This window comes from Molothrus ater, chromosome 12, assembly GCF_012460135.2.
Source record: "Molothrus ater isolate BHLD 08-10-18 breed brown headed cowbird chromosome 12, BPBGC_Mater_1.1, whole genome shotgun sequence".
In the NCBI taxonomy this organism is placed as follows: domain Eukaryota; kingdom Metazoa; phylum Chordata; class Aves; order Passeriformes; family Icteridae; genus Molothrus; species Molothrus ater.
In genome coordinates, this window is record NC_050489.2 from 10,215,444 (window position 1) to 10,792,009 (window position 576,566).

Sequence of the window (576,566 nt, forward strand, 5' to 3'; positions counted from 1 at the left end):
GGTAGTTCCAGGTGCTGGTTCCCAAAATTCAGACTTCAGTTAATTCCTGTGACCAGTTTTATACTTATAAAAACATGACCAGTAGTAGACACAAACATTTTACATGCTGATTTAGCTGTCCAAGTGTCAGCTGCAAGAGTTTTGCCAGTATCAGTTAAAAATCCATGGACACATCAGCTAATTTGTCAAAGCCAGGAAAACTCTCATTGAGTTGCAGCAGGTCAGTGCCCAGCTGCAATATTCACTACAGCTTGATTCTGCAGCACAAACACTGCTTGTACAGCATTTAATACAAAGCTCCAAAGGAGAATATGCACATTGAATTGCTAGTTAGAAACTGGAGAAAAATATTCACTACCACAGAAGTCTCTTCTCTGATTAATTTTCATAACACTGCACATTTTTTGGGTTTTTTTTTTTTTCCCTTTAACACCTCACATGGATTTTGGCAAATCTAACATCACACAACACAGCTTATGGGCTCTGGTATGATGTGTCACAACACAAACTGTCAACCACTACATCTAAAAAGGTACTTTCATAGAAGTACTCAAGAGAAGAGCAAGAACAGAAAGGGACAGCATGGAACATGACAGACGGGGATTTCAGAATACCTGAAGGGCTCCTAAAGTTCCACATTGACAGCTTTAGCCCATATATGATTACAGCTCAGAGATCATTAGATCAAAGGATTTTCTGGCCATCCTAATGAACAATGGTAGCAGGCAGCTGCCTTAGCTTATTCCATGACAGGCTGAACAGGAGGCACAGGCAAACACAGAACTAGATGGATGTGGCACTGAGTTACCCAATGATCCAGTGGCCTGGTGGTTTGGCTGCCTGGATTACATTTCCAGGGTGCACATACAGGAAAGCTTGCTCAGCACCTGAAAATGAGTAATACTGAAAATAATTCTGTCTCCCTAACCACCAAAAATTAATTCATCGACAAACCATAGAAGGAAAAGTGATTTCTGCAGTATAATGTTTATTTTCAAAGTCTGTGTTCTAGGCTGCCCCATCCCCAGCTGAAAGATACAAGAAATTCTCAAAAAGGGAAAAGTTGGCTTTGGATAATTTACTTGTTTGGGACATTTAACTGACTAGGGACAAGGGCAGATGTGCTATTATGTCCCCAAGTCCCTGCTGTCAAGAGAACCTATTCACTATTTATTTAATTCTCCAGGTAATAGTTGGGAAATTACTGGAACATCACTATGAATTACAAATAGATGCTCAGTAATATAATGACAAGGATATTTCCTTTGCACTGAAGTGAAAATATAAACAACCTCCAGAACTCTGGAATCAAATAAATACAAACAAGCTCTCACACTGCTGCCTCATTAAAGAGAGCTTTTAATTAGTACACAAATAATAATGATTTTGTCTTAGTCTTTTGTTTTTATGTCAGATTCCACAAAATGACACTGATAAACTCTTAAGGTAGAGGAATTTAGAACTGATATTTTGAAGAAAAGATAACAGAGCAGAAAAGAGAAATAAATCTAAACATTCAAATCTAAATATGATCATGTACTAATATTGAATAGTATTATTTCAAAAATCACTTTAAATACTGATGTAAAAGAACAGTAGTCTTGTTCAGAGCACCCTACTCAGCTCATTTTCACAATTGTAGAGTAAACTTGGAATATTTAACTGTGATTTTCATGTATTCAGCTATTTCAAGACAGGCACAGTCACCTGATCTAGCCACAATTTTAAGACACAAGGCAGGAAAGGGAAATTTGAAACAGGCATAAGCATTCTATGCACAACTCAATCACTGACAGAATACTTGGTTTTCCTTCTCCTCAACAGATTCAGGTATCAGAAGCCAGATCAAATGCAGTACAAAGATAATGAAGCCTTAGGCTGGAAGGAAAAAAAAGAGTATGACAAATCTTTTGCAAAAGATTTAGCTCCCTCTGATGAACATTCAATAGAGCTACAGAGTGTGAGGAATTTCAGATCAATAACTGGATTTGCCATAGCAATTTAAAAAGAAAGAAGCTGGGGAAAGCATCAGCAGTAATAGTCTTCCCAAGCAGATGCCTACAGAGGTCATCTCTAGGAAGGACTGTAATGAGTTTACTCTTACTCCACCTAGCCTATCCATAGGGGTAGGCCACTAATGATTGTTTGATCCTTTTGCAGCACTTAGTGTCTTATGCCTCACTAGATTAGATAAATGAGATAATTAAGCATCATGGGGAAAAGCTTGCTAGTGATTAAAGCAGACATTGAACCAGTTTTCTATTTATTCCTCTTCTATACATTTCAGTTCTACCTAATTTACATCTGCAGTTGTATAGTTGAGAATGATCAAATATCAATGGGCAAGTTGCCTTCACCTCAAATCCTACATTTCTCACACAAGAAATGCAACTAACTCCAGTGTATATGGCTTGGCAGATATCAGGTATCTGCTCAAATAATGGACAGTAAAACTGATACTTGATTAGCAGGATACATATCTCTGAAGGATAAAAGCACTCTAGAGAAAAACAGGTAGCAATACACCTATAAGCTGCAATGTCTCAAGAGCATCACACACCAAAATGTATTCCCCTCAAGGCAGTAACTTGTTACAGGGTCACAGAACTCTTTCCTTGTAAATTCTTTTTGTCAGCTGCAACAGTTGGTAATTCTCTCCTATACATGAAATGCAGGACTGTGGTTTAGAGCATATGGCCAGGAGGTTTTGTCCTCCAAGAACAATGAATGAAGTTGGGTGACAAGGTCACCACAGTGTCTGTGGAGGCTTTCCAGTTCATCACCCAAAGCACTGAACTAGTGTTAAGGAAACTGCCATGCCCAACCACCCAGAACCCACTCTGGCAGTCACACTTGCTGGGATGGAAGCCCCTGGCAGCTGCACCACCTCCATTCACATGGCCAGACCAGGTTCCCTCACCAGCCTGACCCCAGGATTCCCACAGCTGAGTCTCAGATGTTCTATCCCTTTTAATAGTTTCATATTGGTGCTACAACCAAATAAAGAGCTGGAGCTGGTGTCTCTGAGGAAGGACTCTGAGCAAAGGAACCTTTGAGCCCACATTCCCTCAAAGTTCGAGTATTTTGTATGGAAATCTCTTCTGATTTCCAGAAAAGTCTGTCTACATTCCAAATATTAGAAAAACTAAATGTAGAGGCTTACCAGTAGTAGCAAAACCCATAAAGTAAATTTAAATACAATCAAAATGAAAGTTTGCTTCAAAAAAGTACCCATTTAAAGCTCTGGAAACACTGAAAAGATGTTTAAATCCCTAACTGAATTACTAATTTTTATTTTTTCCCCCCACATGACCTCATTTAGCACAGCAGAAGACTACTTTTCCTCATCTACTAAGACTTCAGTGAAATAATTCATTTACAGTTAACAGCCACAGTATTCACATTTAAACCTGAATATTAATTGACTGATAATGAGATGATAAAACTGCTTTTCTCTGCAGGTGCTCCAATCAATTTCAATTAAACTGAAGGAGAATTTTTCCTTACTGCATCTGCAGTTAAAAAGTTATTTTATTTTCTAATAAAGTGCTTTACATTGATCTTCTAGAAAAGTATAGCTTCATTTTCACCTTTTTTGAATTATAATAGTTTCTGTTTGCATAGAAATTATTTCCCAGTACTACTTTTCTCCAACTGGTGATTAGCTTTCATATTATTAGCTTTGCAGAATCCAAAAATCACTCCAAAAAGCTCTCTAACTTCTGTAAACTTTCATTCTATTGTCTGGAAATCTTAAACTTTATGAAAGACACAAAAGCATCAAAATAATTTTTAAGCAAGTATTTCTCCTGGACTTCTCCATTTCTACCAAATGTTTACTGTTGGCCAATGTGGCTCCAAAACTACTATATTAAAGGCTTTTGACAGTCATCAATAACAGAATCCACCTTGCAGCAATTCAAAGTGCTCATTATCTATCAAAATTTTCTAACACATGTTTGAACAGAGCAATCACATTTCACTACAATAATATGATTTTCATTCAAGTGCTAATAACTAAGGAGCATGAAAAGAACAATCTATTCTGAACATGTTTTTAGATACCAGGCTCACTGAAGGGACCGTGAAAATTTGGTACAGTTTGTCTCAAAAGCAGGAGATCACAAGAAGAATGAAAATATGTGATACATGTAAAACATGTACAAGAATAGGCATAAGCATTACTACAAACTTGGAGAAGCTAAGGACAGAAGTTTGACCTCAACTCCTTTGAACTTCAGAGGTCTGACACCTTACTGGGCACAGGTGGATAACCAAGCTGCCACTCATGGTACGTGCAAACAACACTGGTACTTGATTAAGGAAATAAAAGTTTGATGTCTCAGTATGTGTAGATATAGGGTCATTGATTATTAAGAATCGACAGAAAGAAAAGCCATTTTTTCTTCAGTGAATGAGAAGCCAAAGCCGAAGACCTCTCCAGCATTCTCAGTGACTCAAGTGACTAATCACATGTGAGTAACTGCTTCTGAAATTGGAAGCAATGTTAAATTCCTCTGTGATAGGACAAAACTCTTTAGAGCAGTAAAGACTAAACACCAGAGTCTTGGATCTAAACTCTGGATCTTCAAGTGACTGCCATCCCAAATCTCTCACCAAAAAAAATACTTTATAACACAAAACTAGCTTTAGTTAAAACACTGAAACTAAACAAGCCAATAACGCCCAGTTCTAGCACTGATTCTACCAGAAGATTGAAGCCTGTCCAGAGGGGATCTGATGTGAGTACTGCAGACAGCAGCCATCCCCAAACAAATGAAAGTGAAAAACTTGCAAACCAAGAAACGACATCCTTCTGAAAAACATTGGGTAAGGAGTCTGATAGATAATGAGGGAGAGACAACAAAAGCTCTGGAAAGTTTAAATAAAAGTAAGTAACATTTACTATGACAGCCTTTAAGTAGACTTTTACATATACTTTGCAGGAAAAAAACAAATACTCTTTAATTTGAGATCACTTCCACTAACTGCAGAAGTCCATGATAAATACAGGAAACTGCTTTCAGTTGAAAAATCGCCTTTATGGAATTTATTATGTTTCAAGTATTCTCAAGCTACATGCATAAACTCATGAATAAACCATAGTTAATTCTCCACTGATCTAAGTATTTCATTTGAAGAATTTAGTTTCTTTATGGCATCATCTAGCTATACTACAGCTCTGTTCATTGAAAAGTAATTCTTTTTCTTACTGTGCTGTAAGAGATTGAAACATGCTTAAATTAGAATAGATTTTAATTCTAGTATTTTCCATGACACACCCAAACTTATCTGTTTCCATTTTATTAAGAATCATCATGTAAAGACAGCAAGACTAAACTCATTACAACTGAACTGTACATAAAGACGATTTTCTTCTCCCATTTAAGTACACAGCAGTTTGAAACATTTACTATAATAAAAATCTTACATCTCAAGCATTATTCTCAACTCTCCCCAGAGTGCCAGCATGATATTTCAGTAAATCAAAAGTAGGTTTTTTCATCCACTGAAGAACAAAGGAAATGGTAAGCTCCAAAGTAACTGCAGTTTAGAGGTAGCATGTGTTTCCTCAAAGGTCTCCCAACAGGATTCTCTACTGAGCCACTGACCTTATCTTTCACTACTGCTTAGCTCCCAATTTAGAAGTAATTTGTACCCTTTCAGAGTCATAATTGACACAACATCAAAAACAATTTAAAAGAGCTCAACATATTGGAGTCACAGAACAAGAAATCTGCCTCAGCATAGTCCCCACGGCAGTGCTACAGATGCCCAAAGGTGACCAACAGGCCCTGCTTCCACAACAGCAGCAATGGCCACAGAAAAAGCTTGAGAACATTAGCACTGGGTGAAAGACTAAAAAACTTCCATTCAGAACAAGGGCAAGAAATTACATCAAAGCCGTGACAGTAAAATCTACCAATCTGAGCGGCTGCATATTCTCAGGGAGCTAGGCAAGGTTAGTGCTCTGCATTCTTCCTTCCCTGCCGGCCCTCAGCAAGGATTCCCAAAGGTGGGACAGCTGGCAGTGCTGCAATTCCTTTTACAGCACTGCCCTCCAGTGGGCTTCGCCTGCAGAGATTGTCTCACCCTGCAGCCAAATTCCTTTTCTTCAGACTTACAGAACCACAGAACAGCGAGGGGACCCAGTAGCATCATCAGGTCCATGAAGGGCCCCCATGGGGATGGAACCCACAACCTTGGCACCATTAGCACCACACTCAAACCAGCTGAGCTCATCTCAGGGTCACTAGCACTGCTGGAAAAATGTACTAGGGCTCACCAGCTATGTTTGGAGTCACCAAGTGTCCTACAGCTAGGAGAGGAGAAGGATATAAACATAAGATTTCACTTTATCTAACGCACCTTTCTTGGGATTTCAGTTAATTATAAAAAGTATTTTTAAGTGAAGATGATAAGACAATTCGAAAAAGCCTACCACACCAATCTTGCTACCAATTTCAGAGTTCAACTGCTATTTATACTTAGAGGCCATTGCAAAGAAACTGTTTGAGAAACTGGGAATTAAACATATAAATAAATGTATATTTAGGGTTTTGCTGTAAAACCAGTAATGTCCAAGATTTAGGGCCTCATTGATTTCTATGAGATGACTTCAGCTTCAGCACAAGTTCCCAGGAGAATACGTTGATGGCAAGGATTCTCATGCAACTTACATAGGCTTCCTTCATATTCTTGCAGTGAATTCATCAGCTGAGATCGCAGACCTCACGCCAGTGTCTGTCAATACAGATTTCCTTAAGATCCAATTCAAAACCTGCCTTCAGCTCCAGTGTCAGTAACATGAAGATCAATCCTTTCAAGCACAAAATGCCAATAAACAAGTTGCTTACTTCATAGTTACAGTGCGTATTTGGAGCACATCAATATCCAATTTCAGCCTGTTCAGTCACATGCCCCATCCTTTACAGCATCAGCAGTTGTTTTTGTGCCAGGGTCTTAATTTTTTTTTGTCTTCCTCAGGCTGGCCTCCAGGCTTCTGGAAAGATTCCACAACTCCTGTGCTCCTACTGGTATTGCAGCTCATTTGGCCTCAAGCAGTAAATGAAAAGATTTGTCTTCTTCTGCAGATGCCTACAGAAGGCTCCTGCATTGCAGGAATTAAGGACAAGGAAAGGAACTCCAAGCTACACAGCCTTCACTATTGAATTAAGATCAAGTATCTCTAGTTTCTGTAACAACTCCCTGATCCTGCCACTCAAACACCAGCTATTAAAGAGCCATGCTTTACTGAAGGTTGCAAAAGAAAAGCTTTGAGAGCAGGAAATTGTTCTTCATTAATATTTTTTCCCAACAGAGTAACTCACAATTTCCTTGCCCAAGAAAGCCTATTTTAACTTTTAAATATTCTAAAGCTCCATAATAGGAAACAGCATCTGGAAAAGGGGAAAATGCATGTTGCCAAATTAGCAAGCCTGTACAATCTTGTAAACATCTTCAGCATGATAATTTATACTGCTATATAATTACAAGTTATTTTAAATGCACAGTAACACCTTCATAGTTTTGTTCCTGCTGTTTTAATGGCTTTGAGTCCAAGTCTTTCAACTTCCAATGCAAGTTTTAATAGTACTCCTTGACCCATTCAGGAGGGATAAATAATTTGCTCAATTTACTTATAAAACCAAATTTACTCATTTAGGTCAGAAAAATCAGTGTTTCATGATAACTTCTTTAGAAAAACCTGGGTTATTGGCATGTCTTTCCTGTTGACAAATTAGGCTTCCATTTTGACACAGCTGTGAAATAACAGTAGTGTTGTGATTACTAAGCCCATCATTAGGTAGATGATTTTCTTGGTTTAGCACCATGCAACAGCTTGTGATTTTCTCAAGATAACTCAATTTTTTTGTTGTTACCAGCTGCAAGAAAAAAGCCTCAAGAATAGGGAGACACCTTGCTTGAAATATTTGTCTCTCAGAAGTGAAGAAGTCCACATTCCTAAACCCTCATTAAATATAAGCTTGAATCTTAGACTTAAGAAATGCAAAACAAAACAAACAAATGACCCAAACACCCCCCCCTTTAAAAAAAGAAGCTTCTCAATTCTGAAGTATCTTGAAGTTTTCAGTTGAAAACAAGCCTGAATACTTCATACTCAGGCCTGTCAAATAGCACATCTCTACAGATTCTAAACCAACAAGCTGAAACATCATAACCCACAAGAAATTTTCTAGTGAGTGATAGACTAAGAATTCAAAGGGGCTGGCCCATGCTGTCATCCATCCACACAAACTAGCCACAAGCCAGTAGTACCCTCAGGTACCAATGGACCTCTAGTTTTGATTTGCCATGGTTTAAACTGTCTTCTCCATTTTTTGAACTGTTAGCTACAAAGGTGTATTCCTCAGAGCTCTGTCCTAGAGAAGTGCTCAACAACACCAGACCTTATAGCCATCCACATCTCCTGTGTGCTTCCACACACAAATTTGACTGTGGGAAGATCCTCCCTCCTGCACAGCCCTCCATCAGCAATGCATTGTAGCTGAGCTGCAACTCTCCATAACATACCCAGCAATCTAGAGAGGACAACCTCTGACAAACCTTGATCACTGTAGGAGACCCCCCCTCTATCAAGCTAGAAAAAGATTTAGGAGGAAAGTTCCAGAACCACTCCCATCCTAAGGCTACAGCTAGTTTAACCTCTAACAATCAAAGGGCAAGCAGAATTCAGTTGCTCCAAGAGACAAAAAAAAAACCCCATCTAAATGCAATGAGGATTAGGCAGAGAAGAACTACAGCTGTGCTGGAACATTTTGCCATTACTCTTTCACTGTTTTTAAACACAGTATGGGACCACATTTTCTCATTCTAGTACACAAAGTGTATTTCAGCCAAATCCTCTAAACCAGGATGAGTTTCATCTCAGTTGAGTCATCTTGGCTATACTGGTAATACTGGAACATCCAGCCTAAGGGGCTTTTGGAGTGGCTTAAAATCACACCTAGTCATAAACGAGGTCCACACAATCACAAGTGGAACCTCCAGGATTTTGATCTGCTCAACTGACTTAAACCAGCATGCCCATTTTGAAAAGACTGGACAATGGAGGCATTCAAACTCTAAAGTAGCACACGTGTAGTTTTTCTTTTTACAAGAAAACCCCAGGAACACAACTGTACATGTCTGTGTTTCACCACTTGTATGCTTCATCCACTTCAGTATCCTACCTCCTTTTAATTCAGGTTGGCTTTATTAGTCAATATGGTCTTCCTTGTAAGGAATACAGTGCGACAAAAGCCGCAGCATTTCCCCAAATTGCAATAGCTGGACAAGTACTAATTATTCTGGAGTTTTTACTAGTCTGCATTTTCAGAACAATTTCTCAAATACTCCACTAGATGGTAGCTGAATACTATGTTGATAGTGCAATATTATACAGTCTGTGATAGCCACAAGAACCACACCTGGTGACTCTGATTTTTCAGGATTAACCACAGTATCTTAGGTTAAATATAAGACATGCTCAGAGATAACACTGTCTTAAAGGTAAGAGATGTCTTTAATTACACCATTCTGCTTTCAGTTCAGTCTTATGTTTGCCCACTATCGCAACCATGTTTGCCAGCCTTCAGGGTCAGGCATTTCTTTCAAATATCTATTTAACACATTGACTTCCCTCATCTGTTGAAAGACAATTTTTTTTTTGCTGTAAGGCTCTGCATCAGATCCCTGAAAATGCTGAAAAATTTCAAAGCAGATTGCCTCACATTAGGAAATCATTCAACTGAAGTACTAATGGCCTGTTTGTATTATTGGCCACTGACAATAAATGCAGAAGCTCTTTACATATATGAGTATTTGAAAATGGCTTAAGCTGTTATTAATTATACTTATAGCCCATTCTCTACATTTCTGACCTCTCTCCACTACAGCCTGGCTACACACTGGTTTAGGCACCTGGGCCATAGTCCGGGTACTGATGTGCTACAAACTCCAACAGCAACAACTCATTTCAATTGCACAAAGTTACTGTTCCCATAGCAACAATAGTTTTTTTCCATCCTCTGTTTCCTTTTCAAAACTGGAAGTACATAACAGCCAGAGAAATGAGAAAGTATTCCAAACTTCACCATGCAGTAGGCCACTTCACAAATTTTTAATAGATTAACTAAGACAGTTGTTCCAAATGAACTAAAAGACAACTTCTTTCCTTTGTCTCTTTATTAGACAGATTTTTACTTGCCAAGTACTTGTACAGAAGCATGCTGAAAGCAGAAGAAAAAAGTCTGCACCTGAAACACATTATTCATTATATTGTCCTGTTCTAATTAAGTGGTTTTGTACCCTTTATTTCTCCTGAGAGCAAGAGAGATCATCTAATTCATCTCATAACTAGTCCATCATCTGCAATATTTCAAGGCTGCCTAGTAGACCCGATTTACAAAGCAGTCTGAGTTTGACTGTGATTCTCCCAGTTTGAATGGACAAGCTTTCATCTATCTCCCCTAAAACCAGAAGAAAACCTTCTCCCAAACCTTTTGTAGCAAGTACCATGCAAAGTCTAAAGATGAAAGTCAAATGCACTTCCTAAACCATGCAGGCCACAAGCATGGCAGATGAGGCCAGCAGAGGAGTTCCAGGGTTTGAGGAAGCCAAGTCACATTGACTAAGCCAGTCAGCCATGAAGAGTCAGCTGCATAAATTACAGATATTCAAGCCAGTAATTGAAGAAACAGTCCAAACTCTTAAAAGGAATTTTCCAGCACAATTTGTGAAAAGTATCCAACACTTGAATAAATTATAATTTAAATCATAAAGTGATAACTGTACAAACAACATCCTGGATCTAAATAAACAATTTTACTGTCAAGACAAGAGAGAACAAAGGGGTTTGGGTCCAAATTTACTTAGGATAGACTGAGAAAAGTTACAAGAAGCAGGAGACCAGCTGAACAAGTCATAAGCACATGAATCTGAGCATTCCCAATTCCCCTAGCACAGCTCTTCTGGAACAACTTTTCACAGCTTTAGCCAGACTCCATTTCAAATGACCATAAAATGATTTCTATTACCCTGTTTATGCTTTCTCTAGATTATTTCTATCTTCATCCCAACTTCTCACAGGAATTTGTTCTAATCAATTGTATATTTTTTACAGTGAAAAATTTACACCAACTTGGAGATTTCAAAAGACTTCTTCCTATTTCTTCATTAAAGAAGTACACAATTATTCAAGTAGCTTAGAAACATTTTCTCAGTCTTTTTTTATAAAGAGGTGAATTCACTCACATACAAGGTCCTCAGTCTAGCATTTATCATACCTACCTAAAACATGGAATTGCTTTGGCACTAACAGTAACTGAAAAGATAAAAAAATACTTGTTCAAACCAAAATGTCTAATAAATCAATGGGCATAGTAAGCCTCTACACCAACTAATCAAACAGCTAAACTGAAAGAGTTTTTCCTCATTACCACAGGTAACAAAGTAGAAGATTTTGCAGATATGACCCCTAAAAATACAGGTCTGCTGGAAAGCCAAATACAGTGTTTAAGCATTTCAGGCTACTTCAATGAATCATACAGGAGCACATTATTGATTTCATGCTACGACTACAGTACACAGTAAGATATTACAACTGCTTTTGAGCAGGAAAACTCCACTTCTTATAGAAAATCCAGCAATCATCAGTTTGCACCCCTGCGCGGAAAGATTCTGTATCAACAGTCACACCTTCCCACAGCAAGAGATATGCTCACTGCTTGCTTACCACAACCTCTAAAAACGGTTCCCATGACATGAAATAAGAGCTGTCCTCTGCTCCAGTGACAATGTTTACTCAGCACTGCACACTGATGACAAGGCCCATTGACACATTCTGGAGATTCACTTTCTGCAATGCCTTTATGTGTGTTACCTCCTAGTGACCAGACTGATAGCCAGCAGCCAGATCCACTGGTCAAGCATTTCCAGGCAAGAAGAAGAAACTAATTATTTTGCAGGTACACAAGATACTTAAATTTTGGGTGTACTTAATATATTACTTCCTTCCCCACTACTGTGCTCTGCATTTTCAGTGAAAACATAAAGGAAATGCTAAATCTTCCAATGGCACATAAAGTATATACTGCCATCCCTGTAGTTGTCAGATTTTATTTGAATGGCTAAACAAGACTTCTAATAGTCTCCATTTATATTATGCTTCTCTAAGGAGTTGTCTGTCTCAGCAAAGTACTCTTAAAAGATTTTTTCATGAAATTCACATCAAGTACATATTTTTTAAGTTCCAAATAGAAATAGGAAAAGGTACCATTTCCTAATTATTTTTCATTAGTAAATGAAAGGATTAATTTAGCAGTATGCTCTTAAAGGAATGTCTATTTGCTATTTATTAACTCATAAGAATAAAAAAGCATATACTGATGAGTGTTCTCTCAAGCTATCTTGGTGCCTCCACCCTAACGTGCTGTTCTGCTGCTGTCAAATACGCCTGTGTTTCTGTACACTAAGGAGAAGGAACCACGACAATCTGTTCTCTCTTTAAAAACACAATCTGTGTTTGGCTGGCTGAAAGAAAAAACAAGAAGTGAATATGTTACAGTGCTTGAAAATTCCACTGAAGTAAGTTTAAGAACTAAGCTTTTAGAATACTTAAGAGTTGTTGCCCTAAGATTTGTGCGCATGCTTTTTCAGTATCAGTAAAAGGTCTACTGCACTGAATTGTTAAATGCCAAATTTCTGCCATTTACCAGGTGAGGGAGAAAGAAATAGCAAACCTACAGTATTATAAAGACCCTGAGATTCTAAGCTTTTGTCTATTTGCCAAACAAAGATGTTACCTAATTGGTGACATTGTTTGCTGTACATACACACACTTGATCAGCTCACACTTAATCATTCTCTTGAAGACTATACCAAAACCCTCTGCTTAATACATGCTATAAATCTCACAAGAATCCCATTCTGACAAGAGAAAATAAAAGTTCGACACATTCCAGCAAGATAGGACAGACAGTAACAACAGCCTGACTCAGTACCTCAGGAATCAGAAACTGCAGGGCAAAACAAGGAGAAAGACAGATGAAAAGGCAGTGCAGGTTTACTGCAGTCTAAAGCTTTATTTTTATAAGAGTATTTAATCACTTACTTTCAAATCAGAGCTTATCACTTTCTTTCAAAGAAAGACTGACCTGGGGTTTTTGTTGTTTATCTAGACATTCCCATTTAAGAATTATTGCTCTCCCTCTGTTTCAAAACTGCACCATGTCTGCTCAAAATTCCAAATTGTACCTACCTCTCACAATCTGAAGTTCTTATTGTTTAAATCAAAAATTATCTTCATTTTTGACATTACTTTCAGAGCACTATATAAAAACCAACTTTAAATTTTTTAGCTAAATCTTGTCCTGCAGATCCTAATTTCATTCTGTTATCAGAAGCTTTCCTTACTCTACTGAAACACCTTACACCATTTCTTACTCATTCCTTGTAGTCATCTTTTTTTCTCATTTTACATTTGGGTGTTTCCTGTAGCTTTCATCAGCTCCATGCACCCCCTTCATAATCCTATAGTATATGTGATTTTCAAAGGCAGATAATAAATTACATAAAAGTACAGACTTTTTTCCATGGCTTTTTATGGACCCTTCAGCTATTTGCAATGTGGCTCCAAACCCGCCTTGTCTATTCAGTGACAGACACTTTTACATAACCATGTTTGTGAGTGTCTATGCCATTTAATGAGAAGTAATATCAGAATAGAAAGAGCTATTATGGAAAATGGTAAAGCCAGCTTGTTATAAGAATTTCTTCAGCAGGTAGACCCTAAAAGCTGAGCAATTTTTGAGTTGCTAGTCTTCCATATTTTTTCTGAGAAAAAACATCCTAAAACAAAAATTATTCAACAATTATTCTTAAATACAATAAATGCATAGATTAAATACCAAAAAAAAAAAGAAAGAAGAAAGAAACAAAACCCCAAAGTGCTTTAAAGTCCATGCAATATTAGAGTTATGTATTCACAACTTTGGCATCCAATCCAATACTTAATTTTGTTTTACTCAAAGCACAGATTTAAATACACACCAAAAAACAGTTTGCAGAATTAGAAACAATTCACCCACATCAACTAATTATTCTTCCAGGAGTCAGACCTTGAGGCAAGAGAATGCTACCAAGTGTAAAGACAAACATGTTCCTCCAGCTGTTTGACATACTTATTGGACATAACAAACTTGATATGCTGGAGGCTATAATTAATCTTTACTAAGTGAACACTCCTCTCATGATGACTTGTCTACTGAGCTGTCTAATGACACTTAAGGCTTTGAAAAGTAAATAAATTAGTTCATTATGGTCAGACAGTCTTCCCTCTTTTTTTGTGAGATCACAGCTTTCTTTATCTTACTTGTCTCACTCAGTCATCACCAGCTACAACACTCTGACCCTGAAGCTGACAAAGGGACATTGCATTAAAAGCTCTCAACTCTAATTTCTGTATTACTTCCAGTGCCTTGATTTCTGCTTAAAAAGCCCCAAAAATAAGCAAAAAAAAAAAACCCAAAAAAACCCAACCAAACAAAAAAACCACAAACCACCAAAACCAAACTGGCAATCTATACTGGTAGAGCTTCCTTTTAAAACTATACTGGAAAATAATATTATTTGCTTTTCTCATGGGTCACAATAAAATGCACAAAAGTAGAGCTGCAGTGCCCTCTTGTGAGCAGTCAAATCTCATTTTTGCAGAAGTAGATGTAAAGATATTGTGAGGTTTGGAAGAATTTGCACTGCAAACTCTCTCTTCTGAAGGTGTGGCACTGTAGACATACACTTTATATATACATACACACACCTCCTCCGTCTAACTGCTCTGAAACTGATAAAAGAGGTGCATAGAAAAAAGCACAAGACAAGTATTTTCATTTTTATTAAGTTCAGTAGAATTTATGTTATTTCTTTGTTCCAAACTTCCAAATAAGGGAAGCCAAAAACCAGTTTCTTCAGAGCCATAATCAAGGGCACATTCTTATTAAGTGCAACTGGAAAAAAAAAAAACCAAACAAAACTCAACAAAATAAAAAAACCACTAAACAAACAACAACAAAAAAAACACTAAAGAAAACCCACACCAAAAAAAAAAACAAACTAGAGAACCACCAAAAAACAACAAAACACAGAACCCCTATGCACATGCATGCATGCACGATTCAAGTAGCCTTCCAATTTAGGCATTAAATAACTCAACTGACAAGGACTGGAGGGAAAAGTAACTATTAGAGGAACTTAAGAAAAAAAAACTAAAACAGTAAGTAGTAGGGAGAGCAAAAAGCAATAAAGCAGCTAAGCAATCAAAACCAGTATAGCCAAAATGCAATCCTAACTCCTATATGTCTGTGGGGAGCCATTAGATGACAGTGATAAAAGTCTGTACAGCTTTTTCATACTTAGGTAGAAAAAATATTTAAGATCTCATTTTTTGTGAATAACAAAAGTTCACTAAGTCAGCAGTTAAGTCTATTACTAAGGTCAATTTTAGTATCCCAAAGCATTACAAATTATAAGATCAGTTACAAATACCTGAACAGTTACTCAAGTTTAAAGCAGCAACAGAAAACTAAACAAGTAGCAGTACCTCACATTGATTCTGTTGCTCAGCAATCACATTAGAATTAATTTCCTAAAAAGTGATGGTGTGTTATCCCCCAGGCAATGTTTTCCTAAGACTCAAATTTCTCATTTCCTTTGGACAGATCTAGTTTACTGTATGCAGTAATCCTCCATCATTGAGCAGACAACCACTAGTTACACACTTAGGCTGCACACTACTGCTTCAGTGATGTTTCCACAGGTAGCAATTATAAAGGCCTTAAAGTTTCATTTCACATATTCTTCCAGTTTGTGACTTGTAATGAACTTTTTACAGAAGGGAAGCTGAACAAGAAATGCAAGTCAGAACATTTGCACCTCTTTAAAAGCTCATCTTACAGTGTTAACTAATCACTTGTAAGCAGATGTTAAATATTTGACTTCAGCCCAGAGAGTCAAGGTCCAAAGGAACTTCATTTGTTTAGGCCCAGATTCAAAGAACTATTTCAACTGAATTTAAGCAGATATGTTCAAATTACCACAAGACACCAACAAACAAAACCTCTTTCCTGTGGCTTCCTAAAATCCCTGGCAGACAGACACATCTCTGTTGTGCCTTCACTCCCTCTTGGACAGTGTCAGTCCTGCAGATGGGCAGAACAGCCACACCTGTTTGTGTGGCTCTTACAGTACTCAGGATTGCCCAAAGCACTTTAGATTCACCACAAAAGACAGCTGAATCCCACAGAGCCCACCTCAAATCAGTTCTCCGGAGAAGATACTTTGGGGCACATGCACACAGAACTTCCTACATTCAGAAGTTTCACAATCAGTATCCTACTGCAAACCCTGCACAGCAGTCCCACAGAGCCACTCTGGAGATGCACTGCACTGACCAGTGAGATTCCTGGTTTATGGCAGAGGATGCAAGTTTAAACATATGTGCTGCAGTAATGAAGAGCTCAGCTACACCATTTACAGAACTCAGTAACATTAGCAGTTACTCTCTCATGCCTCAGAAACTCACAAGACAACCTTTTACACAAGCTGCATGGTACTGATCAAGTTTACAGCAACAATTTTCTTTTATACAAGTGCTAAACTACAATCTTTCATCTGCATGTATTCAGTTAAAAGCAAAAAGAAGAAAGCTCACTTTAGAAATGATTGGTATTACTGACGCCAAAAAAAAGAAATATTTTTTTCAAATTTGTCAGGTGAGTTTTGGTCTCAGTTAACAGTAGAGAATTATAAAAGAATTGAACTCATGAACTCGTTTTCAGTTTCATGATTACTTGGCTATTACCTCAGTGGAAATTTGAGGTTTACTTATTGAAGCCAACACTGACAAGAGACTCAATCATGGGTTTATAGCTTCACCACAAATTTTGTAAAGCAACAAATTATAACCTATGTTTTTCATCAAACAAAGACTCAGCTAGTTGGCTTGACATATTACATAATTTAGACTTCTAAAACAAATTTCTCAATATGTTGAAGATACCACAGGAGATAGCAGATTCCTGAAATGGTTCAGATATTAGAAAACAAGCTTCAGTAAAGCACATTCCTGCCAGTCTCGTCTAAATCTGAGTGGCAGCTTCGTCATCCAGCAAGTCACCTGCAACCCTCTCCAAGCAGCTAATAAAGCTGTTAAACAGAACTAGTCTCAGTATGGACTCCTGAGGGATTTTTTCTGTTACCAGCATTTGTACACAGTATTAAACACTCTCCCATGCCTGTTCATCCATTTTTCCACTTATCTGATTACTTTACCCATTCAGAGCATGAAATGCTAACTTGGACAGATGAATACTGGACATGTGATGAAAAGCTTTACAAAAGCTGGGATAAGTGACATCCACTGCTGTCCTGTCATCCACAAAGGTAATTTTACCACAGAAGAACACTCCACATCCTGTAACTAGCTCTTCATACAGAATAAAGGCATCTTTCATTTTACAGGCAGCTAAAAATTCAGCTTTAAAAGAAAATTAATGTTCCAGCAGCTTCAGAACAAACCCGTGCCACTGGGAAGGACCACAGGAGGGCAGCAGGACCTTTCTACACGGAGGAACAAGGAGTGGGTTGGGTGCACCGGGCACAGTCATTGCTCGGCCTCACCATCACACACAAGTACTGAATTAAAACGTGACGTTTTAGGGATTTATTTTATATGATGCTCACAACTGATGTATGGATACCCACTTTACGTAAGACAGTATTTCCAGCTCAATTTTCGCAGGTGCTTAAATGAACTCTGTTAACTAAGGGGAGGTTCTATGTTTTCCCTCAAGTTTAAGGGTTTCAATGTTGCCTAGTTTTACAGCTAGCTATGGACTGACTGAAAGCAGTCCCCAAGCTACAACCTCAAAAAGTTTAGTAGAGCTACAGGGACAAGCCTTCAAAGTCTATTGTTTATGGTTTACAATTACTCTCAACTATCTAAATAGTTTTTCCTTAAGGAGGATTCCCTCCCTACTACAGTAAGTACTACAATAAGGAACTGCCACATTATTAACTTACCTCTATTTTGTACATTCAGACTCCCTGAAGAGTTTCTAAACCTCTTTTTTATCACATCATACACCCCAGGTGAGATAGCCACAACACACAGAGTACTAACAAACAATTTCAGAAAGCTTTGACCCATGCAGAGTAACATCACACCACCTCAGAAGGCTGCAGGTATCTGCCCTGTTTGTTCTTTAGCCCAACATTTTATACCCCTCATGTTAATGCCCTGCCCCTGTGTGCCCCTCACTGTTAATGCCCTGCCCCTGTGTGCCCCTCATTGTTCATGCCCTGCCCCTGTGTGCCCCTCACTGTTCATGCCCTGCCCCTGTGTGCCCCTCACTGTTAATGCACTGCCCCTGTGTGCCCCTCACTGTTAATGCCCTGCCCCTGTGTGCCCCTCATTATTAATGCACTGCACCTGTGTGCCCCTCACTGTTCATGCCCTGCCCCTGAGTGCCCTCTGCTCCCTTTGGTGTTGGTCAGTGCCCCTGGGCACTCCATGGCTCATTGCTGTCACTGCTGCTCACCTGCTGCTCACAGCTATGGCCCAATGGGGATGAGGCTGGGCCAGCCCCACTCCCAATTGCCACAAACTGTGCACCCTGCAGTATTCAACTATTCTGAAGTGTTGTGCCATCTAGTATTCAGGATTGTGTAATACATTGATTTTCCCCACTCTTTACCAAACTTTTATTGGGGCTTTTGTATGGAAAAAATCACACTACGACAAGCCAGTGTCCACAAAGGAGACAGAGGAGTCCTGCATCTTTATTCAAATAAAGGGAGAGAGTCCACTGGGGCACATGCCTGCACGGTTTTCTCTCTCGAGGTTTCATAGGGCGCACCCTCCTTTATCCTAAACTCCTGGCCCCATGGTGCTCTCTTCCTTTTCCCATTGGCTGTGGCACTTGGAAGCTGTACAGCCTTCCCAAACCACCTACCCCATATTTCCCCCTCGAGCCTGTCATTTTACCCTGAAGTTTAGAAGTTGAGGCTTGTGCAGACCCAGCTTGTCCATTTCAGGAGCCAGGCTGGCTGGGCTCTGCAATGAAGTTGCTGCTTGAAGTTAGCAGAGACTAAGTGAACAGTCATGAACACCCATACCTGCACCCATTGAACTGCTTGCAAAGACATCAGTATGTATCTTCCCTCTCACAGACCGTAGAAACAGCAAAAAAGCACATTTCTACAGCTGTAATTGCTATCTTTCTCTCCTGAAAACTTCCCCCTACTAAAACCACTCTACAGAAAACTGCAATGAGGCCTCAGTGCTGCCTTATGGAGACCAGAGAGAATCAGGTGACGTGAGCTCCACGTGGTCATCAAAACCTTCAGCTGGGCATCATTGGCTAGTTTCTTCCTAACACAAGAGTTTAGAGGAGGTCCTGTATCACCCTTCTGCTTTGAATGTGATCTTTACAGACTACACTTTAAACCCCAACTCACAAATCTCAGGGCGCCTAGATACACAAACTGACCTCAGCCTATCAAGATACAAACTTCTGTTCTTTCTAAAGACAATGCAGAAAACCTTTGCTAAAAGTTTTAGCACTCCTGGCAGTGCTAAAATTGGGCACTGCCAGGAATTACCCTAAAAATGTGCTTTATAAGTTTCTTAATGAAAAAAATGGTGCAGTAGAAAAATAACATTCCAGTAAGCTCAGCTTTAAAATGTTCTCCTTTATGCCTCCAATTTTGTGACAGATTTCAGTACTATCATTAGGGTGTCATCAATCAACAATGTACTTGTGGCTGTCATTGTGGTAAGCAGACACAGATGTAGGTGTTTGAGGAAATAGCAATGAAAATAGTTTCAGAAACCAGCATTTTGATGCCTTAACTGCAGGTTAACTCAATTTACATCACTAGTATCCAGCTGCCAGGTAAACTTTTAGGACATAGTAAAAGTAGAACATCCTAGCTGCTTTCCATTTTATAAAGTAGATTATTTGCATATTTAATTAGCAACCAGATCTTTATTTGTAATTGTTTATCACATTATTAAAGGTTTATATGCAGAATTCCAGCTTCTCTTTCTGATCCACATATCCTTGGATGCACTTGTTCTCAAACACTGTGAAAAAATCAAATTTTGTCCTAATCTAAAAAGATTTATAATGATACCCTGGTTTACATCTGCCTCTGCTAGGACATGAGAGAAACCATCTGCTTCTGGGTACTTCCTTTGCATCTGCAGTGTTTCAGATGTGCAGGTGCACAGCATAGCTGCTCCCTGCAGGAGTTCCAGTGCTCATTCCAGCTCACACAAACCCACAAACTGCCACATGACAGCACAACGAAACAAGCAGAGCTCTCCATTTGAACCTTATGGGAACATGTGACTTTGAATGTATTCACAGGCAAAAATGATGTGAGCAGAGCCCCTCACCCTGCAGCGTTGTTAACAGCTCCAGAAGCTACCTGGATAAAGTGTTCTGTTCCCTGTTCATGCTGCAGGTTGCAGAGGCACACACTGAGCAGCTGAACATCTCAGCAAGGGCTTGTTTTGTGTGGCACTGCAGGTCTTCAGCTGCATCCCAGACCCCAATCAGGCTTTTGGAGCACATCAGCAAAGACAGGGAGAGCTGCTCCAACACAGCAATCTGTGCACTCACTGCTCTCTACTTTCCCAAGTCACACAGGGTGGCTGCTGGAGAAGGATCAAAGCAGTCACTGTGGCAACAGCAGAGTCTCAGCAGCACAGTCAGTTAAATGAGAACTGGATTGCTCTCTCCAGCTACCTGAAGGTTGTAGTCAGGTGGGGGGAGGTTTCTTCTCCTCAGTAGCAAGTGATAGGACAAGAGGAAATGGCCTCAAGTTGTGCCAGAGAAGGTTTAGATCAGAGATTAGGAAAAGTTTGTTAACCAAGAGTGTTGTAAAGGATTGGAACAGACTGCCCAGGGACGTGGTGGAGTCACCGTTCCTGGAGAGATTTAAGGCATGCAGATGTGGCACTGAGGAACGTGGGCTGCTGCTGGGCTTGGCAGTGCTGGGGCAATGGCTGGACTCAATGATCATAGAGGTCATTTCCTACCTAAATGATTCCATGGGTCACTTGAGCCCTGACCTCAGCACCTCTGCAGCAACTTCCATGGATAACCAAAGTACAAGAAAGTACAGCAACTGGTTTCCTCTGTTAGAGTTTTTCTTGCAAAATTTTATTCCATGCTTACAGAAGGATAAAGGATCAGTGTCCTTGTTTTGAGTACAGAGGACCTCTCCCTCTATAGGCTACGATGGCTACAAGACACATGTGGTAAATCCTAAGGCAGAATAAATCACTATAGTTCTGTGGGAACCAAGAAAATTAAAAAATCCATGTGCTCTAAATCTGTGGTACATGAGACATCTGAAGAAATGTATTTTAAAAAAAGAGTGGAGGGGCGAAGTATTCTTTCACTCTTACCAAACCCAACATTTCAAATGAGTGACCAACACACTGTGATCAAGACAATATAATTACCTTGTGAAGCAGTGCTGCTGAGAAAATAAAGATACCATAAAACATATAAAACCTGCTAAAATTATGATTGCTTGAAACAACAATAGGATTTCGGGGTGGTGATGTAAAATTTCAGAAGTTTTGATGGAAATAAAAATTAACACTGTAAAAGCCATCTCCAAAACTGATGAGACACAAACATGTTTAAGAAAATGAGGCCTAAAACAAAAATAAGCATTTAACTCTGTATATTTATGTAACATCTTTGTTTTCTAAATTCTAAAAGGACTCATCCAAACATGAAGTGCTCATGAGTTTCAATGTCCTTTTGAGCAGCAGAATAACCAGTCACATGATCCTATTTTTGGTCATTCATGTGATTTATGATTCTAAGCTTGTGCTCTCAGCGTATGACACAGCCATTCACACTAACCAGAGCTGAGAGCCCTTCACACTGTTACACTGGTGTTGATAGCTTTATTAAGGAAGTACTACTGCTGGCTGGCTAATTCTAATAAAAGGGTGAAGGCCAAATTTTTCCATTGAAGTATGTGCTTACTTCTTTATGGGGGCTAGAGGAGCAGAGAAATGAAAGTTTTGATTTAGAAGCCATTAGGATTAAAAAACCCAACTAAACAAAAGCACAACAGCTATATTTATTTTTTAATTTTTTTTAATTGCTAATGAGAGGAGAAATTAGAAAGAAAAAGTCTATGGGGCTGGCTAAAAGAAGAGAGTAAACACAGAAAGTTTAGTGTAAATATTAACAATAGTCTTCTGAATAGTCTGAGAGGAAGATTGAAGTTTTTGTGATGAAGGAATTGAGAGATAGGGAGAAAGACAGAAGTACTGTAAAGCTAAAACATTGAAGTAGCTTGCTTAAAGGCTTGTCTTCTAAATTAATGCTAAGACCCTACCTAATGCTTGTAGCTACAGAATCTCAGTAGAGAAACTATCTAGAAATTCTGTAATTAATGAATTATAATATAAAACTAAGCATATAAAATACACAACAAATCTGATACTTAAAATAATGACAAAATTTGCCTTAAATAATATCCTAACCATAGAAGCGACAGGTTGGAGAGAACAAGAAGTATATCCCTTGTTCCCTGCTAGCGAGGAATGGAAGACTTAGGAAGATAGGAAGACTTGATTGCCCCTGTGCCTGTAGTCCTCAAAGGCACAATATCCAAGTGTATATAATTCTGACTGGGAATTTTCTTGTACTCCTGGAATTCTTAACTTAGCCTTTAGGTCAACTCAGACGAGTTATGTAACTGTTCAACTCAAGTGGGGTTTTTTTCCGTTTTTTTTTTCTCTACGTATTTGTCAAAGTAGATAAAGCTGTAGGCAAGACCCAAAAAGGTTTCTCACTTCAGCTGTGCTAGAAACTCTCTCCTCAAGCTTTTTGCTCTGCTGTCCTGCTACACGGAAATGAGTCCTGTAACAGCTCTGTAGCTTGACACTTCAAAAAGAAAAGTTATTTCAGATAACACTGAAGTGTCTTTGGCAATAGTTACTTCAAAATTTGATTTTTAAATCAATACCTGTGTTTTAACGTACTTCATAAGTTTGAAAAAAAATATTATATAAAAGAAAAGGCTTATAGTTAACTTTGTTGGAATGTATGTGCCCTGTTAGCGTGTTCAATGTATTACAAAGTGGCTTGATCCGTGTACCTGAGGCTACACTCGTCCTGCCTGGCATCCACCTTTGCCTTTAGCAGGCGGGAATTCCCCTTGCTCTCCCTGAAAGCCCTTGGCTTTCAATGGAAGACCTGGTGATGCCACCGCTGGGTCAGACGAACTGAGCTGCCAGCCCACGAGCTCTGCCTGGAGAGAGAGAGCGAGAGAGAGAGAGAGAGGGAGGGAGGGAGAGCCTTGGCTGGCGAGCAGCATCGCCAGCGCCGGTGTCAAACGCGCCCCCGTGGTTTCCTGGAGCCAAGGCGGCATTCCCGCTGCCGGCCGCGCTCCCATGGAGGCACGGCCGCGGCGCCCAGAGCGGCTGCGTGAGCGCCTCGCCAAAACGCGCCGGAGCGCCAAGTTTCCCTTTCCCAGGGAAAATCCCCGCTCCCCCCGCCCCCCACCGCCGCCCGGGGCCTGCCCCGCATCCCGGCCCGGCCTCCGCCGGAGCCTCCGGAGTAACCGCGCCCGGGATTGGCTTCTCCCGGCGCAGGGGCCATATTGGATGTGCCCAGCCCGCCGCACGCACCGCTCCGGCGGCTCCGCGCCGCCCGCCCCCGCCCCGCCAGGGCTGCCCCTCCCGCGGGGGCTGCGACGGGAGGGCGAAGGTGTCTCGGGAAGGAAACTCGCACGCTCCCGGGTCCCCTCTCCGCCCGCCGCGCATCCCCGCCCCGCGCACGCCCCTTCCCGCGCCCCGTCCCCGCTCCGCCCGCCTCTTCCTCCCCTCACGCCGCTCCCTCCCTCCCTCCCGAGCCGAGCCGCCGTGTCAGCGCGCGGCGGCGGCCCCCGCGCGGGCGGCCAATCAGCGCGGGGGTGACAAATATGCAAATGCGCCCCCCAGCCCGTCCCCGCGGGTTCGCTGGGGCCGCTGGGGTCGCGGCGCGGAGCGAGTGAAACTTCGCCCCCCGCCCTGCGCCCCCCCCCCCCGCCCGCCCCGCGCGGGGCCCCTCCCGCGCAGCGCCCGCGGGGAGGAGCGGGGAGAGGCGCGGGGACAGCGCCGAGCGCCGCCCGCACCGCCCGCCGGCCTGCGACACCGCACGGTGAGTGAGTGCCGCCCTCGCCCGCCGGCTCCCGGGGGGGGGACACGGGGGGAATCCCCGCGGGGGGGAGGGGAAACCGTCGCGCCCGCCCGCGGCCGCCCCGGCGCGGAGCTGTCACAGGCGTGGGGCATCGCCGCCTCCTGCCGGGCAGCGGTGGCGGCTCCGTAATGGCGAACCGGGCGGTGAGTACGTGCGGAGGGACGGGCAGGCCACGCTCCAGGTGCCGGAGACACCGGGCGGCCCCGCCGGCCCTGCCCGCCCCTGCTGCCGCCGGGGTCGGCGCGACGCGGCCTGCTCGGCACCCGGGCTCTCCCCGCCGCCGCCCCCGCCCGCTTCCGCCCCTCGCCGCCACCGCCGGGCGCGGGGCTCCGCCGGCCCCTCGCACCTCGCCGGCGGAGGTGGGTGGGAGGAGGAAGGGGGGCGGCGGCCGGGCGAGGCTTTTCCCGGGGGCGGCGCGGGTGGAGCGGGCAGGATGGAGACGGCGGGGGCGCCCAGGGATGCGGGCCCCGCCACCCGCGGCCCCGCCGCGGCGCCCAGGGGTGGCCGGGGGTGGGGGTGAAGTTTGAGGGGAGGAATTGGGGCCTTCCCGGGGTCTCAGGGTGGGGGGGAGCCTGAACGTCCTGCTCTCTTACAGGTAAGAAGATGGCAGGGCGAAGGGAAGAGGGCTGGTCCCCTTAGGGAAGTCAGAGGAGAAAGCTGTATGTCCCTCTTCCTCCATCGAGGAGGTGGCAGTGGGAGAAAAGGGCTGGGTGGATGAAGGTAGGGAAGGTAAAAATATCCCCGGCCACCTTGTGTCGTTTGGGAAGGGATGCAGAGCCTCCCAGGCAGAGCAGTGGGCATGGCAGACCTGGCTTCTCACCACACAAGAGAATAGAGGTGGGTAGAGGGAGGAATTAAATAATTTCTCAGGGTAAGAGAAGCACTAAGAAAAAGAGGACCTGAGTTTGGCAGCACCCTGGCTTGGATTGACCACAGTATGATCCATCTGTGGGAGCAGGGGAAAGGAAGGTGAGAGGGGAGGGTTGGCAGTAGGTGAGGTGTGTCTGGGAGAGATGGAGATGGGCATGCAGTCTGCTGTCCTTCTGGGCTGAGGAGAGCGGGTGGTGCATGGCCACAGGTTCCCACTGCATGGGTGGAGACTTGAAAAGGGATCTGGCTGTCAAAGTGCAGGGTTAGAATTTATAGATGGGTGATTTCCCAGAAGGGGCTGCAAGCTGACCCCCTCCGGGGATGACAAGGAGAGGATTTCAAGGCCAGCTCGGTGCTGTTGGTAGGTGGCACTGGGTGGACAGGTGGCATGCATCTTTATTCCAGTGAAGTGGAGAAACTGTCACATTTCCCACTGAGGCTTAACCCACTGGAAGGTTAAAACCTCTTCATTTCTTCTTTACGCACAGATTTTTGTGAACAGGGATAAAAACCAGCTGGAAAGGATTCTGAATTCTCTCATTTTGGCTGGATAGCTTTGACAACAAGCTTGATGCACACACTTTCAGTTTGTAGGAAATGGTTTGCTTTCCTTACTGTTGTATCATAAATGCCTTGAATCTTTAGCAGCTGAGAACTTCCTTCAGTTGTGAAAGCCATTTAACTTCATTAGTGTGAGAAAATACAGCTCAGTCTCCCTCCATTATGTAGAAGAGAGCTGGACCCTTCAGTGTTACAATCCCTGTTCGTGGGGGACAAAGTAACAATTTCTGCGACAGGATAGGGTTTCTAGTTCTCTTATGTATTTTTTGAGACTTTTAAGAAGTAGACCTAAAAAGTAACTCTCCTCTCTCAGGAGAACTAGGCTCCTCCTGAAAGCTCATTGCAACTGTTTTTAAACCTGGATCATTCGACACCATCAAGTTCCCAGTTGGCAGGTGTGAGGTAAAAATAATTATTTCACCTTGTTTTGCATGTAATCATTTGTGTGCAGTTATACATGTGTTTATAATTCAAGGCAGAATATGAATATATTTTATAAAATAATAAAATATATTAATATATTTTGCTCATTTTGGAGCAAAATTTAGATTTTTATCCTATCTCTGAATTTTAGTTTGTTGTTGCACAGATCAACTTTTTGTTAGTTTCACAAAGTAAATATTTTAAAATCAATAATTATTCCTATCTTAGACTTTGTGAACTGTTAAAGAAAGAGTAGAAATTAATAGCTTTTTGGTTTACTGGTTTCTAGACAGCCTCAACATCTTACACCTGTAACTAATAATGACTTTTTCATTCTTCCCACATCCGTCAGATGAGGCTTCCAATGTGCCATGGACTTCAATGCCCAGATTGTGTAAACCAAAGAGCCAAATTTAATAGACATGTTTTTGAATGTTAACCAATTCAGGGAACATTGTGCCAGGCCCTTTGCCCATAACTCACAGGCTCATGGAGAAATTGGTGGGAAGCAAGGTAGGATGTGAACTTCAGTTATCAACAGCTCTGTGGTTAAGGGCCATTGTGGACTCTCTTACCTTAAAGTAAATGTGAAGGAGCTTTTTTCTTTCCCTGTTAGTGAGTAAGCTGCCTCAATTTACTTTGCATTTATAAGATCACAAGGACAGGCACCTAAGGAGTTACAGTGCATCTGTGCTGGTTTACTTTGTGCTAACTTGCTTATTTGTATTTAACCAAATTGTTCTATTTATACAACTTTATGCTGCTTTTCATGGTGAAGCCATACTAATTCATGCCACTCAGAGTAAGGTTATCATTTTTACTGTAAAAAGTAGTGGAATTTGAAGTTGAAGAGTTCTTCAGGAATTTTGAGGAGTCTCAGCACATTCTCATTTCTCATGAGCTGCTTGTGCTAAATGCTCCTGAAGATTAGTCCAAGAATTCAGTTATGCTAAAATGATGATGAAAACAGAGTGTGGTTTTTCAAAAGTATTCTTAGTGGTGTTATCTAAAAGATGTATGACATGAACCACTACTCAGAGACTATAAGGACCCTAAACCAGACAATTTTAATTTGTTTGCTTTTATGAGTGAGATGAGTTAATGATGCAGGCAGATTAAACCCAAAAGATTGACCTGCTGCTTTAAAATTGCCTTGTTTTGAAACCCATGAAGTAAGTAAGTGCACATTTGTTCTCGCTTGGTTTACAGGTTAGTTTTAAGGGGTTCTTTTTAATGTATCTTACAATAAAAATATTCCCTATGTTTATGGTATATGTATCCCTCAGACACTTTAAAAGTACAGGTAAGCTGGACAATTACATATTTTATAGGTTCAGATTCCTTACAGTGCATTTTTTTTCTTCTGTATCAGTCTTGTAGAAAGAAGTGCCCAAAGTGCATTTCTTTGATAATTTTCATGCAATTTAGGATGGACTCAAATGGCATATCCTATGATATCCACTGAATAGGATGAATAGGAATTCATTCTCTTTGTTTCCACCATTATAGATGAACTGAATTCTCAGTAATGCTTGGTACTTGAGCTTATAAATCATCCAGCTGAAACATTTCTGTGTTTAACTGAAGTCTGGTAGCCCATCACACCCAGATTCTTTCCTAACCCTAATTTTGTCAATACTTGATATTCTTCCATCCACCTATCTAGAGTTGTCCTTTTAATGGCCTTGGCTCTCTCAATCCATGGAGCTGTGAGCTTAATGAAGACTTTGAAATCTCACGCTTACTTGGGCTCCCATTCTGTTTCCCAGTGCTCTTCCTGTAGTGAGAAATGCAGCCTCAGGAACATGGGGTATCCAAGTACATGGGAAGGGGTGATGGAGAAACCAGCTGTGTATTTAGTCAAACCTTCAAGAATTGATAGTTAACATGATTATATTATTGAAGTATTCTCTTTCTCCTTCAGCAAAAGAAATTGTCATGATAAGAAGTGATTATTTTGCTGATGAAACAGCAACTGAAAAGTATTTGCAGCTTTTGCTTTGGCTGAAGGAGCAGCAAGATTCCCATATTTAATCTGACCAGATCATAAATGTGAGTCAGCTGAACACACAACTTGCTTATTTACAATAGTGCAGGGAGGAAAGATAGTTTTTAAGTAGTATTTTTTCCAACAAGTGTTACAGGAGAAAAGCAGAATGTGGTTTACAATGACTATGTTTTTAAGTAACTGCAGTGTTGAAAACTTGCAGAAGACCAATTCTAAATATTTTTTAACAGTGTGGGCAATGAAGATTTATCTTGACTTCAGAAACACAAGGACCTTGGCAGTACTTTTAAAATGTGTATGTAACAGAATTCAGATGTATGCTCTGCTACCTCTTAGAGTGAGCTCTAGTGGTGAAGTAAAAGGCTACTTTTGGAAGCACCTTGGATCCAAGTTCCACTTGCAGGGCTGACTCTACATTACATTCACTTTCTAAGCTGCAAAAAAAATGTTACAAGGTAGGAAGCATTTTTTTAAAAGTCAGAATTCAGCAGAAATTCATTGGTAAGATATGGCATCTGTCAGTGAGCAGATGTGTTGAAATGTTCAACTTCATTCATGCAGATTGCCCAGGTGCTGCCAAATATTAATGTCTTTAGGCTGGCAGTGTACATGCATCTTTCTCTTTGTAAGAGATATATTTTTGTTTTAATCTTAAATCAACAGTTAGGATTTGCAAGAAGATGGAAAAATGTTCCCATCCTTTTTCTGGAGACAAATAGTAATTTTGACTTTGTTCTTTATCTGAGTCATATTAGAAAATGTAACTCTGGTTACCAAATTGTTTCCGTCTGCAGTGTTTTCTTGGGCACTTTCCTTGTGCTGCATAAGCAGTATTGAAAGGTTTGTTCACTCTTTTATACTGGTCACTAAAATTCAGGAATTCCTCCAAAATCTGTTCTGTAAATGGCTTTTGAAGAGAAATGGTTTGATTACATTTGATACTTAACATCCTAGTGAAGAAACTTTTAAGCTTCAGAAAGACTTCATTTGTGTAATGCCATGAATATCTGATATTCCATGCCCATCTAATATTCCATATCCTATCAGAAATCTGACACTTTAATACAATAAATTTGTGTTTTCAATTACCCTGTAGTAAAGCTACTGTAGTTATGGCTTCCACCTACATGAAAGACTTGAAATTGTGCTTTTTTTTAACCAGTGCAGATTTCTGTCCATGTCAAGCCTTCACAGCTGCCTGTACTCATCAGTCAGGATCCATAGGCATCTGTAAAAAAAGGCACAATCCTTTGCATTGTTCTAGTTGGTACTTCCAGGTTATAAACTTGCAGTAGTTCCCAAAGATGCTTATCAGGGTAGAACATGAGAATTATTGGAAGATAGTGTATTATCAGATTGTGAATTGAAAGAGGGCTGTGCTCTGAAGTCTTCTGTCTCTTATGTTTTGTAATGAAATCTTGGTTTAGGCCACATGTGAAAATAAAAAGGTGTTTTCTGATTTTTAATGCAAATGTTTCTCTAAATCTTAAAATGGCCTAAATGTTCCTGAGGAAAAATACTAGAGTTCAGAAACATATTTTGTAGGTCTAATTTGAGGTGTAACACTGAAATTGATAACAAAACAATAGGAAGCCTGTAATGTTTACATCTGAAATCTCAGCAGCACCAGAGGATTTTCTTTTTAAACTTACAAGGAAGTTTGTGTAACTCTTGCTGGTGATCAGAAGCAAACTGTAAATACATTACACTGAGTATGTTGCTCTCTTTTGACAACTAAACTTCCAACAGAGACTGTCCAAAGACATTTGTATTTTGTACAGATACACTAAAAGGAAAAAAAGTTTGGTGTAGTGGAATTCAAACCTGAAGAACAAAACATTGTAATTTTTTGTTATCGGTATTAGAAAGAAAGTGATTAGAAGGAAATCACTGAAGTCCTGAAATTTATGAAAATCTCCACAGGTACACTTTAGAGAAACAAAATTGCAATATTGAATGAGCAGTACTGGTTACTAATATGGATTCCTTCAGTAGTCTGGTGGCCAAACACATTAACTTCTTAACAGCTATTTTCACTAAAATAAACTGACTTGGGGATCAAACTTGTGCTTTGCAATAAGGTATTCCAAACTCCTGATATCTTTCTACATTTCTATCAATAGCAGCAGATTAACATGTTGTCATTTTCTGTATTATTTTTGTCTCTTTATTGCCATTAATGTCCACAGGATATAAATGACAAAATAGAAGGTATATATACAATTCTGACATTTTCATGCAAAGCCTAATGGGTTTGTTAAACAAAGAAGAGGAAGGGTTAAAACTAAATTGGGAGGCTATATGCTGAAGCAGCAGATGCACACCTACAGGTTTTGTTCTGCAGGTGTGCTTTGAGGGCAATAACCTTTGGCAGAAAGGTGAAGAAGGCAGCTGAAAATAATAATAATGTCTTCAGCTGGTGCTGTTAAATTTTTTTAAGGTATTTGCCAAGACTGAAGAGATAAAAGCACACAAGGATGTTGTGTAAAACTAAACTGTTTTATTAAAATTTACATGATGTTTTAAAAAATAGAAATTTGTGTAGCTATTCTCAACTAATTGAAATTAGTTGTTTGTTTCCTCTTAGAAAATGGGTATAAAAATCTGTGGTTTAGTGTCCAAAATAAGAATCACAGACTCACAGGATGGGGCAGGTTGGGAGGGACCACAGTGGGTCACCGGGTCCAACCTCCCTGCTCAAGCACAATTCCCAGAGCACAGGCACAGGGCTGTGTCCAGACAGTTCTGGAATGTTCCCTGGGAGGGAGACTCCTCAGGCTCTGGCCAGGCTGTTCAGTGCTCGGGCCCTGCACTGCAGAGAACTCCTTGCTCATGTCCAGGTGGAACTCCCTGGGCATCATTGCTGCTCCTTCCTCTGTCCCATTGCTGGGCACCAGGAGCAGAGCCTGGTCCATCCTCTGACACCTCCTGCAGATATTTAAACAAAGAGCCAAAATATTGTTGTTTGCTTTTTTTTTTTTTTTTTTTTTTTTTAGTAACAGTAATGCTTAACATTTAGTAAGAGTAATTTTTTTAACATATCACATGTAACAGATACATATATATGTACATTTCAAACTTCACATGCAATGTAGCTTATGTGAGAATCTGTGGAGATAGATCCCATTTTGGAGCTTATAAAAGCTCTACATTCCTTTTGTGGGGATTTCTCTTTGGCACTTCATATAATCATTAGTAAATCTTCTGTTGTCAGAAGTATTTTTTTTGTATTTCACATTTAGAATAATGTATTGCAGACCTGGTGAAAGTACATCTAGTTACGTGTGGTTTTTTTCTTCCTTGTAGGATTTTTCAAACTTTTAAGTATCCCAAAATTGTCTCCATATTGGAAGCTGTTCAAGCAAGTGGACACTGTTCTAAAGAGTAAGAAACATCTTTTTTCTCTTTATTTTGAGGATTCAAGAACAATCCAGTTGAGGAAGGATACACAGCTGTTTTAGCCAAGAACTTAAGATAGCATTTGTCTTATATGGTAGCTACAGGTGAATTAGGTTTCTTTTTTACTGTTGAACTCTTACAGCTAGAATAAATTACTTGATTGTAAGTTTTCAATTTTTCTTTTTTCAAATATTAAATTTTTGAATGCCTCTATTCAGTTACTGTATATATTGTAAAATCTTTATGCTTTAACTTTATTTAGCCAACAAAGAACTTCTAAGTAAGCAGAGATTGAGAACAAAAGAAAAAAAATAGATTAAAATGTTGCACAGGACCTGACAGTTAAATAGTTTCAAACTCCTTTCTAACTTCTCAATGTGAAGAGGACTTGTGCAGGACAGGACCTCTGTTTGTATGATGGGATTTCCAGTATAGAAAAAGGGAACATCTAGAGCAAGTTTTCTGTCTGTTTTGATACAAAATTATTATCAGTTCACATAAATGGTAAATAAAGATAAAGGTATTTTAGCAACTTTCCCCTGGGTATATATTGGGTACGTGCTTGTCTCATATGAATTTTAGAAAAATACCTCTCTACATGAAGTGTCCCTATTATTGCAGAGCAAAGTCATTTTATTTAGCAACCTTGGAAAAAGTCTTGGGAAGTTACTCAATGATAGAAGGAGGATAAATGTAGCAATTGATGTACCAAATTAGTACCAGATAATTTTTTTTTTTCTGGAACATTGCAGGATTTGGTAGCTGCTATAACCAATTTATATCTTCCACATATGTTACAGCATTGTTTCAAAGATGTAGGGAGAGGAAATAGTTGTGTTAAAATCTGCTTCTCAATGCAGTATTATATGCCATGTTATCCTTTAACAAAGTTTAAAGATTGATCTGCAGTAATAGTTCTGCAAAAGTGTAAAAGACTTTGGCATCACAAAACTGTATTTAGGAAGACAGGAATCTTTGTATTGGAATTGGAGAATGTTTGTTGCCTTGGACACAATAACTATATTTTTGAAATGGAAAACCACACTGGTGTAGAATATCAGCTCATACACAAACTTTCTGTCTGTCTTTCAATGTTAAAGGGTGGTTTTGGGTGTTTGAGGCTTTCACACAGTGGCCCTAGAACCCCCCTGCACACATTTTCCCTTAAACTTTGTAATGTTTTGAAGCCTCTTTCAGATTAAAACAGAACCTCTTGAAATTGAGCTCCTCTACCTTCTGCCAAGGCAAGGAACAGGATAAAACTGTCATGCAGCTATTCTCTCCCCAAAAGGCACTGTCAGTTCCCATTGAAGTCTGCTGTCAGAGTGGAACTGCTCACTGCTGTTAAAAGACATGTACAGGGCTTCTCAGACTGACAGCTTTAAAACATAACCTCAAAACTTTTCTTTTTGCTGTTTCTGGTTTGGAGTTCTTACATCCTGTCTTAAAGTTAGCCTAAACTTTGTGGTACTGTGGCACAAACTGCCCTTCATCCTAAGGGGTTTGTAGACTTGGGTTATTTTATTAGTCCTACAAAATGAACATGTACCTATTCACCAGACACTTAGAAAATCATAGCTACTAGTGACTGTGTATTAATTCTGGTGTTCTTGGTTTTATGGTATCTAGTGAGTTTTGGAGTTTCTGGTATTGCATTTGAATGTACATTCCTGAAGTTGGTTGTTGTGTGACTTGTTTGACATGCTTCATTTTCAGGTCTCTGATGATGAGGTATCCATCTGGATTTAAAACACAGCTCTGAGCTTTTCAATTCTTCATTCAAGAGATGTGTTCTATATTCATGGGTAAGAATGTTTTTTATTTTGACTTGGTCCATTTTCTTAATTATCTTGTAATATATTTTTAATTTAGAAGATTTCAGCAACTTAGTTTTGTCTTAAAGGTTATTAAGGAACTTTACAGTATATTACAGGGTTCATTAGGTGCCTGTGCTAGCTCTTAATTTTGACCCAAGCTAATAACTAAACTTTTGAATTCATATGTCTAAAGATGAATGCTCTAATTAAATCACTAATTCCTAGTATTACAGACAGAGAAACAGTGGTATATAGGTAAAGAATTTATGAATTGGTCTGTGATTTGAGAGTAATTTTCTGATATATATACAGTTCTAAGGGCTTTAACTGTGCATCTTGACATACATCCTTGGAATTTGGAGTTGTGGAAAGAAAGTGATTCTAACTTGGAATGCAACCAAAGCAAAGGGTCTGAATTTTGTGCAATCAAAATTAACAACACTTCTTCTCAATAACATAAATCTTACTTAGTCTGAAGAAACTTTGTGGTATTACACACACCTGCACTTCAAAACAATAGAGGAAAAAAAACCCACAAAAGACCCTGTAGAAAATATGATTTTTTTCAAAAAGCAACTGGTATTTTTAATTTGTGTAGGTTTCTGAAGAAAACAGTGAAGTTTAAGCTATGTTTACTTCATACATTACAGAATTTGTTATTATGTCTTCTCTCCATTTATTAAGTACAGCTTGCTGAAATATCATTTGGAGGCTTCATACATTTACCTTGAGTTAAAAATTAATGTTAACATGGATCTCTTAATGAAGTATAGTAAGTAGCCTAAGCATTGCTGTGGGGCTTTTTGATAGCATGTTGTTTTATACAGAGTTCTGTGATCTACTTTCTCTTTGGGCTGGTTTTGCTCTATTCAGCTTAAGTAAAGCTGTTCTCATTAAGGAAGATGTGCCATTCACAGTGAAGGCAGACATGGCTGAGAATGGTAGAAATTTGCTTTCAGTTGCATTGGAAGATGGATTTTCTTCCCAAGTAAAATGTCATTTGTATTGTTTGCTGCTTGAAAATTCCATGAACAACCTTAACAAATAAATAGCTGCTGATGTCCTTTTTTTCTTATTTACATTTGTTATATCTCTTTCCCAGAGTCTGAAAGGAGGAGAGGTGGAGGAAGGGAGTCTGTGCATGTCTGGGGAGTAGAGGAAGGGACAGTGTTCCATGGGGTGTTTGGTGCAAGCAGGATCAGTGTAGGTATGGCAACAGACTGCTGTGATTAGTCTGACAAGCACACACAAGCCACTGTGCTCCAGTTCTTTGCTCCTACTTGGAGCTGGAACTGTAGCCATGGGCTGGAACTCTGTTCTGAGAATTTAGTTTAAGCCCATGTGTTTCAAATCTTCATAATCTTCAAATTAAAATTCAAGGTGCTTGAGTGAACTTCTGAATATTTAGCATGATGTCTGTGAACTCTGTAGCAGAAAGAGAATTCTAAACAAAACCAGTATGTTGAGGGTATGATTTTACTAAAGGGATGGCTCATTATCAAAAATAGTTAGAAATGCATAATGAGAAATTCATAGAAACAAAAAGCAATTTTAATCTAAAATAATACATATCTACTATTGGATGTGTGGGTTTTCATTTGGGCTACCCAACCAAATTTTATCCAAATTTTAGTGATAATAAGAAAATGCATCTTTTAAATCCATATTTAGCTACAGATACCATGGCACTCCAGTACAGACAGTCCTTTCTGCTAAGGAATAAAAGAGTTTATATCTACTAAATGTTCTTTTTTAGTCTTCTGTATGACTGGGATATACCCCTCTGTGCCTTTTAAATTTAACATGTACATTGATCTTTAAATCTATGATAGAATATCAATTATATTGGCACATCAGCAGGAAGTAACTTCAGTGTTATTTAATTAACTCAGCTTTTTGAACTTGGCCAAAGCTTTAGTTAAAATCTGATAAGTAATGACAGTGTAATTGTCTTTTAATATTGGGAAGGAAATGTCTTGTTTCTAAATATTGTGCAGAAGTGATCACTTTTTTTGAGTGTCTGGGTTTCACCATGCACCTTTTTTGATGCAGTATTCCATCTGCTAATAGATGGGCAAATCACAGCAACCCACAAAGCTGTCATGCTGTTGCATGCTACATAGAATTTACCAAATACACTGATTTTTCAGTCTCAAACTTCTTGTTTGTTATGCCTGGTTGCATTGCTTCCCTAAAAAATCCCCAAAACTTAAGCCTTTGCAAGCATACAATGTAAAACTCTTCCTTAACTATGACTGTGTCCTATTCCCATAGTCTGGATTTCTGTCATGTCATGCTTTTATGATTTGTTTTAATTCCTTGTGTTTGCAACTTGTCCCTAACTTCTTTCTGAAATGGCTTCTGTTATTTTTCTGAATAGCCATGGTTTCAACTTCTTTTGAGAAAAAATGGCCACCAAAGTCACTGATTTCTCTTATCTTTGGTGCTGTCACAGATCAGTCATGTGAAGCAGTGCTACCTCATGTATCAAAGTTACAAAGTGTGGCTATCATGGTCAAGTGCTTAAGCTCCACCTGATTTACTTGGCTATAACTAGAGTAGCTTGTGTTCTGTTGTCACATCAGCAAAAGTAGTCAAAAATGCCATGAAATAAAACACACTAGAATTTTTTATTATATTCCTTTTTACTGCTACCCCCACTTCATGTTTTCAGAGTGAAATTTGCTATCTGTTCCCTGATGTTTTTGTATGAGTTCAGGTTTTTTGATGTATTCTCTGAAATTGATCTTGTTTTCCTTTTCTTCTGGTATAAGACAGACATGAAGTTGCTTTGCAGACTATGGGTAAAAGTCAAAACCCTGGTCAAAACCCAAACTCTCTTTGCAGCAGACTTGTGTTCAGGCTATTGATAGTGGTATTCTTTCCAAAATAAGTTTGGGTGGTTGGTTGATGGGGTTATTTTGGGGGTTTTTGGTCACTTCACAATCTTCACTTTACATAGAAGCTGTCTTCATAATAAATTGATGTTGGTCTAATTAGCTGGGAGAGGTTTCTCATGTATCTAGCCTTCAGATTTCTCAGTTTGGAAATTCTTTTGTGCTATCCAACTTGCTAGGATCCTTGAAGCAAAGCTGACATCTTCAGGTTATATTTCCTATTTATACCTGCCAGGATTTATTTGTGTTATAAAACCTTAGCATTTTAAAAGGACAGTTCATGTTATTTGTTCATTATTTCCTCTTTTGTTTTCCTTAAGTAGGAAAAACAAAGATGGAAAGTGTTTCTTGGTTTTTGAGCCAAGAAGTAAATTTCTGTGAGGGCAGCTCTGAGTGTGCTGCAGTAATTCCAGCTGTTCTGCAGGCTTTTCTCCATTTCCTTACTGTAAAGGGACACAGTCAGTAAAACAGGAACAGATTGTCTGGTGTGTATGACTTTAAATACAAGGTGCTTTTAGTCTTGTTGAGTAGTTCTAGACTTCTATAGCCAAGAGCATGTGTACTAGTTAATGATTGTACATCCTTGGTATCTATATTGCTAAAGATGGAAGAAATATTTCTTTTTCCCTCTGTTTTTTCCAGTTAGCAAAAATTGATCAGACTCAGTATGTAAATGTACTGATGCAGGCTTCAAATTTGAGATTTTTATGAGTAGTCCTTGATAGCCTGGAACATGACATTTTAGCCATGGCTACCACAATTTCCATCTTTTGTCCCTCAGGTGGGGTTTCTTGAATTACATTTGTTCTGTGTCTACAATATTTTTTTCCTTGTACTTAATCTGCATTGGTTTTCTTCTGAGTTAAAATAGCTCTCTCCTGACATATCTTTTGCATTGAGATAAACTAGATGAGATATCATTATACTAGCAGTGTTGTAACCATACCAGACCTTCTACCTGGATCCTGCTGCTTGTTTGTCATCTATTGGAAGGTGTTCCATTCTGGGAAAGTCCTCATTATGTTGCTTTTAATTGTAAGTTGACAACTTAATCAATGTTAGAAGAGAATGAGGTCTAATTTATATTAATGCTTTCTTTATCTTGGGACTTTAGGACATCCCAACTTTAAACAATAACTTGCACATGTATAATCTGGGGTCCAAAGCAACTTTGCTGTGCTAAGGTGTCATCTCCCTAAGCTTCTGTCACTTTTTTTTATCATGCCTGTTCTCCTCACTGGCACCATACCTGATCAGTGTCTCTCAGGATGATACAGGATCCCTCTGTCCTTCTCTGTACACACCAGAAGTCTCATATACTCAAACCCTAAAGAGGTTTGTGAATTGAAGTCTGGCTTTATTCTGACTATGGTCACACCTCCCTCAGTGGCCTAGGAGAATAGGCAGAATGGGTTCTCATCAGCTTGCCAAGAAGTACTTTGGGCTTAGTAGGTTCAGCACGAACCTTTTCCATCAGAATATTTCAGATTTACAGGGTGTTCATTTCTGGAAGGATCCTATACTCAGTTTATTCTTAGGAAAATTCATTAATGATGAATTGCAATTGAAGGTGAGCTTTAATGGGAGGGTCAGGAATTAAAAGTTGTGTCTGGTTTTTTTTCCTTTTTTTATTTTTTTGTTCTTTAATTAGACATATGTACTGACAGGATAACTGAATGATTATTCTACGAAGGTGCTCATTTAAAGTGATTACTTCTCTATTTTACAGAGTTACCAGTTATCTGGGGAGGTACATTATCACAGACACACATTTTCATTCATTTCCCATTCTGTTTGATTACACTAAAACTGTGGGAGTTTTTAGGCTAAAGTTAAATTTACCATGCTGTTCAATTCTCCTTAAATCCCTCACTACAAATCAATTAATTGGTGATCACTCAGTGCTACTATGAACATATAGTTTCAAGTGTTTCAAAACTAGGTGTGCAAACTCCTTTGAACCAAAGCTTGTGCTTTTTGTGTTTTCTTTGTATCACTGTATTCATTCTCTTGTCTTTCCCTCTAAGAAAAGTCTCTTATGTCCTAACTGTGATAAAATACAGTTTCTCAGGACCTTGCAAAGTGCAACTTAAATAGAAGAAACAAAGTATCCCAGTTTCTCCTAATGAAATTAAGCCTGACTTAAATGTAGTTTATAACTTTCAAGTTTTTTTGTTTAAGTATACAGAATTATTGCATACATCTCACATATGTATGATTTCTTTGCTATAAAAAAATTCTAATACTGGAGCACTAAAGCCCAATTCTGGTGCAATTTGGTAGTTTTAATGACTATGACCGAGGAGAATCTAAAACTCTGCTTTGAGTGAATAAAACAAATGAAACCATTACATTTAAAACATATTTTTATAAGGGGCAAAAATTATAAAACCTGCACAGGGCATCAAGTATAAGCAAAAATAACTTACTCAATTTTTGATTTAGCTAAAGTTATGGGCAAAGTATCCAATACCCTTAAAAGTGTTGGGAAGGGTCAGGAAGGATGAGGAGAGTCATTAAATTTTTCCCTTTTTTTTCTCCCCTTCACTCGTCTCCCTCAGGATGCTTTAACACCTGAAGACGGATGTTTCATCAGAAGCACTAATGGCTGTTGGCATGCCTTGGATAAGGTGGTGACCGCTGGATGTCATTTGTTTCTGTTCACTGTGGAGAGACAAAATTGACTCCATTTGGAGTTGAGAGCAAAAGCAGAACAGACCTCTCAAGATGACTGATCCTATGATGGATTTTTTTGATGATGCCAATCTTTTTAGTGAGACCTTAGAAGGTTTGTCAGATGATGCCTTTGTTCAACCTGGACCTGTTTCACTTGTTGATGAATTGAATTTGGGTGCAGAATTTGAACCTTTGCACATAGACTCACTGAACCATGTGCAAGATGCTCAAAATCAACAAAAGATGAGTGAGTTTGATCAGCTGAATCAGTATGATTCACTGAAGCTTCACTCAGTAAATCAGTCTTTTAATAGCTCAGCTGACAATGTCTTATCACCACACTCTCAGTTCAATTGTTCACCAGTTCACCCGCAAAACCAGTCCAATGGGATGTTTCCAGATGTGGCCGATGGAAGTCCTATGTGGGGTCATCAAACCGCCACGACTGTTTCGAATCAAAATGGGTCCCCTTTTCACCAAGGACATTCTCAGTCTATGCAGCAAAACAAAAGCTTTGTAGCACACCATGACTTTGCCTTATTTCAGGCTAATGAACCACAGCATCAGTGTGCCTCGCTACGGCCGCAGCAGAGCAGGAACAGCACGGGGCAGGATGCTCTGAGTCAGCCAAAAGACTTCATGGAAGTTAACGTGTCTACTTCCCTCAGAGTCAGTGTTAACCACCCACCTTCAGTTTCTAATCCATCGACTTCACAGCAGCCTCTGTCCGTTCAACAGTTTTCTCAAACTGCAAGTGCTTCAATACATTTTTGTGGGAATCAAGAAGGAAATTTTGATGGACAGTCCCCAACTATTACTCCATGTTCTGTCAGTAATAGTCAACAATTTTCATCTCCGTATTCCTACTCTAATAATCATATTTCTCCTACTAGCCTTCTTCAGCCTACAACAGCTCTTTCTACTAGCCAGCAGACACACTCTATCTCTGACTTCACTGGAAGTGATGCCTTTACATCTCAAACAGGGACCAAGCAAGAAACAACCGAGCACATGTTGAATCCTAACTCAACTTTGAATTCAAGTACTTTTCAAATGTTGCATTCTGCGCATCCTCAGGGCAACTTTAGTAGTTCGAAACTCTCTCCTGTGAATATTAATTTTCCAGCTTCTACTGGTTCTGCTTCTCAGATAAGCCATTTCACTGACCCTATTGAAAGCAACGGTTTTACGTCCTTAGATGACAACTTACTTCATCAAGTGGAGACTCACAGTGAACCATTCACAGGACTTGACCCGGATGACCTCCTGCAGGAAGACCTTCTGCCACAGTTTGATGACTCTGCCTTTGTCCAGGATAGCACAAGCCATGTTTTAGAGCATGACCTGGAACACCACATAACCCCACAGCAAGTGACACCGTCATCCGAACTCGTTCGGGCACCGTCTCAAACTCAGATCCATCCTTGGCATTCTTCGGTTTCTAATCAGCACCTGCAGGGCAGAAGTCGTGCAACCTTACAAGGACAGGTATGTAGGGATTTGGGGAGTGGGGGTTTGAACCATCTGATTTGGTTGATGGGGTGAAATGAATTATACTGACTGGTGCTTGAGTCAAAGCATGATAACTGAAGTCTCTGAGCTGTTATTTGACCCTAAAGGAGTCTTGTTAAGGAAGGAAAAAACCTAACCAGTTGATGCAGACATTGCTTTCTCCTGTTGTTTTCCTATCACTGCAAAAAGCAAGACTACATGATCTTATTCAGATAAAATGGTGTTACTCCTTCTGCTGCTTGTACTTCTGAAGTACAACAGAGAAAATTTACTGGTTTATGATTTCGATGCAAATATAATGACTTATTGTCTTGAAAATTACTTAGAGAAACATGTTTTTAAGACCTTTGGTAAGGTTTGTATGGCTGATTTCCTGCAAGAATTGTGGTTATGTTGTTGCTCTGTCCTTTGCTTTGTGTCTTTGTGCTCATGCTCATTGCCTAAAAATACACACTTATTATTCTTGATTTACATGTGTTCAATAATAATAGAAAACGTATAAAAAGCTGTGTGTATGTTGGATTTTGTTACTTTTGGCTAAACCAAAAAATTCAGCAGTTGTTTTAGTATAACGTGCCCGTCTACTGCAAGTCCTCCACGAGGAGGACAAGATGACATAAAAATTGTTTGCTATTTGTCAATCTGCATTTCAAAACAGATGCAACTCTGACAATCAAACACAATTTACAGAAGACCGCTTTAAAAAGGTTTAAGTAACTGTTACTTCTGTATTCTTGCTACCAATATTCTCTCTACCTGAGAATATAGAATGTTGTCTTTCTGGAAAAAAATTATGGGGAAGGCAAGAACCGTAACTACTGACTTTTGCTTCTCTTAGTTTGTAGGACACAGGCCTGTGAAGGAGACAATGTAGCATTTTTCTTTTCCCCCCTGTTAATTTTAGATCATTAGTGTAGAGATAAGGGCTTAACACACTTAATCTTTGGTCTTGGCTCAGTAGATTGCTTCTCCGTTACAACTTCTGCTTATGTTTATGGAGCGTGTAATTGTCAATTCCTAGCAGCGAAACTTTTTCTGTAAACTGTGGGGTGATGTTAATGGAACATGGATATCCAGCAGTGTGGTTCAGATGAGCTTGATTAACTGAATGATGCAGTAGATGCAATCTGTTGGTTTTGATAAACATTTCCTTTCTCCTTCCCTGCCTAGAAAACCAAAAGAGGGTGCACCCAAGTAGCCTCTCTTGTCAGAGGTCTCTGTAAGCTGAAGACACAGCTCAGGGGACTGGGAACAGGGGTGTGCAGCCTTTTGGGCTCCCTGAGCATACTTGGGATGAAAGGTGAAGAGGAAATGGATTCCAGGAAAAGTGGGGTTGATGAGAAGCCCAGGGATTAGTATCAGTTTTGAGGAGTGTGTGGGATATAAGCCAGGCAATGAAAAGCAGGTCTAATAAAACTTTCTGGTGCTGTGACTTTTGTGTTGTATTTGTCAGAACCTTTTTAGACTTGCTTCGATCTCTCTGACATCAGTTTTAGCATTTTGCTTCGTATCAAGAAATAGAGGGAAAGTTCTGAGATCTGTGGAGAGCCTTTAAAGTTTAGGGGTTTGGTTTTGTTTTTATCATGGTGTGAAAACAAAACAACTTTGCAGTACTTGAAATTTTAGTGTTTTTCCTCTTTGAAATGAAACAGCCGGAAGCCAGATAGTTATAAAACTGCTTGGTTTGGTTTTTATTATTTTGGGGTATGCAATGAATTGTATAAATTGGATTCTGACCTTGAGTTTATCTGGTCGGACAGATGTTTAATGTTTCCTTCAGAAACTGGTTGTGAACTGGTAGCTGTCAAACTTGAGGAATGCACAGAAGTAAACCATGTAGAAGCCTCTTTAAATCAGTGGAGTATGTAGTATGAATAGTAATGGAAAAGTATGGCAATTACTGAAGCGTTTCACATCTGTCCTTTGACTGACTACAATTCTAAGAAGGGCTTTAGTTGTAATTCTCACTTCTATTCTTTGATCTCTTTTTAGAATTTCAAGTTCAAGATGAGTTGGTTCTGTTAGAGCTTTTTACAAATGTGTGCAGTTTAACCAGGGAGGGAAAAAAAAAGTGGTAAAGGGGGATGGAATTTTATCTTCCTAAAACTGGTTGGCTTTAGGTAGGAGTCAGTTGGGAAGGGATTTTGGCAAGTTTCATATGTAGTAGTTAAGGTGAACTTTAAATTTTTTAACAAGCCAGTGTTTCACACTGGCTTTAATACATATTGAGGAAACAATAGTGAATTTAGTTGGGTTTTTTTGACAGTTTCAGTTTGATAATGGTTGATGTTTTCTCAGAAAGAATAACTATTTTATGAAATAGTTAATGAACTGTAGGTATTGGAACAGACCCAATATTAGACAACCGAAGATCTTTAACTGTATTTAGACTAAGGTTATTTAAATTAAGGAAGAACATTAAATACTTGTTTCAGTATTTGAGAGCAAGCATACTCATAACATTTTTACTTGTATGGTTATTTTGATGGAAATTAATTTAAAAATTAATACAGTCTGTTAGGTGTAATAATGCTGCAGAATTAAAAAGACTGTCTTACAGTGCTAATATGCTTTCTGCTGTAATTAGATCAGAATTGTAAATAAATTGCACCCTTAATTTTACATCATGCATTTTTCATCAGAGTTAGTTTGAGAACAGAAAGTGAAATGCTGAAGACTCCTGTAGTCTTAACTTTGACTAATACAAGACTTCTGTTCTTTTAACTCCACTTAAAACTGGTTTGAGTTTGCTAAGGCTAAATAATCTATTTGCTTCTCAGAAGGATAAAAAAAGGCTTCAACATTGTTTTACATCTTTGGAAGAAAAAGGAAGTTGAAAAGATAAGTATAAACTGTTGGAAAAATAATGTGAAGTATAAACTCTTGGAAAGATAAGTATAAACTGTCCTTAGAGAAGATTACAGCTGTCTCACTGTGTATGTTATGTCTTTTGGCTGCACACATGAAAGCAGAGGAATTGAGATTAAAAATATGAAAATGAAAAATATACAGATGAAAAATAACATTTCATTAATAATATGAAGTGCTATAGGATTTGGTGGTAGTCTTCGTTCTTAAATCACATAATTTTTTTTTTCCTTTTTGTGACTAAAAGTTTGGCACGTAACTTGACAGTTCAGTGTATTCATGAATTTGTGTAAAAACTGACTTGAAACAGGCAAATGCTTTTATGCCTGCAAGCCTGAGCTGTCCTATCACTTCTTTTATAGAAATAGATGACACTAATTTTTTTGAAAGAATTTGTCTTGCCCTTGTTGAAAGTTTGGCAAAGTCTGAACCTCATAGATGATTGCTTGGGTGGTGTTGTACCCCAGGATATCTGTATATATCAGAATGGCATAACCTCATATATGAGCTTATCATCAGAGAGGGAATTAACTCTCACCAGATCCACATCCAGATTTATGTGCTGCTGAGATGTCCTGAATTGTCCCAGGCTGTTCATGTCTGACTGTGCTATTGGATGGCACTTTTATAACAACTCTGAATTCATTGTAGACATGTATCCCTTGGATCACTCCACTTGTAAAACTCTCATCCTGCTATTGGTTGCTGTTCTACTTGTATATACAATCCTGGACTGTGAAGTTTTTATGAGAGATACACATAGTGAGCAGTGATGTGCTCTCTTGGCTAACTGTGAGATCTAAGTCCAGACAGCTGCTTGATATATAAGCAGTTATGGAAATGCATCAAAACAAAGGATATAGGATTTGTGTGTATATATATCCACTATATTGTATAGATAGAATATAGTATTAGAGTGTATTTCTTATATTCTGTATGGTTCAATTTTAAGTAAGCCTGTAACAAGGAATATATTAAATTAAGGAATTGATCATACTACACTGAACTTCTTTGTAGAAAAGACTGGCTATTTTGCACAGTAAGTTTATAGGTAATGGTTCCTAAGTGTTGGTACAATACAAAATTTTAAAATTATGGTGCTTCTATGTGCATGTGGCTTGGGAAGCAGTGCAATATTCAGTGAGACTGAGCATAACAAAACGCACATCTGAAAATCTGTTCTAGTTTGCATCATTTCACATCTTTGCATCTAGTCAAAAGTTGGACTTGATGATTTTGGGAGTCTTTTCCAACCTTACTGATTCTATGATTGGAAATCTAGATGTCTGTTCCAGTAAGCATTTGGGTTCATTATAAATCAAATCTTGTAATTTTTAAAAAACCTCCATACCCCTAACATGGATTATTCTTCCTAAAGGGCTGCATAGTGCTGGTATAACTCCCACTAAGCATATCCAATATTCTTATATTTTTCCTTTAATTAGGGTCAATTTTATGGGTGACATCATATTAACAAATGTTAATCTTTGCCTGAAGTTTCTTTCTAAGCATTTCCACAAGTTGTGTGCACTGGATTTAATTTTCTGTGCCTCAAGAACATTTTTTACCTTCCTCATAGGAATGTAAATCCTGTACCACAGTGAGGCAGCAGAATTCCCAACACCTAATAAGTCGACCATCTATGCTGAAGTAATGAAAACAATCCCTTCACCGATCACCTTTATGCAATATTTTGCAGGTTTTTTTGCTTAATTTCTGTCATTTATGAAAATCCTGCACAAACAGGTGGGACTGACCATGGCAAAGCTGTGCCAAATGCCCAGAGTGAATGAGAAGAGTAGGGAAGCACCTCTGAGCCTAAGCAGTGCAATTCTTGGAATGAAGTTCTAAATTATAGCTGTATATAATATAATGTTTTCATTATTAATCTATGGCTTTTTGCCAATAACATATTAATCATGTAAAGAGAAATGTTTTGATAGCTTTATTTATAGTTGAATGTGTATGAAGCACTTGCTTTTGTATATATTATATATGTTTTATATAAACCTTTTATGCATTTTATTTTTTTAAATTGCAAATTGCATAGGTTGGGGAAAGAAAGTACATGTTTGTGAGATAAATTTGTAACACATTTATTGTTAATTTTTATTGTCTCCATTTTCATTTCCCTTGTTTTGGCTTTCAAAATAAAACTGTGTAGTAAGGGAAAGACAAAAATTGCTGGGCTCTTCAGGACACTGAAAATGTGCCAGAGTATCTCTTTTACAGTTTTATGTGCTTTATGAGTTTCTTACTAATTTCTGTTGAGTGGAGTGATTTTTTTTCACAATTTTTTGGATCTTTTTGCTATCATGAATTCTTTTTTAAACCTTTCTTGAGAAGGTCTCTCTCAACCTTCATCACTTGTCAAATAATTAGGCTGTCCAATTCTTCGTGTATGTTTCCTCTTTAAAATTGAACGCTTACCGTTTTAATGATTTTCATAATATAATAATATATTTTTCCTGAGATAATTGCACACTCATTAAATAACTACTATAATTGTCTTTGAAATGTGCCAAAAGAGAAGCATTTTTGTAAAAATTAGTTAACAGATGGCAGGCTTAGGAGAAAGCTTCTGGCTGGGTCAAATTGCAGGAGTAAAATAGCAAGGTGAGACTAGTTGATAAAAATAAGTTAAATTGATATTATTTTTTTAATGATAATGTAGAGTAAGTGTGGTTGAATAATCCAAATAACTATTTGGAAGTAGGTGTCTTGTTAACATTGAAAAACTACAAAGCAATTCATTAATGTGAAAGTACTGATATAATTATGCAATCTTAGTGTCTGGAAGAAGTGGTACCTAATTACATAGAAAAGAGAAAACAAAATCCATGTTAAATTGTCTTTTAAAGACAGCAACCCATTCTATAGGCTGTTAAAGCTATAGTTCAATATATGCCTAAACTATAATAAATTATCAGGAAAAAGACAGTTTAAAAAAAAGCTCCTATTCTTTCATTTTGTCTTGTGTTAATGCAGCATTTGGGCTATAAGCTGCACTGGGAAACTCCATCAGGTACAGAGAAACTTTGCCCTTTTTTTGTCAAGAGTGTTTTTCCAGCATCCAGGTTCCTGGTTCAGTTCTCTCGGCCGCACAGGATCAGGTTCCCTAGCACAGTGCAGGGCACTTGCTCAGTGCACACAAACACCTGAAGGTGCCACCAGCATGGGGCCAGGCTCATTCCTGTGGTGCCCAGTGACAGGACAAGGGGCACAAACTGGAACTCAGCAGCTTCCATCTAAACATGAGGAACCAGCTGCTCTACTGTGAGGGGCACAGAGCTCTGGAACAGGCTGCCCAGAGAGCTTCTGGAGTCTCCTTCTGCTCAGGAACTGTCTGGACACCATCCTTTGCAGCCTCTTGGAGGGGGTTGAACTACATGATCCCCAGAGGTCCCTCCAACCTCAGCCATCCTGTGATTCTGTGACAGAGGAAGGAGTGGGAGGCATGATTTTCTGCAGTACAGGCAAAATAATTGTGTCTGGGCCTGCAGCATTAAATGCAAAGAGAGTGCAAGTGGACTCACTGTGGCACTGTCCATTGGCTCCAGTAGCCACTAACCTGCTTTAACCAACACTGTTATCTAGATTCTGCATTTTTGAGTGGCTAGGAACATACCATTGCCTGCAAAACTTCCAGAGCAGCATTTTATCTTGAGACATTTTAGAGAAAATCAACACTTGATGAAGTGTTAGTGAAGTGTTATTACTGAAAGAGCAGCAGAACTTGTAAAGATGTTAACCAGTAGTGTGGTTTTGAAGCCAGAGAATCTGATACATTTGGAATTCATGTGGCTTTTCTTCAGATGTCTGTGTGTTTTGTGCACTCAGGTTTTGCAATTTCTTTTGGCTGTTATGTTACTTCTAAATATATAGACAGATCAAAATAATTTTCAACACTTTGTTTCCCAAACAGCCTCCCACATCTGGAGACATATTGTTTTCTTTGTTTATTATCAGGTTTAAAAAAAATTGCTCAATTTCCTGGTTACACAGATTTCTAAGAGAGTGTTTATCATCAGGTGCTGAGTGGATTGAATTTGGGAACTCTTAAGGCTAATAAATATAAATTAGTGGGATTCTTAGGATGATGAGACTGAGAATTCTAATGCTGATTTCAGTAAGCATGATAAATGAAGCCAGGAATGTAGCTTTAGGCTAGAAAAGATGACAAGTCTTAGACTTTTGAAAGCTGTGTAATTTGTAGCAGAGATTGATTTTTCTTTCATAAATGTGGCAGGTTTTCTTTTGTGTGGACTATTTGGCTTGTATTTGTACTTGAGTTTTTTGTTCCTTTGATATCTTACTGTGAAGGCAAGCATTTTAATTTATATCTCCTGAAATTGTTCCCATCTTTTACATACTGCCTGCTCAGGAGTTAGCCTGTATTTGAAAATAATTTCAATGTTAGTAGCATATCATGTATGTGTACACAATGCTGTTAAGCAGCATATTGAACTGCAAACCAGAATTAGTTTCATAGATTGATAGGAAGACCTCTTTTAAGAGATACTCATGACCTCACAATTTAGTTTTAGTTGATATCTTGGAAAGGAAAGAGAAGTTAGCCTTAGTGTTAAAGAAGCCATTGCAAATATTGTGGTTCTGAGATTTTGTTTGTATTTTCTTAGAGTTTGAAACATTGTTTCAAAACAATAGCCCTACTGATATGTTTTTAAAATAATCTTAAGTAATCTTAAAAGGAATTGTTTCACTGTACCTTACTTTTTTAATGAGCACCAGAATGGAGAGATTTCTTTAATAGTATTTTAAGCAAATTCACAAGAAAGAACCTTGCAACATGGTATGGCTTCCAGCACCTGTATTCCACAGAAGGGTAAGGAGATGCAGTACATGTGCATTGTTTTTCATCTTTAAGTCATGCAGCAGTTGTCCATAAGGCCTAGGTATGGCTCAGCCTGATGTGTAAACTTTGTTGTAGCAGGAACTTTGGTCCTTGAAACTCTTAAAAGCAGAAACCAGCTGTTAGAGAACCCAAGCCATCAGAGGGAAGGCAGGTAAATTATTTAAGGAACATCTGAGTGACAAAACCAGACACATGTACATGTGTCTTACTGTCTTTGAGTTCAGTAAGAACAGTTTTAAACTAGATTAGGCAAATTTATTTTGATGTGTCTGTATTGTAGCTCCTATTTATATCATCCTTTGGAGGATTCTTTGACGTGCAATCATGTAGTGTTTGAAATCTGATCAACTCCAACCACCACAGAGGAGATGTGTTTGCTGGTGCCAGCCCAGTGTGCTTGCTGACTTCACGTGCTTTAATTGCAATGATGTTCAGGCTTTGAGTGATTTGAGATTTCAGAAATGGTGACCCAGCCTTGCTTGTTGGGGACAAAGGTACAGAGGGGCTCATGCTGGTGCTTGGGGATGTCCTTGGCAGCACATTGTGGTCTCTAACCAGGCTGTCACTCTGCTCTGTGCTGCTGGCAGTTTCTGCTGACTTCAGCTCTGTTGAAGATAAGAATTTCTCTTTTCTTGGCCTTTACAGTGGGCCTGCTACAAGTCCTGCCACTTCTGCTAGTAGCCAGACTCAGTTGAGGCTAGAAACATAATCATAGCAGTAATTTTTCAAACCTGTCTTGCAACTTTTTTTTTCTTTTTGCACATTATTTTCTTTTTGATCCTTACCAAAAGTTATTTTGTGGTTATTACTCTGAACATCCAAGAACAGCTCTTGGATGCTGTTCTTTCTCTAGAAATCTTATAGAAATTTATTTTGGGGAAAAATAGTTTGGTTTGTTTGCTTTTTGGGTTTCATTTGCCTGAAATCAAACTGTTGTTCTCCAGTAGTATCCTCTGATTTTGGACTTTTTATTTTTGAACCATCACCCTTTTTGATAAAATCCTTTTCTTTAGGCATCTTGTTTTACTCCTTAACTAGGGGGAAGGATTTTGTTAATGAATATTTAATTGAGAAAACTAGGTTCAAGGGAAGTAGTTTCATTTGGTTAGCATATATGCTAAAGGACTCTTTTGAACTGAAGAGTCTGGCATAAAAAGCTGTTAAAGTAGTTCATTGAAGCTGAAACAAAAAATATCTAAGTTGTTTTGAATTCAAGTGGAAGAACTATGCCCCCTCTTTGATTTAAATGGAAATATGCTGTGCAGTCAGTACTGATATTACTGACTCCCCAGCTGTTGATGTTAAAAATAATTTTCCCAATTTCTGTCATGTATGTTTTAGTGTTAAGTGCTGGTTTTTTTTCATCTCACTGAAATTTTGAATGCTGAAAACATTTTGGATACTCTGTAAAGTAATGAGTAATACTACAAAAAAAAAAGCCACGTTCAAAGATTAAGTAAACTTTTAAACTTAACTGCTTCTAGGGAATAAAATTATTGCACAGAGAGATGCTACATGCTAGCCTTTCTGAATATGCAATCTGTTCTGATTTAAAGATCTTTCATGATTGGTGTTTCCCTCTTAATAAAATGATTCCTATTTTTCACATCTCTCATCTTGGCAACAATACTTCATTGTTCTGCTACAAACAAGCACTTAAAATGCATGCTTTAAAAACAGGAAACAGTTAAAAAGAAGGCTGCCAATATTATCATAGGATCATTTCCTGGGGACTGACCAATACAGTGATCCATTGCAGCTTGTTTTTCCAGTAGCCTCTATACTTTGAATAAACTGGTTTGCTTACCTTCTAATTGAATTGGTTTTTACCATTGCACTCAAAGTATTATAAAACGTGAGCAGAATTTGGTGAATTGGGCTGTTGAAGCATGCTGTGGAAGAAAAGCTGCCTCTGTTTTGTCCAATATGTGGCTGTTGGTCTGACCTAGCCTGACTTCCCTTTCTGTAGGGATTTGCAGAAGTGAGGTACTGAGACAAAAGGTGGGCAGCTTCCTCCTGCTTCTGGAGAGTTCTTGCCCTTCCTTTGATCCCTTCAGCAGGTTCAGTGACTCCTCCAAGCAGCACAAGAGTACCAAGAATAGACCATGGAGGGTTGTGCAGTTTACAGCCCTTCACACCTGGAATGTCTTCTCAATCTGGGCCGATAACAAACTGAGAGAGTGGAAGAACTGAGGGATAGTGGAAGGAAATACTGACAACAGTAAACTTCCTAAGGATGAAAGTGGGTTTTCTTTCAATCAGAAAAATGTGTTCTTCCATGAGAGATGTAGAGGGAACACTGGAACTGAAATTTTGACAAGAACCAAGGACCATTAAGGTCCTGTTGCTTTTTCTTGCTCAGAGATGGATGCTGTGCTGGTTTTTAGTGTGACTGGGACATGCATGCTGAAGCTATCTTGGATGTTGGGACTAAAGGGAAAGCTCTTCATGTGATGTTCTTTCTGAAGGTAGTTTGGGTGAGTTTTTGTCTTCTTGTCTTCTTCTCTGTTTGGTAAGAAAAAAACCCATGAGAAAATAACTATCTCAGTGGCACACAAAAGTGGTGGTCATATAGAACATGGGTGGGTAAGTGACAACTTTTAAGAACTCAGTTTAATTTTGAGTTTGTTGCAATTTTGTTTTCTGTTCTGAAGACTTCTGCAGTCAATTCTTCATTATTTTACCTTTAAATCATCATTTAAAGGGATTTTGTCCCCTTAAATTAGAGCAGTTTCAGCTCATGTTATGTTTTTCAGGAGTTTAAAAGGCCATTAAAAAAAAGCTGGGGATAGAAGCTACCTGGCTTTATGTGTTAAATAAACTTTTCCAATTGTAAATTCAGGCATGTGTATGTACATATGTTCCAGAAGAAGCAAATTCTTATCTGTACTGTCCAAGAAGGTGTTGGATGATGTTAGATTTCAGTGGATCAAAGATATTTTAGAGCTTTAGCTAGGGATTTTCTACCCTAATGACTACTTTTTTTTTAAACAGAAATATCTCTTTGATTTTTCTTGTCTGTAACTATTTGTTTAAGTATTTTACAGATTTATTTCCAGATGCCCACATAAGACTTGTTTCAAACAGTGAACTGAAACCTGAATTGCCTTTTTATAGAGTAAAGAGTTTAGTCATTCTTGTTGTTTAAGGAGTCAAGTAATTGCAAAATTTCTACGGTTAAGATTAGGCAAGAATGCAAGAAAGAAACAGAAGGTTTTTGCTAGACCATTTTGGCCCTTAGTTTAAAGAAGAAAATCTTAAAAGTAGAGGTAGAGGTATGGCATGACTGTGAATTTGGTCTGAGCTTAGTAACTCACTGGTGGTGCATCCACCAGGTATCTTGGATTTGATAATAACATTTTTTTCATAGACAGGAGCCCATGGTTTTCTCATGGTAAGCATAGTGATACTGCCATAGTGCACCACAAGGTGTGCCCTTAGGCATCAGCCTTACATGCAGGCCTGTTCTGGCTCTGCCTGTGAAAGAGAACACTGAGAGGTTTTGCTGAGGCAGTGACTTGTGTTGGCATTGTCTGCCATTTTCTAGATGGCTCTTACATTACAGACTGGAACCCAAGAAAAGTGGGTACCTGATGGGCACAGAACACCACTGAAAACTGAAACTCATTAAATGCAGCAGCTTGGCAGAGCAAGCAGGATGAAGTTCTCAATTTCTTTAATTTCCTGGCAATTTAGCAGGCTCCAGTACATAGTGCCTCCTTTAGGAGTTCCCATGCAAATTACACACAGTTTTCATACCACTACTAAATATTCAGAAAAAGATTCTAACTATAATTGGCACTGAGCCCCAAAATACTTTCTTCAAACAATCTCTTCCAAATGGAAGCAAAATGTGTGCTGCAGACTCATCCTGTAACTTCTGATGCTGCCTCTGCAGCAGCCCCAGCTTAGCAGCTGCTCCCATGGACATGGCTTGATCTTCCCCCCATGAATGATAAGGCAGGTCACTGGTTAAGAAGCTGCTACTAATGACAGCTATGGTATCTTCACTTTATTGGTGGCAAAACATGATTAGTGATAACTATTACTGGGTTCTGTAGCACTGAGATGTGAAACAACACATTATGTAGAGAGAGTGTGACGTGCCAACAGGTGCATGTTTAATCTTAGAAACATGACTAGTTTAAGGTTGCTGACCCTTTCATTACTGTTTTCATTTCCACAGAAATTTAAAATATGGTTGTAAGCATGATGCAAAGTGCCTTGTGATGCACAAACCACATTCACATCCCAGATATATGTTCTGAAGTGACTGTTACACAGATAAAAACTTGTCTGGCCACAGTGCTATAATTGTTAGCCATTCATTTACCAACATTATAGATAACAAGTATGGAAGATGAAAAACACTCTCACCTGGTATCTTTTTTTTGTTTTTTTTTTTTTTTTAAATCTATCTCTACATGTCTATTTTATATTGGGGTAGGTTTCATAAATGTGTGTATTGAAATTCTGTATCCATTAAACACAAGCAGATGGTGTGGGGCAACTGTTGAACAAGAAAAAAAAGTTCAGAAGGAACTCTGGAGGGAGCTGTCTCTGGAGAAAAGAAACCCTGTTTCATATTTAGGTGATCTTCCCATTAATTGTACAGAAGTAGCCTGATTAACTGAAAATCTGATTTCAGTTTACTGTCTAAAGAAAACTACATCTTTTGCTGGGATTGCCATTCAGCAAAGGCAATGTCTTTCTGCATACATGTGGGGTGATAAATATGGATATTGTAGGTAATCTTCTACAGATGGACTCTGTTAAGGCTGTGAGTTTTTGGGGTTTTTTTAATAAATAACCTTTTAAATTATAAATCCACCATTAAAAGTCACGAGAGGACTTATTTCTGCAGACTATTCTAGAGGAAAGAAGTTCAGAGTGCTAGTATGGAATACAGAAGTCACTGAGTTGAGTTCATGCTTTGGGGGTTTTTTAAAGTTGCATTCCTAAATACAATTTTATAATTAAATGATGAATGGATATACCTTTAAGATTTTTCACTGCAATGAGTTAAAAGCAACTGCAGTTTTCATGTGATTATAATGTGAAAAAATGAGAAGCTAATTTGGACAGTCTCCAAACTTTTGATTATTGTAAGTCATGAAATTTATTTATCTGTACTATGGTTCTGATATTCATGCTGTTTTGGTGACTCGACATGCACAAAGAGCTGGCTTGTTTAGTAATAAACATGAACAAAGGTGATGTAGTAATGCATGAAGATCAAGTTCCCAGGTGGCTAATTTTAGCTGCTTTTAGTGCAGTTGATGTCAAGGTCATCTTGATTTCCTGAGGACCTGATAGACTGTCAGGAACTTGTTAGGCTTTCAAGGCAGACAGTACTTGGTGTGAGCATCCTCCTGCAGGTGTGTGCTGCTACCAGCAGGAGTGAAACTCAAGGCATGTAAACCTTAGCTTTCTGTTATTAGACTCCTTAGGATCATAATTTAGCTCTTAATGCTCTTAGCTCATGATTTAGCTGTTAGGTAGCTAATCTAAGTGGTCAGTAGATCCACAAGTGAAAAACATTATTTCAATGAAGTGACTTGTATAATTCAATCACAAATGTGTGACTTGTTAAAATTTCAGAGAAAAGCATTGTCAGTTCCTAGAATATATCAAGAATGGGCGTGACTTCAGGGAGATAGTTAGTCTGAAAGGTTTTGTGCACACACAGAATTGAAAGTAATGCTACTCTATTGTGAATGGCCATACTTACTGCAGGAAAGGTGTTCTTACAGTGGAAGCCATGTTTTACTATTGGAACAGATAAGGCAGGATTTGGGAGGATTTTTTAGGAGGTAGTAGTTTTAGTGTTAAACTCGCCTTCTCCTTGGGGCTTCCTCTGTAGTGATATGCAGAGGATGTGAAGGAAGGACTTGTTGTGGAAAATGGGTTTAGGCTTTAGAGGAGAAAAACTTGATGTCTGTAGGCTGTGAGGATGGTGGTTTGTCCTTGCTGGGTGAAGGAAGGACTGTTGTGCCAGTGAAGGTCTTCAAATGCATGTCCTAAGCAACCACAACAAAGTGTTGGAGGAAATGCCTTTCTTGAAAAAGCCTACTCAGCACAGTACTGTTGGCTATTGGAAAGATGCTGTCATGATTCTGCTTCTTGATATTCCCTGGTAACTTGACTGCTTTTACATTGTTTAACTAAGAAATCATTCAGATATGTGTAGGTTATAACTTCTACTCCTGTGAGACAGCATGTCAAATTCCCTTGGATAGTGCCAAAAAGATGCTCCCCTGGCTGGGGATCAGGGCATGTGTGGGGAATTGTACAGCTGTTGTCTGATCTGTTCCCTGAGTGTTTTTCGGGCCAGCTCTGCGGTGTGAGCACCACCAGGGCCCGGACCTGCTGCTGCTGCTAATGGCTTTTGCAGGCAGCAGCAGTGGTGTGAATTTGAGGTGATTCCTGCCAATTTCCCTGCTGCCCAGAGGATTGTGTGGAGCTGCAGGGAACTGACAGGACGCTTGTTTCCTGCACTCGGCTGCTGCTTGGCAAAGCCATTAGCAGCAGCAGCAGATACCCTGGAGCTCCCTCTGTGCAGGCTCAAAAGACAACATTGCATCGCTTTGCATTCGCTCATGTTTGGATGATTATCTTCGCAATCGTGAAAGTACAAACCTATTTTCCTGAATAAAATCTTCAGGTTTTAAATACGTCGTGGCCTCAGGGTTTTTCTTTCCACCTTCACCTATATGTATGTCATTTAAAAAATTCTCTTATTCTAGATGGAATAGGTTTGTGAGGCATTGGTGAGAGGATATATTCCTTTAGGATGTTTTATCTGTGTTCCGTCTCACTCAGGGGGAGGGGTATTTGCAGCTTGCAAAAGGCTTTGCCCTTTTTCTGGTAGATGCTCGAGAACCTTTGAAATGGTTTTCATGTGCATGATGATTTACAACTGTTCAATCATTTTATAGCTGTGCATGTTTTCAAATCATGAAATTATTAGCAGCATAAAAGAGCTGCTGGATTAAATGGCTTTTGTTGCTAAGTACACACAGATCCTGTCCTCTGTAGTGCAAGCATGTTTCATGTTCTAATCTCAAAACACTTGTGTTGCTTTCCAGTTTTGGTTTTTGTGACAATGGTGACTTTCTTGATGAAGGTTTCATTACAGATTTATTTGGCTTAGAATGGCTGGCTGGTGCCTTCCTGCATCTTCATGAATGTCATTTCCATGTGGTTAGAAATGTCATAGCAAAATCTAAAAAACCCCATGGTCTGGGATTTCTAACAAATAGCTTAATGTTTGTGCAGTGCCGGAGACAGAACTCGGAAGGGATAGTACAGAGCAAGACGCAGAGGAATTATAACATAGAGGAGCCTCGGCCAGCATACTCACAGTTCTACAGTAAGAGTGTAGTAAATGTTGTTGAGGAATAAATTGGGAAGCAGCTTTGAGCTCTGAGAAAATGCAGCAACAAAACTTTGTTTTAAGAGAATAAAATATCTAGAAAGAGGCTGTAAAAGGATTAACAAAAAAGCCACCATTTCTGGATTACCTACTTAATTATTAAGCATTTTTTGTTTGTTTGTTTCTGGCTCAGGAATGTTCAATGACCTATGTAACACTACTGGCTTTGGTAGCATTTGGCTTTTAGAGCTAAAATGATACCCAGGGTACATTAGGAATTTTTTTTTTTTTTTTGTTTAGCTGATCTCAAAATGTGAAATAGTTGATTAGTTACCATCTTTACCAAGGTATGAAATAATCACCCTTTTTACAGATAAATCCCTGTAATTTACTGTAGTTACTGTAAGCAAAATATAGAAACATCGTGGCTAGAGTTCTCAAAAGTAAAATTAAAATGTGGTAATTGTCCTTGTGATGCTGCTGCATATTTACAGAAATATCCTTGAATTTAAGTGGTATTGTTAAAAAAATAATCAATTTAAAGTATTTGTGCTACTAGTGTTTCTACTGGACAAGGAACTTAATTTTGAAATTAATCTTAAATAGAAGTGAAATTACCTTTTAGAGTAATGACTAATCTTAACAATCTCAAAATCTTTGCCATATTTTAAATTTTCTATGGAAAAACATATATCTTGCAAAATGAAGGTATATGTATATATTGAGAAAAAGAGAAATCAAGTCCCGATCTTTCTTCATTCTTCTTGAGTGGGCTTTTGAGAATCAAGGGTATTGCTAGGATGGAGCTATGCTGTCAAAAGCTTCTTGTTTTTTTTAATAACCTTGTAAAAAGCCCAATCTTCTTTTTGGTTTTATTTGATATGTTGACAATACATATTTTAAAACTTGTCTGATTTTTTTTAAATAGCACTTTAACCCAACCTGGGAATGAAGAGGCGCTTACCAGAGAGCCGTGTCCCCAGGAGGTGTCCACCGCAGGGTCCCGCAGGTCTGGGCAGAGGCAGAGGGATAAAACCCAGCAGTTCTTCCATTTTCTGTAGGAAGCAGGGAAGCCTGTCAGCAAATGATTTATAGTCACTGTTACCATCGTATAGTAATGAAGTAAATGCAAGAAAAATAATTAAAAAAAAAATCAAGAAGTATATTGGAGAGCAAAATCTGTTTGTGAGGCCAGAGGCTGGGATTCGGCCGCTGTCCCCCCGTGCCCTCCGCGGGGCTGGAGCCGCAGGCTTGCGGTGCAGCGGGCCCGGCGCACACAGCGCCCGGTTCCCACGGCTTTCCAGGGAGCGAGCAGCCGCTGTGGGCGGCGCTGCGGGCGGGGAGCGGCAAGGGTTAAAGCCGATCCCCGCGGGGGTTAAACGTGGAGCCTAATGGAATAATGACGGGTAGCACCATCTGCTGGCCTAGTTCCGCGGGGAGCGGGTCTAACCAGCGCTAATATTGGCGCTGATGCCTTTTGATGCTTTGTGCGTTTCTTTCCGCGCTTTGTTGGGATCCGGCGCTCCGCGCACGGCGGGGCCGGGCCGGGCCGGGGGCGGCGGGTGCGCGCCGGGCAGGGCGCGGGGATGCTGCTGAAGCGAGCGAGCGCTCGGGGAGGGCTGAGCGCGGCCCGGCTGCCGCTCGCTAAATAGGCCATTTAGCAATCTTCTCCCCATGCTTTTCTCCTGAGCACTGCCGGGGGTGCTGGAAAAGCGGAGGGCAAGTCTTTGTCTGACGCCAAAAATGTCTTCAGTGAAGAGGCCGAGAGGAAGGGTAAGTGAGAGCCTGAATGAGTGGGAGGAGGAGGGGTTCTTTGGGCTAAAAGGCTAATGGGATTGAATAACCTTCCTTATTACTGGCTGCTGCTGCGGGAGCCGCATCGCCATCTTGAGCTGTTCCCGAGCTGGGTCCGGCTGTTTGTTCCAGCCCCGGGGCTTTAAGGTGGCATCGGGAGCGGCCCCATCCCTGCCTCCCGCCCCCGCCGCCCATGAGGCTCCTCTAGAACATGAATCCCGGGAAGTGCGCGGGGTTTGCCCAGAAAATGTGTTTGGAAATTCCTGGTGGCTTTTCTTCCTGCTCTAGGCAGAGGCGCATTTACGGGTGAGAACGTAACATAACTGTTATCTGCTGGGGTTTTGTGTTTGAATAGGAAATTCTTTCCATTCCTCAAAGGGGGAGGGGAGGAAAGCAAAAACATGTCTTCTGGCTGGCTGCAGGAGAAGCTCATCAGCCCCGTAAACAATTCTGCGTCCAGGAAACGGGCATTTCAATCCCGAAGATAAAAACAAGTTACGTCTTTTATCCGAGGCATGGAGTGTATGTTGATCTAAATAAAGGAAACGCTGCTTTCTGATCCGTTTATGGATATAGACCATATCCATAATGTGTAATTTTAGTTTTGGTTTTATCTTTTGTCTGGTTTGTAATCTTGGTGTTGTTCGAGCATCTGTTGTGTTCATCGCCGAGTTAGTCCTGTAGATCATTCATCTGCTTTAGGGGAACCGTGGTCCTGGTGTCCTACCAAAGGCAAAACACTGATGCTGTTTGGGAGCTCTTTGCTTTTTCATATTTTACTGGAGGTGTTGGATGTGTGTGTCAAATGTATGGGAATGCTGCAAAAGTTAAAGATTGGTTTCTTTCATTACAGAGGTGGAGAGACGGCTGAGAGAATTTCAGAAGGATAATTTTTATTGACTTTGAGTACTTGGATTGGTTGTTTAAAACCAACAATTGATGTAGTTATTTTGAAACCCACGCAAATCTGTGGTATAAATGGAATTCCTCATTTTTTGTGTCCACATAAGTCTCTGGCAGTTACATTTTTTTTAAAATGCGTATCCTTACCAAAAATGTTTGCACTTTTTCATTCGATCTTTAAAATAAGGGGATTTAATTTACTTGTTGTTTCTTGTTACAGCCTCCTTCCAAGAAGACTGATGGTTCAGGATCATATACTAAGTTGCAGAATACCCAGGTGAGGGGAATGTCTGAAAAGAAGCAGAAGAAAAAAACAGACTCGGAAAGTAAACAAGAGAAGGCGAATCGCATAATATCCGAAGCAATTGCAAAGGCAAAAGAGAGAGGAGAGAGAAACATTCCACGAGTAATGAGCCCTGAAAACTTCCCCAGTGTTTCAGCTGAAGGAAAAGAGGAAAAGAAGGGTAGAAAAGTTAAATCTAAACCAAAGGATAAGGAGACTAAAAAGCCGAAAACTGGTTCCTCTTCCAAAATTAAAGAGAAAACAAAAATTGGGTAAGTAGATTAAAACATTGTCTTTTCTTCAGACTGTATATCCTTGATTAAAATGGAAACTGCTTACTGATAATGAAATGTTCTCCTCTGCTGCCTACACAAAATTCTTCCTGATTAAGTCCATGTGTGGACTCTCTCATTCAGGAACAAGAATGCTCTGTTTTCTCTTTAGATAAAATCACTGTAGGAGTGTCCTTTTGAAAGGAATTATTTTAAATACAGATTCTAAAATATTCTATACTCACTTTGAAGCATAGACTGAAATACCTTCTGTCTTGCTTTGTAATCCATTCTGACTCCAAACTGAGTTATTCTGATTATAAATGCTGTTTTTATCAATTTTGGCATGTAGCTTCAATACAGTGTGCTTGATAAACTACACAGGGAGAAATTGGAAGTTTAATGAACTTGTAGACAAGAGAATATTCTTACAGATATCACTCATATCAAAAGTAAAGCACATACTGGAAGATTAAATTATAAGAATTTTGTAGTCTTCACTCATATCAATTTAATCTGCCCTCTTAAATATTTTGCAGACTCAGCTGGGTCAAGCAGGGTGGATACCTTAGGGTGAGGAGCTTTTGGAGTGCCCCTGGGGTTTCAGGAACTGGCTCATCTTGGGACTCCAGAGCTAACCTATGTTGCCTGTTTACTTTTAAGGAGAGTGTGTGATTTCCAGTATTAAGTACGTCAGTCAGAACTTGAAATAGAAATCTTAGTTACAGTCTGATTTTTAGTTTCATAAATCTGTGCTCTTTTTGCAGTAGCAGAAATATTAACTGGCATATCTCTGAAATTTAAATGTCTCATATCCATATGTGTATTTTAATGTTTGGAGCAGAAATGAATGTTCTTTTAATGAGTCTATATCTCTGCGTTTTCTTTTTTCTTGTAGAGATCAGTGCTTTTCTTACATGTTTGAAGTAAACAATTTTGAGTAGTTACCCTGTAGTTTGAAGGTTACTGCTCTATACCCAACTTCATTCGTAACGTGACATTTCCTGGTGTTAATTTCTTTCTGTTCTGTTTATGTGTTGGGATATGATGCTGCTTGTAAGCATCAAGTAGTGCTTCCTTTTCTTTTTTTCTCCATCTAATTTAAGGTGGGATTTCAGATGTGTTCTTTTGTCAAGTTGATTTGACTTTCATGTTTCTGAATTTACTTATGTTCTGTAACAAACGTTTTGTGGGTCTGTCTAATCAGAAAACTTACACTGTTGTTCAGGTAGTGTCAGTTTCATGAAACCTTGTGGTTTGTCCTTAGTGTGCTTTTTATTCATTCTTGTGGGTAATTGACAAAACCTGCCAAAATAACATCATTTTTACTTTTTTAAATGAAAAAAAGTAAACTGTTACCTACAATTTATGGTTGTGCACTCAGTTTTGTCTTGGTGAAGTGCTTTGCTGTGCACATCACCTAGGATCACTTTTCAAGATTTCATCAGATGGCAGCAGTTGAGAAAGAGACATTTCTCAAACTGTGTTTTTAACAATGGTGTTTGTGTTTGATGCAGAGTACATGCAAGCTGCTAGAGGAGCTCCCATTTGATTATTGTCAATGTTTCATCATTTTGCATTAAGCTGTGAAGGGTTGTGTCCCCATTAGTTACCAGTTTGATCAGCTAATGCCCCAGTAGCTCTCTGCTAACTTAGTCATGCTGCCAGGTCTTGCTTTCATTATGAAGGATACATGGCTAAAGATGGAGCAGTCAGGTCCTAGTAAGGAGCTCTGAAGAGTCTTCTAGAACCACCACATATTACAGATTTCCATTCATATTCACAGAATTCCATTTTATTTAGATGGACAGCAGCAAATCAAATGCTTTGAGTCATCAAGATACTTCATTTTTGTATCTAAACAGATTAATGTGTTGTGTTGAATTAACACTATTGTATATTATTGATATAAATACATAAAATAATAACTGCTAAGCAAGGAATACCCCAGGGATTTTGCAGAGCAGCAATTGCAATAAGGCCTTGATTTTTTAAAAGAATAATCTTAGCAGCCCTGCTTTCTATGCAAATGTAACTGCTGATATTGCAGCAGAATAATTACTACATCACTATACTTGTCTTTTCAAGCGTGGTTCAAAAAATTTTGTGATTAATAATTTTTTTTTTATTCAGAGAAAACTAAAATTAAAGAATAAGGAGTTTAGAAGACTAAACAGCTCTGGTAAAGGTTTTGTCCTATCTTCTGTTCTTAAAAAATATTTCTTAATGAACCTAAGCACATCCTTGGAATCATTAAGTCAAAATAGGACTGGGTTTTTAAGCGTGTGGGTTGCTCCATTGATTTTTCTCATTACCTTAAAATAAACTTTGACTGAATCTTGGGAGAAAATTTTACTATGCTAAAATAATACCTGTAAAAAACAAGAGCTTTATTGGAAGGGAAGGGAAGATCTCAGTTCAATGAAAATGGTTTTTTCTCTTTGGATGGAAAGATTTTTGAGATCTGTTTAAAATGGGATAAAAAATAATTTTTTTTTTCTTTCAATCAGTAATAAGAAAAACTTTATAATGTAAATATGTATACATATTTGTATATATGGCATTTCTTACATTTAATCAGAAAGCAAAACCTGAAGTCCCCTCATAATTTAAAAAGATAAGCAAACAATTCCCAACTGTTAGAAGCCATTATGAACTATTTTTTTGCAAGCAATACAGTTGTGAGTGAAACCTTGAAACCAGTAAAGTTTTACAATTAAAAAAAAAAAGATAAATATACCTTTTTAACAGTAGTAGAGAATTTGTTTGGGTGCATCTGCTGTTCCATTTTAGGAGGTCTGCTGCAATATGTCCATCCCAGATGAATAAATTTCTTTTCAGTCAGGGTTTTCTATAGCAAACTCATTTAACTTCCAGGAACTCTTAAATCTGTTGCTTCAGTTTGGATTTGGAGTGGCAGAGCAATGCAGGAGGTGATGCAGAGTTGGGTGTGTTTGAGAAGATCTGAAGTCACATGTATGTTTTGGGTGACTCCTGTTCATATTTGCAGGCCAACACACAGCTGAGTGCTCTGAAACTGTAACAAATATATTGATTTTTTTTTTTCCTTTTTAGAAACGTTTGAGAAACAGTTTTAATCTGGTCTTTCATATCTCTGCTCCCAACAAACACAGCCTGTTCAGTAAGAGCACAGCTGTACCCTCTGTAGCCCAGAACTCAAACAGCAAACTCTTATTTAGATTGTGATCATAGACTTTGACCTCTTCCAGGGCTTTATTCTGTGTAGCAAGGTCTGGGTTGCTCTGAACGAGGATTTTCAGAGCTACAGTTGAACTGTAGAGCTGGAGCAGTAATTGCTGAACAGACCTTGATAAAATTGTCTGATAGCCATCAGTTAAAAAAGAAAAGTGCTTTAAATGGTAATACAGCCCAGCTTTTACTGAAATTGAGTAGCCCTCATCTGGGATTGAGATGAGTTTTAGCTACGGTGTCTAGATTTAGGGGCAGCATGGTCTTTAAAGAGTTCCTGGTTTTTGCTGCTCAGACAATCAGCTTGTGTTTGGTGGCTTCATGTTAACTGTTTATATTTTCCTTCGTGATGCTCTGAGATCTGTATATACACAGATTTATAGCACAATTCATTCTAATTTATCAGTGCCAGTTAAAAATTGCTGGCGGCTACTTCTAGGCAGGCTGTAGTTTATTTCTAAAGGTGAGGGGTAAGATTTTATTTTTTGGAGCTGTGAAGACAGAGAAATAATGCTTATTAATTTCAGTCAGGTCCATTAGAACTGGGTTCTGTGGTTAGCAAAGTTTCTGTGCCATAAGAATTGGTGAAGATAAATGACTAAATTATATTAATAATAATTTCTGTCATACCCTTATAATGTTATTGCTAGAAGAATGTATGTATAATATATTTAGTATTACCAAAGTAAGTAGACTAATTTGCTTTATGCACTGATTTCTGAATAAGTTAATTCTTGAAAATTTGCTTTACAATTATTCTACAGACAGCAGAACCACTTTTTGTGTCCTGGCTATTTACCAAGGTGTGTTGACATTTAGGAATCTATTTAAACCCTTTCATATTTTTGCATAGACCTTGTTTCTATTTATAAGCTCTTTCTAATTGATTCTACTTCTTCCATCTAAGGTGATGCATATTTAATCTAAAAAGTCTACTTCTTACCACTTGATGTGAAGAATTATGAATTTGTGAACATTCTCTTGTTCAAAAAAGTAGATTGGCATTTAGGTTTTATAGCTCTCAACGTATTCCCACCTACTCAAACATAAAATTAAATATCACAGCCCTGATGAAAAGCAACAGCTCTGCACTGGTGATGTAAAGGACAATATCAGTTGAATACATTTAGGTAATTTCTTTTTTCTTAATCACTGCATAGTTTAAATAAATAAGTCCCCCAAATTCTAAGAACTCAATTTACAAATGCTTGAGTCAGAGTGGTAGTCCTTCAGTTCAAAGCTGCTGCCAGAAATGGCTGTATTATTGCATGTGTTAAAAGAGCCCTGGTGGATTTTGTTCATTAATCCTTGAATTATGTAGCAATGAATCCAGCAAGTGGGATGTGATGCTGTGCACTGCTGAAATGAGTGACTGTCCTTGTTGCCTTGTACCTCCAAGCAGGTCTCACAAATACTCTTAACAAGCAGTCTTAAAACCCAGCACCCTGACAGATAATCTTTGCTTGTTGATCTGATAGTGTTAAGATGGTTTGAAACCCTTATAAACACAGGGGCTGCCTCAGGAGCCATGGGGAGAGGGCTGGGGAGGAGCTGGATCTCTGCACTGGTGCTGGGGAGGTGCCTCCAGCTGGCATCTCCCAGGGCAGGGGCTGGCATTGTCCCCTGTTCACCAACATTGTCCCCATTAATTGGCACTGTCCCCTGTTCACCAGCATTGTCCCCATTAACTGGCACTGTCCCCTGTTCACCAACATTGTCCCCATTAACTGGCACTGTCCCCTGTTCACCAACATAGTCCCCATTAGCTGGCACTGTCCCCTGTTCACCAACATTGTCCCCATTAGCTGGCACTGTCCCCTGTTCACCAGCATTGTCCCCATTAACTGGCACTGTCCCCTGTTCACCAACACTGTCCCCATTAGCTGGCACTGTCCCCTGTTCCCCAACATAGTCCCCATTAACTGGCACTGTCCCCTGTTCACCAACATTGTCCCCATTAACTGGCACTGTCCCCTGTTCCCCAACATAGTCCCCATTAACTGGCACTGTCCCCTGTTCACCAACATTGTCCCCATTAACTGGCACTGTCCCCTGTTCACCAACATAGTCCCCATTAACTGGCACTGTGCCCTGTTCACCAACATAGTCCCCATTAGCTGGCATTGTCCCCTGTTCACCAACATTGTCCCCATTAACTGGCATTGTCCCCTGTTCACCAACATTGTCCCCATTAACTGGCACTGTCCCCTGTTCACCAGCATTGTCCCCATTAGCTGGCACTGTGCCCTGGTCCCTGCCAGCCAGGCAGGTGCTGGGTGGGGAACAGCTCTGTGCTCACAAAGGAGGGGTGCTCGCTGAATCTTGAGTTCTCTTGGATCTGTTAAGGTCATTAACTGAGTCTAATTAAAATGGCAATAAATTCAAGGTTTGGTCATCCTTCTGGGATGTCATTTTGTTTGCTATTTGGCATAAGTGTTTCAATGTAGTGTGAGTTGGAACTGACTGATGGTTCCAACAAGACTATTAGGAGTGTTTTAAAATCTGTGCACAGTCCAGAAGTTATTAATTTGAAATACAACTGAGGCTAATATTACTGTGTTAGTATTATTTATTAAACATAGAAAAGGATAAGAGAAAATAGTTTTATACCAGCAAATGAACTCTCATTCAAGAGGCTACAGTATCTTGTCAAGGAAACTTCTACTTTATATTTTTAGCAAAGTTTCTAGTGATAAAGAATTGCTAATACTGTTGATAATGTAGGAGTTTTATTGTTAGTAATTTAACAAAGTGCTTTGGCTACAAATGATAATATCTGAGTGGTGACTCTGGACACTAATTAGTTACTTGGTGTTTTCTGTTTTGGGAAAATTGAAGTAGAATGATGTTTTAAAGGCCAGCTGTACTTCCTATTCCTGACGTGCCTAATACGCATTTGCTGCCTTTTTCTTCCTATCCTCTTTAATATTTCCTTTTTCATTCTTTGGAGGTTTTGGAAAGTGTTTATCACTTTAAAGCTGTTCAGAGTACTGACAGTGTTTCCATCATGTTCCCTGCTATGAAACAGAAGGGGAATGGAGCGCATTCTTACTGGTTTTCGGTTGTAAGAAAGAAGTTGCAATGCTCTTTAAATAGTGGTTATTGATAGCTCTAAAGCATGGTAGGAGTCCTGTGCTAAGGATCAGAAGTAATACTGGCTCATGAGAAATCTTCTTTTTAAACGTTATTTGTGGTGTAAGTTTCTCAACATCTTAGTTAAGTTCTCAACATCTTTAGTTTATAATTATAGAAGAAGAAAATATGTAATGAAGAAATCTACACCATCTAATTGTTGAAATATTTATAGTTGTTATGTAATAAGATAAATGTGAATTGAAAAAGGCAAGAGAAAGTGAAATTGGAGTGGAGTCTGGTGATATTATTTATTCCATGTCTACAGTGTGCTGTTAACTTTTCATAGAAACAGAATAGATAGTTTCTGTTCAGAACAGTTTGTTTCAGGGTGGAAAAAGGGATTTTAGCCAAGGATCTTTATGCTTTCATGCAGAAATTTATAAACTGGCAAGAGAACTTGTTCGCTCAATGAAAATTTCTCACAGAATTGATCCAGTTTACAAGCTTCTGAAAATCATTGTTTTCACATAGCAGATTTTTTTTAGAAGTTTTTGGCCAAAATATGAGCAGATTGCATTTTTACTGATAGAAATGTATGACTTTAGCACCATACTGTTGTTCAGCAACTTCTGATAGCGAGGAGCATTGTGATTCTGGGCACTGGATCAGAAAGAAGTAAAACTGCATTTGTTCCTGTCATTGGCACCATATCCATATAGAGGAAGAAACATTCTGATCTGCAGCATGCAGAGATGTGCAGAAAATTTCAGGGAGAAGCTTGTGAAGTACTGGGGGTAGGGAGTGCACGCTCAAAGATACAAAGGCTGACAAATGGAATATTGTGTGTAAGGTGCAGGGGCAGAGCAAGAGGTGAACCCAAGGAGGGACTAAAACTAAGAAAAGGAGGGGAACAAATATGCAAGGAAAGATGTAGCTAGAGCAGTCTAATCACAAAATAATAGCCCATGTTCTAAAACAGAAGGTCCTTAAAATCCTCAGCTATTCAGTGGATGCACTAGAGCCCATAGAAACCCTATATCCCTTAATACCGTGGTTCTTGAATACTAAAGGACCCTTGAGCCTAAAATAGTAAACAGTAGTGCATGAAGTGAGAATGAGCTGTGGGTGCACAGATACAAATATTTAACACAGCAGCATGCATTTAGGAATTGTTTTAATCTACCATTTCACAAAAGAGGATCAAAATTTGCAACAGATTGCCCAGGTACCTACCAGCTGTCAGCCTTGGAGATAAGTGGAACTTAACTGGGCTGAGCAACATAAAAGAACTCTGAAGGGCCTTAAGTAGGGACCACAGGTCTTCCTGAGACCTCTTCCAGCTTGACTTACATCTTAACACTTGCTTGATTAAAGAACTTTCAGTTATCCTTTTTCTTTGAAAGAATTTAAGAGCAGGGAAAACATATATTGATATTTCCTACCATTTTTCCAGACCCGAAAGGTGCAAATCACGGGCTTGGTGGGGTGGATATTGTTTCATGAATGATCTTACAGGAAATTCTCACTCATAAGTTTACCAGCTTTCCCTTTAAATGCATGTTAAATTTTAGCATCCAGAATTCCTTTTAACAACAATTTCAGAAGGTCAATCACAATGTGCCTTGTCTGCATCATTTTGGAATATATTAGCTGATTTGACATATTAGTGACAAGTGCTAATGTAACACTTAAATTTTATGAAACAAAGTGAGATAAAAATGGAAAAAGCGATTATCCAAGTCCATCACTAGAAAGTGTCATATTGGACAAATACCCAAGAATACAAGTCTTAAAATAAAAACCAAGACAAAAAAGAAAGATGATTCCTAATCAGAGCTTGAAAAGTGAGGGGAAAAAATACTCAAACTAACCTTGAAGTCAGTAGGGAAACCAGTGTGTTCATTGCTGAAATTATTTCCTGTGATTATGAAACATGTTTTCTCAGTAATAATTAAACTGAGAACACCTAATGAAAAGCCAAGCACCAGAATTTACTTGTGAAAAAGCAGCTCTGTGATTATGCTGACTGCAACTTCATTTCAACCTGCATCCATCAGTGCTGTTCACTTTGTGCTAAAAGTGAAAAAAAATTGGAGTGGAAAAAACCCCATTTTAGCCTTTCCACTGAACATACATAGTGATTAAATATTGAAGAGCCATGCAAATATTCCTTGCCCCTGAAGTTATACCTGCAGTCTTTTGTAAGCAATGCTGCTTAAACTTTCCATAATGTTTTGGTAATTTAACATGCTTGTGTTCCATGTGAGCTGTTAGTCTGGACATAGTAAATATTTATGTGTTCTCTTGTTTGAACACTTGCAAAGAGAAGTAAATGAGTTGTGTTTCAACCATTATATTCTCACCAATATTGTTTTCATCAGGTGGCCAGTTTATTTGATGTTATATTGCTGGAAAATAACTTGTATTGTCTGTATAAAGACTAAAATCTTGTGCTTAATTTGTTTGTAACATGGCAGAAGCACTTGTATACTGGAACACTCTCCTCATTTTCTGTTACAGATCTGATCATAAAAGACCATATGAAATATATATTTTAGGACATCTCTCTGTCTGTGATTTTCTTGAATAGTTTATCATTCTACAATTATGCCACTGTAAACACATTTAAAGTAGTGTATTTGGCACATTTCAAATATGGAAAAATATTTTTACACTCTTTAGTTAGAAACAAATCTGATGATTTACAGTGTAATTTTTAAATCCAAAGAGAGGAATAATTGGTGCTTTTTCATTAGAATTTAACTAATTTATTCAGCACAATGGTGGTTCTTAACATACTCTGATAGGTTCTAAGATTACTTACAGATAAAACTATCAGATTTTGGATAGCTTTTTTTTTTCCTAAGGACAAAAAAAGACTTGTTCAATTCCCTTATTTTTATCATTGAGTAACTTATTTAAGCATAAAAGTTTTGCATGTCAGATAGCTTTGGGTGATTTTCAGATTGTTCTTCACAGTTAATTTTACTTTTTCTAAGTAAAAGTAAGGGAAGCTACATTTTGCAGTGGTAAATTTTTTATGATTAATCATTTAGTGTTGTCATCTGCAGATTATATTTCTGCTAACTATGTATAGTTTACCACTGTCAGTTGGTTTAAATGTTGGATTTTTTATTTCTGTTTCTTGTGTAAAGATTTAAAATGTATATGATAATTAGAGGTTTGTTATAGCAAGGTAACTGTAGAGAAGCTCACTAACACTAGTGAACAGTACTGTCTGCTGTAAGGTATTTGAGACCTATTGCTCATTTTTCAGACAGTGGTGCTGGCTGAGTTTTATGTTGAGAATATGGGAGTTGCTAGTGATTTGCTCCTGAAGTTACACACACTGGTGTACTGCATTCACTCAGGGGCTGGGGTTTTGTTTCTGACAGAAAGCTGATCATCACACTGGGCAAGAAGCAGAAAAGAAAAAACGAATCTTCAGATGAATTGTCTGATGCTAAGCAGACTCCACAGCGGCCACTGAAGGATGAAGAGTCGCAGGTAAGTAATTGGTGTTCTCCCTTGATAAATGCCTGTGTGTTTGTCCACAGATCTTTTTCCCCTGTCTGCAGAAAGTTGCCCTCCTTGGCTGCAGTGACAGTTACTCTCACACTTCTGTGTGTCTCATAGGCAGAACTTTTCATCATCAGCCACTTCTCTCAGTTTCAAACCAGAAAATCCTGCAGGGTAGAATCCCTTTTCCATGGTGGGACATCAGTGCCCTGCTTGTTTCTGTTTCATTTCAGTACAGAAGCCCATAGATTTGAGACTGTAAGTTCTTACACTGAGCTGGAAGTTAGACCTGATCCTTACTTTGGCTGAGTGTGAAAATGCAGAGATTTCCTAACAGACAGGACATTTATCAGTGAAGTTGGCTCTTTGAGAACTTTTAGAAGGGTTGTTTGCAGATTTCTTGCAGTGTGGGATCTGAAGGCAGCAGTGATCAATATGCTGATAGGCTGTAGTTGCTTGTGGAATATTTTTGAAGGAAGTGCCTGATGAAGAATTGAAGTGGTCAAGTCATTCCCTTGAGGAATAGCTCTCTTGTAGCTTACTTTCTACTGTTTTTTCATAGATTGCCCTGAAATAATAGTAATATAGCTAATTATTTCTAAAACTTGTGCACAAAGAAACGTGAACTGTTGAGAAGAGATAACATTCTGTTTATGTTTGCATTAGTAACAGAATTATAACTTCTTGCTTTAGGGCAATCTCCAGTAACGTAAGGTTGTGTGCTGGAACTGCACAGGTTTTTATCCTGTGGCAATGTCATCCACAGATGCAAAATCAGTATTCAAAATAAGGTGCTGCTGAGTAAAAATTAATTGCATTAGTTGATGATAGTTGTCAAAAAACAATTATGAGATACTGAATTGCCCTCTGGTGTTTCACAGATAATAATGCTGGAGGGGAAAAGGGATCAGAAGCCATTTCCCAGAATGACTTCTCATTAACTGAAGTGATAGCTTGTCCTAGGTAAAGGTTACCTGAAAGGATCTGTAACTTTGCACTCTTGTTGTTATCAGATAAACATAAATTTATAGCCCAACAAATGTAATACAAAAGACTGAAGATCAGTTCTTTCCTGGGCATGTCATGAAATCACCTGCTCCTGGTGTGAAGGGAAAAGAGGGATGGCATGAGAGGGAAATAACTTTTATTGCAGAATGTCACAGCATTGCCCTGCTCTCTTTAAAGGAGCTGGGAGAAGCAGGAAAGACATAAATTGCTTTACTTCATTAATTCATTTTCTCTTTAGTTTTCGAATATGTTCATGATTTTATTTTTAAAGAGCTGTTTCTAATTTCTGTTGCAAATAGCTGCTTCAAAGCTCTGGGGGGCAATTTTAGGCCTTTTTTCCCCCTAATTCATTTTGCATGCTTAGTTTCACATCAAGTGTCTTCCTTAAATAGATAGATTTTTTAAATTTTTTTTTTTTTAATATGTAGTGGTACTTCATTTTTTGTCTTAGAGCCATTTGTTTATGGCCTTAGTTCTCAGCTCAGGGAAATACAAAAGTTTTTTTCCAAACAGCTCAGATTATATATTAATCTGTTGGAGAACATATGTTGATGTTTTGCTAATCACTTCATACTTTAAGAAAAGACATAGTGAGAAGAATTCAAAATGCCAGTTACATAATCTTGCATTGCTCATGTTACCTGGCTTTCTTTTTTTTTTTTTAAACCTACTTCTGTCAGCAAACTATAATTGATTTAAGTATAATGTGACATTAGTGTGTCCTTACATTAGAAATTCCTTTTGGTGATAACACCTAACACCACACACATTTATGGAAGAACAGCTAATCCACATCACTGTGGAAAGCTCAAAGGAGCTTCATTTTTGCAGCTTCTCTAGAGGAATGGTCATAGCCCTTCTTGGATTTGTACTGTACCCTTAGGTTACTGCTCAGTTTTTGCAATGTAGTTCAAGTAAGCTACGTCATTTACCAGGTCCCAGCCAGAGCAGGGGCTGAATTAACAGTCAGGAAGAAAAGTTCCTGTGCTGCAATATCACTGTTACTTAATATCTGCTCTGCAGAAGCCATTGTGACCACAGGATTTAGGGTTTTGTCCTCCTCACAACTTGTTCTCCCAGCTGAGTACTGCAGTGTAATATAACATTGCAACCTGCAGTGGATTTTCTTGCACAAAAAAAACCTTTTCTGTGTAGCTCAATATAATAAATTTGTTTTGTAGAGACAGTTTTGTTTTGCTGGTTTCATTTTTGTGATAATCAGTTCTCTAAAGCAGATGATAGTGTTTTCAAATGTTAGCTGACTAGTTTGATACTGCTATTTTTATCCACTGAATCCAATTTACAAATTAATCTTATGGTTAAATAGACAATGTCTCATGTTGGTTACTGAGGGCTAGGAAATGTTATGCAATATCCTAATAATCTTAAGTATTTGAAACTGTGAGTGAGAAGGAATTATTTTCTTTGACTGAACGTTATTTCTTCAGCTGGAATTTGTTGTCCTCAGATTCTTGCAGAAACCATAATGGAAGGGTTAGAGAGAGAAACTGCCAAGTAAGCTGTATAATGCTGTTAAACCTTGATGAAAGTGGAGGAGAAAATACAGACATTAACAAAGCAACAGATTTTATTTCATCAGCAATCTGACCAATATGATATAGTGAAAACCTTCATAATTTTTTGTACAGCACCATTTAGTAGAGACACATCAGCTTATTTTCTATCATTCCCTCTGATACTGGAGTTGGATGGTAACTGTTACACTGCATTAGGAACTCACTGTTGAAATAATGATGCTTGTGGAAGATCTGTTATGTATCAGCTTTGCTCCCATACCCTGAAAAGAGTGTTTCATGTTTGCTTTTGAGCCCTAAACATAAAAATATCATATGCTTACATGAAAGAGAAAATAACAATTTAATTAATTGAACATAAGTGGATTACAGGGTTTTTTTATTTCATGTTTTTATCAGATGTTGGCCTTTGGCTGTAGGTACAGCTGAAGTATTGCTTAGAGTGACCCAGAAGATGCAGCTCAGGTTAGGGGAAATTTTGGGTAAAACCTCAATTTCTTTCCTTTCTCCTGCATGGCAGAAGAGAAGATCAAATCGTCAAGTTAAAAGGAAAAAGTACTCTGAAGAAGGAGAAGGGAAACAATCAGAAGAAGAAGCAGCTAAAGTTTCTGTTAAAATCAAGAAGAATTCTGCCCCTTTACCTGCTGAGCAGCCTTTACAATTATTTGTGGTAAGTAAAAATTGGCTTGGTCTGTGGGAGCTTTGTATTTGTCTCAGGTAGTTCAGTGAATAAAGCTCCTACCTTGGAATACATTATTATTTCTAAGCCACAGTTTAGTGTGACATTTGGCTAAAATCTTGAAAACTGTAAGAAATTACCTCTATTTTTTTGTGTTCCAAACATCTGTTGACTTAATTGAAGTTAAGAATAAGACTAAGGATGGGTATAGTTCAAGTAATGTTTTATGTGGCATAGGCATATGAAAAAGCTCTGTTCTGATGTTACCATGACTTACAGAAGCATCAAATTATTTGGAGGATTTCTGCTTACTGAGGTATTTAAAAAGGACACTCTTCCTCTCCCCACAACCCTTTCAGCTTTACACTTGGAGACTCAAACTTACTGTCGAGCCATTCAAGGTGAACAGAGTGGCAGGGAAGAAACAGGAAAAAAGAGTTTGAGATGCTTGAAAGAGTGCCAGGAGTTGTAAGGGAAGCAGAATGATAATGTAATTGGGAACAAATCGGACAAGAGGGAAGGTGACTATTGCAAGCAGCTCACACAGATCACCTCTGTCTCTGGGACCACAGTCCCAGTTGTGGCAGAGCCCTGCAATCCCTCGTGTGCCTCATCGCAGCCACAGCCTCCTCTCTCTGATTCCACAGCATGTTTGGTGCCTGTGTGCAGAGTGGATGGATCAGACTGAGTTTTTCACATGCTGGGTTTCTTTTCTCTTTTTCCACCTGTCAGAGTTTTTCTCCAGTTGTGTGTAGTTGAATTCTGGTTATGTCCAGTGCATCAGTTTAACTCAGCAGGGCATTCACAGTGTCTGGCAAGCAGCAGAATCCCTGGTGCTTGCACTGAGTGTGTTTGGCAGGTGAGCACTGCAGCTGATGCTGTTTGGAAGTGCCAGACTTGCTGTAATTCTGCACATAACCCTCTCTGGATTTTAAATTTTACTCCCAGCCTGTTAGGGAATGCTGCTGGTGGAGGTCAAATTTACCTCTTTTGCTCATCTTCTGACAAGCCACTTGTGGTTGAAGGTTTTAAGCCTGAGAGAGAGGGCACGTACTGCAGTTTTATAATATCATTGTTTTCGTGTCTTTATAGGAAAATCCGAGTGAAGAAGATGCAGCAATTGTAGACAAAATATTATCCTCCAGGGTAATAAAGAAAGAAGTAAGTGATTGTCATGGGATAAAATAGTTTATTTGAAAAAGGGGGCATCAGTCATTTTACATTTCCTGTGAATTTCCCTTTCCAGATATCTGCAGGGATGACAGTAGATACAGAAGAGTTTTTTGTAAAATACAAGAACTAGTAAGTATTAAAAAGTTGTTTCATTGGATGTGTTGACTGAACTGTTTAGTATCATAGTTATTTACTCAAGTTTTGTATTGCTTGAAGGTTATTTTGTCATCGATTGAGATTTTTCTTTACCAATTTAATCTTTAAATTTCTAAGAATCTGTGATGTGGTAGTAATAATTTTAAAACTATGAGGATTATGGAACCAGCACTGTCCAATAGGCTAGCAGCCTTTATTTGCCAAATAACAGAGTTTTTTAGAGAAGATATTTATGAAATTAGAAGATAAATTTATTAATTTCAGCAGGGACTACATGCCTGAGGCAAATTTTAATTTCATGAATTTAAATCAGAGGTGTTTTGTGAACCTAGATTAGATTTACAGTATCATGAATTTAGGAGATGTTGATGTAGTAGTTGAACTTATTGTTTCAAAAAGAAAGAAAAAACCTGTGATAGAAATGAATTTACAGCAAAAGGAGGAAATAAAAAAATTGCAGGAAAAAAGAACTTTTTCCATATTTTATTTTAAATTTCATATCTATTTTTCTGTCACTACTCAATTCTTGATGCTGAAAATCCAGGCTTATTTTAAATTTTACATATGTGAATAATTGAATCTGATTTTTGCTATAATAAATGTAACTGTTTTTAGACTCTACTTCCACATGTTGTTGGAGACCATTTACCTTGTGTTTTTCTGAAAGAGCAAAATCTGTCTTTTCATCCGAGAATGAGTAATCCCCAGCTGTGCCTTATTTCTAGCATATCTTTAGAAAGCTTTAAAAATGCTGGAAATATACTAAAAAAGGGGTGTGAGGGAGAGATACGTGTACTTCTGTGATGTAATTTCAGAAGGGCTCTCCTGGGGACAGGTCAATGCTGCAGCTGCAGGTTCTGTCTCAGAGCTGCTGGCCCAGCCCAGTCCAGGGCAGGCTCCTCTGCCTGGGGCTCTGCTGCTCCTCCTGAGCCTCCCTGGGCTGAGCTCTGTGCTCCAGCACTGCCTGGAGAGCTGCTCACAGGACATACCTGGAAAACACAGATCCAATATGTGCAGTCATTTATATTTCTGCATACTTTCTGATAGAGGTGTCAGATTTTAAACTTGACTTGTTTAAGCTCACTTGAAATAAGCTTGTTTCTCTTCTTAGGACACATGAAAGGAATTTGTGAACCTATAGACTTTCACATATTTCATCTAAAAAACACTGCCTTAACTAGGTGCTGCAAGATGATTATTTGGAAGAATAAATCTTTGATCTTTATGGTGGATTCTGTTATTTTAACTGTATATTAAAAATAGATAGTAAGCTTTTGCTTTCACCAATGTGTTAATGTCAATCTCTGTGATTTTAGCTCATATCTCCACTGTGAGTGGGCCACAGAACAACAGCTTTTAAAGGATAAAAGAATCCAGCAGAAAATAAAGCGGTTCAAAGTAAGAAAAGCACAAAGAGCTCACTTTTTTGCAGATGTGAGTATGAAATAAAAATTAAATAAGCTTTTTTTTTCCCTTTTAAAATTGTGATTAGTAGTTTGCTTTTATATAGAAGAGCTGATTGTTAGGAACCAAAAATGAGCCATTGGTGTTGGTTGCAACAGAGGGTGGGTTATTTAATGTAATGTCAAGGGCAAGTCTTCTGGAGTCACTGAACTAACCTGACTAACATGGCTAAAAATGCAATTAGTTGAGTAACTCCTTAGAAGTGGTAAGGAGGGAAGGATTGTGTCAGTATGGCTAGTTTCCATAGGACTTCCACAAGACAGCACCATATCCCAGAGATCTGGTGTCAAATCCCTCTTCAGTGAGGATTGCCCAAGAGAGCCAAGGGGGTGTGTGCAGGAGGCTGGTGTGGAATTTAAGATCTGTGCAAAAACCCCAATAATTTCCAACTACCAAATTTGTTTTGTGTACGATGAGACCAAGTCTTGGCAAATACCAACTGGTTTTTGCCTCTCTGCTGATTTTATTAATCTTTCACTGCAGATGGAAGAGGAACCTTTTAATCCTGACTATGTTGAAGTAGACCGGGTATTAGAAGTGTCTCTTTGTGAAGATAAGGACACTGGTGAGGTAAGTGTGTCTTAAAGCAAGTCAGGAAGCTCCAGGTTTGAAAACTGTAACTTTATCAGATCTCAGAGTAACACTTTAATGATTTTAAAGCTTCAGTAATATTTTTGATGAGACATGACAGTCTTGTCCTTTCCTGTGCTACCTGTGGATTTGAAAGACAAGTCAGCATTTAATAGCTTATATTTTTATTAGTATTAATAGGTCATAGTAGGCAAAGCTTAGGTATTGACTGACATAAATGTCAGGTTCAGTAATTGTCTTGTGAGTTCCATCAAAAGGCTGATCCCATATACTGTCTTGTCTCTCTGGTAGTGCCATGGGGTCACTGGTAATAAAGGCTTTAGGCAGCCAGTGATTTGAAGTGCATTGATAGCCACCAGTGAACCATTTCCTCTGTATTTATCAAAACTCCTTTTTTTAATATAAAAGCATCTCTTCTGGAAAGCTATTACACAACAAAAACATTCTGAGATTAAAAAAAGAAAACAGAAAAGCAAGTCAAGCAATTAAATTACCAAAATTCAGAAAGTCTGAGAAAAGTGGAGATCAAAGACTGAGAAGAAAGTTGTTGATTAAGGCTGTTGGAATATGTGTAATGCTTATTCTGCTTGTGTGGATAGCAAAATGAGCAGACTTTACCCAGTGATTTCTGCATTAATCTTCCTAAGAGTTGAGAGTTAGAACAATTTTCATTGTATGCAGCAGATTTGTCATTATTAAACTTTTAGAAAAAATGTGTTGTCATAAGACTTTCCCCTCAGCTTCTGGAAGGATGAATCTTTATTTGGTTTTTAAATATTTACATCTTGAATCTAAGTAAGATGATGTACTTTGGTTCCATTTTTTTCTATATGTTGTTCATCAAGCCTGTAAAGCTTGATCAGAGTTTTTTTGGTCAGACCTCTGGCTTAGGAGCTCTAAAGCTCTGGTTTGGGCCTGGGTAGCCTGATTTGGAGAGTGGAGGAAATGTCCTGGGTGTAGCACTTCTGTAGCTAGCTCTGCCACCCTTGCCCCATTTCCACAAATATCACAAATACTGTAATTTATCTTTCCTGAGACTAAAGCAAGATTTTCTTGTGGGTAAGAGGGATTGAAAAGCACTTCAGAGATCTACAGAAAGTGGCAGAGTGTTGGGAGCCAAGGATAAGTAGGTAGATAACAGGAATCTGCATGGAACATTTAAAAAATTGTCAGAAATGTGATTTTGATTGCAACTCTTGTGTAAGCAAGCTAAACTAATAGTAAGGCATATTAACAGTCTGTATACTAAATTAAAAACTGATAACATTCAGAATTTTCTTCTGCAGCCTGTTATTTACTATTTAGTAAAATGGTGTTCGTTGCCATATGAAGACAGTACGTGGGAGCTGAAAGAAGATGTAGATCAAGCAAAAATAGAAGAATTTGAACAATTGCAAGCTTCCAGGCCTGACTCAAGGAGATTGGTAAAATTATATCTAATTTACTTGTCTGTCTTGGTAAATCTGACTTAGTTTTCCCAACTTTAAACTCCTGTGTTAAAACATAAGGCTTATTGACATTCTGTGTAAAGTGTCTGTGTGCCTTGTTAGCTAGGAATAATAAAACATTCAGGTAGGCATAGATAAATAGTCTTATCTTAGTTGTTACTCTAAAAAAAATAAAGATTTTTGCTTAGGAAAAAACCTGAAGTGCTGTGACTTTCTGAGTTTCTAACTGAGCAGTGAGCCACAGGTTGAAACTGGCTATCACAGAACAGAGCACCTTGAAAATGAGCAGAAAGCAGGATGACGTGTTAACACCCTTTTATAGAGAAGAGAGTTAAATTTTGTGCTTCAGCACTGAAGGGAATTGGCAAATGAGATCTGTCAAACAGGTTCTGTAATTTTTTCCTGCTTTTATTTTTCTTCTTGTTGTTAAAGAGCTAGCTGAAAGGAAGAAAAATACATGTAATTAGGAAACGTGTTTTATCTTGAAATTATCAATCTTCTGTCTCTTAGAGCAGGAGAAAGCAAAATAGTTCTATTTCAAGTCCTGTATGTCATTGTCAGAGTAGGACATGTGTCCTGCGTGGTGTAGTACAACACTTGCTCTAACTTACTTCTTTTACATAACTAAATATGCACAGTGTTTTAATTTGGAGGCTTTGGAATTTATTTTAATGGTTTTTCCATCTACAGATAATGACAGTAGTCACGATTAACATCTTCATATTATATTGAGTTCATTTATGTAGTATTTATTTAAAATCCTGACATTTTGGCATGTGGGAAGAAGAGCTGTTATACCTCTGTTCCCATATTTGGCTGTGAGAGAAAAAGATGATTAAAGCGCAACTGTACAACTGACAGTCATCCCAGCATCAGCAACAAGTATTTTTGCTTCAGGCTCCAGCAGCCACAAGAAATTATTTGCTGACTGCAGCCCTGCAAGCAGGAGCATGGCTGCTCCAGGAGTGGGGGAGTGGACAGATGGCAGCTGGTGGGAGAGGGGAGGAAGGCACAGCTGCTGGGGAGGGACAGCTCCTGCTGCACCCAGACCTGGGCTCAGGTGATGCTGACGCTGGCAGTGCAGAGAGAGAGAATTCACATGGAAAATTCAGAGCTGCCACATAAGGCCACATGAGTCTCAAGTGAATGCAAGCTTTTATAAATGCTGGGAAATGGGGAGGGAGAGGGGGGGAAGTACAGCTGGTGAGAAAAGCTCCTACTAAAATTACTTCACTTGAATGTGTGAGTTTGTTCACGTCGGGATGCAGGAGCTGTCAGAAGAGTTTTCTGCTGGAATCCTACCTAGTATCAGTAAAAAACTGCATGATTCCACCTGCTAAGCTAGAGGCCAGGCTGTTCTGGCTCCAGGCTTGGGAACAAACTTGTGTTTGTTTGTGTTTATACATAAATATTTTATACACAGTCTCTCAGCTTTCCTTAGCTTGTGAGGGCCCTGCAGGTGATACACCTTGATTCTCTCAGTCTGTTTTGTCATGGTCTTTGTCTCGTCACCCTGCCTGTGCTGATGCTGTTTGAATCAGATCCCTTCGGGAAATCTATTCAGGACACTAAAGCTCTCACAAGTTCACTTTTTTGTACTGCTGGTCCTGGCTTCATGCATTGGCAGTGGGCCCGAGTGATCAGCAGGGCAGGGCAAGTGCAGAAGGGAGAGGGCAAGGTCCCAGTAACTGTGTAGATGCCCAGCCTGCTTCAGCATCAGCTTCCAGCTGCCTTAGACTTCAGGGATGTTGTTAATCCCAATACTCAGGTGGCTCTCTTGTAGGTCAGCTGCCTGTTCTTAGAGCTGCCAAAGTGAAACTTCATGTAGCCTGGAAATTACATATATAAATGAATTTGTGTGCCCTATTATTCCAGCCAAACTATTTGTATTCTATTTTTTAGAAATCAGTTGCTTAACTTAATTTAATTATCTTATAGACTTCAATTAATTTAAAAAACAGCAATTCATAGAGAAAAATAAATACAAATTTCAGATTTTTGCAGACTATTAATTAGTAAGTGATGTAACAATGACAGTTCACTTTTAAGGTGTAACAGCAACATTCTAAATCTAAAGTGATACACTCATGAAGTAGTGGGGTTAGATATTTTGGAAAAATGAAGCACATATCAATCTGTACCTATATTTATCTTTCCCTTAAAGGACCGACCACCTCCAAACTCCTGGAAGAAGATAGAACAGTCCAGGGAATATAAAAATGGCAATCAGCTCAGGGAATATCAACTGGAAGGACTTAACTGGCTCCTATTCAACTGGTACAATAGGTATATGCATGGAATATTTTTTAATGTAGATTTTAAACCATATGGAGTAAATCACTTTTATTTGAGATGAATACTGTTTAACTAAATTTATTGCAGCTTCTCTGCTTGTAGCTAAAAGGATGTAACTGGAACAAATTTCTCAACCTTTAGGTGTGCAAGGATGTTTTATTCATGAAAATTAACAAAAATATTAAAATAATGCAGCTAATATAACTGAAGATAATTTTCAATGGCTATGAGGAAATCAAAGCAAAAACAACCAAAGTGCAAGCTTTCACAGTTTTTGAAATTTTTTGCATCTTTCAAAATGATTGCTAGGAATAGTATAATAGTTACCTCTCTTCAAAAGTAAGGCTAGTAAATAATTGCACTATCTGTAATTTAAGGTGATGTTAACTTCTGTGCATTAATGCTGTGTGTTATGAACAGAAGTATGATCACTTGCAAGATCTTTCCCAGAATGAAGTATTTTTTCTCTAAGTTAATTTTCTGTTAATGTATCTTCTGCTTGCTGTATTTCCAAAGTACCAGTTGTATATTTCTTACAGGGATGATGGCAGTGAGTGTAGCATTTTACCATGTATGTTATTGGTCTGCAAAAGGAAATCTGATTTTAATTCTCATTCAAGCAGTGCAGGGCTGTGTGACATCTGCAAGCAGTGGGAAGGGCTGCAATGTATGGCTGGGGGCAAGCATGGAGTGGTGCTTCATGCAGTAATTTAGTTATAGGCATCCGTCTAGTTCTGGAATCAAAAAGGGAAATTTGCTAATGATGCTCTGATGCACTCCTTTCATGTGAGTGTAGCTGGGATACTTCCTATGTGTGATTTCTAGGGATTCTTCATTAATTTCTAGCAGTTTTGTCAAGGTGAATGTGCATGTAGGAAACCTGCCTAATTTAAATTCCTTTAATTAGGGCAAAGGTAGTCCCAAATGAATACTTCTTGAATATATTTGTAGAACTTCACAGAACATTCTGTTCTCAGGTTTTGACAGTGCTAAACCTGATGCAGAGCTTTACACAAAGGTTTTGTGCACATTCTTTCACCTTAACCAGGGAATGCTTTCAAGGATCATTTTGCAGTGCCTCAGTTTTGACTGTTGTTGTAGACTGGTATATTTGAGCTTTGTTTCTGTAAATTGTTCATTTTGCTAACAGCGTTAGGGTCTGTACTTCACTTGATGATAGTAACAAATAAATTTTTTTTTGCTTTCAGGCGAAATTGCATTTTAGCAGATGAAATGGGCCTTGGCAAAACCATTCAGTCCATTACATTCCTGTATGAAATCCTCCTGACGGGTATAAGAGGCCCTTTCCTGATCATAGCTCCGCTCTCCACCATAACAAACTGGGAGCGGGAGTTCCGCACGTGGACTGACCTGAACGTCGTGGTGTACCACGGCAGCATGATCAGCAGGCAGATGATTCAGCAGTATGAGATGTACTTCAGGGACTCCCAGGTATGGGAACCTCACTTGTGTGCAATAACTCACCCTGAACATGGCTCAGCTGGCAGCAGTGACAAGGATACTTGACGTTATCTGTCTTTTTATCTTGGTGGAAGTCACTTCACGTTCCAGGATGTTACATTTGAGCATCTTCAGCAAATGCTTACTGGGTAAATTTAGTGGCAGTGTTAGCAGCAAGAAGTGTGTGTTGTTTCACTGTGCTGAGTAATTTTGCAATTGAATGGCAGTGACGCTGGTGCTCTTGTGGAGATTAAAGTGTACACAGATGGTTGCAGTTGGGTCCTGAATTTGAAGAGCAGGGAGAAAAAAATAATACTGATTAAGCTCTGCTACCTTTATGAGGCTGTTGATTTCCTTTTGCTGGTGTTAACTGTGTACAGTCTGAACTTGCTTTTTTGAAATACACACCATTAAATGACATGAGAAATACTTGAAACCTGACTATTTTAAAAGGGTTTTTTTTTTTCCTTTTTTTATATATTGTGCATGAATAATTCGTTTTAATTGTAATGCTATTTCTTCAAAATTGATAACGCTGAGAACTTTTATTAATTAGTGCTAAATATCAAAATGACATCTGTTTGCCTAATGAGTTATTTTATGCTGCCTTGCTGAAGGCCTTACATGTTCTCCTTGTCAGACCAATGCAGTAAAAAGTTTTCATTTAGTTCCCCTGTAGTACTGTGATTACTTACTGTATGACTGCTAACTGTATTAACATTATATTGTGATTGATCGATTATAGAATTTTTCCTGTCACTCTTTCAGATTTTCTCAGCATTAAAAATGGGGTTTTATCCACATACACCTTCTGAAACAGTTATGTTAGATGGTTATATCTCTAATTTAAAAGGGGTTGCATTTTTTCTGTTGCTTAGATAATACTGGATTTAGGTCCGTGAATAATTCCTCATCAGTTTTAGTTAGGGAGTTACAAAGATTATTAAGTGTGATGATAAAGCAATTTATAATGTAAAATCCAGTGTCTGGCTCCTGGCAGAATTTCAACAAGGAAATGTGTACATTGAGCAGATGGGAGGGAATGTAACAAATTGTGTGTGTTGATGAATTTCTAGGGCCGTATTGTTCGAGGTACCTACAGGTTCCAGGCCATTATCACAACGTTTGAGATGATCCTTGGTGGCTGTCCAGAATTAAATGCAATTGAGTGGCGTTGTGTTATTATTGATGAAGCTCACAGACTGAAGAACAAAAACTGCAAACTTTTGGAAGGACTAAAATTAATGAACCTTGTGAGTAACTCTACTTCACTTTTTGGGGTTGATTTTAGTTTGGTATAGTATGATAATAAATTAAAAATTTGCTTTCCATGTCAAAAAAGACCTCTCAAGCAGTGTTTCTTGAGGAATAACTATTCCTGATACTCTTCAAACATATGTGGTTTTGATAACTTATGCTGGTGTATTTGTGATTAAACAAACTGTGGCAAGTTCTCACTGTTAGCACAGTCTATTTCCGATGATACTGTTGTACAGTTTTTGTTTTGATTAGGATGAAAATATCATTTAAAATTTGCCTTAGTTTTTGTGCAATGTGTTAAAATTTAGGAAATATTTTAAGCAAGTTATTTAACAACAGAAGCATGCAAGTGGTAGAATTTTAAATAGACAGATTGTCTAGGCCAGAAGTTAAAATTTTATTTTGTACAGCTAAAGATTTTTAAAGTAGAGACTACCATGTATCAGATGCACCATGATTAGTTTTGCATTTTTTTACTGCTTCATTATTACTTTCCAGTGTGTTCTCAGAAGTCTTCTGAGTTTCTTTCTGATACATGCTCAGTGTATATTTTTCACACGGCAGAGAGGGAGGATTATGAATCTGTGAATATTACAGGCAAAGTTGAAATGTTCACTCATTCCTTCATTAGAGATGTAGAAAGAGAAAATTTCAAGGAACGCTACTAGAAAATACTTATTGGTGTTTTTTAAATACATTTGCTTATTTGTATTACCTGTGTGCTTAACAACACATAGAACTGGTGTTTTCAGGTTTGATGCTCAGACTTAACATAAACATTTTTGCAAATGTGTGCAGATAAGGTTATGCAAGGTCTTTTTGTCCTTTTCTAGGAGCATAAAGTGCTGTTAACAGGTACCCCACTGCAGAACACAGTAGAAGAATTATTTAGCCTCCTTCATTTTCTGGAACCGTTGCGTTTTCCTGCTGAGTCTACATTCATGCAGGAGTTTGGAGACCTTAAAACAGAGGAGCAGGTATGAGTTCATCTGAGCTTTAGGGTTCAGGAGGGCCTGACTGCCTTTTCACTGAGCTACAGTATTACCTTTTTTCATGTTCCAACAAATGCTTGTGCTTCCTTCAGGTTCAGAAACTACAAGCTATCCTGAAACCCATGATGCTCAGGAGATTAAAAGAAGATGTAGAAAAAAAGCTGGCTCCTAAGGAGGAAACCATAATAGAAGTAGAACTAACTAATATTCAGAAGAAATATTACCGAGCAATTTTGGAGAAAAATTTTGCCTTCTTATCCAAAGGAGCAGGGCAGGCGAATGTACCCAATCTGGTTAACACTATGATGGAACTCAGAAAATGTTGTAATCACCCTTATCTCATCAAAGGTAAATACAGGATAAGGACTGGGGATTTTTTTAACTTATTTTTTACTTTTATTTAAAATATGTAAGAATTTTGTAATAATTCTTCAATGTTTTCTTCAGATTTTCCAAAAATTGGATTAGGTGGAAATATTTTTTTGATAGAGACAAGACAAAGTTGTGAGGCATTTGCATATTTGATGCCTGAAGCTTGAACTTACTCTGTAGGTTTTCACAGAACATTTAGAAGCAATTATCTCATGGAAATAGTATAGCTCTTTAAAAGCAGTATGAACAAGAACTTTTAGGTCTAAGTTTTAAAATGAATGGTTCTTTCAAGTGATAGGATCTCTGTCAGTCTTCATTGCTTTTCTCACTATTAACTGGTGTTTTTCCTGACTTGTAAGAAAATACAATTCACACTCCAAAAGTTTTGGCTGTGGTTTCACAAGTAGTATTCAAAATACTGTTTTTTGGCAAAGACTCATGACCCCTTTAAAATATCACAAAGACAAAAGAACTTTTTTTAGTGTTTTTTTACAGTACTCGAGAATTAAGTATTTCAGTTTTTAAAATTTGGAGGATGGGGGTTCACCTCATTCAAGGTGTTTTTTCTGTGGTGTTCTGCGTAAAAACTTAAGACTTGTTGTCAAAGCTGATATAAACAGATGTTCTTGCTTAGACGTCAGATCCATCCAGAACTCTGTTCTATCTCCATCAGTACCTAAAGGGGGATATTTAGGGTACAGCACTGACTTTGGTAACTTAGATTTGAATGAATATGGAGATATTTGTGTAGATACATCCATAGATGTGGAAATATATTCTTTGATAGGTGCTGAAGAGAAGATCCTTGGAGAGTTTAAAGAAACATATAGTCCAAGTGCTCCTGACTTCCACCTACAAGCAATGATCCAGTCTGCTGGTAAATTGGTTCTTATTGATAAGCTTCTTCCAAAAATGAAAGCAGGAGGCCACAAGGTCCTTATCTTCTCTCAAATGGTGCGCTGCCTTGATATTTTGGAGGATTACCTTATCCATAAAAGGTAAGATTCATCTTCTGGATCCTGTGGTATATTGCTCTGTGTGAATGGTAGTGCAGGATTCATGACAGCAGCCCACCAAAGCTGGGAGTTCTGTTTTCTTTGTTTGCTAAGCAGTGTGTACTTTGTGTTCTGGGATCATTTGTTCACAACTAATTGAAAGCTTCAGAGAAAAACTAAAGAGAGGTTGTCCAGTTTGAGTAAACCATGTGCCTTCAGTCTGTTGCCTTTTCCATTAAGCATTCAGTTATGTATATACTGTTTTTACATCTTGTGTCAGAAACCAGGCAAGTTCAAGCTTGTCATTGCTTGTCCAAACCCCAGGAAGGCCTGAATGTGTTCTTTATTTACATGGTGTTGAACAGGGACCACATGGGTCCAAGATACAGATCCTTACTTCCAAAGGAATATGAACACCAAGTGATAAGCAACTGGGGATGTGGTTTTAATTAATGTAAAAGGGAAAATGTTCTTCCTATCTTTGCTAAATTGACTGCTTTGAATTTTGCAGCAACACTGAACTGCCAGCCATAAACCTGCTCCTTAGGCTGGCTTTTGCCATCACGTGTAATTGCACCCTCTGATTATTACAGACTATTGACTCCATGGAAACTAAATGCTTTTTTGAGCATGTGACTAAATAAGTGCATGAAGCCTTAAACTTGGTTGCAATTAGTAGTTGCTGTATCAACCTGAAAATCTTTAACAAGGCATAGTTCTTGTTGTTTTACCAGTGTTGCAATGTACATACTGCTTTGAAGTATGTAATTGTCAGTGAACTACTTCATAGTAATGCAGAGTTAACATGATGAAAACCAAAAATTATTAATGTTAAGCCTTCCTGCACTGGATACTGGAATACTAGATATTAGGTTATTTTAATATCTATTTTAGTGATAGTTTTATATTAAAGCTGTCTGTTTGAACTGGGAGTGCTACAGTTTCTTTTTTATTTTAAAAGATTAATTTTAACTTCATAGTGATAGTTATAATTCTTCTCGGAAAATGTTCCTTTTTCTGCAGCGATGTTACATTTAGACCAGTGAATCATATCTATAGGTGGAATCTTTTGAAATCCATAGAAGCTGAAATTTGCTGTGTGCTGCCATTTGATTAGAAATGTTGAAGTGCACACATGACCAGACTTAGCACTTAACAGAATTCAGGCCTGTAGGAGATAGATGGCTGCCTGCCAGAATGCCTGTGGTCCTGTGGATTATCCGCTGTGCCATTTTATAGCTGATGAGAAGAAAAATGATTGTGAGGCTTTGACTACTAGGTGCACATTCAGCTTCTTACTCAGTGTACAAGTACAGAAGTATTTGCTCCCTTTTTAAGCATTTTGCTTGATTTCAGAAGTTTCAAAGCAGTCTTTGTAATTGTCAAAGGTAACAAATCACAGGTTACTTCAGGCTTGAAAATTTGCTCGGTTTATCTAGGAGGCCTTGATAAAGACTGTTAGAAGTGCTGTCATGTCATTTTTGTTCCATTTCTCTTAATCTTTACGGAATCAATATGCAGTTTGTCCAATGACAGCTCACCAAGTTCTGGTTTCTGCTGATTGCTTGGTCACCCTTAATGTGTTCAGGCAATCTGGTATATAATACAAGAGTCCACTGTCCTGCTTATGTGACCCTAGGCAGGGATCCAAGGATAATACGTGAAAAACTTGAAGTGTCCACATAGGACTTCAGGTTAGGGTGTGTTTTAATAAGTAAGGCATAATCAGTGGACAAAATGCAGAGCAACTTGTCTTAAAATGCTCGGTGTTCAGACTTGCTGATGTGCCTTGGTACTACTCTGCAAGTTCTGACATGATTCTTGGTTATGTTACCCACTGCTAATCAGAGTCAGTCTTTATCACTTTGATTCACTGCACAGACTAAATCTGTGAGCAGTAGACCTGTCCCAAGGCTCTCTGAATTCAGAGCCATTTGTAGAGCTGTGTGTGCTTTGGCAGGTACCTGTACGAGCGCATCGACGGGCGCGTGCGAGGCAACCTCCGGCAGGCGGCCATCGACCGCTTCAGCAAACCCGACTCGGATCGCTTCGTCTTCCTGCTCTGCACCAGGGCTGGGGGCCTGGGCATCAACCTGACTGCAGCAGATACCTGCATCATTTTTGATTCTGACTGGAATCCCCAAAATGACCTGCAGGTAAATTTCTTTGAGCGTGACAGAAAGCCCTAATTAAACTCAATGGATAAGAATTTAATCGCTTTGAATATTGTCTCTGTTTGAACACACATAATTTTGACATGTTCATGTTTTTAAAGCATGTGTTTAAAAACTGCCTTCAGAAGAGATTTCATTTGGTTGGGAACTTTTCTTTCAGTTACTTTTGAAAAACATAGCACAGGTGAAGTCAGTGATTTGATAAAACCCTTAAGAATTGATGACACTGTGAACCCAGGGGCTATATTTTGCATGTACTGACTAACACAGCTTATGGAAATAGAAGTGTTCAGTTGAAAAATAATATTCAGAAAAGGATTAATATGCATTAAGAAAAAGTGAATTAATAGAATCTAGGAATTGGATGCTGAAATTTAAATAACTCTCAAGTTGCAACTCCTTTACTGTTTGTATCAGGAGATCAGCTAACTTCGGAGCTAGCAGGTCTTTTTATCTGGTGTTGCTGCAAGGGAGGTACCAGTCAGGAGCATTTAGCACAGGCCATTCATCTGCATTTTTCTTCCTACACTGTGTTTAGAAAACTGCTCACTTTGTGGAAAATATCTGATAGCTTCTGTTTGCTTAAATGTGTGTTGACTTCTTTTGAGTTCATGCTCCTGTTTTTGGATTGGGCTACAGCAGAAACAGGTTTTTAAAAGATCAGTATGTTATTCCTAGGTAAGTCTAGATTCTAACTGCTCTCTTCCCTTTCTTGCAAAGGCTCAAGCCCGATGCCACAGGATTGGTCAGAACAAAGCAGTGAAGGTCTACAGGCTGATCACACGTAATTCCTATGAGAGAGAGATGTTTGACAGAGCAAGTCTGAAACTGGGACTGGATAAGGCTGTCTTGCAGAGTATGAGTGGAAGAGAAAACAGTGTTGGTGGTGTATGTAGATTTATTTCCTGAAATAACCTTCCTTTTGCTTTTGTAATCATGTGGGAATTACTTTAAATTACAGAAGCTGCCACTTTTCCCTTTTTCTGTCATTTGCATCTCCATTCTGTTTCCTGATGTGAACTAGCAACATAGCTGATATAATTTTAAATCTAGTCAGTTACTCTGATAAATCTTTCTTGCCTCATAAAGTTCAAGGTAGATAATGTCAAAGTGTTAAAACAAGGAGAAAAGTTTGTTTCTTTCCTTGTATTTTCTCATACTGAGATAATGTATTCCTTTAATGTAAGTATGAACAGGTAATTTTTTTTAAACTTGCACATCATGGTGTGTTGAGAATAGCCAAAAAAAAAAAAAAAGAGAGGCATACTTTTAAAAATATGTCATGTAAGCACCTAATTTATTATTTCAGCTGTCAGCTAGACTTTTCTCATAGCTTTTAACACTCCAGATTTAGGCTTACAGATCATAAGGCACAGTTAGGTTGTGGAAAGATGGGAAAGAAGAAGAGAAAAGAGTTCAGGGATTTTTCTTCTTGACTGTCTAAACCTGATTTTATTTACTCAGATCCAACAACTCTCCAAAAAAGAAATAGAAGACTTGCTTCGAAGAGGTGCCTATGGTGCCATAATGGATGAGGAGGATGAAGGCTCCAAGTTCTGTGAGGAGGACATTGACCAGATCCTGCAGCGTCGGACCAAAACCATCACCATCGAGTCCGAGGGAAGAGGCTCCACGTTTGCCAAGGTGCAGAGCAGCAGGGTGTTCTGTGACAGCAGAGAGCTCTAAGTGGCACTGCATGTTGGAGAGTTTAGGCCTCACTTGTATGTTCTGTGTTTCATGGGGCTGTGTGTGAGGTACATATTTTGGGTTCTTGCATCTGTAAATTTCTGTTAAGGTGCACATAAAAAGTCAGATTGCCACAGATTCTGTAAACGCCAGGTGCAAGGAGTGTGCTTGAGCAAAGATGAGTAATGGATCTGTGCTGCTTTGGGAAAGGCTGGGGGTTGTGTGAGATATGATGAGCTGCATTAGCCAAGAATATTAAAACAAATTTGCTTATTAATCTGGTTGTATTTAGATACATTAAGGGTAGGGGAAAATATATATGGCAATAATTAATAGGGCTAAAAATTAATATAGTTAAAAATGCATTCTAAAAATGCATAAACAAAAGATACATATTTTGAACCTTGAGCTTTTTTGGTAAAACTTGGAGAAGTGAAATAAGAAGTTTCCTAAAATAGCAGTGAGTGGAGATACATATATGTACATGGGAAGGGGGCTGAGAGTGTAAAATACCAAGCAGCAAAGCTTGGGATGTGGGCACTTCATGAATGCAATTGTGAGCATTCAAAAGAATTAAAAAAGCAAAGAAAAAAGAAGACTTAAAATATTGTAAATGTATATTTATATTCTTAAATGGCAATATTTAAAAATATTATTTATTTATATGTTTATTTAGGTTTTCCTATATCTTGCTGATTATGCCTTAAATAAGAAGTAGATTTCTAAAGATCATCATCACTGTCTTTTTATCAGAAGAGTTAGAAATTTTTATATGTATTTACTCTTTTCCCAAATGCAGTGTATCAGGGTTTTTTAAATGCCTTCTGAAATTAAGCCTATTCCATGCACTCAGGCTTTGATTGTTGGCAGCTTAAACACCCCTTTGAAATTTCCCTCAAGCGAGTACTTCTGCATGAGATGAAATCCCCAAATGCTGATAAGCCTCTTCAAAAGATTCTTTTTTCTTCCATTCAAGTAATTTAGATTCAGACTTAGAAGCAGAAGAATCTTGCTGCTTAATGTTCTTCTCTCCTGATGGTGCATAAAAGTTCATTAGATTTTTCTGATTTATTATGGATATGATTTTTAAAAATTAAGGGGGAGGAGAGCTTTTGAGTTGCTTTGCAGTGTAAGTAACTTCTAAAGTCTTAACAGCTGCTTGGGAGATTTTTGATGAGATAAGGTCAGGCAATCTTTACAGCAGTGAGGCAAACTACAAACTTTTGATGTATGATGTTGGTAAGCTTTAGTTTTATTTATTACAGGCTAGTTTTGTTGCATCTGGAAACAGGACTGATATTTCACTAGATGATCCCAACTTCTGGCAGAAATGGGCCAAAAAAGCAGAAATTGATATTGATGCTATCAGTGGTAGAGTAAGTACTTTCTAATGTGTATTTTTTTTTTCAAGCATGTACTTGCTGTTGAATTCTGAAATTGCAGGTATGGGATTTCTGGTGCTTTTTGATTAATATTTCAACAAATCAAACTTTTTGTGCTGGCTTATTTGTGCATGACAGTCAGCCTGCTGACAGCTGTAGTATTTCTAATTTCTGTCCTGTCCAGTAAAAAGTTGGGGCATTTCTGATTTTTGTTAAAGACCTGTGCATGATTGAAAGTGTGGAATTACTCTGATTGCCCCATTTCTCTGTCTGTAAATCTTGGACTGGAATCTGCAAAATAAATTACTAAAACCTGTCTAAATTTTATCATACTGAAATCTGTGTCCTATACTTGAAGACATTCCCCATGCATTTGATTGAAAAAGGTTTCAGTGCCCCCTTTCTCTCACGAAGACTGCAGAGTAGTCTGTGTGAGAGAAAGTCTCATCAGCTCAGATGAGATACTCTGCATTGTTTGTAACAAATGTACTGGCATTAGCACATGATGCTCATTTTTGTTGCCTTAAATACCACCGAATGTTTTACTTGCTCCATGGGTGTTCGGTGTCCTCATGAAACAGCTGTGAATAACAAGAGAGAGGAATTGTTTCTGAACTGGAGCTGTGCACTTGAGAAAAACTGTTTCTCTCACAAGGTTTGTTTGCACTTCTGCAGAACAGCCTTGTCATTGATACCCCAAGAATCAGGAAGCAAACCCGGCCCTTCAGTGCTACCAAGGATGAGCTGGCAGAGCTGTCGGAGGTGGAGAGCGAGGGTGACGAGAAGCCCAAGCTGCGCCGGCCGTGCGACCGCTCCAGTGGCTATGGGAGGACAGAGTGCTTCCGTGTGGAGAAGAACTTGCTGGTCTATGGGTATTGTGTGCATCCTTCTTCATTCTCTCAAGGCTTTGAAAAATACTTTTTTTTTTTTTTTTCCATGTGGTTAAATTGGTTTTGTGGAATATCTTAAGTCTATATTGGCAATGACCTGGAGTGTGTGCAGAGAATGTTTTTAGAACAGGAATTTATCTTGCCCCCTGTAATAAATCTTCCTGACAATTTGCAATTAAAGAAACATTAAAAAAGAAGGGTGAAAATCTTTCTTCAAATGAAATTACAGCATTTAACATGGGTACTACAGGAGTCTCTCTAAAAATCATTACAGTAAGTGCTGCAGGCAGGCTCAAGGCTCCATAAAAATGTCTGAAATAATGCCTTGGTAGGTAACTTGATTTTCATAATTGTAGAACATCTTGCACTTCTGTGAGGCACAAAAAGGAACTGAGAATCTAACCAGTTATTTTAAGCATACTGAAATCAGATAACTTGATTTGGAAATCAAATCTTAGGTGTTCCCTCACCCATCTTAAAAGAAAAATAACAGCATTCTTGTCAGAGTGAGTTCCCGTCAGTTTTGTGTCTCTGAAGTTTAAAACAATCATCCATATTTTTTGTAAAGAGGCACTTCTTGTTTAAAACTCTGTTTTAATCCGGTGGAGTTATGTTGCAAATATTACTTTTATTATTTCTATTCAGTAACTTAAGCTGAAAGAAAAAGGTTAAAAGCTAAGTATTTTAGAGAAACATTCTCTTTTGTACGATTAGTCTGTAGCTACCCCAGTGTTTCACTTCCAGGTGCTGATTTGTGTTTCACTTTGGGCTAGGTGGGGCCGATGGAGAGAAATTCTGTCCCACGGCCGCTTCAAGAGGCAGCTGAACGAGCAGGATGTGGAGATCATTTGCAGAGCCCTGTTAGCCTACTGCCTTGTTCACTACAGAGGGGATGAGAAAATAAAGAGTTTTATATGGGATCTCATCACCCCGACAGAGGATGGGCAAACACGAGAGTTACAGAACCACCTCGGTAAGGACTTCATGTGTTCGTGCACTTAAACAGCTTCATATGTGTGTGCCTGTGGTACTGGGATAAAAACAGCAAAAAACCCTCTTTGAACACATCCTACTTGAAATAAATGGGATTTATTTCAAGCACACAATTCAGCTGATGGGCAAAGAAGTGTCATTGCTGCTTTGCCTTGGATTTGATGGCTTGCCCAAATGGTGTTTGGTGTGAGCTTTCATTCCAGTTCAGAAGAACCTGTTCTATTTCGTGGTAGGTGACAGACAGCACACTCCTCTTCTCCCCTTCCCTCTCCTGTTGGTCCTTACTGGTGATGTGTACTCCAGAGATGCTCTGAGACACAGAACACATACTGATGTTAGTGTTGATCCTGCACTGCAGATTCAGTACCTGATTCAGTATAGGATATGGGAACTATCAATATTGTGGGCATCTATATCTATACCTGTAATATTTTACATTATATAGGCTTATCAGCCCCTGTGCCTAGAGGAAGAAAAGGAAAAAAAGTGAAGACCCAGGCTAGCACTTTTGATATACACAAAGCAGAATGGCTTCGAAAATACAATCCAGAGCATCTGTTGCAAGATGAAGGCTACAAAAAGCACATAAAACACCATTGCAACAAGTAAGCTGTAGCTGAAGTGTGAATGTCTTTTAATGTTTGGGTTTTTTCTAGTTTATCCTTGTCTTAGACTTTAAAATAGTTGTGACAGTAGGAAGAAAGACGTTTTATGGTGTTAGTTTGTTTAGAATAAATAGGTCATGGTGTCTTTGGAGGTGAACAGATGATTTCACATGTAAAATAATTCTGGTACAATTTTTGAAGAAACTGTTTTTGTCTAGGGAGGGATCTCTTGCTAACATGTTTGGGATGCCTTGCAGCAGCCAAGGGACTAAAGAGTGGGAGTGCTTATCAAAGGGACTGAAAGCACTGAAGTTGTTGCCCCTCAATCTTACATGCTGTTTCCCTGGCATGTTTTCTAGGCTTCAGAGAACCTGAGCTACCAGTTTGTGAAAGCTTAGTCATTCATGGCAGTGAATGAGCTTGGTGTAGATCAAGGATTTTTCTGTAGCAAAACTATTTATATTCTGCTTGGACAATTCATACACTGTAGTCAAGAATTGAGATAAAGCATGGAGGAGTCATTGGGGTCACTAAATTGTGAGTGAGAAGGAAAGGAAAGGTTAAGGGGAGGATGTTCATTGTCAGCCCACTCAGTCCCTCTCTAAGGACATGTTCTAAGCAGGAAAAGGGAAATAGCACTTTGTTCTTATCAGTATTTTATGAAGCAAGTGAAGAGTGTTCTCCTGACCCTGGTCTTCAGGATTTGAAAGAAAATTTTGCAATGAAACAATTTGTAAATATGATGACAATAAAAAGTCCTGGATCACCTGAGCTGGATGTTACCCCCTACCATAAAAGTGAAGGAAGTATGTTTTAGGAAAATGACTTGAAATGTCTGTGATATAACAAAAGACAAAACAAAACCATCCACAATTATTGAAAGCTTTTTGAGTTCTAATATTTGTATTTCTCTTTTTTCTTTATTTAGAGTCTTACTTCGAGTAAGAATGCTTTATTACTTAAAGCAAGAAGTCATTGGTAATGAATTCCAAAAGGTCTTTGATGGAACTGATGCCAGGTGAACTATAGAGAGAGTATTTTTATTGTTTATTTCAAATGTCAGATGAATATTCAAGAATCTCCCTAGACCTAAATAAGACATGTTAAAACTAAATGTGTTTATCCTTAGGCTGTGAGGAACATGTTTTTGTTTTCTCTTTGTTTACTAAACACTTCATCAACTTGACATGAGGAAGTCCTGATTCCTCTTCATGAATCTAGCTATATAAAGTAAAATAATATGAGTCAAATAGACTGAAAAAGTGAGTGAAAGATAGAATTATGTACTTGACATGATAATTGGCAGGTTTTCATCTGCTTTTGATTATGTGCTGTGTATTCCATTAAGCCTTCGTGGGCTTTTTTTACTTTTTTTTTTTGTAAAGGCAACTATTGCTGTTTGGAAATTCTTGAACTCACTGCTCCAGGAGCTTGTGGCAGATAGAAAGTTGTAATTTGGTTCAGAAATATTAGTGAAGAACAGTCCCTCTCATGCTATTAAACACTAGCACAGATAATCCTTGGTTTGCAATGCTGTGCAAGCACAGGCTGCTGGGAGTTGGTGAAGTTCATTTAGAGAGGAAGAGTGTTGTATACTGGTTTTGCTTTTGTGTTCTTTCTCTACTACTGGTCTCAAATACTAAATACCAAGCTGTCTGGGTGTTTTGTATTGCTGGTTTTACTGTATTTATGTGCTTGAAGAGAGAAGTTTAAAGTCCCACATGAAGTAGAAATGTCCTAAGAAAATACAAAAATTTATTTCTTCCTCTGAATTCTATTGATGTTGGTATGCTCTTGGTGATTGTCTTTAGTGAAATTGATGTTTGGGTTCCTGAGCCAGACCACTCTGAAGTTCCTGCTGAGTGGTGGGATGCAGATGCAGATAAATCTCTTCTAATTGGAGTTTTTAAACATGGTGAGTAATGAGGGTGACTGTGTATCCACTTCCCCACACCCCAAAATAAAAACACCTTACACTCGATTTTTTTATTTTTGTGTGTACTCTGGATGTTGAATTTTTGCCACTTTTTTTCTATTGTAGGTTATGAAAAATACAACACTATCAGAGCAGACCCAGCTCTTTGCTTCTTGGAAAGGGTTGGAAAACCAGATGAGAAAGCAGTTGCTGCTGAACAGAGAGCAAATGATTATATGGATGGGTATGGAAGGGAATGTTTTGGGGCCTTAAAGCAAACAAATCTGAATTAACATGCTGTACCTTATTCTCTTCCTGGTTTTACATGAGTTTGGTGTCATTGTTGTAAGGGATGCTACTTTGATTTTACTCCCATAGGGTGGAAAAGAGGACTGGTATAACAACTACTGAAGTTTGGGATTTCACAGTTAGGGGAAAAATGCAGCAACCTGTTATTGGCAAGGATTCTACCTTGTGTTGACATGTTAGCAATACTACTTAGACACTGAAGTGCAAAAGCATTCAGAGGTGGAGTGCTACAGACCTGTTCAACTTGATTTCAGGTCAGCTTTTCATGTCTTAGTCTTGTGTAGCTGACCAGTGACCCCAGTAGATCAATGTGGGAATTACTGGTAACTGCTGAAAGAGACAACTGCTTTTATTCATTGCCTCATCACTCAGGTTTTTTAGTTGTGGTCATAAAGAATATCTTTGGAGGATACAGTGACTTGGGGGGACAGGATTAAGCCAAAGCTGCCATGAAATACATTCTTCATTTCAAACAGAAAATTAAATACAGTATCTTACTAAATTTAAATCAGCTTTGCTTAATTGAAAAGAATGTAAGAACTTTTCAGTTAGTAGTGTAAAATATTACTAAAATGGCTTTTGTGTTGAAATTTTAACAGGGATGTGGAAGATCCAGAGTATAAACCAGCACCAGCACTGTTTAAAGATGACATAGAGGTACAGTAGGCACTAATTTATGGCTCCTTTTAACACCCATTCACTTAGACACTTTAACACATGTTCACTTGTACTTTAATATTTCCACCTTTTTGTTGAGTAAATTATTACTCTTTTTTCTGTATTTCTCTAAACTGATAAAGGTTACTCCATGAGTTTCTGAAGTTGTCTGGGTGGGTGGGAATGGTAGGAAATTGTTGCATGTTTCTGCTGTATGCCCTGTTAGCCATTTTTCCAAATTATTTGTTACTTTTGTTCTTTGTCATATTCAGAAATTGTTGTAAGATGTACGTTTAACCTAAATCTCTGGAGAGGGCTATATTTTAAATTGTGCTTCACTTCTGGTTTTTTTCAGGATGATGTTTCATCCCCAGGTGATCTCGTAATAGCAGATGGAGGTAAATCCATAAAACTACAAATCTGAGCCGGTTGCTGTTGTGTTTTAAATTGTTTAATTCTTGTGATTCTTAGCTAAGATCTAAATACCTAGTGTAGAACCATAGACACTAGCAGTAATCAACTTCTTTATTTTTCCCATGACTTGGTTTTCATGCAGATGGACAAATGATGGAAGGGGACAAAATCTATTGGCCCACTCAGTCTGCCTTAACAACGCGGCTGCGCCGCCTGATAACCGCTTATCAACGCACCAGTAAAAACAGGCAGGCCCAGCAGATCCAGCCAGCATTCCCAGTACAAACCAGTATGATGCAGCTGCCATATGAAGAAGCTGCACTAAATCCAAAGATGGCTGCTAAGATTGAAAGACAGCAAAGGTACGTGCAGCATGCAAATGTACTTTTTCAGTCCACCCTTATGTAAGAAATGGTAAAGATGTAATGTGTGACACGGTGAAGAAATTGACAGAATTTCACATCCTTTTCTTGCTGGCCAAGATGGACAAGAAGAGAAGAAGCTGACTTTTACAGAGTCGTGTCCACATTTGGAGTGGTGTTTGACCCTGAGAGGGGACGGTTTGACTGGACCAAGTTTCGAGCGATGGCTCGGCTGCACAAGAAAACTGATGAGAGCTTGGAGAAGTACCTGTATGCATTTATGTCAATGTGCAGGAGGGTCTGTCGCCTCCCCTCAAAAGAAGGTGGGTGTGTATGTTTTTAAATTTGTATTGTCAGTGCCTACCTTTAAAAGGTTTTTCTTTCATGTGTTGGAAGATAAAAATGGGGGAGGAAGAATTAAGTAAACTTGTTGAGGGTAAAATTGAAAGCTTATAATGGGGAGACATATCTTAACTCATTAGTCACCTACTTAAAGTAGTGATAGGTTGGTTTTGGCAGATTCTCATTTGTTTTGTTCTAATCCAGAACTCGTGGACCCAAACCTTTTCATCCAGCCCATTACCGAGGAACGCGCTTCCCGGACTTTGTACCGCATCGAGCTCCTGCGCAAAGTGCGGGAACAGGCCCTCAGGCACCCCCAGCTCTTTGAGAGGCTCAAGCTGTGCCAGCCAAACCCTGACCTGCCTGTCTGGTGGGAGTGTGGCACTCACGACAGGGATCTGCTTATTGGAGCTGCTAAGCACGGAGTCAGCAGGACAGATTATCATATTCTTCGTGATCCTGAGCTCTCATTTATGTCTGCCCAGAGGAACTATAATCAAAACAAAGTGGCTCTCTCAAGGACTTCCACTCCACTCTTGCACCAGTACCAGATGGCATTATCTGCTTCTCCTCTTACACCTCAGTCAAGACTGTCAGATGCTAAAGTGAATGCTTTTGAGGACACAAAAGCTAAAAATGAAAATCTGAAAGAGGACCCTCAGTCTTCTGAAGATGAATCTATGTCTACAGAGGAGACACAGACGATACTGAAATCTGAACCTTTGAGTCCCAAAAATGGCACCCCAGTACAAATGACAGACCACAGACCTAGCGTGAAGGCTGAGACAGACAGACGCATGGTGGCAGCAAGGACAGAGCCTCTAACGCCAAACCCAGCTTCCAAAAAACAGAGAGTCAGCAAAAGGGGGTCTGACTCTAGCTCTGACTCAGACTCTGACTCAGATAGATCATCCTGTTCTTCCAGGTCATCATCTTCATCCTCTTCGTCTTCCTCATCTTGTTCCCACTCTCGATCTGGCTCTAGCTCTTCATCGTCCTCATCTTGTTCTTCAGCATCTTCATCGTCCTCCTCGTCGTCCTCATCGTCATCGTCGTCATCATCATCATCGTCTGAAGAGAGTGATAGTGATGAAGAGGAGGCACAAAAACGTGGTATGTGTGTAGTCTTACTTCTGCAGTATAATTCTTTACTGAACTAGTTTATTCTTAATGGAAAAATGTCTTTAAAAGGCTATTAAATCCCACAGAAGTAAACTTTATTAAACATAATGTAAATAAACATATTTGCTTGATTCTTCCAAGTGAGTTGGAAGAATTTCAGGAATACTGCTTTTTGTTTGCTTCATATCAGTGCCTTGGTGAGGTATTTAGGATGTTTTGTGATCCCTAAGCAAGGTTGCTGTGCATGTGTTTCATGTGTGGGAGAGTGGAATGGACAGCATTTTCTGGAAATATACTCTGTGTGTGTATATTCCCTATTAGGGGCTCTTTTTCTAAACAGATCCTTAGGTTCCTGTTTTTTTCCACTCTTGCTCACCTGTCTTATGTAGCTTCTTCATATGTTCTTTCATAAAACCTGCAAGCTTCCTTCTGTCCAAACTTGAGTCATGTCAGCTGATTTCTCTTGTGAATTTTGCAGTGCCCAAACAATGTTTTTGCACTGAAAATTTTCAAACACTTAAAAACTTCTTTAAAAATTCACTTAATAAAAAACCTGCTTAGCCAAGATTGAGGTGACTGCAGCACATAAGACCATGTAACACAGACACAGTGAAAGCTTCACGCTGGAGGCAAAAACCTCTGAAGAAGTGATTTAGAGTTTTTAATAACCCAACCATTCATTATTTAATACACTTCTTACTTTGCTGCTGTGAAGTGGCCTCTGTTTCCCCCTCTGAAACTCAGAATATGGAAAGATTTCTCTGTGTGATAGAAATCGGTAATAGAGAAGGGAGGAAAATGAAGGCAGACAGTGGGAGTAAGAACCTGTTTTTTTCCAATGCCTAAGGAGAAAAGGCATTGTCTTAATCAGATGGATCTCCTTGTCCATGGAGATGACAAGTGGAAACCATGGGGTTAATTTACTGGGGAGATGATTACTGAGCAAGTAAAATTCCACTTAGAGAAAATTACTAATATGCTACTGCCTGTAGCAGGGAAAGGACGTTTTTAGAGACAACAGTTGGTGTGCAAACAGTAAAACAATGACAGCAAAGGAATGCTTATATAACATAAATATTCAGCTAGAGATTGTGGTTACCATAAGTGTGCTGCAAGTCCAAATATTAGACTTGTTTTGTACCAGCTCAGTCTGTTTAGGCAAATAATCCTGCCTTCCTCAGACTGCAGAATCTCATAAATTAGTTGGTCTTTTTGTTTTGAAGGTTTTTTTCGTGGTTTTGCTGTTAGTTTGAAGAGATGGGTATAGGCTGGAAAGATCACTTAACTTAATCTGTATTTTAATTTTAAGCCTGGGTTTTATTTCATTGGTTATTCAATGGCAGTGACCCTTTGGCATACTTTCCACATTTGAAGCATCTCTGAAGGGAGTGCTGGATTCTATCAGATGACTCAGTACAGAGCTATTGTTAAGGACAAATCTGATTTCTGAAGAGCTGCCCCTCTTACTCCTTGTGCTGCTGTAGTAGTTAGATTTTTCAGGCCACACTTTTTGTTGTTGTTTCAGACTGTTTCCCCATGTCCTAGGGAAACTTCTGTTGTCTGAATGGAGGCAAAAATGCAATACTAATGATGAAATATAAGAAAGAGGACACACTGGAAAGATAATGGGAAAAATCCTCAATGATCAAAAATTGAACAACTGAATTACGCAGGCACACGTGTTCAAGGCATGGAGCATCCAATATTCCATGCAGTAAACAAAATGGTTCTTTTTAAGTACTCTCCCACTGGATTTGCCATGTGCTGGTGATAGACACCTTTGCTTTCAATTTAACTCTATGCTTTAGTGAATGTTGTCTTATTAAGTAAATATGTTAAGTGAAGACTGTCTGTTAGATGACTCTGAAGCATGTCTCTTTCCAAATAACTAAATGTTCAACATCTTAAGCTTTGAAATACTGACAGGAATATGTGTGGAATTTGCATCTCTAGAAAAGGATCAGCCTGAAAAACCTGAGATTAATTCTTCCGTTGAACTTTGTGTTTGGACTTTCTCTGAACATGGTTGTGTGTGTTTTATTCACCTGGACCTCTTACAGTGAGTGTCTAATTCCCTTACAGCATAATGATTTTGATGGTTTTATTTAGCAGAAGGAACTCCACATATAAAAGCCTACGATGAAGAGAGTGTGGCCTCTCTGAGCACCACACAAGATGAGACACAGGACAGTTTCCAGATGAACAATGGGACACCAAATTCTGGTTATCTCCTACAAGGTGGATACATGTTGGCTGCATCCTACTGGCCAAAGGCAAGTTCATAATGCAACCTTGAAAACCAAAATAGTAGTTGAAGGTGGGCTCTAACATGAATATTCTGTTAAGTATGATAGAACCAAGAAGCAGGGGAAATAGGATTTTGAGCTTCAGGACCTTTTAGATGTTGTTATGTTGACTCCTGAAACATGCATTTAAATCTAGGTACTGCTTTTCATAATTTTTGAAGGGGAGTATAACTGCAATGTTACAAGTCCTTGGCACATTGTGAAAAATTGCATTCAAAGTGTAAAAAGTTGACTTACATCAAATATAGTAGAGAGCCTTGAACTCAGAAATAAGTGTTTGCTTACAGAACTTGTAATTTTAGCAAATTTATTTGACAAATAACTGTGAATGATCAGAAAATCCAGCAGTTTTTGTAGTCTCCATGTACTTAGCTGAGTTTACTGGGACTTGAGAACTGTGTGTTATGGAGCTGTGTGATTATTATCTGTGTTTGGTGCCCAAAGGATGGGAATGAGGAGTTACATGGTTTTGGAAGCTAAAAGGAGACATGCATAGTAATCTGTAGGTTTAGTTTTATAAATGCTATTTGCTGTGTGTTATGCTGCTGCTCACAGCTTCAGATGCTGCTAACAGTGAGTCAAAGCCACACATACAAATACTGCTTTGGTAGTTACCATATCTTTCCTTTAAAAATCAAATGTCTAATTCCCTTACAGCATGGGAGATAGTGTATTTCAGTTGTTTGCCAGACCCTGCACAGATGAGGGAAATCGCATATTTGTTTGGAGGTACATAGTGAAATTAAGTACAGAAGTGCTTTCACCGATTACAGTGAATCAGTACGAATCCAGGAACTTGAAAATCTTCAAGTCCAGTGATAAAAATGTTGTCATTTCTCTTCTCTGTAGAATTAAGAGCTAATACATGAATGTAGCAGTGTAGGTAAGCATTGCTCTTACAGAATGACTTTCTCTTCTTTCAGGATCGAGTCATGATTAACCGGCTGGACAGCATTTGTCAGACAGTGCTGAAGGGCAAATGGCCTTCAGCCCGAAGGAGCTACGACAGCACCACCGTGGCATCCTTCTACACCACCAAGCTGCTGGACAGCTCAGGGCCAGCTGCAGAGTACAGTGAGCCCAGTGCACCCACACCCCCTCTGGCAGCTGTAAAAGAAGAATATGACCAGTCTCCCCAGCTGTCAAAGGTGAAGAAGCATGTACGAGAAAAGGAGTTTACAGTGAAAATCAATGACGTATGTTTATTTTTATTGCCCTAGGACCTGGTTGCGATTGCGGTGTGCGGCATGCTTTACCTGCAAGTGGCTGCCTGCTCTCACTCTCACTTCTTCACACACTTGTTTGTGGGTATTTGGGTCTGCTGCTTCTGGGCACTGAGTGTTTGGGGTTTGGGTTTGGTTTTTTGGGGAGGGGGTTTTTCTGTGTTCTTTTTTTCTTTTTTTTTTCTTTTATTTGCTTAAGCCACTGGAAGGAATCTTTTTTTTTTCTGAATTGAATTTTTGCCATGCTGATGCTTCCTCAGACAGCTTGTTTTATGCTGTTTCTAACAAATCTGGTTAGTATAAAAAGGTATTTCTGCTGCTCAGCTTTTTTTTAACATTTCAACAAGCACTTTATTATTTCATGGTCTTTTAGAGGATTACAGGAAAATTTCCTGGTTTAAATGCAGGCTAGAAGCTTCAAACATTTTGTTTATCTGAAGTTTGAGACCTATTTGTAGCACATAAAAATATGTGACTATTTGCTCTTGTAGTTGGGTCTAGGGCTGGATTCAGGAGGTAAACACCTTACCAGTGTCTGGATTTTTCAGTTCAGATGAAATTTCTGTTCATATTCTGGTTTTACATGGAAGAACAAGATTGTACAAGGTCTAACACAGTGTTTTCATTCTTTCTCAATTCTGCTGGAGTAACTGTACGTGAAAATCCTGATTGTGAAGTAGTTTTTTCTGCTTCAGCAGAAGCTCTTCTAATCCTGGCATTTATTTAACAGGAAGGTGGTTTGAAATTGACTTTTCAGAAGCAGGGACTGTCTCAGAAAAGGCCGTTTGAAAGCGAGGAGGGTGCATTGGGTCAGCAGCAATATCTGGCTCGGCTCCGTGAACTCCAGAATGCTTCAGAAACCAGCCTTGTCAACTTCCCAAAATCACTTCCCAAATCAGGTACAAAACATGTCAGAAAGGAGAAGGGCAATGTAGTATTAAATCTGCTGGGTTCTTCTGTTGATTTCCATGAGTTGCCAATGGAGAGAGATGTTTGCAGTGTTCTAAACTGCAGCCTGGAGAAATTCTCTCCAGTGTGGAGACATTCTGGTTTGGAGCACCTGATGCTTTATCATAGTGTCAATTACTGTAATGTTAATTTAGTAGAATGATGCCATTATACACTGTAAACCCCCTCCAAAGATTATTTTAATAATTATAGAGTGCAGCACTGTACACTGACAGTAATCAGTTTAACTTAGAACTTAATGTGGCTACTTTGTAAATAAAGATGAAGAGTTCCAGATTTATGCCTCTGCCAATTTGGACTCTGGTAATCTTCCTTGTGTCTCATATAAAGAGGCCATGGAGGACAATTAGAATTAATTTTTGATTTATAGCCAAAAACTTACAGCTTGTTTCATAACAAGATAAAAGTAGGTATACTCTGACAAGTAAAAATGAGCCTGAAGTAAGGAGTTAACATTTGAATTAAAATACTAGAAATTATTAGAAATGGGTGCTTAACTTAGACCAGCTCCTGCTTAAATTTTGCAACAAACCATTAAGGTCTTGCTAAACATTTGTTTAGGGATGTCTGCGTCTCTGTGTATATGATATCAACAGTTTTCAACAGCTACCATCCCTGTACAGATATATTTGGAGGGGGTGCAGGAGCAGTAATGAAATTTTCATAGTAAAGTGGCTTTCAGAATCTGATATTCATGATGCTTTAAGCAGTCATAAAACAAAGGGCAATTTATCTTCGTTGTTACATGTAGAAATTACATGCACTCGCAATAATTCAAGTAATTTTATTTCCTTTTTGTATTCAGACATGTTTCTCTTTATAAAATAAGCATCTGACACAAGTTTGATTGCATCATTTATTAGGTACTTCCAGTCACTTAACAGCCAGTGCCAACGGAGTCATCGTTGACAGTCAGCCTGTAGTCAAAAAGAGACGAGGAAGAAGGAAGAATGTGGAGGGGGTTGATGTCCTCTTTATGAATAGAAATAAACAGCCTAACCATGTAAGTAAACTTCATTCTGTTTCCAAAAAAATAAGCTCAAAATTATTATTATTATTATTAAATTATTAATGCCTTGATTGAACATAACCAGCTGTCCTGCTCCACAAAAGCTTGTAGTCAAAACTTTCAGGTTTGGGATATTTTTTGCTGCTAGTTTATGATTACACAGATGAAAACTGGAGGAGTGTCATTAAATATTAGATATTTAATACAATATCAGTAACTGGTTTTAAAATGTAACTTTAATTCTGATGAACTTTAACAATGTATTATTAGAAATTTGTGGCTTGACATAGCAACTTTTGGACATACCTGCCTGCAGCTCTGTTATGGGGCCTCATTGGGCAGTGACTTGAAGGGATTTCTTTGGCATGAGCAAGTTCTTGAGTGTGATCTGCCAAACTGTGCCTTCCATTGACTCATACATGAAATAATTGTGATGGCTTGTTTTCAGTGCAGTAAAGCAGATGTTTTTAATTTCTCCAGGTTAATCCAGGTATTAACTCCTGCCAGGTTGCCGCAGGAATAAACCCAGCACTCACTTACACACAGTCCCAAGGCATGCTCGATGCAGAGAGCCCAGTTCCTGTTATTAACCTAAAAGATGGAACAAGGCTTGCAGGTGATGATGCCCCTAAAAGAAAAGATTTAGAAAGGTGGCTTAAAGAACATCCTGGATATGTTGAAGATTCAGGAGCTTGTATTCCTGTAAGTATTTCTTTCACTTCTCCCTAGCTAAATAGTACAATAGTTCACATATTATGTATTTTGGTTTGTATTCTGTGTTACAGGGAATTATTTCCTTGTTCTTATGTTCCACATAGGAAAAGGAAAATGTCCATTTCTTTTTACAGTGTGAGGTCTCCAAGCCTTCCTTTTGTCTCACAAATGTAATTGTCAAGAAAAGCAATACCAAATCAAGACATTTGATCTTTGTATGATTTCACTTAGTATTTAAAAAATTATCTAGGACAAGAAAACTCATATTACTGTGGTACTGATGATAGGAGGTGAAAATGTGTAACAGCATAGTGATGTGCAAAAGGATTAAAGAACTTACTGTGGAATGCATCTCGTACTTACAGTACAGTGCTGTGGTAGTGATGTTTGTGTGGGTATGATCTTCTCATACTGTTGCTTCTGAATTTGACACTTTTTAATGTAAGAAAATCATATGTGTGATATCTGGAATAACAACTTTCCTTCTCCATGAAGATGATACAAAGCAGCAGGAATCATCCAGACAGTTAAAGCACTGTTAAAAACTGAAAAATTAGTAAAGCAATGGGCAGAGGCATCAGAGAGATAATGTAGTGCTGTTTACTGGACTGCTTATTAAATGATTGTGATTAGTGAATAAGTACTGGCTTTAAAATATTTCTGAAGTTGAAGTTGGCTTCAAATTAGTACCTGGCTCAAGAGAATGCTTACAGAGCTCTTACTGTTTTTAGAGCAGTTATATCAGAAGGATAATTGGCTTTTTAATTCCTTTATAACAGAGGATGCAGCTGCACGATGGGAGACCCAAACAAAAAAGACACCGTTGTCGAAACCCCAATAAACTGGATGTTAACAGTTTGACTGGTGAAGAACGTGTTCAGCTCATAAATAGAAGAAATGCAAGAAAGGTATTCATGATACTGTTCCCATTCTCATACTCCCCAAATGAAAAGTTACTCCAGATGAAGAACTTGGTATACCACACTTGCTAAAATTTTCCCAGTGTACAAATGAAAGGTTTTTGTTGTAAAGTTTTGGCGCAGAACAAAAACGTCAATTACAATCTTCTGGTAAATTTTTTGCTACTATGAAAATACATAAGATACAGATAGAAACTTAGCCCATGGTTTATAGAACTGAACACTCTGTATGATGCAGTGTGTATGCCATTGACTCAGACAGAGGCAGGGCCACTAAAATACATGTTCAAAATGTGTTATCAAAGTGGCAACCTTGTCAGAATTTTAAGATTTTTTTATGATCTTCTCATTACTATTTTTGACAAAATTATTTTGGTAGTATATCTGACATAGAAACTTGTCCTTTGGAATTGAGGCAATCCTCTGTACTGGATGATTTTGCTTTTTGCTTTTTCCAGTTATGTCTGCCATTTGCCCTTTATGGATCCACCAGTAGTATTGGCTGTCAGTCACATTTCTATGTGAAATGGTAGGGGAACAGGACAACAAAAGAGGAAGGGGAATTCTTGTGTCAAAGGCAGCAGTGAAGATGTGAGAGCAGGCATTGAATTGAATTTTGGTGCAGGTGGTCAAAGTTTAGGAACAGCACAATGCATTTGAACAGACTCTGGGGAAGGCTAAAGGCAATATTCAAGAAAAGCATGCAGAACATCACTGGTGTCTGTTGAGCAGATCTGGCCAGATGTGCTTGATGGTGTCTTTGAATGTCAGTGTAGCACCAGAGCAGCAGCCCAGGGGGAATCTTTGAGCTGTTGTGTTCATGTAAGGAGCATTTTCCCTTTCCCTTGTGGCACTGCCAGCTTCTCTTTTTGTTAGAGCAGCTACAAGGGAAGCAGGATGGGGTTTTTTTGTTGCTGCTATATTAAGGTCAGGAGCTTTGTCCATCTGTACAGGAGAGCGAGGCAGAATTTGAGTCTTTAATCTCTTCAGTGTATTGAGACAGCAGCTCTGAAGGGGAACCAGAATGGTTGTGAGTCTCTTGAAACTGAGATCTGTGGCTGCTCTTCAAGAGCTGTGCCCTGAGGGATCTTGTCAAAGTTGAAGATCAAGGAGTGAGAGATATGATCTCTGTTTACTGTGAAAACCTGTGTTTTCATGATGGCTTTTTTCCTCTCAAATTTCCACTCCATAGCTGGTACTTGGGAATTTAATTAATACCAGGTTTTCTATGTATAAGTTGTCTCCAATTTCTGTGTATCACCAAACCTGTTTTTGCTCATTTACTTTTTTAGTTCTGTAATACTTTTGAGTAGCAGGGAGTGAGGGACCAAAAGTAGCCTAGAAAAATATGAGTTTAATTTGCAGTTTATAGAGAAAGTTAAGCAGAAACTGGAAAATCTTCTTTTTTTTCTTTCTGGATCTGAATAATACCTCTCATTAATTTAAAAGCCTCACTTTCCTGCTTATATGCTTTTATTAGGATATGCTGTTTAGTAACTTTAATTTGGCCTTTTTTGCATGAAAAAAACCTCAGGAACTTAATTCATGATGGCAGAGCCTCTTAAATATTTTTAGAAGTTGACTGAGATGAGAGGATAGGATTTATATACTGAATAAAGGAAAAGCTTAACAGGGTTGTACTTACAACCTTCTTGGTAATACTTGAACCACTGTTCTCTGTTCATGTGGTTACTCTTCCATTCATTGCGTGTCTAAATAAATATTAAATATTAAACATCAGTGGGAATGTCAAATACTGAAGTCTTGAATTGAGTTCAATAGATGAGTTTGAGTTTAGTAGATTTAGAACAAATCACATACATATCTATCACCAGGAGTCAGCCAAAAGCTGCACCATGCTCCATGATAATTTGAAGTGAGGCTTTATTTGTACTGTGTAATTCAAAAGGTAAAAATGAAACAGTGCCAGGTATTAATGTTGCCTTTTTTCTTATCAGTTGTCACATATTCACTGACTTCTATCTTCTGATTCTCAGGTTGGGGGTGCATTTGCTCCCCCTCTGAAGGATTTGTGCAGATTCTTGAAAGAAAATCCAGAGTATGGAGTGGCTCCTGAGTGGGGAGAAGTGGTAAAACAGTCTGTAAGTATTTGCAGAATAAGATAACCATGACATTAAATCTATCTGAAAGGAAACAAGGCAAATAGAAAAAAAATGCATGCCAAGAGGTGTGATTTTCATTTCTGGTATTACATTAACAGCAAACATGAGGCAGTGTCAGCTTTCTGCCAGCTTAGTTCAGTAAATGCTTTGCTGGTACAGCTGGAATAGGAGAAAGGGGTGGAACAGTGACTGGCAACCTCAAATTAGAGATTTTGTTAAAGATGCTCTAATACTGTGACTTCTGTACCCTCGAGTTCCCTGTTTGCTTTTCCTTTGCCATCCTGGAGCTCCCGGATCGCACTAAAGTGCCGCTGTGTCTCTGCAGGGCTTCCTCCCCGAGGGGATGTTCGAGCGCATCCTGACGGGCCCGGTGGTGCGGGAGGAGGTGAGCCGCAGGGGGAGGCGCCCCAAGAGCGAGATCGCCAAGGCCGCCGCGGCCGCAGCCTCGGCGCACAGCGTGTCCGTGAACCCCCTGCTGGCCAACGGGCTGCTGCCCGGGGTGGAGCTGCCCGGCCTGCAGGCCCTGCAGCACAACCTGCACAACCTGCAGTCGCTGCAGGTGACGGCGGGACTGATGGGAATGCCGGCCGGCCTCGCTGCCGCCGCGGGAGAGGCCAAGAACGTGGCGGCCATGTTCCCCATGCTGCTCTCGGGGATGGCCGGGCTGCCAAACCTGCTGGGCATGGGAGGGCTCCTGACAAAGTCCACGGAATCCGCTTCGGAGGAGAAAAAGGGAAACGATTCGAAGGAGACGGATGCAAAGAAGGAAAGGACAGAAGACCAAAACACGGACACTGGTGGTGAAAACTCTGTTTCCAGTTCTCCTTCGACATCCTCTGCCGCCGCAGCTGCCAATCCTCTCTCTCTTAACCCTTTACTTTTGTCCAACATACTTTACCCAGGGATGCTTCTCACTCCAGGCCTTAATCTTCATATCCCAGCTTTGTCTCAGTCTAATATTTTTGATGTACAGAACAGTGAAAGCAATGACACGGGCTCAGCCAAGCCCACAGAAGAAAAGGAGGAAAATTCTAGGGTTAGAGATCAGGAAGACAAAGGGGGAACAGAGCCAAGCTCTCACAATGAAAACAGCACAGATGAGGGTTCAGAGAAAGCAGATGCTTCATCTGGATCTGACAGTACATCGTCTTCATCTGAGGATTCGGATTCGAGCGATGAAGACTGACCCCAGACTCTGCACTTAAATTATAAACTGATTTTGAATTTATTCTTTAATTATTTCATTGTAAATAACCCAGTGTTGAGTGCATCAATGATTTACTGACCGAACATTTCAGTATTTGTTTAGAAGTGCAAACTGCTTTCAGAGACGTTTTGCATGTAATATTTCTTGAAGTTCATAAGTTTCTGAACTTGTATGTACTATCAAATACACAATGGTGTAAAATTACAACAAAAGGCATTATAATTTTGTTGGGGGGTTAATTTTATGAAAATAATGCTCAAGTAAGAGCTGTATATTTAATATATTTGCAGTGAACACAGAATACTTTATGCATATTATTGATTTAATTTGAATATAGTTTTACAGCCTCCTTGACACTTATAATTTACAGATCAAAACTCAGCAATAATTTGGGCAGCTAATGAATGTCATGAAAGCTGTAGAATCTACATCACCATCCATTGCTTTAATTACATGAAAATGCTCTAGTGTTGTGATGCACTGCTGTTTCCAATTCAGGTACAAGTGTGTTTAAAAGAAGATAAATTTTTCCCAATTAGCCAATTAAACTGGCTACCTGTTACCTCAGCTGAGTTAGTTTAGGAAGTTTACATTGGTTTCTATTACTTGTTTTCAGGTTTTGTTTTGTTTTTTAAAGACATCCTGTATGGCATGTTAAAATCTGAGTTACTTGAGATAAGACAGTTGGGGTTTTCTTTCCCCCTTATTGCAGCTGTTCTCTTTGACAGCAGTAAGGGGGAAATAAAGCAAAAATTGTCTTATCTCATGCTACTTGGCACCAGGTCTATTTAGTTTACACCTTGCAAAGTTTTGGGCTCCCTCTGCAGAATTAAAAGTCCCAAAATGAGGAGTAGTTTCCCCAAGACTCAGAAGAGGCAAACTGTCATAAAGTGCCACTGAAAAGACCTTTCAACACTGCATAATTCATGTAAAAATTGTTTGTTTGCTTTGTTTGTGTAGATTTCTATTTGTGTTTTATGTCATAAAACCTCCTGGAGCTCCCAGTTAATAATGGTAAATAAAGTACAGATAGTTTTGAACTCCTTTTGAGTTTAAACTTCTCTGCAGATTTAAATCTGACTAAATATTATCCAAAATCATTATTGGGATATCACTTCATATATTATGCTGAGTTACCCACTAAAGAAAAAAGCACTTTGAATAGTAAGGAAGACAAATTATTCCTAGAAACCACAGTAACAGGGCATAAGGCATCTCGTTTCAAGTCCAAATCCTTAGAACCCTTTACTATACAAAATCTGTCTAAGATTTGATGTGTGATATGATTCCTCCTTCTTCTTAAGCTGCTATTACTCTGACACAGTCGAGGCCCAGATTCACATTTACAGAACTTCTGAACTGACTGAGACTTCAGGTGACCTTGGTTACATCATTTGCGGTCCAAGAATAGGCAAGTGTTAAGAGAAAATAGATACAGGTACTAGTGAAAGTCATGGAAAAAGCTTTACAAAGGGATAAATTTAAAAATAAAAAACAAAAACTGTATATTTTGATATAGTTCTGTTGCTTGCTTGTACAGTAAAACAACTGTGTTGTTTTTTATCAAGAACTTTACCAATGAAATATAAGTTTCTATGTGCAAAATAACTAGCCCCATGATTAGAAGCAGTATTAGATGTAATTACACAATTATACAAGTACCATTTGGATTGTGCTGGTTACGTATTTTCCCAGATAGTATTCTGATTTTTGGCCCTTCATGCAGTGTCTTAGCAATAGTGAAAATCAAAAACTGCCAAGAGAAGGGGGTAGCCAATTCTTCGTCATTAAAAGAAAAAGTATTTCATATTTAATATTTTGCCCTTTGTGTAATATAGCACTTTTATTTAACTAGGATGCATCTATGAAATAGCCAAAGTTTTACAAGCAGTTATTAACTTCGTTTGCTGATGGAGTATGTCAACAATACCATCACTTCCCACCCTTCCCCCACAAAACAAGTCCTAAATCTTGTGGCTAAAACCTAATTTATATCAGATTTATGAAATAAAGTATTTTCCTATTATGGTCAAGTAAGTTTGGTTACTGTTCTAGTGATTCTTTCTATGTAATAAGGCAATTACAGTTTCAAGTAATGAAGGCTGATGTAGACTTGAACATAATTATATTTGGGTTATTTTTCATCAGTTTGATCCAGAGGGGGAAAAAAGTGTCCCACTATCAGCTAAACTATATGCAAATACGGTTGTATAAAGTTAAGGGTTATAAGGAAACCTCAGTAGAATTACACTAATACTGAAGTTAAAATTAAAAGGATATCCAAGGTGATGATAAAGTGTGTGTTGGTAGTTACTAAAAAAACCTTAGCTGTTATTGCCTTGTATTTCTATCCCTTGTTTCAGGCTTCATGATCCAAGTCTTAGTCCAGGTTTTTTTTGGACATTTGCAATATTTGCCAGTTGTGTTCTGTGTAGTCTGAATTTGCTTTCTGTAGTTGAACAAGCGTCTTAAAAAGTCATTTGTAATTTATTGAATTACTTTCTATGATGTTCTATAGAGCAAATGGAAGTTTAATTATTTTTTATTAAACATATTCTTTGACTACCCGTGATGTCGGCCTCAGTATGTGAAAGTAATGCTGTGTAAGGATTAAACATGGATCTTCCAGCAGCAAAACTCAAGCTTTCAGTGCTAAGTTTTAAAACTGAAATTATTCTTAAGACCTTAAAAAACCCTGCAAACAAGCCAAGGACATAACACACCTACTGCCCAAGACCATGGTTTACTCTTGTGTAATTTTACTGGGAATCAATTCTCTCTAATTCTCTTATCTTACAATCAAACCAGCTGTTACTCCCACCCTTCAGTACTTATGCTTAGAAAAGAATGTATGGTCTAGGTTCTGGGCCAAAAGTCGCCTTAATTTTAAATAAGCATGTTAGCAGTGAAGTAAGTACCTTTTCAGTCTTTAAAAAAAAAAAAACAACTTTGCATTACTTTCCACATCTTTATTAAAGCTTTTAATTATGTACACAGCACTTAACTATTGTATTTCACACAGGGCACAGACATTGCTTCTGAACCCAAGTTGTCTCCTGCTTGTCCTGTGCCACCTGGCATTGCATTTGAATGATTCAGTGGTATCCTTATTGATTTCAGTCTGAATTTTGTCTTCATATCCTGATCATCCTTTTTGAGCTTCTGCAGATGAGTGCACAGGTGATAGAAGGTCACATATACATGATCTCTGTTCTCAACTTCTGTTTTCCATGGAAGTCCTGCAAAATCTCTAATAGTATTTTTTAAAATTAGTTTTAGAATCCAGTTGTCTTGGTCTATAAATTAAAATATAAGGATCTATTTTTCAGTGGAAATATTGCCAAGAAAGGTGATGTAGGCACTCTATTGGTGGTTAGTTTCTGGCACTCCTTTGAAATTTTTCTAAAGTGTATGTGGGGTATGATGATTAGAGAAGCCTCTTAACAAGGTGTCCAGGGAAAAGTCCTGTCCTATTTGTTTTATTTTGTGTCTGAGAAAATGATTTGTGCCGTGTTATTTAGTAATACATTTTTGATGGATTGCTCAGTTGTGACTATGCTGATCACCCATTAAAAGGAAGGTTTGATGAAGGTCTAATTCAAGCTGTAGCAAGATGAAATGGGCCTGGTGTTCGGGCTTAATATAAAGGGATCTACAGGGTAGTGTTACATTAACTTATTTGTGATGTGCAAGTTACTAACTGCTAGTTTTATGGGCAGTTTCTGATCTAGTTCTATTACACCTATCATTACCTTCCACATGAGCAGGCTGTTTCAGTGCAATGTGGGATTTACACTGCTGTAGCTGACCAACATTTAAAATTTTACATGTGTGCATTGCTGGACCTTGGGCTGGCGGTGTTGTCTGTAGAGCAGACTAATTGTACTGGTGTAGCCACAGGAGTTTACAAAATAACTGTCCTGGCTTATCTAAATGTCCCTAATGTTACACAAACAGGCAGTATAATTTCTTTGTTACGTTTAGAGGAAAAGAAAATAAAGATAACAGCTTTCCAAGTTCTTTTCATGATTTTGTTTTATTGAATGCTGCCTCCTTTCAGGTTCTTTCATGCAAGGAAGGAAGGAAAATATAATGCCCAAGATCCTTCATGAAGTTAAACTGGAAAATGAGGATTTGTTTGCTCTGCCTCCTGTGTGCTTCCAGTGTGAACGAGACCTGACAGTGCACAATTCTCATTAGTGCTCCAGGTAAGGTCTCTAATCAAAGGGAGGCTGGTTTGGGAAATTCTTGGGATCCTAATGATAAAAACAGTGTCATCATCTAGAGAGATGAGAGCGCTTTCCCTAGTGCTCACCAAAACTGGTAACAATCCCCACACTGTTTTCTGCTCTCAGACAATAAAAACATTTGATTTGTCAGCTCCTCTGCTTGACAGTGTTTGACCTGTGTGCAGCAGCTCAAAGCAGGGGCAAGAGCATGCTCCTGGGGAAGATTTCTGAGACTACAGGACTGAAAAAATGTATTTTACTGGGGGCTAGCCAAGCAGCTTTGAGGGACTGAGGCTGAGAGGGTGTTTGTGGCTGTTACTTGTCATACTGGTAGCTCTAGCAGTAGTCAAAATCATTCAAATAATTAATGTGCCATATGAGGTAACTATTATTCTTGTATCTTTTTAATGGGGGATGAGCGGGAGGGAAAGAGGGGAGAAGCGGAGAAATAAGTGAAGCTAAGTTCTCAGGGATAAAAAACATTTCACTAAAATGGTTCTTGTCTTGAGTTTTCAGTATGCCATTAAATGAAAACTTTTTTGAAAAGTTTTCTACACAACAGCAGTCAAGTTAAACCATTTCTTCCTGAAGTCCTGATGCATGAAACCATAGGGAAGTACACAGGTGTAATCACAGCATAATAACCTTCCCTTTAACCCCAGCTTTATCTTTGAATATTCTGAGGGTTTGATCTTCCTTTTTTTTTTATATGAGAGATTTTTAAAGAGCAGATGAGTATTTCTCAGTAGAAATTAAATGCTGTAATAAGTTATTGCTGCTTTGTGTTTTAGTAGATAGTGTAAATTTAAAGCCCTACATCATTTATATAGTCTTCTGGGTGGCAGAGAGCTTCCCATCAATGCTCTGCATAACTCAGAGCAGGAACCTGGCCTCACTGCGAAGTTCACAGCTCCTCTGTGTTATATAAAGGATGTAAGATTAAATACAACCTAATCACTTGTTTTTAATGTTGTAAGTTGTTCTGGTAGTCTGGGGACTGCAGGTTTGGGGTCGGGGGGGACCCTGCTGGTATCACCATCTTCCAGTGCCAGCTCGGGCTTTCTGCAGTTCTCAGTGCTGGGTACTGATTGTATTTGTGTCCTGAATCACATCTCAGGTCAGTCAAATCATCTTTTCTTGACATTTATTTTTCCCTGAAGCTTTCAGTGTTCATGAAATACCAGTAATACAAAATCAAGGTGACAGAGTCAATAAATCTCTTTTAATCAAGTGCAGCCTGTTTTACTGATCACTTAATTGACATCTACCTGCTCTAGGACTTAAATCTTATTTTTGGCAGCCTCTTCTTTGCTCAGCTGAGACTTGACCAGTGGGAGCTATTTCTGTCTTTCCTATCCCTCAGTGCCTCTGTACAGCCTGTACCCTGTGTATATATTTGTGTGTATATTTGTGTACAGCCCGTACTCCACACTCTGTGTACATATTTGTGTATATATTTGTGTATGTATTTGTGTACAGCCCGTACCCCGCACGCTGTGTATATATTTGTACATATTTGTGTACATATTTCTGTCTAGCCCGTGCTCCGCACTCTGTGTACATATTTGTGTATATATTTGTGTACAGCCCGTACCCCGCATTCTGTGTACATATTTGTACATATATGTACATATTTGTATATATTTGTGTGTATATTTGTGCCCAGCCCCTGCCGGCCTGGCCGCTCTCGGCCCGTTCCGGGCTGCCCTCACGATCCCGGCCCCACCCCGCCCCGGGCGCGCTCCCGCTCCGTGCCGCGCGCGCGTCTCGCGGTGCGTGCTGGGCGCGCGCGCCTGCGCGCGGCCGGGGCGGGCGGGCGCCCCGCGGGCCAATGAGCGGGCGCGGCGCGCGGCGGGGGCGGGGCCCCTCCCTCGGTGTTTGGATTCGAACGCGCGGGGCGGCGGCGCAGGCGCGGTGCGCGGAGCGCGGCGCTGCCCCCCAGCGGCGGGGCGCGGCATGGCGGGCGAGGACGCGGCCGGGGCCGAGCCGGGTCCCGCGGGGGGCGCCGCCGCCGCCCCGTCCCCGCCGGGCGAGGACGGGGAGACCCGGCAGCGCTACGAGGAGCTATGCAGGAGCCTCAACATGGACGAGCGCGCCCGCGCCGAGGCCTGGCTGAGCTACCAGAGCATGAGGCGCAACTACACCCTGGAGGTGAGGGGGGGTGACGGGGCCGCGGCCGGCCCGGGGGGAGCGCGGCGGGACGCGCGGGTGAAGTGCGGAGGGAAGGGACGGCGGTGGACGCGCGGCGGCCTCTCCCCCGCACCGCCCGGGCGGCCGGGAATAGCCATCGCAATTGGGAGTCGTAGCGGCGGAAAGGTGTTAAAAATGGAAGAGCCCCGGTCGCTGTGGTGCTTCGGTTCCCCGCGGTTCGGCCGCGGAGCGGCGCGGTGGCCTCGGCCGGCGCCGCTCCGCAGCCGCGCGGGGCCCGCGGAGATGCCCCGCGCAGGTGTGATCGCATTTGTGAGCTGTGTTCTGCGGGCTTGGCACGGCCCGGGCTGGGGGCTGGAGGGTAAAAGGTGACGGCTAGAAGGTAAAGGGCAGAAGGTAAAGGGTTGTCGCGTCGTTCTTGAAAACAGGAACACGCGGTGACGCGCCCGGGTGCTTCGGAAGCTCCTTTTATCGGTGCCTTCCTATAGCAAAAGTGGCGCTTGTGATAAGCCCGGGCAGCTCCCGGGGCCCCCAGCGCTGCCCGCCGGTGACCGGGCGGCTCTCGGGGCAGAGCTGCGGGGCCGGGGCCGCCCGTGAGGGAGGAGGAGCCGCTCGGGCAGCGCCGCTGTCACAGCGCGGGCGGGCGGCGATGCTCGGGGCGAGCCCTGCCGTGCCCCCGGAGGTGTGCGCTCACCCGGGCCCGCGGCAGCACGGAGCCCGGCAAAACCACGGCAGCATCGGAGTCAGGCTGGCCCCTTGTTTTACCCGTCCTTTTTTCCACTGAGGTGTTACTCTTTGATCAAAGACGGAGAATAAAATTTCAAGTGCTCATTAGAATTAATTTCTGTCTTTAGGTACCAGATTGAATAATTGTGTAATACGGAGCAAAATGGAAGCGTTTTTCTTTTTCTGCTGTCTGTTCAGGACAGAAGATTCTTTTGGTTGCAAGAACTGTAGCCTTTCTCTTTTTTGTTGTTACCTTTTTCTTTTAAATTCGAGCAGTATAAAATGCTGTAGAACAACATTAAAAATATATTTTCATATACTCAAAATGTATTTCACACTTTGAGTCAAATGTGAAATTTATAATGGTAACTAGTAAGTTTAGTTTTGATGCAGTTCAGTGTTTAGTGTCTATGTAGCACCTGTTTTGTTGCAGTTAAAAACCCAAAGCACAACAGAAGTTTGAAACAGCACATCAATTTTCTCACTGGTTGAACTTCATCTGTTCAGGACACAGTGCTTTTCCCCGATGTTGGGCTAGCTGAAAAGCATGTTTTTGTTTTTAGTGCAGTTTTTTAGATGCCTGATGTTTTGTTTCACAGGGAAATGACATGCATTGGCTGGCTTGTGCCTTGTACGTGGCTTGCAGGAAAGCGATTCCAACTGTGAGCAGGGGAACGGCAGAAGGAAATTATGTATCCTTAACCAGAATCCTGCGCTGTTCAGACCAAAGGTAACTTATTCTTGCTGATTTTTAGACACTTACAAAATCTCAAAGGGTGTTTATCACCTTGTGAAATTGGAAATGGAGAATAAAAGCTAAATGTGTTTCTTGTTTCCTGCTTTTGAAGATAGACTTTATATCCCCAGAATGTTTGTGTTAGAGCTCACTGTCACAGAAGTCGGGCAGCTCCTTTGGCTCAGTACTATGTTCATAAAATGACTGGTTTTCAAAATAAGAGATTGACTTCCTTCACTCACAGGAGAAAGAAGCCAGTCACTGAAGAACAGTAAATTTTGGGGGTGTGCAGAGCGTGGACGTCTCACATGAGAAACCATTTGTAGTTCACTGTGAAAATGTTCACAAGATTTATCTCTGTTTTTGCATAAGAAAACTTCACCTTTCACATGGTTTTGCTAAAGTCACTAAATGAGGTCAGAATCTGATGAACAAATTTGTGTCAATGTTTATGTCTATAAAGTAATAAAGAAAAGCTTCTGAAATAATTGAATTTATTTATTAGCAATCTCATTGTGTTCTAAAAATTCCATAGATTGTCACAAAATAAAGAATGAATGTTCTTATGTACTTCTTATCCCATTTCGTCTGCTGTTGAAGCATTGCTGCTAAAGTGTTCCTTTATAAGCTTTTATTTTCCAAATTAGAAATTCAGGGTATTAAATGTTGATAAATTGGTTCTGTGATCTGAGCTATCAAGACTAATAACACTGAAAAAGAAGGTGTACATAAAGAAATAGAAAAGGAATTAAAGCCAAATTTGCAAAGTGCAATTTACTAAAACTTAAGAGGTTTTTCATACTTTATAGAATATTCTTAGCATTTTATATCTTACAGGCTGTTTTATTTATATTAATAAATTATTCAGAAGAACAAGTCTGATTTCAGATTAATCTAACTGTTGGAGTTGATTTTGTCGTTGTGAGAGGATGCCAGACCTGTGAGTACACAGTTAATGTGGTTATCAGCCCAGCATCTAAAAATATTTCACGAGCTGTCTGAGCTGAACCATGAGCAGGACTGGCTCTGAGTTCATTGTCATGTTTGCAGTGCCACCATTTCATCAGTAGTTAGGGCAGTAGAAATTGCACTTTTGTTGAAAATGTAGAGTTTATTTCTGCAGGAGAACCAAACGGCCTGTCTGATCTAACCCATTCGGTATTTGCAGCTTGATTGAGTTTTTTAACAAGATGAAGAAGTGGGAAGACATGGCAAATCTTCCATCCCAGTTCAGAGAGAGAACTGAGAGATTGGAGAGGAACTTCACCGTTTCTGCAGTCATTTTTAAGAAGTATGAGCCCATTTTTCAGGACATTTTCAGGTATCCTCAAGAAGATCAACCTCGTCAGCAGAGAGGAAGGAAACAGAGGTGGGTTTCTGTTGTTTCCAGACTGATTGTAGAGTATTACTGTAGTGAAAATATAATGAAGTTGCTTGTTTGTCTTAGTTGTATTTTGACTGTATTTTCGTAGTTGTTGTTTATGCTATCAGAGTTGGCTTGTTCTTGCTTGCAGTTAATTTTTAATCTCTTTTTCAATTTCAGATCTGACAGGGGCAGGAAATCCCAAAGCTGCTGAGTTTCTGATGATTTGTGGGATGGGGGAGAGGGGAGAGATTTCAATCAGCCTGTAGGCAAGGGAAGCACTGGTGTTGTAAAGATGGGAAAGACAGGAAGGATCTGATCTTTTTATGATCTGCATGGCTTTATTAACTCATAGTACTGCTCAGTCTGTTTCACTGCCCAGTAACTCCCATGGATTTCTTCCTAGCTGCAGATCTTGTGGGTATTTTACTTTATAGTAGAAGCTTTGTTTCTTTGTTACTGTTTCTATTTGGAGTGCTGTGGAATTGAACTTGGAGGCTGAAACAGGGGTTCCAGACTAAACCTCCAAACAGGGGTTCTAGTTGTGCCTACACTAAACCTTTTAGGTTTTGTGCATCTTTCTATATTTCCCTTAGGCAGGGCTTTGTGGGAAGGGTGTAAGATTTTTGCCACACTGCAGTAAAGCTTAGTTTTCTCTTTGAATTAGTGACTCTTGTATGATGTTCTATCAGTTCTGATTCGTTGAGCTCATTGTCTTCTTGCTGTATTTCCCTCCAACAGACGACAACCATGTACTGTGACCGAAGTTTTCCAGTTCTGTTGGGTCCTGTTTGTTCATGCCAAAGGTAAGGCATCTGAAATGCATCAGACATAGTTCTATTGGTCCTTATTTTATAGCAGTCCTTAAAACACCCAATAGGTGCAGTGTACATATAATCTTATTGTAAGAGCAGCCTTAAAGCTTATAAGAGCAGTAGAGAATTTCAGATGTGTTTCTTGATGGTGATTGTTGGGAGAAAAAGGAAGGAACAGGATTAAATCCTCATTTTAGGTTTCAGTTGTGCAGTCACAGCATGTATAGTCCAAAATCTTTCCTCATCAAATCTGTGTCTTAAAGAGTTTCCACATCCCTAGGCCTTGTTTCAGGTCCTGCTTTGGTGAGTGTTCACTGAGAGTGATGCATAAGTAAGGTAGTGCTTTGGGGAAAATAAAGACAATATTGATAAATAAAGACAATATTTCCATGTGGAAGGAGCATCATTGTAGATCAGATCTGCTGATAATGTCCAGTAACTTGATTTTTTTTCATAATATAATACCTATCAGAGGAAACCCAATATTTTTATTTCTCCAAGGAAAGGTATAAAAGGATTTTGTTTTGTTTTGTTTGGGAGTGGGTGGTGGGATGTGTTTTTTCAAATTTCAGTGTTAAGATTCCTACAGTGTGCTATGATTTCCTTAAGTGGTGATTTTGAGGCTAGGACAGAGTAGGCTGTGGCAATATTGAATGGCCTGGCACTAATTTTGTTCAGCACAGACCTTTGTTTACAAAGCCTTTCTTTCAGCACTGTGCCACACTGCAGAGGGTTCCTGGCAGCAGAGCTGAACCCTCAGCACCACATCCCTGCAAAAGTCAGGCAGGGTGTGCTGGGGCACAAGTGCTGCTCTGAGCACTCCGTCCTGTGAGGAAGATGCCTTTTTGTAAGGCTGCAAATTCCACCTTATTGGGCAAGAGAAGTCTTTCCTAAACAAGGGTGGTGCTCTCAGCCTGAAACACAGCATGATTTCAGCCACTGATCCCAGCAGAGTTAGTGCTGTACTTTATTTCCAGTCAGTCAGGACTTCACTGCCTTAGCACAGGTAGGCAGCTGTAAGTAGGTCAGTCTGGAAAATCACTGGTTTTTCTTTTCCTTTCTGTGAAGTCTGCACTTCTGTGGGAAGATTGGATGGTTGACAAGGTGCAGAGGGACTTTATGGTTCTTCCTGTTGCTAAGTTAGTGACTGATATGTTTGAGTAAGTGCATCATCCATTGACTACATGGTAATTCCAAGCAGTTTCAGATGTGGTAACTAACCCTGTGGAGAATACCATGTTGATAACACATCCAAGTGAATTCTACAAGGAAAAGGAAAAATTACAGTGCATAGAAGCTGTAAGGTTACTAAATTATTATTAAAGTGTGGCAGCAGTTTAAAAATGGAAACTATTTGTTTGTAAAAGTGTTGACTATTAAGGCCTTGGGTGTTGGTGTGAGGTTTTGTGCTGTGTGGTTTGGGGGTGGGCAGTAAATCCTTATCACAGCAACCACACAGCAGTGGCAGGCCCAGGCTTGTCTGCTCCTGCAGCCCATTGCCTTCAGTTCATGCACTGCACTCTGAGGGAGCCCCTTGTTCACTGGGACTGCACTTCAGCAAACTGTTTGTAAGAACTGCTCTTCAAACTCTTTCATTTCTTTCTTTAAAACTGATGGGGGAAGAAAATCTCTGGTGGTTTATTATTTGATACTTGATATATTTGATATTTTAGTTGTGAAAGGGAGCCTTGTTTGAAATGTCAGCAAATTACTATGGAACTACTGGTACTGTGAAATTATATTTATTTCTGTGCTGACAGTAAGTTCTCATGGTTGTGGAATTGATCCTGTGTTATGACAATTACTTTGAGAATTTTATTGATTAAAGATTTGCTAATAGTATTTAGGATTTTCATTGCTTTGCTGTGAACCATTAATGACTTGGAAATAACTGATAAGTGGATAAAGTTAATTAAAATTTCATCTAAGGTTCATTATTGTAAATAGTTCAAATTATCTGCATTGAAATAATTTTTCTTCTAACAAACATGGAACCAGAAAATAACATAAATTTGAACAAACTGGTATGTTACTGGTAAAAAAATAACAGCATAATTGAGAAAAATTCTCTAATCATGTATCCATGTCAACGTGTTCTAAGTGAATTTATTACTATATGATAGATTTCTTCAAGAATTTAGATCTGTTCTTCATAGTGGGCTCAGCCAAGTGATTTGGAGCTTCCCTGAGAAAAAGAGGGAGGGTGGAAAGAGTGGAAGAGTCATTAGTATTTAAGGAGAAATAGAAACATCATGCTGTGCATAAAAAGTGAATTGTGATTTATGTTATTGATTAATTGTATAATTTATTTTACTAAACTGTTTTAGCTATGGCCACTCCTCGAGAGGAATATCATAAACATAAATGACTTCAGTAAAGAGTCACATACAGCTCTGATTGTAATCGTTGTGAAAGGTGTTAAAAGAGTGAAGAGGTTACAAGGACTCTTTTCTGCAGGAAAATGAGAGATAAAATATCCTTCATAAACCAGGACCAGAGATAGACACAGTCAGCTCCTCTGTAAAGCACAAGAGAAATGAAGTTATGTTTATTACTGTTAATAATGAATATGCCCCCAGCAAATTGTTTTGCAAGAAAAAACAGATTGTTAAAAAAACAAATCTGACTTTAGGTACAGGTTTGTTCTGGGAGTGAGGGGCAGGGGCTGAAGGAGGAGGCAGTTTCTAGGCCATCTAAAACCTGGATCCAGCCTTGCCAAAGTTAAAGTTGTTTGCAGCAATGCAAAGCTGGGGAAAAGAGGAAAAGTTGAGTCTCAGAACCCATTCTACCCCTCCCTGGCCTTCAGAGCAGAATTTGCTTGGGGCAGGTGCAGTGGGGATCCAGTGAAGGACATGGCTGTGCCAGGCAGTGGGGCTGGTGCTGCCAGAGTTACAGAAGCAGGATTTTCTTCCTTGGGGCAGCTTGCATTACACAGTTAGTGCTGCTTCAAGTGATTTATGCACTGCTTAATGAGGTTACTGTGAATGAGGGAGCAGCAACAGCTGATTTAGGAACATTTTGGTAAGGTTTGATTTCAGCACAATATATTTGGGTTCCTTCACAATTGTTGTTTCTGAAAAAGTATTTTACTTTTCTATTTGTTATGTGTTATTGGGAGTCTGCTTTACTGCCCGTGTTGCTATCCAGGTACTTACAGTCATTAACCACTGTGTTTCCAAGATTGCATTAGTGATTGTAATACAAACATCAACAGTCTCTTGGGTAAAAGATTCTGAAATTTTAATTTTTCAAATTTACTTTACTTTTTCTGCTAATTTTATGTCTTATGTCTTTCTAATATTGCAGGAAATTTTCCTATGATCAGTGATGACTTGGTCAATTCCTACCATCTCTTGTTATGTGCTTTGGATCTCGTGTATGGAAATGCTCTGCAGTGTCCCAACCGTAAAGAACTCCTGAATCCTAATTTTAAGGGTATGTTGAAAAAAACAAGGTGATTTGAAATACATGAGAACTAATATTTTCTGCATCCGGCTACACAGTTCCATTCCTGTTAATGTAGCATGTAATAACAGACTAGTGAATTCTGTAAATAATACATTAGGTCAAGAATTTGATGTACTGTGGAAATACCCTTGAAGGAAGTTCCAGAGTAATACTTTGAGTTAATGAGGGTTTAATGTCAGTGGAAAAGTGCATAAAGACACAGCCATCACTGGACACAGTGAGACTGGAATGTTCTGTAGTGCAGCAGTTTGGAAAGATCCAGGGCTCACATAGAAGATTTGTTTCTCTCTCATTTCTGGATTGCTGCTGTTCTCTTTCTGAAGAGAATGGAAGTGTAGGTTGACTTGATAACCACAAATTCAAATGAATGGGGAGAAGCTGCCTTTGAATTTCTGATGTAACTCTTCCCAGGCTTGCACTTCATTTTCAGTGTTGTACAGGATTGGCCAAGTGTAGTGCTTCTGATGTGACCTGGGACCATTATCTCAAATAAATATTGTAGTTCACCAATGTTTGATTTTTTTTCCTATTAGAATTGATATATGTAATTTTTATCACTCAGTAACTAATGCTTTTAAATCTCTAACTCAAAATTTGCTTTTGATAACATTGCCCAGTTAGTGGGCATTGTGTAGTTCTTTCAAGAGAGCTAATTAGTTGGCTGTTTTAATTTCATACTACCTTGACTACACAGCACTGAAGAATTTAACTTTAATAAGAAAGCAGGATATGGATTTGCAAAATTAAATCATACAATATTCTGAATTGTAGGTCTACCTGAAGACTTCCATAGTAAGGATTATAAAGTATCATCTGATCCTCCCTGCATCATTGAAAAACTGTGTTCTTTACATTATGGATTAGTTTTAGAAGCAAAAGGTATAAAGGAACATTTTTGGAAGCCATATATTCGGAAGCTTTTTGACAAAAAGGTTGGTCAGTAAATTTGTAATATAGAAAAATCTCTCCTTACTTGTTACGTTCAAAACCTTTATAAGAAATGAAATGCCCATCCTTTGTTCTTAAATGTCTTGCAGCTTTTGAAAGGAAAAGATGAAAACCTGACGGGATTTCTGGATCCTGGGAACTTTGGAGACAGCGTGTGAGTGCCTGAGTCCCTGTCTGTGGTTTGGTTTGCAGCAGTGCCCCTCTGTTCCCTGAGCTGAGCACTGGGAGCAGCCATGCCTTGTGTTCAGGATGGCCAGCCAGCACTGCCTTCCTGTTCTGGCACTGCTTGGAAGAGGAACAGTGCTTCAAGATGGTGTTACCTGATGGCTGCCTTTATTCTTACGTTTCTCTTTCCTGGATTTTTTGTTTGTGTGTAACTCAGAGTTATTATGAAAAAGGTGTGGGAGCACATTGAGTAGAAGTGGGAGGGAAAAAAATGGGTTTGTTGGTGTTTAGAGATGTTTATGGGTAGGACTTACTTTCTTTTAATGATATAAAAATGGTTCAGTGAAGTTTATGATATGAGCTGTGTAAATTTTGAGGAGTTTCCAGGAAATAGGAGTTCTCAGTGTTTTAGTGTGTTCTTCCTGCAGCTGGATAAATGGCAGGGCATCAAATACATGGGGGAAATAATGTCCTTGCCACTGTCATGTATAAGGTACTGTAGATCTTAAAGGAGCTTCAGTGAGGGTCAAAGGAAATTTGAAGTAGACTTTCCCCAGGCCAGAGCTGTGTTCAGTGTGTGAGCAGATGAACAAAGCAGTCTAAATAAAGGGGGTTTGTCTGCCTTTCCTTTCTGCTGTAGCAAAGCCATCAACAAGGCCTATGAGGAGTATGTTCTGTCAGTGGGAAACCTCGATGAGAGAATTTTCCTTGGCGAGGATGCGGACGAAGAGATTGGAACTCTCACGAGGTGCTTGAACACACCTTCAGGACTGGAAACAGCTGAGAGGGTACAAGTGAAGCATAATTTGCAGCAGCATTTTGACAGGGTGAGTATGGCGTGGTCTGTGTTGCTGTTTTTATATGCCACCCTCCCTGTCTGCCTATGGAAACAGAAATAAAACACACCTCAGAGTGTGGGGAGAAAACGGGTGGAGTATGGGGAGCTGGACCTCATGGTGAAGAATGTCATGTATTTGTTCAGTTACTGTGTGGCTAGGTAATTAGAAGATGCATTATTTTGCTGTGCTCTAATTGAAGGGATATCCTTGATGTTACATTATTTTAATGTGATAGCTTGGTCTGATGCAAATAAACTAAAATGCTGATCAGAAGGACTTCTCATGTTAAAAGTTAAACTTGCTGAAAGGAAGCCCTGGCTCAGTACACTTCTGCTATGAGCAGCTACCTTTGTTACTTGGGCTAGGAAGAGATACTGGAATTTAGGGAGGATTTTTGAGATTGGTCTAATTGTTTCACACTCAATTCCAGCACCTGCATTTCAGCATAGATCACATCCCCTCTGTTTATACACAACTGTTTGATACAAACATCTGAGCACCACAGACAAATTCTTCATTGCTCTTACCTGAGTCATGGTCTGGTTTGGGCTGTTTCATTAGGAGCCATTTTTTTTCCATTTTCAGAGTAAGAATTCTGCAAATTCACCAGTTCCAGAGTAAGAATTCTGCAAATTGATGTTTCTTGGTTATGACCTTTATCAAAGTTCACAACAGAGTGCATATGTAGATGTGGTTATTTTCTTTATTTTCAGTCCAAATCACTGAGGATCACAACCCCCCTTACTGGCCGCAAGTACATTAAAGAGAGCAACCCATACGTGACACCTGTTTCCATAGCAACCTACAGCCTGAGCCGCCTGCACACGATGCTGGCAGGGCTGAAAAATGCCCCCAGTGAAAACCTGGAGCAAATACTCAGGTAAATTTGGTGTTTAGCCAAATAACCCTATTTTCTATTCTAGTTTTAATAGCAAACATTAATGCTGAACAATGTAAATTAAAAGGTGAGCCAGTCCTTTACTACTGGAGTAAAATGGAATCCAGAGAGACATTTACATTTTGAAGGACTGTTCTCTTTGTTTAGACTCATCTGTCCTTAGAGATTGATGAATATCCACCATTTAAAACCCAGCAGATCTGGGATTCTCTAACCACAAGCTGCCAGTATAAAATTTTCAAGACCTTTCTTCCTACTTAACAAATGGCACTACCTAGGAAATCACTCCATAGTGTAGGAGATGCAAACCAAACTTTATTCCCCATGTGGATAAACTGTTTTGCAGTTAGATACATTTGGGTCTGTTTGTATTGCTGTGCAGTATATTTCCATTTTTGTGCTTTCAACATATTAAAAAATAGGGTGGTTTTGGTTTTAGTAGGAATAGTATATTGAAAATGTTTATTTTTATTTTCAGGTCATGCTCCAGAGATCCTTCTCAATCCATTGCAAACAGAGTTAAAGAAATGCATGATGTGTACTGTCAGAGCACTCAGTCTGAAGGAGAATTCAGTAATTTTTCCAAAGGTGGGAAACATTTTTCTTACCCATAAAATGCATACACATCCATCTCTTGTAATGAAGTTTTACATACAGTTTATGCTTTAGCACAAGTGTCTTTTCTACTTCTCTTGCCTTTTCCTGTGTTCTTTAGACACAGCAAATTGCAATGCTGTGTAAAGTTTTATAATCAGCCTTAGTTTGAATCGCTGGAATTTGATCATACTTTCAGCACTAGAGAAGAGAAATTAAAAGGACTTTTAAGTGTACCATTTTTTCTGTCAAGTCTGAGATTATTAGTGAGGCATGGATTTCTGTGCTGGTGAACAAAATCTGAGTAACTGTAGTCTTTAAAAACCCAACAGCAACTTTGGCTTACATATGAGGATGGATTAGTACAGGTCCTAAAATCCTGCCAGTATGAGCACCAAAACATGATTTGCAAAGTTGTCTTGATAGCTGAAGTGCCTGAAGATGGATTGAATATAAGGAAGATGCTCTTGACCTTGTTTCTTAATAAGACCTTCCTTTGCTCTTGTCAGCTTGGTTGCTTCACTGCTTTTTGTTGGACAGTGCAAGGTGGATCCATACAGGTGCATTTTCTGAATTTGCATTGTGTCTATTCTAGCAACATAAAGGATTGTTCCTATACATGGTGATGTAATACTGATAGCCAAAATCTGGCTCATTAGCATCTTACTCTGCTCTGCATTCACAAGTCAGTGCAGCATAGGAGAAGGATTCCTACATTAACTTGAAATTCACTGGTTTAGTCCTGAAAGCATTGTATCCACAGAACACAGAAATCCACACAAGCTACCGTTGCATTTCTGTATCTGAAGATGAAGAATATAATATTTTTTCTTGCATTTTACAATATTACTTCTATTTACACTTCCTGCAGATGTTGCTAGTAAACATTTTCGTCTTGCTGAGATGCTCTACTACAAGGTCTTGGAGTCAGTCATTGAGCAAGAGAGGAAGAGACTGGGAGACACTGACTTATCTGTAAGGAAAACTAATCAAAGGGTTCCTCACTTTTAAAGTTGGACCTGCAAAAAAAGAACACAGATGTAGAGCAGAATTGTCAGCTATTTAAAATGAGGGTAAATCTCTGAGAAGAACCCTGTAAGTACTCCTGAATGGAAGAAAAAAGGTTCAAGAAATTGTGTTTGCAAACACAAAGATAGATGAAATTTTTAATGGCTCTTTAATTTTTAATGAGCCATTTTAAAGATGGTTCATTTTGAACTCACTTCTGTCCCTTAAAAAATAACTTCACTTTCTATAAGCTTGAGAATCTTACTGTTGAGACAATAAAAAGTGTTTTATTCTTCTATGGTTACACTGTAAAATAAGCTTTAAAATTTGCAACTCTTGCAGGCAATACTGGAGCAAGATGTGTTTCACAAGTCTCTGCTGGCATGTTGCCTGGAGATCATTACCTTTACATACAACCCACCTGGAAACTTCCCTTTCGTCACTGAAATATTTGACATTCCAGTTTATCATTTTTACAAGGTAATGTGTTTGATAGCTAGAAATGCTTACAAAGTCATGAGTGCTCATTGACCTGTATGACAGCCTAGGATTGAGTCATAGTAATGCAGTGTTTCTAATAGTCTCTTCTTCCTTGAAAACCAAGTATTGGAATTAGAGCTTTGTCTAAGAACAAATCTCTGAAACAAGTACATTATGTTGATCCTAATTATCCACTGCACAGGTAATTGAGGTTTTCATTAGAGCAGAGGACGGCCTTTGTCGGGAAGTGGTAAAACACCTGAACCACATTGAAGAGCAGATCCTGGAGAGTATGGCATGGAAACAGGGATCTGTACTGTGGGACAGGATCAGAGAGAATGAAAACAAAGTTCCTACTTGTGAAGAGGTGAGCACATCTTTCTGTGTGTTACATATCTTTCATAATCAGACAGGATGGCAGAGAGAGGACTTTGTGCCCTGAAGGAGAGGCCTGACATGTCCCAGTAGCAGTTCCACCATCCCAGCCCATCAGTGCAGGCAAAGCAGCAAGTGCAGTGTGCTCTGGCCTGGTCAGGGCCATCTCTGTGGAGACACCTGCAACAGAGACAGGCAGCATAGATGATTCTCATCCAGTATTTTATTGGTGTAGCAGAACGGTGAACAAAATGGTCAAGCAGGGAAGGTTTTGACAAGTAACTCTTGGAAGGATTTTTAGACAAGAAATGTGGTAAAAAGTACACACAGTAGCCACAGAAAGACTGTTACAGTGTGTATCTTGCAGAGCAGTACCATCACTAATCACTATTGGTCTTGTTGGGCTTAGGGTAGGTTTATCACTTTTCTTGTTATTTTTCCACAAAGTCTTGCTGTTCAAAACATGTAGTGCTTTTAAAAATGAGCTATGTAGTTAATGTGTGATACAGACACTCTAACAAAAGGATAAATATTTCAGGTAATGCCACCTCAGTACTTTGAGAGATCTGCTGGGAGCAGTGTTGTAGGCTCACCGTTGACACCACGGCGAATAAACGAGGTTCGTGCTGAAAGCGGAGGGCTGGGAAAAGGTGAGATTTTCTAAAGCAGAACATGCTGTGCATTGCTTACTTGGATTGAATTGTACAAGGCAGGAAGCTGCTTTAATGCCAGTGTACAGTTAGCTGCAAACACATTGGTAAAGGGTATTGCAGCTCATAGAGTTGCATCAGAGGTCTAAGACTGATGGATTGATCATCTCAGTGTGACCAGTACTGCTTTGATAGGGTATTCTCAGGTGATGGATATGAACAGCATGTGTATGTGTGTGTTAAACCGTATTTATACATGCACACACAGCTTTCACTCTAATTGGTTTGCTTTATTGTTATACTAGAAAAGAAACCCCACTATATATTATGTGATATCTCAAATGTTTTCCACTAGAAAAAAATAAAATATAATGTATGAACTTAGAAAAATATTAAATGGAGCACTGTTGAAGATTAAGTCATCTCTAAAAGCAATCTGTATTTTTAAATTTTTTTCTTGAAGGCCTTTGCACGACATATTTTGGTTTGCATTAGATTTCCACCGCCTTGTAAAGCAAATGATTATAAAACAAGAGTTCAATAGATACCTGTGTGTGTGTTTTTGCTCTGCAGGCCTCTCCTCCCCTCCAGCCAGCCTGTATGACAGGTACAGCTCTCCCACAGCCAACCCCACGCGGCGGCGCCTGTTCGCCGACAATGACGGTGCCCCCGAGGGTGGCACGGCCGTCAGGGTGCCCCCACAGCCCGTGGTGAGCACGGTGCCAGTGCAGAACATGAGCCCTGAGGCCGTGTCCGTGACCCCCGTGCCTGGCCAGACCCTGGTGACAGTGGCAACGGCCACCGTGACAGCCAACAACGGGCAGACGGTGACAATCCCTGTGCAAGGTGAGGGAAACGCTGCTGCTCAGCCATTCAGGCTTGCTCCCATCAGGGCATTAGAGCACAGCCACGGGGAGAACTGCATTACTATGGAAACCTTTCTTCAACTTCATTATCTTCTCATCTCATGATGAAGCTTCATGAGATGAGAAAGTATGAAAGTATGACGTGGAAAGTATTTTGATTAAACAATTTCATGTATAATATACTAAATGTCTAGTAATAAGTAGCTAATAAAAGAAGTACTAAATTATTTTTAAAAACTCACACCCCCGCCCCCCATCCCCCCCCAGCTTGCTCTTATTTCAGGCTCTTTTTGTTACATTACAGGTATTGCCAATGAAAATGGAGGAATAACTTTCTTCCCGGTCCAGGTAAATGTAGGTACCCAGCCCCAGGCTGTGTCTGGGCCCATGCAGCCTCTGAGTGCCCAGACTCTGACTGGCACCCTGAACCCTCAGATGGCTGGGGCAGCACTGCAGCTGCCAGGCCAGCTAACAGTGCAGCAGATCTCCCCTGGAGAGCAGAGACAGACCCAGCACCTCAGTGCCACAGCTGTCAGGCCTCGCAAGATGGGCTCACTCGCACTCTTCTTCAGAAAGGTACTTCTTGATCTAAGTTTGCTTTGCTTAGTTCTTATTTTGGTAAACTTGCAGTAATTTTAAAAATACACATTTACTGGTTGTAATAATGAGGGCATATTACATTTAATATTCATACACACCCAGAGTAGTTTTCTCCTGCAGGCCACTTCTCACTAGCAAAGGAGTGTGCTGGCACATAAGGACATAGAAATAGATCTGTACTTGGCCAGCAGGTTCTTAAAGGTGTCCCTTTTCTTGAAAGCTCTTCCAAAGAAAGAGGTTAACTTTTGAGACTTTCTGGTGTATTCAATACAGGGGTTGCTGTAGGCACTATGGTGCCCTTTCTGTGCTCAGGACAGCTTGGAATTTAAGCTTCAAACAAATGTTTTCTTAGCACTGACACCAATACTGAGAATGTCTGTGCCTTGTAAGTGAAACAGTTAAATTTGAACTTAGTTATTCTTCTCTTGGCTTAGCATTTGCACAAGCTCTGCAGGTGTGCAAGCTGAGCTACTCTTGCTGGGTCAGAAGAGCAGCGTTGCTGTGGCCCTGAGCACAGTGTCCCGTGTCACAGGTGTATCACTTGGCCAGTGTTCGTCTGAGGGACCTCTGTGCCAAACTCGATGTGTCTGATGAGCTGCGCAAGAAGATCTGGACATGCTTTGAGTACTCCTTGGTGCACTGCCCTGAAATCATGATGGACAGACACCTGGATCAGCTGCTGATGTGTGCCATTTATGTCATGACTAAGGTAAAGTGGAAGCAAAGAAAAAGCAGACAAAAATCTCCTTTAATACTCAATATTCCCAGTACTACTTCCTCAGAAAGCCCCAAACCAACAAACACACACAACCCCAAGCCAAACAACCCAATAACCTGCAGAAAAACTGAACCTTTTCTGTGCATCCCCTTAGGTCACTAATGAAGACAGATCATTCCAGAACATCATGCGCTGCTACCGGACACAGCCACAAGCCAAGAGCCACGTGAGCACAGCCACTATTTAACCTTGTGGGATCTGGTTTATTAAATGCCTTCATTCTATTTTAGGAACTTGGTTGGTAAAGCAATATTTAGTATTAAGGGGATGCAGTCTGTGAACCATTCTCAAAAGATAGTGGTTGTATCCAAAATCCTGCACTACTGCAAGCTCTTTATACTAAACTGTACCTAAAATAGAAAATGTTCTTTACTTAAAACTGAAGGAGGCAGTGCCCATGGGCTATTACTGCTCTTAGGAGGCTGTATTTTGCCCTGCAAGCAGCAGTTTGGTACCACAGTGAAGCTCTGGCAGCAGATGTGCCGTGCAGGCAGCAGTTCCCTGTCTGGGTGACAGCTGCACCGTGCCCTGCTCACGCTGCTCCTGTCCCTGCAGGTCTATCGCAGTGTCCTCATCAAGGGCCGCCGCCGCCGCCACTCGGGCAGCAGTGACAGCAGCAGCCAGCAGAACTCGCCCACAGACAGGAGCAAAGACAGGAACAAGGAAAGAAGTGAGTGATTCCAAATGCCAGGGGGGTGGGTTTAATTCCATTGCCAAAACTGTGTGTGTAAATGAAGAGTCAGATTTTGTGTTGTTTCACCCCAAACGGTTCCTCCTTTGGTAAACTTTGACACAATTAAGAATAGATTGGAGTTGCTCTAACTCCAGGCTTTTATTGCACCCACTCTGACAGTTTCAAATCCCTCCCCACATGCACTTACCTTGGGAATTTGCCGTGCTGGCCTGAGCTCTGAGTTCAGCTCACATATCAAAGAACTTTGGAGTCTTTGCAGAATGAGGAAATCTGGGCTAGCTCAGGTTCACAGCTACTCTTATCACAACCAGAGAGCTGCAGCAGTTTCTTTTGTAGCACTGTCTGTCTGCAGAAATAGGAACACCACCCACAGCATTGATTTCAGTGTAGCTGACAGCTCTGGGGATTCTTCCCTTGATATGTGAACTGACACATTTTCCTTGAATTAACTTTTATAAAAGAAACCGCAGAGGTGATGCTGTGTATTCCTACCAGCAGTTTTCAAGGTATTTAATAGATGATGGTAATAAGTAGTAGGCATTAATATTTTCTGTCAGAGGGAGTGGCAGGGAGGGAAGGCAAAAAAGTATGTATATTTTGCAACTTCCCACATTAACTTAGCAGGAAGTATGGCCAAGCCAAATATTTCTCCTACTGACAGAAAAAGACTACCATTCTTTACTTGAAATGGAGCCAGACAGCAACAAGAAAGAGCTCCTGCTGAAAGTATAACACAAATGCTGAAAAATGGAGTTTCAGCTCTTTTTATATCATCATGCAACTCAGCTCCTACAGCAAATCCCTTGCACTTTATGCAGTAAGAAGTTAGAAATCAACAAAGCTTTTGTGTAAGGGACAACGCTGAGGGATCAAAACCAGACAACTCAGGGATCAAACCAGGCAGAGTGCTGGTGGCAGCGGGTTCCCGGTCCCTGTTTGCCGAGGGTGGCTGGCCCTGTGCCCGCAGGGCAGGCAGTGCCCACAGGGCTGGCTGTGTGCCCACAGCCCTGAGCAGTGGCTGTGCCCACAGGGCTGGCAGTGCCCACAGGCCAGGCAGTGCCCGCAGGGCAGGCAATGCCCGAGCCCTGAGCGGTGGCTGTGCCCGCAGGGCAGGCAGTGCCCACAGTGCTGGCCCTGTGCCCGCAGGGCTGGCAGTGCCCGAGCCCTGAGCGGTGGCTGTGCCTGCAGGGCAGGCAGTGCCCACAGGCCAGGCAGTGCCCACAGGCCAGGCAGTGCCCGAGCCCTGAGCGGTGGCTGTGCCCGCAGGGCAGGCAGTGCCCGCAGGGCAGGCAGTGCCCGAGCCCTGAGCGGTGGCTGTGCCCGCAGGGCTGGCAGTGCCCACAGGCCAGGCAGTGCCCGAGCCCTGAGCGGTGGCTGTGCCCGCAGGGCTGGCAGTGCCCACAGGGCAGGCAGTGCCCACAGGCCAGGCAGTGCCCGAGCCCTGAGCGGTGGCTGTGCCCGCAGGGCTGGCAGTGCCCACAGGGCTGGCAGTGCCCGCAGGGCAGGCAGTGCCCGAGCCCTGAGCGGTGGCTGTGCCCGCAGGCAGCCGTGACTCCAGCCCGGTGATGCGCTCCAGCAGCACCCTGCCCGTGCCCCAGCCCTCCAGCGCGCCCCCGACCCCCACGCGCCTCTCGGGCCCCAACAGCGACACCGAGGAGGAGGAGCGTGGGGACCTCATCCAGTTCTACAACAACATCTACATCGAGCAGATCAAGGACTTTGCCCTCAAGTACACTTCAAATGCAGTAAGTTACATTCTGTGCTTTTTCTTAGTAAACAGAGCTTTATCTTCTGACCACACAGTAAAATTTCCTTACGTTAAAAAATACTAATCTGGCCTAATAACAGAACACCACTTGCATTTGTTGTCCATTGTATGGTAGCACCTGTGTGGAAAAGCCTTGCTGCAGTGAGCCCTGAGCTCAGGCCGCAGTGTCTCTGTTCTCTCCGAGCAGACAGACTCCCCCCCGCTCTCGCCGTACCCGTTCGTGCGCCTCAGCTCCCCCCGCAGAGTGCAGCTCTCCCAGCACCACCCCCTGTACATCTCACCACACAGGAACGAGTCTGCCCTCTCTCCCCAAGAGAAAATATTCTACTACTTCAGCAGCAGCCCCTCAAAGGTGAGACTAAAGGGTTTCAATTTGATTTTTTAAATCCTTAACTCTGCTTGTTGTTTCTGGTAGTGAAATTAGAGCAGACTCTGCGACACAAAGTTTTGTTTACCTTGTCCAACACACACATCATCACCTAATGCTCATCAGACTGCCAGCGCAGCTGCCACAGCTGTAGGGGCTGGGTGGGCCTTTGAGCTCTGCATGCAGTTACAAACTCGAGTTTAAGATTCACTCTGGTAAGGGAAAGACCAGTACAGTGATGAAGACAATACCTTGGTAACACTACAGATTTCCACAAAAGAGCCTGTCCAGTTCTACTGCACTGTGTCTAACATCACACTGGGGCAGTCACAAAATAGTGAGAGCTAATCCTTCTTCTGGCCCCTCCTCCCTGCAGAGGCTAAAGGAAATCAACAGCATGGTTAGAACTGGAGAAACACCCACAAAGAAGAGAGGCATCCTCCTGGAAGATGGAACTGAAGCCCCAGCCAAGCGGATCTGCCAGGAGAATCACACGGCTCTGTTGAGACGACTCCAGGACGTAGCGAATGACCGAGGGTCCCACTGAGCCTGCACAGCTCCTCCCTCCCTGACTGTGCTGAGCCTGGGCCAGGGCAGGAGGGGGACAGCTCTGGGGACAGGCAGGATCCACCTCAGACCTGCAGCACAACCCCAGGCCCTGCTTAAGCTCTTCACAAGGCAAGTGACCCCTCCCCAGCCTTGCCTGGAGAACACATCCCTAACCCAGCTGTGGACCTTGCAGCAGGTATTTACAGCTTTGCTTTGCTCTAGTCAGTGCTTCACCCTTGTCAGCTGTGGCCAGACAGGTCCAGGGGCCTCAGCATGGAGCCCTGCACCAAGGCACCCACAGACAGTGTCAGGGTTCCTCACTAACCCCCTCACAAACTAACAGCTTAGGAGAGTAACAGTCTCACACAGTCCAGTTCTTCTTGCAAAGGGACAAGGGGCACATTTTGAGCCCTGCAGGAAGGACTCTGTCCAGATTTAGGATGTTCCATGTACCTTTGAGAAGCAGCACCGTGTTGAGCTTTAATGTGTGGCCCTTTGCTGTACCAAGGGAGGTGATTGTGTTGATGGGTTTGAGCTGTGCAATGTTTGAAAGTGAACTCACATTCCCAAGGTGACACTTGGGATGGGGCTGTGAAGCATCATGTTTAAAGCAGATGAGTTTTGCTGTATATTTGCAATGGCACTTTCTAAATGTGAATATTTTTTGCAAAGGCCGACTTCAGCTGTCTTTCTGTACTGAAACAATTTGACTTTTGTATTTATTATAATCTGACATCCCATTGCTCCTCTTGTCAGCAAATGGCACTAAGAATTCATTGTAACTCAGTGCATATGCAGCAATGAATGTAGGAAGCCAGGGATGTGTGCTTTTTTCAAGGAATTTTATATGCTTGTTGCTTTTCTTGATAGTCAGGCACTGTAGCCCTTGCTCACTCAGCAGCAGGAACCTGGTGCCCACCTCCTACAACATACATTTAGATATTCTGTTGGTGTTTAAAGGACAGGGCTTGGCAGTTTGGTTTTGTGTTTTGGTTTTTGTAAAAAGCCTAAACCAGGCTGCCTGGGAGAAATCCCTCCCCTACCACCACAATCAGCAGGTGCTGCACATAAATTTAGCACTTGTTTTCATTTAAAATAGGTCCAAAATACCAGACTTGTTAGGAAAGCATCAACCCTCTCCCACAGTACAGGATGCCAGTCCTCTGCTGGGGAGGGGGTGTTCTTCATGTAAAATGAGGCACACTCAGGTTCCAGAAGGCTTTCTGAGAGAGCAAAAGCTGAAAGCCCTGTTTTCAGTCATTCCTGCCCATCTGAAGAATAGCAAAGTGTAAGACTTAGCTCCACTATAAAATTCAGCTAAAGTAAAATAAAAACATGTTTTTCTTACCTGCATAACAAAAGCTGAAGTCCAGAAGTTGTGTAGATGTTTCTGTAAAAATATTTATGGAAGTGTCAGACAATTCTTGTTGTTACTATGTTCCATTAACTTCACTTTGTATGAAAATATTGCAATTGTATTTTTCAATAAAGACTTTATAGACTCTCAGTTTCCTGTTTGTGTGTGAGAAGCATTGCATGTGCAAAGCTAGAAAGTCTGCAGCAAGGACTTCACTGCAGTTCAAGGTTTAAAAATAAATGAATGCTCACATCTTAGTCACAGCACAAGGGGAAGGATTTACTCTTTACTCCTGCCCTGGTTTAGTCACTGTGGTTGTTCCATGTGTGTCCCCTCCTGCTGCTCCATCAGAAGGCACCAGGCAGGGCCTGGGAGTGCCAGCAGTGCCAGGGAATGCCCCAGCTCCGGCTGCTGCTCCCTTGGCAGAGCAGGAGGAGGAGGAGGATGGTGGCTGCCTCACTGCACAGCACTGGGGGGCTCCAGAACAATCTGCCCTCCCTGCAGGAGCTGTTCACACAAGATCTCACACACCCAGTGACAGCAGAATTATTTCCTGAATGCTGGGGACTCAGTACCCACATTCCCACTGAGGGGAATTTCTAAACATTCTTAGGTAGTTTAGAACAGCTCTGACCACCACTGCTGCTATATTTGTACAGCTACAGATGCACTGGTTGTCCCCTGCCTTTTTACCTAGGGGGCCTGAGACTATTTCATCAATAGTTCCTGTTCCTTTCTGAAAACAAGTTGTTAAGTTAGCCTCAGCTGTAACTAATAATAAAGATAGAACTTGCAGTTTCTACGTTGAAGAAAATGCTAAAAAAACCCCAAAAACTCCCAACAAATGTGTTCCAAAGGAAAAAAAAAGCATAAACTTTATATTCAAAAAGATAAATCTGAAGTGGCTTCAAATACTTTCTTTCATGACTTAGAACAGTTTGGTTGGAATCCAACTGCAACCTCAGCAGGAAACTCCAGTGGTGTAACTTACAGATCCCTTGGAAATGTTCTTTAGAGAGTTCAGAATTCCAAAGATGATTTTCAGCAACATTCCCTTATCAAAGTATTGGCCAGACCTTACTCTTTCACCAAATTATGTACCTGCTCTAAGAAAAACAGCAAAAGCCAGGAGAAAAGGATTTGATTCTCATGGCACTGTTTCAGTACTCATTCACCTGGCTTGCTCCTGGAACAGCTTTTAATACACAAATCTGATTACAAAAGTACACTGCATTCTCTCCCCTTTCTCAATCAAATAATTTTTCAAATTACTCATTCTAAGCCAAACAAAATTCTACATTCCCTAAATAAATAAAATTATTCTCAACAAACTGCTATTAGCTGGATTTGACTTGGAGCAATCCAACCTGGTGACCAGCCTTGCAGGGTCTGTGACAGCTGAGAGAAACAAAACTTACTCCACAAACCATCACCTTGCCAGCATTATCCTGTCACTGCTCCTGGGCACTGGTCTTGCCAGCTGTGGAGTTTCCTGGCCAGCAGCTGAGCCCAAAGAGCTGCCCAAGATTAGAAGGGATTTAACTTCTCTGCCAGTCCTTCACCTAAGTGGCTTAGGGAATGTGCAAGTCAGTGATTTATAACAGAGCCTTCTGAGCAATCATAGAACTGAATAAAGAGGAATGGTTACAGGCTGGTTTAGCTCCAGGCTTGCACCTGCCCAACCATTTCAGTTTCAGCCTTCCCCCCCCAAAAAAAAAAAAAAAAAAAGAATGTCAGCAACAGAACTCATTTCACACTATTTTAGTGCCAACACCGCAGGCCAATACATGCACCCTCAAACTTTTCCCACATCCTTTCCTTGAAAGGCACACAGCAACACTTTTCCAGGCAACACAAACTCACCTTCAAATCAGTTCCTCCATTCCTGTCCTGCTGCAAATCTGACCAGGCACATGGCAATTCTGAGGCACTTTCATAACCTGCCAAGTGTCCAGAATACTGAGGCTATTGGGACATTAATGCCACTCAGAACACTGACAGAGACAGTGCCACAAAGCCATCTGGTTTTCCTGTCACTTATGACACTACATGGGAAAGTCTCTGTCTATTTCCTTAGAAGCCAAGGAGTTGTTCTCAAACAGAACAGATTGCAAATGACAAGTGAATTTAACTGTCAGATAAAAACAGAACACAAAAGAACTCAACACAAACCCCACAGCACTGCCCACCCTCCCAAAACACCCCGAGTCACTACAGGCTGTCCAAGGCAGTTGGCTGCACTAATGCCACCAGTACAGGCAGAGGCAGTCAAAGGAAAAGCAGCCCAGCTCCAAGGGGTCAGCACTACAGGTTTTGATAAGACACTCCTGGGAGGCAAGAAAAGGCATCACACCAGGCTGTGACATTAGAAGAGTCTGTCCCAAGTCCACTTGAGCTTTGGAGCTGCTCCTGGAATCCCATGAGCATCTCAAACACCAATGCAGAAAAGTACCTGTGCAGCCACTCTTCACTAAGTGTCCACAGCACAGACTAACAAGGACAAAAGCTAGAGCACAGTTTCTTTTTATTTTGTCACTATTAACACACATCAGTCAACTATCCTAAGAAATCCCCTAGACACCTAGGGAACCTAAATCCCTCTAAGATTTTATTAGCTCAAGAGACAACCATTAAAAGCTTTTAGTGTTTCTGTACTAAAAAGTCTAACAAGCCTGACATTCTGCTTTCACCCTGCCAGACGAATGTGCGTTTAGTGACAGTATCCATTTACAAATCAATAATACATCGTACATCATCCCCAGCTTTACTTCTGGAAAGTGCTAAATAGAGTCAATGAACCGTCTATTTACAATTTCAAATCCTAACATATTTACAATAGAAACCAAAAGTATTTAAAACCATTAAATATAGTGTTTAACTCTGCTATATTAGTTTACATGAACACAGCTTAACTCTGGCATCGTATTTCCCATACTAATATTTCCGCCAGTGATTTAAGATTCTTCTTAAAAAATTGCTATTCCTGGAGGGAAAAAATAAAAGCTTAAAAACCAACCCAAAACCTCCAGGCATTTCAGAGCCCTGAGGAATTACCCACCCTAGACAGTCTTCAGGTAGAAGTACTGTAGTGTTCAAGAGAGACTTCCAAACTCCAGGCAAGCCTTTAAAACCTAATGCATATGTAAAACATTAAGAGTCAGTAATCCACTGAACAGGTTTACTGCAGTCACTGCTACCATTCAGGTTTTACTAATCCGTGGTCAAGAAGGAAACTGCTGCTCTGCTGTTTCTCCCTCCGTTACATTCCCTCCACCCCCACAAAGTGTTGTGTGCACCAGTGTCCAGGACAGCTAAGTGGGCATTGTCTTCTCTTCTTTGCTGAAGGGCTGGACTGAGCCAGGCTTCACCCAGGACAGGCCAGAGACGTGCATGCTTTTGCAGTGCTGATCTTCCGGCTTCTTCTGGGGAAAACAAAGCTAAAGTTACAATTGTAACATACCCAAACCCTCGCAGCTCCCCCTCCATCTGTTTTATACCTTTAGCAAATACAAGCACAAAAGAGACTTGCACCATTTCATCTCTCAAAGAGGAATATTAAGATGGCCACTGGTTTAATTTCTAGGAATGTGTGTGGCATCTGCAGAACCACCCTGACAATAGAGGAGTTTTAAGGACTTGGGTACAGCTGGCCTATCCCACCATAAAGACTCAAGGATACTCCTTTTGCTTGGAGGCCCCAGCACTGCACTGCTCCTCAGCACATTTCTTGGTTCTACAGAAAGAAATGCCAATCCAAACCCCCACCAGCACTGCTCCTGTCATTCTGCCAGGCAACGTTGGGCGTGCTGGGGAGGAACACTGCACCCCACAGGTGGATGGGAGCCCAAATAACGTGCCAAAGTAGCAATTAATGCCTTTGCTAAACATGGGAGTTTCCTAATGCTTTCCAAGGATGGTCCCATCCTTCCCTTTCCTGAGCATTTGTCACAGTTAAATAACTATTGACAATAACTATTACCCAACAGTGCAACAAACACTTTGAACTCACTATTGCAATTTAGAAGACAAAAAAAACCAAAGGTTGAAATTGAAGAAAAAAGATACAACTTGGAGCATCTGTAGATTCAAAGCAGTTAGACATCAGTAAATTAGACATCTCCTGTAGCTGGCCAAAGCAGCAGAAGAGCTTGCAGGATTATTTTAATAGCAGGAAGTGTACAACAACTACACCAAACCTGGAATGGTGTGCTGAGCTCTAGAAAAATGAAAACTGCATGAGCAGACTTGGTTGTAACATGGAACATCTTTTACTTGACAAAGTAAATTAATGCAGCAGGAAGAGAGAACCTGCACTTCTGCCCCTCCCCATGCTTTGTGCCAAAGGTGACAACGTGTGACAGACCTGCCATAACACACTGGGCAACAGCAAACAAGAGGGATGAGTCCAGCCTGAGCCTGGCAGTGGCAGCTGCCTCTCCCATGCTGCACACAGGAACCACACCTTGGAAAAGCCAAGTGCTCAGCAGGGAACGTCACTGCCCTTCCTGAAGGGCCCAGCTGTTACCCAAGGAATAGAATTCAGGGCTGTAGGATGATTTGGGAACTTGTTTTTACAAGGAACATTCTCAGCTACACTGGCATTTTGGGACACACTACAGCACAGAAGCTGGGCCATTCCTATCAACAAACAACTGGAGCAACACAGTACCATGCATGCAATAGTTACTGAAGATGTTTGTTTTCACCTAAAAAGAAATCAACAGGCATCACCAAAGAAAACAGGACAAAAGAAAGGTCACTGTTGCCTATCAGTCTCGGAGACAATATCAGACCCTTTCCATTTCAAGCACTCTAAGCTATTATTTGTCTTTGATTTAAGGATAAGAAGGAGGTGATGAATGAAGGAGAAAGGGATGAGAAAAAGTAATATCAAAAGTATTTCTTAAGTTTTGTATGAACATCAAGAAGTCAATCTGGCCAAAATATTTTCCTGTGTGTTCTGAGGATCTAATGTGACTCTGGCAGTTGGGAGTACTGCCACACTGAGCTCAGGCAGTGTATTGTATTAAGATCAATTTAAAAACCTCATTCATGCCAGAAGACATGCAAGAACATGAGATAAAGCATGAAGTGTGGAAGACAAGTTCAAACTGACAAAAAAATAATTTTTCATTACCCAAAACCCCAGCAAACCATAACACAGCTCTAGGCCAAGTCAGTAACCAAAACATTCAGACTGCATTTCCTTGCCAGTCCAGCTATGACAGCAGCCACTGTTTCAGAATCCCTTTGTACTACAAGTGGATTGACTTGTCAGGCCACTCAGTACAGACTCAGAATTGCTGTGTGCCTTGTCAAGTGCAAAGCAGTAATTAAGAAAACAAAACACATGAACAGTCTGAATCTCTTGCATCCCATCACCCATCAGGTGAAAGCTCTATGAGCCAACACATTCTTGCTCTGTCACAAGGAGCACTCTGTGATGGAAGGAACTCTCAGCACCTTTTGGTGAACTGATGTTGCCTCATCAGAAATCTGCAGCATTAGAGAAGTGAGCAAGAGATGTGCTTGTGCTGCTTCAGAAACTTTGCAAGGAGAAGAAAGGGCTGAAGCTTTGATTCAGTAATGGAAGATCTCAACAGAAGAAAACAAAGCAGCTGGGGACTGTCAGGTAATGAAGAAATGGTAACAGCCATGACAAGTGCAGGACAAGCTAACAGGCTGCCAGTGAATCTCTTCATCCCTTCATCCATAAACAAAAAAAAAATCTGCTCTGTGCCAAGAGTTGTACTAACAAAGCTTTCTGGCTAAGTGACTAATTACTTAACACACTGAAGTTAGAGCAGTGACATAACTGCTTCATTAGGAGACCACAGCAGTTCCAGCAATCCTGCTAAGCCAAAAGAGGGATGGGAAAAGGTCTCTCCAGTACACAGAGACAGAAAAGCTTTCTATCTTTCTTCCTCAATCAGGCAATAAACCCTTCCTAGAGTGAGAATGTGAACTTTGCACGTACCTTCTGAGTCAACATCTTCTCTCTAGCTTCATCATGTATAGCTGGATTCCATGGAGAAAAACTACAGAAAAAGTATAGTTTACTCTTACTTGGCATTTTTTGCAAACTACAACAAAGAGCAGAAAGCAGCGATTTTCCTTTGTTTAGTTCATTGAATTTTAAGTAAATTATAAGTGGTGTTAAAAAATATAGTTAAGAACTAAACTCATATTGTAATGGATCTTTTCAACAATAAATGTTTTGGTTTTCATTTCTGACAACTGGAAATTCAGCACACATGACATGAAAAACCTCTCATATTCACCATGAAGCTGACTACTCCATCCCCCATGCATGCAAGCTTTAGGAGGATTTTAAAGCTCTGACCAAAGCTACAATCACCCAAGCTGAGCTCAGGAAAGCCAGAAAGCAATATTAATTCATGGGCATTTCTGCTTGAGGGAGATGGGAGATTGTTTATTCGGTTACTGCTTTGAGATTGTTCTTCTATAACAAAAGCAGGTCAGTTAGCCTGACAGAGAAAGGCTGCCATCAGCAACTACACCAAAATTTGCTCTCAAAACATTAGGACAGGGTGAATTTGCTCAGAGTACTCACATGATTGCATAGGGGTCCTCTATTTTGGGCTGATCAAATAAATGACTACTGCATAGTTTGACACTGTCTACCACTTTACTTTTGAACAGCTGAACATCCTTTTCATACCTGCAAGATAGAAGTAAGTAGTGTTAAGTAACTGCAAGGAGCCACAAGTTTGCTCTAGAAGCAGACTTGGCAAACCCCCAGTTGAGTTCCTAACACAACCAAGCCTGGAGGCAGAGATGACAAGTGGACAGAATTTTACAAACCTCTTGTTTCTGCAAAAAAACGGATTTTTTTTTATGCTAAAACCACTTAAGAGGCCATGCCCATACACATGGAAGATACTCACAGCACTGCAGCCTCAGGGTTCAGAGGACTGGTTGTATCAATCTTGTAGAAGACTCTGCGAGCGTACATTAACACCTGCCATATGTGGTTATGATTTCTCCTAAAAAGAACAAAGCATGATGAAGAATGGAACCAACTTCTCAAATTATCCATCAAATTGTCAGCACTAACCTCCATTTCGCAAATGCTCTTTTCACATCCAGTTCACCAGATAAAGGGTCCACTAGTGGGTGGAAGACAGGCAGGTCAAAAACCAAGCGCTGGGTTAGGAAAAAAAAATTCATTATGACAACTTCAACCCTAAAGTCAACACCACTGGGTGAAGGTCAGTCAAATGTTGCTTCCAAATACTAGTTAATTGTTATTGTATTAAAAGAAAGCAACTGCAAGTGATTGCTACCAGCTGTGAAACTGTAACCCAACACACCTGTGTAACATGCAGGGTCTTGTCCTCTCTCACATGCTATCACCAAATCAGGAAACTAATCCAGTTAACTGCACAGGCACTAGTGCCAACACAGGTAATAATACCAGGTAAGAGCAGATTAAAGGAGTTTTTCTGGTTTAGCTATTTGTGACTGAAAGCTTTCTACATACCTGAGCTACAATCAATACTTTTTTTTATCCTACACACTTAAGTAAACTGAGCAGTGACACCTGGGTGTCTTCAGCTCTGTACAGCTCATGAACATGTTCTTCCAAAAGAAAACTGAGTTTCAAGAGAAAGGTTTCCTACTAGTTCTGTTATTTTAAAGATGATAGCTTTACATAAAACTTGACACCAAGCAGGCAGCTACCCAAACCAGCAGTTGTGTGCACCTGCCCTCAAATCTCTGTCTTAGAGAACTGTGGCCAAGAGGGTAAGCTGCTCTGACGAGTGACTGCCACAAAGTATTTATTTTATTTTTATTTTAAAATTGGTCTAATAACTTGGAACCTTTTCACTAAAGAGAAAGCAGAGATGGAATATAACACCATACTACCTATCTCCTTCTCCCTTTGCTTCACCATGTTCTCATCAAATTTTTAATTCCTTGTTTCAATGTAATGTAGAAGAGACAATCAAGAAATCCTGCAGTATTATAGCAAGCACAGCACAGGTGTCTGGATTTTACATTCCATTATATCACTATTTAGAATTCTGATACCTCTTTAAAGGCTTCAGTTTCAAGCTCCTGCTGAGGAAGTAGCAAATCAAGAGTGGAGGGAAAGAACTGGTTGATTATTTAACACCCTAATGCATCTGACCTCAGGAAGTTCACTCCACACCAGCCTCAGTAATCAGAGTAATGCAATTCCTCCACAGTGGTTTGCAAATGTGTACAAGACATGGCAAATAAGCCCAGTCAAGTGAACAAAATGAGTTCAAGGAAAAGGGAAGCTAATTGGAGTATCAGCTTTAACAAAAAGCTATACTCACACCACCAGGAAAGAAGAAAAAGCCAAGACACAGCCACTTACCGGGCAGTCTCCATCTGGGTAATTATCAGGAATATAGACAGTGAACTTGAAGACACCATCCTGGTAGAGCCCATGCCTTATGAATATCACACCAAACCACACTGCAAGTGAGAAAGTCTGCTTGAGTGAAAGAATTAACACATGTACATATATAGAACAATTTACAATTGAAGTTTAAACTTACTTAAAGCCGATCGGTACGAGGGCTGCACGTAGACACCCGGCAACTTCTGCTTCACCACCAAGGTGCTGCAATCAGAGTGAGCACTCAGAGAGCTCCACAGCCACAGCAAACCCAGCAGGCACCACCCACAGCCCAACAGGGCTTTCTGCCACAAACTCACTCCCAATTCCCAGAGGTGCTCACAGAAGGAGGTGACAAATATAGCGAAATCACACTCTTTCCCTCCTGCTTTTCACACCACTCCACCTGAAGACTTACTAGCAGAGAACACTACTCCCTCCTGATAAAGCAGAGAAGTAGAAAAACTCTTCCCTCAGTAGATGCATTTAACATATGTCAGTATAGAAATTTACAATTTTCTGCTGAATCCCCAGGCTCAAAGTAAGGAAGAAAAAGGAAATTCAATTAAGTAGCTTTGAACACAGATTCAGAGAAAATTGTAGTTGCAACTGAAATGTGACCAAACTTCAACCTCAATTTAAACAAGTATTTTTTTCAGTTTTAGATGACACTATGCTAGAGATCAAGCTAAGATTACACTGACAATGGCCAAAACAAACCAAAACCCAAATTAATTTCACAGGTTTTCCAGTTACTTGGCATATGGGTTCATTAAACTGAACTCTAAATGCCTGCACAAATAAACAACAATCTTAAAGCAAAACATTAACACAGTTCTCTGCTTACCATTTCCCTAGTATTTGTTATTAGTTCCCCAATAATGAATTTGCATTATAGAACCAATATATTTACTCAGAAGAAAAATATCTTTCCTGAATTAAAAGGCAGGGTCAATTGCTTGAAAAAGAAATAAATGTTTTGAGAGTTCTCACTTTCAATTTAACAGTTAAATACAAGAACTGAGACTCAGTGTTGCATAAGGACTCCAGGGATTTCATTCCAAAAGGCACTACATACTTGGGAATCCAGTATGTCTATTACAGAGGAAGTCCCTTCAGCTCTCTAGCACTAACCAGTTATATAACTAGAAAGTTCTCAAGACAGATTGTTATGCTCCCACAGCAGCCTACAAATCACTAGATGGGTGAAATGCAACTCCTCCCTCACAAGTTTCATGTTAAATATCACAGAAATGAATACAGACTCCCCAACATCCGCTTGATCAACTGGATCAGGCGGCGTTCAAGTGTTTCATGTGACAACTGAAGGAAGGTCCCACATCCTAACTCCATTGATAGCACCATATATTCATGAGCATCTTCCCACCTGACATCTGCTTGCTTCTATTTTAATACTTTTTCAAATACTTGGTATTTCTGACCAAAAAGCCATTAGGATAACTAAACTCACAATGTTCTTACTTCAAGATTAAGAAATGTAATAATTTGAGAGAATTACATCTAAAAGCACTCCTTAAAATCTCATATTCTCCCTTTCTGTCTCAAGAGATCAAGGCTGCTGCTCCAGAAAAAGAACTCTGCAATGTTTTCCTGCCTTGAAGGACTATGACAGACATCATGCAAGAACTAGGCCCCTGCAGGGCTTTTTCCCCACTGAAGCATAAGCCCAGTGACCTAAAAAAGATGAAAAAAGTGAAAACCTACAATTCTGCAAGTAGTGAGTACTCCAAATAAAAAGGCCCATAGGAAGCATGTGTTCCATTGGTGGACTGGGAGGAGGTGGCAGGTGAAGCAGGCTTGGTTATTGGCACAGCATTCTTTGGGATGGAAGGCAACTGTTTCTTTGCAGATCCTCGCAGGGGACTGGTTCGCAGCTCTCCACTCAGTGTTTTCTCTTCAGTGTCAGATCTCTGTCAAATCAAAGGAGAGCCATGAGATCACAGCTGTATTTCAGACACATTTAACATATGGACATATTTTAACATGGGTTTAAACCAAATTATGGTAATTACAAGTTAGGCCAATGAAACATATCTTGGGTTTTGGTGATCTATTGCTTGAGGAAGGGCATGGAGGGCTGTCCCTTTGCATTTTATTTTTATATAGACTTTTGTTTAACTGAACACAACCTACAAGTACAAAAGTATTCAATGCTGGATAGGAAATCTGCAGATTAGGTCAAATGCTTAAGAAGGCTTACATTTATTTAGAACCTGAAACCAGACAGTATATAACATCAGCTTACAAGTCAATCTATTTCTAGCACACAGTGCATCAAGATAAATCATTTCTGCTGACAAGCATCCTTACACTGCAGTCTTCAAAGACTCTTTAAAGTAGTGTAGTAAAACTGAGATGAAAAAACAAGGTTTTATGTATTTCACTTCCTGCCTGTGCTTAAGACATCAACATTCCACTTGGAACTGATCCTATAGCTCACTCCTACAGTGAAAGAATCACCCCTTGGCAGTTGCACCAAGTTTAAACAGCTTTACCATAGGAACCTTTCTATGCCTTTGCTGCCTTTTCTTGGAAGAAAAGAACAAACCACTGCCAACAAACACTGTACTACTCACAGACCCCAAAATTATTCTACAGATTGCCAGGACCAATGTGCAGGCTACAGACTTGTGCTTAGGCTATGTGTGGTGACAAAAGCAGGATTTAAGTGTGGTGCTTGGAAGGGCCCAAGACCTGGACTAGTAACAACACCTCATGATCAATGTTACATAATTTGCCCTAGTACTGAACACCTGGGAAGTGATTAACCCTAGAACTCCCATGCTTTTATTACTGCTACAACCTCAAAAATCAACGACACTATAGAGGCATAGTTTTGTCAAAGCTCATTGCACATGCTATGGCTAAGCTCTACATAAGACACTAAAATGTCTTATGAAAAAAGTGTTTCCACCATGTGAACTAATTTGTTTCCCATTTCCTACTTAAAGATATTTCAGATAAAAAGTCAACAAATCATGGAGTAGACTCTATGCACAGGCACATTCCAGTTAACACAGCTCAAAGCTAGTTTACACTTTTACTGAAGGTGATCACAACCCTCGGGATAAAAGCACAATAAAACACCACGTGCAGATCACCTGATGTTTTTTCCCAGCACTGCTACCACCCCTCCCAAGCATGACAACACCTCCTGGCATCCATTCATGACACACCTTGCGCACAGAACCTGTAGACATGCTCCAGAAAGGGTTCATAACGTGTATTCCAAACAAGGGGCTGCAACTTCCCGGCGTCTTCCGAGTGTCCTCAGGCCCTTTGGATTTGTACCCTAAAAGGACACAGGACAAACAGGCATTTAACAGATAAACAGGACTCAAGATATACATAGTACTCAGATCTAATTCTACAGTCAGCATTATCTTTCTGTAACTTCTGAAGAAAACTTTATGCATGTAAGACCAACAAGAGTTAAAAATGCCAAAGCTCTATTATGTGCTCCAGAAGAATAATGTGTCTATTTTTGCACCTGAATCTCTGCCTCCTTTCTGCTAGAAAAAGACTCTACATTCTGCATTCCATATTCATCTTCCCAATGAGAAGAATAAAAAAGGGTCATCTCTTGGCTCAGCACAGTTTAGGAAGACTCTCTACACAGGAAAATATTAAAGTTATCACCTTCCTATTTCAGTCCAGCACCAGACAGAACCATGACCCTGCTAAGAACTGTCCCTCACAGACACCCTTGACTCTGCACATTTCTGAAGTGTCCCAGTTAGAGAAATTCTGTCATTCCCAGTGACAGAGATGATCCTTTCATTGAGTTTGCATCATGTATGTGTCATTTTGTTTTCATCTGCATTGGAACACCACCAGGAATAGACAAAGCCACAGAACACAGAAGTTTCTCTGTGGCTTATTTAATGGTTTCATTATTAGCACTAAGGCTTAGTGCTCTTTAGATCAGCAGCCCAATAACAAGGACTTCAGCAGTATTTGGAGTTTCAGTGTCATCTACTGTGCATGTCCTTGCTTTCCTCTCTTTCTATCTTTTTTTTTTTCTTTTTTTAAGTCTTGCTATTCCTTGTTCAACAACCCTGATCCATAGCACCTCTTGTCTGGCACAGCCTATTGCCTCCACTCTTTTTTTCCTCTCCAGTCCTCCTACTTTCCTTCCTCATCTCAGCCTCCCATTTTTGGCTCCATCACCTTAGGTTTTGAGGCACTTTACTCAGTTTCTTTAATAGAAAGTTGCACAGCATGGATCAAGAAAGCTAACATGATATGAGAGAGACAGAGCCAGTGGCACAGGTTTCTACTGTGGTCAACACTACATTTTTACTACAGTAAGGAAGGCAGCATCTGTTCACCATTGGTCTGATTCGTTTATAGAGAAAATGGAAACCAAAAATAGAGAAAATTATGACCAAAAATCTTCCTAAAATTAACATAAATGCCAATCATATTGAAAGAAAAAAAAAAAACAAACCCAAAAATAAAACAAACCATACCCAGACAAATAATCCAAAGAAAGTCTAGGAATTTTAAATGTTTAAAAGAAACATCAATATCAAATCATAGCCTTTAGGCTATGCAGCAGCCAAGCACTAAAAAAAAAAAATGCAAGCACCTTCCAGAAAAGTGGTGAAAAACAATTTCTCCACCCAAAATCATCTCAAACATTCCAATATACAACAGGTTCCTCCAGGTATTTTTTCCTCTTCAGCAGCCAGAGTTCCACATCATTCTGAGCCACTGAAGAGAGAAAGTCAAAGCACAGCTACTACCCTGTGAGAGCAGGGGGAAGATGTTTTCACTTTTCCCCATCTCTTGTCTGGAAAGCAGAGTCATGCCAGAGGGCTGTGCCACAGGCCTTTCCATGCAAGCAGCCAGACTAAGGAAGACAGGAAGACACTGGGCCAGGAAGGCAGGAGACGTTTCCTCGGGAAACTCCGGAGGTGGAGGAACTGACGCACAAAGAGCACCTGAGCTCCAGCTCTGACAAGAGGGAAAAGTGCTGGGAGCTGAGATAGGCTGAAGGACAATTAGCTGGAATCTGGAGCGATTATGGGATTGGGGTGGGATCAGATTGTTTGTTTTGGGCTGAAGTTTTTTTACAAGTAGGCAATACAAGCTGCATTACCCCGGAACCAGAGATAGGAGAAAAGGAGTCAGCAGGACAAAGAACAACACATGCAGGTAAAAACCAGCCCAAGCTGCTCCCAGGGAAACAGGGAACTTCTCTACAAGTTTGGGAACTGATGTTAGATGCAGCTCAGTCACCAGATCCACCCTTCAGAAAGCAGCTATGTATCTCAGTACACTTCCAGCTTTGCCTACTTACATGCTTTAAAGAGCAAATAAAACATTATTTGAGCTTTAGTTAAGCTAAGGAATAACTTCCAGGTTGTCTTGTACAGATGTCTTTCATCCAGTTGCTTGCCAGTTACAAATTATACACAGTATCATCCTAAATTTATTGTTAAACTGCCTCCAGCCTCATGCACCTGCTAAAATCCTGTTTCCAGTGGAGCACTCAGAAGCTCAGAGTACAAGCCTCCCAGAAGAGGGCCATTTAAGCAGCCTTTCAGGGGGTTTAGAAGTTTATTTCTAATCACATTCTCTCCTATGCAGCGTGGAAGTGGAAAGCCTTAGCTCTAAAGGAAACTTATCCACAACTGCTTATGCTCTCTAGTACCTTCACCTTGCAATTTACCACCCATCACTAATCACAGGAATTATTGAAATCAGTATTAAAAACAATAACCAAGTAACAGCAAATTTACATTTGACTGTCTATCCTACTTCTCACTATGTCTGCAGCAGACAAAGGAGAGACAAGTTCTGATATTATTAAGTGGAATTTCTAGGCAGTTTAGGCATTCACACCTACCCAAGGCTCAGTGTCTACCCCAAGGCACCCACCACTATGGCATCTTCCAGTGCTGTAACTACTAAAACCATCACCTTCCCAAAACAACCCAATACTCTCTCCTCATTTTATGGAAAGGGAATAAAAACATTCAAAACCATCTCCCTCTCTCTCCTTTCACACTGTCAATATTCACAGAATCTCATCCAGAAGAGCTCATTCTGCTGATTTCTCCTGCTTTAAGAATAGCAAGCGACAGCAACCCTCCTGAGCTGTCCTCCTCCCACAGCCACCTTCTTCTCTAGTGCTTTCCTTTCAGTAAAACAGCAACTAGACAAAGACAAAACTTCTGAAGAAACTTCAATATTGCTTCTTGCAAAGGCCTTTTAAGTTATCCACAGCACCACACTGGAACCAAAAGCTACCTGCTGCCAGGCATAACTTCATGTCCACACTCTCCAGGTATGCAATACACACCAGCAGCCAGAGCAAGTGTAAAGTCATCTGATGCTTCATCAGCACTCTAAAAGACTTCAAAACACTGAAGTTATCACTAGCAAAATCATAACATTTAACTTCTTTGCTTTAGCACCTTTTCCTTCTCTACATTAGATATTCTCGACAAAAAAAAGTCTTATTTTACCCACTGTTGTAGTATGTGTCATATTTTTCTTCTCTCACCAATGGAGTTATTTGATCAAACACAACACTAAAGCAATGGGAAAAAAAAAAAAAAACTTTATCTGCCTGGAACAGAGCACGCTTCTAAAGATTTTCTGGAAACGTCAACAAATCAAAGAGAGCCACTCCCACACCGGAGAGCAAACTGAGATATTTCAGCAGAGCAGCAGAGAACAGTGCATACTGCACACACAGTATTACGTGTTTGTCCAACAACCGCTGCTGTCAGTTCACCCTGGAACTCATTTCTCCCCAGCACAGCCACTCCTGACCGCCTTTGTACCCAAGATCCTCGTTCACCCACACCTTAACCTGCCGGACAACACGGGAGCGCTGGTGGCGGCGAACAGGAGCACTGACCAGTCAAGCCTGTTCGCCAACTCTTCTTCCACAGGTGGGTTACACGTTCCATACCAGCACCTGCTGCTACGAGCTCAGTCCACGAGCAAGCTGCAATCTACGCCAGCGACACCTGCTCTTAGACAGCAGCCTAAGGGACACGGGTGCTGGCCGGCCGAGTCCCCCGGCACAGGGGGCTCCAGCAGGAGCTGTCAGCCGCGGGTCACGGCAGGTTAAGAGCAGTCTGCGAAGCCGGAGCGGCCCCGGGGTGTTTCCCGCCGAGGCCGCGGCCGTGCGACAGCGCCAAGCCGCTCGCAGGGCGGGGAGGGACGGGCAGAGCGCTGGCAGCGCCGGCCGGGCCCCGTTGGCAGCCGCCGAGCCCGCGGCGCCGCTCGCCCCCCGCGCGGGGCAGCTCCAACGGGCCGCGCCCGCCCAGCCCCTCCCGGCGGCAGGTGACGGCCCCGCGGCCGCGGACACCCCGCAGCCCTCAGCGACACAACAGCCCCGCTGCCCTCCCGTGCCGCGGGGACGGGACCCCCCCGCCCACCGCCGCCATTCCGCCCGGGAGGCTCAGCCCGGACAGCGCCGGCGCTGTGGCCCCTCTCGCTCACCCACCGAGGCTCCGCCGCTCCCCGCGCGGCCCAGGCCCCGCCGCCGCTGCCGCTCCCGCTACCCCCGGCACAGCCCCATTTACCGCCCGCCCCCCGGGCCGCACATCCGGGCCGCCCCCCGCGGCCAATGGGCTCCTGCCGCTGCCAGTACCGCCCCGCGGGGCGGGCGGCGCGGCCACAGCCGCCACTCACAGCGCGGGACGGGCCCTGACGCGCCGGGACCGCCCGGGCTCCGTCACCGCGCGGGGCCGACCGGCCGGGAACTGCAGGCCCCGCCCCGCGCACGGCGATTGGTCCGAGAGCCTGTCCGTCTCATGGCGGGCGGACCAATGGGACCGCGCGGGTGCACCTGTCACTCTCTCAGCTGGCTGACCGCGCCGGGGGTGGAGCTTAGAGAAAAGAGCAACTCTCATTGGCCGGCGGGGCGCGCGGGGACGCACGCCATTGGCCGGGGGGTCCGAGAGGCCGCCTGGGGCGGGGCCTGGGGCCCGTCCGGCACCGCCCCGTGTCCGAGCGCCGGTCCCAGCGCGGCCGCTGAGGGAAGAGGGTCGGGCTGAGGGAGCGGGACGGCGGCTGCCGGGGAAAGCCCGGGGAAGGGCAGGAAAGGCGGAGCTGTGGCGATGCAATCCGGGACAGCCGCGGGGACACGTTCCCGCACCGCACAGCGAGAGGCAGCGGAACGGTGGCACAGCGCTGCAGCGCGGTGAACACCGTGTGTGTGTGCCTGAGGCAGCCACTCTGCCTCTCCAAAATTTTGCAGCTAATGCTGCCTGTATGAGCCAAGAGCTCCAACCTCCTACTGGAGATGACGTAACCAGTCATGGACTTTCGTCACTCCTTCTCGCAGGCTACTAAAGTGAACATTTAAAAAACATTTTAAATTAAATTTTTTTTGTGTTTTTTTTTCCCTCAGACTCACAGAATGGGGCAGGTTGGGAGGGACCACAGTGGGTCACCGGGTCCAACCTCCCTGCTCAAGCAGAATTCCCCAGAGCACAGGCACAGGGCTGTGTCCAGACAGTTCTGGAATGTTCCCTGTGAGGGAGACTCCACAGGCTCTGGCCAGGCTGTTCAGTGCTCGGGCCCTGCACTGCAAACAACCTACACAAACCACACAAACCTACATAACCTTACTTGATAATTACTGGTATTAACAATTCTTGCTCATCTCCAGGTGGAACTCCCTGGACTCCGTTCCTGTCCCCTCCTCTGTCCCATTGCTGGGCCCCAGGAGCAGAGCCTGGTCCCTGCTCGGAGCCCTCACTGCAGACAGGACAGACAGGGCTGAGGGTCCCTCTCAGCCACCTCCTCTCAAAGGCAAACAGCCCTGGCTGCCTCAGCCTTTCCTTGTAGGAGAGGCTCCCATCCCTTGGTCACCTTTGTTGGATGGAGCCACTCAGGAGCTCTGTGACTGTCGTGCTGAGGAGCCCAGAGCTGCACAGTGCTCAAGATGTGCCCGAGCAGGGCTGGGTAGAGGGGCAGCATCAGCCCTGAGCTGCTGGCAATGCTCTTCCTGACGCAGCCCAGGACCCCGCTGCCCTTATCAGCCACAAGAGTACACTTGTTGGCACATTTTAAAGCTCCTTTTAAAATTAATAATACCTGCTTCTGATACTATTGCTGCACAGGTACATGTAAATTTATATTAAAAATATGCACACACAGATATGCATAAAAAATATACCTCTAAGATCTGCTGAAGAAAAGGACGAAAAAAGAACAAACCTCAGGAGTTAGTTTTTATTTGTAATAAGACTTTTTATGAGCCCAGTAGAACAATTACAGAAGTGCTATACCAAAACTGAAGCAATTTGTCAAGGTTTGGAAGGTGACAACAAAATCCATGCTATCTCAAGTATAAAAATTACAAAGAATTTTAAAAATCAATGCATGTAGGGGTGTATTTATTTTTGTTCCTAAGCTAGGAGCAAAAATACCATGCTAAGGTTATCACTTTGTCTCAATTATTGTAACCTTCTATCCCCCTGTCCTCAAAATGCCACTTTAAAGCCTTCAGACAGTTAATAACGTTATTATTCTGGCTAAACCGCTGTCTCAAGTTTCTAAAACCCTTTGGCAATTTCCTGTTCTTCAGTGTTTCAAATGCAAGCTCTTTGCCCACACCACTGAAGTGCTGCACAGCTTCCCTTCAGGCCTTCCACTGCTACATGCAGTAGTAGCAGTCACTTGTTACACCTCCTTTTTTTCTTCAGCTCTTTCCTATTTTTTTCCTGCTCTAAATCTCTTTCCACCAACTCTCCTTTGAAGGCTGTGCGTCCAGAAATCTTTCTTTATGTTGTTACCTCCATCAGTGGGCTTTTCAGACCCAGCCATTCCTCAAAGTGTCTTGCCTATATCAGGTGCTGTCCTTGCTGAGGAATGAAAGGTGATAATGAAATCCTCACTTACGTGCTTTGCAGATGTCATAGATCTTATCCTGCAAAATTCTGAGGCTTCAACAACATTTTGGTGTTGACTGTACACGCTCAGGATGTTGCAAGTCTATGACAGTGGGAAGAACATTTTGACTTTGGTATGAAGGACTGTGAGAAATATTTATTAGGCCTTTGAACTCAACATTGTTAATGCTCCAAATCCCACTATAGTCCAAAGTTTCCTATTTTGCTAACTAGAGGAATAATATTCTGACATGAAAAAAGCCTTTGTCTAATACTTAAATTGTCTAATTCTTAAATTTTTTTTAGATTCCCTTCCTAGTCATAGCAAATGTGAAATAATTCTACTTAACAAATCTTTGTATTTTGGCCAGTATAAGAGATTAATTAGGCCTAGAATGCTTTTTGTATATTATTTATCTTGTGAAAAACTTCTTTCATTATGGGTGGTACGACACTGTATGATTAATGCATGTCTAAATAACCTTTAGATACCCTTTTCCCTACTTTTAGGTACTCTGTATCAGTTTCCCCCAGAATTCTAAATACTGTAAGGAATTTTCCCACTGTACCTATGTTCATACCCCAAAACCATACATACCCATAATCCAAACCCCAAAATTGCCCAGCACCTTCCTGTACCTCTATGGAGGAAGGAAGGGTGCTGGGGCTGAATCGTTTAAGGCATGGTCAATGTGATGCTGAACTGTTCAGTGTGGGAAGTCTGGATAGTTCTGAACGGACCAGAATTTCCCCTTGTGGTGGCTGTGGTTCTGAGAAGAAATCTGAGCTATAAAGAGACGAGGAAGGATAAAACAAATGTGTAATTAGCTCGGGCTCGGCACCACTAGATGGTGTCCTGCAGCTGCTCTAGGCACACATGGCACTCCTCGGGCAGGTGAAGGGACAGAAACCCCTCCTGGCAGGAGCACAGCGAGCGCTGCACGGCAGACTCGGCCTCCGTGCTCCTGCTCACCTCCCACTGAAGTCCCCAGTGCCTCTAGGGGGAGGCTGATACAAGAGTTTTGACAAATAACCTACATAACCACACAAACCTACATAACCTTACTAGATAATTACTGATATCAACATGATTTTTTTCTTCCTACAATGCAAAGGTGAAATATGGCATTTTCTTTCTTTTCAAAGCTAAAAGCAGAGTTACACAGTTAAAACCCTGATTTTTTTGTACACAGAAAATTCATTTGTGATTTCTGTACTACAAGAACATGCTATCAGTACTTTATAAAGCAATCAAAGTAAAAAAATAAAAGCAGCCAAGTAAAGAGTTTAGATTTTTGTTTCCTTTTTTACCGTGGTGAAAATGCTGTGTTGTTTTTTTCATAAAGAGACTGTTTTCAAGTTTTCCATACTGGTCTCTATTTGCATAATTGCTAATAACAAGACATATCCTTTCAGTAAATGAGGAGACAGAAATTATCAGATCTCTAAAATTTGTTGAAAAACCTACAAAAAGTATTTAAAATGGGTGTTTTCAATTTAAATATATCTGTGAAGCAGTGGATGGAAGGAGGTGATTCACAGTGCACAGCAGTGCTAGTTATCCATAAGGAGGAAGACATCAGGTCACAGTTCTCCCCTCATTCTGAGGGACAATACACAAACAAGAGTTGAACAGTCTGTGTGGAATGGATACCTGCAGGTGAGGCTGGAGCTGCTGCAGGGCTCTGAGCCTGCAATGGCCAGGCCACAGAGGCTTTTGCTTTGGGAAAGCCTTCCTGAAACTCTGCCTGAAATGTGAATTCCCAGACAGGCCTTCACAGCTTGACAGAAAATGCTGCCCACACTCCTGCTACCTGTGCTGGGGCTTCAGCTGCTTTGGCACGTTGCTCTCTTTGGATTTGAAATTAAGTTAACAAAGTGTAAGATAGAAAACATTAATTAGAAGCTCATTTATTTTAGGAACGCTATTGGAAACTAACGGCAAATCAAACACAAACCCCTCTCTAGTTTACACCCAACAGGGTGGTGTTTCTCTACTTTCTTTGAAACAAGCTTAAAGATGGAAACTTTTTCTACTAGTAGTGTTGATTCAAGATTATGTACTCATTTTTCCCATTTTCTTTTTTTATTACAATGGAATTGCTAGAATGGATGCAGCTATAGCTGCACCAATATAAGAATGCTTTTGACTGCATATCTGTTTTCCCTGAGGAAGAGGTAAGATGGAACAGCACTAACTGCATCATCAAAATTTGTCATTTAGGTCTTAGGGTAGAATCTCAGGACCTACTGTTGGTCTCTGCTCAGTCAGCAGCAAACTATTATAACAAGGACAAAATATTAAATTTATTTATTCCCCATAGAAAACCTCCTGTCTTCCTAGACTCACTTAATATAAAAAGAATACATTTGTGTGTAATATTCAGGCACTTTTGTATTTGCATGGCTGTCAGTGTGTTTCACAACATGAGAGATTGACTGCATTAATGGCTCCTGAATAGCAGAAGCTCCTATCAATGACTAATTAAAGATCAGATCACACCCTTCAAACTACACTTTCTTCAACGTCTCTCACTGAGAAAAAAATGCATTAAAAATTTAAATCTGAATTTATTTCAAATTCCTTAATTTATGAACTAGAAACCTCAGTCACTGTGAGTCCAACTGTGCAGAATTCAGAACCATGAAAATTGTAAAACTGACTTACTGTACTCTTTTATTCTTTTGTATTTGCTTTCCTAATAGCTCTTATTTAAATGGTGAGGATCACAGTTCTAAGATGAATTTTGGTTCTGCACAGTATGATTTTGAAAGTAATTTTCTAATGTAAGGACAGAAGGGACTATTTCATCACTATTATTTTAAGAAGTTGAACACTTGAATCTGACTCGAGGCTTATAATGTCAGAATAAATCCCAGAGGAAGATTAAGATCCTAATTGCATTGGTTTTCTACTTATGGGAGTGCTTGTTTCTATGTGAAACATCCCAGGAAAGATAGGGTGATGAGAAGCACTCAATTTTTTAGCCACACATTTTGAAAATATGTTTTTTAGCTATAAAAATTATACAAATCCTGTTTGTAAATGCTAAAATGTAAAATTAATCTTAAAACTATGTATCCATACAACTTACTTGTAATAGAGATATTGTCAGGATAAAAGCTTGTTTATTTAATTCCTATCTTGGAATGTCTACTGATGAATTAAAATTTCTCCTTTTAATATTTTCACAGCTGTTCATTGAGAACTTTTTAGAAGTTGTTAATCAGACTAACTAGATTTACAGCTGTAATTAATATTTCCTTATGAATAAGGGGGTTTTTTTCCTCAGTATCTTCCCTTCATGGAACATTTTGAATCATAATAACGTAGAACAAACTTTTAAACAAAAATGTATGTAATCCCACACTCTCAAGGGTAACTAAGATTACAGTGTAATCAGAATGAAAAATCTTTTTGAAAAATCAGTTTTGTAGAGAATAGTTATTAAAGTGCATCTGTATGAGACAACTTTGGCAAATCAGTGAACACAGTCCATGTAAACAAGCTTTGATCAGCAGTTTCCACAATATCATTATGAATTCCAGTGTTTGCTGTAATGGTATGGTATGATAAGTGAAAGGCAGACAAAAACCAATTCATAATTTTCAGATGGAAAATCACAGTTAATTTGTTGACTGAAAAATAACTACATAATTTCAGAGATGATAAGACATAATAAAGTAGGACTATTCTTTTCTCCACTCACACCTTGAGCCATATTTCTACACAAAAGTCACTTTTCCTCCTTTCATCTTCTTATTACTTTCCTGGTAAAGTGACATATTAAGCAGGTATGTAAGTGGTTGGTAATTTTAAAAAGCTGAATATTTAAAAAACTTAGTGGATGACTGATCAAAGAACTGAATATGAAGAGTAAAGACTGGGGAGAGAGAGGGTGAATATGCAAAGGAAGCTTTCACATTCAAAGGGGAACAGCTACAAGCAGCTACCAAGGGCTGTAGCTCAGTTAATGAAGTTCCAAGCATCAAAGGCTGCCAGTGAGCAGCACCTTAGAGGCCACACTTCCACACCCTGCCATAAGATCCTGGATCCTGGATCCAGGGCCGCTCCGCCCTGGCTGCTGCAGATGCCATTTCCAGCTGCCCTCCCCTGCAGTCTGACCTTGCTGACCCCAGTGTTCCCATCAAGGAAAAGCTGGTGAGAAAGACACTTTCTCTCCCCTCCATCTCTTCCAACAGAAACTGAAGCTGATGCTACTGGCTCAGAGTTTATAACTGGGGGCAGAGAAATTACTTTGGCAAACATAAAGGGCTGAATGGAAGCTCAGAAACACCCTTCTCCCTCACACACCATTTTTTCCCCAGTTCTATGTTCTGTACATACATTTCTGGCTCAAACTAAACAGTGGAGTAGAGAGTATGTACTTCAAAGATTGCATATAAAGAAAACATTTACTACATTAGGTCTTTCTAGAACTAGACTGAACACGCAGGGCAAAAAGAAAGACCAGCAGCTAAGCAACTCCCCACAGGCCCCAGGGGCACCCACAGCCAAAAAACCAGAGAGGAGAAGGTTGCAACAGCTTATAAGGAGGGAGGGAAACAGGGGAGGAGTCAGTCCTTGGACAAATAGAGTTTCAGAGGGGAGTGGGATACAAAAGATTGACTTAAGGAGAACACCATTGGGGATAACTTAAGGGTGGGGCCCCAGCCCCTGAGCCAATCACTTGACGCTCTAGCTGGAAGTTTCTAGAGAGTTCTAGAGAGAAAGGTGGGAGCACCGAGTGACAGACAGGGCACTGGGGAGGGATTTGAGAAAGGGTACATTGATCTCCAAGGCAACTGGGGAGGAGTTGGGATAACTGGCAGCACAAGGGGAAGGGAGGACCAGGGCAGAACCATTACATGATTCTGGGGAACGGAGCAGTCCAACTTATACAGACACAACACAACAATTGACTGTCTTGGAAATGCAATTGGACCCAGGATCTGGCTACCCAGGTATAGCTGAGGAACTTCAGAAAAATGAACACTGCTGGATGGAAAATTAAATATTTGCTCAGTAGGAAGCAATTTCAAGTCAAATGAGGTTACTGTTGGCTTCTACCACACCATAGCCAGGATATAGGAACCTCAGTCTGCCTCCCAGTTTTGACTATTCACAACCAGTTTGACGAGTCACAAATTAATGTTTTAGGGGCATTACAGAACAATTTTTAAAAATCAACAAAATGTCTGTCAACTTCAACAAGACTTCAGCTGAGATATTTCATCTATGAATAAGGACCTAGGTCGGCAAAAAAAAAAATCAATAGAACATCTGTCCCCATCTATTTCAAGTGTTTTGGTTTTTTTTTCTGAGTTTTGGTATCTTTTTTATGCCATCTGCAACCTTTTCTCTGTAAGTTGTGTAATTTTGTATCTCCCATTCAGTTCTATTTGTTTCCTCAACATAGTAATTTAATTCAATCTTATCTTCTATACATTTGTCAGTTACTAATTCCACAAGAGGTTGGGAGGTCTAATTTTTCTTCCTTTTTAAGGGACACAAATAATGTCTCTGCAGTTTTGAAATCTGGCTTGGCTGTTTGTGGTTTTATTACACACAGCATTTCATTCTAAAAGCAACAGTGTGAACTGAGATTAGATTTAAACTGAGTCTTTCCAAACATCATGAGAATTCTTCTGTCAAATAAAACTTTCATCTTAATTATCCTTAATAATTTCCACTTTGCAAACATAAGGTCCCTTAATGCCTTTGGAAAATGAAGATTATGAGAAAGAGACTATAAAAAGATAAACGTCTCATTTTGCAGAATTTTAAATACCTTCTTTCAGATAGTAAATCTAATGTTAATTAATACTAGGGTATAATATTAGATTTCTCTCTTTTATGAAAATCCTGGATAGAACGTTCCCTAGTGTAGTATTTTCTGTGTTATTTTATATATTGGTTCAAATTTAAAGCCAAGAATATTGCTGAAAAATGTCAAGTAACTTATTCAATGTGCAAGCAAAGAACTACTGTCACAATTTAATTAATTTTCATTATTTAATTATAGAGTGTTTAATTATAAATCAATTTTTATTTTCTGTCCTTCTGAAATCCTGCTCACCAGAGTTCTGAACACAGACATGTGGTTTGAGTATTTGAGCTGACAGAAATACCCCATTTTATTTAATTTATGACAGGCTCAGTGTGTATGTCTGTGTATGCACAAGTCTGTGTATGCAAATGCACAGAGAGCTAATTCAAACACATCAATACCTTTCTTAAGTAATTGTGGTAGCTGCACACCAAGCCAAGCACTGTATTCTTTGATAAACTAATATTATTTTTCCTCCTGCAATACACAATTCAATATGCTAATTTGTCTGAAACTAAGATATCTCTACAAAAAATACAGGCAACATTTTGTTTTGTAACTGTTGCTACTTCCTGTTGTAAATTGCATAAGGATGCTCTTGGAAAGGAACATGCAATGGGTTGTGTACAGAAAGGAGAACACGAGCCAACATCTCGACAATAGCAACACAGCAGCTGCCCTTCCATGTGGGAAAAGCATCACCCACACAATAGCCAACATTGCTTCCTAACACTCATGACATTTATAGACCCAAAGCAGCCACTATTACAAAATAAACATATTTAAAATTAAGATGTTTTTAATATTAGGGATTAGGAAGGATCAAAATCCACCATAAAGACAGGAAAATGAAACTCTCCTTCCTTCCTTCCTCTCTGAGTGTTTTTGTGATTAATCTGAAATAAGGATTTTTTTTCAGGGCAATCTTTAGGTCATGTTGTTGAAGTTTTCTGTGGCTATAGCATGGCCTAAAATTAGCTAAGTGGATGAGCATTTTTTACCTCCCCCCACCAAAAATAAAGAGAAACAACCAAATATACCCAACACAAAACAAAGCAACAACAAACACAAAACCAAAACCACCAGAAACAAAAAAATCCCCAAACCCCAGAAACAAAGAAACAACTCCCCTCACAGACATGTGATAAGGCTTTACAACTGGTAATGCAGATTAATAATTTGATCTCACTGTAAAATTATTTCCTATCAAACAATGACAATAGATAATTTCCTATGTTTATACCCTTTATATAAAAAGCTTTTGCAAGTGATATGGCCCTAGTGCATCCTTGAGTTACAGAAAGGGTGAGTTTGGAATGATCCTCTGGAGCTTGTCTGGTCCAATCCCCTGCTCAGTAGCAGGGCCATCTGGAGCAGAGTGCTCAGGACCACATCCAGCTGTGGTTTCAATATCTCCAAAGATGGAGAGACTCTAAAACCTTTCAGACCAACCTGTTCACTGCTTGGTCTCCTTCACAAGACCTCAAGCTTCATGACCTGTCTATACAGCCTGCTGTGTATTAGCAGCAACAGCAGGTCTGCAGTGAACAGCTCTTTGGGGCAGAACACAATTTGAAGGCAAGGTAAATTATGGACGAGGACAGGATGGGAAACTGCTTTCAACAGAAAAAAATGTTGTGTAAACTGTAACAGCTATGCAGACTGCTGAAAAGATCTTGTCTCAAACTTAAGAAACTCTCATCTCCCTTTCCTGCTCACTCAATCTCCAGCTCTGGCTGTTGAACTACCTGAAGGAAATGTAGGTGCTTTTACCAATTTCCTTTGCTGGACATTTTGTTATTCAGGAGGGATATTCAGAGTCCTGAGCTGGAATAAATCTGTACTGCTACCTGGAGTGCACAAGGGGAGATCATTCATGAAGCATGCAAGATCATTCATGAAGCAGAAGCAGCCTAGGCAAACCATGTTGTGGCACCTGGCTGGGATGTGTTTCTGGTACCCACAACGCACATGGCATGGCTGGGCTCTGAACACACAGCCCAGCTGAACTCCACTGTCACATCTGGAATGTTTTAAACCTTGGGTTGGTAACAGACCTACTACATTTTTCCCTAAGAAATAATTTACAAGCATACTTGGATAATAGAAATGCTTATTCCATTCCCAGTGGCAAATAATAATCAAGATATGTAGTTAAAGGATGATCACAACTGCTTCAGATATGCTCCAAAAATCCAAACTAACTACTACATGAAAGATGAATAAATGAAATTCTTACTTATAATTAAAAAAAACCCAACCAAAACAGAATTAAACAGAACTAAAAAGGCCCCATATTAGCTGCTCATTACAACAGCTATGTCTCCTTGGCCCCTGGAAAAGAGGTTAACTTTATACAAAACACTGCCTACATAATTTATGTCATTACTTACCTGTGAGAAAAGCAAAGAGCCCTGTACACATAGAAGGCTGGTAGAGACCAGGGATATGTTAAGGGATCTATTAATTTTGCTAAACACTACTGAGAAAGAAGCCAATTACAAGACAATTAAAAAAAGAGCAAAAATCCTGGGAGATAAATGTCTTTAATCTAGTGTGGCAAGCCATAACAAGAACCAACACTGAATAAGATATTCAGTAAATATTTTAATAGTGAGAGTGATTAACCACTTTAACTACTGAATGGAGTTGTATCTCTTGATTTATACAAAGTGAGCTTGAAAATCTCACAGTATAATACTTTTTTTAATCTTGCTACTTGGGTTCAGTATCACGTTGGCTGGATGAACTGCAATGGCCTACCAGAAAGGTTGGAGGTGACTTATTACCCCTTTTTGGGGCTTCTGTGAATTAATGGGCTCCCCATTAATTGTCTCTATGTTAATATTACAGCTCATCACTCTCTCTTGCTATATCTGAATACTGTTAGCCTGAGTTTATACAAATAAAAATGTGTGCTCAAGTTCAACAGCTTTAAAGCATTAACACTTCCTCTGGCCTACCAAGAGACCCAGTTAAGCTCAATGCAGGACTTTGTAGGAAAGCTGAACATAGACATGGTCTCTCATATGGAATTCTAGCCTAGTTTTTAATTTTCTTTAAAAGAAACACTGAGCACTTGCTACTATTTGGAATACATTTAAATTTGAAGTATTTTAGGCTCCTAATGAGTATGCCACTGGGGTGGAATCACCCCAGAAGTATGGGCTGGTAATTGTTATCACATGGCAGTGACTGATTTATTAGCTGTGCCATGAAGGAGCCAAGGTTTGTGTTAGAGGCATAGATTCCTCATTTTTACTTCCACCATCCATCATAGTAGAATCTACTGGAAAATGGAGTACAAATCATTCAGGAATTTACAACAGTCAGTTGAGCTAGTTCTGTGCTATATCATTGCTGGAAGTGAATGCCTTTGTTTTGCACCCTAAGGGCTGCTCATATGCATAAATAGCCCCCCTTTTTCTGTTTCTGAATCACAGTGTCCAGCCAATACAAAAAAGATTATGAGGTATGAAAACCGCACATATCTCCACCGCAGAACAATAACAAGATCTATACTTTGATTTCCTGGGAAATAAAAATTGTAGCTATACTTCCTGTCAGCCCATTCCTTTGAACGTGTTCTCTTCATAATTTGGATTTTGAATCAAGCTTAAATGGCAGTTAAAAATCGTATGTGGCAGTACACAATGAAATTTAGCTTGACAGCCTGGACATCAAAACTAAAAATAAATGACTTCACATCCAAATAATAAGTAATAACAATGTTAGCCTGCATAAGAATAGCAGGACTGGATTCAAATACAATATTAATTTTAGGGATATGAGTGACTAGGGAGAGACAGAGGCAAAGAAACAAATCCTTCATATAGCAATAGTCTCTTCTTATCCCCCAGGCAACTGGCTGCCTTTCACCTCGGCGGCGGAGCAATTATGTGGCATAATGACTGCAGTGCAAATAAGCAGAGAGATTTTATTAAACCAAATGAGCAAATCAGCTGCGTATTATTGCCATTTGATTGACAGTGACAAGTGTCGAGCAGACACGGATGTGAATATGATAAAGAAGCTTGCAGGAAAGCTCTTGATAATGTTACTCTTGATAAAGTTGCTCTGCAAACCTCTCTAAGTAAATAAAGGGGAAAGAATATGATGCATATTAATTCGCATAGTTTGCAACCTGCCACAGGACTAGAGGAAAAGTTGCAATAGGTTCAGCACATGGCATTTCATATGAATTCTAAAATTGCATTTATGAGGCTCATAGACTTTACAATACTATATTAATATTAAAAGTAAAGGTCATTCCACATAACAGTTAAGCTGCCTGAGCTTCAACCTTTATATCAATAACAGACTCGGGCTGGGGGCACAAGCAGGAGGAAAACAAGTGGAATGATCTGAATAAATGTAAAATGTTACTTAGAAAGATTGCTGCCTTTTGCTGGGATGTCCATTTACACGTTTGTACTTCCAGTGGACAATTACATTTCTGACAGGCCTGCCATCAGAATGATTAAATCAATACCTTCATATGAGAGTGTGATTCATTGGCATGGGCCTTCAGGCCTCCAGGTAGCCACTCTCACATTAATGACTGCCTTATGACATCATACTCACACTCCACAGCTTCCCATCATGGCAGGCAGCGTGGAACTTTGGATAATTACTTCTGGCACACGGAATGAATTAACCAAGGTGACTGGGAAGCTTTGACAGCAACACCCATGGAAGAAAAGCAGCAGGGATAAAATCTCCTGTGCTGCAATGCCACTAACATCATGAATAAATTTGGGCTTACACGTTGAAATTGTTTTAGTGGATAAACCATGTGATAAATAGATCCCTTTCCTCCACTCCATATTTTTTATTAGTTTAAATTTGAATGTGAACAAGCCACAGTGTTATGCCACACTTCAGTGAACATTCTTTTGCCATCAAGTACCATCAAGATGAAGATTTCCACTCTTTGAAAAAGAATCATAACTGAGAGGAAATGTTCTTGTCACATGAAGTACACTGTAAAATGTGGCAAGCATTTTTGATTTATGTTGTAATAGTGATTTGAATATCTATTTGGACATATTTCAAAGAGATCAGCTTTGCAAGGTTCTGCATAGCCTGAGCTGATTCTTGTGCTGTGCTTTAACTGTGCAAGTAAACTTCAGCATTCAAGAGCTGACATGCTCAGAATAACTGTAGCCTGATAAAAAAAGACTTAAAGTCTCTTTAACTTACATTTTCCAGGATGTGAGCCCTCCAACTCTAGTGAGCTTCCAAGGGGTATGAACTGAGAGAAAAGAAAAAAGAGTAGAAAAAATATTAAGTACCAAATCCATTTGCTCTAGCATTTGTTATAATTTGTTTTATAATCCATGTGTCATAATAGAAAAATTACTTAAATGATTACTATAATTTATTGCTTAAAAGCATCAGATGACCTTATTTCTACAAAAAGGAACTAAAGTACTCAGTAAAACAAGTTACTCTACTAACCTAGTTCCAGTTATTGGAAAGTATTTGGTAATTTTTTTTGTTCATATGAAAAGTAGTATCAGATTTCCTACAGTTGAGGGATTTTCACAGGTTTGAAGTAAAATGTAAAAAAGGGTAGGCAATACTATCTACACACCTGGCAAAAACTGCCAGCATAAGAATTTCCTCTGCTTTAACATTGTTATTTCTGGGTTTGAGGCTGGTTTAATAGTTTGAATATAATTTTTTACTTTTTTTTTTCTTTTTGATAAATATGCTTGAGAAATATTACAACCTCACAATTTCAGAGTGCCTGATATTCTTCAAATTAGTATCCAGCTGGAGGCGCTCTGGTCTTTAAATATGAACGTAAATACTGTGGTTCCCACATTTGGATCATCTTCAAAACCTAATCCCTGATATGCAGCATTTTTTACCACAAAGCAGTTAAACAAGTATCTAAATAAGTTTATTGAATTATGAACCATTTCATCCTAAAAAAAACCCTTTTCCTATAGAATAAATTCTGAGATTTTACAATGAAATAATTTCTTAGAGTCTAAGTTTTAAACATGAAGTAAAGTATTTGATATTTAAACTAAATATTAACTACATCAAACAGTTTCAGGATGTATCCTAAATTACTTGTGAGATTTCTGGTGTAAATTATAGTCATATCACTGATTTCACTTCCAAAATAGTGCATGTTATGTTGTAAAATGCAAAATTTCTTTTAAAAGGAAAAGATTTTTTAAGAGACAATTTAGACCCCAACACCATTGGAAACAAAAATATCAATCATGTATTCAAAGTTAACTGACACAGTAATGTCTGCTGAGACTACAGAGAGTAGATTTGAGAACACAGTGTTAATTTTTATTCATTTTATTGGGATGCTGCTAATTGCATGCCAAAAAAATGCTTAAAGTTATTATAGAATATTAAAGCCTGGAAATGTATTAAAACATCATACTAATATGTTCTCCTGTTGCCACCACAATGTAGAGAGATATTAAGCTGGAGTATGAGAATTTCTAGGTTTTGCCAATCATTGCAAAAAAACAAATTAGTATAAAATTGAAGGCTTTTGTATTTTCATTCTGTCACTTCCATCACACTTCAGATAGAGCCCCTTTTGTCCAGAGTGATGAAGCATCTTCCACTTTTAGTGTGTGGCTGGATCTGCACATGGCCCTCCTTCACCTAGGGGTAAAAAGCCCAGATCCCTGCACAGCTCAGTAAAAGTACAGCAAAAGCCAATCACATCTTGCCAATATATCTGCCCCAAAATCCCTAATATTTTACTTAGGCAAAACCTTTCATTGTTCTGGAGTTCTTTCAAAGCTTCTTGAGCAATCCCAAGCAGTCAGTGCACTATTACTGGTCTTGGCTATTGCTGGTAATAAAATTGACTGTGCTAGGTTGCAACCAAAGTAACCTAATTTTAATAAAAAGTCTGAAAGAAAGTGTGGTGAGAAAAGAAGTACTAAATTGGTGTTAGAGAAAACTACATATTGAACTGGACCTGGCCTGGATTCAGCTTCCCTGGTAATATCAAACCAGGGCAGCATTTCACAGAGTTCTAACAGTAGATGGGAGAACTTGGCTACTGTTATGTAGATAAGATAATTAGATACCAAAGTCATTTTTGAATGCCCTGTCTTACCATGCAGGCTGAGGCTGTTCTCACTCACAGTTTGTGGACTAATCTTGGCCACAAGAAGATGGAAATATAAATGCATTTCAAGTCATTTATGCATCATGCTATCCAAGCTTAGGAGCACATGCTATCAGTCATAATCTGCATTATTATGACAGTCTGTCACCTTGCTGTATTCATTGTGAGAACTAAGAATTATGTCTATAATAACAAAAAAATTGCCATTGAAAAAATAGCATAGAAGCATTCCAACCAAATCTTCCACTGCACTTCAGAAATAAGAAGATATTAGACAGAGGAGGCTCTGACACGAATCCCTCTGTGGGGAAGATCACAGGATTTGTTAAAGTAGGCAACAATTTAGAATTAAAATAAAAACACTAAACAAAACCAAATTAAATTACACTTTAGGCAGGCAGTGTTCATCTGTTCTGTGAACTGTAGCTCTGCATCAGCTCCAGAGAATTTAGTAATATCTCTAATAATGATAAGTCACGATTAGTTTCTGTTTTCCATGAAAAACTGGAAAAAAAGGGGAAGTGCTGGCTCAGGGGTTCCCTGTTAGCTCAGGGGGTGCACTGATGTCACCTTCTGGGTGTGCCAGTGTTCACACAGGGTTGAACAATGCAGGGACAGCACAGCCCTGAGAGCACAGCCCTGCAGCCACAGCCCTGGGCAGAGCACCTGCAGCAACAGTGGGACAGAGCTCAGACCCCTGGGACCAAAGCCCACTGGGATTCATCCTGCACAGCACACAGCCCTCTGTACATCTAAAGGCAGTCATAAAACAAACCATCAGATTGTCTCTCAACACATTCATCTGTCCCAGTTCAAATAAATACCTGTAATGTAAGAATCATCCTTTAAAGAAAACCCCCTCAACCCTAGCCTATCATTTATTCTGGTACATTCTATGATATAAACGCTATTGAACTTCAACAGGCATGAGATTTTTCTATATGATTATTTTTTGAAAAGCAAATACAAAGTTATCACATAGAACTTTTGATAAAATAAGAAAGCCAAGAACTCAACTGTGTAAATTATAAACCACAACTGCCTCTTTTTTAATAGTAAATATTTAGGAAAAAAACCAAGAGAAACAAGGGGATAAATACATGGCTCAAAGTTTCATTAAAAAGTAAATAGAGTCCTAGAATGGACTCTAATTTGAAGTATTCTACCTCCAGCAGGATAAAAAAAAAAGTGGGGAATATTCTGAGATAGCAGAAATCCAACTGGTTGTGTCTGAATCCCAGCACTGCCCCTGTATCCATCTGGGACACAGGTAGGATCCATGCTGTGTTTCTCAGGCACAGTCACACTCCCTGCTCTGCCCAATAAACTCTTCACAGATTGCCCAGCTTGTGGGATGAGAACTTAGACAAGTAAATCCTGTTTAGATAATTCCATGTCAACGTATTTAACTCATGTTCTGTACCAAACCCCTCTAACTATTACCAGTAATATCTCAAAAGAACTGAAGTAGGTGGTTGGCAATAACAGTAAAAGGGTGTTGGATTTTTTTTTTCTTCCTTTAATTCAAACTTTAATTCCTCAGAAGGAGGAAAACATGCCTCCAAACCAATGAACATGCAAGTCTACTAAGCCCAGCATCTGCTCAGCCAGTGGATGCATTTCTGTTGCTCAGGGTGGCACCAGAAGTTACATGTTGTATTTTTCATCCTCTGCAGTGGTAATTTCTTGGTCATTTACCTCCTCAATAATAATGTTTAGCTGAGTAAAATAATGCTTTAGGCTTTAAGTCTTAAAGGCTCTTCCCCCTTTGCCCCCCTCAGTAGGATGACTGATTTCAGCCCTTTAGAAAAATAAGCTTACTTATGAGACATTAGTGGCATTATTGCCTCCTTTAATATTCGTGACAGTCTCCAGCAAATGTATCACAAGTTGGCATTTATTAGTGCTAGGCACAAGTAAGGGGCATGTTATTTGATTTGAATAACAGCTTGGAGCTACAGTTTGAGTCCAGAAATATATTAGTCAGAAACAATCTCATTTAATAACACAGAAACTAATAAAAGAAAAGTATTCCAACTGATTCAAAATTGAATTTATGAATATTGCTTAGCAGGATTAATGATCAAAAACTGAACCTGTTTGTCATGTTATAACCGAGTTTTCGATTTAAATGCAAAACTAGGAGTCAATGAGTCCAATGGATTGTATATTGCTTTGAAGAAAACCAGTTCATTTTACACATAAGCTTTGAAATTGGCAATAAACTTTAATTACAGGGTCAGATAATCAAATTATAATCAAATAGCCTCACATAAAATCTGTGTTTGAAATTAATGAGATACAATTCTACTAGTCTGTAATATTGTACCTCTGAAACTTACTAAAAGACATTTCATTTTCATTTAAAAGTCACCTTAAGGACTTCTCCCTCAATTTCTTCTGCATAGCTCAATTTTATTTGGAAATGTCTCATTTTCAGACCACACATTTCTAAAGATTTTTGCATATGGAAAAATCATTTGCTGCTCCACAGATTTTTTTTTATTGATAGTAAGAATTTTAATATAGCAATATTAGAAATCCTTCAAGTAGATGCATATTTATGCATTTTTAGAGAAAGCCACAGTTCAGATAATAAAGTTGTATAGTTGTTCAAATGCACATAATTATTAAAATTTTCATTTAAGATGAAATTTCTGATGACTGATCTTAACTTGCAAGTGCAAACGTATATGCTAATGTGCACTAGTGAATAATCGATTTCTTTCTGTGTATACAACCACAATAATTTCTCCCTGCATGTCTTACCTTATTTGGAAGAAGAAATATATCTTATATTTAAAACAAAAGATAGGAAGAATAAATCCAAACCTGCTCTGGCTTTCTTAAAGATTCGCTGCTGTGTGGCTTCAGGCAAGTCATATTATATTTTATAGCTAAGATTTCTCATGAAAAATGCAGTTACAGCTTAGTACAGCTTCAGTGCAACTTCACTGGGCTTATCATGGGACCTTATTAATTGTACAATGATTATCAAAATGAAGATGCAAAATTGTTGGATAGATAATGTCAGACTTCATTAAACATGCAATGGTAAAAGTACAGAAAAAGTCAAATACTTCTAAAGCTATCATTCTACTCAATGGCAATACAAGTGCTTGATAGCACACAATGTAATTTAAAAAGCCACTATGCCTTGTACTCAAGTACAATTGTAAAATTTTACTACTAAGCAAAACATTTTTATCTTTAAAAATCAAGTTATTCCAAGTTAAAAAAATAACAATTGCCAAAAACAACTATTTAATACAGCTTGTCATCTGCTTAGATGGACTACAACAATGAAAACAAGATCCTTGCACAAGGAAACCACCACTTAGTAAACTTGGGCATGAACTTATATAGGAGTAGCTACCAGTAGTGACTGGTAACCAGTAGTAATCTCAGTTAGGCCCCAGAGGGGCACTGTAGTGTGATTACCTCCATTTGCCAGGAACTAAGACCATTCACACACTTTCTTAGTGTACACAGCACCTCTTCCTTTGTTCATGCCCTAAAACTCAGTACTGACTTTTTCTTGGAGTCAGTATGAACAAATGAATCTCTAGATGAGAGAACATTACAACTGCTTCTGTTGATTTGTCCCATGTAAAAAGCAACAAAGTTGTCTCTTTTAAATCACAACAGAGATGTTTAAGAAATGGTCACAGTTGCTCAAAATTTCTAATATCACTGATAATTACAGGTGATACTGTGGATATTAAATACTGAGATAGGGTAGGAGCTTTATTCATTCATTGTTCAGCCTTGTCTGTTCCAGATTATGCATCATATTTGGGATAGTTGTAAAATCCCTGAAGCACTGGGGACTCCCTAACACCACGTGTGAAGTTAACCTACAAACAACTTTGCCCATCTCACTATTACCAAGTTTCTTGTTTTTCATGAGTGTGACCTTCTTTCTGTCACTCAGTACTATTAAAATCAGAATTTACTTCTGTTTGCTAATAGGCATGGTTGAAAATGTACACATTTTACATGGTATCTCCATCTGCCACAGACAAAAATAGTTTGTGGCTTTAGCCATTGTAAACCTTTGTCTCCTTTATTTTCTCTATATGCATTTAACCAGAAAATATCAATTACAGTCAAACTTCTGTCTGTAAGACACTTGACTGGAAATGAGGGAGAAGAATATAAGAATGCTAAAATTATACTTCCACTATGGCATCAATATAAATTCAAAGTAACAATATCAAGCTCAAACATGCAACTACTTTAATTCTGGTTGACATCTCGACATCATAAAACTTTTTTTTAAAACTGAAATGTTTTAAAGCTGTCTGTGTTCCCCCATCTCTCTCAGTTTCTGAGAGTTTTATTTCCTTGCAGAGGACAAAAGCCAATAACAGCAAATAACAACTTATCTAGTAAACATCTAAGCTGCAAACAACTCAAATTGAACTTGACAGGTTAGCACTTCCAGACAACAGGTCATGAGAAGAAATGAAAGCAGAGACAAAGTCAAGGACTGGCCTTGCTCACGAGACTTTTATAAATCCATTTACACAGCAGCGCTTCCCTGGGTGCTCTGCAGAATGGAGAGAAAGTCCAGACAAACATTTTACATGTCAAAGCCTCAAACCTCTTCAGATGGAAGGTTTGCACGCTGACAATGTTTTGAATCATGCTGGCTAAAGTGGGAATTCTGATGGGGATTAGAATCAGCAAGATACCTCAAGTAAAAAACGTTTTCCGACTTTTTCAACTCCAGCCTCTCAATTTTCAGCAAGCAGTAAAATTAACTGATTTAGAGGCATAGTTTAGCATTAACGACAGTTTATGGTATATAGAATTTATTTCTTTATGGTATAAAGAAATAAAGCTGGAGGAGAAAGGATTTGTGAAGATCTCCTGTACCATGGTGATCAGGTGAAACTGCAGCTCCATGCAGGGACTGTCTCACACTGTAGGAACAATTTAGAGGTTACAAGCAACTCTCTGTTGAAGAACAGCAACTTGTTCATTCTGTACAACATTTCTTTAGCTTCAAAGTTGTGAGGGTTTTTTCACATCTTCTGCCTTTTACAAGAAAACACATGTTTTGGATAGGAATTCAAATAATTTCTTCATGAATGCAACTCCAAGCTGTTATTATTGGACATACTATTGCCCCCCTTTCTTATTTTTTTACCTCAGTTTTAAAAAAAAATACAAGCAAAAAACCCCACCAAAACCACTCCAGCAACCAAAAGTTTACTAACCTGCATTTGTTTCCATCTGAAAAGAAACAGATGCTGAAATCAGGTGTTTTTTTCCTTTAATCCTGTATTTTTAAAGAATGTTCAACAGTTTTGAACAGATGGAAATTGTTTCTTTGCTTCTTGCTTCAAAGTCTTTCTTAGTCAGCACATCATACAATCATTATATTGAGGCAATTTTACTGAAATCCTTGTTATCACATCATCTATTCCTTATGAACGACTCCTAATAAAGTCTTGGGACTCAAGGTATCCCATCCATTACTTCTTATATGTGTGTATCAGCATTTTAATGGACTCCTCAAAGGAGTTCTGCTTTTCTTTCTCCTAGGACTGTCAAGTCATGCTTGGAAGCATTACACAGAGTACAGCTAAGAGTCCTTATCTGCTGCAGTGCTTTAATTCTTGCAGAAATCAAAAATATGATTTTTATCTGCAGGTTTTATACATAAACCAAATTATTTTCTTTCCTTTTTAGGAACTTCATCCATGAGAATAGTGTTTTTTCTGGTCACTACCTCATACTGCATGAAACCCCTTGAGGGTATTTGCAAAGGTTATGTCTAAGTTCTCTGGATTTCCTCCCTCTAGCAAATGATTCTGTTGAAAAGGTAGCCCTGCAGGGTTTGGTAAACTCCTGATCTGAGTAATTTTGCAACCTGTCTTTCTCTACAGACTAGAGAGTCCAGAAAACTTACTAAACAATATATCTTTCACCTCAGCCCCAGTGCAACCAGCTTCACCTTGCTTCTTATGGGCTAAGAGGTGAAAGTGTCCAGAGCTGGAAGGCTGTGAGAACTCTCCCAGGTCCAGGCATAATGTGCAAAATGCCAAAGTTCCTGTAGTCCAGCAGCTTAAAAACCATGTTATCTCTTTATCTCCCCAAATGAAGGACAGTCTGATGTTACAGGTACCCATCACCAGCACCATTAAAGTGAGCCCACGCTCAGAGGGGCCACACTCTGTCCATGTTTCTGTGACCTGGCATTCCAGCCCTGCTCAGCTGCACAGCACTGCCCTGTCCTGGTCATCAGCAACTGGTTTTCATCTCCTGTACCCACATTTCATCTCCTCCATATCTCACATTAAGATTTTATTGTTGTAGCTCAAAAAGATACTTTTTCAAGCAAACAGTTTAACAACTGCTTCTTCATAGGCAGCACAAATGTCAACATTCTGCTTCCAGTTTCAGCAAGTCCTGAGTCTAAAATAGAAAAGGCTTTTTTTTTTTTTATATCAAATTCACTTATTCTTGTCTATGGAAATACTTGCAACTAGCAATCCAAATCCTACATGAATGCAAAAGTAGCACTGCCATGATTGTGCTCCAGTTTGTGGCAAAGTGTGGGAGATTTGCAACTGCTTGACAAGTTTCCCTGAGAATACCTGAATCTACAGAACCATTGAATGAGAGGCATGGTCTGCCCTGATCATAAATTTCCAATGAAGAAAATATTCTTTAGCCATAGTCACAGTTAGTTTGGCAATGATTTTGCTTTGGAAAACTCCCACCCCCATGTGTCCTCCCCCTGACCTCCCACCCTGGTAATAAGTGAGCAGTATCTCAACCCCTTTGTGTTCCTGTGTCAACACTACCCCAAACTGTAAGTGTTAGCAGCTGTGCACAATATGAGAGGGGGCTTGAAGCACACAGCCTAAAACAGGAGCAGTCACAAGAGCCTCTTTGACTCTCAGAATGCTAAATCACACACTGCTGATCACTGGAATGGTTTCCTTTCTGTACCCAACTTATGTAGTGGTTTTGCTGCTCTGGCCAACCTACAAATGAACTTTTTGTAATAGGAGGCCTAAAAACTCTGAGCATATGTGAGCATCCAAAAATTTGGCAAGTTTGGACCAGTCTCAGCTTTCCTTTCTTTGTGAAAGCTTCTCTTCACTGATTGCATGCTCGAAACAATCCATTTCTTGTAAAATCTATTCACATTTCTTCACATTGAATTTCAAATTCATATTGTAAGATTAGTGTGTTTATAAATGTATTGGTTGCTGCTCACCCAACTTTTCCATGCTTCAAAATACATTTTAGGTAAGCTGAAAAAAAAAAAAAAAGAGTACAACAATGTTCTATAAGCCTGTAACATGTGGTGTCACAGCAATGCAATAACCAAAAGCCATCACTTTAAATGCCCAGAGACCAGTCCTCTGTAAGCAGGCTCTTTCTTGTCTTCCACCTTTTCTTCTACTTGCTGTCATCTTTTTTATAAATCTACTCCAGATGAGCAGGAGAAAGCTGCCACAGTGTTAAGGGTATTATCTATTCATTAGTTAAGAAAGAAAACCCCTTCAGAATTGTTTTACTGAACTCCCTGTAGTTCACCAAACATCCAGAATTACAAGATTTTTCTTCAGTTGAACTGTGGTGCTTTTTATGCCTCACTGAGTTGCAAAGATATTTCCCTTTCCTCTACTGGAAAATGCTGAGATAACTGAGAAACAACTACTTCTGCCATATCTTCAAAGTGCCATTTGCTTGGTCTTGTTGATTTGGAGCACTAGGCCTGATTTTTAACAGAATAGTTTCTTTAATAATTTTCTGTTCCTCATTTAAGGGGGGGAGAACTGCAATGAAACTTGTCTAGAGAAATATTTTTGTGCCAACATCCATCACTCTTTTCTTTACAACACTTACCTATTGCAGTACCTGCTAGAGCTGTTTGTTATCATTCTGCAGTTCCTGTTCCTTTCCTTCGTATTCCCACTTCTCACAAGCAGTCAGGAAATAGATAGACACCCATTTTGCCTTCATATCCCCAAGAAAATGAGCAAATAGTAGTTCTGGCACACAGTTCAAGAGGGGTCCATCACCTGCTCACATTGGGCACTCTCTTGCTGGGCACAACCCTCCAGTAAATAGAAGGTTGTGCACCTCACTGCCCTTGAGGTACAGGCAGTAGGAACTGAAATGTGCAGCTATTGCTGAGACCTTAGCAACTGCTTGGAGAACTGCTGCAAAGGGATGCTGAGAAAGATTTCACTTTGTTTGAGCTTTATTTTAGAAGAAAACTGAGAACTGTATTTTTCTGTGTGCTTTTTTAAAAAAAAAGTTATTAACCAATGAAGAAACCCTAAGTTATCTTTTGTTCATCCATTGTTTCAATTACTTAGTCTTCCTTCTCGAATTGGAAAGTTCAGTGTTTGTAAGATTTCAGTGTTAGCCTTCGTTACTACACAGTCCCATTTTTTAACAACACTCCTTTTGGATTTTTAAACATGCTTGGTCATGCTCAAGCAAATGCCTTTCTTAGCTGCTATTATGAAGTGGTAGCTAAACTGTCATTAGTACTGATTAATTTTATATAAAAAATGCAGGTGTGATCTTTGTACCTCGAAGCCTTGTCCCACCCTCTTCATGTATCTATTTGCTTAAGTGTGAGACTTCCAGTAAATTATGTCAATGCTTTGTATTGTCCCATATTTAGCCCTTTTTATCGCTATTTTTGATATTTAAATATTTTCCCTGATAAACTACCTCCTTCTATTTTTTACACAAGTGAAGAACAAGATTTGGGGATTTTTGTTTGCTTGTTTTCACTTACATAAGATCAATTATTCAACAGATTAACACAGAGACATAGTAACAAAATAAACAGGCTTGCACTTACATATTGCTTAGCTTCCACCTTCCTCACAAGTGGCTGTCTTCAATTCTTCTTGATTTTTCCTAAGTGGAAGACCTAATTCAAATCCCAATTCATATGTTGACAGCAAGAAGTACCAAATATGAGAGAACTATTTCAGTTATTTAGTTATAGTGCCATAACTGTTTCTAAATGTTATTGGAAATCGAGGCTGAGGATTGCATCCAATCTATTTTAACTCAAGGTCAATAGTGGCTGAAAATCAAAAGGATACAAGAAGTCCCTTAAATACACTTAGACTGTCAGTACTGGAATGGTGCTCATCATCTGAGGAATGATGGTCTTGAAGAGCCTCTCAAACTAAAATAGTGAGGAGGCAAAAATCCTAACTATTTAAAAAATGGAATGTGTGAGTGGGATTATATGATAACATTCTCTGTGCCTGTTAACCTTTTGATAATAAAATTACTTGAAATTTAAGCCAAGCCTACCAGAATACTGGCATATATAGTCAATGTAACCTCGCCTGCTGCTTTACTGGGAATAATTAGAGATCAGATACTTTAACTGGGGCTGCAAAGCAGCCTGAAGTATGCTGGCCCAAATAAAAGGAGAGTTTATTATGGTAAACATGGTGAGATCACTACCATCCATGATAAGATTTGCTTCCTCATGACTGTAGATGGAGCCCTAACATAAGTAAATTCTCTCTTGGCAATACAAGTTGGAATTTCATCGAATATATTGAGGCTTTTCAGCATTTTTACGTATTGAGATTTTAATTTTCAGAACAAACAATGTGAGAGGCCCACTGTTTTTCTGGTTTCTCAATATGCCAAACTGATTCAGCTCTCCTCAAAAATCCAGGAAGAAAGAAAAGCAGTTGTTCAACTTTTATTCTCTCCTGCAATTATCACCTAATCTAACCTTCTCTAACATTTTTTCTGCTTAAGGGCACCTCTAGGGTTGTCAGACCAGCTGAATTCATTTAGAAAATGAAATCCAAACCTGGCTAGTCTTATTCATCCCCTGCACCCATTATTCCTTTCATAATTTTATGCTACTGTACTAAAAGGCAAGGCAACAGCACATTTTGGGGATTTTATTGTATTACATAGAAAGCATACTGCTGAAATATGACTGTAAGTTTCTTGGTGAAGAAGGAGGGGTCTCAGCACCATCTGACTGAAAGATGTTAGATAAAAGAGGAGCTATTTATAGGAGTAAAATATGTCTACACTTTTTACTGTGGCTAACAATACAGGGTTCACCAGTATAATTAATCCTTTCCTTCCTATAACTCACTTGTTTAAAAAAACAAAGTATTTTGTGATTTCTTGCAGCAAAACAAACAGAAACTTTCACAAAACAAATAAGCAGAAATATCAAAACAATGTATTCTTTCATAGTTCTCAAGATACTTTGTCTGTTTCACGCTTTAAGAAACAATTGGTATCACAAATGATCTGGAAGTTAAAGAGATAGGCAAGGACTGTTGGTATTGGATTGGTACTTGGCATCTAGGACTGAAAATGGAGAGCTGTAACAACCACAAACAGTTTTAGAACACTGCTACTTCTTTATTATTTTTTTATTTTTAAAAGCCAGTGAAAAACCTCCATTTTATGTCATGGCTGGCAAATCTCACTGGCTCTAAAAGCTGCACATCAAACAGTTCACATGGCCACAGGTCCCTGTGGGGAGTCAGAGGGAGAACAAGGCAGGACCAGCAGAGTCCCAGGCAGAAAGGAGATGTGGGGGCCTGTGCTGTGCTGTGGGATGGGACTGGGGCACTTCTCTGCCTCTGCTGTTCCCAGTTTAGGGTCACTGTGAGCCCATTGCCCTCTCTGGGCATGGCACAGCTGCTGGCCAGCCCTCAAACACAGGCGAACCACAGGGGATTTAAAAGACAGGTATGGGTTGAAAATACTTTCTATCCCCTAAGTCATTTGAAATGAATAGGTGCAGGGGTTTATTCTGAGACTGAGCTTAATTCTGGTAAGCATGTGTGAAACTCACAATTTTACGTGCAGAATCATCAAAACACAATTTATTTAGTACATGTTCATGAAAGTAAATTTCTAATTGTGCAGTAAAGTTGTGCAATTATCAGCTCATGTTACAGTACAAAATGATGGAACCAGTATCTCAATTTGAACCAGGCAATACTTCCAGGTTCAATACACAGACACTGAATACAGACACAAAAGTTGAATACAAAGTAGAATTCAAAGTAGTGCTTAGTTAGGTCAATTACTCTTGCCATGCATTTCATACAAATTGTATATTTAATGTCAGTAATTGCCATGAAGATGATTTTCAGACTGAAAATTATTTGCTGATTCAATTAGCATGTTATGTTAATATTAAAAGCTCTTGGGAATATCTAGGTTTATTGCATGCTAATGGGTTCTCAGACAATAAATATGATATATCTGATTAATTATAAATAGTTTCTTTCAGTAGGACTTGGACAAACAAAGGTACTTAAGTACTTAAATGTACTATACAGATTTGCAGCTTAATTTTGTTAATTTGCCTTATTTTGGAACCAAATACTTTGTAGTCATTTATAAAAGACAAAATTGTCTATAGGGATTTTTTTTTTGAACCAAGGAGCTAAATGTTATTTTCTCATCACTCAGGAAATTTGCCTAAATGACTGATAATAACACTCCTCAGCTTCTTTAATTTCTGTATTCAATCATAAGACAGAAGTATCTAGTAATTTTTACATATAATTCTTTTTTTAACTCAAGGAAAAGCAGCCTGTACAGAAGAATGATATTAATTTTAGTCTATCCAGATGCTCAACTCTGCTCCAAGCTATACTGTATGAAATATCAAAGATGTCCATGTGTTCTATTTAGGTACAATTTTTCAGATTCTCCTTGATTAAAATAAAATTAAGTTGCTTTTAAAAGCTAACCTGTCCAAAAGATGCCCAGTAAATTTCTGTGTGAGCTATTTATTGTTTTAATCTGTAATCACTTATGCGATACTAATACAAGTACACACTGTTTAACATCAAGAGATCTATTTAACTCTCACTCTTTATAAAGATAAATACAGAAATGAGCAGAGAGAAAGTGAAGAAAATAGGTTAGATCTGTCCTATGGTGACAGAATCAATATATTTAAACCAGCACAACACAGTTCAGAGAACTCCCCTTAGAGCTCCAGTGTTTCTGAGCAGTTATTTCAGCTTCTGCTTCATTACATGGATCACACATGGGAAGTAAGGAAACTGGATTTACCTGCAGCATCTTTGGGTACCTGTTGACCCCCAGACTGAATTATTTATCTGCAGCTTTTAAACCCTGCAGCAAATACAGTGCATAATTAGGTGCCACAAGACAATCTCCTATTTCAAGAAATTCATTAGCCAAGTAAAAGAATACTGTAACTAAAACAGTTAGAGCAATTCATTTTATTAAGATCAACATGCTATTTATTTATTTCATAACTCTGCTAAGGCCTTTTTAAATATATGACAGTATAATTATTTTTCTGGTGTTCTGGCTTACATTAGATAACCACTTTTGGGTTTTATGCAAGACAGATGGAAAAATCCATCACTGATTTACTGCACATTTCCACACACAGTCAAACTAATATCTGATCACTCTTGAAGACGTAAAACCCTGCTTGGCAGTGAATACTTCAGCAAACCTCCAAACACATGGGTGTGCACAGTCCTGTGAAGAAAGCTTCTGATAGTCAAAATGCAAACCAATACACTGCAGTATGTACTGGCAAAGATAAAAACCAAATATTTGGGATTTATTTTCACTTCAGAAACTACTGCAACAGAAACAATTGCAATAAAATAAAAGTACTGCAATAAATACTATGTATAATGGATTCTGAGTTTTATAATTATCCATATGAAACACCCTGAGAACTTTTTCTTTTTTTTAAGAGCTCTAGAAGACAGCAGTTCTGAATGTTAGTCATGAAGATGAATCTTTGGGTGTCAATTAAATCTTTTTAATTCTATTCATTCTTTTGGGTGACAGTTTGCAGATGCCTCCAAGAATAAATGGTGAATTCTCTACCTCAGCATTGTTTTCAACTTCTTGCCCTAAACTTCTTTTCTAATATATTTCAGTTAGGTCCACCCAGCAGTTTTAGTGTTGCCACAGCAGGTGGAATGACCTTTACCCCGTTCCTATTTTACAATGTGTTTTGTGAGACTCTTGGCACTTTACTTCAGACCCCATTAGGAGGAATATACTGCAGATGTTATTGTCTTCTGAAAGGAATATTTAAGTATTTTCACATTTAATTATAGACAAACCTAATAATTTTCAGTTAATCAGAAATCCATCCTCTCTTTAAGGACACAAGCATTTTTATTTATTGGGGAAAAAGTAAACAAGTAAACAAAACAGAGGCTGCTAATCCTAATTTGGAAGTGTTTAACTGCAGGGCATAGTTCACAGGTGGTTTTGCATCCTCAACAGTTTTGTGGGCAATATGGTTAATTTTGATTATATGAAAATGTCAAGACAAATTATCAGTGGAAAAAAATATCCAAAAGTTTTCTGAGACTAAATGGCAATAAGGAGATGTCTTTCTTCAAGAAGCAGAAGCAAGTTTGAACCATTTGGGTGAGCAGAGTCCCCTTGAAGAAAGGAGGAGCCCACTGGAGCAGAGCATTTGAAAAGCACAATCATGCCTTTTGATAGATGCTTTCTGTTGTGAACATAGGAGTTAATCCATTTTTTTAGCAAGATTAGCTGTCAGATTAACACATCACTGAGGGAGTCAGAGTTAGTCCAAACCAAGGATGTGCCTGGAGAATGATGTGCACCCACATGAAGGAGGCTTTACACGGAGGCTGACTTACAACACCACCGTGGAATGCAAACTCTGCCTTTTTTTATTTTTTCCTTTTTTTTTTTGCTAATGCTGACCAGAGCTCTACAAACAGCCATTCTCAATTGCTGCATCATGTTGAGTTGATTCAAGCCTTGATGTGGATTTTAACATCCATGTGCAGCCCTTGCATCTGCCACACACATCCATGCATTAACTCCAGGGCCTCTATTGTTCTGGACAATATACATTTATATGCTAAAGAATTTACTTCATCAAAGTGCTCCTTAAATATACTGGTTCTATCCATTCAGGAGCATTTACTTCTTCTGGAAAGACAAGTTAAGGTAAATTTAATTTCATAATAGAACAGGATATGATCTTTGAACAGCATATTTTCCTATCAATCAAGGGAACAGAACCTTTCTCAAGCAGCTGATGGGTGTCAATATTCCATTTAAAAATACATCCTGAGCATATGGACCTACAGTTATATCTCTCAGACACCAGGTAAAGAAATGCAATAGGAGTTATCTCATCTGAATTCAATGACCCATTTAGAATAACTTGCTTTTGGAGACCTCATCTTCTAAAAGATCGCTCTATAATACATGGTTCCAGTTTAGTGGTAAAGGCCTTTCCTCCACAAATATTTTGTTTCACAATTTTATTTTACTCTCCACTCTTACTCTATCTGTGGCTCTATTTTTCACCCCTCAGCAGGCCAGCAAATCCCCTTTTCTGCACAGCCTGTATCTGTATCTTTTTGTAATTTTCCAAAGTTAGTAAGCAAGCTAAATGAAGGCAAAACCTACTCTGAAACAAGCTTTGTTCCAATACAGGAGGATTTGACAAGAAAAGAAAGCCTTCCTATGGAAGCTCCTTGAAGACAAGCCCCAGCCAAACATTCCAAGAGGTGTTGGAAGGATTCGAGAGTTTTCTGCACAGTCAATATTTGCTATCTATTGGAGCAGCTAAAAGTAAAGAGATAAACTTTCATTTCTTGCCTCAGCTCTCTGTATTTGGTCAGGAACTCTCTAAAGAGGCCTGGCTTGTCTTGCACATGGGCCAGCTGGTCCCTGAGGGCAATTCCACATGTGCCAGAGCCCAGGACAGAATATCAATGTTACCTTTATAACCTAAGGACACCCAACCGCCATTTGGACATAGCTCACAGGAACTGAGCACTAGAAAAACTGTAGGAGTTAGCAGATTTAACCCTAAAAACAACAACAAAAATGACAACCAAAAAGTTCCCAAACAACCCAAGAAAGTCTGTATGTACAACTTCATTAAGGAATTGAATTCACTCACAAATGAGCAAGCATCAGAGTTTAGACCACTGGGCAGAGAACAGATGATTTCACATGGTCTTTTGTATCAAAACACACTTCTTTTAGACTATTTACCAACTCAGGTCAAAAAGTATTCTAAAACTAGATTTTTAAAAAAGAGTATCTTAAACAAGGAATTTGAAAATAGAAAAAGTATATTTTCAAGTGGTGCACCTGGTCTTGCTTTTAAATTGAAGTACACAACACAAACACAACATGACATATTCTTTGTCAATGCAATGCAATTTTTGATTGCATGAAGGTTAATTCAAGTCCTGAGTCTCTTAAATATAACTAAAAAACTTCATAGGAAGAAGCAGGGGAAATGCCAATCAAGTCTTATTTTAATCATCCACACCCAGTGCACTGTAACAGGCAAAGAGTGGGGAAGTTGTTAGAGGCCAAGTGTTTACAACCTTATTAATAACAGGTCATTCAACATATCCAGCTAATTAATACAGAGGCTTCACCTATTTTGCATTCTCTCCAACACTAACAACATGCCAGAGTCAATAAATTCAAAACCAATAACAGAAGCCGCAAACAGGGACACAGGTTATGTTTGAAGATTTCCTGAATTCACCAGGAAATTCAAATCCCTTTTAGATCAAGATAAGATTCAGTATTGCCCTATAACTTAACACTAGTAGTTCCTACATCAAGCATTTATCTCCACAGAGAGAAACAATAACTACTAATTCTATTCATTCTTTGTTCTAAAAATGAATTATTGACAGAAATATTCTCTCAGTACAAATGCTGATGTTATTTCAGGTTGATAAATGAAGATAGTTCCTGCCCCTTTATTTTATCTCCAAAGCACCAGTGTAAAGGTGGGGAATCATCTGATTTAATGTAGAAGACAACGAAATAGCAGAACTACAGATGAGTAATGAAAACTGACAGGTTTTGTATGTGTTTAAAGTAAAGGATATTTTTGTCAAGTAGAAATGCTGTTTGAATTGTTTCCCCTTATTTCATTTTAAATTTCAAAACAACATTCTTTTCTAAGTAGACAATAGGAACCAAAGAAAGAAACTGCATCCAATAAATCTCTAAAAATCTAACAGGCTTCAGGCTATGCTGTACTTTTTCTTTCAAAATCACCACGTAAAATCAGATGTTAACTCCCTGAGTGAACCCATGTGCAAACTCTTTATTCATCAGATTAATGGCTGTGGAGCAACAGGCAACTGAACACATTTCCACACACATAAGGTATTCATGACTTTCCAGAAAAGTTCACATTATTGCAACGTCTTTTCAGTTAAATATGTTGCATCTAGTGAAGAAGAAAATAAATTGCAACAAGGTTTAATGGGAAACTACAGTAAATGTATTGACTAGTAGAAATTTGTTTCTTTAAACAGGACCTTGTTATTACTCTGACAGATGGGTTTTTGCCTTTCCATACATTTGAAAAGAAAAGAAAAAACAGCCTTTTCTCTGAGATACTTCAGATTGCCCAGTGTAATATCTCCCTCTGTTCCTGCTTTTATTCTGATCCAAGGCACAATCCATAGAAGACTTTAGTCAGCTTCTGTGCTATAGCAGCTAAGGTACATGCTAAGGGTAGAAATACAGATGTCAATTCAAGATTCTATCTCACATTTACATTTATACTGCATATTTGTACATGCCTCTAAATTCATACAACTTATGATCTCAAGTACACAGAGGGATGTCCAATACTGATGGTGAGGTTCCACTTCTGGTCCCTTTGATCAGCAGGAATGTGGTGGATAAAGATAGGATAAAACATGCAGGCAACAATGCTGGTGTCACCAGGAGAGCAATGAACTCAGTTACACTGGATGCAAAGGGGACAATAAAAAAGTGAGATTAAAGAGGGACTCAACATTTGCACATCTGATAAAAGTGAACTCAAATAGAAAGTGTCAAGAAGTAAACCCCAGGAAATTTGGAAAAAACTTCTCTTCAAATATCTGGTCAACCTTCCCTTAAATTTCTAGGATTAAGTACTTATTTTTATAATTCTTTCTGTGAGAAACACATCTGCAGTACTGCAGGATGCCTGGTTTTTAGGTTGATCAGTCCACATCCTTTCAGAAATACTGAATCAGATCTGTTACTTGCTCTGACCCTGTTTGTGGATTCTTATAAATGTGATTGTTATGTTGTTATTTTTGTTTTTGTATTTAACACAGATAAATTTACAGTCTGTTGGGATGCAGTGAAACCTTGCTAACAGAACATTTTGGGATTACATCAGTTTGGATGAGAGGAAGTTCCAACTTGTGCAACACAGTGGTTACTTTTTCAAGTATGCATTTTCACATATACTAAATACTTCAAAGCATATGAAGCAAACATGAAATTCTTGAAATTATAACAGTGGTTAAAGAACAGCGAGAGTGGCAAGTCTGCAAACTACTGAGTGATAATTTGATTACTGGGTTACAGAATAGTTAAGTCCCATTGTGACCCCAAACAGAAAACTGTGCACAGTTTGTGTACAGCAAGGAATTCAAGAACAAAGAACCTGAGCTTTTAGATTACATGGACTGTATCGTGCTTCTGATATCAGTTCCTAATTTCTTTTTGCTTTTTTCCAGTCTAAAAGTCTCTGCTGTACTGCTGTCCCAAGCAGGACTCTGCAGAATGCAGTACATACTATTAAAAAGTTCTTTTGAGCAATGAAGTAGGAAGCCTAACAACCAGAACAAGGCTTAATTTCATGTTCAGATGTGGTGAAATCACTGGGAGTGCCTAAATAACAGCAGCAGGGAAAGAAAATATAATACATCCTCCTATAGTTCTCTCACCCCCTACCCCTTTTCAGCTTGGGGCATTTCTGAGCCACAAGTGCCTTCTAATACTTCTAAGCATTTAGTAAGCCTCCATGGATTTCTGTTCCTTCAGCTTCTCCTGTTGTCCCCTGCAGGCATACAAAGCTTAACATTTAGAGCAACATCCAAGGAGAAGCTGCCTCCTGCTTGACATCTCCCTGACAGCACCAATAAATCCTCAAAAAGAGAAATGGGTTTTCCACAGAAGTGAAGTAGTACCACCAGGAGCAACAGGTACTACTGAGAGGAAGGAGTTTGTGCCTTCACAAAGAGACCATTAGCTCTGCAATCTGTGTCCTTGCACACTTTGCCATTGACAGATCCTCAACTCTCACCAACTGCCTCGAGGAAGGGCTCTTTTTCTGTTTCTCTTTTCAAAGTAATTTCTATATGCTACACAGTTTGTAGAATGCTTTAAGGAGTCCTTGTTGGAAATTGCAATCCAGAGATTGTATGTGAAAAAAACTGTATTTCAGTATCCAACAAAAATGGTATCTAAGACTTAATAATAATAGTGAAAAAAAAAGTTAATAATATCAATGTGATACCAGTCACCATCTGCTGCAAAGTTATGTTTGGCATTTATTACTGAATCATTTAAGATCTGTACATGCAAGTTGTTCTGACAGACATAATTTGAAAGCATAAACATTGGCAGTTGTTTAGTTACCACTGTAGCTGTTTCCAAGTACCATTTGTGCAGTGTAAGTAGGGACATATATTTACATTGTGACTGGGACAATGCTTTACAAGCTTCCCAGAGGTTTGGCATTAGTGATTAATTTCTTCTCAATCCTTAAATTATTTATGCATGTAAGGATTTTGACCTGCTAATTTTCATTGCTGACAAATTCTCAGAAAGTCTCCTTAGGTAGTGAAGCTGTAATAACTACTATTTAAGGGAATTTACAGTATTCAGAAAAGATTTTTTAAAAAACTTTAAAGCTTGCATGTTTTTTTCTTAATGTCTACATTTATTTGAACAAAAATATTTCTCAGCTAAACCATGTGTGGTTGGTACATTATGGAATGATACTCTGCAATTACTGTATAATTGAAAGAAGAGTTCACAAAGGGGTAGTCTGCAACAGCTAAATAGACCTTGAAAATTAATATTTTAAACAAATTTGCTTTAAAGATTCATAATACTATCAAGGATAGAGAGTCCCCCAAAATTACAAATGCAACACCAATCATTATCTCAATAAATGTTTGTTAGCAAAGGCTAGAGCCAGGCTGTTACTAGAGCAGTCCAGCCCATTTTCCTCCTGTAACATTTGATCCTCTATGCACCATATTTCCATATCGAATTCTAAAATTCAGAATTAAAACATGTTCTTTTAAGAAACAGTAGTCAAATTAGCCTCCAAAGTTGTGGCTAGCAATTCTGTATGCACAAGTCACATCAGACAGTAGGGGGCAACTTTCATCCACAAGTGGGGCTCTGTTCATTCTGATCTATAATATCCTGACATGCTGGGGGTACTTCCAGCACTTACCTAAGTTTGCTGTGTGGTCTATATCAATTCTGTAAAATGCAAGGTTTCGTTTCTAAATTCCCATTTTCTTCTCCAAGCAGTGTGCTGAGGAAATATCTGGTGTATTAGATAAAATAACAAACTAGTCTCAAAGCTGTTGAGAAATGAAAGAGGACAATTGTATTCCTCCAGTTTGCTGTCAAAGGATTTCTGAGAGACCAATCTCAAAAAGATTATTTTTGCACTTGTACATTTTGATAAATAATTATTCCCTGAATAAACCATTTTTAAAAGCAATAATTTAAAACCCTAAATTATTAATCATGGATTAATACAGAAGTTGACATAAATGGAAAAATATTTATTAGCGATTTTAGCATGCATAATGAGATTGTGTTAACAATGAATTCATATTTAAGAATAAAGTCGTGTTCTATATTATATATCAAGCTAGAATCAGCTGAAAAATGAATTTTTACATTATACATTTCTCTGACAGCAAATGCTAAAATAAAGCATACTAACAAAGGAATAAAAGTCAGACATAAAATAGTATTTTCCAAATGTGCCTCACTATATTATACAACTATAATTTTTAATTAAAATATTATATAATTTATATCATTTAATATGCAACAAACTGATTTACCTTTCAAAGTTATGTTTCATTTTTTAAATTATCAGATTGGTGAAAGCAAAGAAGTAGAGTAGCACTGAACATATTTTTATAGCAAACCTTGTCAAGTAGAACAATAACTCCCAAAACTAGGACTAGTCTTGCTGTGAGGTTCACACAATGAAGTGCCCAGACCTCGAGTGAGTTTTTAGCAGATTTGGGTGGAACCATGATTTCGAGTGAAGGATGTCAAATAATGGGAATCAACTCAGTCAAACCATCACACTCCATTGAAGCCTCAGGCCTGAGAGTAAACCACACTGGATGTCAAAGTGCAGTAACAAAGTCAGAAAGTGGCTGCAGACCTTCCTCCTAAAGTGGCCTGAGATCCTTCAGTAATTCAGGCAGGTAACTAAATTCAAGAGCCTCTGTTAGGGAGTAAAAATAATTTACAACTAATTGGCTTTAAACCCAAAGAAAATGAACTATATATTTGCTTTTCTCACTGATACACCTAACAATTATTTCTGTAAACATAACCCCACCTTAAAATATAAATCTCCCATTTCACTTAGTGCACTTAAACTGTTTTACTTAATAGACAGAGCATAACATAAACAAGGATTACAAGATGTGAATAGCATCCACCCTCTAGCAGTTCCCAAAATGAACTCACATTTTCATGTTAATACTCAGAGCATGTGTGTAACTGGTATCAACAGTACTACTTTACAAGAAAAATTAATCATAAAAAGCATAGTAAAAAAAAAGCAGGCCAGACATTTTACCACAAGAGATTACCTCATGATCCCATAATTTCTGATGTTTTACAAATTACTGGGTGGGGTGTTTTGGGTTTTGTTATGTCGTGGGTTTTTATTGCTTGTTTGTTTTTTCTTTTTGCAGTTTTGTTTTTGTTTCTATTTTGTTGTGTTTCTGTTGTTTTGGGTTTTTTTTGTCTTTTAACTAAGTCTGAGAAGCATTATGCTGTCTTGTTAATGTGCTTTGACAGGACTGAATTCCAGGTGAAATCCAGCAGCTGCTTTCCTGCACCCTCTTTGTCTCCCCACAATGTTTTCCTGTCTGTGTGTCCTTCCATGAGCTGTGTGCCAGGACTCACCTTCAGTTCATCTGCCTGCTCATTATATCCAGAGCTGGGCTTCACATGGGCAGGAGATGATGTGGCTGAGGATGATGAGGCTGAGGAAGGCCATCCTGGAGGGACAACCAAGCAGACTCTCAAGTTCAGTGGTGTCCTGCATCTTCCCTTTGTGCAAGATAACCTCTGTGTGACAGACTTGCTGCTGGAGTCCTGGCAAGTTTGCTTCCAAGGCAAAAATCCTGCAGACATTTCTAGAAACCTCCTTTTTCTCTAATGTGGAAGCTTCAAGAAATCAGGCTCAATACTAAAAGAGGCAAATGAGCAAAGGCAAAACCATATTCACACCAACCCCACACCCCTCCAGGATCCCCACCTGGGCCACCCCTCCTCTTTGCATCCACCCCCAGGCCTGCCAGAGATGCTGGGGAGAAGCTCAGTGGGAAAGCTCACTCTGGAGAGGACACCCACTTCTTTACAGTGTTAACTTCTCTCCCCATTTTCCTTTTCATTTCCTCACGTCATTTTTTCTTGTTCCTTGTCTCCCAGGATATCTCCCATGTAAATTCCTCACCTCCAGACTCCCTTTTCCCTCCCTTTCCCCACTGACAAACAGCAACCCCAGGAAGGAGCCCAGAGTCCTTGCAGGCACTCAAAAATCACCAAATCCTTTGCAGCTGCTGAAGTTACTCTCAGGGAGCCAGAGCTCTTAAATCCCTCATGTCCCACCTCTGCTTCCTCCTGCACCAGGTGTTCCTGCAGCAGCCAGGCTGACCCTGGAGGTCTGTGCTTCCAGGGGTTTTCCTCTGCAGAGGTGGGAAATGTTATGAAAGGATTTCCAGTGCTTTCTGCTTCCTCCCAGATGATGGGCACTGATGTGTAGGCATTAGTGAAATACAGCACAGCAGTCACAAGTAGTTATGATTCTTCCTTCATTAATTGTAAAACCACATTTCTTACATGGCAAGAATAAAGATGGAGGGAAGCTTTCAGTAAATGCCTCAATAATTTCAACTCTTATTTGAATAAAAGCCTTTCTCTCAGCAGCATCACACATGCTTTTATTTGGGACCTTTTCAAGCATTGTTTCTGTTAGGAGGAAAAAATTCTGTTGGACTGTCAAGTCAATCTGCTGCCCTCTGAACTATAAACTAATTCTTAGAGCTTAATCTCTTTTCCCTACATCTTTCTGTGCTCAGTTTTTTTTCTGTCACCACTGCAACTTGCCAAAATTCACCAAAATTTACAATGAACCAAGTGCAAGAATTAGGGTTATGGGCCTGGTAGAATTTGGACTTCCCACTTACTGAAGAAGTAACACAAAAAGCATTTTGATTTGTAGCATCTAGGAAGTTCTTGTCAACTTTCCCCAGGACTCTTCTGTTGATTTTGAAACAAAACTCACCATTAGTGGAAAATCTTCCCTGCTGTAGGGAGACTGTCCTTCAGAGAAGGATGAAAATGCAGAAACAGCCTGTCTCACACTTACAGGCTTCCTACCAGCCAAATTCTGTGCTCCTCCTAAACAGGCCAGCCCAAAAAAGAGAAGATTGAAAGGAGAGATCCACCAAGCTCCAGCAGTCAGGGCTGCCCATAACACTGTTGTAGGATCCACAGAGAGCTGCACAGGGGCCCTGGTACAGGCCCCTGTCATATCTGATGTTGTGGGTGGAAATATAATCCCACAGAACTTTCACAAATGTCTGCAAAAAGCTCTGTTACTACAGACTTTGAGTCAATCACTGTAAATTCCATTCTAAAATAAATGACAAGTTACACTGACTTGTTTGCCTTAACTATAGATAGGCCTGCCAATATATATTGTTGCTGAGGTTATATCTACTGCATTGTGATGCACAACTGGTTCTGTTTTATAAATAGATCCACTTTTGTGCATTTCATCCAAGATGTAAATTATACCACTGACAATACCAACTGGAAAGTTTCCAAATGGGTCTGATTTTGGTATACTAAACTAACTGCTTATTACAGAGGAAAGGTTAAGGAATATTTTCAAAATGTGGATTTTCTCTAAAGATTTTCTGATGTTTTCTTAAGTTTGCTGTGTTCTCTTTATTGTTTGTGTACTTTATGTTTGGAATCAGATGCTGATTGGTGTCTCCTTCTTTCATTTCTCTGGGAAAATTGCCCTGTATATGGTAGAACATCTTCTGGTTTTCATTATCATTGAAGGCAAAGACTATCAGCTACTGTAGCTGTTTATACTTATTAGTAGGTAATCAGAATAATCACTGGTTGATAACAGTTCTTCAAGAAAAAGAAACTTCAGTTTATTGATTTTGTTGTTGTTGTTGTTGGAGTAATAGAAAGACCTCATTTTTTCCAATAGTTTTTCAATGACACTTCAGTTATTGCTGCTTGAATATGTAGGAAATTATTTTGCATGCAACAAGGATGACATTTTGTCTAACTAGGAAATAGATTATTTTCCGAATCCACAAACAAATCATTGCCAGATCATGCTCAAGACCTGTCTAGCACAGTTGCAGATACTGGACTACTGAAGTAAACCATATTTTGACACCAGCAGTGGTCAGTGGTTGATGTTAGACCCCATTGCTGCCTCCAGCCTGGCCTGGAAACCAGCTCAGGAAAGGGCACCCAGACAGAAGCTGCTCCCTGAGCCCAGACTGGAGACCCCTAACCCTGCAGAGGCTGGAATAGAGACCCCCTGAGGTCCCCTGAGCCTGAATGATCCTATCCTGACATAATATTGTGACAGAACTACTGCTACTGAGATCCATAGGCATTTCTGTTTATAGGTTTGTAATTGCTTATTTCCACAGACAAAACATCCTCAGCTGGTGCCTGATCATTTACAAGCAGCTCTTGTTGGAGATGAAATTTTCCTAGGAGTTAGACTTTGATGCTGCCAGATGCTGAAAGCTTGAAGTATGATTCAGCAAGGACCTTAAAAATAAGAAAAATCTTTTAAAATGCTTCTAAAACCCACAGATGCATGATTCAAGCTCCTCAGAAGTTGCCTCGTCCCATTTCAAAAGATGGGAAAAGGATTTAAATTTGTCATAAATACTGAAAAGAAACAAAAAGCAAAAAGCAGTACACATTGGGCTTACTGTGCCAAAAGCAAATTCTTATCATGTGCATACTAAGGTGCTAACCTGAACTCATATTCTGCAATTAATTTCATACCATTTCTTCCAGTATCACTTGCAGGATCTAGTCTAATTGCTAAAAGCTATAACATAAACAGTAACATGGGTGAAGTTGTATAAAAATATTTATTATCTTTTGCAGTATCTCAAAAAATGATGGATAAGTCACTGTGCCTGTAATTAAAACATGTAGTACTTCTCTGGCTCTGAAATTTGAAATATCGTTTGTAGCACACTTTTAAACCTGCATTTTACTATTTCTCAGTTCCAACACAAAACAAAAAATTTAAATTTAGCAGCTAATATTTAGTCTAGATATGTTTGGTGACTTCTTGAACTATGATAATGTCTCACTATGCCTTGAACTAATAAGAAGCATTTTAAAACTATTAATGTTAACTTTAATATTGATATACAAAACAAGTAATAAATTTTGTTATGTTATATCTACTCTTATATAATGAGATAAGCTTTGACTTACTCTACAGCAAGCCTGATGGACTTCACAGAGCTGTTACCTGCTTCATGATGTATTTATTCTTACAACTTCTGTTCCTAGGTTAAGGTTATAAAAGGTTAAAAGCAACATTTAAAACAGATAAAGTTTATTTCAGCTAAAAAAATTTCCATCTTGATCGATATTCCTGGGAACCTGGAGAAGAGCAGTTATCAAATGACACCAGAAGTTATCACAATAAAGCTATAAGCTGTAACAATAAATGGGAAAAGATATAATAACAAAACTGATCATTTGACACTGTCATTTCATCTTATGCAGAACCACTGTGGTGACCAAGTTACACCAAAGTAAAAATTCATCTATTCCACAAAAATGAATGTTATTGAGTAACATTTTAAAGCATGGTAGTACCCAGCTTTAATATGGCTGCTTTGTACCTTAGCCTAGAGATTACATACATGCATGTTTTCTTCAAGGTATTCATTGCTAAATTCTAGACAAAATAGTACTGGGTTACATCTTCCACTTTCCCTGCACAGTGTAGCATTTAGAATTAAGATTTAAGAGCATTTTGGAAATACAGACTACTTAATGCAAGAACAAAACTTTCTGGTATGATCATATGTTTATGTTGCATAAGATAATACAATCCATCTGCTGGGAAAATCCTTGCTGAATATTATATCTGTTTTAGCAATAAACATGAATAGAAATCAGGATTATTTTCTTAAAATCTGAAACTGAGTAACAGTGAGCCTTACGAAGAAATATGTCTAGGAACCTGAGGCAAATTATAGATGTTAATGTTGGAGTCACTGAGAGCAGTTAACACAATGTAACCAAATGTCAACTGGAATATTTTGCAGTAACTTACTGAAGAGATCTGTGTTTAATGAATATATGAACTCTTGGTTTCTAACTTTCCAACTTCAGATGGCGAAGATTAAGTGTTAAGGGTGTTACTGTAAATGTTTAAGTGAGATGAACATCACTGATTTTCTAATTTTACCACATGGTTTATTTCAGAAGAAAACAAGCACCAGTTAACATAGTTCTCCTGCAAGTCAGTAAACAGTCACACACAAAACTCAATACAATTTGCTTCTTTGTTTATGTGCAGGATATTTAGTTTGGTTTGCAAAGTATTAGAAGAATAATAAGAACCTCCTGACAGAATACCACAACTAAATTTCTAAAAAGCCACTCAGTTAATCTCAGTGTTGAATCTGGCTGTTTCAAATTATTGTAATGTATAATAACAGTCTTATTGACAATATGGATGCACAGAGCCAAAAAAAGCTAGAAAGAGTGGCCAAAATGATGAACTAAGTGCCAGCCCAAACGACAACAAACATATGGCCATTAACTGAGGAATGGAGGGGTTTAGGAATGCAGCTGTCTGTGGTCTCCTAAAGTTCCAGAGGAATGAAACGCTGTGAGCATTGGCAAAGCCTGGATGAGAAGCCCTCCTGAAGATGGTAAGCCCTAAAATGGAGTCAACCAGCAGACATGCTGGAATTCAGAGATTTCTGTGGTAAGAATATATTCATTCCACTGGCCTCATAATGTACATCAACAAATTAATATTGTATGGATGTCATTTCAAAGCCTACTGAAGACGAAGAGCCATTACTGAAGGCATTAGAGCACAGATGGTTCAAACTATATGCAGATATTCATACTTGCATTTCTGCATTATAGCAGGGGGTTTTTTTCTGTTGAACTGTAATGAATTGTCTCATAATCTATTCCATCTTCTTGCCATTAGCAGGCTTTGAATGTTCACAAATAGGAGCAAAGAACTCATTTTCCAGAGCTTTAATCACACAAAGAGGGAATGCCTAATTCTCTAAATGAAATGGTCTGTGATCACTGAAGCAGAGATTTAATATATCACGGCAAATTAGGTAGATTTTAATAAATTACTTATCTCTCTGAATACTTTACATATGCTTATGAAGAAACATAGCCTGTTTGCAAACAGTGGAAATCCACAGTCTATAAAATCCTTTGAAGAAAATGACAAATAAAAAAGTAAATTAAAAAAATGAAATGTATTATATCCTCGTTCTCAAGAGACAATCCTTTTGCAGCATTGATTCACAGCTCCATTAAAAATATCAATTAAACCCTTCACTGAGATTGGTTAAAAGCTGTAAAATTAACTTTCCACACTAGACAGTAGTTATTCAGATACAACAATTTATTGTATATGTTTGATGTAAGTTCTAAAAGTGACAAAACCCAAATGAAAACAGTTGCCCATCCCTAAAGCCCAAAGTAGGTGAAGCAAAATCTGATAGTCTATGGCTTCTTTTTGTGCTTTGACAGATGTTGGCTGCAAGTAAATCATCTCCTGCACAGAAAATGATTGTGCCTGCCCTCCCCCTACTTCAAATTATGGTAACCATAAACAGCTGATTATAATGTTAGTAGAAGGGTAAAAGTTATTTAAAAAAAGGGTGCAGTAATTTAATAAGTCTTGCAACTAGCCTAATTTTTTATATTTAATTGATAGGAACTGCATGCATCAAAGAAAACACATACTGAGATTTAATGTGCATAAAATGGATATTAGCATTTTAAAGAGGCAGATTAACACATTAATCCAAGTAATTTTCATATATTGCTTTTAATAAAATCTTCACAGTATAAAATTCTTAATGAGGCTAATCACAGGCATTCCATTTAACGGGGTGATTAGGGATAACATAAAAGTATTTTTAATCAGTTTTCTAAGGCTTATGGTTTTTTTATTAAAAATTAAAATTTTGACTTGCATTTTTATTACTGTTTTATGTAGGAAAAAATCTTAAAAATGCAAATAAAGCACGTCGTTCAATCATGTAGGTATTAATTATTTACAAGGCGTTGTCCATTGTGGAGATATTCTTAGCCTTAGGGGGGAAATATAAAAACAAACAGACTGAAAAGTATACAAAACTTTACAACTACAAATCAAGCGTCCTTTTCATATAAATTATACATTAAATATACTGTAGGAATTACAAAGATCTCATCTTTGATGCACTATCAAGCATGTATTTACACTGGGAGAAGGCTCTTGTGTAGGCAAACTTCCTTTCATGCCTCGTAGTCATCTTTGCATTCCCCTCTCGGCTGAGGGCAGCGCATGCAGGGCTTCCACTGCTCCTTTGAGCCTTCCAATTACTGCACTGTCATCTTGTGAATCAAAAACTAGAGAGGAAACATTACAAAACAGCATTAGCAATTTCATTTAAGGTTTCACTTTTGTTCTGATAATCTTCCTTAGCGTTTGGACAGATTAAAAGGCTCCTAGAGTATGTTTAAAAAAAAAAAAAAAGGGAGAGGTAAATAAATAATAAAGAAAGCTTACTTTTCAGGTACTCAGCCTACTGGAAACTGAGCACTCTAAGAACTAGAATGTACATCAAAGAAAGTATCAGGGCTGGAATTAACTCTGAAATAAAGAACACTATTGTATAATAACTGCGTGCATAAACTAGTAAGTTTTCACAATGTGGAAATAGAGGTGTTCCAAGCTATACTGAAAACATATGCATAGTCAGAAATCATTTTAAGTAAAAAAATATACTAATTAATGCATTTTCTCTACTGTGTGTATGATGGGTCCAAGTCAGCCTGGACAATTATTAGTATTTAAATAGCAAGTTGTTCTTTACAGTTTGTGCAATGAAAAACTATTTAAATTCGAAGCTACTGCAAAAGAGTGAGGTACGAGCAAAGATAATAATTCCCCTAGACTAAACTAACTACCTTCATCTTTGTGTATGTGGGTTTTAAAGCAGTATTTAAAATTTCTATGTTACAGAAATTAGCTGACATGATTTAAAATTGCACTCTTTCACAATATCTAAGTAAGCCCAGAGGGCCAGAGTCTCTGCTGCTGTGATTAAAACATGCTGCTAAGTCAAAAATGAGGCTCTTTCCCAGTCCTGCACAAAAAGCACTGAGGCTGCCTAACATGACTCTAGAAGGAATTTGAATAAAAACAAATAATCTTGACAGCATATCTTTTCAAAGCAAATTACACAGCTGACAAATAGCAAGGTTATGTATTTAACAATTAGGATAAGTACTCTAGGATATGCAATGATGTTTCATGTTGCAACTTCTAGGCTGCTGGGATAACTCAGAAGAGGTTTAGAGAAGGGAAAACACAGGATAAACCTTCCATCACTTACCCTGTTGAAAGACCTAATATTGGACAGCTTGGATGCTACTCTAGAGATCCAAAGCATTTTGTATATTCTTGAACAAATCACTCAGTGAACTGTCGACTTCAGAGCAGACTTCAGAGGACAGTACTTTACTGTACTGTAAGAACAGCAGGATAACTATAATAAATGATATCAGAACATTAACTCTATTTTATCACTTTTCATATTGTCATATCATCTCTAAGACTTATTGTTAGATGTCTTGACTATAAAGTCTCTTTTTTATCCATCCTCTTGCTTAGTCATGCACTTAGTTACTTCAAATTTCATGGAGGCCACTTCCACACTACCAGCAATGAAAGGAACAAGATATGAAATAGATCCATGCTTGCAGTCCTCAAATAGAGTGAATGAAGCTCAGGGTATCTGAGAATGACTACATCTTCATGTGGTATTTTTTTGTGTCTAAGTTTATTTTTTTTTCCCTCAAAACAATATCCATCTCAGAGAAAATCTACATATTACTCAGGAATTCTATTTATCTATTTAACATTTAATTGAAGTTGATGTTCAGATCTTGACAACAGATCCTTTTTCAATAAATTTGACTAAGAAAATACAGTAAATGCTCTTCTGCCATGATCTGACATATATTAATGCAAAGTTCATTTCAATTCTCCGAAATGTCTAAATTTTCAGAAAATATGCATTTAAACATGTTATGGACTCAACAGAGAAACATAACTGCACAGCATCTGCAGGGAAGGGCAGAAGTGTGGCTAAGAAAAAGAATAAAAGTATTTTTAGCTTTTACTATCACTTTAATAGATATAATGCATATACAGTAAAAATAAGTTCAAATATCTTATGATTAGGGGAAGAAATGCTCCTCAGTATTGAAATAGCTGTCATTACATAATAATGATTAGCTTTTGACAGCACAATAACTACTAACAAAAACCAGTCCTTCCCGTCATAATCATTCTCTCAGATGATTAGGATTTTTAAGAATTTTGTGAGATGGTAAAAACTTATATATATATCACTAATAGATCTTATCAAATAGGAATTATGACAATGGGAATTATGGGCCTAAAATACAGAACAAAAACAATCTTCCAGTGAGAGACTACAAAATACCTTTTTGGAGGAGATGTGCTTTTGTACAACTACTTGGAGAAAAATTATCAGTGCAGAAAAGCTGAAGTGTTCAGCCACATTAAAAAGTGCATCAAATCCATGTGTTATTGTTCCAGGGTGTGGAGATTTGATTCTTTGCATTTTCCTTACCGTGTTCCTGAAACTTTGCGTATTTATTCTCTTCTTTGAGTATTTTAGCAACTGCACGGATGCAAATCATGCATGATAATGGAAATGGTAAGAAAGCCTATTTCTTTCCCTCAATACATAGCTGAGTAATTTCCCCCAACAGCAGAAGCAGCAAAGTCACACTGGCCTGGCATTCCAGCAGGGCAAACTGGAATTCCTGCTCTGCAAAGGGCACCTTGTGTGCACTGGGTCCAGGCTTGGAGCTGCTTCATGCACCCACGGAGGGATTGCTTTATCACAAAGATACTCTCAGCTCCTTCCCTGAGCTTCACCACAACAGGAGAGAGGATTGAAATGAAGAGGGAGGAGAAAAATGCACCATTGGTGATGATGACTCTGCTACCACAGGCAACAGGAAACCCTAAGCAAGGACAATATTTTCCTTCACTGTCTGTGAGAGGACTGAGTAACCTTCTCCAGCCTTCCTATGAGCACTGAAAAACCACCCAACACTAAAAAAACACACAAGGGAAGATTCCAGAGCTCCTACTCAGCTCACCTTGCGTTGGGAAGCCACAGTGAAGGGCTGGCCACAGGCTGTTCCAGAGGGGTGCTCAGGATAAAGTGACCCCCAACCAACTCCCAGTATTACACTCACCCTGTCTCAGATACTCTTTGGTGTGGAGGACACAAAACCCTGCACTACCCTGGGGGTTATACTGTAACTTTAAATAAGATACAGACATCAGCAATACAGAATTACTGACATTTTAATACATATATATGCAGATATATATTTATAGTCCTATTACAATGAAGTATATTGTACAAAATAGAGAATTACAGGAAGCAGACATGTCCTTAAAGTTCTTAGGTTTTATAAACCAATTACCATGAGCTTGGGATGCTGTTTGGTTTTGGTTTTTTAAAGCATATTTTAAGGAATGACAGTAATAGTTTCTGCAGACTTTTGCAAATAAATGTGGAAACCTTCAGTTAATAGAAAAGAATTTCTTCTTGACACTATGTCAAACAATTACTTTCACAGTAAATCTTGAAGAGAAAAGTAGAAATTCAACAAATCATTTTTAAGCTACAAAAGTTTACAAGAAATTGGTCTCTAATACTCACCACCAATGTCTTGTTCAATGGTATTTCTTTGCTTCTGAAATAAATTTTTCAAACAGATTCAGCAAAATCAGTATCTTCACATTCAAGTTCTGCTCATCTTCTGAGGTATCACTGAGCACTGTAAATTTTAGTGTAAACAAAAAAAATGCATTCAAAAGGGATTAAAAATCAACTCTAAAAACCAGAAAAAAGGCAAAACTGCATTCTGTTTTTTATTCTTCTACTACATGAGCAAGAACTCTTTATCAATTAAATTCAACATTTTCCATGACAAGAATAGTCCAAGACCCTCTCTTTTAAATCTTCCCTTCTTCTTCAGCATTATTTAGCAGTAGTAGAAGGATGGGGAAGTTGTAGCCATAGATCCACAAGCTTACAGAAATGTTTCATTTTTGCTCCCCCTCCCACCACCCCATGGTACAATTGTTTATTTGGCTATACAAACAACTACACAAAATATATGCTTTTCTTCTGTGAACTTAAATTACACCCATTGCCTCCAAGCATGGTTTTCCTTTCAAACACACAATTCCAGTATTGTGTTGGAGCTGGCTTGAGTTAGTGGCTTGTGCTGGGGCCAAAAACACCGAGACTGACAAAATGACAGGAATTTAGAGCTAACATTTGGTATGTCTTGGCAACATTGGTCAAACTGTGAATGTTTGTGAGCTTTACAACCTAAAAATGTTACAATAGGCGTAATTTCAAAGGGGTTAGCGTCAAGTTACGTTACATCCAAGGCTACAGGAAAGGATATCTTACACAAAATATGAACACATGAATAAAGTATGGATAGTGTTACTCTCCATATTTGTCTCTGGGATCCCAGGCTTTCTCTCTAGCTGATTTCCACATTTCTTTTCTGTAATACCCAGGTATAGGTACACACTTCCTTGTAGGAATTCCAAACCTACTGAATAGGAAAAAATGTTAACATCTTGTTGAAAAGCACCATGTGAGAAGATAATTTCTAGGCAGTGCAAGAAAAAAAAAGAGAACTAAGTGAAACTTGTTTTTCAAAAGAGAAGTGAAAAAACAGTAAGTGCTTTAAGTTTCAAACACGTTTTACTATGAAAGCCTGAATGATTATTTATTTTTGTTTTTAGAACAACACTTAAAGGCATTGTCACAGCAGGTAATTTAGAGCAACTGGACAGAAGCTCTTATATATGCAAATTTGATCCAATTTTTTTTTTAAATTCCAGAGAACAGAGTTTTTAAGCAGCAAGTAGAAAACTTTGTGCATGAATTCAGTGTATTAATGTGAAGCTTACACCCTACACATGCCCTGTTCTATAACATGGAGGCATAGATTTTGTTACTTTGGGGAACAATGACTTCATATAGTCTGTTCCTTGGAATAACAATCATTTCCCACCAAGAAATGATGCACCTGTCAGGATCAGCCTGGAAACCTCTTGCATAAAGCTGTTCACTCTTGTTATCACAGCAGGGTGACTGTTAGAAGAATGGATTCCTCCATTCTCCACATGTGTCTCTGCTGACACTTGTCAGAAGAGCACAGACTCTACCTCCAGGTCTCAGCACCTGTGAGGAATCAGGCAAGGCTCACTACACAACTGAAATTTCTGCACTCTTAAAATGCTGAAAGGCAGCACTGGAAGAAATAAATAACTATGACACAGTTACAAAAAGTTACATGGATGGCCAGAAATGTGTCCTGTTAACTGATTAAGAGACTTGAACATGTAAGTAGATAATGCTGGGGTTCAGATGCTGAAATAATAATTCTGTATCCTGTTTTTATTCCAAAGTTTTACAAATATTAGCAAGTATGTCTTCCTAAAATTAACAAGGAAATTGAATCCCCATTATACAGAAAAAGAAACAAAATAAAAAGGCTACCCATGTCACACAATACAGGTATAAGAAAAGCAAATATTCTGACAAAAATCTCCATCTTTATGACAGAGACAACGACTGTCTGAAAACATAAAGCAAATATGCTTGTCAAAATAGGAGAACCATCTTTGTGGTTTGCAACAATTACTAATCTTAAAAGGATTTCAAACAGTCTCCTACCACCTCATGCTTATGTATTTTACATTTTATATCATTCTGTTTAACAGCATCTTTTCCTTTATTTTTTTTATACTGATTATTTTTGCATTTTCTGCAACTAAAGCCATTAATTCAAATGTGGAACCAAAATTAACATTTCTAATAAATTTCTAAAATGATTCCATGCCAATAAATGAAATTGAAAACAGAGAAAAATCAACTTTATTTTGAAATCTTATATTAATGAAGAGTGAATTCCACTCCAAACAAATTTTAGACTGGATGCTATGAAAAAATCATTCACTGAAAGAGTTGTCAAGCCCTGGAACAGGGAACTGGTGGAGTCACTATCCCTGGAGATATTTAGAAGTGCATTGCTGGGTTAACAGTTGAACTCAATGACCTGAAAGTTCTTCTCCAACCTAAATAGGACTCTAAAAAATATGTATTTTCCATATAAATTCCAACTAGCATTTATTTATTTGTAAGCATAAACTAAAAGTGTATAAAGCTGCAAAATGCATTATTTTCAATGTCAAATTGGTTCAGTTTCAATTACAGAATTAGCCTATAGTTGCAACTTTGGTTTAGCAAAAATTTTATGAATTATAATAGTGTATCTTTTTTAAGAGCTATTCATTAAAGTGATTCTTCTTTTAGAAGACAAAAATAGCATGTGATTTATCCATTTATTTATGTTCTAATATGGATCCAATCATTATGAGTATAATTTCCAGCAACATTCATTGTGACAGGAAAAAAAAAAATTAATACACTACTTAATAGACATAATACACTGCCTATGCTGCTATAATTTGGCCTAGCACAAACACCAATAAAGTGTCAGGCTAAACCATCTGCAGGCAATTTTCAATGATATTTATATCCTTGATAATTTGGTTTCCTGAGCTTTAAAGCATTAGTTTAGTTCAGTTCCTGTTTCAGCTGAAAAAGCTCTGATACTAGTTTGTAAGGCTTGTGATAGAAAACACGTGTTGGAGATATAACTAGGCCAGGTCTAAAATGCACAGAGTTGGAAACTTTCGCTGTATGGGCACAATCTTTCCATAAATTTTCTTTCTTGGTGGTCCTCGTGCTAGGATCAAGTGGGGAGCTGGGCTACTGATGAACTTCCTGTCTTCCTATTTAGTCAGTGCAGAGCTGAAGTTTCCCCACGAGCCAGGGCAGACACAGCAAGGATTGCAGAGAACAACCCACAGGGACAGCACCATGGCAGCAGCACCTGGGGATGAACCCTTCCGTTCAGAGGAAAAGCTCACTGCTGTGATCTCACCTTACCTTCACCTTAGGCTTGTAAAATAATTATTAGAAAATCCAAGTATTTAGAGGAGAAATCGCAGCACACTGACTAGCTATTTTTGCTGTGCTTAATTTATCCCTCAGGGGAAAAAAAAAAGGAAAAAAAAAAGGAGTATTTTATCCTCAGTATTGTCAAATTTTAGTAGAACATTATCCACTTTCCTATTCTATATGGTAGGATTAGTCATCTGCTTGCTTATTAAGCATTTTTCAGGTTTTTTTTTAAACTCCAAACCTAAGAATTGTTTTGGTATGATATTTCCATCCCAACAAATAATCATTTCATGGTGTTCCCTGCTCCATTCCAGTAAAACCTGTTTTCTGGCCAAGACATGAAACTCAGATCTAGAAATGAAATGAAGAGAGATCACTCCTTCTTACTGTGGAGTGAATCAGTGATTTGTGAATAAATACATATTTAAAAGATTTACAAGTAACTCCAACATGTCAAATATGATCAGCATGTATCCTATTCTTTCTCAAATCAAATGAATCTTTAAATTACTGATTATTCCATTTTAATGATTGACCTTCAAGAGAAAATGTAATCAAAGGATGTAATTCATTCTGTATAAGTAATGTACATACTATCACAATCAAAAAAAAAAGAATATGAACAAATTTATTATTATTATTAAATTGGACAAGGATAATTTATATTCTTTCTCATATGTATTCACATAATACCTGCCTACTGATTGATTTATCTATCTATTTATTTATTTCTGGAAATTCTAGGGCCAAGGAACACTTCCTACACCTCTTAGACTCTTAGCATCATGAATTCAGAAAACAACAAATGTACTACACTACACTGGGCAGATATGTGCTTTTCAGATTCATTAGTGATAGAACAATGGTGCTAGGTTTTCTCTTTTGTGGAACAGATTGGTTAAAAACAAACCAACGAAACAAACAAACTCCCAAACCAAACCCCAAACCACAGCACTAAACCAGCATTAGGTGAGCTTGCTGTATTCCATGCCACATGAATCTACACTAGAAAGAACTGAGAGCAATTGTCCCATAAGAATGCAGTTATCATTTCTAGCTGAAGCAAATTTTTTCTAGTTATTTAGTTAGAATGAACTCCTCAGTCCAGCCTCCTCAAGAGAGACAAACCACAAGGTGAACCACAAGCATTATTTACTAAGACCTATACCAGAGTTTTCCAGCACTAACATGTACTTGCCAATGTGTAGATCTGGCTTTAGAACAGACCTGAGACCTCTTTCTGCACAATGATCTGCCTTAACCACATTCATCACTGCAGAGCAAATCAGAACTACTATTAGTATCAAATGTTTTTCACCTTTAGGAGCAGGAGGAAAAGAACAAAGAAAACTAAACATTTCTTTCTGTTTTCCTAAGGAAAAGCAACAATGCTAGAATCAAATTTGAAAGGTCATGTGATCTAATGGTGTGTCACTGGCAGGTTTATGTGCACGCTGTCAAAAAAGATACAAGCAGCATCTAAGCATGCCACATAGCTGTCACTTTCTGTTAATGGCAATAGCACTCATGATTTTAAAAGCCAGTGGTCTTTATTGCTTTGTATTTGAAGTGATTTACTGCATTTTCTTCCACTGAGGAAGCCAGTGATAATGATAATATATGGCAGAGTGCTTGTCCTTTTTGACAGCCTCAGTAATTTAATCCTCCTTTCCTGCCACAATATTTCAATAAGAGAAACCTCTAGACCAATGGACTGGAGAAAATCCACAGCCTGGGGAGTGTGAGTGAGTGCTCTGAAAGCTTTTCATTGTTTTAATTTAAAATACAAACACGAGGATCAGCTTTTAATTTTTGTACTATTAATATGACCTAGAGTGAAAGTTAGCCTTGGTTTGGAAAACACACTAGAAGAATGAGAAGCAGGGTTTTAAGAAATTCTTTAAGAAGTTTTTGGGTATCTTATATTAGAGAAAGTAGCTACTTGCCTGCAAATGATATCAGTCTGCAAAGATCAGCAAAATACTGTAAAAGATTATAAAGACTAAAAAGGTTTTACATGATTTTTTAAAAATTAAATAAAGAAGTGAAACTGAAAGGGTTTTGCTAGGATAGAACTAGAATGAATATAGCCCCCTAAGAATCAAACATAGCTCTTCAGAAGAGTTTTCACTTGTTTTTGAGGGGAGAAGGTGAAGCTAGAAATTAGTCTGTCATTAAACTCCAACATTTTTAATATTCACTTTCTTCTAGTTACTCTGCCACTGTACCCACAGCAATTCTTTTTGACTCTCCACCTCACAGTAAGGTTTCCTCCTCCCCTATGCAGACAGAAATCTTTAACATATCTCATACTGTCTTTTGCTACCCAAAATAAACTTATTTGTATGAACAGAAAGTGTCAACTCTGCTATGGAGAGCATTGGAATACAGCAATAGGAGGACATGAGAAGGCCTCAATTCCTGCAGAGGGTTTATTGAAGGACACATCTCTATTAGTCCTAGGGAGCCCATTTCCCAGAGCTGGTGATTTCTCAGTTTTCCCCACAGCTGCTGCCCAGCCTGTACATGGCAGCAGAAGTGCAGTTAGGAATGGGTTAGGAATGGGCTCCTAGCACAAACAGCCAGGCCAGTGCCTGAGTTCCTAAGTCATTCAACCAAAGGAATCTGCAATTTGCCACCTTTTTCTCTACTAACAGAAAGCAAAGCACTGGCAACTCTGACTTTGAATCCTTAGTTTCCACTCACAATTTCTTACTTTCTAAGGTTATGAGAAGCTGTTTTTGTCATCTGCTGTTCTTTTGGACATGTGGATGACTTTCCACATGTGCTACTGTCATGGCCAAGTGCTCCTAAGGCCACCACAGGAAGTGATGGGGAGGCAGCAGGGAGACAGATGGACAGCCAGAGAACTTCAAAGGAAATGCCACATCAACAGATCCTTCCCTTTCCCATAAGCATCCCAAATGGAATTTCCTAAGTTTACTAATACTGTATCTAAAACAATTTTAAATGCAAATTATTAACAAACCTAAAGAGTTCAAACTCATTTCACTCAATGGAAAAATTCAGACTAGTAAGTAATACATTCAGCACAAGAAGTTCATTCAAGTCTGGGGAAAATGATTAACCAGAGTGAAAATATATTTTTAGATCCTGATGAATAACATGTTTTCATAGCACCCCTTAGTACTGCCTGAACTTAGAAGCATTACCATTGCTGCAAGGCATGGAACATCTCATATTTTGATCCAATTAATTGCAAAAATAATTCAAAATTAACTCATGACAGTTTGACTCTAAAATTACAATTCTAAAGTTAGTCCTAAAGAAGTACTAAAAGCTGAAGACTACAATGACCCTGGAACCTTGTTAGAAATCTCTGCAGTTCAAAATATTGCTCTTCTGCTATAGGTCACTTTTTTCATAGTTCACATTCTAATCCAACTGAACAACTACATTCTGAAGCAGATTTTCATCAAATGAAGAAAAAAATGCTCCACAGTCTTGAGTTTATTGTAGAAAAGGAATAAACAGACAGAATTATAACAATGTTTCCTGATGCAGAGCCTTAATGTTTGAAGAATCCACTTTCAGAATAAGGATCTTCAGAAGTTTATTTTTAATAAAAAGTACATCCCATCTTTCCCACACCTCTCCTCTCTACTTCCACTTGTACTTCAAGTTGTTTAAATAGTCACATTTCTAAGAGAGAAAAGTTTTTGCTTCCCAATTAGATTCCATATAAAACCTTTAACAGGTTTCATAAGTCTTCCTTCTATTTCTGCTGTCTGTTCTCTAGAACCACAGTATAATTTGGCAATTTTCACTGCTCTTTGAATGTATGGGCCTGTAGTGTTTGAAGGCATTCTCAGATATTGTAATGGCTCTTTTCAGTGGTAGCAATCACAACAGCTCCTCTCAGCCTCTGTGGTCATCAGGAGGCACCACACAATGTCAAGGGCAATCAAGAGGTTTGCACCATGATCCTAAACCATCTAAACTTCCTGTCTAAACTCCCCCATCCAAGTTTCTATTCCAAGACTCTGGAAGAAAGAAAATGATCTTTTAACCATTCTCAGTGAAAGAGTCATAGTTGAAAAACTCCAATTAATGCCAAGTTACATGCTTGAACCACCTGTGAAAATGGAAATTCATGGGATCTTGTATGTCCAGATTACTGAACTCTACTGTATTGTTTTTCAACAAAGTTCTGTTCATTTTCTCTATCACACATGCCAAACAATGACAGTGAAGAATGTGCAAATAGTATGGGAAAAAGTTCAAATGTTTTTAAAGCAATGAATCTCATGAAGCCTTCTGTAACAGTTAAGATGTTTTTAAAACAGTCAATCTGTTCCAGTTATCGATAGTATAAAATGCTTTATTTATTAGAAGAATTAGTGATTTTTTAGATTACTTATGGACTTGCTCCGATTTTCTCCATGCAAAAGTCTAAAAGACTATTAGTTTCCTTGTAAGCTCAAAGTAAATTTTGTTCTACCCATGCAAATCTCATTTTTATTAAAGAAAATATTCAATTAACCTCAAATATTCAGCATGCTCAAATCTAATTAGACATGAATAAGAGATGCAGCAAAGCTAAAGTAAACACACATGCAGATTTCATTACTATTATCTTACTGGCTTCTCAACTGGTATTATCAAAAAGCAGACTCATTAGGTTTTTCCCCCTATACACAAAGCTAATCTTGAGTAGAAATTAGACACCCAATTATCTAAGCAAACCTCTACAAATAACAACCACATTAGTATAATGCTGCAGAATACACTCCTGAAACAATTAAGGCCAAACCCCACCTTTTAATATTGATTTGTTGGGATATTTTGAAGTTCAAACAGTTTTATAATCCATACCCAAGCAGTAAATAGAAAAAGCAATGTTGCACAGACAAGTTATGATTAACAGAAATAATAAAATACAGCACTTCTACATTGGAAACCCTTATGAACTGCAGTCTCTCCAAAGCATGATGCTATTTTCAAATATCACAGCTTGAAATGTATTGAAGTTTCATAATCACCTCTTAAAACTCTGAAATTTTATTTTGTATTCATCATATCTTTCTTGCATTTTTAGTTAAACTTTGCAGAGTAAGTACCCAAAATACAGCTATGCTTAGACCATAACTAGTATATCCAGAAATCAGAATATTGTGTAAGACTTTTATACCTTCTGAATGTTTGTTATATTCAAAGCAATGATAATGCAAAAAGCAAGAAAAATGAAAAGCCTTAAGAAGCTTTTATTGAGTTATGGTATTATTTCATCAGGTTTTGAAAAAGATATTCCATTTATGTCAGCCTAACTAGAACATCTGGAGAAGTGCCTACAGAAGCTAACAAGATGAAATTGTCCAGCTCATAAAAAGAGTTTTCCTTCATGCAATATTTTATTTAACACATGATGCCAGAAATCCCATTTGTCTGCATGGAAGGAAGCCTTGGTGAATCCAGGACTTCAGAGAGCTACTGTTTTCTTGGTGGGTTTCTTTTTCTTTCCCAAGGCCCTCAAAGATCCATGGAGTCACAATGGTGGATTGAGACTGAATGCTTTCAGATGTTCATTTATTAGAGTCTAGCATATGCAACATGCAGGATTCAGTATTCTAAGTAAATAACAATTTATTAGTAATAAATAGAGTTAAGTAATTTCCCATTAAAAAAAAATTCTAATTAAAGATACACTGAGTATTCACAAGTGATGATCAAGTCCATGACATATTTTCTCTAAATGTATTTCAGTTCTACATGGTTGGATAGAATTTTTTCCTTTTCCTTTGTATCATGTATCAATAGAAAAATTAGTTTGTCGTGCTCTTTCAAAAAAAAAAAAAGTTGTGTAAAGCCTAATTTTAAAAGGTATGCACTACCAGCATACTTAAATATATTGCAGTTTCAATTTCTTACACAAGCCTACTTTTGTATTTTAGTTTGTACTTAATAATTGCCTCCTGATCTCAGTTCTTAAAAACCAGCAGTAGTATTTCCCAAAATAGCTGGAAGACTGACAAATACAACAGTACAGAGATAAATGTAAATATAATGTATAGATAATAGGCTTTGTTGCAGGTATTTTCATAAGACAGTTTTAGGGAAGGAACACACCTGCCCAGGGATAGGTCCCACTCACCAATTCTATGGTTACAGTCACTCCTCTGAGCACCTGCTGGGTTTGGAAGTGACAGTGGGGTGTCCTCTGCAGGGAAACTGTTTCATCTGCATTCTACACTCAGCTGCTGTATTCTTTCATCTGATGTAATTCATGACTTTGTAAAACCAAGTGATGTAATTTTAACCCAGATTTTTCAACTTCCTATTTGAAACAAAACACAAACCAAAATAATTATTTTGTGTTTCTTGAAGTGTTAACCCAAACCAAACATCCCTGTGAACCATCAGGTAGTTTGTACAATTAACACTGATGGATTGATTGGACATAGGCACAGCAAGAACCTAAGCCCCATGGTTTGCAGTTAAGAATATTGTTGCAACAGATGCTGATTGACATTTGATGCTTAAAATATTTTTACAATCATCATAGTTTAATGGAGAAGATTAGGTTAAGATTATGTTTATGTACTAATGCTATCTGAACCACTAAATTCAGTTGCCATTATTTTTAGGTACACAGCAGAGTGATCCTGGAACTGCTGGAAACAGTCTCAGTAATATTAGGTACCAAAGTTTTTCAAAGGGAAGAGAATTGTCAGTGCCTACTGCAGACTACACCCCATTCAATAAAAATCCACCAAGTCACAAAGGTGTCAGGCATATAAAGTACAGTTGCATTTATATGGAATTCAACTTCATATACTAAACTTGATGAGTTAAATCAAACATACCTTTAAGAGTTCAAATTAATAATATCATAAAATTAAACACAACTATTCTTCATCAGACCTTTTCTTATTCTCTTTTAAGTAAAATTACATTTTTCTTTTCCTTGTAAAATTGTCTCACACTATACAGTGAGGTCAGTGGTATTGTGTACAGATACATTGTAATAAGGTTGCTGTATTTAAGTGTGAATGTCAGACTCCACAGAAAGTCACAAGTACTTCCCTAGGTAATTTAAAGAAAGAAAAGCCACTGGTTTCCAAAGTGGAGTATGTAGCTGAGCATTCAAAGAAAACATTCTTCAAAGAGCAAACACAACATGTTGGAGTACAGAAATGTCAAAAAAATTCTTTTTACTTCTTTCATTTCTTTCAAGTTCATATCTTTATTAAAAATATTTCCCCTCTGTGGAAATATTTTGACAATTTTTGATTTTAAACTTAAATCACTTGAAGTATTAATCAGATGCAGAAGACTGGCTAGATTCAGTGTTCAAACTGCAAGCCAATGCTCTAATTCATTATGGAGATAGCTTACATTTCCCCAAGCAAATTATATGATTAATCAAACTGAAAAGCAGGTGTATCCTATTGTAAAAATATCCATCATATAGAACAATTTCCATTGCTGTCAAGTCCTTTCAATATTTGATGAAGTAATTTTACCCCCTCCTTTCAAAAGACATTTCCTTTTATTATGTATCCTAAGACACTTTAACTAAAAACCCAAATCTGAATATTTCAATAAGGTTGTTTTATTATTCAGTAGATTCATGGAAATTTTACTAGGATGACAGAAAAAATTCCACACCATTCTGTCTCCACTAATACAGGTACATGGCTTCAGCTGGCAATATTACTGGGATTAGCATAGAATGATGAAATATTTAAAAGGAATTTTTTTTTCTAAAATCTAATAAATCAAATGACTGCCAAATGTCATTAAAGTGATGGTCTCTGACTTGAATATGCTTTTCATATTCAAATTTGAAAAGAAAGAGATGAAAGCCTGGAAAGGTTACTCAGTTTCAACTAATAACCTCAAGCACTCTACATTCACATGCATAAAAAATGAAATTGGCTCTATTGTCTAATTTTACTTCAGAAACAACTCTTTTCTTCTTGCACTGAACAGATGTATTAGCATCTGTATTTAAAGGGATATGCTGAGTGGTTTTGTTCACCCCAAAGTATTTAGCAGCTATGTCAGACTAGTTTGTACACAGACAGTAGCTTATGAATCAAGTCCAAATACAATATCCTGTATTATAAAGTGTTCCTTTTACATATCTTAAAATTTGTTTGACATATTTAACACTTGTAATTGCATACAGTAGGCAAAGAATATTACACTTTTTCGAGGCTAGTGGGATAAATTCAGGTATTCTGCTTTCTTACTTAAACTGAAGCAAATGACTGAGCCATACTATTAGAAAATTATAAGAAAAAATAACAAATTATCTTGGAGCTTAACAGTCAAGACTATTTTGAGTCCCAGTTTTATTGATATTAGATGTGAATATAACATATACAAAGCAGAACACAAGCTGCTTAGAAAGATATTTACAAATCAAAAATATAAAACTGCTTTAGAACATAATTAGCTCACGTCATATTTCATCATTAATACAAAACCACTCACATTATAAAGCCATGCTGAAAATATATGTAGCATCCAATATGTTATATGAATTCTTTTTAAACAACCATTTATATTTCTATGATGCAGAGTGAAATATGTTATTTAAATCTATTCCTAAGCTGGTTTTTTTTAAAGCCTTTTCTTATTTATTAGGTACTGTTCAAGTGAACAATGGATACTTTGTCAACTACTGCCCACAAATAATTCTATTTAATGGGAATAAAATTAGTTTTTACATTTAGCATTTAAAACAAAATATAATACAAAATTTCACCTAACACAGAGAATGGGTAGACATTGAAGAAGATTAAACACTTTCAAAAATGTCTCAAAGAAATTGGTTCAGTGCTTTCATTTCAGGTTAGCAAAACAAAACATGGGTAAGATACTTAGTCTATGTCAAAATGCTTTGTCTACATTTGATATTGACTCTTTGTAATTAATGCTACCCAAAGCATTTGGATGAATCACCAAACTCCTTAGGGTAAGTACTAAATACATTGGACATCACATCCAAATTCAAAATCTCAACTTTTCTCATCTTTCTGATTTCTGAGACTAAAAATCCTTGGTTTCATTCTGTAATTAGTGTTGACTACCATCTTCAAGCAGCTGTATATTCCATATTTTGATTTCCTTTTTGGTTACAATAAAAGGCCAACACTTTGATATGAAAAATAGAATTCCAACTGTCTCAAATGCTCAACAACAGTATCCAACAGAAGTGCTTTAAAAAATAAGTTTGTCCTTTCTGCACAGAAAAGCTGAGTTGAAAATACCTGGCTTAAAGGACCAACGCTCCTATTTTTTACATCGCTTACATTTTTTACACATATTAGCTTTAACTAATATATTGCCTTGAAAAACTCAAAATAAAGGGAACTTCTAAACTGTAAGATCGACTTGAATCCAGTATCTACCAGTGCTCAAAAAAATGCATGCTTTACTCCTTAGCATTTTATATATTTATTTCCAGAGTCCACTTATTCATTTCTATTTCAAGCAAAGAGCATATAAAGCTATTCTCCAATAATCGCAAGTAATCATCCATTTTCTATCAGTATTTCAATCACTATGAATATTGATTAACAAATATATTACTGAATGAGAAATAATCCTCTTCCTCTATCAAGTGCTGAATTCCTGTGATCATCTTATTAACAATAGAACAGAGCCAGAAAAAATGCTATTACAGGAACATCAATGTAATTCAAGTGTACAGAGACAGCAAACATCACTCATTAAGTAATTATGATTAACAGGGCAACACAGAACCATATCCACATAAAAATACATATTGCAAATAAATTACTCTAGTCCTGTATGCAGTGACTTTTCATGTGAGGAATAACATGTTCTATTTTTACCTTTTCCCCACACTGGTGTAGATGTGAGAACAGGAAGAGGGATACAGAAATGCTCCCTGTTCCTTCTCCACATGGATGGGACTTTAATAAAGTGCATACAGCTCAGACTCTCCCTAAGACCTGGGGCAGAGATCTCTCTCTCCTTGTTGAATAACTCTTGTGGAACTGGATCCCTGCTGAAGGGGAAAGGCACAGAAAATCTTCTCCCAGCATCACTGTCCTGCCAAGTGCCAGGAGAAGAATGAAATGGCCCAAGATCAGCACCATGACAAGGCTCCATGCGACCCCTTCAGCTCTTGCTAGAATTAAGAACACACTGAATAAAAAGATCTATTTGTGACAATGAAGGGAACTCTGGTTGCTGCCTTTTTATCTGGTGCAGAGTCCAAATTTCATCATTTTTTAGACCAGCATAAATTAATCTTTAATATCTTCTAAGGCATTAATTACTTGCTACAGCTTGAGCCAATGATTAGGTACTGACTCTCTATGTAATCTGTAATGTACCAGCCATGCACTCTTTCCCTTTCCAAAATGACAACTCCTAAGTAGCTCTAAAGCACCAAAGACTTTAGAAAATAGAAGGTTCTAGAGGGAAGTGTGCTTTCCTACCCCAACCATGACAACTACATATCTGATCATGAAGTCACAGTTGCACTTTGCTCATAATAGAACTTTAGATCACTTGCACAGTCCTTGCTTTCTCTTCAGCTCACCTCACACCCTTTCTGAAGAAAAACCATAGAATTGTTCAATGCTTCTCCTCAAGTGGAATTGGTTTTAAAGATTTGGTTTTGCACCTTGCCCATGGCACAGCCACAACTAACAGACTTTAAAGATAAACTGTTTCCAGGGATAAATAATACAAAAATATAAATATATCTGAAACTGTTTGATTGGTGAGATACAAACTTGCATAATTCTGAATTTTATTTTCTCCCCAAGAAGCTGGGAAAACTTCATTAGCAATATTGTTACTGCCCTGAATGAAGGTACACCTACTCCTGCAGACTGTCTCAAAGAGAAAACTTAACTTTTTTAATGTTTAATCACTCATCTTCGATTGATCCATCAGAAAAAATAAAAACCAACTCTGTCAAATCTCAAAGCCAGTTAGCTACACAGGTACCAACCAGTCACATAATTAAGAAATTCAAATGTTGTGTAAACTTACAACTACCTTTCATTTGAAAGGGAAGCATAATTCTTAAGTTAAAAAGGCATGAAAGGCAGAAAATTCCTTGAGGAAAAAAAGATATTCAGCCTTAAATCTGGCGTTCTACTTAATTTCATATTCTGACTAATTTGTTTTATTTGTTACCTAAAAAATAATAGGCAATGACTTAAGATTCTGTAGTTTTGAATAATTTTAAAAGCTGCTGTTTGGTGTTGTTTGGTATAATTTCTCCCTCTTCTTTCATTTCTTCTATCTCAAAGAATGACTTGCAGTACATGCTTTCAATTACAACTTCAAAGTGTATTTGACAAGGGGTAGATAGAAGTTGTAAGTCCATCATTTCAGCATAGGGTCTACTCAAACTTCTGTCATCTCACACTTTATCAGTTGCAAAACACAGCTTAGGTATTTCCTGGATACTTTAAACTCACTTTTACTTTAGTTTCAGGATTATAGTGACCCCCAGCAAACAACCACCTCAAAGATGGAGAATGGCAAATGGTTCTTTTTAATCTTAGACCAATCAGTACTCCTTGAAAGTACTGGCTACAAAGTTTAACAAGTTGCTGTTATCATAGTCTGATAAGATGGTTCTGTTTCATAGATTTTATTTCTTGTTTTATTAAATATGCTGGTGCAGCACTTTTAATTCTCCAATTTCTTACAGAAGAAAAACACAAAGCAACAGAGATTAGTTCTATACAGGAGTAGGAGAATACAAAGGATTAGTATTTCTGGCATGTTAGAATTGAGCCAACTCAGTAACACAGAGTAATACTAAAACCCTGAAATTTAATTCTCTAAATTCAGATTAAATTCACAAAACAAGCCCAGTTGAGAAAAAAAAATTGAACACTCAAATATCTCCCTGAATTACACTAAAGACATTCAGGTCTTGCAGAAAATAAGTGTAAAGAGGAATCATATCAGCCAAAATTTAAAACTGCAATACAATATCCAAGTAATTTCCTTTTTTAAATTAATACAGCTAGCACATAGGTGGAAATACACTATTCAAGTAATTGTACCCAAAAAACCCATAATAAAAGGAATAGTTTTTATTGCCTTGCTATACATAAACTTGAAGCTTTACAGCTTCTCATCTTAGCATAAGCTTGTGCTCTTCACCAGGAGAACCATGAGCACTTGGTATTTTTGCACTTTTTTGCTGTTTAAGAAAGATTTTCATGTCAAAATTAGTTACAACTTGAGATCTTAGAGCAAGAGAATGCACCTATGGCACCTGCAAAAAAAAAAAAGAGAGAAAAAAACAGAACCACTACCAAACAAATTGGGCATTGTATTTGCCCAAGTAATTGCCTCATGGCACATTTTAAGACAACTTGGAAGTTGACAGCAGTAAATCTTATTGTGAAAACTGAATGCTATATAATTTCCTGAAAGGGTTTGGTGTAGATGTGGGAGTGTAAAGGAGGAGGGTATGGAAGAGAAAAGATTTTTTTAATTTATTTTTTTTAATATAAAGACCATGCCAAAGAAAATGCAAATTCCCAGTTTTGATGTCTATTTTGAGGATCTGAAACAAGGCTTTTAATCAATGTATTATACATCAAATTGATAATGTTAACTTCTGATTATTCAAATGTATGAAATATTCATAGAGAACTGTCCAAACTTTTACATTTCTTAGACTTCTTTTCTCTATTAATTATCATGCCTGGAAGCTTTTTAGTAGAAGCAGCAGCCATCAGCCTGACTGAACCTGACAAGCTAGCAAGGCCCAATTACACTGGCACTCTGTGGCACTTTGATGTACTGGAAACGAAAAGAGATAGGGGCAAATTGTATAGCACATTATGTTAATGACTTGATTTAATCCAGCCACTAAACTTTATGTAGCCTGTTAAAAAAGATGCTAACACTAATTATGCCACTTTGGAAAGGAAAGAAGGGGACAAGCATTTCATACCGACAAAGTGAAGCTCATAAATGTTGTAAATGAAATGAAACAAAATGAAGTAATCTATGATTAATCATACATCATAGACAAGAAGAAAAGAGAAAGAAGCAAGTGGTACAGTTAAGTAGTGGAAAATCTGTTAGATACCCTTTGTGATCAACATATCTAAGAAATAACCATGAACTGTCTAATTTGCAACATGCCAGAAAACCTCAGTGTGATCTTAAATGGCTTAAACAGTTTGGCATACAACTCAGATCTAGGGGATAATTAGCATAACGATCTCCAAAAATCACAAGTTTTATTTACAGTGTTTGATTACCAGCAGGATATTTATCTCAAAAGATAAAAAGCAGTGATTTTTGATCTTAAAAAAATACAAATTCAGTAACAATTTTGACATGCTGCATTCCAAAATTAACCCAAGAATTCATATAAACCAATGCATATTTTTAAAATCCAATCAGTATCAAATATACTTGTTGTCTTAATAGTTCAGATGTTTTATTGTTTCATCTACCCTTCATGAACATGCATTTTTGTTACCACAAGAACAGATCAATGGGGAAAGGTAGACATTGATGAACCTGAAATGGATCTACACACAAAGTTCTCACAGAAGTGCTCTTAAATGATTGTGAGAAAATAAAATACACGACTAGAAAATTATAGAACAAGTGTATTATATTTTGACTTAATAGAGATAAGTAGCACTAATTTTAGTTCTCAAAATTACAGGTGACATTGTTTTTAACATTATACATATAAGCAATGCAATTCCACCTTCAAAAGTACTCTCTGCAGCTTTATGAAGAATATATGAGTGATTGCATTTCTAAACCTCTTCTACAGTTTAAACAAAGAACAGCTATATTTCTCATACAAAGAATTGCTTCTTGTTGCTAGTTGCTTTGTAGGATGTTTCACAGCCTTGAAAAGAGCATTTAAAAAAATCAAGCTACCTCTAGGATATCACACTGCAGAACATAACAAACCATGAAATCTGATAGGATCTAACAGTACAGCCCTGGTCCTTTAAAAGAAGGCTGAGACAGATCAGAGAAGTATTAACTGTTAGAAGCACTGTCATCAATTTTACTTACTAGTTTTATATTTTTTAGCATTGTTCAGTCAAGATTAGATCAAAAAGTATGAAATATTCTTGGTTTTTTTTTCCAGAACTATCCTACTGAAATAATGTTCAAAGAAAATTTTCCAAATTTGTATTAATGTCATCTTATTTTTTATATATGTCTTTGTGGTAATTAATTGCTGGTTTTAAGAATAAGTCAAGAGAACATGATTAGTGCACTTGCCCACAAATAATAATAGAAAAAGAAGTACACTGAAGTGATTTGATACTGTACATATATAACTTTACTGAAAACTGATGTTAGATACAGCAAAGCTACTCTTAGACAGCATTAGGTTTAAAATATTTTTTAGTCTGGACAAATAATTGCCATATACATTCTGACTCAGCTGTTTAATATTACTGGACAATGGACTTGAAATAATACAGTCATTTCTGTCAGATTTTACTGCTTCAAGAGCACTATCACCTTGATGTGAAAAACATTGGAAGAATCAATGTGGTTAAACCCCTTTACTGCAGTCCATCTGAGTTCTGCTGAGAAGCCTGATAGCAATATAGGTGCTTTACTAACAAATGAAGAATAAGTGCCAGGCAAATCTTCTCTTCCTTGCAGAAGATTAACCCTGCAAATCAATGACCTTTATAGTCATCTAAACTGTATTTTTTTCTGTTTTGTAAAAATAAAAAAGTAGTGCTTCCCAGATGAAAGTTGAGGACTGGAATGATAGAAGTCCTGTGATGAATTGAGGTATGAACAACTGTTAGCTTTATACGGGATTATGGCCTGAATTTGTGGATTTCCTCTGACTGTGCTTAACACCAGGCACACATAAAGAATAATTTATCCTTTTTTTAAAGAAAAAAATAGTTCTGTATGCAGGTGGATTATTTCAGAGCATTTTGGGTTTTTCTTCTCTGAAGCAAATTACTTATAAACACAACAGGGATTCAACATCATATTTTTCCAATTTTTCTAATGTATTCTTACACAGAAGCTGCAAACAAATGAACATGAAATTTTAGCATTCTGTTTGTGCTTTTACTGTAAACTTGGTATTGTGGACTTGGTTTATTTCAATGATAAACAGTTTAAGCTCAGAGGTGGAACAGGATGACCTGCCTTTTATAATCTTTAAATAAATCTCCCTCTAACAACTTTAAGTCACGAATATGATAAGACATACTACCCCTCTCTCTGTCTGAAAGGATTTCCAATACCAGCATTGGCTGTTATCTGCAGACAAAAGGAGCATATTCATTAAAATGGTCTTTAGAACTGCATAGTTCTAAGGGAGAATATAAAGATATTTAAAATAGAAGCCAGGTTTCCCTTAATATTTTATGAATCTAGGTCAGATACCAGATTTTTGCATTCAATTATGATACAGTTTCCATTTGGGAAGAAAATAACACCACCATATCCACTACCCAGCTTCAGCTATAAAGTACACCAGAATATAATTTCTGTCATGGAGCTTCTCATAACGAGGCAGCTCCCACTGCTAGTAAGAAATGCTTAAGAAAATGGAAAGAGACATAGATTTATTAACAAAATACAGTTACTTATTCATAAAGATGAATTCTACCTTCTGGTTCCAATCCTTCAGTTATTTCTCTCTCATTTCCAGAAGTAATTGATGTTTGGTCAGCTAACTGCTCCTCTGACAGATGTGAGAGCTTTTCTGTCTCCTGTTAAATTTCTTCAGCCATCTCCACCTTATCATCTGCTAGCCTTTTTGTTTAACCTCCTGTCCCATATGCTACATAAAAAGATAAACTTACAGTCTTTATAGCACCCCTTGAATAGTAAAACTTACTAAAGTTCAAAACTTGAAGAGTTATGGCCAATATGCAAAGTCTTTAAACAATGGCATTGCTTATGCAGCACAGGAAACAATGAGAAGTTGTCAACTGCAGTAACAAATAATTGATACAGTAAAAAGAAATTCTCTAACGATGTATATTTGTGAAAACATAACTATTATAATCACTTGGTACCTGTCAACATATATTCAGCCTCTTAGATTTCCAGATTCATTTATATTTCAGCTCTTTCAGTTCTACAAGACTCAGTTTAAAAAAAAAAACAAAGCCAAGAAAACCTGCTCCACTACTACCTTATTCAGTTAGCAATTTTACAACTAAATTATACAATACTTTCTGTTTCAAAAGCAAACTAATATCATATAAAAAAGAATCAGCCTTGTCACATAATACAAACATTCTCTAAGGTAAAATATCTTTAGTACATAACTTTCTCTGAGGTAATCTTACTCCCTTGTTTCTCTTTGAGTACAATTATGTACAACAACATCTCATCAATGGATACAACACTGCAGGGTTGTGTCCAGGGTGGAAACTCAGTGATGACTCAGTGAAGTCAGTCATGTTAAACCCCACAGAAGTGAGGCCCTGCTGTGCTCTCCTGGAGAGCTGCAGCAGTGCCAGCACCTCCCTCTGCATGGGCACCTCCCACACATCACATCTGCCCCACTGGAAGGACCATGGCAGACAGCAAAGCCTGGGCTGATCCCCACCCACACATTTCCAGAGTCCATGAGGTCTAAACCCTGCTTGGTGGGAAACACAAAGGGATTTGATGTGATTTATTCACTGAACCCACGGTAGGTCCCTCTTAGGTTGATGGGTACCTGCACACACATGGAGATAGGTGCACACATCACTTTACCTGTGTATGGGAATGGATTATGGTGTGAATGTTCCTATCTCATACCTACAGCCAGGTCATTGTTATAACTGCAGTGCACCCTATGAGATTGCTTGATAAATGTTAAAATACTCAGTCATTAAGTGCTGCTAAACTCTTTTGCACCCTTATGTTTGCATCCATATCTTGGCACACTTGCCCCCTTTGCATTCCTGAATTTAGTATAAATCATTCCAATTTTTTTCTAATTTAATCTTCCTTTGTATGCTTTAAATCTGTGTAGCAAGTGAGCCTTGCCAACAAACTCAGTAAAGCCATGTTTTCACAAATTCATATTAAAACTGCTTTTGCCAAAACCTTTGATAGTGTTCCTTTAATTGGCCAAACCACTTGTTCACAATACCTATTTAGCTATATGCCAAAGTCATTCCATTTATTCATTATTTCCCTCTGCTGGTAATTTTTAGAGGGAAGGCAAAACAAACTCCATCCAAACAAGAGCAAATGTGCAGGGCCAGAAGCTGGACTTTGGTGATCCTTGTGGGTGCCTTCCAACTCAGTATGTTCTACAATTCTGTGAGATGATCCCCCCGTGATCCCTGCCAACCTGAACCATTCTGTGATTCTGTGAATACTTCTGCAGGAGCAATGATAAAAAGCTGTAATCACATCCTAGATACACAGGGTTTGAAGGGGATTAGAATATCTATGCAAGCTGCAGCAGCTTAATGACAATTAAAAGTGTAGTACCCTGGTGATACAGTCAGGGGTACAAGAAGCTATGAAGTGCCAATCTGGGGAAGGCAAACATTGCCACTTAAACATTAGGCATGCACCTAAAAGATTGCACTTAAACATAGAAGGACAGAAGATGGAAAGTGTTGCCTAATTTTCCAAAGTCAGCTTAACCAAATAATAGTACAGCCCATGATATTTTCATGCTCTGAATATAATTTTAAATTTAGCATTATATAATCAAGCTATCAGTAACTGATGTGTTGTAACTTCATATTAATGTAGCTTAAGGTATCTTTATTCATATTAGTATCACTTAAGGGCCAATTTTGCTAACACTTGCTGTGGTCAAAAAAAAAGTTTAAATGATCAATTTAGTATTAGATGTCAATAAAGCTACGCAGAATCTCAATAGTAAGCACATGATGAACTGAAGCCATACTCATAAGAAGAAGTATTCACAACAAGTTGGTCTACTTCATTCCATTAGATTGTTCACAGAAATACACTTTTTAAAAAATATACATTTGAAGAATCAAATTAAAAATATTTAGGTTACTTCCAGCCTGTGCTCTTCTTTTGTAAACTTTATATATTGCTACAGTATATAACACAGCATTGAGATACAAAGAGAGATTGCAAAGTCTTAAATATTCACTGAGAAGTTGCCCCTACAGCATGGGAAAGACACATATGAAATAATCTCTTCAGTAGATTAGAAGAAAAATGTATTATTGTAAATGTACACAGCTGTAAATAAAAATCAGTGTATACTGAAAATATAAAAAATTTCTGAATTAATGAAGTTGAAAGACAATTAAACATGGTCAAAGGCCTGTATAGGCTTTGTGTAACTTTGCACAGTAAATAGAATAGCGGCTTTTAATTTGAGGGAGACTGTCAGATGGGCCTCTTTTCTGTAAGAGCTTTCAATGTAGAGGAGAGAAGAAACACTGAATAAAGAGTAAGTATTAACCCAACAGAAGAAGAATAAATGCAGCTGAAAAAGCATGAGCCTCATTCAGCTTATAATCTGTATTTGGTGAATTTTTGTACTTAATAGCTAGTCATAACCTTAGCATATTGTACAAATGTTCACTTAAAAGGCAGCTTTGAAATCACCAGCAATAGAAACTACACTTTTCTGGGCAATATTCCTGAGCTTCAACATAGGTATGACCTCACATCTTGAGAAGATATTAGATTTTTTTCAGAAAAATACCTCTTTCTACTTTGATCTTGTCAAGGATTGCATTTTTGTCTGCTAAATCAGATTTGATAGCCATCTCTAGTTCAGCAATTTGCAGTTTCATTTGCTGTTCCTTTGATTTCCATTGCTGTTCCTGGGTCATACAGAAGACACTGTAATAAAACATATGGCATGTGAAAAACTTTTTAGAAATCAGCTTCAACAGAAAATAATAAAGAAAAAAGCTTTTAGTGGCACAGAGACCACTGTCATCATGTCTTAGGAATTAAGTAAACACATGCTGGTCTGCTGCTGTTGAAACCAAGGCGCCTTTCTCAGGCTGCGGTTAAAAAACATGAAAGAGTTTGTGGGATGAGCAAAGGAACTGGCCTTAATTTAGAGATCCAAAGTCAAAAAGCTGGCAGCATGCAGCATTTGTGGGACTAGAAAAGGAATTCAGATGCATATCCCAGAATAATCCACAACTCAAAACCTCAGCAACTGACAACTAACAAAACCATTCTTTCCGCATACAAAACCTCTTAGTGTAGAGAACTGGGATCATCCACCTGATTTCTTTTAAATCTGTGAAACATGCAGAGCATAAAGTCAGTTGCCTGTTCAAAGAAAAATGTTGACCACAAAGTGACAACAGTTTTCTCATACTGTAAAACAACAATTCTGATACTGATTAAGAAGCACATTTAAAGTAATCGTTCTCCTACTTTAAAGAAAAAAACCAGAGGTGGGCCAAGAAATTAGAATAACTTCTTTGCCTGTAACACATTATTTACTTGTAAACTACCAATCTATGTGCAATAAGCATTGCATGGACACAGAACTAGAACTGCTGAAACCACAACAAAAAGCGTTACTCAGATTAAAACTAAATTAAGTACATTATACAATTTACAGTGTAATTCTCAGTAGGCAAAAAGACAAAGCTGTGCAATGAGTTTTCATATAAATTAGACAGTGAGTGGTATAGCCTTCATATTATTATATTTGCATTCTTATTTACTGAACAAAATGTCAATCTTCACCAAGCACAAAGCAGTTTATTCACTTTTGTACTCCATGAAAAATCAGTAACTGCAAGGTTCTGTAAACAAAAAAAAGTCAGTTCCTCAACTCTTTGGTGAAGCTTGTCAGCTAAAAAACTATATTTTACATAAATCAATGTATTAGAAATCTTCCGATATCAATTTTTTTATCCACCTATCTCTGGAAGAGATCTATGTAACAAGCCTTGACCACAAAAAGAGAGGAGGAAGAGATGCTGCAGAACACATAGGACACATGAGGACAGCCCACACAGGTTCAGACTCTACATGCTGACTGAGAATTCTGAGCACCTATAAGTGCATTTATATCTCATATATTTGAAGAATGACTTCAAGATTAAAGAAATAAAATATTATAGCATGAATTGTAAACCCTAAAGTATATAGGGTTTGTATTCCTATATGTATTATTCATGAAAACATTGTATATCCCTGTATTTTGTCTTTTTCTCATACTATATCTAACCTATGTACACAGTTCACTAGGCATAGAGCATTTCATAGTGTGACTGTTTTCACAGCATGCATGAGCTAAAGCAGAGCTTCTAAGTCCTGCAGTAATACATGCATTTTGAAGGTAACATACAGGCAATATAATGCACTGAATCCACTACCACTCCACAGTATTGCAAAGTACAGAAGAGACACTGTGTTCTCTAATTGCTTGGAGTTTGATTGGCTTCCATAAGGAAAACATAACTCTCTTCAAAAGAAAAGAAATACTGTCAGTTTCCACACTTCTGAAAAGGTTTTCAAGTTTGAATGACCACAACCCAGTTATATGTGAGTTCATCAGCTGTAGGTACAATTACTTCACAGTAGGGTGCAGCCAGGTTTTAGTTCAGGTTTTTAGAAGACTGAGCTGGCAGAAGAATCATTAAGCATTATTATTACGGTTGTTAAGAATTTAGATGTTTAAATGAAGAACATTTTAGAAGACAGGTTTTATCTGAACCCATATATTGCTAATGTTTATGTCAGTGTGAATTGAGTCCACGTGTGTTGCTTTCTTCTTTCAAATTTTAAGATTACATTTACTTGAATTCATGTGGAATTTCTTTCATATTTACTGTATTTCACTGGAGTTGAAGCCATCTGTGTAATTATAATGGTCAACCACATCTGGCACCATTTCCTTTGGAGGGAGTTTAAGCATTGCTAGATTTGCATTACAAGGTCATATGAAAACAATTCCTCCAAACCTTTTATACAAATGAATTGTTTTCTTGGATACTGACTAAATAATAGGAGTCAACTGACAAATTCATACTTGTTCTTTGCAAACTTTTCAGATCCAGTTCTTCAGTCTTGGCTTTGGCAAAAATTCCCATCAACATCAAAAAATTTCCTGAAAAAAACTTTAGCAAAGAATGGGTTTATGCACCTTTGCCTCCATTTAAAAGTTGAAAAAGAATTATTAATTATTAATTAAGTGGCACCTGTGGACACTGGCCTATCTACTGCTAGCCCAGGTAAGCTCTAGTAAAGTTGTATTGTTCAAATAGGCAACCAAAAAAGCTGACCATTAAATAGTAGCTATATAATCCTTCTCTTTCTAATTTATTGATACCTATACAATAACATGGAATGATGAAAGATGAATCAATGTTTAAATGAGAGTATATGAAAAGACAGATCATTTTAGTGAAAGAAACACCATAGTATAGACTACTTGCTATAATGGAAGCTCATTTTCAATTTCTCTTGTTTAATATTTTTTTAAGTCATCCCATTATGTTTATAAGTAGAACAGAAAATTTCAAGCCAAGATTGTTAGGTTGATTTATTAGTAAGAATTATTTCTCTGAATAAATGATTGAGAATAAACAAAAACTTCATCAGAAATATTTGTGACATGATCAAATTCTGGAGAAATCTCCAGCAATTAACCTAAGTGAGTGACAAGTGACCAACTTCTCCATACAAAACTCTAAATTTTGTGATTATACAACTGTTGCACCTCCTAAGTAAAAAAAAAAGTTTTAAGCTGTTAAGTTTTTTAACAGAGCTGATGAAATACAGCAGAGCACATGAGAGTTTCCATATACAGTCATATGATGAACAGCAGCCTGAGCAGAGTTACATGTGTGCAAAAGCACAAAATATATATGAACACATTACAGCACACAGTATATTAAGATCTATGAAAAAAGGACCAGAATCAAATTTTCTGTATGCAGAAATCCTAACTTACCTTACACAGCTTATCATAGTTTTTGTTCAAGAGTTCATTCTCTTTTTCTGGATTGTTTATTCTTTCCTGTAATTAAAATGAAGAGAGAAGTTTCAAGTAATGCACAGCACAAAATGAAATTACAATGAATGTGTGAACAGAAATAGCAAATAATTTTTAGTGTCAGGCTATTATTTGTTCTTCTAATACAACTGTCTCTTGGAAGCTTTATAAGATAAATCCACATGGATTTATTTACATTAGCCCAAAGTCTTTTCCATGCTGTTTAGATGAAGCTGAGAGTAGCATGTTGCAGTTGATCAACAATCTAATCACATTCTGTCTTATGCAAAATAATATAAAAACCTGGAGTGTTCTATTTTTAAATTCCCTTCCAGGAAGTGAATATCAGCATTAGCTAGAGCATGGCTTTTGCCAATAGAAAATATTTTTAGTGACATTATAGAAACAACACACCCTTGCTTCCAAAACACTCACTACAGCAGGATCTGGTTTAAGGACATGAGCCACTTAAATAGAGAATATCTACCCTCCATGCATTACAACATTTAAAATGCTTGGCAAAATATCTGTGAGGTAAACTTGGGTCACGTAAAATACATTTATTTACAACAGGTAAAACAGGTGGTAAAACTAAGTTGGTACAAAATGCAAGAAAAATCAAGTAGGTTTTCACATTTTTATTCCTTACACATAGAAGAAAATGGGGAAGAAACCATTCCCCATCTGATGTTTAGCCCTGTATCTGGACAACTTGTTAGTGATGACAGAAGTCTCTCAGAGTCACTAGACATAGAATGATTTGAACTGCTGCATAAGATGTAACACTGTACTCTAATTAAATCAGGTTCAAAGAATACTAGAAACTAGCAATACATGATCAATAAACCAAGTATTATGGGTTTTTTCTATTAATAAACCAGTTTTTAGTACCAGATTGACATGATGTCTTATGCTTTAACTTCAAATATTGTCCAAAGACTGGTGGTTTGGATCAGGTGTGGTTCACAGTTCTATGAAATACAAACAGCATTTTGGTCAGAAGTTTTCTTGTGAATAGGATAAAAATATATGTAGTACCACTCTTCTAAATATGTTTGAAAGGTCTATTCACATCTCCTCTGTTGAAATGTACCCCAACATTTCTTTTTCCCTTATCTGTATGCACTACCTAAAGTAAAAGATTCTAGCTCTAGCCCACAGCCTCACCTCCTCTGTCCCTCTGTTTGAAATAGCTACTGATTGCAATTTGTTTTGAAGATGGAACTACTTTAACTGCCCCTTTTTAAGCTATTCATTCAGCTCATCACCTTTTGCTAAGCATCATGGTTGGTCTTTAAGTTCTTTAGGCGCTATGAAAAGAAAGGAATATCCAGAAAAAAATAAAATCAATTACACCTAGTAGAATGTTACAACACAGCATATTCCAACAGTGGTCTGTGTCCCTGGCAGTATTTATGTAGTATGTATTCTCAATGTGCTCAACAGGAGACACTTGATCCAAGTAACTGAATGCATGGCTGGGGAAAGGTGGCACTCCTGGTGTTCTCATCAACATTAAACCCTCAGTTCAGTCATGATGAAAACAACTAAGAAATACATCTGTACAGCAATTAAAAGATTTTGCTGTGGTTATGGTGGTTAGACATGCTGACCAAAAAACACCGCAGCAGCAAGCAGAAATGAATGTTGACCACAGTTATGGTAATCACAGAGCTTGCCACAGCTCTGTTAACCCTTCCTTGTAAATACATGATTGTTCCATAATCCTAATACATTCAGTTCTATTTTCCTACTAGTAGTACTTTAAAAAGGGACTTCTGATTTCTTTTATATTTTCATTTATTTCAATGGATGACATTAAGGCACATTTAACCAATTTTAATATTAAATGAAGAATGCTGATAGAATCTCTAATTTCAGAATATTAGTTAACAATGTAGTGGCTACATTCCACAAATGCTTTAATAAAGCCTCATTCACTAAGAATTTCAATGTAAATAATATTCAAATTATGACTTGAAACAACAGAGCACAGAAGCCAATCTTCTGTTTAATAAAATGAGTGTATGAAAATGTAGGTTAAATACATATGTGGCTATAGATAGTGCTTAATGATTGCAGACAGAATAAAGTTAGCTTCAGTATTTTCAATATACTATTTCCTAGAAAGTAGTTGTAATAGGTAAGCATGTTATGTGCCATCTAAACTAGAAATTTTGGATTTTACAGTTATTCACATTTAGTAGACATGTCTCAAAGATTCAAATTATTTGAAATTGGAAAACCATTGGATCCATTCTCTTGTAACAAAAAAGAGCCACAGAAAACACTCATCCTTCTCCAAAATGCACCTTTCACTGTGAATATTAGAAACAATGTCTTCAAATAACAGTTTGGGTCCTAAGCCCATGTTTCCTTTCAGCTGCTGCCAAGAAAGAGGCAAAAGCACCCAAAAGCCTACTGGTGTAAGTTACCAGAAAGTTGCATATGATTTAAAATGGAACAGTTTACTTATTGCTTTTTATTTAAGAACCCAAAAAGTCATGTGAAACCTGTCTCCCCTGGAATTACTATAGCTCACCCTATGAAAAACTAGATTTGAGCTGCTGACAGAAGAGCTGCTTTGGCACAAAGGATATAGGCACTACACCAAAGAGGGGAAGAAGGCTAAGTAGAGCAAAAGGTAGAAATGAAACAACACAGGGGAAAAAGGAATGGAACAAAAATCTAATGGCACAAGTGTGATGTAGAATGCTGAAGGGTAAGAGCAGTAAGAGGTTACAGGGATTCCTGGTGCTTCCAGCTCCTAAGGCTAGGACACTTTACAGAGCTGTACTGCAGTTAGGATTCCCCTACTGCCAGGAACTCTCCCATTTCAGGCTGCCAATCATACCACCTCCATGTGCACGTGCAGGTCTCCAAACACATATGGGAAAAAGAAGGCAAGAGCTGTAATTGCACATTCAGTGATGTTTTCATAAAACTGTTCTTGTTATAAAGAAAAACATTACTTACAATAGCCTTTTAAAATAATTTCCATGAACTTAAGAACACAAGCTCAAACTGAATCACGGAGAACAAAACAGCACAATCTCCAAAACTTTATCCAAGACTGATAAAATGAGGGTGGTCTGGTACCCCTTTTTTTGGTAAATTAGTATATTTAAGTCAAAGCTCTCTCTTTAAATCATCAGGAGTCTCTTTCAGTGGCCAGACAGCCCAGTTCATTCTTCACAATCTGCCCGGGATGACCTCCTAGACTCTTCTAAAAAAAGCCCAAAATTTAATACTAAAAATCCTTCCTCCATTTGGAGCAGCTTGAGAGAAGTGTAATATGTGGTTCATTTTATGTACTCAGTATTGACTCAAAATCAAGAACCGTGAATATTTTTTTTTCCATTTACACTGGCTCATGTGATAAAAGTAGAGAAATGTACTGACCAAATTCCAAATATCTCTTGAAACCGGAGAAATTTCCCTTCCATTGCTGAAAGAGAACTGCTTTTCTCAACCAGTTGTTTACAACCTTGATAATTTCCACACTGTCCCAAACGTTTAGGCTTCAAATTTAAAAAGAAATATATCATGAGCTTTTGAAAAGTTGAACTCGTTTTGCAAATCAGCTTTCTACAACAGCTTTTTCAATTCCAAAAATGCGGCAGATTTAGTGTGTAATGCCCAAATTAATTTCTTCTGCTATAACTGACATTACAGAATGTAGGTAGATAAACATTAAGATACAGCAGCCTTAAAGAATGCATCAACATCTTTGATTATTGTATAAAACAGGACATGACAGAAAAAACTTCCATCCTATACTTAAAGAGATTATTTCTTCTCCATTCACTTTTCCACCATCTGAAGTATTTGGTGCCAGCAGAATATAATTTTTATTAATTCTCTCTTATACTTTAAATATATCGAATTCTGCTAATAAAAGGGTCAACTTGTAACACCTGAAGGCCTGGACTCAAACATGCTGCAGGTGTGTCAACTATGTGAAAATAATTTAATATTTATGTAGATATTCTTACAATTCTAAGATTACAACTACAAGATTTGATTACGATTTTTATTAATATAAATTATTATAAATAAAAAAATCTTTAACTTTTGAAAAGGCATTTTTTCTTCCAATATTTATCAATTTTAGATGTATTGGACATACAGTCACAATGCCACGCTGGAGCAAGAGAATGGACTATAAAGCTTACACATCTGTAAACCAGCTGGATACGTGAAATATTTTCCTTTTATTCTTCAAAATATCAAATGCTATTGTGTTTTGGCATTACCCAGTTAATTGTCCTTGCACAAAAGATAAACACAGTCACAAATCTGAGATCTTCCCCAAGAAACAGGCCTAACTCAAAGCTAAAACTATCATGTGTCTCAAATATGTTATCTACATAAATTAAAGTTGTGGTGAGTATAGACAGCAGCACTGTCTCATGCTAGCTATTTAAAAGCTAATGTAGTGGCACGTTTTTATTAATCTTGTTCCACACATCAAACAAAAGGGTCTGATGCCTTCAAAGGCCCCTTTTTTTCCTTTCTTTTTTAAGCAGGGGACGTTATTTTTTCTCTTTAAGTAGAAAAAGGAGCAGATGATAGTGAAATTTATGATGTACAGATGTAAACTCCATAGCTTCTGACAGTCAACATTAACTATTTTTTCAACAGTGAATGAAACGGCATTTGATTCAAACAAGTTTTAGATATTAATATTATGGAGCAATTTATTCAAATTCAGAAGTGAAAAATTACTCTTTATTTCAATCATTTCAAACCTTGCAATTTTAAGAGCTAGAGAAAGCATGTGCAATTAATTACTTATAGTGCATTACATTGATCACAATTCTTATTTATTTGAATTAAATATGCCTAAGAAATGTCCACCGCATCCAGGTATATGAAGAAGAGCTTGTTGAACAATGAGATCTCTCAGATTTCATGGGTAAGGCACAGCTAATTGAGGAGGACTGCTGGGAAGGATCATTCTTCTAGAAATGAAGTCACAAACCAGTAGAATCGAAAATTATGATCTACACAGGCTTCTCCCTCTCAGGTAGGTAAATTCTGGTCCCTGAACATCTGCTCAGGTATTCAGATATGGCTTAAAAATAGGGGTTATACACAGATTTAATAGAAACTAACTAGTATTTTTCATTAAAACAAACACTTCCCCCAAAGTAATGTATAAGGCTAAAGTTGTACTGAGATAGCTCAAGCAATATTTTCTTTAGTGCCCAAAAACTAAAAAAAAAAAAAAAAAAGAAAAAAAATTGCCACAGAACTTGGACACGTGGAAGTAGAGCTGAACAGAAGTCAGAAAAAGAAAAGGAACTAATATCTCTTTGGAGGCAATAACATGAATTAATGGGCAAAGTGATCCTAGCTCTTCTACCCCAACTGCAGAAATAAGGAACATGAACTCTATCCTTCCTTTAAACCTCATCTTCGTGCTGGCTTTAAAAGTCTGAAATGGAAAACGAAGTTAGGAGAAAGTGACTCTTAAAAAAGCTAAGGATTATCTTTGGGGTTAATGTCTGAACTACACCAAAGAGACAATCTCTCTTCCAGACCTCTTATCATTTGGATTAAAAGCACATAGAGTGGAGTCCCAATAACAGGCTGGGGACCAGCTGTGTGGGAATGGGGCACTGATAGCAACTTACACCAGAAGGAAATGATTAAAGAAAGGATCGTGACCTCCACTGTACAAATTTATGCCAGTAAATCCCAGATGGCTAAGCTAATAAAATTGAGGTCTAATTAAACCACATCCCTTGCATCTTGTCTTTGCTTCCATATGAGCAGGACATGGATTCAATACTGAGACTACTCTTAAGGAGTCCTGACTATTGTATTTACTGGATTAGTGGCTCAAAAACTTTTACCCATTCATACTCAGAACTGAAACCAAACAAGTAAAATATGTATCACCACCAAACTTCTCAGGGTCACTTGCCCTCTGTCTGGCAAAATAAACAAAAGGCTTTTCAGCTAATTGTTCTCAACCACAAATACAACATCCAAGACACAGTCACAAGCAAAGAAGAACATGAATGTGCAGTACTATCTAACAGATCTACATACATCTAATTGATTTAATTAACAAAGCTAATAAGTTTAAGTCCAGAGTAACAATGTAGTAAAAAATGTCAAACAATTAAAAACTGACAAGCAAATAAGCTTTTTTCATTAAAAAATCAACTAAATAAAACATACAACAAAAAGTACAAACATGCAAATACCTGTTTCACAAATGCAGTCTGGGATGGCTTTAAAGGTATTTTTGGAAAGCACTATGAGCTATTAAGTAATTTGAAGATACCTGCTTGCAAAATGATTTTATTCATAATTAAAGCTTTACCTTGCACACTGTGTACCATAGGCATCAAATCACAAGGCTGTGGTTTCAGCCATCTTTTCATTAACAAACAGTCAAGCTAATTGTAGATAAATTTTGTACTTAAAATGTGTTTAATCCAAGTTTGTCCCTTAAGGCAGATTTCTACATTCCTGAAAGAATCCCCAAACAAACTCCAATTAAATATGGAAAAAAATCATTGATTGCAGCCACATTAGAATAATCATCTCAAGGAGTGCTGCACGTGAACTCAACTCTTGTATGTAGCTCTAGTGTTAGACAGAAACTGCAGTGAAGCTGCAAAAGCAGCTTTAAAATATGATGGGATATTTGTGGATATAGGATAACTCAGGATAACCAGCACCTCCCTTCCTAATTGATGGTGAACTAATGATTAGCTGGGGCTGCTTCACTATTTGGTAACTACAGCGATTTCAATCACAAGAACTTCTTAAACATGTAGCAAAATAAAGAATGTTTTCCTAAAGGCTGGCAGAAATCTAACAGCAGGCTGACATCAGATGGTGCTGCAGCAAGGAGATTGGTGGGAGCCCAATCCTGTTGGCATCACACAGCTCCTAAAGAATTTCAACTCTGTCTTTACATGCTTAAGTAGCAGGATGACAGCCATGTGTTTTCTGACAAAACACATGAAAAAGCTGCTAATAATATCAAAATTCAAAAACATAAGCTACAAAGATAAACTAAGATGACCTTATTGGTCACCCAAATGTCCAGGTTTTTCTCCAGTATTCCAGTATTGACATTTCTTCTCTGCTGATACAAAAATTAAAAATAAGAATGAGACAAAACCTGTAGGATTATTTGTGCAATAAAACAACTCATACAGACTGTTGTAGATAGCAGTTACAACATTCCCAAGAAAGCAAGCTATTGAAAGTGCCCAAAATATAACATTCATGGATCCCTTTAAGTTCTGCCTCTGTGCATTCAGCACATAAAAAATTCATGACTTGGAAAACTTGAGGATTAAGAGCCTCCCATAAAGTATTCTGGTGGCAAAATTATAGAACACACACTATTCTACAAATGTACTGGTGGACATTTTTCAGTTTATTTCCTAGTATTTTCAGTCAAACACAGCCATCTCTCAAATACTAACATACCTTCTATCAGGTTTCAAACTAGAAATAGACTATAAAGGAAGTAATTTAAGAACTTAATAGCAACTTAGATAGCAACTTAGGTCAAGTGTGATGGTTTGGATACAAGTAATTTGATGAACATAAATAAGGATCAGCACTACTTTTTAGACCATGTCTTTATTTGAAGATTTCTTTTAAGCTGAATTTGAAGTTCATCTTTACTTTCAGACTCCTTAAAAGTTTTCACACAAATATGGTAGTTGACATCAAATTTAGATGTTATCTTCAGTTTCTGTCTGCTGTACTTGAAGAAGAGTGTTCATACAAAAATGAAGCACAGAAGTTCTTCGATACAGATTACTTTCAAATAATGAAAAAATATTTAAAATATTTTCTAAATTCACTGTAGGCACAGACTGAGACATTATTTATGATAACAACTTCTTTAACCTATTTAAACTATATAAAGGAAATTCTGAATAGGGGAGACTTATGACTTTGTGAATAATTTAATAGCAAACATTATGATGTATTATTTATGTAGCACCAGTGATGCACTAAAGAATGCTCACACATAACAGGGTCCCTCCCTTGAAAGGCAGTTAAAGAACTGATGACATATTTCTTATCAAGAACTTCCATTGAAATCAAACTAGCAAGGATTGCAGGATCATGCCATACTAGATCCTTAACACCACTAAAGGTAACAGTCTGAAACTGAAATAGCAAAAAGGGGAAATACATGCAAAGCTGCAGAATTTTGCATGTATTTTTTTTAAGTAAAAAAGAGAAAGAAAAAAGACTTCTCTAATAGAGGCTTTATTATGAACACATTCTGCAGGCACATTGTCTGATTTTGCTGCACTGCACAGCTACACCTAATTTGCTACTCTACCCTCATACAAGGCCAATAGTTTTCTACTATTGCTAGATGCCAAATTATCCATGGGCAGTAATGAACATTAAATTGTTTGCTATGAACTTATACCTAAAATTTTGCAAGAATTATGTTGAAGACCTTCTGGATCAATTTGCTATGGTATTTTTAAAGCAGTCAAACACAAAGCAGACCCAGTAAGGTATATTTATTCTTTGTGGATTTTTTTTTGGTCTCTTCATAACCTAGAGACAGCCAGGCTCTCCTGAATTTTTCAAGGCATTTTACTTTTGGATAAGTCCTGCATGTTTTCTGATCTGCACTAAAAATGATTTCAGAGGTTCGACTGAGCAATCTAAGAGTTCAGCAGTCTTTAAAAAAAAGAGGGCAGAAATCCAACATCAGTCTGTTGGGCTTATCATCATTGATCAAAAGGGCAGGATGAGGACATATGCAAGACAAAACCATAAATAGTCTATGCTTAATTAATATTATAGAAAGTATTCTCTGTCCTTATGGAAGACAATGCTACCGTGTTCAAGTTCTGAGTATTGGTTACTAGATTTCTAGTAAGTCTTCGCCTTAAGAAAATGTGTTCAAAAAATTGCATATTCAGAGCACTCAGATTACCAGAATCCCCTCTGGTTTGGACAAGGCTTTAGAGAACAGATTGACACATCAGAACCTCTATGTAATTTCTGAACATTGCCATCTGACCTGGACCTCCTGAGAACAACTTTTCCTATTTTTGTTTTTTTTTTAATTACTCATGTTTGCTTCAGTTTAAGAGTCTCTGCCCTAATCAATATGGTCCCAGTCCTAGTTCTGCACAGGACATCTTAGATCTGGATCTGTTTTTATACCAAGATAAGCCCTCCCCCTCTGTCATATCAACATTTGATCTGTATTCCCAGAACCAAGTCCCTCTTCTATCTGGTAGCACTGGGCCTGAATAAAATTATTATACCTCCAACCTATTTTTGCATTGTTAAGACAAAAACCAAACAAATTGATTTTGGGAATAAGACTGCCCAATCAATGATATGAAGTGTAAAAACAGGTGTATGAAAATCATCGAAACTTCCACTACAAATAGATTAGAGAGGCAAATTGGTAGAAACAAACACATTTTTTAATGTAAAAACATGAGAATTGTTGCTGTTATCATATACCTGAATGAATGTCATAAAAATGACAAAAAAAAAGACTGGTGTGAGGGTGTAACTGGCCACCAGCTTGATCCATAGTTTCTGGAAATTTAGGAGACAACTCTGCTGACTCAGGTTTGAATCAGTGCTGTAGCTGCTGGGGTTTTTTTAAAATGCATTATCAGTTCAGTGTATAGGTTAACTGAGTACAATTACTTCTACAAATGTTCCTATGAATATATGAAAGTTTTAAAGTGTGATTTCCCAATGTAACTACAGTGAGTAAAGGCCTGAGAGGGAGCCTGCCTTAAGCAGAAAGTCTCAAGAGCAAAAAGCACCATTATAGATGGCTGCATTGTAGTAGTTGCTTTTCAAAGCCCACACATGTGAGATTTTTCAAGTCTGCAGTGCTGGGCACACATGCATCAAGAGACTAGAACAAACCTTGAAATTAAGAAAGGAAAAACATGTGCAAACAAACTACAGATGTGAAACTTTGTTATAACATGAAAACAGTAAACTTTTTCATATACTACTTTTATAACCCTTTAACATGTAGAGAAGTTTTACTAAGGAAGTCAAATGATTTTAACTATTAGAAAACTTGCCTGATAGCTACTGTCTTCTCAAATCTGTACTTTTGTTTAACCCCTACCTCTGTGGATTCTCATAATAAGGACTTCAAAGGCAAGCAAGTTAACATGGCTGCTATAAATAAATACAAGAACAAGGGGAAAGAACAATCTTTCTGCCTACAGGTATATTATTGCCCACTGATGAACAAAAAAGAGTATGGACTGGCTACAGTGAAGCAATTGTTAGGGATATAAACCAATGTTTTTAATAAATGTGAATTACACCTTTCCCTGTGTGCTCTGGCATATCAGCAGCCTTGCTCACTTTTCTGAGACCACTGCTAATAAAAGATTGAACCCAGCTGGATGGACAAGGCCTGTGGCCTGGAATCTGGAGCTGCTGGTCAGCTGAAAGGGGAGGCTCTCGTTCTGTTTCTCAAGCTCATGAACTTTTTCTTGTCATTGCACAATCCTTTCTTCCAGCTCCAGGCCTGACCCAGCCACTTGGGGCCGCCACCAACCTGTTCAGACTTTTTTTATCATTAACAAGCTGTATTAACTTGGTGGTCATTCTGGGGAAATAATAAAAAAGATGAAAAAGAATGTGAAAAGTCAGCATAAAAAGCATTCTGTTGAAAGGAACATAATCACTGTGAAGACTTCAGCATAGAACCTGAATAATAAATTTCAGGTTTTGATATAACTATTACTGCCTGTGAAGAACTCTTTGAAGATAATTGAAACCACTGTGCAGCAATCTGCTTTATAGCACTGACAAATAACAGTTTCCTAAGGCTTATCATTTAAGGTTAGTAAAGGGAGGACACATATTTACTCCATATGGTGCTTAAATGTAATTTTTAACGCATGACCTTATATAGGAACCTCTGCATGCTGTTAAGTAAAGTTACAGATTTGAGATGTGGTGGGGCAAACTATAAAAGCTCCAATTCCACAGAACATTCAACTATTGAAAGAATGCTAATAATATGCAACATTCCAATTATATACAATTTCTAGTATTTAGGGATTTAAATATATATTCCATGTCTAAAGTGGCTGAAATATATAGGTGGAGATATTTAAGAAGGTACTCTGGAAAAAAAGACTTAAGAGTTCTCATTACCATACTCAATTTTATACATGGCAAATATTTCCAGTGTGCTTTGGAGAAGGAACAGTTAGCTGCAGAATATAATTAGATACAGAGGTTATGGCTGTCATCTGTCTTTAGAAGGATACAAATTTTGCTTTTGGTATCTGAAAGGTTGTACCTTTGATTTCCCTTGGTTCTGATAAACATTGGTAAGCTAGAACAAAAGGCAGTGAGGGCACGTGGGGGTGATGTAACATGCATGAACAGAAAACATACCCAGAAGTGAATGCAAAAAACTTGGCATATAAAGAAAGAAAAGGTGGCTTTGATGAGAGAGACAAGTTCAAGACTTTACAAAGTCGGTTGCACATCTTTGAGACCTGTATCTAGTTTACAGGAAATCTATTTTTGAAGGCCCAGAAAGAAAACTGAAAATAAGGACACACTTCATTTATTTAAAAGGACTTGTTTTATTTTTTGTATACTTGTGGACAGAAGCTTCTACTTAAAAGAACAAAAGTGAAACAAAAAAAATCCCTAATAACTTCAGGATGTCACAGAATGTTACTTGCCTGTAAGCAGGTTTTTTGTTTACATGGAGTCTTTTCAATGTTCTTCTACTGCAAATTCATTCCAAACTTCTAGTTAAAAGGGTTTTGGCAAGGAATGCTGGAAAAGAAATTCAACTTGAGGAGTTAAGTTTTTTCTCTAGCAAACACTGTATTTTTTATTTTCTGTGCCATAAAGCATTAATTCAGGTACTCCAATTTGAAGATTCTGTGTAACGCTACCTGAGTGGATGATGAGAGCATTTGGTAAGGCATCTAACAAACACAGGAAATCCCTTTGGAATAAGCAAACAATTCACTTGTTCCACCATCTTGGATTTGACAACAGCCTGACAGAAAAGATGGAAGTTATGTCATGCTGGTCAATTTGTTCCTGATCCACTGAATACTGAGTCAGAAGGAAAGAATTCCTTGGACTTAAAAAAATTACTAAATAGTCCCATCTACAGAAGCAATATTTTCAGATGCCCTTTTATGAATCTTCGAGTTTCTGACACCACCTTGTTTGGACGCAGGCTGACTTTATTAAGTACAGCACATTGTGAGCACAGAGTCACAGTGCTTTTGGATTAATCAGCCCTCCTGTAATGCAGTAATACCATGAACACTTCTGCTGAGCCCAAACTGGTTTGCCAGCACAGCACTAAGTTTAATAAGAGGGGTGGAATCTCACTGTATACACAATTTTGATTCTAGAATGAAATTCCTGATGAATCATTAGGCTTCCATAGACTCTTCTACAGTTCCCAGAACACTCTAACAGCATAGCTCTGAGCACAAGGTACCAGCTCCAAAGTGACAGACAGCACTGTAGTTCAGTGCATGGAGATCTAATACAGTCCACCACAAAGACATACATACACAGACATAACCAGAAATTAAAAATAATTAGTTTCAAAGAGTGATTTTTGCTACTGCTTTAAAAAGTGCTCTGAGAGAAATCAACATTTTCAATTTGTTTTAAAGGGCAAAAAAACATTACTGTAAGCTAAAATAAAAGTATTAACCCCCATACCTTTTAGTTTTCTCCTCTTGCTCATTTGCATGCTGCTTGAGTAAGATGTGATCATCATGTACATGAAGAAACCTGGCCTCCAGTTCTTCTTGACTGGTTTGTTACCTGGCTTGTTGAGCTTTTATATTCTGTGCAGTTCATGATTCTACCCAAACCAAGACAACTTTAAATTACCTTCAATGCAATCAACAACATGTAGCTCAAAGTCAAAACTCATTTTGAAATACTGAATGTCCCCAACTTTTCAAGTAATTTTATATTTTACACTTGTATGAGTCTGTTAATTTTTTTGGATTTATAGTAATTTAAATCACTTCCTTTTCCCTTCCTCTTACAGATTAAAAAAAAGCAATTAAAACTATACAGCAACCTGTTTCCATACTAAACAACATAAAGGTAACAGTTTACCAAGTAACCAGGTTCTGCCAAAGAGGCTATCTCAAAATAAGCATTACCTAAGGGATTCTTTCTAATCTGTTCCAAAGTTAACATATTATTTGAAGCTTGAAAATATTAACTCATAATTCTGTAAATTTACTCAGATACAAGACTAAGCCCATTTGTTCCATTCTAATAGCAGCTGAGTAACATAGCAGAATTGCATAATACTTTTGGTTCCCATTTGGTGAAATGGATCTGGCCTTGTCCTCAATTCAGCAAAAAAATCCTCTTTTCTTCTGGAAGTATGAATGTTACAGCTCAATGACATTTTCAGTTTTTACCATCTCACAGCAACTCCCCTCTTATAACAAGCAACTTGGACATAGAATGGGTCACAGCATCTTTCTCAATTTAACCCAGATTTTGAATGGTATTTGAACTTAATTTTGTGAGTGGCAACATCAGAAACATTTTTAGAAAGAAACTAAAGAAGCCACTGATCAAAGTCTGTAGCTGTAATAAATAGCAGCTGGTACAAACCTTGTAATCCTTCAATTCCAGCTGGAGTTAGACCTGTATGTCTTACAGGCAGGTCCCCCACAGTTACATCAGCTGCAGCAGGCATGGCTTATCTAGGGATAACAAAATTCAAATGAAATTCCTCTTCATCTGTTATTTAAACTGAGACTAGAACAATACACCATATGAAATGAAGGCAAAAGTTATGGCAAATTCACTGAAATGACAGACTTCTGAATAGTATTTCAACTAGATTGCAATCTAAACTCTGAAGTTCTCAATTTTATGGCAGTTTCAATCCATTCACAAGATACACCTTTGTTGTGCAATAGCTCCAATTCTATTTAATATATGCACAAATAGCTTCTTAAGTTCTAGCTCTGTTGCTTTCAGGAATCTTTGGGCTAAGGCCATATTTCCAAGTGGATGTGGGAAGGGGACCTGTGGGTTTTTTGTTAGTTGGGGTTTTTTAATTGTTTGTCCATCTCAAGAGAGGTAAAAGCTTAAGGCATCAAATAGTAGATGAGTAATGCCATCTTCCATGTTATGAATGGAACTCTTTGAAACAGGTGCTGGGGGTTATGAATGCATTCCAGTGCTGTCTGGCATTCTCCTAGTCTTCTTTCAATCACTGTCATATAAGAAATTACTTTTTAAGACAGAAAGTCTCCTATGAATGATTCTCATAAATCTGAACATGATTCTATCTTGCAGCAACAGAAAGCTTAGCTACATGACAAAGTGAGATTAGGAAAGTATTAATGTGAAAAAGTACTACATTTGTTTTGGTGTAATATATGAACATACTTCTTAACAACTGCTGCTTCTTTCTTTTCTTCTGGAGCAGAAAATTACATGTTGGTCACAGAGTCAAGTAATGCTGAAACAACAGGAAAAGGAGAGACATGAAGTCCTTTTGACAGTCTGATCCCCAAAACCATTGTTACGCTCTTCAGGTGATAAAAATCCTCAGTCAATGCAGAACCATCTAGGAAAGCACTGGGAAATTAACAGTGATGCTACTGGAGACTTGCATCAGAGGGCAGAAGCGACATGGCACAGTCAACAGACAGCCCATGAAATATCTGTTAATTCAATCATAATCAAAAGTGCTGCCTAAGCTTTTTCTTCCATCATAAATAACTCTCCTTATGGCTTTGTTCTAAAGAAACAAAAGGGATTAATGGAAATTTAGTTTCCAACAAGTCAGTCTTGCTTTTAATCTTTTGGTTTTTTCATCACTAAAATTTATGATAAAATATTATTTCCAGACTTCACTGTTTATGAATAAACAGGAACACATTTTTCTTCCATGTGGAACAAATGTTTCCTTATCATGACCATAGAAGTGAACTGATCTACAGTTGTAGACTTGCAATATGGTTGCAGTTTCAATGTTGTCAGTGACAGAGAGTGCTACTCTGGGATGTTGATGTCCACACCACTCAGCCAATGGCACAATTGGCAACCAATGCAGACACAGATCCACTGGAATTCAGTTCCTCAGCACCCTTGGCTCTTTTAGCATTGCTCTTAAAAAAGCCTCAAAACTTCTTTGAAATTTGTTAATTAGCTCTGTCTGCAGTCATTGGCTTCACTCAGGTCTAGGCTTATTTTTTGTGGTTACTATTATGCTGTACCAGTACAGCTACAGCAACTGAGATCAAGGGGAAACAGACATTTTACCTCCAGAGGATCAGCTAAATTTGGTTCATGATGGTAGCAAGGAGAAGATACCACTGTACATCTTTCTAGAATGTGACTGTCCTTGCTTTCACAAATCAAAAATGACAGAGGCTTTTTTGGGCCTCAAGAGCTAAACAAGTATTTTATCAGCATGACTCCACAATGTTTGTGATCTATCAAAATCAGGCTTCAAAACCTCCAGAACAGCAACAGGTAGAGACAAACATTACTGGCTTTCACTATTTGCTGAAGAAAATTTACTATGGATACCTACCTGTTATCTTCAGTATGAGAGAAACCTACTCACTTAAAACCAGAGACAAAACAACACATGCTTGTCACTCAAATAAACAAACAACTTTTGTAATCCATTACTGGCTGCAGCAAAACCACAGAAATATTTGAGCTGTAAGCAAACTAACACAGCAGAGATGCACACAAAGCCAATTTTAACTGGCAACTTGACATGATTTGAAGTGACAAAATAAAGCAACTTCAAATCCAAAGTGTCCTGAAAACTTAGAAGGTCAAATTTTCAAAAAGAAGAGAAAGAATTGTTTCATTTCCATTACAAAGTGTCAGAAATTAAGCATTCAGCTATCTTTTCTGTTGTGGGCCACAGAAAAAGAAAATGAAAAAACCAACCATATTAATTGGTTTTATCAGATACAGTGGTTTTAGACAGAAATAGTACAAACATGTCTCCTGGTTTTAAGGAGGCCAAATATAATTACAGATTTAGAATTTGGCTTGGCAACTTAGTTGCCTGATTAGTAACATACCCATGTCTTTAATAATCACTAATAACCACCAGTTCTGCTGCTGCTTTGAGAGAGGACACTTCAAACATCAAAGTGTGTGTTACATATGTTACAGTTCCTCTTTGAATATTATCTGAGTGTCAATCACAAACACTTAAACAAAATTACTTTTCCTTGCAGTCCAGTTCCAGCGTTATTTCTAAAAGCATATGAGATTTCTCCATGGCATTCTGTATTACTTTTGAAAGCATTTCCAAAGAGATTACATCTGACAAAACCGTACAGCAACATTGCTACAAAAGTTATAGTACTTAAAAGTGCAGCATTTCCTAAAAGAAAGCATAACAAAGTGAGAGAGATATAAATTTGTATTTGCATCTGGACAGATCCACATGCCATCCTTGACCTCAAAAACTTAAACCAGGCTTTATTTCCAAGAAAGGATACCCTACAATCACTTCAGCACAGACTGGATCTCAAAACTAGAGAGCCCAGCGTACAAAGAGAGGAATATTCCCCATATCTCAGGGATTAACCTGTAAGAACTTCAGGCTAGGTATAAGCAAGAATTTTCTATATAACTACTAAAGTTAAAGAAACTGTAACTCTGTTACACACTTCACTACCTACAAAAGTGGTTCTATCACTACCTGTATCTGAAAATCTACTAAAAAAAACTGCACACAACTTTGCACTGTTATACAAGTCTGACACTAATAAAATTAATACTTATCAAAGCTTATGCTTTATGTCCAGATTCTTATATAACTCACAGAAGTGTGCTTTTGTACCAGCATCATTCAAAGGTAGTAAAACTGAGTGGGGATTACTTAATCTTTTGAAAGTTCTCAGCCAATGGGGTTATAGGTGACTTCCAGCGAGGGGGTTTCTAGTGAAATCACAAGAATTACAACTTAATTGTTTCAACATGGTTTTTGAATTTGAGTGTCAGACATGGCCAAGATGATCCTTTTGTAGATGGAATTTAAAAAAGGAGGTGAGAGGGACAACCCACCTATCTTAGCTTATCATAATGTACTTCCAGCCTATGTTTTCCCTCTATTGAGTCTTTACAATATACATTTTGGCACTTTATTGGTCTTGTAACTTAAAATAATCTCATTTATTACCTGGTAGAAATACACACATATATCATCTTTCAAATATCATGTGTTGTAGTGCTGTGTGTTCTGGGAGGCGGACAGGGAAAAAAAGAGAAGATATGGAAGATGTTAGGAAATGGAATCACAACATCCTAAGGGAAGAAACATCTCTCAGACCTGTAAGTCCTACTTCAACACAGAAAAATCCAAACAACCGTGTCTTGACTCCAACCGATTGTCCAAAGCTTGCCAGTTTCGCCTGAGCCGCGCCGCTGGCGGTGGCCGGCGGGGCTGAAGGGGCAGGGCCCGCAGGGAAGGCAGCGCTCGCCTCCTCTCCTGGAGGAACGCCGACACCGCCGGGCTGTGCTCCCTCGGGCACAGGAGCCCAGCTGCCGCTTCAGCCCAGCGGCCCTTCCCGGTACGAACACAGGCCTACAGGGCTACTCTGAACCAAACGCTGAGGCTCCAGCCTCTTCCCCCGGGCACCGAGCGAGGAGGAGCCTCTCGGCTCTGGAACCGCCGCCCGCAGCCCCGCGGGTGTCGCCAGCCCGGCCGGGGCCCGCCCGCTGCGGGACGCGGCGCCACAGCCGCGGGCAGCTCCAGCGCCCCGCTCCTCCCCGCGCCGTGCCCAGAGGGGGAGAAGCTCCCCCCGTACTCACAGCCCCCGCCAGCCCCGCGCTCCTCAGCGCTCCGTTAGCAGCTGCCGCCCCTGCCAACCGGGCCCTTCCCCTTCCGGGCCGCCCTGGGCCTGCCGGGACTTGAAGTTCGGGGCGGGGCCGCGCACTGCCCGCGGAGCCGCGGTCCGGCCGCTGCCGGCGGAGCTGCGCGGGGTCCCCGCGGTGCTGCTCCGCTCCGGGCGGGCGGCTAAGGCGGCACCATGAAGAGGAGAGCAGGGGAGCGGGAGAAAGAGCTGAAGGTACCTTCCGTTTGCTTCCTGCTCCCCGCAGCCCCGAGGAGCGTGTGTGCCCCTGGCCAGCCGTCTCCGCCGCTCGTGGGGCTGTGCGGGGCAGAGCCCCCGGGGCTGCGGTAGCTCCAGTGCTGGAGCCCCGAGCGAGGGGACTCCGAGGCCGCCGTGAAGTTCACTGTGAGAAGGAGGGAGCCCCGGCCCCGGGCTCGGCGCGGTGGCGGAGCCCGGGTGAGCTCCGCACGGCTGCGTGCGCCCCGCACCGCCCCGGGGGCTCCGCCGGGCTGGGGGCTCTGCTTGAGCTGGGAGTGCCCGATCCCCCTCCCCTGGATGGGGGGCGCCTCGTACAGCGTTAACAGGAGCTCGTGGTAAAGGCGTGTGCCAGCTGGGCACGATATTGCAGTTTAAAAGAGAGTTCTGTGGTATACGAGGAAAATGATGCCAGGACTGTGTGTTTGTGTTTGTCGAAACATTCACAGTGGGATGATGCACTGTGTAACTGCGCCTCATTCTTAAATTTAAAAGTGCTCTACACTAAGCCTGACCTAAATAAATATTTTTAAGTCTCTTATGCCGCCCGAGCTTTATAATGTTTCTTTTCTTGTTCACGTGTTTAGATGCAATGCTGTTACATGCTTACATTGAAGATGCTATTTCACTGTCTGTGGAAGCAAACAGGAGTGCTGAATGTTTGCTGTTTCAGGTGCCTTTGAAAGGCTTGTTTTACTACATTGTACAATATTTTACTTCAGCTGTTGATGGTTGTTGTACTTGTGCTGATTTTGTTTACAAAACAGTAGTACTGAGAACCCGTAAGTGACTTGTTTGAAAGCACGGTACTGATATTAGAGGTGTTAGTGAAAGGAAGGCTAATTCCATTATAAATTTAGAAAATGCCTTTGAAAATGCTAATCTCATACGCCTGAACAGGGAACATGCTAGTTTTGGTATTACTATTCAGTATTCCCAGCAAAGGCAGGGAAAAGGTCTGATGTAAGTTTCCAACTAAGTATTTTACTAGAAAACTTCATGGCCTCTTTGCCTTAGTAAGTTTCATAACAACTCCTTAAGAACTACCTGGGCATTTTGTAATTTGTCTGTCTGCTATCCCGAGTTGCTGAGGGACAGCAATTTCAGTGTTCCAATTTGTGTTCTGCCCTTTCCATGTATGTCAAAACATATGCAGATTTCCCATCCAATAGTTGCAGAAAAAATCTCAACCCAATCTTCTTTTAGCCTGTTCATTTGTGCTGTCCATCCAAGGGCCTTTGTCTTGTCAATGGATCTTCCTGAATGTATTTGGGAATCATTTGCTTTAGGAGAATAATGGCCCTTGCTAAGATAATAGCTCAGGGATACCTGTGAGGGGTGAAAGGATGGCGCTGTGAACGGAATTGGCAAAGGCTCTGGGAGGAAAGGCACTCGAAGAGGTGTCAAGAACAATGTATGAGGAAAACTTGAGGTCAAGTGCAAGAGTACTGCTATAGACACAACTCAGTGTTGTGGGTGCACAGACAGAGAAAGATGAAAGATTCTTACAGAGACTTTAAAGGTGTCAGTACTTACAGAATGCCTTAGAGGGATGTGGTAAGCTGGGTACTACTTGAGAGAAGCTGAGTATATTGAAAATGAAGCAAAACGAGCCTGGAGAATGTCTTAGAATAAAGGCTGCCAAAGGAGAAAGCAGCAATGGGAAAAGGAGGGGATATGCTAGAAGGAACATAAGTGGGTTTTTTCCCCATGGAAGCATCCTCATACTGATTATTTTCTACAACTTAATTGGAGATGTAATCTCTGGGCTCCTGGCAGTGTGTCAAGTCACCCTTCAGTCCTTGGGTTTAGCCATCCCTAGCTTATGTTGATCACCTGAGAAATGCTGAAGACAAAGGAACAGTGTCTTTATTATGCAGTTCTGCCAAGGCTTCCATTTAGGTACTGATTAAAATATTTTTTAGCAAACCAAATATTAGTGAGGTTAACCCAACCTCTTCTGGAGACTAAGATTTATGAGGCCTACTACTGAGAGGGAAGTGTTTGGGTAAAGAAGCTGGTTTGGATTATGTGTCTTTTGGCAATGTTTCTTGTTTTCCAGAATTAAATCCTGAATAAAAGTTCTTGTTTTGCTGTAATTGTGTACAGTTAAATGCTGTCGGTCAGAATCCCACTGACTGGCTTTTGCTTTGTAATTATGTAGTATGTTTCTTATATGTGATAAACTTTTCTCTGGCTTGAATTTTCTTGGATATAGCAAGTTTTGATTTATGCTGTTATAGAATGACATTTGTGTTCCAAGTACATGTGGTAGAAGTTCTGTAGAGTGCAGTGCTGTCATACAGCAATTTCCACTTTGCAGATCACTCAGCTGGGTTCAGTAAGATTAAATGTGTATCAGAAATGACATTGTTTGTGCTAGTATTTGGTGTTCCAAGTCAAGAGAGGAGGATGCAGATTCATTCCTGGGAAGAGGGTCTGAAAGAAAAGTAGGAAAACCATAGTCAGAAGTCAACTACTCATCTAAACACCACGTGGGGCATGCTAATGTCCTGTAGAATGTTTCTCTGAGTCTTAAGTGGACACCAAAACACAACTTCTCTGAAGTTTCCAAAGATACCTTTGGAGCTGTTGCAAGCCATCAGCTACTCTGGTCTTCCCCATAGCAAATATTACTTCTGTGCATAAAACCAGAACTGTTAGAGTAGATGTTGCTCATCAGCTGAAAAGGCATTTTTATGAAACAGTCTATTGTGGGATTGTTCATGCTTGTTTGTTTTAGCTTAGAATTCCATCTTAATTAATACAGTTTATAGTTATTTTGAGTCTTTTTTGCTTTACACTGTTGGTCAGAGTTGGTCACTTCTTTTTCACTGGGTGTAGAAATGTACCATGAAAAGTGAAACCAAGCAAACTTCCTGTTTGGTGATCTAAGTAGGCTATTTGCTCCTTTTAGGCTTGTGAAGAAAGCTTTTTCCTTTTAGAATGTTTATTATCTTGATTTATGAGTTAAAAAAGTTATTATTTAATGTAAGACTTAATGTTCTTGAGACTTATTTATTCAAGATGGATTTTTTAAAGTAAGTTTCAGTATGAGAGAGGCCAAGTTGTAGTTATTTCCTGTATATGCTTCCTCTACCACTCTTTGCATGTTAACACCCTGTGCCATTACCAGGTGAAAGAGAGAATACTCAGCTAGTGTGGAGTATTATTTTCTTTTAAAGTAAAGGTATTGCCTTGATGGGTCTTTGGAACAGACCACTAAAGCCAGTTCACAATTACCTTATGTAGTTGTTTATGCTAATTTACATTACTGTGAATCCTGACTGCAGAGAATGTATTCCACAGACACTACTGTTATGTTTGTACAGCTCCCAGCACAGCTGGGACCCCAGTCCAATAAATTTATTGCTGTACAAATAATAAATGCATCAATGTGCACATATCTGAATATTCACAAGGGCTTTTACAAAGATATTCATATGCAGTATCACATTTGTGAGACATGTTAGACAAAGTGGCAGGGAAACATAAAGCTTTAAATAACACAAAGCTTTGTATGTATTTTATTTACAAGGAGAAAAAGGGAATATACTGAGTTTCGGCTGAGATATCATTGAAGGTCTTATTTCCTGCATCATCCTCATCTTTGCTGCCTGCAAAATAATACATCTTTACAAGGTAGAACAGGCTGCTTCAACATATTAATGCTCAAGGAAAATTAGACAAGTATTCTCAAAGCACTTCAAAGAATGATTAAGGTTTGGTTTTAGAATTAATGCTGAATGATGGTGCCCGTACCACACAATGACGTTTAAAAACTTTAACCATTGTTACCATGGTTTGTTCTAATATTACAATGATTTATTGTTTCTGGTGATTGTTCTACCTCTTTAGATAAAAAATATTGTTAAAAAGAACCAAAGAAAACAAAATTTTCTAATTGACAGATTAGATTCTTTTAGAAATTGTATTTAGGAAAATTAATGAAACAGCTTAGATGCAGTTAAATAAGCTTCTTGTCATGTCATATTTCTGCTTAGGTAAATGGTGTGCAAGTTTTAGCAGAATCAGCAACCAATATGCCAGTAGCAATTTTTGTGGTAATCACATTATTGGACCTTCCCATTATTAATGGGACAATAATTAAGAAATAGTGTTGATAGTCACATAACACATGATTTGTATATTGGAAATGGTCAGGTAGAAGCCTTGCATATGCAGAATAAAATACAAGAAAGAATGAGTGGCAAATGTTTCTTGCTTTTAAATTCATCACATTCCTGCTGTTTAAATTGCCTCAGCTGCTAATGCTGGAACCATTACAGTAATGGACTCAGCAAATGAAGGAGAACCGAGACACACATTTTATTACTGGAGGGGTAATTTTCTCTTCATCTGTAATAACAGCAGTGCCTAGTATTGATCAGACCATCAAGATACTAATCCTCTGTAAAATTACTTGTTATAACTGAAAATGTGTTAATCCAAATCAGTCTGTGTCCTGACTTTCTACTTACTATTGAATACAGACTATTAGATGGTTTATTTTTTGTGATTTAAAGCCTTTACATCGATAATAGTCAGAGCTTCCTTTGCAAGAGAATGTGCTTAATCTTAGCTATGGCCCAGGGTTGTATTTTTGTTTTAACTAGAACATCACCCACTTAATTAAGAAGTGCATGTCTATCTTCCTGCTCGAATTATATTGGTACTTTAGGCTCTGCAGATTTATTAAACGTTGTTTTACATTCAGTCACTTGTTTTTTGCTGTAAATAAGGACAGATCTATACTTCACGTATTGAAATCTACAAAGATCTTGGAGCTAAGGATGTGAGGAGAATGGCTGCTCAAAACACAAATGGATGGTGGATGTGGGTGATGGCCTGGGAGGCTTTTCTGTAAGGGAAGTTCAATGCCAGGGGTCTGAAGGTCTTCAGTTTACTTCTGTCCTGGTGGTCCACTACATGAGACAGTCATATGGTGAGCTGTGCATATCCCAGTTCTGAATATGGGAAAGCTTCTTCTTTTTTTTTTTTGCCTCTTTTGTCTGTTTTTTCACAGTTTTGTATGTTTGAAATGGAAGCTCTCATCTCTAACTCTCCCAGCCTCGGTGCAGTGGCTGTTCCCAGTGCACAGCACCCTGCAGAACCTGAGTGTGGGAGATGGAACCCTGACCTTTCACTGGGCTCACTGCTCTGGCTCCTGCCAGGCGACAGCCATGGGTGTCCTGCCAGTTCATGGTGGGCAAGGAGCATCCTAGAAGTGGGACAAGCTACCCCACTGATTGTTTATTTTAGAGACTCTGACAGGCCATGCATTTTAGAAAATTTTTGTTGTTGTCTAAATTAGCTTTTTGCTCTGGTAAAACAGTATTTTTATCTATCTAATTACCCCTCTGCTTTATTTCTTCATTATACTTTAACCAATTCAACTTGTATCATTTGGAGGGACTTCACAGTTCCTAAAAGGTATTGGAGTATCAATACCTTTAGAGGGATTGTGATTCCTTGTCTGTCTCAGAACACTAAATTTCCCCCTCTGTTCTAAGGAGGAATATGAACACAGTATATGGTTCTTGCTAAATTCCACTCTCCCTGGTGAGCAGCCTCTTTACTCTAGTTTTCAAGCCTAGACTGTTATTAAACATGAGTATGTTCTCAAACAGGAACACTGAGACAAAAACAGTCATTTAAAAAGCCAGTGTTAGACATGAATTTCTAAAAAGGTGATGATAGCTCTTTACATTACTTTTCAAATGTTTCTATAGCTTGTAGCATTCAGGAAAATTACATTTGCATGCAGAAATGAGGAAAAATAAGTTTTGAAAATCCTTTCTGTTTTCTGTAGAAAAATAAAACTTCATGTGAATTGAATTTTGGGGCTTGAATTAATATATTTCTGAAAAGAAATCTTGAGAAGCTTGTTAGCAGATTATTCAGTTTCAGAAAGCTAGGTAACCACCCAAACCCTTTAGTCTTCTGGTTCTGAACTGACCCTATAATCTTAGAAGTTTCAGATGGAAATTAGCATTTTTTAAATAAAGCTGTAGTGAAACGTCTCTACTGAGGTGCAGTACAGGGCCTACTTCCAATTTTATTTTTAGATTTTGAAAACATTTGATGAATAATTATTATACTTTTTTCTTTTACATCAGAGAAGATTCAGTTTCAGCTGACCCAGGTTAGTGAACACTAGGCAGGTCAAACAGATACTGCCTAAAGCTTGTTTCCCTTCCCTTGCAGTTGATGATCAAACTTATGCAGCCTGCAGCCAAAGCAGGGTTGGGTTGTCATGCTTTTAATAATTTATCAGTTTCTTAAATTACCTGTAATGACCAAGAGCATCCAAAATATCATATGAACCTTTTTCCTCCAGCCAAGACTGAAAAGCACTGCAGTGTTTTACTGTATTTGGTTAGGTTCTCTAGTGAAGTGCAAAACATGGTTATGAGCATCTATTGGCATTTAAAGTATGGCCCAGATTAAGCATATATTTGAAGCCTTCTGGATAGAAAATTATAGTGCTGTAATTTCAAATCACTTGTGATTATTTACTGGAGTCTGATTATGGGAAGAAACTCTGCTCTAGCTTATTTAGCTTAGCATTTTTTTGCCTTTGTATACATGCTGCCCCAATTTCCAAAAGAATTACGTCTTTATCTCCTAGAACTTGTTCAGCTTCATTTTGTCCTTTTATCTGCTGCTCTTCCCACCATTTTTATTTAAGACTGTAAAGTTACTTTAATGTAACTGCTCTTGTCACCTTTGCCCTCAGCTAATCAAATAGTTTACCTTGAGGGAAGCATTTATCTCCCACTTTCATTATTATTATTTTCGTAGCTGTAAAGATAGATATTTTATGTCTGCAGAAGGGTGTAACAGTGAAACGAGGTATTGATCTGCTGTATTTGGCAATTTCTTTCCACCTTGCCATCGATATCATGTCAGCCTCTGTCTGTACTGTGGTTGACCTCACAAATAGCTCTTTATGTTCCCATTGGATTCAAATGATATACTATGCTCAAAACTAAATCAATGAATGATTATAAAGTTTTTAGTATTATTTCATAACCCTCAGGCAACTGGTACTTCATGCAGTGAATACTTGAAAAGGTACCTGATTAAAATACATTGTTGATTCTGTTCTAGGGTTTAAAGCTGTATTGAAATCAAACACCTCGTAATATTAAGAGATTCTATTCTTTGCTGGCATAAGATTTTACTTAAAATCTCCCACATCTCATGGATATCCTGTCCTCTGAGTGCAGAAATTTCATGCACCGGATCTTGCCAGTGATAGATCACAATTGTACATACCTTGTATGTTTATAGGAAAAAAAAAAGGAGGTGAAGATCAAATAAAGGTTTTCATCTCCAAAAAGTAAGTTTAAACAACTTTTGGAATGGAAAACATTGCTATTACTGCCATGTAAACCCATACACATAGGTATCATTCTAACTGGTATAATTTTAACTAGTAAAATGCATGTTCAAATGTACATTTAGTAGGATTTTTTTACTCTGATGGAAATAGATAGGATTTTTTTGTAAGCAGTTAAAGGTCCTTAAAAGCCTAATCTGACTGATTTTGAATGTGCACTCAGGATCTGGAAAAATCTTCAGATTCTATTCTGTGCTTACTTCTAGTTTAAATTATGTCAGTGCAGCAGGTAATGATGCTCTTGTGCTTATAGGAAATATTTCATTGTCTGATATCTAAACCATGTGATGGCAAACAACTGCACTTAGTAAAATACTGAACTGAGCTATGATGTGTATGTATGTATGTAATCACTGAATAAAACCAGAACAAAATATTTAGTCTAATGATGTTAGGTAGGAGAAATTGGTTTTGGGCCTTCATTGTAAACAGTACATGTAAACATCAGGAAAATGACCATCTTTCTGAGTTGGAAAAGGTACTTAGAGTCAGACTCTAAACAGAAATTCTTAATAAGCTGTTTCAAAGAAAATGAGCATTTGTCAAACATATCACTTTTGCAAGACATTTCTGCAAAAAATTGTGGAAAGGTGTTCCAATTAGATTAATTTCAAGTAAAATATTTTATTGTGTATTCTGAGACCATGCAAGTGCCGTACCAGAAATTATACAAAAGCTCTGATCAGTTTGGAACTGTTTCTGTAAGCCTGGATGTTTTCTAAAATGTAGAAGAACTTTTTTTTCATGTACTGCAGCTATTATGAACTTGTAAAAGACCCAGTTCTGTCTTCTATCCACGTAGGAGCCAAAAAGTAACTTTTTACTAAATTTGTTATTTCAGATACAATATTTGTCGAGTATAATGTAACTGACTTGACAGGAGGTAAGATCAAAAGGCAGTTGTGTTCCCCACTTTCCAGCCATTCCCATGTCAGTTATTTAGAATAAGATGGGTTCAATCAGTTATGTGGTTCTCTGCATCTGTGGTAATGGGGAAGGGAAACTGTTTTGGTTTGGATGTTTTCCTGTGCTGATTAGTTCAGTAGTCAGTTGTCTTTTATGGATGTTCAGTGCTCTGCTTTCTCACCTCTGGCATGTGAAATGCACAATGGGTACCATACTGGTGGTTTGTTTCTTTTTAAACTTCATGCAGAAGATGGTAGTTGAGGAAAACTACAGGAACAACTGTTGGTTTGTGTAGAGTTCCCCCATTCTTTAAACCAGAAGCCATTAAAGCTTTTGAATTGTCAAGCTTGGGACCATCTGGTATGTGCTGGCTGTCATTTCTTGAGCCTCTGATGCTGCTGTCCAGGAAAATAGTCCATGATATATTCATATGGACACTATCAATCTTGGCTCAATAGGAAGTGTTTATGGAAAGCGTTTATAAATAGGCATTAATGAAATAAAAGCAGATTATGAGTATAGCCAATGTTTTTATTTCACATCTTGTATTCCATTTTAAAAAACTTAAAAAATCTTTTGTTTGCATTAGGAAAAGCTCATATTCCTGGATGCCTATTTTGCTTGCCATGGGGAATTATTTTAAATAGGCTTTCTTCTTCTGAGTTTCTTTGCATTCTTGATATTAATATTTTTAAGTTAGATTTCATTAGCTTTTCTCCAGTATTGCTGAAACTTGTAGGAAATTTTCTGACCATGGGAACTGGTACTTCAGAAACCTTGTAATCACTTGACTGCAGCAAGTTGTGCTTGATGAGAGTATATGGCAAAGTTCTTAGGGGTGTTATGGCTTAAACTTTTGTGATGAACTGTAGATATTGGTCAGCCCTCCCTGAACTGTTTTAGACAATGCCTTATGTTACTGAGGTATTTCTTCACAGAAAGAGTGATTGGGCATTGGAGGTGGTGGAGTCACCATCCCTGGAGGTGTTGAAGAAGAGGCTGCCTTTGGCACTTAGTGCCATGGTCTAGTTCACAAGGTGGTGTTGTCACATTGATGATCCTTCCCGAAACTTACAATTTCTGCTTTACCTAGGACCATTTTGCCTATGTAGAAAAGCTTTGAAGTTTGTTATTCAGTCAAACAAAGTTGAATTATAACTTTATGGTTCTGGCCAACTGAAAGTAATTCAGTGTGATCAGGAGTCATTATCTGTGATTTCTGTGATTGATAAGTGCTTATATTATGGCTTGTGCAAAGGAACATACCAATGTAATGCCTACCTAAAGGAGTCTGTGCTCTTTGTGTGTCTGTGTACGTGACAAACACATGGGTTTATGCTTTATGATCCAAACATATTCCTCATAAATTATGAGAATTCATTTCTCTTCAGTTTGCAGAGCACAGTTTGTGATTAGGGTCTTTAAAGGCTTGGTGCCATGACAGAAGGTGGTCAGAGCAGTAATGTCACAGGTGGGAGGATGCCAGTGACCCAGTGAAAGCAACAAGCACTTTGCATGTTGACTACTTTGTGAGAGGGCAATGTTTGGCCCTGTAAGTGCAGGAGAGATGGACTGTTCATGAAAAGGGCACAGAGAGCTTACCCATATGATCCTTTGTCAGCCTGATTAAATTTAGTGTCAAGTGTTCATTCATATGAAAGATGAGACACATCACTGTTTATCTAATAGAAAAAAGTATTTCTATTTTTCCTGAAGTCTTTTATATGTTAATAGAGGCAAACATGACCATGATCACATAATTTAAATATGTATGTAAAAAAATATACATACTGGCAATGGTTTAAAAGTAAGATGTATATGTTTTATGCAAAATAATGCAATTTCATTGTTAATCATGCTGTTCAAGCCATAACTCCACACAAAACAGTGCTTTTAAACAAATAGAATATACTGTTATTGGGCCATTTATAACAGAAATGCTTAGAATATTTAGAGACTGATGCAAAGTATTTATTTTGCATGCTTTAATGTATGCTTCTGTTGTGATATTAATATACAAATGCAGAATTAAAATTCCGGGTATTAGACCTAATTGTAAGGTTTTAGACTCTGTTTTTTAATACTGGAAGAAACACCAGTATTTAGAACAAGGTTTACAACAGATGTAATTTTGGAAATAAATGCAGGCATACAAAAAATGGAAGATATTCTTGTGAAATAATTGAACTTCTAAATATTTAAAGAACAAGAGGGGGAAAAGTTTAGATGTCTTTCCCCTCACTCTTCCTACCCTGCCAAATGTGGCTTGCTTAAAAGAACTGCTGGGAGTTCTGTTTAATGTTATACTTTGCATGCATTTGTGATTTGAAATAAAAAAAAAAAAAGCGCTAAATTTGAGAGAGACAGTTTGAATGGCATGCTGTCAGTTTGGCTCTCCGTGAATTGGCAGTGGTCTCATTTAGGACCTTCAAATATGTGTCTGCCTGGACAGAATGAGAACATTTTGCATGTTCTTGAGAAGACAACCACTCCTTGCTGCCTCACAGTACTCAGTGGTGCATGACAGTTGCCCTTCATCGCTGTCTTCTTCCAAGTTAACCTTTGACCGCCCACTTTGTTGCCGCGCAACGCTCGGAGCAGGCCGGGATGTTGGGGAGTGACGGGCATTGGCCTGCAACGTGCTTGTCATTATTGCGCTGTCAAAAGTAGCCTGCCATTGGGCTCCAGCAAGGTTTGAAACCTATGTGCAGCAGTCCATATTACTTAACTTCCAGCACTGTCAACAGGACGATCGAATGTGCATAAGAAATGTGTGTTGAATATGGCTTTGATCATAATATAGGGAGATCTTTTTTGTGTGCGCTAAATGTATTCATATGAGTTTCACGGGGCCAAGAGGTTGATTCTGCTGCCATGGTAAAAAGTGAACTGTTGTCTCCTGTGGTCTAAGTTTCAAATAGCACAATTTAGATTTGAACAGCTCTGCCAGTTAAACTCTCAGCTTGTCTTGCGTATCCTATCAGCTTTTCAGCCAGCAGTATAAGCAGCGAGATACCAGACCAGTGGTGCCTGAGGTTAGCTGTCAAACTGGAATGTTATTTTGGATCTTGCTGTAATGTAATATCATAGAAGGAGGTCAGGCTGTGTGATTTGTAAAGCAGTTGTGCAAACTTAAAATGACTGAAATGTTTATTTCAGGTACTTTTTTTTCCCCCATCTAAAAGAGTTGACGAGAAAATAGAATTTATCATAAAAAAACCCAAAGGCAATATAAAATGGTCATTTTTCTCTCGAGTACAGAATACAGCACATAAAAGACCATCAAAATCCAACATGAGGAGCCAGGCTGAAATTCACTAAGTAATAAATGCTTGACATTGAAAATATTTAACAGGCAGATATCTGTGTATTTTCTGATGAATCTCAAAGCGATTTAGGATGAACCTCGTACTTAATTTAATGAATGGAGATTGTACCTGTGGGTTAATTGTAAAGATAAACTTGGTGTGTAGGTAAATCACTTTTGCAATCTATCATACATTACCAAATATGTTTAATTACTTCCTGCTTGGAAGTGTCATATCCAACTTTAGTGGAATATTTGCTATTCACTTGGGCAACAGCTGTCTGTAGCTGAAGTTTATTTTATTGGATTTGAAACTTGTCTGTTTTCTCTCAAAATATATCAGTTCCTTTGTAATTAAAATGGTATATTAAAATGACATCAGAAAATATCATCTTAAAACCAGAGATTCACTAGAGCTTGTTCATAATGACCATAATGACTTCTTTCCAAACTAGAAAAGTAGCATTATCTTGCAAACTGGCTATAAAAGTACTTTTTTTCTTCCTTCAAGTTTCAAAACATCATCATGCTAATTAAGTAAAAACAGTAGAGTCATAGTAGTGGTTATTGGTTAGATTGCCTAGAAACAAAAAAGTATTATTTTCATAATAGTTTTGCCCTCAGTGTATTTTCTGAACCATATTTTATTTTTTCTGCTCACAGTATCATTTGCAAGAGACCTCAGTTCAGAGTCAATGATCTAAAATACTAGATTGTGTCATTGAGATCTTTTTGGTCTTCTTTCTCTTAAAGATGAATGCTGTTGCTGTTTAATAGCCCAACTCTTGGAGTCTTTGCCAGTGTGTTGACATGTGGCTACTCTGAAATAGAGTATAACATGCATGCATCCAGGTGTTTGTTTGTGTACATATATGTAAATGTGCAAAATTCTTTGGTGAATGAAGTGGTCTGCTATTAGATGTTAAAACTATTATCATCTAAATTCTTTATGCTGCCCATGAAGTTGCTGTTAGTTTTGGTTTATGTTTCCCCTTTCTGGAGTAATGTGTGTATATATAAAATATGCTTTTGTGAAGAAGGACTGAATTTTTGAAGTGTGTAAAACGTGCAATCATTTAAGTGCATTAAAGTAGACAACTAAATAGCATTTAAATAATGAGTCATTGTGTTGGTTGATATGGTCTCTGAATTCAGAACTCCTTTTCAGCCTCTACAGTTACAAAAACAAGCTACCAAAATTAACAGAAAAACTGACCCAACTATTTTCAAACTAAAGCAATGTTATCTTTCTTTTCAGAAAAATGTTGCTATTTCTTTCACTGTACAAATGAAGGTTTAATTTCTGCTGGGAGTTAATAATGCTCTTTGTAGTTGTGTTACTGAGGGAAAAAAGTTTAAAATCTTCAACCACAACTTTATTTTTTCACTTGAAGTGTGGAATGCTTATTCCTTCTCTAACCAGAAGCTGCTTTTTTTTTTTCCTATTTTGAAGTAACATTTTTCCACTCATGTGCAGAAGAATGTAGGCATCATTATGCAGTTTATTGCGTATTCATATATTTATATTTTTCTGAATGGAAATACTTTGGTGATTTCTGTCCAGTCTGTCTCATAACTAAGAGTTTGCAATGTTTTTGCTCTTGCTCTGCAGACCTTTTTATCACTATTATAAAAATAATATGGAGAAACCAGTTTATTAGCATAAAATGCAATGAAAAGTAAGTTCTCATTAACTATTGGGAGCTGATGTCGTTTCCCATTGCCTTAAAAGATAAAAGGACCGCTATAAAAGTGTTTGCTCACTTTCTTTAGACATTAGAATTTGAAAGGGAAAGCACAGTGAATAAAGATGACAGCAGTTAAGTGCCATTACTTTGGTTTGTGGTCTGAATGAAGAATATCCCAGCTGAAAGCAAAATGTTTTAATCAAGCAAGGAAACTTCTGAAGTGGTTCTCAGGATGGCAGGAGGTGTCCATGTGCTTTTTATTTCAACTTCCAAAGGTGTTCAAAAGCCACACGAGTGTATTTGAGAGGTTAAACATCCATGATGCTCTATGATGTTATAGGAACAAAATAAATCCTATTACCCAAAATAAAAGAGAGGCAGATACCTTAAGGGAAGTGCTTTGTTGTCACCTCTACCCTCTGCAATACAAAATATCAGCTTGTCACAAAGGTTGAGACCTTTGTAGTGCATTCTTTCAGGGAACAAATCTGTCTTCTGGCTTTAATGTAAGAGCTGTGAAATATCTGTATTAGGTAAAATAGAGGTTAAGGCACCTTAAGGGCAGTGAATTCTTATCTCTTTTTACTAGCAGGTGTCAACATGTACTAAAATGTGATGACCTACTCTCCTCTTTGATAAAAAGGAAAATGACCTGTCTACTGTGGATGGTGATAGAGTTGCCTGGGGCAGATTACATTGTCACCTTTTTTAGTACTGGTGTGTAGAAAAATAAAAAAGGCCAGGATAGTTCTGTTTACCACAGAAGTATTTGACATTTCTAGCTACCGATAAAATATACTCAGGGGTAGAAAGAAGAAGCTGGTTTACAGTACTAAACAAGGTTATGAAGAAAGGCAGAGATTGTTTGTTGTGTGAGCCCTTGGTATCACAGGATGTATGATCCATATCTAGAGATTCCTTCTGACCCCTTCAGACACTCATGGTTCAAGCTCTGCATTTAACCCTGCTCTCCACTTGTCCAGGGCCTCGTGGTGCACAAAGGCTGACATGGCTCCAGTCATGTCTTGAAATTCTGATGTGCCAGTGGGCTCTGCAACTCAGAGAGTTCAATCATGGACTTAGTTTATACAAGCAACAATATTTTTGTATTCTAGAAATAATTGGTGTCACATTCAAGACCTTTTCTGGGTAGTATTCCAGAGCATTTATAATTTGTAACAATTAATTTGGAAGTTGTCGCTAGTCATTGCCTATTGCTGTGTGTGATGAAACATAACTTAGAGAGTTGATTTAAATTGTAGAGCTAGAAGATCTCAAACTGTTAAATGAACTTTAAGCTTTAATTAATATTTCTATGCAATGTAAGTACATCAAATTTTACTTTAAGCCAAGTTATTTTTCACTTGGGCATCTGCTAATTCTTGTTTTGTGAGGAGTAGTAAGGGAGTTGATACTGAGGAAAGAAATGGAAGATTTTTTTAAAGCATGGAGTGTTAGCATAGCTACAAATAATAAAAATAAAGAAAAATCCAAACAAATAGTTGTGAAGAACACAAGACCTGCTCATGCATAAGCACCTGCTGAGCCTTGGCCATTGAGTCCTTTAGAGAGGTACCTGGCTGAAATAGTCTGAAGTGCTTAGAATGGATTTATTATTCTTAGAAAATCTCCTTTGCATGTGGAATCTTCTCTACTATTGTGGCTCTAGCCTAATCTCTCCTTTCTAATTTAGTTTTGGAATTCTTTGAGAATTCCAAATTTCATCTGTGCGTGCAAAATGGCAGAACTTTGCATGCATAATAAAAGCTCAGTGACTTCTTGACAGTGCCAGTGGTGTGATTAATTCCCTTGCATAATATATTCAGTCATCCTATGCATATGCAGGGACAATGTAAGCAAAGGGGAATGAAGGATCCCTATGGATGATGTCTGGGGCAGAGCTCTTGTCTTGCTCTTGTCAAATATGTTTGTCTCTCCCCAGAAATCTGTCCCCACAGATTTCTTTCTCCTTGGGCTTTATGCCAGTTGCAGCATCTTCCCCATCTGGTCAGTATCAGGAAGGTGGGCCACACCTCAACCTCGTCCATCACGTGCTGGCAAGTTTGTGTGACTCTTGGTACAGAGGCAGAAAATAGAAGAAAACTGGCATTTTCCTAAGGAGCCTTTCTCTAATAACCCCTGGTGTTTGCCCCATTGTGTCTTTTCCTGTTAATAAATTGCACTGCTTGCAGAAAATCATGCCAGGTGTTTGACTGAAGCAATTTTGCATCAGGTGATGTAGTGCAAAAAGTGCCTCATATCCCAGATGTGAGGCCTTTGATTGCATTTATTGTTAGTAATGATCCAGACTTTTCTTGGGTAACCTTACAGTGTTAGTCAATTGTGTTTGTAGCATGCCACATGGTTCTTTTGTGCTTCTATAGATAATTTCTAGGCATTATTCCATGAACAGTAGTAAGAATTTAAGATTTTTAACTAGGACCACCAAAGCTCTCAAACTAGAAAGTTACTTCAGTCTCTTTTCTGACATGATCTGTTGCTCTTGTAGGCTCTAAACTGGGATTATGTGGTGCCTGTAAATATTAACAAGAAGCCTTAGAGAACTTTTACTGACAAGGCAGTATAGCTTTATGACATTATGCTGGCACAACTCTGTATGTCATGTTTGTATCTACACACGTGGAAAGGTATAGTGCATTTTGCTAGCTGTAGTTTTTAGGCAGGTATGGTGATTTGATGTCATGCTGCACATATTTTTGTATCATAGTAAACAAAATGCTTGAATCTTATTAAATTAATAAATCAAGTAGACTTTGTGTTTCAGTAACTGGATAAAATATAATTTAAATTCTGGCTGGTTACCAGTGTTTATCAGTGATGAAAAATTACAGATTAGTCTGTGTTTCTATAATCAGGACATTTACACAATGGATATATTGTTACAGTTGTCGTTTTAGTTCTGATTATTACTCAGTATGTCTATTGCAATTTTCTCATTTACAGCTGTTATTGAGCTCCATGTGTAATAGATGGAATTACTGTGTCTACCATTTATTTAATGAATAGCCTACAGAAACATTAGTGTTAATAATATTATCCACTTAATGTACACAACAGTTTATAATATGGATAAATGAATAATGTGTTGCACTATTTAAATTTTATTGGAATGTGATAAATAGATCTATAGATCATTTTTGTTCCTAAATGCAATGTTAGAGTCATCTGGGGGTTTTAAAAAAAGTCAATTCTAAGCAAAGTGATTGCAACTAGTCTGTTATCTAATGTATAAATAAAGTAGTTTAGACATAAAACTCGTTTTTGGGGGGGCGGGATTTGAACCAGGAGGAAATTTTTCTTATTAAAATAAGTGAGAGTGTCAGCTGTTCAAGTTCATTCTTGATGGGGGGTATTCTGCTAATAAGGAGAACTGGGTTGGAAAACTAACAATTTGGTTTCTTTGCTCAGTAGCAAGGAAGTGTATGTGAGACACATGTATTAAACAGAATTAACTGAGTTCACCAATCTGATAAATATGACCTGCAGCTCTGACTAAATAGCAAAAATAGCAGCCTGTATAGTAAGCAAAGTCAGGCCTTGTCCAATGCAGGCAGCTTCCTAGCTGCTCTTGCTCTTTATCTGATTTTTTGGCTTAGAACAATGTAGAAAGGTTTGATTTTGTAAGTCTAAGAGGAAAATATTCCCCCCCTGCCTCTGTTTTGAGTAATTTTGATTGTGTGAAAGAGGAACTCCTTGGCCCAACTTGTCAGACTTAGTAGGGCTTCTCTAAACTGACTCTTCAAGATACTATTTTTGAAAAAGTTGATGTATTACAGGTAATAAGGATATACTTTGGTTTCATGAAAAAGCGCTGTGAAATGAAACAGCCGTAATTGAGGGGTTTCTCCATTTTTTTTTCTGAATAAATAGGCACTTAAGCAAAATCTCCAGTACATGTTATGTAGAAGTTGTACTGTCTGAGTCAGAGAATATGAATTTTGAGTTCTGACAGCAGTATTTAAATTCTGGTATTTTCCTTGCTGTGTTGAGACAAATTTGATTGGTAAAGGCAATAATGTATTAGACCAACTTGTAAGAGTATAAAAGACAAGGCTTATGTGTCCTAAAGCTGGACTGACCTTGCCTAGTGGCTCTGGGTGATCTTACAGGGGCTATACCCATGGCTGTTGTAGCCCAATGTATTTTGGGTTAGTTGCCCCCACACCCCCAAAATGTTCTTTAGAGCAGACAAGCTGGGCTGTGCAGACCAGTGAGTCTTTGCTGCTTGCTGAAGTGACACAGGTCACCTGCTGTTCAACTCCACAGATCTCAGAGGAAATCTGAGAGATGCTGGCATATTCACTTGTGAATTTTAATGGATCCTTTAATTATAGTTTTAACTCTTGTGGTAAATGGTTTAAGCTGAGTGTGTGCAGAAAACAGTCTTTGCATTTATGCACATCTGAGGGGTTCTCCTACTAAATAAAATACCTACCAAGTCTTCCTGCCTTAAGGCTTATGTCCTCATAGCTGTGTATCCATAAATTCCTAAACATTACCAATACTTTGCCCTTTAAACACTCTCCATTCTGAGCTACATTGTAGAGCAGGGATTCATGAGCCGTGACCTGCCAGCATTTCAGGGCCACCAGAGGACTGCAGAGAGCTGCCTGGGATTTTAACTCCAATTCCCCAAAAATACTTGGTGTTTTAGAGAAGGTAAAATGTGTGCATAGCATACACATGCTTTTCTTCTGTCCAGTTGTACAAAGCTGTGACTTTCTTCCTTAAAAGAATGTCTTATGTCTTACTTATTTGGGGCCATCTGTACTCCTATTGCAATGTAAAGTAATTTACTTCCAGCTTTTATGTGATTATTTTCTCAAAAATGCAGAGCTTTCTAGAAGTTCTGTAACATATCCCACATGAAGAATAGCACAAAATTGATATCTTAGCAGAATAAATAATTTTGATATCTTCAATGTTTTCTCTGGTTACTCTATCAGTTCTTTTCACAGATTTTTTTTTTCTTTTTTGCTTACTACAGAAAAATTACATCAAATGCAGGATAACAGAACACTGTCAAACTAAGAAGGTTTTATATGGACAGCATTAGACAGGAGCAGAAAGATCCAGTGCACTAATAGGCACGCTCACATGAGCTACCTAGTCCATTGACAGTTTTTTCCTTTGTTCTCCCTCTCGACCCACTTTCTGCCAGTGATTTGTGACATATTTTGTAAGAGATCAAATAAGCCCTTGACACCTGATTGCAATGTAGTGCTTGTTTACAGTTGCATTTTTGAAGGACCTCTAGACAAGATGGAAGGTTTAACTTAAAGTAATTAAATTTGCATCTGCTCTGTGACAGGAATTTTCTTATGTGTGTATCCTGTTGAGCAAATTTTACTGTAATTGGCCATGAAGTACCAAAAGAAGGATCCAGGTAGACAAAGTTATTGTTGCCTACTACTAAAATCTGTCATGGTATTTCTTAAGGCCTGGCTTGTACTTGGCTTGTGCCACATTCTTTGAAATATAGTAATGCCTACTTTTCTTTTTTTTTCTGTTATTTTTAAGGTGGACCCTGACTTGAAACACAAATTAAGCTGAACTTGATGAATAGCATTTTCTCTTCACATTTCAAAATCTAAAGAACTATTTTATAGCTGCTTTAAATTCAACATTATTAATTTATATCTGTTTTGTGTGGTATACTTTGGCCAGATATTGTTGAATTTCCTCTGATTAGTGACATTCAAAGTAACATACCAGGATATTCTCCTAATACCACCTGAAGTGGTTTTATGAGGACCAAGAATTATTTGCATCTTGCATGACCTGTCCTTATGGCTACTTTTGAGTACAGTGTAGGTTAGAAGTAGGTATTGCAGCCTACTGACTACAAGGGAGATTAATAGCTTTGGAAAGGGCTGTAATGAAAGGCTGACCCAACTGGCTTTTGTATTATACCTTGTTTATCCTGCTCTCATCTCTATCACCTTTGGGCTACAACAAAATGTAATTTATGTTAGCAGTGCTTCATTGGAGGTGAAAGGTCACATTTTTAATGAGAGTAGCCCTGACTGGGATTCGGGTTTTAAAATGTTGTGTGGTAGAGTACAGTCAACAAAGTCCATGTAAAGAAAACTATTGCAGAAAGGAGTGAGAAAACATTATTTGAACGGGAAATAAGACCATTTTCTTTTATTTAAAGTTCAACTAGGAGAAGTTAAATAGCTAGGAAAAAGGATTTAACAGAGTAGCAGCAATGTGATGCTCAAGTTTAATAAGTCTTTATAATTTTGGCAGAGTGGTGGATTCTTTGTACAGAGAAAAATACTCAATTTCCTCTTATTTTGGTGCTGTCTGCTAAAAAAATTTCTCTCTCATATCTTTGACTTGAGTGGGACAGAAATGAAATGACCACTTTTGCTTGTTCCAGGGAGAACTTGTCTGTATTTGGAACAGTTAACCATAATACCCAACTGGGTCTGAGTTCTCCCTTTAGATGGCAAAGTTGCCTTATGTTCATGAGATTGAGCAGTGATGTCCATTAGTGGTATGCTTTAAAAATGATCTGCTGCATTTTTGTTGAATGGTGTTAATATTAGAATTCACTGAGTGACTTATATAACCAATTTTATGAAACATGGACTTTCTCATAGAAGCTGAATTTCTTTTTGAGATTGGGTAAAACTTTAAGAGCATTCTAGTCAAAAGAAGTTTAGCAGGTACCTGGGGAAGTTTTAGGGTATAAGCAACGAAGGTAAAGTTGTCAACTCAGAGTAGTCAAAAGCTGATTTGAAAGAGGTTCTTGGATTTGGGTTTTCAGCATTCAAATCCTTACCCTGTGTGACTGGTGCTTCCCATCAATCTCACTTTCATCTTTCATTTATGTGTATTGTTTGCAAGTGACAAAGTGCTTCAGTTATGTTCAATAAAGGAATAGGAAACACATCAGGGTTTTTGAATTTCATTACTTTTTGTGGAAACAACTTCTAACCTGAGTTTAGTTGAAAGTTGCATAGAGATGTGGTGGAATGGGCCTCTTTGGTTCATTACAGCCAAATTATCTTTCATGGAGACACAGACTATCAAAGTGCGAGCTTTTATATCTTTTTTTTAACTGTATATATAGACTGTGCAACAGTAACCACTATGAAAAACCGTATGGCCCATAGGATTCACCTTGTGAATGAAAGTTTGGGAGGGCTGCAGGTTGGACTGCCTAAGAGCTGCAATACTTTGAAGAGGTATTGTGCTGATGTCAGAAGCTTTTTTTCCCCTGATTTTGGATTGTTTCTGTGTATCAAGCTGGATCATAACTAAATATTGGATTGTGCCCCTGTGTGAAAGGAACTTTTTGTTCGTGGTGATATGTGAAGCCTCTACTGAGGCCCTCAGTTCAAACAAACACTGGGTTTCCTCTCCTTCTCCCCAGCACTCCCCACTCCTGTAGCTGCACTTGGCTTTTTGGCAGAGGTCCTCCTTGGTGTGCTGCTCCTGCAATGCCTCTCCATCCCAATCCTCCCTTCTGCCCTTCCACAGCACTCCCCTGTGCCTGGGCTCCTGCTGTCTCTTGGCAAGGAATAGAATCACACTGTGCTTTAAAGCAACACAATGTTGGGATTCCCCTTCTTTTCATCCGTGTCAATAGGTCTTGAACTATTAATGCAAATCTTCAAAATGATTCTTTTAAATTTACACTTGTTTTACATTATTTTATAATTTAATTTTAGTGTTGAAAGAGAAGAAAGGAATAGAAGTTTTTGAAGTGATTAAATATTAATTTTATTCACATTTAACCCTAATTTACATTAAGGATGTTAACTGAAAGGCAGATCTTTTGAATTCAAGATTTTCATTTCCTTTTAGTCTCACTGATGAACAGTTAGATCTTGTCACATAAAGTGTCAGAGTGCACTGGGTTAGAAGGAATAATTGTGCAGACTTGTACTTTTTAGGATGGCCTGTTTGTGATGCTTACTGCCTCCTAACAAAATAAACAAACTAAAATCAAATTTAAAAATATTTTGGCTAAACTAAAACTGAGATTTGAAACAAAACAACTGCTAGAGAGACTGTCCTTATCGAGGACTATGATGATTCTTCTTGTCTATCTCAACAGGACTTCTGTAACTTAGAAAGCTGATTTCTTTAATGCTTTAATGGAAGGTATATCAAGGGTTAATATTGGTGATGAAATCTTATCTATCACATAAGTTATATATATATATATATATATCTATATTACATGAAGGGCTATGAATTTAGGTAAATACAAAAAATATTGTGTTTCATGCAACTACAGCTAGGTGTGAAACTGGCCACTGATGTGTGTTTCCTTTCAGAGAATTTAATTAATACAATGCACTCAGTATCCTTCTGCTGAGATCTGTACTTCTCACCTGAGAGTTCAGGAAATGTCGAATTTTTTTTTTCTTTCTGTGATTTCAATTGCTTACAGAACCCTGGATAAAAGTTCAGCCTTGGTGTAGTATAAACTGCTGCAGCATTTTGGGTGCATTTGGTGCTTACACCTGCACAAGTAAAATCCTGCAAACGATACAGGCCTTTGTGTTGTGTTTAATAAATCATGGAACTTTGAAGAATCTTTGAGAAGTGGGGCCTGCATGTGGCTGAGCAGCAGTCATGAATAAGTGTTATCCTGAAGTGTATCTAGCAGACAGTAATAGATGCTTGAGCAGACAATATGAGCACTGAGTGAATGATGGTAACAGCATTAAATATTTACATATAGCAAAAGCATTTTGACAGCAGAAAAGAGACTGTCTCTGCAGTAAGGTGGGTAAACCCCAGTGTGATATAGTACACCTTTCTATAGGACAACTTTTTATTAATAACTAGCAGTGTTTCTCTGTAAGACAGATATATGATCTACTGTCATACAGGAAAATTTTCAAGACTTTATTGGTGTAGTCTCCAGGTGCCAATATCACTCCATACCTGCCATAATGCAAAAACAATTACTGAGTTCAGAAATAAGAATTGATAATTGAATAGTAACTAAATGGTTAATATTAACCAAAGTAGATTTTAACCTGTTAACAAAAGCACAGATTCACTCTACTTTGCCTTACCTCAGTTTGCCATTGAATTTTCCAACACAGGAGCTGTCTGGAGAGCTGTGTCCTAAAGAATGTTGTACTGTGGCTGTGCCTGAAGGGGTTGATGAAAGCAAGGAGTCCTCCTGCCCTCTCCACTGCTGAGCAGTTGCACAGGAGTAAATCCATTTTATTGATTCTGGAGTTCTTGAAGTGCAGGATATTTGTTTATGTGTCCTTGTTTTGTTTTTTGAGGGAACTTGCAAATATGATTGTAGAGCAGTTGGTATTCCTTGCACTGGACTTGTTAAAATAGGTAATGCTTGATTCACACATAATTTTAAAAGGAAATTACTTTATCAGAAGCATAGGATAACAATTTTTATACCAAGGAACATATGAATTTTGTTAGAGGTTTTTAATCCTTCTAAATGCAATTCAAAAACCTTTCACTTGTAGGAAAGAAGTAAAACAATGGTGGTAATAAATTGAATTTTTTAAAATACTATATGAATCTTGTGTTACCATGATGAGCCTGCTTGCATTTAATGATCTATCAAGTCATGTAATTGAAATTAATATTGAAAATGAACTAAAATTGAGTGGTATCAAGCCACTTTTTCATATATTCATCTTCTTATCACAAAAGAGAAGCAAAAGAGAACATAAAACACAATTCTAGAATTTGCTGCTTTAAATCATCGGTAAGGTTGGTTTTTGTTTTGTTTCAATATTTTACAGCAAAGATAATTCTTTGGAAGTGGATAAGGGAAACTTTGAAAAGATGCTTGGGAGTTCCTTTCTTAGCAGTGGCTTCAGTGTGGGTATCCAGTCAATGTCCATGAGTAATCTGCATCATTTGAGAATATGAATAACTGTGAATATCTGGAATATCTAAGGCATATGACCATTTGAGCTTTGGTCAAACATTTCTTCAGCTATAAGGGCAAATACATTTTTATAGCTTTTAAGGAAATAATCTTAATCCTATGGAGGAGAGGGCTGGTATATTGCAAAAGGGAAAAATGTTATATTCCTGTAAATATGTGAACGATATGCTTTGCAAAAGGAATGTGACAGAAATTTAATGTGATGTGTTCTCTTCTTGGAGGAGTTTTTCTTTGGGGGAAAAGCTTTTGCAGGTGATAGCTGTTCTGAGGAGCATTCCTCTGTGGCTGTAAAATTGATGTGGCTACAGAGCTAGAATGTTGATGACTTGGTGCCAGTGGATGTGAGCTGAGATGTTTTGAGTGGGGACTGTACTGAAGATAAACCCAACTGGGCTCATTTCACTGTCTAAAACTTCAACCATATTCCTTGTTTGTTTCTTGAATATCCAGAATTGGAAATTATGCAGCATTTCAATTTCAGATTGGATCTGGAATCTAGAAAGCCAGCGTGACCCTGGCTTTCAGAGGGCAGCACATCTCAGGATCCTTAAGAAACAGCACCTATTTTGAAGTAGATGATCTATGTGTGTGTTTCAAGGTGTGTTCTGCTGCTGATCCCTAGTCTGGGATATTTTTTGGATTAAAACTTCTAACATACTGATCAGGAGTTATTCTAGTTTAAATCCTTTTTCTTTCTAACATGGCCTCTGTGTTAGAAACAAGGAAGTTTTTTGTTTTTTTTTTTTTTTTTTTTTTTTGTAAAAACCATAAAACAACAGGCTCTTAAAAGCTTGAACAATAATGCTTCAGTGACCATCAGACTTTGGACTTTTTTGTTCATTGCTTTGGTAAACTTGGTTTTTGCTGTTAATGCTGCCTTCTTTGTGTTGTGGTCTCTACACTTCCTCAGCATTTTTCATTGCTTTGTATCAGCACATCTTCCCTCCCTTCTGCTCGTTTGAGCTTTCCAAGGTGTCAGAGCAGTGAAAGTGCTCCAGAAAGTACAAGCAGTTTCTTTGAAGCTGGAAGAGCTATTTGAGAAGCCATGAGCAGAATTCTGTATGACACATAAGGAACAAATTTATCTTTCTTTTTTAATGTCATATTTAAAGCAGGGACAAGGTTGATTCTTGTGGCAGCTGTTCAAGTCCTAAAGTAGAGTATAGATTCAAATACTTAAAGTGTATTTACAGTAAAGGTTTCCAAACTTACAGTGTGCTGACCATTCACTGAGTGGAGCTTCTCCCATTTGGATTTCTAGGGGTTTTTAGTATGAAATTTGGGTTTCTAAGGGCTTTTTAGCAGTATTTATGCAGTCACATCATAACTGTATGCCTAATACAACGGAAGTAAGCCCATGTGGTCATATTGTCCTAATCTAACCATCAAAATGAGAATTCTAGCTTCAGAAACTTCTTTCATCACACATAATTCAGGGTTTTCTGATGCAGATACATAGCTGGATAAGATTCTGTGTTCATCATATAACCCCCAAGGTCTAGACCATATAATGGTCAGGACTTGAGAACATACAAAACTTTGCTAAAGTTTTATATTTCCATTTCGCTGAGTTTGGGTGGGGAAATTAAATTAGACAAACTCTTCAAATGTCAGTCTGTTGCAGCCTGAATAATATTTTCATGAGCGGTGGTTTAAAAGCTGTTATTCCTTCTCTTCATTCTCACCCCTCACACTTCTTGTGGCTTCAGAATGAGGAGAAATTATTTTTAAAGCAACCTCTAAGCACCTTGTGATACAAGTTATATTTCAATCAGAACAGACATTTGGGGTCCTCCTGTAACAGTCAGTCTGTCTGGTGTGGATTTTTGATTTTTTTTTCTCCTTGTTTTGTAATATGCAGTTCTACATACACTAAAATACATTATTTTTGCTTCGTTTAATGAAGCACATGAAATTGGGAGTCATGAGATTGAGTCATGGCAATTTAATGCCAGTAATAGGAAGCAGCTTGGTTGAGGGTGATTTTCTGCTGAAATTAGTACTATAAAGTATTAATATATTGCTATTCATTTCATGATGATAGATGTGGGGTTCAGATGCAGCATTTTTAACTTATTCATCAATATATATAGAGTGTCCATAAATAAATGCTGTCCATGTGGTAAATGGCTAGAGAACATAGACTTCTTCTTGCCTTTTCCCTTTAAAATGTTGTGAATGTAGAGACTAATGGCAGGGATTGTACTGGCATCCTTTTTTGCAATCTACGCTTTTAACTTGATCTAAGCATGTAACATTCTACTTGGCAGACAGTTGTGCTGGTATTCACACATTAATTTATATTCATCATGAAATGTACTTTAACCTTTTCATGGCTTTTCATGAGTGAGGTTGTGCTGCAAAGTTTAATTTGTTTGCATAAACTTCAACATTGAGCTGCAACACTGATCAGCAGAATAGAATCAGGGTGACAGAAATGGGGGATGGCCGTAACTCCATTGTAATGACAATAAATATTACGGCAGGAGCATACATAGCGTCAACATGCAAGCAAGGAAAGGAAGGATGTGCAACTTTGCAGGCTCTAGTACACTTTATTAAGCTATGAAAGCACTCCAGATAGAAATAGGAGTGATAAGAGTCCATTGAAAACAGAGAGGGATATAAAAAATTTTTAATTGATGAAATTTTTTCCTGGTATTTATGACAAAAAGTGTCCAAGGCTTCCAGTGCGTGGTATTGGCTTTAAGATACACTGGCTTGGAGAGTACGAGTGGGCTGTAATAAAACTGTGTGTAAAGCGTTACCAGCAAAGGGCCCGTGTGTTGGAGGTATAAAGGAAAAAGAGTCTCTGCCCATGACCCCCTGTGCGTGGGTTTCCCTGGCACAGAGGGGCGCTCCTGTCCCGGACCAGGGCCGGGCGGGCTTTGGGCCGTGTACCCAAGTACACAATATTTTCCTGAAATCAATGACAAGAACCATCCCAAGCTTCCAGTGCATAGTACAGGCTTTAAGATACACTGGCTTGGACTGTACGAGCGGGTTGTAATAAAACTGTGTGTAAAGCTAAGGCTGCGTGTGTTGGAGGTATAAAGCAAGAGGAGCGTGTGTCCCTTGACCCCGCTGTCGGGTTTTGCCTGGCACAGAGGGGCGCTCCTGTCCCGCGGTGCGCGGACCAGCTTTGGGCTGTGCACCCAAATACACAATATTTTCCTGAAATCAATGACAAGAACCATCCCAAGCTTCCAGTGCACAGTACAGGCTTTAAGATACACTGGACAGCATATCTCGGACAGTAGGAGCAGGCTGTAATGAAACCGCGTGTAAAGCTAAGGGCGCGTGTGTTAGAGGTAAGAAGGAAGAAGAGCGTGACCCCGGACGCCGCTGTCAGTGTGTGCACGTCCCTGGCGCAGAGGGGCGCTCCTGTCCCTGCCGGCCCGCGCCCGCTCTGGGCCGTGCGCGCTGCCGCCGCTGGGTGGCGCTGCAGCACCGGCCGTGCCCGCTCCGCTGGCCGAGGTCGGGGAATTGCTTTATCGGCGAAGGGCTCGGGGAAATGGATTTAATGTATTTAATGTATTTAATGTACTCAATGTATTCATCTCCGGCCCAGGCAGCCATTGAATGCCCTGCGACATGCCCTCTCACAGCTCTGGCCTGTTGACTATGCTTATTTGGTGTAATAATTAGCAGAAATTCTCGCTAACAGCGGTACTTACCAACACCTCGCATTTTCCTCTGTGTTTTCGTACGTGATGGATTGTGCATTCTATGAATAAAGTTAAGCGGGTCACAGCCTAAGCCCTGTACAACACAGCTATTTTCTGCACAATAGTTCTGAATAGATATATATTAACTCCTTTTTAATCCCCGTGGTGTAATGCAAACAAATTCGAGTCTGTTTGTAATAGGCTGTTGAAAACTTTTAAGCACAGAACACTTGTCAACTTAAAGAACAAAAAAAGAGAAATGGAATGAGGAGCTACAGAAATTAGAGTACAGTATCTGTTACCAAAGGCTGGCTTCAGGAGCCTGTTCTAGTGCTTTATGAGGTTTGGTACAGATCACTGTACTTAGTTCTGGAGAAACAGTTCTCGTGTGCATGTTAAAGGTGATCTCTGTGCTGCTGTGATGCTCAAAGTTCGTCTGCTTGGTATGAAAATAAAGGTAGGGATTCTGAGTTAAACAGTACTTGGGGTTTTTTTGCACTTTCCAGCTGGAAATGGTTTTGCTTGTGATGAATGGTAACTTGTGATGAAAATAAAGAGAAAAGGTTCCTGAATAAATGGTTCAGGAACTCATCATGGTTCTTTCCAAATGGAGGGCCTGATAAAGTTAAGGGTTCCCAAAATTAAGTAACTGTAGTCTTTATTCAGCTAAACTCCTAAGTGAAAATTTAGTGGAATTCTTATATAACGAATTAGCTCAACTAGCAGTGGTTTGAGGCATATTTCACATGGAAGTTCAGCTCTGCATGGAGACTATCAAGCCTTTGTCACTAGTTTAATTGGGAATTGCAGCATGTGTAGTTCCAAATGTGGGTCATAAGCTCTTGCAGTTGTCTGTTATTTAGTTTTAAAATCCTCCCTTTGAATATTTTTTTAAATCCTACATTGTTCTTTATTTTTTTCATTCAGCCCATTTTGAATTCTAGTTATGCTGAAGCACTTCCATTGTAGAGGGGGAAGTAATACAGCATGTTAAGCCAGCAAATAAGAACAAAGGTGGGTCTGGCAGCTTTCTTTTAATGTCAATTCCTTGCCCTCAGCCTCCCTTATTAATGCAGCTGAGCTGCTGTCACTCAGATGGTTTTACACAGACGTGCAGGCTACGTGTCAGAAAGGGTGGCCTAGATTTTTGAGTTTCAGGTTGAGAGTACTCCAACATACAAAACCACTGTATCAAATTATAAACTGGTTGACTCCAGTCCTTGTAGGCATTCTGAAGGAAGTGAAATTTATTTATTGTGGTCTTGGACATATCCTCTAACGAAACAAGAGAGTTTAGATGTTAACGTGTCTGCACTATTTTCAGTTGGATGGAGACTTTCCTGTGTGCCTTTAAAATTATTATTGTTCAGAACAATCCTTCTCTTTGTCAAGTTCTGCTTCCACATTAGGATTATTTTTTCTGTGCTTGTATCTCTTTATATGAAAAATTGTTATGTTTTCTCACTGTTCCTGTCACTGTTCCTTGTCACTTGTACTTATTTACTGTGGGCTTTTTTTGATAATGTCCTCATCATTACAATATCATATACAGATATTTACTTAAAAATACAATCAGAAGTTATTTGCTGCTTTTTCTTTACTGGGTCATTTCATGGATTCAGTTTTGATTGTCACCACACAGTTCATTAAACATGTCTGCATTTTCCTAACAGCCTGTTACAGCTTTAGTATGCTGTGGATCAGTGTGGCTGCCCCTCTTCTTCCTTTGTTTAGACAACCAATCCAAGCCATTCTAGAGTGAGTTACTACTCTTGGTAGGAATTGTTTATTTATTAAATTTGGCAGAAGAAACATGCAGTAATGTAGGTCTAGGATATTTTGTCAGCAGAAGGGAGCAAGTAGGGCAAGGGAGAGTTGAAATGGTTGAAATCTGGAATGGTCCTCTATGTGCCAGCCTCTCTTTTTCACCATCAGAAGTCCAGCCTGTATTTGAGAGTAGCATGGAAAAGGGAAGAGATGAGTTTTGAAAGATTTGTTATTACTCCACTATTTCACATCCCCATAATACAAGCAGAGGTAGCAGCAGGACTATTCAGAATACCAGACCAGTTGGGAATGTAAGTGTATGGGAAGAAAGGACAGACAAGAGTTTTCCCTGAACAAATGTACAAGGAAGACTAAAGAAATAATTTTCATGCACTTCCATTTTAAGTTGAGTAGTCCTGCTCTGCAAAATTATACCTGAACATTGTAAGTGAGGGGAAAAGTTAATGAGAAATAAGGTCTGTATATGCAAATAATAGAAATGAAAACTGAAAATTAAGTATTAGCCTTTTCATAAGTCAGAATAGCTTTATTAAAACAGCATTATTGGAAAATGTTGGAGTTCTTAAGTTTGTTCAACAAATGTATTCTTAAGCAAAATGTTGATTTGCATTATGAAATTTGCCTGGATTTGGCACAAAGAAAATGTCTTAACAGAGATTTCCTTCTTTCACAGCATATCAATGTTCTCTTGTGTTTTATCTCTTAGTATACCCTAACATTATTTACATTGTGCAAAAATAGCTTAAGAATAAAATCTGAGTAGCCTTTCTTTTACCTGTGGTTCTTTACCCTTATGATAGTTCTGTAAATGTTCTCAGTACTGTGAAATACAGATCCCAACTAACTCCTGTTTTTTGGATTCTGAGCCAGCAGAGAATCTCTAACACCAAGGTCTCCTGGTTCACTGACCACTGGTGACTGGCACAGTGATGAATCAAAACCAAACTGAGGAATGGGATGCATCTACCTTTCAGTCAGTGTGGCTCTGCTGCCTCCAGTTCATTTGGTTAGACTGTATGTGCAGAACTTCTTAAAGAAATATGGATGATTCTTTGTAGTCTGATGGCCTAAACAGTTTGGGAACCACTCATTTAGAAAAACTTCCAAACTTGATATAAGAAAAACTTCCCACAAGGGAGAATTCTGGTTTCACAGAGGTGTCTCCTCCAATGCCTAATTATCCTTTCTTTTCAGTTGTGCTCCCTGTTTCTGGTCTGAACTTGTCCAGCATTTCAGACCCTGAATTTTGCTAATTGTTGCCTGACAACTTAACATTTAGATGGTAGCTTTCTGTTCCCCATGTGGCTTATTTTGGAGACTGTGAACAAAGCAAAGCCTTCAAGCTTCAAAATTAACCAAGTCTGAATTGTTCACTATGAGGTGTTTCTTTAAATGACTTTTGTTGAAAAAAAACCCTTTTTCAGCAAACCATATAGCATTATCTTTCTTTAATTTATATGTCAAAATTAAATCCAACAGTTTTTCATTAATAGTTGTCTTATTAGAAAGTTGAGTCAACAACTGTAGTATTTAGGTTTTCTAAGTGAGTGTTTCCATCATTTAACTGATGGTGTAGTGCATGCAAAGTTGGGAAATTAGTATGTAATAAATACAAACCAATGTCTGTGCATTTATTACAAGATTTTATGACTCTTAGAATCATAAAATACCAGGTTGGAAGGGGGCCTCAAGGATTCTCTGGTCCAGTTGTGTAAAATGTTACAAATTGCACTGCACCTCACTGAATACACTCATACAAATTTTATGTTAAATTGATGTGCACAATGTGATCTCTAATTTTTACATCCCTTAAAATACATTGTTACGTGGTGCAACTGTATTAATATTGTTCTCCTGTGTGTCTTCAAAACTGACTTCTCTGTTGTGCTGCTTTGGAAAGATGTTGATAGTGAATTCATTGTAACCATGATTACAGGTAGCAGTGATGGTTACCTTTAAATTGTTTTGGGGAGAGGAGAAAGAATTCCACAAAGCTTCTGCTCAAGGCCTCCTCTAGTGAGAAATGTTGGAAGGAAAATTTGAGTTGATCATGTCCTTGAAAAGGGCAAAGCACAGAGATGGAAGAGCAGAGGCAAGAAGCATGAGGTAAGAAGTCTGGCGCTGCTTCTGCAGCAGGAGCCCAGGGAACTGGCATTGCCCTTCCTTTGGTGCATTTTTGACAGTGATTTTGTTAATTGTGGTACAAAATCTCAAGAATTATCTTGTAGATGCCTCCTTTAAAAAGCATCATCTGTGTGCCTGGTGAGTAACAGAAAAGAAAAGTGTTCCTGGAATACATTTCCTTTTATCTGTAAGGCTTTAAACCATCTTCCTGTCTTTTCATTCTGCAGTGAAGATACAGTTAGGCATTCTGCAAATGTGTACATATATGATGTCTGAAGACTGTAAAGGTCCTCAGATTTCACCAAGTTTGTAAGTGCTTTTAGACTTCCATACTGCTTATTTGTGCTAATAAAACTCTGGAAAATAATTTGGTTCTGTAAAAAATACCAAGAATCAACAATTTTGTAATGGCCTGTGAAGATGTTCAAATACTGTGTAATGGGCATGACAGCTACAGTATGTGAAATTTAATGCTCTAGCTCCTTATTGATCTTCCTTGTAGCCCATTGCATGGCACATGCATTTGCACTTAACACCTGCTCTTTCTGCATTAACACTATCTTCTGCACTGTCACCAAGGGCAAGTTAGAAGCTGCATTTGATGCTAACCTGAAGAATTTAAGGAATTATCTATATTTTTTTCATATCCTTTTTACTTCACTTTTGACTGCTTTATTTTCTGTGTGATATTTTAACACTTGGAGGGATTTTTTCCCTTTTTAAAGTGTTCTTATTAAACATTGGTTGCTGCTACCATTACTTATCAATATATATAGAGACCAGCAATCCTTCCAGGCTTGTTATTTTCTGGAAATGATGAAAAGCTGCAAGCAAATTTAGTTTACCTTTGATTTTGCTGGTAGTTCTGAAAAATTGTATCAGTGTGACCTGCCAGTGTTTGTGTTGGAAAGTTCTTTGTCTATATCTACAGAAGGTATGAGCCTGTTGCAAAGGTTCTGAATCTGCATTTCAAGCTGTCAGCCCTTGGATTTCAGTCTGGAGGTTCTTGTCTGTTCTGTGGTTATTGGTCAGTGTGTTTGCTCTTACTTTGCTGCATTAATTAGATATTGAATCCCAGTGAGGTCCGTACAATTCCACATTGCAGATATGCAGTATTTCCCAAAATAAGGTGGAAATTCTTAATGTTTCATTCTGTTTCCTTGAGGCCTTCAGGGATAAATAGCACCATGTCAGCATTATTTTCCATTCTTGAGCATAATTCTTGAGCAGCTCCTAAGGCTACAGAGATCTAGTGCCATGTGTCCTGGTAATAGATTTCCATGGAAGTTAGGAACCATCGATATCTTCATCTCATTAGAACATGAGATGAGCAGCAACACCAAATGTATCACTGCTGTGACATTAACCCTTGTTATAGTTTTTGTTTTATCTGTCTTTATTCTTTATTGAATCTTTTCTGTCAAGTACTGTTGCTTCGTATTTCAGAACTGGTCGAACCCTCTTGATTTCTTGGGACTGGGTGTGTAGAGGTGTTTTTCCTGAATGATGCAGAATCAGTTATTGGTAGCAGTCACTAAGGTTTCTACCTCCTGACTCTTTGGAGGTGAGCTGGTTAAGAATTGCTACATTAAGAAATATGGTCTCAGAATCTATTGGCTATCTTTTAGAAACTATGCAATGAATGACATGCAGAGATACCTCCTTGTCTGTGTCCTTATCTGTTCATAAGGATTCAGAGCCATGTTGAACTAAACACAGTCTTTCTTAGTTGTGTTTTCTTAAGTACGTGTGTGATTTTGTGTCCATATGCATAAGAAGAAACTAAGAACTGGAGATCTGGTTAAAATTTGATAATTTCAAAGTTTGAATGTTCTTACTTTTCCCCTAATAAATAGAGGTGACCCATTTACTAACTGCTACCTGCTGCAAGAGGATGCACAATTGCTGGAGGGAACAAGACGTGGGTGATGTTATTAAGATGCTTGCAGTGATGGTAGAAGAAGTAGAAGTTTATTCAGAATTATACAGAGGAGCCTTAGGGACATTTTGTCAGCCCAGTGTCTGTGTTTGAACTATTTATTACTTCATATTTTTATTATGATTACTTACAGTGCTAATCCATGTGTGACAAATCTACACTCAGCTAGGTAAGGAAATTGCCAGTTCTGTTCCATTAACAGCCACTGGCCAAAGGAACAATGTTCCTGTAGGTTAAAACAACAATTAAGGGGCCCTTAACACTTCAAGATGGGGAAAGAGGGGATACTGGCCAACAGTGTTTTCACACATTGCTAAGCTGCTTCAATGCATAAATTAACTCTCAGTTCAGTTACATCAGTGGAGTGTGTTGTGCATATGCATGACTGGTCTGTGTGTGTGTGAACCAAAACCTGGGCCTGTTGATTTATGAGAAAGGGTAAGAGAGGTTGAAATTAGTAAGCAAAGCCAAACAGTACCTTTGTAGCAGAGAATATCAAGCAGTCTTTGTGACAGCTACTCACAGATGCTGATGTAAGACCCGAGGTCTTGGCATGGCAGTGGATTGTTCATTATGTAATTTTTTTCATGCCCAGGTCACTTGAAAAGCATTTTGTTACTTCTGTAGCTGGACCTGTTTGTTCAGTGGAACAACAGGATTCACTGTGGTTATATTAAATAACAAGTACAATTTATTGTAGTATAATTAGCAAGTGAATATATGGGGCATGAAATATTGTTAGAACATTGTAGATATTTTTAAAATGGTTTGTATAGAATAATAATAATAATCATACATATTTTTGCCCTTAATATAAAAATGTTTTTGACTTATATTAGGGGGGCAAGGAGAGCAGCTTGTAGTATGCAGAGTGTGGTACAAGATGGTCATATGTCTACCAGTATTTTTGGGAGGCTGTATTGTGGAATGTGGCACAGACAAGGTTTTTGGTAAGTCTTGAATGTAATGAAGAGTAGACTGGCAATATAACATTTTCATGTCAGTAAATGGTGTTGTAAAATTGTCCAGTCCCTTAAGATCTTTTGATGAGTAGAGTTTACAGAAATAATTTGAAGAAAAAAACCCCTCTGAAATCTAATATATGTGATAATGGAGAAATAAAAGCTGCAATGGTACATTTAGGATGTATTTTTTATTACTCTAGGTTCATTTCTGACATAACTTGTTTTAGTGAATGATCTTGGTAGCTATGAAGTTTTAATAGCTAACACTTGGAAAGCCTTGTAGTTTAAACAAATGTCAACTTCAAAATCACATTCCTTCCTTAAGAAACTATCCCAAATTTATTTTTTATAAAAAACCCCTACATGTGAAAGGCTGTTAGGAGGTAATGTTTTAGAAGTTCCTGTAAAGTGGTGACTTTTCTCTTGATGGGGTCTTAGTACTGTGTCACAAAATTTTTGCTATATGTTTAATCTTCCTCCTTTATAAAATTGTTTATTAAGCTTTTTAGAGCACTGGCCCTTTGCTTCATGCAGGATTTGAAAGAAATCAATGTTTTACTAGAGTTGATAAAAAAAAAGAATGAAAGAGAAACACAGGCTCTAATGGACATTCTTATGTGAGTAAAAAAGGTAATAGGAAGGAGAGATTTTTGAGAAACCAAAGGTTTTCATCTGAACTGTGATGCAGATCTTTCTTTCCTGACAATAGGCATTCTCAGGCATTCTAAACCTGGTAAGTTTTGGAAAACAAGAGACTATTGGGAAAAACTGTTGGAGAAGGAGATTATACTTTCTTATGCTTTGAAGAGTGGCTCTTTTTTTAATGATCTCTCCCTGAAATTTCTGCAAAAAAATTGGGTTGCATTAAAAACAAAATAAAAATCAAGTGTTTTACTAGCTCTGGTCACAAGTAGTCTCAGAAGTGTAAAAACTGCAGCAGATAGTAAGCAAACTTTTTAAGATGAAAAAATGGGCAATGTTTTAAGAACTTCTGATGAAAGGAGTTGATGCAGAGGGGCTGTTGCAGGCTGGGAGTGGAGATGATGTTCCAAAGGTGCTACACCATCCTCTCTGCACCGTCACCTCTTTGCTGGGCTTCTGTAACTTCCCTTGCTCTGTGACATACAAGGCACCACTTCTCTTGCCAGGAAAAATAAACAATTACATGTATAGTGATTGAGAGGTTCCAATTATTAATATTCCACTTGCTGAATTTTACAACCATCTCATTAATAATCTCATTTATTAGTAATTAATGAGCGCAGAGATTAACGTCTGCAGAATGTTCATTGTGCACTCCAAAACTGGGCATTTGTGTTTCTGATCTTCATTGCAGAGTCTCTTAAAATAGCTCCAGTAATACTCACAGCAGCCCACAAAATAAGTATTTGCAGAGGTTTTTGCCTTTCTGATGGCCCAAGATGAGCACTTAACAAAGTTTCTAAAGCAGTGCAGTGTGTGGTGACAAGGATGGTGCACATCAGATTGTCTTTCATGTATTGGCATCATTAATGTCTGTGTAAAAATCACAATGTTTTTTAAAACATGAAAAACATAATCTTGATACCTGAATAAACTGTTACACTGTTGATAATTTTTATAATTTAGAAATCAGATCTAGAAAAATGCCTTTTAAGAAGCCTGACACCTTCAAGTAAAGGCATTTTTTTAGTTTTTACTGAGGGATTATGTGTTTGGAGAACCAATAAACAATGCTTATGTAACACTGCTTAGACTTTCACATCAGCCAGCTGGTATAGCCAGATACTCAGTTTTTCTTTTTTTTTTTCCCCACTTTTTGGAGGTATTTGTGAGTAGCTTGATGTTTTTGACATCTGTGTGACAGCTTCTTGCATAAGAGATGAGCAGCATGTTCTACCACCCAGCTGTGTGTATTAGTCTGCACATCAAGCTGAAGAGCAGCACTTAGCCAGATCTGACAATCAAATGTGAACTACTACTACCTATACACAAGAGTGCATTTTAATGTTGTGTGCTTTTTGCCAAGAGCCTGATACTTGACAAAGAAATTGTCAGAATCTCTCTTCTTCCTGCCTTTTTTTTTCCTTCCCACTGATGTGAGTCCATGTTAAAATATCTTATTTTTTTCCCTGCAGTTTAATGTGGTTCATCCTACAGATAGTAAAGCCAGTCTAATGTTTTCAGCAATTTCATGTAAATAAAATTCTGCCAAGCTTTTGGTAATAGAGAAATGTAATTGCTTTACAAAATGCAGGAAATCAGTTTGTCATGTTCTGCCAACTTAATCTGAAGTTACAATCTGCTGGGTTTCACCAATGACTTCATGTCAACATCCCAACAACCTGTCCCCATAGAAAACTGAGGACATGAAGAAATTACAGCACTAGATCAGAAATGTCAGTGCTGCTCTTCTCAGGCTTGTTAAGGATTGGTGCTCAGCACATTGTGAGTGTGGAGATGAGTGGGAGCCACCTGCTCTGATTGTAGTTTGACTGATCTGTGAACCTTAAAATCCCCTGCACTTCCACCTGACTTTAAGCCTCTGTCAACTTTCTCAATGCTTAAATTTGAATAAAAGGAATTCATTGTCATAGAATGCACAGTTATACATCATAGTTCAGCCTTCCTTGTTTATGTGTTTGCTATAAGCCAAGTTAGTTAATACATGAAATATTTTCTCTCCCTTTTTTAAATAGTAGTGCCAGAATAGCAAAGATCTGGTTTCACCTTGTTCTGAACTTGGTTTTATGAAAGTGTTAGTCATACCTTTTTATTTACTTACTTTTTCCCCTTGTATTATACCCTTAATATTCTTTTAAAACCAGTATTTCATTTCCATCTGTTCTTTCTCTTACAACATAAAAATATTGAGTTGTTTCTTGTGTTTATGTAGTTGAAAATATTGCAATCAAAATAAGAATTTGAGTCCTGTTACATATTTATGTAAGCATTATGGCAGATACAGTTTTATGGTCTGAGTTGCAAGTAAGTTGAAATTTGTTAATAATCAAAGTTTGTAAAAAGCAATCCTTGCAATTTAAAAGAAAAAAGAAGTAGAGGAAGGAGTTTATTAATTTTCTAGGTCAGAACTTCCACTATAATAATTTTTACACTGTAGTTAAGCTGTACTTACATTGAGTTAGTGTTGAGTTAGTCTGTGAGTAGATAAGTGTGAATGGACCTATCACGGATCAGGATTGTTTCATGCCAAAATTTCTGGTGGCATGTTTCACACATCACTTGCACTTGGCTAACCATTAACACAATTAATTGTATAGGGCCACAAAAAATCTATTTTGACTAATAAAAACCTGAAAAATACAATTTGGAGAGACATCAAGCTTTTGTCCTACCCATTTATTAGTGATCACACTGAGTAAATATTGGTGGAGAAGCTCTCAGTCTAAAGCAGAAGTAAAAGTGGAGTTAAGAGAACAAGGGGACAGAGGAAACCTGTTTTTACAGCAGCTGGTTCTTTGTGCACTCCCAACATCAAACTGGATTTATGGCTGTCTCTGGGATGGCAGGTCTTGAGGATGGCATTTTAAATATTGTCAGGCTGTGGGGGCTTTGGGCTACAGTAGATTGTGCTTTCCTTTTATTTCATAAACTATTGCAGGAAGTATTTTAGAGTACCCCCAACATTGGGGCTTATTGTTTTAATGAGGTGGGTTATTGAGCCCTTTGATTAAAGATGAGCTTTCTACCCATTGGCTGGACAAATTGAAGCAAAAAAGAAAATGGAAGGAAACAAGAAATCAATGAGTAGTTATAAGGTAGGCATAGGTCTGAAGAACATAAGGCCAAGATGAATTTTGATCAGTGTAACAAGGACTGATGCCTAAAAAAGAACTTGGGAGTAAAAGAGCTCATGAGCTCTAAAACTGTCTAAACTGAATTAATGTTTTGTAAACAGAGAAGTCCCCCTAATTTTACTTTTTTTTTTTTTTTTTTGGTTTTACTTATTTAATTTTCCAGATTTGAAGGTAGCAAGAGAAGTAATTGCACCTGGTTTTGCCATTTAAATACAACTACTTTTATCCTTCTCTGTTTATATCTTGGTTTTTAAGTCTAATTTTCTGTTTCAATTTTGCTCCTCCAAAACAGAAGAAAAAACTTCTTGAAGAACTTGGGGAGAAGAGACTTCCATATCTGACACCAGCCGATGCTGATTTCCTCCAGCTGGTAACTTATTTCTTTGAAATCATTTTAAACTAAAATGGCTGTTTGCACTGAACAACAAATAAATCTTCCTTCAAAGAGACACTGTGAAATATGATATGAAAAAAAGTACCATGATGGCTGATAATGCACTTCCAGGTGGTGTTCAATAAGATCTCTAGAACTGGGATATTCACAAATGAGAACTTGGTGAGCTTTGTTTATTTTTACATGTGTGCCCTCACTACAAGTAATGTATAACATTTAATTACAGCTTTTCATGCTTTGGTGAAGCAAAATACATGTCACCATTCCTTTAACTTATTTCTTCTGAGTGGTGAAGAGATCTTTATAGCTCCTGTTTGGCAAAATAGGGGGGATATTAACGTAGAAATTTCAAGTATGGGGGGCTTAATTCTACTTTCCAACAATAAGGAATTGTTAATTCTTGGCTTGCAAAACAAACTGTGGAAATGGAATGCCTCAAATGAAACCAAACAGAAGGATCAGGCCCAGTAGCCACATGAGTAGTAAACCAAGTGAGTGTATGCAAGAATATAATGAATAAATAGAATTTTCTGCATCTGTCTTGGATCTTTCTAGATCAGCTGCAGAACTCAGGGTAGGTTCAATCAGATCAAATTGGATCATGGAAGAGAAAAAAGAGAAAAATTCCTTATTATAAGGAATGACCTGCCTGTTTGAAGAGCTCCAGTGACCATGCTCACATTACACAACACAGGAGTGGTGCCTGCCTTGTGTTGATATATGGCTCAAAGATGTGCAAGTGTAGAAGAGCTGGGAGAATTTATAAGAGTGACAACAGATGGATTTTATTATTTCTTCTTTCTATACACAAAAACCCAAACACAGTCTTTTCAGTCTTAAACTTAATGCTTATGAAGAAACTCTTCCCTCTTTGAAGAAGTGTGCAGCTGACTTTCCTCCTTCCTAGTCCTGTTACATCCCCTTCTGTTTGTTCTCTTCTGCCTCTGATGCTGTCAAGAGATGCTGTGCTCTTTTTCTTTTTCACATCTTTGTAAATTCAGCTTCTCCTGGAGCTGATGTGAAAAGAGAAAGTGGGATCTCGTTTGCTCAGGGTCAGTAACCCATAAGTACAGAAGACAATGGGAACAAGATAAGCAGTAAAATCACACCTGTTCAGTCCTTAATAAATTTTTGATCTGTTCTTTTTGCAAATATAGAATTATTCTTTTTATGTAGTATATGTGTGATGCTAGATATTTTTAAGTATATAGGCTAATCATAAGGATCACAAACACCTTTTGAAGTCTGTGGTGGTTATGAAATGTTCATGGAATCACAGGTGTAGAAACTGCAAGTTCCAGGATGCTTAAATGCACTACAGCTGGAGAGGAAAAGAAGGGTGAGATCTTGAAGACAACAAATCAGCAAAGTGCAATTTCACATACAGTTTAGTTTTATAGTCTGTCTTTCCTGGACAGACCTTGCCCTATTCCTTGAAGGATCTACCTCTTATGAAACAGTATTCTTTGAACATGTTGGAAAAGTTAGGTAGGATGCAACCAAAAAAACTGTCTTATCCTGTTGGTTATGGAGGTGTACAGCCTGAACAGAAGTGAGAAATTCTATCACAAGAAAAACTTCCACTGACATCCTCTTTCCATGGGTTTTTCCTGATAAAGGATTTTGGAAATGGGCCCCAAGCCATCAGCTGAACAATGTTGTGTTTAAAGCAAGTACGGCACAAGAAGGGGGCTGTAACAAGGGAGTTCACAAATAGTTGAAGTACAGACTATAATTTCATGATGCACATGGCAGTTTGCTTATCAAGGGTCCTTATTGCTGATTCCTAACTTTATTCTGTCACTCAGGTCCATAGGGTGGTTCTCTGTGTTGAGTATCACCATCAAAAGTGAAAGCATATTTAACATCTTGTGTGTAATAGTCACAACAAGGTTTGAACATCAAATGTGGTTTATTTCTGCACTGTAGTTGCCTGTAATGCTGCCACTTCTTTCAGAGTGAGCAGTGAGCTGCCCTTTAATACTGGCTGTCAGAGTTACAACACAGAGTACATGACTGCTGCCCTTCCCCACCCCCCAAAACAACAAGGTGTCCAGTGTGAACCCAGCAGTCACCCTGTGTTCTGAGCCTGTAATTCTTTCCTTATGGAGGGCACAGCACAGGCACTGCTTGGGGATTTAAAGAAGACCAGGCTGTTTTCATGTGATGTGTCAGAAATGTGTTTCCACTTCCTGATTTCTGTTGAGATACCTTAATGATAAAATAGTTCTTGAGCATGTGATCTTAAAGCACAACCCAAAGGTAACAGGCCTCTGACTTGGCTGGCAGCAAAATGTGCAAGGCATTACCTCTGCAGCTCAGGAGGGGAATACAATGTTGTTTCCTTTGTAAAATCGGTGTTCTTCCTTTCTAGTGCATGTTTTCAGGGATTTAATTGCTTTACGTCATATTCTTATTTCCCTCCTCTGTTTCTAATAATTGTTGGGAATTTCATGTGTGTCAGAAATTCAGTGAATTTATATTTTCATATAAATGGTTTAAAAGTATATACTATTAGTGACTGTTTGATAATACATAATAGCATATGTAATGTGGTATGAGTATGTCCAGTACAGAATTATTTAATGAAATACTGAAGTATTGCTATAGAACTGTTAGAGCTCTTTCTTTCATACAGGACATTTGCATAATGGAAGAAATAATGAAATAATAATCTTTATATGTCAAAACATATAATATTCTAGCATTCTTAAGTAACATTATGAAAGAACATTTATGATTCCCATCAGGCTGTACCTTCACATCTGATTGTAGCCTATAGCTCCAAGTCTGAATTTACACTTACTAATTTCATTAGTTGTTGTTTTTAAGGACTTTTTTCACTGTACTGTTGAAAGGCTGGAGATACACAGCACTGATAGAAACAAAAGGGGCAGTTCAGGACTTCTAAAGGAATCATTTCAGGCTTTTGACAAGCACAGGTGAATGTAGTTTATCAAGTTTGGATTCACTTCTTGGAATGAAAGCTGTGATCCTGTGTTCTGGGGTCGTAGAGGGACCTTCACACAGATCTGGGACTGTTTTCAAGCTTTGGTGTTTGAAGCTAAGCATGTAAATACAATTGTCAGAAATTATTATCTGTAGATACTGTTACAGGGGTTCATTTTCCTCTCTCTAGGAAGCTAGTTTTTGGAACCATAAGAATGTATAAAGAAAAGGAGTTAGCTTCACTGTAAAAATTTACAAGGAATAGTGGCGAGGTTTATAGATAAACCAAGATTTATTATATGTAATCATTATTTTTAAAATAGGCTTCCTTTTATGTTCTCCTTTTTAGTAGAAACAAATGATCCTATAAAGCCAGCTCTTCAGTGTTATAGGATAACAGTGCATTATGATGCAAAAGTCTGTTTTCATGCAGTGGAAAATGTGAATACTTACTGCCTGGTTTGTATTTTTAAGGGCACGTTCTTTGGATTTCAAAATTAATTTCCTGAAAGGCACGTTCAAATGAGACTTGGAAGTAGATAGTACTGGTAAAGTGTGTTTGAGTTGTACCAGAAGGAGCTCACAGATGGATTGTAGGTCAGTGTGGTGTTTTGTGCTAGTGACTTTTGTCTTTTTAAGAGCACTTTGAACATAAGCTATTAGACTAATAAAAGTTTTGGCAGATCAGTTTTATGCATCCATGTGCTTTTGACCCATTGCCTAATGCCTTCAGATTTCAGTCCCCACACCACCATCAGTACCTACCTTTTCTCCAAACTACTGACTAATTTCTGGACAGAAGGAAATAGGTGTGGTGAGTCCTCAGGAGCTTCACAAATGCTAATTGATGTCTGATGCACTCACATTACAGCCCCTCCCTTAGTAGGGCACTAGTGTGCATCTGTTTCTTTTATTTATCTATTAATTTTAATGAAATATGTAAGAACCCACTCTTTAAAAGAACTTATTCCCCAGCCTTTGTCTAGTTTGCCAAACAGTCTCAGCAGTAGTTAAAGCAGATTTACAGGCAACCAATAAAAGGTGTGATTATGTGATACTCACTTCCTTAGAAAACCAGATTAACAAAATAAAATTATCCAAGCCTTCCTGGAGTGGGAAGCAGCATTGTGCATGCAAAGCAAGAAGCTGCTGATTAGCAGTGTTGTACCTTGCTGGGAGCTGCTGCCTCCACACACTGCTGGATTCTGAGCTCCAGCTGATAGCAGAGCTGGTGTGGTCACAAGAGGATATGGGGGAAAAGGACACTACAGGTAGGAAGCAATGTTTGGACATTTTCTGTTTTCAAAAGAGAGCTTTTCTATAAAATGAGATATAATTGGCAGGTACTGAGGAATGTAAAAATAGAAAGCACCAGAATGTTAGAAGCACATTTTTTAAAAGATGTACATTTTGATTTTGTTATTTTGTCCCTGAAAAGTATTGTTAGATAAAGCTATTTGAGTGTCTCATGTCACCCTCTAGATTTCTGTACATCAGAATGAAACTGAAGGGTCTTTGCCAGCATTACAAAAAGAGGAATCACTTTTTTACTGCTTGATATTCTATTATTTATATACTTAAAAGTGCCATTATCTACAGATTCATCAGCTGAGCTGTTCTACTAAATTGTTCTAGGGTCTTTGTATTTATTTATTTAGAGATTTGATCTGCTTTAAACCACTGGTACATATCCACAGCTTGTGCAATATACTGAAATATGAAAATAAAGTAACAAGTGCTGGCATCCATACCTTCACCATATTCTAGACTCATTCTTGTTAACTTGACAGCTTTGCCTTGCCTTGAAATACCTTGACTCCTGTAAAAAGAATAATTATTTTCCTCTTTTTGTTGTTTGGGGTTTTTTTTTTTTTCTCCTTTAGTGGAAGACCAAGTACTCCAAGCTGATTTTCAGGAAATCTGATGCAGTACCTGAAGATCTCCACCAAATTGTACAAGAAAGCTTTCTGGCCTTGCGAGAGCACAACTGTTTCTTTCAAGATCTTGTGAGGATCAAAGGAAAGGACTTTCTTACTCCAGTGTCTCGTATATTAATTGGAAACCCAGGATGCACTTATAAGTACTTGAACACAAGATTATTTACAGTTCCTTGGCCTGCAGAAAGTCATGACATAAAATATTGCAGTCCTCAAATACGTGATGCGTGTAAAGCATTAATGATTCTTAATGACTACTTGCATATTGAAACAGTCAAGGCATTGCAAGGACAAAACTTGTTTGAGAACAAAGAAATTAAAGATACTTCTGTAATAGATAGGAAGCAAAGTTTTGCTACTTCTCTTACAGAGCAAGGGTCTGTTTCAAAAGATCAAAGCAGTGTTTGTGTATCAGAGGATGACAAAAGTCTAAAGAGCAGAACATCTTATAATTTGACTTTATTAAATTATATGGATCCACTACAAATGCTGTACTTGAAACAAGAGCCTTACTTTGGAATGGGGAGCATGGCAGTGAGCTGGCACCATGATGAGAACCTGGTGGAAAGGTCAGCAGTGGCTGTGTACAGTTACAGCTGTGAAGGTGAGTGATGGCACTTGACCAGTCACAAAAGTCCCTGGAATCCCTGAAGCTCTGCTGTGTTCCCTTGTGTGTATGTACATAAGCACTCCTGCATTTTGGTCTAGACTTGTCACCTGCTTCTGAATGCACTGTGGTACCTTTTGTATTGAAGTCTTTATTTCCACTAAAACCTGTACAAAATGCCTGTGTTTCCTGCAGCTGGCTTAGCAGTTGTTCTCTAACTAGATTTAAATATTGGTATAATTAATTCCCTGACTAAGAGCCAGGAAAATCAAAATCTGTCAAATATCTTTCTTAGGTTAATGCATGTGCATGTTTTCTATCCTGTAAAATGTTTCACTGTGGTTGGGATCACCTTTTTTATAGTGTTATTTATCATATACAGAGTTGCTTTGCTTTATGCTGATTTTACTACTCTTCTTTCTTTGGAAAGATCATTTTCAGTTGGACTTGGATAGAAGTATGACTGTATTTACTTAGAAATATATGCATTTTGTCTAGGCATGCTGCAGTGTTAATGTGTGTTTTATGGAGGGCTTGCCGACATTTCTCTAGCTGGGAAGCGCAGACACTTTGCATTAAAACAGCTCTTGTCTGACAGGCTTTGCAGGCTCTTGCTTACTTTAAAATGAAGCTCATACAGCATTTTAGGGGTGGTGGTAAAAGTGCAGTTGAAGCATCATTAAATATTTCATTTTTAGTTTAAAGTATCTGTCCCTATTTTATCTTTATTTAAGAGCAGACATGAAAAATTTTTGTTTGTCTTTTTTCCCTAACTATGCTTGAACAAAGGCTTGGGTATTTTTTTGGATATTTGCAAACATAAGATTAGAATCTAGAAACTTGATTTGAATTTGCAAATGTTCTGTTATGTTTCATCATTCACAATGGATTTTTTCTTCTTCCAGAATTCCTATGATGTTTGCTTTAGAACAGGGGAAGAATTTCATTGACTTCAGTAGGTTTCAGCTAAAGACTGTGGTACAAAAATGATAGTTTATACTCCCACGTGCATTCTCTTATTGGTTTTGTTGTTAAGTTTTGAAATTCAGTGCTGCTTTGTTACTCAATGTACAACTGAAGTCATATTATTTACATTTTCCTGGATATAAAGCATCAACTGGCTTAGCAAATTCAGTTGAAGAGATTTCCTGACTGGTAAAAGTGTAATTTTCTTCATGAACTTCTTTCTGTCCTATTTTTCAATGGTGTCAAGTAGATGTGTTGGGTTTTTTTCCATTACTACTGTAGAGAAATATTTTTTCAGTAGGATTTTAAATTAAAGAAAGCTAAACATGAACTTGAGGTAATAATACTTTCTATGAGGATTTATTGTAGTATGCCTAAAACTTTTTTACTTTAACATCAGGTTTGCTTATGGAGGGGTAAAATGTGAGTCCTTTAAGTTTAGAGAGCTATAAATTACCAAAAATGAAAACTGCTACGTTTATTCATAACTTGTCAGTTGGTTTTGTTTCTTCTATTCAGTTTTGTTTCTTCTATTCAGTATTCTATTAAGTTAAATAAGTTAAAATTAGGGTGTTTTAAAATCACTGCAAATTCTGTAGAAGATTTGATTGATGTGGCTAGATAGAATTATTTAACATATTTAGGCTAAAAGTTATTTTGATATCTATGTATAATAATTTTTTTGTCGAGTAAGTTTTTTTTCATAAATACACTTACAATTGATAGTTTGTATTTTTTTCTGAAAAGTTTTGAAATAGGAAAACAAAGAAAACAAGATCTTTCTAGTAAATCAATTGATTTTTCTATCATTAAAAAAAAATTAAAAGTCACTACTTGAAATTCTTCTGATTTTGCATTGCTCAGGTTGGGTTCTTGAGCTTTAGAGGGCGTTTCAGGTGCCTGCCATGGCAGTGGAGCATTGTGGGGAGATGTCCTGCAGTCCAGCTCTGTGTGCCAGCAGTGCCCTCCCATCTGTGCTCAGGGTGTGTCATTGTATGTCCCTCAAGCAATGACCTGCTTTTTCATAAATTGGAGGAAATGGATCCTGTTTATACTTAGGAGTATGGTTTTGTAACTGAAGTGTTGGTAAATATCTCTTTGTGTTAAAGTTTTGTACCCAGTGCATCCAAGAGGATTTGATTTTAGAGAAGTAGATTGTCTTTTTGCTCTTCTGATTTTCTGCTTACAGCCTTCCAATGCTGGTGGATATAAACTCATCAATGTTTACAATATTATTCTGTCCAGTTCTGTATAATGTCAGTGTTTTCATGGTTTCTGCAACTCACAAAGACTTTCAATATTTCCTATATTACCAGGTCTCCATAACTGTGAAACATGAGGATCTCAACATCTTGTTGAACAATATTGTTATATCTTTGTGGAATCATGTCTTGACTTTTTATTTTCTATAAATATATTTAGTTTTTATGCTGACATCTTTTATTAGCACTTCATTAATTTGTTTAGTATTGAGTTAGCATTGAATTCTCAGTGTAGTGTAAAAAGACTGTCACAGAATCACTACAGAATACATAATAAAAAGAGTAGTTGTGCTCAGAATTTTTTTGTTGGAGCTATTTTTCCTCAGAAGATGTAGATGTGCTGGATTAATAATTTTCTGGGGGAAAACACTGATTGAGTGGGAAATGCAAACACAAATTAAGCATGTTGATTTTTGTTGGAACTGGCTTGATTCTTTTTTCCGCCAGGTCTTGCATGTTTGTTTTGTCATCTCTCAATTCCTCAAATCCCAGTGGACACTGAGGGTCTGTGGCAGCCTTGGCACGTGGGAGCTCCGGCTTCCAGAGCTGCAGGGCTGGTACTGACCTGCCCTGCTGCAAATGCACAGTCCCCAGGTTGTCAGATTTTGAGCAGCAGCAGCCCTTGGAGTCAAGCAGTCTTACTGAGCCCTGTCAGCTCTGTCAGACTGTTTAGAGATGCACAACTCAGGTTATGTGGTTTTCTTTTTACTTTCATTTACATCTTTATATCAGTATTTGTTTTGTGCTTACTTACTGGATTAAATAGCATTAAAACAGATACTACTGTAATTGAAACAACTTGTTTTCTTGTTCATTTGTTCATTGTTTGATGCCATAATGAAAATTTCATGTTTGAAACTTTGATCAGTGTTAATTGGAGTAGAAGCAGTTTTCAATATGCCAGAAAAGAAATTTAGACATCAACATAAAGATATTGAAACAAGCTGATATTCTAATTGGTATCAGGATTTATTTTCTTGTTTCCAGTGTAAAACTCTTTCAAAACAACTTCAAATGAAGTACAATTCTAACAACAAAATAAGGTAAACATTTAGCTTGATGCTTTAACTTACATTGCATTAGGTTAGGAGTAAGTTGTCAAGTGATGAGAATAAAAATTTGAGAGGTTTCCTTTTAGTGTGTATGCTGCATGAAAGTGCATGAGTGGTAGTCAGGGTGTGTATGCAGAACTGAATAGGTTACAGAATGTGTGTTCAATTATACTGCCACTAACAATATTGGGAATTAACTTACATTTCAGAATTTATCAAGGAACAAGAATTTCAAATTTTGACCAATTCAGCATTTTTAATAACGCATTAGCTTACAAGTATCCTATCTCCTGAGAGCATGAAGGTAAAAGAATTGTTCAGGATTTTACTATAGTAAGTTAATAGCTCATATTTATTTCCTGTTGCAGTTATAAAAGTGAATTGCAATCCAGTAGAATAAGGGCATTTTCAAAAATTGGATTTTATCCATGAAAAGTTCCTAATGACTAGCTTTCCATCCGGTCAATGTAAGTTTTGTAGGAAGTTTTATTACTTAGCAAAGCACTAGTTGGTTCTAAAGATTTTCTTTGAAGTAGAGACTTGTTTCAGTTACAAACTTACAGGAGATGGGAAAAAAATGTAAACACTTGAAGTGTGTCCATCTTTCTCTTACCTGGATTTCCCACAGAGAAAGAGATAAGGTAAGTAGTTTTCTCTAGATTCTTTAGCATATCTAGTTTGTTTTCTTGCTGTTTAACTCTTGGACTTCTGCACAACTGCCTCTGTCTCCTGACAAGGCAATGTTAAAAGGTTTAACAAACTTACTGTTAGTTGCAGTGATCACTAATCTTCAAGGACCTTTTGTGCTTGTTTCTTTTGTAAAATGCTATTTTTATGTTTTTACTCTGTGAAGTTAGAAGCAGCATCCTGGCACGTAGCCTAACGATGGCTATTTCATTTAATTGGGAATAAAAATAATTGAGATGTACTACAGATGTATGTTTCCCTACCATATTAAACAAAAATTCTGAAACTACAAAAGTTGTTCAGCATTGAAGTGAATCTAACTTTGTAGTTGACAATAACGCTCTTTTTGTTGTGCTTAATGAATAAAAACCATGGAGTAGATGTTTTTTGCAGGATTGGAATAATTACTAATGTCAATAATATAACAGAAATATTACTTATTGAAATAACAGAAATGGTATGTAGAACTTTTTATCTTACTTTTAAAGAAATGGGTAAGTGCATGAAATGGTCACAGCTCTCACTTGTAGGGTCTGACCAGTTTGATTTATGTTCTGAAAGCCACAAATTTTTAGTGGCCCACTAAATTTCACAATAATATATTAGAATCCCTGTTGTCTAAAAAGAAATCATCACTTGAATAGACTGTTGTGCATTGTGGGGTCTCTTTTAAACATCCTCTCACTGGTCCAATACAGCCTCTCCTTCAGAAATGAAGGGATGACAGAACATTCTTTGTTTTATTTTCGTGCTTTTGTTCCTGATTTATGTGAAGATGGCATTCCAAACATGAATCGATAAGAACATTGTTGGCCAAACCTTATGTTTTTTTGGTTTTGTGAATGTCAGTTGCAAGAAAAATATAAATGTTAATAGAATTTAACATCTTATACTATGGCTTTTCAGTAATGAGGTAGAGGAAATAACTTTGGGTAGATACTTCTTTCCCATCAGCTGCGGAGAAGCAAAGCATGCTGTGCTTTCACTTCTTGCATGTAACACATATAAATTGCTATTGAAAGACACTGATTATTTATGTATTTTTTAATTGAGGAATATGTGCCCAAATTACTTTACATTCTGGAAAAAATCAATCAATCTGTAAAGAAATAATATAACAGTGGTCAGTTGGATTTAATGTTGACGTAAATGCTTACAGTCCTTGTTCTTAGCAATGTGTTGGCAGTGATTCTGTTTTCTTAAGAAATGGTATGTAAGGTTACATTTAGGATATAATTTGGCATTACAGTTTGACTTGAATAGAGATCATTTAGTTTTCAGAGCATCAAAAAGTCTCAAACTCTGGAAGATTTTGGAGCCAAATAGCAAAGAAACATTTCAAAACTACTTTTACTTTCTGTGCTCTGAAACAATAACCAAAGTAGTTCCAGGAAAACAAGTTTCATATTGTTCTGAACCTAACCCTGACCCAAACCTGATAAGATCAGATCTTAGTGCTGGAACATCTCTGAAATTTGAGCTGTCTCGTTAAAAGCATAATGCTGTGGCAGCTACATTCTCTCTTTCATGGTTCTACCATAATTACAGGTTTGATGAGGTATTGTTATGCTGTGGTAAGATTTTACTTCATTGCACCATTTTATTTGGGATTCCAGCATAAAGGTTTCTTGCAGGCCCAAGTCTGTAAATCTCTGCTGACCAGAATTCAAATCTGCACATAGTTTTGTTATACTTCCATTAAATACTTGTATACTTGACCATTTCTGTATGGCTTACTACAGAATACATTTGTGTTCTTAAGGTGATGGGTATGTGATCCATGATTTATTCACATGATTTATTCTCAAATACTTACGATTTAGATGCATCCAAATGTTTTCACTTAAATGGCAACTGTAATTATATCAATAAATATACAGCATCCAATCATTCTTGAGGTGTCATAGAGAATTTAATAAAAACCTTTTCATGTAAAAGTTTGTCAGGCTATGCCACAAATGTGAAGGTGTCTATTTTTCCCTTGCTCTCAGTTTCAGGGTAGCTTGCATTTAAAAGCAAGTAGCAGCTTGCTTCCATTTGTTACCAAAATAACATGGTAGGAGCAATCAGTTTCAATTGCTGCTGATAATTATAAGGTGCAATAATTGAGAATATAGAGAAAAGGAGACTGTGAGCTGTATTTGAACTCCGTACTTAAGCAATAAAAAATTTATCAAACTGCAAAAAATAAGTCATTTTAACGAGCACATTCCAAAGGTGCTGGATTTATGAGGAGACCCCAGGAAACTTTGATTGAAATTGCTGTCTCTGATTGTAGTTCTATATTTTATTGGTGCCATATTGTGAACAGTGCTGCTGCCAAAGTGAATGGGAAGGCAGCATAACAGAGAGAGTTAACCCAGAAAGGTTACTTCTTTTTATAATATCCATGATGTATTGCATTAAAAATGCCTTGAAAGCCATCCTACTTGCAGTTTTCAGAAAACATTTTTCTTAAATTAAGTTACGATTTATCTGAACAGGGTAGAAAATCTCAAAGGCCCTTGAAGAGTTTAGTACTGATTTTTCTGAATATTTCCTAGCTCTTGTTTTGTCATTTGTGTGCTCCTTGGTGGAAGGGCCTAGAGCTGCTCCTGAGCCACAGCTTCAGTTGGATGAGCACTGCAGCAGAGCAGGGAGGGAACCTGGGGACTGTAAGAATTTTCATTTAAGAACATTTAGATTTGCTCTTTAATAGGCTTTGTCTCTCTGCTCCTGAATTTAGATAATATTTCATTAACATAATAGTTAATAAATTGTCTTAATTTTCTGAAGGCTGCCCCCAGCTAAACAACCTGCAGTAACCATGTGAGATGAATGACAGGAATATTTTAAAAGTGTGAGTTTGTAGTCACACTTTATGCATGCCTTTTATAAGAAGAACTGTACATCTTTATATTTTCCTTCTAGAATTTACTTAAGACAACGGTTTTAAAAGTTATTACATAAAAGCCCATTTCAAGTGGACAATGAAATGGACACAGTTGCTAAGTTCTAAGCAAGAGTTGGGCATGGTGCATAGTTAATTTCTAACTCTTCTGTGCTGTTCTATGCCAGCTACTTATTAAAACTTCTTCCCTCCTCTGTCAAAATGCACTGTTACTTTAGCTGTAAAACTGTTACACCATATCCCAAATACCTTGTTATAAATGCTGACTGTATCTTTCAATTTATACTGCAGTGCAGTAAGCTTATGAACATAGTTCTGAGGGATTAAGCTCTAAATACTATTTCTATGCAGTGGATTATTTTTTCCCCAAGCTCAACATGTTCATGTTGCATAATGATAAGAAAAGTGTTGTGACAAATGCATTGAAGCTTCATTGGCTCTTGCACATGTTATCTAGCATGTTTGACTAGTAATTTTGAGAAAAGAATGACAGAGATGGTTCCAAGATTTGCTTTGTTGGTCTAGACTGTGTTTTGTAACCATCATTTCACCTTTGCTTCAGTTCATGATTTAGTGAAATTGCAAGTACATAAACAAATGAAATTTCTCCTAAAATGTTTTGGCAGTTTATGACTTGAAATTCTTTCAGAAGTTATCTATTGTTATATCAGTGTTGCTGCATTTTTTGGGTTTTTTTCTTCCATGCTTGTAGTTTTAGTAATAAAAAAAAATTAGTGATGCTTAACCAAAACTCCCCTTACATGTGCTCAAGAGTTTCAGAAAACCTTAAGTCCATTACAAGCCTTGACTTGATTAGCCTTGATAGTTAACTTAAAGTTTTCATCTTGGTAAAGTTGGTTGGAAAAAAATTATTGATCTCATATTTTCTTTTTCTTTTACCTGTTGCATACTTTTGAATTTGGAGATGATAATTATAACAAGTGGAGACTATAGAATCTTTAAGCCTAATAAGATTGTACCAGTATGGGATATCTTTAAGTCTAAACCAGGTTTTTTATTTATGATTCTTATCTGTTCCCTCATTTTTGTGGTCTCTTTCTCTCTCTCTCAAGATTCATCTGTACAGGAAAGCAAGGAGCAGGAACTGAAGGGAAGAGACCCAGCTGTTTGGCATGTAGGCTTGAAGGTGGCATGGGACATAGAGACACCTGGCTTGGCAGTGCCACTTCACCAAGGAGACATCTACCTGATGCTTGGTAATTTTCAAGGACTAGGAAGTTGAACTTTCTGTTGAAAATAGAGAAACTTACACTTATGTTAAAATAAGTTACCATACCTTCCTTACAGTTAGGACTTGTCTTATTTAGAAAAACATGAAATCTGTCTGGAATACATAATAAGTTCTTCCTACTCTGCCTACTTCCAAAGTATTTAAGGGGAACTATTTTTCTTAATGTTTCTTTCACTTTACAGCTAAGAAGGAAATAGTCTTTTTTCACCTTTTCTGTCCATTGTGAAGTCAGAATTGCTAGTTCAAGTTAGACTTCAGGCCATAACTAGAATTTCCCCAGATCTTGTCAGAAGTTGGGCTGTATCCATCCCATCCTTGTATTTCTAGATTATTTTTGTATTCTTAATGCAGTTTTTCTGAGCATCTCTTATGTTTAACAAATAAATTCCTGTTCCTCAGCTTGGCTTGTCAAGTGACACCTGTATTATGTAAGATGTGAATGAATGTCTTAAAGTTTTCTGGTACCACAGTCCTTGAGGTTTCAATCATGATGTCAGTCTGTGGATATTGTATTAGTCACCAGTTTTACACATGACACTTCTCTCCTTCTGCTACTGTCTACATTCAAACATGCTGTTTTCTAGCAGTGGGATTATACTAAGATCATAATGAACACAGCTGTCTTACTCCAAGAATGAGTCTCAATGTCTCAAGCGTAGAGGATTAAGAAAAGAAAATTAAATTGAGTTAATTTGCTTGAGCAGCTGAGCTCATGTGCTAAGGTTTATCCATTAAAAGAAACGAAGTGAGAACTGTTGCTAAGGTTTGTTGACGTGAAATCTGTTGCTTTCTCTTTTGGCTCCTGTTTCTCTAGGTTTTCATTTTTATTAAAATAAATTTTGTTTCAATCACACAAAAACAATAACAAGGTTTCTGACAACATCATGTTGGCCTGTTTAGTGTCTTGGCTTGACAGACATCATCTTTGAAGATTGGGAGCACTTGCAAAACTCCCTGCTTATGTGATTGTAACTTGCAAGGCATATTCTGTGGAATATCCCTAGAATGACTTGTCACACTCCCAGCTTTATGGGCAGAACAGTCTTTTGAACTTTGCCTTTCACAGTTTATATCCTAAAAACAATTCCTTTATAAGCCACCATAAAAGCCATGTACCATTCCTTGTTCTTGGTTATCTCATCAAGTCTTCTGCACTGCCGTCAGGGAAGTGTTGTGTAGAAGCACTGCACTAACTGTGCTCTGAAGAATGTTCAGACATGGAAAGATCAGGGGTTAAGATGTAAGGTCCTTAAGGTCCTTTGGTATAGTGGTCTGGATGTGCCTCCCTTTTTTGTAAGGGTTTGAAGTAGAAGCCTAGAATGAAATAGGGACAGTGAAAATGAAGTTTAGGTGGCAGCTAAACATTCCTAGAAAGGTTATTATAATCTATTTTTGTGCAATAGTAGTTAGGGCATCAAGTAAACTTCTTATATAATCCTTCCTGACTGGAAACTCTGAGCATATAGAGCAATGCTGGCCAAGAGATTCAGAAGGTATTTAATAAAAGAAGGGGACTAACTTTAGTATTTTTATTGCAAAATACTGTAGATTGTAGTTGATTGAGTTACCAGATTATAAGGGTGTTTTTTATTCCCTAGTGGAATTTATATAGTGACTAAAGTATTTTCAGAGATTCTATATGAAGGGTAGATCAGAAAGTTAGTTTATATAATGAGTAACATCATGACTATGTTTAGATGGAAACAAAGGATATATTAAACATTCTTTTGAAGATGATGTGTAAATCACTTTCTTATTAGCACTTTTGAAGAGCTACAGATTTGAGCTCTGTAGGCCAGGTGTTTTTTTAATCTCTTCTGCATTTTCATAGTCTTTGTGTTTCTTTTCAATTACTTAGAAAAAAAATTACTCTTCTAAATAGTCTTAGAGGGTATTCTCAAAATGGCCCTTTTATTAGGTTTCTTTGTGTAGCAGAACTGCCTGTATCATTTTGGAGTGAAAGACAATATTAGGAAACATATATAGTTTCAGTGTATTTTTTACTGTTCATATTTTTGCACTAACTTTTAAGAGGGGGTATCCTGAAGATGCCAAGTAAAAGACAAAATATGAAAACTCTGTAAAAAAAGAAACTTGGCAATAATAAAAAAAGTTTGCTTTTGTAACTGCTGCATTCCAGAACCTCATCTCAGTAACCAGAGTCCTCTTACTGGCATTATGTTAAAAGCAGTTGCAGAATGCAAGACATCTAGAAAATAGAACATGGAAGAGTCCTGCAGCTGGTGGTGGTTCACCCAGCCTAGCACAGAACTCAGCCACTCTGTAGGTCTGTCTTTCCAGTTGTTGGAATGGTGTAGTGTTACTGCTTTATATGAATGTTGAAAATGCTGAAACATCACATTCAACATGTTGCTTATAATTTAAAAGTCAGGTCCTATCAATTCCTGTACCTGTAATACCACTAGTATTTCCTGTGGTACACACAAATCTATATAAGAAAGTGTGGTAACTGGATATTTCTTACAGTAACGTGCAATTACAGTAAGTTGTAAATCAAGATCAATGGGTATAGCAAAGTAACAAAAAAACTCCAGTTTTTTTCTTTTTAGCATTTCTAGTAGATATTTAATAATGTTTCTGTTCCTCTCTTCATTGGCTTTATAGGTGTTTCTTGTTATTCTGGGGAGAAATTAAGCATAATGTCTTATAACTTAAATTTACATCTTCCTTCTCAGCAGCCCTCTTCAGATGAAATCATGAGCTGTAATTTAGATGTATGTTAATATTAAACATAAGGTGATAACATCCATTCTTCTTTTAAGCTATTACAATAATGTAAATGTATTTAATTAAACAAAACCAGAAAAAACTCAAAATTACTTTCAGTAAGACAGATTTTTTTAAATAATTTTTTAGGCTTTTCTTAAATATTAAGAAAAAAGTCTGGTGGATGGCTGCAAGTCTGCTGCCTAAAAATTCAAATCTAAACTTTATATCACTCATGAAACGGAAACACTTTAGCTCAATTTAGAATAATATATTGGTCTGCAGAGGAAGTGCACACTGAACCCTGCTGTCTCAAGTACACAGCCAAGGGGTGTCTAATCTGAAACGTGTTGGGTGCATGCAATAAATCCCAAACGCGTGGAGGTGAGCAAAGGGCCCCATCTGCTCTGTCCTAGAGCATGCTTAACTAGGCTTGTCATGGTCCTACTGTTAAACTGGAATTTTTTCCCTAATCTTTGAGTTAGACATGACCAGATTTGCAAGCAGATTTACAATTTTCACTAATTTTCCTACCATGACTTCAAACCATACTTAACAAAAATACATTCTGGACTCTTTCAAAGGCAGATTTACTTTTCTGCAGCTGTTTCCCATAGATCAAGCTCTTAGCTTGAAGGTTAGGGTTTTAAAACAGCATGAAGATGAACTTTGAATCTTATACCACTCCGCACCCCCAGCAAATTATAGTTTGAGAAGCATCAAAAAATTATTTTCATAACCAACCAGAAGTAGGTTGCACACATTGCAGAGGTTGGCTTGTGGTTAAAGATAAGTATTTAATGGAAACACTTCCACATGTATAAAGTGACTCATTAAACTATTTCTAGATATTTAATCTGCTTCTATTTTCACAAACTAACTTGAACCCTCTTTGCTCTCTAGCATCTTGAATGTGTTGGAGCTTTTCACCCCCTCCTTTTTTTGAGTCCACATTTAATCCAAATGGTATATATCCTACTATCAAGACTTAAAACTCCAGAAATATATTTGTCATTACCAAACTTTGATCGTGAAGTTTGACAGCTCTGACATATTTCTCTCTGAATTTCTTTTAAATTCATTATTTTTCTAGTTTTTAGACTTTTAATTTGTTTTTATTTGTGCATGTTTTTCTTGTTTGTTAATGATAGTTAAGAAAATTAATAGCAAAAGTCCATTCCATTTCACTTTTGCTTGTAGATATTTGTGGTGATTAGAGTATCAAAGATTTTGCCAGTGCTTTAAACAACACTGTACCTTTTATTTGGCTCTTGAAGTAGATAAAAGACAACTGTCTAAACAGTTCATGAGGAACACTTTAGAGAAGATAGTAAAGACTATATAAATCCCTGTTGGTAATTCTGGGGGCCATTTTTCCTTGTGGTTTGTGTTTTCCTGGGAAATACTTTACCTCCAAGTGGTAAGTTTAGGGCCTTTAGCCTCCACTTCTTTAAGGATTGGCTAGGAATTTCTTATCTTTCTACCTTTTATATGTTATGTTGCAATAGTCTGCAGTGACATGGGTGCCACATTGTTCCTCTTGAAGTGCTTTGGCTCCTCAGCTCCCTGATAGCTCAGCCGTAGAATGAGAATTAAGTGTCTGTATGTTATTTCAGTGTTTGTACACAGACATATCCATTAGTCTGTTCTTTTGACAAAAGCTGTGTAAGCACAGGGCTTTCAGTGCTGCTGGTGGAGCCCAGGTAATTCAGCTGTCAGAAGAAAGCCCAGAGGGGACAGAGCAGGGCAGGGACTGAGAGCAGGATCAGAGAGCAAAGGCAGGAACTGGCAGTAGTTTGAAGGAGAGGAGAGGACTGGGATGAGGTTCTGTGCTGGAGGGATGTATTTTGAGAAAACAAGAAGCAGAAAACCACAGATGTCAGTACAGTGCAGGGAGAGACAGATGTACTATGTGAACTTGCCTCCACAATTAAAAATTGAATATGCAACATACAGAGTCCAAAATGTATCTGCTATCTGTAAATAACAGGAAAATCACTGAGAAGGTTTATTGGTGGAGGGATCCCATGTAGAGAACAATAGCCTGCATCCTGTCCTGCAGAATCTCTGTTCTGGTTTTGCAGACCTATGGGTCAGTGCTTAGTCATGTAAAACTGAGGCTGACTCCTTAAGAGTTGTTTTTTACTGAACCCTACAAGAGCACTGTGGTACTTCCAACATGGGTGACCAAGGAATGAAACAGCTTTGGTTTGGCTCTAAAACCACAATAGCATTCTGGGTGTAGTGTTCTGTATCTGAATAAAAGCTTTTAATGCCAGATGGACAGCGGCCAATTTAACAAAGAGTGATTTTTCTTTTCAGTTAATATATATTTAGGAGAAAAAGACAATAAATCTTTGCCACAATCTTTTACATCCTAAAATGTATTTTTTAATATGCATTGAGGCAGGCAAGCAATGAAGCTTCAACTATTTTTGTACAATTAGAGTTTTAGATTTTTTTGTCGACTCTTAAATTAAAATTACAGGCTTCTTTCTGAGATTCATAAAGGATTAGAGACAGTTGGAAGCAATTCCAAGGTGCAACTCTACAATGAAAGTTATGCCAAGGGCTTGAATAAAGGTGCAAATCAAAATGTAATTTGTCTAATTCTATGTTTGCTATACACAGCCACAAAGAATGGGCACTGAAAGGGGTAGTGGAAGTGTTTAGGTTTGTTTTCTGACACAATTCTTCTTGAAAGTCATTGTGTATTTAAATATTGTGAGGTCCAGAGATTATAATGTTCTGTGGTCCTTGCACGACTGGGCTCTGTGCAATTTATCCTCATATGTGTCTATAGATCTATAGGAAATAGTTTTTCATAAGTTTTTTTTTTTTTTTTTTTTTGGTAGCATTTTGTTTTCAAGAACTTTGAGCATTTTTTAGTGATTTTGGGAAAAGAGATTGTAACTTCCGAGAAGTTTCTTTAGTCTCCTCAGTAGTCTAGACCTAGTAGTCACCTCAGCTTTGGAGGAATTAATTTGTTTAGTTGAACTTTCCCTATGAGAGGTGGGAGAATGGCACTTCTAAACTGTATAGGAGAAGGCTAATGCAAGTAGAAATATGATTTCAGCATAGTAAATAGTTACTGTGCTCTGCAAAACATTGGAGCTATGTGACTGAATTCTCTAAGCATTAAAGCAAGGAAAGTGTGAAAAATGTACTTAATTCATAATCAACCAGATTAACTTTTATTAAGAGTAATTTTTCCCTGTGCTTAAGGTTTTCTAATCTGTCCCTAGATGATCTCAATGTGACCCATCAACACTGTGTTCTGGCTGGTTTATCCCCTCGGTTCAGCTCCACTCACAGGGTGGCAGATGTAAGTACCAAAACCATTTCATTGCTTGGTCCCTTGTAAAGCCAGTGTCCTGGTGCCATGTATGCAGCACCCTGGTGTCTTATCAGAATTGTGCTTCATGTTATGCTTATGACTCAAACTCTTTTCATTAACTGCTGCTGTTAATTTTTGACTGAGGTACAATTGGTTCTGTATTGGTATTGGCCTTAACTCCCAGGTAGGCTTATCAGATGTGAATTGTGAATGTGCTGCACCACACCCCATGGATTGCTGATGAAATCTAGTTGAGAAATACAAATTTTCTGAAGTGACTGTATATAAGTTTTTATTGTATCTTTATAGTCTTCAAGAGGAACATTGGAATACATACTTGGACAGTGTGAACTGGCACTCCAGAATTTACAGACTGATTCTGATTCAATGGCTTTGTCTTTGAAATCACTGGAAGCTGCAGTGGTGAAGCAAGTAGAAGAAATACATAATGAGGTGAGATGATCTACACTGAAAATACTTCAGCCAGGTCTGAGCAGTGCAGTCTCCTCATCCATGACTGTTAATGGCAATTAAGTGTGTTCAGCTGCTTACAAGGCATTGCTTTTTATGAGTTTGCAATGTGGCTTTTATGACTTTTTTACTTGGGTACAGTAATAGGGATTATCCTGGAAGTTTTCATTTTTCCTTCTTAAGATCCCTCTGCTGGTAAAGTGAGAGAAGTTTCACAAAATACTGCACCAGAACTGACAGTGTGGTGGTCAAACAGACTACTCTGGCACTTCTCTAACAGAAAGGAAGAGAGAGAAGGGATTAGAGGGAAAGGAGCAGGTAGATTTTTTCAGTTATTCCTCCCTGGTTTTTGTTGAACCAGTTTTTTGCATAATGCCATGGGTGGCACAATTGTGAGTGTGGGCTCTAAAGTATGTTCTGAAGAAAATACAGTGGAAATATGAGGAACATATTTAAGCAGGTCATTTAGTGCTACAAAAGATGCAAGTATTCATGCACTTGGACAGGATTCCACTGAAGCTGGAAGTGCTTTCTTGCTTGGAGCTGTGCTGTATTTCTACTAAGATAAATTAGAAGCTGTACAAAGGTCATTTGCACTCAAATTAGAATTCATGTAAAATGTTTAAATTTCTGTCTGCTGAGGAATACATTATTGTGTAGTGCTACTAAAACTTTGTAGAACGCATTTTTATCTGCATTGTGTTTACAGCTGGTAAAATGGAGCATAGTGTTGGCAAAAGATTCACGCCCTTGGCTTTTACCAAAACAGCTCCTGGGGCAATTGAAAGAAGTCTGATGCATGCAGGGGTTTACAAAACATTAATCAGGCTCAGTCCATAAAACTGCACGCATATGTGGTTTGCACAGCAAGGGCCACAGGCACAGCTGGGATAAATTTGCACGGGTCCTTTAACATCAAAGCCATGTGCTGTTTACATCAGGTGAGAGAGTAGCCCCTGGTGTTTGCAGTCACCTGAATAATTTTGCAATGTGACATACAGGGATGTTTCCTGTTACACATATGGGATATACTGTAACAGCAATCCTTGTTTAACTTGTACTTATTGTGCATTTAGTAGACACACTGGATCTATATTTAATTTGAAAAGAGACTACCCATCCACCTATTTTACTATTTTCTTTTTTTTCCTTATTTTTTATCCCAAGGTCAAATCTTCACTTGCTATTAGAGTGCTATGTAAATTTCATTTATTACTGCACAAGTAGACAAAATTTCTAGGGGCTTATCTCTGTGGTAAATATTTTTTTTCAAACATCAATGAGCTGAAAATATAAAGACTTGTGAAGCTAATGCAACTTTTCTTGTATATAAAAGCTTCCTACCTTGTTGCATGATAAATCTTTGTCTTTTCAGGCACTAATACAGGTTTTAGGTTGAAACTTTATGAGGCAGATGGAAAAACAAGGGACTGTGTTGTTTCTTAAAAGAATCAAACTGATGAAAATGAATCTTTCATTTAACTCTCTTAGTTTTTTAGCAATTTTTAATGCAAAATCAAAATAGCACTAAAATCCAAATCTCCATAGGATTAAAGAACTGCCAGTTCACAGTTTCCCAGTTTTGCCTGTGTATTTCTGATATACAGCTTTCTGTGCTATTCATAAAGCTCCTTGTATTTTTTTTTCTTCCTCTGAACCAGAGATCATGAGCTTGAAATGAGATAGTATCTAGAGGTGATGATATTTTATTTTTAAATATTGTCATAACTGAAGTTCTTCAGTTTTAACTCTTATAACAAGGTGCAGCCATTCCTCTTGGTTCTTTATCTTCCTGAAATGCTATGGGTTCATTCTTTTTACCCCCTTGCTGCTACCTCCAAAGCAATCATCAGAGAGCATTAACCAGAGCAGAACCATCAGAGTACCAAGCTAAAATCTACTAGTTTAGCAGATTCACAGACTGTGCTGAAATTAAGTGCTCTGCCAAATGAGGCCTGGATGAATTATCTGTGTCTGCTCCAGGGAAAAAGCCTAAGAGCAGGTCTGAAAGAATGAGGAATGGTTCTGTGCCTTCACTTTTGTACTCCTGGGCAGGAAAATTGACTTGCTGTGCTGATAAAGTGTGTTTGAACTGAGGATCTGAAGCATAGGTGGAGACTTCATTTTTTTCCAGTTTTTTGGTGGGCAGAGAAACCTCTGAAAGAGTATCTGGGGGGTGTCCTTACTTGATGTTGGATTTCCCAGAGTTCATTTTTCAGGGCCCTGTCTTGGATGTCTTGACAGAGGTATTCCTGTTGAAAAAGTGAGATGCTAACCTGAGGAGGATTTTAGCATCTCTAGTGGGCAGCCAGGTGGAAGTTTAATTTAAACCTAGCTTTGTTGTCATGGTCTCCCTCACTAAAACAGCCTTCAAAGGAATATCTGAGTAATTGCAAGGTATGTGCTGTGTGTTAGATGTGTGAGTCACTTCACTCCCAGTGTGTACTTTGTAGTTGTAGGTAAAGATAACCTTAATTAAGGGTGCTCACGTGCAGTTTGTCTGTGCAGCTCGTGGCCTTGCAGTCTGCACAAACTCTGCAGTGGCAGGGGGTGGGAGGGTGATGCAGTTACCTGGCAGCTGTGGAGGACAATAGCCTGACAGCTCTCACACAGTCACAGCCAGGCTGTTGTTTGGTCAGGAATCATTTATCCCAAAAGAAACGGTCTTGCACAATTCTCTGAATGGCAACCTCTTGCTCCTCCTGCTTGGCTTTCCTAAACATAAACAGCTGCTGAGCACAGCCCAAACAGAGCTACAGGGCACCTGGGGAAAACCACTGGCAACTAAATTCTTGTTAAAGGAATTAAATACTCCTGGACAGACAATGTAAATGCTCATACATATAAGAATAAACCTGCAGAAAAGATCTTCACCAGCCTGTTCTTCACATTTCAAAGAAATTTTTTCTTGCTCTGACTAACACAAAATCTGCTAATAGTTCATGTTGATGGGAAGTACTTTCAAGGCTTCTGTATTTGCCGTCACCAAACCAACATTCAGATGTCCTCAGTGTAGTAAAACACCAGAGAAGTCTTCTTTGTGTCATGGGATTGTGTTGAAAATATGGCAGGTTTCAAACTAAGTGCTTAAATTTGAAAGGTAGGGGTTTGTTCCCATCAGGGTGTGTGCTCAGCTGTGATAATCAGATCCTGATTACCATGACTAAAACTAGAGACTGAATTGGTTGCCCTGTTGCTTGTGAGGTACAGTCACTTTTGCCCACAGCAAATCTGTTTTTATGGCAGCAGGAGATAAACTGAGCTTGCAGAATGCTTGGGAAGGCAGAGACCTGGGCTTGCTGAGTTGAAGGGATGTAGTGTTGGACACTGAGGTCATGGGTGAGAAGGGAGAGGGGCAGGCAGCCAAAGGAAGGTTTGTTTTAGCACGTTACAGTGAGCATGGTTGGTGGCTGCTAGTATGGCAGAGAGGGAATATAGATCACCCACGTGTGTGGCATTGAGTAACCAGTACTCTTAAATAATTGACTGAGGAGCATTGCCTCACAAAATATCAAATGCTACTGTTGGCCTTTTACTACCCAGTCTTGACAATAACCTAAAATTGGCCTTTAATCATTGCTTAAAGGACAGCTTGAAAATATGTTGAGAATAGACACATGAGGCCTGATTCTGAGCTGACTTGCACAGATGTAAGTCGTGAGTGAAAATCAATTAGAAGATGAAAATAATTCCTCAGACACTCAGCCTGTACATTTCTATATGCAAATATGTTTAAGCTGTGTCATCTTCAGTCATGTAAAATACTTTCTAATGATAACTGAAGTTAGTTCTCATGTATGGGAGTCTCCAATTTTAAAATCCAAGAGCTGTTCACCTGGGAGTTTTGTCACAGAAGATGAATGTTCTCTAACTTCCATTCCAAATTTTTGTGTCTCTCCAGTATTGAGTGTTGAGGTTTTTCTAGTGGTACAGCTTCTCCTGTGCATGGAAGGAGACTTCAAGAGAAGTGAGTTCCTGCTACAGAGAAAAGTTATTACAGAAGAGAAATCATGTCACCCTTTCCTCATCAAGATAATTTTCTGTCTCAGAATCAACACATATCTGTTCAGAGGTCATAGTTCAGAGCAGACACTTGTCAAGCAGTTTAGTGGCCAGCTTGGAGGGTGAAACATTTTCTCCTCAACCCCGATTTATTAACCCAGGTTAGAGCTGCGCAGAGATGCAGTGAGATGGATGCAGAGCAGAGTTTGGTAGCTGTGTGAGATGGCAGTCCACATCATTAAACAGCCTCTTGTTGCAATTAGGTACACACTGACCTCTGATGAGACCAGCTAAGCCTGCAGAAAATGAACAGCTTGTTGCTCTACTTTATGTCTTAGACTGAAAAAACTACTCTTTTGTGTCAAATTATAGATATTTCCTATGGAATCAAGATACATTTAAATTTTGGCCAATATGCCAGACTGCATTTAGAGTGAAATTACATAGATTATTGCAACAAATCAATATGGCTAGGTAAAAATCAGATTGACTGAAATAGATCTATGATGAGTCATATTTTAAGATTGATTTTAATAAAAATATTTTTTTCATTGATTAATGGCCTCATGATTAATTTCATGGAACCTGTTTGCCAGACAGCACATTATAGAGGCCAAAAAACTCAAAAAGAAGGGAAGAGAGAAAAAAAAGAGTTCTTAAAATTCTAACTGAGTAATGGTTTGGTCAGATTTCTCAGAACTGCATATACTGGTATTGTTTATTTATTTTTGTACCAAACCATAACTGGATCCTTCATCTCTCATATCTCATTAATATTATAGAGGAAGCAAAGTTTCCTTCAGCTTTTTTTTTTTTTTTCTTTTTTTTTTTGGAAGGATATCATCAAACTTCTGTGCTGAAAAGTCATGGGCTAGCAGTCAGGATTTTTAAAAGACATTTTAAAATATCTGTCTCTGCCAACTAATCATGTTATATTTTACTATAATATTCCTTTTATACACTGAAAATGTAAATATTTAATCATGTTATATTTTACTATAATATTCTTTTTATACACTGAAAATGTAAGTATTTTTTATTGTAATCTTTAATGCATGGACCAAACCTTTAGTTAATGTTAACTGGACCACTTTCAGATTTCTGTAGCTGTTCAGTTTTCTCTTGCAGGAAAGGGAGTGTTAGGTGACAGCTTTGGGCAGTTTCTTTATTCTCTCACCTTGGTTGGTTGTCTTTGTTTGCATCTTCAGAGCTGAGCAGGGATAAACAAATCTTCTTTGTGGTACAAATAATGATTAAAGCAGCTTTGAACTCAGTGTGAAACGTAACTACCACAACAAAGATAAATATGGAATTCTAAAGACCAGGACTATGGATTACTCCTAAGGAGAAGCAGCATCTTTGCTAACTGGGCTGTCTGGTGCAGGATGGGAGGCTGTGATTCCTTGTGTGCCACCCTCTCATTCCAGAGCAACTGGGCTCCATTCTAGCCATGTTATTACTGCAAGTGTTTGTCCATCTCCTGTGACTGGAATGATTTGAAACCCACAGTGTTAATCACGATAAGCCAGAGTTGGTGCATATTTGGCTGGAATTTTTAACGTTTGTTATACATGTACACCATGTAAAAAACAGGGGGAAAAAAGAGAGTTGAGTTTTGCACCTCTCTGGGTTTGAAGAGAGTAGCTCTTCAAGAGTAGCTCAGGTCACAAATGGATGTGGATTAGAAATGAACAGCTGGGTGTATTTAGAGATGAAGAGTAAGGGTGTGTTTGGAAATGACCTGCTCAGGTAACTGACTCCTTTCCTATGGGACTGTTCAGGTAGAGCTGGATTCTTCCATTGCCCCATTCCTGCCCCAGGTAAGGACTCTGGATGTTTATGGTGCCATGTGTTTTTATCTTGCAGGTTGAATTTGAGTGGCTTAGGCAGTTTTGGTTCCAAGGCAAGAGGTACTTGAAGTGCACTGATTGGTGGCTTAAGCCTATGGCTAAATTGGAAGAATTTTGGAGAAAACTGGAGATTATGGTAAGCACTAGTTTTAAAGTCTAAGGCCTCTAGGGCCTAATTCTAAGAGCACTCACAATTATGTTTTTAATTGTACTGTAGTAATGGGTTTTAGACTTTATTCAGAACATATGAGAAGCAGAATCAATGTCAGCCTTTCACTGTCTCCTCTTACTTTTATCCCCCAGTAGCCAGAAAAAATGTGAGCAAAATCAGATCCAAAACCCCAGGATTTTAGTTAGTTCTTGACTTTGCTTGTTTTTAAAGTTTGAAAGCCTCATAAAAGCCTCATATGAGCCTTTTAGAGCCTCACAAGATGACAGCCATATATTGCAATGCTGTGCATTGTCAGCTTTTTTGTACAACACCCTGACAGACACCTCTGCTAGTGACAACAGTGGTGCATGTGTCTGAGGAAAGCTGAGATCAGAATTGGTCATCTGGAAGTACAACTGTCTGTGGTCCACCTGCACTCTGAGACCAAAGCCAGAACCTGCAAGAGGGGATTATTTCAAGAATAAATGTAATGAAGATATCTGGGTACTTCAAAGTACATCGAAATCCCATTTAAAAGGGATTCAGTGCCAAACACTGTTCTCCTGCTGCTGTCCATGTGGAGCCTCAGGTGAGAGCCTGTGCTCACAGAGTTCCAGAGCAGTTGCCAGTGTGCCTGTGGCTGGGTTTGCACTCAGAAGGGGCTGTGCTGGCAAACCCACTGTCCTCCTCTCCATCCATCTGCATCAGAAGCTGCTTCTCAGTCATTTCTGCTGGCCACAGCATAAACTAGCCTCAGTTTGCCTGTACTGGCTTGGAAGAGTTTGTGCTGCAGCTGAGGATGCTGAGTACCATTTGGATCAGGGCTGTGTTTGGGGTGCAGCAAGACCCTTGGGTCTGACAGGCAAAGCTGTGGCTCAGCTGCTCCTATGCAGTTCAGACTCGGAAAACACGCCCAGAAAAGTGGACATTTCAGTTGTGGAATCACTTGCCACAAGAATTCACTGAACATAGAATTTTCCTAAAGGAGAGAAAATATAACTTGCTTATGTGTTTGGGTTCCCCCCCCCACCACCTTTTTTTGGTGTTCTTATGTGCTCACATTCTGGAATGATCCTTATAATTTAAAAAAAATCTTTTGGTTTGTTTTTCTTTCAAATGACAACTTACTCTCTTGTAACACAGGCTTAGATGAGGTAGAGACAAGAATGTTTGATATTTTATATCCATTGTGTGTTGAAAACATGGAAGAACAGCAAACTCTGGAACTCTCAAGGGTTAGGTTTTCTGCAATTGGTGTGACATTGCCATGTGTCTCTAATTAGAAACATGGTGGCGTCAGTGTATCTCCTTTCAACAAGCCTCGGGATGATATTTATCAGCAAACCCAAGCTTGGGCCAAGACAGAAGCTGCTTCTAATTTATATTTTAAGAATCGCTTTAATGTTTTATGACTTATAACATATTAATCACAATTAATTTCAGCTATTGGAGGAGACAGAGGAGAATGTTAATTGGGAATGTCTGTTTTGCGGGGTCTCTCGGTAAACTCGGGGCGCGCTCCCGGCGCGGGGGCGTCGCTGGGGCCGGGACGCGCGGTTTGCGCGGCGGCCGCCAGGGGGCAATGTTGAGCCGCGGTTCGGCGCTGCCAGCCGGGAATTGCGGCCTCGGGAGCGGTCCCGGCTGCTCCCCGGCCCCATCCCGGCTGCTCCCCGGCCCCGTCCCGGCTGCTCCCCAGCCCCATCCCGGCTGCTCCCCGGCCCCGTCCCGGCTGCTCCCCGGCCCCATCCCGGCTGCTCCCCGGCCCCATCCCGGCTGCTCCCCGGCCCCGTCCCGGCTGCTCCCCGGCCCCATCCCGGCTGCTCCCCGGCCCCATCCCGGCTGCTCCCCGGCCCCATCCCGGCTGCTCCCCGGCCCCATCCCGGCTGCTCCCCGGCCCCATCCCGGCTGCTCCCCGGCCCCATCCCGGCTGCTCCCCGGCCCCATCCCGGCTGCTCCCCGGCCCCATCCCGGCTGCTCCCCGGCCCCGTCCCGGCTGCTCCCCGGCCCCATCCCTGCCGTCCCATCGCACAGGAAATCGGCCGCGGCTTAACAAATTCAACAGCAATTTAACAGAAAAAGTGCAGTTTTGGTGCATGCTTAGCTTCCACAGCTAAGTTAAATCAAAAGGGTCTTTTTGATGGTACCCGGTAGTCTGCAGGCGGTGGGTTGGTTGGTTTTTTTTTTTCCTCCAAATTTGTAACTTTAGCTGGATGATTTTTGGAAAAAAAGAGAGATAATACTTTAAAATGCTAAAAGTAAAATGTCTTAGAGTTTTTGGTCTTGTTTTGGAAGGATTTTGCTGCTTACAAGGAATTCTTTCTTAAAAGAAAATATTTAAACATGTATTTTTCCTTTGTGTGTAAGCTGAACAACTGTTGACATAGCTTTTTTACATATGTGTCTAGAGTGATACAAAAGTCAGTCTCAGGGACCTTCTTTGTCTTTTTTTAGGTTTTCCCCTTGTTTAATAATTTTTGAAACTTTCTTTTCTTGTTTATCTCTGATTCTGCTAATTATAATTACTCTTCTGTCACGGCAGAGTATGATAAAGCAAGAAGTTTAGCCCAAACCTGTGGGCTTTATTAAATATTTTTTGTACATTATAGCAAGCACACAATTTTATCATGATGTTTATTCCTGGCATTTCTTTCCCTGAGGATAGTTTTACTTAGAGCTCACTCTTGTGATGTAAATGTTAAACCTTTCATTTGAATGACATTCTGATAAAACATCACATTTCCCACAATATTACCTCATGAATTTATGAGCCATTAAATCCGAAGCAGTTTAACCAATCCTCCTTTTTTTCTCCCCCTCCCTTGAAAATATGAAGGCTATTCATATGTTGGAGGGTTTTTTTTTAAAAGTCATCCAAGATTAACACGTTATCGCCTGCAACATCAGGATAAATGCTTGCAGAATTCAAAGGGAGAGTTACCATTTGAAAAAAGACTGTACAGGCTTTGCTTTCTGGGTAAAGAGAAGTCTGAAAAGCTGAAATCTCATGTGATGTGAGCAAGTCTTGCTGTAGCTGTTCTGAGATTCAGTGGAGAGACAATTTGTCTCTCAGGGTCTGATATCATGCAAACCTTGCAATCTGACATTTATTTTAGCTATGAAAATCTGTAACCACCACACCAAATCTGTAAGAACTGCAGAAGTCCAACAGTCTTTTTTCGGTTATTTTGTTTTAGATTCGTTCACATGAGAAAAGTAAAATGTAAATCAAATTTTGTTTGTAAATGTAAATCAATATTTTTGTTTGTGGAATGAAAAGTAAACATATATGGCTTTACTTGCATGTTGAATTTTTGAAGGCTTTTTAAAACATATCTAGTGCTCCTTAAAAAATAAAAAAGGGCCTTACATTGCTATATGGTGTGAATTGTATTTCCTGCTTTGACAGTCCATTTAGCAATGTAGCAATGTATTTATATGGCAGTTGGCCTTAATAACCTTTATTGACTTTAGTGGGAAAGAGCCAAGACTGGCATTATTAAAATGTATCAATTTCATTGCAGTATAAAATCACAACATATATAATTATGTTTGGTAGGCTAGGCTCCATTTAATCCCACCTATTTATGCAGGAATTTGGCAAGACAAGAGAGCGTGGAACTGAAATGTAGAGAGAAGTGTGAGTGACTTGGAGCTGCATTTAACAGCACAACGGCTTCACTGCCTCCAGTGCAGGCACTACTTAAAGGAATGAAACATAGATCTTGGGGAAGTAATTTCTTAATGGGATAACTGAAGCACAAGTAGTTGTTACACCATTTGTTTCATTTTTTGGCATTGATAAGAGAGCTGAGGATAATGAAATGCTGCACACCTTTTAGTTTGTAGTAGTGTAAAAGCAGAAGTGTGCACACTTGGTGTAAGCAGAATGATCAAAGTGGCATTTCATGCAGGCTTGGATCTTTCTGCACAGCTTTCATCTTGATTTGTAAACTTTTTAAAAACTATCTTTAGTCTCATTATTACTGTTATTCTCAATAACAGGCTTTTTATCAGTTTTCACAACTGAATTGAAATCAGAGAGCGAGGCTATTTTTTTTGTAAAATTATTTTTCTTTCCTTTTTGAGGTCTGTTTCATTATTTGCTCCTATTGCTATATATGAAGTATGTCATAGTTTCAGCTATAAGCCACTATTGTCAGGGGCTTACAGCCTGACAGTTAGAATTGAGTCTACACTGAAACTTGAGCTACAAAATCTCAGCCCAGAGCCATTTTTTTTCCTCCCAAATTAAAGCAAGGGTTTAAATATGTATTTAAATCAAGAGTATTTCAGTTCCCAGATAACCATGAAAAGCTCTAAGAAAAAATACGCTTTTACAAGGAATTCTCCCAGCTTTTGTAGACTTTGGCACTTTAAACAACTAACCAATTATTTAAAAAAAAATAGATAATGGGATCACAAACAGGCTGGTTGGTTGTTTAGCTTCTTTCAGAAATTGCATAGCAACTTAACTGACACTTGAATTGGTTTGACCTTGTCAGCCAAAATTCCAGGAACTCTGAGGAATTATTTTAATTTCTCTTCTGGTTTTCCCGTGGTGCTCAGATATTGCAGTGTCACACTTTATTGGAGGGCCATGTGGCCACGGGTGATGGGATTTGCCTAATGAGCTGTGAAATGCAGGAACAACATGGCAGCTCCAAAACCCAAATTTTACCCATATTTATTGTCTTTTGGGGCTCTCCTTATCTGTTTAGGCCAGAGCCTTTAAATAAATGTATTTTTGGCAGATTATATTTTGTGTACACTGGAAGTCAGATGTTTCTGGAAATGTATCTTTTATCTTAAACAGCAACAACAAAACCTGATCCTGGAGACTTTTTTTCTTTTTATTTTTCTTTTTCTTTTTATTTTTTTTTTCTAGCAATAATTTCTATGACCCCAATATTTTTAGCTGTCAGAAATGGGAGAAAAGATTGAGCATTGTCTGTAGCAGAATCACAATGAAACTGTAAAAAGAAAAAAAAAAAGTAAAGTTGTATTGCACATCTTTGAAGAAAAAAAATTATTTACAATTCTGAGGGAATTCAGACTTAAGCTTCCAAAACAACATGTGTGCTGAAAGCACAAAAGACTGTGTTTATGATTCTCTTTGAAGTGTTTCTGCAACAGGATAAGGAAAATTTTAGAAACTGTCTGATAGTGTTCAGGGTAAATACTTAAACCCCTTTAGAGAATTTCACACACAGATACTGTGCAGCAGAAAAAAGGATACTTATGTTTCCTAAAGCTGCTACAGCCTACAGCTTTGTACTTAAAGACAGAGGTGTTGAATAGAATTCTTCTGAGGATACATCCAGTGACAATATCTCCAGGAACATCAGAGCAAACCAGTGGATAGCACTTTCTGTTTTAACCCTTCCGTGAGCTGGCTGAGATCTGAGCTGCGTTGATATCAACCTCTGTAACATTTCTGTGAGAAACTGGAATTGTTCAAAGGGCAGCCTCCCACTCAGCAGCATTCTGGGAGAATCACTCTGACAGCATTAAGGTTGCAATGTTCACTGGCATGAGCCAGGAGAGGTTTAGGTCCCTGTCTGTGCTGTGGGACGTTTCTGATGGCCCAGCTGGGGTTGAGTTGTGAGGCTGTGCCTGTGCTGTGCTCCTGCCTCTGCCTCCCCCTCAGCTGGATTTGCACCTGAGCTGCAAGTTTGACATTTGTAGGTGTTGCAAGTTTGACATTTGTAGGTGTTCTTTGCACACAGCTGGATCTTGGTGAGCGGCAGTTTTGGATAGCTAGAATTCTGTGCTCTTGGGCTTTATTCTTGCTGTTACAGGGCTTCTTTCTGTGATCCTCACTATTTTTATACTCTTAGATGTATACAATTGTGTGTTCTAAATACCTGCACTTGCATGTAAAATCCCACGAGTTCTCTGCTACAGTTTAAGGCATAAATGTATATACCACAATCACCAGAAATCAAATTTGTTCTCCCAAAACCTTGGGTGCATATACACTAGAATAACAGAAGATCTTTGTATTAATAGTGTTTTTATTGAGGCTTATTATTTGTTGTGGAAATAATGATGTTGTAGTATTGAGCTGTAGTTTTACCTGTCTCATTATTCTTTGCAAAGTCTTTCACAAGGGCATGGAGTGAGAGGAAGAGGGGGAATGTTTTAAACTGATGGAGGGCAGTTTAGTTTGGATATTAGGAAGAAATTGTTTACTGTGAGGCTGTCAAGGCCCTGGCACAGGGTGCCCAGAGAAGCTGTGGCTGCCCCATCCCAGGAAGTGTTCAGGACCAGGTTGGACAGGGCTTGGAGCAGCCTGGGATTGTGGAAGGTGTCCCTGCCCATGGCAGGGGGGTTGGAACTAAATTATCTTTAAGGTACCTTCCAACCCAGAAGATTCTATGATATGCTTTAATGTTCTCAGAAATATATTTCCTAGGAGAAAAACTTAATAAAAGACCATATTTGAAGACTGGGAATAGTATTTCTTGAAAAGAAATTAATCTGTATTTTTAGGATTTGTTATATGCTATATAGGAATTGATTAATTATTACCAATATTTAAAATTATTTCTAGTTCTTATTTATTCAATCCTAGAAGTGATCAGATACAGAGCTTATGCATTTGTGTATATATGTTTATGGACATGCTACACAGAAAAAAAAGGATTTGGTTTGATGTTAAAACTGTGAATTACAGTGGTTTGGCAGCAATAATTTGTACTGTGATTGTTATAAACTAGGGTAAGTTGTGATTTTGAATGAAAGTGAAAGCGAATGGCAGTATGACTAAAATGTCACAATCTACATTGCTGTATTTTTTTTAATACAGCTAGTGTTGCTAAATGTGGTTTTATTGCTATTGTATTTTAGTGGCTCTGTAACCACTATAAAATAGAACACAGCTGCTTTGCTTTCCAAGTGGCTTTGGTAGGCAAAGGAGGTGACGTCTGCTGGAAAACTGCTCTTGCTGCCCTGATAGCTCTTCTCTCCTATCTGACCATCAGTCCTTCTAATTCCCAACAAGATCATGGGTGAATAGTGTTTTTGTAATGTGTTCTTTAACAGTTACTTCATCTTTGCTCAAAACTGCAGCTTTCATTTTATACATAAAGAAATATAACTTGGCTTCAGGAGTTGCCATGGAGAGCATTATGGCCTGATGAATTAGGTGCTGATTCTTTTACTGACCCTCTGTTTAACTTGTGCAAGTAACTTAGGTGTGGTTTTCAAAATCAGTCTGGCAATCAAAACATTGAGGTCTAACTTTGGTTTTAGATTGCAGACAATTTCTAATCTTAAATTCCTCCTCAATTAAATGAGGCTAGTTTTTTTTTTCTGTATCTGACAATTACTTATTGGCTATTTCCTAGGGAGAGGACATCCTGCATTTCAAGGAAACCAACAAATTTCTGCCTCCCCATATCATGATTGGAAAGTGTAGATGGGGCCACATAAGAGCTTTTATTATTTTTTATTATTTTTTGTCAGATGGGCAAATTCTGTCTGTTAAGAAAGAACTTACTGTGTTTTGGCTGACCCTGGTTGTCTCCTGGCAGCTCCCAGGTCTTGTTCTCATGAGCTTTTGTGTGAGTCTTTTTTGCACTTTCTGTTTGTCACTACACATGCTTCTGCTTAATGATCCTGAAGCTGTAGATATAATAATGTTTACTATTCTGCAGTAGGAAGATAATTACTGGCTTTTCTCAGATGTTACAAGTGAACATCAGATTTTGGCAGTTTTCCTTGGACTGCTAGTCAATCTGAACTCTATATAATTTTCACAACAGAGGCACTAATATAAAGTTTAAATGTAGCAAATATTTTAAATTATTCTAGTAAAATAATGTGGTTGTTTATCACAATCAGAGTAGTTTTCACAGCACTCATTCTGAATTTCTATAATAGAGTAGAACAATGAAGGGGGTGGTGAATCAGGCTGGATTGTTGCTGGGGGACAGGAATGGCAGCAGTGGAGCTGTGCTGGAGATGAATCCAGCTCTGTGCTTAGCATGCAATGATCCACAAAGTGCACTGTTAATAGCTGGGAACAGTGCATCAGTTCATGTTGTCTAGCTGCCTAGGGATCAATATCATTGTGTAATAAACTGAAGTGATTATTTTTATGTGTCTGTGTATATATGTATGCATATACACACTGCTAATAATTACATTTTAGCTCCATCTTCAAGCTGTGTCCTACATGCTAATGGATTAGAGCTTCACCAGCTAGCTGGAAGGTCAATTGTTTTGTGATGTTGTGGTGGGACTCAGCTTGGATAACTGAATTATAAGACTTTTTTACATGGCAGAGTAAGTTAACTCATTGTGATCCTTTTGGTTTCCTTCTGTCCAATGTCATGCTTCCATTTCATGAAAAAGAAGTTTTTGTGCTGAAATCATTTGCAGTAGTAGGACCACAGAATTCACTCTTTTGCTCAGAAGTAATGATTGGTTGTGTTGCTGATGAACAATAGAAATTATTTTAAGATTAGCCTGTACAAACCAGTTGATGCTGATGCTGTGTAGTACCACACAGAGATTGTACTCTTCAGGCTTCCATGAGGTGATAGAAAATCTGAAAATCAGCAGAGCCTTACATTTCTTCCTGTCTTCTCTTATGGGCAAGAGGAAAGAGCATGATGGTGGTGCATGTCCAGTGGTAATACATCTATCCCCAGGAAGCAGGGCTGAGGCAAGATGAAATTAGTTCTCTATTGCATTATGTAGGTGCTCAAAGCAAAGACCAGTACAAATCCTGACTAGGTCCTAGTCCAAAATGTTATGATGCTTTTGAAAGGATTAAAAATAAACAGAATTTAGATTATTAATATTTCTCACTGTCAAAGGTCTCCTCCTGTAGGTGTTTTCCTCATTAATGCAGCATTACAGGGACTGGTGCTGTCCCTCAGAGGAAGGACAGCAGAGAAAGGAGAGGCTGCCATGCAGGTACACTTGTACAGTCAAGGCTCTTCAAAACATTTTTCCATTACTGATCTTTTGTTGGTTCTCATGTAGGATGTACTTGATACACATACTTATAAAATATTTATACATTCGTGGGTCAATTCCACTGGTGGTTGTTATGCTAAAGGAATTGTGAATTTGCAGTAATTACTGGGGAGAGGAAAAGATGGGGAAGACAACAGGTGAACCAGTCTTGAAAACTCTTAAAATTTGTGTAGATGTTGAACAAAATAAAAAAGTCTCACTGGCTCCTTTAAGAAATCCTAATGTTAAAAAACTTGATAATAGGGCTGTTTTCTCAAGTTTTTTCTTTGCTTTTCATCTTCTACATTTTCTTCTTTAATGTAAAATACTGTAATTGAATCACAGCATTAGCTGGCTTTTCCCAACAAAACAGCAGATTTAGGCTCTTTGCTGCTAGTTTCAAAAGTAATATGTATGGAGAGAGAGCACGAAGACAAAAATTGAGCACATAGATGTATAATCCCAAAGGAATAAACTGACTTCTACTAGACAAGCTGAAAGCTGATTAAAATATTTTTCATCCTTTGGGTATGCAACAGCTTTTGATGATGGAGAGTGTATTAATATTCAGCTTAGCTGCTTGTCGACACTGCAGACAGGTCCCAGGAAAGTCTCTGATACTGACCAGGTTTTCTCACTCTACCAGAAATCTTTATGAGACACAGAGCAGCAGCCTTGTACCAGGAAAAGCCAAGATAAGAATACTGCTATGTCTTTATTTTAGAAATTGCTTTTATAGATTTTTAAAGGATTGAAATTTTTAAAGAATTCTTTTAATGATATAAATGCATTTAAATACAACAAAATAGAATGATTGTTCTTAATTATTTTAAAATAAAGCTGCTGTAATCTAGTTAATTTTCAATTTGTCTGAGTTGTTTGTTAACTTACAAAGATTCAAGTAATAATGTCAATGATCAGGATTTTTGGAGAATGTGTTCCTACTTAAATTATTTTATAACAGTCAGATCTCAGGTGGTGGGGTACTGTTCTCTTAACCTTTTCTATTCCCTTGTAATGTAATACCTACCTTCCAGACAAGAATGAGATGTAAACAGCTGCTTTATCAGCTGATACTTCTTCTGTTCTTTTGTTGGCATGCTGACATATAGGGTGTTTGCTTTTTCCCCTTCCACAGTGACTAAATATATACACTATCTCTGGAAAACATGTCATAGGCTGTGCGAGGTGCCTTTAGGATGGCTCCAGGGCCAAATACTTCCTGTAGTAGGTGAAAGAGCATGGCTTAATCAGCTTAGTTAACTTAATTAAGCTGTGCTTTTTCTCATGGTACAGCTTTAAAGTGTATTTCATTTAGAAACTGTATTTCATAGGTGTGGAAATTCTGTGGGATTTTATAGTGGGCTTGAAAAAGATAAGATTTGCTACTTGTTCTGCAATGGGAGGAAGTGAACTAGAGGAGTGTGTCCTTTTTCCTGAAGATTTAAAGGGCAAATTCTAATGCAGTTTAGATTGTAAATGCTTCTCAAACTAAGAAAGTCTACTCTTCTTTTAATCCCCATCTAAGTTTAAGGTTTTTGTACATGGCAAGAGTTGTCCATTTTCATCCCAACCTTGGCTTGCCTGCTGGTAGATGTGTCACCAGATTCCATGACTCTACACTATTTTATTGTCTTTGAAAGAAGTAAACTAAGGCAGTGTGATTGTGAGAATGTGGATCTTTTCTCCACTGATCTTTGAGTCTCAGCAGAAAATACTATTACATATTAAAGTAGTTTGAACTCAGTTGTTCTTTCTTGAGATGAGTTGCTCTTTCTATTCTTCATGAGGTACTCCATGTTGGGGAAAAGTTCTGATTTTCCTCTTGGGGCAAACACTGGGATCCTAGTGGAACCCTCCTATGTGGATAGAAGAGATTGATTAGCAAGGCACAGCTGGAAACAGTAAGTGCTGAGTGAGTTCCACTCACCAGCTCATCGGCTTCACCTGCCTGGGTAATGTTACTTATTTACTTACCTCTGCAGGTTTCTGGAAGAGCGAGGGGTGGGGGAGAAGCAATCAGGGAAGCAGCTGCTAAGGGGAGGGTGCCAGTGCAAACAGGGGCAGGGGTTTGGGAGCCTTCTCTTGGCAGAATGGCAGGACTGGGGCAAGGTGAGTGAGGACCCCTGGGACAGCAGCTCTGGAGTCAGTGCAGAACTGCTTCCAACCTTGAACCTGCCTGTGTGGGTGGAAAGGACCTTTGGGAACAGTGGGAACAGAAAACAAGCTTGGCATGAAAAGCTTTGGAGGTTGAGAAAAAGCAGGAAAGGATGGCAAAGGCTCTCAGGCAAAAAGGAGTGGTGTGGTTTGAGAGAAAATAGGATGGAGAGGCTTTGCAAGTGGGAAGTGGTTATGGGGAAGATGGCAGAAGATAGAGGTGTAGCTGTGTGTCTTCTTCAAAACCAAATACTGTGGGTAGTGATTTCTTTGATTTTTTTCACCCATCCCTTTAAAAACTTAATGTTTTGATAGAATTCTCTTAATTGATACCTCTGTGCTTTAATAATACTGCATTTAAAATAAGGGAGAGATAATCAAATAAGGGAGAAATAATCTTGTTTAAGCAAGAAATAGTTATGTTGAATGCAGAAAACTATTTAAAGTATGTTGGAAAGTATTTACTTTTGATTCCACATACATAAAATTATTCAGAAAAAAAAGGAGATTATATATGCATAGGTTTTTTTTAAATTTAAAGAATACATATAATGGTTAAGGCTTGTGAGTTTTTTTTGTGTGTTTATATGGCACATGGATGCTTATATATATATATTTATGTATATACAGCCATGTGCACGCATGGAGAGTAAAATATTTGCCTATTTAAGTACTAAGCTCCTGTCCATAATGCTTGAAGTTGCAGAATCTCTCTTAACTGATACAATGTGTTAAGTTTCTTATATTAGGACTTCTCATCCCACTGCTTGGGCATAGTTCTATAATAGACTTTAGTGTTTCTTGATTATATGGGGTGTTATAATTTCTTGATGACTGGTTATGTTATTTATAATACAGAGGGTGTTAATCCTTTGGTGATTAACACTCTATTTGAATTACCAGAGGTCAAAGGTACATTCTTTTATTTGGAGTTTGGGTTTTTTCAGTGTTTTTTCCTTTGATTTTTTTTTTTTCTAAAGCTTGTTTCATTCTCTGTTTTTTTCTGAAAATCATTTTGAGACAATTTGGGGTGAAGAGAGAAGAGGAGCATGCTTCTTCCTTAAGGACCCAAGTCTTTTGGAGCTGTTTAGAGGTATTAGAACATAAGTTCTCTGTGCACTGAACAGCTCCTCCAGAAATCCTCCATTTAAAAATAATGAAAATCTCATAATCAGAAAAAAATTCATAGTAAAAAGCACATGGAAGAAGATTTTCCCTACTTAAGCCTGTGAAAAAGTAGATACCTACCTGTGTCTCATTCTAAGCCTTTTTAGAAAGATTTATTAAAGATTATAAATGTGTGTACATATATATATATATATTTGTGTATGTATACATATAAACACACACTTTATGAGGTATAAATATATATGGCTGTCATTTCAGGTGATGTGGAGGTATTGCAGAGATTCTTGTCCAGCTGCCAGCTGTATCCCAGTCATTGTGGTTTCAGAATTGAGGAGCTATACTGAAAGCCTTCAGTTCTTTCAAAGGCTGTGTCTGTGCAGAAGTTACCCTTGCCCTAATATTTCAGTCCTTTCTCAAAATACCATAGGGGTTTTTGTGTTTTTCTCAGCTGTGTTCTTTGAAGTGCTGGAGCTGACTGAGAGGGAAGCACCAAAGGATTTTTACTGTTTTGTTTTTTGCACGTTTCTGGGGTTGTGTGACCATTCCCACAGCTCCAGCAGAATTCAGTTATGTGTCCAGGTGTGCTGAGTTGCTGTGTCCACCTGCAAAGCCTTTACAGTGTCCTACTGCCAGTGTACACCAAAATATTGTGACATTGCCTTTGCTCCCTTCTGGAAAGGTGACCATTCCTTGATTGCAAATCTGAGGTACATGTTGACCTGGGAATTTCTTCAGGCTGTGGTCATTTCACCTACTCCAAATCTGGAAAAGTGTGGGCGTGATGGAATACCTGAAAGAGTTCCCTCACTGGTGTTTGTCCACTCCAAAACTTTTCTGGTAGTACCTGAAACTGCAAAAACCCAGTTAGAGGAGAATTATGTTGGTGCAGCATAGCCCTCTGTAGTGTTAGGACTTGCCTGTATACAAAGAAGATGGTCAAAAAGCCAAGGAAACAGTAAATAAAGTTAGCAAGCCAAAAACAGGAGAGTGGCTCATCTGGCTGGGGCAATGTTCTGAGCCTGTAGATTGTTCTCAGCACAAATGATGCCACTCTTGGAAGCTGTATCAGGGTATGATAAACCTCCCTCTGCCTTTTCCATAACTGCTCCTGCCTTGCTGCTTTAAGAAAATTCAGCATCAGACTAGTCTGAACAAATGTTAGCAGTGTCTGCTTTGCAGAGCTGGGACTTGAGTTCACTGGTGTAAAAAAGCTCAGTTTTAACTCAGTTACCAGAATGGGCTTCCTGCCTGAACTGCTGGATGAAGTCCTGCAGTCTGCCAGAAAGATGAAACATATTGTAGTAATTCTTAAAGACTTAACCTAGGTACCAAACCTGTGGGTGTTTTAAAGTTGCTCTACAGCAGATAGGATGATGGTTAAATGAGTGGAAGCACAGAGGCCAGCAGCTCCTGTCTGGCCACTCATTTGATGATTGTTTCACTGTCTGTGTGTGCTGGGTTTCTCTGCTCTGCTGCCTGGTGTTTTGCTCTGAGCTCAGTGAGGTGCTAAGATTAGCTGGTTTGTTTTTGTCATAATCTTTCATGTTTGCTGTGACGGATAGGTGAGAAAGTAGTATTTGTTCTGCTCCAGCATGCAAGGAATCCAGCTCAGACACTGAGGGCAATTGGTTCCTATGTTGTGGGATAAAAAGCAGACATGCTAAAATTTTAGGGGTACTTTTTTCCTGTACATGCTCCAGGGGGAATGCTGCACACTGCACTGTGGCTTCCTACATGATTTCTCTGTTATAAGATTGCTAAAGTGCTGACTGCCATTCAACTGCTGGCCTGTGGTTAGTGGAAATACTAAATACTGCACTGGCTTCATTCCTTGTGCCTTTAATGTTTCACTTCCATTTTAATAGTTTCATTTATGCTTAGAAACGTTGGTTTTTTTCCTACTTTTGTGAGTAGTCTGGCACCACAAAATGTATTGAAAGCATTTGAAGTAGTTCAGTAGGAGGCAGAATTAAAGGTCAAAGTGGTTTTGTGAGCAGAGCAAGAAACTGGGAGGAAATTAGTTGCAGAAAAGAGAGAGTAACAATAATCAAGTGAGAGAAACAGGAATAAATATAATGGAAGTATAAAGAGTCTTGGAAGTGCAAAGGATGCTAGGGTTAAAAGAACTTAAGGTGCTAATATGATCTGAGTTTTCATCTCTTAAACTTGGCTGCGGCATTTAATAGGGTCTTGCTCTGGGGACATTAAATATGTAAACTACTAATATAAATGATACAATTAATTAGAAATGTGAGTTCTGTGTGAACGTATAATTTCACTGTATATGTCACAAAACTATTTTTTTGTCTGCTGACATAGTCCTGAATCAGCTTTCTTGAAGGAGTGGTTATGTTATGGCCTCACAGTAGCAGAACATTGAGCTTGAAAGTCTGCAGATAGAACATTTGCAATAGTGTGTATGTGTGAAAGTGATGAACTGCCTGATTAAAACCAGAATATGTTTTTACTGAAAATTGTTATTGGTTTTGTGTAAATCCATTTTTAATACTAAAAAAGAAAAAAAAAAGGCATAGGGGAGGGAAATAAATTAGTGGCTGGCAAGCGAGACTGAAAGAACAGAGAAATAAAGGTGAGAATAATAACCAGCTTACTAAATAAGATTTGCTTCATGAAAGATGGAGAAAGTTGTTTGCTGATTTAGCTGGTATAGCTAGAACAATGTACTTAGCTGTTTTCATAGTGAAGATTATGTTCTGTACAAATATGTAGTACATTAGAATTTTGGTAGTCCTGTCTCAAAGTTTGCTGAAATATTTTGAATTCCTTCTTACATTTATCACAACCATTTATTTTCTTGGGTTGAACCGTAAATATTTGTAGAAGTGCTGTAATATTTTTTTAAAAAACAAGAAAATTTGCATAAAGGGCTTAATTAAGTAACACGACTTACAAGTGAGGCTAAGAATCTGTTTCCTGTGATGCTCTTTTTTGGTGACTTGTTCCATAATCAGAATTTATACAATTAAATTCATTACTGGACATTCAAATTAAAGACATGAATATATGTTATATTGTTACATTACTGTACATTAAAATATGTTTGGAGATTTACATCAGAAATATTAATTATATCCTGTTTTCATTTTACACCTACTTCTGCCTTACATTTGTATTAACCCAGTCAATAAGCATATATAAACCATGTCAACTTTTGCTGTTTCATTGCATTTTTGCTGTTTAATTGCATTTTTCAAATAAATTTTAATCAAAAAATATTTTGCTGCTGATTTGCACCATACATCTCCTAAATCTCAGACACCACTGGGGTCAGAAGATAGCAGATAGTCTATGCAGTGTTTGAGCTGGTACTCCAGTTCCTGGTTTCCTGAGGATAAATGTGATTGCTCCAATATAAATGTTTTAGATCACAGTGACAGCTGTGGAAATTAAACATAGCCAGCAAAATCTATTTTCTGTCTCGCTAAGTAAAGGAGAGGACAGATGAAAAAATTCCCTGGGCAAATGAATTCTTATGAACAGTGATGAATCTTTTCCCTTTGCTATATTAATTTTATTGTATTGCTAGAAAAAAAAAATCTAACTTGTGTTTCTGTGTGTGTTTTTCATATTCAAGTTCATCATATTGAGGTGAGAAATTTAGAATATCTCTTCTAGACCATGTTGTAGCATACTTTTCTAACCATAGGGAAAAGTTAGCCTTTAGGATAGTTTACAGAGAGTTGCAATGGTTTCTAAATAGATAGACTTTAAAATTCTGTGGAAATCTGGGGTTTGGGGAGAGGTGAAAAAATTTCCCAGGAATTTCCTTTCTCCTAATTGATTATGAACAATATGTTTTCAGAAGCTTTGCCATATCTTGACTTAAAGTATCTTAAAATTTTGAGTCTACAATTCTGTTTCTTAAACATAAGTTTTGACACCTGCTTCAGGGGCAACTGTCATGCAGAAAAATGTAGAATTTTCTCATATAGGCTACACAGCAGGTTGGGCCCTGAGGAAGAGTTAGAGAGAGATTTCCCTGCCAAACAGTAACCCTTTGAGTCATTTTCATCACTGGTTTATTTTCTACCTGCTCATGGTCCTGGCCTCTAGCTCTGGAGGGTTCCTCTTCCCTTCCAGTGAAACTGCTCAGCCTTAACCCATGGCTGGAGTCCACTGTTTGCACTCAGAGGACACAAAACAGCTCTGCCTTTTCAGGTGCTTCTTTCAGCTGGGACTTGGTGCTGTTGTTAATAAGCTTACACTCCTCTTCTCTGGGCCAATTCTTTCTTGTTTCCACAGCTGCTTCTTAAGTAACTCCCTCTAGCAGAGTATGCTTTGTAGAAACTCACCATTAGAAGCAATTTGATAGTCCTTTTTGTGAACTATACCAGTCACTGGATATTTCTGTTTGGGCTGAAAAGTCAAAATGAACTATGGAGTGCGCAGTTGTTGCATTGTGATTTAATTTTTTCTTTGCTGAGGTGGAAGAGTTAATGTAGGTCATAGCTGAGAAGTGAGGCTATGGGACATTATTTGTATTTTGTTTTTTAATTAGTGTATTGTGACCCTTAAGATGTACAGGCTTTTTTTTTTGATTGGGAAGAAAAGCAGCTCTCTTTAAAAAGTTTATTGCAAAGTAAATGGCTAAAATGGAGCTGCAGTTACTTGAAAGAGACAAATATACATTCATTATTTCCTGAGTATGTTGTTTTTACAGGAAAGCAAAGGAAGCAATGGCTGGGTGTCATTAAGGAGTAGCTCGTGGAAAGCGGTGAAATGAGCAATGAGACTTGTAAAGTGTCATGAAAACTGAAACACCAGGGTACAAAGTACTGCTTATCCTCCCAGATATGGATACCATATGGCAACATGAAGGGAAATAGAGAGTAGGAGACAAGAATCCTATTATTCTCACACTTTCATTTGCTTGCTATTTGCTTTGGGCAAATGACTAAAGTTGGGCCTGAACCTTCTTCTGGCACAGTATTTATTGACAAGACACCTGCCTTCCCTCTCAGATTCCTTGAAGTTTCGTTGGTGTAATTCCAGCTTTGGCACTTCTGATTATAAATTTATTGTTGTTTTTCCTAGAGAGTTGAAATAATCTCTTATTGACTGTTCCTAAGTTAAAATCTATATTAATTTTCTGGTAGGATATCCCTTTCTTCTCTTTCAGCATTTCACTTATTTTCCTTAAGAAAGACAGTGTGTTGTGGTGGGTTCTTGCTGTCCTTGAAATCTCTTTTTTTTTTCTTTATCTCCACGGTCGCTATTTCTGGACAACTTTCTGCATCTGTCTTTTATGTATCTTTGGAACAAAATGGGCTGATTGGGAGTGCTTGGAAAGATGTGGAAAGGGTTTAACTTCTGGAAAGACAGTTGTGTGATCCATGTACCTTTGGGATGGCACAGAGGAGAGGAGTTTTTATCAGCTCTCCGGAGGCTGACACAGCTCTGGGAAAATTCTGTCACCTCCTCCCTCACCCATTTTCTCCTTTCCACCTCCTGAGTACACACCTGTCTACCACCCAGTATTTGCTTCATTTATAGCAGTTTCACAGCAGTTTCATATTTCTCTGTAATTAAGAGAACTTCTTTAAATATTGTTAGACTAAGTCCTACCAATATACAGTACAGTTATCTTCAGTGCAATAGTTGTTTAAAATGACAATTCTGACAAGTTTCACCTTTGCTCTTCTGACTTCGTGTCTGTGAAACTATAATTGAGAATTTCTGATGATGTCCCCCAAAGTTAATGGCTGGTAGACAAAACCAAAGCCAAAAGCTTTGCAAGACCAGGGAAAGCACGCTTGCCTGCTCTTCAATGTTGTGTAGACAGAAACTTTCACCTATTTTGCCTCATACCATCTGGGGGGATCATTGATGTATTTGGCTTTGCTTTCACCCAAGCCTGTGGGAATGAGCAGCTGTTTGACTGTGTTGCAGCAAGAAAATGTGACTTTAAGAGCAGGTTCTTTTGTCATGGCAATGGGTGCTATGTCAAGAAAGAACAAGAAAAGTTGCTCAGAAGGGTTGTATGGGAGGTCAAGAAAATTGTGCAAAACTCAACAGAAGATATTACAAAGGGAGCCCCTGATATCCAAGGTTTATGCTTTTTTTTTGTTGTAATTCTGAAAATTAATGCTTCGTGTGTCATATCAGACTGTTGTGGGCATGAAGTGGTGAAATTACAGATAATTAATTACTACTCTTTCTCCTGAAGCTATATAACCTAATTCTCCTAATTTTAGCACCACAAGGAAATGCAGTTTAGTGCTTCTCTATGTTTTGGTGTTTAGTGCAAATGTTTGAACTTTCCTGTGGTCTAGGAAAGCTGGCATTTTAAGAAGTATTTCATAGTTGCATAGGTTACCATTACAGTATTATAATGACTTTACAGTGCTTTGTTCACTAGAACACTAGCCCATTTGTGGGGGAAAAATGTCCAAAGGACATCCTAACTTCTGTTCTCTGCAGAAGTGTTTGATATGACACAGCATTAAGGGATAGAATCAACCCCATACATTCTCAATTTCAGAAAGAGGGGGGGAAAAACTGAAATACGAAGCTATTCCCACTAGAAATGTTGTAAATCTTACAAAATATATAAGCTTTCCTCTTGAACATACATCAAAGGCATAAAACTTGGGAGATTAAAATATGTTTTTAATCTTAGTTTGATGAGCAAAACTTTCACTGTAATATTTATTATGAGAGGCTCTACTTGTGTTGCCTCTTCCCTTTGTTCTGTTTATATATGACTTCCTTTCTTCCAAAAATGTAGGAAGTATCGTTTTCACAAAGCTGAAGGATATTGCAATGGTTTGTTCATTTAAGCTGAATTGCAGGCCCACGTGGCAGACACAAACTTTTCTTTTATTGTCCTGGGTCCCAGAGGACAAGCAATGCTTTCTGATGGCTTCCCATGAATGCCTTTCATTTGTGGAGGAGTTTCAGTGGCTTATGCTGACTGTACAAAGATCAAACAGGCAGGAAAATTGTGGTTTTATGAAACTTAGCCAAGATCTTTGTTATTTTCTCAGAAGCTTTTCCTCTCTAACCCTATTTTTAAGGACAATATTAGGACAATTAGTTTTAGCAACTGTTGGGAAAAAAAGATTGTTCTATGATTTTCTCTTTAAAATTTAAGTATTTTCTTGGTTATTAGAAAATTTGTAGACACGTTTAAAGAAACTACTGACCATAATTACATTCTGTCTTTATTGCATTTGGAATCAATGGTATCCAAAATTAAGCTTAAAAAAATGTTGTGGCTGTTTGGTCCTGCAATTTGATCTATTTTGGGCCACTGCGCCTGCCGAGTTTTGCTGAAATCACTCAGTTGGGGTTTTTTTTTGCCTGGGTACAAAGGTCTGTCAAACAGATTTGATTGTGATTTGACCTGTCAAAGTCTCATTTGTTTCAAGAACAGTGTTTTTTCTCTCAACAGGTTCTCTTAGCATTCATTACAGAGATTTCCTTTTTGCTCAGCTGTTGGCAAGCTTAAGTATTGGAAAGAGATGTGCAGACCACAACGTCTTTTTAACTGCAGCAATGGCATGTTTTGCCAGCAATACATAATTTTCACTGTTGCTCATATAAAACCTCATGTTTTTCATACAAATTCAGTTTTTGTTGAAGGATTACTTTAATAAAACTAAAATGTCCTAAGTTTCTGAAGTGAAACCTGTAGCATCTTTAGGGGTCAGCCGTAGCTGTAACTTGAACAGCTGTACAACATGCATCCTAGATTGTTTTTAATTGTCTTCCCTTTCTCTAACAGCAGTAATTCTTGTTTATATTGTCAAGAACCTTTCCACCGAGGACAAGAGCACCATACTTTAAGGTCACATGCTTAACCCCACTACGGGGTTACAATGTAAATGGGCCCCCTTTGTTTTCATTAATGTGTGAGGGGTGGGTGCAAGGCAAGGCTGTTCACAAGGCTTAAATAACTTATTGTAAAAGTGTCCTAAAGAAAGCATATTTTGTCTCCATACCACAGTTGTTTAGCATTACTCTTGTGCATCCAACCGACAGCCAGTTTGGCAATGGATTTTGTGTGCCATTTTGTTCTTTTGACCTGTGATACTTTTTTTTTCTTTTCTCTTTTTTTCTAACCGAGCTAATGGATTCACCTCAAATAATACAAAATGAAGAAGCTTTTGCTCCTTCTGTTCCTGATAGCCTGAAAAGTAGTAAACAAAGCTGGAACTGCTCTTTTCCACCCCAAACCCTTTACATAACAATTTGCCAGCTACTGTTTCTGTGTTGATGAATAGGTTTAAAATTAAGACTTTCTAAAAATGTCAAATTAAAATAGTATTCTCAGCGCTTTTAATCAGTTAAAAATTAACAAAGTGTAGCCTTTTGAAATGGCTTGAGGAGTTTGAAGTTTTTTTCCTACCTTTCACCAATGAAATATATCAAAAGAAGGAAGAAATATATCGAAATATTACAGGTTGTTTTGATTATCTACAATTTGCCCTGAGACCCAGGATTTCACATTATTTCAAACCCAGTGATGATGGTAATTTTTGGCTGTCACTTTTAGTTGGATTTTTAGGCCAAAATAACTTCCAAAAAGTTGAAGTCATGCTTTTAATTGTTGCACAGAGTCATAAATGGAGCCATTTGGGGGGGGATATCTCACTTTTTTCTCAGGATGAAAACTCTTCAATATGAACTTAAGTTCATAGTATTTGGTTGTTCTATTTTAAATGGAAATCCTATCACAAGTTTTCACAAATGCTTCTTAAAATACTCCTTTTCCTCCTAATGACTGCTATGCTCTTGTGCTTTTGGCAGAGACATTTTGTCTTGGGTTTTAATTTTCTTACAGTGCATCTCTAGCAAGAGCAACTTAATGAATCTAGTGATCTCTCTAGTATGGCAATAACTGATTTGACTAGTTGTATACAGGATGAAATCTGCCAACCTTAAAATATTATGTAGAGCTCAAGAACATAGTAGTATTTTGATATTTAATGAGTTCTTTTAATAAATATTTAACAAAAATTTTCTTGAAACAAAAAGAAGAGTATAGCATTTAAGATGGCAGTAAATATGAGTCTTTGAGCATGCAGTCTTGACAGAGTTGCTGCTGTATAGGAAAAAAATAGTCAAATATTGTTAAAAAGCAGTCCATATCCTAATGAAAATGTTTTAGCCTTTTTTTTCCTAGAGGAATGTAGTTATCCCTGAAGATTGATTTGGTACACATAAAAAGATTGCATAATGACATCCTAAATAAAAAATTAAAAAGTGGAAAAAAAATAAAGAACACAGACTCCAGAATTCAAATGCTGGGCAGAGACACCAGTCTATCAAATGACAAGTTTTCCTCTTTAGGAAGAGAAATATTTTTTTATTAATAACTTTATTAATTTAACATTAATAGTTCAGGTGATTGTTTGCCTAGGCTGTACCTCTAGCGTGTGCTCTGAAGTGTGGTTTGCCCTGTAGCTCATGGTAAAGCAGAAGGTGAAGCAGGTAGACAGTGACAGAACATGGAGATTTTTACAGCTCTGGCACAGCTTGTCATGATGGATTTTAACGGTGGAGGTTTTTGTATGAGAGAACACAGGTCAAACCCTTCTCCACAAACTGCTATTTTTCATTTTTGCAGCAGCCCAGGAGACACAAAAGCTTTTTTGGGCTGGTGGAGAACATGTCCTTTGTGGCGTGTCCTCAGTACGTGTCTGTTAAGGATGCTCAGGCAGTTTGTGTTAATGCATCCTTGACATTGCTTTTTTACCAGTGGATTAAGGGTTCCTGCTGGAAGAGTGCAGAGGTGATTAGGCAGCCACCTCTGACCTCTCTCTTAAGTTGGACTTTGCAGCTGAACTTGAGAACCCATATCTTGTTTCACGTGCCTGTAGAAGGAAGAGTTGGTGAGTGCTGAGGCAGGAGCTGGGAATGTTGTGGTGCAGGGTAACAGAATGCACTGTTAAGGAGTGTCTGAGCTGTAACAGCATTGTCTGTTTTCCAAATTATATTGTTATAATTTGTGAGCACATCATGCAAATGTCAACTCTGTCGAGTTGCCAGAATCTGCAGCACATGATTTTTGTTTCAGAGAGAAATCAGTGTGCATAGGTTTGTGTATGTTTGATCTGGTGATCACACTGTTTGTTTTCTTTGTTTGGCACTTGAATCAGGTTACTAAAGTTTATTTTCCCTGATTGAATGCTGTCATATTAATGAAAATTGTCTGCATAATTTATTTTTGATGTAGTGAAATTTTCAAATAGTTGGGCATTCAATCTTATTCTTCAGTGATGTTTTACTGGAACACAGCTCAATCAGACTAATCAATAGCTGCCTTCAGTTGGCATTAACAGCCTTATCAAGTGTAGCTTTTGCAGATACACTGCATTCAGAAGAGAAATAAATAGCAATATATGTTAGTGAGCTCCTGGCAGAATGGAAGTTGGCAGCTGAGGATGAGAACCTCAGTGGGAGTTGATGTGTCCTTGGAAGGGGTGAGGTGTGCCTGAGTGTTCCTTGGGTTAATGCTCCAGATCCATGATGCTGCCCTGAAATTAACTGGAATGTGATTAAACGGTTACTCTGGGTGTTTGGTATCCTGGTGTGAATACAATACAGCAAACATAGGTTTACACATATAAGATTAGATGGAGTTTTAGTATTCTTTAGTTTAGGAGGACCTGTGGTTTGTGTATTTTTTTTATTTTCTGAATTCTGGAAAGTAAAAGTGTAGTTTTCTTTTGAGCCTACAGGATGTAAAGTTTGATCTAACTTATTAACTATAGTTCAACATTGTAATTTTGCAATTATCTTTTTTCTTGTAACATTTGTGTTGTCTTTATGTACTAGTAAGATATATTCCCCTTTATAACTTGTAATAGAAAATTAGTGTCCATATATAAGGGGCATATATATATTACAGGTTTATGTAGTTTTATGCTCTAATTAGTCAGAATGACATGTGCAAAACTTTATTCCTGAACATGCTCTGAATGCAAGAGAATTAAGAGTAAGTACTTGCCTTGCTCTTTCAGGAGGAATCTGTATTTAGTGTGAGTACTGAATTCAAACTAGTGATGGTACATATTTTGGGCAACTGTTTGAAGTAAGTTAAGTCAGTAGACTTTTCTGTTTGCTCTCCTTTGTCAGCTCCACCATTTTTAAAATTTGGTAGTACATGCATTTGTTGTACATTTTACACTGCACATAATCAGCATTTTCATGGCCAGGATGTGAAGTACCTAGGCCATGGTTTGATGTCAAATATAGTTATGGGCTGTAACAAAACTGGAGGAGAATGGGGCACTGAAATCAGCCTAGTTTTCTGTTGAGGAACAAGGATCATAGCTTCCAAAAAAGTGTATTTCCTAATGCTGTTGTCATCAACTACAAGCAATGTCTGGTGTTGTTCTCCTTGCTGCTTGGCCATGTCATATTCCCCATACATTAAATACATGCAGTGCAGCAGGCTCTGTTTTTGTTTTATTTCCTGTGTTCTTCCCAGCAGTGTGCTCTCAGTTCTCTTTCTGTCTGTTTTGCCATGACAGCTGGTATCACTACTGCACTTAAATGATTATGAATTTTAAATCTTCACAATGGTGTGCTGTGGTGTCACTGGGGGTAATGAAGTTGTTACTTGAGCCAAGTGTGACAAAACCTCATTTTTGAAAAAGCATGGTGAGAATCCCATTCTCAGAGGGATATCCACAGACCTGGTGCCTTTAGTGCTGTGAGGATGGTATTGAACCCCTTATGTCGTTTGAAGATATGATTCAGCTGTATGTGGTTATCTTGCATATGTACTAAATTGCTATTCTGCTGTGGCATGTGTCTTAGACAAAGCATGCCCACAGGCACTTCTGGACACGTGGCTTGCTGTTACATTTGATTGTGGCTTGCAGCTTCTTCATTCTGCAGTGTTTAACCCATTCTGTAACTTGACTTTCTGTTTTAAATGATTTTAATAAAACTAATGACATTGGAAATACACTTCAAATTTCTGCACCACTATATTTTAGACAGTGTGTTAAAAGGTATTGTGACTAAGGCAGTAAGTAGCTTGATGGCAACAGGTAGTGGCTTCAGTGATGGGAGGAAAATGCTATATTCTAGGCTTTTCCATACTAAATAGATATTGAGATGGGCTGTTCAAGAAAATCAGTAATGTGACATATAATTAAACACTAAAAAATAAAAATATAATCGTGATTTCAGACACTAGCATTCACTGCTCTCCATTTATCTTTGTAGCTTGTGTGTGTTTAAAATTGTTGTTGGTGACTATTACTGTTACCTTTAGAGATTCCAGTTTGCATTTTGAGTCCTACAAAGAGCACAGATTTAGTTCAGAGATTTTGGTAGAAGTTTGCATCTATAAATATTTTAAGAGAAGCTGGTATGTAGTTTAGAGTATTAGGGCTTCAGTGTAGTCAAAGCAATGCCTCACCTCTTGAATTATTTCATTAGAATCAGTAAAATTATATGAGTATTTAATTTGAACTACAGTTCAGTGCCTGTGAGATAGTATTACCTACTTCTGGCTTTGAAGCCCATCATATTTTCCTCTCATCTCTCCTCCACCCAAAATTATTCATAATAGTTGATGATGTTAATTTTGAGATGCTAAGAAAATTACTGGCTACTTTTTGAGTTCTTCTGAATGCATAAAATCATTTGTTGTACAATTCTTCAGCGCTTATTAGTACTGCACATAATTGTTGATGATGAAAATTCAGAGTGCTGGCTGAGTGAGCATGTGCAGGTTGTACTCAGTGTGATTCAGCACTGCAAAATCTAAGCTGTCCAGAGTGCAGATTAGCCAAGTGAGTCTTGTAGTGCATCTTAGCTCAACTGATTTCAGCAATAGCAGATAATCACTGAAGCATACACTGCTGTGCAGTCCTTCAGAACTCAAGTGTTTGGTGTAGCTACTGTTTGCATGTGACCAAGATGGAAAAAGGGAGGTGTATACAAAGGAGTGAATTACAACAAAGAACACTTTCTGCTTCAGTTCTTGTTCAGAAAACATATGTTCAACCATGCAGGCAACAGTTGGGGTAAAGACACTGTAGGTTTGGAAACAAAAGATGTGTTCTTTTCTTGCATTCACAATGTTCTCAAACATATTCACTTGTTAGGGACTGGCCTGTCAGCTGGATCTTCTTGCAAGTGTGATTTCTTTTTCCTGACTTCTTTCAAAAGCTTTTTCCCCACAATGTTTTACACTTCATATAATCCACTATGCATGCTAGGCCTGCCTAGTCTTTGTGCTATTGATGATTCAGAGGTGGAGGGGCCATGCTCTGGGAGAATGTGGCTGTAGGGTAACCTTTCAGTCACCCATACATCTGAAGATGCTAAGCCACTCTTATTCCAAGTATCTTAAGTGGTTTGGTTGCTCTTCCATGGTGAAGATATAAGACACCATGGTGAGGTGGCATATACTTCACCTTTCGAACACTGTCAAACCAATTAATGCAGCAAAAATACTTGAAAGTGTTGATCTTTTTACATTTTTTAGTTTGTAACTACGTATTGAAAATCTCACAGAGACTCATCATAACTGCTTAAATCATCCAGTAAAAATAATTTTTTTTTTCTCTCAATTGGAAATTCATTCAGTTGTGGCATGCCAGAGTAACCAAAAATTACTTGGGCATTACTTCTGTTTGGATTCCTTTTTCCTAAATATATGGTTCAAGACCCTGGTATAAATATTCTTATATAGGCCTAAAAGTAATGCTTGTTTCCAAATTAGCTCAACCTAGTTTAATTTATGACTTTTAAACTCATATAGCTAGAAAATGTACTGCTTTAGCTCCACAGGTATAGATAAATGGAACAACTTTCTAGTGCAGACAAAACCTGCAGTTTCTTTGGAAATGTCGAAGTGATCTACTCGCTGTAGGTTTTTCTAGGTCAAACTACTCATCTATCAAGTCAGGTATTCATCCTTTGTTGTCAGCAGTGAATACCTCAAAGCCAGGCAGGGCTGCCTACATTTTAATGCATGTCGACTTGTATACAGAGCTTAAGCATATGTCTGACTTTAAGCATTCTGCTCTATAATTGGGTTATGTACATGTTTAGTTTTGATGTGCACCACTGAATATAATGGTAGGGGAGAATGTATAATCTTTGTGGCGATGGTTTCACACCAGCAACTGGAGTTTCCATTCCTTTTATGCTACAGAAATGACGTTTCTTTTGTAAAATTCTCTATTCTTTATATTTTATTTAAAACCACACGTAAGGTTTGTCTTAAACCCCGTGATGTTATGTTGAAAGTTCTCAATCAATAACGAGAACAGTTAGGGAGTTTTGTGTTGGCTTGCAGATTATTCATGTGTTTTGTTGGAGTATTAATAGTGTTATCTGAATTCTCAGCCTGGGAAATTACCACTGATGAATGTCCAATGATTAGAATTTCCCATATAAGATGCTTCAGACCATGAGGATTATTTACTCAGCTAGAAAATCCTTTAGACAAGAAAACTCCATGTAAATATTTTCTATTGGAAGGTGCCAGCAAATGCATCCTTGCCAACGTACGTCAAAACTGCCAGAAGATCTGTGAGGATGGGGATTAACTTTTTAGCACTGTCATCCTAAGAGCTTTGACAGGGAAACATTATTTAAATGTTTTTTCTTTGACTGCATATGACTGAAAAGATGTTAACAGTAGATAAAACTAATATAGAGCAGTTAATGATACTGACATATATTCCAAGTCTGCACCTTTTTCTTTTCTTGAGGTCTATGTCAGAAATCCTTTAGAATGCTACAGCTTTAAAATAAATTGTCCTTCCTTCTCAAATGAAATTTGATGATTTGTCTCCAGTCTGATAAAAGAAAGCACATGCTAGTATATTGTTTCTTTTGAGGAATTTTTTGTTTTGTTTTATAGGCTCCTTAAAAAGAAATTGTTTTAGATGTTGCAGTGACTTCTCTGAATCTCAGAAAGAAAATAGTTAATAATAATTTCTTTTCTTTCAGTTCCTATGAGCCTACCTTCATTGCACAGTTTGCATATAACAGCTAGTAAGAGTAGAATGTACTGAACCTTAAACAAATCCATTAGGATCACCATGGCAAGAAACTGGGAAAATGGCAGGAAAAACGAACAATGATTTTGTAAACCCTCCAAAGGTCAGAAAAAGGCTTTCAGTAAGTATGCAGAGGCTAGAAATCAAATCCCATTTCCTATCATAAGAAACCAGTTGTTGTAGCAGCAGTGGTTAATGTACTGTATGTGAAAGATTTAAGACTAGTTGGAAAGCTTTGCTTCTGTTTTATTAGGCTGCTATTGAAAAGCCAACAGCATAACTTCAACTAGGTGCTTTGAGATTTCTTAATGGGCTGTCAAGGGCAAGACACCAGGTCTGTGCTATACTAGCTCTTTCCTGTACATTAAAACAACAGGGGCCAAATGATCATATACAGAAGTATGAATTACTTGATGCTTTCTCTGTTCCATATGGTCAGCCATGTCTTTGGCAATTAATCATGTACAGAATCAGTTGAGTGCTCTCTGAAGCATTGAAGTCAACATTTAGTTGTACCTGTGCCAGTGGGGGCAGTGGGGGTTGCGAGTGTAAAATAGCAGGATGAGGAGCTGCTGGCGCCGAAGCCAGAGCAGCTGGCTTCTATAAACAACACTTTTTTCCTCTTTACCTTTTTTTTTTTTTAACTTTCTTTGACAAACATGACTCATTTTTCAATATCATCCAGAACATGAGGGTTGCTGAGTGAAACTGTGATATCTGGCATAGTGAATTAATAAACAAAAGGCAGAGAATTGGGTTTAATGTGCCCAAATTACCGGGTGATAACTTAAACCATGCTGGCTGTTTCCATTGTATCAATGAACATGGGCACATTTGCTCGTATTTTAAGTAGAAATTTTAAAAGTAGGGAAGAAATGAGCAGGGTTTTGTAATCAATTACTAGCTTTTTTTACATGGAGGAGTTACAACATGTTAAATTAACGTGGCCTAATAGATTTCAGGTTCTTCTTCCCTCCCCTCTAAAAGGGACCATGTTCTAGTTTCATAGAATTTCGTCAGGAAACTTCTTTCACTGAAAGCAAATAAAATGAGAAAAATAATAGGGAAAATACAGAATAACATTTTAGCCCTGTTTACAGATTTTTTTCCTTTTTTTCCCTTTCTGTATTAGTTATAATTTTTTTAGAGATGACTGCTATGTTAAAGTAGAAGTGGTTGGTAAAGATTCAGAACTTTATCCTATTTAAACTGGTGGTGAGTAAATTAAATCTTAACTTGGAGTGAAAAATCTGATTTGTTGACCCAACAAAGTAAGACCAAGAGGCAAACTGTCCCAAGTGCCACTTTAGTTCAGACTGAAGGCTAATTTGTTTGACAGAACGCTAAGCTTCATGTCTCCAGTCATACAGTGTTTCTAACCTTACGTCTGACTCCTCATGAGGTCTGTAACAAAGGAAGGAAAAAATCTAGCTTTATAAGATTGAAAATGTACCAGTGTGGGGTTTGGAGTGTTTAGATGTTGGTTTTTCTTGCTTGTCTGTAGGCATGTTGTGATATTCACCCAGGACACACAGTTTAACAGGCTAGTGGCCTATGGATGTTAAAACACAGTTCCTTCTGCTGCGTATCTAAGGAAAAATATTGTAAACCCATTACAATACCTAGATTGGCTTTGTTATCTAATTTTGTGTGTATATCCTGGGTGAACAGAAAGACTTGGTTATAACAGCTTTTATTCAGTCCTCTGGCACTGATATAGGTTGTCGATGATAATGAGAGAAATAGGGTGTAGGTCTCTCGAAATCTGATCTTAGAACCTTCCTTTCTTACGTAGCCAGAGAAGATGCTCTGATGGCTCTTGCCTGATATGCCTAAATTTAGTTCTGTTGCTGTACCAGGAAGAAGGCAAAGAGTACAGTTTCCTAAATACTATGTTTAATGTAAAAGGCTGGAGTTGCTGCTGATACATGTGTACATACATACACGTGTGTGTGTGTGTACATAGCTTTAGGCTTTTTGAGAGGTGAGTTGTGTGTTTTTATGACTTGTGCCATTTGGGTTTTACAAGGAAAGCCCTAAATGCACTAATAGATCTGTAAGGAGAATTGGGTAAGATTTACTGAAAATACTAGCAGTATTGCTTATTAAAGAGGTATGCTGGCCAATGAGACAAGGAGTTGCTTCCCACAAGTGATAAGCAATTTGTGTAATCTCCTTGCTTAGGTTGTCCAGGATATGTTTTTTGACAGCTCAGGAAGCAGAAGAAAGAAAGTTTCACCAGTTTGTAAACATTACCACCCTCAAGAATCTCTGTGAACACAAGGATGAGATAAGACAGGCTGTAGGGCTGGTTGCATTGTTTATTTACTCTACTGTCCTGCAGTCCCAAGTGTGCTGAAAACCCCTGAGTCAGTGCTGAGTCCAGCTCAGAATTGTGAAGGCTTCACTCAGCATTGGGCAAAGGGGGCCTCTGCAGGCAATTATCTGTCATTAAAAGAACTGAGACACAAGATCAGATTTTCTTTGATGGGATGTGCAACTGCAGTGATGTTCAAAAGAAGGTCATTCCTGCTCTTTGGAGCAGGGCTTGTATCAGCCGGGTTTCTGATGGGTTTTTATCAGTGTTGATGTGAGGAAATGGCTTTCCCAGCTGATAACATCTTTGACCGAGTTTCTTGAACCCTTGACCTTTATCAGTTGAAGTATATATTGAATCCCCTTGTAAAAAATAAACCTAAAACCAAGTTACATGGAAAAGACAACTTTCAAAGGAACATGCTTTATAATATTATTTACCCAGAATGATACTTTATTTGTTACAATTCAAGATTTTTATTGCCATTATAAGAATAGCAAGTTATTAAGAAATGCCTCTATAAAAGCTACACATCAAGCCCTGCACTGGCATTCCAGGTGACCTTTCTGCCCTTTCAGCACTGTTAGAAAACAAGTAAATCAGTTAAATTGCTATGTATTGTTGTTGTATGTTGCTTAATAATACTATTTCACCCTCCAGGTAGCTGTGACTGTACTCACAGGGCTCAATAAAGAAGCGTTTATGATGTCAGTGTCAAACTATGCGTTTGACTTGAGCCATGTACATCACCACATAAATGAAAGGTGTTAACAGAAGGCTGGAACAATATAATTATATTCTCAGGAAAAAATAAATTATGTTCAGTTTCTGGAATTATGATGTTTCTGTAGATGGAGGGGACTTTACTTAATGAAACTCAGGACCAAACTTGCAATTTGACCAGGTCAACAGAATTCATACCATATCACATACAGTGTGACTGTGAATACTTGGAGAAGTGATCACCCATCTCTGACTGATAATACTCCATTGACATAATCTTTTCATCGGATTTTAACTGAAAATTCTGTAGGACCTCCCAGTTTTCCATGCTCTGCACTTTGTAAATCATTTATTTAGGAGATCTTGATGTTTGTTGCAGCAAATAACTGTACTTTTAGCTTTGTGAGGCATGGCATCATTAAACTTGGGACTTTGCTGAAGTTTTGGGGAGAAGCAGACATCTCACCATCACCAGTGGATTTTCCTGTCCCTCTGTGAATCAAATGGCCATCCAAACATTTTGAAAGGGAAATCTTGGTGGACTGTGGCCTTGCTGTATGGCTACAGTCTGATCATCCTATAATACAGGGGTAAACTCTGGTTGTAGTTCTCTTTCAAGTCTTGTACATGATAAATATAAAAGTTAAAGCCTTAGTAGGTGTATTTATTGTGAATGACAAGGAGTGTTAATTTTCACTCCAAAAATTTCTTTAATTTTCCATTAAAGAATGTACATTAGCTCATGTGAGTGTGTTTCACTTGCTGAAGTCCTCTATCAAATCATGCTTCAAACTGTGCAGCTGATGGAATTGAGGCTCTAAGGTCGGGATTGTTGAAGTTGGCGGATATTGGAGCTTGTGGAAAAGATGTTGTAGGTCAGTGCAAGGGAAACCCATGTCATGGAATCCTTATCTGAAAATGCTCTCTGGCTTTTTGTTTGCTTTGTAATGTCAAAGCAGGGTCAAGAATGTGATCTGTACAGGCAGTTTTGAACATTTGGGGTTTTTACAAGAAAACGTTCTTTTTGATGTTTAAGTCCCATATGATGGGCTGATGCCTTTTGGTAGGCCAACTGGTAGAGCTGGGAGGTGGGGAGAAAGATGCTTTTTGTTCTTCACTTGTGATGCCGGTGCAATAAAGTTATTTTCTGTCTCTGTGGACCCTCATGCTTCTCTCTTGGAATGACCATAGCAGTAACATTGCTACTCCTACTTTACATAGCTTAAGAAATGTATTATCTGTGTGTTACCATTTCTTGTGGAAAAAAAACAAAAACTTACCAGAAAGAGGATAGATCTCTGTTTTCACAAACTGGAGATTATAGCAGTTTCTCTCACAGAATTCCCAGAGGAATTTTAGTTAGGGAGGACAGAATGCAATGGGTATGTTATGTTGAGGAGGAGGCGAAATGCCGTGTGTTTTGTTACATTGTTCCAATGAGGCAGATTGTGCTGGGAATAGGAATTGCAGCTCTTGGTTTTGTTTGTTGTGTTTTCAAACTCACATGCACAACTTCTCAGGTCAGAAACTTTTTTTTTTTTGCCTCCTTTTCTGTGGAAAGAAAACAGGTTTGTGCAAGAATTCCATCTGTTCTGTCATCCTTCCCAAAAACATTTAGGTGCTTTTATACGTTTGCAGAACATGTGACATGGAAGTTAGAATATAAAAAAATAATTCCATGTCTATTGGAGGCTGGGTAAGGTGAAAAAGGCAACATAACATCTTCACTTCAGGAAAAGACTCTCAGTCTCTGCCATGGAGGCACTTCTGCACATGGAGGAGCACGTGGGCACTGGTGGATACAGGACTGGCTGGTAGCGGAGCATCAGCCATTTCCTCCCAGCTTGGCAGACATGGGGAAGTGCAGGGAAAGAAGTGGAACAATGGTGCAGGAGTGAGTAGGAAAAGATGGAGTGAGGGAGCTGGAGTTAGCTTGGTGGGAGGCTGAAGGGTGATAAGAACATCCCCAGTTCTCTTTCATCAGCATTAACTGTCAGCACAATGTTTGGGAAGGCCAGTAACGCTTGATCTGCAGAGACTGAGGGCCATCTTGCTTCACAGATTATTTAAATCCATTGCGTGTATACATGTATATTTTTGAGCAGTTTTTTAATTTATTCCATATACGAAAAGACTTTATTACTTGTTTATTTGAAGTATTTAATGATAAAGAGAACATGTGGACATCAGCAGAAATTCCATTCAGCGCATATAGTACAAACAGGTATTTTCTTCAACAGCTTTACCAAGAAGCAAAGGGGAGGGTGAAGTCCCCCAAACAAATGCTACATTGAGGAAAATACTTCTGATATTTGATACAAGATAATATTTAGAGAATAACTATGCCTCAAGAAAATGTGGGCTAGAATGCAGAGTGTCTTAGTGTGATACTTAAGGCAATGAGATTTTAAGGTTTACCTTATGTGCCATGTATATTGATTAAATACCAAATATATGGTGGCCATTTCTAACCATCATTTACTGTATTGATTTGTCAGCAGTGGAACTGTAATAAAAAAAGCTATTGATTTACTGTCCTTATTTGCTTATGGGCTTTTTATTAATTTTACACATTGTTTCCTATTTCTAGATTATAATTTTTATGTGTTTCCTCCCTTTAAGACAAGTCTGGTCCTCTCTGAGGTGAGAAAAGAGCAACAAATTGAGGAACAAAGGAACGAAACCGTCAGCTGCTTCCTGCTCCTGCTTAAGGAGAGACAAAAGCTGCGTAAAGAATGGACAGCAAGGTGAGAAGTATTCCTATAAATCCCCTTCAGTGGGGAAAAGTGACTTAAAAAAAAAAATTAAATTTTCATTGTTGACACAGTAATTCCTTGAATGGGATAGTCCATGTTTCTGTGGGGTAGACTGCTCTGTTACTAGTACAGTACAGGCTACTGCTAACCTGCTAACAGCTTGGTAGGCAGCACTCAGATCTGAGGAGTGGTACCACTTAAAATGCCCACAGGTTTTCCACCTATTTCTGACAATATGAGCCATGCTCTTTGCTGGAATGCTCTGCTAAAACTGCACTTCTTGGCTCGTGCCACCCCCGTTTCCCTGTGGTGTCCTGCTGGAGTTACTGGATGGTGTTGGGTGAGATGGGCGCACGTGTACGAAGGGCTGGCGGTCGTGTCCTGGGGCTGTTTTACTGTACCCGAGTCCTTAAAGAGAGCTCCCTGCCATGGACCAGGAGGTGCTATCAGCAGTGTCTAAAAATTGTTCATGTTTGTGTTTGGGAAGGTTTGTGTTGCTGGAATGTAATCAGCTGAGTGCATTTCAGAGGCACCAGATACGCCATACTTTTAGTTTGTTCAGAAACAGGTGAATGAAAGAGAATTTCCACTGTGTTCCACCTTGTCCTTCTCTTAGCCTGCTAAATGAGTTGATGTTCACACCAATGTCTAAAATCCATATGTTTATACTAATTTTGTAATCTATTATTTTCTTATTTGATATTTATATAAAATATCTAGCAGTCTATGAAATTTTTCTGCCAAATATACCGCTTTTATTTAAAACCAGTTGTTCCTAGTTACAATTAAATACAGGTTTTAGTCAAAGTATTTTTAAATCAGATTTTTGTTAATTAAATTTAGCATTTAACTGGCATGATTTTTTTTACCTGCACTAATTAAAGTTAGGGGACATCTCTTGTATTTTAATGGTGTAGTTCCTGAAGACTCTGAGATTGCTTTTAAAATGTTACCTGTAGATTTTGGGTCTGACACTTGGGTATCTTTTCTGCTCCAAATAATTACAGCAAATGAAGCTGAAACATTTTAGAAACATTAGATAAAAATTGAACATAATTACACATAATAATTTTACAAATGATATGTTTGACTTAATAAGCTTGTGTTCCAGTGAGTATGGAATGTGTGCTACTTTTTTAAGATTTCAGAGTAAGCTGGCTCTAAAATATTTTCCATACTTTTTCCATACTATCATGTGGGATTTACGTTTTACTTCTTGAACAATTTAAGGGATTTTTTTTATGGTGGCTTTGTTGGGTTTTTTATAATTTTTTCAATTATATTTCAATTATTGGGTTTTTTTTCAATTGGTTGGGGGGTTTTTGGGATTTTTTTATTTTTGGGGGCGTGTTTATTTGTTTTTTTGCCTCCTATCACCATGCTTACTAAATAATGCAAATGTTTTAGCTATGTTGGAAACAGAGGAAATCACTTAAAGCTTTTCCTTGGGACGAATGCACGTTTGTTATGAAACAGAATAGAAAGCTTCTAATGAGTGGAATACCTTTTTAGCGTTCATTTTGTCTGACAGTGATTTCCTAATGCACAGAGTCGTCAGCAATCATGGCAGCAGTGAGTAATTGCGAAGAGCTGTGGGTTTCAGTGTGCCTGGCCCCACTTGCTGCTCACAGGGAGCTCCGGGGCTGGAGCCAGGGCTGCAGCTGGAGACGTAGCCCAGCCTCTGACACAGCAAAGCTGCAGCTCTTGGGGGTGGCAGAGGCACAAGCAGATGAAGTGCAGGCCTTCTTAAAACTAAACACCTGAAAGAAAATTTCAAGAGCATTGTGCCTTGAAAGTTCCGAAAGAAAGTGTCCTTTGAGTATTAAATATCCATAATCCTTTTTCTTTCTATTTGATGTTTCCCATCCCAGTGACCTATCTGGGAGTCTCATCCATATGATCTGCATAAAGAGGCTGTTACCATACACCTCACTTGGCTCCATCAAAGCCTCAGCTCGGTGTCTGGAATGAAACACTGGCTGTGGCAGCCATGGAGCACACGGCGCTGAAAGTTATAAAACGTCCGCCGTGCTACGAGCAGGGCTGCCCATGTTTTAGAGATCAGGCTATTGTGTACTTTGGAATTACATGAGAAAAATGTGCTTGGACAGGAAATAATTAGCACTTGTCAAAGGGCAGGCAATAGGTTACAGTACTTTACTTTCAACAGGCTATCAGGGGATCAGCTAGATTAGATAATAGAATTTTTTTCCTGTGGAAGTTAAATACAGATGACTCTAATTACCTTACATTGTGCATTAGAGAGCAGATTATGAACAGTACAACTTCAAGAAATTTAGGTCAATGAAGGGAGGGCAGCTGGCAGAAAACTTCACTCTGCACTTGGTCTTTGTAGAGTTATGTAGTCATTCTGTTCTTTCCTGTGTTTTATTTGTGTCATTAACACCTGAAATAAAAAAAAAAAAAACAAAACAACAAACCCCCCCCCAAAAAAAAACCTAACAAAAAACCATGTTGGGAACTGGTAACACAAACTGACTGAACTTTTGGAAATCTATCCTTTCCCAGAGAAAGGCATATGAACTCTTCTGGTATGTACCTACTCAGTTAAAGCACATTCTTGTGTTATTTACTTTAAGTTGTACCAGTGTTTCTGCCTATTAATGAGCTGAAGTGACTCTTTTTAAGATTTTATTTCAGCTCCACGGCCCAAAACTCATGGCAGTGTGCTTAGTGTTGCACTCACCATTTCATAGACTTGTGATGCAAAGATGTCATCAGTATCTTAAGTATCTGAGCAGGTCTTCCAGGGATTCAAGTTGTTCTCTGAGTGGTAGTGATCCAAAATACTTCAGGTAGGACTCAGTGAATGTCGTCTGAGTGTTAACAGAAATGGTCCAGAGTTTCCAAGCCCCAGATTTGTTTATACTGCGTGATAGTGCCTGATGGACAGGTTGTTATAGCTGTTAAAGAGCTGCTCTAGCCCTTTGAACTGACCCCTTCTTGACCTCTGCTTGCAGAAGGTCACTGTTCAGCTTATAAAGTGAGGGGAACCTCAGATTCTACTGTAATAAACACAGGGTGAAGGGAACAGCTGTGAATTTTGGACTGACCGTGCAAACTCGGATAGACTTTTTAGGGTCACTGTATGATAATGAAAATTGTTACCAAATTATATGGAAATTTAACAGCAATAGTGGGAAAGAGAGGGTGGAGTCTAATGCATTGGGTTTGATAAATGAAGTGTGAAGTTACCCATCTGGCTCTAGACAGCCCTCTTTTTCTCTACGAAAGGGCAACATTTAAAAATAACCATGGTACATCTAGAATCAATGACCCATACAGAGAGCTGGAATAGATCAAGATTTAATGGTGACTGTGGAAGAAATTATCATTTGAAAAGTGAGACAAAGGATGAGAAAGTACAGTTCAATATCTGCACCTGATTCATTTTTTAAAAGGCTTTAATATTTTTCTCTGTTGATGATGTTATTGACATTTTTTATTTTCCTTTTTAACTGGAACCAGAAAAGTTGTTATATCACAAAGAAACAGGGGGAAAAGACAAAGTACTTGAATTTCAAGAGAGAATGTTGCACTTTTCTTGATCACGAAGTGCCTGACAGAGCTGGCCTATAGTTAAATAAAATTGTAGATCTTATTCTCCTAATAGAGCTTGTACCATGTTATAATAGCATTGTCTTTAATGCTTGCATGACATACTGCACTTAATTGGTAGTAGGTTTTTGTTGTATTTTTCATAGACATACATGTACAACCAAACTAATTTGTCTTCAATAAATCAACAAGAGATTAATTTAAAGGGTAGTGTTTAACTGCATTGAAAATATTGAGTGCTAGGAAAAAAATATGGTTAGTTAAACCATTGCTAAAGTATAGGGTTTTCAAATGGAAAAACTGTATTAGTCCAAAATGGTTTTATTACAACACACACTCTGATTTCCCTCAGTGAAATTTGCCATTTCTCTTAGGGGAAATTCAGCCAGATACTGGAAAATGTAAAGTTTTGGAGACAGACATAATGAAGTGGAAATTTTGATAAAATTATTTATGATTGTTGAATTTTCATAGTTGTGCTACTTATCCAAATTCTGAAATCTTAACTTCTCTCTAAATAATCATCTAATGACAAATTGACATAGTGAAAACAGAATAAACATTCAATAAATAATCTGTACAAAAGTAATCACAAAATTCTTCTGGTTCATGAGATAAACAGCAGAAAAGTGTTAATTGATTGTATCTTGTTAAAATCAATAACTTGATAATCTCTTTTTATGGGGTCATTCTATAACCCATAATATTTTGTAGACTGGGTCACTGTATTTCTAGAATTTTTATATTCTTGCATTTTGCATGGCAGCGGAAAAAGAACCTCTTACTTGTGACAAATCATGTTAGTTTCAGGTTTCAAGTCAGATGTGAGCTATAATTCCTCAGCATTTTTTGCCTTTGTCAAACCCCTTCTTAGATCTCACAATTTTATATAACAATTTAAAGGTATGTATTTTTTTTCTAGTTACAAAAAGCACTTATACTGTAGAGGTAGTCTTAGCTCTCAACAGTGAAATCTGGATTTTTATGTCAATTTTTATATAGGAATATAAATTATAAGGACCTAGCAAGGAAATTGAGTCCTAATCTGGATGACACTCTTCAATTCTATAATAAGAAAAATGAAGAATCTTAGAGTGGAGCCTAAAATAGTGTGCATGTTAAATAAGATATAAAGTGAAAGATTTTATATATTTTATTCTCTGTTTTGAAGAAAAAGTTCATTTTTTCTTCTTATGCCTAACTTGCTTATACCTTGGAATTTTAGCTCATAATTAAGGAGTAATTGAGGTGGATTTTACTCTTTTTAGCTCCAGTAGGAGAAAGGGAGGTTGATGCAAAGAGGGGCCGTGTTTCCTCTGTAGCAGAGGAAATGTTGATGGGTTGAGAAGTAAACATGGGCTTTGGCAAAACCAGAGCTTTTGTTTCCTTTCTGTCACAGGCTTTGTGCATTTTCAGGAACTCATGAATGCTCTTTTTCAAATCAAATGTGATAATACCAGTTCAAAGACTGGTTGAAAATTGGAAATTTTTTTTAACTCTCACACACCTGACTGGATGATAAGTATGTGAAATAATGTGAACTCTTCAGAAAATCCTACAATAGGAGCTACACCAGTTCCCAAGATTTTGCATCCTGCAGAGGTCTTAAAGTGTGTCAGGCAGTGGGGGGAAGTATTTGTGTTGTTTAAGACTTGTGGTTGTTTAGTGTAACATGAGAATGACGGAATTCTTTTTGTTTTCCATGTTGTGGAATCCAGTATCCATGTTTCTGATATTAGTAAGGATCTCAGTACATACAGCTGTATGATCTCCAGTGTGTTTTTGGGTAACAGTTGTCCCCCCTGGGCAATGGGTCTCAGTAAGTTGGCAATGAGCATACACCAAAATTCTCATTTACCTATTTGGAAATGACGGGGAGAAAAGAGAAAATTATATTTGGATTCTTTGACATTGATAATTTAGATGTATGTGTGTGAATACGCCTTAAAAGAAGAAAATGAAACTGTTCAGCACCAGCATGTAAGGTAAACCAGGTTTTCAGTACAAAGATATATTTAGACAATATGCAGAAAGTAAATTGTGGCTGAGTAATCCTGAATACTGTATGTTAATCAGGAAGATGCTCTGAGTCAGACTGAAAACCAACCTTGCAGCTTTCAGATGAATGGAGGAAACACTGCAACGTGGATGAAGTTGTCAGGTCTCCTGCTGTAGTTATGTTTAGACATCAGCTGCCTTGATTGACCTTTGACTTTTCTCCGGTTGCTTGTTGCCAGATTTCTTTTGCTCCTCGTGACCCTTCCTGTTTTCTGCCTCTGTCTTTCACCTGTGTTCCTTGTATGGAGGAGTCTTTGAAGCAGCCAAGCTTGGGATCAATAAGTACAAGTACTCTTCAGAACAATGGAAATGCAGCTTGATTAAATGCTGCTGTTTAGCTGCTCCTTTGAAACTGTCTTGACCCCTTACCCTTGGAAATACTACGTGTTTACAAGCTGTGGCTGCTTAGAGAAAATCCTGCCTCTTACCTTGTGATGTCACTTTATACACAGATATATGCTGCAAAAAAACTTACATGGTGTAGCCACCTAAACCAAATTGTATTATAGGGCACGCTAAGAAAAGCTGCAGAACTTTACTCTGTGTCTGTGTGTGGCTTTTGTTTGTGTCACTCTGTCATTAAGGCACTTTGTAGGGATTGTTTATTCTGAGTGTTTCCTTTATCATCTTAGTTTCATTTTAATGTTTCGCTGCTGAAATCCATACACAGATGCATCATCCTCTACCTGAGTAACTACCAAATTAAACTGCTTTGATGTATTTCTTTTTTGATTTAATGATTTGTTTTTCTTGTGCTAGATGAGTTTTTCAAATAATTCAATGGCACTTCCAAAACTGGAAAATTACACAAATTTAGTCCTTATTTATAGTGCAATTAAATCTTCCAAAAAAATGTGATAAAGAATTTTCCCACTCTATCAGAGATTATTCAGTTATTTATGATTTTTATGTTTGGTTTTACTTGGACAGGCTTTTAAAGTCAGCATGGGTGACATTGCCTTATTTATGTAAGCTTTCATAATTGCAGTACAAGAAAGATAGATAGTGTTGTTTTTCCAGTGGCTTGACAATGATTTGTTCACTACCTTTGGGAGACCTGAATGCTGGAAATGGAGATTATTGCATTTCCAGGCTGCAGGGTACTGGAGATTGACTAGATCACAGAGGTGACAAATTTATAATCTGTGGAGACCAAGTGTTAGCCACATCATCAGACAGTTGAACCACAAAGTAGCATTAGCATCTGCTGTCATCCTTTCTGTAGGAGAGAATGGTCTACCAGAGGCAGGGGAAAAGGAGAAAGGCTGTGAGAGTTCAGTGTGTTTTACTGAACACAGTATGTGCTCTCTAGCTGCCCATATTAGATGAAGACCTGGTGTTACAAACTAGGGATAAGGTGTGAGTGGTCCAGTGAATGAAAATTTATCATATATTTATTTTACTTACACTGAGGTCTATTTATTCTGCAGCATCCATCTATTCTTTCCTTTGCCTTCAGCAAAACGTGCTAATGTCATGGTATGTAACATCCATTAAATACTGGCAAACTTATTGTGAACTCAAAACTATGTCTAAAACTAGACATTGAAAATTAAGAGAGTCTGAAGACAGAATTTTTTTCTGAAAAAAAATAAAAGCCTTATCCAAACAGGACGTTAATGACTTTTAGTACCATCGTTGTCGCAGCTTTACCTGTCACAATGCTGAATTAAATATTTAATTTGGAGGTGTGTGAAATAATCTCTATGCATTACCAATGATGACAAAACAGAGGGTAACTTAAATTGTTTACCCAGCCAAATGGTGCTGATCCTGTCCTACCATGAGTGTAAGTGAGCAGATGCTTACATAAGTTCATGACTTAGGTCTTAAAGGCTGTCAGTCTTGTGTTATTAAAGTTTTTCCACCTATATGTAACTTGATGGCTCCAGGGACTGGCAGTGAAATACAAAGCCTTTTGTTTTGAGGTCAGCAGTTTAAATATGGTTCAGGTAGGTAGTGCCAGAGATGATTCCCACTGGGTGTCTGTGTTTGATGGCCTCTGTAAAATGCATGGGTTCTCCAGCCCTGGTAGGCAGGTGTGGATCACAGACAGCAACTGCCACACTGACACTAATTGCTACCCTTGCTGGCACGTCTGGAGCAGCCAAAAATTAAATGGATGTTGCAACTGAGCAAGGTGCTGTCAGTGCTCTGAGCAGCCTAGGCCATGGTGGTGATGAGCCAGTGAATGGCAGGGATTGCTGTGGGTAAAAAGAGGATCAGGCTGTTGCATTGCTCTGCAGTTTGCTTGCATTAAAGTTACGGTAGCACATGCAGATATTTATGTGATGGGAGAGAGGGTGAATTCCTGGGCAATCTTAACAGGATTGGTGAGAGGGAAGTGCAGTCCACAAGGAGGTCAAGGCGTGGCTTGGAGATGTATCAACTAATCTGAGAAAATAAGATGAAACAGAGAATAGGATTTGATTTACTTGCTTATTTTCACTGCTAATGAGATCTTTTGGGCATTTGAAGAGGTTGATTTGGCTACTATTATTTGTTCCATTTATTTTGTATGAATTTTTAATACTTAATGTATCATTGCTATGGAATTATTAAATTATGAACTACGCTGATGTTTTAATATAGCTAAAAAGGGAAGTTGGCATTTCTTAAGCTTAAGAGGTTCTGTAAAAACAGAGAACTTTGGGACCTGTTACAGAACATAAATTGTTCTCATATTATTTGTCTTATTTTGATAAATGACAGCAGCCCCAAATGGGAACAGTGCTTAGAGCATATGTAATAATAATAGAAGAAAATCCTATTATAACTCTGTGCAACTTACTTGAGTAACTCAGCCAACTGAGAACTCTTTTAGAGATATGCAGGTATATAAGAAATAATTGAAACAAAAAGGTGCCTTGAACAGTATCAAAAAAAAATGAGAAACAGGATCTCAAAATGCAGAGTTTGTGGTAGAAGCCAAGAAAAGTCTATTGAGTGTTTAAGTGAGGGCAGTAATATTAGGAGAAAAGAGTCTTCTGTTGGAAAATGAGACCTCTAAGAATTCTAAGACCTACCAATAAGAGCGTGTTCTACTTTTTCTGCAAGGGTAAGCTGAATGGATCCATCAATTATGCCCATGATATGCTGGAATTGGATTTAGTGCCAAATAATGCTGGAGGGTGTTTTTTGGATGAGTTTTTGCAAGTTGTTTTTAGGCAAGTCACAATATTCTCTTTTTTTTGTCTTCTCATATTTAATAATGTCAGCATTTAGTCTTCCTGAGATATAAAGAATATTTTTATCAGAATTATTTTTGACCAGCTAGTTAACAAGAATTTGAGCAAGTGATCAGGAGAGGTGAAGCAATCCAAGTCCCCACTCCAGTGCAGATGACTTGCTGGCTGCACAGCATGTTTGTTGTAAGGCACAGTGTACTGCCTAAAAGATCTAAGTATTTTATATTAGACCATCCTGAAAGCACTTTAGGTATTTGCCCTTTTTTTCTACTTTGAGATATGGATAATCCCCAAATCCAGGTGTGTATTATTAGGGATTGAGGGGGAGGTTGGAGGAGGGGAAAGCAGGGGAGGAGAAGGATTTGACAGGTAAGAGGGTGCAATATTGGAGGAGGTTTTTGACTGTTTTGCTTGCCTGTAGGTGACACTGTTGCATCATTTATCTGTACAATTTCATGCATGTTGTCCAGGGACAAAAAAAAAAGTTTCATTGAAATAATTTGAAGGATTCAAAAAAATACATTTCACTAATGATTCTTTAAGCCTTGTCTAGAGAATAGTCTTGGATACAGGCACATGAATTGCATGTTCACCTTCCCAAAGATGGCAGCAGTTTATAATATTATTTCTCATTAACCAACTCACTAGCATTGCATCTTCAGTATTCCCTTGAAAGGTGAGATTCTAAAAAGATGGCTCTGCATGTTTCTAAAGACTAATGTAATAAACCGAAATGATAATACACTGATGAAAAAAAATCTTAATTTGCTGCTAAGTTACAGCAATATAAAGTTAAAATGTTTTTCTTTGCTCAAGTCATTTAAATTAATAATGTGTGTCATTAAGTGAAATCTCACAGAGGATTTTTTCTTCTTTGCCATTAAGTCTGCTGGCTGCAGTGAAAATGAAATATTCTATGAGGCTTGAGCAATCATCTATCTCTGAGCTACAGTGTGCCTGCTGCCAGATGTTCAGGTGCTGGTGCTGCTGCTTTGACATGTATATCTCTTCCAGGCAAAAAAAAACAATATATACATCAGTCCAGGTGCAAGGTGGCCTTGCCAGCAAACCTGCCTCCTCCTAGCTGTGACACTCATCCACTCCCCGTCAGCGTGTGTACGTTGGAAGGGGATTGTAATTAACCCCTGGAAAGCATAGGTTTCACTAAAGTGATGTGCACAGTAATGATATTGTTAGCTTCCTTAATTTCCAGTTTCACCATCAATTATGCCATGTGTTTCATCCAGTTGGTGCTACCCTCCCAGTGTTAATTATAACCTACAAGACTGTTACAGTTAATTTTATGGCAAGCATATTGTCTCTTCAAGGCTCCACAGCAGCTCATAAATTATCTTGAAGGTAAAATGTAACTTGGGGAACTAGTTATGAAAATTCCATCCATCTCGCTTAGGAGGTGCAGCTGCTACTGTCAGCTGCCTCGCTGCTGCATTGTGAAGGAATTATGGTGGGTCAGGTTTAAGAGGCGAGGCCCAGGCTGTCACTGAGGAGAAAGGCTGTCCTGGCCCTGTCAGACAAGTACCTTCTGCCAGTCCCTTGTGGTTTCACTTTGCAGGCAGTAAAAGGCAGGCAGTGCAGGTGGATAGTCCCCAAGCTGTCTCTATTCATTACTTTACAGAAACTTGTTTTAGGTAGGCAGGTACGGAGACCTTTTCACTGTTGTCATAATGTTAGGCATCATCTGCAAAGTGCAAGATAGATAACTCTATAAATAACTCCCTGTTCTGTTGGGCTGGGCTGGTGCAGAAAGGATGATTAGCACTGTAGAGGCACATGAAATAGCTCGCTGGTTTGTAAAATGACTGTTGGTTTAATTGTAGCAATAGCTTGGTCTGGAAGAGCACATCTGTTCGCCTTTATTTCGCATACACAATGAGAGGAGGTGCAATTTCACTGCTAAGTAATTTGTGTTGGAGTTTCACATTAAATAAATTAGCATGGGTTTATATGGGCATTATTTATGACATCTGTGTGTGTGCCCTGTTTTTTTTTTTTTTCTGAAGGAATTGCAAACATTCATTTCTTAAAAAGAAATAAAAGTGAGGGGAAATAATAAAAATAAAGCAGCCCATTGCTCAGAACAATGACATTGGCATTCAGTGCTATTTATATTTTAGTAATACACTTTTATTATTGCTATAATGCCTTATTCGGCTCTTTGGAGCAATAACACAAGACTACCATAGAATAAAATGCCTTATTCTGCTGTCTCTTCCTTTAATATTTTGTATTTCAATAGTTTTAAATGCTGTTAAGCTTTGGGTGTTCCTTTAAGAGTAAAACCCAAGTGCAAATCAAATTTCCTGAAAGGCTTTTTATTCTTCCACTCTTTTCCCTTTCGAAAGGGCTTCTGTGTTTATGGTGTTGTTTCCTAACCTCATTTACAGCTGGGAGGGCACATGAGAAGGAATACTGAAAGCTGATACTTTTCCATAGGCAACCACTGTGCAGATGTGAATGTACAGACCCATTGTGAATGAGTAAATGTTATGAATTCAATTGAGGAGAAAATGAACAAACACAATAATGAAAAACAGTAGGATAATTCATCTAAATTTATATTGTTTGTTTGCTTTGACAGTCTTCATTCAGTTTTAATTATTTTTGATTATTCATTACACAGGGAAGAAAACATTTTCAAAATAGTGCTGACATTGTAAATTAGACTTATTATATGTTTAAAAAGGGGAAAAAAGGCTCATTAGATCCTAAAAATCACTACACTTCTAATGTATGTTCTTTATTTCTTTTCCCTTGGAATTTACAGTCAATGTGCCTTGTGATATTTTTTAGAGTTCCATCCTTTTCTCAGAGTCAACTGCACACATTTTGGTTTATTCCCAGAAGAAACCACTATGTTTCAATTGACAAGAACTCTGTATTTCTATTTGTTTAGTTTATTTAGAGGGAAGGGCTGCAATGGGCAGAGCCTTGGGCTAAGTGTACAAACAGGATTGCCTCAAGAGCAGACCCAAAGGTGTTGTTCACAAAGTTCCTTTTTGGTGTCATCCTTTCCTTGTCTCCCACAGAAGAGAAAGAAGTTCTGGGTGTTGCTGGAATATATTTCATTTAATGTGTGGTTGCTTTACCTGGTCACGTGTGTTATTCTCTCCTACACTGTAGGATGTCAGCCTGTAAACAGAGATTATCCATAAATATTGCCAAAGCAAACCCTCCATTATGGGGTGCTCCCAGTTAGGATTCAAAATGTATAAAGAAATTGTGATTTTATTATTCTAGTAAAAAACAAGAGAATGGTGGTTATAATTTTCTGCTAGTTAATGGTTAATTTTTTGCTCAAGTAGCATGGGGGGAAGGCCTTTGTGCAGTTTAAATCTAGTGAAACCATTGGAGGCTGAATGCTGTTGACCATTTGCTTGTTCAGTTTGCCTATGAAAACAAGTCATCAATACTGCTTCTCTCTTATTGTGCTCAAATATAGGATGTTTTGGTGTGAAATACATTTTATAATATTTTATTTCAAAATATTCCTATACCTAGCTCTTTAGACTCTTGAGATGGAGAATCACTGTTCTTCACTGCTATTTTAGGGCCTTCTGACCTGTTTTTTCTCTAGGACAGCCATTCTAGGATTTGCATTGGCTGAGAAGTGTAAAACTTTGAGTGGGATTGCTTGACTGCCATAATACTGTGCAAATTTATTTGTGTATTCAAAGTTACATGATTAAGAAACAAGATGTTGGTATGCATTTGGTTCCTGACTCAGCAGAAGTATGAAACAAGATCATTTAAAGAACATTTATAGTTTCTTTGAAGCAAAACAGCTGGAAACAATATCAATAAAATAATGAATGTGAGTTTTCACATGTTCAAAGCAAGCTCTAAGTGTTTCTCTGACTTTTAGCATGAATTCAGGTCCTCTTGTCATTCAGTGTGACTGCAGACAGAAGTATTTTGTTGAAGACATTCTATTGATGGAGTTGGTCTATACTTAGAATTTCTTGCTCTGTACATTGTCTGTTCAAGGAAATCCTCTTGGTATCTCATCAGAGTATTTTAAAGCAAACAAAATACTGGCCAAAACAAACAAAAAAAATCCAGCAAAAGAAAAAAATCTTCCCCTTTGAACTTTATGATGTACCTATGCTTATGAAATATGTAACTTCTCTTTTTTCTCACTGGAATCTATTAGCATATGCATTAGCATGCTAACGTAGATGGATCTTAAAAGGTGTTGACTGACTTTTTCTGCACACTCATAATTGCTACCTGATATGGAAAATTCTTTCTTCAATTTTTACTAATTCTTAGTTTTATCCTACAAAAGAAACTGTAAGAAAACAGCATGCTGTCAAATATTAAAAAAAAATAAAAATTAGGTGTACAATTTTTAAAAATACATCAATTAGTATGAGGGGAGGTTGAAGATGAATACAAAAAAATAATTTTGTTTGCCTGCTCATTTTTTTGCTCAAAGCCTGGCCTTTATTTAAGCATATTATTTTTCTGTGTCACACACAAAAAATAACCCTACAAGATTTATTGGCGTTTGTATGGAAAAAATGAAAGGATTTTCATGTTTTGTAAGAAACTTAATACACTCTCACAGATGGCCCAGCTCAGGTGTGATTTTAATTATGAGATAAAACAAAGCCCAACACAGTAGGAAGTAGTCTTAATAAACGGCCTGAAGCTTTTGTCTTCATGTGTCAAAAAACCTTTTTATTGCGTGATGACATTTTTTTTTCCTAGCTGTTTCTAAAAATTGGTTGAAAAAAATGCAAGGGCTTCTAAAGTTCAAGTGAATTATTTTGGTTAAGTTAAAAATAGGAATTTCTTTTTTTTTTTTTTTCATTTGTCCTCCCAACAAGTTTAGACTTCTGGCAAATGATAGAAAGAATGTATTAATAATAATTAAACCTGCAAGTACACAAATGCTTTATTTATAAGTAAAATAATTTTCTAATTAGATGTTATTTTGTATTGCAGTATCACATTGCTTAGTAGCACCACAAACTGAGAATTTGCTAAGCTTGGCTTAAACTTTACTATCAGAAACTAATATTAATTTAAACCCAGCTATGGTGTTCAGCCTTCATTATTAAGACACAAATAGTATGATCCTGTTGTTAAATATTACTAATATATTATAATAATGTTGTACTGTCTTTCCCTTAGTGGGGAATTATGAGGACCTCATGTTAGGACCTCAGTGTCCTGACATAGTTAATTATCCATAGATAATGGTTTTCAGCAGTGGCTGTTCTGAACATCACAACCTCACTGTTAAGGGCTTAATAAATATTTGCAGACTCAGGTGCAGAGCACCTACGCCCTCCTCTGCAGAAGCCAACAGCTGTGGTTGCCTTCCTGTGCCATACATCACCCCCAGCCCCTCATTTGTCCTGGCAAACCTAATGGTGCAAATGGCAAGTTTTATGTCCTGTGCTAGACTGGGGTAATGTTTGCTGCAGAAATGCTAGCTTGCCTTCCAGGAGTCATCTGTCTTTTCCATGCAGAAATATCTTAGGAAGCTGAGACTTCTGGGGTTCATTACTTGAATGCTGTGTATATTGATAAAACTATTGAAAACTTCATTTTAGGGTGTATGACTGCTATCACCACCCATGCTGGAAGGTGGAAAACTACAACCAGATGGTTCACAATTGAAATCCGTATCCACAAGCTTACTTTTAGGGAACAGTTATTTGTAATAATTATTTTAATTATAGGACAGTGCAGAGCTTAATCATAATGTGCTTTTACAATTAATACAGGTTAGGGATTTTTTTTTTCCTGTGGTTGAATGCATCTCATGGGAGGAAGTACCCATAAACTCCAGGTAGCTGTGTATCACCTTAAATTAGGGCTTGGAACTTTGAGTGGTTCTTCCACAACATCCCAAATGTAATTGCTGTTGAATAATGGAGTGGAAGGAGGAAACTCTAGGTTTATGTAGGTGGAACTGAGCCACATTCAGACAGAAACAATCTAGAAATGGAATAACTTACATGGTCTTTGATGATTAGTAGTCAGTGAGGTTCTCTGTCTAACCAGTTACAATAGCAGTCATATTTGAAATGCTACTCAAAAACTCTTTGGCATTCAGTCCAAAATAAACCCACCAGCTTAACTTCTTCATATTTTTGTTATGGATTTCAATGCTTTCAGCAAAGGCCCTAAGGGGAAGTTCTTGGGTTTTTCCCTAGAAATTTTTATTCTCTGCTTCCTCCTTGCCTTGCCATCTTTGCATCATTGGTTCTCATTCTTTTCCATTTTTGGATTTTTAATTAATCTTGTCTGGTCATATTCATCATGTATTAGGAGGGGGTATAATATAAAGAGTAATTTATAATAAATTAATAATGACCTGGTTCATGTTTTTGACCATGTGCTGATAGAGGGAGCATTTGGAAGAATCCTTTATGGTCCATATTCTACAGAATTTATAGTGCAGTTTAGGCATTAAAATGATCCTGGTCTGTCCTGTTCTGTACTAAGCACTCTGATTTTCAGATTTTCTATGAAATCAGTTATTGCTGAGCAGAGGAAGCAATCATGGTTGACTTGTGTGGGTTTCTGTAAAGCAGGGATCCTCAGCATTGGTTACCCTGGTCTCTGGAACACTTCTAACTGGTTTCAGGTTGTCAAACACACAAATATTATTTTTCTCACCATTCAGCAAACTGTAGTGACTGTAGGAAATCAGTGTTAATAGTACTGTGAGCTTTGTGTTTCAGCTGAAGTTGTGCTTATGGTGTTGCTTATTCAGTTATGAGTTTGGTACAAGCCTAGAGGGAGGAGTTTTCATTCTGATGTGTGCTGATTGTCTGTCCTCTGGTTAATCCAGCCCTGGTGATTGACTCTGGGTGAAACACAAGCTGGCACTACTGGTCTGTGCTGCACTCACAGATGCTGCATTCTCCTTCTTCTCTGGATGGGAGCAGTGCTAACATGTCACTAACCTGGCCTGGCTATCTGGCCAAGTTGTTAATGTCACATAAAAACCCCCAAGGAAACAAAGGCTGCTGTATTTCAGTGGTGATAGGCTGTCAGTCCTAAGTGTTATGTCCCCCCATCAAAGAGAAGAGGCAATGGCAGCTCTCACTTTCCCTGAACTTTTAATGGTACAAATCAAAGGTTACATAAAAAACATAGATGTGGCTCCAGGATTAAAACTCAGCATTGGATTAATTTAATCATATTCCTTTCTGATTGTGTGCTCTTTAAATCCTGTTCTAACTATTCTGTTAGTAGCCTATGTCCCTTTGAGTCATTAACAAAATGTAACTGATCTTCATCTGTTTGGTTGGAGAGGGTGGGGGTTTAATCTTCAAAATAATTGAGGCAAGAAGCTTTTGGCTCATGAAAGTAAATGTTTTCGATCCTTTGTTGTCAGATACCACAATTTTCTCCACAGCAAACTTAGATGAAACAGAAAACTGATACACTGAGCCACTGGAATTGCAGTCTTGTAATTTAGAAATATCCACTTTATCCTTTATAATTCACTAAGATTCTTCAGTCTGAATCTGATATAGGTAAGAGCCAAGACAAACAGTAACCATTTATAATCCTTCAGAACAGTTTGGATTTCACTAGAATGTAAAGCCAAAGAGTTCTTGGCTTTGTTTCATGTGTCTTACAAGGATAGAAAGTGTATTTAAATTGTAGTATTCACCATAGCTGCATGTTTCTGTAGTACCTGCAAGCTTTTATTTTCAGCATTATAAAGATGTGAAAATATTGTACACTAAAATTTCTCTCTTTAGCAGCTGAAGGACTTAATTTAAGGTCCTTTAACTTGCTGGAAATAGTGTATACAAAAAGCTGTCTGCAGTCCTTGAAGCAGGAGTGAGAATGCAGTGACACCTGGGGTGCCATACATGTGCTTATATGAAGAAAAGGGCAGGTGTGCATCCCTTCTGTGTGGGGCATTGCCCTGGGGTGCTGACACCTATTAAGAGTTTTGATCCTTCAGAACACTTCTGGATTCGCAGCTGACCTGCTGGGCTTTTAAAGAGCAAGTACTGCAGCAGAGAGTATTTGCAGGACTGAGCCATAAAATTGCTTTTGTGATTTACTTGTTTTAAAGGTATTTGCCAACTAGCTAGAATAGCTTTGAGTGAGTGTTCCAGTTGCACAGGACACAAATGGAAACTACATTTATTTTGCCTCAGGAGTTTGAGTCCTAAAATGATAAAAGCTATCAAAATAGACTCTGCCCCTCAATTTAGTATGTTACTGACCTACCACCCAACATACATGTGCTGCACACCTGACTTTCAGGTATGTATGTGGAATTGATACACAAGGAGTCATTCTAGTGAGGAGAGTTTGTCAGAATATCATTCAGAACTGTCCTTCTGAATTATAATAACTTAAGAATCAGAGCAACAGTGTAATTACTCTGTACCTCCAGAAAGTTCTTTTTAGTATAGGTTAAACTATGTATTCTACCTTATTGTACATTTTGAAATTTCTAGATGAAATTGCCAATCCATATGACAATGAAAAAGAGAGAAGCCTCATGTTTACAAAATCCATGCTGGGAAAGCATTATGGCAAAAACATTGTAGTATCTTTACAGCTGAAATTTGTGAAATGTTTTGCCCTGATTGTAAGTAAGTTTATGGTGAGCTTTCCACATCTGGGGTCAAGCCACCAGCAAAAGTTGTGTTTTCCTGAGATGTGAGCTGGGCTGGCATTTCTGACAGACGTGTAAACAGATGCAAGCCTTGTTGCTAATGACAGGTGATTATAAGTGGCGTGGGTGCCAAGGTAATTAAACCATGCCTTGACAGGAACATTTGGTGAAATGGTATTTCAGCATTAGAAAAATTGTTGCAACACTTTTTTTCCCTGCTAAGCTATAACCTGAATATCATTCATTTTGATTCTTTGGCCACAGTGCTCCCAAACCTGCTACCTGCTTTATCTATAGAAGTATTGAGAAATAGCTGAATAGCACCAGTACATATCAGTGGGGTTTTGGAGCTTTGAATTGAAGCATCTGCTTCTAAGAAGGCTTTTAGCATATAAATACAGTATAAAGTCCAGCATGGAGGGATTGGTGATATATTATCTTACTTTATGACAAGATAATGGTTATTGTGCCAGATTTATTAATGGCTGAATTATTGTGCTACTGTTTGTCATATATTTCTTACTGGACATCTTAACTGCTTTTACTGCTGTGAATTGTAGTTTCTAAATCTATTTAAGATTTTTTTGTACTTCACAATGAAATACAGTTTATTCCTAAAGTGAAAATAATGGTTGCTTTAGAAGTAATGCCCTTGATATTAGAACTTTTATGAACTTCAGGCAGTATCTTCTCAGCTCTTCATGCTGCAATTTCATAGTTCAAGATGACTTTATCTTTTCCATTCTAATTTCTGTAGCTAATAGTGAATAATGCTAAAGTTCCTTATTGATCTCAGAATTCCAAGCAACCCTTTATTTAAAATATTCACTCACATACTGCATCAGAGCAGTGCAAAAATTTGGTTTAATCCTATAAAGTAATCAAAATTGATTTAATAAAATATGAAAGATCTAGTTTAGGGATATTTTTCCGTTATTCTGTGTGAAATTCATTATAATCTTAGGATGGAATCTAACTGTTTACATTATTGATGTTCCTTTGGATATTGCTTCAGCCTTGAAGCAATAAGTGTTTAATATAATAATATCAGCTGAAATTCTGGGCTTCTACCAAATTTGGGAGCAGAATTTAATCCTGTTTATTTTTTGTTCAGGGCATTCAGGATGAAAAGAAATTATTTCTCTCTCCTGGTTGGTCAGGACCTCATTAAGCAGTATAATAAATTACTACAAATTATCAGTTGTAGCTAATACAGACTTAACATGTGGGCTGGGTACTTGGCAAAGGGTCTTTGAAATCTAGTAACTTTTAGTTTAAAGGTGGTTCTTAAAAATGAAATTTTAAAAATGGTGAAATCAATTTTCACATCAGTTACTTGAAGAGATGCAGTTAAATGATTTGTTAATACCCTTCTTCAACATTCTTCTAAGAAGGTAAAATTGAGCTAAACCCATCAAGATGACAATCAAATTTTCAATGTCTTTTCTTGCCTTTTTTTTTCCTTCCCCTGTCACCCAATTCAACTTTCCAACCCCTCAATTCTAATCCATGTGCTAATAGAAAGTTGATGTTCAGTTAATACAATTGTAGGATTTGAAGCCTGAGAAAGATCCTGCAAATAATTTGTGTGGCCCAAAGAAGCTGGCTTGAATGTATCTGATGAATTCAGGTGTGGCAGGGGTGAGTGGTGTGCCTGTCAAATGCTGCAGCAATGACCTAGCAAAGTGAAGTAGATGTGACCTATCTACAGAGAAAATAAATTAGGGGATCACTTGTAAGAATTGTAAAGCTGAGGAGTGAGAGGGGAACGGGCATTTTTGCATTTAGAATTTCTATGTACAGGAGTGTTTCAGAGGTTAGAAAGGCTTTGCTGTTTTCCATCATCTTCAGTGAAACAGGTGTGCAAGTTGTGCTCATGTTACTGTTTGCAGCTTATAAGTAAATAAGCAGTAGCAGAAAGAAAAGGATTTGGATGCTCATAGTTAAGGGAGGTTGTAGTAGTTGTAAAGCCTATCCAAAATAAAATCAGTGTCGTTTTGAGGTCTAGAATTAAGTGTGTGTTTATACATACAGTTTTTTCAAAAGATTTAGTGTTATGTGCGAGGAACCTTGGAGCTGCCAGTTCATTTTATTTCTGATGTTGCCTGCTAGTCCCTGAAGCAGATAAACTATGGATTTTTTTGAACTTCCATTTGCTAGGCTTTCGTTATATTGTGGTTACAGTCACAATGTCAGCACATAAAATGTTAAACATCACTGGTCTGAAAGAAGCTTCCATTGTCTTCTACTTCTGGTGCCTGGGGATTCTTTCTAGCCTTGCAGTGGTGGTTCTGTCAGTGTAATATGTCATGAAGCATTTCTCAGTAATGACAGACATTGAATATGAGTGACAGGAACTCTGACCGAGTGAAATGGGTTCAATTACCAGAGATGTAGGGTTACCTGAGATAAAACCAAATGGTCCAATTGTGCTCAGTTTTGACCCTGTGACTCCCAGCTATCCAGCAGCAAAGACAAATGGCTGATTAACCATCCCCTAACCCTCCTTTTCTGTGATAAACTTGTTTGGATTTCCTTGTCTGAATAAAAATCTAAGTGTGGCATGTTTCTAAAAGGAAATATGATAGGAAAACAATGGGTACTGGTGCTAGTCATTTTCTTCTCTTACCGACACAAAACAGAAAACTGTCATTCTATCTTGGAATGTATCTAGGACATAGTGTCCAGAAATCAATACAAGATAAATGATTGCTCTCTTAACCTCACCTTTCTTCTGCTGCAGCGGTTACGTTGCTCCTGTTCACCTGTAGCCAACCTGACGCCAGAATAAATGAGAGAACCTGCCATGAAAAGGATCTTCTTGGGGTTTTTTTGTGTTGGAGGGTTTTTGTTGGCTGGGGGGGCAGGGGTTGCTAGTCAGTATTGAGTCAGTTTTACACTTGTTCTAGTCCAGTGCCTACAGCTCCAGATAGAGTTATAGCAAGCTCCCTAATTAAACTGTCGCTGTCTGCCCTCACTTGACTGCCTTTACAAAGTCATTTAACTAACAGACATTCCTGACTATTAAAGCTGGGAGCTGCGTGTCTCCAGCGCTGGAGATAAAATGAATGAAATTTGTTAATCTCCACTGACACTTGATCCTAGATGTTGAACTAACGCTGTTGCACCTGAACTTTTTCTTTATTGTAATTACTTCTCATGTTATTATTTCATGTAATAAATTGGAAGAAAATTTCAACAGGTATTAAATTATTCAAGCTGATTTATGGATGCTGAGTGAATATGACATTCATCTTGTGCATTCTTCAAAAGCACAATTCAGTGGATGTTCAGAGCTGAATTCAAGGTTTGCAGTAATAGAAAATTGTAGTAAGAGGATGTATTTCCTTCATCTGAAAGGAATGCCATTTTAAAGTCTCTACCATTTAGCAATGAAGATAAATTTTGCCTTTGTGATTATATCTACACTTAATTTAACAAATACTTTGATTGAAAATTTAATACGTTTTCAAATACCACATAAAAAATTGCATGCCATTGGTAGAATTAGAAGGGCTCAGATTACAGGGTAGAATTCAGTTCTGTTTGAAGGAACAAACACTTTAAAGGAAGATTTGTAGTTTATTTTCCATCTTCTCTATTTGTTCAATGTTCTTTTTCTGTCACAGATTTTAAGTCCATTTAGACCATTTGGTTTGAGTTCCTGTAGATTTTAAGGAGTTGTGTTTCCCTTGGCTGTCCCTGTATTGAGCCCAGTGGTTTATCTTTGGGTTTAAATACATTTTTCAGAATGGTGTCCATTGGTTTGAGGATAGTGGGAAATGGAAATCTACCATTTCTCTGGAAATTGAGTCAATTGCTAATTAGCCTCACACCATAAAAGTTCTTATTTCTATTTCTTATTGGAATGCTTTGCTTCAGCTGCCTTTCTGTATTACTTCCTTCCTATGATTTTTTTCTGCTGGAAGGAAAAAACCCAACATTAGTGTCCTGTTTCTGTTTCTGCAGAACTATGTGTGAGCTGCAGAAATTTCAGTCTTCTCTCATTCGCAAACTGGGCAGAGATCTAGCAGGGTGTGTACCTCACACAGGCCACAGGCAGAGCTGCTGCCATGGCTTCAAAATTTGTCATGTCAGCTCAAGGCTCTGCACCACCTTCTGTAACATACTTTTAGCCCTGTATTTCCAGTGTTGTGAAGCTTCTATGGGAGCTTTACTGTTTATCATCTAAAAGGGCACAGCAAGCCAAAATATTACTGTTCTAATTATTATTATTAATAATTTTCTCTTCCTCCTCTTTAGGAACTCTCAGATTACAAGGTTATGTTGTTAATTTCAAAATCTTCTACGTTACATGTGATAATTTATAAAACTTTTGATTCCTAGTGACCTTTTACTTTTTTTCTAGTGATCTTTACAAGACAGTTCATCACTGCCTTCATCACTTGGTTGAGCTCCTTATTTCCAAGTCAGAGAGTTATGTTTTGAAACTTTCTGACTTTTCTGCACAGTGGACTAGTAAAGGACTAGTAAAGGTATAAATGCTTGGAGATTTGGTAGTTCATGCTTCAGCATAGTTTTCCTTGTTGGGTTGGAAGGAAGATATTTCTTTAAAGCACCTGAACACAGTCTTTCCACCCTAAAGATACTTTGACTTCCTTCTGCTAAAATCAAATAATAATGCCAGTAGATGCTGAGGCTGCAATTTGTTGATCTGAACCAGTGGATGCAATTTCTGAGCTCAGGACTTTGGGTGATGATATAAATGGTCAATCATAGGTGGCTAAATGTCATTTATTTCCTTAAAAAATGTTTCTTTAAAACAAGATCAAGCTTTGTTCCCTTCTAGATAGATGAGTAGTAGAAATATTATTTTGTGGCTTTTAAGTAATACTTGAAAGCTTTACTGTAAACTTTCTTGTATAAGAGAGTATATTTTAGCTTGCTTTTAATGGCTCCTTGCATCTGCTGGCTGGAGCAATGTTGTCATTTACTTTAGTCCTGGAAGTTGTGGAGAACCATGAACTACCTTGTTCACATCTCTTTTTTTGTAGACAGGTAGTGTATCTGGTGCAGTTTATTTTGCTTTAAAGAACGTGTTTTTCCATTCACAAACACTCTTCCTACCACATATAGAGTTCTAGAGAACTTCTGCTGATTGCTAGGTGTTATCTGTCCTTTACAACTAACAGAGGCCAATAAAAATACAGTCTGTTTTCTTTTTGGAATAGGATTTGGTCATATAGGCTTGGATTTCCAGTGTCAATTCTGTTCATGCCAGAAAAAGCTTGGATACAGCTCATGTTTTCTGTTATGTTTTTGTAGTAGAGACTAATGCTGAACTTAAGAGTGACTCAGCAAAAGCTGTGTGCTTATCTCCACAGTCTACAGAAGAGACAGGCATCTCCAGGAAAGTCTCACAGTCTTTCTCCTGGTCATAATAATTTCTTAATTCCTCACATCTTTTAATGTCTGGGAATTTGCCTCCCCAGTGCAACTTTGGTGTCCCCACTGTGCCCACCTAAGCAGTGGTTTTAGGTGAGAGATGTGTGGCTGTAAAAGGACAGTGCAGTAAGTTTAGTGGCCTCTTCAGCCAATGGTTCTGTTTCTTTTTCCAATAAATAAATTATTGTCTTGTTTAGTTGATAAAAATCCATCATATTTTGAGTTGAATTTACCCTGTTTTAAGCACACATTGTAGCCAGGCCTTTAGGGCTATTCACAGAAATAGGATGTTCAACAAATCAGCTTTTGCAGCACCAAAATACTGAGCATCAGTAACAACAGGCAGAGATGGATTAAAACACATGCATCTTTCTTTACAAATTTAAATAAAATATGTATCTGCTAACTTCTGTATAGTATCTATCCCAATGTCTATATAGTGAGAAGTCTTCTCTGAATACAAGAAATATTTCACTGGCATTGGAATATGGAATAGTGCAAACACTTACTTGCCAGTTATAAATCTACATTTATTTCCTTAATTTTATTACTATGTTGTGATAATGTTTCTATGACATCCTTCCTTTGCCTCCCATTTCCTATTTTAACCTTTTACTCATACCATTATAATATATTGTAATCTACAAGATAAATTCTGTGAAAATTAGTTCTTTTGGTTGATGTACATGTTTTCTTACCCTCACATTCCACAGATCCAACATATTTACCAAATCTGTATCAATGTATTGCGGATTGCAGTCCCACGCTGTTCTTGCCTGTGCAGCTATCCAATAAAAATGCCTTCCACAGCTGTCAGGATGGAAGTTTGCAGGAAAGCAGCCACTGCATCCACTTGGAGCACTGCTTGTGCTCTGCTCCCCCTGAGCCTGGCGGGCCACAGTGAGCAGTGGGAGCTGTTGATCGATGGATAATATTCACTTCCAAGCTTCCACAGCACCTTATTCTGAGGCTGACTCATTCACCAGCTTGTGCTCTATGCTATGGGAAGTCTGGAAAAAAAACCCTGGTATTTTGGCATTCAGAAGATGTAATAGGATTGTGTTGAATTATTTTACTCTGTTGTGTAAAGAGCAGTGGGTCTGGAGTTTAAAGTATGTGACACCTTGTCATTAAAAGAAAAAAAGATATATGTGTCCAATAGTATATTGTCAAGATTTAAATGTGAGCTAGCAAAATCATCCTTCAGTGCCAGGTGTACTTTTGGTAGGGTAGTTTGCACATAGATGTTTATTCACTATTTTGGGGGGCTGTGGTGTGTGTGTGATGTTTGTTTTTTTAGCAGTTTTATTTTAATAGTTGTCTGTTGTATTACTAGTATTCTTGAGGTAACTGGAATGTATTTTATGAGTATAAAAATATGTACAGAGCAGGTTTTTCTCTCAGTTCCTAGAGGCCTGTATTTAAAACCAAACTAACCAACTAAAGCAAGCAAAAAGCCTCACCCTCTGTTATTTCTTAAACTCTGTGTCACAGGCTCTGTAAAAGAAAGCTCTGCTTAATGCAAGGTTCAGGAGCACTATGAATTTCCTACATTGCTGTAAAGCCTGCAGGGTATAGTCCTTTGTGTGGCCACTGAAGAATACTTGTCCTTGTGTGTGTAGAACTGTCAAGTGAAAAATTTTTTAGATATTTATTGTACTGAAAAGCCAATTTTCTTTACAGTCCTATGAGTGGTCATCTACTCAGTATAAGATGACCTCTTGGGTTTATTTTACTCCATCTTCTTTTAGAAAGGTTGCCACAATCAGGTTCATAGATTTAAAAACAAAATTCACAAAAATATTGGAGAAAGATGATCCATCAGATACAAGTTCGAACAATCAGAATTAGATTGAAGAAATATTAAATAGACTAGATATCTTTTGATATAAATGTTGTATTAGTCTGGTTCATCCAATCTGTGTTTGAGAAGGATACAAATTTTAAAAGTGTATCTATAGATAGAGCTACCAAGCTTTGTCAGTGGAAGGGATTCCTTGGTACTTGGAGTTACCCAAAAATATTTTTTACTATTGTAAGTTGCACATTAATTATAAATCATAGGGCAATTCTCCTATTTCTAGAATGTAATTATATATTTGCATATAGTAAAATTTTGTGAAAAATAGTATGGAATCCATCTTTTGGAATCTAATTAATGTAATTTTGATATTAATATTCATTGTATTAGTAGGAAATAATCTCTACATTTCCTTAGCACATTTAGTAAGAGGGAAGTTTCTTTTTTTACAGATTCTAAAACGTCTTGTGGTCCTAGTGAAACTGCTTTGTTAGCACGTCTGTAAGGTCAAATTCATTTCATTAAGGGAATAGGAGTTTTTCAATGCTGTATTTTCTGTATAACCATGAGACTCAGGGAGGATGGGTGAGCATTTTCCCTCACAGAGACTTTGATCTTTACAGCTCTGCAAACTAAACCAGATCTCGGTGCAACTTTATTTGGTGGGTATCCACAAATCCACACAATTCTGCTAATTTAAAAATACTTCTGCTTTAAATCCACGTCCTCTCACACTTCATCTGTGTAAATAAAGCTCCTCGTGCAAGCCGGCCAGGAAAACATATGATACCATTTGCGATTGCAGAATGCGGCATGCTGTTCTTCTGTAATTATAATGGCCTGAGCAGTGAGGGGTTGCTTAGCCTTCCTTAGCAATCATTAATCTAGCCAGTCTGAGGAACAGTGGCCCATCTTGGAGAACAGCAGTCCTTGGCATGAGGCACCTTGGGCTGCGAGGCTGCCGGGAGCCAGGGATAGCCGTGTTTGTTACGTGCCGCTGCTCGCGCTCCCCCAGGAGTCTGCGAGGAGAATTCTGCTGTCTCTGGGTTGCCGCTTGCCCTCTCCCTCACTCTCTCTCTCGTCCCTTTATTTCTCCTTGTTGTGAAAGTTTCTTTCTGTGTGACTGGGAGTCTGTTTAGCAGACCATATTGCAAGTGAAGGTGCATCGTTTGTTGCCTGATTTTGGCAACGCTGGGCAGTCAGCTGGGATGTAATTAAGACTCTGAGAACAGGCTGTCTTCTCCACAGGAAGGGCATGTTAGATGTTGCTGGGATTTGGGGCTGTCAGTTTGGCCAAGGCTGGAAACTGAGAGCTAGGGACAGTGATCTTTTCTTTCATTTATAATCCCTTTATGTACAGTGTATGCACTTGGCAAAGTTTACATATAACCTAGTGGCTGGAGCTTGCAAGCCAGTGCGGCTGAATTAGCATATGTTACATGTATATTTTAGTAATATTTTAAAGCAAGTGCAAATTTCCAAAGTGAATTATGCATGTATGACAGAAATAGGGTTGTGTTGCACTGGGTGTCAAATCCCACAACTTTTTGTCAAGACCATGGATTTTACATTAAAAAGGCAGAGAGACTAAACGAGGTAAAACAGTTTTAATTTTTAACAGTTTGGTCCAGCCCAAGGAACTGCTCTCTGACAGTTATAACTGACATTTGAATAATTGGATTAATTCAGAGAGGGGCAAATCCTGTATTGATGGCTGTGCTTGTTCTATATATTTTTTAACTTAGGGAAGGAGCCGAATCCTTTAATTATTTAAAGGACACTTCTTGCAATATAAAATACTGCTGTTTTGAAACTTTGGTCTAAAATCAAGGAGGAAAAATATTTGCATTATTTCATTCTTTACCTTTAAAAGGTTAAGAAAAAAAAAAAAAGAAACTTACTTCTTTGTGGTTTTTAAGCCAATGTAAAGAAAAGCAGGAGAGGCAGAAATGATCGTTTGTGGCCCAAAGCACCAGAAATGGAGATGAGCCTGATTTAGTCAAGTAGATTCCAGGATTTTTTAGGGAAGTGTAAACCTTCAGTAATAATCACATTACGCTGCAATTTCAGGATATTTAATCAACTTCATTGCGAAAAGGGCAGCTTCCAGTTTCCTTAAGCTAATACGATATTTCTTCTTTTATTCAGACTTCTTTGGTTTTGATTTTGTTTGGTTTTTGTTTTTTTGTTTGGTTTTTGTTTTGGATTTTGTTTGGTTTTGATTTTGTTTGGTTTTTTGTTTATTTTTTTATTGTTTAATGAGAAATTTAAAATTTCTGAAAGTAAATGGTTTTACTGTGCTGAAAACCAAGTGTAGGAAGATTAAATCTTGTTGGGGACAGTTCAGAACACCAGTTTGGTTCTGGCTGCTTACCCAGCAGGACATAAAGAGTATTAACACTCAAGGGGAAAATGTGAATTCACAGCTTACGAAATTAACACCCTGTAAATGAAGTATGAAACATGCCTATGAAAAGTCACATGCATATATGGATGCATGTATGATTTTAGACAGGCAGAAATGTTTTTTTGAAGAATTCTGCAGTCTGCTTTGGTTTTGTTAGTTTATGTTGCAAAACAAGCAACACCTTTCCTCAGCATTCCTAGCTTCCAGGCAGCATTTATATGTTGTACTATCTTAAATTCTGCTAACATAATTCTGTTTTCTAAAAGGTTTGTTTCAAAATATTTATGTATAAATAACCAAGTGAAACTTGAAAGTGTGTGAGTGAACTCTAAATTTTTATTCTTAGATGACAAGAAACTATTATTTAAAGTGGATATTATCTAAAGTGAATTTTGTAAATTGGCATCCCTAGGAGTTTCTGTATAGTCCTCAAATATTTTATCATTTGCTTTGCAAACAAGACAGTTCAGCTTCCCCATATCCAGACTATCATTCCTCTGGGAATATTCAAAGCCTTTTAAAATTATGGGGGTTTTGGTGTTGGTTTTGTTTTGGGTTGTTGGTTGTTTTGTTAGTTTTTTTTCTGGGGCAGTCTAAGGAAGTCCCAGGAGTGAAGTTGCCATCTGTCCTCTATATTAAAAGAATCTTCTATATTATATACCTGATGTTCTTGTCCCAGAGATAAATGTTGATAATTAAAAGAACAGAATTTACCCTTTATTGTGAATTAAAAATTCTTTCTTACAAACAGTTAGAAAACTTAGGAACAATTTTCAGGTTCTTTAAGCTCTTATTTTCTAGTCTCTGTCCTTTTTTATCATTACAGAGTTGATAAGTTTTGGCAAGTAAATGGAATAATTTATTAATCTAAGCATGTGCATGTATGATTTAAGGAAGGATTCAGCAAATCTACAGTTGAGTTGTAGATAAATTATTGTTTCAGATAACTCTGTCTTGTGGTATAGAGGAGGGAAAGCCATGGGAATGAGAGATTTACATAAGCCAGACACTAATTTTGGGAATGTTTCCTCCATATAAATTGCAAGTTAGAGACTCCACCTCCCCCTTCAGGAAAGGAACCTTCTTCATTGTATGAACTTCCTTCCCCAGCACACATTAGCCCAGGAACAATTCTGCATCTTTACACTTGAGCTGTAGCTCATTAGTGTCCAGAGCTGCTCCCAGCAGTGCCTCCTTTCAGAGCATCCTGGTGCATGCATGGCCTGAATACCAAGTACTTCTATTCTGAATATCACACTCATGCCAGTCAACATTAATAATTTTTAAGTAGCATCCTTGTTTTTTGTTTTAATAATGTCTCCATTTGTGGCTTTAAGACAATAATATAAAGAATATGTCTATAAATAACAAGAGTGGGGGAAGAGGAATGCTGTGAAGTTTCTGTAATAATCTGTTGTGCTGCTCTCTTTCCCCCATGGTGAGGAACACCAAGCCAGGTCAGACCAAAAACCTTCCTAGCTCAGTGCCACACAGTGAGGGACAATAGCACACAGAAGAGAAAAGAAAAAAAAAAGGGAATAAGTGATTTTTCTCTCTGAATATTGACCTAGCCCTGATAATTTGTGGCTAATAGAATTTCTGATGCCAAGGTGGTATCTTTAATAGTCCTGCATAGATACTTGTTCTCAATGAATTTATGCAGTAGTTTTTAATTTATGTGGACTTTTAACAGCCTTGCCATTCTTTTCTGAGTTGTGGCTCTACACACTAAAGATTATAACCACAGCCCACCCCACTCCCTCCCCCCCAAAAAAACCCCAAACAAACCACCAAAACTAAAAATTCCACAAAGCCAAAAATCCCCCCAACCCAAAAGTTCTATCTCCTTTTGATAGCTTGTTGCTTTTATAAGAAAAGAGTAAAAGCTTAATTCCCTAGGTAAATTGGGGGTTTGGTGGGATTGTGGCTTTTTGTTCATTCATGAAATTAATTTTTCAAAGAGTCCTCTATGCATCATTCTTTTTTTGTCTTAATTGTATTGTATCTGCTTTGAGGCAGGGACCAAAACTGTTTAGTTCCTCATGCTTTGCCACCTAATCATATCCAAACTCTACCATATTCAGATAAACTAGTTCATTTTTCTTCCTAGTTTGAATGTGGTTTTTACTTCTAATTTGTCTAAAAGAGCCAGTGTATTTTTTGTGAAGTGAAATGTCAGACACAGGATTAATAATTGTTCTCACAACACATTACATTACAAGTCTAGTATCTGCTATTCAGATCTGAAATTGTGTCATTAAGCATACAAGGTGGAACTCAAGTCAGATTAGAGTTTATTTGCCTGCCTTAGGTAATAGAATGAAGACATTTATGATCTCTTTGCTAGGCAGAATAGGTGTGTTGTGTTATCACTGTACATGTAAAGAAACTTCACAAGTATCTGTTCTAAACTAAGGTTATATTCTGTCTGGCATACATTGGATATAGACGAAATGGAGAAGTTGAATTCAGGAGCTGTTCTAACAAGACTCCTCCTTATGAACAGGCTACTGAAGAATTATATAGAACTTTATATTAATATTTCATTCGGGAGGCTTGTTTGCATACAGTTTGCAAAATTTTTGATTGCTGATGGTCTGGCACTAAAATAAAATTATAGTGCCAGACCATCAGCAATCAAAAATTTTCTAGTGACTTCCAAAAACTTCTGTGCAGCAATTCTGTATATATCTGTCACAAAGCAGTATTTTATTAAGATAGCAACTGTTGTTAAATTTTAGTTACTAAAGATTTTCTTTCAGTAATTTTAAAAAATTATATATTTAAAATGTTAGTCATCTGCAAAGCATGGAAATGTGTTAACATTCATCATTGCTTTCATATTTGCTCTGATTGCCATATGTAGTCAGTTACTAAATTTTTGGGGTAATCACTTCAGCTTCTTATAAAGATAAAACATTTTGAATGGTTCTTAATGGCATAACATTAGGCAAATGTATGCTGTGTAGAGATCCAGCTATTCCACCTTTCCCTCATTTCGTTCCCTTAGAGGATTCCTGCTTGGCAATTTTGGGTGCAGTGGCTTTCCTGCTAATGCTATGCACATAGGACACATGTATTTTATGTACTGATAAATGGCTTGAATCAGTCTTTCTTTTGCTCCTTAAGAGTTACTTGTTCAATTTCTGATATCAAGTTTTGGTTTAGTGCATGTGAGGTGTCACTGCCTAATTGATGAATGACCTTCCATTGTTTGTCTCTTCTTAAATCCATTCATTGCAGATATTCTTTTAGACAGTATGCATCTATCTGTTGCTATAATCTCTATGATTATTGAAAACTTAATTTAAAAAAAATCCTGTTCCCCAAGAGCTTCTAATGCACCAGCTTTGTTACCTTAACATTTTTCTTTCATTAATATTGATTAAATGGTAAAGGGTTTCATTGCTGTTAATGGGGGGCACATTTTAAATTTTAGATCATTAACATTTAAATATATTTTAATTGTTACATTCAACAAATTTATGCAGGTAAAGATTCAATTTCTTCAATTAATTTACATTTACACATTCAGAGATCTTTCGTTAGGGCTATTCTCATAAAACTTTAAGGGTCCCAGAAGGATCTCTCTATACTTACATTCTTTTCATTTTGTCCCTGCTACTCTCTCCATATTATGTCTTTGAAATTACTAGGCTTATTTCCATGTGCTACTTAATAAAATAACATTTCTTTTAGCCTTTTATGGGGAGGTTTTTTTCAACAGATTTATATATAAGGAATCAAGTGAAATTTATGTATATGAGTGAATTCTAAATTTTACAACTTTTGGATTTTGATCATCTCGTCCATTATGCCGTACATGGGGAAAAAAAAGTACCTGCCTGTTTGATGTAACATGCAAATCAGTCAAAGAAAAAATTCCTGGGATTCCTTTTCCATCCCCACAGGTTCCAGAAATCTAAATGAAAATAGGTAAACTTAGTTTGGTACTTTATCTCATACAATAGTGGAAAATTCAGAAACATGATATTATGTCTTCCTTGACCTGGGTCTGGCATTTCTCTGGAAGCATTTTATCCTGAGTGTAGCCACTTTCTACACAGGATAGAAGAGTATAGAGTAAGTTTCTATCAGTTTGGTTAAAAGGCATATGTTTTACTCTATCAAACTAATTGACTTGCATGGTATCAAAATAAAACATAGTATAGAGCCAGGACAGGAAATACAAATGTAGTGAACATCTTATGTCTTGTGAACAAGAGTACAAGTTTCTCTTGCAATATTGAATTTCACCAAGAAGGGAGACAAATTTCTTCATTTTCTTAGAAACAGCTAGATCAGCTGATAATTGCATAAGTACGCTCCCAAATAAATTACTAGTGAACATTACATGTGACACATTTAATATTTCTAAATTTTATTGTGTGTCCTGAATTAATTTTCTGAATTACCTAACCCAACATGGAAAAACAGGGACTTAAGGGATTGTAGAAGATAGATCAGTAATTTGAAGTTTTTAATTTGATAAGAAGTTTGCAGAGTTGTCAGGGGCGTGATGTGAGTTTGGCAGTGGGGTCTAATCAATAATACAGCAGAGTTTGTATTATGTTGGAAAGCAAAAGTTTAATACATTCCACATGAAGGATCTGGTCACTTGAGGAGTGGACCAAGAGTGGGACAGGGGAGGAGAAAGACCTGCTAGATGACAATATCAAACTGTGGAAGAGAATATCAAATGAATATCAAATTCATCTTAAATGCTCAGACACAACACATATTTAGGATTTTGGGCCCAGCAAGATTAAGGGCAATAAAAGAGAATGAAGGTGCATGGAAAAGTAAAGGCTCTAAAAATTTTCAAAGCAATTATTACACCATTTAGTGGAAGTGATTTCTGTGGACAAAAGGTGGTCCAAGCAGAGGTGATCAGAAAGGAAGTTGATAGAAACTTGACAGAAAGGTAATAAATGGATATTCAATGTGTATAAGAGGTATAAAAATGGAAGTAAACATTGAAAAGAAAATTGAGACCTAAAATACCTTTTTTACTCATGATTATAAAACTTAATTTTTTGGGAGGATTTTACTTATAAGGAGTAAAAAGATGACTGAAATTGTGAAACTCACTTGGAAACTGAAAAAAGAATTTAAAATAATTCTTCACTGGGTCAATCTCTTGACTTCCTGATAATCACCATTCTACATGGCCCCCTTCCAAAAAAAAGAAGTTGCAGAACTATATATTTATAGAGGAAATAGAGCTAAGTTGGAAAGTAATGTAAATTATCTCACAGCATAAATACAATTCAAAACAAAGTATATTTCCCTCCCAGAGACAAGAATTCAAAAATGTTTTTCTTCAGATTTTTGCTGAAGAATTTGCTTTTTCATATTTAGGATTCTACATGTGTCCATTACCAAATGCAGGCATGATTTTATGCATTTAAGAGAGGAGAAGACAATCTGATTTCCACAAAGGAAAGTCTTTCACATTAAAGCATCATGTTAGTCTTGGGCTTCTGCTAATGTGAAAATAGGAATGTTTGCTGCAGAGGGACTGAGATCTCCACATAAAATATCTATGAAGGAAATAAATATTTTAAAATGCAAGCACTAAAGTGGTATTGGCACTTCAAAATAGGGTCAGAGGCTGATTCTTTCTTTAGAAGTGTCAGTGTTCTAATGCCTGTGACTGCATACACTGAACCTTTCACAATAAAGTAACTCCTGTTGATTTTTTTCCAATGGAAAAAAACCACAGTTTTTTTTTTTATTCAGATCACAAGTTTTCTATAAATAGTAATACAGGGCCTCATGTTATGTTAAAATGAAAGTTTTTATAAAGCTGATTTATTCTACCAGACTGCACAGAAGAGAATACCAGAATGAACTCTGCCAGGCAAGTTAATTCATGTTTCTTTTAATGAAGATAATTTCTTTAAAATGGACAAAGAATAAGCTATGATTTTGCAAGATAAATGTGCCTTTTTCCAGATGATCTAAATCCCATCCTGAAACGTGTAAAAGTGTACTTCAGCCTATATGTACTCAGCCTCAGTGCACAAAAGGAGAGGTCCTTGGAAGCCAGGAATTTCTGCCTGCTGTCATCACTCTTGACTCCTCTTTGTTCTAGGTAGCATAAAGGATGCAGGAAGAGACCAAACCTTTGCTTCAAAAAACTGCTTGTATGTAATATTGGTGATGTTATTAGATCTATCTTTTTAAGACACCCTGTTAATTAATACTGTGACTTTCCAGTAGTCCTGTTTCCTTCGGATGAACAGCAGCAACAGGGAGTACTCAGATCTGCTTCCTGGCTTTGAATATTCCCCCAAAATTGGTTTGCACCTCAAAGCACATGTTTTGGTCTCAGCTTTTGGTTTCAAGGTCACATTTTTGTACAGAATCTAAATGTTTATTATTCATTAAGGAATTTTCTGTAAATATTAAACTTCTGGTAGTCATTTCTGGATGCATAAAAGCAAGAAGAGGGTCGACTATTAATAAAATAGAAGATTTTAAGGACCCTAAATGGGAGTTTTACTTGAGTGTCCTGAGCTCAACAAATACTGAGTACCTGTAATTAAATGCTGAGCAATCTGAACTTCTGTTGACCTTGGAACTGAAGTTGTTTCAAATGTGTCTCCTATCATTTTAACAACCCCTAAGTTTCTCTTGCAAATTACATATGGTTTTGGGTTAGTGGGAGGGTTGAATACCTCGTGCTTTTACTTACCTTGTCGTGCACTCACACTGCTGGCAGATGAAACAGATGTTGTAGCAGTTGTGTTACTCCTTGGAGTTTGCTCTAGTTCAAGACTAAAATAACAAAGAGGAGGAGAGGATGGCTGGGCAGGGAGTGGGCACCTCGAGTCACTCTGGTTCGATTGCTGCTGCTTGCCCTGTCAGCAGAGCCAGCTCACAGACAAAAGCACCTCCAGGTGACATCTGGGTGTTTGGATTAGATGTTAGGAAGAGAGTCTTCCCTGTGAGAGGGATGAGCCCCTGGAGCAGACTCCCAGATTCCTGTGGCTGCCCAGTCCTGGAGGTGCTCAGGGCCAGGTTGGTGGGGCTTTGAGCCCCCTGGGACAGTGGAAGGGTGCAGGGGCCGGGAACAAGATCATCCTTGAAGTCACTTCTAACCCAAAGCATTCTATGATTTTATTACTATTCTTAACTGCTTCTTTAATAGAAAAATAATTTGTTAGGGGAAAAAAAAGGCCTGCTTTGGCATGTTCCTACCAAGCTCTGCTTATCAGCTTGTTGAACTTTCATTAGTCATGTGCATCCTAACAAGCACATAGACATGTAATAGGATGCAGACAACAGTCTCTAGGAAAAAATGGTTGTCCACAAAAAACCTACATAAGAGCTAGTTCATGGCAGTAGATATAAATTTCATAATCTTATTATCCACCTACACAAGTCTGCACAAGTACCTTGGATGGAAAAGCATGCAGATGGCAAACTCTATAAAAGTGTGAACAAATAAGGTAATTAAAAGATAGGTTTTATTGCAGATAAAAATATGTGATTGCTTTTCCCCTCAAGTGGTACTCCAACAGAAGTCACAGGTATTTGCATGCAATGCAAATATTTTACTACGAAACATTACCACTATCTTAAGTTCCTGGGAGTGACAGAAGGAATACAGAATACTGTATTTGTATTTCCTTTTCCAGACTATCTCGCATATGCTTAGATGTGCCTTACCAATGCAAGTCACCCTTTTGTGTCCAGGCTTTGAAATTTTAGCCCTTTCTGGTAAATAAGTTTGAATGAAAGTTAGATTTATTTCTGCTTCATTAAAAAATCAAGGCGAGTTGATTCTAGTCTTTCCACTGTACTCACCATATTATTATTAGTCACTCAGATTTATGTCTAGTAAATTTATGTTTGCATACATAGAAATAATAGTAAATATGATATGTATTCTGAGGACTGCAGTTCTCTGCTAAAAATTTTTTAAAAAGCACTCTCAGATTAAATGTAAGGATGTGATTTCTGAGTCCAGCCAGTTCAGACAGGTCTGCCTAAAACTATAATCAAGTTGAATGCATTGCATTGGTATTCTAATTTCCAATTTGGGATTTTGCTACATAAACTCAAGTAGAGTATGTCTAATCTTTATTAGACCCAAAGTCTCTGTATAAACTCCTTGAATTTTCCTCCATGTGTCTCTGCTAAACTGAGATGTGTCTTCTGGCTGAGTTGTAGAGACATTAAATTACTGAGTAAATCAATACAGTGCTGTTATGTCACTGTATCTTTTTCAAAGACCAGCTCAAATTTTGTGTGCTGTAGCTTTGATCCCTTTCATTTAATTCTAAGAACACTTGTTATTATAGTAACTGTTGTTTGTATGTTATTTTAGCTTTTTACTTAAGTAGCTATTTAGCAATTTAAATGAAAATGTAATTGGGTTACATCTGTTTTACATGCATGTAATACCACGCAGATGTAAACTTATATTAAAACCATATTTTCTTTTTGGCAAAAAGACATAAAAATAGAATTGCAGCAATCATGCAATACATCTTTTTTTTTTTTTAAGTAGTGTACACAAGATGTATTCCAGTGTTTATGTTGTGATGGTAACAGCCCTTTCTATTTTTATGAGAGCTAACTGGTATAGCTGTACCAGGACAAGTACACGGTTATGCTGGTGTAAATCCAAAGGAACTCCATTGAAGTTAGTTAAAATTCCTTACCAAACTTATCAGTTCCAATAACTGACTCTTTCCAGAGTCAAATTCCACTCCAAGGATCTCCACTGAAATAAGGAATCTTTGTCAGTTATGAATGACAATGATATTTGGCTTCCAATAGCTTTATTTTAAAGAAAGATGAACTCTTGCTGGCTGATCTTACAAAGTGCTGAGTGCCCTCAGCTATTGTTGATTTTGATAGGGTGGTTTTCTATACCATGGAAAGAGAGATGGATTCAATTCCAGCTTTCTCTCTGCTTTTTTATAGGTACTTTGGGAAGGTACTTAATGTCTCTGCACTGCTGTAATCATAACACAGAATTTCTCCTGCACTATTTGTCCTGGGTGTTGTTTTTTGGTTTTTTGTTTTGTTTTGGGGTTTTTTGTTGTTGTTGTTGTTTGGGATTTTTTTGACTCTAGATTCTTCATAGCTGATTCCTGTTCTTTGTTTTTGTGGTGCCTAACACAATGTCAGGGTTGTGAGTGGTATCTATTGGTACAGATGTAAGTCTCAAGTGAAATATAGGAATGAATTAAGATACCTGGCAATTCTCTAAAATAACTGGGATTTTTAAAGACTTTGGAATTTATTTAGAATAGCTCTTTTGTCTATCAGCAGGCTAAAAATATTATTATGTTTGTTCTGTAGTCTAGCACACAGCTTTTTCATAATGCAATGCCTTGAAGCCTGTAAGGGAAGACTTCTTACTCCCTTAGTTTCACTTATATAACCATAAGTTCAAAATAAACCATGTATATTTGGCAGACTTTTATTATTTCAATATATGTTCCTGTTCAATAACTCTGCCTTTTTAAAGACTAATTGTGAAGGACACGTAAGAAAACTTTTGCACATTTTTCTTCTTACTTTTTACCTATGAACATTTGAGGCCCTGATTCTACAGACATGAACATAAACACATGAGACTCTATGGAGGCAGAATCAGAATATAAGTTTAAATTTATTCCAGTTCCTCATTATTAAGTGCTTTTAGACTAAATCTTGTTGCTCCAAAGTGTGAATTTGGCAAAGTAAGGACTTCAAGATTGTTTAAGTGTGAAGAGTGTTAACAATGAAGAGTGTTTAAGCAGGTAATCTAAAAATTACCAATAAAAGCTGATAGGAAGCCTCAGAGTCGGTATTAAGGTGTTGTGCCCAGTAGCTCTGCTACAGTTTCTGTTTGCTACAAGGTTTGTGTTTTGGGAGTGAGGAATGCATTTATTCTGGACAATCTGTAACGATCCACTCAGAGTAATGTTCTCCAAACACTTAGTTTGTTTTCCCTTATTTGTTTAATTAAGTAAGCCTGGGACTTCAGGAGAAGTCCACAATCCAAGTCTTGGTTAAAAAATATTGCAAAGTAGTTTTATAAATATTGACTGATATTTTTGTGCATATATAGTAAACATCTACCTTAAAATATTTTTCCTACATACACTGTGTAACTCCTACATTTTGTCATTTCATGAAATTTTTACCTTTTGCTTTTGTGTTAACTGAACTGGCCCATTTAGATAATCTAACATTTCTTCATGAGTTTGCCAGAGAAATTCATGGATGCAGAAGTCTTTACTTTCTAAGTTCACACTTCAGTTAATTCATTGTCTGTTATGCAGTTAAGAGTTGGACTCAAAGATCCTTGTGGGTGCCTTTCAACTCAGAATATTCTGTGATTATACATATGGTATGTACAGAGGATGGTACATAATATTAACAGAAAAGAAACACAAAGAAGTTTTGTAAGTTTTGTGAGGTAAAGACTGGAAGCTGGGATGCTCCACATATTTCCTCTTTCTTTGTGCATGGAAATAGTTTTTTCCCTTTCAGTGCTATTCTCCTTCCCTGTGGACTGGGCTGAGAAGCACTTGCCCTCGAGTTGAGATAATGATTTATAGAAATAGATGTATAAATATACATAGAGAGATGTATATATACAGATGTATAAATATCTGTCTAGGGAGATGTATATATACGTTTTTAAAACCTCTTGAGTTGTAAGAATTTTTTGTGGCCCAAAGCCATGCTCTCAGTACTGTAGGAACTGTCTCAGTTTCCAGACCACTGGTGCCAAGGACCCTGAGCTGCTGCTGCTGGGGATAACTCTGCTCTCTGCACCTCTCATGGTATTTGCGCACTGGGTAAACTCTGCAGAGAATGATTCAGTGTTAACTCACATGGTGACTGCCGATATGATTTATGGAAGTTTTCAGTAGGAACTTAGTATGTACAGTGGATTCTTTCTATTTCTGTCTCCTTCTGGACAGCCATGCCTCCATTTATTCCATGTAAAAAGTAACTGCCTGTGCTTGGCAAGGAAAGCCATCCCAGAGATGTGGTGGGGAGGCTTAGAACCTCAAAGTGCTTTTTCCTGGATCCACAGCTGGTCCAGCCATGCTACTCAAGCATTCCCTCTTTTGGCAATGAGACAGAAAATGTCCCTAACCTGCCCTTTGATGCCAGTGTGAGGTAATGCTTGTGGTAAATAAAAACCATTGTAGTTGTGAATTAATGTTAGCTTTGGTTACTGACACCTCAAGTTGAATAAGACAGATCTCTGATTATTAGAATTTTAAAAATAGTCTTACAAAGATACTGAATATCTAGTAAGTTCAATGTATTGAGTGGAGGCTGAGAACACGGTTACATGATTAATAACAATTATTAAAGCACTTGATGTGGCATGTAACATCTTTCCTTTTATGCTATGACAACTTCCTTTGCTGAAGAGGTGAGTGTCTGTTACAACTGCCAGAGTGGGAAAGAGCACAGAAACTTGGACTCAGTATCAGATCATGTTTCACTAACAGAACAAGATTGATTTATTGTGTTACATCAGGGTTAGATGGACCTAGTACTGCTTCACCACATGCTATTTCATTCCCTTGTCTACTAAGTATGCAAGTACAAACAGCTTTAACACAATTCTTTACCTAGAAACAAGCCTGAGGCTTCATCCAAATACTTTTAACATATGAAAATTGAGCTGCTTTGAACTTGTATGTTTTTGATAACTGCTTGGTATGCTTCCTGGAGGATCACCTGTAGGCTTTTCTTTCCAAATCCTAATCCCTTTGATTAAGTGCCAGGACAGATAGCTCTCATTGAATAACTACAGTCTCGTAATTCTTCCTTCATTCAGAGTTAAAAGGGAGCTGCTCAAGCTTCAATAGGTAAATCCTCAGATTTAGTTAAAGTAATTCAGACACTTAGAAACTGAAATTGTTTTGTTTTGAAACAGGGTTCAGATGAGCTACTGAACATTTACATACCACTTGCTGCCAGAAGCTGTAGGATGAAAAAAAAAACCAAAACAAATCTTTTAGCAAGAAGGATTAAGAGTAGGCAAACTTTGAGAACTAGACATTAAAGACAACCTGGCATGGAAATTTAAACCCAGAAATAGGAACAGAGTTACTTTGCTTGACTGCTCTTGTGGGTTTTTTTCTGCAAGATCAGTCTGTGGTGCTGGGCTAAGCATTCCATTCCTTCCTTGGCCCTTCTTGTTAGAAACTACCAAAATAGGGAGTAAGCAGGGGAGAAAAAAAAAAATTCTTAGTCTTTTTATCTTTACAAGTATGCCTGCTGGGAACAAACCTGAGCCAGTTCAAGATTCTTCTATTTAAAAGTGTTTGTGGCAGACGAGGATGACGGGGAATTAAAACTAAACCTGTTAGCTGCTGATATCTGGGGAAATGGAGCTATCTATTGCACATAGACTTTTGCACACGTCAGTTTGCCTATGTGCATAATGAAGCAGTTTTCTCTGTGGAGGACTTGCTGTTCACCTAGGAAATGAGAATATTTCCACATGAATAATTTGCCTTGGTTAATTCTAGTACAGCCAGAAATGGAGCAGAACAATTAGAGAAACACTCAGTTCATGTGATACAGATTTTCATAGCTCCTTCAGCCTGAAAATTTGTTATATTTAGCAGAATGTAACCTGCCAAAATAGTACATAAAACTGGGTATCGTGGCACTGTCCTTAAGAACTGCTCACTCTGTGAACAAGAGAAGGGGCTTCCATGGCTATAATGAATTTATAGTTAAACTTGAACAAAGCCCATGGGTGGCCGTGCACCTTGTTAGTATTGGGCTTTCAGTCAGATCCCTTTGTCTCTTTGCCACCAGATTGTTCCAAACTATTCATATGCAGTCATTTACTCTTGTAGGTAAAAAAAAAAAAAAAAGATAAATTCTTATACTACCTCCCTTATTTGTTGTTGTCATGGCAAGCAGCAGTGTTATTTCTGCAGCTCTTGGGCAGGTAAGATGTGAGAGCCATTTGGAAATGTGGCTTTACCATGAAAACAAACCAGCACTGGAATTAAGTATAGACCTTAAACGTGACAAGATTAGAATAAAAATTAGGGAATATGTAAAGAAAGCCAACCCCACAAGCCTGGGGTAGTTCTGACTGTTCAGATTGCTTTCCATTGTGCCAGTAAAGTTTGGCTTGATTTTTTTTTTCTTTTAAGAATACCGGGTTTTTTTCTAATCATATCCCACATATCAAGAGATTTGTAATTGAACTGCATCTCAGCTGCATCAAGACAATTAAGTCTGGAAAAAGAATGGAATGGTATCCAACTGCAACTAATAAGCAAATGTAAGTAGGCAGGATGGCATAAATGAGCTAGAATTTTTAATTACACAAGTGCTAATTTCTTTAATCTAGAAAATAGTTAAAGGGGGCAGAGGATTAGGATCTGTGTCTTTCCTGGGAGATCTTGCTGCAAACAGCAGAGCAGCACCTATGGTCTCAAATCAGAGCAAACTCAGTGTTGCATCCAGACATGTTCATCTCAGTCTAATACCATGAGGTTTTTTAAGTTCTTAGGTCTAGTTTATTATTTTTTTCCTTAGCTAAATTAATAAATTAATCCAGTAGGTATTAGAATTGTTATTAGGGAAATGACAACTTGAGGGGTCTGGTTAATAAGATAAAATTAAAGTAGTTTGGCTAAATAAACTTTGAAGCAGAAAGCCTGAAGGCCTCTTGTTATTACCTCATTAACAAGAAATGCCATTAAGTTATTATTATTATCCTGTAATGGTTCTCCTTCTTATCACTCTTGCATTCTGATCAGCAGGGATATTTAATGAAATAGCAATAAGTTGTAAGAAATTACATGTATACCCAAGCAAGTCTATAAACTAAAAATGGAAATAGAAAGATTTAACTTGTGAACATACACCTTTGAAACGGGCAAAGATTCTGCATGTTCTTACAACAAAGCTTTGGAATGAAAGCAAAAGTTTATGACACATTTTATTAGACCTGTAAATCTGAAAGCTTAGCTGTAGTTTTTAATTTTTATTTTGCCTCCATAACTATTTTTATGCCTTCTTTATAGTTGACTGGTCCATATAAGTTCTGCTTGGAGTCTATGCCCCATTATTCTTCTATAATAAAATGTGAACCTGGCTAAAATAAAACATGATGCCTTAAGAGCAATTAAGAATGGCCTTTTGTAGATAACTGTAACATGAAATACAATCACTGTTTTTATTAATGGATTTTGGAAAAGCAGCTCAGTGATTTATAGCACAGAAAAGGGTTATTTTACATTTTTATTTATTTTATTTTATGTCTCACTCTTCAGAAAAACCTTTTAAGACTCTTGAAATAATCAAAATCTGTGTTTCTAATGTTTATCATGTTAATGTGAACCTTGGTATCCATTTTATTTAGGTAGTGCTATGGTGTCAGCTAAAAAGGCGTCTTTTTTTGCTCTTACTCCATTCCAAAAAGTGTTGGTTTTGAAAGAAAATCTTGTTGAATGTTTTATAAGAGTGATAAAATGTAAAAGCTGTGCATTGTACTTATAAAGGCAGGATTTGGAGGACATAGACATAATCTACTGGGTGTTGTCTGAACACAAAGCATAGCATTTAATTAAAAAATAGTTTCCTAAAAAGTATAAACACGGTTGACACATGTCTTTTTAATTGTATAATAATTGTTTCTTTGTGATTATTACATTTAGCTTCTAATAACTGGAAGTCTTTAAGGTCAGAGTTTAATATGGCTGGAAATAGAATCAGCACTGTTAAACATGGAGATGTTCTTTGGTTTGGCACATTTAGAAAACTTCTATTTGGATTTTACATTGTACTAAATATGGTGTTTTCAAGCAAAAGTGTAAATTTGCCATCATTGTGAATGGGGGAGAAGGACAGAGAAGAAGAAAGGTCTAAAATGAATGGTGTCTTTGCTTATCTCCTTGAGACCATGAAGGCTGCCAGTGTTCTGTGGGCTCTTGGAGACCCTGCTCTCCCAGAGCTCCTCCTGGGGTCCTCCTGACAAAGCAGGAGCTGGGGGCTGTCACACACTCTCCTTTACATCCAGTCCACATCTGGGGGCACTTGCAAGGTCTTGAGGTAGCACAGTCTTGGTTACACAGATTTAGGAACAGGTTTCTAGACTTTGTGCTAGGGTACTGGTATCTCAAATAAGAAATTGGTTATTATGTGATAGTAAGTGCTGGATAAAGGCAGCTCATTTGGTCCATGAAACCTTTTTCCACAGCAGAGCTGAGTGTAGCTTTAAAAGCCATCAGCATAAGAGAGAAGGACCACAGCAATATTCCTCACAGGGTGACTGCTGGCATTTACCACATGCTGGATCAAAATAAAATGTGGCTTGTAAAGAATGGAGTACACATTCCTTCAGACTAGGTAAGTCCAAATTCTAACTGATGAAACCAAACTAAATTTCTTGTCTGATTCAAAATCAGATTAGCTAAACTTGTCTTCAACTAAATATAAATACAGTGTTTATGTACATATATGTGTGCATATGTATGTGTAATCTATACATATATATTTGGTGGGAGTGGGTATTTTAGTGTACAAGAGTCTGTTTGTGCTTCTGAAGGCTAATAAGGGTATGATCACTGGCCTTATTGAACTCTGTTTCACCTGTCTTAAGGAAGGGCAAGTTTTAAATGAAGTTTCTTCTACAGGAAATTCTGCTTCCACAACTGTGGAAGTACATGATAAAAATCAGTAGCCTTATGCTTCTGCACTTACAGTAAAGTTGCAAATGAAGCAATTTATTTGATTTGTAAGCACATTCAAATGTTTTGACAACCTTCTAGTTTACACCACAAATTGTGTGGTAGCAGTGACTTCTGGGGTTAAACCTCCTGGCCCAAAACCAAGGATGGCCTTAACTGTCTTTGACTGCTTGGCCCAAAGTATTATTTGGTAGGGACAAATAGTAGCTGACATAGACTGTGCTAGTAATATCCTCTGTCTGCAGTAACAAGATCCTTCCCCAGCCAGTGCAGTGCCCTATTTTTGGGATGTGCTGGCTGGCAGTACAAAGTGGGCAGTTAGTCACCTTGAGTTCCACCCGCTTGACTTTCACTCCCCAGGGTCTCACTCCATGCTCAGTGCTGGCTGCTGTTGGCACAGGCCTTGAGTCAGTCAAAATTCTGTTCATTCTTCAAGATAAGATCTGAAATAAATGTGCCTTTTGAAAACTTGTGTGGTTGCCATAGCCATAGGAATGCAGCCTTCATTTAAAATCAGCAGCACATCAGAGTCACTGTCTGTGTCTTTCAGAAAATGTTTTATGGGGTTATCCAGAGTCTAGAGAATGAGGAGGATTGTGCATTTCCTTAGCTTTGCCTACTTCAGAAAGCTAGCAAAGAAATATTAGACTAAATCAAGAAGATTCAAAGAATCTGGTGTGTGGGTTCTCTTTAAAACTGATAGAATTGTGCTCTGAACTCATCCTAGGACAGCTCTGAAATGTGCCACAGAAAGTCAAACAGAGCTAAAGGGTCAAGTGTCTTGGGAAAAACAACTGCATTGACACTCAGCATCCATTTGTGCAAATCCATTTGCCCCAAATCCTCCTCTAGAAGAAGCAAGGGAACACCAGGTTCTGTAGGAACACAGGGGTTGTTGCATTGTGCTGCATCATCGGAGGTAATTTGGTAATGTAGAACTCTGTTGTGTCTCTAGAAAATCTGAATATAATGCCATTAATTTAGATGATAGAATGATCCCCACCAAATTCACACAGAGATGTAAAATTTGAGAAAAAGTATTTCTCTTGGCATCATACCACAGGAGCATAAATGTACTATGTTTTTTACAAAGGTTATATGCTAGATATTTTTCTTTTCTCTGCATGGCTCTTAATTGAAATGAATGATAATTGTCATTTTGCTGTAGCCATTTATAAGCATGAATATAATATTTCTAGTCAGCTTCCACTTCCAGTGTCAACATGGCCAGTCTCCAAGGGTATGTCCATGCTTGGTGAAAAGGCACCTTCATGTGGTCTTTATTGCATTGCAACTGTCAACATTGTTGGGAGATCTGGAGGATAATTTTATTATCACTGGGGTTTTTTTGCATTAAAGCAATTAAAAACAACTTGCAGAACAAGTCAAACAGTTAAATATGCTCATACAGGCTAAGAAGAATTCTTGAAGACAAATAGTTCTTATTTGGAGACAGGAGTGGCTGTGGCTGAAGGGAGTGTGTGATTACTGCATGGTTACTGCTCATCACAGATGACCACTTCTTTCTTTTTCTGTCTCTTCCTCTTTGCTAGGACAGTTGTTAAATAGTTTATATAAATGCAATAATTAGTCTTTTTTTAGCCCTTAGTATTTTAAAACACTTCAGACATTTTGAAGGACAGTATACAGTGGAAATACCATGGATTGCATTAAACAAAATGGGTACTTTGGTGTCTTAGTAGTAGTATTGACTTGAGAGTGAATAACAATGAGATTTAAGATGTTTAAATCCATTCAGGGCCTTTGCTTGAGAATTTGTTTTGATGCAGTTCCCATGTTTTTTCACTCTCCCTATCTGCTGCTCAAGCTTTTTACCTTCAAAACAGCCAGTAGGATTCAGGGATTAGGCTTGTTTCTTCAATTTCATTGGAATTTGAAAAATTTATATTCACATTGAGTTTCCTAACATGAAGAAATCCATGGATGTCTGTGAGAATGTTGCTATTAACAAAAGCAGGGGCTGGGATTTTATTCAGAGTTTTATAGAGATTTTGCTGTAGCGGGTGCAGAGGTTCAAATACTGTCCACAGTCGTAGAGAGTGTGTGTAGCACATCTCAGATCAAATAACTAATAATCTTCTGGAAAATTAGATGCATGCTAGAGATCAATTATGTAGAAATGGGTATTGGGACTGTTCAAGTTTAGAATTCAGATTCTAGATGCTTGGTTTCATTGTTCTTCATGCACACACCTGGCCAATACCAACTAATTTTTGTGTTTCTGGAACATTTGATAAGGTGGCTGCTCACAAACTAGTCAACAAAAACTAGCATCCCCACTTTGCATTCTTGGCACTTTCTGTTGGCATTTAATATATTTAATGTGTTCTAATGTGTAAGTATTTATTATAGTATCCCAGAATTACTTTTTCAAGATAACAAAAGAAGATGGAGGAGCATAGGCAGAAATGATGTTATTATGTAGAATCAGTAAATATATTTGTATATTCATTAAGTTCTGTTGGATTTTAAATTCTGTTGCTGTGTGATATTCTGTACTAAAAAAAAAAAGGTTTTTTACTCCTTATGAACAGATAATAGGTAAGTGAAGCTTAGTTTGATTTTGATTTATAGGACCAACCATTGAAATTCATCATTGATGCGCAGTAAGACATGCCTTCAGCTCCCTCTATCTATAACAGATCTCCAATTAACTCTGTGCTAATTTGCACATATGCAACAGCTTTATTTTCAGCTGGCTATGTTTTCACTCAACTCTCTACCTACAACTGTTGTGTGTGGTAGGATGGTATTTTCAATATTTGCAAGTATAGAGTACTTGGGGTAAAGCTTAACTGTTAAAATAATGGTTCATAAAAGACCTGTTCTGGTATATAGAAAACTGACAATATACATTTTCCTATCCCCTTGGTTGCTGAATAGAAGAAGCACAAAAATATTTTTTAATCAGTTTCTTTCAGGTCTTTATGTTCTCTGCTAAGAAATCATTTTGCTTTTTCATAATTCACAGAAGTTACTCTGTGCTTTTATGTGCCAGTGTGTGTGACACTCAGGTCTGCACTGCTTGTACTGAGACACCTAATGTTGTTTATGTTGTCCTCTTAAATACCATAAGTGATATGAAATATGCACTAAGGACTTCCATGGAGAGAGAAATACTTCCTTAAAATTTAGTTTACACATGTTTGGGATGAAACAACCCACAGAGCAGTTGTTGAGATCACATACACAGACATTGTGCCTTCTGTAATTTTTAATTGTTTTTTAAATTATAGACTAGAAGCTGTTTGATGTCTTGAAAAGGGCTGAGTCTTTCTGTGGTTTGTGCTCTGGTTTGGGGGCTCTGGCTGAAATTTCATAGTCCTTTCAGGAATTCCCTCAGTGAGTTTGGAGGAGTCTCTTCATGAAATGTGAGAAAGCACTAGTTAGCTAACAGTGCAGAGCAGCTTGTACAGACAGGAGAGTGGATGTCTCCAGCCTCCATGCATAAGGTATATTTAAAATCACATTTACTTACAAGCTAAATGGTATGTTTGCACTACACTAACAGATTATGTTTAATGGATGCTGGAAACACCACCAATAATCAAAGGATTTTTAGTGAGATGTGTTAGTGCATTGAGGCTGGGTTAAGATACTCGAGTATGAGTGTTCTTTCAGCAGGAGATATTAAACTTGTTTGTGTTCCTTCATTTAAGGCCAAATGTCAGATCCTCTTTCAGTAATTCTAGATCTTTTCTTTTCCTTTTTTTTTTTTTTTTTTGCTAGGGCAGATAATGTTGTGACAGTATTTCAATGTTGTTATTCCCATAAATTACATACTGAATGAAAATGTGTCAAGAGTATCAACTGTTTACTGTAAAGGTATATTCGCTCTGCTTACCTGAATCCTCCTATTTCCCTTACAAAATTTCTTTGAGAGTCTGTAAAGTCATTTTGTGTATTGCCTGTAGAGTATAAAGAAAAAAGTACACAGAAGAGGGGGATGAAAGAGCATTTCAGTAATGTGATAAATAGAAATGCTTATGTCCTTTCTGTAAAAAAAATCAGCTCTGTGTATTTCAGAGTATATTACTAGAGAGGCACACTGAGAGGTTCCCTGCATGAGGGTCAGTTTAATCTTTGTGTTGTGTTGGACACTGCCTACACTGGCTCTGAAAGCTGCTTTTTTGAGAATATAGTTGCTTTGACTCAAATGGAAAGGGTGCTAAGAATGCAATAGCGTTGGTAAAATGGAGTTCTTGGGAGCGCTGCATTATGCCTGCTTGTGAACTTTCAGTAGTTTGATTTTCTATCAGAATAAACAAGAGTTGAAAGATGCCTGGGTCCCACTGATGATGTGCAAACTTTGTCACTCAGCTGAAGCCTTGTGCAAAGAGCTGGGGACGTTTTCTCTGCGCTGTGAGCTCGTCCCTGTTTGCTGCCCCAGAGCTCTGAGTGCAGCTCAGCCTTTGGCAGCTCTGGTAGGAACAGACCCAGCCCTGGCTTGGGCATCTAGCAGAGATACATCTCTCTGCTAAATCAAATCAAGCTTTTTCTGGGCATCTGCTTTTTGTCATCACGATTTTTAAACTGCTATCACTCATTACCATGAGCTAAGTTGTCTTACTGGAGGACTAAGTGGCTGCATGTGGCTTTCCTATGCTTTGGACATGAATTTCCATGCTGCATCCACATGCCTTTGAGGAAAGAGGCATTGTGTTGATCTCCTTGGGCTTGTGTTTGTTTAATTACTGCAGATGCTTTGAAGAAATGAAATTTTCTTGTGACTGAAATTGTGAGGTTAAGGAGACTTCCTCACCTCAGTGGTAAAATTTATTGTGAGAGCTACCTGCTAAAAGGGCTGAGCAGGACTGGCTGAGATAGCTACAAGAAAGCATTTTTTCTTGTTTGTCCTCTTCAGGTCCTGTTGAAATGTACTAGAAAAAAAAATATGTAGAGAAGTAAGGGTCTGTGTTGTTCTTAATAAATATAAAGGCAAGTTTAAATATGTTATATAGAAGCTAGAGTAAGTAAAAAGAAAATCAGTGTAAAGAAATGAATATTCACTGGCATTTATATTTGCATCATCCTGCTTTAAAATAAATATGTGGAAATCAACATGAAGCTGCACAGATCTTAAGATCAACGAAACCCAGAAATGAAGCAGCACACTTGTTTTACAGCTCAAGTGTTGAAGTCAGATGGCTGAAGGAGTTAAACACCTGGAGCAAGGCTGCCAAACTGCTAAGCTGGCTTTTGGCAGCAGTGGCAGCGTGCAGAGAGAGTTTTCCCTTCATTATGGTTCACTGAGTAATTCATTCAAAGCTGAGAAACCAATTGAGAGTTGAAAATGCAGGAAAGCTTCTTTTCCTATTCTGACCTTTATATATATTGGTATGTAAGAGGACTTGAGCTGCAGGTTTTAAATGCTTGCTGGATGTGAAAGAAAAATTAATTAGGGTTTTTTTCATAATATATCCGATGCATTGATTTTTATTTTAATTAAAAAATAACTATTTGAGAAATCATCATATTGTACATTTTCAAATTTTCCTAAAGGTAGACCTAAATTATACTTTTTATCACTTTTACTAAATATTTAAATAGTTAGTATTTGTTTCCAAAGTAGTAAAATAGATAAAATAGGCTAAACAAGTATGTATTATGTAGAATTGACAAAATGCATTTCTATCAAATACAGTAGTTATCATATTGAGCTGTAAACCAAATTTTTTAATAGTTACTAGTCAATTAGCAGTATCTTTGTAAGAAAACAACTGAAAGTTTTAATTAGCAATCCTTGCTTCTTACAAATAATCCGTTCTTTTCGTTATTTACTTTGTTCTTCCTCTAAAACTATTCTTTCATGACAAAATACAGAGTTCATATGTCAGATCTTGAGCATTTATAGATACCAATAATGGGTTTATGAAAGTATCTCAGGTTTGCCTATTTGAAAATAAATACTTGTTTTAAAGAGGCTAGAGGTCATCTGTGTTTTTATAAGCTATATTTTTTAACCAGATCTTTTTTATTCTGCCTATACTTGTAAAGGCAAGGAAGAATTCTCATGTATGTTCTCAAATTCAAATTGTTCAAATTGTTGAATATGTTTGAGAAATTTGGGATAGACTTTTGGATTAGCAGATGGACTTACAGAGAATTGCATTACAGGAAATACTCAGTTTTCAGTTTTAATTTTAGTCATTCCTCACCTTTTGATTTGGGAAGTTAGACATAAGTTAGAATACTTTTAATCTAATATCTACTTTTGGCTGTGATTTTTAGTTACTTAAACAAAGACTTAGAGCAGTGTTTATAGGAATGCATCAGGTATTGGTTGATTAGGATTTCAAAGGTTTTTGTAGTTGTTTTTTTTAAGAGAGGATTGCAATAGTAAATAAATATTTTTCTAGCTTATTAAGCTCTATTTCATCCCTTTACAATTTCAAGTTTCATAACCTTTCCCTCTTATTTCAAGAGATATTTTGTATATGAAAAGATCATGTCAAAACAGCCCTACCCTTCATCAGGCTTTTTAAAATCTGAGTTAGAATTCTGTTTCTAAGATAAACAGATTTGGATCAGAAATATTTTCAACTAGCTAGTATTCATTTTGGCTGAGAGTTCAAGCAACATCTTTAATCATATTTTTGTTGATTATTTATTAGTTTCTGTGGGAAATCAAAGGACAGACAACCTAAAATACGTCTTCCGTAAGATACATCATGAATCAGAAGCTGTAGCAAAGAATTTCTAGGATGTGCCTTTCATGTACTTATAAGAACTGATTGAGAGATAAAATATACATCTTTAGTGTGTGTATAATATGCAGATGAAGGCTGACCCAAAAATGGAAGGCACCAATATCTGGCTGGAGTAGGATTTGTATTTCATTACCAGAGAAAGAAAATCTGTTGTGGGAGAAAACAGTATTTCTGTTCTGTTCCTTGTCATCTGAAGGACAGTGATTATCCCTAATGCAAAACATCAAAGAAAATTGGCATAAAAATGCACATTAATATATTGGCTACCTTTGGAAATCCTGCAAAACGTGTTTCCATAATTGACATGTACTTGTCTGGGGTAGTAATAAAATTCGATATCATCCCAATATGTCTATGAGACCCCCATCAACTCTTAACAGTCACTGTTATTTAATTTTGAATTATAACAGTCAAAGACTGACCTTATACTGACACTAATGAGGAGACAACAGTCTCTCCTTGGAAAAGAAATACTCTGTGCATTTTATTGCACACATCAGTGGTTAAAAAAAAATCAGTTAATAGAAAATATGATTGTGCAAAACTAATTCTACATTTTGAATCTGCTGCTGAGAAAAAGCCATTATAAGATTTTTACAACTTTAGTAACCCACATTTCATTCAGGAAGCTCCATGGCCAGGGAGAAGCACTCTAACAGAACGAGTGAGAAGCATTTAGCCCATTTCTAGCTGCCAGTTCGTGTCTCTGAGCTTTTGTAGCTTCTTCAGCTTGCAGGGCATTTGTCTCCTTCCTGCCTTCCTTCCCCAGTCTTTCCTGGGAACATTTTCTAGGTTTCCTCCTTCTCTAGTAACAGGGTACCTGTCATCAGCGATGTAAAGTTTTGCTGCAATAATTTGTTGATAAAAACTGAGTGGACAGAATGTCCATCATCAAATGCTCCACCAGGATGCTGCTGGCTGGCCAGAGAAGGATAGAAACATTGAAAAAGTGATGTGTGCCCCTAGCAAAAATACTAGAGAAGAAAGAAATGGTGAGCAGATTCATGCCAACTTCATGGTGGAATGTGGATTTGCTTCCAAAATGTATTGACAGTTTAATAAAAATAATTTAAGCATGGAATTTTATCATTAAAGCATTTCTCATCTTTGCTTCCAGTGTGAGTAGCAAATACATTTTTTTCTGTGTATACCAGTTTGGCAGTAGAAATAATTCTATTTTTTTCCCCTCTAACACAGGATAATGGAAACCAAAAGAAAAATATAATTTTTTTATAAAATAAATAATATAACACGTTCTTCATTTTTTATTGGAAAGCAATCAAGTATCTTGTTACAGGAATATTTTTCTTCTGTAAAATACATTGAGCTTTTTTTAAAAAAAGCTCTTTCTTATTGAGGGGAGGTAATGATTTAGTTTAAATCTTTGGCTTTTCCTTGTGAAGGTTTCTGAAGGGCAGAGTGTGCTGGAGTATTAAAGCAGAGGTTTAGTGCTGTATTTGGAATTGGTTGCTATTTGGCAGTCTGAGTATCAGTGAAGCCAAATAGAATAGATTCAAACACCACTAATAGTTTCTACTTAGCCATATGTGCGATTTTGTAAATGTCTATGGAAATTGTGCAATACTCATTTTTTTGGGATGATCTATACAGGCAAGCACAAACTGTGTCCTCATTCTGCATCCTAAGGCAAGATTGCCAAAGAAGAGCAAGTACAAGCCCCTAGCCAAAATACAGCATGGCTTTTATTTTGAGGGCTTGTGTCATCTTCACTGTAGTAGAACTTCTTCAGAAGTTCTGTCTATCCAAAAATAAGTTCATTTCCTTGTGCTTCATTTTCATCCAATGAGCCAAGTCCTTGAGGAAAACATCAACTCTTCATTAGAGAATTAAATAAGAATAATTAAAGAATAAATTAGGTACAGCCCCATGTTTGCATGCCTTTGTCAAGAAGGTGAGAGAAGCTACTGCAGTTTATTTCACTTGCATCTTAAAGTGAGAGCAAAGCCTGCTATGTTTTCCCCTGCCCTTTTCATAAGTACTTCTTTTATTTTCTTTATTGACGTGATTTAAGGGCACTTGGGACTAAGAATTTTTATTTTTTTTTAAAGAGTCATTATTTAGTTTCTAGATGTATTGGTGAGGAAACAAAGATTACCTTGTTCATAAGGGAATTGGTGCCCCAGGTTAATGTCCAGGTGTTCTTTCAACTGATGGCTGAGACTAATTTCTTCCTGGCCCTCTGGTAACCAGCTGAAGCAGAGCCCAGCTGGTATATCTTCACTCTTGCATACCAACATCTTTCACTGATTCACAGATTGCCTTACATCCTCAGTACTTCCTCTACTGTTTAACAGTCTTTGAACAGTAGTCTGAAGATAAATGCTGATTTGCCTTGCAATGGCTGCATCTGAACCAAGGGATGAATTATTTATATTTTTTTTAAATCATAATCTCATAATGATCCTCATAAGCTCCTTTTGTCAAAAGGTCATAAATTTGACAACCCATCAAAGGATTGCTAAAGAAATACTTAACACTGAATATTATCTGGTTTGAATCTTGTGAGTTTGGATGGCGTTTCAGCAGGTAATGCTACAAAGAAGAGTTCCTAATCTGTTTAAATCTCTTATTCTCTCACACATACACAAGCACACTGATCTACTGCCACTTGTCAAAGTTCACAATTTGAGGCAGATTTTGCCTGCTACACATAGACTATGTCAATCTGAAAATATACTGAGCAGCAGAGACATCTGATGTTCTTTCATTGCACTCTGAATTTTTGGGTGCATATATCATGTGCTTAGTTTTTAAGCTTCCTTGCAAGGTTTACAGTTTTTCTGTGTTCACTATTTGGTGAATGTGCTCTGCTTGAATAAGTGAGGTAGTAAATGTTAGGTGGGAGCAGGCAAGGGGACAGCAAAAGGGATACCATCAGTTTTAATTGCATCTTAGGAAAGAATATGCTTACCCTGAGGGTACCTGGAAAGTGGAAGCTTCAGAGCTGGAGTTTCTCGTGAGAAAAGAGGAGAAGCAAAGTGATCTTTGCAGGTGCTTGACCAGTGCAGTAGGAAGAAGGCAGCATCTGTGTGGTGGAAAATGTATGATGGGAGTGCAAAGAATAGAGAGAAATAAGTTTAACCTCATGCTGTAAACACCAGCTTGAGGAAATAGAATCTGAAGACCATTATCAGGGCAAAACAGTACAGTCACGAGGGATTCACTGAAGTAAAATAGCTTCAGAGCTTTCATATGAGCCAGGATAAAACTTCACAGTTCTGAGTGCTGCTCAGCACTACTGTAGAGGTATTGGTGTGATGTTACTTGGCTGTATATAATTGAATATATACAGTATATTTGGACACTTAGACCAAATTGAATTCAGAGGGAATTACATGTAGCTGTACCAGCTATGAAGGACTGGTAATTAAGATGTGGAAGGAGAAGGAAGTCCTTATTCATGAGAATGTCCATATAACACCATGTCTGCTTTCACTGCTGTCATTCAAGACTTCTCCATCCCTGACAGCACAAGAAAGATTTAAATTTAAATATTGACAACTGTAGAAGGGGGAAAGTGGAAGCTACTTATAATGATTTGAGTAAAGGATTCTTGTCTGAGCAGCTCTTTTGAGAGAACTTCTGAAATGATTCCTTTTGTGTTGTCTGTAAAAACTAAAGTGCAGTTCAGTGAGTTATGTGAATTCTCTCAGGTCTGTGTGCAGTATCTTCTGGGGATTCTTTAGTTCCACAAGGGCCTTCACAACATAACTGCATGTTCTAATTATATAATCACACATTTACACCACTTATGTCATTAAGCATAATAGCACTTGCCACGTGAATATGCAATGATAAAGCAAAAGTTACTTTTGGAAAAATGATACAACAGAATCTTAAGAAAACATGAAATATGTAAGACCTACTTACCAAAATATAGTATATACTAGAGGCTAAAAGCTCCCATGAAGCACAAATATTTGCAAAATCTCAGTGTTTTCTTATGCAAGTGCTTGTGAAACTTTTGCCTTAATTTGGGTGCAGTTTTTGTTGTTAAACTCATCTCATGTCTGTGCTACATAGAAATAATACTGGTTGTTGGGAACTGTAATTTGGAATGTAGGCAGTTAAACCTTTTTGTATGGATTCTACCATCCTATTTAGCTAAGGAAATATGATCTAAATAGCTTGATAGTTTTACAAGACTTGAGTTACAGATAAACATGGTGCAAGAGTTAGTGTGGCACAAGTCTGCAAGTGGTGCCCTCCATTCTGACCCTGGTATTGTCAGTGGGAGTTGTTGTTCCACTGCTGATGGAACAACAATATTTTGGAGGAGACTAAAGTTCTGTCTTTGAGGTATTGTGAAGATTCCTAGCATGTATTCCACAAGCACTCTAGGAAGAGAAGAGCCTTGGTCCCAGCGGCCATCCAGATAGGTGCACTCAGACTCATTCCCCAGACTTTTTCATTTGGATTCCAATTTATCTTTTCCTAAAACTGTTGATTTGTGTTAAACAGCTGTTGCCTTTTATTCAGACCTGGCTGGAGTTCAGTGATTTATCTGAAATTGTGAAGGTAGTTGAAGACAACTCATCAAAGGCTCAGCAAAAACAGTTTCTTAATGGGAAGTAATTTTCCAATCACCATATAACAGAGCTGTAATAATACATTGGAGTATCCTTTGATGTAGCTTAAGGCATACAGTTGCCTAATAAGAATGCCTAATTGTGTAGGTTTCATTATACACAGCTGAGGAACAATTTTCAATAGCTTCTAAGGTATTATGGGGTACTTTTGACTGAAATTTAAATTCAAGATTATATCATATAATGAAAATGGAGACATGCTGCATTAGCATAATTATATCTCTCTAGTTGTAAATATTTATATAAAAATACTGCAAAGACCAAATATAGTTATGTGCTTTTATTCCAGTTGATCTAAACATTCAAGAAAAACTAGTTCTTCAGCAGTTCTAGGAATAGTTTACTTGTCAAGTTGCAAATAAACTTTTAGAGAATTCTCTAACATAGATTTATTTTTACTTATTTGCTTCAAATATTATACTTTTTTTTTTTTGGTATCCTGTGAAATTTCTTGTACTTCTAAACAGATTTTTAAAAGTAAGCCAATTTTAAGTGAAAGTTTTTGTTGGAAAAGCACGTTTATAAAGCTCACCTGTACCTTTCTTTTAAAGACAAGCCCAGAGCAGGGACATTGTCTGCTAAGTATCTCTCTAAACATATGGGCTGAATTACTCAGCAAAGAATTGAACTACACTGTTTCAGATTGGTTACGGTGGTAAAAACTGCCTCACACTGCTCTGCAGAAGAGGGATGGATAAAATGCTCTTTGAACAGCCAAGATTTTTTAAAAATGTCAGTGCAGAGGGCTTGCATTTGTGTTTGGCTTTCTAGACCTGCCTCTTGACCTTCTAATTACTTGATTTGAAACAGCACTGAGGGTATAATAAAACTGGAGGTTGTCTCTCGTTTGCTTTATCATAAATTAAAGCTGTTAGTTTGGTGAGGTGAAAGTAAAGGCAGAGTGTTCATTACTGCTCAAGTGACGGCTTGTCAATAGCACTGCCTTTTAGTTTGTTCTAGTCAGCACTTGCTGTGCATTTTGTTGGACCACTGGGAAATAAATACAACAAGATTATACATTTGGAATACCACAAGAGTTCATGAAGGGAAAAACCAAAAAAAACCCCAACCAGATGATAAATTATACACTTGGTAGAAAGTGACATGCTATCTTGTGCTATTAACAACCAGAGATAATTGCAGTGAATTGTAATTGCAGTTTGCAACTTACAGTACAGTGTGTCCAACATCAATCTTAATAGTGAACAAAGCAATTTATATTAAAAGTTAATTCACTTGGTAAGTTTCGGCTGTATACGAGGGAGCTAACAGATGTAGCTTTTCAGAAAGTTCAAAGGCATTTGGAACATGGAGAGAAATGCTAATGTAGTAAGCCTCAGAGAAATATTGCATTACTACTTGTAATGAAAACAAATGTATGCCATTATATCCCAGTTTGTGTTTATTTAATAAACTATGCAGTTTTGTACATTGAAGAAATTCTGTTTTTGAATGCAACAGAACCAGATTTTTACTCATAGATTACACAAGAATAGCAATTACATATATATAGCAAATGGGGGTCTAGATTTTCATGCATTTGATTCTATATTCAATTTTAACTTAATCCTTTTATGAGTCAGTACTAAAGGAGTGTGTGTGTATGAGTTTATACATACGTATTACTGCAATTTTTAAATCTAGGCCCTTATTATGGAATTGTTTAGTAGTGCCCTGAGTATTTTGCTAGATTGCCTGGTCATGATTACCCCAGATTTTGAGTGATATCTTTAATTGGTTTTAATTAAGTGAAACTTTATTCTGGGAGAGCCTAACACCCCTTCTCATGGAGATGATAATCTGGCATTCACTGACCATCCAGTGGTGCCCTCCTGTCTGGGAGAGCTTCTGCATACCCACTGACTTTGTTTTGTGGGCTACAGCACTTCACATTTACTTCAACAAGCATTACCATCCTCTGAGTGTTGTGGTCAGTCCTTGGTGGCCACCAAATGACAGAGAATTCCCTGATCTGCAGAGTCATGCTCCAAACACATGGAGACTGCTCGTGCTCTGGGGCTGGCCGTGCGTTGGTGGGTGACCATTGATACCGTTTGAAAACTCAGGGTAAAAGTGCTCCCATTTTCCATAGTTACTTGGCAAAGCATGAAAATCTACAACTTAAGACATAGTTATATTTGAGTTATATAACTGAAAAATTGCTACTTTTTTAGAACGTGGAAAAACATTGAGAGGGAAGGGGCTTGAGGAGGACTTTTTACTTAAGAGATCCCCATCTGGCTGAGGGGGTTCATCCAACAGAAGGAAGGTCTGCTCCACATTTTGTACCATCTTGCTTTTTCATAAACATCTTGTCCTTATGAGAGAGCTGAGTTAGTTCGTATATCAGTCTTGTCTAGGGTTTCACCCACTGTCAACTGCTTTCGTTCTACTGAAGTCAGTGGAACAAAGGCATTTAACACTAGCTAATGACTGATTCTCAAAGGAGTTTGGGGAGTAGCTGAAAAACTGGACTGAGGCTATTTTTCTTCTTCATGGCATTATTTTTGTTTGGTAGGTAAGAGTGTGTAATTCAGAGCTAACAATCTTGTTTAGATGGATAGCTTGGAGCTTTGCTTGTCTCTGCTCAAGGAATTCCAGGGCTGCACTAAATGTCTTGTATGTGTCTCTTTTATACAATGTAGCCTGTGCATTAGGCAGGCGTTTGATTTCAGATTTAATAGAATTCAAGATTCTATTTAAAGATTTAATATCCTTTTAAAAAGACAGTCTTAAATTATTTGATCATTAAAGTTTTAATGTGGAGGTTAACTAGTAGTATGTAGTAGCACACTTTTAAATTTGATTGTAAAAACTTGGCTGGAATTTTTGGAATGATATAAAAAAATTTGAAAAAAATTTGCTCTTTTGCTGGTAATTAATTTTCTCCCATATAACAACATACTGAATCTGACATAAATTGACAGGAAATGTAATTTGAGGAAAAAAAAACCTAGAATGTTATATAATTTTCCATTTGTTTCAGCAAAAGTCATCTATAGATCTAAGGGATGTTTTGACGGCCAGTCATTCTGGATGAATGTCGTCCAGTTCAAATTATTTTTGTTTACTTTTTCATAGGTAATAGTAGAATTATTAAAAATACAGAAAATTATGTTTTACTTGATTTTATAAGGAGCAAGTTTCTGCATGTGTGAATTACACTATATATTGTAATTAATTTTGCAGAAAAGGGCACGTGGTCCTGCCTGTACATATATATATATTTTATATGTAATAATAGGAAATGAGTTCTTTCCCTTTGCTTTGTGAATGTAAGTGCATGTTCCATGTATTATTCTGCTAGCAGAACACCTATCCAAAAAAACATCAGTCAATTTAATCCTAAAATATATGTATAGCCTGTAACCTGGTTTACACTGAAGAGGAGAGGGAAGCTGGGCAGGCCAATGTGTAGCATCTCTGCTCCTGGCATTGCCAGGAACATCTGGCTGCCAGCATGGGCATGTGGATAAGCAGAGGAACAGGGCTGTAAGTTCAGAGCAAGGATCCATCCAACTCCTGTTCTGCCTCCAGGAGTGGCCACGTGCAGATATGTAGGCAATAAGAACAGGGCAGGTACAAATGGTGTTTTTTTTCAGTCTAGGTGTGAATGAAGGGGATTCTTATCCATGATGCCAAGGCCCCAGTGCTGTCTGGGCAGCTGCTCCAGGTGTGTGCTGCAGTAGCCTTGGAGTGAGCAACTCCTGCACTGGGGCAGGGGTGGAGTCCTGCCCACCAGGGACTTGCTTTCCCTTCTGCAGGTAGCTCTGGGATACAGCAGCAGTGCTTGAGGCTGGGCAGTGCAGGCTGGAATGGAGTAAGATTGCCTAGCAGGAAAAAAGAATTGGAAAACAAATTTGAAAAAAAAAAGGGAATCAAATTTCTGAAAAGCTCAGCAGTTAAGACCTTCTATTTAACAACCTGGTTAAAGGAGACAGGTTTTCACAGGAATTCACGTTCCATGTATGTATTTACTCTCCTTATATATATACATTCCATACAAAGGTGTGCCTGTCTTCTTCCCCAGGCACTTTTTGAGAAATGTCAAAAGTCCAATTATAGAAATAGACTACTTGGGACACTTCATTCACCTAGAAATTAACATAAATCATAATCTGGGAACAAACTTTATTCCTAGGTTTCATTGTCTCCCACCAGAACAGTTAAATGGCCAGACATCAAAATTACTGAGCTGTTAGAAACTCTTCAACCAGAACAGAATTTATTTGTTTTTGCACATGCATATCCGTAGAAGGAAAATTCCTGAAAATTAGTCTTATGAGTCAGATGTGGCTTATTATTGCCATTTCTTTACATAAATGATGTCACTTTGTCTATTACTGAGAATGTTTAGCATTAATTTGTAGTATGTTTACCACCTACTTTGGAGAAAAAGTTGCAAACTGTTAAAAAAAGGAACTTAGTGTCAGTAATTTATTAATAATGAAAATGAGCAACATGGGAAAAGCCTGAAGGATTCTACAAGATAGGTAATGGAGCATGCCATGAAATACCTTTTAATGTAATTGAAATGGAAATAATTTGCAGTATTCCTGAAACAGAAAAATATAAGTAACAGAAGGATCTGCTATGATATTTTTGTTTCTTCAAAACTGAAATATAGTAGGGTTAAGGAAAGGAACAGAAAGCAGAAGAAGTTGACTAGCAACTGCTTTTTAAATATTAGGGTGCTAGAACTAGATTAACTGATTTGCCAGTGGAGTTAGGGAAATAAAAGAAAAAATTTTGATAGTTATAAATTTTAAGTTACTGTTATTTCTTCTCAAGATTCCAAGACATTCCATGAATGTACTTGCATGTTTTGGTAAAAATTCAGTTCCTTCAATTATAGTTTTGTGTTTGCATTGTGTTCACTGATAGAAACATCTTGTTAGTCCTTCCATATTACTTTCTGGCACTAGATCTCTGAGCATCTTACAAAGAGGTAAATAATGTTACATTTCATGAAACTGATGAACAGAGAACTCATTCAAAGTGACTTTGAAATATTGTGGTGTGTTACTTTATTTAACAACTTTTAATTATCCATTCAAACAGTCAAAGCAGTATCCTATTTGGATAGTGTTCCACATAATGGAAATGAAAAATACACACTACAAGAAACAAGATTACAGGGACTGTTGTCTGAAAACAATTTGCTGAAAGCATTTAGGCCATTCTTGCAAAATAAGGATGTGTTAAAAAAAATTTTATATTCCTGTAAGGAATTTTAATAAGATCCTCTTCGAACTTGAACCTCGTTCCAGTTCTTAGGACTTTTGTGGGGAAAAACAAGTCTAACTCTGGTTACATCAAGACAAATGAAACCAGGTCAGGAAACCCAGCTCCTCCACCACTATAGTCTGTGAAAACATGATCCAGCCTGAATATTTGGTGTGGTGTCTGTGCTAGGAAGAAGGATGAACAATTCTGGTAAAGTAGTGAAAATAGGAATTTGGGGTTTGGAGGAGTTTTTTGCTATTATGAAATATGCAAAATGGGTGAAGTTGTTACAAGCAGGATGTTTGCTGCAGTGCATTTGTGTTTCAGGATTGCAAGGAGCTCTCTGGTTTAGGCATTAGAAAAGAGATGTCAGCAGGGATTTTTTGTTTTCAAAGTAAACACACAAGTAGCAGGGTTAAACAAAGAAAAGTTTAGGTTATTAAATAAAGTTCCAATACTTCTTACTCACTCAAGAAATTTGTAGCAAGTTCTGTGGAGTAGAAAATGAAGGGAATATGCCATGCAATTTTTCTTTAGCCTTTTTGCAATGCAACAGGGCAATCGATACAAATCTTTGCAGTAATCATATATTGATTTTCCTAGAATATAACTCCATTTAAAGCATTTTTATCCCCAGGAGTGAAAGCATTGGAGGCTATCAAAGGAGGAAGTAGCTTTCCTTGACCCCATCTGCAGTTCACATTGATTAACAGAGGCTAGGTAAAATAAATAAATATGTGTGAGAGAGAATAAAGAAGAAAGAGTCACAGAAAGGTTAATACTGGCTGGGGAGAAACATAATTATAGTGCATTAGGGTTTTTGTAAAATTATTAGGTCAGGATAAGCTAACAAGTGACTTGGAGAAGGTGGACTCTTCATTAAGTCAGAGCCGAATATTTCTATACCTATTTTTCACTGACTGTGCTACAAATTCAGATAATGTGGAGCTTTCTAATGATCTGCCCTGTGCACATGCAGGTATCAGGACAGTGAAATTGAGTTGAAACTGGTAGGTTTTCACTGTACCCTGTAATGGAACATCTGTTATGGTATACTGAACCTGGGACAAATTCATAGGGAGTGTGCAGAGGTGCCATTGAAAGAAGCTTGATGAATCCATGACATTTTACTTTCATTAATTGTAAAGATGCTGCTGTTGTAGATGGTTTCTAAAAGTTGAAAAACCACAATAGATTTGTTTTCTTTTTTATTTAATTTTATGAAACATTAAAAATAATGCAAGATATTATTTTAATATAATTTTAGTAACCCTGAAGCAAGTCTCTCATACTTTCGTATTATGAATACAGTTTTCAGTTTTTAATCACTTGCTTCATTCAGTGGAACTGCAAAGTAAACAATGTCACATCTCGTGTAAGTGTCACACTCTCCTAGGAGACAGTAAAACCAAGGCCATATGCCATAATTTTGGAATCAGATTTTTCTCTAAGCCAGGAATTTTGGGATTTTGTGATTCATCTTAGCTGCTCCAGAAGTCCCTGTAGCCCATCCCATGCATCTCTATACTTTCAATCTGACAGTTTCATCTCCTCTCCTGCCACTTTGGTCATTTCCTGGCCTTTATGCTCTCTTCCCTATGTTTTTGTGGCTGAAACTAAATCCTCATAGATCAGCCTTTATTAAATTAAAAGGTGTGTGAAGCGTCATTATCCTTTGCAGTGTGTTGTAGTTGATACTGTTTATTTTACCAGCAGCTTCAGAGCTTTTTTTGCTTCAGGCAAAGCAACTACTACACATTGTCAGATAAAGTACCTTATCTGTCAGCAGCACTCTTGTGAATTAATCATAATTCAATAGGTTTACTAATCAAGATTTGAGATGAATGTTTTGATAGAGCAATCAGATTTGTCCAATCTATCATTACTTGACAGTTGCTTTAGGCAGAGTGCTAACTTGGCATTAGGACCTGGTTTGGATCAGTTTGGTGTGGCCCCACCAGTCAGTGGCATCAGTTATTGAAGTGATGAACTTCTGCATGGACACTGATTATAGTTCTTTTTCAGTTTTGAGAGAGACTGGAGTGAAGCTGAGGTCAGGCAGCTCACACCTACCCTGTTCCACATAATCAAAACATTTTTGAATCAGGAGTTCACTTTGTAATTTTCACAAATAACAAAATTACTCCAAGCTCGTTGACAAATCTGAGACATGATTTATGGTGGCATATGCAAATATTGCTCAGGACTGAAAGGGTCACTGGAATAGAAAGGAGATAAAATTAATATTTTGTTAAATGTTGCTAATTATTAATCAAGTCACGTCTGATGTCACTAAAATTTGTTCTTTATTTTGCCCAGTTAAACGTTCTTGGGGGTAATTTACAACATAGCTTGCAGCAGTTTCCTCAATTTGAAAGCATAAATGAAGGCTTTCATTGTATATTGACATATTTTTCTTGTTAAGCAATGTTTAAAGTACTGATACAAGGTGCTGTAATAGTGGGTTAGACTGCAAGTGCAAGTTTGGTACATTGTAGTCAATAATGCATTAGTGTGGGAAAATGAAGAGGAGAATTGATGTGTTTGGGATTTCTTTAACATGGGTGGAGAAGGGAAAAAGTCTTCAAGCATCCACAGGTAAATATAGACCTATTTTCCTAGTTAATGTAATTTTAGGGTATGTGTTTGTAGTGTGAACACAATATATATGTGAACCTCTAGTTTCATCATCATTTCAACACATGTTCTTTGTCTCCTGCTAATCTGGCACTTGTGACTTTGGGGAGGGCAGGTACGTGGTGGTGTGATGGGAATCCTGCTGTGCACTGTCCTCTGTGCAGACAGTGGCTGGAGCTGAAGCTTGTTCCTGTGCAGCAGGTACAGAGAACTGTCTGCCCATCACATTCTCTTGAAGCTTAACACAGAACTAAAACCAGTCCCTCACCAACGGGATGTCAGCTCCTCTGTCTATGTACAGTTTCTCTTTTAATAATTTGAAATCTTGAAATATGTTAGGTAAAAGAAGGTAAAAAGTACTGGTTCTAATATAGATATTCTGACCTAAGCCTCAAAAACCAAAAATGTGCAGGCTTAACATATTATGTAGCAGAAATGACAAATAAACCAAAAATGTGCAGGCTTAACAAATTATATAGCAGCTTTTACTGTTCCAGTTGGAGGAATTTAGTACAATGTCAGGGTAACTCACGGTGTTGATATTTTGGTAGCAGTGTCATTTAGTGATGAGTTCAGAAGACTGTGGTATAAATATTTGTGTTCACTTGATACTAAATAAGCAATCAGAATTCTAGATCTTTGCAGCCCTGCCTTAGTTGCTTTCCTGGAGCAATCTATGAGCTCCAAAGCCTCACTAACATTCAGAGTACCTGCACAGCTGCTTTCTAAAGTCCTGGTGCTTGGGCAGTTCTTGGAAACTGCATTGGAATGAGGCTGCCAGCAGCACCAGAGAGCATTGGCAGGTGAACTGAATCACAGTCTAATGCTCACCTGACCTGTACTGAATCTATGGCAGACAGTGGGGACAGTAATTCCTCTCAGTAATGATCAGTCAGGTACTTTTCTGGTTAACTTCAGCACGAGTGGAATGCCTTCAGTATCTGCTGCTTGTCAGGGAGAACGTTCCTGTGTCATCTTGTAAAGCAACACTGGCTAGTGAAAAAGCCCCAAAGTGATACTGAAGTGAAAGGAAAAATAACCTCTAATTTTAACATCTTGGGTGTTTTTTAGCATAGCTTGCCAAATTAAAAAAGAAAAATATACCCTTTTTTGACTTTTATTTTAGAAAGAATTTTTGTATTTTTGCCAGTCACTGCTGTGCTAAAAGCCAAAGTGAATATTATTTGTACTCACTGCTCAGAAAATACCATAGGCCTGTTTCTGTGGAGTGATGAGAATTACATTGACTTTGCCACCACAGGATTCCTTCTAATATCCTGTCAACATTCTCGTGCCCTGTATTTACTGCTGTGCTCAAATCCCATCTCTCCATAACATTTAAAAGGAATAGTGAAAGAACATCTTTGCCAATACCAAACTACTCCATTGTTTGTGCATCGAACTGCTGTTGTTTACTTTGCAATCTCCCTCTACCTGGAATACTACCTGGGTGACAATTTTTCCTGTGCAAATTTAGACAAAGAAAGCTTTTTGATGATCAATGAAATACTGTGTATGTAAAGTGGTTAATTAAATTTCTTTCCTTCCTCCATCAAATTCTGCAAGTTAAAAATCCCATTCTGAGGTTCTCCACTCACTCAAAACCCTAGAGCCTTGACAGCCACCTTTGACTTCATTTTCTTCTTGATAAAATCTATCATGACATGCAAGAGTGCCTTGCTTATATGAGATGAATGATGGTCCTTCATGCTTACTACAATAACATGAGATTAACATAGATCAAAGATTCCTAGAGTTATTAAGAGTAGGCAGTCTCCACATACTTAATATATCTGGACTTTTTTCTCTTTTGCTAGTTAACATATCAAACTAATAAATAGCAATGAGTCATTCTGCTTTTTTTCCTTTAGAGTGCTAATAAATGTATATGAGTTGACAGTTTTATAATGGTGAAGAGATAAAAAATATTCTTTGTAAAAAGATGCTCTATGTGAATACTTGTATGCATTTCTGTTCACATGGTCATATATCTAACACCTGTGTGATCCCTCAGGCAATTCAGTCATTCATTTTTCCTGCCAATTTGCTTGCTTCATTTTGATCTATGTTTGCTATCATTTGTCAACTGACACCTTTAGCATGTTTTCACATCAGTTGTTTTGAGAACATGAATGCTAATAATTACATCAGTGCTGCCCCATTGCAGAAGTATAGACTAGACAGACACCTGGGACTGTTTTTTATAAGTTATTTAACAGTTATTAATTTCTGATTTTCATGTGTTGCAAAATTGCTGGTTGCTTATCCATTGCAGGTTTGTAGCAGTAACTACAACTCCTCCATTAAGTGCACGTAAACAATGGCTTCAGTATTGGAGCTTTTGGTTGGGTCTTTTCCCCAGATGTATGTCTCCTGCCTCCCCTCAGATAGATGTCAAAGATCTAAAGAATAGTCTCAGGTTTCCAGTGCCTCAGTTTTTCTCAAATTCCATAGTTTAAAGCAGAATTCCCCAGAGTTTGTGCATGCACATGACTGCCATCTCTGCATTCCTAAATTTCCACGAAAAAGTCTTTTTCATGACTTACTTGGATTCCCTAAGTGCTTCATGCAAATATTATTAATAGGTGTCAGGTATTCCTTGTAATTTCTGGTTTTTTCTCATTACCATGGTAGTTCCATCATGCAGTTCCAGGTGCTGGTTGTTCTTCCTTTCCATGAGAGCAGTCTTCTCTCCAGCCAGCATTCACTTTTAAAAATGAGTGTAGGTGAGATCTAGACCGAAACTGTGGTTCCCATTCATATATGGCTTTGCACAAACAAGATATCCCAGAAGACTCCTTGCCAAAGTTAACTTTCATTTTAGTCAACTGATTCATATGGTTTTCTTCCTTAAACCTCATGCCTTGGAAAGTGTTCAGTGCAAGGAGTAACTTGCCTTTCTCTGTATATGGGACTAAACATTTCACCAAACTGTTGTCTTTTTATTTAGACAAAGATCTAAAGACATCATGAAATAAGCCAGAAACTCATTGAAACAGAATTACATCACTGTAACAGAAACACATTTTGTATCTAAGCAGTAGGTGAAGCTCCTTAACACAAGTTTTAAATAAAACAAGAATTGTTAAACAGTGCTACTGCTTTAAGAGAGACTTACCCCAAAGGGCTTATTACCACAATTTTCCAAGTCTTTAATTTATTATGTGCTCGGTGTTTTACTGCCTTTCCCAGATTTTAGTTATCTCAGCCCCACTCTTGAGTGCTGAAAGGTCAAGAGGTGCACTGCAAAGGCTGTGAGTGGAGAGGCACATCAATGCTAAAATGTTTAGACTATATGAAATCAAGGAATACAATATAAAGCTCTTTACTTCTGAAGTGCTTGTGCATATTTTGAAATCCAGCATAAACCCTCTTTAAACATTATGATGCATAATTAGCATTTACCTTTGTATCTGTGCATTTCTTCATAAGTGTCTAGAACAGGATTTACTGGGAATTCAGTATGAGTCCATCAGGTTTCCAGACTGAAGTGTAAATGTGTGGGTTGTGGGGTTATGTTTTTAAATTTCTTTTTATTTGGGGTTTTTTACTGAAATTTTGGCTTTTTAGTGTGTCTTCCTCAAGCAAACAATGTGATAAGACATGCACAGCAACAAAAATGCTGTCTGCAAACATCTAAGTGTTCATGTTTTATAGGGGCCACACAATTTCATTGCTTAAAAATACATATAAATAAATATATAAATATATAAATAAATTTATGTAGCACCTTTTATCCCCAAGGATTTCAAAGTCTTTTAGAAAACTCTTAACATATGTTAAATCACCTAGCATACAATTAGGGTATTGGCAACTGTGGTACAGAGAACAGTAAAAGAAGGAAAATAATTTATAAAAATATAGATATAAAAGGTGATAAGCATCCAGGTCAAATGCCACTAAAGTCTTCCCATTGATTTTGATGGGTGTACACAAAAAAAATTCAGGATATGTCACCATTTTATATGGTGGATTGAAAAAGAAAAGCATTTTCCCCTTTTCTGCCCCCAAAAATCTGTAGTTTTGCAGGATTTTTAGTGTACTGCTTATGATTTCAGATCCTAAGGAGACTTTAAAATCATCTCTGTTTAACTTCACTTGTGTGTACCTAAATTTGCCCTGTCTGGAGCTGGGAGCAGGTAGGGATGGCATGAGCACCCCATGGTAACACCAGTGGTGTTAACTCTGTTCTAGAAAAAAGTAACCTTTATCAAGAACAAATGCTCTTGGTGAAGACCTCTGATAATATCTAATGCATTATCATTATTAAAAATATATTTCACTTGTTTTGTTGTAATAACCACTTCTTGGAAGAGAGATGAAAAATACCCTTCTGAAAGTCCAGTGGATTTAGCTTAGCTTTGAGAAACTGGGTATCCAGAAACAGTAGCCAGCCCAGGCATGTTTTTAACTCCTGGGAAACATCTGTGTGAAAGAGGTTTTTAATTTCTGTTGTAATGGTTTTAGTTAAGAAACCTCATTTTTTTGGCAATTGCATGAATGATTTTAATTTTTATAATTAAAATACTTTGATTAATTTCTTTCATTTCAGTGAAAATGTCAACAACATTGATTATATTTAGATATTTTCCAGTCTAAATTAAGTTGTAAATATTTTTGTAAATGAATTCATCTGTTGTTTAGAGAACATACAAGTGTAAAAGAAAGCAGATTTGTAAGTAAGATTTGTTTCTTACCCTATTGACCATCCTGCTAATTTTCACCATCCCTTTGTAGCACAAGTTACAACGTGTTTAATACCTTAAGTCTGAAAACTGTGTTGGCATTCTTACAAGGCCCTTTTAAATATGTCTGTGGCTTGAGAATATTTCCACACGTCACATGTCTTCCTCAGAATATCCCAAAAGTAGTTTTAAATCATGATTAGTCTTTATCTAAGACTAATGTTTAACAGAGTGGGATGGAAGTGGAATAATTACTTAATGTCATTGTATATGATGTGAACACAACTAGGAACCTAAAGATGTGATTCTTTTTTTTCTACATTATTCTCCTTACAAAGGCAAAGAGAAGGTGGGAATAAGGCAGCCATTGGTGTGGGAAATAATTTAAGAAATATCCATGATTATGCTGTATCTGTTGCATTGATTTCAAACAAACTAATGGCTTCTGCATGTTTTTAGAGAAGCTGCTTGGGTGTCATAAGAAATTAATATGCTTTGGAAGGTGCCCAAAACTTTGATAATGCCCTTTTATTTTAATATTCATTATTAAATATTCAGTAGTTGAAATAGGTGACAGCTGAGTGTTGATTAGGGTAAGATAAATCAGAGCAAATATTAATATGGCTTGCTTGTGTCCTGCATGGGCAAAATTTCAAGTCAATGATAAAATATTGTTAATCAGTGGATTGATTTGACCATAAAGCAGTTGTATATTGATGCAATCGAAGCATTAAATTTGAACATTGTCATCTCTGTGTGTCTGAGACCTGAAAGCCACATTGCACATCATGAAGTCCCCAGTGCTGATGGTAATCAGAGAAGAGGACTTTTAATGGAGATATCCACCCTCTACAGAATGGAAAGGGTAAAAGTTCTCTAATGAATATGATGCAAGATGATCAAAGCAGGTTATCAAAGTATGCAGGAGCTACTGTACCAGTCATATCCCCACTAATGGCCCTTGCTGTCTGCTTGTCTCTGAACTGGAGAGGGAGGGGAAAAATAGTTCAGAGGACAAAGTAACATGGTGGGGAGATTATTGTCCCAGACACATTCATGATATTTGAGTCCCTGAGTCTGAAATGGTAAGTCAGTGTGTTAAGCATTAATTTTAGATGTATTACTGTTACTGAGCTGGAAGCTGTAGTTCAGGAGACTCTGAGGTCCAGATTTAATTCTCCAGGAAGTACTATTTGGATGTTTATATTGGCATGAGCCATACACTGATTCAGAAGCAAAAGCTTTGTCAGTTGTAAACAGCTGATCTTTTCCTCTTAGAAGTGGGTTTTTATCAGGTGGTCTCTCATGACAAAGGAGTTGTACTGAGATTGGAGAACTTATTCTTCATTTCAAAATAAAAGGACATCTGAGTCTAGGCACAAGGGAAAATGTCTACTCTTTGCCTCTTTAGCACCTCTCAAATCTATGGGAATATTTTTATTAATTCTCTGAAGACTGAAAAGGCTTTGAATTATCAGTGGCACATGTAGTCACGTAGAGAAACGTGAGGGAAGCTGGAACTTTTTTTTTGTTTTGACTGGCACTTGTGAGACATCAGCTAAGTGAAATGCAGTATGTAATACAGTAGGTCGCTGTGAACAATTTCCTCCTCCTTTTTTTTGTGTTCATATTTTATTTACTATAGCTTGCTCTCAGTGCTCCAAATAATCTTAAAATAAATCTGATCCTATTTGATAAGACCAACAGTTTCTTCCCATCTTCTCTCTCCAAATCCAATCAAATTCCTTATCAGCCTAAAAATAATCAGAGCAAGTCTCTTGAGAATTCTCCACAGCCATTACCTGACTTTGCCCAGAATATTTCCTCATCTCTTAGGGAGAAGGGAGTGCCAAAAAAAATGCCAATAGTCTGGCTTCAAAGAAAGAGATCTCACTCGCTGACTGGTATTGGTTCTCCTGGGGGCTTCTTCTGAGAGCAGCTGCAGCAGTTTGCTGCTGTGGTCATATTAAAAAGAGAGGAAGGGCATCTAGACAGGTAATTTCCCAAACATTTTGGTAATACACAGGAAAAACCACATTTTAAAAGGTGCTTAAAAACCAGCAGTAAATAGAAATTTCCATTGCAAAGCTTTGCATGATTTAGGGAACCACCACTTAGGCAAATTGCATACTGGTTAAGTTTTTCAAATGGACTCATTATAGATACAAAACATTATGGAATTGTCATGGCCATGTTTTCTAGTGTAAATGAAGTTATCATTCAGCAGAAAACAAAACCAAGCAAAAGCAGGTGGTGTGGTGTCCATTGCTAGGGAAAAATTCTGGAACGTGCACAGCAGCTTCAATAAGCAGCAAAGTTGTGTGATGTCTGAACCCAGTAATGCTCTATGTATGGTTAAACACCCCAAATAAAGTCAGAACAATTAAAGAATGAAAAACTGAGCTTAACTGTATTTTTTCGAAATCTATGCACATTATAATAACATGTAGAACTTCATCTCTAATTGGGGTAATAATGTATGGTGATGAACAGACGCCCAAGTGTCTGAAATGAAATGGAATGATTGGTCCTTTCTGTGGTCACAACCATAAAGGAAAGGGAGCCTTACTCAAGGCCATCTAGTGAGTTCCTGGGCATGCCAAGGAGAAGCATCACTCTCCTGGGAATCTCAGTCCAGAGCTCTGTCTGCTGGGGCTCACTGCCTACCTTGTATGCTCCATCCTCCTCCAGGTCAGCTCTTTGATTCATGAGCTCTGTCCATAATTGAGTGGTGCTGTAGATGTAGGATGTGAATTCTTGCATTTTTACCTTTATAAAATGTAACTCAGTGAAAGATTAACTGAATGGGAAAGCTGCCACTGCACTCATGAAAGCTTGTTTCCTCTTTTGGGCTTAGCAAAAACAACAGCAAGGGCCAAGTCATTTGATCACAATTATGTGTAGTAATTTCTCTGAAGTTATTTTCTCATTGTGCTTCAGAAAAGAAAAGAATAGAACAGGGGTGAAGGGGACAATTTACAGCTGTTTTTAGTAATTCATTTTGGCATTGATATGTGACAGAAAATCTCCATTTGAGCTCAGAGGTTGAAAGCTATTTCATAGCAAAAGGAGGAGACTTCTTTGCACTGGTTTCTTAATGCAGAATGCTTAAAGCAGCAGAAACTCCATTAGTCAAACTGCATGAAATAAATACAAATATATTGAGGGGATTTGTGAATGAGTCTATATGAGGACAGAAATGAAACCCGTAGTATTTAGGTGGAGATTGCTCCTTAGGCTGCAAACTGCCTTCAGGTCCATACCCTCTCTCATCTGCAAGTACAAAGGAGTCGTCTGTGCACAGGGGAGGAGAGCAATGTGGCCCTTTATGATGAGTGAATTGAGAGCTTGAGTACACATAAGCACTGTTCTATTAGCACAGCCCAAGACCAAAGGTATTGCAAATTAATTGAGCAAAAGAATTTGTGTACAGTAGACATGTCTGTTCTTACATGAATCAAAAGGAGAAATTGGGCAGAGCTCCTTTTAGGAAGAAAAGAAAAACATATGTTAGTTATTGTATTGAGAGGATGTTTTTATGAGAAAAGGGGATGCTGCTTCATTAATAACTGACATGTCACACCAATTCTGGTAGGTCTGATAGATTAAACATGAACCTCTCATTATTCAAGCAGCTGAAATGTATTGGCTGCTTTACCCACCTAATATTTATTCCTTGCACAGTATAACTACAAAATTGACATCTTCTTTTAAAATTATTTGGCTGTAATAAATATAAAACTTTCACCGCTGATGTAAAGCATTGCTAGCTGGCATCATTTCCTATCCCTTTTTAATTATTCTTGACACTGTGGAGAAACATCTAATATAAATCTGTAATGTGCTCTGATGACAAACTACACGGTTGGAAGACCATGTAATCTCTCCACAATTAATTAAAGTGCACAGAGCTGCTTTTTTTTCCCTCTTTTTTTTTTCCTTATTTTCCACCCCCCCAGCAACCAGATGCCACTGACTGGCTCAAATAACGTTGCTGTCAACTGTAAAAAATTAAGATCCAAACCCTAAGAAAAGTACTTAAATAAAGAAACCAGATGCCAGGTTACTTTTTTGATATTATGGCATACATCTTGGTGGAGGGCACTATTGTTCAACATCTGTAGCTTTACATACTTAATTACTGACATAGCAAATCTGTTGGCAGTTTATTTCCACAAGTATCTGTCAATATCTGTCACTTCAGCAAATCCTTTATTGAAAACTGAACGATGCCAATCAGTGTGAATAGTTCACCAGCACGCCTGGAGCAATGAAATTAAGGAGGATTTGGCTGCTGTTTATTCAATGGGCATTGCCTTTTGTTTTTGAATGGGTGTGAATCTGCTTCAGAAGAGCTTCAGCTCTGTGCTAGAAGCGCTCAGCAGTCCTGTAAGGCTTGTGGACACATGGAGTCGATCAAATGCAAATTAATAACAATTTTTAGGCCACATAATAATGTTCTTGTAACATTTATTGACTGTAATAATACTGTGGATGGAAGACAGGTTAATAAAAAAGTGTTTATTAAATATTATTGTAACACCATATGACTTTTGGTGGTGAAGTCTATAGCCACAGGAAACTGCAGGTGCAGGTTAATTTGCAAGATAGCAGCAAAAGTTTAGAACTATTAATTAACATTACAAGAAAGAATTTCATAAACACAGTCTTTTTTTTTTTGTTGACATAATGGTATGAAAAAAATCACCTCAAATTTATTATTTAATGTGGCTTTTTTGATAGAAATGTTTGAAATGCATTAATGTGCTTTCTGCTGTTTCTGTAACAATAGAATGAAAAGGATGATATGCTGGTGTCTGGTTTTCCTACTCACCTGGCAGGTGTATTTTGATCAACAAAGTAGAATGTTTTGGGGGTCACAATTACTCAGAAAACCTCCCCTATGCTTCATTACTTTTCAGTTAGGGTTGTTTTATTATTAAAAAGCTTTTCAAGCATCACAGAATGAATGGTTGTGGCTGTTAGTGGGCCCTTTCGTGGGTGGAATGTGCAGCTGTTGTGGCAAGCGGGGACTTTCCCATCTCCAGCGCCTCTGCCCTGAGCTCGCAGCTCGTTCTTGGTGCCCTTTGGGACCAACTGTAGGGTGGATGTCCCAACAACTGCAGCTCCACAGCTGGGGAGCCTGTGACCCCACTAGCTCAGCTCAAGTGCTGAAGGCTTCAGGTGCAGTAGAAAGTCTTTAGTTTTGTCCTGTTTTGGAGAGGTTTCTCTTTATGGGATAGTGTCAGTGTTCTCTTAACTCACAACTCAGCTTTTGATTCACGTGTCACTTCAGGCCACCATTCACTCCCTCCTCACAGGTGATATAAATCAGTAGGATTACAGTCCATTTCCTTACTGTGTGGTGTATTTTTTTAAAAGAAATAACTGCTATTGCTAGAGACAGAGGGTTTTTTAGTGTTTTTTTGCTACAAGACAGTTGGCACAGCTAGAACCTAAGCTACACTACATGTTAATGTTTCTCTTGGAGAGGAAACTCCTTTTCAGTGAACTGTACTGACTCATCAGCTTTCTGATTCAGCTTACAGTGCTTCCACTGAAAAGTTTTTTAAAAATAGAGCAATCAAAACTACAGGGCAGTTCCTGTATGGGGAATATGGATGCAATGTTGTGGTGAAAATCCATATGAAACTGATACAAACAATAAACTTTTCTGTGATGGTTATTTTTGCTGTGTTTTTAAAAATATTTTGTGTTCTGTCAAGGGGTTTAGTGTATTCTCAGTAATGAACATTTTTTTGAATCATCTTATTTGGATTTATATACATCATAATCATGCTATTTATACTTATATTATAGCTGAGGAATTTGAAACTGTGTTACAAACTATGGATCAAATGTCACTATCAAGTACCTCCAAGAAATCCCATTAGTTTCACCCATTTTAGTTGGCTGTAACTGAGAGCATGTAAAGATCCAGATAAATGTGTTCACATGCAAGACAGTCCTTGCAACCATTTGAGGACTGGACACAGCAGAGTGCAGAGCAGACAGGGGGGACTTCTCCCTGCAGAAATTAGGAATAGACCATAAAACTTATGCATTAAAAACATTCCAGTTTGGGCAAAATCAACATTCTACGGGCACAGTAATTGCCAGGGGATTTTAGTGACCACAAATGGTTAGGAACTTGGTTTTACATCTTATCTGACCAATAGTTTGTGACGTGCTGTGGTTTTTGCTTTTCTGTAACAACATGTTTCTTGGATCGTTTAAAGAATTTGGCTTGCAACACCTCTGAGGCATGGGTTAGCTTGCAGTAATGCATACTTTGATGTGCCTTATTGTTAAATTATATAGTGCCTACAATATTTCATTTTATTTAATACAAATCATTTTTATTTACTTAAAAGGAGCAAGCTGTCTTATTATATGTGTTTGGCTTAGAAACAAAGGAATTATATTCTTTTAAGAGGTGTTTTACGTATTATGGTTACTGAGAGAATAAATGGCCTTTTAATAGGCATTTATACAAGTGAGATCCATGTCTCCACTCTATTATATATATTCAAATAATTAAAAGTGCTATACAAATGCTATATGATAACCTTAAAAAAAAAAAAAAGAAGAAAGAAGGAAAACCCATGTGGTTTATGATATCAGGAAAATAATCCTGTTTCTTGGGGAGGGGGAAGGCAGAAAGGTTTATTAGGGTAATTTAATTTCTACTGATGCTACAAACATGCATGGGATGGGGATGTGGGAGTTCAAATGTAGAGGCTGCCTGTGCTGCTCCCCATGGTGACCTGTTCTTCATTGAGACAGTCAATTGACACAGACGCCAGTGCATTTATTACTGAGTCTACTGTAAATGAGGCTTTCAGTCTTGCCAGGGATGGATGTTTTAGATGTTTTTCCTGTGTTCACCACTATCACACATCACGTTTCGAGGACGGGGGAAAAGGAACTTTTAAAACAATAATATCAAACAACTTGGGGAAAAATGTTAAATATTACCATATGAAGAACTGATTAAATTTGTATGGGTTTCTTTCAGTAAAAATTGATATGTGATGAAACACAGTGCAGCTGGATAACTTGTTTTGGCTAACTTTCCAGTGTTCTCTGATCTCTTTACCCAGCTCTATATAAAAAAGAAACCATATCAGCATCCTTGTTCCTGTTGTACAGGCTCTGACATAAGTGCCCCCTTTTGGTTTGCCCCATACCATCTGGACTGTAAAAAACCTAGCATGAGTTTGCCAGCGAGGAGTTTATCTACATATCTTCTTCACGTTCAGATCTACTCTCAAATACCATTTTTTTCACTCTACTCATTGCAGTTTTCATGTGTTTAATCTGTAGAAACTACTGTACATTGCTATTCCAAATCCATCAGTGCTGGAGAACCAAGGAGCAGATGCTGCTCATGTTTCCTTTTCAGTATAGCCGAGAGAAAAGTTTGTTCTGGTAGCTGAGAACCAAAGACTAGGTCTCATATTCAGACATTGTCTTGTTCAGTCCCTCAGGCTTTGTGAGGTCTTATACACAGTCATTAATTACTGAAAATGCCACAGTCTTTAGGTACCTCTTCCTGTTTCGTTGCAATACAATTTTTTTACTTGTTTGTGCATATACTGGGTTTGTGATTGTCGTATTTTCTGTGTGTAGAAGAAATTCAGGAGCACTTCTTCCATGAGGATAATGTGTTCAAAAAGTCAGTTCATTTTTGAACAGGCCTTAAAGCTCTGTAAAAGTAATAAACTTCTGCTTGTCAATATCAAAGGTTATTTTAAAATTCATATTCCTTATGAATATTCCTCAGCACCTGAAATGCAGGATTGTGAGTTTAGGCTAGTTTGCTTACTTTAAATTCCTTTATTCAGCCAAATGTCCTTATATTGCAGGCTTTTTGGCTGGCAGAGGAAGATCAGACTTCCTGCTCATTGATGTAAATAGAATTTTTCTTTTATTTTGGGAGTGGCAGGGGGTTGCTACAAAGTTTAATTTTCCATTTTGTTAACTAAGAACATATGCCAAGGGTCTTGGACTCTCTGAAGTACTGACTGACATAAAATATAATGGCAATCCAGCATGGGCTGGGGCTGAAAAATTTTGGATATTGTCCCACTAGATACTGGAAGACTGCAGATTTTTTTAACTGGGATAGATAGCATGGGTAATTTGCTCTTCACTTTGGCACACTCTGTTTAATTGCAACTACAGCAGAGCAAAACCATCTGCTAAAGTGATCAAGGTCATGGGTTTTGAGTTATGAACATTAGAGAAAGTCGTGGATGCAGTTCTTCTTGTCATTTCTTGTGGTGGAGCCCCACGGAGAGATCCCCCATGCGTGGTCTGGAGCGGTTGTCTCTGTTGTTTGCTAAGTGCCAGCCATGTGCTCCATCCCCTGCCAGCCCCGAGCTGCTGCAGCTGCCACCACGCTGTGCTGCTTCTGCTTGCTCTGCTTGTCTGTGTTGTTCCTAACTCTTCCAGATTTTTCAAGGGTGTTTGGTGCAACCCTGTGCTGGAAAATAGGAAAAAACAAAGGAAGGCTTCATGACCAAGTTAGCAACATCTGGAGCTATGAGATTTTCCACAGTTTTGGAACAACAATGCTCTGTTTTAGCCATTTTAATCAGATTTTCTGCCTTTGATGCTATCACAACATACTTTGCTTAGCAAAAGTTTGTGCCTGTGGCATCCTTGGACTGTCCATGAGGACTGCAAAAGGAATGATTCCTCCGTTCTTGTGTTTGTCACTGCTCATCACTCTCTGTTGGCTTTCAAACTGCTCTTTATACTCAACATAAACTTGCTCTGTAAACATCTCCACAGATTTCTTTTTTTCTGTATTCACAATGGAAAAAACTTCTATGGATAAAAAAAAAATCTATAAGGCCCTCAACAGAGAATTAAATAAGAATGGGAATTTATATCCCTGAAAGACTTATCTGGATTTAAAAGGAGATATCTGCAGTTCATATACTATTAACACACTAATTCTAAAGCAAGCTTTCCATTTCTGTTAATTCAGTTCTCAGAAAATGCTAATGAACTTTTATAATAAATTTGATACATTTTCTGTTTTAAGTGAGGAAGGCTTATTATTATTTGTTGAATGGCAGGACAGAAAAGATTGCAATGTACCTTTATCCCCAAAACACTTAGAGCAGAATTCTGGCATTTAATGATGTTCTCATTGTGTTTAGGCTTCCTGAACATGATTGTTATAAAAGGACATTAAACCTCCTTTTTTGTCAATGCAATGCACAATTATACATGTGGATTGTCTATGCTCAGTGCTCATACTGTGTAAATGAGAAATGCTACAGAACCAGCTTTTATTGTCCAAACTCCTAACCATGGACAGGAAGGTTGATGTTCTGAAAGGAGCAATCAGTAATTTCTACTTTTTGAACAAAATTCTGATGTGGTTGTAGCCGTTTTCTGTACACATAAAGAAAGATCATGGCCTTTTATGCCCTTTATAACTTGTTTGTTTCATTTCTCTGTCTTGCTACTGCTACCATAGCTCTCTTTCAGTTCATAGCAGTTCATCTTATATTTGTGTTGCCAACTTAACCTTCTGGGGTAAAGAGTATCTCAGCCATAAGATTACAGAAACAGCTATAAAAATTCAGGTGAAAGGTTCACCTAATTCAGCAATCCAGTGTGAACTGTGCCTAGTCTTGAAAGCAAAAATAATGGCGAGAGGATGCTTGAAGGCAAAAACTGTTTTACCACATCTCAAACTTACTGGACATTTATTGTATTGGCATAACTAAGTGGGAGTTAAATCTGTTGAAATGCAGTAGAAATTTGTAAAAATAACTTAAAAATTCATGTACCATTCTGTGTCCATAATTCAATTCAGATGTGTGTGTATTAATTCTGATTTCAGCATGGTGTGATGTATATGCTAAGTTATGACTGACAACCTAAAATTAGAATTTCAGTTTGTACTAAGAAAAACAAATTATTTAATAGATGTACAGAACTGAGGAAGCAATTAAATGAGTTCTGTGATACCTTTGTTCACACAGAGGAATACTACACCTTCTCTGTAGTAAGGTTCACTCTTTAGATTTATAGGTTAAATAATAGACTTTATGAAGCCAGTAATTTTTGCAAGGCTCAGTTGCTTCTATCCATAAGAGCATTTTCAGATCTGTAAACTTTAGAACCAAAAAAATTTCAGAAAATGTTCAATTTTTAGACTCTTCAAGAATACCTTGTACATTTTTCCTTTAAATAACATCACTCCCTAAGTGTAACTCATTGGAAGAAGCATATTTAAAAATGATGTATATGTGGTCCTTAACTTCTGAGAGGTGGCTACTGCCTGAGCTTTGTAGCTACTGCCTTGTTTTAGTTCTAGAATACTGGTTTTGACATGATACAGAGACAGCAGAAATGACCAAGAGAAGGTAGAATCAGCTAAAACAAAGGAAAACAAGTGCAAGGGAGCAGTAAAATTTTTTTCTTCTATCAGTTCAAAGTCTTGTCCATCTGCTCTCAATTTACTGTCACTCAGACTTTGGATCTTTCACTGCTGTTGGGCCACACAATGAATCAAATCCTGTTTCCTAATTTCCGCCATTTTAAGTTATGTTCCTAGGAAATGGAATTCTGCAGTTTCTTGCCTCTCTTCATGACAGCTGGAGGAAAGGAATGAGGTGAAGAGAGGAAGCTGGCAGTGTAAACCTTTCACTTGGGACTTACCTGGTTCCCTCACTTTGGCTTGCAAAGTGTTGAGGTTTTCTATGTCTTTGACAGCCTTTAGGTGAGGACTTCCTGTGGCCAATGCATTCTTTCTTTATTTGGATACAACTGTGAAGAATTTGTCTTATTTTTGCTAGATGCTATCCAGTGTTTTAATGATATTTCACACAAATAAAGGTGAAAATGTTCTATGGCTGAATAGGAAAAGAAAACCCAGATGTCTTGCTTCATGCGTTACTTAGCTGTCCTCTTCCAATAAACTCAAAATTACATGAAAACCTTGGAGTATCCCTTCTCAGATTTTATTTGATGATTTCAATATGCCTGATTTCTTTATTTCACTGATGTTGAATTAAGAACATATATAGTTGGGAAAGAATTTTAAATAAAGTTTGCGCTCAAAAAGACTCCAAGTTCATGGATCTGCTTAAAGGTTAACTGCTTTTCATAAGATGCAAGAGGAATTTGGTATGAAGTGACAGAAGTCTGGATATTAGGCTTGTTCTAAAGATATGAAGCTGCAGCCACTGCTCTGTTGTGTTCTCCAAGTGTCTACGCATCAGGATTTGCAATTGCTGAAACTTTAGAGTGCCCAAACTTCATGTGCACTGACTAAATAAAACTAAGACAGACTTTGGATACTTCTGGATGACAGAGCAAGGGAGGTTTTGGCAGATGGTATCCAGGTCTGCTTGGAGTGCCTGTGTAAGATGTGTGATGCTTATGTTTGACTTCAGCCTATAATTACATTGTGAGGTCATTGTCTGATAGCTTTAGTTTAAAACTGTCAGTTTTAAAATACAGATAGCCTGATGGCAAAATTGTGGACCACATCACCCCACCTGAAGTAAAATAAAGGCTGCAGAACAAAGAAAGACTTTGAGCACTTGTATTATGTACTGCAGTGAAGTACCAGCTATTGTGAAATTACCATTTTTGTGGTGAATGTCTGTGGCAGACATCCTTTCCCCAAAAAGGCATGTTGAGATGTTGTTGTCTCAACTCTCAGAAGAGCTTTCCAAATTAATTTTTAAAATCTAAGCAATTAATTTACTTATTATGTTACATTTATGTAAGCTATTAAATGTAAATGCTTCACTTTCAAGGGGAACCTAAATCATTTGTACATTGTGGTGTAATAATTTTCCATCAGAATCGTAAGAGTTTCCAGCGAGGCTTTCTCCCACACAGTCAGCATGCAGCCCCTCTTCTTACACATCCTGGTGTGGGTTTTTCCATGAACACTTTTTGCTCTTTAGTTATTTGTTGTAATTATCAAGTTCATTTTTCTCTAATAGATGTGATTAAGTATATTTAGCACTGTGTAATGAGTTTTCTGCCTGGTTGCATTCTGGCTAATAAGGAATTCCTTAGAGTCTCTTCTGACAGCTGCTGTGGATCCCAGGTTTGTGCTGCCACAAGAGACCTCTTCCATGAATTGCTAACATTAGAGAAATTAACTCGGTTAGACTAACCATAAAATCTGGGCTGAAATTTGATTACTAATAGATCTTGTGCTCGCTTTCAGCAGCACCGGTAATTGTGGTGTTCTCCTGCACAGAAAGACCCACAAAAAATCATCATAATTCAAAAATACTTTTGCATTCACACCTAGTGAGTACGTAAACTTCTTTGTGAAGGCTGTAATGATTTTTTTAAAAATGGTTGAAAATAATACTGCCAATAATTGTTCAGTGTTCTTGTTACAGTAGGTTTTTGGGTTTTTTTTTTTAGCTCTTATGATCCATCTGCTAACTTACCGGTCTATGGATAATGGTTTTGTTATCCATACTACTTCCTATTATTATACCAGCTCCCAAATTTGTGAGGCTGAAAATGATGGGAGCAATCTGTACTTGGTGATGCAGTGCTGTGGCTGAGTTGCTTAGCAACACCAGCGGCTGCAGCCCCTGCGCCCGCTCTCCGGAAGGGGGATACAGAGACGGGGAGATGGAATAAACACACCTTCAACGGGGATGCTGGCTTCAGGAGGGAATGATGAAAGCTGGAAGTTGTTTTTCTGCCAAGTGCCAGTGAGTGTGGGAAAAGTCATCTCTAAACAGGTCTCGTGAAAAAGGAAAAAAATGGGAAGTGGTCACTTGACTTTCTGAATTACTGGAAGAGAATGAAAATCCAGCAGTAAATGGGTTTTCTTGCTAACTGTGAGCCTGTGCTGCATTATGAGGTCTTTTCTACTGTGGTGCATAATCATTACAGAAAATGCGTAATCATAACCATGTGTCTTCTATTTATCACTACAATTGAGTACCAAATTCATGGAGAATAGGGATTGAAAATTAATGCCAAGTTACCTCTTAATTCCCTGCTGGTATGTTAATTACATAAAGACTGTTCATAATAGGGTTAGTGGTAATGTAATAAATATGGATGGGTCTACAGTTTTAAATTCTTTTGAGATCTGAACAACTTTACATTTAGGATCACACAGTATTAATTGCTAGGAACTATATTTCAATCCTCTTCTGGTTTCCAGTCAAATATTTTACAAAGACTTGTGTGATTACTGAAGTATCACAGTGTTCAGTGTTATTTGCAGTTCTGTATATCCCACACCCTCAAGCCTTTGGAAATCATCTGTGCTTGAATCCTCTCTGTAGAGTGAGGTATCACTTTGCTATGATATTTAGTACAAAATATCAGCCTCTAGGAAGCATAAAATGTAGAAGAGAGTAGGAAGTAAGTTGATGCAGATAGACCCAAGTTTGTTAAGGGGCTCTTATCTGCAGTCACCAGCATCACACGGGATTTTTCCAAGTGCTGGTTATTGCTGCTAGTCAGTGCTGCTCTGCAATTAGTGTTGGAGCACCTTGATAAGGTGGACATATAGAAACTAAGAGTAGATAACATAAATGCAAACAAAGAAATTTCAGTCTTTTAACCTCCTTTGTACTTGTTTATTTCTGAACTGACTCCTAAGCAAGCAAACAAAACAGGGTTGCTTTTTTTCAGTTCCTTTGCTGGAAAAATCTGTCCAGAAATTTAAAGACATAATTATTTAAGAGTTTGTGTTGTTTCACTTCCATATTTTGCAAATGATGCTGCACTCATCATAAGCCTAGTCCTAAAATTCATCATAAGAAAGACACTGCTTATCATAAAAGCAGAGGTTTTGATCTAAGTGGGAGTCTGTGGGCTCATTTTTAGAAGGTCAGATTGATAGACAATATCTCACAGTCTAGATAGTGACTCTATCAAACTAATTCTTAAACACATAGTAGTACAATGAATTATTCCTGTCTTGGAAGTATGGTTTATGACCTTTCTGCCCCAGGTATTATTGCTGATTATTATCTGAGAATGGGTAGTAGCATGCTTTTTGTTTCATTGGGTTTTGTGGTTGATTTGAGGGTTTTTTATTTTAACTCAGTTTTGTTTTTTAAGCAAATATATTTTATCAACCCCTTAATACAGCAGATTTATGATAAAATAAATTTACCTTATGGCATGGTAATAAAGAAATGCCCTTCACCTTCCTTTTCTCCTAGAGGTTATTGTTTAAACTAGCATCTCATGATGTACAGATTGATATTTCTATAGCCTTTTATTTTCCTTTTTTTTTAAACACCAATTTGCAGAAAACTGTGAGGATTTTAGAATATTGTAATTTATTTTGCAAAATCTACACTTGCTAATTGCCAGCTTTTCAAAAACAAAATGGTAGAATTCTTCATACAAGGCTGCATAAAAGATGGACCTATTTTGTATATAGAATATTGCCTGTCCTTTAGATCTATGTGTTTTGCTTATGGAATAAACCAAAGTAGGAGAGATAAACTAATATTTTGTATAAGCTCAGCCAGACAATACACATGATAAAGATGTTTCATCTTCTTATGTATGCAGAAAATATGAAAAATTGTAGTTTACACATATTTTCTCAATTCAAGTGTAAAATTGGGCCCCCAGATTGCCCTGGGCCACGGTGGTTGTGTTAAAGAAGCACTATTTACCTAGCAGCTGAGTGAAAAATGATCAGAATATTAGACTCATCTAGGCCACATTAAGAAGCCATTGCATTTCCCGACTATTTTATGCTATCTCAATATGAAAACAGAGCAATTTCAGCTCATATCAGGTTATGATCGGCAATTACAGTTGCATAATTCACCTAGTCGTCTCTTTTCAGGGCCTTTATTTTCCCTCTTGGTGACATTCCTGAGAAAGTGCCTGATAAAAATGTCATATATCATCCTGGCTTTAAAACTCGTAAGGGGGTAATCTGCTATGCCTTGCTGAGCCTATATTCATCACTAGATTTTTGACTTGGAGGGGTCATGACACTCATAATTTCCTTTTTGATATTGTCCTCACTAGATATGACAAGGGGCTGTAAAAGCTCTGTTGTAGGCTGTGGTTAAGAGCCGTTCCAGTGGGGCTCATCACCAGCAATAACAGTGCATTACTGGGGATTGTGCAGGACTTGGCCGTTTCCAAGATAATTAGATTTGATGTCAACATTTCTTTATCACCTGCATCCTTTTGTGCATCTGCGTGTCAAGTTGTTATTTCCGGATTTATTAGCACCCTCAGAGCTACTATCTATCTGTCAGCCTGCGTGGTGTTTGTGTTGACAGTTGTAAAGTTAATTACTAGTACTAATGAGCATCGGGCTTTTGGTGGACATGGCATTTTGGGCATTTAAAACTGTAATTAGATTTTTTTTTTCCTTTGTGTACAGCCACAGGAAAAATGCAGAAAAAGAAAAAGAAACTGAAACCGAGCACCCTGACCTCAAATCTCCATCTCCAATTTGACATTGTTTGCAGTACCTCTAATTCAAAAAACTCAAACAGGCAGTTTGCTTTGTGCTGCATTTTCTTCTCATCATTAACTCCATGAATATTTGTTTTATCATGTCATCCAAACCCAGATCTTAAGAGAAAAAAAAAGTTTTGTTTTCAGATGACTTTATTAAAAACATGTCCAGATAGTGTGTGTATCAGCCTTTCCTTTTTCTGTAGCAGTATTTGTATTTTAGCCCACAGACAATATAAGAATTGTGGTTAAAAAAAATTGTAACAACATCAAAATTAGCTCATCTTCTGATCCTTCTCCTTTTAATATAATAATGTATTAAAGCCAGTGAACACATAGACACTTCTTGTTTATTATAGAATGGTAAATCCAGAGTAATTTCAGTGAAGTGGGATTAACAGAAATGTAGCAGAAAGAAGAATTTTGATACTTATTTGCCTTGCATACATGTTAAATTTCCTATCCTGTAAATCATATTACCAGCTCTTTTATGTGATGTTCCAAGTAACATATAAGTCATAGGATTTAGAATAATGGCACTTAAATATGACATATACTTTATGTAAGTATATTGTTTATTCCGCTGCTGCAACTAAGAACCACTCCCTTGCTGCTGTTTCTATTTGCTTTCTATTTATCATTATCTGCCATTTTGTTAAACAACTACCCTTCCCAGACATAAATCATCTGTAAAAATACTCTGGCTCAGAGAAAATTTCACCCTGGCACTGAAATGATGAGATAACCATTTTCATCTCTTGCTGAAGCATTGAGATTTATTGGGCTTTGATGGGCTACAGACCAGACATCATTCTCTGCTAAACAGACTCCACTTGCATTTATTCTTATTGCATTTAGCAATTCAAAATGGAGCTCCTGAAGTCCCTGCAGAGCCCCTTCCCAGCTTAGGTGGGGCACAGGACGTCAGTGTTATTACTTTATATTAGATAAGGAAGGGACACACACTGAAGCATGTGGTGATTCAGATGATTTTTTTATTTCCGTTTAGCGGTGATGACAGAATGTCATAGTGAAATGACTTCAAAAGTCATTTTTCCCTCTGCCCTGGTTCTGCAGCCTTGTCCCTTGAGGGCACTTCCATTGTACAGTTATATTAATTCTGCTAACTTTCAGACTTCATTGCTGACAATAGGCCTTTTGGCTTTCTCAGACTATTACATTAAATTTCCCATCAAACCATGTCAGCCTCTGAGGTCAGAGATTCCAGGAGAAGCTTTAGATATTTTGCCTTTTGACTTCATGGGCAGGTATTTCTAAATTGCTTTTAGCTTTGTTTTTCCAGTGTCAGAAATCATATTGAACCTATCTGAGAACTCAGACAATGTGTGTTTGTCAGGTGAAGGACAAATGGTCCGAGGGGTGGGGAGGGTGTGCAGGGACAGCCAGACACGTGTTGGTGGGAGCACTCCTGTCCTCGGCTCTGGCAGTGTCAGTGAGGGTCAGGTACCCTTGGTCCAGCTGCATTTCTCAAGGCAGCACTGCCTGACCATGCATTTCACACACACACGCCCTGGGTCCTTTATCTTCCCCAAAAAAAAGCTTTTGTTTTATCTCAGTGTACTTTTAATGTTGACTAGTTTCACTACTCTGCAAATTTTTGGCACTTAGGAAAATTTGGTCTAACAATCTTCCGTTCACAGCTGGGGAAACTGAGGCACAGAGAGATGAGGTGATATAGCAAGGTGACGAAGGGACAGAAACACAGGGACTCTCCTTCACACAGTCCTGTCCACTCTCAGTGTCTGAAATAGTTACCTTGAGGGTGTTTCGAAGAATTAAAGTACAGTGGGCTTAAAGCAGATTATTTTCATAAACCACAGTTCATGTAAGACTCATCAAAATCTTAGATTGTACTGTATGACCATTAAGTAGTTTTTAGATGACTGAACAAGCTTTGCTGCTGCTGCATTTTTTTCTCTACATTTATCAAGATTCTCAGCCTTCTTCAAATAATATATAAATTGTTTTAGCTTGATACATTTTTTTTTTTCCTCCTTGGAATGATTTTACATTATGAGGGGGGAAAAAGGGTTTTATACCAGCACTTGTCAAATGAGATTTTAAATTTATCACAGATAAACACCCAATGTAGAACTGGAGAACACATTATTTTAAAAAAGGTGTTACTGTGTGCAGAATACAATTAAGTAAAAAATGCAACAGAATTATAGGAAAAAAAAACCCAGGCTTTCATTGACAGAAAAACAAATGAAAAAAATTAAGAGCACGGATAGTGTGTAGAATTTAGCAAAAATCAGTGTGTGCAGATTTTTAGCCACTATTTTGAATTTATAATCATGGTTTTTATATTTAGAAAACAGGAATTCTGCAGCATATTCTTCCCTCAAAAGTCTATTATTTAATAAAGCAAATGAACAGATTTTTCAGAGAAAAATATTTCACCCTGAAAGCAAACTCTGCTCTCTTTATTTTGGTGGTAATTTTAAAGCACCAAAATTAGAACTGCCTGAATTCTTAGCTGAGGTTTCCGTCCATAGAGGGGAATGTGTGTGCAGAATAAGAGGCAGGGCTGGAGAAAGATGAGCTGAGGAAGGCAGTGTCGATGTGTTACTACCTGCTTGCAGCCATAAGGCCGGGGAGTCATTTGTGACACTCTGGGGACAATTTTGTCACCCTGACAGTAATGCTGTTATGCACCAACTTGACACACAGGAAGAATCCATAAAGACAGATAAGTAACTGTGAAAGTGGCTGGGGATCAGCCTGAGTGCTACCACTCACCTGCAGTGACAAATAGATAGTCATGAAGGATTGCAAATCCTGCCCAGCACAGAGAGATGTCAGTCCAAAGCCAGAACACTGCCTGGTTACATGGAGGCTGGAGTAAAAATACACAGAAGGCACAGGCACACAAGGGCCCCAGGCATGAGCATGAGAAGGTTCACTTCAAAGTATATTAGTTCTTCTTTGTAGCTTTTTTTCCTTAAGAATATTTGATCTTTCACAATTGGACAAAATTCTTATATTAACTGCATTTGATTGGCTAATTCCTGCAATTTTAATTGAAGTGGGTATATGTTAACATTGGTGTAATGAAAATGAAATTTTGGCCATTGTGATTTTTGTGGGAGCCAATGGGTCTGTTTCCAGGTGTCACTTTTTTAGTAATTATTTTATACCAATAGAGGTCCCCATCTGCAAATCCAATGAAGACTTTGTGATTTAAGAAGTACATTCTGCTTTTTAAAATACTGTACTTTAGCTTTTACAGTCAACCATAAGTGCTAAAAATCAGTGCCAAACTGTTTGCTGTTTCTTATGTTCAAAACTGTGTTAACTCTTACTGCAAATGAATTTCTTTTTCTAAAAAAAAAATAAGTGACTTGCAGTTAAAAAAATATTTTATAGAAAGCTAATAGTAGTTTTATTGCTTTTTTGGTTTGTTTGTTTAAGACAAAGGGATGTAATCTAACCTTGAAGACCACTTCTGAATTCAGTCACTCTTTTGTGACTTCTGTTTCATTATTCATGTTTGATAATTTGAAGTTTATTTCTCAGGAAAGAAGTGAGTTACAACCAAAGACAGATGATGTGCTTGAGTTCCTATTTTGTTTACTTTATAATCTCTGCTTTTCTCCTTTTCTTCTCAGTCTAGCCACTGGCTTCCACTTTTAAGGAACTTCCCTTTGTAGGCAGTCTCTGAAGTAATTTTGATCCTTGGAAGAGGGACTAAAAAACCTGTCAACCATACATTTTCTTACATCCCACATGCTTAGGATTATTTTTTTTTCCATGTGTTTTCTTTTTTTCTTCCGATCTGCAAGTTTCATGCATTTCCAGTTTCTTTTTCATTCTTTGCCTCTTTGGCACAGTGTTGTGCTGTCCGGATGGCTTGTGCAAGGTGGGGTGTGGTGTGTTTGGCCTCCTCCCCATATGTTCTCCTCCAATCACCCTTTCCTTGAGCTGCATTTTGTCCTCTTGGTAATGCCCTCTTCTGGAGACCCTGAAGAATAAGAGTTTGGGTTAGCTGGGGAATCAGTCCCAGTAATGACAAATCACATAATAATTTTTTTGTGCAGTAAGATACACTGGTCATCATTATCAGCACTTTCAAACTATTTAGCAAATACCTAGCTGTTTTCTCCATTCCTGTAATTTATTTGAAGCACAGATCAAGTAAACCTAATAAACCAAAATGGCAAAATCTATTTTCTCCCTTGCCCCTGCCCTATCTCAAGTTCCTCCTCACAGAATGCTTTTTAGGCTTAAGTCAAAATATCTCTACCCTGGTGGATCTTATCCCTTACATTCCTCTACTGTTTTATCCTTGGCTGTTTGTTTGGTTCTTTTCTTTCCTTTTGCCCACCCCTTGTGATAAGGTACCTGTTCAGACAAGCCTTCCATGGCTTGCAGGTCTTCTCTTGTGCACTACCAGCCTGGACAAGTTGTTTGTTTTCTTTACATGCTTCCTTCTTATCCAAGGCTATAACAAGTGTTGCATTTGTTAAGAATCATGTGTAGCCACTTAAGCCTAGTGTAAGGCTTTCTTCTGATTTTTTTTAGAGTTGTTGAGTACTTAGAGAACAGTTTTACTGTAAGAAATATCTCAGGAGAAAAACGAGTTTATAATTTCAGATTAAACAGATGTTAGTTTATCTCACAACTGTTGCTGAGATGATGTCATCCTCCCTGTTCAGGCCCAACCTGACCCCCAGATAGACATTTTTGGCTTCTTTAAGACTGTTTCTAATGTGTCTTCATCTCCTGTTTTTGAGCAGGTAGGGTCTATATTTCCATTTCCATTCTATATTCCAATCTTGAACAGCAAAGCCTTTTTAAAGAAATCAAGATTCATGTCTTATTCAAATATAAGAATTATTTAATAAAGATGCAGCAAATACTCTGAAATTTTTTGGTAGGAATTAGCACAGCAGTATCTAACTCACAATTTTACCATATTTTTGCTGAGTCACAATCATTTGAGCTAATCAAAATTAAGGTCAAATACTTCTTCACCAAAAAGTGCATTTTTTACAAAGCTAAAGCTTCTCATGATAAATATCGCTGTTTTATTCAAATGAAATCTTTTTAATTTTTGAGTTTGATCTTAAGTTCAAATTTTTTTATTATTTAAAAAAAAATAATTTTGTGGTACTTGAAATTGCCTTCTAGAAGGGTAGATCAAACTCATATTTGGTTCATTTTGTTCAGCTTCTTGGCAAAAATACTCTCTCTTTGATGTTTTTTGGACTTTATAAAATAAAGCTGTGCAATGGCCTGCAGGAGTTAAATGACTGCTGAATAAATGATGGCAGATGTCAACTCATCCCACCAGGGATGTCAGCTATAGTGTGAAGGTGAACGTCAGGCTCACCGGCCACAAGTCCCACCAAGCTGAACATCACCACAAAGAAAACAGCCCAATGTTCTGATGACTAAAAACCAGCTGTTTCAGCTCAGTTCTACGAATCAGACTGAGTTTTGAAAATTGGAATTATTTGGCCATTATTTGATAAAATAACTGCAATATAAAAAAAAAAAAAAGCAATGGAAATTTCAAAATTTCCTCTGGCATGGAGATTTGCAGTTTCACTCAGCTTATGTGCAATATGCCATTGGCAAAGCAATTCCATTCTATAGTCAATTGCTCTTGGTTGAACTGAATGCTAATGCAGGAGCTTTTATCTCATTCAAAACATATTAGTCAGAACCCAGAGAGCAAGGGGATACTGCCAAAAGGTGTCTTGCATTGACAGCAAAATTTCTAACTTTGGAGTTCATCTCTCCCATTTCTATTCTCATCTTAGCTCTGATTTGGATAAGGAAAATACAGTTGTTTCCTGTAACTGCCTAGGAATTCCTTAAAAAAAGTATGTTTCTCTTTTTGTAGTGCCTCTACCCAGAAGGTACATAATTACTGCAGTGTTTATGTTTTGGATGGTGTTAAAGCAGTAGCTGTGCTTTAATACCTCATGGATTTGCAGAAGGTATTGGAAGACTTTTTTTTATACTGTATTCCATGCACTTATGAAAAAATTGAGTGTATTAATTCAATGGATTGGAAACATTGCTTAGCCAGGATGTTTTTATTACTGAACAATGGATCTCACAATGAATACCTCTTCAGACTGGACTGGAAATGAGTAGAATGGTGTGGTCATTTGTCATCAAGAGATTGAAAATTATAGGCTTAGATAACCTGAAATTCAGTATGTGTGGTGATTGCTACATCTCCCTTTGTTAACTGTGATTATTCTGTATTTCCTTGGTGATTGCAAGCAGACTACTTCCACTTTTGTATTTTCTTCTTTAAAAAAAGGTAAATCTTTTTAGAAGATCCATACTAAACTCAAGAAGATCCATACTAAACTCACAGGTCCAGTGCTTTGGCTGGTACACATTCTTCAGGCACAGTGTAATTTGAGCTGATGGGAAAACAGTACAATCCAGGAAAAGCATCTCATCTTTGACTGACTTGATCCCAACCAGGGCATGTTTACTGTGCTCCACTGACTGCCATGATACTATGTGAATTTATGTCATTTAATGTCACTTTCAAGGTTACTATAAAATCTAAATGGAGAAAAAAATGTAGGCTGCACCCTCCTTGGAAAGGCAATGTGTTAGTAATTTTGTGGCAGGAGCCTTACAAGGCTAGATAGTTTTCCATAGCAATCCACATTTTTGCCTTTTATACACAAGGAAATAATACCTTGAGCCACTGTGCTTAGTCATCTGCTGCAAAGCTCAGTATCCAAATTCTTTACTGTCCATGCTAATCTAGGGTTCTTTCAGAAAGGAATAAGCATAAATTGGAATCAGGACAATCTGAATTGTGTTTGTTTCTACACTTGCTGATCCTTTGATACTTCAAGCTGTTTTATCAACCATCTTAAGCATTTTCTGAAAGACAACTCAAATCATATTTTTTTTATTTCAGTGTGTCTATAGTCATTGTCTAAAGAAGATACCAATGGGGTCACAAGTGATAAGTGTAGCAGATTTAGTTTGTTTTGGGTTTTTTTTGTAAAACTAGCAGATTTGATATGTTGGCTACTATAGGCCTTCTGGTTACTATATGCCTACTATAGGCTTACTATAGTTCCTGGCTAGTAAAGGAGTTATTTGTGAAATGTTTCTACTAACAATGCCCATGTCCAAAGGCAGGGAATGGAAGGAAAGCTGAATATGTGGAGATTTGGTCAGAGAGACCTGTGATGGTTCCAAGCCAGTAGGACATGGGATAGCTGAAAATTCAGGAAAAGTGCTGTCCACTAAATAAGCAATGGGAACACAAGGAATAGTTTTGCAGGAATTTTTAGTGGGAATTGAAGTTAGGAAACGCCACACGTGTTCTACTGCAGAGAAGGCTGGAGTTGTGCACAGAAGCAGGAAAGTCACAGTGTTATGAGAAGGGCTCACAGAGGTCAAACCCTCCATTACAAACTGAATAGATTGTAAATAATACACGTAGGTCACAGACATATCCCTTTTTCCAATGATTAATTATGCAAATCTGGTGTTCTATCTCAGGTCAGATCTCTGACCATGGAGTTCGCTCCTTTTTTTGTGGAAAATTTCTGAGTTTTACCCTCTCCTCCCTAAAAGGAACTACTAGTAGAGTTTCAGAACTTTCAAGCTTCATTTTTTTCCTAATTTATTTCAAGCAAAGTGCCTTTTATGGGCTTATCTACTATTTTTTGGCATTAAAACACAAGCAGAACTCAACCAACTTGAACAGGTTGAATACCACATCTGTGCAGAAGATATCAGCACACTTATTTATGGCTCAAAGAAACAGAGTCGAAATTAAAGCAGCTATTGCTACAGAATGGATAAGGGGCCATTATGAATTATCCATAATTACAGCGATTTCCTAAACTAATAAACCTGCTAAATCTTTTCTGCAAAGGTTAGTTTACACAGTGCATATAAAACCCGCATGTGCTACGCATCAACCACCAGCTGTCTGACAGTGTGTTGCTATTGCACTGAGTGTTCACATAAATTTTATGTTGGTTATATTAACAGTCAGTCCATATCACTACCCACAGATGCCAGTAGACATAAAAATTGCTCTCCAGTGAGCCTAAATATCCCTAGAAGCTAGTTGTGTCTAATGTTCCATGTAGTATTTGTACGTGAAAGCAGCAGATTGAAAAGTTATTTACAGATGAATATTTCAATCGAGTTAGTTCATATTGGCCTACTTAGGCTTCTTTGCTGGTTTATTTGTATGCTAAATAATTCACTAAAGGTTCTTGTTTACTTTCAAAAGTAGTTTCTATGAAATGCAAACAACAGAGCCAACTTTAGGTGCTCTAAAGGCTAAGCAGCCCTGTTTTAAATGCAGGTCAGAGCTACAGACAGCATCTTGCAGATGGGCTGTCACTTGCAGTTTTACCCTTTTAGTTGCTGGGTCTTTAAAGAATTTACTGGGATTTGATGCTTTAATGTAAATATTTTGCAATAATGGGGGGTTTTTTCTTACTCAAGCCTTTTCTATGGACAAATATGAAGTCCTTGAGGGTCCTCCCATTAAGCAGACAGAGCTGGCATAGTGTGGGCAAGTTAGATGGATTCTTGATAGTGCACAGGACTAGCAGGTGCAGTACATATGTGATTCCTCCTGCTGTAGGACATAAATACATTTTCATATGAATGCCTATGGTCTAATGTTTGCATACCATTTGCTGTATACTTTCATTTCTTGATTAATAAGAGCACTGGACAAATGCAGTCATTGTCTGTTCCTTTACTGAGATGCAGGAACTTAGAAACACTTCTAACACAGCACTGTCTACATCACAGTGTTCATCTGTGTACTAACCTTTTTATTTTATAATATTGATTTTATCATTTTTACTGTTTGTAGTAGGAGCTGCTTTATTGATATTTACTCAACCCCTCTTTGTGCAAACGCTGTGGAATACTTTGTTGCAGGTATTGACAGACATTTGCTGGTTGCTTCACCAGCATCAGCTTATTTCACCCAAATGGTATTCAGATGCTGTAATTGTTTCTTGCTATTGATTTTAGATTGCATTTATAACATGCTTCCAGAGACCATGGCACACATGCTGAGTCTGGCTATAGCTTTAGTTCAACCTTTTCAATAATAATGTAAATCACCTGTATTAAAATTGAAACACCACAATGTTTTAAGACTTGATTTGCTTTTCAAAGATCTCTCAAGAAAGATGGAGACCAGTCAGTTCTTGATAGATTGGGAAGGAGTATCTTACTGCTTCCTAAAGAATTCTGAGCTATTAATGAATATTCTGGCATAATATTAGGGATGATATACTGTCAATGCTGATCTGTTTTTGTACTGTCATTGCTCAGGCACAGGTTCACAAAGACATTTCAGAGTGAGTTATTTTGTTGCCTGCATGTCCCACCATTTGTAAAATGAGGACTTTTGGGCAAATCATATCTTCAGCAATTACTCTGGATGGGTGTTGAGTGCAACATGCCTTCTGAAAGAGTTTCTTTAAAGAATGTGTGATTTCACTTGCCTTATGCTCAAGTCCCACTCAGTCTTTCCAGAGAAATCTTGATTAGTAAGTTGACCTGCCAAAGTGCCATGGAGGCACAGGCCTTTAGTGGCATCCTCAGGAGATGAAAACCCCAAATATCAATTAAAATAGTTTCACTAGGAAATACCCAAGGATGGAGGAGAAGCTTACGATATCACCAAAGAATGTTAACCAGTAAAACATGCATGACGTGTCTAGTGACTTTTATCTATTACATTTTTTATTTATTAGCCATACAACAGCAAACAAGAATGACAAGTTTAGATAACATTTGGAAACTTGACATAACCTTCTAAAAATCAGAGTAAATGTAGGTGCTATAAAGCATAGGAAGATTTCTTCTCTTGTGACCCTAATGTGTGAGATGGCTCCTGATTTATTACTCATTTAACTGGTGGTGCAGTTTGCACAGCAAGTGCTGTGTTCCCATGCTGGTATAACTTTATGTATCTATAGAAAATCTCTTTGAAGAACTGAATGGAATCTTTTAAAATTAATTTCCATACTTGTTTTTGAAAACTGAGTTGCATTTTAATAAAAGAAGCATGGTACATTAAATACAATTAAAAACAGATTCCCTAGGAAGGTTCATGAGGGTTTGTACCAAAAAGTACAGATTGGTACAATTGAGCAGATTTGAAAATTTCACTTGCTTTAAGAATTTAAAAAGGAGCATTTCATAAACATGCAAGAGTGTATGTTTATGTGGAGAAAAACTTCATTACATGGGGAGTTAGTTTTCCCAAAAGATGAATTGAACATTGTTGTTATTAAAATACAAAAACCATTTGCCAAGATATCAGCAATCAAATGCAGTCCTCATGTGATTGCATCAAATAGAAAACTTGGCCCCACTGTGTTATCTGTGAGTAAAAACAAATCAGCAGCTCTTCTACAGCAGACAGGCAAGGAAAAAAGCCATTATGAAATATTAGTGAACATGTCATGAGACATCAGTAGTTTGCAGAAGCTGTCCTGTTTGTCAGTGCTGCCCTACTTGCTTAGAATACATGCATTGAAGAAAAAATTCTGTACAATTTTTATATGTGAAAAAAAAACCTGAATTCATTCCAACTCATCAAGAAACACAAGTGTTATGAAAGGAATTAAATTGCACGCTTTGTATTTAGATAAGAATGGAAATGTTTTGCAAGTGTACTCAATATTTGGAATGCAGCATTTTAGTGTGGAGAAACTGTGGCATCTTCAGAGTGATTCTCAGCTTTCTGCTTCCTGAGAGCTTTTCCTGAATTCAGGGGAGGTTTCTCTGGGCAGGGAGCTCAGGACTGGGCCCTGGCATCGTCAGTTAATTGGGCAGAAATCTGCAAATGGCAGTGTTTGAAAGGAGTGTGTGCAGGAAGGCAGACAGGCATCCTGCAACAACTAATTCACCCACACAGCACATCTTTGAACTGTCTAAGGCATAGCTAACTGTTTACATGCTACCAACAAGAGTAAATAGTCTGAACAGAAGGAAGAGACAGAGTTGCTGTGAATAAAGAGAAAGATTACAAGACAGCCCATCTGCTAGAGAGTACCTGTCACCTCCAGTTACAAGCTGGAGGCAGCCCTACCTCGGAGCAACTAGAGAGACCAGTTTATTATTCAAACAAGAGAGAGGGAGAAGCTAACTTAGAGCTCCACTTTCTGTCTGATACAGTGTCAAAACATCAGTTTCAGGGAATTTTGTGGACAGAATAGTGAGGATGAGTTGAGTCTAAACACTAACAAAAAAATAGCTAAAAGAACTGCTTCAGCAGAGCTAAATGGCTCTCCTAGCTAATAGCTATGCAGGGGATTGAATACCCTGGCTCTCAGGTGTAAACAAGAATTCTGCCAATGTATGAATGTACTACTGGCAACAAGGAAAAGAATTATATTAATAGCTAAGGCAATCTTGTTATCCTTAAGAACCCTGATTATAGTAATTTAAAAAACAATCACCTGGTTGTCATTGTACTGCAAGCCTGACAAAGGCAATTTTAGAGGGCCTTAAGCCACATAATTTCCTTTTCTCTTTGGAATACCTAGCGTTTATATATATATATATATATATATATATATATATATATATATATATAAAATATAGCAGGGATTGGAATACCTATTCTTGTTGTCTAAAGCCAGGTCAAGTTTCCCTCCATCCATTACTATTGTCAAGACCAGGTAGGGTGGTCACAGGCAGTTTTCATGCTCTTACAATGTGTCAGGAACCAAATTAATTTTTATTTATGCTCAATACTGTCTGATTTTATTTCTCAAACTGTGGGTTAAGAATCCATTTTCTGACAGCATGGGAAAGTTGCTAGAGGAGCTGTACAGCCTGTGCTGAGAGCCCTAACACATGGCACGTGTAGAGGTCAGCTGGCACGTGTGGCAGGGGTGGAGACGGCCAAAATTCCAGTCTCTGAGCAGGACCCCTTTAGAAAATGGAGGGAAGCTCTGTCTCTGTGGGGATTTCACCTGAGAGCCAACCAGGGCAGAGAAAACTGCCAGCACTGGGCTGCAGGGAGTCCCCTGAGAGGCGGGGAAAGTCCAGCTGATGGGGGACAATTCTCCTGACTAGCCAATGGTCATCCTCAGGGGATAGGACTATGGAAGGAACCTTAGCATATAAAAAACAATTAAATTAGTCATAACTGGGTCCCATCTGGTTTTTGGTTCACTTTTCCACTTGTTCATGCCCTTTTTGCTCCTGTTCTCACCCTGCCTGCATCCCGTCTTCCTGCAGTCCACCCTTGCCTTACCTGTCCAAACCTCTTCTCTCATCCCTGCTTCATCTCTCCACAAGCCTGCCTGCCACTGCCCACAGCAGCCTGCTGCTTCCCCAAAAACCTCTTCAAAATGTGCCACCTATGGCCATGAGGACCTCTAGCCCAGTGCCAAACTGCTTCAGGCTTAGGCTTGAGAGAGGCAAGGAGCCTACAGGTCCAGGAGCTCTGGGGCTGGAAGAGGCATGCCACAGCAATCCCATCAGTGCCCCACCATTGCTGCTCCTACATCACAAGACAGTTGATTTGGGCACAAGGTTGGCAGAAGGAATCCCAAAAAATCTAATGGGTTGTCTCTCCCCATGGACATGTTGGAGAAGGTGGTATTGGAACGTCAGACGAAACGTGTGAGAAACCAAGCTCAGAGAAATGCAGTGTGAACCTGAGCACACTCCCTCTCAGTGACTGAGGCAGGGAAGAAATTGTGCTGCCAGGGCTCACAGCATGCACCTCACCTGGTTGGAAGCCAGCAGTGCACACTGGGATTCTGGTGGTTCTGTCCCTGTCTTTCTTTTCTCTCTTGGTCTCTCTTTCCCCCTCTCTGCTTAGTTTTCTCTTCCTCTCTTGTAGGAACATGTATTATCAATAAATTGTTCTCAGATACAATTTTTGCCTAATTTGTGCTTGATTTCATCCAAGAAATCTGTTAAAAAGAATCCCTCCTGTGATACTGCAGAATATTAAAAAGAATCCTCCCCTTATAGCAGAATGCAAAACAATGTTTTTGTTTTACCTGCTGTACCTTGGGGAATGGACAAATTGGGTGCAGACGTGTAGCAGGCCATCTTCACATTGATTTTTGAAGGTTCATTAGATAAATGCTGACATCATAGATTGATGTCTCTTTAAAACAGTGCCTGGCACAGAACCATTGGGAGAATCAAAAATATCGACTTATCATGTTTGTGCAGGAGGCCCATGGAGATCTCCTGCATTAATGGGTCTATCAATTTAGGCATTCTTTAATTATTCTAATTGTACACCTTGCAGTTGGAAAGTGGCTTTATTAGGACTTCTGACTAGGTAGTCACACCTTTCAAAGAGAAGAAAGAGCAGTGAATTATCTACTTTGTCATCACATCTTGAATTATTCAGGGGGTTTTTCAGTTCCTTTCTTTTTCTTTATTATGTGCTAATTTGCCTGTGTAATGTGATGGTAAAAATGAATAGGGATGCAGGGATGGGCCAATGCAAAGGACAAAATGCTATGTGGTAGTTCAGAGAAATAGATGCTGGTAAAATAAAGTTGATGGTTTTGTTCGTGTTTAACCCCTCACCCTGGCACCATCAATAGATTGAAGACATCATTTGTATCTGCAAGTGTTTGTTTAATTAAGACCTCCTAAAAATCTTTGCTATTGATTCATTCCATTATCTTATTGATTAACTGCACTGGATCATGTACTCGCTCTTTAGTGGAAGGCAACAGTTTCAGCCTGCTGTCATTTACCCACAGATGTGAACAGTAAGCAATGTTCAGCATCCATGTCTGCCAAAGTGTCTTGTGTTTTAATGAAGTACTGGCTGCAATTCCCTGTATTACATGAGAAAAGCCAGTTGTCTCCTGCTGGTGGTGTGACCAAGCATAAAGGTTTTCTTCCAGTTATTCATAAAGCAGCTGCTTACCAGGGAATGTTGGAAAGTTGTACTTTGCATTTCTGTGTTAAAATCTAGAGGTTTGAGTCAGAGCAGCAAATTAACACAGATGACCTGCATATCTCATTTTCACGGTTTGTGGTTTGGTTTTTTCTGTACTGGAAAATAATGTAAACCAGGAGTTTTTATAATACAATGTCATATTTGTGCCTTGCAGCTTTACCTTGCGGTGTTTTCTGCATAACCTACTATTAATATGTGTGCATGTGTGATAAAAGCATCTCACCACTGCCTCTCTGAAAATTTTTCTCAGGAAAATGATTCAGTAGCAATATTCTGACTGCCCAAGAACTGCACTCTCTGCCTACATTTGTGCAGTTGCATGTGCCCTTGTTTGTCAGCTCTTTGGTTTTTTTTGGAGAAGAATCCTTATACCATTGTGATAGCAGTGTGGCTTGTAGTACCTTATTCTACAATTCCAGAAATGAGTTTCTGTGTTGGAAGTGGGAGTCTGATAACTCTGACCTGGGGACCAGCTGCCACAAGGTCACACAAGTGTAATGACCACAGCTGCTTGCCCACCCTGGGGTGGGCTGAGTGCTGCTCTCAGAATTGCTCATGCCACCTCTCAGATTTTTAGGGAATACCATTAGTGGCAAGAAAAAGGTGGTGACTGACAGTAAAATTATTGGTAAGCCTAAAGCAAGGGAAAAAACCCAGCCCAGCATTTTCTCTTTCTGTCCTGACATTTGAGTGACAATCCAGATTGGACCAGGGTAGCAGCCAATATTTCAGTGGAAAATTTTAAGACATTATGCATGCCATATTGAGGTGTTCCATAGGAAATAGGGCATACATTCTTTATTTTCACATGCAGCTCACTCTTGACATTTCCAACACACTACAGGTACTGTGGGTGGTCTCCTAGTGAATGCCAGTGGGTTCTTTGCTGCCCTTGTGAAGGAGCTCAGAAACTCCCACCATGACAAAATCACTACTTTTTCCCTCCCTTTTTTATATAAAATGAAAACTTCTCTACTTGAGCTCTTTTAAAATTCTAGTTCAATTGAGACTTTTATGTTTAGTTAAGTTTATATATCTGCTGGCATGCTTTGTTAATTTAAGCCAAACCCTCAACTTTACCTTGGCAAAATCACTGACTTTTTTGGGTTCCCTGCACCCTAATAAATGAGCTAGCACCAAAACAACATCCAGTGGACAGATGACTGTTCTTGCTTTTCAGGGTCTTTGATGGCAGCAGTTGGTCCTGACTCAGCCTTTTTGATACCTTACCATGGCAATTTGTAGTGCCTCAGGTAATTTGTAACTGCATAAATGCTAAAAGTAAATCACAAAGTACAAGTTCTTTAAGTTCTTGTTCTTTAAGCCATCTCTGAGAAATGTTGTACAGCCTTTTTTCTTCCTTTTTTTCAGAATCCATTTATGTGCAAATAATAGGTTCTTCTGTTTGCTGTCATAAATAACTGTAATATTTATGATTTAGATATGTAATATGTATCATATAAGAAAAGTTGCTAGTCAGGTTCTGGAATTGTGCAAGACAGGGTAGAAAGGATTACCTTGTTACATTAATTATCTTTGTTTCCCTTCTGGTCCAGAATCATTAATTTTTTTCTGTTTGTTTAACCCAAATGACTGCTTCACTTTGGTGTAGCTGTTGTGGGAGATCCTGGCAATCTCTTAGGTGGCTGGTAATATCCTAGGAGGCTTTGTCTCAGAGCAGTTCTAGAGCTGAGCTTTGTATTTGGGGGGGAATCAGTAGGAACACAAACATTTGCCTGAGAGACCCACAGGAGGCTGAAGGACCAAGGCCTGCAGACATGGGGCAGGGTGGGACTTGTTCCTTCCTCTGATCAGCCTTTCCCACCTGCACAGGCTTGGCATCTGTGTGATATTCTTTCTTTTTGTGCCGTGTTTGGCTTGGAGTTTTTGCTTAGCTGCAGTCTGCTCCTTTTCTTAGGTCCTGAGCACTTACTGTGATTAGAGAACATTCAGCCAGAATGGGCTCTGTCCAGTTCTTCCCAATCATTGATATTGTGGGAGAGAAATCCACGTGTCCCTTCTTATTTCATCTGTGGGTGGGCTGATCAGACTGACTGCCTGCAGCAAATTCACCTTAGATATTTGTACCCTGGATGGCTTGAAATGAGCTGCAGGAGGTTTTGGTGAAGCACCCCATGTCCATCACCTTGCTGAGGGCCCAGTTTAATTGGCCAGATCAGAGAAATCCACTTTATTCTGGGCTCTGTTGGATCAACTGTTCAGAGTATCCTGGCTGGCTCAGGGATGCTTAGGGAAGTGGGATCACACCTTTGGATTGGGAGTTAGGCTTTATTCACTTATGTTCACAGAAGTATAGAACAGCACAGTTTCAGTGTTTGTCCAGAAAACAGAATGGGTTTCTTTCCCACTGTCCTAAGATCCAATTATTCTGTAATCTTAAGTAATCAATTTATTTCTACAGAAAATGTAAACAGTAGTATGGAATACTGATATAAAGGGCAGCTGTAAGACCTGGGGAAAATGTCAGTATTGGAGACAGTTTCTATAAGGACAAAAAGTCAAATTCTTAAAAATTTACCATAGCCTTCAATTCAGAAGACACTTTAGCACATGTTAGTGAAAGTATTTTGTGTTCCAAAAATATGTATGACTTTTGAGAGATCTTTTGGATATATTTAGTTAAATGTAAGTTACTTGTTTCAAATATGTTAGAATGAGTTTTTTTACCATTGGAAATGTCTTTCCAAAATATCTTTGAAACATTTAGTAAATTAGAACCAACCCATTCCATCAATTTCATGATTCCAAGAAATTAGGATTTTCTGGTGAAAACATGCTTCATTGAAAAGATCCCAGCTAAATCTATTGAAGATTTATTATTTATCATGGACCAAATCTTGCTTTCTGTACCTACATAAATAGTTAATGAAAGTGCTTCCAAGCATAAAGCATGAACTATCTGGACCAATGCTATAAAGTGCTTTGAGCTGGGAGAAATAGAAGCTGAAACATGGAAGTTACATTATAAGTAGAGTTATTTTTTTCTGTAGAAAAACTTTTAATTGTCAAAGACTTAAAAAGAAAGTAATTTTTCCCTTTTTGAATCCTACAAGTGTTAACTTCAGCACACACCTAATATTATAGTGCATTTGTCAAAAATTCAATGCTACTCTTTTGATTACTAAAGCATAGGTGGAGATGAACTGAACAATTATAACCTCCAAATAACATTTCAGGAATTGTCAAATTGAGCATGAGCTTCCAGTGGAAAGGACTTATTTTAAAGTTGAAATTTTGGTGTATAATGTCTTTACCAGTTTACATCTTTGCTGACTAGAGTATAAAAGGCGTTCCACAAACACAATATCTTGGTCTTTTCTAGAGATTGAATTTATTACATTCATAAAATAGAAATCTGAACTCATGTATCTTTATTTAACATTAATTAAATAGGATGTTTTAGAAGAAAAAAACACTTATAATTGCTGAAACTGGCACAAGTGATTGTAGTACTTTGAAATCTGAATAGAAAGAAAATAACATTTGAAGTGAGATCTACATTAAAACACAAAGGTAATCCAGCATTTTTGGAAAAGAAAATGTATAGGATTAATCTTGCTGGATTTCTCCCCAGAATTGCTGTTTACCATTTAAGATAAATGAATTCTGAACATGCTTCCTACATAAAACTGAACACTCTGTCCAAGTGAATGGGTGTCTTGTCTGAATGAGAACAGCAGAATAAGACCATACATGTTAATATAAGGCATTACAAAATGAAAGGTGTATGTTTGAAAAAAGTAAATGAAAGCTTCACAAATCTTTGCTGTTAATTATATCCACTTTACACATACAGGACAGCTTTTTCAACATATGGGGACCACTGGTAGCAAACATAATTGGGCAAAGCATGTCTAAGAACTTGGGACATCATCCTGTTCTGAGCCCTTTGTTGCTGTCAGTGCATTAACAATTTCCAGATTAATTTTCACATAGAATGCTGCAGAATAGAACTATCCTAATATAAATACTTCATATTCAGCCATTTGATTTCCTATAGAACCTGTACACTTCAAATGCAAACTGTGACTATTCTTGTATCTAGCATATTTGCCAAAACATGATATAGAAAACTTTTCTACAGATAAGACAGATAACTTTTCTACAGATAAGTCAAAATTTTCATTGCTGTGAGTAGCTTATACTATTGGTGAACTTGCCCTTCCAGAAGAGAGTTTGGTAGGTCATTCCACACCAATGAGGAAAAAAGAACACAACAGCACGATCTAAAGGTAAATAAACAAAAGCCTCAGTGGAATTCCTCCTCTGTAAAACACTGTGTTGTGAAGATTTCTTTCTTTCTCACTTCCCTTCTTTTCCCTCCATCTGATGCCAGCTATAAGTCCATTAGGATTTCTTAGGGGCTGTAGCAGGCTAAAACAACCCTTGCTGTGATTGCTGGTACACTTCTGTGGTTCTGTCCCTTTTCCCCTGCAGACAGAAATGTAGATTTTTCAGAATCTTTGGCCAGGGCTACCCTAGCAACCTTCTGTAAATGGGAGATACTTTGGAAGAAGGATCCAAAGTGTATGTTGATTTTCATGCACCCCAAAAGACTGGGCTGTTTCTGTTTTTCCCTTGGCAATTACTCAATCTCTCTGTAGGTAGGCAAATAATTTCTCACCTGGAAATGAAACAATGAGCAAACTTGTATGAATTGCTTTTTCTTCCTGACCACTTATTGCTAAAACACTGAAATTTAGTTTTAATCTTGTCTATACTTCTAGAGAGTCCCCAGGGGAAACGAGCTGTTTTATGTACAGCTTAGCCTGAAGCACTTGCGTCACTGTGCAGTTTTGGATTGCTTGTTTAATAGACCACAAAAGTCAACATCTCTTTGGAAGAACAATTTGTGCTTAAAGTAGTTGCAAATTCCAAGAGATCCTGTTGAGGCAGGATGTTGTGAGAAACCCAAAGTTGGAACAAAACCTCTTGTTCCCTAATTATAATGTTAATACTTGGGAAAACTTAAGCCAATCTGTGTTGGTTTATGTCAATAAAGGTTTGGGTTTTTTCTTTCTTTCTTGCCCATCCTTCTTTGGGAAGTTGGAAGTAAGTCAACATTTTTACGTTCAACGTAAGAATGTTTCAGTTACATATTATTATGGAAACAGATTGCATCTCTGAAAAGACACAATCCGCATTTAAAATATCTTTAATAAAAAGAGGTCAAAAACTTTAGTTCACAGATTTATAGAATAAGTGAAATTAAAAGATATTTCAGGAGCTGTATGGACTAACCTCTTGCTCTAAGCATTATTATCAATGAGGTCAGATCAGATTGCTCAGGGCTTTAGCCAGTCAGAGCTTGAAAACCTTCAAAGATGGAGACAGTGCAACTTCTTTGAGCAACCTGTTCTACTACTTGGCTGTCTTCATGGGAAGAATGATTTTTTTTTTAATATCTGGGTAAAATATCTCTTGTTTCAGTTTTGATCTGTTAGCCCTTGTCTTCTCTGAAGAGCCTGGCTCCAACGTTTCCTTGTGAGAATCTTTGTTGGTTTTTGTCATAAGGGTGGAATGCAAGCCATTAACCTATTTGCCCTGAGCCCCAAGCTGTCAGAGTAATTTTCGTTTTGCCTTCCTGGGTGTCTGTTCAACCTGGGATAACCTTACTTATTCCTGCAATTGTAGGTGTCTGTCAGATAAATCCTGCCTTTGGTCACAAGCACAAAACATTTGGTTGTTTAGTGTCCTAGGTTCTTTACAGGTGAAATACAACTAAGTCACTAGTTTTCATGGGGCATGTAATGAATGCACTTACAAAAGTGCACAGTATACATTTACACAGGAAATTAAGCAATGAAGCTAATATAAGATTGATGAGGAAAAGCTCACTGTCAGCATGTCATAGTATTACAAGCTGTATCAGATTTGTGTGCCCAGCATTAGGTTTAAAGAAAGCACATTAAAAGCAATGTATGGTTGCCTGGTTTCTTCTTCAGCTATCAAATACAAAGCCACACATGAGCAATCTTGAGAGCTGAATATAACCCCTCTGACAATATCAAACTCTTGAGTTCTTCTGACAGCCACTGGTGAAGCCAGCTGATTTGTAGAATAACACATTGTCCATTCCTTCAGACAGGTGAAATTCCTGTCCTCACCTGGCCATATTGAAATGATTTAATTGATTTCAGGAAAATCCATTTCTAATCACCTACAACCTTTTAGCAGTTTCTGTTGTGATGGATAGTTTTACTGATTTCAGACAGCAGCTAGAGCTTCTATCCTCCTGTGGAAGTGCTGGATAGTTCTATGTATACACTCATGTCTGTATTACATGTGTTTCATTGCTAAACATTCGAGGCCTACTTACACAGGCTGTGTGTAAGAGAATCAGTTCTGTTGAGACCCATGTCTGACAATGAGTGCCTGGTGAATGACTCAGAACCAGGCTGTGCAAACATTGTGGGATTGTTAACGGTTTGAGCTTGACAAGATCTAGATGTCTAGATTTTATATTGATCCTAAATTTTCCATCAAAAATATTTCAACAATTGTGCTTTCACTCTTTTTGATGGGAAAAATGAAGGTCAGCTTTTAAAGGGGGGCATGACCAAGCTAATCATGCTATATAGTTTATGCACCTAGAAACATTAATTACTAACTTAAGTAAGTAAATGAAGTAAGTAAGTCTCCTTAACCTTAAGGGGAAGAAAGTACAACACCAAGGAACAGTGTTCAGCCTCTCACTTTTATTTTCTGAGACAATTTAGTTTCAGTAACCAAGGTAAAACAAGCTTAACATAGGCAAAGCTAATTAAACAGAAAAAATCCCAAACAAACTGGTTTTCATCATGTTGAGGACTCAAGACTTATGGCAAAGGAAAGTCAGTAGTCCTATGGAATAAAATATTAAGGCGCATTTTTTAGCTGGACCAGGGAGTGGCTGATGTACTAAAATGTAATAACAACCTGAGGGAGATGTGTAAAGAAGCAACTGTATGAACATGAAACCAAGCACATTTGAGGCTGGAAGAAGTAGCAAATAAAAGTCAGAAAGACCAGTGAAGTGTCTTTTGAAAGATCATCTCTTTGGACCTTGATCTTATGTTAGACAAACAGAGCAGGGACCAATAGTAATTGAGTTGAAGATACTTAACATGAATTACAGCAATAGACAAAACATACTGCCGATGTAAAATGGAGCAAATTATGAGTGTAGCAGAGGACCTTTAGGGTTCATAGGGCTGTGAAGATTTTTTTATTATTAATAAATATTATTTCTGTTTTTTTACTGTAACAACATGCAGAGTTTTTATCATATAGTAACTTTTTTATCAACAACTAATTGAATCCATTATCTACATCATTACAGAATACATGGAAGGGGGAAATTTATGAAGGACATTATAAAAGATATGACTTACTTGGTCATTCCAGGTTGCTGGGATCAAATTTGAAAGCAGCTTGCTCAGATTTCTAGGCTGCTGTGCCCTAGCCCCTTGAAAGGTGCCTGTTATTTCCTACCCATTTGTTATAGTATCCTGTTCTTGGCAGGATGCCTGCTATTTAAGGTTACTTTCATTAATCAGCCATAAGTTAATTTCTTTGCAGGCAGAATCTCTGATCTCATTATGTTGTCTTTAAAGCTGAAGACCTCAGGTTGTTTTATTTTTACTTTGATACCACTGTTAAAAGATAGACTTAAGTTAAGGAACTGTGTCTCTGAGGAATCATTTGGTAGTCATTGAAAAAGTGACAAATTGGACAATCATGAAGCAATATTCACATCTTTATTTAAAAGTTACAAAATTCAGCGACTGATGCATTTCTGGAATGTGGATCATATCCTTAAAATCACCCTCACTCTATGGATTGCCTTGCAATATAGAATTATTCTCACAGGCTGCCTGGTGTCGGGGCTAAAAACATAATTAAGTCAGTGATAATATGAGAAATTCATTTTTCCTGCCCAGTGACACGCAATTCTTTTCCAGGGGTTCTGTGCATATTTTAACTTAGAGCTGTGACTTTCTTTGTTGTACTTCTTTCTGAATTTTTTTAATAGTAGTCAACGTGTTTAAAAGTTTATAGACTGATCCATGACTCCTGTGGTACATTTCTGCTTTGAGATGTTTATTTTTTCTTTTCTTACAAGTTTTTCTTTTCTTTTTCTTTTTTTTCTTTTTTTCTTTTTCTATTTTTCTTTTTCATATAGGTGGCCATTATCAGTACATGGGAACAGCAGTCTGACTTGATATGTTGCATATACTATGAGTTTAATGGTTTTTTTTTTTCCATTGCACTTCATTTCCCTAATGCTACCTGAGGTACTTGGAGACACATGCATCCCTGTCTTCTGTCTTTGAGAGTTAACTTCAACTGGAGCAATAAAATCTGGGTGCTTTTTAGAGCATTAAATCTGGCGAGCGGATATTTGTCACGATGTCTTTCAGGACCACCAGGTGTATGTCAGGGAGTGGGAAAGTTGCTCCACAGGTAACTCAAATCTCTCTGAGCAAGGCTGGTACATGAAGAAGCCATTTGTATCCCACTGAGTCCCACGGTGCTGAGGAGGTTGCTGAGATTTACACGACTCCAATCTCTGCAGCTGATAAGAAGGGTGGCTGCAGCAGGGCTGCATCCGTGTGACCTGAATCCCCGTTTCTCATGCTTCAGAGTGGCGCTAGTGGGGTTCTTGGGTTTTTATTTGGATTGGTTTTAGCTGGGTCAGGGCTGCTGTGAAGGGTGCATTTTATGAAAGCAGGCAGCTGGAAAGCAGTGACGGGAGAGCTCGGGAAAGGGAGCCCTGCTGCCCCTTGGGGATGAGGTGGGAATGCTGGGTCAGAGGGAATGCACTGCCAAGGGCCCTGAATGCCTTTCCCATAGCTTACTTAGGGTTGCCCCAATGCTTTTAGACAGAATTGTTGTCAATGGTATTGATCAGATGTTCTGATAATCCAGTGAGCTTCCTGATGTGTTAAATTCCCTTCTTTCACGTGGTGTTAAGTGTGGAAGAAGTATCTGTAACTCTCAGGGGACACCAGCAAAGGATGACTGCTTGCCATCAATTGTGCTGCACATGCCAATTCCAATTAGTCATTTACTAGCCACTTTTAACACTTTCTAGCAATTCTTTGTACCCTTCAAATATACTGTGTACTTCTGGAGTTTTAATTTATGTTTTTATCAGAAGAATTACACAGAAAGTTTTATTTTAATCAGACGTGAAAGTGGTGAATTAAATTTTTCTACCCATGGATTCTTAAAAGTGTATATTCAAACTGAAAAGAGGAAAAAGAAGCTGCCAACTCCAGAGGAGAAAAATGTTGTATTTAAAACAATATAAACAGAGCAAACAGGACCAAATGTAACATTTCAATGTAAGCTAAAATTTGCAATGCATCTTGGTAGAAAACTTAATTTTGCTTAAGCTTCTGATTTCTTTTGCATAGTTGCTTGATAGTTTTATGAACAGCTTCTTTCTGTAGAAAATATCAATTTTTCAATCTACTTTAGCTTGTGCTTTGAATTGGTTATAATGCAAGAGGAAGGGTGAGATTTTCGAGACCTCCTCCTTTTTTATTGTCTGCATGCATGTACAGTAACAGCTTCCAGGTTTCCCATTCTCCATCACCACAGCTCAGAAGAGCTGTTAGTGCAGACAAGATCAGATGTCATCACCAGTTTTGTCTAAAGGGTCTTGTGTGATGTGCCACCTTATCACCACCTCCTCCCTGCTCTGCAGTGGAGAAGGGCAGGAGGGCAGCCCACGGGAAGGCATCCAAAATTCCCCTTCAGTCAAAGTGAGACTTAATACAGCAAGAAATGGGTTAATGATTGCATCTCCACTTCAGCAAATGCACAATAAAGAGGTAGATTAGGAGAGATGAAAAATTTATTGCAAAAGTGGCACAGTATTATGAAAAACAAAATGATTTCATTGAGTGGGAGTTCTGTTATCATAATCCTAACAATAAACTCCGTTACAATAATAATAGGAGAAAAACTAATTGCAGCAAGGACAGGACAAATCTTTTTTAATCCTCCTTGTCATCTCAACTAAATCCAAACCTATTTGTATTAACCTTTGCTGACAGAGTCACATGATGGACATAATTTCTAGTAATTTACCAGCAGTAGATCTAACCTTTCTTCATCAAATATTCATAAAGGCATGATTCTCAATGATTTTCTGTCTCTTTTCATATTTACAGCTTGTTGTCTTCTTCCTTTTTACTATAATTTGAACACAATTGAAGTCAGATGGAATTAAAGTGGAATTGCTATAGTGGCTACAGTACCTGAAAGCAATGAATAACTAATTGAAATTTCTTATAAGTCAAGATCATGCTGTACTCTGATGGGACAGCATTAAACAGTCCACATGTCCTTGCCTTTTGAGGGGTTAAAAACTTAACCCAGATTAAATGGCATCAGTTCTTGTCATCTGCATAACTGTTTAAAATGTGCATGTCATGCATCTGCATAAACACACGTGGAGTTGAAAGTATGAACTTTTACTGAATCCTTGGACAAGGTATTTGACTCATGGAAAGAAATGCTGTGGGCTCATTTCTTTCTTTAGGTGTAAATAAGACTGACCATTGAATTATCAATTATGCTAATGTAAAACTGATATAAATGTTTGAAGATAAATCAGTTAGATTGAGGCAGTGCAGAAGTAGCATGAAATTTGGACTATGCATGTCTTCCCTTCTAGGAAATTTAAATCTGAATTATGATTATATATTACCTGCAAAATGATCACATGTCACAGTAGTGTTTGTTTCTAATGAAGAAATTAGACCCTTTCAATGCAAATAGAAAGTATAATGGAAAATATTAAACAGAGATTCATATACATAAAATATGTGATAAATTCTCAGAAATACTTTGGACTGGTATATTTGAATTTATGATTGGCCAATTGCTGTAAATGTTCTTTGCATCATGCTATGAACCAAAACCCTGGCTGTGAGTAGCTGTGGTAGACAATGTGGTGTCACTGTGCTCATTCTCACCACAAGAGATTGTGGATAAGTGGAAACATTATAAATGTTTTAAAATGAGCTAAAGTCCTTTTTCAGTATGCATAGTGTGCAAAGGATTTTTTTTTTTTCTTCACTAGTTCAGGTGCTGATTTCTCATGCATTGAGAGCATGTTATTGTGACACCAGAAGGGGTTTGGTGTTTGGATAGAGCAGTGATGAGGGCATAGAAAGCAGTTAAATATGAAGGAGATGAGCTTACAGGTAAATACTATCTACTGGAGCAATTGATATGCTTTAATTACAACATTTGGTATGTTTCAAGTTAGGCATAGAGGTTTTAAGCAATTCCTTAAAAGAAACCCAGTTAAATACTTTGGAGAAAAATGCAAGAAAGCTGTCTTAGAAATAGAAAAATTTATTTTAAAAAGACATAGAGATGTATATAAAGCTGTTGCTTCACTTCAGCTTTGCAGAGAATTAGAGCAAATTGTGTGTATTACTTCAGTTATTCTAACCTTTGTCAAAGAAAAGCCCTTTTTATATCCATAGTAGTTATGAAATAAGAGGAATAATTTCATAAATTACATCTATGCTTATTTGAATGCTCAAAATTACTAATTTTCAGAAATAAAAATTTTTAATTACCAAAATTAAAAACTCTCCTAATTTTATACTGTTTTAGAATAAAATTGAAATAAGTGCCCTTGTTTGTATATAATTAAAACTTTGAATTAATTGTATAAGGCTTTAAATAAAAGAATTTATAGGAATGTACAAAAAGGCATTTCCTTTCTGGTGACAGCTTTAACTATTATAGATAAAACATTTATAAACTCCATAAGTAACATTAATGACATTTCCATATAGGTTCTGATTTCCTGAACTCACAGCTGGTTTATCTTTAGAGGTACATCCAGGGAGAACTTTAAAGTGCAGACTGCTTTGAAGAACAGAAAGGCAAACAATTAAGCATAACTAACATCCTCTAATCAGTTATTGATATGGAGCTGTTTATTCTTTACAGCTTAGAGCACTGCAGCACCATAAATTTAAATGAGATGCCCCAGATCATATTCAAGTTTGAAGACACAGTCAGAAGTTACACAGAAAGTCCATAAAAGGAGATGTGTGCTCTCTTCCCATTATTCAGTATTTGTTTCTTTCTCACAAATAAACCCCCCAAAATAAACCACATCCATTTATTCATTGTTTGTGCCTAAATTTGTAGAATTCTACTGGGAGAATTATGGTGAAAATACCATATTTTTATCATGACCAACATAGGAAGAATTTCAAAGGGCTTTTCATAGATTCATGACAAACAAAATATCTTCAAAGGGCTTTTAGTAAATACAGAAAGAACCTCATTGTTCATTAGTACATGGGATGTAATAAAGAGAATCTGAAACCAAATATTGGTGTGGAAGAACTGGTTACAACATAGAGATTCCCCCCCTCTTTTCCATATCACCTCTTATGAGGTTCTGGCAGTCTGCAAGTTTACAGTAATCAGTTGTTGATGCAGTGAAATGGTCACCAGCAGTGACCGTTCTATTGACCATTCCATCAACTTCTAATGCAGTTGATTACTCAATCATAACAAAGGAAAGAAGGAATAATACAGAAGGAAACTGCACTGGGTTCTAATACATTTTATATTATATGTGTAATTTGTTTTCAGTAGTGAGCTAATTGTATTTTAATAAGTCAAACTGCTTTGTGCTCTCGTGGGAATATGAGAGAGGATTCAGTACAGGGAAAACACACAGAGTTTGTAATTTAGCCATATATTGAAAGCATGGGTTTAGTCTGTACTGTAAAGACAATGCTTTGAAGTGTCTGGCATGTTATTTACAGGTTATTTCCAAGAACACTTCCTCCCTGGTTTCTGTGCCAAAGTTATGCTCCTCTTTAGCTGACAGAAGTCTTGACATGGACTCTGAGTTTAGACTGTCTTCAGGTTTAGAGAATGTGTGATTATCAATGTGATTATGATGCTCCTGGTAATTCCAGCAGACAGCAGTGAGTGTGCCTTGGTGCTGCAGGTGAATCTCAGGCACTTCCTCTGTGTAACTTCATCTAAAGAGTCTGACCAGCAGGTCAGAGCTTCCTGAAAAACTGGTTTTTCCATCAGTCCCTTGGCAAGGGCAGAAGGTTACTGGGACTAATCAAGTTGGTCTTGTGTGTAGCCAGTGAGGCTTTATGGCTTCCCAGGTGACCTTGGTCCTGTAATGTACCATAAAGGACTTTCTCCATTAATAGCTTGTTTGTGAGAGCTGGAAAGACAACTTGTAATACACCTGCTTTTCCTGCTTCTTCCATAATGACATTCTGAACAAGCAAGATGATGTCCTTTGATCCAATGTGACCTTGTATTTTTGGTGATTCTATGATATCTTCAGAGAAAATAAGTAAATTAAGATATAAACATGCTGCTTAGTTATATATTCATGTATTTCATTTTTTTTCATACATTGCATCACAAAATGTAATATTAATTAAATTTATGTGTTTGTACCTACCTTTTGGCCAATTCTCTTTTCAGTTAAACCTATGTATATTAAACATTAGACTTATACCTGTCTATAACAACTGCAAGGGAATGGGGAATATGATGCTTCCTAAAAGACTTTTTTCCCCTGCATAAGGATTTTTCTCTCCATGGTGGTGTTGGGTTCAAAGGCTAAACTGATTCTTTTGGGGCTTTGAAAAGAGAACTCTTCTGTCTTCTTTCATTCTCCTGGAGTATCTTTTCCACTTAGAATGTATAATTTTGTAGCAAGATCTATTACAAGGAGCTTTGAAAGTCTTATTCAAAGTAAGCTCATGAAAGAATGGATATATAAAAGTTTGAGCATCATTGTATTTGGGATTTGTATGTCAGTTGTTTTGACTTCTACTGCAAGCTACTGTTCCTTTATGCCTGTGCTAGCTGTGTAACTGCATGGTTTCCAGGCAAGAATCTTTTCTTGATTTGAAGATGTCAGAAATTAGGAATGTTCTGTTCCTTTAACAGTTTTTCCCAGTATGTGATTGACTTTACTGTAAAAAACAGGCCTATTCAAATTTCTCTGGGTTCTTTTTTAAATTTCAGCCTCCACTGCTAGACAAGAGAGCTCTTCTATATATGATACTTTCTTTCAATCTATTAGTTTTAAATCTGATAAGTGAAGCAAATTGAATAAATCATTATCATGTGTTTTTCACATGTCTCCACAGTCTCTTTTCCGTGTTTTCTTCAACCTACTTCTAAAAGGCTGGAAACAAGGCTATTCCATGTTATTCTCATTTTGTTTGTCCATCAATATTTGTTTTCCAGAAAAGCACTGATTGTCATGCTTTATATATTCATGTTATCTGTCAAATGAGTGCTGTACCAGATTTTCTATTGCTTGATGATCTGCTACACAGCCTGTAGATCCCAGGAGCATTCCATCTCCCTTGTCATGATAGTAGCACTCTAACAGTCTAAAATTTCCAGAATTCAAATCAGCATTATTGGGCTGCAGAATTCTTCAGTCTGATCCAAGTTAATTGCCCGACATAGGCCAGACATCAACATCTCTAACTGCCAAAACCCTTAAAGTTTGCATTCATTTCTTGGCATTATGACAGGCTGGAGTAATAGCATTTCAGCAGAGAAAAAGGTGACCACATTGTATAGTAGATTGATATGATCACAATATCATTTGAAATAGCAAACAGCATAGGAGGGATATTGGGTCAGTTGCATACTCAGGGAAGCAATGTATCTTGTAACAGGAAGGGAAAGAATTTCATCAGCAGTTTGTTGTGAGGAAGCTCAGCTGGCAACATATAAGCTAGGAAAAATGGTGTCTGAAAAACAACATTCCTAGACAAAATAAAACATATAGAAGGCCAAAATCATCCACTTTTCATAAAGTTTAAGTAACTGTTCTTTAGCAGACACAGAACAAAGGAAGACAAAACAGTAGGTCTCTTGTGAGCATAGTGAAATGGATACTTTCTGTGATACATATCTTGATTTTTCATTAATTTGCACAAAATATGGAGGGATGGATAGTAAATTGCACCCAACAACAAAATATTTCTCTTTCCTTGCATCAAAAAATTACCCAATTGTCCACAGAATTGGAATCTGACTGTGCAATGTAGGTTACTTTACAGAAACCCCTGGAAGTTGCTCTGGTAGGTTACTGAAGTCCAGCATTATTCAGGTAACATGCCCATGAATTTTTGTCCATGAGTTAGAATGTTCATGGCAGCACAGGGACTAGAGACTAAATGCAGAGAGAGGCATTGGGTTAGTGATAGGACGGCTCCATTGGGTCCTTAAGAGAGGTTGCAGATAATCCTGTGTGTGGGCATGGCTGTGCTCTGAGCAGCGATGCAGAGATCACCTCCCAGCCCCTACAGTGGAGCTTTCTCACCTGTGCTGAACCCAAAATGTATTTGAAAGTTCCACTGAGCTAAATGAGATTTACATGTGTGACTGTGCATTTTGCTGAGAACTGAGAGAAGATAGAATCAGGTCTTTAATTAACTAACATAAGAGGTCTTTGGAATTCTGATGTGGTGTTTTAGGAGGAATTATATGATAAACTAACATGAGTAGCCTTGCAAGTCAATCAGCAGAGCAGATGTTAACCTCTCTTCTTAGGAAACTTTGGGTTTTGTTGCCATTTCATGGTAAAGAATAAGTCAAGGGAAAGCACATAAATGAATTTGAGTTTTGCCTTTCAAATACTAAGAAAATAATCCATCTGAACTACTCATAAGGCATTAGCAGCATAAACTGTATTATGATTGGACTGTTTCCTGTGGCAATAACTTCAAGAAGAGTTTCAGGAGTAGTTGTATTATCTATTGAGAAGCAATTTTTTACTTTCTGTGGAGGCAAGATAGTTTTATGAATAACTGAAGTTTACTCTGAAGGCCATTTCAGTCGCCCACAGATCTAACGATATTATGTTACCTCCTTTCGTTTCAAATTCACAGCATAAGAAAGAAAAAGAATGACATAAATTGGATGTTAGAAGAGTTCTGAAGATAGACATCAGAAGAATTCAAGAGTAAGAAGAGAACTCAGCATTATTTGTTATTTTCCATCCTAAAGTAAAAAAGGGAACAAAGCATCAAAAGCATCAGTAGTGATAGAGAGAGCTCAAAGCCAGGACTATATATCATAGCATATAAAACAAGTGAGTTGGCACCACCAGAAGGTCTAAAGTCTTAGTCTGTGGTTTAAAGTCATTGATATTGCAGTCAGAAAGATCTTTCAACTGCAGAAGTAAGATGAAGAGCTGTATGCATTTGTTGCCATAGACATTTTAGGATTTGCCTGCTAGTAGCATTTTGGAGCTCACTAGGGTGAATAAGTGGTCATGGTGCTGAGAGAATCCAAGTCCACTGATAGGATGTTATAGATCAGAATCTTTCACTTTTTGTTAGTACACCTGAAAATAATGGCTGTGAATGTAGGCCAGCATCAGATTCATGTGCTTTATCTTGTGTTTAAGTTGATTGAATGCAATCATATTCCATAAACTAAAGCATATTGTAGTCTTTAAATCATTATTCAGTCTGTAGTGGAATTTTAGTTGGTCTTAAAAAATATTGCAGAATTACCTTGATTCAAAAATTTTGAAGTACAGTGATGCTGAACTTGAAAGTATGTAAAGAAATATATTTCTTCACATTGTATTTGGGCAATGATAATTACTTACAAGTGAAAGTAGAAAAGGACATTTCAGATCTCTATATAATGTTTGCAGTTATTTGAAATCCAAAGGGTAATAGAAAAATTTCTGATGTCTTGCTTAGTAGTCAGAAAGATTTACTCCACTTGTAGAGAAGCAGCTTGTTGAGCATATTGTTGCCATATTATTTTTATTTGTGGCTGGGCATACTGTAGCATTTCCTGGGATATCAAGTCTATTCGTCTGCCAGCACTGGAATTTCTTTTTTGGTGGCATATTTTTATAGTGATTTATCCATAAAATATCACTGAATAAAGCAGCAGCCATGGAGAAATTCTGCAGTGGTTGAAATGTGATTAGTTACACGAGCCTTTCTTTTTTTATTCCTAAACTCCTAACTCTTCTTGGACCTCTCTGCCTTTCTGGTATCTGTTTTCTCATTTCCTTATTATTTGTTCCCTCCTGCATCCATTTCACCTCATGTTGACCCTAAAGAAACTGTGTTGTAGCCCACAGGATTGCATTGCTCTTACAGTACGAGTTCCAATATATGTTATAAACATATCTGGTTGCAGGCTACAGCCAAGGTGCACAACATAGGGAAGACAATGTCTTTCTGCAGCACAATAAACCTTTAGTTTTGTTTGTTTCTTTGTTTCCTAAGCCTCTTAGGAGTTCAAGGCCATAGCTCTTGATAGAAAATGTGGTATAAGCTCCTCTTATATGTGTGTGTGACTATATATATGTATATATGTATAAAGAGAGAGATGTCTGTGTGTACAGACATGTATTTATGCCTCAGGTTGTAGTCTTAAACAAGATTTTAATTTCAGTCTTGAGAGAGTATTGGAGTTGTTTGGTGCTTATTATCCAACTATCACAGCTTCCTTTTGGCTATTGAAATGTGCAGATTCACTGAAATGGAGCAAAGCAGGCAAGTTGTGCATCTTAGGAAGAGTCTGAGAGAATCCAGGTGGTTTCTGGGGCAGGATCTCCATTTGGTGTCACCCTCCCTTATGAGCCATACAGGCACAAAGGAGTGTTCAGTGTAAAATCACACATGGAGTCCTTGCCCAGTGGTTACTACAAATGTGTGAGGTCTGCAGTTCCATTCAGCTCCCAAGTGCTGCCCCTTGTGGGTCACCCTTGCTTTGGTCCTGATGGAAGTTGGGGGATTTTGGGGGTGGGTTGCATTTGCAGCCAGCAGGAGTGGTGCAGGAAGGATTACATTGCTTTGATGCTAAGATACAGACCCTTTCTCTCCAGACTGATTTAAGGATCAAGTAAGGTGGTTGCTGTTAGTTGCTTTCAGTCATGTTTCCTTTGATTTTACTTTCCTTATATAACAGGGATTTGTCATACAGCAGTTGATTTTTATTAACATGAAAAGGTGCCTTATGGAAAATCATACATTCAACAAGGAAAATGTTTTAGCTTTCTTGCAGAAGGGCAGAGCCTCCAGATCCTGAAGTTCTTTGGAAAAAGGGATTGCTTATTTTTAATGAGGTGGCATTAAATGGGAAGGCCATCCTCCTTCCGTGGAATTTGAAAAGTTCCTATGTTTATATTTTTGCTTACCTAGATAACTTTCACATATAAAGAGTACAAAAGATAAAATGAAAGATTAAATGATGCTGGAAGCATCATTAACTTTTCAGATGACATTCTTTTGGAAAGTGCAGTGTCTTTCAAAAAAATGTGCCATGTGCATGGCTCAGCCCCAGATCTTCCAGCAGTCTAATACTGGCAAGGGAGGGCATCTGTAGCCCCCTGGGAAGTGGGCTGTGGGGATTTCCTTTTCTCCTCTTTGTTGGTTTTTATTTCCATTTCCTTTTCCTCTCTTTTTTCTGTCATTTAACGCTGTTCTGCACAACAGAGGGGAGCATCTGGCCCCAAGTAAACACCCAATAAAATAAGTGGGGGAAATTCACAGCTCCCTTGGTGCTATTGCGTCTGTCTGTCTGGTTGTGGACTCAACAAGATAACCATGCATCAAATTACATTGTCCAGGCTATCTTCACAACCAGAAGTGCTTGAAACCTTATTTTAATAGAAGCTTAGATTCTGGAGAATACTATAAAATCTCTCCAAAGGCACCAAATCAGCAATTCCATCTGTGTTTCTGCAAATGTAGAGGAACAATGCCCCAGCTGATTATGCAAACAGAATGAAAATAGTTATTTTAAAAGTGCATAAAATCGATACTTTGGGGAAAACAAGTCAGCTGTGTTTATACTCAGCATATAGCAGACATTTTGTTTCTTTGTCTGAAAAAATCATAGGCAAGCAAGGATTGCAAGTGAAATAAAACAGCCTATCATACAGTGCAACAGAGGGGACTGGAACATCAGATGTCTCAGCAAAGGCTTAGAGAATTTTAGGTTCCTTCTGAGAGAATATAAATTATATTGAGGTTGATATATTTGTACGTTGTTTGAAGTCAAAGCCAAATATTCTTAACACGGTGGGAATAACTCCCTTCCCATTGCTGATCATGAAAAGTATGTAACTAAATCTATGTCTGTGGTGCTGAAAATTTCCTCCTAAATGCTGTCTCTTCTGGACTAATGGGATTTTTTGCAAGTATTGGTGTGAAGGGGTGTGCATATAAATATGTAGAAACGTGCTTCTCATACAGTCAGGATACATTCCTTGTATACATATTATTCTAAAAACAGGAAACAAAAGCATCTGAGAAACAGGACTGAAAGGGAACAATTTTTAGACCTATAAGTTAAATTGGATTAAACTTCATCTTTCAGCAAATGCCATGTTATTTATTCAGTGTTTCTCTGGGGGATTTCCCTACCCCCTACACTTTATAGCAAGTAGTGTTGTTTCTTAATTAAAAAATCAAACAAACATGGAATTGAGGCTGCCCCGCACAGACACTCTCCTGTGGGAATAGGAGGTGCACTGATTTTCTCACGGACAGTTTCTGGGTCTGTTGGACACAAAGGAGGGGAAAAGCTGTGTCTGGAGAAGTCAAATTCACATCATGCATAGATGCCAGGACTATTCTGTGCTGCAGGGCCATCTCCTTAGGTATTGCCCTTTATGGGGGAGAGCTGGTGGGCATGGTGAGGAAGGTCACTGATAAACTCATCACAAGTCAGGTAGATTTCTTTTTATTAATTACTGTGGGGTTTATTAATTACCCCACAGTAGAGATTACTGTCTTGGAGAAAGGAAGTTCTTGTTTCCTCTTTTCTTTCATTCTTTACACACAGAGCTGGAATGTTTTGGAGATTTCAAGGCTTTACAATCCCCCCTCTGTAGCTGAAACAAACCTTTATCCTTTTCCTTAGTTTCTGACCTAAATAGTTTAGAAAGACTGATGTACATTTTGAGAGATTTTAATTACTATTGTGGGGGGAAAGTATTTTAAGTTCTTTACAGTTAAGACAAAGCAAATTTTTTTTTTAATTATTTTGAGTTTCACTTCTTTCTACAAATGCATGTGAAGCACATTGGTGCACCACTTGAAAAGTCTTTTGGTTGGACTCCACCAGTGCTTTGATTGCTGTTATTTCAACATCTGGAGGGTTTTTCTCATATTTACCTGGTTTACAATTTGAGTAATAGTAGATACTCTGACATTTTCAAGCTAATGCAAGTGCCGTTTCACCCTGTTTAGTGTCGGGTTCATTGATCTCTTCCCTGCTTTTCTGTGGAACAGCAAAATGCACTCTGCAGGCCAGTGTTAAAGATGGATTCTGCTATAGATTCACTTTGTCAAAGTGCACACAAGGGTGGCTGTTTTCAGGCTGTCCCACTTTGTCACCAGTGATGCCTCAGGAGTTGCAGCAGTGTCCTCATTTCCAATGGAATGGTTTATTTTGAAGGTAAAGCTCTTCAGTCAGTGACTGTAAACGTTGGTTCTGTGGCAAGGGCCAAAAGCAGCAGTGACATAAGCTATTCTCAACCTTTGAAAGAAGCAGACAGAGATCATCTGATGTGCCAGCAAATGTATTTGTTCTTGCATCTTTCTGCAGCTGATACTTTTTTTTTTCTTAGATAAATATTTAACTGATATTGCCTCTATCCCTTTCCTAAAACTGGCATTCTCTTTTCAAGTTTCTTATCTGGAAACAAACTCTTTTTGTCCCTTCTATAAAAGCAGTCCTGGTCTCAGCCATTATTTATGGCTGGGCACACTGTAGTTACAGCACATGAAAGAACATCAGCAATGACTTATTGTAAATGGGACAGACTTCTTGGGAATGCACTGGGGATTAGATGTCCAAAAGAATGAAGCACTGCTCTCTTTCCATCTGGCCACTTCATTTCACTGCCTATTTGGGACCAGCACTTCTAAAATCTAGTTTGCAGAGTCAAATATTGATTTAATTTGGAGGGTTTTTTATTCTTAAAAGGTAGAGTAAACCTGGGAAGGTTTTACTTGTGCAGAGTCACAGGAGGGACAAGCAGGGAACAACTGAAAGAAACGATTTCTGTCAAAGTTGGCAATTTTCTGATTGGTTGATTAAAAAGACTAAGAAAATCTTTTCTCTAGATTGGACTCAATAACTTTCAAAATGTCAGTTTGGGCATGAAAAATTCAAATTTTCTTGGTGATATAGTCATATAAAAATGATATTTCAGTATATTCGTATTTTCTCCATCCTCTGTTTTCTCAGAAAATAGTCTTTAGGATGCAAACTAAAAAGGTTAATATCAGGTGAAGGATTTTTAATTATTAGCTTTCTTATGTTTTACAGAGTTTAAGCAAAGAGGTCAGAAAGTATTCCACCCTAACCCTTTGTCATGATGGAGCATTAGTCAACCCATTTTCTAAACACCCTTCAAAACACTTTTGGTGGAGCTCCAGCTGAAATACTGATTCCATATATGCTATTTCTTCTAAAATAAGATCAATCAGAAGTCAAGCTTTCAATATTTTTTGACTATAAGCAAGTTAAGTTCCAGCTCCTAATGTAGATCTCATGTCTTGTATGAATTCTCCAGAAAAAGCTCTGGGAGAGCATAGGACTGGTTTCCCTTGGATACAGGTGATCCAGGCTGGAGTACTGTCTGTCTTGTATGTGCTCTGGCAACTAAGAGTGTCTTGAAATGACATGGGATTATCCTAACACTGAGGTTAGAGTAGCTACATGTGGTGTACACAATAATTTTCCATGTGGAGTAATTGTTTGAGGGATGAGTATAAAAAAATCCAAACCTAAAGCAAATCTCTATGTCCCAGGTACCTGTACTAGTAGGATTTGTGTTCCACAGCAGAGCTCTGTGTTGTAACATTAATAACCCATATTTGATCAGACCCATATGTGCAAAGTCATTGTGAGTTTTAAGAGTGGAAGATGGTGTCTAATGAAGTTGCTGCTGTTCCTCTTACTCAGAACAGCAGGCCCCCATGTTAGCAGAGCTGTGCCATTTTAAGCAATGTCAGTCTGGGTTTCAGGAATGTATTTGTCTTAGTCAAGTGATCCAAATGCTTTTTTTGCCTGGGCCATTGTTTTAAAAGTTACCCTGAAGTTTTGAATAACAGTACAGCAACACCTTTTTTCTAGCATGAATAGAGGGAGAAAATAGCTCCCCATATAAAACATAAAATTCCAGGAGTGCTGGAGTAAGCAGGTATGGGTGAGTGTGCACTTTTGTACCTGCAGGGCAAACGTCCCATCCTCCCCTTCTGGCCATGTCAGTGCATGGGGAAATCAGCCAGACCCATTTTCCTCATCTTACCCTATGAATTTCCATGTCGTCTCCATTGGTCTTTGAACTGCTGGGCACAGGTAACTAAATGACTACCATCTCAGAAACAGGGCTGTTTATATCCTCTCCTCACTCCTAGCATGCCTGTGCAGTCTGAGCCACTGATTGACCCCTATTGATCTGATTTGACTGCACTTCTGTGGAGTAGACAAACAGTGCAAGAGAATCCAGGGACTCTAATTCACAGTACCTTATTTAGGTTTCTGGATAATAATTCTTATTTGCATTAATCGCTTGCATTAATCACGCAGAACCCGAGGCTGCCTCTTGCCTTCTCTGCATTCCTGTTCCTGACAATGGAACAAAAAGGTATCTGGTCTAAAGAAAGAGTGGTTTAAGTATATTGACACTTGATGCTTAGTAGTTGCAAAACTTAACTGTTAGAAAAAAAAGACATTTTTTCAAATCAATGACTCACGCATTACTGTAAAATATATCGATTAAAAACAAAGCATAATGTTAGTCATTTAGTCAGTAGAGTGATGCAATACTGAAATAAATTTATCCCTTGACTTTTGCATTAACCTTTTATTGACTGCTTGCATACTCATAATTAACACACACTTTAGCTAGCTTGGTTAGTTTTAGCATTGTGATCAGTGTCCTCTAATGTAGATGACACCCTGATCATCAAAAACCAGTGCAGCCCAGGGAACCATGACCAGGCAAGTGTCTGTCTCAGTGGATGCACCCCTGCCCAGGGAGATACCAGCCACCTTCCAGGGAAAGCATCATCAGCTGTTATGCAAATAGTCAAACAGTCATATGAATGCTTGTCATCACTTAGTTGAACATATTAATAAATATTAATAAATATTAATAAATATTAATGAGCAAAGTCCGCTTGTAAAAAACAGACAAAAAGGTTATGAAAAATCTGAGAACTTTAGAGGGTAGAGGTAGTGAGAATATGCTCTTCAACAGTAACTAAAAATGTGCTTTTTAAATTGAAACTGTCACAAGTCTTGATTGTTTTAGTAAGAAAGTAGGGACCATGGAGTTTTGTGCATTCTATAAACAAACAATTCTTTCTCTAATATGTTATTGAAAACTTACTGTCAAGGTGTTGCAGCTAAATTGCTCTGAAATATATCACAGCAGTTTTCCTGTTCTCCTGCTGCAGATAAAGTATTGAAGGAATCTATTCTGTATATCAAAGTTTGTGTGATTTCCACTCTTTATACAGTTTTTACATATAATATGCAGAGGTTAGTTCTATTTTCTTTTGGAGTTTTGACTCTAGTAACTCAAATAACAGTTTTAAATTGATATGGAATATTTTCATTAACTTACAATTGTAACTCTTCATACTTTCCCACTACCACCACAGCTCAATGTTTGCAGCCTTTTTTTGTTTTTTTAATCAGGAGTTATTGTTGCTAACTCATTTTAACTGTCAGATACAAAGAATTTTAAATCATTCTGTGCAATCATTTAGATGTCTTTGATTGTTCTGCTTCAGTTTAAAATGTTGCTCTGCTTTTGGCAAGATCTTCTGCTCTGTTCCACTTCTACAAATTAAAGACCATTGTAGGAACAATTTATATGCTCATCTAGAAAGGTCTGGTTTTTGCACCCTAGTTCTGAGTGAGAAAGGACATTTTTCACCATGTTCCAGATTGTGGGAGCTATTCACATGGATTGCTTATTGAGCTGCCAGGTGCAGCAGTGACTGCCTAGAACCAGCCCCATAGCTTTGAACATGAAAAACTTAAGCTGTCTTTGATGTCAGCAGATCCAGCACAGGGGTTGTAATTTTGGTCAAAATAGATGATTGAGAGATTATAAGAATGTATCATTCCCTGCTGTTCTTGCTAGTATGGAGCAAAGCTGTAGAAATCCAACAGAAGGAGGAAAGCACCATGGCATCACTGACCTTGGAGTGCTTTCCCTTTTTTGTATTTTTACAGCACATTGATGCATTTCTGTCTCCAGACTGGCACAGCAAGTCTGAGGACCTGACACACTTGCATTCCTCTAGTCCCTCCCATGGAATATGCTGTGGTTAAAACTTCCCCAGCTGCCTGATCTCCTGGAAGCTCCGGCACGTGCTTGGTTGTGGGGAGACCTCTCAGCAAAGGCTCTGCTGGTACAAATATAGAAAAGGGAAAGTAGCAAGCAGTGGCTGTTGGGCTGTCCAGGCACAGCATCACCATCATTGCCACCACATTTACAGCAACAAAAACACCCACATGTGAGGGAGAAGCTGGTCAATCTGTTTCTGTGAGAGAGCAAGGGAAAAAAAGACATGAAAGGTAAAAAGAGGACTCTGAAATGCTGAGGAAGCTAAAGGTTGATATATCTTTTCTCTCAGTGAAAACTTTTATTAGATGTGGGAGAGAGAAAATGTTTATTATTATTATTATTAGCTGAGTTTTGCAGATCACATAACATGCCTCCAGTATTTGCTGGCTGAGCTTTGTGATTTGTCATCTGCAATAATCATTACATGGTTAATTTATCCACTTTAAGATGGAAATGCTTAAACTGGAATGTCTTATACTACCCACCAAACTGAGTGTATTATTTTGTGCCAAGACAGAAAATAAAGCAAGCTTTTAGAAGCCTTATAGAGTTATGCTGTAATTAGTTTCAGCTTCCCCTGCATATTAATTTTCTCCTGTTCCTTTATATAATTTGGAAAATGTCTTCAGAACATGATGGCACAATCAGTTAAGTACCTCTCAGAACTCACACACTAAACTGCATTTGCTATAACAACTATTATAAAGCAGCCAGCAAAACAAATCCTCTGTTATTCTGTACAGTGCAGCTTATCAATGCAAACAGTTTAATATTTATGCTAAGAGGATTGTCACAAGTAGCTTCTGTTCCTTTAATTCTTGTTTTAAATAAATAATGAGAACATTTAAACACATTACTCTTCCCAGGGCCCTGAGGTCGGCTAATCTTATTATTTATGAAGTGATGTGCTACATAATAGTACTTAGTGCATGTTAACAGATGCTATTATCAGGGGCTGATGTGGAGAGCTGAAGATATATTGGAATGCTCTGTGTTAATACTGTCCTTGCAGTGTAATGTACGATGGATTGAGTGCCCAGGATGCTGGTGCAGCAATTAACCACCCACCAACATGGGTGTAAAGCTGAAGGATGTTTTCTCATGGGGATTACACTGCTATTAATAATTCCCAGGAGAAGAAGACATCTTTCATTTGGCAACAGTCTCTTCCAGAAGGTCAGTGGTGTGGACAAGGAAGTTGAGTGTGTCAGTACTCTTGGAGTTCATTCTGCTGAGGTGAAAGATGGATATATGTTTAAAACAGCTTTAAAGTTCTTAAAAAAGTTATGTGCTTTATGGAAGACAAATTTTTAAAAATGTTATACAAGAGATAAAAGCACATTTCTGCAATTTGGTTGTTATCTCTTTAAAGAGCTATATAGACCTGCAGTATGTACCAAAATTAGGGTAATTCTCAGCATTTTTCTTTTTTTCCCCATTGTAAATATTAACTAATTAATCAGTAATGTGCAAATTTTTTGTGAGGAAGGGGAAAAAGGGGGGGAGAAATCCTCCTTGAGCTGTGACAATGTTTTTGATGTGGCATTTATTAGTCTAATCTTTAGAGATGTGATGGTTGCCACTTATAAAAACTTTCCTCTGCAGGCTGCAGTTCAGTTTAATATTATAATTAGACTTCACTAGTATTGATGAATAATCCATTTAATAAAAAACATTGTAATTTAAACATTTTCTCTGGGGACTAACATACACTAGCCTCTTAATTTAATTTTATTGAAGTTTTGCCCACCCATTCATCATTGGAAGTTGTTATTAACCTCCATTTCCATTTTTCTTTATAGAATTTTCTCTTTTTATATTGCCTTTTTCTGTGCTAAGCAGGTTGATACACTTGTAAATCTCCAGAATCTACAAAGCTAGTCTGGCTTCTTTAATGTTGTTTAATCTATCCCCCCTGACCTTAATGCAGTAAATTCAGTTTAATCTTTCTCAATAATCTAGTAATACATTGGAAACCAGCAAACATTTAAATCTGATAATGATTTAATCACATACTTTAAATAACAGCTGAGATAATGAAAAAATAATTCACCATATAAAGGAACACTAACTGAGTTTTCTCTGTGATTGGCTTTTTGAGAAATCCCTATAGAAAATACAAAGCCTACAACTGAAATCAACTTCACTGGAAATGTGCAATCCACTTGGTGTCAGAAGATGTCGTATTTCTTTTTTTTATCATCTTTCTCTCTAAATTAATGCTCAAATGTATCCTTGCTGAGTATTCAGTTTCTTGATACAGTTTTACTTAAGTGGTTTATCTGCTTACCTTTCTTTTCAGATGCCAGTCAGACGCAGCAGAGAGCTTGCCAGAGGACCAGAGACCAGAATGCCATCCCTTCTGGACAGATGATGATGAATGTAATATGCCTCTGCCATATGATCTAGAAGAAGTAATTGCTTATCTACAAAATCTCCTTCAATGGATAGAATAACAAGTGACCTTCCAGCCTAGAATTATTGATGCTGGTCATCTGGGGAGAAGCTTTGTTATCATAAATCTTTTAAGCTTTATGATTTCTTGATTGTGTGTTAGTTTGTCTGTCAATGCAGATTTTACCAGTCTTTAAACAGTAGCTTAGTTACTGTCTCATAATAAAAAGGACCAGCCCCCAAGTTTTACAGAAGTGTGTGTTTTTTAAGGCATAAAGTCCAGAACACCAGCTTTAGTTCCCTCCTCCTCCACTCTATTTCCCTGCAGCCCAGGGATGTCTGTGTATCACAGACTCACAGGATGGGTCACGTTGGGAGGGACCACAGTGGGTCACCGGGTCCAACCTCCCTGCTCAAGCAGAATTCCCAGAGCACAGGCACAGGGCTGTGTCCAGACAGTTCTGGAATGTTCCCTGGGAGGGAGACTCCTCAGGCTCTGGCCAGGCTGTTCAGTGCTCGGGCCCTGCACTGCAGAGAGCTCCTTGCTCATGTCCAGGTGGAACTCCCTGGGCATCATTGCTGCCCCTTCCTCTGTCCCATTGCTGGGCACCAGGAGCAGAGCCTGGTCCATCCTCTGACACCTCCTGCAGATACTGACAGACATTATTGTCCCCTCTCAGCCATCTCTTCTTGAGGCTGAGCAGGCCCAGCTCTGCCAGTTTTGACACATTGCCTTGGTATCTAAATTTCAGCTTCCATGAGTGCCTAGAGCTGTCTCTGGCCTGGCAGGTTTGAGCAACCCAAGGTGTAGCTCACACCTGTGGCAAAGCAGACTGCATGATCTGGGCATCCTAATGAGAGGCCAGCTTGGGGTGAGCCTGTTGGAGATCTTCAAAACAGAGCTGTGGATTCTCAGTCCAGTAACACAAAGGGGCAGGAGATGTTGGAGATACTCCTTTGTGCAGTGGCTCCTTCTCAGAGCATTTTTTCAGGTGAGGAATTCTGTGGGAGTATTCTAATATTCATCCCAAGACTTTATTACTGTTTTGCCTCATGGCAACAGAGTACTACTAAGAGAGATTTCTGATGTGAATCTGTACATCCTGGGCTCCCTGGAATCCAGAATTCAGTTCCTAACCATTGCTTTGTATCTGCATGTTCTGAATCCTATTCTGAGGTCAGGTTTCCCAGTACATTGCCTAAAGAAGTGATGGACCTAAGTAAGACCTTCCATTTAGGTTGTTTGGCTCTCTGAGAAACTGGATTTAGATTGTGTGATGTTGGGAATTGCAGCATCAAGTGAGATCTATGAGCACAAACCCAAAAACTATGAAAAAGGAAACTGTGATGTTTTGTAGTAATGTGCTATAAAAAGAACAATTCTGTGTGGGATGATACAGGGTGCTCCTGAATGAGATAGAAAATTTTGTTTTGGTAAATTGCTATTTTATCTGAACTGGTTGGACTGGTGTCCCACTTTGCCACAAAAAGCAGAAAATCATTATGGTGAAAAAGCACTCAGGCTGTATTACCAAAGAAGCCAGTAAGGTTCAGAGTTTGACATTGCCACCAAGAAATGAATATGACTCCTGTGTTAATGTGGTGTTTAAAGTCTCTGCTGAGGCTGAGCTCACCCAGAACACACCAGCTTCTGTACTGGCAAAGTTCTGTGTGTGTGGATGAGGCTTGTGCTCCAGAAAATTGTGCTTTTGACAGTATAACATATGCCAGACCTCCCTGGAGCTAAGGAAGCTGTGCCAGTAAAAATTCAGGTTTAGTGGTATAAAACTGTGTCCACACCTACCAGCTTTTGCCAGGACAATTATATCAAGTAGAGGCTGTACCTCATAAGACTTTAGGTAAAGCTGTGCCAGCAAAAGTATAAATACCTGAATCAAGTGTTTCCATCATAGTCCTGGGCTTCTGTGAAAACTTTTCGTTATCCTGTGGAATGTAAAGACTGTCTGAAGAATAAGTTATTACTTAAACTAGGTTTGATAATATTAACATGATCCACACATTTATCTGTTGTCTCTTGTGCCATAGATTTCATAACATTTGGAAATACTGCTATGGGCATAGCTTTCTCTTCCCTGCACTAGTTAAAGCTGGCTTTACCAGTGGCACATTTGGATTAGTGCCACACAAAACACTGTTTACTTTGGAGATCGCTTAGAGAAAAGCTAGCTGAAGATGTGGGAATTCTGCTTTTGAAAAGGCAGTTCTCAGAAACAGATATTGCTTTGGAAATGAGCAATATGAATTCAGACAAGCTAATGTTGTAACAGTGTTAGCACAATGTTTACGGGGACTGTTTATTTATGCTGTTATGTTATGATTACTTTGTGTTTAATTAAGCACTGCTAAAATCCATGGGGATCACAGTATTGAAAGAAATCTGACCACCACAAAGGGGAGAGAAGGCACATCAATGATGTAGTTTGTAGCTGAAGTGGAGGCAAAGCTATTAAAAATGATTGGCAAATAATTATTTCCAGCAGCAGTAAAAATAAAACCAAACCAAAACAATCCCAAACCTATTAGGAGACTGCTGGCAGTAATAACAGAATTTTTAGAATACATGTTCCCAGGTCTTGCCTATGCTTGAAGATTTAAGGTAGTGAATTAGCTGAACTAGTATTGGTCTCAGTGCAGTCAGATCCCACTTATCTGAGCCATCTTTAGCAATGATATGGACAAATGAATACCTTTGGAATAAGACTGCCAAAATACCAATAATCAAGTGGTTTAGGGCTCGGTGTTGCATTCCAGTCTTGCATCATCTAAATCAGTATAACCTGGTTGTTTTCAGTTGAAATGCAGAAGTATGAGAAGATTTCATATCTCCAAAGCCCACAGGAGTTGACAGCAATAACATGAGTAAGGTGGTGGAACTATTTGAAGCACAGAGTAATGCCAAAGGATACCCCAAAAGGAGAACACAGTTAAAAGTAAATATATATTAAAAAAACCTGAGAGATCAACTATAAATTATTGCTGTGTTTAGATTATGTGTTAGAAGCTGACAAATACTTTGAAGATTTCTTTATTTTATTCAAGTAGTTATAATTTAGCTTGTTTAAATGACTTTTTAGCAATCCATTTATATTCCAGCATTAGATAACCCATTTCCTTTTTGAAAGAGCTGGAAGACAGAGCCTCTAATTAATGTTCTACGTACAGCAATTGTTTGCCAAGCCTGGATGCTTTAGAAGCATGAGGACCAAGGTCAAGTTTTTTCAAGGAAGAGGTGAGAGCATAAATTAACTTCTGACATTAAATTCAGTGGCTCTTTTAAAATGGTGAAGTTCATGATTTTGCTTACATTTACTTTTCATCAGCCTGGACTGAAATGAGGTAAAATAGTTCACTTGCACATGTGTGTCAGGCTAAATGGATTGCAGAAGATACAGATCTGTTTGCCTGTCTGCACTTGCCTTTAGACAATATTCATCAATTTTACAAAAGCTACTGACTAAACATGGAACCAGTACAAATGAAATGCTCAAGGCAAGGGCTTTCTTTTATAAATCTGATACAGAGTTGGTTTTACACTGATAGAAAGAAAATGTTGGCAGAAAATGAAAAACTTCTATTGTTTCTGTAATTTGGGGGATGAAAGATACAGACTGTTTTTAAGTATTTGATAGAAAACTGCTGTGTTATGCAATGTAATTAGAGATGTTTTTATAATGCTTTGTTCATATCCGTGTATATGAAAATATTTTATCCCATAGGTCCTTTCTTCTGCTGAAAAGGTTATGTAAATAAATAAAATTAATCTCAATACAGTAGATTTTAAAGGCATAATACTTATGTTCTAAGCTTTACAACAGGTTCTGATTATTTAAAGGGTAAATAAGAATGCCATGAGTAATCACTGACTGAAAACTATGCAGGATGGGTAACATGCACCATAACAAATATCCAGATCAGTTGTCTTATTATCATCTGAATATGGTTTTAGGTTCACTGGTAGTGGTACAAGATGCAATATAAAATCATGCTGGATTACTTAATGTAGAGGGGCAGATTCAGGGATTCCATTCATGTCGTAGCACAGAAATCAAAATATTATTAAAATCCATCATGAAAGGTGATTAAAATATAGTAGTGTGTAAAGAGCTGGCATTGCTCCTTTCTCAGTTAATAGCAGTGCTGTTCCATTAGTCCTGTGCCATGCAGTGGAGTTTGGGCTGTTGGATATTGAACCAGGCCAGGCTTAGGCTTGTGTCTAAACTGGGCTCAGAGCAGGGCCAGAGAGACGAGGTGGGATGCACAGGAGACCCAAGGGATGTGATTTTTCAAGGCCACAACTTCATTAGCTGGACTCATATGGGAGTCATTGAGCTCAAAGTTGTACAGTGCAGGTCAGGATCTCTCTCTTAATTGTTACCACCTGGTGCAAAGTTAATGTTGGCTCCCTAAACCCCTCCCTGCCCCTGACAGCCAGTCCTCAGCTTTCTGCTGGGAGCTGACCACTCTCAGCTCACACCAGGATTGCAGAGTTGGGAAGAATGGTTGTTCCACTGTAGCAACAGGGATGAGAAACTCTCATCCTCAGCTTCAGCCTCCACCTGTCCTGCTACAGCTCCACAGAGTAAGTACCTCCAAACATTCTACTTCTCATTTGAGATTCAGGTTGCTGCAGCTCATCTTCTGTCCTGTCCCACCAGGACAGAGATTTGACACAGGGAAGGGCCAGACAAGAAGAATTCTGTTTGCATGAGGTTCCTCATCAAAACCAGACACCCACTGCACTCCCCATAAGAGTGAAAAGTTCAGGAGTGCAATAATCTGCCTTTAGAGGGTGGGAGCTGCTAGAAAGTGATGAAGGACTCTGGCCAAACCACCAGCAGCTGTTGTTCTGTAGGACTCCCATCCTGCCCTGTCCTGACTCACCCCAGCTGTGCAGGCAGAGGCAATCCTGAACAGAGCCTCTGTTCTCTGTCCTGTCCAAACTGACTCCTCACCTTCAATGTGGCTGGGCTTGCACCTTCATTTACATTCATCTGTCCCCTTCATTTTAGCCTGAGGGCATTCATTGAACAAGAGAAGATAATTTATACAATTACAAAAAGATTGTACATAGAAAGGCTACAGAACTGGCTGAATAACATGTAAAATAAAAGCCAAGAAATAACCAATAAAATTACCACATTAAAATGCTGATATTTAGGCATGAGCACTTCACATATCATGGGAACTCCTGTTTCTCTTCTTGTTGCTTAGGAGATAACATTCATAATCCAAAAGGATGTATTATCCTTTGGTTTACATCCTTTAAATCTCCACTGGTTTTACAGGGCTTGTCCATGATGATCAAGAATTTGGTCACAAAAGTTGTTCTCCTCCCCCTCCCTATCGTCGAATACTTGCTTTCATGCCAACACATCTTGGTCTGATTAGTCCCCTTGATTACAGGCTAAAGTAAAAAGTCAGGTGTATAAGATTCCCATTATCCTTTATTCCACTGCCTCTAAGAACAGGTCAGATAGAGCTATTTCAGTGAAAATGTGAACAATCAACTTCTGTTTACCATTAACCTTCAGTTTTCTTTTCTAAAAATCAAATCAGGGCTTGGTAGGCAGTTATTTTCATACATGTCCCTTGATCAGTGGAACAATCTGTCAAAAGCCATTAAAGCCTCTATTAGGTTGAATTGCATTCAAAGTTAAGCTCTCCAATCATTTGAAGGACTGTGATGATTGCTTTTAATATAGTATACATTGATTTCTCTCTTGGAATAGCAATATAACTTTGAAACTAAGCATGTATGACTTGAGCATTTTGCTCTCCAGTATGTCTTGAGAAGCTTTGTTTCTTGTGGAAGATGAATGTCTACATTTGAAAAAACAAATGCAGTGAAATCACCTCTTTATTGTCACAAGTTTTTAGCTTTTCCTAGTTCATTGTAACCCTCAAGGTGTAGCATATGAAATATGAAGAAATTTTCCAGGGTCCCTTTCCGCAACAGCTTCACTGACTTATCTAATTGTACTGATATTGTAAAAGTGGCTCTTTATCTTAAAATATCAGGATGCTTTGCACAGAGAAACTGAGGCAGAGGTCAAAAGCTCAGCTGGGATCTGAGTGCCAGCACTGGAGTGAGTGTGATGTAACCCTCTGTCACTGGCACATCTCTATCACTGCCAGAAATCAGCTCAGCTTACAGAGTCAAGATGCTCTCATAGATCTTGTTGTCCTCCAAAGTTATAGTTGAAAGTTGAGCTGGAATCTGTCCTATTCATGTCATATTTAGCACAATATTTAATTGCATAACATACAATAATACATCTCATATAATAGAGACCTTTCAGACCTCCTAAGGTTTGATTAAAACTTTCCAGTCGATCTTTTACTTACATTCCAAGTCCCTGAGCTCTCAATGGGTAAGACAGATTTTATTGGAATTAAGTGATTCCATGGAGAATATGCAGTGTATAATATGATGCAATATAATATATCCCCACTCTTCTAGATCTATTTTAAGTCTTTCCACTGCATGCCCCACAAGGTGGTACAGCTGCTGTATTAGGAAACTCTTAAGAAAATACCCTGCTGGTATTTGTGCTGTTTTTACCAAGGTGAAGATGAGTTGCTGAAGCAAAATGGAATGCTGGTTATGCACCTGTTAGCACTTTGGTCTGGTACTTATTTGGTAGTCTGGTAGTACTTTACTGAGAGCACTGTGTTACTAGCTATTTTGATGAACATCCTAATAAATTATTATCCAACATCAAAGAATTCCACTATTCTTTTATTGCTGTTCTTTCTCTTCTATTGACTGATGGCCCTTCTTTCCGGTATTTTCTCAGTATTTACAGTAATGTTATTAACAAGTTTTGTTCATTGTTAGGCTGATGTGACCTTTAAGTGAAAAAACTTTAGAATTATCTATCAGATATTTCCTGAAGTACATTTCTTTTCAAACCAATTCATTAGGTTATTTTGACTATTTTTTCATTTGGTACTGCTACTTTTTATTAAGACCTATTTATAGAACTCTGCAAGATACACAGTGATACGTAAGTTTGTGTTATGTATTTACTAATTTACTGACATTTATCAAATCAACTGCTTAAAGAATCTGTTTGTCTGTCATTTGCCTTTCAGAAGGTGTTAGTTCATGTTTTCAATACCTCATAGTTGCAGTGCATGGAATTTCAGGTGTATAGGTGACAAAATTGGTTTCTGTAAGCTCTCTATACGCCAAATAGTGAGAGATAAACTTCATCAAAGCAGCACACTCAAAGATGCTGAGTCTACTCCTCAGCAGATTGATGGTGAGGAGTTTGTTTTTATTCTTGAATTGATAGAATTAGGTACTGGTTATATTGCAAATCTTCTAGTAAGGAAGGCAGAATAATTTCTGTGCCTTTGGTAAGACATATCATAAATGAGTCTGACTGACTTCTACTCTCTGTAATAGTGTTTCCTTCAGAAAAAAATATGGCTCTGCTAGGTTTAGAACACATTCTTCTGGCAGAGCAGCCTTATGCTTCCCATGTCTGACACAAGCTGTTACATTATGTGAGTGGTAGGAGCTCAGTGCCCACCACCACCCATCAGCCTGTTTGAGTGTATAAACTGTTTGTTCCATGTTTGCTGCAGTAGAGCTTGCAATTTAGAACATGTGTAGTCATTAACAAGGCAATGTCAAAGAAATGTGTCTTGACTGGGAGGTAGTGAGGTTTGGGATGTCCATTGTTTCTGAAGAGTTTCTTTCCGCAGGTTTATATTCACCCACGTCAGATTTTGTGTAGGGTTCTATTATGTCAGAGGAACAGTCATTAGGTGTCTCCTTCCCAGTGAAAGCTGTGTCCATGCTATCCCAGATTAGAGGGGAGAGCAAGGCCAGGACTGGTACTGCAGATTCCCTGTGATGCTCTGGCAGGAGCCACTGTAGAGAGCAGCAGTGATTTGATGTGCCCATGGCCACGTGGCTGAGGTTCTCTGCAGTGTTCTGTAATTCCTGGAGTTCCCTTAAGGCCAAAGGCTGTGTGTGCAAATTGTTCTGCATTAGCAGATTCCAGCCAAGAGGTGATGGAAACTTGAATAAAATTTGCCAGGATGGAATGGAGTCTCCAAGTAAAACAGTTGACAGAGAGCATTATTAACACACACTCCAGCTCAGAGTCAGCAAGGCATCCAAGAGATGAGAAATTTGATTTCTTAGCCTAGGACATTATTTCCTTGGCTTTAGAAAAGGTTTAATTGATTTAAGTAAAAGCTGTGTGGAGATCCATTTGCAAAACCAGTGTTAGTCTGAAACATTTCTTACAATCCATTGTGATATATCTTAGACATGTCTAGAAAGACCAAGATGAGTGTCCCTGGGATCTAGAGTGCCTTGAGCTGTTCCTTTCCCCCCCTCTTTTTACTCTCTCTTTTCCTTAACTTTTCCTAAAATTAGGTAAAACACATGGCAGTAGTGACTTTTCAGAAAGAAAGAAGATGCAATAATCAGGGCCTTTGCTGGAGGGACACAAGCACAAGGAGACTCAAGAACAACATCTTCTGTGGGGGTTAAGGTGCTCTCCCAGCATCTCCATTCAGGAGCAACTGGTCTTAACTGAGGCAGAGACTAATCAGGATTCAGTGTTTGTTGAATTTTGAATTTTACCCTAATTCCATTCTTTCTATAGGAAATCTGTCATGAGAACTTAAATTCTCCTTGAGGAGACAGACTTGTTGTCTTTTCACCATAGTCTCTTGCACCCCGTTACCCACAGTCATTACCCTGAAAATGGTGCAAATATCATTAGGTTATAAACTCTGCTATAGCTGAAAGATATTCTTTTCATTTGGTGTGAGACTTCATTTCTGATCTAAAATGTCTCAAGTTATATTGCTGAAGTTGCAGATGTGCAATTTGTCTGTCAGCCAGTGTCTGTATTTTGTGGTCATACAATCATTGTTCAAAGTGAGTTTTTGCTGAACATTTTTAAAAGTGTTCTGTTTTTATTAAAAGAACCATCATCTCAAACCAGAAGAATCACACTGAGTTTGTAAATAGGTAAAAAGAAGTAAAGAAAGCTTGTATTACTCTGGATTCTTGCTTTTTCAGTGGGTCCAGAGTATGATTTTAGAGTTTGTAACTGAATCAGCTTATCTGCTAAGGACATATGTGCAAGTTTTCATCTAATCTATATGATGCCTTCTTTGCACAATTATGCTTCATTTCATTTCAGACATTTCATGGTCTGTATGAAACTTGCTGCATAATTATCACTAAGATTTTGGAACTAACAGCACTTCATTAATTAGATTTCGGTTACCCTATTGCTAGTTGCATGTTAATTATTAGGGTGAAAATAAAGGGTGCTTTTCATAAGCCTTCATATTTTCTGTTTACAAGTATTTTGCTAACATCTAATAAACTTAATGGCCTCTAACAACAAGAGGAAGTGAAATCCTCCCTAGCAAGTTCATAGCTTTTCAATGTATCTCATGGCTTTATGGTATGTCAAACTGTAGGAATGTAAAAGTGGTTTAAGGAGCTGTTGCTGGGTTCAACTAGCTGCAGAAACTTATAAGTTATTTTTGTTTCTCCTCTATTGCTTAACCTCTGGGGCCTAAGTCTGTGCTATTTGATAAAGCAGTCATTCAGGAACTTGAAACTATACAAGCTTTGATAGACTTAGAACAAGATCTTGTATTAAACATATATTTTAAAAATAAAATTTCAAATCTAGAAATTGATCGTGGCTTGACCTGTATATACTGGGGAGCTCACTGTTCCTTACTTTCTTTGCTTTACTGATATTATTAGATCTGTTGTTCTTTTACCAGAACTCCCAGCTGATAGAAGAAAAATCAATGAAGAGCAAAGCATATTGGACAACAGCACTTTCATTAGAGTCAGGGCCACAACTGACTAAGACTAAGTTATGACATTTCCACTTTTAAAGGTTGCAAATGCTCATATTATGCATTTTCAGGTATTCTCAGGGGGCCAGAGTCAAATATGCATTAAGCAAGCTTGGAATAGAGCCGTTTTCAAAACAAAATTCAATATAACACACAGATTTTTTTGTACATGCCAATATGAGGATTATAAATCATAAGGAATTTTCTCCAATGCTTTTTTAAAAAACATAGCATACATCCAAAGTTACACTTCCCAGAATTTTATATTTGTCTGCATACCCTTAAATCCCCTCATTTCAATGGGCTGGACACAGTGATCTCCCAGGTGCCTGTTGCAGTGTGCATTCAGCCCTTGCCTGGTACAGAGCAGGATGCAAAGGGATCTCTGAGGATGCCTCCCCTCCACACAGCATTGCCTGAGCTAGCTCAGGATTGAGGATGCTCAGAGGTCTGCAGTTCAAACACACATCTGCCCAGCTAATGGGGTCAGAACATCTCCTTCCAATAATGGATTGGTTCTCTCTAGGGTAAAGTGCCTCTAAGAGAAATTGAGAGGAGATCCATCCTTAAATAAGATTTGATGCAGCCCAGGAGAATGACAATTACATCTTTTGCTAACACTGTTTCTAAGGCAAAGTCATGCCTTGTAGGAAACAGGATGATGCAGTACTGGGGAGATTTTTGTAGTGTAATGCCTAGTTGATATGTCCATGCTAGAGAAAAGTTCTGTGAGAGAGAAAATGAAACTCATCTAAGGGGCTGTTCTGTTGCAGACAGTGAGAAGCATCCCTGTATGGATCACCCTAGTAAAGTCTGGGTTATTTTCTTCTTGGACTAAGTGCAGCTGGTGACAGCAGCAGATAGTTTTATGCAGCAGATGAAAAACACAAGAGCCACTCCTGGGGTTGCAGTCCAGGGACCCAGCTGAGATGTACAGTAAAAGAGGCACTCAGAAGGGGCTCCCAAAATCGAGTTAGAGCTGCAATTAGAATTCAGAATTCATCCATACCTGGATGGTTCTTTGCTGTGTCCCATGGCACAGGTCTCAGCTGAGGGGCTGGGGTAGGGCTGGGCAGGGGTGATTTCATTGGAGACAGTGAATTGTGTCTACATCTGAACTTTCTCCCTCTCATGCTCACACATATTATTTCCTCACACTGTGCAGGACTGTGCACACTCTAGCAGCAAACCTGCCCCAGAGTCACCAGCACAGGGAGGACACCATGGCTGGGCAGGGACAGGAGATCCCAGCAGTTAAAAGGCATTAGAGCCACCACTGAGCTCATGTGTGTCTGAACAAAAGCAGGGTGAGTTTGTTTGCCCCTCTATTCCCAGATTACTGATTCACAGAAAGGCATTTTCAACCATTATTCTTAAACTCAACTCCTGATTTTCATGGCAGGTCTGTGGCTGAAATATAAATTGGAGGTGGGGGCTGTAGCTGAGATTTTGCCTGTCTCTAACCACTTAATTTTCTATTTTGTAATTCCACAGCCTTCTGCACATGTCAGTTTTAGATGCAAGATGTAGCAGTAGGCTCTCCAGTCATTGATCCTGACTTAACTGATGTCAATCATCCATTTTGGACACTTGCATAATCCTCCTGGCCCAGACTCCTACATCAGCACTGGCTTGTCAGAAGTTCAAGTTGCATGGCAGCTCCTGAACCCCTTCAGAAGTGGCTGCAGCCCCTGCTCTCACCTTCCTGCTGTCACCCACTGTGGGAGAGGGCACAGCTCTCCCTCTTCCCCTCCTGGTCTCCTTCCCAGCTTTTTCCTAGGTACTTGCACTCACTGCTGGCCTTGACCCAGTGATGAGAGAACCTCTCCTTGAAGGAGCATAACTCAGTGGTAGTGATGAGACACTGGAATAGGCTGCCCAGAGAAGCTGGGAATGTCCCAGCACTGGAAGTGTTTGAGGCCAGTTTGGGTGGGATCTTGGGGAAGGTGTCCCTGCCCAGTGCAGGGGGTTGGAACATCTCTGAGGTCTCTTCCAAAGCAGCCATTCTGGGATTTTTAGTCAGCTGCCTCTGTGAGAGCTCCCCTGTGATTGCTGATGGCACTCAGCTCCCCTGGTGTGCTGCCTGCCCTCACCTGCTCTCTGGGGGACACCTGCTGACTCCACCTACACCTGTGTCCTGGCCCCTTTTCCCCCTGGTATTTTCTCAGTTTCTTTGGCTCCTGCTCGTGGTTCTGGCAGCAGCAGGGTGGTGGGGCAGGGGAGGGGTGGCAGTGGAGGGGCAGGCAGGCCCTGTTGCTGGCACATCCCCTTTGCATCAGTTCAGCCCTCAGCTGGCAGTAGGAGTGAAAGGACATCTCAACATCAAGGCAGCCTTTGTGAGATGGTTTGACACAACGTGGCACAATGAACTGCCAATAATCTTTTATGCCTTTATTTTCCTCTTTGAGAACAAACACATAGTTCCTTGTTAGTGGTTAATAAAGAGGAACAGAAAACTCTCCAGCTATAAATTCAAAACTTTGTATTCTGTGGCCAGGGAGGGAGTTAAATGTACAGGTATAAAATGGAGCCATAAAATGGTTACAAAGAGCTACATAAGCAAATGAATCTGTATGTGGCTCTTTATCCCTCAGAGCCCCAAAAAAGAACAAAAAGGGGGTGATCTGAAAGTAGTTGCAGGCTGGGATTTCAGCATACCTGTGGAGTGCCTGCCCTGCCTCTGCCCATCTGCCAGTGCCACTTGTGTTGTAGTTGTGTAGCCTCCATCCTCTGTTCCCTGGGTGTTGCCAGGGGTAAACATCAGTGTTTGCTTCCCAGGACAGCCTCTGATTGCCCCCAGTCACCACCTGAGCAGCGGATGGGCACTGCTGAACACTGTTCCTAATTCTGCACTCCTTCCTAATTCTCATTTACTGTGTGTACCTTTCAGAGCCTCACGGGGCAAAAGATAAAGGAATACAAGTTCCTGTAGTGTAAATAAAAATCCCAGTGCTAAGGAGCAATCCTGAAATGTACTGCAGGATTTTCTATTATTTAGAAACACTGTAAATCATTATTTTATGGAGAAGTAAAATATGTAAAAACATTTCTGTATAGTTCTTTTCTAAATCTAAGAGAGAAGCTTTTGCCCCATTTTTTAAAGCAAGCATTTAATAAAGTCTGACACTTAGCAATGTTTTGAAATAATTTTTGCTGCTCTGCCAGCAGTTAGCTTTGCTGTGAATCTCTAAAGACAAATCCATCCACAGTGAATCTAGCAAAATTCAGCTCCGTGTTGTATGTCAGGGTTGAGGACTACTTGTCAGCTCTGGCACTGTCAGATTTTATCTTTAAATATGACAGGCAATTTGTTCAGGGAGCACTTCTGAATGACAAGATATAGTGGTGTTGTAAAACATGGCACCTGTGTGGTATGCCCTGCCTCTGTGGACATCAGAGGCTATTGTTTCCTTTGCTATTAGACAGCCACAGTCACACAATAAGGTGTGTAAAATGTTCACAGAAACCTTTTAAATAGAGTAGCAGGAAAGTAGATACCCTGCGGTCATTTAAGTCAGGCCATTTATCATTTTATCTTATAAAACACAGCATTGGCTAAAATGTGCTGTAAAGAGAAAAGCAAACGCTCTGCTGAGCAGTGTCAGTGCAAGGCAAGGGTTTGAGCCAGGCTGTAATAAAAGAGGGTTATCTTTAAAGTGAAATGCAATAGAAAAATTAGGATTTTAACTCCTTCCCAGTCAGACAGCTAGCAAGAGCCATGCAGAGGGCTGCTATTGGCATCTGGGATGAATTTGGTCCCACTGGATACGTAAGGATAGGATGGGTTTGGTAGTTAGAAAGATGCAGAATATGTACAAACAGATCCCTCATTAGGAAGGACTTGGCACAGTTTAAATATACCTTTTTTGTTTCTTATTATGAAAAGAAATGAAGTAATTTCTTTTTACCTTGGTGTAAAGAACTACTTTAAAGGAAATTCTCTAGATGAAGCAGGGTGGTAGCCTGTGCTGTTTCTTTTTTGGCAGACAAAACTATCTGTCATGTTTACTCTTAGTATGATTTCCCCATCTTCAGTAGAAGAAAATAATACTTTTATTTTTAAAGTGGCATAACTGTGTTCAGAAATTTATAAATTCTCCTCAGATATTTTTATCTTTTTTTTTCCTTTTTTACATACAAGGTTGAAATTTTAGAACCACTGGGAAAATGAGCATTCATCTTATCTAAGCAAAGATTTTTTTTTTATGATTAGCTCCATATTCTGAGATGCTTTCCATAATGAAAGAATAGCAAGAAGCATCTCCAGAGGGTTAATTGTTCCACCTGCCTTTGGTATTTATTTCATGTTAGCATGAACTGTCACTGAAGAATTCTATCTCTTCTCATTGACTCTGGAGAGAGATGAGGCAACTTGCTTGTGTAACTTTCAGCTAAATTTGGCTGAGGAAAGTCATCTTTAGTCACCTAAATCCCTTGACTTTCTCCTGACATAGCAGCCCAGATAGATCACAAAGGTGTTTTCAAGAGTGTTTGCCTTCTCCTTGTTCACCAACATTTGACCATCTGTGATACAGCTTCATAATGGAAACTAATTCAAAGGGCTTTTAAAAACAAGGAGAAGGATTTTTTTGTAATTAGTGGTGATGGATGACTGGTATGGTCACACAGAGCAACATAAATCTTTGTGCCATGCCCAGTGCTAAAAAGCAGACAAACTCTAGCCAGGGAACTCAGGTACTTAAGCAAGGGAAGTCATAGAGGGAAAGGGGTTTAGACCTCATGTCCATTAGGAGGGCAGACAAACACCCAGTGAAGTAATTTTGCCTGCCCATCATTGAATAATGTACTCTGAAAGGAAGGGCTGCACTTCAGCTCCACCCTCCTCAAGCAAGTGGCCTTGCCAGCAGTTTAGAGAGAATGCAAAAGTCAGAAAGGAAAAACCCCTCAAACACCAATGAAGAGCTACATGCATCCAAATAACTGATCCAAATCAGAATAACTGATAAAAACTGCCCCAAATCAGAATAACTGGTAATAACTGCCCCAAATCGAAGCAGCTGTGAGTAATTATCAGTTATCTACTACTGGGTTTTCTTGAGGAATGAGATATAAAATACTTCATATATATTTCAAATGCTGTGTATTTACTGGGGTGTATGTTATAGAGCTGTATAAGAAGTACTAGCATCAAGGAGTAAGGTCTTTTATTTAAAGGTCAAAATTGAAAATTTGGGATAAAAGTGAACTGAACAGCAGTGAAAAAATACATAGAAATCTCACAAACTGTGTGCCAGTGTATAATCTTCTGCTGCTACAGCAATTTCTCCTCTTAAATACTTTCATTTGAATATTGCTGTTACAGGAAACCTGAGATGTGCCAGGTAGGAAGGAGTAGTTAATCATATTATGCACTCTACAAATGGTGAACATGCTTTATTAGTTTCTTCTATAGATAAAATAAAGTGATATCTGGGAAATGTCTGCAATAAAGTTATTTTGGGTTATTTTTTTGCTTTAGTAGTCTCCTCGTGTCCTCAATTTGCCTTTTCTAAGCCATGAAGGTGGTTATCATATAAACTGGGCTTAGGTAGGAATCAAAATAATGGCATCAAATAGACATGAACAGATTTCTTTGTTAGGGAAAACTGCAATTTATTGATGCACAAAAGGCCACCCCTCTGTAGGCCCAAACCACAATGGAGATGATTATCCACAGCTGGAGCTAGTCTGAGATGTCAGGAAATGGGAGCACAGGTGCAAAAGCTTCATTTATTTCCCAGCTGCCCAGGAGAATGGCTTGAGTCTGTGGTACAGAAGGGAGCTGGAAATGTGATGGGGAGGAACTCAAGGAGCCTGGAAGAAGCTGATGGACGTGCCTGAAAGCAGAAAGGTAAGTGGGAGTGTTCCTCCATGGTTCTGAGTTTAATATGGTGTTTTGCACAAAGTCTTGCCTTTGGTAGAGTAACTAATTGAATGTGTTCTGTGATTAATAGAGAGATTAAATCCAGGTATGGACACTTTTCATCAGGACTCCTCCATCTGTAGGAAGAAGGCTTTGTACCCTTGGCTGGGGAGCTCTGTTTACTCTGGTGCTTTTTAACTCTGTTGAATTTATGGCCAGTTTTAATCAAATATGAAATAAAAATACAAGTCTCAGGGACTGAAGTTCTGAAATTGTTTTGTGAAGTTTGGAATGAGGCAAAACAGGAGTTACAGACAGCAGTGTCCCTTCTGAGGAGGAACCAGCAGGATGTGCCCATCACTGTCCCTCCTGCTCAGTCAGCCACAGCAAGGGCTGTGTCCTGTTAGAGGAAACCCCAAACACCAGGGAGACAGCAGAACTGCTGTGCTGAGGGCACAGGGGCAGGATTTTGGTGACAAAGAATTTGAATTTATGGGAAATTAGTCTTCATTAGTTCTGCTGTTCACACAACCTCTTTCTGGTAAACCTGAGAAAACCAGGGCTTTCTCTGTTTTACACTAATAAAACTAGGGTAGTGTTATTTAAAATGCTTTGGCTGTACAACAGTTTCCCATAAGCTTCCAGCAATTACCCACAATGGATGCACATTCTTAACTCATGTTTGATTTTAATAGTCAGTGTGACACTGAGTAGAATTGGATTGGGCATTGAGCTTCTCAGTCCCAAACCACCAGTGCTCTTGGGGGTATATTTAGATTTAAATTGCATGATTTTCAATTGGGAAAATGTGTAAGTGCTTTGCTGGATCCAAGCTGGGGCTTGGTATCTCAGTTTTGTAACTTTTTGAGCAGAGGTTTTTCATAAGAATAAATAATTTCACGTGGTTTCCTAAAGAAGTGTGTTTGCAATTGTGCTATGTGCTCAGACAAGGACTGATTTAAACCAAAATGAATTGAATAATAGAATAAGTTTCTGGTGGTTTTATGAGAATGGAAGAGAGGCATTATTAATGCCTGTAAGGGAAAGGCTGTTTTAGGACCCTCAGTCCTACCAGAAATCAGCTCACCTACACAGGTGTGACATTATGAGCCTGAACTCATAGCAAGTGGGAATTCATGGGTATAGTGCCTCAGGGAGCTGCCTGTGGCTTTTACTGTGATAAAGCTGTGAAGGCAAACACTGTATTCACAACAAATGTTCAGCATCTTTCACCCAAAATGAGGATCTTTTTCTTGCTAAGGGACATGTGTGGCAGGCTGCACATTAATGCAGAGCTTAGTGTTATCCAGAAGCATCCCAGGGACCTCTGTGGCTCTGCAGGTACTGAAGGCTCGTGTACCTGCTGGCCACAGCCTCCTCCCCTCTTCACCTTCCTGAACAAGGGGAACACTGCAAAGAAAAGTGACCCAGGCATGCCAATGTGAGTGTTAGGATGAGGAACAAATAGCTTATCAAGCAGCAGTATTGTCTGAGGTAATCCAAGGGTCATGGACTTATTTGGAGAGGGAAAGACTTTTAGGGTTGAGTCCACCAGTATCCCCAGTACTGTCAAGCCCACCGCTAACCCATGTCATTAAATTCCACATCCACAGAGCTTTTAAATACCTACAGGGATGGTGATTCCATCACTTCCCTGGGCACCCTGTTTCTCCTTATTCCTACAAAAAGTTGGCAATTCCATTGCATCTTTATTTTATTTTGCTTTTTTAAAAAATCAACTGGATATCAATCTACAATCAATAAAGAAAGTTGCCTATAGGCAATTCTACCTTCAAATCTACTCCATGGATCAGCTGCTGGTAATCTACACAGTCAATAAGACACATTTCAAAAGTGAGGTTTTTCTCCCAAAAGGCAAAACTGCTCTAATTTACAGCTGGATATGAACTGGGTGAACAGTATACACCTGAAATAAATGTAATTTCCAATTTACAAGAAACTCTAGTGAAAGATTAGATCTGATCTTCTCTCTATGCAAGTAATCTATGGATATTTATATAATGATAACTGGAGAGCACAAATTGCTTTGGTTTTTCCTTTTGGGTATCTTTTTCATTTGTTTGTTTAGCAAAACCTGCAGGGGAAACTCGAACAGCTATAATTACAGTCACAGTTACAAGTTGTGGGGTCTGTAGATAATAAGCTACAAGGCATTTTTATTGTGCTCTTTTATTATTATTTGGTTAAAGAATGCTTTTTTTTCCCAAGACAATCCATCTGTATTTTGTAGGAAGGAGAATCAAAGCAATAGCTGTCAAATATCAGTGAGATAGCAGATTTACAAATTAATCCCATTGCTTTGTATTTCCACAAAGGTTGAAATCTATAACTGGTGCTAGAAACTATAATTAACTTATTAGAAATACTCAGGCAGCTAGGTGTGCAAAATGGCAGCAGGTGTGTAATATCATTAGAAATACCCTGTATTAAAAGCACCTCAGAGTTTTATCCCTTTAGTTTCATGCTACCAGCTGCCAATTTGATTGGTTAAGTAGTTTTGGGCCATGCAATACTCTTTCTTTTGGATTGATGTGTTTATTACTTTTTATGACAGGGGATCCCAAGGCAGATGTTCAATAAAGAAACAAGCTGCTACAGACCAGAGTAAAGAGATAGGTGGTGTAGATGCAGGAAATTGGGAAAGTTATCATATGCGCTAAGTTGTTATTGAAGATTTTGCTCCCAGCATTTGTAGCAGTTGTGTTATATGCTCTTCCACAGACAGTAATCTAACAGGGAATTATTGAAAGCCAAGTGCCAAGATTTCAAATTGCACTGTGTGATGTGGAGCTGCTACTCGAGCAGGGAGCTGGAGGTTTGAAATGATAAAGACGTGGCTGTGCCATTTTTGGGGCTGTGTGGGAACAGTGAGAGCTGCTGGGCTTGTGCAGAGCCTTTTCTCACTGAGACACAGCTGAAGGTCTGATTTTCCTTTGCACCTTGTGCAATCATTGGTGAAATCATTTAGATTAGCACAAAGGGAGCGTAAATCGTTACTGGGAAGGAATCTTGCTCAGAATTTGAATAAAGGGTGAACAAATTATGGTTGTATAGACCTGGATGAGCAAATTATGGTTGCATTGCATAGACCTGGATCAACCAAAGCCAAATTCTGCTGTGTCTTCACCAGTAAAAATACATGCTCATCATATTTAAGTGAATGGGAACGTATAGGTGGATACATAGGCAAAACCAAAAAAAGAGAGAGGTTTTTCATTCCTATAACTGTTTTCCACTTGGTTTGTTCTGCTTAGTGCAAAAGGGGAGAGAAAATACAAGTCTCATGGCTTTTAGAAACTTCTGAACACTCCTGTAGGGGAAAAGCAAATATTTTCTAGAGAGGCTTCTTGGCATAAACCATTTATTTTTCAGTATTTTAAGAGGAAGAAATAGACTGTGATTGACATAAAAATTTTCTCTTTAATTGATTTAGTATATTTTGCTGGTTTTGTGACTTTAATTTAATCTATTACAACCAGATATGAGAAGAGCTAATAATTCATGAGAGATGTTATTTTCTAATTAGGTTTTTATGAATGCCCCTAAAGATTCTGCCCAGAAGTGGAAGCTGGCCAAAAAATTTGAATTATATTGAGAGCAAACTGTTCTGCTCTGTCCATAATCTTTAATGTGCTGCTTTCTTTTGGTTTTTTGATGCATTAGCGTCATCCCTGAAATAATATTTATTATTTCAAATAATATCTGTGTTTGGAAGGGTTGAGTATCTCATTGCTTCTTTCACCACCTCTGAGACCCTTGCTATCCTACTCCTGCAATCTCCTCTTGGCTTTCTGAGGCTCAGCTCTTCAAACTGCACTGGGCACAAGGTGCTGCCCTTGCTCTTCAGACAGGAGGGTGTGACTTGTGCCATCCCAAACCTCCCCACTCCTGTGTGTGTGTCAATAGTCTCTTGAAACCTCCCTCCTTTGGTTCTAAGGCTGTATCTTTCCATACCCTCTGCCTTTTCCTGCTGTTTGTGATTTACCAGGTGTGGCTACCAGGGAGAAAAAGGAGATGTGTAATGGGCTCTTGCTGTCTGTCTGCAGGGAGAAAAGCTGTTCCAATTGAGTCAGCCCTGTGGTCTGCAGGACTTCTCATGGTCTGAAATGGCAAATTTCCTGGGCTGAGCCAAGTATTCTAGGTCTCATCTCAGCTATTCCGTCCTCTTCTAAGCTATTGAAGCATTAAGGAGGGAAGAAAAAGAAGTTATCAAATTTAGGCTATTAGACTATTTGTCAGAGCAGTCTAACCAACAAATTCCAGATGTTGCTCTGGATTTCTGATGGTTGCAGTTCAGTTGGCAGGAGGCACCAAGACAGGTCAGGGAAGGCTGAGTGGGATCAGCTGAGAGAAATGCCAGGGATGTGTTAAACGTGTGAGGCAGAAAAGAGACTGTGACAATGGAGCTGTGTTAGAGCAGGGGCTGAACATAAAACTCAAGAGTACTTTCAGTAACAGATGTGTTTTGATGCACAAACAAAGGCAGCAAGAGAGACAATGCAGACCTTGGGAGCTGAGGAACATGGGAAAGGGGAATCATGCTAAAAAGCAATATGAGCTGTTGTGGGAAGTGACGTTTTAAAAACAAACCACAGTGGTTGCTGTATTGTACAAACCTAATAAGACATAGTGAAAAATATTGGATTTATTTTTACAAGTTAAAAGTGACCTTGTTGGCCTTATGAATGGATTCACTTCTCACAGTACCTCTTAAGGGCATTAGGGTTATGACTAACTCATAAAAATAAATCCAATATTTTCCCCTTGGCCATGTCATATCCAATGCTGGAATTCAGCTGTGAGAACTGGTGGGGCTCCGACTTTCATTTAGTTTGACCTCCTATTATGAGAAGGACCTGGCTCTCAATCCTGGTGGGCTGCAGCATAGTTCCAACATGGTTATACTGCATACAGAGTGGAAACAGAAAACATCCAAGAAGGCCTGGAAATAGAGGGTCATGCAACACAACATGTAACTGAAAAGAACATGTGAAAGGAATAAGTGTTTCAAATACAGATAGGTTTTCTTCCTTTCCTGTTTTTCATTTGACCAGCATAACAGATGGAGGCAGGACTGTCAGTTTAGTCCTACACTGAATATGGGGGAGGCAGAATCCCAGCTCAGCTCAGACTGAGCTCATACAGTTGTTCATTTCTGTTGGAGTCAAAGGAACTTTAAAAACAGTCAAGAAAATAACTAGATTTAAAAATTAGTTAGGGGCTTTAAAGGTGACAGACACACCTATCTAGTATTTGTGATGGCACAAGGCCTCACCTGAGCAACAACCTAGTCCAAAGCAGTAGGAAAAAACAGTGCAAACTGTTTTCAGCACCCATGGATGTCTACAGGTACAAGTCTGAAGCTTTGTTGCTGCAGCTTAGTGGGCTCTGTCAATCATTGAGGGCTTCTTGTGGTTCCACACATCCAGGTGACTGCAGTGTGAGGTGGTCACTGTCACATACTGATGAGGGAATGTTCATTTTAAGTGCATACCATACCAGATGTGCTCTTTTCATAACCCATGTGTTCTGTTTATCTGCTCTGCCTGATAACCATTCCCTTTCCAATAGGGAAACTCAGATGAGCTCACCTTCCTTTTGGCTGAAGAACTATCTATAAAAGGTCCAGTACATGCACCTGGATGTGGTCCTGGGTGACTGACTCCATGTGGCCTTGCTGACAATGGGGTTTGGACTAGCTGGCTCCAGCCCCAACCATTCAGTGATACCATGACCTTAAATCCAAGCTGTGACTGCACAAGCTTCTGTATAAGCTCATTCACCCTGTCAAGAAATGTAGGGTGGGCAGAAAACCAGTCAATGACATAGGAGTGAAGATGCTATGGGATTTACAAGAGTGTTTTCCAGGTACAATTAATCAGGCTGAGCTAAAATAGAAGCACAATGAGATCAAATATTTATTGCATTTGTACTGTCCTTGCAGGGGGAAGCCCTTAGCTAGTGTAATTTGGATTAAATATAAACTCAAGTGCAAAGAATATATAAATCCATTTATCTGTGTTTATCTGAAGCAGAGTTAGATTCCAGCTTTTGTTACTGCAAAGTTAATTTTGCCATTGTTCAGTATTGCCTTTTGGCTCCACAAATTTTCTCTCAACAACTTGAGCAGCATGCAGAATTATAACTGTAGAAAATCATGAATGACATGCATATGTTGTAGGCATTTTTGAGGTTGCAGGGCTAACAGTAAATATTCACACTTAAAATATTGAATTTAGGTTTATATGCCATGGAAATATTGAGTACCTTCTTTGCTTTGTTTCCTCTGCCTCTGCTTTTCCCATGATTCTTTTATTACACTGAACAAGTTCCGTATCTGTAACATACAGAAGTTGACCTGTTCTCATATTGCATTTCCTTATTTTCTCTGAACAAGTTTCAATGAGTATTGTTTTACCTGCATCATTTCGGTGTCCGAAGTATTCCCATAGTCAGATCAATCATGGGAAAATTTTCATTCCTTAGAAACACATGGGCTCCAGAGCTAGGGGGTTCCCCAAGTGTGTGAGCTCCAGCCCTGCCCTGCTGTGCTCTGCACAGCACACGAGCTGTTGGCTCTCCTGTGGAGCTGCCCCAGGCCAGGCAACCCCTGCTCTGAGCGGTGTGGCCACTGCTGCAGTAGCTACCACACACTGAAAAGGTGTCTTGGCAAGTAAGCCACAACCACAGATTTAAGATTTCTTTTTTATGAGACAGCTTTGTCAGGATTTAAAGGTGTTTCTTCCTAAACATGACAAATAAGCCTGCTGAAGCAGCTAATAACACTTATTTATATAAACTGGCACTGATGCTACCTTGTGTAAAATATGTTTAATTTTAGCAGTGCATATTTGAGTTATAGTTTCCATAAATATTTGTGAATACATTATGATAAAATCTAAAACCTTGGCAACAGTTAAGAGAAGAGTTTGCGGATAAAAATCAACATTGCCTGCAGTATCCCAGGAGATCATACTGCTAGTGAAGTTTAAATTAGCTTTGCCCTAAAATCTAAGGCATTCCTGCAGCACACTTTAAAGCATCTTAAAGTGTGAAGGAGTTAAGCTAATTACTGTAGCATTTGAAGACAAGACATTTGTAAAATTAATAGGCTGAAGTCTGCAGTCTTTCATTCAGCAAAAATTCCTACTGCAATTGTGCATTTATTGTGGAAGAGCTGCACAATTCAGTCCTCTGTTTTAAAACAGTGACATCTTGACAGAATATAGTCCAAATACTGGGGGGTCATGGGAGGTATGTGATTTCTGGTTACACAATGAGAAAAGGAGGAATATGGACCATATAACTTCTAGGATCCCTTGACGTTATCTTCCTGTGATAACAGAACCCTATCCCAATCCCCAGCAGAGACTCTGCCTGGCACCATTTCCAGTGAGCAGATTTGGTCTCCTCACCAGTTGCTGTGTCCTTTGCTGTCCCTGGCTCCACAGTGCCAGGCCTGCACAGATGAAAGTCATGCAACCCAATCAGAGCAGCCCTGTAAAACAAAGCATGTGGCACTAAAGGCCCAAAGGCCACGCTGGGGCTGTTTCAGGGACCCTACTGTAAGTCAGCTCAGGGCTGTACCCATACACCAAGTGTGTGCTTGTAGGTGAAGAACATCAGGTTAACTTCACCTGAGAAATCTCAGTTCATTCTGTGGCTTTCTGCTGCAGACAGGAGGTGCTGATGATGAGTACAATCACTCCAGCAGTGAGCTCCCCATATGTACTGACACACCAAGGCAGGAGTGTCCCAATGCACTAAGGGTACCTGCAGGGGCTCCCACTCACACTGGGTGCTGTGGCTACTCTGCAGAGATTGTGTCCTCACTCTGCAGGAATTGGGGGGTCCTCACTCTGCAGGAATTGGCAGCATCACCTACTGAAGAGGGTGGTGGGAGTCGCAGGATCCCAGGCTCTGCTGCTTCCCCAATGCAGGGGAATCTTCAGATGTGATGTCTGTGCCCTGCATGGAAGGAAGGCTGGTGGGGCCATTGCTGCAAGGTTTCTGTGTCTCCCTGCACACAGGAGAGGGGAGCAGAGTAGCTGCTGAGAGGACAGGAATGCTTATCAGGGGGACACAAAGTGTTTGGTTTGAGCATGAGCTCTGTTCAGCAGCTCTGCTCTTTCTTTCTCAGCCTTCAATGTTCTCACACAGGAACATGGATACAGAACATGGCTACAGAGCACAGATGTATAGGAAGGGATTCAGTTAACAGTTTCCTTTGTGAGGTGTTAGAAGGATGCAGTTCTCTGTTAAAGTATTTATAGGGCAAAGCACTGGTTCCCTGCAATTCACTGGTGCTATTCACTGTAAGAATCACTGAGCTCAGGCTCAGGAAGGTGAGTTGTTTGCTATTTAGTTGATCTCAGTCTGTTTCTCTTATAAACCAGTCCAAGTCAGTAGTGCAATTCCAGAGAAGACTGAAACACCTTCCATTGCCCCCTTAACAAGAAGTAGCCTTGTTTCTTCCAGGCTACTGAGACATTTCATCCACAATCGGTTTTTAACTGAAGATTTTTTACAAGGCATTCACAAATGTGAAAAAAGAATAGCATGTTATGTGAAATTTTTTCCAGCTGCATCTTGGCAAGATTTATGTTGGTTATTGAAGCTGCTGGCTAGAAATGGGTCAGTAGAACTGTAACAGACTTCTTGGTTATTGCTGTTTGACTGAAAGAGTCCAGACTTTGCTCACCTTAAAAAAAGCCTTGCTTTGATTTCCTGGCTGAGGTAGGACTCAGTTAATGGAAGTTAAGAGTTGGTTTGAGGGTGAGTAGCTGGACTGGGGGAGAGGGAGAGGATTCCTGCTTGAGAATTTACAGCATGGTCTCTGTTGGAAAATGCTAAGGTACATTTTTGTCTAAATATAATTTTGTTACTGAGTGTTGGCCAGATGAAAAGAAACAGGGTACCAGATGCAGGTTTATACACACACACACACAGTATATATGCCTTTGATCTTTACAGAAAAATACTGTCCTTCCAGTAGATTCATTTTCAGATGAGTTTGCTTGTCTTTTTCCAATTCAAGGTTGTAGTCAACAACTGAAGTTAGGCTGGCAGAGATGATACTGAAAATTGGAAAGGCTCATGAGCAATGTGTGATAACTACACCTTTTATAGCTGTCATCCAATGCAGTTCTGTTTCACTGGACCAGCAACTGTTAGTATTTCAACTCTTTCCAACTGCTATTTGGAGAAATTTTTCAAGTGTTCCTTAGCCTTTTGCCTTTTTTTTTTTTTTTTTGTAGTTCAGTGCAATATTCTAAATAAGAAGTCTTTATTATTTTAAAAGTCACACTAGAAATTGCTTATGCAGTAGCTATACAGTCTCATCAGCTTTTTGCAGGGCACCTTCTGTGCCTGCTCACTTAGAAGTTTATTGATTTGAACCACATTCTGACTCTGTCCTTTACCTTTAAATTCCTTTAGCATCTCTTGATGTGCCATTGACATATGAGCGTTTTGCCTTTTTTATTGTGTCTGCCCCATGTCTCAAGCACCTTTTTGGAATGTAGTAGGAGCCTTCAGGCTTCTTACAGACAAGCAGCTAAAGGAAGGTGTAATAGCAAAGCCTGGGACCTGGAGCCCTGGCAGGCTCCTCTGCTCGTGCCCAGCAGCTGCCCTTTCAGAGCAGGTTGCAGAGCTCTGTCTCCTTGACAGGATCCTGTGTGTCCTTTCTGAATTGTTTCTTCCCTCGGGCAGTCTGAAGGAATATGCCTCAGATGACTGTGTTCAAGCAAATCTCACCCTTACATTTCACTTTAGTCAATTTAAATCTCACACTTTATGCTGTAGCCAAAGCCATTAGCCCATGTCATCCTTCACTGTAATGCAAATCTGCTCCTATCTCATTACAATGTGCATAGCTCTACCACAGGGTCTGATACACACATCCAGAGCTATACTGAATTATTAAGGGCTTCACTTAAACCAGCATGACTGGGGAAGTTTTGAAACTCTGTCTTTAATGTGACCTGCAAGGTTGAAGTTCTTGAGGTCTCCCTGAACAGTTGATGTTTTTGGTACACTCTGTGTGACACTTCAGATCTGTATAATTACATGGATTTTGAAAGAGAAATATATATTCTGACTTTGGACAACTCTGGCTCTACTGTAGCTTGGCTGCAACAAAAAATCTAAAGACCTTTTCCTCTTATGTACATAAACAATGAAATCCTTAAATCTTCCTTGTCAGATGAAAGCCTGGGCATTCCATAATAATATTTTTCATGTGCTTACAGTAGGAATTATTTTGAGTGCTCAACTTTGACTTAGTAGGTCAAAGATGATATTCTTTTTATACAGATCTTTAATATAAGCAATATTCTCTTTCACCCCTGACTCATAATACAGCAGTTTTCCTTCAAAGCGTAAATTAAAGTGAAGCCACAAAAGGGTCATTAATGGACTTGGTAGAGTCAATACTGAGGGTATCATGTACTGCCTGTTTAATATTAAAAGTGAAATCAATGGAAGTATGGTCTTAATATATATGGGCTTTGTGAATGCCAGCAGAGAGCAGAAAGTTTAAACTTGGGAGTGTGCAGAGAGATGAAACAGCTTGCAATGCAGTGTAATGTTGGGGTTCATTCCTGAAAACCCAGGAGAATGTATGGCTGCAGCTAAAGGTCAGAAACTATTAGTGAGGATTAGGATGGTGTCATGCACTGTATTTCGTATGTGGAATTTAAAAAAAATTCTAATGGAAGGAAAAGATTTGTAAATCCAGAGCCACCAGTTAAGCAGTAATGTCCAAATCATTGGCTAATCTTTTCCTTCAAATTAATGAATAGAAAGGCCAGAATGCCAGAGCAAAATCCCCTGCAGAACATACTTTGTGAGGGCACTAATAAGACACACACTGTATAACTATTCTGCTTACAGTATGGAAGACTTTTAAAGGATCAATTAAAAGAGACTTAAAATGCAATTAAAGTGGAAATCACTTGGCAACAAGGCATTAGCCATCTCTCCCATCAGCCCTGCATTAGTGAGCCTTTAGCAAGAGATTTGCTGGTGGATAACATATTTGTGAAGCATAATAGTAGGACTGAGCCCAGGCAACAGAGAGGAGGCTAAAGGCCAAGCTGACCTCCAGGGAAAGGCCTGGGACTGCCTCCTCTTGCTGTGCTGAGATGTAAATGGTGGCAGGTGATGGGAAGGAGAAGCAGTGTCTGAAAGATGGCTGCTGGAGGACAGAGGGCACAACCTGTGGGAGCTTTTTCACCCCTCTGATAAGTGGTGCTGAAGCAGGGAGCCCATCTGTTTCTACAGCTGACAGTGCAGATTTCTTTTTAACACCAGTTTCCCTTTCCATGGGGGGAGGCAGGCAGCATTGCCATGGCTTGGTTCTGTCCCAGGGGATCTCTCACCAGATGCACAGGACAACAGCCAGGCAAGGGGGTGAATCCACCACTGGCCAGTGTGTGATTAGCTCTGATCCTCAAAGTGCACCTTTGTTCTGGCACAAGGGGATATTTCTGATGTACTTCAAGTTTGTGTGTTGGAATCTGAGCCAGGGAGCCAGAAAATAGAAAATTCAGCAGAAGGAAAGAAGAGCTGCTTGTAGTAAGAAAAAGCCAGTGGCAGAAAATATATGGGTTTGGTTTTTTTTGTTTAAAGAACAAATCAGTAAGTAGTAGGTTTGTGTGTGTAAATCCAGTGAAAAGAAAAGAAGAACTTTCTTTGAAATGTAGTTAGAGATGGCAGCCACAGACTGAGTTTGAGACCTGGAGACCTGATCCAGGCAATGCTTCTTGCCTGCAGGAGGGACTGCTGGCACAGGGCCTTAGGCTAAATAATGTCTAATATTCTCATTAATATTAGGTGATGAATGCCACAAATGCAGCCACATCAGTAGATGAGAAATGTCATTTTAAATATGTACATGCTGCTTGGGCAATTAAAGATAAAGTGTGTGTGTGTGTGCATGGGGGCTTTTGGGTGCTCTGTGTTCAGAGCCTCGCTCAGTCCGAGGTGTGGCTCTGCTGGCTCAGCCAATGTGTGTCAAATGTGTGTCTGAATAAGGCAGTTTGAAAAGTCTGTACTGTGTGGCAGTGAGTCATGACAACAACCTGCCTCCAGCCATCCCATGCCAGAGCTGATCCCAGGACAGGTACAGCTGAGCACATTCCCCAGCCCTGGGTTATGGGGTGACAAACCCCTGGCTGCTGCTATGGATGCGTGGTGGAGGTGCCTGTGACAGGATTCCTGCAGAAACAGCCCAGCCACGAGCCCAAAGGCTGAGGAACTGGGCTGTGTTATTTACAAAAAGACACCTTAGGCAAGTCCAGGATTTGTGCACCTCTTTTCTCCTTGATAAGTAGATGTTAGTCATGTGCTATTGCTAATAATTTTCAGAAATGAACATTAATAATTTATTTTTCCTTTTCCACTGCTGATTAAGTTTCAGACATAACCCGAGTGTCTCTTAGCAAAATGGTACTACCGATTTGCACAATTACAACCATGATTTATTTTCAAATTTTAATAGTAGATAGTTAGATTATTTTTTTTTTTTTGTGGCAGGAAATACCTTAAGAGGAGGCAAATCAGAAGCTTGGCCATTTTATTTTAAGCCACATGACATGGACAATGAAGAATAACTGAGTCATCCAGGCTTTTTCTAAATGAAAGAAATGATGGGTTAATATTCCTTATCTCAGAATGCAGCAGAGCCCTAAAAGACCACCAAACCAGAGCACTGCAGGCCTTGACTGGTGAAGCTTCTCCACAAAGTGTGGGGCTGACATTCCAATTTAGAAGCATCACATAAAATCTTAATCAGTGCAGCCAAATTAGCGGAGGGAAGCTTTTACACCATGTTCCTTGTTTACGCTTATCATTCTTAATAAATTCTAAATGCTTTTACAGGTGTGGAAATAGGCCTATTACCAAGATAATTTTCTTAATCATAGACATCTTAGATTGAGATGTGACATTTGCCATAATTCCCTATCTCACAGCTTTCTGAAAGCTGTCTACATTTCCAGCACCATCTCTTCTGTGGTAGAAGCGGTCTCTTGACTGATGTATGTCCAAATAAGCCTTTGAATACTTTTCCATATTGGCCTTGAAATAATTCAGATGTCAAATTACCTCTCTCCAGACTTCCTGACTCCACCAGGCCCCTTGAATATGTTTTTTAAAAAGTATTTAGGGGGAAAATATTAAATTTTTCTAAGCTGGGTCAGAGTTCATAGAATTTGCTAATAAAGAGGCAGGCAAGGAAGATATTTACTTGGGGAAGGCTCTGAGTATATTTTGTGTAACAGCTGCAGGTTGAGACAGCCTTTAGTTTGTGTTTCTGAGTTTGCATGCCTCCAAGCTTTTGGCATCTTTGCTTTTTTTTCCCTCCTGTTTTCCTTTCAAGACAAATAAGGAAACAATTTCACTCTTTTCACACCAAGCCTTTTAGCATGGTCCACATATGCAAACCTCAGGCTGAACCACTTCTCAGTTTGACAAGAAATATTCTCATTTTGTTCTCGTCAAGATGCCCTTACAGCTGAAATGCATTGAGAGCACAGAGCTGGGAGGGTCCCATCAGCCAGGTGTGCTACAGCCCACAGCACTTGAGCAGTTGTTCTGCAGAATATTTGTGTGATGGAGCTAATCAGGAGAAATGAATCCTGCTGTTGTTTTGGCCAGCAGAGTCAGCTGTGTCTCCCAAAGCTTTGGGATAGACTTTTGTTTAATGTTTGTCCTAATCACCCATTTGTCTCTCTCACTGGACTTTGCTATAAATTCCCCATTACTGTTCTGCCCAAGGACCAGATTGTAGAATTGTACTGCCCAGGGCCATATTTTGACTTTCAGCAAAAAATTCCCAGGCATGTTTTGGGAGCACTTTGCAACGGTGATGGCAAATGGCCTCTGCCTTTTTCTGTGGAGGATTAGCACAGCAGCCTCTCAGCCACAGCTGCTGCCAGGGCTCTTTGGAGGGTGGCTTTGCATATCCCCATCAACTGAGCAATGTGAGCTCAGGAGGGAGCAGGGGCTGACTGGCCTCCTCCTGCTGTATTAAAAACTGCCTCCAGGTAAGGTGCAGGTGAAAAAGGCTTTTTTCTCAAGATAAGAACTTTTCCATACTGGGCCATCTGGATGGGTTCACTGTGGTCAGTTCCCATCTGAACCTGACACAGGCATAGAGGTTTTCTCCTGAAGGGCCTGGAGCAGAGCAGGGCTTCCCCTCGTTGTATCTCAGGAAGTCGTCTCAGAATGCTCTATTCTTGGGGTTTTGTTGTTCTTAAGTGAGAAGAAGATTATGAAACAAATAAGTTTCACAAGGATGTTGTTCTCCAGCTCAGCGGTGTTTCTGCTGCAACCTTGCTAGTGGGCATGTAAGCCAGGGGGTAGGAAATGTAAATAAAATTCAAACCTGGTTTCATCTTGTCTGTGTTAAGATCATGACATTACAAATATTGTCAAATAAAACTATCAGAAGCCTAATTATTAGAATTAACTATTTCTAGAAAGATTAGCAAGGTTGCTAACTGATTAAATGTTTCAAGTTAGATAAGAAACTTTTAAGGTCCAAGACAGTGATATAGGACTGACTGATGACATACAGAGATGGAAGTTGATGCCTGTATTTTTAATGAAATGAAAACCAAAAACTATCTGGGGTTTATTTTCTTTAAATAATGCACTAAGAATGCTAAACTGAAACAAAGGTAACATTAAGGTAATATGTGTGGAGTAGGGTAAAAAATTTTTTTTGCATTTTCCCGATTTTAATAATCTGCAGTGTGATTATACATGCATAAGGAAATGTGCTTATTTGCTATCTCCATTACTAAATTTTGTGTCCCTATATTCAGGTCCTTTATTTAGTTTGCTCTCTGTATTTTGCTTCTACCACTTGAAAAAGGGGTTAATTGCAATTTGTCACTATTAAGAAGGTGTTTGCTGCAAGCATGTGATATTTGTTGGGTGGCACAGAATTTGTTCAGAACCATTGACCTAAAATGCCCACAAAGTATTGTTTCCTTTAGAGTATTAGCCTTATCTTACAGTGTAGACTCAAGCAATCTGAAAGGTAAATAATCAAAGAAAAGCTATTACCCAAGACTGCTTACTGTTCTTTAAATCAAGTGTCTATGCAAGGCTAGAGATGCTGTAGGTAATTTTAGAAACAAGCATGTGACAGCAGTTACACACTCTCAAAAATGTTTAAATCCAATGCTTATAATCAAAAAGTAATTATACACAGCATTGAAAAGAGACAGTTCAATGCATCTCAGAGATCAGTTACAACCAAAATCTGTGAACAGAAGGAGTGAGCTTGTATGAGTGTCACGCAAATCCCCACCACATTACTATTCCCTTCGATTAACTTTCAGTGACCGTGTCTATAGGCTGCTTGGTTAATGGTTTTCTGTCAATACTGTAAAAATGCTAACCTGTCTTTATATCTAATCAATTTTGAAATGGCTCTTTACATAAGTAGTCTACTCCTTTACTTCATTAAAAGAAAGAAAAGAAAAAAACACAAAAAAAGAAGCAATCAAATAGGATTGAACTGAACAAGCATTTGTAAAAACAAATACAATAATTAATTTTAAGTCTGTATTTTGAAGTAGTTGTCCTTGAGTATTGTCTTCATCACCATTTTTTAAAGGGCATTGAAAATCAATGTTTCATTTTACTATCATCCATCTTTATATAGTAATAAATTAAGTGGAAAGTATTGATATTTTTGACTGAGCTTTTAAAATTTACATACTAATGACAATTGTACCCTTGTGACTTTTTATTTCTGTTGCTGTTTACTGACGCTGACTAGAGGGAAATTTCGGTCATCTGGGGACCATTTTTCCTCTGAAGGAATAAGACAGTGTCATCTCTCTGGTTTTATATTATGCTTGAGATCTTAACCATGCTATCTCTTGCTGGACTTCTTTTCAAAAAACAATGTAGGCAGCAAAAGTGGTTGAAATGCTTATCATGTCACTCAGTCTTTGTGTGTTCCAGCTACAGGGATGTACACTGCAAGCACAGCTAATGGACCCACAGGAAAACCAGGCTGTGTGGCAGGGAACTGAAAATAAAAATGCTGGTGACAAAGTAGAGATGCCTTCATATGCCTTTGGAAACGCAGCTGGTCTTGGGAGGAACAGGACGCCTATCCTGGCATGTGTTTGGATGGGGGATTGAGGAATATGAAGCTAGGCTTGTTGGTCAAATCTTACCCTTCCTGGCTATTTTTCCTTTGTATGCCAGACTCATAAGCAATGTCTGGGTTGTATGATAGCCAAAAAACCCCTAAATCCAATTATAAGGGAAGGAAGCCTTTGTGGATTCTATGATCCTTTTAAAATTTATTATTTGGAGTATAGCTTATGAATAGAGCAGGAAGTTCAGAAGGGTTATTTTTAGCTATGTGTGAATACTTGAAAAATTTTTTTGTAATACTTCAAGTGAAAGCTGCAAGTGACTTTGGCAGTATTTGCTCCATCTTTGTTCACTTCCTGGGAACATTATGAGCTCTTGTCTGTGAATGAAAAAAATTGCAGACAGAACTCATGATTGTAAATTAGTGGTGTCAAAGGTATGTGGTTGTCTAGTGCATTCCTTGCTAGCATGGGAATCTGCTAAGCCCATTCAGCAGGGAGAGAGGGAAAATGCTGCCTGACTCAGGTGAGGAGGTGCTGAGCACAAGTAGCTGATTGCCCACAGGACTTATATTCAAAGTAATAGTTGTGGTGAGAAACCTGACAGCCAAGCCCTGGCAGCAGTTTGCTGACACGATCCATTTGCTGAGTGATTCCAAACAGCAAATAGATACACGAGCTCCCACTCTATTTGTGGATAATTTGTCAACATGGAGTCACATTTTTTTGATAACTAGTTAATTGCACATATCTCACTAATAGTTATTTTCCATTGTTTTTCTCTACCAAATAAATTCTGCGACATTTCTTCTGCTCACCGCATGATTTGCTTAGGCAGGCAGGATTTATTTTCACTTTTGAATATCTTCTAATTAATGTGATGAGTATCAATTTTTAGTTTATTGACTAAAATGTCCATTGCTGCGTTAGCTCTCCCTCTTAATAACATACAGGTAGAAAACAAGCAACTTTGCACTGTATGATAAAACCAAATATCGACAGGGCAGCCTTGCTGGATTTTCTGAGAAGAAAATGCACTTACTTCTGGATATAAGTAGATGTGTTCATGTCAGAGTGTGCAAATACTGTACTAGAATATGTTAAGTGAGTACAGAAGTTTAATGACAAATAGTATGCCAAAGGCCAGATTGTGAAATGCTTTTGCATTAATCCTATTCCAGAAATCTGTCTCACTGAAGTAAAAGGGTTTCCTGTGAGTAACTCATGAGGGGTCTGTGATTTGGGTAGGAAAGAGTCTTGGGAGCTCTCTTGTCCAACATCCTGCTGAAAGCAGTCAGCTGTGGGCTTTGAAGTTGTTATTCAGGGTTTTTTCTTGTCAGGTCTTGAAAACCCTTAAGGTTGGAGATTGTGTAACCTCCCTGGGCAACCTGTGCCCTTGCTCATTTCTCCTCATTTCCAGTCCCTATGTCACCTCTTGTCCACATTTTCCCACCATGTGCAACTGTGGCCTGGCTCTGGCTCCATCTCCTTGCTAACCCCCTCAAAGGTTCTGGGTGCTGCTGTCTGGTCCCCCAAGGTCTTCTCTTCCTTTGGCCAGGTGAGTGCAGCTCCCCAGGCCACCCTTGCAGGGCAAGCACTCCATCCCCAGCTGTCTGCTGGTCCTGCCCTCTATCCTGCCAGGGCCTGGGCAGTCGGTGGGGCAGGAGCAGGGACCTGCTGTGCCAAGCACCAGCAGCATCTGCTGAGCACCCCCAGTGCCACAGCAGCACCTCTGCCACTGCTGGCTTGGCAGTGAACTCCCTCCTCCTGCCAGGGGATGGCTGCAGGCTCCAGGGCAGAATCCCAAGTGGTTAATTCTAAGTCCTTTACAGTGCTGAGTAGCTCTCTGACTCTGGTGCCACTTCTCCCTCAGGTGGGTGCTAAACCCTCTGGAAGAGAGCCACAGGAGATGAGCTAAGTTGTGGTGGGTGCACAGCAATGGTTTGGTAGCTGCACTGTACTCATGCCAGGTTGTTTTTTTCTTTTTCCCTGTGAGCAAGCAGTGGCTCAGTCATAAAGGCTAATTTTCACAGTAATATTGATTGCCTGCAACACGCTCAATTCTAGTTTAGATTCCACAGGATAAAGACGCAGCAGCACTGATGTGTTTTTTTCCCTCTGGAACTTGAAGGGTACTGGAAAAGACAAATACAAAAGAAATTGTGCACCAAGGTACAGACAAACCATATGTTAGCTGCAGCTCTCCCCAGGGCAAGGTGCTAAGTTTTGTTTACATTTTGCCAAGACAGCAATAAAATTGTTTGTTTACAGATGACAGGGAGAAATGGGATGTCCTTAAAGGCAAGCTATGGATGGGGATGCAAACAGCACACAGAGGCACGGCTTGGAGCAAAGTGCAATTAATGCTCCCTTCCTGGACAGCCCTCAAGCCCCTCTGTTTTGGGAGGTTAGCCAATCCTGTGGGTCATTATGCAGGATTATAAAAATATTAGGGCTGATGAAAGTTTGCCTTCTCCAGTTTCCCAGTGAGCGATGTATTGCGCTATTAGATCCCAGTGCCCAGGATGTGCCTCGCAGCCCTGTCTATGTGCAGAGGACAGAAAATATGAGAGTTGTGGAGAAGGACTCACTTTCATCAAAGTATCAGTTTCCAGAATAGTTTGGAAGCCCACAGCATTATTGTATTACACATTGCACAGAAGTGTGCCTTGTTCAGTTTTTTTAGTGTTTTAGAAATAAAAGACTTTTCTTCCAAATTGCGCTGGGAGGCAAATTCTTCAACAGTGTAATAGAAAATGTTAGACAATATTCCTTACTGGAGCTATTGACATTTTTGGTAGTCGTGACACTTTGATTTTTCTCAAAACATATGGATCAAGCCTGAGTGTGTTATTGGACAGGAAGACCTGATGAAAGGCCTTCCTTTATCTTTCTTTGTATTTCTTTCCCCCTCTGTTTGTTCATGGCTTTCTCTCTGAATATAATCGCGGTTTTCTTATGCTGCCCAGGGAGTCGTTATTGCCTTACTAAATATTTTATAGCGCACAGTGCACCATACCTGCCAACTGGTTATTATTTGTTATATGAAAAAAATCAGGGGTAGCATCTGAAAAGGAGTGTTCTTTAAAATTTCAAAACTACACACAGAATAATTTTAAGCCCTTAAATTGGATGTCAGGCTGGGTTTGTTTTTTGGCTCAGATTATTTTTTGTTTACTTAAAAAAGATCTGTATAGTTTTTGGGAGGTTCCCTTCTCTTTTTGGTATGTGTGCCTCTCTGATTCCAAGCACTTGTTTCCTCACAGTTTCACTTCCTATTTGTTCAAAAGGGAAAAGTTCAAAGCCATTCTGGCAGCTGAGGGAAAAGCTTGCTGAATACTAACCCTCAGGTGTCTGTCTTGTCCTGACCTTGAGAAAGTAGCAGTAAACTGTTCTATTGCAAACACCACATGTGTGTTTTGTTAGACCAGGTTAGGAGGGGTCAGAGCTCACCTGAGGCTTGGACTGCAGATTTAGACTGCTTTTCAGCAGCATAATGTATTTTTAAAAAGGGACATTCTCGCCTTTGTATGGGCCTAATATAGGCTCTGTTTAAAAACCTGTCAAAATCCCAAGCACACACTCCATAAAATATAAATAAGTACTTACTGTTTGCAGATGTTGCTTGTTTTTCATAATGTTTGTATTTGAAGTCCCAAATCCCCGCTTCCTGTCAGAGCTAGCCCTGTTGCTTTAGTCCATTTATTTCTGAAGGAACGGGAAGAACTTCAAAATGCAATTTCTCAATGAAGACACTCTCTGTCAGACCTGTCAGCATTCGCAGCACAATTACCTTTTTTCAGACCAAGGCTAGCATTTATGGCTTTGACTGCATGCACAACCTCTCTTTCCCCCAGCTCAGCTAAAGCAGTTGCTGTTTTTTAAAAGACTCCCACTTGCCATAAATTGTGCCTTTAGGTTCTTTCAAAGCAACAGGATAACTTAGTAGACCTTTCTCCTATTTGCATGTTTTAATTCCTTTGATAATGGATACGAAGTATTTTGTGGGGAACAATTCTGTCCTGGGAAAAGGGGTAGATCAGATTTTTTCATGTGCAATCTATCAAGCATCTCCCTGGGTAAGGTGAGCTCTGTCGAGCCATTTCTCAAAAGCAGAGAAAAAAGACAGGGGAAAAAGAATTGTTTCAGAAACACGGTGACCAGCTCGCCTCCAAAGAAAAACAGCATTTCCTGACCTACTATCTGTCTGAAGAGAAGGTATAGATCATTTTTAGGGGACCATCAAACTTAGTCCCAAGAGAATTTTCTCAGATTTGGGTTGAGCTTCTCTTCTACCCCCATCATAAGAAATAGTGGTTTTGGTAGTTAACTTACCTGGGATTATTTGAGGTATTATTTGGATTATTTCTCATACCAAAAATTTGAATCATCTGAGGACTTCAGAAGTGCTTCTTATGCTCAAACCTTTATGTGTAGGGGTGTGTTTTCCCTGTGTGATGGGGTGATGTGAGCAGCATGACAGGTAATTCCTGGGCATCCCACTGCTCAGCCCTCCTCCAGGACCCCACAGCACTAGGAGTGTGTTGTATTTGTAATGTGTATTTCCCCATTCAGTGAGGAAACCTTACCTTCATCTCCCTGCTTTAGCTACCTTTTTTTTTATATTAAGTTCCTTTCTCTAAGTGCCTCCTCTCCTGGGTTAACCTCTGCTCTAGCAGGAGGCTCTTTAGTGTGCAATGCCACCACACTGCTGGCAAGGAGAGGGGGAGAAGAAAAGCCTCTCCTTTGTATTACAAATTCAAAGGGTCATTATTCCATCGTTCCCTATGGACGAATGTGTGAAGATTATTGTGGGAAGTTAGTATTTATTCTGAAGCCCTAATATGATCCTCTTGAACATTTTAATAATGCATTCTCTGGGGTCCATGCTGCAAGTGTTTAAAAGGAAGCAATATGCGTTAGTGCTGGATGGCTGCTGCTTTGCTGGAATAGTCTAAGTTGTGGGGTTGCTTTTGATCAGTCCCTGCTTAAAAAAAAAAAAAAAGGCAGAAGTCCCTTTGCCCCCTTCCTCACCAGCCTAGAGTTCTTTTATCAGTTACATTGATCTAGAAGCAAGAACAAGGCCACAGTATTATATGTCCACATTTGTTACACTGATTTACGAGTTTCTTAATTCTAAGACCCTTACCTTATCAATGGCCTCAGGAAGTGCTAAATCCCTGATATTAAGCAGAGAAAGAAAACATTTAGCATCAAAATAGGTGTTGGTTTTTTTTTTTCTGTGAGAAAAATACAGGATAAATACAGTTTGCACTTGCAATTTGCTGCTTTTGCTGGAATTTTAAAGCTTCCCTAATATGTGTTGTTTCTATAGGGTCTGATTATAAACATATGTGTGGGACAATGCACATGCATGCTCAGATCAGGTCAGTGGAGTTTTCTTCATCTTTAAAGCTCAAAAACCATAAATCAAGATGAAAATACTCCAGCCAGGAGCTTTACCAATTGATACAATTTTAAAATAGGCCGCTGCTAAGGCTTGGGGGAAAGCTGACATGATGACTTTTATAATAGCAGAACGTTTAAGGTTATAGAAATAAAAGGAAGAGGATGAAATCAGTCGCGTTGATCTTAGCCTGCAGGCTCTCTCAGCTAACTCGAAGCTCCAGCAATTATTTCTGCTCTGGCTTTTCCCCCTTTTTTTCAGCAGTCTGTTTGAAATGAAGCAGAACCAGGCATGGCAAGCTTATCAGTGTCGTTAGCTGACAGGGAGCACATCACACCTGCTTTTACTTGCTAGTTTTTCAGGCACTTTATGCCACAGAAGAATGTTGATTTTGTTCTTATAATGTGTAAAGATTCATTTATTTCACCTTTTGAACTTGACAGAGCCACTCAGTTTTGATGGGAGTTTGTTTTCAACCTGGCATTTGGAGAACCCTGGCAATTACTGGACTGTGGCCCAAGGCTGCCTTGATAAAATATAGAGATGATCAAACCCAACAGACTGTGGGTCTGGCCCAGCTAAAGCACCCAGCCCACTGAGGGCCTGTGGGACTAAGGCTGAGAGTCAGATGTGCCAGTGTCACCCTGGTCCTGGTACAGCTGTTCCCATGGACACTCACCAGAGCACCAGGACACGGCCAGGGCTTGGAACCCTGCTGGACCAGTGGAAGAGTCCTGGGCAGAAGTGATAACAAAAGACAGGGCCAGGAAGGTTCTCTTCATACTCGTCACCTTAGGAGTTTTAGTCTTACCTGAGTTTTCGAATTTCTCCTTAGAGAAAACCTGGTTACAGTTATTGCCTGATGTGTAGTTATTTTAGCATCTCCTGCCTGGATTCCTTGCTATGGAATCGTGCAAGATTAGGAGGATCATAATCCACAATAAGAGGTCTAACACATATTTTCCAAAAACCTGTTCCCATCTGTGGTACAGATAGGTCATTCTTTCTGTGCTTTACAGTCAGGCCCATCTAATCACACTGCTCAAGGAGCAAAGGAATTCATTCACTCAAAGGGTCCCATTACAAGATATTCTGTCATCTCCATTTTAAACCTGTGAAAGCCTTATTTTGAGTGCCACTGCCAAATGTGATAACAGGAGTCTTGCACTGCTGAAGAGAGCTCAAGTATCTGGGATCAGTGCTATGTAATTGTTCTTACACAGACCTACTTTCAGTGGCACAATGATGCTTGCAGGATTTGAGCTTGTAGCATTGAAAGCAGTAGGATCCTCTCTGCTGACTTTTAATGAGAACAGCTCAGACCTTCACTAAAGCTGGCACTCAGGCAAAAGATTTCAAATGTTTCTTGCAGCTATTGTTGTTTTCTAGCCAAACAACTGACTAGTGACAATTTTGTAACTATCAAATACTTGCAGATAACTGGCTAATAGACAGACATGCCATGTCTAAATTCCAGCTGCTCTTTCAAAGCTGGTACTGTGTCAGAGCTCTGCTTTCCAGATGCAGGCAGTCAGGTTCTGAATACATCCATCCTTTCTGATGTGGTCCCTTTACATTTGGTCATTGGGAGTGAATCTCACTGAAGAAATTCAGAATAAATCTGGACCATGAGCCTATATTGTGAACATATCCAATCACGGTCTCCAAATGGTAAGAAATAAAATCCAGGGAAAGTGCTGGATGTAGGAGCATTTCTGGTGATTGTTTGCTCAGAGAACAGCTAAATTTTCATATCCATGTGAGATCATTTGGTGTGCCTGAGATGGCATCCTTGGCACAATATAAGCTTTTTTAATAAATTCCTGTGTTCAAATCTAAATTACAAAACAAAGTGCTTGGGTTGTTTACAGGAGTGAGGGAACTGATCAAGGGCTGGACTGTGCCATGAGCTGGCAGCTCTGTGCTGCCCTTGGAGCAGACAGGGAGGAGCCTGGCTCCCTAAATCACCTTTTCCTTCCTCTAGCCCTCTATGACAGACCCCATCTGAAGGGATGCTCTGCCCAGCCCCTGTGGGCTACAGAGGAACGAGGGAGAAGCCTGAAGCTGTAGAAACCCTTGCACACTCACAGCTTCACTACATGGGGCATAATGCCCATCCTCCTGGGCAAGGATGGAGAGAAAAGGAAGGGCTGGAACTTTTATTTTGAGCTAAGTTTGTGGAACCCAAGAAAATATTGCTGGGAATGACCTCAGGGAAGTGTTGAAAAATCTGTGCTTCAGGAAAGGCTGTAGTCTGTGTGGGCAGGATTTGGCTCTTTGTCTTAATTTGGATGTCTGTGACTCCTCCTAATGCTTATTTTCCTGACTCCAGTGATAAATATCTCAAAGGACTGTATGATAGACGTGCAGCAGAAACAATTTAAGTGCTGCTTAGAGTGTCATGAAACAAAACCAAATTCTCTGCCAGCTGCTTTCTTTATCAGCTCTTCTGGGAAGATTTTCCTGTGTTTTGAAACACATGGCTGTTTCTTAAAGTGCCAAAAAAGGGTTTTTAATGAACCTGGATAATTTACTGCTTTATTTGGTTAATTGTTGGGATCAAAATCATATTAAAAAAACCCCAACCCCAAAAATATTTATTTTAGCAGGTGATAGTTCAGCAGTATTATTATTCAGCAGTATCATTATTGTTCAGCTGTATTACTTAATACGTTATTTTTCTGTTTGTAAAGTATTTTAATCTGAAACAGTTAATCCAGGAATGTCTGAAATTGCACCATTAAAGATGTGATTACAGATGAAATGAAGTTTGAAAATGGGAATTCCAAGGTTGCTTATTTTCTGGACTTTTTCCCATCCTCCTTAAAGAATGCCTTGTGAAAAGGACTGGGCTGAAAATGCACAATATTTACTCCCTCCTTTCCCCACCAATTACAAGCATTCAGATTTTCTGGACTATGTATAAGGGATAAAGAGACTGTAAATATGCTGGAAAGCTTTATAAGTCTGCTACCATTCCACAATCAGCTGTAACTGTCCAGCATAATATGTTACACACAGGCATAAAATATGCTCCTATGTGCCTTTATAGACTATGTCTTGATGAATATTTATTATATCTCATTATTGCAAAATGTTCCTGCAAGAGCATCTGATTGACAATTAGTTTATTGCTGTTTTGTATCATTTTTGCTTTGGCAGAGCCTTAAAAACTGACAGGCATTTTATTACCTATATTTGGCTCCAGAAAATTTGTTGGTAATATATACATTTAAAAAAAAAATACCCAAAGCAAAGTAATCTTTGTTTGACCTTAGGTTATGTTTTGTGGTATCCTAATACCACCTCCATTATTCTCTTTAGTTTAAACTAATGGGCTAATATTATGCTGGGCAACTTTAATTAGGGTGTCTATTGCTTAGTAGGCAGCATTTTTGCTTTCAGGCAAGTATGACATGTTGTACAGTAGAGACTTAATTCCTGTTTAGGGAGAAACCATAATACATCTCAGTTGCCAAGTGCATCGTAAGCAACCACTCTTAAGGAAAAAAAAATTTAAAATGTATTCTCTCCTAGATACAAAACACCCATAATCCCATTAATGTAAATGAGTGATTACATGTGTGCATATCACTGGGAGAATACAGTGTCAGGAGATGCCAGAATTTTAGATGAGATAGAAATAGCTCATGGTTTATCATTTAATGAAGAACTCAAATATTCCTGAGAAGAAAGTTCTGTGTTACCGTCAAGGCTGAATCTCTGGATTTTTATTTTTATTGTCTCATTAGAGTTATAGGAGAAATAATCTCTAAGGCTCTATTTCTATATTAATAATTTTTTATCTTCAGCTTTCCTTTCATAGCTTTTTGGATTTGCCTTGCAAATTCAAGCTCACATTTACTGGAGATGACTTTAATGAAAGGTGAATTTGTTAGATGACATTGTGGGTGCATATATATTTCTGGAGATATTTTGTTGAAATGTTGCAGTCCCTAGGACACATCATACAATTCAATATCAGTGTTACTGACATATCTGTGAAAACAATCACAAAGATAAAGAAGGTGCTCCATCATGTGTTCATTTCCATCAAATTAATAATACATGAAGTTCACATAGTACAAAATGTCAATTATTTATTTTTTTGTATATGCAAAAAACAAAAAGAACTGTTCAGGGAGAATTTTTGTTGTCAGAAAAAGAATATGAATTTAAAAGATCAATGGTAATTGTTCCATTTTAAAATAAAAATTATTATTTTTTGCAATTCAGGAGAAGATGCTATAAAAATGTTTGTTTACACTATATTCTGTGGGACATTTTGTGAAGGCAGACAGATTTATGCTTTAGTCTTTTCAGAATATGCATTATAAAAAATTAAGATATACACTGCCATATTCCTAACCTTCTGCATGAAAGGAATAAGGGTGGAATATTTCAGTAAAACCAAGCTGTGATTTTTAAGTTATAGTAAGACATTAAGACTGGGAAAACTCAGGTGAAAAAAAATCCACTGTAAACATAATGAAGTTATTGATTTTAATTTTCTGCCTTTCCCATTGAAGAATGAAGCATCCGTGCAGGGTAGCTGAAACAGAAAAGTGAAGGAATTGGAATTCTAGAGCAGATCTAGTGTGGGGGGGGGGGTTCAATAGCTTTAAGATAAATAATTTTTTTTTCTATATGCTTGAATGGGGAACAAAAAAGGACTGAACAGTAGCACTAACTTAGTTGTATTTCCACAAGTATACATGTTTGGAGCTATTTCTCATTGGTATTCAAGTATACATATGCCAGTCAGTTTAGACCATTTAGCAATAAGATGTTATTCTGAAAATCCAGACTCCTTTTCCTGTTCACAAATGAAAACAGCCACACAAAAGCTCACTCCTAGGGAAGGCTGGGGGTTAATTGTAGATTCAGTCACCCTCCCCTGGATTCCTATCTGATCCTAATCTCACAAGTTTTTTAGTATCTTTATGCCAGTAAAAGAACAAATAATTTCTTGCCTATAAATAGATTTGTTGGAAAGTTGGATTTACTGAAGAGGTCGTTATTTGAAGTCTTCAGCAAAATCATATTTTGCTTTGGTAGCTCTGTTGCCAAAATTATTACATGAAAAATGTTGACTAAACCAGTTTCTTTTGCATTGTATTATGATTTTCTGTGGAAGATTAGAATTCTGTGCAATTGAAAATATTTTTTTTATAATATTGAAAAGTTTCAGTTCTGGTACATTAAAATCTATGAAGGCATTTAAGCCAGAAGTCAAAGCAAAATGTCTGAGCTGCAATGCAGACATATGAACATCAAGGAACTGGAAATTCTGGGGTGGTTTTTTTCCATTTTTTACTGTGTTTCTGACCTAAATAGCAATTTGCTTTATCTCTGTGCTTTTGTCTTCTATCTCTACAACAGTGCTGTGAAGATTAATCCATTAGTGATTGTAAAGGGCTCGTATTAGTAGTGGTGGTGTAGTCATGATAGTCTCAGAATAAAAGTGAGGCAAGATACTTAGGGAAGATTCAGTATCTCCTATTAGTTATAGGCATTACAGACATTAGAGTTCTATTAGACATTAGGAACAGATAAGAAGTGGGCATGCAAGCCCAGTGTGCAGGTCTGAAATACCAGCAGCAACCTTGGTGTATTCAGATGAGATGTTCTGGAACTCGCATAGCTCTCCTCTATCTACAGCCCCTGTCAGCCTTGTGGGGCCAGGGCTGCTGAGAACAGCTGTGGGGATGCAGAGCATTGCTGCTGCCAGAGCCTTGAGAACCTCGGGGTAATGGTCCTGGTAGCTGAGAAGCAAGAAAAAGGCAGCGGGCAGCAGGTTAGGGGTCTTGTGTCATTCCCATGGGGGTGAGAAGCTGGAGACCCACTTGCTAAGGACAGTCAATGGAAAATGTAGCTCCTCTAAGGTCACATTTGCACGCTCTTTTATCCTGTGTGTTTGGACAAGAAATAGTCTCCAGTCAGATCATCAGATAATTTACACTTTTTCAGCTGAAGAGTTCTAATCTGAAAATGGTTTTTCGAAAATGCCAAGTTACAATTCTCACGCAATTCCCTGCCTCCAGAAGTTCAAGTACAAGAACAACAAACATTACAAGACCCTTGATAAAATGTTAACATTTGCAATATTAGTTTAGTCTCTTTGTTTGCAAATGTGGCCTGGCCTGGCTGCTCAGGGCAGGTGCCTGCTCTGGATGCTGAGCTTTGGGGAAGGTCATGGCAGAGCAGTCCAACCCCCAGGCTCAGCAAGGATACAGCCAGGGGAGGATGGGCAGGCAGCTGTAACCTGGAGCAGGCCTGCTGGCACAGGGGGAGGGCAGCAGCAAGCTCAGGTGGTCCTGTGTCTGTCCAGGATTTCCTGGAGTGAGAGATGTGCTCATGTGCAGCGCAGATGCTCTGTGCATTTGCAGCAAATCCCTGGCTCAGCAGAACTCCAGCAGGTGCCCTCTGCTCGTGCTTGGTCCATACTTGCTCAGGAGCCACTGGTTTGGCATTTCTGCATGTGCATCAGTCTGGGAGAAGTCTGGGTTGCCAGAAATCCCAGAACCAGAGTGTTTTCATTCAGCCCAGGTGAAATTTCCAGGGGGAAAAAAAAGGACAAGTCCCCAGCAACACTATTGCAGCCTGACATAAAAACTTCTAACACCTGACAAATGTTCATACTTTTAACATATTTTTAGTTTTATGGAGGTAACCCATCCCCTCAATAAATTTTGCCAATATAATCTCCTATGTGGAAGAATAGCAACTTTTTAGTCTGAAATAAGCAGGTAGAGAGCAATTGTATTAATGCATTACCTGCTGTCAAGGTACAGTGTGCCAGGCACTGGTGCATGCTCCACTCTAAGCATAGCTCCACCAGTGATCAGGGGTTTCTTACTTGAGAAATCGTACTCACTACACACCCCCATCCAAGAAAGAAAAAAAATTCCTGTGATTTTGAGAGGATCTTTCTCCATCCAGACTGAATGGGTCCTTCTGTAATACCACTAATTTGCCTCTGAGTGTCTCTACAGTTCATCTCCTTCTAGGAGCAGCCAAGCAGGAATAATGCAAGAAAAATGAGTCACTGAAATTTATTGGTGTCAGCTTTGGTTTTGTATTCATAACATCTTTTACTGTTATTTTTAAGGATATTGCAGATTGAAACAAAGGAGGATCAAGTGTCCAAGTTGTGTTTAAAGGAAGTAAATCTTTAAGAAATTACTGTGAAACAGATGTTAAATAAATGATTTTGAGTTGAAATCTGTGACAGAGCAGTGTACCTAGGGAGACTCTTTAATAGCAAAACTTAAAGTGATTTAGATCTATGGCTGATGAAGGGAAATCAGACTTATTTATTGTTCTAACTAGATAATGCAGTGATTTAATATGCAAGTAGAAAAATGGGTTGTTGAGTCTCCCACATTATTTTAAGCCAACAATCACTTATTTTAAGAGAGCATCCTAGTATCTGTCAGGTGAAGAGGTTCATTAAGGATTTCAGGTGAAATTTCAGTGGCTTTTGATTATGCATGACACTGAGATGGGTGTGTGGTAAGAGTGGGTAGAACTGGGAATTGTAGGTGTTTTTATCAGAGTAGAAATCAGACTTTGAAAACAAGTATCTTGAGCAGATAGAACTTCCTATGTGGCCAGGAGAAAAACCCAAGCACATTAAGCAGACAAGCCATACTAGGTTTTGTCTCAGAGCTGCACCAGTTCTTGTTCTTTCTGCTCCATAATGCTTACATCCACATGCATGTACGGGTTTACAGCTTTGAGACTGAAGCCTTCGTGGTCACTCTTATTCAGACAAGTTTATCAAGAAGACATTTCATGACCAGGTTTCTTCAGGACAGTTCAGTTACATTGTGAGCCTTACAACTGAAATGGCCATTCACAGGCACAGCAGAAAATCTTTTGTTTAAAGAGGTAACTGAAGTATTAACAACATGGAATTTCTTTCTGTTGAGAGATTTTGTTGCTGCTGTATTACATATTGACTCACCTTTGTGTCATAAGTTGAATGCAAAGATCACCGTGGAGAGAAATGAAAGCTGAATTTGTGCTCTTTGGTCTGATGTTTACAGTAGAAATATTTCTCAACCTCAAACGTGAAGCCTCTCATGAAGGTGAGGAACAATTGATGCATTCAGTCAAACCTGGAGAGTGTAGACACTTGTGTTGTTACAGCTCCATGAATAGTGTTATGGAACAGAGGGAAATACAAACATTTACCTTTTGCATGGTAACAACACTGGCTACAGTGTAGACAAAAAGGGAGGGAAAAAGATGTAGCTTGTCTCACTCTGATGATGAAGGTTCAGGATTTTGAGGTTATACTGCAGAATAGCAAATCATTTTTAAATTAAACACCACATATTCATTCCTCTCTAGGAAACTTTTATACCCTTCAGTGAGGGAAGTAATTTGGCCTGTAGTATATAAAAAGACATCTTGTTCTGTTCTCTTTGAAAGAGCTCTTAGGCTCATTGTTTGAGGCAGCTGTGTGTTCCTTCCCCTGAAAATAAGTATTATGCACTGATAGTAAGTTTGACAAGGTTAGACTCATACTAATAGTTTTACACACTTGTCATAATAACAATATGGATGAAGAAATTGGGATTTTAGAGTCCTAGGCCTTAGAAAATGGTTTTGTTTTCCCCTATCCTGCCCCTTGTACATCACTGCATGTATAAGAACTCTGGAGAGCTCTCAGTGATCTCTGATCACACATCTGTCTTGGCAATGGTCTCTCTGTCCAAAGCATTGGCTACTTGTACCAGGAGAAGAGGAGCCTGAGACCAGAAAGGGGGCTCAGAAAAGCAGCAGGTTTTTCACAGGCACAGTTTGAATAGTTGTCCACCTTTCTACTGAGGTGTGCCTGTATGTTTTCTGTGGCTGGTAGAGTCCTCCATCCTGGTCTTTTCCATCTCTGCTACTGAGGGACAGCTGGGCAAAGCTCTTCTTGCCCTGGGAAGTGCTCCCTGCCTACTTTAGACTGCAGAAACAGCCGTGGCTGTTACACAGCCTGGGACATGGAGACTTGCAGAACAGGGGCAATCTCCACCATGGATCTGTTGGAGGTATCAAATGACAGCACAGCAGAAATGGGTAATGTTGTAATACAGAGTGCACATGAGCTTCCCAAAGGTAGCTGCGTGTGCTGGAGCAATATCCCACGCGCATCCTCTGCCGCGCGCTTTGCGCAACGGAGCCAACCTGTAGGAAATTGCAGATGACCAATCTCTTACTCACCTGCCCTGTGACAAAGATGCTGTGTGTGCTTTTGGGTTGTGCAATGCAGGTACAAAACATTGTGACTCAAGCATGGAATTGAAAAGGGGGAAAGTGAATTGAGAGCATCGGCCAGATGATAACTGCTCGTACGTGTCTATTGGAAAAGGCTTCCCTGTGTTTTCAGAAGCCACCAGCTGCTGATCCACTCTGCTTAAAATCTGTGCTAAGTGTTTCTGGGAGAGATTTGTACTGAGCAATGAACTTCTACTGGAGCTGAAAACTCTTCTTAAATTGTACTTGTGTGGGAAATCTTCCTGTGTGCAAACCCTGGCGTGCAAATCCATGAGCAGTCCTTGCATCAGGCTGGATGCTCAACCCCTCAAAATGCGCATGTGACCCAAGGGCCCTGTCCTGCACAGGGCAGGGAAGGACCCTTCTGTTCCAGCTTGAATGCTTGTTGAAAGCAATGGGAAATGTAATGGATAAGGGGCTTGGCACTTCAAAAGAGGTGGCCTAATTTGTGCACACAATGGCAGTCATCCAAATATTAAGCAAACATGTCAGAGATAAAATTTGCAAGACCCAAATTGTAAAACTGGAGAAATGTATTGTACAATGTGGAAAAAAAAATCAGACAGACTAAAAATGTGTGCCATAATAATTTATATTCTACTACATTATGATGCAATCTATCTTTTTCTAAAAATGCAAAAAAAATCATACAAAATAAATCTGCTGAAGAAATTAACTACTTGTCAAATTTCAGGTTTGAAACACAAATCATTTGATTACAAAAGAGCACTTCAATCCACTGATGTATGTTATTTGCTTTGGCTTTGCGTAATTTAAGAACTCAATTGACATGTCTTAATTTGGTATTTTATGAAATTCCCTCCAGGGCCAAGCCCTTTCTCTCCAGATTTCTTCCAATTACAAATTTATCTATGGAAACTTCTAAGCTCTTAGCACAGGTTTAACAAAAGCAATACAAATATTTTACTATGAAGATCCCATTCCCTTTAATTTTCCCCCCCTTTCATTACATTGCAAGGACAGAGAGAAAGCATGAGCTTCCCCATATAGAATTTTAAAGAAGCAAAGATGGAGCCATGTCAGCTGAGATGCTGCTGAGGACTGAGACACTGGAAAATCTCAGGGCAGGAATGTGCCACAGCTGTTTTAAAAAGGTGCTTTAAACCCATACATTTTAAGTTTTGATTTTATTCCTCAGATTTCCCCTTTTGATCTGAGCAGAAGGGGACTAGGCAGGAGAAACAGACAAATAATTGTGTGATTGTATGAAAAAATAGAGTGATTTTATTTGTTAGCAGTATCGTGACTGTAATGGGATATGCTTAATTATTTGGGCATTGAAAAATGAGTTCTGGAGCAGCGGGTCTGTCTGAACAGAGACAGAAAGAGAATCCCCAAAACTGAGACTTAGGAATGAGTGAGACTTTTACCAGGTTACCTGCAGCTGGCTCTGCTTTTGCCTTGCTTCATCATTTAATGTGTGTGCACCATCTTACTTAGCTGAAATTAGTATGCAAGAAAAGATGCATCAAAGTCAGCAATTAAAGTGACTTCATCTAACTTGTTGAGACAGTTGAGTAGCTGTGTTTGATTTTGCTTAGGAAATCATTAGCACCTTAACAGAAGGCAGGAAACTTTGATCAAGATGTGATAGATGCAGATCAATATAATGTGTAAAGATTTTATTTGGCTCTGGTATTGACACCTGGTAAAAGAACTGGCTTATGGACAGTTCTCTTGGAAAGTTTGTAAAATTGTTCAATGCTGGCTGAGTGTTTTACGTGGGGAATGACAAAACCAGAACTTGTGTTACAGTTTATATTACTTACTTTTTATTCCTGCAAAGACTGTTTATCTGTATTTCAAGGGATTATTATTGAGTAGGTACATAGCCTGTTCCAGTCAGTGAGGTATTCCAGTGGGAATAACTGACCAGACACACTTGGCATAGGAAGATGGAAACAGCCAGGTTGTGAAACTGGGGAACACAGCTGGGCTGAGCCAGCTGTGCCATCCTGTGTGAGCTGAGTGGGGTTAGGAGGATCAGGAACTTCAGCCACACATACTCTTGCCTTACTAAAGGTCACTGTCTGTCATATCTCCTGACACAAGGGAGCCCATTTCTCAGGTGTATTTTGCTGGGATTATTGCTTTAATTTAACTTTATTTTCCTAAATCAATGACTCTAACAGAGCAGAGGAGGGAGCAGCCAGTGGGCTCAGTGGAGGTGAGCGGTACAGGGGGAACCCTCAGGCTTCTTCAAGACCATCTGTAATTAGCCTGGAGGGAATAAGCAGGAATTTTCTTCCTTTCAGGCTTCCTTTCTTCCTTCCTCTGTGCTGGTCTGGTCTGGTTTGCAGAGGGTGCACCTCTGGGTGTAAACCTGTTACAGCACTGCTTAGCAGTGTTGAACTCAGCCACCTGAATGCAGCCAGATATGTCTTCTAGCTCTGCACACCCAGCTTTGCTTTTATCCCCTGATGGAGCTGCTTGTGCACATATTTTGATGGATTTAAAGGGATTTAGCTCTGTGTAGTGTGGTAGTTGCACCATCCATCACAGAAATGTTGTAGACTGTGTTCACATCTTCATTGTCCTTTAGCTTTCTCTTTTCTGAAGGTGTGGGTGGTTTGGAAAGGTCCTACAGCACTACTTATTCCTCAAATCACAGACTGGAGACCTTACTTGTGTGGTATTCCCATAACAAAATGCTGAGATTGTTTATTCACCTTGAGGATGACAAAGGGAATTTTCTTTTTTAAATGCACTTCAGAATTTTTATGATTTTTGAGAAGGGACAGGGGACTCTTGACTTCCTTCTCATTTTGTCCTGTCTGTATTGCTTTTAGCTGCTCTCTTTTATCAGGATCCTGTTAATGTAGTTCCCTGGCTGTGCTGGATCTGTACAGCATTTCCTTTGGAAGACAGGCATTTGCAATTCTTTATTTAAGTTAAAGATACGGTCATGTAAAAGTGTTTAGTGTTCTCAGGGGAAGGAGAGCTTAAACACAGGGTTGATTTATGTGAATAATCAGGTTGGCATGAATAATTATGGTATTTAATAGAAGAGAAACTTTAAACACCTTAGCAAATGTGTCACTGTGTGAAGTTATACAGCAGTTTGATGACTTGTTCAGGTCTGAATTTATGTTGGACTCGGCTCTGCAGAGCATTGCAAGGGAGTGAAATTCCAGGCTGGCTGCAGTCAGCAGGAATTGAAGACAGCAGTGCTTGGCTCAGTACTACTCACATCTCTTTCTGGATTTAGCCCTTCCCACTACGTGAAGATAATGCTATTTACTGAAGTGAATATTGCAATGATTACTTAACCTTTACAATGTGCTTCTAGGATGAAGATTCCTGCTTTGTCAACTTCTATGAATTTCTCTGTGTCTTATGATAGATAAAGTTTGCTGGACCCCAGCTTTAAGATTTCATTTAAAATACACAAAAAAATTTGTAACCGACATGGTTATGGAGAAAATTCCAAAATAATTTAAGTGTAACGGAGTTAGCATTGGAGAAAAGGGAAGAAGATTCAGGCTGATTTTATTTTTTCAGAACTATCTATGGCAATGATTAAAGGGGGGATAGTAGTGTTGACATCAACAGAACCCAGATACTACAATGAGTATTGCTTAATATAGGGAATCCATATATCTATATACTTAAAGACTAGCTAGTACCTATTTTGAAAGCATGCTCAAAGGAGCCAGGAAGTTCAATAATCCAGTAAGCCTGACACCTTGGAAGCGTTAGGGATGGGCTGAATCCCTTTTCCCTAGTAACTAAAGGAGGGCCTAGATGCACATATAATGCATCTTTTCAGAGAGTACCACAGCTCAGCTATGATGTGAGCAGGCTGAAGAGGGGATAACATCCACACCTCCTGCAGGAGGGAGGGTAACACATCCCCTCCTGCAGCCCAGAACAGGAGAGCTTTCAAAGCAACAAAGGAGAAAACTGCATTACTCCAAATCCAGTGCCATAATAATGAGTTTACTGGCACTTGAAGTGAGAATAGCCCCATCACTTTTAAATCTGTGTGTTTTGGCTTTTCAGTCTGAGTAAGATCCAAGTCTCAGATGGAATGAGTTCAAGAATGAAAGAAGACCAGAAGTACATGAATAACACACACGCACACAAACCAAGTTTTTCTCCAGTTCCTGGTTCATATCCTTTGAAGTATTCTACTTTTCCTCCCTTCCTAGAAAAAGCACTGGGGACAGAAAAAGAGCAATAAAATATATCCAAATAACCCCTCACAGCTACAAATTATAAATATTTCATATTTTGAGTTATTTCTGTTTCATGTGTTCCCAAATAGCATTTAATTTCTTCCTCTCTTCCCGCCTCTAGCTTTAATTAAGTCTCATCCCTTGCCTGTCAAACCTTGATGCCCCCTTTGTAACAGCTTGCTTCCAGGTGGGTTTTCCTGGGCTAATTCAGCTCTTGTTCTGTGTTTTCAGAGATTCATGGTAAGACTCTCTCTGTAGCCCAGCTCTGACCAAGTGATTAGCAAGGAATTTCCAATTCGTGCTTCTCCCTGAGTCACAAAATTGAGCTGGTACAGAATAAAGCAAAATAAATAAGAAGCAAGCCAAACAATTCAGAAGAGGGATCTCAGTTTGTCTTAAGTGTCATCTGCCTCATATCTGCTATGAAAATGGTAGGTCTAAATTCCAGCTTTAATGTGCAGACTGCCCACACACTGGATTTTATTTCTCTGCACACATCTGTCATTTGGCAACAGATTCATCTCAAGTGCTGAGCTCGCTCCTTGAGCTGGAGCTGCATGTGCTCAGTGTCTCCCAGCTGGTTGGTGCTGTTGTGGCCCAGGGTCCCTCCAGCTGCTTTGTTCCCTCTAGAAAATTTCCATTCTTTTTTGTGGAGGGACTTTGGATTTGCAGTGCTTTGAATGATGATCCAAATCAAGAATCTGTTCTCATCTCAGGATATTAATTTAATTATCTGTCAGAAGTCATTTAATAAAATGACAACTGAATTTCTGCCCTGTATATTCTGCAGTGGAGAGCCAAATTTTTCTAATTCAGTAGCTTCTCCCATTCATGTGCAATCTCCATGGAATATCTTTGGGGTCAGGTCCTCGATGGTGTCGGTGTGTTCTCAGAGGCAGGACAGATGTAACTCTACATATGAAATACAGAGCTTTGAACTACAGCAAGACAGACACTTCCACAGGGGAAAATTGCTATACAGAAAAATACAGGATTTTGCACTGTAATTTTAATTGTACTCCATTTAAAGTCTTTCTGTAATCCTAGGTGGGCAGCCCTGTTTCATTCTGCTTGTACCCAGTCTGCTCGCTGTGCTGCAGCACACAGGTGCTGCACATCCTCCTCCTGCTCTCTTACAAACTTATTTAATATATATCAGCCAATTCAGACCTGTTAAAGGAATATCCATTTTGTGGTCTGGTGGGTGTGTGAGGAGAGCGGGGGTAGGAGGGAGAACATAGACAGGATGGAAATTGTTGACTAAAATTCCTTTTCTCTTCTGGCTCCATATGTTTGGATCAGCTGGGGTCCAATAGTCCCTCATGTTCAGAGCCCATATTGGTCATAGTCTCCTCTTAAAAAATTAATGTCACAAGTGACTCCTGAGGATAAAGCTGATAGGAAAAGCTGACTGGTATCTTCTCCATACTTTGTTTTTTCATGCCTCCATGGGTGTTGCTACATTTCACAGTCTAGCGAAGTGAACACAACTTTTGCTCAAGTATTTTTTTCTCAAATATAGTTTTACTCTGTTTTACAACTCATGTTCTGAACAGGCCTGTCCAGAGTGAAAATGTGTGTAGGTTTGGACCAAAAAGGGAGCAATCCATGATGGGCTGGAGTGAACTGTTATTTATATGCCTTGCTGTTTCATACAGTGTGTCATGTGCTATGTTGCACATTAAGACTTCTCAGTATCTTTTCTTTGAAACCCCCCCTCCCAATATTTTTTCCTGATTAGAAGCTGATGCTCTTCATCACAAGCTCTTTGTACCTCTAATAAAGCCTGCTTTCTCCCAGGCAATCTTGAGGCATGCTGGGACCATGCAGACGGCTGTGTCCTCTCACTCCAGTGCTGGCCTATGACCTTACAAGTAGGGTCAGTCAACATGCTACAAAGCTTTCCTTGCCATTTATCAAATAACAAAGCAAACCAAATTACATAGTTTCTATAGCAGGCCACTACAGTATGTAAACTGCAGAGAGGGCTTACACTGCTGGCTCATTCTGAGGTGCCGACGACATGAAAGGCCCTTTCGTTCCAGTGCCCAGAGCCTGTATTTGCCTATCTCACCTATTACCAGGAAACAAAGGGGCTGCAGAGGTTGAGCAAGCAATTGGAAAATGAAAATGGAAGAAAAAACAACTGCCTGTCTTCGAAGAAATGTTTGTCTAAAATGTATGCAGACGTGTCTCGGGCAGTTTATAGGTGCTGAGGGCCCCTTTCCCTGCCTGAGAGCTGCTCTCCCTCTGCTGTAATAGAGTCAAAGAAAGGTTGAGGCAATGTCTCCTTTTACTGTATAATGTATTTATCCTCCCAACTGGTGAAATGCTCAATAGCTGTCATGATTAATCAATTGTATTAGTATTTCATCTCAGCCAGTCCCAGTCATGCGTATCACTACAGATGTATTTTCTGAGATGTGCAGCAGCATTGCCAGTGCTGCCAAAATCAGCTTTCCTAGTTTTGGAGCAGTGAAAACATATCATCAGGTGAAATTTGTCATTATTCAGAAAGGTTGCTCAAAGCTGTGAATGAATTAAGCTGTGGAGAGACCTCCCCTTCAAAACCTATCTGCTTTACTGAGAGAAGCTACTGCTCCTGGATATGGATTTGCATTCCCTGTCCACCCTCAGGCTTTACTGCCTTTGCTTGTCTGCCAGGGAGCTTAGTTCATGTCAGGTGAGCATGGCTGGATGGGCATACACCAGTCATGTAAATGGTGTAAACAAGACCTCTTTATTTTTTCTGAGCTCTATGAAGTGTCTGTATCCTCCACAAGGGAAGTGTGGTCACAGGCATTTAAGGATTTAGGGCTTGTCATCTGCCTGCTAATGGAGCTGCACTTGGAAGGAAAGGTGTGCTCACAGTCCAGGACCTGGCTGGTTGCTGACTTTTGTGAGGATAAACTTATTTGCCAAATGGTGGTAAGGACACTGCTTCCCCTCTGCTCAGCAGTGGTGAGACCACATCTGTGTGATGTGGGTACAGAAATAGTGGTACAGGAGAGATGGGTGTGAGTGAGCCCAGAAAAAGGCTGAAAAGATGATGAAAGGTGTGGAACATTTATGGTATGAGGAGAGGCTGAGAGGGCTGGGATTTTCCAGTCTTGAGAAGAGAAGGCTCAGGGAGGCATCATACTTGTGAACAAATACTTGATGGCAGGGGAGTAAAGGAGATGGACAGCCAGGATCTTCACAGCAGTGCCCAGTGAAAGGACTGCAGACATAGACTGAAAGAGTTTGGTTCAAAAGCAAGATCTATTTTACCATAAGGATGATTAAACTCACGACAAGCTCCCAGGGAGGTTGTGGAGTCTTCACCCTCAGTGTTGTTCAGAACTTGACACAGTCCTGCACCCTTCTTCAGCACAGCCTGCTCAAGTGGGTGTGGGTAGAGGTGATTTACAGAGGTCTCTTCCCCCTTCATCTGCTCTGGGTGATTCTGTGGTTTAGTGTCCTACAGTGAGCATGGAACCTCCTCTGAATCTGAATTTCAAAGCTTCTGAGGAGCTTCCAAGGATGGAAGGGATGGAATGTACACTTTGGGAAGGAGCTAATATGTATTGGCATGAGGATATCTGCATACGTCCACAGAGAAACTTTTCCAACTTTTTTTTTTTGAATCAGCAAAACAGTTGTTTTAATGAAAGGCGCTTATCTAGGCAGAAAGTAGGAAAGAGAGGCAAGGGATGAGTGCAGTGAGTTGAATGGTGATTGCACAAGAGTTGGCAAATGCAACTATTTCCAAATATAATGGCATTAAGTGTTCATTGTGAAATTAGATCAGCTTTTTAAGAGCTGCAGGGTGAAAAAACACAGTATTCAGCTAATTAGACAAAGTAAAAAGATAATGTTAAATTCTTTTCCTTCAAAAAGTATTTGTCTGCACTACCATGAATTTTAAAATAGAACTGCTAGAGATGGCAGTGTTATCAAGTGATCTGCCATTAAAGGAATTATAATTCAGGTCTTTTTAATTCCCTATTGTGGAAATCTTTAAATTAGAATATATCTAAACTGTACAAATCTGTAGTTCTCCTAGAACAATGCTGACACAGTTCTCTGATGTTCATTAAAAATTTTTATGCCTTGATTTCTATATAATGGAACATGAAGAAATTTAACTACATTTACTGGGTTTTGTGCCCAGTCCAGCTAATTACTAAAGCATCTGCCCAACTTTCAACATGTGAGTAGTTTAATCAAAGTTAGTAAGAATACTGACATGCTTAAATGTACTGAAGATGTAGTTGCCATTCTTCATTTTAAGTGTCATGAGTCAAAGGCTATCACTCTTAAGAATGCAAGTCACAGAATCACAGATGATCCTGAGCTGGGAGGGAGCCTCAAGGATCACTGGGTCCAGCTCCTGGCCCTGCTCAGGACACCCCAGGAGTCACACCCTGTGCCTGACAGCCTTGTCCGAACATTTCTTGAGCTCTGTCAGGCTTGGGGCTGTGACCACTGCCCTGGGGAGCTGTTCCAGCACCCAACTGCCCTCTGAGTGAAGAACTTTTTCCTAAATCATGAAGATAAACATCAAATGTATATCATGTTGAGACTATTAGAACTGAAATCAAATGAATTTACTTTCGATAACTTAGATCTGTACATTTAAAACCACATTACTCTTGTATGTGTTTATTGGCAGTTAAAAGTGCTTTGCTCAGAAACTTTGAGGTTCTTTAATAGACTCTAGCAGCAAGAAAGCTTGGTGATCAAGCTTCTTGAAAAGTAAAATTTTAAAAATCCTATTTATCAGAGACAAAATTGTTTTGTGCTTTTAAGAGATACTTTATAATATTTCATTAACAAAGCAATTTGACCATTGTCTTTTTTCCTTTATCCAAGGAATATAACATTAACTACTGTAGCACAAATAATGTTACTGAGTATATATATACACAAAAAAGTTAATGATGCACTTATCCTTAAGCATGTGCTTACATATACCCTTGTGTAAGGATGTGAGTGTGTACTGGTGTAGCTTGCTGAATTAAGGGCCAGAAGCACATAGTAATTTGAGTATAAAATGTGCTTGTCTGTCCCTGGGGCCATGGGCATGCTTTTCATAGTTAGTACAATATTTCCATTATTTGCTGCAAACGCAGTCACCACAAAACAAATCGGAAAATAACTCCACAGCTCGTGCCACTTGTCTGTGTTTGCACATGTCATCTGTTCATGGGGGGGCCACGAGCTGCTCCTCTCAGAGCTGTGAGCAGGGCAGGGCTCAGCCTTGGCACAAACCTTGTCCTGGTCAGGGTCACCCCATGCTCAGGGCTCTGGAGAAGGTGCCCAACTCTCTCACAATCTGTGTACCATAAGGAGCTACTAAGATGTGTTGGCTCAGATAATTTAAAATATGTTTTCAAGCAATAATTCTAAGGTCACGCACTGCCATTCAAATATTTTATTTCATATAAATTGAAGCAGTGTGTCACTGTTCCTTACAAATGCATTCTATCTTAAGAATTTTATCTCATTGCTTTTATTTGGGCCATATCTGGAGAATATTGTGCCTGGCATGGAAGTTGGTTACTAGATTACTGGAACTCTTTTTCTGAGTTGTAAGGGATTTTCTTAGCCTGTCTCAAATTAACGAAGGGTACTTGAAAGAAACTTGCAGTTCTTTGTCTGCAGATGGAAAGACTCCCACAGGCTTCTGTAGAAGCTGGTATGGGTGTAGAGATGAAAAAGAGTCTTAATGCTGATGAAACCTTGCGTATATGAAAAACATTGAAGAGCTCTGTAAATGATGTGCCCAGTGTAGTCTTGAATAAATTAGTCCATACATAAGTAACATTACCAGTGAACAACAACTAAAGCCTTTTGTCAGTAGTTCTGTATTAATTTGTAACTCAGAACCACACACTAATTTTTAATGTGTTTACATATTAGATTTAAAAAATGGTTGAAGATAAAGCTTTCGTTATGATTTTTTTTAATTTTTCAAATAATCTCTAATGGAATGATAAAGTATTTTCTGAAGAAAAAAACCCCAAATGTGTCCTGGGCAAATGGTACTTACTTTGGGACTGTTTTAATTGTTATTAAAATAGCAAGTAGTTAGAATCAGTGGCTCATGAAGTTTCAGTTGGAAACAAAAGAAATCATAAGAATTTGCCTGTTTACTAAAGCTAGATTCTCTCCAACTAGAAATGGTTTCTGCTAATGTGAGAGTAGCATAATGTAAATTTGCACAGTGTGTAAATAACACTTCATTAAGTTCCTTTTTCCTTTTGAAAGTGTCTTTTCTTGAACAGGAGGGCAAATTCTACCAAGTGGAACTGCTTTCACCTTTGCATGATAGGGATGTAATTGAAAGTAGCCCTAGGTGTTCTTCTTGTGCTATTTATTTAAGGTATTTATACAAGAATAAAAACCATTGAGATGAAACCTCACATATCTGGAGTTAGTCTGTCTGCAGTAAGAATAATATTGATTGCTATGGCAGAAAACTCTGAAGCCAGGTCACCTTCCAGCCATTGATTGTCTTCTTTCAGACTGCCAATGATGGCTCTGTTAATTGCATTGCTGAACTTAGCAATTTCTTATGTTTTTCTTATTTTACCTCCATCCATTTTCCTAAAATGATTGAGATGTACTAGTCAGAAAAACCTTGAAATAGAAGCTAGAGGAGTTTTAAAGAAAAATAATTTTTGAATGCTAATCAACAACATTAAATAAAATCACTGTCTTTCCATTGGCAAACCATAGCCCAGTTTGAGAAAAGAAAAGAAAACCAGGAAGGAAGGTACTGGGCTTCTAGGGAAAGAGTCCTGGAACACAGCAAAAAAAAAAAAAAAAAAAAAAAAAAAAGAGCTGATCTGCAGCCCCGTGTTGAATGTTTTAATCTGGCAGTTTATTTCATTTAAGATAGGGCTTGCTGATATTATCTGTATTTATTGCAAAAGCATTTACATGCTTGCACCTATTTTAGCTGGTTTTCTTCGCTTGTACATGTGTGTGTAGCTCTACACACTTAAAATGGATAACATGGTCTGTGATTGAAAGATGATGTTTGTTCAGTTCCATAAATGATAAAGGAAAAGACTTCACATTCTTTCACAGTTTCCAGCAAAACTGCTTTACTGCCAGGAGAGGTTGCTGGGGTTCATACCGTCTGATGGTAGCCAAATTTTGTTGGCGTTCCTTTAAAGTTCATATTAAGAGTAGGTCTATTCAGAATCTCCAGTCTTAGATCCTGTCATGGGTTTTAAGTTTGGGTTATCAGAGTTGACTGAGCCTAAGTGTCAGCAATGGATTTCTAAAGAAGGGTGACGAAGGTCTCCCAGAGCTTTCCTCAAGGTTTGTCCAAACCCAGTGCCCAGCTACCCAAGGATTTGTGTCCTATCATCAAACCCTTCTCACCAGTTACAACTGCAGCTATGGCAGGAAAGGAAAAGGTAACTCAGCTGTTTTCAGCAATAGAGCCTATGAATCCACAAAACCTCCACAAACGCAGGCCTAGATTGTGTGTATGGGCAGCACTGCAGAGCAGAAACCTTTCCTCAAAGTGGGAGACTGCCATGGAATTCTCGAAAAGAAAAAGCTGGAACACAGCAAAGCTGCAGGAGACACCTTGGAAAAGATTTTTTAAGTCTTTTGCCATCCTTAATCCTGATGTTGGCAGTTTATATCCCCAAATCAAGATGTTTCTCTGGGTCACTGCTTTTAAAGCCTGAACATGCCTCTGATAACCAGTTTATAGCCACTTTCTGTCAACCTTCTCCAGCTCACCTGGGGTGCTGCACTGCCCTAAAGTGAGCATTGCATCCCCAAGCAGACCTGGAAACTACTTTTTTTTTTTTTCTCTTTCAAATTGTCAGCTGATTTCAACTATGATAAAAGCTGGTTCCAAAACTAAACAAGTACTGTTAATTAGCAGCAACATTGACAAAGTGTCTCATTTGAAAATATCAAGACATTTATGATTCCATGCAGCAAAATAAAATCACAAGATTCTTTAGCTATTTGGTTTATTGAATTAGGTGCAATAAAACACTGATGATGCTTTTTACTCAATTTCCTAATTTAGGAGAATTTGACATACATTTTTCATACTAATGTATTTATATGTTCATTTGATTCTTAATAAGGAGGATAAAAAAATATTAATTTTTCTTTTATATGAGCTCTTATATGAAGGTCAGGCAAGATTTCAAAGAGCTTGCTATGCTCACAGTGTAAGTCCAGACACCTTACACATGTCAGAAAAAGAACATCTGTAAATGCTGTTATGGGGCAGATGGGCCATGAGGTTTCAAAGGCTTGGAGAGGCATGTGGAAGCTGCCTCAGATAATACACAGCTGAAAAATTAACAGTTTCTGGTATGAGGCTCTTTAAAAGCCTTTTTTTTTTATTAACACATGTGGAGAAAGTACAGTTAAAGAGCTGATAATCTGGGTTGTTGCAGTACCAGTTCCAATACCCAATGTGAAAGGCCACCTCCCCTTTAAATGGCTTGAGATGGAATACATTCCATAAGTATAGTGGAAAAGAAAAAGTTCTCCTCATCCCTTCCTTTGCCTAGGTGAAATATTCCTTAGGGAAATTTGTCCAGTGAGACTGATTTCCAGGCTGGTGCTACACAACACGTATGCTTGGTATATTCACTTCTTTTCCATTGTCTTTTCTACATTGATCATAAACCAAATGTAAGTCCCTTTGTATCCATCCCTCTTACAGACTGCTGCAGCTTTGCTGTGGTGCCTTGTTTAGGAACAGCAACAGCTGCCCAAGTGTCACAATTTGCCTATTCCTTCAAATCATACACTCTACATAGAAACTTTTTTTTTTTGACAGAGGATTTATTAAATAAAAATGAGCATGGTAGTATTGTTATCTGAGAAGATCAGATGTGTCATGTAAGCTGTAGAGTCAGGCACCTGCATCCATCAAATATTTAAGAAAACATCTTAGGATAAAATGTAGCACATTTCTTTAATTTTAAAATCTCTTCCCACTGTACAAAAGCCATCCTCACAGATACTTAGTTTCTAAAGGAAAGAAGACTTAAAATTATATTTGATAATCAAATTTCTCCACCTCTATCCTTGTTCTTTAAATCTATATTTTAAAATAAGCAAGAATGCTTTTCCCTAAACTTCAGTCAATATTTTAACTTTATGTTTTTTTCAACACAACTCAACTACCTTCTATATTACTTGAATTTTTTACAGCCAACAATTTTATATGCAGGTAAAGTACTAAAGTGCTGTTCTAGTGTTACATATAGTGCTCTATGGAAACATAAATTCAGAATTAACATCATGCTGAAGAGTGTCTGAAGACATCTTAAGAAATTTCCCAAATTACTTTAGTGTCTAGTAGCCAGACAGAAACAAAATCACACACGTTTCAAGATGTTATGAACCTTTCTAGCAAAAATAATAAATGGAAATGTTTGCTAAGGTTATAGCTTGACACAGAACACTGCAAAAGAGATTAGATGGGGGGAACATATTCAACAGGCCTGTTCAATAACACCTAGCTACTAATTGCACCCAGTTAGGAAAAAGTAAAAGATCCAGCTCTGTTTCATCTGATTTTGTAAGTGAACCAAAAATGGTGCATGATTTTGATATAGAAGGACATCTGTAAATGACAAGAGCTTTACTGAAGTTTTTCATTTCAGTAGCAGTGAAAAGAGCCTACTGCTCAAACCATTAAGTGGCTAAAAATCCAGCATTCTTTTGGAAGACTTTGCAAGTTTGCATTAAGCATGCTTTCAGTTGTCAGGCTCCTGTTGTGACATATTGTTTGAGTCAGACTTCATCAATCTACAAAGCATTACTTGAGGTCTGATGGCATGTGCCTACACCCAATATACTGTGTACAAATGGAAGTGATACAGGATTCTGTAATTACTACATTTCTTTTTAACCCATAAATACTTGGTGCACTAAATTTCTGCCCTGAATTTTTCAGAAAGCAATTAGTTGGTTGCTTTATCTGCACAAAGTAGATAAAATATTGTGGTATTGATGATTTTTCATGTGCAGATGTTTTCATTTTAGCACATCTGTGTATAATAAATCTATTTTCTGTGTAGAAATCGTATTTTATTATATGATTTAGTATGGAATGTTGAATAAATAATTTAAATTGAAATTCTTTCTTTGGGAGCACACCAATAGCTGATCATACCACATATTTGCAATAGCTGATCATACCACATATATCCTTCTTTGCACATAAATATATTAGCCAATACTTAAAAAAAAGCACCAATTTTGCTAATATTACTTTACACACAGTTGGATAAATGTAAAAAATGGTCTTATGTGTAGCCTGCCTGGATTTTAGTTGTTTCTTATGTTTCTCTCATTATAGATGTGCTAGCCTGGCAAATTGGGTTTGCAGCTAGAATGTGGTGTTGGCTGTAAGGAATAGAAATGAGTGCATGGAGGGAAGAGTGGAAATGTTGGCTTCCTTCTGTTTGTCTTCTGTTAGTCATCTGTGAGCCAGGGCAGGGCTTTGCAAATGCAAAGTAAAGCCTCCTGTACTACAGACCCCATGTAAATTAGCTACTAAGGACAAATTTTGTACACAGAGAGTGGGGTGAGCATGGTAGGCACCCAGCCCTGGCAGAAGGTTTGGCTACAACCCACAGCCTGATAGTTCAGCCATGGCTGACCCAGACTGGGTTTTGATTAATTTTCACTGTAATCATAAGTACCAAATGCAGTGAGACAGAATCATTGGGCCAATGCAAGGGCTGCAGGATGTGGGAGCAGCACAGGAAGGCGCAGTGTCCATTCCTCTGTAGGGTCTCGCAGGACAGAAGCTTTGGGAGAGCAGAACTCCTGCAACCTTCTTGCTTCTGCTCTCAGAGACATTACCCAAGGTGCTAAAGCAGCTGCATGAGGGGCCCTCCTTCAGCTGCAAAATTGCAGAGTCTGTTATCTACTTTCCCTCACTGAAAAGATAACTGCACTTTCTGGTGAGGAATTGGTTGTAGCAATGGATCCAAGTAAAAGGAGACACTTCTCTGACAGTCCTCGCAGTTCTGTCTGGAGGAAGGCAGGATAGGCAAAGAGCAAATCTCTTTCTTTCTTCAATTGTGGAGTTTCCATTTTAAATAGCTAAGTGCAATGTAGGACAATGTAAGTACAATACTAAGTACAATAGCTAAGGACAATGTAGGGTTTTTTCTACATATGTATATACACAGTCTTCTGTGTATATACGTATGTAGAAAAAATATATATATGGTGTGTGGACAATAAATTGCTTTCTCTCCATATGACTGTCCTCCATGTAGTTACATAACTCTTGTGCAGGATTTTTTTTTTATTTGGTTTTGTTGTTCTGTCGTCAGCTCCTACATTCTCAGCAGTCAGCTAGTTTACTTTATTGCCAAGCAGAACAATTTTATATGACTATGGATAGTTCAGACTCTGTCACTTGCTTCTCTTACTAGTCCATCCAAAATGAGAAATTTTGGGCAATAGTGCAAAGGTTTTCTGTCCTTGTCTGTTTGTCCATGAGGGGTCATTGTTGGTTGTCTACATACATAAATATATGCATGTAAATAAATGCATTCAGAGCTGAAGCAAATCTACTCAGAGCTGTTTGCTGGGTGTTTACTTCTGCTGATGCCAGGGGTCAGGTGTTTTCTAAAATATTTTATACATAGTGCCTCTGTCCTGTTGCAGCCATGTTGAGCATATATATTGCAAATATCTATTTTTAGAAACTATTCCAATTTTTTAAGTAATGCCCTAAATCCTTGTAAACTGATCTCTGATAACATATTCAGTAGTAACTCTAGGCATCAAACTATTTTTAAAGGTATCTCTGGTTTAAAGTAAAAACATGTGCTGCTTTACAAGTTTGTGGTGTTACCTAGTGCTCCTGACTGCTGTGGAGCAACACAACCACTCTGACTTTTATTCTGTGTGCTATGAGTCTGTGTATCTGTGTGTCTGTCCTGCCGCGCCCAGAATGTGCCCTCTGTGACTCTGACCTCTTCCTCAGCTGAGCCCAGTGAAACACAAGTGACATCTGTAGTCACTGTGGCCAGTGCAGCACATTCCAGGGCCAGGGCACAGAAACCTTTGGTACCAATCTTCTGCCAGCATTGAAGGCTGGGGTTCTGTGGTATTTGGTTGTTTTGGAGTTGGGTTTTCGGTTTTTTTTTTATTCTATCTCTGGTTTTTAACCCTGTGATGAGCCTGGGACTGGGCAACAGAAACTGGGAGCGCAAGTTTAGGAACCTTCACACATTACTCAGTGATGTGTAGGCTGATACCAGGGGGGTCTTGTGATCTCAGACATAGAAGGAAACCTCCTGGGTTTGCAGAATATTGCATTTGCTCAAGAGAAACTTTGAACTGTTTTAGGAGACATACAATGGTCTAGTAGGTGAGGAGCAAGGGAAGGCAGTATTCTTGGTTTCTAGCCCTGGCTCTGCCAGCTGCTGGCTGTGTGACCTTGGGTGAAAGACTTATTCTCTCGGTGTCTCAGTTTACACATTAGTGGAATGAGAGTAATGATACTCACCTATCTCACTGGGGCTTTTTGAGGCTTAATTAATTGATGTTTGTAAATCACTTTGTGATCCTCTAGTGAAAGTTGTTAGAGATCTGCCAAGTATTTATCCTCTTAGATTTTTTTCCTCCTGCTTGTCTGCACTCATCCATCTAATATCTAAAAGCTTGCTCACAGCTAGCAATAGATACTAGCCAAATTGCTCTTAACAGGAGATGTATGGAAACTTTTACAAAATTACTTTTGCAAATTACCATGCTTTTTGAAGTACCACGTGCAGGGATGTAATGAAAAACTGTGTAGACAAGTGTCTGTGCTACTCACTGAACTGACTGGGTTGTGATTTCTTTTGTAATATCTTTCAGCAGTCCCAAACATATAGGACTGTTTTGAATTTCAGATGTGCCTTTCTTTTAACTGATTACACTTTGGAAAATTCTTTGGCGGTCCTAAAACTTTTTCTTATGTTTTTGATTCCATGTCGACTTGGCAGTAATTGGGATGTATGTCTTTTCCTCTAGGATGGCAGAGGAAATACAAATTCATTATTATTACCTATTTGCAGTTTCCTCTCAGTTTGGGAGGAGCTTACAGACTGTGTCCTTCAAGAGGTTTAGGGTGGGCAGACTCTTCAAGTGCTGTAAAGTCTTGTGGAAGTACAGGGCTACATCCTTATGCATACAGCTTTGCCATAAATTCAAGTCTTCATTTGCTTTGAAACTACAAAGGAACTACATTCTGTCCTGGCGAGCACAACTGAAAATGCAAATGTGAGGAAGCACAACTGTTCCCCACTCAAAATTGCCTTTTCAGAAGCAGGAAACTTTTTCCACTGCTGTTCTAAGTGGGTGCCTGGAGACCTGGCAGAGTGCAGGTCTGAGCACATGGCAGGAGGTTATCCCTGGATATGAGAAGCTGCTGCTCAGAGTGGTGGAACTGGGCATCATCAGAGAGTACAGCTGGGGAGTCTTTGAGGAATCTGAATACAAGATGTTGCCATAAGATGGGAAGGGATCCAGTTTAAACATAAAGTTCTCAGACATCATATTTCTTGTAGATATCAGTGCCAGTGTTAAGGAAGGAGGTAATTCTAGAAATACTGCGCCTGTTTAACAGAAGAAAGTGTGTGTATCACTGCATTATATTGATGATGTGCGTTCCTGTATGGAGGTATAAGGACAGGCTCTGGCAGGTCCCTCCATGCCATGAAGAACTCCCACCTAATTGGTTAGTCATTTCCTGGGGAGGACAGAAGGGACTGTCTCTGCTCAGAAGGTGTTCGTTTCCTGCATTGAACCTGGGCCTTTGTGCATCCAAGATAAATTTCAATACTTTGCAAAGGGAAAGGCTTTGTATATGCATTCATGTTTGCACACAAAGTCCTATTAAATACTACATAAAACTGCCCACAAAGAGACCTCAAAAAGGGCATCCCAAAGTATCCAGTGTTATGGCAATGTTTTGCATCAAATTTTATTGTCAGGAAAAATCTGAGGGAAGAGCAAGGATAAGATTATACAGTGAATTGGGCTTAGACATAAATAGACCATGAACTATTACGCCAATAAGAGACCCCTTCTCTTGAGGGTTTTTCTTTTCCCCAAGTATTTCTGCATCTCAATACTCTGCTCACAGACATCTGTTGGGGGGGCATCTGAGCTCAAGGACCTGACTGCAGGACCAACACCCAACCTTGGCCAGGGCGAGTCAGGTACTCAGCAAAAATCTCTTGTTACCATATCTGGCCCAGTATCTGGTTAGAACATATTAAAAATAAACACTCCCTGAGAAATGGAACTGGATTTTTATCTGTTCAAATTTATGAAGCAAACAGCAAATGTGTGGGTGTGCCTGCTTCTCCAAAGAGCACTGCTTAAATGACTGTTTGCAAAGTTGGATATCTATCGGCAATTCATTTGGAAGTAGGTTTAAAATACAATTACCTTGCTGTGCAAAAGGCACCATAATACCTTTGATGCTTCCTTATTGATAAAGATTGGAGGGGAAGCAGTGAAATTATAAAATAAATCTACAGGCCAACTTAGAGTGTTTATTTAAAAGAGGACGTTCAGCTACAGTTCCAAAATCAGTTGCAGTATACACCACTGAAGTGCTTGAGCTATAATTAGTGAGGTCCTAAATGAGATAAGCATAGCAATTTAATTATCAGATAACTTTAAGATATGCTTAAAAGGATTCCAACTTGATAAGAATTGTGATAATGTTTTCTACTCAGGGAAAATATCAACATCTAAATATTTAATACAGTCACAGGAAATTTAAATGAAGTAAATTTTCAGAGAAAAATGAGGAGAAATGCTTCCTACAGCAATATGGTTGAGACAGGGTTTCCTTTTAATTTTTGATGAGTATTTGTTCTTCTGAGGGTTACATAAGCGATATCACAAATTCTAAGCCCTCTTTTTCCCTTCCTCCTGTGGTACAACTAAAGGCACATTCAGCTTGAATGTTAATTCAGAAATGTGCCTGATAGCTCTACTTAACTAAACTGCCCTACGACTTTGTGATGGGAACTAATCTTGAGCTGAGCATCCTCTCTTCGTTTTGCTCATGAAATCCAGCCGTACTTTATATAAAAATGCAGAGAAGAAAGACAAATGGTTTATCCTCTAAGCTACCCAGCATCCTGTTCTTGATATTTCAGTAACATATGCTAACATATGCTTTCCTCAAAAACTTCAAAAACATGCTTTTAGCAGCAATGAAAATAGTACCATACATCGAATTCAACTTTAAACCTCATAGTTTACCTCTAATACCATTACCTCATGTATAGAAGAAAATGTAAATCTAAAATATGCTGGTGATTATAACCTTTCTTCCTGACAGACACTGCAATATAAATGCACATAAATTGAATTTCTTCTTTAAAGAAATTTGAATACCTTTGGAGCATTTTAGCAAATCATCTCCAGCCCTTATGGCACAACTTCAATGGACTGTGGAAAAGTGCTCTCCCTATGGCATGACTCCTGCAATAGAAGGACATAGCAAGGCAGAGAAATGCCAAGAAAAATAGAATGTACTCCATTGATATTCAAAATTTATTTTATTAAACTTGCACAAAAGACCAAAAAAAAAATGGAAACTGGTTTTATTAGAAAAGGCATTCAAATATTAACTCTGTGAGTGCCATTTGCCTTGCTTGTCTGGAAAAAGTAGGAATTGAAGATACATAGTTTAACTTTGCTCCCTAGAAGAGCTTTTTTGATTCTTTGTGTTAACCATTAAATCAGAAACTGTGAGAGTGTGTAAGTTGTAAGAGATTCTGATGCATCAGATGAGAATTCTTCAGAGGGATTCTCCCTTGGGGGAGAAATTAGTGTATTTGAGCAATTTTGTACTAATTAGTAAATATGCCAATTGGTGGATAACAGCCATATTTCAGAATTCCATTTCTAGGGGAATATATGGCAGCGTTCCTGAATACCATCAGCTGTCAGTGTTTATCTTAGAATACGGATGGGATATGAAGATGCCAAAAAAAGTATTTTTCAGAGCGGCAAATACTAATATTTCCATAATATGTTGGAAGGATAAACTAACTGAAGGTTCATAAGTGTCTGGTTGAGTGGAGAATGGCCAAGTTTGCTCTAAATTGGTTGGATCACTTTCCTGTTAATCCAAACAAGGCAGGTGTTTACTTTAGCAAGGTGAGCTGTTTCAGCCTATTACAGATTTTTACCTCTGTCTGCATAGTGCAAAGTGTATAACTTATGGTAACCTTGGGGATTGAAAGAACTGCTCATTGATGTAGTCTCACCACATGATATATCTTAAGATGATCTACTGCCAGGTAAATTCATGGGTTAGGATAGTTACCTCAGTGGTGAAATATTGCCCTAAGCCTTTGGCTCCACATACAGTGCAGACTTTCCAACTTCACAAAATTAGAAATTGGTGAATGCTGCAACTTGTCAATAAATGTGAAATGTGTGTGTGTGAACACTGTCAGACTGTCCCAGTCTGCCATTATAGGTAATGTTCTGTATTGTTTTCATTCCTCCTATAACCACTTATTTTCAGAAGTTTAGAACTTATGCATAAACACTTCCTTGTAACAAAGATCTAGGATGTGACAGAAGACAAAAAACTTTTCCTTTTTTTTTTTTGACCAAACCTTTTTTGACACAAGGTTTTTGAGTAGAAAGGTATTATTTGTATTCTGAAGAAATAACTTTTTATAGGAAGATTATGAATAAGGGCTTCATTTAGTCATTTTTCTGAGTGAGAATGTATAGGAATCTGAGATTTATATGAAGTGGTGCAGGACAACCCTGGTGTTCCTTCACAATCTTTTTCCATTTATGCAGAATCTTATTTTTCATTATAGAATATGTCACCTCTTCATTTTGCCATTCTAGTTAGAAAAAGGGGTGGGTAAAGATGTCAAAGGTCCTCCACAGCTTAGGGCCAGATGAGAGTTAAGACTCTAAATGTCATTAAAAACCTGGTCATTAGTATCATTCTCAATAAAGCAACAAAGGCACTGAAGAGCCTGAGTCTCACTGAGAATCACTGGGATTTAGAGTCCTATAGACTACAATTAAAGATTAAAATAGTCAATTAAATTGTTCTTCAAATGCACTTAGACATTTTCCTGCTCTTACAGACACCTGACCACGTTTGGGAATCTGGCCCTGAGTCGCGTCTGGTTGCCCTGTGCTCAAAATGTGAGCTGCCAAGTCAGCTGGAGCAAGGCATTGTCTATGCTAGCAATTTAAAGTAAAGCTTGTTGGAGTTTTTGATGTGGCTGTTTAAATTTACATGGAATCCCCATCAGGACTGTAGCAAGGATGGGAGGAGATCTAATGCAAACACTTCAAGCCAATGCTCTGCTTCAGTTGCTGCAAGGAAATTGCTGGTGGAGACTCAGCAATAGAGCTGCTGTAACAGTGAGCCTTCAGCCAGGCAGGGAAATGCACTGCAAGGGATGAAACCATGTTTCATCATTGTGCTATCCTGCAGTGGCCAGGAGAGCAGGGATCAGGGATGCTCAGGGCTGAGAGTCGCTTGTGATGCCAGGACCATAAAAGAAACTAGCACAGAATTTGGCTGGACAAACCCTGCCTGGGAGGTTTTCTTGGTTTCCTGATCCTTCTGTGTCAGTCTGTGGTAGAAACTAAATGCATCCAACTGACGAAATTCCATAGTCTATGGCCCAGTGATTGTTTTATTGATAAAGTGGAGCAGCTGTTGCAGGGCCAGGGGGACAAGAAGCTTTCAGAGATCCAGGGCTGCCTCACAAGGAAAGCACAGCCAGGCAGGAGTGCTTCTGGAAAGAAATTCATAGTGTTTGGAAACACAGACTAGAAAATGTCTGAAATGGCTACTTTTATTCTTCTGACAGGTATAAAAAAAACAGAATAGAAAACTAGAATGTAGTGTAATACAGGGCTGGAAACTTTCTTGCCTTTATCGTGACTCTTACTTATGTAGGTCTATCTCCTGCATTCAAAGGATGGAGAACTCTTTGGTTAGGAAATGTATAGCCAATACAATGCCAAGAAAAGCTAGATAATGTTGAAGTTGGTATCTTAAAAAAAAAAAAAAAGAAATTAATATAAAATGATCTCTAAATTTGTAATCTTTAGGTCTTGTGATTTTTAAGGAAAGTTTCTAATTTTGGGACCCAGGTCATGATGTGAATGTTTGGGGTTGGTGATGTAAGGAAAATAGACATTTGAGCATCTGTCAATTCTCACATTTGAAAGATCAGCTCCTCTTGGAGGAACACTTGTTCTCTGCCAGTACTGACATATTGATTAGACTGCTGAGTCTTTGGCAGCCTGTTGTTTCTTTTGGAAATCTGAAATATGTTTAAAAATAAACACAAAATCTTCCCTTTCCCTGACCCCTGTAAAGAAGGTCATCTGAACATAATGTCTAATCACAACTACAGGCTGTGAATCTGGGGGTTGCAATAGAAATGCCAACAAAATTTTAACTGTGCCATAATACAATAGTTATGTAAATGCGGTACATAATGCACTTAATATGCTAATCTCTGAACATCAGGAAGCAAAATCTTTCTGGAGCAGAACTCAACTATGGCATTGCAGCCTTTTGCTTACAGAAAAAAAGTGAATCAGCTGCAGAGCCTGTAAGGGTGAGCTCGTTCTTCTGGTTAGCCCTAGCATTTCTGGGAGAATGAACAGCACTTCTTAATCTTCACTTCAACCACTAGCTGCTTTTTTTAATGGTATGTCTTGCCAGTTAGGCTTGAATCTGCCATGTTTTTGATGATTTATTTTTGTTTGACAATAATGTAAAATACAAACCATCTGATGCTAGGTTTTAGCTCCATTAGCTGGGAACCACAAACCTATGCCATGTCACTTTTTCTTTTTATAGTGCTGTTTCAAACTTACTGGCATAATTGGTCGATCTTTCTCTTTGTCTGGATTAAATGATGGTTTTGGCTGGAGTTTCAAACCAGGATGCCAAATTTTCTTACTCTTATGACTCCCATCTCTGTGTTGCACAGGACTAACTATATAATATTCAAATGGCTCATTTGTAAACACACAATTATGTACACAAAGAGTGCTTCTTAATGTTTTCCCAATTTGGCTCTGCTGTTACACTAGTGATGGCTGCTGGCATGCAGACCAGCTAATTTGTGCCATGCCAGCACTCTGAAATCTGAATTAAATTGAGCCTGGATAATGTACAAATACTGCAACCTAATGCTTTTTAAAAGTCAGTCCCTGAAGATCATACATACAGATGGGTTTCAGTTCCATACGTGTGCCTGTGCATGCACCCCTCGTGCCAATATGTGGATTTTAGGGAGGACCCAGTTAGCACGGATGTTGGCACATTATTCCTGAAGTGCTTCTTCCATTATGTAACAGGGCTGCCTAGACATAACCAAAACAGCCCTCCTCAGGCTTGTTGGACAAAGGGACCACAGCCAGCCCTCACCCTCTGCTGCAGGGAGACAGAACAGCCTGGTGTGAGCATGGTCCATGGCCCATGTCCCACCCACGGGGCCACAGCAAGGTGGAGCCATGGGAAGAGGCTTTGCTGGATGGAGCCCAGGAGCCAGAGCAGGCTGGGGGAGACAGGGGCCATGCACAGGACTGGAACTGTGCTCTACAAATGCAGGTTTGCAAACATGCACCTTGTGGCTGCAGTAATCAATTTGCTTACCTTTGAAGACAGAGAGAAAATTTCAATTTGTGAAAATTTCTTATGAAGTTATTTCTTACCTTAACATAGGTGGTTTCTCAGCATCTACCTTAATAAAGTGATAGAACCTTTTTTTGAAGGACAGTCACAGTTTTACCCTATGTGAAGCTCAATGTCCAGGTCTCAGCAGCCACATGTCAGGTCAAACCCCCGAGTGTGCAGCACTGACAGGTCACAGTGGCTCAGCAAGGGTTTCTTGAGTAAGCAAAGCGTCCTCAGCCCACCAGAGTATGTCATGCAAGAGAAACACTTTCAGTCTTTTCAGAAGTAATGTGAATGTCTTTTCAGAAGTAGATTTGTGGTGTTTAACAGCCCCAGGTGTTTCAGGCTGGCCTCCTTCAAAACACAGGAGACAGCAGAGGTGTGGCTCTGTCCAGCTAATGTTTATTCATGTTTTTTTTGATCTATGCACTTGAATATTTTCTATAGCAATGAAAGAAAGTAGGAAAATAAAATATCTGAGTGTGCAGCAGAAACAGAAGGAAATTGCACTGTGAAAAACCTCTTAGATATTTTAAACCTTTTCTTCACATCTGTAGGCTGTTGGGATGTGCAAATCACAAACTAATAGTTACTTCTTTGGAAAATAATAGGATGAATAGGAGCTATGGGGGGGATGCAGAATAAAGAAGACCTGCTTAATTTTAAACTTGAGAGGTGTCTGAAGAGTTTTTGGAAGGAGAGGCACTGGAGATGGTTGTTGTCACCATGTGCCAGGGGAGAGGAAGGCACTGCTGGTGCTTTGTGGACAGCCTGGAAAGCTGGTTCAGTTTGTGCAGGGCTGCAGATTTTGGCTAATTCACAAAGCAAAAAGTTAAATCAAAAGGAAATACCATTTCCTCAACTACAAGGTATTAATATCCTGTTCAATTTAATTTCTACCTTTTGTTATTGTGAACCCTTTAATATGCAATGTCAGCTTGGCAAGGATTTTCCAGCAGTATCAAAAGAGAATTTACCCCTGATATATTGTCACAGGAATTGCTGCAGCTCTCAATAACAGTGTCTCAAGAAACAGCCATGGAATTGGCTGCTGCAAGGAGAATAAATCCCCCTTGAGCAAAGTACTGCCCAAAGTCCCCAGGAGCCCAATAATAATTTCTGAGACAAATTAATATAATCAGGATGCTTTAAGTTCCTCATAGTGTGGCTGTAGCTCAGGTCTGAGGCTGCCCAGCAGGAGCACAGGGAGGGAGGGGTAAAGCCGGGCTGGGCACTGGTGGTTCCAGGCTGCAAAGCCCTCCTGGGCACTGTGCTGAGATAACTTGGCCTGGGACAAGGAGGCAGAGCTGCTGTGCAAGGAGGCTGCTCCTGCCATGCACAAACACATTCCTCTGTGTTGGGGGGTGAGGCAGCTCTGTGCTGGAGAGCCAGAAGTGCTCTGTGCAAATCTCTCATGCTCTTATTTCAAAGATAAATATTCTCCTTGTCCCACACATATTGATTTTTCTGATTAAAGAAAAAGGGCATTTCCACAAATATACTTCCTGCCTTTAAAATATAGTAAAACTCAAGTTAAATTGCCCAGCACTTTTTTCATTATATATTACTGTTACTGGGTGTTTGCTCCTGCTCAGATGAACCACAGATGGAATTTGCCTACTTTCAGTCTTAGGTTTGTCATAAAAGCACCAAAAAGATTTCTTAAACTTGAGACTAGAAAACAGAGCTGAATTCTTTTCTTTAGTTTTTAGATTGAGTTTTGGGTTATTGCTGGTTTACTTGAAGGACCATATAAGCCTGCAGGAATTGCTGACTTCTCAGCAATTACCTATCAAGGCAAATGAAAAAGCAAATACTCTCTGTAAATATGTCCTTACTAACATTTATTTAATGAACACTTTCTAAATTGTTCTCCCAGTGCTGAAAAATGGGAAAAAATAAAATAAACAGAGAATATGCTGAATATCAACATATAGAATATGTTGCTAATTCTTATCTAGCTCACAAATCCATTTGGCTCAGGTATGAGATGTATCTTTCCATTTGAATCCTGGAGAATTAACTAAATCAATATTCCATGAAAGCCTCTTCCCCCTCCCCTCATTTTATTAAGATATTGCCCCGCAGTGGCCCTTTTTCCTTATATCATTAAAATGCTTCCTTTGGAATTATCTCAATTCCAGAGATGACCTGTGGCCTCCAGTCACCAATTAATGACTTCAGCAGTACCTCATTGCCACTGAGCAGCAGCTGAGATATGATGTACCTTTCTTCCTTACCAAGACACACAACCTGGGTATTTAGTGTTGACTGAACACCAGGACTGACTTCCATTCACCCTCCACCCCTGTTTTGAAAGAAAAAAAATTATCTGAGCTGTGTCATCAGCAAACCATTTTAGTATCTGTTATTGTTTCCCTGCAATGAGTTTACAGGATGTTGCAAAATATGAAGATGTGGTTTGCAGCGCTCCAGCTTCATGCTGTATGTGAATAGTGTTATACAAGTCATGTGGCAGCTCAGACATGTGTTTTGAGGTTTTTGGTGTGTCACTCAAGGCCCTTGGCCCTGTGTCCTTTGTATGTCTGGATGATGAATTTTATACTGGCAGAATATGCTGTTTGTGGAAAATAGATTTTTGTGTGGAGGAGCTGCCAGCATATTTCCTGAGACTGACATCAAAGTACAGCAAATGTTGTCAGGGAAGCCTTGTTCTAAAAGGCTTGGGTTTGTGCATTAGTGTCTGTGGGAACCTGTGTACGTATTCAGGGCTTTTCTCATATTTAATAATAATAAACTCCCAGACATATGTATCTGTAACTCAGCTCTCTCTCTGCCCCATCCACAGCCATCACCTTAGGATCTTTTATCTCAAGCTAATGACAGTTGTGCCTTCAGCAGTAAACAGTCCCTGACAAAATCCTGGAGTTGGCCAGCAAGACACAAACCAGAACTCCTAGAAATACCTAATATTCATCTGACTTATGGCATTATCATCACAGAAATTGTTCATTTTAAATTCTGTTTGGCATCTCTGAGACCTTAAGATCGTCTGACAGGATCAGATTCAGTGTGAGTATCCTCTTAATTCCAAAACCATCCAGCTTTCAGTCAGTTTCACATTTTAAACCTCAAAATAAATATATAACCTCACTGATTCTCACTCGTCATTTGATTATGTGGAAGCTTGTTTAATTGCTTTGTGCAATTAGATATTGTTATATATAAATACTGTAGATAAAAGTGAAATTTGCATAAAAGGCAGTCTATGCTGAAAAAAATAACTATTTTGCTTCAATAATTTTTCATTTGAAAATATAAATTGTAGGGGCCCTTTTACTCTAGTGACTTTAGAAAGTATAAAATCAATGCCTTCTCTATTTCTGACTTTTATTAGCCCAAGAATGGGAGAGTAAAACATTTAAAAATATGTACAAGTTATTTTTGTCCTTGGGCTGTTGAGAAAGCTTTGCTTTGCTTTTGCCCAGAGACATGGGAAACGGTGATGGATAGTCAGAGTGGGCAGCCCATCTCTTTTATTCCCACTGTGCTCTATAATTTGTAATCTTTATTGTCTCTGAAGCCCAATCTGAGGCATTCCAGAGCCTCGGTGCCGCGTGCAGCAGGGTCCAGTCCTCAGCACTCTGAGCTGGGAGGGAAAAGCCCTGGTGCCAGAGGTCAGGGACTGGGGGGGAGCTGAGCCCAGAGATCAGTCCTCTGCGGTCTGGAGCCTGTGCAGAGCTCTGCACCAAAAGAAATGGAGTATAAAACACTGCCAAGGCAAACTAAAGCCTCCTGCTTTCCCTTTGCACTGGTAGGAAGTGCTGCACAGGCAGCAAGCAAACTCTTCTCCTTGAGACCATGCAGCCCTTCCATTGCTCTGCTTTCCCAGCAGCCAGGTATTTATAATGATGTTTTCCATACTTGAGATCTGTGGCTGAAAATTTAAGTGACTTGTTAGTGATGTTTCTCAGTTTTTGGATCCTGCATAAATAATATATTGATAATGGTTTGTTATTTGGCTTTGGTTTCCTTTCAAGCATTGTCAAACTCTAGTTCTAAAGTACACTAAGAGGAAGAAGGGTTATTTTGCAGGCAGGTGTTGCTCTGTTAGAGAGAGGTATCAGGGAGAAAAGAGTTTCAACAGATAGGCAGGCAGTTGTCTTGATCATACATAGGTTTTAACTTGTGAAAAGACAAAAATAGTCTTCATTCCAGAGATGTCTAAAATCTCACTGAGTTGTCATCTCAATAAACTATCAGTCAGGACCTTTGTCATTTTGTTACCATCTGTCATGTGGCTTTATTCACCTTTCCCTGCACTTTATTGCAGGGGAATTCAAGAAAGTCCTAGGTGTCTTTTTAAAAATGTTATTTTATTTCCACAGAGCCTTAATCTGTTTTACATCTGTATGTGACTGCAGAAAGGCAAGAAAGGGTGAAAATTGATCAATTCACAGAAAAGCAGTGGGAGAGCTACTTACTACTATTGAAATAACTCCTGTCCTACCCTGACAGATCTCAGAGCTGCAGCTTCAAAACCACCAGCAATCCTACAGAGTGTTGTTTAAGTAAAGTGCTGGTATTCCCTCTTGGTACATTTCTGAAACGATACATATGTAGGTTTGCTAGAAATATTTAGGAGAAACAGCTGGACATTACAAGAAAGCTGTCTTTTATTCTTAATCTTTTTTATATGACCCAGTTTATATTTATAGCATATTTTCCTTCAGCTTTCCTCCTCCTAGCCCCTATCACCTTAATCTTCTGTCTCTTACATTTGTGTCTAGGCATACTTTCAAATGAGGGGTCAGAGCAGATTGAGCAGTTTTTGTCAGTGTTGAGGGCCTGATTCTGCCCTCCTGATTGATGTCAGGGGTGAAATAATCAAAACTATCAGGAGGCCCCCACTGCTGCTTGGATGAGGAATCAGTCTGGCATCACTGCTCTGGGAGAAACCCCCTGTTCTCCCACCCTGCCATTTTATACTTGCTTTTGCAGAGATAAGGTATGAAGACTTGTGGCTGCCTCATTTGTATCCACAAATGTGTTTGCAACCATCTTCAAATTACCCCTTCTGCAGCATTCCTGAATGCCTGCTATGAATAGCCTCCTTCAGGATAAAGTTACAAGCACAACAGGGTCCAACAGAACATCAGTGAAATGCCACGTTACCTCTGAGTCACTTAACTGGACTCAGAGCAGATAAACAAATATCCCCAAAGTCACTGCTGTTATTAGATCATTGTCTGGCCAGTGCATGGAGAATATGGAGAGTCCTAGGAGGGCTTTTTTCTCTTATTCTGTGTTTAAATATATGGGGCTGAACAGTTGAATCTAGATTTGGACTGACTGAACCTTTCAATAACTTATATTTTAATCAAAATCAGACGTGTGTGTGTGTATCTACCTGCAACCTGCCCAGAAGACTTTTCTTTAGGGTATTTTGAAATCATAACACCTAATGGGTGATGTGGTGCCTTCTGACATTCTGAGACAATATTTATCTTCATTACAGCAAAATTATGTCATCATTGCTATGCTCTAAACATTATAAATTCATCAAGTAATAGTTTGCAACAGGAAAGCTGTTAGAAGTATCAAGACTATGAGGATAATAATGTCCATTTTTTTGAAAAAAATGTGTACAGTAAAAACAAATGTCTTGTCTCACCCACCTTTGTTAGAATTCACAGTTTCCATCAGTCCCTGAAATTACTGTTTTCTTATGAAGAATGGGTTGAAGAAAGTTTTTAGCCAAGCCTAAGCACTTACATTTTCATATTTCCTTGAGTATGAAAATTGCATCACTATCTTTTGTGATGACCATAGCCATACATGTGTGACATGATGAGATAAAATGAATTGCCTTTTGCCAAAGCAGGCCTTTCAAATGGGGCTGACCTAACCCCACCAAGCCAAGGGTCAGCACCTGCAGTTACTGTTTGCCTTTCACTGTAGTGCACAAAGTCTGGAGCTTCCTGAGGGGAAGGCACCCAGTCCAGCTGGCTGGGACTCACCAGTCACAAGCCTGCAGCTTAATTAGCAAGTTTCTAGTCCAAAGCAGTCTGAAGAGCAGATCAGTGTGATATGCTGTCTTTTGGTTCTCTGGGTTAGAAGATGAAAGTGTATTTTCCTGGAGAATGTGTTACATAGCTCAGTTTATGACAATCCAACCTGACAATATTGAAGACATGAATGTGGGGTTGTTATCCCAGCAGGAGAATCAGGAGTACAGAGATTGCTTCTGCTGCAGTGCTCAGTACCAAAGATGGATTCAGTAAGAGCCAAGAGCAGCATAATATTTTAGCAGTCCTGGAGAAGGAGCCCTGCATATGAAGGTTAGCCCATGTACTGCTTCTTTCTTCAGTGTTTTCTCCTTTCAGCCAGTACTGGCTTGTGAGGGTGTGTTTTAAGCCAGCTGTTCTTCATCCAGATTCCAGCCTCCCTCATGCACTCAGAGGTCTGGAAGACAGTGCTGGCTGTACAGGATGAAAAGGATATTTCTTGGCCCAGAACTGCTGGGCTATTAGTCCATATCCCTGCATGGAGATCCCTGGAGATGGCAAGGGACAAATGGAGTAGACAGTAGTTAGCAGGTTAGAACAAACTAGGACTGGCCAGTGGCTAGGCAGGTACTTGGCATGGGATGCAGGTTTCCTAATGATGGACCAGGCTACCTTGGTCACAGAGTTTGTGTTCTTGCCTTCACAACCTGATGATCCAAATCAAATAGCTTTTTCCCCTTCTTTTCTGGCATAAATAAATCATAAAATTAAAGAAAAATCAAGCTGCATATAAGTACCATGAGCCAACCAAGTAAAAAAATCTGTCAGAGAAGACACATCTATTTGCTTTTCATTTTTAAGAGTAGCAGGATTTTCCCCTCACAATTAATCCACTGGCCTTTGGCTTTTCAACACAGAAAACTGGTGATGTATCTATCTTAAGATGAGAAAAAATTTCTTTAGTTACCTTTGCCTGCTGATGTCAAAGCACACCACAGCAGGCTCTGTATGGCTGTGCAGAAGTTTCCCAAGAGAATTCCTCTGCCACAAACCCTCCCTGCAGCTGTACAGCATACAGGAGTGGGGTGGAGCTGTGTATTCCCTTTCTAAGAGGAAAAAGTCTCTGCACTACAGGTTGTGAATGCAAAGGTGAGATTTGGAAGGACTGGTGTTAGAATAGTCTGTTCTTTGACATCTCTAACTGGCCTAGGACAAGAGGAGGCCAGCCTGGCCCCTTTGAAGCTCTCTGTCAAGGGAATGCCTTCTGGAGCTCTCTGCTTGACACTTATCCTCCTAGACTGGGTGGTGGCATGAGTGCCACAAGTTAGCTCTTGGATAACTTATAGCTTGTGTCTAAGTCACGATTAGATTTAGAAAACAGAATCATTTCCCAAAGCCCAGGGGGAGCAGAAGAGGAAGCAAAAGGGAATTGTTCTTTAAAAGTCTTATGTTTCTCTTTGAAGAAAATTATCATCATCTATCTTTCCTTTCTTGCAAGCTCCTGGAACCTACTAGTGGTGCCCTGCTGCTGGATTTTCAGGCTTCTATTTTGCTGAAGAATATCTCTCTGGTGCAGGTGCCAGTGTCATTTATCAGAGGATGATGTCAACATTCCTGTGTCATACATGACAAATGACAGCAGAAAGGAGTGCCCCTTGAATTCTCTTACTTTCACTAGGCTCTTTCCTTTCTCCAGTTAAATGACATTTTACTTCCTACAGTGTTTCAGTTTAGACTTGGGCTGCCTCTGGAGAGCGTGCGTTCAAATTGACTCAGAATGAGCGATTAGTACCAGGCACTGAGCTGCAAATTCACTATTAGTGTAATACAGTTGCATGGCAATGGACATAAACTTGGCTTTCATGCTTTTGGGGAAAATTGTGCTTTGTCTTGCACCTCAGAAAATGCCAGAGAGCTTTTCTGATGTTCCCCAGCAGCAGAGCTGGCTGGATGTGAGAGCATCTGCCTCATCCTCTGTTTCTAATGCTTTTAAGGAGATGAAAGATTTTGAGTTGGTGAACACTACCATATTCAGAAGAGTTTGCTTTGCAAAACATTCACCTGTTGATGTACTAGGGGGCACTTGGCTCCAGAAATCCATGCCTTGACCATGTTCTGTATGAGGGCCTGATTTGAAAGGTCATTCAGAAATTTATTGGGACGGCATCCAGTGGCACACGAGTAAGTGGAGCAAAGCAAAATAAAATCTTGGGAAGTAAACAGGCAAGACAGAGCACATAGGCTGCTTTTAATCCTCTTTTTCTGCTGCTTCTCTCTATTCTTCTTGCTGGAAGAAGGGATTTGGACTCTTCTCTCTTAAGCCATGCATGTACAAAAAGGACTTTATTTTTAACTCATGTTAAAATCCTTTCTTGGACTAGGCAGCAACAGTTTTAACATGTTAGCTGACTGTGACAACCCAGAGGGGGGAGCTTAGGGTTTATCTTGACCAGTAAATGCCTGTTAGAACTGCTACTGATTTTACTAAGGCTTGTTCAAATATCAGTATGGACAACATGTGTTTTGAAAACCACACACCTGTACTCCTAATGACAGCAAGGCCTTGGGGGAGGAAGTGATTCACAGAACTGCTGCTCCCTGCACTTTCCACCCACTCAACATTTCTTTATAGTGTATTTTCCTCTGTTCAAACATGCACAGGTCTGCCAACCCTCTGATTTTTCTGATACCAGTCCTTGAAGCTAACCAGCAGCATGGCTTCCCTCTGCTCAGCACCCAAGGAAAGGGTTGGATTTTCAGAACAGCTCAGTATTCAGCAGCAGCCAGGCACAGTTTGACATTCCCTTAAATCTTCCCAAAAAAGAAACTTTTTCCCATCCTGCTGTTTCCTCCCACTGCACTAGTCCAAACATTAACACAGATAAACAAGGAATTATTTAGAGAAACTAATCCAACTGAAGAGGACCATAAATAACTTGATTTTTCACTAGTACTGCCATTTAGTTGTTGTATTTCACACCTTCCATCTAAAATCAATAGAAACAGCAAAGTTGCTTGTGGACTTGAGAAGTTTCTGGATCCTTTCTTGGAACAGAACAGATTTTTATTATTTTAATTCAATTAAAGACATTTCAGACAATCTTCCTGAAAGGACAGGCTTGTTCCCAATATCAGAGGGAGATAGGATAGTGGCAGCAGTAACTTAGATGAACGTCATTCATTATATTCTGGATTGAAAATTTATGGACTAGTTTGCATTAGGAAAGAAAAATCTTTAGTGATTTGAAAAAAACCCTATAGTGACTTTAAGGGGAGAATGATATCTGCATGGTGACTTTTACTGAAAGAACTGATGGAACTACCTAAGCAGAGCATAGTTCCGGGGACAAACTGGGAGTAGAGCAGCCCTTCCTGGTATTACTGGTGAGAGTAGAAGGGATCACTCACTCATGGATGCAGAAGTGACTCAGAGGTTTTCATATATTTATATTTTCAAAGGTTTCTTCAGAAGGAATAGATTTAGCAGCATACCTCTCCTTTCTTTTCAATATGGAAACCAAACTTTTTTTTTCCTGTACACTTCTAGTGTTTCCCCAAAGCAGGGGTCTGTTAGCTCCAGGCTCCAGCAGTCCCACGGGCTGTGATCTTATCTTAGGCTGCCAAAGATCATTATGCACATCACTGTCATGTTGCTGTGGTGTTGGTGGAGCTTTTTTCTTTCCTTCCCATTTCATTTTATTTGTTTTTTACAGAGGTAAAAAAAAAGGTAGTAGGGTTTTTCTAGCCCCTAAACATGTAACCCAAGACAAAAGGCCTCAATTTCTCTCACTCTTCCCTTCTACCTCTGCCAGCTGAAGTGCTGTTTTTCACAGGATGAATTGCTGATAGTCCTACTTACACAAACTAAGGGCAGCAACTGAGCCTTCCAGTCTGTAACTGTCTTAACTCAGACAGTACCAACATTAATATTCCTAATGGTAAAGCTTTTATTTTGGTTTCTATTCCATAGCCTAGTATATATTTCTCATTCTCTAGTTACTGAAATATATCTGATGTGCCCAGCAGGTAACTTCTAGGAGTCACAGTAGGTCAAGCTTACTTTAAAAAAAGGAGGAAGGGTAAAAGCTGGAAAGGATAAAAATTATGAGTTTCTTATATCCTGCAGTCTTGACTTTGTTCTGTATTTCTGAGTGGATTTTTTTGGGGTTGCAGTAACAAAGCCTGTTTATCAAAACTGTTACAAGTTTTCTTTGCTATTTTACGTGGCTCAAAAGTGACCCGGAATGTTTTTCCTAGTGATTTAGGGTATGTATCCTCTATCTAGGTTCATCTTGGTAACTTTCACAGATCTGCCAGAGCTCCCAGGACACCAAAACTCCTGTGCTGAAGGAGGCACATGGTACTGCTGGTGGAGACAGAGGTGATAGTGAGGATGTGGCCAGATCATCCTCCACTTTGCAGGATGTACACCAAAGTTCTGCAAACCTAAAGGCACTGGGCAGGTACCTGCCTTGGAGACAGAGGCAGAACCCTGGAGGTGTGAGGTGCTGGAACTTCCATGGGGAATCTCAGTTTTGCACTGGGGCTGGAATGAGCACACAGCTACATCCCAATGTAGTCCTGGAATACCATTTTTAGCAGTACTTTCAGACTTACCTCATCCCACAGCTGAAGACCTGAATCACCTGGAGGCTTTTCCAGCAACACAGTCCTGGTGCCAGACATGAGTGTTTCAGCACAGGAGCTGTACATAATCTTCTCATCAATGCCACAGGTGGGCCATTCCCGTGGAGGATGGGATTGGCTTTCTCACCTTGCTCCTTGTATAACACCTCTGCTGAGGCCATGCCTGAGCTTGTCTTCCTGGTAAGACAAGGCTGGGAGAGGGATCCAGCCAAGTCAGCGGTCTGAGGCAATCCAGAGGGAGTCTCAGCATGCTAAGGAGAATTTAGGGGGTGCTGAAGGGAGCCCTGCTGGAGTTGTGCCCTTCTTTGGTGACTGTGTGCCTAATAGAGATCCCAAGCCAGGGCAGGACTTTGATCTCCCAAGCTTGAGGCCCAAAGTGGCAGAGCAGTGTCAGTGTTCCATGCAAACAGCCTCAAGAGGGGGCAGAAATGTGTCCAGTCTTGGGTAGGATACACTGATCATTCTAGTGCTTTTCTGGGGTGGGTGAGGTGTGAATCTGAACCCTTCCAGCCAAGCAGATGCCACATCTTGAGAGTGCCTTAACTAGCAGCTGGGTCCTATTCTAGCGTGAGCATATTTTGTTCTTTTTCTTTGTCTTCAGAACAGTGAAAAGGAGTGAAAGACAAAGAATGGCTCACCTTAATTTAGCCTGGATTGTTGATACAATTTGCTTTGGCTCTCCAGACCAACTGACTTTGTGTTTTTCATCTCACAGTATGGGAAAAAACCTATTATTTAATCTAAATTAAACTTCCAGCAGTTAACAGAAAAGACTACAGAGGTCTATTTTCTCATCTGTAGCTCCACTAAGACGTGTCTGCTTCTCTAACCCCTAACTTATAGCTAAAATCCATGAGGATAGGTGTGGTTGTGCTGATGGTGGTGTATCTCCTGGGATAGAATGAGGGCTGGGAATGTCAGCACCATCCACTCCTCACCACTATTTTTATTATTTTCAAAAGTTCCTAGAAGCTTCATCTGAGATCGGGGCCTCAGCACGTCAGACAAAAAGGTAACTAGAGGTTGGCTCCTTGTGTGAAGAGCTTGTGCTCTAAAGAAGCAAGACAGGCAAAAGTAAGAGGAGAAACAGAGCAGTGGAATGATTTATCCGGGGTCACGGGGCGGGTCAGTGGCAGAGCTCAGATCAGAGTCTGTGTCTCTTGGCTCCTGCCAAGACATCACGTAGAACATGTCCACACAAAGGAATGTTTCAGATGTACACGTGGAAATTGCAGCAGTTCACTAGTATTGGAAATATTTCCATTTAGAACAAGACTGTTAAAGATTAACCTCCTTTTCTGCTGTCATTCAATTCCTGCCTCAGTGTCTTTGAAAACCTTGTACAACCCACCAGCTCTTCATGGTGAGGTTTTCCTTGCTTGTTAATGATACCGGGGCTTCCACACAGTGGCAACCTCTTATGATAGCAACCTTTCATTTCCCACATCTTCAGTGAGATGGCAGACCATGGGAGGAAGTCAGATACATTTAAAATATACTTTGTTTTAACAGCACTGAGACACTTAACTTGTCAGCAATCCAATTAATAATCAGATTAATGGACTTTCATAAATCCACTGCATCCTTAGGACAATTGCCTGGTTAATATTTCATGCATACAGAATAGGGTTTCTCCTGAGATATGAGAATTCCAATATAAAACTAAAACTGAGAAGTAATCCTTAGCTTACTGTGCTACCACACCTTGCATGCAAGACTGCTGATCATTGCCTGTGTAGGAGCATCATTTAATTATATTTTCTCACTTCTGAGCTTAATGCTACTGAAGGAAATCTACCAGCATTTAATTAAAGACTAAATACAGTCAGTCTTTCTAGCTGGTACCCACTTAGAAATACATTTGATACCTAGACCTCAAAAAGGATACTGGAGGTAACGGCATTAGAGAAGGTTTTGTAAGAGAATGGGAATCTAATTTGTATCTGGAAATTAAATTTATATTTGAGATTTTAAAAAACCATTTAAGAGATATTGAACCCCCATCTGGGTTAGAAAGTAATGGAAATAAGTCATCCAGTTAGGTCTTTAGCTTTCTGTGGGAAAGGATTTGTTAAAAATAATTTTTAAAGTTTTAGATTTAGATTTTAGATTTAGATTTTAGTCCAAGGTGCTTTCAGCCACTAAAACATATTGCAGTGAAACAAACACAACTCATACTGCAGCATTTTCATGCTAGCCTCATACACAACTTGACATTTCTAGTTGAACAATGCTATATTCTACGTACAGAATTTAATTCAGATATTCTACTTTACAAACTGAACTTTGTAAAATTTAATTTTTCTAAAGGAACCTGAGAAAAAATAACATTGAGTTCTGACTCCTAAAAAGAAGGCAGGTCCAATGCAAATCATATGAAAGTAAGTAAAGAATTAATTCATTTCAGTTAATTTTAGATCAGGTCTGAAGATCAGTGTGTTCAGAATAGAACACCACAGAAGTCACCAATGTCAATGTCATGGTGGCATTTTCCCCTTGAGTGGGGATCATGAGCAAACAAAATTAACAGAGGCTTTAATATTGATTTAAGAAGGTGCAGGCAGGGGCTCTAAGGACTGCTTAATGTTAAGCACAGGCATAAGTGCTCTCCAGAAGATTTTTTTTTTTTTTTTTTTTACATCAGACAGTATGTAAGTCAAAGGGAAAAGCATATTTGTATCTGTGTGGAAACGAACTTTTTCAATAATAAAAGCAAAGGCTGTGAAATGTCTCGTTGGTGTGAGACTCCTGAAGTGAAGCAAATAATAGAGGTTATATTTATAACCTTTTTTTGAGAGGTTAAATTAAACTTAATTATAACCTGTTTTTTACTTCAGGTTTTTACTTCAGCATTGTAGTATGAAAGCTGCTTATACAATTTTATGCATTTGTCTTGTTCTGTAATTCATGTGGTTGGGTTCGTTACCTGCAGTATAGGCCTGCTTTCCTGCTGGGGGAAGGCTCATGGGGCTTTTAGAGCAGAAATAATAAATAACTGTCTTCTCTTAAGGAGCCATTAAACTTTTTCCCCGTTCCATGAAGTAAACAGGTATTGTACCCAGAAACGTAAAGTCTCTGTCAAGTTTGTGTGTGTGTGTGTCTTTAATTATGGTATATATTTCTTCTGGCATGATTTATTAGTTTCCTTTGTAGTTTTGTCACAGAGTTTACTTGCCATTTCAATCTGAAGTAGCCGTTACATTTAATTTTTTTTTCCACTTCTCCTGGTAAGAAGTAAATCTGTATTATTTGCTGATTTCTTTATTACTGTCTGGAAACTCAAAATTGCTCAAAGTCAAATATTTTAACTACGTCAGAGCATCTTAAAGCCACCTTACCATGGCTACATGGGTGACATTACATGTGTGCAGAGAAATTCATCTCAACTGCTACAAATGAGTCCTTTAGTAATACCCAGGAGTCATAATGTGTGTGACATAATGAACCCTCCTAGATTACAGCCCACACTAATTAGATCAGTTATTGCTGCATTCCAGTCCCTGGAACAATTTGCTAAAGCAGCAGTTACCTGTGATGAGCAGGCAGAGAGCCCTGCCCCATGCACAGGCTGTGCTCCAGAGCCAGCAGCTCCTGCCAGGGGGGCAGTTTATGTCACCTCAAAAGTACAGTGGTCCCCATGGGAAAGGACAGTGGCCCTGTGGAATGAAACATTTAGGTTTTCCTGGTTTTATGGCCATTTATGCTTATTCTGCAGCTACTTCTCCATGTCGTGACTTCTGTCTCTTCGATGTGTCTTTAATTCCTTTTTAAGAGTCCAGAGATGTTTTTTTTCTTAGTAGTATTTATTTATTTAATTCACATAATTCACATATTTACTCTTTCTCCCTAGTCTTTGTACTCTCTCCTGCTGTTGCAGAAAAGAAAAAAATAACCAAGCTGGGACAATGTTTCAGACCAAAAAGCACAAGAATCTTGCTGGGGAGAAGCTGTGCTGGACTCTGTGCCTAAGAAAACTACTGTCAGTAATCTTGTTGAGGATAGATGTCAACCATTTATTTATTTAGATGTGGGTTGGTTAACTTGCCTTTTCACTGTGGTGATTGGTACAAATCTATGAATAGTACAAACTGTTTTGTTAATTAGTTTATATTGTTGAATTGGAAAGGGCAGCAGAGAAATGTTTTTTTCACAAATAGATTCTACCAAGAAAAAACTTTTTAAAAGCCCAGCGCAAATTATAAAAAATGTTACCTACATGTTTTGAAACACAGCTAAAATGCCAGTGATGAGAACTGTGGCAACAGGTTACACTCAGTTTTTCCTTTGCTTGCTTTTACCAGACATTTCTCTAAAAGTCAGGTCCTGTGTTCTGTGCTGAAACTGTTTGATTTTGGCCTCCCTCTCACTGTAGGTGCAGAGGATGAATATCAAGCAGAACCAGTGTGGTTTCAGCACGTGGGTCAGGGCTATTGGGGTGCTGGTCCATGGAGCTGGGTGCTCCAGAGGCACGCTGCACGGACCCTCTGCATGGACAGCCCCCTGAAATTGTCTGGGCTGGGAATCGCCTTGTTATCTTCTGAAACACCTCTCTGCCTTCCACAGGGCCATGATCCTGACTCGTGCTGCTCTGCCAGGTACCTGGGGCTCAAACCAGCTACCCTGGGAGCAGAAAAATCAGCCAGAAACATCTGATCGTGGAGGGGCTCAACTCCCAACCAGGCACTGCCGTGGGGAAGAAACCCTGACAGAAATCCTGTCACTGTCCCAGGTGTGACCAGTGTCATTCAAAACTGAAACATTCTTCAGCAATGCTCCCACTTTCTGGAAAATGCCAAACAGGCCTGATTCTTGCTTTGGGCTCTTTTGCTCCTGCCTCATGTACACATATCTGTGTGATGGAAGGGCTGTAATTCCAACTCAGTAATTCATCCTTTTGTCACGAGACAGGAGCCCCGTGAGCTGTGAGCTGCTTGCATCTGCCTGGCAAAATTACTGAGGCTCTGCTGCCTGCTCCCCCAAAGCCTGCACCACAAATTTATCTGGAATTCCCCTGCACCCACCCATCTCCCAACTGCAGATTTCTGTGTCTGCCTTCTTCCCTGCAGCTGGGAATACAAGGTGCTCATTTTGCCTTGCGAATGTATTTTGCACAGAGGACACATCTTTTTCTCCCCTTTCTTGTCATGAGATCCCTTTCACTCCTCTGTAGGCATTTCTCTTTTTTTTGTAATTTTATTTCTAAATTAATGGCACCTTTGCTCAACACATTGTGTGCCTCTGGAGAGGAAGGGGTATCAGGCCCATAAAGAATTATTTTTTTTTTTAAATTTATTTACCTCCTGAAACTCCTGCTAGTTTTTTTCAGACCATCCCATGGCCAAACTCTAAACATTTTGTTGAACAGAAAGTTCCTTGCTTTTAAACATTTGACTACAGGGAGGTGTGTTCCTGTTACCAGAAGAGGTCAGGAATCCCTGTGGACAATTTAATCATGATCTTAGGATTTTGTTCAAAATTTACTCTGCAAGCAACTGTGGCTTCACTTTTGTCTTTTTGATTTGTAGGGGAAAATAGCTCTACCTTGACACAGGAACTGTTTTGCTGGGCAAACACTGCTGACTGTTATGTCCAAGCAGTCAAAGCAAGATCATTGAACAGGTTTGTTTCATTTTTCCAATAGTTGTTGTAAAATAACTAGCCAAGAACCTGCAATACTTAATGAGCCTGACAGACAGGGAAAGGTCAAAAACAAGCAGGAGACCTGTTCTAACTCATTCCTCCTGGACTTATAACTTGTTTCTTAGACCAAACAGTACTTTTCTTTTATTAAACACAAAAAAAAAAAAAATAGGAGGGGAAAAAAAGGAATTAGGAGATGACAGGCTGAAACTGCCTACTTTCCTTTCAGTGTCAGAAGACATAAATAGTTTAAGTTTGCAGTGGTTTCTGATTGAATATCCTTTTGAAGTAATGATAGCTATAATTTAAAGCAACAGTTACCATATTTTCTTCTTTTGTGACGTTCTTTGATGCCCTAAGTATAAATCTGCTTAAAATAGCTATAGCCATGCCTGGGTATACTACCAGGATTTTTGGAGGTTTTGCCTCTAATTGCCATCATATGTACCTAATATCACAAACATAACTGCCTAATGACAATGTTGCTGCAAATACTTTCTTGACATAAGAAGAAAGGTAAATTGAAAGGTACACATTAAGTTTAAATTGTTTGCTAAGACTAAAACTTTTGCAAAGAAATTAGTTTTAATTAGCATAAATACTGTTCCAGGGCTGCTTGGCCCCAGACGTATATTCAGCTGTTAAGGGGTATTATATTATGTTCTAATACAGCATCAGAAAATTGCTGCCTTTCAGGGGCAATTACAAAAATATTTTGGTATAAAATCCAAACTTTGTTGTTGCCTCACACAAGTATGTATATACTCAATGAAGTAGATTCGTTTTTCCCAAAAGATTAGATGTAACATTAAAGAAATATATGCAATTTGGGGATAAATGGAGGTTCATTGGTATCTGTTAATTTTGTTAAATCTTTCTCTATCTGTTAGTCTGTTAAACAGTTCCTGGTTTCCATTCTGCTGTAGTTAGAAGAAAAGTTGAGCCTCTGAATATATTCACTTTAAGAACATCTCACTTTTATCCTGGTGTATTGTGTAAAATAATGGAAAACCACAATACATTAAAAATTAAATGTTTTAATTAACTTATCTGGTATTTTCTGTTTTAATAATAAGCCTTTAGTTATTTGAATGAATTGCCACGTTTATTTTTGGCATCAGAGAATTTAAATTATTTAAATAAAATCTAAAAAAGAAAACCAACAAAAACCAAAACAAAACAAAAACACCCAAACCAACAAATGAAAACAAAACAAACAAAAAAGCAAAATACAGAGGCACCTCTTTGGAGACCAAGCAAGGATTACCAGATCAAAGAGTACTTACAGGGTTGGAAAGGAAGCTGGGCAGATGGTAAAAGGGAACAGGACAGATGAGATAAATTATCATAATGTTGTAAGAACCATCAAGGTGGGTGTCACAGTCAACTGCAGTTCTTGCAGTTTATTTTTGAATGTACTTTCTCTGATTCCGTGTTCTTCCTTGCAGCCAAGACCACCAAACCCTGCCTCACTTGCTAGGACTTACTCTGCATTTTTATCACCTGATGCTGTCTCCTAATTACATGGAGTTCAGATCTGTGATAGCTCTGCTGACTTCCAGAGTAAATGTATAACTTTATAAACAAGGTAGGCTGAAAGCACAAATGATCTTTCTTGCTGCAGCAGCAGGATACATCTTGGCAAGGGCCAGTTCCTTTGACTTCCTTGATAGCTAAAATACAAGACAATTTGCAGTGGTGTCACTGTAATTCTCACAAGTGCTCCAGATCTCCAGTGCCTCTCAGCCTCATTTATAGGAGAGTATCAGCAGAATGACACTCCAGGGTGATTTGGAAGTGTAATGAGTAATTGTCATGCACGGCAGTGGAGGAGTTGGGCTTGCACTTCTGGAGTATAAAATTACTGATAAGCCATTCTCCCTTTTCCCAGCTCTCAGATGGAACTGAGATATGGAGGGATGAGGTTTCAGCTTTGTGGCTCTGTTCCTGGACTCTGGCCTTTCACAGCATGCAAACTCATGATCTTGCCACTCAGGGAGTTGATTTCTTCAGAAGTTCTTCAGAGATTCAAAGTGCAGATAGGACAGAGCACCAAGTCCTGCACCTGAGCTGATTGCAGGCACATTCAGATCAGTGGATGGGAAAGTCTCTAATGTCTTTGTTTGCTTCCAAAAGGCATTTCCTCAATCTGGTGTGATGAGTCAAGGACTGATTTTAGTGTTTGGACAATAAATCCTTCATCCAACTCTTAAAACTGCATTTGAAGAGACTCAGCCATCATCCCTGCCCAACAGCAAGGTAAGGTAAGTGTCAGCTTTGAGATTAGAGACATCAATGGGCAGGTTTTGCTGTCTCCAGGCACCTTCTGGATCTATCTTGAGAAGGCAGTGGAGAGAACTGTGACAGCCAAGACTTCATGTTAAAGACAATCTGGCAATCTAACTGTGATCTGAGGTTCACTGATGACCCTGCACAGCACCAGTAAATAATTCAGGCTGCCCATCTGTGAAGGAGAGAACTGAGTAGCACTTAAAGAAACAACAAGGTTGTGATGCAGACTCTAATGCTAATGGGAAAGCCTTTCTGCATGGGAAAACAGAGGAGTCAAGAAGAACATTTTATTAACCTCTTGTATAAATTACATTTTACAGCACACATTTCTAATGTCTATGAATGAGATCCTAGAATGACAAAATTACAGTGACAAATTTACAATTTGTCAGTATCAGTCCAAATCCAATACAGCATGTCCTAAAGGAATGTCAAAAAGCAGTTATGTGACTGCAGTAAAATTGAGTATTTTGATACCAGAAACTGGAATACATGGAACTGCTGGGAATCACTGATGTACCCTCTCCCTCTAAACAGCTAGTCAATTCTGCTTTGAGTAAGTAGATAGAATAGATTGAGAAACTTGTGCAGTTTTGGGGAGGCAGTTGTTGTGCCTGTGCAGATGCAGTGCTCTGTGCCATGTTTGCTGCAGTGGCCATGACTGCAGCTGTCATGCTAGCAGAAGTTTGTTTATCTCTTTATGATCACAACTGGAAACAAATGTTCTCAAATTCTACATGCTAAAGAAAAAACAGTTGTGATTTTCATGGTTAAAATCTGTGGGCAATAAAAAGAGAAGCAGAAAGAAAAGTACTGTGAGAGTCTAGCAGAAGCCTGGGCCTGGGTTAACTGCTAATCCATGCCCAGGAGCCCCCAGCCCAGTGAGACATAGCCCTGCCCTTTCAGGAAAGGTTTCTCAGCTGTTATTGCAGAGGCTGGATGGTGATTTTGTTGAAGGCAATGGGAAGAGTATCTTCAATGGATCAGAATCTGGCCTTATTTCTGCTGCAGGCTAAATGGGAAATTATCCTTTTTTTTTTTTTTTCATGTTCCTGAAAGTACTCAAACCAGCATTGTATGAGTTTCCTCCTTATTTCCTTTTGTTCCTATTCAAACATCTGTCTGAAGTAGTGCATTACATACTAATTTGGTCAGAGCTCTTTTTTTGTTTGTATGGTTGGGTGTGATTACAGTCTTACACTCAATTTTCATTAATTTGCTTCATTTATTTGCTTTTGATCTTTTATTGAGCCTTATAATATCTGTGTGTGTGAGAGTGAACATGTGTACGTGCATGCAAACAGGGAACATTTCTGCATGTGTTTGTCTTTGGACAAAACCACTCTCAGTGAGCTGGCAGCAGGGCTCTTGGGGTACATCTGGTGCTTGTCCATGGGCCTGCCCCTGCTCACAGCAGCATCCCACCCCATCAGGGCACTCCCACCGAGCCCCTGCTCCCCCACCTGCCTTTGCCCGTGTCCTGTGAGCAGCAGGGTGAGAGTGAGCCCAGCCAGGTGTTCCTGGGGGACACCAAACCCCTCCTTGGAGCACACCTGCCCTGTGCTGCTCTGGGAAGAGGCTGCTGGCTGGCTTTCCACACTGGCACTTGTCCTGAGTTTCTGCAGCTCAGACATTTCCTGTAATGCTCTCTTAGCAGACTTCAGCCTACAGGAAGGACTATAAATATATGGATTACAAACTGGAATAAACACACACATTTCAGGGTCATTGCTGGCAGTGTCCAGCACTGATCTGTGGTTCTTGCAGGCTCCTGCTGAGTGAGGGGAAGGCTTGGCCATCCAGGAGCAGCCCTGAGCACCATCCAGGACACAGGGACACACATTCAGCTCAGAAGTGCCCTGCTTGTCTTCTGCAGAGGGACACACCTCTTTGCTTCTCTTGCTTTGGGTTGTTCTCACTCCTGATAGCATAAGCATGGTGATAGGACAGTGGCAGAGGATTCCTTTCACCCTTCCTTCCTTCCTTCCTTTCACCCTTCCTTTCCCTATTCCTCCTATCACAGAGTGTGTTGATACATGTATTTTGCCCTGATCATTTCCTGTAAAGTTGGAGGGTAAAGCTCTCCACTGCATGTCATCATTGTCTATAATGACTGTTCTGTCATTGTCCTGGAGAGGAGCTGCTTGTGTCACCCATCATCAGCTTTCTTCTCATCTTTTTGAAGCTTCACTTTTTCTCCTAGGTACCCAGGAACAGACTGATGATAGACTCTGTGATGTTTTTTGATCTTTCCCCTCATACCCTTGGATCTTACTCACCAATCTTCCTTGCCTTTCTGTCATTGCTAATAAATTTTCATTCTGTTAATGTTATCTGTATGTTAATATCCCTACAGGAAAAGATACCAAAGTAGGAAATACTAATTCCAGAGACAAGAGATTTTACTTTGGTTTGGCCAGTGTGCATATTTTTAGCAGTGGTAGATCATTCAAGTCTTCTAGGTATGCATCCTCCCACAAAAGCCACATTTAATGGTCAGTTACATGGAATGGCAAAGGAAATGTTGTTCTTAATTAGTAAAACCTTGTGTTTCTAAAATAATTTTTATTGTCCTATGCTTGCTTTATCAAGCTGTGGTCAATAAGGTCTGGCCCTGCCATTGTTCTTGTTTCTCAGGCAATGTGTTTTAATAGTCCCTGTTATTCCTTTTTCTTGACATATTTTATATAAATATTATAAGAATATGTTTGATTTGTACCATCTCATCTAGAACCTTTTAAAATTCCTTCTTGAACTAAAAGCATACCAATGCTTGAAGAAAAATAAGCACAGTACCCTTATCACTCTGGTACTGTTTTCTTCTAAAATATCTCCCATTTGGAAGTCTTTACTGTAATAACTGGGATATGAGCACAAAGGCTGGAATTTTCCCAAATAAGAAAGCTTTAAGCTGTAACTTCTTAGTACAAAAGCTTCTTTTTTGTTAAATTATATATATGGGCAGGACCTCCTATGCACAACTATGTGGTGAGCACTCTATTTTGCAGTATCAGCTGAAAAGTATCTCTTCTGTACCATTTATATCAATGTCACTGTTAGAAACAAATCTTGCTTTACTTTAGAGGGTGAGCCAAAGGTATCTAGTCAGGAATACATGCACAAAATGTGTGGCTGCTTTTTACTTTCAGGATCATTGCCCTCTGATCTCACTCACCTCTTTTAATGCTGTGCAGGAACACAAACCCTGGATTACAGTCTGGACAAAAACACTGGTTGGATGTGAAGGAATCAATAGATTCCCCACACAAATGAGAACAAGCAGGTTCTTTCAGTCCAACTGCAGACTCAGAGTATTTCCTTTCTTTTGCCCCTTTCTGCACATTTACACCCATATTAAGAAGAGTGAATCCATCTTGTTCTTCAAAAGAAAAAGCTTCTCCTATAACGTGTCACTAACTTCTACAGCTGATATATTTCAGAGGAAATTTCAATGGGATTTGGATGCCTTACTGCTCTAAATTCTTTTGGAAATCCCAGTCTCATAGTCCTATATGGTGGTGTAAAAACTGCCTTCTGTAAAATATTTTTGTTTTGCATCTCTCTCCTAGGCCAGCTGGGACACAGCATCTCAACAGAAATCACATTTCCAGCTTCCCCTGCTCTCAAAAGGATATGTTTCATCCCCCAGCAGCACTGGTGCCTGCTGGCTCTGGGAGAAGGAACCTGATGATCACACCACTGCTGGGGTCAGTAGCATGCTACACTGCCTACATTTTCTTTTGAACTCTCAAAAATGTGTTTTGCCTTCCTATTGGCAGTATTCCTAAAACACTGATGAGGCTGCAAATACTAAGCTCTTTATGGTTCCAGTCTATATCAGTTAGGTGGGTTTTTCTGTGAGTTTCCCATGAAATTTTTGTAAAGGGTGAGTAAGAAATGCCTGATCAAATGAAGAAAATAGCAACTGATACATTTGTTTTTCAGGGTATACATGCACAGTTTAATTTAGCACAGAGAAGCAATCAAGTATTGTTATGGTAAAACACTTCCTTTCATCTAGAGTTATATGTGATCCCATAATAAATCCAAATGTGCCTGATTTTGTTTTTAGAAAGTGAAATTTTAAATTAACAGTGTGGCTAGTACTGAGTTCCACACTCTGCCATTATCTCAGTAAATTTGAGTTTGTGTAACATGAGTATTCAGAAGCAAAACCTGCATGAAATCTTCCAATTGTGAATGCCTTTTCCTTATAAGAATTTGCAGTGAATCTCTGGAAACTTGCTAAGTCCCCAGGGGGATAAGAATTCACAGATCTAACTAACCCTGAGGGTCATGTTATCACACAGATTAACTATTCTCAAGCAATTTCTGAAATGCATTAGGCAGTTAAGGCTTTCTATCAACATTAGTAATGTGTACTTTCTTTTTCTACCTTTTTGTCCTTAAATATATTTATTAGGTCCTTGACACTCAGGGGCCCTCCTTTCTCTTATTAATCAGCCTCTCACATGTCCCTGAAGAAGCATCTTGATTTCACATGTTCAGCTAATTATTCTTTTAATTATTCCTTTTAAAGGAGTCACTACACAGTGCCACAAATGCATAGTGCTACTCCACAACATTGTAGCAGGAAAAATAGTACCAATAAGTATATATCTTTTCAACCCAAACAAAGTTTTAAATTTTGTTGAATAAAACAAGAGGTGTAACACTTTCCAGAAGCTGTGCTATAGACTTGATAAATAAAGGCAGGGTTCTGTAGGAAGCCACTGAGAGTCAGATTCATCAGAATGAGGACTTTTATAATATCTATGCCTCAGATAAGGGCTTTCCTGCTTAAAATGATACATACCATGGACAATGGTTGTATATGAAAGTGGCCAGGACAGCTGGGGTCAATCCCATTTTCTAGCTATTTTCAGGAGAGTAAAGCCTCACAAAAGGATTGCCCATGAACAGAAGGCTGGAAGAGATTTCCTCAGTCATTGAGTCCCATCTCCTGTTCATAGAGGCAGCATATCATGAAACACCCAAACTACCTATCTGTTATAATATCAAACTGATCTGATGAAAGCAAATAAGTTCTTGTTTTGGGGTTGGGCTGGGTTTTTTTGTTTGGATGCTTTGGTAATTTGTTGTGCTCCAAAGCCTCCCTATTCTGATGGTTTAGGACTTTCTTTTAGTTCCCAGGTATTCCTGGTTCACTTACATCTACTTCTTCTTATGCCAACACTGCCCTATAATTAATTTCTAGCCTGTAAAGTGAAATACCAGGTGCAGGACAAGCTGAACTTGCTGGCTCTGTAGTGAGGAACAGGTTGAAATTCCTCTGGGTACAAAGAGTTTGAAGGTTCCTGTGAGGATGGTCCAGGTGACCCTCACCCTTAAATTGAGGGAAGCATCTCTGAAGAAAAGTGTTATTTCCTTCCCAAGCAGCTAGGGTATAAATATTTTTCTGTTTCAGAAAGCTCCTGCAAAATGATAGTCTGCTCTTACACCAAACCATTTAGTAAGTTTAATTAAATGGAAGCTTATGATAATTAAACCAAAAGCCTAAGGGCCCTGTTCTATGAGAACTTACTCCTTGCATAAGACCAATTTCCATATAATTTAGACAACAAAATAGCGGAACAGTATTCTCCCATCTAATTTATATGAAATTGGTAATCTCCAAACCTGATTTATATTACCCTGTAAACAGTCTTCTTGTATCTCAGCAGAAGTGCAATACCTCCAGTACAAGTATTTAAGCAGAAGAGAAAGAAAAGCTTTTTAAAAGGGAAACCCCCCCTTAAAAAAGCAAAATAAAACAAAAAATAACCAGCTAAGAAACCCTGAATGTGCAAATTAAACCACAATCTGATAAACTCTGCATGAGGATCAAATATCCTTAAAGAAATTCTCTAACATAGCGGGTACTTGTAGGTTCTTCTTTCATAACAAATTTACATATTTACTACTTCTGGGTGTTTTCTTGAGCTAGTGTTTGTGATCAATGCTAGAAAAAAACCCACACTCTTATTTTGGAATTCCTTTCTGTCTCCCTGAGTGTCCCAAAGGAATGGTACCGTGCATTATCTCCTCTGCCACCTGTATTTTTATTGCACTTCAAAACAAAGCTCCAGCACTACAAAGAATCAATGGGGCCTGATTCTCCACTACCTTACTCCAACTTTGCACAATCCCACTGCAGACAAAGCCATTCCTCTTGCTCACAGCAGAAGCAGTGGGAAAGTCCCCAGCACTCCCTACCAGCTTCTTGACAGGATGGCTGATTTTGGTCCCCTCCCCATCCTCTCCTGCAGACACAGACATGAGAAATACAACACACATGGAGGAAGGATGATGAGCCTTCCCTTTCTGCCCCCCTGTGCAGCACAGCTGATAACTGAGACTCTGGTGTTTGGTGACTTTGCTGCACAAGATTCTCTGTTTTGGGGAAGGATTTATGTTTTGTTTCACTGTTGGTTTCTTTTATAAGTGACTGGAATTGGTGTGTTCAGAGAGGTTGATTTTGTGCCAGTGCTTGTCCAAAGAAAATAGTGGTGCCACGTTGAGGAAAGCTATAGCTGTAGAAAAGGTGAAAGCACAGTTGTGAAGAGGCTGGACACCAAATGCTGCTGTGCACAGCTACTCCCTATTAGATGCTGGTGATTAATTGCTCAGGGTTAGAAGATAACCAGGTCAGAGCCTTATGAGATATACACTTCCCACTGACAGTCAAATAGTAGACACCCATATCTAAAGTCTATTTGTAGAATTAGTGGGGAGGTGCTGTCCCTTGTACCATAAATGAGCTGATCCTTACAGTTTATAATGCTCATCCCTCAGTTTCTGAACCTTTGAGACACTGACAGTCATAATTCTGACCTGCTGCTTTGCTTGCACTGCAGAGCAAATACAAGGCCCAGGGGTTAAAATTCAGCCCAGATGAGCCAGAATTGTTGCCTGTAAGACAAGGCATCTGGAAGATCTCACCCTGTTGCTGACTGCCCTACCTATTTGTGGGCTTTGACCCAAGCACAAGGAGAAGCATTGCATCCTGAGGGTCACTTTTGACAGCACTGAACATGGAAACCCATTTTCTTTACAATCTTCAGAAGTGGCTGGCAAAATATCTAAAGTATTCAAAATCTGTGACCTTTTCCTGCAGGCAGAGACTTTGTCATGGTGATCTATGTCTCTGTGGCCTTAAGGCCAGATTAATACAAGGCATCCCCCAAACCACCTGCAGGCTGGAGCTGCCAGGGAGGACAAGTCTGACTGCTCAAGGGCCCTCACCTGGGGAAGCTGGCCAACCCTGTGCTCAGCAACTGCATTTGCAACTACCATTCAAATTCTTCTTAATTATTGGTGTTTGAAGCCTAAAATAGGAGAAAACCAGACTCTGTGACAAGTTTGAGACTCAAAAGGTAAGTGTGCTGGGGTTTTTTTCTGTTTGTTTTTTATGCAGATTTAAAAAGAAAGAAATAAATAGAAATTGTTAAAGGCAGAAATGAAAGGATTGCAATAACTTCCCTAGGTTATTTCCCTAGCAGAACATCATCACTTGCTGCATTGCATGTTTCCCAAGATTATGCCAGATGGCACAAATACTACCATTTTTCAGAGTAGTCAACTCCATACTATGCATGGAAGAGCTTCTTAATATTATTAGCAGAAGTTTCTTAATATTATTAGCAGGTTTGCCTTTTCTTAACCTGACTTTTTAAGGTTAGATATGCTCTTGGAGTAGACCAGCACATTAGAACCTAAACCCATTTTAAGGCTTTTACCCCAAACCTGAACCTAGGTCTGCATCCCACAAGTCCTCCTCTCTCTACTACACACCAGATCCAGGTGCACATTGAAATGAATCAGACCCTCCAAAGCTCTTGGAGGCTTTTAAACAGTGGATCCAGTTTGGACAGATTACTGGATCCCAATAATGTGTTGAGTTCCAGAACAATTGGAATGTTCCCAGACTGGGGGAAGGTACAGAGGGAAGAGGGAGGGTATTGGAAGCACTCTGTGAGGCTGGAGAAGAAATTTGGGTATGTGAAAGGGAACTAGGGAGGAGGATGAGGAGAAGATTAGAGATGTGGTGATCTCCAGTGGCACCTTCTGCCACACCAATGAGCCCAGCTCACATGAAAATTGTTACACCTTTGTATGCAGCGCTGCACGTTACAGATGTGACATTAAATCTTCTGCACCCATCATGGGAAATATTTGTATTACTTTTTTGTAAACATATCTGTAGAGGTCTGAGCTGGATTTTCATTCTTTTAAACTCATTCACAGTTAAGAGGAATTTTCTGCTCCTAAATTTGCAAGCCCTAACATCCAGAAAAGACAAATCTCTTTATGTTCCATGTTGCTGAATATGTGGTCCAAGGATCACTCATAAACCCTATAGAGAGCAAAAAATGTATTTGTATCTCAGTTACAAAACTCAGACAACAAGTCTTCATATTTCTATCATGTTTTGGTGATGGTGGAAAGTCCACATTTTATGCCAGGCCCTGTGTAAGTGTATATAACTTTCAGGGACATCAAAAATATCTCTTCCCTCTAATACAAAGTCTGAATTTTGCCCATAATATTTGTCAAATGGCTCAGAAAAACACCAGTTTATCTTAAAAGAGCAAAATAGTCTGATACAAATAAGGAAAGGGAGTAGAGAGTGACAAGAGATGTACAGAACCATGTTTCTGGGCAAAACTGCCTAGCTACAGGTCTCACCATCTGGTTTCAGACATATTTACTTCAGTAGTGTAGCAAGTAAGGTAAAAAAATATGTCCTCTTAGTTCACATGCAGCATCAAGATTCCAAACCCTGATGATAAATAATGTACAAAGGTGTGAAAGTGCAATTCTGTTTGTGCTGGGCCTCCTGTTAGGGACGTGTGAGGGACGAGGGGCACGGTGCTGCCGTGGAGCAGCCAGGAGCAAGGCAGGAGCACCCAGGTGGCCAAACACCCCCATGCCACTGGCCAGCCCCCATCCCAGAGCACTGAGCTCCTTTTCATGGGAAGCATCTCATGTTCCAGCACCTCACACACACAGAACCTGTTTTCTGGGATGTTGTTACCTTGGTGCTATTTTACACTTCCTTCCCAAAAAGCTCCAAAGTCTATTTTTAACAGATATTTATTAAAACTTTCTAGCACTATTTGAAAGAATATTTGAATGGCTGCTCAAAACCCTGCTGCCTAATGACTGCCAAGTTGCTGAAGAATGGAGGCAAGGGAGGTTTTTCTAGGGGTGGGGGGAGAGAAAATAAAGAGAAATCGGCCTGGCTTCAAAGGGCGCATTTCCATAATTGCCCTGTAACTTTGGCAAAATAAATCTGAAGGGCTGAGAAAAGCGCAATCTCTCAGATGAGTGCACTACAAAAGCCCCAGAGATCCCCAGTCCCACTTGTTACTATTCTAATTCAGTGAGAGAATTCGGTCCCTAACCTCAGCAACAAAAGCCATGAAATCACCGTCCTCCCATTCTGATAGCCCATTCCCAAAGAATAAGACCTTATCCAGCCTTTGTCTCCATCCTGCCCACAGACACTCAGTACAAGTTAGGATAGCATTAGATGGAAGAACAACACATAGAGGTTTTCCAGACTGGCAATTTAAACCCTCTGTCTCCAGCTCTGGGTTGCAAACGTGTGTACTCCTAGGTAGCAGGGCGAGATGGGGTCTGTTTCTGACTTGTTTTGTTATCACAAGAAGCCTTTTTTGTAGTTTTTATGTAGTTGAATTTCCACACAATTTGTCTGAATTTCCCAGATGAAATGTGCACATTTGAGTTATACAACAGTTTTCTTTGAAAAGGTGACAATACCCTCTGCAATTGTTCCTAGGATTCAATGTTTGTCCTCAGCAGTACATGAGCTATTAAAAAGAAAAAGAAAAAAAAGTAATTATAAAATTAATTATAAATAAAAATTTAATAAGTGTCTAAAATGGTTTTGCTGGCACGGTCGCAATCCCAACTTTGCAATCCCTTGATGAAAAAATGACTGCTGAATGTGAATAGTGGGTCTTTTACAGCAAAGGCCCAATCTCCCGTCATTTGGCCCCTCTCTGACTTTTTTATTTTCTCAATAAGACGAGCTTTTGTGCGATGTGCAGTATGGACAATCGGGACAGCCTTATAAAGGGATTGAGAAGGGCACACAAAGGGCTGCGGCAGCATCAAAGCCAGCCCGGCAGCACAATAGAGATGACATTTTTACATCCCAGGGCTGGGGCGGGCAGGGACTGAATACTGTGTCCACAGCAGTGTCAGTAAACAATGAGCAAAGTGGGAAAGGGGTGAAAACACAAGTCAAAATCTTTTTATTGAAGCCCCCTACACATTCATTGGGCATTTTCAGCCCTGCATTTGAAAGCTCTTCCATTTACTTACTCTCTGGATTCCCCTATTTAACTAACTGACTGATGATGGCTCCATTTTGATATCTGAAGAAAAGAATGGGAATTCTTCCCGAAGTGAATATATTAATTCATGAGATTTAATTGTGTTTTATTGGCAGTAAAGAAAATATTAGCTGCATGGTGCTGTTCTTAAAGGAACACTGCCACCTTTAACACCATATTTGAGACCTCTCTTTAAGAAGCCTTACCTAAGGTACTGGTCCTGCCTGTGGTTCTTGGAAGTAATATTTTTCTTTTAGTTTACCAGTTCCCTGCATTTAGGTTGGTTGCTTGGGTTTTTGCATAACAAAACCAGGCTAGACTCCTGTTTAGCTGGTTTCTCATTGCATTTCTTGTACCCAAGCCCAAGGTCTTGGCGTGGTTCAAAGTACCAGCGTGGAAAGTTTAAAACCAGAGGATTTAACCCTGGTCATTTAGCCAATTCAGGTGATCTCAGCAACTACACCAGGTGCAGGAGGGCAGGATGAGCACTGAAATTTTCTTTTCTGCTCATTTTTTTTCCCCCTGTAACTGCACAAAAACATTTCTATTAGTATCAGGCTATGATTTAGCGCACCAGAGGGAATCTGTCTATCAAGCAAACATTTTTGGCATTGTATTCTGTAGGAATCACTTGCAAAAGTCTCCATCTGAGAAGACCTGCACTGGTGCCGCTGTTCAAAAGCCATCTCAAGTGTCCTCTTTCATTAAATTATTTTGGAATGGGGCTGGTCTAATCTTCTAGTGAAGCTTTATCTTTCTTGGAAGCAAGTTAGACTGTAACAGAGAAAATCAATGTTTTACTCCTTCTATCTAATTTCACATTACATCTATGTTTTTAGGCACTTAAATTTTACTGCTAAGGTATCTTGAGTATTGCAAAGTCCAGTGTGAATTATACTAATGATCCCTGAGAAATCCAATAGAGTGAGTCATATATTTGAGAGAGAGTTATTTTGTTTTCACTGTTTTGCTTGAAAATAAGTATAATACTTATGTATTAAAATCTCAGGTTTATGCATACGCAGTAAGTAATTTTATTCTAGCCTGGCTAGCTGGCCTACTGACATGCATTTTCACCACTGCTAAAAATAATGAGGAATCCAAGTGACACACATTTATGGCTGGGAGTGCCATCAGATCCCTTGACCTAATTGAGCATGCCTACACACCTTAGAGTGTTTTGCATAACCAACTTAGACAGCAGGAACATTTCCAACCAGATTGATTGACATATTTTATTTCTAACTTAAGCTTAATCAGGACCAAGAATGATTCATTTATACCTTTCAAACTTTAGGAATTGACATGGGAGACAACCAAGCTGCAGACTCCAGTGTAAGCAATCATGCAAAGGAAAAAATATAGATTAATATATTTTATTAGTCTACTTAGCTGCTGCCATTTGATGTAATAAAATTAATAAGCCGGTAGGGGAGTTACTTTATTTTATAAAATAAATGTCAAACTAGGTTTTTTGCAGGAAAGGTTCTGTCCCATATCCCTCCTCCACTAAGGATTTACCTGAAATCATGTATCAAATGTAGAGCTATTGTAAGGTGCAGTCTGATTTTTTTGAGAAACCAGCTGGAAAAGAGCTCATCTCCCAGCAATAACCACATTGGGTCTCAAATTGAAAGAGTTTCCAGCTTTTAAGGAGTAAAGTACCTTCAAATAAATATCAGCGGTTTCCACGTGCCATGCCCTAAACAGGAACAAAGCCTAATAGAATAGATTGTAATAAAAGTGCCATTTCCAGCATGTGTGCATGTGGCTGCTCCACGCTGCAAATGTCCTTTAGCACTTTTTAACCATATTCTCTAGTGTGTCAGCAAAGAGACTCCATCAGAGTATTTAACATTGCTGGGAGCAAAGGAATAAAGTGGAGTCACTGTTGATTATTACTCATTAGCCACAAGGACATCCACTTAACATGTGAATAAATGAATGACACCATGTCCTAATGGAAATGGCCTCAGTGTACCTTTAAGCAAAATGTTGTTTAATATCTTCCATTTGCTGAATAGTAAAGAGGCCTGTTGGACATGCACAGCTAGCAAGCGGCCATTGTTGCTTTGTTCCAATTTCAGCATTTAATAAAAAAATATGTTGTCTTGACTGCAGCAAAGCTGGGCCTCAAAACCCTGGGTGGCAGCACAGGCTTGTTCTCATTCTGCAAATTCAGAATTTCACTGGCACCCTAAAGGGTTAATGCCCATAAAGCAAATGAAGCCTTAGAAGGTACATGTTCTTCATTATTCTGCTTTACATTCAAACATATAAAACAAAGAACATCTGATATCTTTATTGGTTTTCTTAGATAAAACACAAGCAAGCTATAAGCCCTAATTTTCTTATTACCATTTGTTAACAAGGAAGATAACACTCTCAAAAGTACTTGATTAGGGCTCCCTTTGATTTGTATCTTGTTATGATTACCAGGGCATATATTTTTGTATTATTACTTTAGTACACTGATAGTTTGGATCAAAATGATAAAAGAGGTATTTTAAAAGTGTAAATATTAACCATACAGGTAAACCACATAATCTGAACAGCATCTTGAACACTGACATACTGAAGTATACACACTGGAAAACCAGTCATAGCTGAGATACACATTGCTATCTGGAAAGCTGGTAGTCTGAGCTGGGGGAGACCTTTTGCTCCCAAACCCTTTCAACAGCAACTTACATACTTGACAAATTTGTTTTTTTAATACAGTACAACTACTGAGGATAAAGGATTGAAGATATTTGCTATATCACATATCTAAATGCTTGTGCTCAGAATCCAGACCACATATATCTGTTCTTACAGAATAAACCAGTTTTAAGTATCCAAGGAAAACAACAGCACGTGCATCAGCTAAGGTGAAAGATTTGGGAGGGTATTTTAATGCATGGTCTGATGCTTGATTGTTAAAATCGTGCTGGATCTTTTCCACACTGTTGTGATTTAGCCTGCATGGCAGCTCGCTGTGCTGGAGGCGGCTCAGCGCTGTTTCCCAGCTCCCAGGGCTCTCTCCTGCCTCATCCCGGGCCGTGATGGGCACTTTGGCCGCCCTCAATGGCGAGCCTGACACGGCCCGCTACGCCCGGCCGGCCGCTCCCACCACCACGGGCTCTGACAAGTTGGAAATCTCTTTCTCCTGCCTCCTCCTCCTCCTCCTCCTCCTCGCCGCTGCTTCCTCCGGCCGGCCCCGCGCAGACAGGGAGCGAGCGGGAGATGATTACATCAATCAGTGTCAGGTCTGGGAGCTGTGATTTATGAATATGCATAATGAGCTCTCACCTTTGAGAAGGACTAGCTAGGGAGATAATTGATTAGACAGGAAAAGAGCAGCCAACAGAGAGGGAGAAGGGAGAGGGAGGCCTCTCTGTGCTGTCTCAGGCAGGCCTGGCTGGGGCTCCAGCGAGGCTGTCAAACTGAGAGAGGGATTTCTGAAGGAAAAAAAAAAAAAAAACACGTAGGATTTTTAATGTTTTGTTGAAACACGCATAACAAAATGTTTCCTCACAAAATTAATGGGAATTTTCTCCACATTAGGGAGGCCAGGCAGGCACAAAAGGCTGCTTTCCCCCTGCAGGGAAACCAAGTTCTCACTTCCAGAAGCCAAAGGAGCAGCTTTCCCATGGCTTCCACGCCGCTGTTGCAGGAGCATCCCCATGGTCAGAGTGAAGGGAGAGGGCTCTGCGGGGACAGGGAGCTGAGGGCCTCTGTGCAAAGGCAAAGGAGCCTTTAATGGAGGTAGAAAGCTGGGGATGCAATTGTTTTCCCATCATGGTTGCATTATTTTCTTCCATCCCCTTTAAGCATCTGTCTGGCCGCTGTGTGAAAGTTTCTATGGAAAACCCACCAGGATGCCCAGAGGAAGGGGATGTGGAAATTTGCCTCTAGCTTTCTATCCCCCCACCCCTCCCATTTTAGATGCCATTAATCTTTTTTTTTTTTCCTCAGCTAGAATTGGCTAAGGAAAAAGAGGGATACAAAGTGCAGAGAGACTGGATAAAATTTACATGAGAAACGATCTGTTTTCTTACCCCCCACCCACAGAGATTCCCCATTTCAGGAGCCTGTCGGAGCGAAAGAGTGGGAACAGTTTCTGGCAGAAAGACAGAGAGCTGCATGGGGCTGCAAAGAGGCAAATGCTGTTTCTAGGGTGAGCTGTGGCCAGAAAGGACATATGGGGAAAGGAAGAGGACACAGCGGGGAAAAAGCAGAGATCACCGCACTGCTGCAAACTCTGTGAGTCCCTTCCCTGGCCTCCTCTGCTCCCAGCCATGGCTAACAGCAGCCCGGGAGGCTGCAGCACACACCAGGAGAGGGGTATCCCCATCCTAATGCTGGTCAGGGGGAATCTTAATTGTGAAACATTAAAACACTATATAAAACGTGTGTATACATACACATATATATAGTGTAAACACATATATAAATCTTATCACTTACAGATGCCTAGGATATAAAATGTAGTTTATCGGCCTAGTGCAACCCAATCCTATAAATAATACATTCCTATCACTATGACCTCAAAATGTCAATACTGCACAGCCCTGTGCATTTGCATATCTTGTACTGTCTAAACTTGAAGCATGTCAGCTATGTGCTTCTGTTTGTACTTTAACTTCATTTTAACTCTTGCTTCCTAGCTCTGAGCACCCTCCCCCTCTGCGGGGTCTGTCACCAAAACGAGAAAAGCACCAGCTATTTAATCACCACCACTGTAATTATGCCGTTTCCAGGACTGTAAGGAGAGGACAGGTAGGGGACAAATCTCCCCGGTAGAGAAGAAAAGCCTGGGAACAAAAGCAGGAGGGAGCCGGCCCACAAGCTCTACCTGCCCGAGCTGCCCCATCAGCCGAGGGGATGAGCACGGCCATCCGCGGGCACCGACTGCAGGGAAGGGGAAGGCAGGAGGGGAGCAGCCCTCGCCCTCCTACCACACTCCCCTTGGGATGTTTTCGGAGCGGAAATGGGCCGATTTCCAGCACCTTGCTGGGGAAGCGAAGCTACAAGTTTTGGAGGCGGCGGCTGCCGGGGCGAGGCGTGCAGAGGCGCAACCGGCACGTCCCGGAGCCGGGAGGAGGCGGACCAGCCCGGGGGCGGCGGGAGCGCATCCCACGCGTCCCAAGCGGAGCGGGGCTCCCCGCCGGGGCTCTCCGCAGCGCCTCGGTGCCCCCGTTCCGGCCGCTGCCTCCCGCCCGAATGCCAAGCCCCGGGAGCGGGGGATGCCCCAGCCCCGCCGCTTACGGAGAGCCTGTGGCGAGCACCCCAAAACTGCCCCCTGGGCGGCACCACAGCAGGAGGGGAGGGGGCGGCAGAACTAACGCAGCTGAGCTGCCGACCCGCGGCGGCACCACCGAGCCCCGAAGGTTCCTCTCAGCGGCTCCGCGCTGCCCTGCGCTCCGCGGGGGCGGGCGGGGAGGGGGTTAGCAGCGGCACCCGGTAATTCGGTCCGCGGGGGCGATGGATCAGCTGCCGGCCGGGCCGCCCGGAGCCGCGCTCGGCCCGCGCACCCCCCGCCAGCGGCCGCGCCTGCAGGGGGCGCTGCGGCTCCAGCGATGGCGCCGCCGCGGGAAGCGCGGCCCGGCTCGGCCCCGCCGCTGGCACGGCCCGGCCCGGCCCGGCACCGCCACCTGCGCTCCGCCCGACCCGGAGCCGCGCAAAACCAGTAACCGAGCGGGAAGGGAGAGAGGAGGAGGGGGGGCAGGACCGCGGGAGGAAAACAACTCCAGAAGGGGGGAAACGAGAGTGTAGTCAAAGTGGCAACAGTTTATTTATTAGCCAAAAATATATACTTTCTTGTACAATTTGGTTCACACATATGTACATTTTTACGGTATGTACAAAAACAAACAACAACAACCAAAAAAAAAAAAGGGGAACACCTAATTCTCACTGGACTTCCAAAAAAATCTCACAGCTCAGCTAACCCAGGTGATAGGACAGAAGCGGGTATTTTTTTTCCTTTTCAGTTTGAATATACGGACATGCTTACAAGTTGTAACTGTACAGAGACTTTTTTTACAATCATTACAACAACAATAAAAAATTAACTATGATGATGAGAGCGCCGATAGAACCATAGCGGCGTCAAGTTGGTTCTGGGGCCTGGAAAAAAATGACACAGAAAAAAAAAATTTAATAGGATTTCTAGTGAGCTTGGGCTGGCACAATATTTGTAACTGCAGGTAGCTCTGGTTTTGTTGTTGTTGTTAATATTTTAATAGATTTATATATATAAAAAGCTTTCAGAATGACTTATAGTAAATGTATTTAACTACGAAAACACGGCGGGCCCGATCCCCGTGGTTTCAATCAATCAAAAGGGTAATTGGTTTCTCATTGAAATTGAGTGACTGCTACGCCAAATTTGGGGCGGCAAAGCTCAGCCTCTTCAGCTTTCATACTCTGGGCGGGTTTTTTTTTTGTTTCGCTTTCAATATCAGTGTTGTTATTATTATTATTATTATTAATTTTTAATTTATATTTCATTTTACTATTTTCTGCTGTCTCGGTGCCTCTTCCACCGGCAAAGCGACAGCGGCGGGAGGTGATCCGCGCTGCGGGGGGCTCAGGGATGTGCTCCCGGGCCAGGGGCGACCCGCGCCCGGGCTCCGCGGCCGCGCAGCCCCAAGGCCCCCGAGCGCAGATCGGCCTGCCCGCGGGAATCGCTCCCGGGGGCCACAACGGAGAACAGCAAAGAAAATATATAAACAGAATAACCCACCGCGCGCGCAGAGGAAGAACAAGAAACCGCCCTGGAAAGGGAACCTAAAGAAGCGGAGAAAATAAGCTAACAATTTACAACTGCCTCCATACATCCCGAGGAGACGGAGGGAGCCATCTCTTACCGCCTCTGCACTGGCTGGAAAGCTGTCTTTAGTAACTTTTTCTCTACTTCCAAGGCACTAGATCGATCTAAAAAGAGAAGGGGGGGGGGGGGGAAAGCGTTCCTTTATAGCCCCTGTTTTATTCCTCCCATCCCTGAATTAAGCCTCGAGATTTAAGCTCTTTTCTCAGCGAGCTGCAAATACGACACAACGACTGCTCTGCTTGCAGAGGTGACCGTCAGAGAAAACACGCTGACCCCGGAGCGAGCCTGACCTGGCGGCCGGGTCCTTCCCGCAAAAGCGACAACAACAGCAACAAAAATTATCTCCGTTGAAGGAAGGTAATTCTCGGGGATCGAGACTACCCCGGCCAAGAGACCTCCGCCACCGCCCCGGGGCCCCCGCCCGCCGCCACCTGCGCCCCGACGGCTGCTCCGCGCCGAGCCGGACCGCGCCGGGCCGGGGGCACCGTCAGAACCGCCGGGGCCGGCCGCACGCACACGGCCCCGGGGCCTCCCGCGCCGCTCCGCTCCGCCGAGCCCCCCGGGCGGCTGCCGGCCCGGCCCGTCCCCGCCGCGTCCCTCAGCGGTCACCTGCTCCGACGGGCTCCGCGCTCTGCGCCTGGTCCGCGGGCCGCGGGAAGGCGGCGGCGGGGGGGGCGGCGGAGGCGGCCCCCAGCCCCAGCAGGTGGGGAGTGTTCAGTAAGGCCAGCGGGTGCGGGGGGTGGTGGTGGTGGTGGTGGGCCGGGAAGGCGCGGTTGGTCCAGTTGGGGAACTTGCCCAGGGGGCAGGAGGAGACGAGTCTGTGGGGCGGCGGGGTGGGCAGCGGCAGCGGCTGGGGGGCGGCCGCCGGCGGAGAGCCGCCGCCGGGAGACTTGCGGGGGTTGTCCGGGCTGGTGGCGGTCTCGGCCAGCGACCAGATCTTGGGTTTCGGCAAGGAGCCGGCCAAAGCGCCGTCCGTCGGGGAGGAAGCGGCGGAGGAAGAGGCAGACGAGGGGGGCGAGAGGTGGGGCGGCGGCGGCGGCGGCTTGAGGGGCTCCGGGCCCACGGGTGCGGCCGTGGCGGGCAGCTCGCACTTGTGGTGGTGATGGTGATGGTGGTGGTGGTGCAGGTGGTGGTGGCGGAGGTGGTGCGGCTCCCCCTCGGAGGCCTTGTCGTAGCGCTCCTCGGAGCCGGGCAGGTCCTCAAAGCCTTCGGATCCCTCCGAGTCCGTTTTGGAGTCAGAGTGCAGGAGGTCGGCATCCTGTAGATCGTCCTCGAGCTCGTCCTTGTTGCTTTCGATATTCTCTGTGTCGATGTTCTCGAGGTCGATCTCCTCCTCGTCCTCCCTCTTGTCCTCTTCCCCCTCGTGGTCGCTCCCGTAGGAGTTGCCCTCCTCGTCCGTCCTGCTGCGGGGGGCCCAGGTCATTTTGTTCTCCTTCTTGAGCCTCCGCCGCGCGTTGGCGAACCAGGTGGAGACCTGGGTGAGGGTCATTTTGGTGATGATGGCCAGCATGATCTTCTCGCCCTTGGTGGGGTAGGGATTTTTCCGGTGCTCGTTGAGCCAGGCCTTGAGGGTGCTGGTGCTTTCCCGAGTGGCGTTCTTGGGCCGCGACGGGTCCCCGAACTGGTACTGCCCGTAGGGATAGAAGGCAGGGTGGTGGGGGGGGAAGGCGGCGTGCTGCACCCCCGGGCTCTCCTTCAGCTCGTACTGGGCGCCCTGCAGCGAGAGGGAAGGGGCGGCCCGGCTGAGATGGCGCGCCGGGCCCGGGTCCGCTCCGTCCCGCTGCGCTTACCGGGAACGGAGCCCGTCGGCACCGGCGGGGCGGCCGGGCCGCGCTGCCTCCCCCACCGCGGAGCGCCCCGGTGCCGGTCCCGGGCACGCTGCGGCCCCGGCAGCCCGGGCCCCGCCGGTGCCTCGGGGGCAGCACCGGCTCCCCACTCGCGTGTGCTCGGCAGGGCCGGCGGCCGCGGGGGCCGGTCCCCGCCACCATCAAACCCCCGGGCGGAGCGGGGGGACGCTGCGGGGCCGCCGCTCCAGCCCTGCCGCTCTCCGGCGGCTCTCCCGGCCAGGGCGGCGATAGCGCCCGTCTCTCCCCTGACAGCCCTCCCGGCGTCTTCCCCGGCTCCCCCCGGGCCGATCCCCGGCGCGAACCGAGCGCCCCGGGGAGCGAGCGGCGAGCCCCGGGGGCCTCTTACCAGCTGGGGGAAGATGGGCAGCTCTGCGGCGTAGGGCAGGAAGGCTCCGTAGCCCTGGGCGGCGGCGGCGGCGGCGTAGGGCGCGCCGTACATGGAGGAGAGCACGTTGGAGAGGGTCCCGGACGGGGCCAGCTCGGCGCCGCCGCGGGAGCCGCCGCTCCCCGGGCGCTCCGCCGGGTAAAGCGGCCTGATGTACTGGTAGCCCAGCTGGGGGAAAGACATGGTGGGGGAGCGGGGCAGGGGAGGGGGGAGGAGGAAGAGGAGGGGGGGGAGACGAGAGGAAGAAGGGAGAGAAAGGGGAGAAAGTAGCAGGGCCGGGAGCGGAGGAGGGAGCCGGGTCGCTCGCCCTCGCCGGCCGCCCGCACTTTCAGCGCCTCCCGCAAACTCCGGCAGACATGGGGGGGAGCCGGGGGTGCGCGGAGGCCGCGGGCTCCCTCCTGTCCTCGGCCGCCGCGGTAAACGATCCGATCGCTTCTTTCTTCTCTCACTTTTCCTATTGATCTGAGTGGACCCAGGTCAGGTCCTAACAGATTGCCTGAGATTATTGGGACTCTGGGCTCTGATTGACATTTCTAGTCTCTCACAAGCCCCTCCTATTTCTTTTAAGTCTCTCTCTCCCTCTGCCTCCCTCTCTCTCTCATGCCCAGAGCTCGCTCTCGCCGGGTTTGTCACTAGCTGCTTTCCCCCCCCCCCCCCCCCCCTTTTTTTTTTCTAAATCTGTTTACTGACGTCGCGATCTTTTATTTGAGTTGCTTTCAAATCTCGTTTTAGCGATCGCCAATCAGTTGTGTGTTTTACAAAGGTTTAACCCTGCCTCATGGTATTCTAATTATATGGAGATAGATTTAGATATAATTTCTTTCGTAGCCCCCCCCCTCCCCCCCCAGCGCGTAGGAAGCCGGGGTGTCATTTGTGAGCAGTACACGAGAGGGACAGGGAAAAGTTGGGACATTTAAAAATAAAGGCTCACACCAACACCATCCCCCAGTTCCCCTTTTCAGGTTTTTATATTTACAGCGTCTCCTTGCCCAGATTAATTTGGGGTTTTTTTTATTGAGATATTCCCTTCCCCCGCTCCGGCCCTTGCGAGAGTGACATCTTCTAATACAGATTTAAAAGTCTATTGCATTTTTTTAAATTTGCATTTCCAGAACTACCTTAAAATTTTTCCTAAAGTGTTGGATCTTTAAGGAGTTCTCTACATTTTGCCTGGACTAACAGTGCGCAGATACAGTGTAAAAGCTAAGTTAATTTTCCTCCTAATAAGGGACTTCAAAGAGTTGTAGGTCACAATTTTACATCAAAGGCAGAAAAGAAGGCAAATTAAAATCTTAACAAAGGAGAGACGGGAGCAGCCCTCTGGGCCATTAGTAAATAAGTGGTGTGAAAAAAGGGACAATGACAGGCACTGGAATTAAACTCATTAACACCTTTTTGTCTTGGTGCGAAATCTCTAATTAGGAAATTTATGATCATTTTGCTTATTCCCTCTGTTCTGAATCACTACAAGGCTAAGAAGGAAGTACCTGGTACGTGCAACATTTGCAAAGGGAGCAGTGGCACGGGTTTGTAAGGAGCTATTGGGAAGGAGTCAAGATACGGTTTAATTACAGATAGGGTTTGGGTTTTTTTATGATCCACACATTTTAAATTACGGTTTGTATTTTGTTATTGATGTTGTTGTTGCTGTGCCCCCCTCCCCCTTTTCCTTTTCTGAAACCAGCGTGAGTTGCAATTTAGCCTTTTAAGAGTAGTTAAAATACAGTTCAATCACGGCGCGTCTTTGGCAAGCGCCGGTGTGCCCTGCTCCGCTGCTGCGGGCAGAGGAAGAGCCTGGGCTGGAACCTAAAAAGTTCACACAGCCTGTGGGGAGAGGAGACCTGAACCTGCCAGCGTTATCTGCCTTTTAAAATACTCGGTCTTTAAATAAAACAAAAAGTTTGGAAGATCTTTTGAGGAGTTGTGGCTGAATGCGAGCCGTTTAACCGTATTCCCCTCTCTTCCTAAATACTCTCTGGATTTATTGCCTTTAAAATATGATTTAGGTACAATATAACCACTGTGCCCACAGTATGGATTTTTATAACTACATTTCTTTAAAAATGAAATTCATGTCAGATTATGCAGTTAAAGGAATCGACCTTGATAGCTTGCTATAATAAAACTGTATCAGCTTGTAATAAATGCGGATTATAGCAAAGCAAGCTCCAGAATTAAAATTCCCTGAATCAATATATGAAAATCTGTAGGAAACATCTCTAATCGTATTAAGTTCATCTTTATAGCATTTCCTATCTGCTAATCTAGTGCAAAAACAACTCTGGGTTGGAGGAATTTATTTTCTTCTATTCAACATTGGTGCTTTTGATAGTACAAAGCAAGGGAGATAAAAATACTAAAATCAGTTATAGGTTTATTTCTTTTTTACTCAAAAGGAAAACGGGCAGCGAACGCCACGTCCTGATGTGCTTTAAACTTTTCTGTAGAGGCAGCGCTTGCTGGGGCGACGTGATACCGAGGGGATCGGGGGAGAGTTTGGGTGCAGACCACAACTTTTTAAAATATCTACTTCGGAGAGAAAAGGGGCGGATATGACCCTCGGGATAAATCCGTAGCCATTTGAGACTGTCGTGCTCGCCACTCTGGTGTCACAGTCGGGCTGTGCCCCCCACGCGCGGGTGCGGGGGAACACGAGTGTCCCTCAAAACTGGACCCGTCTTTTTGTGGCTGCGCGTCTGGCGTGGAGAATCAAAGCTGGCGGGATTGTTTTCTGATTTTTAATCAACAGCACAATCAATATGAGTTGGTCCCCGTGGGAGCCGCCGGCAGTGGCGGGCGGTGCTGGTGTGGGGACGGCCGGGGGTGTCCCCGGAGCCGGGAGGGGCTACCGCGGGTAAGTGGCGGTGGGCAGCCGAGAGGGAGACACGGGAGGAGAGAAATTTATGGGTGAAATGGACCCAGGTCAGGGTGAGGGTGAGGGATGGTTTATTAATGAGAAAGAAACTGAGAGGGAGCATAGCTGTACCGAGTGGAAAGGAGGAGAAATCTGTAGGGATGCCGTTCTTGGCTGAGAGGGAGGGAAAAGAAAGCGGAGAAGATAGCAAACGGTGGGGAAGAGCAAGAGGAAAGGAGACGTCTTCCCGAGCTGCGGGAGCGATGCCCACGGCGAGCGGCGCCGCACGCCTCCGGCAGCGGGAGGGCCGGCGCGGGACGGGACGAGCGCGGGACCGGAGGCGGCTGGAGCCGGGCGCGGAGAGGAGCGCGGCACGGCAAGGCGGGCGGGAGGCGGCGACGGGAGCCGAGCGGGGAACGGAGAGCAGCGCCTTCCCCGCGGACGAGGAGGGGAAGAGCGAAGCCGAGCGGGAGTCGCTTTGCCTGGCTGGAGCCGAAGGGAGATGAGAAGGAGAGGCTGGAGCCGGCCCGTCCTGCCGGGCGACGAGGGGAGCGGCGGCGCGGGGCCCGACGGCCGCCGCCCCCGGGGAGCCGTGGCGGCGGAGCGCTCCTCGGCCGGCCAGACACGTGTCTCCTGGCCAGGACCTGTCAGAGCAGGGAGAGCGGGTCCTGATTTATCGCCCGAAACACACACACACACACACACACACACACCCCCGCCCGCCCTCCCCCCGGCCTCGCCTCCCGCCTCTCCCGGCGGCTCGCAGCGTCGCCGAGCTAAAACCAAACCTCCCTCCGGCGGCCGCGGGGCGTCCGCGATCCCGCAGCCCGGCTCTGGGGCTGCGGGACCGGGCACTCTCCGTGGGCAGCATCGCCCCCGCAGCCATGCCCCCGGGACCCCTCTCGGTTCTGGTCGCTCACGCCCCGCCGCTCCCCTCTCGGCCGGGTCCCGGGGACCGGGGATCGGAGATGGCCCTGGCCCCGCGGTGTCACTCTGCCGCAGTGCCCGTCCGAGGAGCCGAAGGCTGCTTGTGGAAGTTGCGGGGGAGCTGTTGGGAGGGCTGAGGGCTCAGGCTGACTCTCACGGGGTGCCGGGGTGCGGGCAGGCTGAGAGCTGCCACAGCACACGAGGGACGGGGCGCAGCCACCAGGGAAAGGGGGGTAAACAAACAAGTGGGATTAGGAGAAGGGCCGCAGTAAAACAAGAGTTAAAAAATAGAGGGAAAGATCAAAGCACTGGGTAAAAGACTCTTCAAATTACACGTTTGAAGCTTTTCCATAATTCCAAGGCGACAGATAGATAACAAGCTGCACATTCCTTATCACATATGGAATCAATCTGAAAGGAGTCTCTTGATCAGAATCTGTTAATTGCAGTGACATATGATTTGGAAAGAAAACACAATTAATGACCCTTCATGTTAAGACTTTGGGACGAGGCCACTGACAATCCGCACTCTGCAGCCAACGTCAACTCAACTGTTATTGGTAGTAGTAGTACTAGTAGTAGTAAACTATTAGAGGGAGACATTCTCCGAGCCTCGGCGACTGTTCTGTCTCTGTTCTCATTGCATGTTTCTTTAGAAGGGGGAGGAAAAGAGAAAGGGACACGAGTGTGTGCGTGCCTTTCCTTCAAGGTTTGGGGAGCTAAAATGATTTAGTACCTTGTCTGTAAATCTAATGACCTAAGGTGAGAAAAAATACTTCATCTTTTATTATTACCACTTGTGGTGAGCGTTACCAGGAAACAGCAGAACCCTTTTGAAATCGTAAATATATGTATCCATTTAAAACCCATTATTGCTGAGATTTTCCCAAAGAGAAATAAGGCAAATCTGCCCAATCTCATTTTCTAGCGCCCTCTGTCCACAGCTCCCCTTGGCTCGGCCGCCCCTTCTCGGGCGCTGGGACCGTCGAGCCTCAGCGGAGCCTTCCTGGGTGCTCTGGGTGCTGGGGTGCGGGGAGAGCTCGCAGCAAGAGTGGGTGCTCCGCGGCTGTTAATGGGCCACGCGTTCTGTAATGTTAGGAGAGGAGGTAGGAACATTTTCAAAAGCTTTACTCTGTCATTAAAAGGTATTGGCTTTGTTTTAGAAGGGGGAGGGAGAGGTTCATTTGAAGGTTAGAAAGCATACACTTTAATAGGATCGAAGTGAAATTAGTTAATAAGAAAATGCTGGCCAGAAGCTCTCCGGGCTTTTAAGTGCTCTCCAGGCCATTTAGGGAAATTGAATAAGAACAGACACTGTTACCTGCAGCCCCAACTATTATCTCCAGTTCTGCACAGAGGCGAGAAGGGAAAAATAGTGCCTGAGAGACCTGAAGTCCCATACACCTCCTGCCAACATATTTCCTCGAGAAATAATGCCCCCTTTCTGCTCGCAGGCGTGTTCTCCTCCTGCCTCTTCCGCTTTTAAGCAGCTCAGGCTTCAGTGTGTACCACAAGGGGGTAAGCAAAGGTAAGGGGCTATCAGCAGATGCCGAGGGCTGCTGGGGCAGCTCTGAGCACAGCCTGGTTACCGCCGGGGCAAGGCTGGCCTCTTGATAGTTTTTTTACCACTTCTATTTCTCTGACTTTCCCCCTCTCACCATTGTGGTGCTTTGTTGATTTGCGTTCGGACCGTTGCCAATAGGTCAGTATATTGTGATAAACCCAACTTCCGATCTGCTCCCTTTCTCCCTGCCTTTAAACTTTATAGTTTTTAGAGATGTTAATAAAATCTTTCCTTTGGTAAATCGTTCATTAGAAACCCCACCGAAACCTGGAAAGACTTCAGAAAATAAAATTAAAAAAAAAAAAACAGCGCTCAGGAATGATAGGTTGGGAAAAGGCTTTTGTCCAAAAACTGCATAATTGCCGTGAATCTTAGGAAACATTAATCTTTATAGGAATTTGTGATTCATATCTGTGGTCTGACCGTTTAGGTGATTTACAGTCTGTTAGTGCAATTCACTAATTTTATGCCAATATATTTTATGCGCCCAGTTAGATTTCCCGTCGCCTATCGGAACGAGTGGCCGGTGTCAGCGTGGCTCGGCGGGGCCGGTCCCGGCGCTGCGCGGGAGCGGAGGAGTGGGCGCAAAGTGCGCACAGCTGCGGGAAACTTCCCCTCCACGTTTTCCTCGTCTGCAGCCCCGGCTTTTAGCGTTCGGGCCGGACCGTCCCCACCTTCCTCAGCCGGTGAGAGGATGTCCGCGGCTCCGGAACCGGCTGTAGCGTTTTTTAAACCGGAGCCGAGGGTATCCTGGGGTTCTCGAGCTTTACCAGCGGGTTTAAGCCCGGATTACTGCTCCCTGCTGGTCCGTTCCCTAGCACGCCCTCCGGCACGGTGCGGCGGGGAGCCGGTGCCGCCCGGCACCAGTGCCCTGACCGCCCCCTGGGCCGCCACCCTGGGAGGATATCTCTGGTTTTCCCCGTGGATCCCCCCTTCCCTCGTCCGCAGCCCACCGGGAGGTGTCTCCCCGCGGGCTGGGGCCGGTGCATCCGGTGCAGAGCGGGGAGAGGGACGGCTGGAGGTGCCGTGCGTGGAAAATGCAGCTCAAACGACACCTCCGGAGGCTTTCCGTGTGACAGCGAAATGGGGCATTCCTCGCGTGGGGTGTTCCAGCACTCTCCGGCCGCCGCATGGGAGAGCCGGGCATGGGGATTGCTCCGTGTAATTTGTAACCGGGTTTATTAGCTGGAGGGGAAAACACAAGCAAAGAAAAGGAGCAGCAGCTGCGCTGAAGATAACACTGCGCGGAGTCTAATCTTGTGACACAATCATTAATTACTATTGTATTAATTACTATTTTTCCAAAACAGTCCCTTCCCGGAAGAGCTTACAGCCCACATCTGCTGTGTAATGATACTCTGGGTAGAGAAACGATTCCCCCATTAAGTCCCAGGTAGCGTTTACAAATGGCAACACCTACGGTATCAAAGCCCGTCATCTTGCAGCCTGAGATTTTCTGTCCCATCGGCCTGGCTAGGATGATTTTGATGCCGATAAAATACATTTAAATATTAAAGTCTTTATTCGCGTACATATTCTGTCCAAACTTTCAGATCGCGGTGGAGTAACTGCTTTATTCGCTCTTCATCCCACGGATGCTGCCTTATATCAGTAACAAACAAGCATTGATTTTATGGTAAAGTCACTTTGGGATGGGAATGAGTAACTCCAGGCAGTGCTATCACTGTATTACATGGAAATGGCCCAGGTAACAAGATGAACATTGATTCAGCATTATGTTTGATCAATAATGAAATAAGTAACTTCAGGGCCAAATTAAAATGCAAGCTGGCTTAACGCTGCCAGCTTCTGGGCTAAGTGACAAGGCTAATTCAGCAGGGAAATGGCAATATTTGCATTAGAGGCTGCATCTGTTGTTTGGTGGAAGAGGCTGGATCTGCAATAACGCTGGATGGAACTGCAGGGAGCAGGTTTGGGGAGAGCCCCGCCGGTGCCGGGCCGGTGTGTCCGGGCCCTACCGGGGCAGCGCCGTTTCCCTCGGGCGGGGTACCCTCGACTCCTGGCCACGACACTGAAAAAAAAAAAAAACCAAAAAACAAAAACCAAACAAAAACAACCCCCCCCCCCAAAAACCCTTAACACTTCAGGGCGGTTCAGGCACCCCAGCGCGCTACGGTTGGCGGATAACCAGGTGGTGTTAGCACTTAGCGAAGGAAATAAGCTAACACGCTCTTGTAACCGCCTGGGGGGCGGGAGCCGGGCTGTGCCGCCCCGGCCCGGGGAGCTCCGTGGAGTGTCCTGGACGTGAGCAAGCGAGGGAAGTGACTGAGCCGATGGGTGAGCATGTGCAGAGCTCCCTGCATCGGCGGCCTACGGCCCGCTTTATCCGCTGTTCCACATCTCTGCCAGCATTATCGGGCACGTTTTGATCCCCAGTAGCGTTTATCGCCTTCAGCTGGCACCGGGAGCGGGACACGGGGCGAGTCACCGAGCACTAAAACTCGGCTGGGGCGGAAAATCTGTCAGGTTTAACCCCCAAAAGCGAGCTGGGGCCGTGGGAGAGCGGGTCCTGGGCAGCTCCGCCATTCCATACCCAGGAGATTTCTACCACCAGGAGAGCAGTGAGCACCGGGGCTGAGGGGGAAGGGAGTTCAAAGCAGCTGGGAGGGCAGGTGTGTGCCATGAGGAGCGTGTGGGCAGGCATGGAAAGACAGGACAGGCAGCCGGCGTGAGACATAAATTGAGGACACCTGGTACTGGGGTATTTTTCTAAGTGTCAATTTTTAGAGAATGTTTAAACATTTCCTCCGACGTGAGGAAAAAAAGAAAAGGAAGGGCTCTCTCCGCAGAAAAGGAGACATCTCTCAGTGCAGCCCTACTAAGATGAGCGTGCCAGGACCGTGTGTGCTTGTACCCCACGGCTGGAAACTTCCTCAAGGCAGAAGGAGCTGCTCCTGTCACCGGGGAGGGGACCGAGCTGGCAGGAACAGGGAACACCTCAATATGGCCCCGACCGTGGATATTTTTCCACTCTCCTGGCACTGGCGCTGCCACTGGCTCGGTGCAGCCGAGAGACCTGAGCCCTAAATGGGGCCCAGAGTAGCGAGGTGCGGCTGGAAATGGTGATGAGGAGGGTGAGGGACGGTGCTGGGCGAGTGCGGCAACGCCGGGGGAGAGACCCGCTCTCCACCCTCCCCGGTCGGCCGGAGCTCGGCACCCGGGCCAGGTGAGGTAGGAAAGGTGAGGAGTGCGTAGCACCTCAGGGGCTTCCCAGGCGGCGGGGCTGAGCCCCGCCTTGGGTGTCGGTGCAGGCCTGGGGTGGGTTTAGGCCAGGCCGAGCGGAAGCCCGGCCTGCCCCGCGCTGCCCTTGCGGGCGGTGGGATCCCCGCC

The 576,566-nt window shown here is 38.9% G+C and overlaps 5 protein-coding genes and 2 long non-coding RNA genes across 19 annotated transcripts; 3 read left to right on the top strand and 4 right to left on the bottom strand.

The window, feature by feature from the left end:
* The first annotated feature begins 38,980 nt into the window (after positions 1–38,980).
* Positions 38,981–109,932, top strand: CHD9 (chromodomain helicase DNA binding protein 9). Of its 5 annotated transcripts, none has more exons than XM_036390581.2 (38): positions 38,981–40,417; positions 58,478–58,812; positions 68,493–68,604; positions 71,680–71,829; positions 72,931–72,999; positions 73,085–73,140; positions 74,484–74,601; positions 75,115–75,201; positions 76,509–76,646; positions 78,835–78,956; positions 80,174–80,417; positions 81,503–81,679; positions 82,520–82,663; positions 82,771–83,026; positions 83,838–84,048; positions 86,006–86,201; positions 86,940–87,107; positions 87,684–87,863; positions 89,171–89,281; positions 89,963–90,159; positions 90,951–91,150; positions 91,616–91,775; positions 92,704–92,793; positions 93,587–93,690; positions 93,817–93,934; positions 94,599–94,656; positions 95,012–95,054; positions 95,213–95,432; positions 95,553–95,755; positions 95,979–96,887; positions 99,006–99,169; positions 100,126–100,398; positions 101,156–101,324; positions 102,258–102,397; positions 102,884–103,105; positions 103,897–104,025; positions 106,035–106,139; positions 106,486–109,932. In XM_036390581.2, exons 1-38 carry the CDS (start codon positions 38,981–38,983, stop codon positions 107,344–107,346), a joined length of 8,676 nt encoding a protein of 2,891 aa, XP_036246474.1. In that variant the 3' UTR covers positions 107,347–109,932. The 5 variants fall into 5 exon arrangements, with proteins under 5 accessions (XP_036246474.1, XP_036246477.1, XP_036246476.1 ...); XM_036390584.2 differs by having other exon boundaries at positions 101,183–101,324; XM_036390583.2 differs by having other exon boundaries at positions 99,009–99,169.
* A 3,605-nt stretch (positions 109,933–113,537) lies between these two features.
* Positions 113,538–133,938, top strand: RBL2 (RB transcriptional corepressor like 2). 2 transcript variants are annotated; one of them, XM_036390297.2, is made up of 23 exons: positions 113,538–113,747; positions 115,070–115,200; positions 116,375–116,575; positions 117,311–117,375; positions 120,691–120,819; positions 121,624–121,784; positions 121,890–121,954; positions 122,606–122,792; positions 123,518–123,684; positions 124,181–124,290; positions 125,168–125,271; positions 125,647–125,784; positions 125,987–126,151; positions 126,698–126,809; positions 127,383–127,655; positions 127,980–128,023; positions 128,111–128,251; positions 128,808–128,984; positions 129,148–129,219; positions 129,609–129,723; positions 131,290–131,492; positions 131,703–131,867; positions 132,259–133,938. In XM_036390297.2, exons 1-23 carry the CDS (start codon positions 113,553–113,555, stop codon positions 132,427–132,429), a joined length of 3,291 nt encoding a protein of 1,096 aa, XP_036246190.2. In that variant the 5' UTR covers positions 113,538–113,552; the 3' UTR covers positions 132,430–133,938. The 2 variants fall into 2 exon arrangements, with proteins under 2 accessions (XP_036246190.2, XP_036246189.2); XM_036390296.2 differs by having other exon boundaries at positions 127,980–128,251.
* Positions 133,939–136,295: 2,357 nt separating this feature from the next.
* On the bottom strand, positions 136,296–149,748 carry AKTIP (AKT interacting protein). 2 transcript variants are annotated; one of them, XM_036390454.2, is made up of 10 exons: positions 149,670–149,748; positions 145,378–145,493; positions 143,906–144,111; positions 142,341–142,405; positions 142,157–142,257; positions 140,867–140,955; positions 140,697–140,795; positions 140,363–140,470; positions 139,766–139,826; positions 136,296–137,207 (listed from the first exon to the last, which is right to left on the bottom strand). In XM_036390454.2, the coding sequence occupies exons 2-10, from the start codon at positions 145,417–145,419 to the stop codon at positions 137,100–137,102; spliced, it is 879 nt and encodes a 292-aa protein (XP_036246347.1). In that variant the 5' UTR covers positions 145,420–145,493; positions 149,670–149,748; the 3' UTR covers positions 136,296–137,099. The 2 variants fall into 2 exon arrangements, with proteins under 2 accessions (XP_036246347.1, XP_036246346.1); XM_036390453.2 differs by having other exon boundaries at positions 136,296–137,210.
* Positions 149,749–191,773: 42,025 nt separating this feature from the next.
* LOC118691077 (uncharacterized) lies at positions 191,774–221,430 on the bottom strand. 5 transcript variants are annotated; one of them, XR_004980957.2, is made up of 7 exons: positions 221,359–221,430; positions 218,134–218,273; positions 205,600–205,782; positions 196,914–197,064; positions 196,152–196,269; positions 193,776–193,928; positions 191,774–192,786 (listed from the first exon to the last, which is right to left on the bottom strand). It is a non-coding gene; the product is annotated as an uncharacterized LOC118691077 (long non-coding RNA). The 5 variants fall into 5 exon arrangements; XR_004980956.2 differs by having other exon boundaries at positions 196,152–197,061; XR_004980958.2 differs by having other exon boundaries at positions 193,776–193,908; positions 196,152–197,064.
* Positions 221,431–232,986: 11,556 nt separating this feature from the next.
* LOC118691078 (uncharacterized) lies at positions 232,987–239,627 on the bottom strand. Of its 3 annotated transcripts, XR_004980961.2 has the most exons (6): positions 239,230–239,288; positions 238,598–238,657; positions 235,828–235,900; positions 235,042–235,133; positions 234,121–234,265; positions 232,987–233,205 (listed from the first exon to the last, which is right to left on the bottom strand). It is a non-coding gene; the product is annotated as an uncharacterized LOC118691078 (long non-coding RNA). The 3 variants fall into 3 exon arrangements; XR_004980962.2 differs by lacking the exons at positions 238,598–238,657; positions 239,230–239,288 and adding an exon at positions 239,491–239,627; XR_004980963.2 differs by lacking the exons at positions 238,598–238,657; positions 239,230–239,288 and adding an exon at positions 237,636–238,581.
* Positions 239,367–463,241, top strand: FTO (FTO alpha-ketoglutarate dependent dioxygenase). The gene is made up of 9 exons (XM_036390117.1): positions 239,367–239,486; positions 277,303–277,380; positions 282,237–282,894; positions 290,828–290,971; positions 296,979–297,058; positions 297,380–297,523; positions 303,410–303,529; positions 336,458–336,582; positions 459,359–463,241. The coding sequence occupies exons 1-9, from the start codon at positions 239,448–239,450 to the stop codon at positions 459,510–459,512; spliced, it is 1,542 nt and encodes a 513-aa protein (XP_036246010.1). The 5' UTR covers positions 239,367–239,447; the 3' UTR covers positions 459,513–463,241.
* A 101,636-nt stretch (positions 463,242–564,877) lies between these two features.
* On the bottom strand, positions 564,878–568,053 carry IRX3 (iroquois homeobox 3). Its single transcript, XM_036390408.1, has 4 exons — positions 567,832–568,053; positions 566,248–567,352; positions 565,676–565,742; positions 564,878–564,932 (listed from the first exon to the last, which is right to left on the bottom strand). The coding sequence occupies exons 1-4, from the start codon at positions 568,051–568,053 to the stop codon at positions 564,878–564,880; spliced, it is 1,449 nt and encodes a 482-aa protein (XP_036246301.1).
* Between the last annotated feature and the right edge of the window lie 8,513 nt (positions 568,054–576,566).

Coding starts and splice junctions, on each gene's coding strand:
- CHD9 (XM_036390581.2), top strand. CDS start 38,981: ATGACTGATCCTATGATGGATTTTTTTGATGATGCCAATCTTTTTAGT. Junction 100,399..101,155: donor TTACAGTGAAAATCAATGAC/GTATGTTTATTT, acceptor TTTATTTAACAG/GAAGGTGGTTTGAAATTGAC. Junction 106,140..106,485: donor GAGAAGTGGTAAAACAGTCT/GTAAGTATTTGC, acceptor GTGTCTCTGCAG/GGCTTCCTCCCCGAGGGGAT.
- RBL2 (XM_036390296.2), top strand. CDS start 113,553: ATGGCGGGCGAGGACGCGGCCGGGGCCGAGCCGGGTCCCGCGGGGGGC. Junction 125,785..125,986: donor CAGTTTATCATTTTTACAAG/GTAATGTGTTTG, acceptor TCCACTGCACAG/GTAATTGAGGTTTTCATTAG. Junction 129,724..131,289: donor AGACAGGAACAAGGAAAGAA/GTGAGTGATTCC, acceptor CTGTGCCCGCAG/GCAGCCGTGACTCCAGCCCG.
- AKTIP (XM_036390453.2), bottom strand. CDS start 145,419: ATGAACCCTTTCTGGAGCATGTCTACAGGTTCTGTGCGCAAG. Junction 142,406..143,905: donor TACTCACTACTTGCAGAATT/GTAGGTTTTCAC, acceptor CTCTGATTGCAG/CACCTTGGTGGTGAAGCAGA. Junction 137,211..139,765: donor AGAAGATGTTGACTCAGAAG/GTACGTGCAAAG, acceptor TGTTTTCCCCAG/AAGAAGCCGGAAGATCAGCA.
- FTO (XM_036390117.1), top strand. CDS start 239,448: ATGAAGAGGAGAGCAGGGGAGCGGGAGAAAGAGCTGAAG. Junction 239,487..277,302: donor AGCGGGAGAAAGAGCTGAAG/GTACCTTCCGTT, acceptor CCTCCAAAACAG/AAGAAAAAACTTCTTGAAGA. Junction 297,524..303,409: donor TAGAAGAAATACATAATGAG/GTGAGATGATCT, acceptor TTTATCTTGCAG/GTTGAATTTGAGTGGCTTAG.
- IRX3 (XM_036390408.1), bottom strand. CDS start 568,053: ATGTCTTTCCCCCAGCTGGGCTACCAGTACATCAGGCCGCTTTACCCG. Junction 565,743..566,247: donor CGCGGAGCCCGTCGGAGCAG/GTGACCGCTGAG, acceptor TTCTCTTTTTAG/ATCGATCTAGTGCCTTGGAA. Junction 564,933..565,675: donor TTCCAGCCAGTGCAGAGGCG/GTAAGAGATGGC, acceptor ATTTTTTTCCAG/GCCCCAGAACCAACTTGACG.